The sequence below is a fragment of the Pan paniscus genome, chromosome 2 (assembly GCF_029289425.2).
Source record: "Pan paniscus chromosome 2, NHGRI_mPanPan1-v2.0_pri, whole genome shotgun sequence".
Lineage (NCBI taxonomy): Eukaryota > Metazoa > Chordata > Mammalia > Primates > Hominidae > Pan > Pan paniscus.
Window position 1 is genome coordinate 63,945,084 of NC_085926.1, and position 488,245 is coordinate 64,433,328.

The 488,245-nt window shown below is 41.7% G+C and overlaps 1 protein-coding gene, 2 long non-coding RNA genes, 1 other non-coding gene and 1 pseudogene across 5 annotated transcripts; 3 read left to right on the forward strand and 2 right to left on the reverse strand.

The window, feature by feature from the left end:
* Nucleotides 1–46,569: 46,569 nt before the first annotated feature.
* On the reverse strand, nt 46,570–46,782 carry LOC112439534 (small nucleolar RNA U3). The gene has a single exon (XR_003027798.1). It is a non-coding gene; the product is annotated as a small nucleolar RNA U3 (small nucleolar RNA).
* Nucleotides 46,783–68,305: 21,523 nt separating this feature from the next.
* On the reverse strand, nt 68,306–423,547 carry PRICKLE2 (prickle planar cell polarity protein 2). Of its 2 annotated transcripts, XM_034956835.3 has the most exons (9): nt 422,122–423,547; nt 421,274–421,359; nt 173,128–173,311; nt 137,365–137,478; nt 134,301–134,438; nt 131,525–131,728; nt 127,547–127,733; nt 121,197–122,069; nt 68,306–74,366 (listed from the first exon to the last, which is right to left on the reverse strand). In XM_034956835.3, exons 1-9 carry the CDS (start codon nt 422,419–422,421, stop codon nt 73,492–73,494), a joined length of 2,961 nt encoding a protein of 986 aa, XP_034812726.2. In that variant the 5' UTR covers nt 422,422–423,547; the 3' UTR covers nt 68,306–73,491. The 2 variants fall into 2 exon arrangements, with proteins under 2 accessions (XP_034812726.2, XP_008962241.1); XM_008963993.4 differs by lacking the exons at nt 421,274–421,359; nt 422,122–423,547 and adding an exon at nt 199,316–199,803.
* LOC117979682 (thioredoxin-dependent peroxide reductase, mitochondrial-like) lies at nt 148,503–162,406 on the forward strand (annotated as a pseudogene).
* On the forward strand, nt 209,180–220,078 carry LOC134729976 (uncharacterized). Its single transcript, XR_010111560.1, has 3 exons — nt 209,180–209,273; nt 209,344–214,057; nt 219,946–220,078. It is a non-coding gene; the product is annotated as an uncharacterized LOC134729976 (long non-coding RNA).
* On the forward strand, nt 422,048–433,160 carry LOC130541334 (uncharacterized). Its single transcript, XR_008955377.1, has 4 exons — nt 422,048–422,198; nt 425,628–425,703; nt 427,610–427,727; nt 431,827–433,160. It is a non-coding gene; the product is annotated as an uncharacterized LOC130541334 (long non-coding RNA).
* Nucleotides 433,161–488,245: the final 55,085 nt, after the last annotated feature.

A 488,245-nucleotide genomic window follows, 5' to 3' on the forward strand; every position in this document is an offset into this window, starting at 1 on the left:
CCATCTCCCGGGATCAAGCGATTCTCCTGCCTTGGCCTCCTGAGTAGCTAGGATTACAGGCACATGCCACCAAGCCTGGCTAATTTTTGTATTTTTAGTAGAGACGGGGTTTCACCATATTGGCCAGGCTGGTCTCGAATTCCTGCCCTCAGGAGATCCGCCCACCTCAGCCTCCCAAAATGCTGGGATTACAGGTGTGAGCCACCACACCCGGCCCATTATATTTCTATACCAACTTTTTCTTCATCAATCCTTAAGTGCTGGTTGATTTGGGTTATTTTTGTTTTTTTCAATCTTATTAATATTACAGTGTCACTTATCCGTGTACATATATATTTTCATACTTAAATAGTTATTTCTCAATCTAAATCTCTAGACGTGCAATTGCTGAATAAGAGGGCATTGATATTTTATATTTTGATGTATTCTGTAAGTATTTTATGAATTATTTTCCACAAATGATATATATATCAATTTACATTGCCACTAATATTGAACAGAGAACCTGCAGGGGAGAAAAAGTAGTATCTTTTCTTCACCCATTGCGAGGTTCATAGCTGAGGCACCTATAATAAAAGATAGAATAGTAGGGCCAGGAGAGGTGGCTCACACCTGTAATCCCAGCATTTTAAGAGGCTGAGGCAGGCAGATCACGAGGTCAGGAATTTGAGACCAGCCTGGCCAACATGGTGAAACCTCATTAGCAGGGCATGGTGGCGCACACCTGTAGTCCCAGTTACTGGGGAGGCTGAGGCAGGAGAATTGCTTGAACCCAGCAGGCGGAGGTTGCAGTGAGCTGAGATTGTGCCACTGCACTCCAACCTGGGTGACAGAGTGACACTTTGTCTCAAAAAAAATAAACTAAATAAAATAACAGAAGAAAAGCATACAAATATATTTAATATAAATTTTAGGTGACTTGAGAGCCTTTGGAAATGAAGACCCAAAGAAATGAAGAAATCTGTATATTTGTAAGGTAAATTTGATGAAGAATGGACAGTTATGTAGAAGTATGATTGGTCAAAAGGGGTGTGATGTGATGGTAATAAACTGGGGGGACTTAGCAAGGTCTGTGTGTTCAGATTCTTCTCTGTGTCCCTGTATCTTCATATATAAGGGATTTCTTTTCTTTGAGCATAGGGATAATATGTTTGGAATGAGGGTCTTATGACCTACCTTATAGGAAGTTCAGGGAATTCTTTTATAACTGGCTTCAAGCGAGAAGGGCACAGAGAAGATGAGAGTGACCTTCCTGCTTCTACCACTTCCTCAAAGCACAAGGTGTGATATTTTGAGATTGCGTGTCCTGAACCCCATCAGACCTGTCTCCCAATGTACTTTCATCAGCTATTTTAAGTTTTGCTAACAGTTGCTTTTCCTTTGCATTCCTTTTATGATTGGTGAGGTTAATTTTTTTTTCACATTTTACTGACCAGATATATTTTCTGTTTTATGAAATTCTTGTTTGGCTTTGTCAATTCTCTATGGAATCTTTCCTCACTGACTAGTAAGCAATCTTCATATTTTAAGGAAATTAACTTTGTTAATTTCCAAGTATCACAGCTTCCCCCCTCATTTATTTTTCTAAATTTTTAGGGGTTTTTCTTCAACATAAAAGCTTACAATGTTTACACAGTTAAATGTATCAGCCTGTTTACATTTGTGACAAGAATTGGATGTATGATCCAAAACTCATGTTGAAGTATAGGGGGAAACCTGTATAAATAGTCTTGTAGTTTAAATTGTATGTGACTGGTTCATTCTGGTTTCCAGTTCGTCCTAGTATAGACGCATAATCAAATTAAGGTTGCAATTGCCAGAAAATCTCAATTGCAGGGGATTCTATGACTCTTCATTATTCCAGGTGCAAATGAGCTTCAAGGTGCACAATGCCCTGCTGTCAGCCTCTCCACTCAGCACAGAGGAGACCAATTTCCAGTCAGATCTGTCTTCTTCTCTTTTTACTATCATAACCATTAATTGCTGAGGAATCAATCGAGCCCTGAACTGTGGCTGTGATTTGACTGCCCAGCTGATCAAAGCAGCTCTTTGCCCCATATTGACAACTCATTATTGAACAGTAAATTGCCCATTCCATCAATCTCTTTGTAGCCATTAACTCAATTTGACTGGATTAACTAGTTTTACAAAGCCCCTTCTTTAAGCTTGAAACCTGAGGTTTTTGTAATCTCAGGGAGGAAAAATAAATGTGTATCTTCTTGGTAGATATATATCCTGCCCCATGGAAATTAAAATGTTTGATGGAAACAGGCTATGGTGAGCTAAGGGCATACATACCTTTTCTTATTTGCTCTGGTTCTAGGGTTTATTTTAAAAAGCACTCTTTCTTCCTTTTTTTATCTGTGTTACAAGCCCTTTGCTATTAGAACCTGGTTTTATTTCGAGATCGCACCAAGCAGGCCCCTCCTCCTTTTCAGCCTTTGTACTTTTCCTTTATGTGAGATTATATGGTTCTGAAAAGGCTGCTCTGATTTAGGGCACTGGATTCCTTCATTCTGAGCAGAGCATCGTCAGCTCTCTGTACAGGCCCCACGGGCTGTTGATTTTGATGACTACCATGCCCACTGCATAAAACAATGTTCCTCTAAGTGTATAATTGACTTTATCTGCTTTGCTCACTTTTAATTACTTGCACTTTCAGCTTTTTCATTGAATTTCAAATACTTTATGTGCGCAGCCCTGATTATAGCTTTCCTGCATATGTCCAAGATGGGTTTGTGCAGGCGGAGTTATCTCTGCTCCTGCCAGCATCCTTCCTGTTAGGCAGTTATTGATTACACCACATAGGATGGAAACTTTACATAGAGTATCCGCTTGGAATGCACAAAAATTTCAGGGTTATTGCAGCATCATGATCAATTGATGTAGCATGCTCATTTCTTCCTCACTAAATTACTCCTTTCCAAAAGAGTATTTTGAAGGAAAAAGAGTGCTTAGGAAACACTGTTGTTTCTGGAGCAGGTTGGGTAATTGCTGAGAGCAATATCAGTTTTCTTTTTCCATGACGAGAAGACACTTGCACAAGGCAGGGAGAGTGAAATATGTCCCCCAGGATGACACACTTCATGCAACGCCACTGTTAGCATAGACCTCTTACTATGTGCTGGGGTACCAGACAGAGCAGTGGTCAGAAAATTCATGGGGTTCACATTCTGGTGGGGAAAGGGTAGAAAGAGACAGAGAAGCAATACACGATTAAATAAATTATTCAATTAGTGGCAAAATTAGTGAAGGCATGAATGCACGAATGGAATAGAAAAGGTTTTTTTTTTTTGATGAAGTGATATTTGAGGTTAGATTAAAATGATGGGCTTGGGTTAGGGTCATCTTTAAAAACAGTTACTTTGTGCCAATTTCCTTAGTTCCTTTAATAATTACCCCCCTTTGTGTATAAAATAAGTGGTGATGAAGAGGTTTTTCTAGTTTGTTTTCCTCTTTGTGGTTTGAAAATCAGCACACAGTCATCTGCAGGGCGCTAAGTATACGATCCTGGGAACATGATGTGAAAAATCAGGAACTTGCAGCTGAACCAGCGTAGCCATTGAGAAGTGGCCATCCTCCCACTTCTGGTAAATTGCCTAAAATTTACATATCAATCATGTTAACCTGTCATACCTCTAGTTCCACCCACAGTCCTTCTGTAGGGCTCATCCTGGGTAGACACATGACACCCAGGGAAGCAGTCTGAACTGCAAGTGATCATCTACCTGAAGCCTACAAACTGTTGTTCCAAAGGGAAGATCTGGGACACTCAGACTTTTACTTTTCAGAATCTGAATTAGAAACTGTGGCTGGAATCACCAGCTAGTAGTGGGTGTAGACACCATAGGGTCATGAAATAGAAGGGAGGATGTTGGAGGAGAGCAGCCGGGATCTGTCAGAGATTGAATAGCAGGCTGAAATCAGGAGCAAGGAGGGGCAGGAGAAACAGAGGTATGCCTTACTGAGCAAAGGAGCCCGGAGGGAATCTGAGCAGAAGCAGATGGACAGAAAAGAACCTAGCCACAGAAAATGATGGCACACAGGGGTGGATCATCATCAGCCTATGTGGCAAAAAGACTAAGGTCAACCTTACATGCAAATCCAGCAGCAAAACCATCTTTACAACACCAATTCATGCTACTATTCCTGCTCTTCCCAACTCTTTGAGTTTATGCCTCTTGCCTTCGCTGACGTCACACCCTATTTTCTTGAGTACTAATATTCCAGTGTTTTTAATCACTTGTTAAATTATCCTCACAATAAATACTAGTCACTTGCAGTCTCATAGGGAGTCTCTGACCCTAAGAAGAACAATTTCCTGCAAGTTAACAACAATACCCATGCATTCACCCTTTGACCCAGCAATCCTGCTTCTGGGAACTTATCCTGAAGCTACACCTCCAAAAATTCAAAAATACCCATGCACAAGGTTATTCATTGCAGTATTGTTTAAAATTGTAAAATACTGGAAACAACTTAAATGCCCAAATATAGGAAAATGGTTGTATACACGATGGTACATAACACATGATAGGGTATTATGCAGCTGTAAAAAATAATAAAGAAATAAATAAAGAAAATGTTTATGAGCTGATATGGAGCAATTTCCAGAAATCAAATGCAATTATTTAACAACAAAAATGATAAAGAGGACTAGAGGAGAGACACTATAAAAGCATAAATTCAAAGGAACCACTAGAATATGGAATATCGAAAGAAAAAAAAAAGAAGGGTGAGTCTCTGATTTGTGTAAGCAAACAAGTGAAACTAAGACAGAGCCACAGAGCACTATGGTAACACATGCAGCAAGTACATTGCAATTTCTTAAGATAAACTTGAAGAAACTACCCTGCACATATTGAAACAGCACTGTCTCAACCACCCGCTGATGCAGCAAAGCATAGGAACAAGAAAGTGAACATTGGGAAAGAATTAACCGGTAAACATTTAAACAAGAGGTGTGGTCTAATCATGGGACGAATCAGAACCGTATTGGACTTCCTATCACTCATCTGTACTACTTAGTACTGTTTTTATTTTAACTAATTAATTAATACTTTTTTTGGAGATAGCATTTTGCTCTGTCGCCCAGGCTGGAGTGCAGTGGAGCGATCTCAGCTCACTGCAGCCTCGATCTCCTGGGATCAAGTGATTCTTCCACCTCTGCTCCCTAGTAACTGGGATTACGGGGGTCGCCACCACACCCGGCTTTTTTGGGTAGTTTTTGTAAAGACGAGGTCACGCTATGTTGCCTAGGCCGGTCTGGAACTCCCAGGCTCAAGCAATCCACCTGCCTCTGCCCCCTAAATTTCTGGGATTACAGGTGTGAGCCACTGCGCCTGGCCTGTTTTTATTTTGAAAAAAAAAATTTTTTTTTGTTTTTTGCAAGGTGCACAGGAGGTTGGTGGGTGGGTGAGCTCGACGGTTTCGGGTTACAGAGGTTTCGAACCCATCCCTCTTCTGGTGCTGCGATTTTTGCTTATTCACAGCCCCTTTCCTCGGAAAAGCCCAGGAGAAGTGTTTCAAGTGGTGACCAGCAGAGGGCAGCAGTATCCACCGCTTCCCGCAGAGCACGGCGTGCGGATGTAGACTGTCTTCCGGTCCCACCGGGAGATGGGGAATTCTAGGCCCGGTGGGTGTGACGACGTGCAGCCCTAGCAAAGGACAGGGGTGCACGACAGAGGCACTGGATGGTAAGCACAGCATTTTCTAAGTCTCACAGGAGAAAAATCACTGAAAAAAACCACTGGTGTAAAAGCTGAGTCTGTCCTTTGAACCGCTGCCCTGATTTTAGTTACAAATGAAGCAAAAAATCCTTAAAGATCCATATTCCTAAATTTAGACCTTCACCTCAAAGATCGCCTCGGAAAATATACAAATCATTATTTCCTTCATTTAGTCAACTATCTACTGATTTGACCCCTACTTCCTGTTCAACTCAGCATCCCTTGTCATGGGCAAAAAAAGTGAATGGACTCAGACCATTGAAACAAATAAATTTAAACTTGGTTAGAAAAATTCCAAGTCAATGAATTTTAAAAAGTGAGTTAGTATCATACCAATTTAAGTGTTTTTAAAATAATATTTAATAAGCAGGTGAATAATTAGCATTGGCCTAAGAAGGCAGCATTCTTAAATCACAGAAAAGAGGTATTTCAGCTGTGGCTGTATGTCGGACTTTGTGATTCCTTTATTTCTGATTTCCTTAGTAAGTTATTCAACCTTACAGGGAAACTTTTTAAATTTTACGTTGCTCTTTTAAATTAGCCTAAGAATAATAATGGTGCCAAAATCTTGTATAGCACTTGCTATGTGCTAGGTACTTAAGCATTACATATATATTAAGTCATTTAATCAATTAAACAACTGTATCAGATAGATATTATATTAACCCATATTACAGAGGTTCAGAGAGGTTAAGCAATTTGACCAAGGTCACACAGCTAGTTCATGACAGAGTAGGATTTGAACTCAAAAAGTCTGGATTCAGACTCCACGCTTCTAGCCATAATATCGTACTTCTTATTATTAAATATTAGCCACAACATGCTCTCCATGAATAATGGCCTTCCATATAGAGTCAGTTCCTTCTCCCTCCCTTGAATTCCTACCTTCGAGCATTCTAGATTGATTGATTACCCTGGTCCTCCCTACCTCCCTCCTTTCCTATGAAATGCCATGTCATGTCACATGAACCTTGACATTTAGAAGATAGAATTCTTTTGTTTGATTCAGGTTTTTTTCCTAAAAGAACATCACACTCATTTCTGATCTTTTTTTGGAACCCTTTGTTGATAATTCAAATGACTGTTTTGTGACTTTTTATAGAAGCCTAATTAAAAATGCATAGTTTAAAAATTAATCACCCGAGTCACCCAGACTCAAAACATCTGTCATCCTCCCTCCCTTTTTTCCCCGAGGTAATTTTGCCAGGTCCTGTGGCTGCTTCCTCCTGTATATTCCCTAAAATGTCTCCTAAATCTTCTTTCTCATTTCAGTAGTGGCTCCAAGTGCTCCTTACCCCCAGCCTGGGCTTTTATAACAACCTCTCAACTGGTCTCCAGACCCCAATCCATCCCACACACCACTGCCAGATGAAGCTTCTGAAAGCAATGCTCTAGCCGGCTTGTATTTTTTGCTCTGAAACCTTGCGTGGCTTCGCTTGTCTACGGAATTCAGTACTGAATCGATTAAGAGGTAGTCTTTTCACTGACTTAGTTTTACTGCTCCCTGGTACACAAAAATACTTCCTTCTATAGGTAAATTCATAAAGAAACACACACACAAAAGTAGAACAGAGGATACCAGGGGCTGGGGAAAGGAGAATAAGGAGTTAGTGCTTAATGGGTACAGAGTATCTGTGGGGAGTGATGAGAATGTTTTGGAAAAAGACGGCAGTGATAGTTGCAATTAATCCCTGTGAATTATGCACTTGAAAATGGTAAAAATAAAATTAGCCAGGCGTGGTGGCTTGCACCTTTAGTCCTAGCTACACTGGAGGCCAAGGGAGGAGAATGGCTTGAACCCAGAAAGTTGAGACTGCAGTGAGCCATGATTGCACCACTGCCCTCCAGCCTGGGTGACAGAGCAAGACCCTGTCTATAAAAAATAAGAAATAAGAAAATGGTTAAAATGCCAAATTTTATGCATTTTTATCATAATAAAAAATTTTTAAAGTATACTTTCTTCTAGTCCAATTAGATCAATTGCCCTTTTCTCTCTGAACCCCATTCCCCTGCTTTTTAAGCTTTATACGAGGCAGAAAAATGTGGTCTCTCCTTATTGCTGACAACTATTTCTTGAACTTGCAGGAAGCAAGGCTTCCTGCTTCTTCCTTCTGGTCAGTGAAATATTAGAATAAAAATTTCAGAATGTCTCTGGTGGCTTTTATTGCTTTTCCATCACAAGTTTATAGGAACATTCTTTTCTTTCTTCTCAGTGAGCAGAGGCTTCCTAAAAGCACACAGAAATAGCAAGACAAGTCTATTTCATGGACTCTGCTTTCTAATCAGATGGTCTCGTGTGGAATATTGTCTCTGGAGAGGTCATAAATGGTTGTCACGCCATGTGCTGTGGAACCTTATCTTCTCCTTTTCAAAAGCAGGCTGCCTGGTAGGTTTCCTAGACCATGAACAAGCCAAATTTTTGTTTGAAATGTTTAATATTCCTCTTTTTTTATTAATAGAGAACAATGATTCCAACACATTCAGCTTTATTTTAGGAAGAAATAATTTAGCGTGTAACCCGTTATTTTTATTTATTTATTTAGAGACAGAGTCTTGCTCTGTGGCCCAGGCTGGAGTGCAGTGGTGCAATCTTGGCTCACTGCAATCTCCGCCCCCTGGGTTCAAGCGATTTTCCTGCCTCAGCCTCCTGAGTAGCAGGGATTACAGGCGCCCGCCACCATGCCTGGCTAATTTTTGCATTTTTAGTAGAGACAGAGTTTCACCTTGTTGGTCTAGAACGCCTGACCTCAAGTGATCCACCCACCTCAGCCTCCCAAAATGCTGGGGTTACAGGTGTGAGCTATGGCGCTCAGACTAATTTAGTGCCTAATCTGTTTAAAATGATGTTATAGTTATTGTACAGCCACTTTGTTGTCACTGAGAGATCTCTCAATTTGAAGAGCTCACATCTGTAGAGGAAAAATTATAAGCAAGCCTTGCTTAAAGAATTACGCTCTAAGGGATGAGGGGCATTCTGGGCCCATGGCTACCCAAAAGCAACCCTCTTTATCTCCATGCTCAGTTCTGCCTCTGCATCTCGTGAAGTCTTCCTACTGAGGCCTAAGGGAAGTGAGGTTCAGGGGAGACCTTTAGCTCTCTGGAAGCCCAGGTGGAGAAAACTGGTGGAAGTATTTTTTCCCTATAGGCTGGGGAAGTACCTGGAGATGAGGCTTCAGATAGCCTAGGATGAGGACAAGACAGTGGCAGATGCTGGAAAGAATTTGACCTGCAGTCATCCATGACTCTTATGATGAAAATTGATGTGAATGGTGCCTCCTGGAATTGTGCGTGGTGACACCTGGTTGACATTGTTTTCCCATCCTTCAATCCACTCCTCTCATCCACAAAAGACATATACATACAGCGAAAAACTCATCAGAGTGGCCTAAGACTTCTCAGTTGCAACACTGACAGCTAAACACAATGGAGTCACATCAAAGAGAGAAGGACAGCAACCTAGGAATCCTATACCCAGCTAAGATATCTTCCATCTGTCGGGCTGAAAGACATTTGAAGATAAGCAAATAGAAACTATAGCACCACAAAACCCCTTTCGGAGGAAATAATCAAGACTGAAAACCAACCACAGGTGAACCGGAAGAGGCATCTGAAGATGGAAGAAGATGAACAGAAGAGGTAAAATCACTCAACAGGATGTAGAGGGCCATTTTGGAACCACAATACTGACATTTATTAAAACAATGCAACTGACAAAACATTTGCACACCAAACTGTAGAAGCCCAATGCCTCAAGCAAAACTATTACAAATCCAAGGATAACTTGATAAAATTACTATTGTAATCAGGGGCTGCTATATAGTTCCCTTAGCATATGCAGCAGAAAAAAAAGTAGGCAAGAACATAGAGGTTTTAAAAATACAATCAGTAAACTAAATGTAACTTGTACTATAGAATGTTACATCCATTGAATAGGAGTATATTTCTCCATTATTTCAAATGTCCAGGAATATCTATAAAAAGTGATCATAAGAAGTGACATAAATCCACAATTAAAACCTTAAAAATTCAAAAGCATTGAGATGTTATAAGACATGATTTTCCAATACACAATCTAACAAAATAAGACATAAGCAATTTTAAAATGGCCAAACATTTTACCCATTTGGAAACTAAAAGGCAGCTGTTGATAACCATTGGATTAAAGAGAAAATCAAAAGAAAAATCACCAGCTTTCTAGAAAGCAATGAAAAGGTGTGCACAACATACAAAGTCCATCAGACACAATGACACCCAGCCTGGAGAAGAGTTTATAGCCTTGAATGCCTTCACTGCCAGAGAACCACCAAAAAGGTGCTAAAGACTCACTTCTATAGTTTTCTAAAAAGAACAACATAGTAAACTCAAAGACACTAAGAAGAGGGATGAAAAAAATATAAAATACAAAGGTAATAAAATAGCATATCTACAGAGAGGAAAAATAAACTCAAATACTGCTTCTTGGCAAAGACCAGTGACATCTACAGATAAGCCCCTTCAAATCCTGATTAAGGAAAGAGTGAGCAAGAGAGATAAAGACGGTGAGTGTGAACAAAAATAGGTTATATTAAGAAATGTGAAAGGAGAAATAACCATAGATATAGGAGTGATTAAAATCGTTTAAGAGAATATAATAAGCAACTCTATATAATAGTTTTCAAAACTTGGAAGGATGAATTCCTCGTAATATTATAAATTATGAAAATTGACCCAAGGAAAAAAGTTTAAAATTCTAAATCATCAAAGACAAAGCTAGAGATACTAATAAAAGATCTATCATACATTTTTAAGAAAAACAGCCATAGATGTTTTGGAGACATTAGAGATATTTGAATATGGACTGTATATTAAATGATATTTGGGGATTACTAATTTTCTTTGCTGTGACAAGTATGACAAAGCCCTTATTTTTAAAACTTGCATATTAAGTATTTAAGGAAGAAATGTCCTGATGACTGCAACTTTCTTCTCCCCCACACCCACATATCCACACACACACCCCCAAATATGAGAATATCATTATAAAACTATAGTAATCAAAACAGCATAATATTGGTGTAAAGACAAAGTGTTCAATAAAACAGGCTAGAGAGTCCAGAAAGAAACAAAACAGATATAGACAACTGATTTTTGACAAGGTTGCAAAGGCAACGCATGAAGGATGAGTCACTTTTCAATAAATGGTACTGGAACAAATGGATATCAAAATGGGTGGCTCAAAATCTCAACACACAACAAGCACACACACCTTTCCAAAAGAATGGGAACCAATGTACCACATTTACTACTTCCATCTTAGTTTTCAGAGTCTGATTCCACAGGCATTATATTAACTAGGGCTCTTTTGTGGTTGAAAGCCACAGAAATAGACTCTGGCAACTAAAGACAAAAGGAAATTTATTCAAGGGAGATATGGATGCCTACAGGATGCAAGTCAAGCCTGGGGAACCAGTTTTATTATGATATCTCCAAGGAACTCCAGCAATTTGGCCACTTACTTTAGGGAGCCAAAGCTGAGATGAATTAATTTTAGCATTTGTTCTTCCTTCTACCACCCACTTCAAGATTCAGAGTGGGGAGAGAGAAGCCAATTGGTCCAGCTGGGTCCCATGCTTGTGCTTGGCAAGGCAAGCCCCCTGAGTGACAATCCTCCAGAAGCATGCACTTTAGGGAGGAAAGTCATTGCTCCAAAAGGTATCAGGTGTGTTGCCAGAAGAAGAAGGGGTGATGCTGGGCAGGGAAGAGCAACTGTGATCACCACTGTCAGTGTTCCGCTTGGAGTCTTGGCACAACTGGGTGATTAATTCTTCCATAGAGGGTGTGATCCTACTTGAGTTCCATTTAACAAGCTTGGGTGTGAAACTAGTATTAAAGTAGTATTAATTCACATTATTTTTTGAATTAATAGTCAAATTATAAAATATCTTTCTCTGAATCTCCATCTTATTGATCTGGCAGAAACTCAGCTGAGTCATTATTGCACCCAGGGGTCAGTAGGTGACAAGGCTGGAGCCCCGTGTCCTGGAACTATGCCTGGAACAGCACTCTCTCTTCCAGAGCACATTTCGGCCTTCTCCCATCTTCTAAGAAACCAAACTTCTTTCCCTCTCCCTGAACGAATCCCTTCAATGAACTTAAGATTTGGGAGAAAAGTCAAGGAGGGAAGTTGTTTTCAGGGGGCTTCTACGTAAAGCTCTTAATACCAACCTCTTTGGTCAGTGTGTATGAGTCTGCTCAGGCTGCCGTAACAAAATACCACAGGCTAAGTGGCTTAGACAACAGAAATGCATTTCTTCCCAGTTCTGAAGACTGGAAGTGCAAGATCAAGGTATCAGCAGGGTTTTCTTCTAAGGCGTCTCTCCTTGGCTTGCAGATGGCCACCTTTTCCCTCTGGTTTTAGAGGGTCCTCTTCTGTTTGTCTGTGTCGTAATCTCTTCTTATAAGGACACCAGTCATACTGGAACAGTGCCAGCCCATATGACTGCATTTCACCCTAATTGCCCATTTATTTATTTTGAGACAGAGTTTGTTTTTTTTTTTAATACTCTGTCACCCAGGCTGGAGTGCATGATCTCGGCTCACTGCAACCTCTGCCTCCCAGATTCAAGCAGTTCTCCTGCCTCAGCCTCTCAAGTAGCTGGGACTACAGGTGTGCACCACCATGCCCAGCTAATTTTTGTGTTTTTAGTTGAGACAGGGTTTCACCATGTCGGCCAGGCTGGTCTTGAACTCCTGACCAGAAATGATCCGCCCTCCTTAGCCTCCCAAAGTGCTGGGATTCCAGGCATGAGCCACCGCGCCTGGCCATGCTTTTAAATCTGGCTCTGCTGCTTATGGCCACTCAGTGGTCTTGGAAAAATTAACCTTTCTATGCCTCAGATTTTCTATCTATAAAATGGGTAATTATAATACTGCACAATCCTTAGGACTCCTGGCTGGTTACAAGTGATATTACGTGAAATGTTCTTAGAACAGGGTCTGACAACTACTAAGTGCCCAATAAGTGCTAGCTATGATTTATTATGTAGCAGCCAATTTAAAATCTTACCTTAAAAATTAAGAATCATCGGATGACTTGAAGAACAATTTTATTCTCAAAGTTGCTACACAAATAGAAATCAATACCTCCCTAGCTATCTGAGTGCCAGATCTCTGAAGACCTAATCCATTTAAATTGAGCAGTTGAAACAGTAATCATGAAGCCCTGTACTTTATAATAGTCAATGGTCCTTGGACCATTACTTAGCCTCCATAGACTCTTGCTTTACATATATTTCTAGCAGCCCTGCCTCTCAGGCTTTCCAGAAGCAGCAAATTAGGAAGTAAAAAAGGAAGGGCTTAGAACTGACAGTAGCAAGAAGTGACAGCTGACAGCTTGACAGCTAAGGAAGAAGAGAGAAAATTAAAAAGCAGAGTAAACAGTCCCACGTGGTCCAGTTCCCCCCGAGGGCCTCCCTGCCAGGAACATGATTGATGTTCTTCAGGATGACCTGCAGACCTGCGTCCCCAGCCAATAATGGTCCCTCCATCCACTTGGCCATCCGACCTAGAGAAATCAGCCTCCTCTTCAGCTACTTCTCTTTCCTCCTGAAATTTAGTTGGTCAACAAATGCTATTAATTCACTTTGAAATGTATCTGGTCAACACACATTTCCCAGCACTCTACTGTGAACCCTTTATTACTGCCTGCTGGACAGTTGTACAAGGGACTTCTACCTGGTCTTCCTACCTCAAGTCTCAGTGTCTACGGAAAGTATAATCATGGCAAGGATGGAAGTTGGAGACACAGAGTAAGGGTTGCTGAGTATCTACCGTGTGTGAAGTAATAATGCCCACTGTTCTGTTCAAGTTAAAAAGAAAAAAAGCTCCTCTTGACATGTGCTATTAAGAGTATTAAAAGCTGCTATTTTAAGGTATTTTAGAAAATAAGACTAAGTATATGTATTCAGAATGAATTACAGAAAGTGAAGTGATAGCTCAATAATTCAGATCCCAAATACCAGCCTCACTTCTTCCTTACCTCCTCTTCTTCATCCAACTGTATGGATAATTGAAGGAAACTAAGGGGCGAGGAGCGTCCCTTAATTCTTGTGTCTTGGAGTGTCCCTTAATTCTTCACTTTGAATAGCACAACATTTGGTTTTCCTTTTCTATTTCAGTATCTCACATTATTCTTCTGTTCAGACACCATATGAGCTTGATGAAACATTCATCTTGTTTTTGTTTTCCTACAGATATAAAATCTCTACACTGGCTCTCTTTTAATCCTGCCCATCCTGATTTGCAAACCCTTCACAGTGGCACTGTGGCTAGAACAGTTGTCTGTGCTGCTCTGCTGGGTGTTCGCATGTGTGTGGGTTTGCTGGTGAGAGAAGTTTTGCGTGTGATGGTCTGCTGCTGCTGCCAGAATCATTTGGTTCTCTGTGCAGTAGGATACAGTGGCCAGCACCCATCTGGGGTTATTATTTTCCACTCACTTTATGTGAGGCTGGACTCCAGGAGAGGCATTAACACAAATGAAGTAAAGAACTTAAGATCTGTATCTTAAGAGAATTCTTATTATTTTCCCTCTACCTGCACTCTGAGCTGAATGCAAATGTGCTTCCCTGTCTTTAATGCAGGCATTTCTAATAATCAGCATCCTTCTGATCATTAGGTAGATAAAGTGCCTTCCAGTTATGAATCTTAAATGGAGCATTTTGCCTGCTCTGAAGCAATTTGCCATTTAGCTCGAAAACCTTTTAGTAAGCATATTAGTTGACTCCATTTAGGCAGGTACTTGTTCTGGTTGCTCCAGGAAGCACCCTTTATTAACAACTCCCAGATATTAACAAAATATTGCTATCAACACATTGTTATCACCTCCGTTGCCTGCACATATAGACTGCTGTCCTAGATTTTCCTTTGTCATTTGAGTATGCCCTGTAATTCCCCATTCTTGCTCAGAATCTCACTGATCTCTGCCATGCCTTGTCCTCAAATCAATAGTGTTCAGTGTCTGTATTCTGATGAATCACTCGACCACCAAGCAGTGCCTCAGATGGCCATGTTGCATTGCCCTGAGACAGACTGCCCTTACACAGTGACATTTTCCCGCTATGTCTCACAGCTTTGAGGCGTATGTCATGGAATGTCACAGAGCCAAGTCAGAACTCTGCTTCCCTGCCAAAGCAAAGCAAAGCAAAGGGTGGGCATAGTTCCACACACAAGTCATGCAAACAAGAAAAGGAGATTTTATTCTTAATATCTATTCACCGACCACCCACTCTCAGCCTTCCCTTGATTTCTCAGGATAATGCCTATTGAAACTCCAACCTTATTCTGTGTTATTTTAATCTCTGATGTGTTCACATTGTGAGGAAGAGTCTGAGAGAATGAGAACAGTTCTGTTTTTTTCTTTTTTTTCTAACCCTTTGGGCTAATTTTACACTTATAGGAAGTAGAAACTGATACAAATAAAATACTTTTGCTTTGAATTGACAGGTGTTGCTTTTATTTTTAAGTGTGGCTTTTGACCTGAATTGTTCAAATAATTGTATAAACCCAGTTTAAGATGCTCTCAATATTTTCAGACCTACTTATATATTCAGTTTTTGTATGTCTCCATACACAATTTTATTTTGTTTTATTTTTTTGAAATGGAGTCTCGCTCTGTCACCCAGGCTAGAGTGCAGTGACGCAATCTCAGCTCACTGCAAACTCGGCCTCCTGGATTCAAGCGATTCTCTTGCCTCAGCCTCCTGAGTAGCTAGGATTACAGGTGTGTGTCACCACACTCAGCTAATTTTTGTATTTTTAGTAGAGACAGGGTTTCACCATGTTGACCATGCCGGTCTCGAACTCCTAACCTCAAGTGATCTGCCCATCTCAGTCTCCCAAATTGCTGGGATTACAGATGTGAGCCACTACACCCAGCCTCCATACATAATTTCTTTTCATCCTCATTCTTTTCTCTTTTTGTTGAATTTTCTCTTCTAATCCTTTAATAAACAATCTAGAACATGTGTAATTGATGCCAGAGAAATATGCACTCCATCTCCTCTGAAAGCTTAGGAATACTAAGAAAATGGTTTATTTTTATTCTTTATTAAAGAAATATTAACATTTAACTTTTTTCTTATTAGGCTTCTTGCTATTGTACAAGATGAGACAATTAAAATGGTCTGTAATTCTACTTCTCTGGTATAATTATTGTTAACATCATGTGTAGCCACCTAGTCTCTTATAAACAGAGAAAACATGGTAAATGCTTTCTGCACATTTTAAAAGTCACATTTAATGGTAAAGTGAAGTGAAGATTTGGTAGCAAATTGAAATAGCCTTAATGTCCAATAATAAATCAACTCAAAATGAATTTTTTCCTGAAAAGCTGAGGCCAGTCTAATGTAGCTGTCTGAGATTACCCCAAATATACAACTCCAAACTTCTAATTATGGTATGTGTGGTAAGTGTCTTTTAACAAAAGTGAAAAGCTTAGCCACAAAAGAGCAGCAAGCTCAGAAACCTGCAAGAATACTGGATTTGTACATCAGAAGCAGGAATTTGTGTCCTCTAAAAAATGGCCCACTAGAGAATTATTTTTTATTATTTTTTATTTTTATTTATTTATTTATTTATTTTTTTTTTTGAGACGGAGTCTCACTCTGTCACCCAGGCTAGAGTGCAGTGGCATGATCTCGGCTCACTGCAAGCTCCGCCTCCCGGGTTCATGCCATTCTCCTGCCTCAGCCTCCCAAGTAGCTGGCACTACAGGTGCCCACCATCATGCATTGCTAATTTTTTTTTGTATTTTTAGTAGAGACGGGGTTTCACCATGTTAGCCAGGATGATCTCGATCTCCTGACCTCGTGATCTGCCCACCTCGGCTTCCTAAAGTGCTGGGATTACAGGTGTGAGCCACCGTGCCCGGCCAGGAATTATTTTTAAAGATCCTTCTTCCTTGTGTTACCATAAAGCAATTTCTTCCATATATTTGGCTGATGTGTTTTTAAAAGTGGTTATGATCTCCTATTAGGAAGCATGTATACGTCACCTTTCCTTTGAAAAACTAGAGAATGTCAAGTTTTCTTACTTGCTACAATTAAAACAAGTTGAAAATATGAACACGTGGTCACAATTAGATAGGAATGGCTGATTTTTTTTAACATTTGGAGGAGCCGGAGCACGATATATACTTCTTTACAACTTGGGGGCTTTTCCAAGGATAGGCAAAGGTTTCAGCAGAGGTTCTCTGACAACATACTTTACCCAAATATCTTTTTAAAAATAATTTGAATTTCAATAATTTGGGGGGTACAGGTGGTTTCTAGTTACATGGATAAGTTCTTTAGTGGTGAATACTGAGATTTTGGTGCACCTGTCACCTGGGCAGTGTACCCAATATGTAGTATTTTATCCCTCACCCTCCTACCATACCTAATTATGGTATGTGTGGTAAGTGTTTTTTAACAAAAGTGAAAAGCATACCACAAAAGAGCAACAAGCTCAGAAACCTGCAAGAAGACTGGATTTATACATCAGAAGCAGGAATTTGTGTCCTCTAAAAAATAGCCCACTAGGGAATTATTTTTTTATTTTTTATTTTTTTATAGTCCGCAAAGTCCATTATATTATTCTTATGCCTTTACATCCTCATAGCTGATAACATTTGATATTTGGTTTTCCATTCCTGAGTTACTTTACTTAGAATAATGGCCTCTAGCTCCATCCAGGTTGCTGCAAAAGTCATTATTTCATTCTGTTTTATGGCTGAGTAGTATTCCATGGTGTATGTATAACACATTTTCTTCATCCATTGGTTGGTTGATAGACATTTAGATTGGTAATATTTTTGCAATTGCAAATTGTGCTGCTATGAAGATGTGTGTGGAAGTGTCGTCTTCAAAAAATGACTTATTTTCCTCTGGGTAGATAATCAGTAGTGGGATTGCTGGATTGAATGGTAGTTCTATTTTTAGTTCTTTAAGGAGTCTCCACACCATTTTCCCTAGTCATTGTACTAGTTTACATTCCCACCAGCAGTGTAAAAGTGTTCCCTTTACACCACATCCACACCAACATCTATTATTTTTTGACTTTTTAATTATAACCATTCTTGGAGGAGTAAGGTGGTATCTCATTGTGGTTTTAACTTGCATTTCCCTGATAATCACTGAGGTTGACCATTTTTTTCATGTTTGTTAGCTATTTGTATATCATCTTTTGAGAATTGTCTATTCATGTCCTTTGCCCACTTTTGATGGGGTTATTTGTTTTTTCTTACTCATTTGTTTGAGCTACTTATAGATTCTGGATATTAGTCCTTTGTTGAATGCATAGTTTGCAAGTCAAATATCTTTTTAATGGGAATCATTAAACCAGTCTGGAAAAGAACGCTGGTATTTTATATAAATTTTATATCCAGAGTAACATTTCTACCATTGGTCTATAGAAAAAAAATAAAGGCAAGGAATACTGTTCCTTTGGTTTTACCCTAGAATAATTTGCTCTTTGGATCGGTATCTAGGTAGAGATTGTGACTAAGCATTGGTTAAGTTTGGGAAGCTGGAGAAAATCGTCTGTGTTTATCCAAAGAGGAAGTTTTAAGAGACCTATGGGCTACTTTGACTTGCACCCATGCTTATTTCACATATTTATAGACATTGCAGCCTCTATGTAATGTCTGTGCTCTTACTTAGGGCTATGTGGCTATGGCAATACCTCACTCACCATCCTGCAGAACAAGAGCAACCGTGGATTTTATCACCCAATCCACTAGCTGAAGCAGAATATGACCCATATACAACTGGGGTCCCACATGGCTGGAGCTCGGGGCTATGCCACGTTCAAAGAAATAGCAGTCTGATAGAAAATGAACATCAAAAGCCATTTAAATCTTTACTCGGTCTCACAAGAAAACCCTATAAAGAAGAGATCATTTTTAGTGCAAAGTAAATTTCCTTTACAAAGCCTCCCAAGGTGACTCTCCACTTTCAAACCCTTTCACACTCCTAAGAGTGACTTCTACCAAAACACTATCTTCTCTCTCTACTCTTCAAAGACCTTCTGCCCACATCCAGACCCAGAGGGCCCTTCCACCTCTGTCCCCGTCTTCACTCCCTTCCTTGTTCTTTATTCTATGAATGGATTCACACTTGCCTGCTTCTTTGTCTTTTGCTTTTCATTTCTTCTATTAACAGGATTCTGAGCAACAAAGCAAAGACTAAGAGCTGACCAAGCAATCAAAAAGTAAGAACCCAAGAAACTTTCCTTTTTTGATGGCTTTAACAGGGACAAATATGATCAGCTAATGGGATTACAGGTTTACCTGTTTCCTACAAGCATGCCTATAATTTTTGATTCTTTGCTTGTGTGTGTGTGTGTGTGTGTGTGAAAAAGCCAACTTTCTTCCCACCCACCTGCTTGTTCCAAAGACCCTATTCTCCAAGGGAAATGTTACATGCCTTTCAAGAAGGCCTTTGCTTTATGCCCACTCATCTTCTCCTGTATTCCACCTAATTCATTCAACACATATTTTCGAAACACAGTGCTATGCTGGACCTCATATGAAGCCTGGTTTACAAGACGTATAAGTAATATGCCAAAATGGTGACACACACACAAATGGCCTTGAGAACAGATACTATATCCTTTATTTTATAATTATACTCAGGGAATATGGGTGATGTGGTGTGCATCACTAATTTCATGTTCAATTATAATTCCCATTGTTGGATGTGCGGCTGCGTGGGTGAGAGTTTTTGGATCACAGGGGCAGATCCCTCATGAATGGCTTAGTGCCATGCCCTTGGGGGCGAGTGAGTTCATATGATATCTGTTTGTATAAAAGTGTGTGGGCCTGGCGCGGTGGCTCACGCTTGTAATCCCAGCACTTTGGGAGGCCGAGGCGGGTGGATCACGAGGTCAGGAGATCGAGACCACGGTGAAACCCCGTCTCTACTAAAAATACAAAAAAAATTAGCCGGGCGTGGTGGCGGGCGCCTGTAGTCCCAGCTACTCGGAGAGGCTGAGGCAGGAGAATGGCGTGAACCCGGGAGGCGGAGCTTGCAGTGAGCTGAGACTGTGCCACTGCACTCCAGCCTGGGTGACAGAGCGAGACTCCGTCTCAAAAAAAAAAAAAAAAAGTGTGTGGCACTTCCCACACACTCTCTCCCCCTCTCTGACCATTTGAGTGCCTGCCCCCTCTTTGCCTTCTGCCATGAGTAAAAGCTCCCTGAGGCCTCCCCAGAAGCCAAGCAGATGGTGGTGCCATAGTTCTATACAGCCTCCAGAATGGTGAGCCAGTTGAACTTCTTTTCTTTGTAAGTTACCCAGTGTCAGATATTTCTTTATAGCAATGCAAGAACCGCCTAACACAATAGGCAAGTAACGTGTTAAGTACTCAGATAGAAGGTGTATTGAAGGACATGGAGTCCAAGTTAGAACATGAAGAACATGGGAAGGAAAGGTGTCGCAAGCAGAAGAAACAGCATTTGCAAGAACTCATCTCTAGAATATAAGGGAGAAAAGCAAAGAGGGTCACAATGATTAGCTTCAAATACTTAGGACACACATGGAAGGCAGTTAAGGCTTGATCTGAGTTACTTCAGGGCTGAGAAATGGGATAAACAGGCAGGAATAAGAGAGGCCAAATTTACTCAATCTGAAAAAGAACTTTCTTATCCATGGAACAACCTGAATGATAGTAATGATAATACTAGCAAGTACATATATACCACTTATTATATGCCAAGTACTAAGTGATATGTGCACTTTATGAATAAATATATAAATATTTACTTTATATAATTTTATATATGTCTATGTGTGTGTATATAAATATACAATTAATACTCATAACGGCACTCTGCTACTACTATTCCCAATTCATGGGTACAGAAACCAAGGTATCAGGTAACATGTCCAAGGTGCAATCAGTAGCTGGTGGCCCCTGGATTTGAACCTTGGCAGTCTGGCTCTAGCATTCGTGTTCGTAACCACCCTTCTATACTGCCAATGGACTAGCACATGTCCTATTACTGAAGGCATCCAAGTAAAGGTTGGGTGGCCCTTTGATAGGAATGCCTTAAAAGGGCTTCCTGCATTGAATGGGAGGCTGAGCCATATCACTTCTGAGGCCCCTTTCTCCTCTGACCCTGTGAGGCTGGTAACTTAATTCAAATTGTCTTTATACTTTCAAGGTTCATAACTCACAACTCGTAACCACACTTCTTCCAGTCTCCTTTCTTCCTTCTTCCACTCAAACCATGAAACTCTATCCGTCCTAGCTGCACAATTTTCCCTCCACATACTCTTGATGCTCTCTCCCAATTCTTCGTTATATAGGTTGGACCAAGCCTTTCTGGAAATGCCTTTCCATCCTCCCCTCCTGCCTCTCAGTTTCCTTCATATGTTTTCTCTCCCTGTTCTCCTCTCTGTAACTACATCATCCAGGTCGAGAAATTCATCCAGCAAAGACAGCATTTACCTCTGAGAGTGGGTAGAGGAGATGCCCAGGGTGGGAGCAGGCAGGGAGATGGCTGGTCGGGCATTGCCTTTCCCATGGCAGTTTGGCTTTGTGGCCACTTTACTCTTGTGACTAAGAACTCCTCAGGTTTAAGGAGCAGAACGAGAGGACAGAGGAAAAGGAAAAAGTGAGCTTCTGTGTGCCAAGCCTGGCCACTCAGGCTGGAGGGCTTTTAGCTGAAGGGTCTCTCAGACTTGGCACGAAAAGAGGGAGCCATTTCCCTTGTCTTTATAGAACCAGGGAGACCTCAGACATTTCTGTTTGTCTTGTGAACAGCTGGTGACTCCTATGTGAATCTAATTAAGCATCTTCCTGGCTGCAAACACTACAAGTTCTATTTTTAAGATTAAGAACATTTTCCTAAAATGTATCTCATAAAAGATTGGCTTCAGACATTTTATCCCCAACACACCATTTTGTGGTGCAGGCTAAATCTCATTATAGAAATTACTCCAACCTGAAGCTTGGCCAAGTCAATAATATTGATTGATGAGCCCAGGATGTCAACCATCTCAATACAATGCTTCAGACCTGAACCGTTGTTCTTTAACCTTGTCATATTTGTGGTTAATGCCCCTTCCCCTGGCAGCCCCTCCCTAAAAGAATAAATGTCAGATACAAACCAATTGCATTTGCTTCAGTCAAATGAAGCAAAATGCAGCAGCGTTTCAGTCTGGAATCTGTGCTGCCATTGGAACTTAGAGGGGTTTGGTTGGTTGATTCTGAGCTCTCCTTCAAGTGCACTTGTGGCGTGCTCTGTTCTGTCCCAGGCACTAAGACCTGCAGCGTGACATTCCAAGCAAAAGAGACATGCAGATACCAGGATGCTCAATTTGGGAAAGTAAAAGCCAGAGTCAAAGAAAGACAATCACCATGGAGTAAATTCCAGGGCTCCTGTGGAATCTGCCTTTATTCCCATAAATACATACTTAAATCAAGCAGTTCCTCTTAGAACTCTGAGTCTCCTCCTGTTTGTTGCCACCATCATTAAAGGGTATAATCAGGTGACAGCCTCTGTAAATAGGGGCAGAAATCAAAACCAGACAGATTGCTACCTACCCATAATATATTTCACCTTAAAAAATAATAGTAAAGAATACAATAGTAAAGCAAGGGCTGTAGAGTGAAATATATATATTTTTTCTGCCTAAAGAGAGAGGAAACAAGTTCAGCTAATTCAGAGTGGAAGGTTGTGTATTAGGGACCTCACATTTATCCAAATAGAGGATGGTGTGGTGAGGGGTTGCCAGGGGAGGAAAGCATCACAGAAATAGTACGGAGAAAAGAAAGCGACAGGATGACGGCACAGAGCCAGACTGTAAATAGGGGGAAATGGTAAAAGAGCCTGAAATTCTTCTTCAAGAATTCTTTCTTTTCAGCTGAGTGGAGCCATGGTTTCCTGTAATTATCCAGTCATGTGGCTGGCATGGATATAAGTGGGGCTTCTCTTTAGAAAAAGAAGAAAAAGAGAAGGGTGTTGGGCCGTAGCTGGGTCCTGTCTTGACAGTCGGATAATTTCAGCAGACCTCAGTCGGCAGCTCACCCAAGCCACAGCACAGACTGGTCTCAGAATTCAAAGTGCAAGTATCCTCAGTAATTGCCAAAAGGCTTTTGGATGGGGAAAACAGTTTTCCAGGACCCTCCCGGTCCATAAAGCAGAAAGGTGAGCATGTAATGCTGAAAGGTTGGATCTGCCTTGGTCCTTGGTTGACCAAACAACACAGCCTCAGCTTCCTTCTGTTTTCCAAGTTTCTCTGCTTGTCTGTGAAAAAGGAGCAACCCTTGTACACAGAAGAAAGAGTGCAAAATGGAGGAAATCCTTCTTCAGGCGTAATCAAAGCTAAGTCAAACAGGAGGAGAGAGACCAACCAAAATGAGCCAAACAATAGGAGACTTAAATAAAACCCAGGCCCAGCGAGGCCACTTCAAGAAGGCAGCAAAAATTATAGACATCACTGGAAAGGATGGTGGCCACTGAAAACTGCAGGCAACAGCAGTTGTGGTGAGGAATTGGCTTGGACTAGTGTAATAATCGTTCTGGATATTATGTAATGGATGATTTGGCATCTTGAAATCATGGGCCAAACTAATGACCAAAGTTGTTTGCATTCATATTTCCCTGTGTTTTTTGCAAGCACTTGGAAATGGTATTACAAATCCTCTGGCCACAAACTCCAACATCTGTGTTTTGCATCCTGCCCTGTAAAGGGCATCCTCACCCAACAACTTCCTGCCACTATAGTAATAAAGGCCATTGCCCATGCTTTCTCATTGTTCCTTCTGACTCTTGACTAACTCTGGCTGTTCTCCTTGTGACCCCTGCAGGGCACTGTGTGCCCCCTCCTCTTGGAACTGTGCATAATAAACTCTTCTTTCAAATGCAATCGTCTCCGTGCCTGTCATCTTGCCCCACCTGATTCAAACAAGTCCCAGGCACATTGTAAAACAGCTACAAAACATCATTTTGGATTCTCAATGGTGTACGCATTTCTAAACTGTGTTTGTGTGAGCAGTGGTCTGTGAGACAGACTTTTTCCTCACGGCCTATGTGATTCTGAAGGTGGAATTCACAAACCAGCTAATGATGATAACAGCTAACCTGGTTTGACAACTTGCAAACAATGAGTACTTCACATGACTCAACTCATTTCATCCTCATCTCAGCTCTATGTGGTAGGTCCCATCATTATTCCCATTTTACGCATGAGGAAAGGCTCAGAGAGGGTGAGTAAGAAGCAGGAGATGACTCAGCCTGTGGGCAACAGAGCTTAGAGGCAGTCTGGCTCCAGAGGCAGGGTTTCTAACACTGTACTTACTCTTACCTCAAATTCACTTGCTGCATCTTTAGTTCTTTCTCACTGTGATGGCCACATAGTCATGAGCAACGACAAACATTTACTGAGGCCAAATGAATGCATGTCATTATCGTAGGCACCAGGAGTACCTGACTATGAGAAAATGAGTCCTACTCTTGGCGGATACGATGAAAATATAACAGACCAGCATAGCTTCCACCGAGAACCAGTTATAGAGACAACAGATGCTTGCAAAAATAAGAGAGAAAAAAACATAAGCTTTAGGGGAGCTGGAAAATTTGAGGGTGGGGGTGATTAACTTGTACTTTAAAGGAAAGAGAGGGCTAGAAAATGGACAGCTGAGGGGAGGGCATTTCTAGGAGATGAAAAGGAGAGAAAAAAGGCAACATAGGGAGACTGGCATGTTTACAGTTTGGCTCTATTGATCCTTTTTTTATTTGAGTGAAGGATTAGGTTGACATTAAAAAGGTTGATGCCAATGACAAAGACTCTCCCATTGTGATGCTCAGGGAGCTAGTGCATCAGCTGAGCTTTGTGGAAGACTTGTAAGTAGAGGGGAGGAGGTGAGCAAACTCAAGAGATTAGGACAAGAGGGAGAGAGCAGCCCGGGAGGTGGGATGCCAGAAAAGAGGATGGTGGGGCTCACTGAGATTGGGAAGGGCTGAGCTGAGGCCCACTGCAGGCAACAGAGAAGATAGGGATGAGACTGGAACAACATATCCTTTGGGTTCAGAGGGTTCTTGGAGTCCAGTTCCATCATGGATAAACAAGTACCTGTAATTAGGATTACTGGTGTTATAGGAAACAGTATTAAAAACAACCACTAAAGTTCTTGCCTTTCTTCCCTATTTCAAGTCCTACTAGAGGCATTTAAAAAGCTGGCATATAGTGGATTTCTAACAACTTGGATTACTAACACAACATGCTAGTGTTATATTTGTCAGTATATCTTTTGCTTTAGGTTATTTTCTTTTAATTTTTGTTTCATTAGATAAGTAGAAAGTTATTAAAGAAAACAGAAATTTTAGATATTAAAAAGGAATATGCTAAATTACACGTAATCCTACCAGCTGGTCATAATAAAAGTATTTTTTTGGTATTAACTAACCTGTCAGACATTATAAATGTTGTATATACACACACATGTGTGTGTTTATATAATACACTTGTTTTATAATGAAACAATCATAACCAGGCATATGGCTATATAACCTGCTTTAATTCATTCATAGCATACCATTACTGTATTTCCATGCCAGTAATTTTATATAGAGAGAGCTGGGCGCAGTAGCATGAGCCTGTAGTCTCAGTTTCTTGGGAGGCTGAGGCTGGAGGATTGCTTAAGCTCAGGAGTTTGAGTCCAGCCTGGGCAACAGAGCAAGACTCCATCTCTTAAAAATAATTATACATACATACACACATACACACACACACACACACACAGATGAAAATGATGTATATATACATTTTTGACCTAACAGTTACATGAATGTCCCATGATTTGTTTGAATATTTTACTTTCTTTCTTTTTTTAAGTATTTTACATAATGTAATGTAGCACTAAATATCTTTGGACATTAGTTCTGAGTACTTGTCTGACTATACAGGTAATTCTCAAAAATAGATGAGAAATATTACTTCTCAGACTGTCTCCTTTGTTGTTTTCAAGATTTTCTCTTCATCCCTACACATCTGTTGACCATAATTTTCTCTTTGGTCAATTTCCTTTTATATAGTCTCACTTGAAAAATGACTACATGAATCTCCCGTGGCAATTCCAAAATTCCAAATAATTTATGTAGATACTCCGTCTTCAAGGAGGGGGAGCATACATTCCTACTCCTTAAACGTGGGCTATGCATAGTGACTTCCTTCCAAGGAGTACGGCATAAAAGGAGGAACAAAAAATAAAAGTAACTTTACAGTGGAGCAACATGACAACACCACCTCATCCAGGTGATCAAGGTCAACATCAACAGCTATAAATCATGTTGATGTTACATACTCCTGATAAGATGTGATGAAAATGACAGTTTACCTCTGTGGCCTTCCCCCTGCCCCACCCCCCAGTAACCCAAAACACCAGTCTTATCATGACAAAACACCAGACAGCATTTTAATAGCAGAGCATCCTACAAAACATCTAACCAATACTCTTCTAAGCTGTCCAAGTCATTAGAAACAAGGAAAGTCTGAGAAACTATCACAGCCAAAAGGAGCAAAGGAGACATGACCCACTGTAACCTGGTAGCCTGGATAGAATCCTGGAACAGAAAAGGGACAGCAGGTAAAAACTAAGGGAATCAGAATAAAGTACGGACTCTAGTGAACAACAATTTGTCAATATTGGTTCATTGATGGTAACATATGTACCATACTAATGTAGGATAGTAATATCAGGGAAACTTGGCATTGGGTATATTAGAACCCTCTGTACTATCTGTTTGATTTTTCTGTGAATCTACAACTATTCTAAAAATAAAGTCTATTAAAAATGAGCTTAAGAGCATCCCAAACGTGGTTCTTTTCTTGGTGCTGTCTGAATGCGCAAATGTAGACACGTGAACTGGACTTCAGGCTACTGAAGTCAGGCCTAGTCTGGGCCTGTCCTCACTGGTGAGGGTGGGTGTGGGGATGGTCCACAGAGCAGAGGGCATTCCCCGGCCAGACGGAGAGCTCAATGTGGAGGAGCCACCCTTATTAGTTCCTCCTGCTTGAATATGTGTACTCATCCTAGAAGCTGCACATTCTTTCACTCCAGCAATACTAACAACAGTAAGAAGAAAAATTCTCAAAATTGAGTGAAACACCGCCACCACCAACCACATCAAGAAAGAACACACCTGCAACAGCTTTCTCTGCATCGATTTAATTTGCTCTCCAACAAGCTGAGGCCTTCATAGGATGGACAGTCCACCTGCATGACTAACTCTGCTGGAGAAAGCCTTGGACCTGGAACTTGCCCAGAGAGTTAGAAAAGCTGAGAGTGTGGCAGCAGGGTGCCACCAAGAATTCACTGTCTTCAAGAAGAGCAAACAGGAGCAATAATGCTATTACCATTGCTAACTGTGTAAAACACATATAAAACACACCAATAACTTAGAAGTTTCTTGTTCACAGGTAACTCGGTTTTTTAAAATATGGGTTACTTGGACTGTTTCTAACAAAATAGCTAATATTTGCTAAGCTAACCACTTGCTACCTGCCAAGCTCTGTTTCAAGCACCTGATATGTATTAATTCATTTAGTCATCACAACTCTATGAAGTGGTTACTATTATTGCTCCCATTTTATAGATGAAGCTGAAAGAGAGGTTAAGTAGCTTTCAAAAAGTCTTACAGAAGGGAGGATTCACATGATAATAATTTGACTCCAGAACCCAAACTCCCAATCTCTATACCATATAATATGTAGCCTTACACACATATATGTGCACATATATACACATTCATATAGGTATATATGCATATATGTTTGTGTGAATGCAAATATCTTTACTATAAAACATTCTAAAACTGGTAAATTCTTTATGATGTAAAGTTCTATTTCAACTGAAACACAGAATAGAAAAATTATTGACTGTTTAAATGTTCAGAACATTTATAGATGATACTGTACACAAAAGTAATGATTTGATACTTAGAGATGAATTGGTAAATAAAATGCCATTTTCATATCAGTTTTAGCAGATAAAAGCCTTTGAAGATTGCTTGAATATTACACAGAAGAAAAGAGCTCTCTCTTAGGACAACTGTTGCCAGAGATATAATACTTAAGTACAATTGGAAAATTCTAAATCCCCTTGGAGTTGGAGGGAAGTGGATTTCTCTAATGAGTGCTACTTCCAATTCTCTTAAGAAAAATAATAAAGGCCAGATTGATTTTCCCTTGGAGAGACTGATTAGGCATTTCTTTTTTTTTATTTTATTTTATTTTATTTTATTTATTTTATTTTTTATTTTTTTTTTATTATGCTTTAAGTTTTAGGGTACATGTGCACATTGTGCAGGTTAGTTACATATGTATACATGTGCCATGCTGGTGCGCTGCACCCACTAACTTGTCATTTCTTAAACCTCACTCACAGGTAGCTGACCTCTGCCTTGGTATTTTGAATCTGTAGGTCACAGATGTGTCATTTTCATGCATGCTTACATAAGTAACCTGGGAAATAGATGATGCTGGCATTTTGAAGCGTGGTTTTTATTATTATTTTTAAAATAATATATAATTTCAAATAACTTTAAGGTAGGGCAGAATTGTTTATTTCTGCACTAGAGGGAAAGCTCCCTCTCACAATAGCCAAAGGAAGCTTGCGGGGAAGCATTTTTCAGCAGCAAGGACAGGGATGAGAACTGGAGCTCTGTGATCCTGAGGGAAGGCTGATTGAAACAGCAGATAGGAGGAAGATTAGAAGCAGCCAAAGATAAACAGAACCCATGAGATTATTCTGAGCATCCTGTGCTGCTGTGGTACACATGGTGGCTGAAATTCTCCCCAAGGGTGTGTATCACAAAGCTGCAGGTTTTCCCTCCATGATTAGGAGTACTGCTTCTGTTCACGTTACCATGGTGATACCAAGACTGATTAAAGGGAGTTCTCTGAGGCAGTGTGTTCCATGAACGTGTATTCCTGTATGTGTGCATGCTAGGGGTAACACACACACACACACACACACACAAACGCATGCATGCACAAGTCAAATCTAATTCTGATTCTTTTGTTGGGTGGGAATTTGATGCCAGTATTTACTTATTTGGAATCTTAGTCCTCGTAAGTAGGTCATCATTTAGAGGTAGGAGAACATCCTGTTATACAGAAATGTTCATAATTGTAACTGTGGGGCTTCCTGAGGCAACGTTTTCCCTTCTCAAGACCAAAGGTGAAATATAGGTTGGAGAGAGGTGCCAGGGGAAAGGTAAATATGAGGACTGCCTTAAGAATTTTTTTCTTCTTTTTTTTTGTAAAGTCCATTGGAACCTTCTTGGGCAAATCAGGGGCAGCCTTTATTGTGTGTCTAGGTGTCATGAATTCCTAAAAGGTGATATTGTGATGTGGTAAGACAATTTCAACCCCTCTTATTTTGCATTTGGTTAACGGTATCTCCTGGGGCCCAAGTTGACATCCTCATTTACCCATGTTTTTGTCTTTTCACTTGCTCCCAATAGTCTCTAAATCCAATGCAGTGCCTTCTTGTAGCCTCTTAAATCTAAGCTCTTTCCTCCATCCTCACAGTCTCAGCATTAATTCAAGCCCTCACCATCTTTACTAGGACTACTTCAGTAGCCTCTCAGTGACACTCTCCAGTCCCACTGTTCCCTAGGCCACCACCCACATGGCCACCAGAAAGATCTTTCTAAAACAGTTGTAGTTTTGTCACTGTTTTAGTCAACACCCACGCCCCCCACCCTGCCCCACCCCGGCAGAGCATTCAAGGCCATAATCACATTCCCAGGAATTTCTCCAGTTAAAATCCTGAGGCCAGCTGAAGTCAGTATGCCCTTTGAGACTTAACCAAAATTTAGCTCACTCTTGAATTCTGAGGAAGCTCTAAGAATCTCCCAACAATTTTTCTTAATTCCTAGGGTTTATGTTCTCTTGGTCTAGCTTACTTAAGTTGATCTGTGACTCTGATATATTCTATACATTCTATAGAGATGTAACGTATTCTATGCTTATTTTATGGGCAGTATTATGGTAAATGTATTACATGTATTATTTCATGTAACCCTCACAACAGCCCAAGAAGCTGACACTATTATTAATTCTATTTGCTGGATAAGGAAACTGAGGCTTAGGGAGACACATGTCTGAAGACACCAGACCATAAGTGTAAAGTGAGTAGACAGTCATGAGGGTCTGACTCTACCACCGCTCTACACTGCTTCCCTTTCTTGCCTCTCATTTCCTGATCATTCATTTATTCATTTACTAATTCATCTTTGAATGAATGCCCTTTGTATGCTAGGTACTGTTCTAAGAATGAGGGCGGATATCAGGAAGAATAGGAAATGATCTGTGCTCTTAAAAGGAAACAGAAGTGTGCAGTATTTCAGCATTTCAGTGTACAGCATTTCAGGATCAGGGGCAGACCTAATGCAGAGGGCTCTGAACCAACCATAGCCTGGCTCAAGAGTTTAAATCTCCTCATTGCTCTTCAACTAACATCCAGAATTCTCCGTAACTTGCACTCTTCCACCCACCTTCATCCATCCTGTTCTTCCTCTCTCTTCCTCCCTATTCATCCTGTTTTTCTCTGCAAACATGCCAGATCATTCCTATCCTCTGGTCATCATTACCCCCATTATTTACCTGATTAGAATGTTTTCTGTCTCCCTCAGTCCTATCTATTCTTCAGCATGCGTCTCAAGTCCCACGTACTCAAGGAAGGCTTCCCAGATGCCCCCCGGTGACAATGATTTCTTCTGCTCATGCATTTACATCACACCTTGCCTATTTGGATTATTTTTTCCCCTTGTAATTTTGTTAGACTCCCAGCCCACTGCTTTATTATCACAACCCTTTTTCTCCGCTTGGGTTCCTTTGCAACATTTCCTGCCTTTTTGGTAGGAATATGGCATGGCACAATGCTTAATAATTTTGGCTGTTCAGTTGAACAAGCTCAGTTTGAATCCTGACCCCCCTGTTTGTTAGTTACATAAATGTCTCAAGACACACGGCTAAGTCTTGGTTTCTTCCTCTGTAAAATAATGGTAGTAGCAGCAGTATGTTATGACTGCATGTTTGTGTCCCTCCAAAATTCATATGTTGAAATCTCCAATGTGATGGTACTTGGAGATGGGGCCTTTGGGATGTAATTAGGCTACGAGTGTGGAGCACTCATGCTGAGCTTAGTGCCATTTTTAGAAGAGACATGAGACAGTTTGCTTCCTCTCTCTGCTCTCCACTAAGTGAGGAGATGGCTATCTGTAAACCAGGAATGGGGTTTTCACCAAGAACCTGGCCATGCTGGCACACTGATCTCACACTTCCAGCCTCCAGAACTGTGAGAAATAAATGTTGTTTAAGCCACTCAGTCTATGGTATTCTGATATAGCGGCTGGAACTAACTAAAACATACTGTCTACCTCATTGAGTTGTTATACATACTAAAGATTGTAACACTTTAGAAAAAGCCAAGAAACACACACACACACAAACACACACACACACAAACATGCCACACAACCAGGAAGTCATCTATGATGAGATGTATTTACTAGGTATATGTTTCAGATGAAGTCTAGGTAACATCACAGTCTGGAGAAATAGAACAAAGATAAAGTCTAGGTAACATCATAATCTGGAGAGATAGAACTCTGAACATACAAACATACAAAATTCAGATGTCAGCTGAGTCACCTTGCTTGACCCAGACCTGCTGTTCATAGATTCTGAGAAGCCTAATGTTTTCCCCAAGACGTCTTTAAATTCCTTGGGGGCTTTAGGTGTTTGTGAATCACCCATGGCCCTGAGCTCCCTGTTCTGCCAAGTAACTCCTCTGTGGTCTCAGTTCTCATACCTTGCCAGCCCTTTCTTCTGAATTTCCATTAAATGAATGACTCACACAAGCAGAGCATTTTCCTGAAAGTCTTGGCAGTTCTGTTGCAGAAATGCAAACTGCTCAAAATTTAATGCTGAAAATTTCTGTTCCTTAAACACCCCCAGCCATTTCCCTCTTAGTCACCTGGTCCTTCTCTCACTTCTTCCCACCACCACTTCCACTGTTGTAATGGAATTATTTCCAATACACGAGCCTCTGCCAAATCTATGCTCTTACGACCTCATCTTGTTCCTTGGAATCTCATTAAGGTGTTTTTCCAGAGACAGTTGTGTCTTCCTAAGAGGAATTCTGGTCTCTGCTACTTATACATTTTAAAACTCTGCCACATTTAAATTATTAAAAGTATCCATCCTCATTGGAACACTAGCATCTCTGCCACTAACTATGGGCACACCTAGGCCACTTTAGATCTAAAGAATGAGGAGATGCACAAGATGATTTCAACTGCCAAACTGTATATGGCAACTGCGTAGCTGAAAGATGTAAAACTCATTAAATCTGTCTGAAAGCAGTTAGGGAATATATTGCTAGCGCAGAACACAAGTTCAAGGTTTAAATGTTAATTTTCAAGGTGCTCAAGAGGAAAGGCGAATATATTGTCTATCACTGTGTATAACACATTACCTAAAGATTTAACAGTTAGATCAATGAACATTTATTAGGTCACAAAGTTTTGTATAGTTGGGAAGATGGGAGTGGCTGAGTTGAGTGGCTTCAGCTCAGAGTCTTGAAGGACGCAGCCAAACTGTTGATTGGGCTTGATGTCAGGAGTAACTGAGGATTTCAACTTGGGCCCCCAGGAGACCCCATTAACCACAAAGAAAATAAGAGGGGTTGAATTTGTCTTACCCTATCACAATATTTCCTTTTAGGAATTCATGACACCTAGACACACCATAAAGGCTGCCCCCAATTTGCCCAAGAAGGTTCCAACCATAATATTTAAAACAGTCCTCATATTACCTTTCCCCTGGCACCTCTCTCCAACCTATATTTCACCTTTGAGGATAAGAGGTGTAAACGTTGCCTCAGGAAGGCCCATAGTTACAATGAACATTTCTATATAGCAGGATGTTCTCCTACCGCCAACTGATGACCTACTGTGAGGACTAAGATTGACTGGGGCTAGAGGGTATGCTCCCAAGACAGCTCACTTGAGTGGCTGTTGGCAGGAGGCCTCAGTTCCTGGCTGGCTATTGGCAGTTGCTAGCCACACAGGCTTGTCCACGAAACTGCTTGAGAGTCCTCACAACATGGCAGGTGGCTTTCCTAAGATTGAGCGATCCAAGAAAGAGCAAGGAGGAAACCATGATGCCTTTTATGGCTTAGTTTCAGAAGTTTCACACGGCCATTTCTGCCATATTTTATTAGTTAGAAGGGAGTCCATACATCCAGCTCACAGTTAAGGCAATGGGAATTAGGCTCCAGGTTTGAAAGGGAATGTCAAGGAGTGTGGACCTGTTTAAACCATCACTGTGAGAACACCTTTAATCTCTTCAGACCACCTCAGGTGGAATGGTTTTGAACTTCAGGTGAAAACTGAATCAAGTATTGGAAAGTTTAGGGAGGACTCCTACTCTTTTCCTCTCTCTCCACAAGTCCTTGGGGGGAGTTCTATTCCTGTTCTGCAGAAAAAATCTGACAGAGATGGATAGGAGGCAACATGGAGCAGAAGAATATAAATGTGGAGCATGCCAATTTTTAATATTCGATGCCATCCAGAATTATGTCAGAGGCAGAGTGAGATTAATTGGGGAATTAAGTTTCCTCTTTTCTTATTCTATGCCTTTCCCTCTCAAACTCTTCTCCTTAGCCAGGGAGGTTATCAAATGACACGCAGAGTTTTTTTCTCCACTATTCTTAGCACTAAGGACCCATTAGGCAGCACTGATGTTTCCTGGGATCAAACAATCAATCATTTCTTTCTCAGAAACGGGAACAGGGTGATTACACATTTTGTTCTGCTTTTTAAAAGCTATGGCTGGGGAGCTAGCATACACATGATAAAAATACTTTCCAATTGATACACAGCTATTATTAGAGCTGGTATTTACTTAAATGGTTTGTGTCACCATATTGCATTCACTGTATTGTGTCAACGGAGGAATTTTTAACTCCACAAACAGATTTCTTTTTTTGATGCTGCTTAACTGCTCTGATTTACATCTGCAATTTCTAGACATGGTATTCACCTCCTAGAAAAGATAGCCCTCTCCCTTTTTTAAATTAAAGTTTTCATATAAGGCAAAAAATTCCAGTTTTAAACCAAGTCCTAAATTCAGAACTCTTTATATATCTAAAAAACTGATCTGGCATAATTGATTAATTCATAGTTTTGCCAAAGACCTTTACTGTATTTAGTGTAACAATATCTCAAATTAGATGCAGCTGGCCAGAGGAATATTCTTTTTAAGCAATGGCTACTGTATAAGATTGAGTCATAATTTTGATGATGAACAGAACAGATGACTAACAGAATCAGAAAGCTAATTCCTGTATCCCAATTCCTTTATTAGGTCTCCTCTTTCATTTCCAACTACTGCATTTAATGCCATCTTACAATGGAGTTCGATGGTTACTTGCCAAGTCAAAAGATCATCATGTTGTCTCAGATGTGAAATCTCGTTTATGATAATACGGACTGACCCAGTAAAAATAACTCTACCTCTGGATCATAGTGAAAGAAAGGAAAAAAAAAAAATTAAAGGAAAGAGCACAAAGGACTTGTGGTGTCTGTCTGGATCCCTTTAGTGAACTGCCCCTGAGACAAGCATCCTCAGGGGAAGTGAGAGTACCTGGGGGAAGTAAGAGTACCTGGGGGACTCCAGGAAAAAGAGATGACCTGAAGATGATACCATGCTTCAAGCAGCCCCGAGCAGGATACCTGACACGGTGTAGACACTCATGAGATATCTTGTGAGGCTCATTAGATAATTAGAGGCTCATTTGATATTTTGAAATAAGTCAATTTAGGAGAAATTAGAGTATTTGGGGCCCAGATCCTAAAAGATGGATATATTATTCTCCAAGTATAAATTAGGCATTTTGGAGAAATCTCAGCTATTCCAGGAATTAAGGGCATATGTCATTACTACGGGAATAGTAACAACATTGTGGAATTTCATAGAATCTCCCCTTCTCACACTCCTCCTCAAATTTCAAGCAAGCCTTTAAAAATACGTTCATTATTTAAGGTTATAAATCCTCTGTAGGCTCTTTAGAGAGAATTTGAAACACACATAAAAATATAAAGAAAAAAATCAACCATAATGCCTTTACTTAGGAACAGACATTGTAAACATTTTGGCTTACTTCTCCCCAGTAATTTTGTAAGCGCATGGTTACAGAACTAGGATAATACTGCATGTAAAGCTTCTCACATCATGCTTTTCAGAATTAAAAATATATATAACATTTTATTGTGATTAAAAAGTGAATACATGTTTGTTGTAGAAAATCTGGAAAAAACCAGAAAAGTGTAAAGCAAGAACTAAAAAAAGCACTTCAATCTTGTCACTTCACAGAAGCACTGTTAATATTTCGGTGACCTTCCCTTCTGGGATTTTTAATTTTTTCTGGTCCTTAACAAACCTTTAGACTTACTTGAGAGAGTTGAGGCTATTTCTTCAGTGTCCAGTTACCATTTAACCAAGATGGAAGTTAAAGACCCCTGGAAAAGTCAAGTAGCTTAATAAAAACTAAGTGGATTTCTTTTCCCAGTTGACGTTTGTTACTGTGACACTTGAGGGTGGAGGGAAAGTACAGTACTATCTGGGAACAAAGATGCTTCATTAGTTGCAACCTATCTGATGCTCCCAAGATGGGAGCCTTCATGTCCCTGCATTGAGAGGTGGGCTGGACAAAGGGAAAGGACCATGGGAGTCAATAATGTATGAATGGACATTTTGGGGTTAAGAGGTAGCTTGAGATGCTGTCAAAGCCTCAATCATCAACTCTAATTCAAAATGTCTCTGCTATCAAAAATTATATTTAGCTCATAAAATTACATTTAGCTCATAAAATTGATGATTTATATTGAACAAAATCACACTAACCAATGGCCCCTCTTTTCCTCCCATGGGGCTTCTTTATTGTGATAAGCTAAGGTCACAAAGATTATTGCCAAGAGGAATGAAACTCAATGGTCTCATAAAAACAGAAATAAAAACCCAAAAAATCATTATCCTGAATCTTATGTTTCACTGAAAAATGATTTTACCAAGCTGACTTCCAGGAGGCATCGTGGTGTGGAACAGGCACTAGTGCAGCTCTGCCATGTATTTGTGTGTGAACATGGGCATGTTATTGTTACTCTGAGTTCTGGATTTATCGTCTATAGAACCAGAGCAAACTATTCCTCCTCTGCATAGGTAGTGAGTGGCTCAAATTGGCTAACATGGGAAAGTGTCTGGCACCTACAAAGGAGACAGTGTTTGTTAGTTCCTTGTTTTAAGTTCATGGACTGCCTCTCCTGACAGCAAGTGTGGTTGGTATATTATGGGGCACTGGTTATGTGCATCAGTGTTTATTGTCATGGATTAATTTGAATATGGAGAATAACAATATTCTTTTTGCTTATCACAGGTCTGCAGAATTGGAGAGAGCAAAAAGATTTGAGACAGGAAGGATGTTTCGGTTATATATCTTGAGTAAAGGGAAAGTTTATGACAAACATAGCATACCCTTGTCATTAAAAAGTTAAATAATACATGAGTATATGAAGTAAATAATGAAGGCAGTCCACCCCCATCATACACACCACCATGGAAGTAAACACTGTCACCAACTGTGTGTGTGCACAGTTCCAGAACTCTCTCTATTCATCACATGTACATGAACACACATACTTGTGGTTTCACAATATTTGCTCAGTATTGTGGCAATTTCCTTGCATTAGTGCACCATGGAGGCATCTCGTTTTTAAAAAACAGCTGCAACAGTTTCCCAAAATTTGGAGGAACCATAATGTAACTGACCAGTCTGAGAAAAGGAAGAGGTGCAAATGCCAGTTCTTTGAATGCTGTTGGAGCAACTGTGAGCAAATACTTTAAGACTCTTTTTGGCTCACTAACTTCATCTGCATAATGGGCAAAAGAATACCATTGCCACCCATGGCGTTATTACGGCATTATCACATACTTCAAAGCATTTGACAAACTCTAAAGCAAAACCTGATGCTGCCTTTTATTTATTCCTGATTGGAGGAGGAAAGAGGAAGACTAGAGCCCGTGCTAAAAGTGGGCACATTTCAGCTGTTTGTGTATTAATGTTTAATGCCAGAGCTTTGGGAAAGTCAGTGATGAAACATTTATGACAACTTGTTTGACAGCAAAACTGTTGGCCGTGGAATTTTAATTTTAGTCAGTTCTATTTTGATATAACTCCAAACACCTTCGTTTCCCTCCTTTTTAGGGTGGTCCATTGTTCACTTAGGCAGAAACCCTTGGATTCAGAGGGCTCTTTTTACTAATCTAAAGGAAATGGCAAGAGGGTATCTCCCTGTCTGCCTTATGAAGATAATACAGAAATGAAGCTGGGATCTTTTTCAGTGCCCTTCAAAAAGGTGGGCTGGCCAGGCGTCTGGATTACTTAATTAAAGTGGTTGATGCCAGTAAGCAGTGGGAAGATAAGAGGCTAAAGGAACAATCACTGTGGATCAGATGAATAAAAGCCCTTTCTGTACTCTCTCTCTCTCTCATATAATACTGTGGCATCTCACTTCTTACTAAGACAAGGCTATTCCATCCTCTTGACAACAAGATAGGCTTTACTTCGCCTCTAGAATGGCCTCCAGCCCTATCTCTAGGTCACCAGCTCTTTCGCAAATGACACCAGCCTATGCCATGCTGATGTTTTCTTCAACTTTTTCTTGGATGTGGCATTAAAAAAAAAAAAACGATCAAGGCACAAAATCAAGACTTTTGATTTTTAGGAGAGAGGAAAGGAAGTGGGGTGGCTCTAGTTCCCCAAGTTACTAAGGAAACACATCCCACCAAGGTGTTGAAGTTCCAGGATGATAAGAAAGGATACTTACTGAGACTAGCTGAGACTGATGCATTAATGAAACTCAGTATCAGTCTCCACAACGACCCTCCATGAACTAAAGGTCAGAGTCAAGTGCACTTTGAGCTAAGCAGAAGGAATTTGGTTCTCAGACAGATTGCTCACTAAATCAGTTGTCCTCGCAATTCATACAGGAATTTTTCAACTTCTTGATTCTACCTTGGATAATAAACCTATTGCATAATTCATTGGCTCTTAATCAAAACACTGTGGATCTTCAAAATTGACCAATTGAGTGCCCTGACTTGAAGCCCCTTTTTTCCTCTAGTCTGTTGACTAATGAGTGTTTTCTACTTAATAGTTGCTGACACTTGGGAAATACTTTGAAAATATATTTGGGTTTCTTTTGGAAAAATGTTTCCATGATCAAAAAACAGACCTTCTCATTTTGTCAGGAACAAAAATCCAGTTACCAGAGCGTTCTGCTAGCAGTGATGATATGCTCCTGCTGCTGCCTGTGGACCTGACTCTACTCCATGTTGCATATTTTTTAAAACTAGGAAAGTTTTCCTTAACTGGAGGACTACACTCTTATCACAAATTTCAAGATGCTTTTCTGCTTTAATTCTCAGGTGTGGTGTTGTTTGTTCTGCCTCCTGGGAAGCAGCTTTCAAACTCATTGTTCAAGTGTCCTTGGAATGAAAAAGACAAACCATCCCGTCAAGGAAACAATAGTTTCTACTTAGGGGGAAAGTACATCTTGCCAATTTCAGTTTGCATTGTCCCAAACATGTTTGTAAAACTGTACCCTGAATTATCTGTGATGAATACAGTATAAAGTTAAACCCCCGCACGGAATGACTAACAAAAGCAGATGCGAAACAGCTAACAAAGAGAGCAAACACAAAGATAAAACAGCATGCGTCAAATCCTATGTCAATCATAAGAAAATGTTTTTCACATCTAATCATCGAAGATTAAAGGCTGGATATTTAAGGAATGCGAAAGAGGATGTCCTTCAACAAACAATTTAAATAAGGTGAGAAGGCCACGTGGTGGGTGGAATGGGAAAAAAGAAATTTGAAAGGCAGGCTTGGGATTCGAGGTTCTATCTCTTCCATGAAATAGTTGGGTCAAAAGAGGTCATCTAACTAGTTTCCAAGACTCATTGTCACCACCTGTAGACAGAGACAATAGCAACAACAGCTCTCTATCAACCTTGTCAGGAATGAGGGAGGATCCAATGAGATAAGATACATGAAGTCACTATACAGTGCCATACAAATGTCTGCATTTCTAAAACAAAAGTTGGCAGTTGAAAGAGCAATGGCAAGTGAGTGGATATGACTGTGGAGTTGTGGGAGCAGAGAATGGCCTGCACCTCCAGTCTGACCACCCCTGTTTCCCTGTCCCTCAGGAAGGCCAGATCATCAGACCTTTTCAGGGGTGTAGGGGGGACTCAGGGGCAGGCCACTCAGCTATGGGGCTAAGCAAGGCTCTGGGACTTCTCTCCTGTTCACACTGATGGCCCTCCTTCACTAATTGTTTCCAGGGAAAAATCAAGTGTGTCCTAGCTTGAAAGAATAATTATTGAATTAGCAGTTCCCAAACTCAGTGATGCATCAAGAATTACTCCGGGGGCCTTTATTTAAAAAGTACTAATTCTCACACTCCCAGACCCCTGCTCACCTTACAAAATCTGAATTGTTGGGGCTCATACCCAGGAATACATATATTTTAATTATTAGAATATTGAAGTATCAGATATCCAAGAAAAAGAGTGTCCCCAAATCCCAATCCCAAAGCATATCAATTTAAAATTTTTTTCCATTTTTAACTTCTAATCCCCCCCCATAGGTATATTTAGTACTTTCCTACTTTTAATAATATCGGAGGATTTAATATTCTACAATTTTCATCAGCATTATCTGATTAATATTTTTGTATTTCAATTGTTTCTTTTTACCTCCCTACGCCCCTTCCAGATAACCACTGTTAAAACTTGTCATGTTTTCTTTCCTATCTTTCTCTATGCCAAAAGAAACAAGCACATTTTTGGCCACTGCTTCTCTTACAACATGTATCTCCACATCTTGCTTTTTCCACTTAATAATGCATCATATAAATCCCTCCAGGTTCCTGGGTATAGAGCCAACTCATAGGTGCATAATAATCCATGGGGTATTAGTCCGGGTTCTCCACAGAAACAGAACCAACAGGAAGTACAGATAAATAGATAGATAGAGAGATGGATTGATCAAGGAATTGACTCGTGCAATTGTGAAGGCTTGGTTAAGTTTAAAATCTACAGGATTGGCCACAGGCTAGAGACCCAGGGAAGAGTTGCAGTCAGAGTCCAAAGACAGTTGGCTGGTAGAATTTCTTCTCACTCAGGAGAGATCAGTCTTTGTTCTATTAAGGCCTTCCTGTGATTGAATGAGGCCCACAGACATTATGGAGGGTAATCTGCTGTTCTCAGAGTCTATAAATTTAAATATTAATCTCATCTAAAAACGCCTTTACAGAAACAGCCAGAATAATATTTGACCAAATATCTAGACATGTGGTCCTGTCAAATTGACATATAACATTAACTGTCATATATAGTAGGGACATACCCCAATTCATTCATTTCCCAATTCATTTCTCTATTAATGAACTTTTAGGGTTTTTTTCCTGTATTTTTTTCTTCTATAAACAATGCTCAGTTATCAAAAACTTTTTATTTCCACCGCATAGAATCTAAGAAAAAGAGATATAGGGGTTCAGCAGAATGGTTATTCGCAATTTTAATGATGCTGTGGGATCACTTCTGAAAGGAGTTTTTATTGTTCTTAGGGTGACCCTGACACAGATGGGTCAGCTCTAATTATTGAGAGTACAAATATACAACTTTTTATTCTTTTTTTCTTTCTGAGATGGAGTTTTGCTCTTATCACCCAGGCTGGAATGCAATGGTGCAATTTCGGCTCACTGCAACCTCCGCCTCCTAGGTTCAAGCGATTCTCCTGCCTCAGCTTCATGAGTAGCTGGGATTACAGGTGCCTGCCACCATGCCTGGCTAATTTTTGTATTTTCAGTAGAGATGGGGTTTCACCATGTTGGCCAGGCTGGTCTCGAACTCCTGACCTCAGGTGATTCACCCCTCCTTGGCCTCCCAAAGTGCTAGGATTACAGGCATGAGCCACCACGCCCGGCTGAAACTTTTTATTTTTATGCCAATGTGGAAATGTTGACATAAAACCTTCTCCAGGGCTGAGACCTTAAAATCTTTCTCATTCGAGTGTGATGATGACTTAGGTTAACATATCTGATAACCGATGTTAATAACTTCCCACCACCCACAGGCATGAAAGGCAGACAGAGCTGTGGGAAGAAGGCCTGGGGACTCCTGAATGGCCCAGGGCAAGGATGGCACAAGCTCCTTAACCTGACTTCACTGGTGCCTTTGTAACTGCTGGATAATATTTTGAATATTAATTTATGCGTTTTTTTTTTCTCCCCACTCTGTCTTATTTTCCCCCTTCTTTAGTCAAGCAAGGCTCTCAGGGGAGGTTTATGCCAAAGATGAAGGTAGAAGTGGCCTGAGAAATTTCTTTTCTCAGGAGATTTCCTAAGTACTGAGAATAAGAAGAGGGTGAGAAGAGGTAGAGTGGCAGAAAGAGCAGGGAAAAGAGACTAGATAAAAGGATTTGCCCATGCTAGGGGCAGAAGAGGAGAAAGTGCTATGGAACTCTGGACGCCACTGAACTGCCGAATGCAGAAGGAAGGAAAAAGGGTCTCAGGCAGATGGGGCCTTGACAACCTCCCAGAAGATTCCATGTTTTCTTTTTCTCTCTTTCTTTTTTTTTTTTTTTGAGACAGAGTCTCACTCCATCACCCAGGCTGGAGTGCAGTGGCACGATCTCAGCTCACTGCAACCTCTGCCTCCTGGGTTCAAGAGATTCTCCTGCCTCACCCCCACCCTGAGTAGCTAGAATTACACGCATGCACCACCATGCCTAGCTAATTTTTGTATTTTTAGTAGAGATGGAGTTTCACCATGTTGGCCAGGGTGGTCTTGAACTCCTGACCTCAAGTGATCTGCCCACCTCAGTCTCCCAAAGTGCTGGAATTACAGGCATGAGCCACCACATCTGGCTAAGATTCCATGTTCTCTAAGCATAGTACCCCTCATCTAACCTTGGCTCAGCCCTCGAGACCACAGAACTGTGGTGCAGCTCTGGTTCAAAAAACAGCGATAATAACTGACATTAATCATTTTGCCAGAAGAACGGGAGGCTAGAAGTAGAAATTATGTTGATTTAAGTCAGGGTTTCACAACCTTGGCACTATGGACATTCTGGATAATTCTTTGTTTGGTGGGCTGGCCTGTGCACTGTAGGATGTTTAGCAGCATCCCTGGCCTCTGCTCACTAGATGCTAGTAGCATCCCCTTCCCAGCGTGACAACCAAAAATGTCTCCAAACGTTGACAAATGTCCCGTGGAGGGTAACATTGCACTTGACTGAGAACCACTGATTAAAGGGAACATAAAGAAAGGTTGTGTGTCTTGAGTTTATGGACACAGATTCTTACCAGCTGTATGTACTGATATCGATTTTATTATGTGCTAAGGGAGACCACCAAGACATTGCGTTTGTCCCAGATTTGCCTCCCTGACAATGTTTTGCTTGGGCTAATTGGTAAACGTTAGCTTTCATTCTCTGAGCAACTTGTCAACAAAGGGACGGCATCCAGAAATGGAGGGACATGCGTCTTAATTATACCTGCAGTGGTTAATGGGCCAGTGAGGCATTCCGGGTACTCTAAACCCTTGCTGACTTCTCCCAAGCTGGGGCCTGTCAGCTCTATCACTGTGCCAGGCTGCAACGAGTGCCAGTTCTGGAAAATCTGGCTGCCCTTCAGGGCCTTTTATTTTGACACTAATAAGCCTGATTTAGGCTTTGTATTATGGAGCAGCAACCAAATATTATTGCCAGAAAGGGCAAATAGCTGATGTCAGCGGTCTTTTCTAGGCAAGAAATGAACGTGATATTTTCTCCGCCTCCTCTCTTCTCACTGAGAAGATGATTCCTGGAGATAATCCACTTGGTTATCCGTGGATGTGAACATAATTTGGAGGCAGCAGTCACTCCAGATGGCCCGCTGAAGCTGGGAGTCCTGAGTTAATTTCAAGCCAAATTTCTCACTCCCTGGAGGAGCAGAGTGGAGGGTGTGTGTGCATGGGGAAGTCCAAGCTTTTCATATCTGGAAAAGAAGACTGGGAGAGGCCAGCATGAATGGCCACTGTCCTCGCCAAATCTGGATGGTATGTCTTAGGTGAGTTGTTAAGAAAACTTCCTGACTGCCATTGTGGACAGATCTTGGAACAGACTGCTGAGGGCAGCTGCAGGATGACTTTTTCTGGAGTTCAGAGCTGCCTGGGTGGTTCCAATGCTCTTGCCTGACTCAGCTAGCCCAGGCCTCCTGAGTGACCTCTGAAGGTGTGCCCCAACTCACTGAGCCCTAGATCTGTGTGGGCTTCTGAGGGGTGGGGAAGACATGGGGCCAGTAACATAGAACTACGGTGGATTGGTAGCTTCAATGAGTACAAAAGGAATTCCAGAGAAACTTAGATATTTGGGTGTACATCATTGCTCACTGGAATAAAAGAGAAAAAAAGAGAAGCAAAGAGAGAGGGGAGAGGGAAGAAGAGAAAACCAAAGGGAGGATTTTTACAAAGCATTACACATAGACAATCAAGCAAAAGATAAATGAAAGCCATCCAGATGATTGCAGTGACATTTGATTTAATAGAGTAGAAAGGAAGAAAAGTAGATTTCAGGATGATGGAATGGGACTGTTTCATCATATCAATTTTTAAAATATGTATTTCTTTTTTATTGCTAATTTATTACTGAAATATATCAGATTTTCATCTTTTGTCTTGCATCTTGGGTCTTGGGGAAAACTCACTTGGGCTTTGGTCTTAGGAACATGTTTCTGTCTATTTTTTCAAATAGTTTGAGGAGAATTGGTGTTAGTCCCTCTTTGAAAGTTTGGTAGAAGTTGGCAGTGAAACCATCCAGTCCCGAGCTTTTCTTTGTTAGGAGACTTTTTATTACTGATTCAATCTCTATACTCATTATGGGTCTGTTCAGGTTTTTATATTTCTTTCTGGTTCATTCTTCATAGCTTGTATGTGTCCAAGAATTTATCTGTTTCTGCTAGGTTTTCCAGTTTGTTAGTATATAGTTGTTCATAGTAGTTTCTTACGATCTTTTGTATTTCTGTGGTATCAGTTGTAATGTCTCCTTTTCCATTTCCGATTTTGTTCATCTGGGTCTTCTCTCTTTTTTCTCGGTTAGTCTAGCTAGTGGTTTATGATTTTGTTTATCTTTTCAAAAAGCAAACTTTTCATTGTGTTGATCCTTCATATTTCATTTTTAGTCTCTATTTCATTTAGTTCTGCCCTGATCTTTATTATTTCTTTCTACTAATTTTGGTTTTTGTTTATTCTTCTTTTTGTAGTTCCATGAGGTGCATTATTAGGTTGTTTATTTGAAATCTTTCTACCTTCTTGACAGAGGCATTTATTGCTATAAACCTCCCCCTTAGCACTGCTTTGGCTGTCTCCCATAGGTTTTGGTATGTTGTGTTTCCATTTTTATTTGTTTTTACATATTTTTTCTTTCTTAATTTATTCATTGACCCAATTGTTACTTAGGAGCATGTTGTTTAATTTCCATGTATGTGTGCAGTTTTCACAATTCCTTTTGGTATTGATTTCTAGTTTTATTCCACTGTGGTCTGGGAAGATACTTGATATGATTTTGAGTTTTTGAAATTTGTTGAGACTTGTTTTGTGGCCTAATGTATGATCTATCCTGGAGAATGTTCCATATGCTGATGAGAAGAATGTGTAATCTGTAGCTGTTGGGTAAAATGTTCTGTAATTATCTGTTAGGTCCATTTGGTCTAAAGTACAATTTAAATTCAATTTTTTTTGTTGTTGATATTCTGTCTGATCTGTCCAGTGCTGAGAAGGGGGTATCAAAATTCCCAACTATTGTGTTGGAGTCTATCTCCCCATTTAGATGAAATAATATTTGCTCTATATATGTGGGGACCCTAGTGTTGGGTGCATGTGTATATTTAGAATTGGTATATCTTCTTGTTGAATTTATCCCTTTATCATTATATAATGACTTTCTTTGTCTCTTTTTACCGTTTTTGACTTAAAGTCTGTTTTATCTAGTATCTGTTCACTTTTGATTTTCATTTGCATGGAATATCTTTTTTCATCCCATTTATTTATAGGTGAAGTGAGTTTCTTGTAAGCGGCATATAGTTGGGGCATTTTAAAAAATCCACTAAACCAGTCTGTATTATTTTAGTGGAGAATTTAATCTGTTTACATTCAAGGTTATTTATGATAGGTGAGGACTCATTCCTGTCATTTTAAAAATTGTTTTTTGGTTGTTTTGTATAACCTTTGTTCCTTTCTTTTTTTCTTGTCTGCCATTGCTTATGGTGGGTTTTTTGTTTTGTTTTGTTTTGTTTTTGTAGTGGTAACATTTGGGTCCTTTTTCTATGTCTCCTCTACGAGTGAGTTTATATTTTTGTGTATCTTCACGATAGTGGATATTGCTCTTTTACTTCCAGATATAGGACTTCCTTAAGCATTTTTTTTTAGGGCCAGCCTAGTAATGAATCCCCTCAGGTGTAGCTCGTCTAGGAAAGATTTTATTTCTCCTTTATTTTTGAAGGATAGATTGGCTGCAGATAGTGTTTTTGGCTGACAGTTTTTTTTCTTTTAGCAGTTTCTCACATTCTTTCTTTCATCACATTCTCTCCTGATCTGTAGGTTTCTGCTGAGAAATCCACTGTTATTCTGATGGAAGTTCCCTTATGTGTGACTTGATGTTTTTCTCTTGCTGTTTTCAGAATTTTCTCTGTCCTAGACTTTTGTAAACTTTCCTGATTTTAAATTTTAAGGATTTCAAAAAATTTAGAACCAACCCCTGTGTCCAAATAAAGTATGTCACAGGGCTGGATATGACTGTGAGCTACAGTTTTCAACATCTGGTTTTATTTATCATATATATTGAAATAAAAACAAAACTAGAGAAATATATAAAAACAGCAAGAACTATTAATAGTTGTTCCAATGTGTGGGGGTTTTTTTTGTTTTTGTTTTTTTTTGAGACGGAGTCTTGCTCTGTTGACCAGGCTGGAGTGCAGTGGTGTGATCTCAGCTCACTGCAACCTCTACCTCCTGGGTTCAAGAAATTCTCTGCTTCAGCCTCCTGAGTAGCTGGGATTACAGGCGTCCACTGTCATGCCTGGCTAATTTTTGAATTTTTAGTAGAGATGGGGGTTTCATTATCTTGGCCAGGCTGGTCTTGAACTCCTGACCTCATCATCCACCTGCCTCAGCTTCCCAAAGGGCTGGGATTACAGGCGTGAGCCACCACACTGGACCCCAATGTTTATTTACTTGATCAAATCATTCCGGTCCTTCAAAATGCAATATAAGCACAACCTCTTACTAAAACCCTTTCTAAACATGCCCTCCACTTCCCACTCCATCATTCCATCCCATCTGCCCCCTCTGTGGTCCAAGCCATCATAATACCTTCTGATTATGGCATGAGACAAGACAGCTGCTAGAGCTCCAGCCATCACATCTGCACTCCAAGGAGCAGGTTAGGGGAAGGAGGTGAAGTGCAAAAGGGCCTCCTTCCAGATGAGGCAGTCCCTCTCAGACGGCTTTCAGAAGCTGTACCCAAGAACTTCACTTACTTATATGTCATTGTTCAGTCCTTGCTCCAAGGGAGTTTGGGATATATAATCACATCATTAACTGAAGTAAAATCAGACATCTGTGTAAAGGGGGAAAAGATTATTAGGTGGGCAATTAGCATTCTCTTCCATGACTTGTTTTCCTGTTATCTTTTTACAAATATGGGAACCACTCAGACTGTAGTCTCTCCCTCTTGCTATCCCAGAGGATGAGAAGAATGGTTATCAATGGCAAATAGCAGTTGCAGCAGAGCAACACCAAGAGCTGGCTTTTCAGTCAGGAGCAGACACTGTGTCTCCTTGTGGTTTTTCATGCTTTACACATTCAGAGAAATTTCTCTAGTAACAAACTATAGAAATGATTCCTGAAAGTATAATCTTTCCCCGCTTTTACCGTTGTCCCCTACAATTCATTCTCCAAACAACCGTTGTTTCTAAATACATTATGCCGTGTTTCCCAATTTAAACATCTTTAATGGCTCTTATTGTCCTTAGGACAAGGCTACAAATTTTAGTAAGAACTAGAATGCCTGTGCGACTTAGCAGTGCTGTCAACCTCCTTCCTCCTCCAAGTCCCATCTCTCTTGCTCTCATTCTTGGCTTCATCTACACTGGCATTACTTCAATTCTTTGAATGTGTCAAGTTCTTTTTGTCCTTTGCACAGGCTGTTCCCTCTGTCTTGAACTCTCTGCCCCCAGCTGAATGACACTGCCAAGTGTTAGCTGAAATGCTGCCAGGTGTCAACTGAAATGTCATATCCTCAGAGAGGCCCTTCCTTACCATTTCATTCAGAGCACCTTCTCCACCCATTCTTCTTGGGCTCTACATTCTCACTCACAACCTCCCCACAGTTCAGGACGCTGTATTGATGTGTGTGATCACTTCTGATAGCCAGTCTTCCTCACTAGACTCCATCTAGGGTAAGGACAGATGCACCGTTTGGTATGCTTGGCATGCAATCTAGTACCTGACAAATTAGAGGTGCTCAATGAATATCTATTGCCTGAATCTCTAAAATAAGTTAGTATGTTTGTTTGGTGCTATGGTACTTAAACAGGTAAAGGGCATATGAGACTCAGTTAAACTGAGGATGTAAATCCCCGGTTGTGCAGGATCTGATATAATCCTAGATTCATAAGTTTTTGTGCTGGGTCTGGGGAGACACCCTCTCTCCCCAAACCCAGCACAAAAACTTATGAATGTAGGATTATATCAGATCCTGCACAACTAACCACTTATCAATACCTAAAGTCACCCCTCCCTTTTTTTCCTCCTTTATTCTTATACAGAATGAACTTTCTAGGCCTTCCTAGTTCAGCTGTTCTATGCTGGGTGATGAATGTGAGGTGTCTGCTCCTTTATCCTCAATTCAGTTATGTGCATTAATTAAGCATAAATAATTGAGCAGTGGGTGGGGGAGAGGGTGCCCATGTATTTACATCTTGGGATATAGCTCTATTGCTCTAAAAAACAAACATAAACAAATACAACCTTATGAAATTATTTTCCTTTAAATCTTTGCATCCAAAATGCAGGACAAAAAAGAAAAAAAAGCAAGCTAGGAAGGGAATTCTCAAGAGAGGTATCTTGTAACTTTATCTGAGGATGCAAACTGAAGGTGAATGGGGAATACATAAACCAAAGAGCTGGCAATGTTTGCAGCATGAGCAGGGAGAGGCATATCAATTATTGATACTTTTCCTTCTCTAGATGTGTGTGATTCATTCCATGCTGGCTCTAACATATGCAGGGGAAAAGGAGAGAGAAGAATGTTAAGATTTTCTCACTGGCCAGAGTGCTGACACTGATTTTCTGCTCCAATTAAAGTGGGACCTTGAGAGTGTGGGGGTGATACTCTTTGTCCAGAAGAACTTTGGCAAACTGATGGAGGATGGGAGGCCCAGATGTGTGACCCAACAGCAGATGTCAGCACTGGGATGGTCCAGCTGAGTGCACGTTTATGCCTTTCCTTCTCCAAGGGAGACCTCAGGAGATAGGTAGTATCTCACAGGCTTACAACAGATGCTAATCAGATTATATCCAGATGCTCTATGAACATATGTCAGCAGTTGAAAAGACCTACTCTAATTGAGGCAAAATTACTTTTTCCAATGCTGTAGGTAAAATGCACAAGTAAAAATATAACTCTGTGGTTGTTTAAATACACCCTAAGGTACTTTTTCTTTAGCACACAGAAAGCCCAGGTTGAACAAATATTGTATGTGCTTGCCAAGAAGTCTGTTGAAGAGAGAAAAGTGGAGAGAGAAAGGAAGTAGGCAGCCTCTTCAGCTCCCTGTGCTTACAAGATGCAATTTCTTAATGGTTTAGGATTCTATCATCCAATTTGAAAACCGTGCTTTTGTAAATTCTCTTTCTTGCTTGCTGATTGAGGAGCTCCTAATGTTAACAAGTTTAATTTATTACATACTGAAGAATATCCAAAGTGTTTTCTTATGTATTTAGTGCAGAACTTGTGTTTTTCAACAAATGCATCAACCACCATTTGTTGAGGGCCCACTTTATGCACCGGCCAGTGAGGAGACATCAGTGAACAGTGTTGTAGACAGCTGCGAGCTTTCAAGGAGCTCATAGTGTCATAAGGGAGGCAGACAAGTAAACAGGAAATTATGACACACGTGGAAACACCAAGATGGAGAAAGCTTAAGATGCTATGGGAGTATAGAGGAAGCTTGCCAGATTCAGCCTTGCTATAGGGATGGCTGAGAAAGCTTGAGGAGGAACAGATACAGGCTGAAGGGGCTGGATGGAGTAGAGGTGAGGGAAAGGAACTCTTAAGACATGAAACATGCCACACAAGACTATATCAGTGGCTATAAATTACACAAGTTCTGATTAGAAGATAAATAACTAAAACTGTAAAAATGGAATGGGCTTCCTCAGAAAACCCCAAAGTTCCATATTATTAGAGGTGTGCAGAGACCAGATTAGCAGTTTGGGAAATTACAAAAATACATTTTTGACCTGGGTGGGAGGCCATACCAGCCAGCTCCATAGTGCCAACCTCAGAGCCAAGCCAAATTTCCAGAGGTAGAGTTCAGAAATGTGCATTTGTTTAAAAGCTTCCAAGGTAGTCATCAGGCAAATCAAAACCACAATAAGATACCAGTCCACTACCACTAGGTGGGAAAAGCCATTAAGATGGTTATTTTTTTTTTTAGAAAAAAGGGAAAACAACAAATATTGGTGAGGATATGGAGAAATTGGAACCTTTATGCATTGCTGATAGAAATGCACAATGGTATTGCTGCTGTGGAAATTGTGTAGTAGTTCCACAAAAGTGAAACACAGAATTACCAAATGATTCAGCCATTCCATTTCTAGGTATATACCCAAAGGTATTGAAAGCGAGGATTCAAACATATTTGCACATCCATATTCATAGCAGCATTATTCACAAACCCAAAAGGGGAAAAACACCACAATTCCATCAACAGATGAATAGATAACCAATCTGGTGGTATATCCATACAATGGAGTATGATTCAGACATAAAAAGGAATGAAGTTCTGATATATGCTACGACGTAGATGAACCTTGCAGACATTCTGTTAAATGAAACATAAAGACACAAAAGGACAACTACTATATGATTCCACTTATATACAGTATCTAGAAAAGGCAACAGAAAATGGATTAGAGGTCACCAGGGGCTGGGGGTGGGGAATAGGAAGTCATTGCTTAATGGTTATAGAGCTTCTGTTGGGGTAAGAAATAGGTTTGGAAATAGACAGTGGTGATACAACAATGTGAATGTACTTAATGCCACTAAATGGCAGGCACACTTAATAATGGTTAAAATGGTAAATTCTGTTATGTATATCTGACCACAATTTTTTTAAAAAAGACAAAAAGCTCTCTCACTGATTTTAAAGCAGTCAGTCCACAGAGCAGTTAAATAATTTTTTTTAATTTTTGATTTTTGTGGCTACATAGTAGGTATATATAATTATGGGGTACAGAAGACATTTTGGTACAGGCATGCAATGTGAAATAATTACATCACAGGGAATGGGGTACCCATCCTCAAGCATTTATCCTTTGTGTAACAAACAATCCAATTATACTTTTATTTTAAAATGTACAATTAAATTATTGACTATAGTCCCCCTGTTGTGCTATCAAATACTAGGTCTTATTCGGTCTATTTTTTTTTTTTTTTGCACCCATTAACCATCCCCACCTCCCTCCCCCTACCCTTCCCAGCCTCTGGGAACTTTCTATTCTCTATCTCCATGAATTTAATTGTTTCGATTTTTAGATCCCACAAATAAGTGAGAACATGTGATGTTTGTCTTTCTGTACCTGGATTATTTCACATAATGTAATGACCTCCAGTTCCAACCATGTTGTTACAAATCACAGAATCTCATTTTTTATGGTGGAATAGTGCTCTATTGTATATATGTACCACATTTTCTTTATCCATTTATCTGTTGGACACTTCAGTTGCTTTCAATTCTTGGCTACTGTGAACAGTGCTGCAATAAACATGAGAGTGCATATAGCTCCTTGATATGCTGATTTTCTTTCTTTTGGGTATATACCCAGCAGCAGGAATGCTGAATCACATGGCAGCTCTGTTTTTGATTTTGAGGAACCTCCAAACTGTCCTCCATGGTGGTTGTATTAACTTGCATTCCCACCAGCAGTGTACAAGGGTTCATGTTTCTTCACATTTTCATCAGCATTTCTTATTACCTATGTTTGAATAAAAGCCTTTTTAACTGGGGTGAGATGATATCTCACTGTAGTTTTGATTTGCATTTCTCTGATCAATGATGTTGAGCACCTTGTCGTATACCTGTTTGCCATTTGTATGTCTTGTTTTGAGAAGTATCTATTCCCATAGGCAGTTTTGGGGAATCTCTGGACTAGCTTATAGCTTATAGAGCTTACAGCTCTAGATGTTTCACAGGCTAAAAAAGCCAAAGTGGTTGCATGCTTTCTCCTGTATAGGGCAAAGCCAGGTGCAGATGATGTCGCCATCACTGTCAACCAGGAAGACCCTGAGCTGTGTTGTGTAAATATCTGCCTCTTAAACAAAAAGACACTGTAGGATGTACTTTTGGGATATAGCTACTTGTGACGACAGATAAGCTCCAAACCTTTTTGATATCTGCCTGAGTCAGTAAGGGGCTTCCCTCTGATAAAAACAGTTAGTGAAATCCAAGGTCTTTCTCCAGGACAGGTGGCAGATGGCGGTATATTTCAGTTCCTGTTGCCCACTTCCATGGATCACTTATGGGTAATTTCATTTCTTAGGGTCAGATAGAAGCCAACCCGTGCCAGCATTCCCTTCAGCAGATACTCCAAATTTCATATGCACATATGCACCTTGAATCTTCAGATTTGCACCAATCTCCCAAAAGTGGGAAAGGAGGAAGGTGGGTGCAGTTCGGTGTATTCAGTGTCCTACCCTGAGTTCTCTAAGAAGCAGAGCATGAGACAAAGGCTTGAGTGCCAGTAGGTTTATTTGGGAAGTGATTCCGGGGAGGAGGAGTAGTCGGGGATGGGGATGGGGATGGGGATGGGGATGGAGATGAGCTTAACAGGGAAGGAGAAAAGACTAGGTATACTAAGAGTCGTTACTTAGTTGGACACCTCGATGGGCAATAAATAACCCCATAGAACATTTTGAGAAGCATATAGCTGAGAATCCAGAACAATTCATCTAGGAATTGAATAGGGGAAATATTTGTACATCGGCTCAGTTCCCTGCTGGTAAGAATGGCCTCGTGGGCATTCCATGATTTGGCTTGAGTGTGCAAGGAGTCAGAGCTGACCCAGGACAGGAGGCGAGAGGCAAGTAGCCCAGGGCCAAGACCCAAGAGAATGCATTGTCAGTCTGCACCTACATGAAACTGAAGGCTGGGTTGACCTCAGGGGCATAGCAGCAGGTGCAGTAAGAGGTAGGGCCAAGATGATGTGAAGTGGTATACAAGAGGGGTGCAGTGTAGTAAGAAATAATCCTGCAATTCTAAGCACGTGTGAGACTACTGCATGGATCCAGCATCTTCCCAGGGACCTCCAAAGGGCTGCCCATGAAGCTCCAGACCAGTGTATAGACATGTCTACACTCAGGGGAAAAAACAGGGGTTTGATGGGGAGAAGAGGCAATACTGCTCATAAAAGGGTAGTTTTTACTTGTTTCATTTATAACTTCAACTCCTGCAAACCACAGCAAATTAAACAAAAATAAATTTTATTCTTTTCATTATCCACTTATCCCAGAAGGGATTCCTTTCCCAGAATTTCTGCTTAGTTTCTAAAATTAGAAGCACTCATTTGCTTGAGGTGGTTGCAAATTTAGCTCAATGGTTCTCAAAGTGTGGTCCCAAACTAACAGCATCATCACCTGGGAACTTCTAAGAATCTGACATTATCAGACCCTACTCTAGACTCTTTGAATCAGAAACGCGGGGTGGGGTGGAGCCCAGTAATCTAGTTCAGTGAGCCCCCCAGGTGATTCTGATGCATACTCAAGTTTGAGAATTGCTGCCTAGGGCACTAAATAAATCCATCACGTGCTCTCAGCCAGGTTTTTAGGACTTTGAATTAGAAATATGGGCATGAAGTAATAAATCAATCTTCACTTTTCTATCAGCAAATACTAAATATGCTTGTATTACATTCCTAGGACTGCCAGAACAGATGATCATAAACCGGTGGCTTAAAACAACAGAAATTCATTCTCACTCAGTTTTGGAGCCCAGAAAGTGTCAGCAGGGCCACAGTCCCTTCCAGGGTTGTAGGGGAGAATCCTTCCTTGACTCCTCCAGCTTCTGTTGGCTTCTGGCATCCCTTGGCTCTGGCTGCGTAACTCCAATAGCTGCCTCATCTTCTGATGGCCTTTCCCTCTGTGTGTCTCTGGGTCTGTTTGTCTCTCTCTCCTTTCTCTTATACCACCACCAGTCATTGAATTTAGGGCCCACACTGAATCCAGGATGATCTCGTCTGGAGATGCTGAACTTAATACATTTGCAAAGGCTCTATATAAGCTCACATTGACAGCTACTGTGAGGTTAAGACTTGGGACATATCTTTTTGGGGATCAAAATTCAATCCACTACAATGTCTAACATGCTGGAATCCAACATCTTTATAAAATTCCTTATTCACCTTTTTTTTAAAAAACAGGTAAGCAAACATAAAATCCACAACCACTTGATCACTTTTCTCTCCTCTGTAGGCAAGGCCAATAGAATCATATGTAACTAGGATGTCTATTTACCAGCTTGGTGTACAAACGTTATCACTCCACACTGATGTTGACTCCTTGTCCCTGACTGCTCAAATTAGCCCCTGTCCCTCCCTCACCCCATATGCTAAAGAAGCATACTAATTAATCACACCCAATGCCTGCTTTCTCACAGGTGATACTTGCACCAGTGAAGCTGAAGATCACAATTACTGCCTCAAATACTCACTGCCCTGGAAACCGGCCACCTCTGCTCCAAAGCAAGGGCTTGCTATGTGCTGCCCTTGTGTCCCAGGCTCCACCCCTGCTGCTTGCTCCAACGTCTTGCTCTCTGTCTTCCTCCAATCCGACTGCAGTGGGGTTGGCAAGTGTAGGTGTGGGGGTGGGAGTGGAGATGTGGGTGGGGGTCTTTCCTCTACCACATTACCGAAGCATGGCTACAGGCTCTCTCAACTTATGCATAAGCCCAGACATACTCCAGGTCCTCCCACTGAGCCACTTCCTTATTCCTGTGTGGCACAGGGCCACCCGGCTGTACAATTCCAAGGGGCACCATTCACATCATATTCTCTGAGAATGGTGCCCTCACACACCATACACAACAACAGCCCTGACACAGCCAGGAAACTGATTCCTCCCGTGGAACCTCTTAATGCCTCTTGGCTTGACTCACCTCCAGCCTGACTGTAAGGAAAGTTCTGTCATCCCCCAAGACTGACTTATAGTCCAAGTTCGCTGGTAATGGGGCCATCCATTCCCTTCAGGGAAAGCTCCACCCCAGGAAGACAATTCCCAAAAGCTCTGACATTTTAAGAGGTCCCAAATAAATGCTATTCAAGCTTGCCCAATCTTATTATCCTGGTTACAAGTATAACAATTAAAAGACATTTGTAGACATTACAGTGTTGGGAACAAATATAGCTTTTTAAAAAAGGAAAGTAAACTTACTCATGTGCTTGCCGAGTCTCAATCAAAAGGTGCCATATGGAAATGGTATAAATATGATTGGCCTCCAGCACTGGCCAACTTTGAATCTCCCTGGAGCTCACAGATGGGATGCCACATGGATTAGATCCAAAGGCTTGGTAGTTTGGTCCTCGTCCTTTCCTAGATAGTTCTCGCTGGAAGAGAGTGAGAGGAAACAATATGGTGTTCCACTGGAAAATAAATGGAGGCCTGTCTGTCTGCAATGCAACCAGTGTTTCAAAAAAGACCTCCCCTTCTCCCTCCACACTTCTAAACTAGTCCCAGCAGAGCTGGCTCCCAGGTGTAGAAGTGGGTGATGAATGTCACCTGAAAATGAAGAAGCTGAGTAGGAGCAAGGGCAGGAAGGAGTAGCAACCAGAGTCAACCACACCGACCCATTTTCTTTCTTTCCTTTGTTCGGCCTACTAGGGCTTCATTTGTACCCACTCACCTCTTAGTAAAGGAGCACTTCTCTTTGCCTCTCAGGTGTCATACCTTTTCCTATCTGGGGCCTAAAGAGAGCAACAAACTGTTCACGTGCACACAATTGTCAAGGGGCGGAGCTAAGATCTACAATGTGAACAGTCAGAATCTGTGGCATGGTTCCCTTGAAAGTGATCCCGGGCTCCCAGAAGGCCACAGCTACTGAAAGAGGCATCCCATTGAATACCAGCAAAATACTCTCCCTCCTGGTTGGTTCCAGGTTGTTCTTCCCATTGCCCATCTTCAATAGTTTCACCACCCTGCCTCTTTTCACCACTCTTTCCAGCTTTTTTTCCCACATCTTCCCATCTGATGCCAAATGTCCTGGGCAAATGGAACATGGAACACTTCAGGATCTCAACTTCCCTTGCTCAGATTGAAGCCACAGTTTCTCTGACCTCAGGATATAGTTTTTTATTTTTTTCTACCCCAAAATTATACTGCATATTCCTGCCAGGGTAAGCTTTCTGCAAAACACATTGAATCCATCTGTGCTCCTGCATGAGAAGTTTTGAGGCTCCTTACTGCCCAGAAAATAAAGCTGGAGCTCCTTTGTATGACACCCAAGACCTTTTGCTATCTATTCATCTATTTCCTCGACCTTGTCTCCTAGAACCTGGGATCCAAGCCACACTCAAGTCACAGTCTTTCCTGAACACATCACAGCATTTTATGCCTATGAGCTGTCTTTTCACTCCATCTCCCCCTGCTGAACTCTTACACATCCTTCAAAAGAAACTCAAATATTTCCTTCAAGAAATCATTATGACTATTTCTCTTGTTAGATTGACTCATCAAGACTAGAGCTATATCCTTTTAAATATGTCTGCTGCCCAATGCAGTCACTGGCACACAGTAGGCTCTTCATGAGATTTTATTAAGAATGTTTTATTGAGCACCTACTATGGGTCAGGCTCCCTCCTAGGCCCCAAAGGTATAGAAATATAATAACCAACACTCTTAGGATGCTCTTTGGGGCAAAATGAGGAATGTCCTCTCTTATATCACAGAATCCTCACTTCTTTTTAATTGACTCACAGCACCTAAGATATGTATTAGTGGTGGCTGTTACATGCATGCTTTTCCAGTCACATATGCCTCATTCTAGCCACAAGCTTGTTTCTAAGAATAGGTAAGTGAGGCCGGGTTCAGTGGTTCAAGCCTGTAATCCCAGCACTTTGGGAGGCTGAGTTGGGCGGATTGCTTAAGCCCAGGAGTGTGAGACCAGCCTAGACAATAATGGCAAAACCCCAGCTCTACAAAAAGTACAAAAAAACCAGGTGTGGTGGCACACATCTATAGTCCCATCTACTCTGGAGGCTGAGGTGGGAGAATCACTTAAGCCAGGAGGCAGAAGTGGCAGTGGGCCAGTGGCAGATAGCACCACTGCACTCCAACTAGGGTGACAGAGCGAGACCCTGTCTCAAAAAGCAAACAAACAACAACAACAATAAACCAAAAACAAAACAAAACAAAAAAACCAGAAACAGTAAATAAGTGAAATTTTTATAAAACTTTCACTAACAAGCCCTTAAACCGAAAATATTGCTGGTGGACTTATTACAATACATTAAATCTATCTGCTTTGGTAGATACATATAATTCCTGAGAAAAACAGATCCTTACAAATGTGTAGTGAGTGTATCATGTGTGTGCACACATGCATGCATGCAGGCATGTTATTAACATTCTTTGGTGTACAATGGGGCAGGCCTTGGGTCCAATTATGTTCCCAGGATCCAGGGTGCAGCTGAATGCAGAACCTCTACTACACAGGTGTCATCCTTGGCTACTTAATTGTTAAACTACTTTCCTTTGTGATGGCAGATGATGGATGCAAGAGAGAGAAGGTCTATTTACAACCAACTTTTCTTTCTCATGATACTGCCTCAGAGAAGAGAGTAAGAGGAGCAAAATCAAATATTCAATAGAAATAGTAAAATGGAATTGATCTGCCTACACAAAATATAGATGATTCCCTTAATTTCACTCCATTGAACATGATCTATACAAAAATTAACAAACACCTACTGCTTAGAAGTCTGCTCCTTAGGGCAATCATTTGAGAAGGTTATAGAGTATTCTAGGCCCAAACTAGAAATGGGCTTTTCCCCTGCTGCGGTCATAATTGTTGACAAAGACCCATCTGCAGAAGGCAGGGAGATATGTCCTATCCAGATTTCAAACTTGTAGACCTATCAGTGTTGGAAACTGGAGGAGCCTGTGACCTCCCTCTTCCTTCTTTTCCCTTTTCCCTGTAGCTGACTCACACTCTCAGCTGAAATCTGAGTTCAGAAAGTTCTGCATGCTTGCCTTGCTGAAGGTAACACAGAGCCTCCTTTTCCCAAGCACTATCAACATTTTGGAAGTGTTTTCACTCATTTTTATACCTGTTATTTACCTGGATGGCCTAGCAGATAGAAAGAAGAAGCCTTGCTGTCCCTCGTGGGTCACGGGCACATGTTCAAGGCAGGGGAGGAGGCAGCAAGAAGAGGAAGAGGCCCCAGGAAGAGAGCAAAGGAAGACCTGGAGATCCCCCACATCCCTTCTCCTTGGGATCCTATTTCTTTCCAGGCTTCTACAGCTTGTTCTTTGCAGGGAACTTTAATCCCCACTCTAACTAAGGATTTTATTTGCAGCTGTCAGCATGCAAGGCTGAAATCTTGTTTGTGCCCTGGGTTGGTGTGCCCTGGGTTATTATGCCCAGCTCTCAGCCTTAGCCTTTTAAAAAACAATTCACTTACAGGATTGTTTGGATGGCATTAATTTGCAGAACGAATTGCTGGGAAGAGGAGGAGGTGGAGGAGGACTGCCCCGACGATGTTAGGAAGACTTCTCTCTGGAGAGCACTTGTTTCTGGGTGACATATATCTCCTGGGTGAGGTTGGGTGTACTCAAAATACTGGCTGAGCATTTGAGAGGCCACAGAGGTGCAAAGGCAGAACTGGAGACTGGAGAAAATCTCCCTCCATCCCAGCTCCTTGAGGGTGGTCAGCTTGTATTTACAGCTGTTCGGTGACCCTAGAGAGGGCTGAGGGAGGAAAGCATTGGCAGAAGAGGGGTCATTAGCAGCTACGCATTTGTCCTGCTGCCCTTCTGAGTGTTGCTCAATGCTTGGATACTGCTCTGTGTGGTCTCACGCAGTGCTTTGAGCAACACATCGAGGAGGAAGGAAACTTTTTTCTTGAGTCCTTTGCCCAGTTCAGTGCTGACTTCAGTTAGGACTGTTGGGAGCATTTCTCTGGAGACACGGTGACCCTTTTGAAAATACTCAAAAAGTTCTGAGCTCCGGTCTGAGGACATTTAACACAGGGCAGGTTACCAGGTCATCTCCAAACCACCTATGGCAGAAAACAGCAGGGAGTGAACCTAGGAAGAGATCAAGACACGCTCTCACAAGGAAGCAGCACAAATGCTCATTTCTTAAGAATGAGGTTGGGCAAGTCAGGAGAGTAGGAACCCTCTGCTCAGTCAAACAAGAACTAGGGAGATGGGAATGTCCAAGGGGAGGCAGTAGAAGGGTAAAGCAAGGCAGGCAGGTGAGTCATCAAGGGCTCTGGGGAAGTGGGATTTGTTGAGGTGAAACATTGCTGCACTATGGACCTTCTGCCATGCTTTAACTTTTATACCAGGTAACTAGATATCTGGGATATTTCCTTTTGCAGGCCAAACTCTGGCTTTTAAAAAAGATATGTAAGAAAAGCAAAGCAGGGTTCTGTGAAGATAGGAGATTTGACTGACTTATTGTCTTATCCTCAGACTTAGAATAATGCACGCAGTGGGTGCTCCATAAATATCTGAGGAATGAGCAGGCTGCCCAGTGAATTCAGTGCAGCGATTTTCTTCTACAGCGTCTGTTTTTCTATGAAAGGGGAAAGTGTCCTCCATCTTTCAAAGGGAACCCTTGGGGTTACTAAGGGCTCTATGCGATACATACTTTTTGTATGGGTCATTTTAATTGTTTAGTTATTTTATTCCTTTCGTTCAGCAAATATTTATTGTACAGTTAGTACTGTATAGGTAATAAGCTTAGTATATGTGAATACAATGGTAAGCAAAATAGACTGTGTGCACCATGCAGTCTCATAGGCTGTAGTTCTCTGAGACCATTATTAGAATTCCAGGTTTTAATTAACTGCTCAGTTTAACCAAGCCAAAGCAACCTACCAAACCAACAAACAAAAAAACTACATCCAAAGCACTGGCCCCTTTGAACTTCAGAACTTCTCATGAACATCAGATGATACACATGACTCAGTCCTCTAGGTTAGAAAGAAACTTGAGAGGACATTTTAGACTGGCCCTTATGTATTAGTCACAATAGGCTGGGTTATGCTGCAGTAAAAACTTAACGCTGAAATCTCTTCAATTTAAGACAACAAAGGTATATTCCTTGTTTAAGCAAAGCTCCTTATGGATGGCTGCTTTCACACAGTGACTCAGAGATGTAGTCTGCTTCTATCTAATGATTCAGCATCTAAATATGTGGCATCCATGTTACCATGACTTGAGATCAAAGATTGTAGGCAAATGCCTAGAGGCTGTCCACTGTCTTAGTCTGGAAGTGACACATCCACTTCCCCTCACAGTTCTTTGGCTAGGACTAGTCACATGACCACATGCAACTGGGAGGGGGCTGGGAGGTGGGTGGGAACACATGGATATTTGATGAGCAGTAAATGTCTCAGCCACACTCATTCTTTACACAAAACTCCCCCAGAATTATCATTCTGAAGAACTGAGAAATTACATTGAAACAATTGATAGATGAGATGTAGAGAACAGATTTTTCAAATAAATGAGTCAATTTCCTTTCTAGGCTATTTATCTGAGACTAATTTGGAAATTAAAGGAATATAGTTAGTTATTCCTCTTTCTAGGTCAGAGGAATTCACTATTGACTTTGTTGTACATCCATCATTCTTTGATTTCTTTCTTAGGTCAGGAAAACTTCATCTTATGCTGCAGATTTTCAGGTGGTAAGGTTTATTTTTTCATCCTGGTAAAAAGAGATAACACTCTAGATTGTAAATTTGTTTTATTTTCTCTTAAAACTCTATGGTAGTAGCATTACCTGCCTTCCGAGTGTTTCCTTTGCAACCCTTTGTCTACTGGACTCCTATTTATAATAAATATTTAGTGGATTGTGTCTGAAATGTTAGAATAACATTTGCTTTTTCTAGAGTCACTTTTTGTTACTGGATAGAAAGCATCAACTTGTTTCTTTGTGTTTCTTCTGCCATTGGGGCTTTTATTAAATTAAATGTTGTAGCATGTCATTTATTTCTAATTCAGCGGCAGATTTCTGCCTAAGTGTGCCCTGATTGTGTCCTCGCTTGCTCAGGCACATTCTCCAATAAACTATAGTCCTGCAATTAGCACTAGACCCATGAAAGAAATATGTTGAAATATGATAATTTATTCCATTTGCTAATATAAGTTTATTCCTTGGTAGTATTTTCCAAAGCCACATGGATTTGATTATTCTTAAATCTTCACTTCCTAGTGATGGTTCTTTCATTATATTATAAATTATCTGATTATAATTCAGTGGCATAAACTCTTGACTTCGTGTTTTTTCTTTCTTTTAACTTGCAGTTGATAGTACTTGAAATGTTGGTAGCTTCATTATGGAATCCAAAGACACTATTACTCTTTGAAATTGGAAAACGCTATTGCCTAACTGGGGTTTATTAGAAAAGAAACCAATTTGGGGGAAATTCAGTAATGCAAACTTGATCTCAGACGTAACCACTAATAGGAACTTTGAGTGAGATTTTGCCTTGCAGCGACTTATCCAGAGAGAAAAAGACTTCTCCTTGGAAGGAAGGCTAAGACTTCTCCTTGGAAGGAAGGGTGAAACTTTTTTGTTTGTTTGTTTTGTTTTTTAGTGTTTCATACTCAAAGGTTTGTAAGGTTAAAGCCATACTCCCTCTTCTTCCTTTTAATTTACTGAACCAGAATTGTTAGGAATTTTTCTTTTGACACTCTTTTAAAATTTTTGGAGCATCTACTATGTGTTAGGTCCCAGAAGAAAAGACAGCTGGGCTCTCTACCCCCATGGAGTACTGGTTCTAATGAGGGGGAAAAGGAAACTCAGAATTACAAGATGTTGCCAGCAGATATGCAGAATCCCAGGGGAGCCCAAGGCAGAGATCCTATTTCTAACTTGCTGAGACCAGACTTTTCATCCTAGAAGAAGCATATCTACGTTGAGACCTGAAGAATGAGAAGTAGTTAACCAGGTGATCAATAGGTGGAAAAGGGAAAGTAGAAATATGAGTACTTTAAGCAGATGGAACAGCAAGTCCAAAGGTCTGGGTGCAAGGGAGAGACCATGATGAGAAATTGAAAGATCAATTTGGCCGGACATTCATGGCATTTGCTCATTGTATGCACGTTATGCAATGCTTTCCAGCAATTGTGGGTTGTGTGAGGGGGTGACAAGACAGAGAGAAGGTGCCAGACCTGTGACCTTGTCTACCATAAAGGATCCTAGAGGGTTTTGGGTCTTGACTATGAACAACAGACACAACCTTCCCACAGATATCCTCTTACCTGCCATGATGTCACCAGCTGGGTGGAATTCATACAGTCCATGAAGTAATAGGAAGAAGACCTCTGTGGTCCCTGCAGCCCGGGAGAAAAGAACTCATTCAGGGCAGAAGCAACACGGTCCTGAGGGAGTCGGGGTATTGAGTGAAGCAGAGATGAAAACAAAACAGGACAGAGTGGTGAATTTGATTTACATAATTAGAGCAGGCAAGGAAGACTGGCAAGTGTGACAGAAAAGACCTGTGCTCTAAATGTGTTTGGGGGTGGAAGTTGACAATAGGAAAGAGACAACTCAAGAGACAAGCTGGCATTCACATGCAAGGTAGTGACTGGGCAGCAATGGTGAGAGAGAATTTTTAAATGTCTGCTATGCATCAAGAATTTACCTCCTCCTTCGGTGTTTCCTTGATAGACAGGACAGATTTGAAATGCTGAATATAGACTTATAATCCTTTCTAGTTGTGTTTGTATTTCTTTGAATGCAGTACTTGGCTGAGAATGGACCAGTTGGAACCCTAGGGCTCACAGGGTTGTAGAAATTTTCTCATGAGACTGTAGCTTCAACTTGCTAAGTAGAGTGCAGATGACTGTTTAGAAATATAGCCAATAGATAATCTCAGTTCTTACTCTTGGGTTATTACTAGGATAGTTCCTAAAGAGATACATTTGGGGATGTCTGCCCAGCCCATGAATTTCTGCATCCAAAAGACTGTTCCCTCACCCATAAGAGCTAGCACTCTGGCCAGGCATGGTGGCTCACGCCTGTAATCCTAGCACTTTGGGAGGCTGAGGCGGGCGGATCACCTGAGGTCGGGAGTTCGAGACCAGCCTGACCAACATAGAGAAACCCCATCTCTACTAAAAATACAAAATTAGCTGGGCGTGGTGGCGCATGCCTGTAATCCCAGCTACTGGGGAGGCTGAAGCAGGAGAATCACTTGAACCCAGGAGGCAGAGATTGCAGTGAGCTGAGATCGCGCCATTGCACTCCAGCCTGGGCAACAAGAGCAAAACTCTGTCTCAAAAAACAAACAAAAACAAAAAACAAAACAAACAACAACAAAAAAATAGAACTAGCACTCTGCCAGCATGCTAGCACCTAGCACTTCACCCCTGTTCCAACACTGGTTGATCAGACCAGGAATGAGTACCTGACCCCAACTGGGCCAATCAGAGTATTTTTTGAGAATAAGATATTAAATGAAGAAGATGGCAACTTGGGAGCTGTGGAGAACCACATATGTCCATGAGTTCCCCAAAGCTGAAAAAGCAAAGTAATAAAGGGAAAAGATTAAGCAGACTATGGAAGAGAAGCTGAGCTTTAAAACTTAGGGTAGAAACTTTCTGATCTCTTGGTGGCTTTTCTATTTTGGGCTCCAGGCCCTCAAGAAACTGTTTCCCCTAGCTTCTTGCAAGATACGCGGTATCTTTGCAACAAACATTCCTTTTTTTTTTTTTTTTTTTTGTGGCCCAAGTTAGTTCGAAGTAAGTTTTGATTACTTAAAATCCAAAGAACCTAGCCTAAAAAAATCGCCCTTTATGGCCCAAATTCTTTAGGTTATTCAGTTTACTTTCTAGTATTTCTAGACCCATCTGTTTGTGAACTTCTTGTGTGTTAAGGACACAAGGCCATCCATCAGGCCTGATGATCTGTTTTATCTTCAGAATCAGCCGGCCAAGCAGAGGAAACAAGTATCTGCTAGTATTTTGCTGAGAAAGCTCTTAAATCATCTCATCTCCTGCTGGGTATAATTGTGTCATTTAATAGCTTAACCATTTCCCCCTAAACTTCAGGCTGTGTTTGCCTTTATTTATCTATTGCATCTACTAATGAGCTTTCCTTTTTAGGTTCATGACTGGATGTCTGTCTCCGTCAAAATTAGCTATATTTAGAATTTAGGCTGGGATGGGTTTTCCAAAGGGGCTGGTGTTTCTCATTCTAAGCTAAAAGTAAAACCAGTATCTACTTTACACACAGGGCAGATGAGTATTTGAGAAGCAGACCCTTCAACCCCAAAGCTCTATAACACAAACAGGACTGAGCCCTTAGCATACAAGGACTCACAGAAAATAAAGACTTTCCCATGGTGAGAGGGGTGGCCCTAGATCTCCAAATGTTTATGAAAAATGTGATGACCCAGGGCCCTGCTGAATCAGACTCTCTAGGGATGGGGCTGGGGATCCTGAATTGTACATAATCTACCCAGTTAATTTTGATGTGTGAAAACCATTGGCTATGAGCCCAAGTAGCAATTCTCAAATTCAAACATAATTGTTAGACTGTGTTTTACAATAAGCTCACTCTCTTCTTCAGTGCAACAGTGGTATACATCTATCATAAAAATTAAAGCCAATTGAAGTATGTTCCTTTTTTGATGACTGCCACTCCTGAAAAAAAGTGAACCCACTCCAGATCCTCCAGAATTGGAATGGAAGTCACTGGCTCAAGTTTCTTTATTCAAACTAATAAGCTTGTTAAGTTCTCTTGAAGCATCAGGGACTAGGGGATGTGTTTTTGTTTGTTTGTTTGTGATAGGGGCAGGAGGCAGACAAATGTCTAGGCAGATAAGGGTGGGTCTCCAGCAAAACCCCACTTTCAAGCCGGAAATAGCCCCGGGTAAATCCTCGAACTGGATTGAGAAACTGCCTTCGAACTTGGCACATTTTCCCCTGATATTTTTTTTTTTTTTTTGTGAGATGGAATCCTGCTCTGTCACCCAGGTTGGAGTGCAGTGGTGCAATCTCAGCTCACTGCAAGCTCCGCCTCCTGGGTTGTCTCAGGCTCTTGTCTCAGCCTCCCAAGTAGCTGGGATTACAGGGATGTGCCATCATACCTGGGTAATTTTTGTATTTTTAGTGGAGATGAGGTTTTGCCATGTTGGCCAGGCTGGTCTCAAACTCCTGACCTCAGGTGATCTGCCTGCCTCAGCCTCCTGAAGTGCTGGGATTATAGGCGTGAGCCACTGTGCCTGGCCGCTTTCCTCTGATTGTTCCCCACCCTTCACCTATTTTACATATACCTACCCTTTCCTAATTGGTTTACTACGCTATCGTGCCCACCTTGAGTGATGTCTTTGCTTTAACCTTTTTTGCCTACTCACAAACCAATCAGGATGCACTCCTTATTCTGAGCCCATGAAAAACCTCAGATCCACTGAACCAGAACCTCTTTGAGGAGGACAAGGAGTTTTCATTAAGTTCTGCGGGCATTTTTTACATGTAGTAAAGATTCAGGCCTTCCTCCAATGTCTCTAAATCCTATCTAATGCTTACATTAAAAAAAGATAAGAGCATTCTTAGACTAGATATGGCTCAGTGATATTGGGAACTCTCCTGCCTTCAGGTAGGGGGACCACCCCTGCATCCCCTCCCCACCAAGAGCTATTGCATCACTCAATCAAACTTCTTGCCTAACTCACTCTTCGAGTGTGTGCGTGCCCAATCCTTCCTGGTGGTGAGAAAAGAACCCAGGCCTAAGCTATGGAGCAAAAATACTGCATCATGTGTTTATTTGTTTCAGAGACTTGGAAGAAAATAAGAAATGCCAAGGCAGAATTTCTTGAGCTGTGATTCTCAAACCACCTAGATCATAAAGATATAAAGGGCACTGTTATAAAAGCAGATTCTGGGGCTCTACCTCAGATCCACTGAACCAGAACGTCTTTCAGGAGGATGAGGAGTTTTCAGTAAGTTCAGTGGGCATTTTTTACACGTAGTGAAGATTCAGACCTTCCTTGAATGTCTTTAAATCCTATTTAATGCATATAATAAAAAAAGATAAGAGCATTATTAGATTAGATACCACTGGTATCTAGTTCTTGCCAGCATCTCTCTTTGGGTAGACTAGAAATACTAATGATAGTAATAACAATAGCTAATGTGTGTTGAGCTTTTATAATGACAGGTAGCACTAAGAGCTTTACACGTATTATTCCAGTACATCCACACAATAACTCAATAATGACTCTTCTGTTATTATCTCATTTAATAGATTAAGAACTGAGGCTCAAAGAGGATATGGACATTTCCCAAGATCAACAAGTAGCAAGTGGCTGAGATGACATTTAAAATGTTAAAGGAACATGGGGCCGAAATAAAAGGTGCACAACTGGCATTTAGTGCATATGGGATCCTTCATATGTTTTAATTGGGATTGCAAGGAACTCTTGAGCCCAAAGAGGTTACATAGGTATGTATTGTCACAATACATAGGCACAGTGGGGAGGGGTATGTGAAGGACCAAAATCAAATGGTAACCCTAGAGGGGTACCTCCACGGCAGGAACTAGGATCTGTTTGGAGGTGAGGAAGTCCTGAGGACCAGCTCCTCTGGGTCCATTCTGATCTCTTGTCTTTGCTCTTAGATCTGCTGTCAGCCTAGACTTTTGCTTATTTGTTGCTTCTGCTTCCTCATCCTTCCTCTTACCTTGTTGCTCCTGTGCTGGACTCCACCTCCTGGAGTCCATACATTCTCTTAGCTTCCACGCCCACTGCCAGCTGCCTCATTCTCTCAGAATTTCTTAGTTTATAATCTTATTTAATCTTATTAGAGACAAAGTCTCTTGCTGTGTCACCCAAACTGGAGTGCAGTGGCACAGTCATAAGTCATTGCGGCCTCAAGTTATCTTCCTGCTTCAGCCTCCTCAGTACCTGGGACTACAGGTTTGCACCATTATGCCAGCTACTGGTTTTTGTTTTTGTTTTTTTTCCATAGAGATGGAGGCGATGGGGGCGGGGGCGGGTCTTGCTATGTTGCTCAGGCTGGTCTTGAACTCCTGGCCTCAAGTGATCCTCCCGCCTCAGCCTCCCAAAGTGCTGGGATTATAGACATGAACCACTGTGCCCAGCCTGTATTCTTGAGAGATCGAATCTGATAAGTCCAGCTTATCGTGCTTATAAGACTGCTGGTAGGGTGCTATACTTGACTACAATCATTTTGGCTGAAGAGGGGAAACAGGGAGGCTGTATGTTAAAAACCATGGTTGCCTGCAGGCCATGCTCTATGGCATGTCTGTAAGCAGAACAGGCACAATTGCCATTTCCAGTTCAAGTTTTTATTCAAAAGCTCTTAGAATGTCTTACAATGAAACAACTCTTGTTGTCTGCCACTCCCAAGTCCTTGTGATTAGTTAGGGTGGGTAAGACTACTTACTATTCCAAATGTCTTGCCTAGTTGAAAGTAAAGTTTGTAAACTCCTTTAAGGTAGGGATTTTTGTTTGTTTTGCACATTATTGTATTCCAAGCACCTAGAACAGTTCCTGGCTAGAGAAAGCCTTTTGATAAATATTTGTTGAATGAATGAATAGATGATATTATAGCATCCAGCAACTCCCTAATGTTGTGGATCAGACACGGGGAAATTGAATTTACATGCTGCCTTGGTCCTGGCTCCCAGTCAGTGTTAATGCTGCCCTAACCAGAACACAGACATGGATGTAATTCTCCAGACAGACCACTTATTATTTGCTTAAAAGCAAACACAAATATTTTTGGGTCATCTGCTGGTTTCAATTCTTGCTAATAACTGAAAATTAACTGTGTGGCCTGGATAGGAATCAGTTTCAAGAATTCTCAAGGAACAAAGACACTAAGAAGGCAATGCATTGAAACCAGTGGTTCTCAACAAGGGGCAATTTTGCCCTCAGGAGACATTGACAATGTGTGGAGACATTTTAAATTGTGGTTAAATAAACATAATATAAAATTTACCATCTTAACCACTTTTAAGTGTACAGTTCAGTAGTATTAAGTTCATCTGCATTGTTCTGCAACCCGTCTCCAGAACTCTTTTCATCTTGCCATAATGAAACTCTATACCCATTAAATAGTAATTCCCCATTCCCTCCTCCCTTCAGTCCCTGACAACCAATCACTCTTCTACATTCTGTCTCTATGAATTTGACTCTAGGTGCCTCAGATAAATGGAATCATACACTTGTCTTTTTGTGACTGGCTTATCTCACTTGGCAAAATGTCCTCAAGGTTCATCCATGTTGTAGCATGTGTCAGAATTTCCTTCCGTTTTAAGGCTGAATAATATTCCATTGTATGTATACACCACATCTTGTTTACACATTCATCCATCAGTGGACATTTGGGTTGCTCCCACTTTTTGGATATTGTGAATGCTGCTTTTATGAATATGGGTGTACAAGTATCTCTTTGGAGACCCTGCTGTCAATTCTTTTGGGAATAGCCCAGAAGTAGCATATGGTAGTAATTCTATTTTTAATTTTTTTTGAGGAACTGCCATACCGTTTTCCACAGCACTGCATCATTTTACATTCCCACCAACAGTGTACAAGTGTTCCAATTGCTCCACATCCTCACCCACATTTGTTGTTATTTTTAATAATTGCCATCCTAATGGTTGTGATGGGAGACATTTTTAGTTGTCACAGTTTCTGGGGGCTGCTACTGGCATCTAGTGAGTAGAGGTCAGCGATGTTGCTAAACATCCTACAATGCACAGGACAGCCCTCTGCAACCGAGAATTAACTAGCACAAGACGTCAATATTGCTGAGGTTTAGAAACCCTGATTTAAACAATCAGGTTAATATTTCATAGTAAAACTCATCCCTCCATACCTGTGTCCTTTCTTTTCTTTGTTGAAGTGCTCAAAGGCAGAGACCACCCCTAAAATCTGGAAAGTGAGGGAGGGCTGAGAAGAATGGCAACATTTCTTTTATTCAAATTTTATTGGAAGTTTACAAATGTATTACAGACATCAGTAAAACATCATATCCATTTTACAGGGCACAGATCTCAAGCAAAGTGTTCAGAACAGTCTCTGGCAGAGCCCACACCAAAGGCCTGTTGCAGACCTTCTTAACAAATAGCTTGACACTCAACACAGAACACAGACTCTGGCCTGCCTCACCTTCCCAGGCCCTTTGAGGTTTTGTTTATGCACTTGAAATGAAAGCAGGAGATGGACAAAGCAATCCTGTGGAGGAAAGAATGAGTTTAGGAGAGGAAAACCTGCCGAAGTCCTAATTTGCTAAAAAAAAAATTAATTAAAAAAATGGAGGACTCATAGTCCTTACAATGTTAAGTCAGGGTCTATGATAGAATCATGACACTTTATGGAAAGATGTGAAAATCAACTAGGTAGGTTTAAGAACAGACCTTATTGGTAAGTAACTCTCTCTGAAAAATTTAGAAAAGCTTGGTCAGTGACCTGTTGAATATCAATGGCCAAATGCCGAGCAGAGTGAAGGGATATCTCAGAGAACTCTCAGAATAGAACAAGAAGATTTTTCTCTATCCTATGGATTCATCGTTATTCAAAACACAGAAATGTTTTCCTAACACTATGTGACTTTCCCCTCCTTTATATTTCCTTGAGGAAAGCTAGTTCTGTCAGCAGGAAGTAAGCTTATAAAATAGTATGGCTCCCAATAGTGAGTCATATTTTATGGGAGTCTTGTGTTGACTAGGCTACTATTATGAGAAAATGGAAAAAGAATCCAATTTTTTCTTGATCTTTACTTTGAAGACTACTTCCAAATGGTCATAAGAATAAGCTCTGGTGTCTGCTGAGGCACCAGAGGGACAAACCACTGGAGACAAGGCAAAGGCCATTTCTACTTCTCTTGTGCTTAAAGAAATGTACCTCAAAAGGTGGCGATCTGAAACTGCCTTCAACAATTGGCAGTGGAGGCTTGGCTATTGAGTCTTGCTTATGCAAATGCTGTCTGCAGAGCCCATTTTAAAGCCCTGAAGGTGCAAAACAGTTGCTAATAGCAACTGTCCTGGCATGAAGTATTCAGATAACTGGTTCAGTTTTCCACTTTCCTTTGTCATGGACGGATCTTCCTTCTTAGGCTTAAGCATCTGTTTTCTGCTAGAAATACACAAAGAACACTTCTCCTTGGAATTTAAATATTTATTTATTTTTTGTTAGAAGGTGGGATTACATGTAGAATAAGATGAAGTCTTATCTCACCTCTGCAAAATGGAGACTGCCTATAGTAATTGGCAGAGAACATGAACATGGCAAAGGAGGTAAAGAGATTTTTTTGTCCTTTAGCCTAAGAAGTCAGCTTCCTCGAGCCTCCACAACCTGGGATGGGGGAGGGGCGGGTGAATTGGAGTCTCTGAATTACTTATACATATTGGTTCCTAAATGTTCGTAATTATGCTTCCTAAACTGTTTTTGTTCTATGGCAAGAGAACCAAGAGTGGAAAGACAGATATGAATCAGTTCACACATAAGATTGGTTATCAGACCAATAAGATCAGTTCTGATCAACTGGTCCTGGCTGGTTGGAGTGTTGCAAAGATCTGTGAGGCTGCATCCACATTCTCAGCAAGAGTATACAGTGATGCATTGGTTGTATCTGCTCAGCTTGCAGGGAGCGCAGAGCACATGCTACATATATGTCATCACAGGCCTCACCTGAATTGAACAATAGCTAGTAGTACCCAAGAAGCAGAAAGCTGCTGCAGAAGGAAGAAAACATAATCTTGTTATAGTGCAGGAACATCCTACAGGAAATGAGGATTAGAAAGCACTACTTCCAGATCCTGTATTAGAAACACAAAATTGCTCATTTGCTCGACTGGTTGGGCGTAGAAAGGAAGGAATAAAAAATAAAAGGTGAAAGTGGAAAGAAGGTGTCAAACAACCCACACCAGGACTTCTTCCTTGGACGTATGAAAAACCAGGAAGCATGGTTCTGATCTCCCTTACCTCATTCACCTTCACACTTGGTAGAGATCCCACAACTATATGACAGAAGGAAAGCGCCCTGAATACCATCCTCAATGCCACCTGGCTGCCAAGAAGCCTTTTCACAGTACCAAGGGTGGTATGGATTGGCAGAGCCACTCAGGAAACTATCAATGACTTATACTTCCTGGGTCTGGGAACAAGCCAGCTATGTTGCTACTGAATTGAGCAGCAATAGGAAATGAACTCAACTCCGAAGTTGCAGTTCTAACCAAAAGACAAGAAGATCAATACTAGGAGAGGTGGGAAAAATAACAACCAGGGCATTGGAGAAGAGAGAACACTGGAAAAAGATTACTATTCTGGAAATCAGTCTGTTGAAGATGGAATTATGATCTAAGAGGAAGTGAGTACAGGCCCCACTCACAGGAGGAGCTTGTCCAATAAGAGTTCATGGTTGTGATGGAGGAATTAGGTGAGGACCTTAAGTTCTTGCCTCAGGAAAGAATGCATTGGGAGTGGGATTCTGGGATGTGATGTGTGAGCTATCACTAGCAGGCAGAATTCCAAATACAATGATGTCCTTCTCCTCAATAGGGCATTCGCTTGGAGGTTCTGCCATCATTGTAAGGAATTGGCCTTTCTAATTCAGCATTCTCTGTAAGGTTGCATTTGGGGTCAGAAGAAATCTGCAATGGTAGAATAGAGGGAGGTAATCTTGCTAGTAGACAGTTTTACCCTGAAGCTTGTATGTCATTTCATCTCAAGCTCTGAGCAGTTCAGTGCCTGGATGCTCTCTGGGCATCTAGACTTATGCCTCCAGACCCCTCTGGGCACTGGCCATGTGTCAGTTTTTAGGCCACCTTCTTTCTGCTGATGGTGGTTGAAGCTTTCTTTGAGAAAGGTAAGAGGTATTCTGAGAAAAACAGAGTTAGGAAGCAACTTTTACTGGGAGAATTTCTTTCACTGGATTTGGGGCCACAGAGGACAGACATATTTTCAACCGTTTGCTAAGATAAGTGATCTACTTTTCCCCCTCTCTTTTTCCAAAATTGCCTTTTTAGTTTCATCAATCAAGGAACTTAAAACTCCAAATTGGACTCGCACAATTTCTACCAGAAACCTGCCACTTTAGTAGCACGGTATTGCAAATTATTTCTTAATCAGTTTGCCAAGCAGTTTACAAACTTACTATACAAACGTAATAGAGTTAATTCTCCGGAGGCTCGGATAATTAATGAAGCATTTAGATATGAAGATAGCATGCGGAAAACAGCCACAACCAACATGTGCATTGCTTTTTTAAAAAAATCAGTGACAATGACAAATGTCATATTAATACCTGAAAAGCAAATTATTTTAATACATCCCGAATGGAGTGCCATTACCATGTCCTTTACAGCCTTCCTTTCCTCAGACCCATCTGGGACGGGGTCTGAAATGCCACTTTTGACATTCTCTCCATAAAAAATACTAGAAAATGTTAACTACTATACTGAAAAGAGATCACGCTCACCTCACCATGGCAGATGGCCACTGAGATACACCGGGCACTACATCGACAGTACATCTCACTACAGGTGGGTCCTCCGATGGATTATTTCAACTGCCACAATCCATTAAGGGGAGGAGGAGGATGGAAGAAACCAAGTGCTTCATTTTTAACTGAAGCAAGGTAGGGAGTTTTATTTTACTATAAACAGCACAACCGTTAAATGTCTTCATTAAGCAAACTCACTTTTGAGCCCATTTTCTGACCAACAGTCCTCAAAGTTCAAAATGGAAATACCCTCCCAACAAAGCCTGTTTTTTTAAAGACATTGCACCACTGAAATCTCAGCAGCTCAACCTTCCTGGGTAATCCAGATACTCTGGTTACTAAGCTGGTTACACTGGACTCTTTCTACAATCTCTGGGAGCTCTTCGAGGTGGTTGTCACCTGTCCTCTGTTTCATTTCCAGTTCTTCTTTTCCCTGACCTGCCTTCAGATTCTCCTTTATCTTCTACCCTTGACCTGCCTTCTGGTTTCAAATAGCCTTGTTCCTTCTCCAGGCATGACATGTCACACACCGTCCCTCGCAGAGCCCCCTCAGAATCCTTCTGTCCCTCAATCCCAAATGCTTAAGTTCATTTGCTTTGAGGACAACCGGTTGTCAGGCTAAGGCAGCAGTTCTGTCTGCCTTGGTAAAGGAAAGCAGATAATACAATCCAGGAAACATGAGCACCAGAACATAATGCCACATTCAAAACAACGTCATGCTGACATCACACAACGGCACCACTCACAGTCACTTTTACTTTCCCCAAGGGATAGATCAACATTAAGTAACTTCAACATTCCCAGCAGGGATGGCATTTCTCACAGAATTTTACTGACACCGGTTGGTTTCTCTAATTGGCAAAAATTACATTTGCAATTTAAAAAAAAATTACTACCACTTTGTAGAAAATAAATTCTACTGAGGGTGGGAGCAGACTTAAGGATGGCTCCTTAAGATGGAACGGAGCATAAAATGCTTTGGGTCTAATAGTTACGTTTTTTCAGCCACAAAAAGCCAAATTGAATATGTTCCTTTGAAAAAGGTCTCACTGACATGTAACAAATTTGTATAGAAAAAAAAAAAAAAAAAAAAAGGTGGTACCGGGCCACATTTCAATACTACTCAGAGACAATGGTGGATGTGCATGCAAGTCCCCACTGAGTCCTACGATATAGAAATTCCTTTGATATTACAAAATACAAAAATATTTTATCAGAACTCTCATTTACATTGCATTTACAATGGACATGTAAATAACTTAGTCTTGGGTCCTGGCTAATAAACAAATTACTTACTGAAAAAAGGGTCCTAAAAGTAAGAGAACCAGAGAGGATAAAAGCGAGCAGGAAACAATTTACCATCTTGAGAGACGGCAACTTAACACAGAACTGATGGGAAGGAAGTGACCAACCCTGGCCTCGATAGAGTCTACTGTGTTTCCAAAGTGAAATGTGCAAATAATATTCAACATGCCAAGAACTGTGACTACCTATTGAGTCAATCTGTAACCTTGCCTCCATCTACTGACAGCATTTTCCCTTTTCTCCCCCATAAGCCACCCCCAAAAGCGCTTTAACATTTAAAACAGTGCAAGTTTCTGACTTTACATTCTTAGCTCCCATCTTCTCCCATTCCCTGATCCCAATCATATTAAGAAATGATACAGTTTTTGCTCTTCTGTCTTTTCCTGCTGTGCAACTGTCCTCTGCCACCTAATGTGGAAGATTTGGGGAGGCCGTAGGAGCTGTATTTGTGCAGCAGCTCATCGCTTGTGACGTATCGCAGGCGCGCTGGCTGGGGGATGGGTTCTCCTAGGAAATAGCCCTCGTTGTCAGACTCTGAAGAGGAGGAGCAGGTGGAACACCAATCATACTCGGCGAAGTAGGGTCCCCAGCGGTCCCCAAAGGCATTCTGCAAAGCCAGGTCCGACACAGTCCTAGGGCACTGGCCGTACAGGTCCCTCCGGGACCCATGCCCCATGCTCTCCTGGAAGCTCCGCTGGCGCATAAATTGGTCATAGTCCTCCCTGGCTCTCAGAGGGGGCCTATCTTTTAACCGGGAGATGGCCTCGCGTTCGCTGGCCAGGTGGAGGGCGTTGTCGGAGCGAGAGCGTCGGGAACGCCTGGACCTGTGAGGTCGGAAACGGCGGTTGTCGTCGCGTGAAGTAGCTCTTCTCCGGGTGCGTTCGCTCATGGGCTGGATCCTCACGCCCTCCTGCCCTGGCAGCTTGCTGCCCGCCATCCCTCCATCAAAATCAAAGCTCTGATGCATCCTTCCGTGGGACTGCAGGTCTCTGTAGCCAATGGGGTTGCTGAGCTGGTGGAGGTTTCCCTCCATCTCCTGGTACTGCTGGGCAGAGAGCAGGCTGCGAACTGACTCTGCGCTCCGGAACTGCATGGACGAGTTAAGAGTGCCCATGTTGCTCAGCTTCTCAGACACATTCATTCCAGAGTCTTTGCTGAGGTCAGGCATGGAAAATCGGGATAGGTGCTCCTGGCGCTTGGCACCACCATCAGCAGAGAGGCCTGGGGAAGAGAGGAGGGGACCACAGAGATTAATAGAGATGTGCAGCAATGGGTATCACTGTCACTGCTGGTCATCTATCTAGGGTCATTATATACCGTTGTGAAGTTGTGTACTGCACAAAGGCCCTCTCAGGGGGCACATGTGCCTGTGAGGGGGTTCTCTCCACTCCACAGTAGGTCACTATCTACCTAGAGGGGGCACTTGCTTAAAATGCTTCCAGAGATGTATTTTACCAGTTACTAGTTCCTCCAAAGGCTCATCAAAGTTACTAACAGCCCACTGTGTATCTTATGTATGATGCTTCCTCTATTTGGAGTTTCACTTTGCAAAGTACTTTAATTACATTTTTGATTCTAATCATGCACTATAAGCTCTGTAGGACAGATATTTTGGATGAGCAAACTTTAAGCTATAGAGGCTGGATCATGCCCAAGCTGTTTCTGGCAATACCAAACACTGGTTCCACAATATTGGGCCAGTTCACTTCTCTGTTAGCCTGCAGCGGTTTCCTGCTTTGCCTGCTGTCCCTAAGTGGCAGGTGGCTCCCTATCAAAAGTGTCTTGGACACTAAGTGACTCCCTAGGTATAGATAGAGAAATATTTACTCTCTCAGACCATTCAGTGAATGCTCCAAGGTTGTAAATGGGATGTGTGTGGGACCCCAGGGGACCTCTCAGTCGCATGGGGAGGGACTTTCAAAAGTAAAGCAGTGGGTCTGATGCTCTCAAACAGTGGGTGCCCCAGCAATGGACCTCCATTTCTTAACTGCTGTCAAATGAGCTCTTGGCATCCCTGAGATGAAAACCATTTTGAAGGTAGTGGCAGATACTGACTGCAGTAACTTCCATTTTGCTCATTTTCAAGCAGAGCTCTCTAAGGAGATGTTTAAGAATGGGCCAGGTGGCAAAGTCTCAGCATTTTCCACTCATTACATATTGCAAGGATCAGCAATTTGCCATTTCTGGTCATAGACAACATGCCTTTGGATTGCAATGGCCCATTATCACCCCTGCTACTGATTATTCCTGTCTCCTACTGGGGCCTCCAACTTCCTCTTCCGTGACAAAACCTAAAGCAGTGTTACGAGCACTTTGCAAAATTACTTGGCAATATTTACTAAAGCTAAATACACATATACATATATGAATTATAAATAAAGCCGCTCTGAATATCCTTGGCCATTTTTTGTGGACTTATGAATTTCTGTTGGGTGTACGACCAAGAGTAGAAATTCCACAATTCTCCATCTTCACTCTTGGTTATATATTCAACAGAAGTTAGTAAGAAGGTCCAAGAAATGGACAAGGGTACTCAGAGAAGCTTTCTTGTAATAGCCCAGAAATGGAAACAACTCAAATGTCAATTATCAGGAAAATGGATAAATATATTGTGGTTTTTTCTACCATTCCCCACTAAAAGGAATCTAGGCTCTTTAGAAAAATGGCCAATTCCAGGATAAAGGCAAGGAAATTAAAAGAACCAGGATCTTGTTATGCCATAAAGTGAGAAAGTATTAAAAATAAGATATGGCAGGGGTTTGTCAGAAGGACACAGGGCCTAACTTGAAGGGGCCCCCACTGGCCAAATCTGAACAATTTGAGCACTAAAATATTTAAGTGAAGTAATGATTTATAAACCACTGAAACAAATAGGAATTCACAAGTCCATGCTGATAGCAGATAAATAAAAACATAAATAAATATACAAATGGGGAAAAGAGAGGGCTGTATGTATAGTGGAATGCCAACCGCTGTCAGTAGAGTAAGTTCACAAGAAGGAAGGGGGTGCCAGATTTGGAAAGTGATTTTATAACCATTGGAGGTAGAGTGCTTCACACAAGAATCAAAAAGTGTGCTAAATTTAGGGGGTAAAATTTGATGGGAGAGAGCATTGTTTTAAAGTGTTTCCCTACACATTGCTTATTAGTTGCAAGGGAAGAATTAGTAACTAAACAAAGGTAAAATCAGACAACACCTTGACCTTAAGTTCAAACTTAACATCCCTGGTGAGATGCAACTGCACCCTGCATGCCTCCAGTTGAGATGTACTGAGAAGGGCACACTATCCCTTATGTAGTATTCCAGTCAAGAATGTATTTCCTGAATGTATTCGGGAGGAAACATTAGACAGATGCCAAAAGGAGGGACATTCGTTATGAAAAAAGGGACTGTAGTCTTAAGACCAGACAAGACTGAGAGAATGTTCTAGATGAAAGGGTACGAGGGACACATGGCAATTACATATAATACCTGATCCTGGACTGGAACCTGCTCTGTAGGAAAAATAAATGCTATAAAGTAGGGGTTCCCAGACCTCAGGCTACAGACTGGTTAGGAGCAGGGCCACACAGCAGGAGGTGAGTGGTCAGCAAGGGAAGCTTCATCTGTATGTACAGCCACTCCCCATTGCTCCAACTACTGCCTGACCTCTGCCTCCTGACAGATCAGCAGCAGCATTAGATTCTCATAGGAGTGTAAACCCTATTGTGAACTGCTCATGCAGGATCTAGGTTGTGTGCTCCTTATGAGAATCTCATGCCTGATGATCCATAACTGTCTCCCATTACCCCTAGATGGGACTGTCTAGTTGCAGGAAAACAAGCTCAGGTCTCCCACTGACTCTACCTTAAAGTGAGTTGTGTAATTATTTCAGTATATATTACAATGTAGTAATAATAGAAATAAAGTACATAATAAATGTAATGCACTTGAACCATCCCAAAGCCATCCCCAACCCCTGGCCCCAGTCTGTGGAAAAATTATCTTCCATAAAATCGGTCCCTGGTGCCAAAAAGGCTGGAGACTGCCTCTATAAAGGATAACTTTTAGTCAACTGAAAAAAAAATGGAACATGGGCAATAGATAAAAGTATTATGCTAAATTTACTGTGGTCAATTAATAATGGTGATAATGTGGGAGAAGATCTTTATTCTTGGGAAATATATATGGAAGGATATGGTGGTAAATGGCCCAGATGGATGCAATTTGCTCTCAAATGGTTTATAAATAAAATGTGTGTGTGTGTGCGTGTGTGTGCGTGCATGTGAACATGAAAGAACAAATGTGGCAAAAGGTTAACAATGGATCAATCTACGTAAAGAGTACATTACAGGTGTTGTTTGTTCTATTTTTATAACTTTTTTTAAGTCTGAAATTATTTCCAAATAAAAAGTTTCTTTAACATTGGAATATATTCATCTGATATGAAGGTTTTTAATTCTGAAGGAAATTTGGAAACATCTGGACACATTTTTGGTTGTCACTATTAGGATGGGATGCTACTGGCATCTAGTAGGTAGAGGCCAGAGATGTTGCTAAACATCCTACAATGTGAAGGATGGCGTCCTTGCCTCCACACAGAATTTTCCAAACCAAACTGTCAACAGTCTCAGAAGAAACCCTGATAAAATGGAATATTACACAATAATGAGAACGAATAACTACACCCAAGAACATGGATGTATCTCATAGAAAATGCTTGGACATGCAAAAAGAATATGTGCTGTATGATTCCATTTATATGAAGTTCAAGAACAGGCTGAGGCTATCTATAGTGATACAGGTCAGGGCAGTGGGAGGGGGTATGAAGAAGGCTTCTAGGGCACTGCAATTGTTCTATAACTAAATCTCGATGGTGGCTGTAAAACAATACACGTGTAAAAATTCACTGAGGTGTAGTTTTAATATTGGTTTGCTTTATTTTGTGTAAATTATATCTCAATAAAATGGAGTAAAAGTAAAGCAACGTTTGGCCAGGTGTGGTGGCTCATGCCTGTAATCCCAGCACTTTGGGAGGCCAAGAAGGGTGGACTGCTTGAGCTCAGGAGTTCAAGACAAACCTGGGCAACATGGTGAAACCCTGTCTCTACTAAAAATACAAAAATTAGCTGGGCATGGTGGTGCGTGCCTGTAGTCCCAGCTACTTGAGAGACTGAGGTGGCAGTATCACCTGAGCCCAGGAGGTCGAGGCTGCAGTGAGCCGAGATTGTGCAACTGTGCTCCAGCCTGGGCAACAGAGCGAGCCCCTGTCTCCAAAAAATAAACAAATAAATAAATAAAAAATAAAACAATGTTTGTTAAAGGGTCCAATTTTAACATTGGATATGCCTATAAAGAAATTAATCTGCTAAATATCATATACTCCAGTAATTTTTTGTTTTAATTTCATTCCTGGGATAACTGTCAGGGCAACAGCAGTTGGGCCCTCCAATCGCTTGCTTACTCGGCTGCTTATCTCTTACATACAAATCACAAAAGCCGATTTACAACAGCCTAATCACTTCCAGAGCCTCCCCAATATGAAAGCAGAGAGGAGAGGATAACAACCTAAGATGATGAATGAGTGGTTTGAGTGGATGAACTCTAGTAAGAAAGGAAAGAAAACATCTTCAAACTCATGTCTAGAAACAAAAGGTGGACACAATGATCTTTGCAGGGCTTTCCAACCTAGCTCTTGAGTAGAATTAGGGTCAGCATAAATAACTTAGCAAATACTATTAATTCCCCAGCATGCTGTTTTCCCGAACCTGTCTTTCATAAGCCCAGAAGTGAAATGTTTTTGAGAGCATCCTGCTTGTGAACAGACTCCTATTTCCGTGAGGAGGTGACCTTGAAGAAGAGCAGCTTCTATTCTGCTGGGAGGGGTACTGCCTTCTGGTATCAGGCTTCTGCATCCCGGGAAAGCTCGGGATACCCTGAGGCACCCCCTTGAAAAACAAAAGAGCTTGATCAGAGCAGGAGGGTCCTGTTGCACAAGCCCAGCATCTACTATCAGTTTTACCTAAATGTAAGCTATTCATTCCCCTGGACTACGTGTGGGTGGGACTGGAAATACTACCTGCTCACTCTAGAGAGGAGAAATGCCTCTCTTCTGATTCATTAACTCAGATTTTCCTCCAGGGTCTTCTTGCAGGCAGGGCATGAACAGAAAGGCCAATGTTGACCAAAGATGAGCAATAATTGTGTACTTGCCTCTAGAAAGGGTAGTTCTGTGGTTACTTTCATTACTGGCAAAATCTAGAATCCTTATGCAGACCTTAAGGCCCTACGTGACTTGGCTCCCTTCTCTCTCTCCAAGATCATCAACTAAACACTCCTCCTCGCTTAACTCTGCTTCAGCTGTGCTTACATTCCTCCCCCTCTCCCCAAACACAACAATAAGCTTATTCCAGCAGGCCTTGGAAAACTCTTCCCTTTGCATGCCTGACTTCTGTTTGTTAAAGTCCTCGTGCAGATGTCACCTCCTCAGCAGTGTCCATTCTGAACACTCCTTCTAAAGTAGCAAAGTTAGTTGTCTTCTGGCCAACCACTCACTATTGCACTTGACCCTCTTTTAAACTACCCACCCTGACTTATTAAGGTCATATGTAAGTTTGTAGCTGAATGAATCCCCTGGGAGCCAGGATCTTCTCCCTACTCTTCACTGTATTCTTGCAGAGCTAGCAGTGCCCAGTACCCTTTGGTGCTCAATACATACTCATGGAATAAACGTAAATGGATTCTCAGGTTACCCACAGCTTGTAAAAAAGTAACCACCCTCCAACCTGGAGTGGGTCAGTGCTGTGATCCACATGGGTGGGATTCCAAACATCCAGAAAAAAATACCATGATCACACCTGTCAATCTCCATCTCTGGTGATTCATTATATAGCCCACCATCTGGGGTTTCTCCAATTTTAAAGTCAAAGTACACGTGATTTATAATGAGCTCCCTGCACTGCAGAAATGTTTTCTCCTTACTAATCACAGCTCTGTTGATGTGTTTAAATTAGCAGCTGATACTGTCCCCAAGATGGAACTGTACTGTCACAGGTCACACTCCAACTTGAGAAGCACTCCTTCCCACTCTAACTACGAACAGAACTGGAGAGCTACTTTCTGGCTGGGTGACTTGGGGAAATGTTTAAACCTCTTGAGATGCATCAGTAAGATGGGCATAACGACAGGAAGTGAGTACTAAAGCTGTAGTGATGATTAGATGAGGAAAAATATATCTTTCCTTTTTAAGGTTCATCATGACTATGGTGCATCTGTGTAGTTGTTGTTTCATCTCTGTCTTCTTGACAGATCAGCAGCTCCAAGAGGGCAGAAACTGTGCTCCTGTTTGCTAGCCCTGACCTCAGTACCTGGTATTCAGTATGTAGGAAGAAGGTTTAGTAAGGCCTAAAATTCCCCAAGGAAAGAAAGCATGCCTCAAGACTGTGAATGCCCTCCAGACATTTACAACTCATACTGATGATTTAGCTCCCTTTCAGTAGGGTCTTTCCTATATTATTTATTATTTATGTGCTGGGGCAGAGACATGAAGAAAATGGAGTTGTTTAGAACAGGAGTTTGCAAACTGCAATGGCCAGTGAACCAAATCCAGCTCACCGGTCACTGCCTGTTTTTCTAAATAAAGTTGTATTGGAACACAACCACACCTATTCATTTGCATATTGTCGAGGGTTGCTTTCTGGAGTTGGGAGTTGTGACAGACTGTATGACCTGCAAAGACTCAAATATGTTACAGGCAAACAAATATCATTGAATGCATGATTGTATGGATTAATGAATTTGAGAAACAGGGCCTGATGCACTGATATTCACTTGAACGCCAGCCACTGTTGTAAATTATCTGTGCCTCCAAACCGTGGCTGGGATTCCTCCTCTACACAGACGAAGCTCAACTCTTCATTCCATTTGTCTGTGCTGAACACGACACAGTGTCAAAATAATGCAAATCCATAGAATCCAACCTAATGGGGCTCTAACATGCCCTTACTCTCCTGTAATAAACACATTTTTCTTTTCTTGTTGTTTAAGCCATGGGGTGTGTGTGTGTCTGTGTGTGCGTGCTCAAGCACATGTGTGATAGGGAGGTGGGAGCTGCAAGCTAAATTTGCCAGAGAACTCTGGCTGCAGCACATAGTCCAGGGCAGTATCAGTACCCCCACATCCTCTGGAGGATCTGGCAGAAGAATCCCACCTGATGGCAAGGAGACACAGGTATCAGGTCATTTCCCTCTCAAGCAGAGCTCTATTTTCTTAATTAACAGAGAGGGTTTTTCCCTGCCAAATAATGCAGGCTTTATGAGAGGTGCTCAGGGTGATGATAGAGTTAAACACAGTGATTTATCCATATCCCAAGGGTCAGTGTGACTGGGAGCTACGCAAATGTCCATGCACCACAGGGGTGCAGGTTCCCATAAGATCCTTGGCTGTGCTTCTACAAAGAGAGGTCAGCATCCAATTCAGCCTGCGGTTCTCCGTGGTTTAACTGCCAACACGAAGGTGCATTTGGGGCATTCTATGGTATGCTGGCATTTCTATCTGAGAAATGTTTCCCTCTCTACAAATAGGAGGTCTCACAGAAACTGGCCTCTGCAAGAAAATCAATGTTCTTCAAAGAATGCTCAAGGTCTGATGGAACGGAAGGAAAATCTTTGCTGGCTCCCCTCCCCCACATGTATTTGTGGGCAAAATGTATGCATGCAAGTCCAGAAAGAAGAAAAAGACTAAGATTGAACGGCAGACTTTAGGCACATCTTTCTGTTCCTTATTTATTGTCCTGTCTTATCCCACTCTGCACCAGAAGACAGAGAGCTGTGTTTCTGCCAACTTCAAAGATACATTACCAGGCACGGTGGCTCACTCCTATAAGCCCAGCGCTTTGGGAAGCTGAGGTGGGAGGAGCTCCTGAGCCCAGGAGTATGAGACCAGCCCTGGAAACATACTAAGACCCCCTAACTACAAAAACAAAAAACAGAAAATTAGCCAGGCATAGTGGTGTGCACCTGTAGTCCCAGCTACTGGGGAGGCTGAGGCAGTAGGATCACGGTTACAGTGAGCTATGATGACACCACTGCACTCCAGAGCCTTTCAAAAAATAATTTTTTAAGCATTCATATTTCACATTTCTGTGCAGTAAAGGAAATAGTATCTATTCAACCATGTCCTCCAGACATTTACAACCTATACTGATGATGTAGCTCCCTTTCGTTAGGGTCTTTCCTATATGATTTTTATTTTCTTTTTTGCTGAGATAGAAACATGGAGAAAATGGGAATTGTTTAGAACAGTGGTTTGCAAACTACAGTGGCAATGGGCCAAATCCAGCTTACTGCCTGTTTTTGTAAATAAATTTGTATTCAAACACAACTACACCTATTCATTTGCATGTTGTTGGTGATTGCTTTCCAGATTTGGGGAGTTGTGACAGACTGTATGACCTGCAAAGCCTCAAATATTTACTTTCTGGCCCTTTATAGACACAGGTTGTCAACCTCTGGTTTAGCATGCTGCAGCAAGCCTGAACAGCCCCGAAGTCATGGGCGCTACACAGCTGAAGCCTCTCAGACCATGCAAAAAGTGTCCCGAGGTACATATTTGTTTGTTTGAAGCATGTGTGGCGGTAGCTTGATCAGGTCCCTTGGGATCCTTTTTCCAACTAAGTCAATCGATTTCATCAACATCCCGAACTTCAAACTGGCAACAGCTGGAGAGATACTGTCATCTGGGCAGTAGAGCTTAAACGCCACCACATGTTTCTTGGTGACAGGGCATGGAATGGCTCAAACAGAGTATGACAAAGAAGGCTGGGGGTGGGGACAGAAAGAGGAGAGTGGGACAATATGAATGCACTCGAAAGTGTGATCTGTGGACCAGCCACGATGCCATCCCTTGGGAGCTGGCTGCAGACTCTCAGGCCCTCACCGGACTTGCAGAATTCAAATCCACATTTGAACGAGATCCCTGGTGATTCTCATGTTCATGAGAGTTAGAGGAACACCAAGATGATGGGAGTTTCAAGGACGATTTTCTTTGCAACACAAGGGTGCTTCTACTCCAGGAAACAAGACCCTCATACTCTCAGAGACTCTAATTCAGGGTTTCCTAACCTCAGTACTACTGACATTTCGGGCTGGATAATTCTTTGGTTGGTGGGCTGTCCTGTGCACTTCAGGATGTTCAGCAGTATCTCCGGACTCTACCCACTAGATGCCAGTCGCACATCCCTCTGGTTGTGACAGCCCCCAAATGTCTCCAAACAGTGCCAAATGTCCCTGGAGGGCAAAATCGCCCCCAACTGAGGACCGCTGCTCTAACAGATCCTGTCCTCCACCTGCTGCTTGACCATAGCCCAAGGGGAGCTCTGTTCCTGTCCACCCAATTGTTGGAGTGAGTTAAACCTGCTCTACCCCATCCTGCAGACAGGAGCCTCCTCACGATGGGGGTTGCCACTCCTTCTTTCTAGAGAAGGATTATCAGGGCTCTGCCTGGTTGGGTGTGGTATGTCCCCAAAACTGGGGAACTCTAAAAGTTATTTTCTCTCTAAACTCTTCTCAGAAAATTCACATTCCTTTCTCTCAGTGGGTATCAAGAACTCCCCAGTTAAGGCCTTTGCTGTCTAATTTTCCTGGCAGGTTTGAAGCTTTTGAAATCCTGAGTTTTTGATGTATCTCTTTTACTTCCTTACTCCAGCCACTGGCCTATCTAGCAGGTCTCAGGTGACCAGCAGATCACAAGTTGGCTTGCAGTCAGTTACACATCTGCCATCTGCTCTGGTGCTACCACGAGCAGTGCTGGCAGTCTAAGGAATGATTTCCTCTGCCAGCTGCACTGGGGAAGGGAAAGGGAAGGGGGAGGCCAAGCCCTGGGGCAGGGGTGGGGGAGGAGGGGAGTGTGCATAACTTCTTACTTCACACTCCCACCCCCCAGGCTTGGCCTGCCTTCCCTCTCAGGCATGGGCTGTTTAGGCCCAAACTAAATAACAGCCTCTTTACAACCAGCTGCTTCCAAAGAGGGTCATGGACTGATCTTGGTTTTCCCAACAATAGTGGCTTTGTTTTTTAGCAGCATTCATTCTAGGGATTTGCCTTTGAACTGGAGGTTGGGGAGTGACAAGCATTATAATGGGACTAGAAGCACTTCTCTGACAGACCCAGTACAGTTACAAGGACAAGTCAGATAAAAACTTGAGTGTGGATTGGAGGTTTCTTACCTTCTATCCCTTTCCTTGCTCATCCTATTAACTTCCTGATAAATCAGTGACCCCAATAAAGATGGAGTCAATTTTAACTAATACCACTTGTAAAAGTGAAGGAGGAAACCAGGAAGGGACATCTTCCAGAATCATGTGGAGTCAGTTTTAACTAGTACCACTCAGCTCCATGGGGGATTCTGGTTGTATTGCCACAAAGCATATTGCTAATTGAAAGGATACACAACAAATTCAGACCAGTTGAAGACTTTTTTGCCAGAGTTTGCTCTGGGTTTACACTGACCCCATGCTGCTTTCTAGAACCCATTAGTCTGGGTCAACAAGCAGACCATGCTGTATTTACTTGGGAAACACTTGACTACAGGAGGACAAAAGCTAAATGGCTCCCAAGTGGTAGAGAGTGGGCAGCCAAGAACCTGGGGACCCACTGAGTTGCTTCAAAGATCTTTGACAAAGCCCTGCTATTGCCAGGCACTGGGAGCACAACTGTGAACAAGGCCCTTTAAGAGGACAACGTAGAAGGATATGACCTAGTGCAGGGAGAACAGATAACCAAGTCAGCATAGCAAGGTGACCATTACAGATAATAATCACTAGGAAGGAAATAAAGGGGATGCTATGGCAGAGAATAAAGACTGGACCTACTTTGAGTGCTGGAAAAGAACTCTGTGTTGGTGATGACTATGGGGAGACCTAAAGGATGAGAAGGAGCCCACCCAGCCAAGGGCAGGGAAAAGTGTTCCAGGCAGAGGGAGCAAGAATATTTTGTACTAGAGAAGGTGCCACGTGCTCTAAGATGTAGCAGAAGGGCAATGACACTGGAACATTGTGAGCAAGGCGGACAGCAGCAGGAATGAGGCTCAGAAGGTGAAAAGGAGCCACACGGAGGTTCTTCCTAGGCCACTCTGGGTTTTAAAAGTGTCGGGAGGCTGAGGCAGGAGAATGGCGTGAATCCAGGAGGCGGAGCTTGCAGTGAGCCGAGATCGTGCCACTGCACTCCAGCCTGGGAGACAGAGAGACTCCATCTCAAAAAAAAAAAAAAAAAAAAAAGTGTCTTTCATGTGCTGCTGGCAAAATTAAAAAAAGTAACTGAGAGGCAGCACAGGGGACTGGTGAAAGCATTGGCTTTGGAGTTCACCTTCCAGTTCTGTCCCTTGAAGCTGTGCCTTCTCAGGCAGGCCTGGACTGTTTTGTGCTCAGTTCCCTCATCTGTGAAATGGGAATAATCATACAACCTAAGGGAGAAGGTATTAAATCGGTTAAAACGCAAAGTACTTAGAACAGTGCTGGTGCGGGGACACCAGTGAAATGTTCAATCTTCTTACTGTCCTTTACTCCATATTTATCTGTCACTTTTAAAGCATTTTTATGCATGTTGTCATATATGAAATTGCTGGGCATTGTTATACAATCTTTCTAAGTGGGAAAAGGGAGTTCGGATGATTTGCCCAAGGTCATACAGAAGCTACTTGAGAACTCTTCTCCCACCCCCTGCCTTTTATTAGTGTGAATACAAAAAGTAAGAGGAATGTGGCCAGAGTGCTAGCAGTCAGAGATTTGAGGGGGCAGGAGGCAGAGAGAAGTACAGATCCAGTGACACTCCCCAGCTTCTAACCAGCAGCTGCAATGAAAAAAATCCTTTTTATTAATGTATAGTTTTCTATTGTATAAATATGAATTACATGCAACAACATGGATGAATCTCATAAAGTAAAAGATACCAGATATAAAATAACATGTACAGTATATCCCATTTATAGACAGTTAAAATCCACCCCAAATCATCTATGCTGTTAGATGTCAGAAGAGTGCTTACTTTGGAGAGGAAGGAAGAGCAGTGGCTGGGAGGGGGCATGAGGGAGCTTCTAGGGTACTGGCACTGCCTATTGCTTGACTTGGGAGATGGTACCATCAGTGTAATAATTCACTGAGGTGTCACTTGTGATTTTTGCATATTTCTATTTGTTATACAGCTATATAATGTTTATGAGAAATTATAACTGAGAGGCAAGAATGCACTCATGACAATGTAAAAGGTAAACATGCAGAACTCACAATCCCCTATCCCAACACACACACACTTCCTCAACGGCATGTCTCATACACTAGACTTGTATGGCTGGCACACATGGTTCCACCTGGTGGCCAACACACTAAGCTTTATTTAATCTCAAGGGTTAAATTTCCTTTTGCCTTTTTAAGTTGGGATACACCAGGACCTTTATCACCTATGCTCTTACCCTTGGCCAAATTTACACATTTATTATACCTGCCTGTCCACACCCCTCCTTTCCCCATTAGACATATGCATTTCCCACTGGTGTCAGCCAACTTGATGAGGTGGGTTAGATGTTTGGATAAAAGTGGTTTATGGATTTAAGAGGCAAAATACAATGTACTCCTTTAGGCTTGGGATCTTTGCTTCTCAAGATCTCCCTTCTCTACAGGTGGGGGTTGATAAAGTGCCATTTGTGGGACAGCAGTTCATGACCTCATGTACAACAGAACCAATTACTAGATTGGCTGACAGATGGATAAATGGGTACAATGGACAAGCAGATGGAATAATTTTTAAATGGATGGGTGTATGGTATGAAGGATAATAAAGGGTGGGGATAAATAAATGGAAGGATAACTGAATTAATCAATGAATGGGTGCAAATGTGATTTAGTTACAGGACAGACAAAGTTTTGGGCTCTCAAAAAAAGTTAATCTCCAAGTGGGACCTAATTAAACTAAAGAGCTTCTGCACAGCAAAATAAACTACCAACAGAGTAAACAGACAACCCACAGAACGGGAGGAAATATTTTCAAACTATGCATCAGACAAGGCCTAATATACAGAATCTATAAAGAACTTAACTGAATAAGCAAAAAACAGCTCCATTAAAAAATGAGCAAGGGGGGAGAAGGCAAGATGGCTGAATAGACGGAGACAAGTGGAACAGCTCCCAAGGAGGGACTGAGATGACTGGCATGCTTTTAACAGATCTTCAGAAGGAGGGCACTGAGAATGGATGGAGGCAAGACATAGAAATCTGGGAACCCTGCATGGGCTACCCTGCAGCAGGACTCACTTTTGAACAACAACAGCTCAGGGGGAATGGGTGAGTTGAACTGGCAAGGAGCAACCTGCTCTTGTCACAGGCCTTGGGAACCCTAGAAGGAGGGGGACCCCTTGACCACCATGGACACTTGAGGTGGCAGGGAGGGCTGCTTAGGGAAGTGTTGGGGCAACAAGCCAGCTGATGTGTAGCCCAGAGGGTTTGCTGTGGGGGTGTCTGCAGTGCAGCACGGGCAGGGGTGGCCATTCCCCTAGACTCAACTTGCTCCCATAAGAGACTTTAGCCCTAGAAGAACTGTTGGACCTGATCGCTGAAGGGTGGTCTTGCACATCAGATGGGGCTGGTCTGACCTGTGCACCCCTTAGTCTGTTGGCCTCTTCTGGGGCCCCAGCCTGGCCACACCTGCTTAGAGGGCAGTCTTGGGTACCTTGGGGGCCCACAGCATAGCTTCTGTGCCAGTGAACCTTGCCTGACTGGTGGAGAAGTCCAGTGAGGTGTGGCCTATACAGCCATGCACATGCTCCCTCCCCATACTGCAGCTTCCCCAGGGCCCATGGCAATGTCCTACATCACTTTGCTGGCACATGTCTGCACAGATAGGTTTTGCTTTCCTTGCCCTGCCAGCACACTGGAGTGTAGTCTGCACCCACCTAGCCCCCAGCCACCACTGCAGATGGAGCTTTGGTGGGCATAAAGCCAGCAAGCCCTGCCCCTGCCAGCACCCTGCCCTTATACTAATACTGCACAGAGAACAGCAGACACCCCCACACCCTCAGGGATCACTCCTGCTTGCAGGGCACAGAGAAGGCACCCAAACCTGCCCCAGCCAGCACCCTGCCCCAAGCCAATACCATATCCAGTACAACCACACACATAATCTCCAGCAGGGGCCCCCCACTCCACCCAGCTATGCTGCCTCTGTCATTGTGGTGAACACCCACAAGGAGGTAGGCACCCCTGCATCTGCTAGCACTGTTACAGCTGCCACACCTTGGCACCTCCAGTGCAGTGGACTCCAAATGTCGCAGAGCCAGATAACAAAGCTGGGGCCCAATACAAGTCCCCCAGAGTAAGAGCAGTCTAGGAGTTGGGAGCTGAGTGTTGGCCCCCTAAAATCTCCCCAAAATGAAGCCAGTCAGCTGAATCCATCTCATACCAAAATCAAACCCTCAAAGTCATCAAATAGGATTAAGAAAAACAAAAAAAACCATGCAAAGGTCAGCAAACTCAAAGATTGAAGGTAGATAAGCCCACAAATTTGAGAAAGAATCAGGGCAAGAATGCTGAAAATACGAAAAGCCAGAGTGCCTTCTTTCCTCCAAACAACCGCATCACCTTTCCAGCAAGGAATCATAACTGGGCTGAGGCTAAGATAGCTAAAATAACAGAAATGAAATTCAGAATATGGATAGGAATGAAGATCATTGAGCTCAGTACACTGAAACCCAATGCAAGGAAGCTAAAAATGATGATAAAACAATGCAGGAGCTGACAGACAAAATAGCCAATATCGAGAAAAACATAACTGACCTTATAGAGCTAAAAAAACCCATTACAAGAATTTCACAACACAATCACAAGTATTAATAGAATAGAGTAACTGGAGAAAAGAATCTCAGAGCTTGAAGACTGGCTTTTTGAAATAAGACAGGCAGACAAGAATAGAAAAAAAAAGAATGAAAAGGAATAGACAAAACCTTTGAGAAATATGAGATTATGTAAAGGGACCAAATCTATGACTGATTGGTGTCCTTGAAAGAGATGGGGAGAATGGAACCAACTTAGTAAACATACTTCAAGATATCATTCATGAGAACTTCCCCAACCTAGCTAGAGAGGCCAACATTCTTAAGATACTTCAAAAGAAGATTATCCCCAATACACATAATCATAAGATTTTCTGAGGTCAAAATAAAAGAAAAAAATGTTAAAGGCAGCTAGAGGGAAAGATCAGGTCATCTACAAAAGGAAGCCCATCAGACTGACAGCAGACTTCTCAGCTGAAACCCTGTAAGCCAGAAAAGAATGGGGGCCAATATTCAATATTCTTAAAGAAAAGAAATTCCAACGCAGAATTTCATATCCGGCCAAACTAAGATTCATAAGCAAAGGAGAAATAAGATCCTTTTCAGACAAGCAAATGCTGAGGGAATTTGTTCCCACTAGACCTGCCTTACAAGAGCTCCTGAAGGAAGTACTTAATTTGCAAAGGAAAGACCATTACCAGCCTCTGTAAAAACACACTGAAGTACCCAGACCAGTGTCACTGTAAAGAAACTACATAAACAAGTTTGCAAAATAACCAGCTAACATAATGATGACAGGATTAAATCTACACATATCAGTACTAACCTTAAATGTAAATGGGCTGAACGACCCAATTAAAAGACACAGTGTGGCAAGCTGGATGAAGAACCAAGACCCATTATTATGCTGTCTTCAAGAGACCCATCTCACACGCAGACACACACAGGCTCAAAATAAAGAGATAGAGAAAAACCTACCAAGCAAATGGAAAACAGAAAAAAGCAGGAGTTGCAATCCTAGTTTCTGACAAAACAGAGTTTAAGCCAACAAAGATCAAAAAAGACAAAGAAGGGCATTATGTAATGGTAAAGGGTGGAATTCAGCAAGAAAATCTCACTATCCTAAATATATATGTTCCCAACACAGGAGCACCCAGATTCAAAAAGCAAGTTCTTAGAGACCTTCAAAGAGATTTAGACTCCCACACAATAATAGTGGCAGGATTTACAGCCCCACTGACAATATTAGACAGATCATCAAGAAAAAATTAACAAAGATATTCAGGACCTGAACTCAGCTCCGGATCAAGCAGACCTGATAGATATCTATAGAACTCTCCACCCAAAAAAACAGAATACACATTCTTCTCATCACCACATGGCATATATTCTAAAATAGATCACACAATCAGAAGTAAAATTCTCCTCATCAAATGCAAAATAACTGAAATCATAACAAACAATCTCTCAGACCACAGCACAATCAAATTAGAAATCAAGACTAAGAAATTCACTCAAAACCATACAATTACATGGAAATTGGATAACCTGCTGCTGAATGACTTTTGGGTAAATAATGAAATTAAGGCAGAAATGAAGAAGTACTTAGAAAGTAATGACAACAAAGATACAACATATCAGAATATTTGGGATGCAGCTAAGGCAGTGTTAAGCAGGAAACTTATAGCACTGAAATGTTCACATCAAAAAGTTAGAAAGATCTCAAGTTAACAACTTAATATAAAAACTAAAAGAACTAGAGAATCAAGTGCAAAGAAATCCCAAAACTAGCAGAAGACACAAAATAATCAAAATTAGGGCTGAACTGAAGGAGACTGAGACACAAAAAAGCCATTCAAAAGATCAATGAATCCAGGAGCTGGTTTTCTTGAAAAAATTAATAAAATAGATAGACCACTAGCTTTACTAATAAGAAAAGAGAGAAGATTAAAATAAACACAATCAGAAATGACAAGAAGGATATTATCACTTACCCTACAGAAATATAAACAACCATCAGAGAATATTATGAACACCTCTATGTACATAAACTAGAAAATCTAGGAGAAATGGATAAATGCCTGGACACATACACCCTTCCAAGAATGAACCAGGAAGAAATTGAATCCCTGAACAGACCAATAATGAGCTCTGAAATTGAGGCAGTAATAAATAGCCTACCAACAAAAAAAGCCCAGGATCAGATGGATTCACAGCTGAATTCTATCAGGTGTCCAAAGAAGAGCTGGTATCATTCCTACTGAAACTATTCCAAAACACTGAGGAGGAGTGACTCCTCCCTAACTTATTCTATGAGGCCAGCATCATCCTGATACCAAAACCTGGTAGAGATACAACAACAACAAAAAAAAGTCAGGCCAATATCCTTGATGAACATTGATGCAAAAATTCTTAAAAAATTACTGGCAACCCGAATCCAGCAGCACATCAAAAAGCTTATCCACCACAATCAAGTAGACTTTATTTATCCTTGGGAACAAGTTTGATTCATCATATGTAAATCAATAAATGTGATGCCTCACATAAACAGAACTAAAGACGAAAACCATATGATTATCACAATAGATGTGGAAAAGGATTTTGATAAAATTCAACATCTTTTCATGTAAAAAACTTTCAATAAACTAGGTACTTAATGAACATACCTCAAAATAATAAGAGCCATCCATGACAAACCCATAGCCACCACCATACTGAATGGGCAAAAGCTGGAAGCATTCCCTTGAAAACCAGCATAAGACAAGGATGCCCTCTCTCACCAGTCCTATTCAACATAGTATTAGGAGTCCTGGCCAGGGCAATCAGGCAAGAGAAAGAAATAAAAGGCACTCCAAATAGGAAGAGGGGAAGTCAAATCATCCCTGTTTGCAGATGACATGATCCTATATCTAAAACATCCCACAGTCCCAGCCCACAAGCTTCTTAAATTGATAAACAACTTCAGCAAAGTCTCAGGATCAAAAATCAATGTGGAAAAATCACTAGCATTCCTATATACCAACAATAGTCAAGCCAAAAGCCAAATCGGAAATGAACTCCCATTCACAACTGCCACAAAAAGAATACATTACCTAGGAATACAGCTGACTAGGGAGGTGAAAGATCTCTACAAGGAGAACTTCAAACCACTGTTCAAATAAATTAGAGATGACACAAACAAGTGAAAACACATTCCATGCTCATTGACAGGAAGAATCAACATCATGAAAATGGCCATACTGCCCAAAGTAATTTATAGACTCAATGCTATTTCTATTAAACTACCACTGAGATTCTTCACAGAACTAGAAAATACTACTTGAAAATTCATATGGAAACAAAAAAGAGCCCAAATAGCCAAGACAATCCTAAGCAAAAAAGAACAAAGCTGAAGGCATCACATTTCCCAACTTCAAACTATATTACAGGGCTACAGTAAACAAGGCAGGATGGTACTGGTAGAAAAACAGACACATAGACCAATGGAACAGAATAGGAAACATAGAAGTAAGGCCACACACCTATAACTATCTGATCTTAGACAAACCTGACAAAAACAAGTAATGGGGAAAGGATTGCCTGCTAAATAAATGGTGCTGGGATAACTGGGTAGCCATATGCTGAAAATTGAAACTGGACTCCTTCCTTACACAAAAATTAACTCAAGATGGATTAAAGACTTAAATGTAAAAACCCAAACTATAAAAACCTTGAAGAGAACCTAGGCAATATCATTCAGGACATGGGCACGGGCAAAGATTTCATGATGAAGACACCAAAAGCAATTGCGACAAAAGCAAAAATTGACAAATGGGATCTAATTAAACTAAAGAGCTTCTGCACAGCAAAAAGAAACTATCAATGGAGTAAACAGACAACCTACAGAAAAGGAGAACATTTCTGCAAACTAAGCATCTCACAAAGGTCTAATATCCAACATCTATAAGGAACTTAAACAAATTTGCAAGAAAAAAACCAAACCACCCCATTAAAAAGTGGGCAAAGAACATGAACACATACTTTTCAAAAGAAGACATATATGTGGCCAGTAATCATGCAAAAAACTCAACATCACTGATAATTAGAGAAATGCAAATCAAAACCATGATGAGATAACTATCTCATACCCATCAGAATGACTATTACTAAAAAGGCAAAAAATTACTGAAGCTGGCTATTATTAAAAAGGCAAAAAAAATATGGATTATGGTTGCAGAGGAAAAGAATGCTTGTACACTCTTGGTGAGGGTGTAAATTAGTTCAACCATTGTGGAAGACAGTGTGGCAATTCCTCAGAGACCTAATAACAGAAATACCATTCAACCCAGCAACCCCATTACTGGGTATATATCCAAATAAATATAAATTGTTCTATTATAAAGAAAGATGCAGGTGTTTATGTCTATTGAGCACTATTCACACTAGCGAAGACATGGAATCAATCTGCATAACCATCAATGATAGACTGGATAAAGAAAATGTGGTACATATACACCATAGAATACTATGCAGCCATAAAAAAGAATGAGATCACATCCCTTACAGAGACATGGATGGAGCTGGAGGCCATTATTCTTAGCAAACTAAGACAGAAACAGGAAATCAAATACTACATGTTCTTACTTATAAGTGGGAGCTACATGATGAGAACACATGGACACATGGAGGGGAACAACACACACTGGGATCTATTGGAGGGTGGAGGGTAGAAGGAGGAAGATCATGAAAAATAACTAATGGGTACTAGGCTTAATAGCTGGGTGATGAAATAATCTGTACAACAAACCCCCATAACACAAGTTTACCTACATAACAAATGTTTGCATGTAACTTTGTGAACTTAAAATAAAAGTTGAAAGAAATGGGCAAAAAACATGAAAAGACACTTCTCAAAAGAACACATACGAGCTACCAACACACATAGGAAAAAATTCTCAATGTCACTAATCATCACAGAAATGCAAGTCAAAAGCACAATGAGATACTATCCCATACCAGTCAGAATCGCTACTATTAAAAAGTCAAAAAACAACAGATGCTGGTGAGGCTGTGGAGAAAAGAGAACACTTATGTACGATTGGTGCAAATGTAAGTGAGTTCAGCCACTGTGAAAAGCAGCTTGGAGATTTCTCAAAGAATTTAAACCAAACTACCATTCAACCCAGCAATCCCATTACTGGGTATATATCCAAAATAAAATAAAACATTCTGCCAAAAAGACACATGCACTCATATGTTCATCACAGCACTGTTCACAATAGCAAAGACATGGTATCAACCTAGATGCTCATCAATGGTGGACTGGATAAAGAAAATGTGGGGCGTGTACACCATGGAATATGATGCAGCCATAAAAAAGTATGAGATCATGTCCTTTGTGGCAGCATCGATACAGCTGGAGGCCATTTTCCCAAGTGAATTAAGGTGGGAACAAAAAACGAATTACCACATGTTCTCACTTGTAAGTGGGAGGTAAACATTAGGTACTCACGGATGTAAAGATGGCAACAAGAGACATGGGGGCTACTAGAGGGGAAGAAGGGAAGCAAGCAAGGTTTGAAAATCTAACTATTGGGTACTATGCTCAGTACCTGGGTGACAGGAGGAATCATACCCCAAACCTCAGCATCACGTACTACACCCAGGTAACCTGCACATGTACCCCCTGAATCTAAAACAAAAGTTGAAATTATAAGAAAAAGTCAACTTCTAATAAAATAGAAGCTATGGAATAAAGGTCTTAGGTAAGAATTAAGTTTTCAGATAATCATTACTGCTTGTATTATTAACTTGCATTTATAGAGCTCTTTATACTTTTTAAGAGCATAAAATGCACTGGTGCTTCCGGAAATCTGGAAAGACAGCAGATGGACCTTCGTTTGGCAGACAAGGAACTGAAAACAGAAAAAAGATGAGCACCTTGCCCAAGGTCATGGGTGAGGGTAGGAGTCAGTGATGGAGGCAAGAATCAAAGCAGGTCTCCAGACTCTAAGGCAACCTCTTCTCAAGCTTCAGAAGCATGCAAGTCACCCAGGGATCTTCTTAAAATGAAAATCTGAATCCACTAAGTCTGAGATTCTGAATCTCTGACAAGCTTCTAGAAGATACTGGTCCACAGACCACATTTGGAACAGCAAAGGGTCTGGGGTGCTTTCCTTTATCTCATGAGTGTGGAAAGAAAGCCTAGCTCCCCTTGTTTCTCATAACATATCCAGGAAGGCATACATCATAGAGACCAACCAGGGGCTGTACCTGAGCATGCCACACTCCCAGGCTTCTGGCCAGGCAGCTAGGGAACCTCAGGAATAGGGAGAGAAAGCACGGCTTTGCACTATGCCCTGTCCTACTCCCTTCAGCAAAAGTGAAGCTGCCACGAACCCATTATCCTGTCTCTGCCAACAAACAACAAAGCCAGGACTGGATTCTTGGAAAGCATAAAGACCTTGAACAGGGCCATGAAAACTTCTTTTCCTGCTCTTGGTCTCCAATCTCTGTCTCAGCCAGCCTGTGCCCTTCGTCTGGCTTCCTGAGGCAACGTGGGTTTGGCTGGGCTCCCCCTCTGCACAGATGGAATAAGCAGCTGCTTACCTGGTAGGAGCTGAGTACCTGGAGAGTCCTCCAGGGCCCTCAAATCTCTTTCCTCCCACCTTGCAAATCTTTATATCAATCCAGCTCGTGAGCTAAAGGAAGCCTTTCCAAACTATCCTCTCTGGATTATGCAAAAAACAATTGGGTGGGAAATTAGGTTTGGGAATTTCTACGGCACTTCTCAAAAACAGGCTTCAGTGCAGTAGGAATTTTCAGAAAGAAGATAGAAAATGCATTGTTTTCCATACTTTGGAAACAGAACCCCTTCTCTACCCAGCCCCACCCTGACTCATAAACATGTTTTGAGAAATAGTGGTTTACCAACATTGATTCCTGTTAAAATCCAAACATATCTGCTTATAATTTCTGTCTCAGTTATTGTAACTCGGCTGTGTTCAGCCAAACTGGAGCCTAAGGCAAAAGAAAAAAAAAAATCAGTGAAACAGATCCTGTCTTTATTTACAAATAGTATTCTTTTGTTAGTCACAATTTTTTTGTATGAATTTTAATGCTTAAAATATTCCTTATCTTGATGGCTAAGTTTTCTGGCACCCCTTTAAATTATGTAGCCATGGGGGAGGGTGTTTCTTGCCGCCCCCTAGTTCCATGCTGGGCAGACAGGCCACTCACCTTATACCTTAGTCAAATCTTTGATTTTCATTTGTGAAGTTCCATGTATTGTATATTTGCTATAAACGGTGCTTTCCAGGGTAGCAGAAAAAAATGACTGGCTCGGAAAGTAGAGCACACTGCCATAAATACCAGTGAGATCCTGAATAAATCACTTCTCTCCTCTGAACCTTGGCTTTCTTCTGAACCTCTAGCAGAGACGCTCCAAGCTCCTCCCAGCTGAGTCTGTGATTTTGATTCCAGATACCACCCATTATCAGATCAGTGTGGATTATGGTTGAGGAATATCTGCAGAGTATCTTTGCAAAGGGAATGTTATCTAGCAAAGTAAGTTTTCATAAAGGGGGTAAAAGGGAGGGAAAGAAGAGTTATGGAATGCTGCCAGAGAGGTCAGAATGGAAAACACTTAAGAGGTTCCTAGATAACCAAGGGGTAGTTTGTTGACAGAAAGGAACATAAATGAGAGAAAGAGAAACCTAAACCCAAGATTTGTCTACCTCATCATCTGTCATTAGTCAAAACCTGCCACTAGGTCTCAAGTAGATGTCCCCGCTAGCCCACCCTTTGCCCCCAAAAATTCATAACCCAACAGCCAAGGCTCACTTCAGGGTGTCGTCTGGGAACCACTGCTGTGTTAGAATCACAGAATCACCTGCAAGTTCCCCAGTCCTGTCCCAGACCTAGTGAACCAGAACTTCTGGGAGGCCCAAGAATCTGCATTTTCAGCCAGTTCTTCAGTTGATTTTGATGCCTTTAAAGATCCAAAAAATGACTGCTTTGAAGTCATGTGGGTGTGAACAAATGATCAGGTTTCCCAGCACTGGCTGCCCTCACTTGTGGGTGACCTTAGAATTCAGACTCTGAAAAACTGCCTGTTAGGTAACTCTGCCTTGTCAGTGCCAAGCAAGGTGTGAGGATTCTGTGACCTGCCAAAGCCCCGGGCCACTGTCAGACGCAGGCTTTCCAGGACAATTTGTGTTACTCCTCCCGCCAAATTCTGGCTGGTGAAGACTGATGACTTAATTCCCTGCTCCTGTCACTAAATGTGGTCCCTGTGCCAACCCAGCCAGGGTAGATGGTGACCCAGCTCCCCTGGAAACTCTTCAGAGGGTCGGCACCTGAGAAACCCAACAGGATGCTAGAGACCTGGAAGAGAGGGAGGAACTTTGCTTGGTTTGCCTCCAACTCTTGGCCATCAGAGCTGTTCTCTGCTCTGTGAGCGCTTACAACCCCAAAATATCAGAGCAGGTGTGTGAACACTCTGGGAATGCTATGTGGCTCCTGTTCTCAGCAGGATTTGTGGTTCTGTCAAGCACCCAGCTCAGAGCTCCTACCCTTTTGATGGAAGTGCAACTGATCCAGCCATTAGAAGGACCATTTGCTATCAACTGTACAAATTTATAATGTGCACACTCCTTGATCCAACAGTCTTATTTCTAGGAATTTATGCTATGGAAAAATCAAAGTATCCAACAAGAAGAGGTGGGTTAAAATAATTAGGACACAATGGAATAAAGCACAACTTCAGATGACTTTGAGCTATATGGACCAACAGTGAAGGATGAACAAGGTACAAGTTGAGTATCTCCAATCTGAAAATGCAAAATGTTCTAAAATCTGAAAACTTTTGGGTGACAATATGATACTCAAATGCTCAATGGAGCATTTTGAGTTTTGGATTTTTAGATTAGTGATGCTCAATTGGTAAGTCATATGCAAATATAGACACCATGTTTTATTGAGCATCACTTTATTGCATCTTGCAGATACTGTGATGCTTACGAATTGAAGGTTCATAGCAATCCTTCATTAGGCAAGACTATCAGCACCATTTTTCCAACAGCCTGTGCTCACTTTGTGTCTCTGTCACATTGTGGTAATTCTCACAATATTTCAAACTTTCTCATTATTATTATATCTATTATGGTCATCTATGGTCAGTAATCTTTGATATTACTATTGTAATTGTTTTGGGATATCATGAATTGCACCCATATAAGATGGTAAATAATATCATTAAATGTTGTATGTGTGTGTGTTCTAACTGCTCCACTGACCCACCATTCCCCCGTCTTTTTCCCTGTTCTCAGGTCTATTTCCTGAGACCAAACAATATTGAAATTAGGCCAATTAATAACCGTATAATGTCTTCTAGGTGTTCAAGTGAAAGGAAGAGTCGTGCACCTCTCACTTTAGATCAAAAGCTGGAGATGACTAAGCTTAGTGAGGAAGACATGTTGAAAGTCAAGACAGGCCAAAAGCTAGGCCTCTTGCACCAGTTAGCCAAATTGTGAATGCAAATAAAAAGTTCTTGAAGGAATTTAAAGGGATACTCCAACACATGCATGAAAATAAAGTGACCTAGCCTTATTGCTGACACAGGGAAAGTTTAAGTGGGCTGGACAGAAAACAAACCAGCCCACAACATTCCTTTAAGTCAAAGCCTAATCCAGAGCAAGACCCTAACTCTGCAGGTCTATGAAGGCTGAGTGAGGTGAGGAAATTGCGGAAGAAAAGTTAGAAACTAACAGAGGTTGGTTCATGAGGTTTAAGGAAAGAAGCCATCGCTATAACATAAAAGTGCAAGGTGAAGCAGCAAATGCTAATGGAAAAGCTGCAACAAGTTATCCAGAAGGTCTACATAAGATCACTGATGACGATAGCTACACTAAACAGATTTTCAATGTAGAAGAAACAGTCTTCAACGGAGAAGATACCATCTAGTACCTTACTAGCTAAAGAGGAGAACTCAATGCCTGACTTCAAAACTTCAAAGGACAGGCTGACTCTTCAGTTAGGGGCTAATGCAGCTGGTGACTTTAAGTTGAAGCTAATGCTCACTGACCAGTTCAAAAATCTTAGGGCCCTTAATAATAATGCTAAGTCCACTCTGATTGTGCTATATATATGAAACAACAAGCCTGGATGACAGCAAATAAGCTTATAGCATGGCTTATTGAATATTATAAGCCCACTGTTGAGACCTACTGTTCAGAAAAAAAAATTCATTTCAAAATGTTACCACTTATTGACAATGCACTTGGTCACCCAAGAGGTATGATGGAGATGTACAAGAATATGAATGTTGTTTTCATGCCTGCTAACATAGCACCCCTTCTTTAGCCTATGGATCAAGGAATGATTTCAGCTTTCAAGTCTTATTAATTAAGAAATAAATCTCACAGGGCTGCATCAATAGTGATTCCTCTGATGGATCTGGGCAAAATAAACTGAAAATCTTCTGGAAAGAATTCACCATTCTAGATGCCATTAAGAACATTCGTGATTCATGAGAGGAGGTTAAAATATACATAATAATAGGAGTTTGGACAAAGTTGATTCTAACCCTCATGGATAACTTTGAGGGGTTCTAGATTGCAGGTATAGTGGAAATAGCAAGAAAACTAGAATTAAGAGTGGAGCCTGAAGATGGGGCCATCTCATGATCGAACTTGAATGGATGAATTGTTGCTTTTTATGGATGAGAGAAGAAAGTGGTTTCTTGAAATAGATTCTACTCCTGGTGAAGATGCTACGAACATTGTTGAAATGACAACAAAAGATGTAGAATATTACATAAACTTAGTGGATAAAGCAGTGGCAGGGTTGAAGAGGATTGAGTCCAATTTTGAAATAAGTTCTACTGTGGGTAAAATGCTATCAAATAGCATCACATACTACAAAGAAATCTTTTGTGAAAGGAAGAGTCAATCAATGTGTCAAACTTCATTGTTGTCTTATCTTTGGAAATTGCCACAGCCAAGCCAACCTTCAGCAACCACTACTCTGATCAGTCAGCAGCCAACAATATGGAGGCAACACTCTCCACCAGCAAAAACATTATTCACTGAAGGCTCAGAGGATCAACAGCACTTTCTAGTAATAAAGTATTTTTAAATTAATGTACACTTTTTAGACAGAATAGTATCGCACACTTAATAGACTACAGTATAATGTAAACAAAACTTTTATATGCATTGGGAAACCAAAAAATTTGCATGACTCACTTTATTGTGATATCTGCTCTATTGAGGTGTTTTAGAACTGAACATGAAATATCTCTGAGGTATGTGTGTATTCCAAAATCTGACAAAGAACCTGAAATACAAAACACTTCTGGCCCCTAGCATTTCAGATAAGGGATACCTAACCTGTATAACGTTAAGTGAAAAAACAAATTACAAAACATTATCATGAGTCTTTTTTTTTGTTTGTTTTTAGTTATATACGTGTCAGCATATGCCTAACAACAAATACCAAAGGAATAGTCAATGGGGGGAGAGTAATTGTGGACAATTTCAATTTATACATTATGTATTTCTGTAGTTTGTAATTTTTTAAAAGCTATTTTTGCTTGTAATTAGAGAAAACAGTAAAATTTCATGAAAAACTTGGGGGGCCTACCCTTTACCATCTTGGCCTATCTCCCAAGTGAATCTGAAGCTTTTTCTGGGGCTGAAACAGTCTGGGACAAGAACTTTTAGCCCAATATTTATCATTTCTGAAACACTAGGAGATGCAGCAAAGAAAAATTCCTCCCCAAATCTTGTGCTAAGTTATTCACAGCTGTTTTACAACAGAAAATCTAGAAGTCATGGCAGGTATGAGAAACCATGGCAGGTAGTTTCAGATCTTGCAGGCATCTTAAACCATCCCATCTCAACCCACACCTCTACCTCAAAGCTCAAAACCCAAAGAAAGGATCCACTGCCTCTGCAGCTGGTTTTAAATTGTCATCAAGACTGACCAAACAACACTGCATGATGGTTAAAGGCTCTGGAGTCGGGCTGCCTCTCATTAGCCATGTGACTGTGGGCAGGTTTCTTTTTATTTTTCTTTTTTTAGACGGAGTCTCGCTCTGTTACCCAGGCTGGAGTGCAGTTGCATGATCTCAGCTCACTGCAACCTCCGCCTCCCAGGTACAAGCTATTCTCCTGCCTCAGCCTCTTGAGTAGCTGGGACTACAGGTGCGCACCACTGCACCTGGCTAATTTTTGTATTTTTAGTAGAGACGGGGTTTCACCACGTTGGCCAGACTGGTCTCGAACTCCTGGCATTGTGATCTGCCCACCTCGGCCTCCCAAAGTGCTGAGATTACAGGTGTGAGCCACTGTGCCCGGCCTCGTGGGCAGGTTTCTTAACCTCACTAAGCCTCTGTTTTGTCCTCTGTAAAATGGAGGCTCATTCATTCGCAAATAGTTCGTGAATGCCCACTCATTTGTCAGGTTTATCAAATGCTTACTATGCATCAGGCAGTGCTCCAGCTGCTGGGGCAACAGCAGCAAAATAAAATCAGATAAAGTTCCTGCCCTTAAGGAGCACTCATTCCAGTAGGGCAGACAGGCAATAAACAGAACAAATAAGTAAAATATACACTATGTCAAACGGTGCTGAGTGTTATAGAGAAAATAAGGCAGGAAAGGAATAAGAAGAGCAGTTCATGGAGGACAACATCCAGGCAATATAAGCTCAGCCTTACCCAATAAGATAATGTGCAACATAATGCTCTAGGGAGAACCCCCATCCCGTAGTCACCACTTTATAACTCATGCCATGACTACCACCACTACTATTACTACCACCTTTGTCCACGGTCACTCTCCCTCCTGCAGCCAACGCTGGTCCTCTGTAAGTTTTCCTCTCTTGGTATTTAATGAGAGGTACCATTGTGAGTATCTTCCATGGGCAAGGCATGGTGCTGGGCAATTTTACATATCCAACCTCATCTGACTCTCATGAACCCCCTAAGAGCAGGTATCATTATTCTCATTTTTTCAAAAGAGGAATCTGAGACTCAAAGAGGTTGGGGCTGCCCTGATCACACAGGGAACATTCAAATCCTGATTAGCCTGACTGAAGGCTTAAGGTCTCAGCTGGGGAGCTCTTCTGCCTCCCAGGTGCAAAAGCAAGACTGTACCCGGCGTCCATCTCAGGGCATCCTCAGCCCTTCCTGAGGACCTGAGCCGTCAGCCCACGGTGCCCTCCAGTGCCATCTCCTGCTTGGTGAGCTATGCTAGGCCTCGATGCTCAAGATAACCTGTAAAGGCAAACGTGGAATCCTGACTTGTTTTCTCTCTCTTGGTCCCATTTTGTGATTTTGGATCTCCCAAAGAGACTCAGCTGCCTATCTTGAACGTTTTCCCCTACAGGAAGAGGGCAGCAGGCACTGATTAAACCAGAACCCTTGAAAAGAGAGTGGGGCTTGAGCAGGGCAGATTTATTGAACAGCTGAGGTCAAGCAACCAGAGGATTTCCTCATATTTTATATGATCAAAAAAAGTTTCACTTCTGTTCACTGCCCTTTGCAGCAGTTGGGGGTTGCTCCCATGGAAGGAGCTCCCAGGCTTAAGGAGAGGAGGCAGTGTTGCGGGCGTTAGAGGTGGCAGGAGGAGTCACAGTGTGGGCAGGAAGGGCTGGCCTGGTCTAAGAGTGCCCACAGCAGATTCAGAGGGTGACAGGCACCCATCGCTTTCTCCACACGTGGAAAAACTGAATTACTGGAACTGGGAAAGCATAGCAACTGAATGTCTCTGCAAGCAAAAAGAAATTTCTGAAAACAGATTCAACTTTAGCTGTTAACAGGATGCAGTGATTTTGCCAAAGCCAAAGCCAGGGATTCTCAAAGTGGGGAGTGGAATGGCTAATGCTTCCCTGCCTAGAAGAGAACTGTAGAGAAAGGGGAGGGGCATGGGCAATTTAAAAAGCGTATTTGGCCAGGTGCGGTGGCCAACGCCTGTAATCCTAACACTTTGGAAGCCCACAGCGGGCGGATCACAAGGTCAGGAGTTCGAGACCAGTCTGGCCAACATAGTGAAATCCCATCTCTACTAAAAATACAAAAAATTAGCCGGGTATGGTAGTATGCACCTGTAATCCAGCTACTCAGGAGGCTGAGGCAGGAGAATAATGTGAACCAGGGAGGGAGAGGTTGTAGTGAGCCAAGATCACACCATTGTACTCCAGCCTGGGCAACAGTGTAAGACTGTCTCAAAAAAAAAAAAAAAAAAAAAAAAAAAGGCATATTCAATGTTATGATACCATATTACATTTTAAAAGAAAAAAAAGTGTTATTTTCACAGTACATATCCCCTCCCTCTCTCCTCCACCAAAGAAAGAAAGAAAGAAAGAAACAAAAACCTTAGTAGTTTGGGGTTATGGCAGGGATTTTTTATTTTTTTTTAACTTCGACACTGTTGATATTTGGGGCAGGATAATTCCTTGATGTGGAGGCTGTCCTGTGCATTGTGGGATGTCTAGCAGCATCCTTGGCCTCTACCCACCAGATCACAAGCCAGTAGCATCCAATTCTCTCTTGTGACAACCAACAATGTCTACAGATACTGTCAAATGTCCCTTGGGGCAGGGATCAGGGCGTAAAATCATCCAGGTTGAGAACCATGGGATTATGGTTAAAAATACAAGACTCAAGTGTTGTAAAAATACAAGACTCAAGTGTTGAGATGCCTGGTTTAACCACTTGCTAATCTGTGATCCTGAACATGTTACTTATGCTCTCCCAGTCTTGGTTTTCTTATCTATGAAATGGAGATGACATCATGTATATGCTTCACAGCATTAATGTAAAAATTAACCAAGATAACAATATATTAGTAGTTAACACAGTGTCCCACTTGGAAGGCTTCATAGCTGTTAGCTCTATGTATGACAGCAGATCTTTGTCACCTTGGGGATGAAAAGAGGACAGTCTCTGGACAAGAGATTGGGAATGCAAAGAATAAAAAATTCGGGAATGCTGGGGGGTGGGAGTCTCATGTTTAGTTAAAAAGAGGGCATTAAAAAAAAAAGACTTGAGAAACACCGGTCTGAACCATGGCTGTTGAAAGCAGAATTGCAGAGGATCTTGCTTCTACCTGGAGTGACAGAAGGAACAAGGAGAAGAGAGACCCATTGAGCCTAGGAGTTTAATCTTACACTGGCAGCTACTGAGGTTGTTTGGGCTGAGACTTGGCTTTAATGTATAATCAGATTTACATATTAGTCAAGGGCTGTGTCCTGGCTGCTGGGGGGTGCCACAGGGGCTGGAGAGGTGTGAGGAAAGGAAACAAACAATGAAAGGGAGGGAAGATGATTTTTGAGGTGTCTGTGGCAGTCAGTGGACACAGCTCATTTTGGCTTTATCTGCTGATCCCTTTCTGGGGAACCCCTTCCCATCAGAAAGACTTCCCATCAGAAAGATAAAAGGGGCTTTGTGTCAAGCCCCTTTTATCAGCCAAGATTAAGGGCTGATGTCACCAAGAGTTTTTATTTTATGGACAGAAATGTGGAGTAGTGGTTCAAACTACACACTGGCAAACTGCTCTAATCCTCACTCATCCATTCACTAGCTGTGTGACCTTAAACTCTGTGATCCTTTGTTCGCTCATCTCCAAGATGGGGATAATCACTATCAATGTGGTTGATGTTTACTGTAGTTCACTTGACTTTTCCACTCCAGCCCTTAGCTATCACAACATTACATCTGGATGTCCTGAGAGTATTCCACATCTCTGTTGATGCTAATTATGGCAAATGCTTTTGAGTGTTTACTGCGATCTAGGTGTTGTATTAAGTTTTTCTCATTTAATCCCATGAAAAAGTTTTTATAGGTGGGGAAATTCAGGTTCAGAGTTTAGATAACTTGCCCATGGCCACAGAGCCAGTAATGGACAGAGCCAAGGGTGAACAGTGGTCTATCTAACTCTCAAGATCCTCTTGAGAGAGGCAATGTAATGCTAGACTCTCTGCAATTTCTAGGTGTTTTGGGTAGATTTTGGTAGGGCAAAGGTTACTAGAGGAGAGCATTTTGTGTGCTCATATATGAGCTCTCTATCTCTTAGGATGAGTGCTAATTCTGTCTCACACATGTACACCCAGAACCAAACTAGGGCACTAGGAGCAGAACCACCCACGAATTATCCCAGAAGCTGGAAACATAGGCACCTGATGAAGAATTTAGTTTGGTCTTAATACTATGGTTCTCAATATTGTCTGACTGGTAGAATTATTGGACAATTTTAAAACAGTCCCCCACCCAGGCCAAATACCAGACCAGTTAAATTGGAATCTTGGGGGCGGGGTCCAGGTATCAGAATTTTTTAAAGCTCCCCAGATGACTCCAAGTGTGGCCAAAGTTGACAACCAGTGCCTGGGTATTTTAGCCTCTGCCTTACATCTTTCCAGTGGGTACCCAATCTAATTCTCTCTTACAAGAGATGGAGAAGGCCTGCTGACTGTTTAGAGTAAGTGTGGAGTATTCACTCTAAACCTGTTGAGGTTGAGGTTGGAGTTCCAGTGAGATACTGTCTCCCTTTTCCATGTTAACCAGAGCAAAGCTGAGTGTGGTAAAAGGCCTCAAACCTGAGATAGCTCTTGAGATTTGTAAGGCTGAGCCTTGGTCCCAGTCGCTGAATTTGCCCCAAATTGTGAGCCTATTTGGTCTCATCTGTTTCATCACAAGTGATAAGACCATAGGAGGACAATATTCCATATGATTTCCCCCCAATAATGGAAACTCTTCCTGCTGAACTCCTGGACCTCAGCCTTAGAAAGGGATTTTTGAGGTAGGATGGAGGGATCCAGATCTTTGAGAGACAGGAGAAAGCCTTCTGTAACTGTGGCAACACCCACCTGGGAAAAATGACAACTGCTCAATCTTTCTTCTTAAGGACCAACAGAAGTATCCAAAAAGCCCTGATAACAATCTGCCATGGCTAATACTGGCTAACTGGTGCAAGAGAAGAAAAATAAGGGGATTTGTGAATCAAATTCTGTTTAGCCATATGTTTTCAAGGCTTACTGTTTACTTAAGGAAAGGTTTTGTGCTTTAATCAGATTTGTATATTAGTTACTTGGCTAAGCCAGGATACTGGGGTAAAATTCAAATGTACTGTGTATATGAAATCCAGGATATAACCAAGAGAGAAATCAGCCCTGAAAGGAAAAATAAGCTATAGCAATAGAAAGAACAGTAGAAAGAGTTCACAGATATTTTTTCTTCTCTTATAAATGGAAAGTTCTCCACCCTGTACTTCTCAATGCACATGATATTCCCGACCTACTGCCTCTTTGTAGTCTTGCATTTGCTTTCTCAATCCCCTCTGTAAATCATCTGACTTTTTCTACTTTAAGACATCCCACTGAAAAAGGGGACCAGGGCAGTGTTCTCAGAGGGATACCAGGAGGTGGAATTTGAGCCAGCAATAAAATGTGAGTGCTTTACCACTCCAAATATAGCTCTTTCCTCTTGACAACTATACTCTCAACACACTGGCCTCCTTTAAGCTCCTAGAACTGGACAAGTTCTCTCTTGCCTCAGGGCCTTTGCATATAAGATAACCTTCTTCCTTGCCAATTCTTTCCTTTGCAAGGCCAAGTCCTTCTCATCCAAGTCTTAGCTCACCCATCACTTCAGAGAGCTTCCTTGACCATCCTTTCAATGCAGTTAACCCTCAATATTCGCTCTTCTTTTCTTTGCTCATTTTTTTCTTTGCAACTTATCACAATCTGTCCTTCTCTGTGTGTTTGTATGTCCCCTCCTACATTATAAGCCATTCTCCACCCTACTCTGCCCTGAATGGCTCTCTTGCTCTCTGGCTGCTAGTTGGGTTTGACCAATGGGAAAAGATCAGAGGGTAGAAAGTATTTATTGTCCTGGCTCCCTCCTGCTAGGCTGCGGCTTGGCTGCAGCATTCTACCTAAGGCCTCGGTTTCTATCTATCTCCTTCATTAGGTTTTCTTTAATTACCCCTTGAATATGCCATCTGCTTCCTGCTGGGGCCTGACCCACAGAAGGACTAGTCTGATTTATTCACCAATGTAACTTGGCAACTAGCAGAGTGCCTGGCACATGGTAGACACTCAATAAATATTTGTTGAAAACATGAATATAAAACAACTCAGAATCAAAAATTTAAAACATCTTTCTCTTCCCCATTCTTTTTGTTTCCACAAAGATCTTGATCAAACTCTGGTATAGAGAATAGATAAAACAGTGTGGCTGGGGTTGAGGGTAGATGGGGTAGCCCACCAGCATGGCCCCCTCTTAAATTGCTACTCTAGAAACCCAGTACATTAGAGATATATTTTGGGCAGATGCCGTGTGGGAGGATGTGGCACCTTACACAGTTTCTTTAATTGAGGTACACAATATTAGGGGCTGAGTTCAGACTAAATGATATTTACAACTCCATGTTTCCAGGAAGACTTTGAGTTCATCTCTGGAAGACAATAGGGGTAGGAGTGGGAATGGAAATGGTGCTTTATGAACCCACTAAGAGGATTTAAAATTCTTCTTTTGCAGAAGTCCCTGGGCTCAGAGGAAGCTGGAATAAAAGATGTCCTCTGATTTGATGTGCTTCATCCAGTATTGCCAGATAAAGGTGTGTCATCCAGATTCCCCTACCCTAACGTGCCCCTATATTAAACCGCTTCAGAAGGCAGAAAGTGACAGAGGAAGCCACCTGCTTCTTAGGTAGTCCTAACTCCTGAATAGAAAGAGAGGCACAATGGGTGACAGAGGACCTGGACATGTATGGCTCATGGTTCACTCAGGGATGCTGAGCCTTGGGTTGTATAAAGGGGAGCTTGATGGGAAGCTCAGGCCAGGTTCGAATTTTTCTCCTGGAAGAGGAGCCAGAGCTGGAAACAGATCTGCAGCCAAGGGCCTGGCTGGGCTTGTTTCAGAAGCTGATAATGATCTCAGTGGAAAACTTCCATTACTGTACTCTCCTCATTGTCTTCCTCACTTAGGGACCAAAGCTGGGCCTGTTTCTCATCCACAGACTCAAAGAACAAATTAACTCCTCTAAGCTGTGGCAAATGGGAATTCTCTGTGAAGTTAATTGATACTGGGGTGGGGGGCCAGGGGGATCAGTGCAGGAAGGCTGAGCTCTGTGAACTGACAGTCTACTTTCTCACATGTGAAGGCTGGGCTCTATTAGCATTAATAGGGGTAACATGGGCATAATTAGGCCACAGATTCTGGTAGCCTCTTTTGACTCAGACAAGGTTGTAAATCAGATTCAAGGAGACAAGGCTCATCTTTCTGGCTGCAAGCATTCCTAGAAATGCAAGCAAAGTGCTCCCCAGTTATGGGGGTCAACATGGGTCTGCATCATTGACATGTACAGAATCGCCAAATCTCACACTCATCCATTGATGCTGGTTCTTGCCTTCTATCCCTTTCTATTAGAATGATTCCTGAGTTCTGGTCAATCTTCCCTCTCCCTGTTAAGTGAGCAATGGGCTGAGACAGAGTTAAGACGAAGGTGACAGGAGGTCAGGGTACCAAATAATACAAGTAATAGTTACTCTCAAATAATGAATTTTCCATGTACTGGGCAGGAGGTGAAGTGCTCCACGCATGTTACCCCACACCACCCAGCAGCCCCACTGCAGCAGACATTACATTTACTCAGGAAGCTGAGGGATTGAGAGATTTAAGCCACTTGCCTGAGTCACACAGCTAGAGAGGTGGTACGGTTTCAACCAGGTCAACTGGGCCCTTAAACACTAAGTGTGAATGTGTGTTGCAGCTAGGGACAGAGCAAGAAGTAAAAAAAGCTCTCTCAGCTGCAGACGGGGCTTCCGAAGCACCCAGCTGAGGAGGTCCCTTCCCGTGACATCATACTCCCCTCAGATGTGGTTCAGAATGACTTAGATTGGGACTAATGATTTCCAATGGAATTCCCTGTGTCTAGGCCAGGCTTTCTCAGTCTTGGCACTGCTGGCCCATGGAGCTGGATAATTCTTTGTTGACTGGGTATAGGGGGATGACATTTTGTGCACTGTAGGAGGTTTAGCGGCACCCCTGATCTCTACCTACCAGAAGCCTGTAGTGTCCTGCAGCCCCAGTTATTACAACCAAAAATGCCTCCAAACTTCGAAGTGTTCCCTGGGTGGGAAAAACCACCACCCCTAGTAACTACCCCCACCCATCTCTGTTGAGAATCATTCATCTAGACCACTCTGTTTCCCCTGGGGTAGTGTTTGTGTATGAGTGTGTACCTTAGGCAAAGGGAATTTCCCCCCTCATCTTTTTACCTAGGACCCATTATTTGAGTATAAAGAAAGAAAACGCGTGAGTTATTCTAGTCAGTTTCCTCTCCTCTCTCATTTCCAGCTATGAGCTCAATCTGCTTCCCAAAGTAAAGACTGAACTGGACTTTTCTGCCTTTTAAAATTGGCACCTTTGATTTCAAAGGCAGCCACTGGGAAGTCTGCTGCTGCCAGGATGAGAAACCCTAGCAAGGTATGAGCTGCTCACTCCTAGGCAGCAGAGTCACTGCTAGGGATGGTCTCACCAAAAGCACAATGTCAAAATCAGAAACAAATCCCTGCAGGTGTTCTTGGACTGATAACACCCTCGGTGGGGGCAGATTTGAGTGGGTTGGATAAATGACTTGAAGAAGCAAGAATATGCAAGAATCCCTCAGACTTAGCGCAGCTGAGAGTCAAGGATTTATTCCAAGGAAAGACTCAGATAACAGAAATGCACAGAGGTACAGTCTCTACTCTGCTAGGTAAGAAGCAAAATGAATGAGTATTTTCCTCCATTCCTTGTGCATGGGAAAAATAAGAGAGAAAAGAGAAGACAGGGTCTGAATAATCTGCAAAGTAGAACACTAACTCCTTGGGCAATTTTCTAGGAGAGAAAGAATGGGAGAAATACGCCTGCTTTAGCTAAATGGATGGGGGAATTCTGGATGACATTTTTAAGCCATTAAAAGTTTTTGCACCAAGGAAAACACTACGTGTTTTCTTAGTGACTTTGAAGTGGAAGACCCAGACTTTATCTTCTAAATGGTGCCCTGCCTGTTTGCTCAGCCTGATTTGTGATAGCTGCCTCCCAGAGATGTGTGATGGTCTGATTTTGATTTGGGGGGGGCAGGCTGAAGGAGATTCCTGGCAGAACAGGACGAGGAACGATCACAGATCACACACACACACACACGCACACACACCTGCGCGCGCGCACACACAGAGCTATCTGGGTGCTCAAGGTAATGCTGGTAGAAAACTGGGGAGAGTGAAACTTATCGGTGGAAACTATTCTAGGTTAAACAATCAAACACACAACAAACCAAGCCACCTTGAAATTTTTTATGCAACTTTCGGCTCATGATCTTTTGATTTTCACATTGATTCTAGAGCGGAAACACGTCCTATTTCAAGATTAGAGTGTTTTGTTGTCCACCTTTTCTGATGCAGTCAGTGATGATTCCAAAACCATCAAATGCTCTTGGCAAGTATTACCCTCTTTCCTATTTAATCTATACTATGTAATTAAGATATGTATCATCCACATGCTTCAGACAATGTGCTCTTAACTCACTAAGGTGCTATTTACTACACCAAGAGTGATTTGATGTCAAGGACATCTTCAGAAATTTTGAGAGGAGATATAATCCACTTTTTCTTTTGTCTCAGCAGGAGGCTAGACTCAGGGCTAAGAGAAGAGGCAGTGTAGACAGATGCAAGTTCTAACTACAGGCGAGCTCATGAGTATGGTACCTCACCCATATATAAGATGAGGAGTCTGGGTTTCCTTAGCTCAGTGGTCCTCAAACTTAGTGAACCTATGAGTTCTCTGGGGGTGTGTGTTCGAAATGCTGATTGCTGAGTCTGAGCCCTGAGAGATTCTGTTTGTGGGTGTGGGATGTGGCCCAAGAATTTGCACAATTGACAAGCATCCTAGATGAACGTAGTGTAGGTGATCCCTGGAATACTCAAATTGATGGAGTGGATAGTTTATTGTTTACATGGAGAAATAGACTCCCCAAAGCTAGCTTAGGCTGCTTGTACTAGGAAGTAGGGTTTTAGTCATGTTAGTTTTCCACTGCTCTGGGAGGCACTTTACGTATAGGCAGAGGTGGGGAGGTTAAGGAAGGTGATGGTCGGTGCAGAATCACCCATAAGTCTCATATGACCACTAGAACACCGTGGGAGAGAGATGCTAAAGAAGTTTTGCCAAGTGGCCAGGTAGGAAGGTCAAGGTAGGAAGGTCAAGGTCAAGTCAATAAAAAAGGAAGGCAAAACAGAATATTTTGTTGATGGCAGACAAAGGAAATCAGGATTTAAATATAGATCATTTAAAAAAACTGCCTATATGTCCAATTCTGGAGGTATGGTAACACCCATTCAATTGAATATTAATGCAGTCATTAAAAATGATGGTTACAAATGCCACACAGATAACCTAAAGATAGAATGCAAATGAAGAAATGCAGGCCACAAACTATTCACTATGTTTATAACCAAGTTAGAGAAAAATAGTGAACTAATACGTGGGGAAGAAACTTGAAAACTCATGAAAATATGAACACTGGTCAAGTGGTGAGATTTGGGGTATATTTTATCTATTTCTATCTTTTTCCAGAATTTTTCTTTTCTGTGTTTTCCTTACTCTCCATATTTTAAAAACTAAATGGCTTGAGTTTTAAAGCCATTTCCAAGTGGATAAGAGCTTTCTCATTTCCCTTTGTGAGATTAACAAATTCAAAAGTTCCAAGAGAAATGAAATGTTCATACATTCTTAAAAAAAATCACTCTATAAAATCTTGCACCAGTCTGGGGAACCCATCACGACACACCACGCCCCAACCCCACCACTGCCGGCCTCCACCCTGGACGAATTTTCCAGTGTTGCCTTTTCAGTAACAAAGAGAATAAAATCAGCAATCTTTTCTCCCTGTCAGCAGCCATGGTTACTGACTGTGCGTATAGATGACTGCTCACGCCCAAGGAGGTTATAAATAAGACTTTTGAACAGTTATCAAAAACCAGGACACTGGAAAAGGTTATCCGGGCCCAGAAAATGTCAGTGAGACCACAACACTGTAGCAGGGGTATATCGCCTGCTCTGGGCTGAGCTCTCTTCCAACTGTTTACTGATTCCCTGTTGTCCCACCTTGCTCTGACATTGTCCTCGGCTTCCCACATGCCAGGAAAGCAAAGCAGAAAAAGAAACGAGGGATAGATTCTCCTGGGACTTTCACTCTGCTGGTTTTCATCTGGCCCCTGGTCTGTGAGCTAGGGGTGATGTTCAGAGTCATGAAATGCCAACAACAGGGCACAGCTTCCTTGGGGATATATGGGACCAGTCAGAAGGTGCTCCTTAGGATGTACTAACCATTGAGTGAGAAGGCTGGGCTCCATCTAATCTCTCCCTCCAAAATATCTCCTCATAGCCTGAAATCCCTACGTTAAAATCACCACAGGCCACACCCCAAGGACCAGAGCTTTGTCTCCAGAAAACCATAGTTGAAATACATAATGGGTGTTTGATGTTAAATTCAAATATGGTGGGGCTTTTAGAGGAGGGGATCAGATAAAAACGTCAGTCCTGGATGGATGGGATACCTATGGTGCCTGTGGTTTTACCTCCTTGCAGCGTAATCCCTCTTCCTTTGAAAACATGACCTTGATTTCCCTTTGAACATTCTTCCTTCTCCATTGTCAGTCCTGAAGTTTTGATGGGTTTGACCTCATTGCCTAGTTCCTGGGATGGGACATGACTCAGGTCTGACCTATCAGAGCTATCATTCTCCTGGCCACAGTGGTTAGTTTAAGAATTGTTGGATGACCAAAGTCAGGCAAATGAGAAGACTCAATTCTGGTACTTTTGGTGACACTAATAGGGAAGATCAATTCTTTTTCCCCTTCACCTGATGTTGACGGACATTGGTCTGCAGTGACTGACAGTCCTCCTGGCTATCCCTGGGAAGAGGCTGCCTGAGACTGAAGCCAGTGTACAGGGAACAAGAACTCAGAGACAGAAAGAAACCGAGTCCTGATGACATCATTTGGGCCCCTGGAACTAAAGATCTGTGAAGTTTGAAGTTACTTGATCAAAAAAATTTTGTTTACACCCATTGGAGTTAGAATTCTGACACTTCCAAACAAAAGAGTTCTGCAATACCAATGAACAAAGGCAATCTCTATGCATTTCCCAAGTATATCCCAGGGCCCTGTGGTCAATGGATAGGACTCAAGGTTGTGATTCCAGACTGGACCACACATCTTCCCCAGTGACGAGAATGAACAAAAAGATCTGGGCCACACAATACATAAGCACATCTGAGGTGTGGCCAATGAAGTAATGGGTGCCAGCTGGTTAAGAGGTTCTACCCAATATTTAAATAAAGAAATTGGGTTAGAGGATGGTTATCCAAGTTATGCAGAAGAATAGACCTGTCCCTTCCTTAAATTAAATATAGAAATGTTTTGCATTGCAAGGATTAAAAAACATTTCAGACATTCTTGGTAAAGTGAGTGGTTCCAGTTGTTGCTTTATATCCTCATGTTGTTGTTTTCTGGTTCTTTCCCAGTTTGTCAGCAACGCTGAAAAATTACCCTGTTACCTTCTGGCATTGCACAACTAAGTTTCCCTTGCCAAGGTGTGTAGATGAGGTGTGTAAAAGGCATGGCCTTGACACAACAATGCAACACTGATCAAAGAAGGTAGGAAGCCCTTTCAGATTCCTGCTCCGTGTCTCCATTTATTCAGGCCAATAAAACATGCACTTGCATTTGATGCTGGCCTGAGTAAAAAAACACAGAGTAGACCAACCTTTAACTATTGCTAATGTTTTCATATCTATTTTCCTCTGTCTCCCAGGACCCACTCCCCTTGGGACACTGTAAACCTCTGCCAATTTCCTCTCCTAAGTCACTGTCATATCCATCCACTTATTTTGGACTTTGCCATTAACCTTCACCTCTAGCCTGGGCTACAAAGCCCCAGATTGCCTCCTAACAGGACTCCCTGCATCAGCACTTGCCCTTTTCCAATCAATTCCCCACACAGCAGCTGAAGCCATCTTTTCAAAATGCAGATTGGATCATGTCACCTCCCTCACTGCAGGGCCTGACATTTTAAGGGCTTTCCGTTGCCCTTATTAGAAAGGCCTACACCATTAATATAGCCCTAAATGGCTCTGCACCATCTGGCCCTTGCTTTCCTTCCAAGTCTTATTACTCTAAGTGCTCACCCAGCCACAGGACTTTCTGACAACTCTTCAAATATTCCTACCACAGGGCCTTTACACATGCTGCTCCTGCTGCCTAGAATGACCCTTCCCTTATCCCTGAAGCATCACTTTTTCAGGATGTCCTTTGACTCAGCCACATCCCTCTTTGTAAGGCCTCCTAGCCTCACACTTACTTATATCATACAATTGGATGGTTACTGTCTATCAACTTCACTAGACTGTGAGGTACAAGAGGGCAAGGCCCATGTCCAATTCAGCTCAGCATTGCATTCCCAGCACCTTGCATAGGTGGCACCTACAAATACTAATACCAACCAATTCAATGAGCACTTAGAGGGTGTTAGACACTGTTCTAAATTCTTTCTATGAACTCACTCATTTAATTCACATTACAACCCTGAAAAGTAGGGTCATTCCATTTCAAAGATGAGGATAGTGAGGTGCAGAATAGATAAATCAGTTGCCCAAGGTCACAGAGCTATTAAACTATAAGTCCAGTTTCCAGCTCTGGCATACTGGTCTACAGCCCATGCTCTCATACTATTCTACTATAACTCACAGGGTAGGCACTCATGTCATATTTGCTAAGTGAATCAAAAAATAAACAGAAATGTTCTTTCCCCTTCCCTCACTCCCATCCTTACCTAGAGGTCCTTCCTATGGGACCCAGCTCTCTATGACCAGCCACCCCTTACAGAATGTGGCTGATCCTCAAGGAATGGTCATGTTCCCAGCCTCATCATTCCACACCAGCATCCTTCACCAGGGACCAGCTCACAGTCTCCAGTTGTCCTGTGGTGTGGCCTCTGCCTAAGGCAGCCAGTTCCAATTCCAGCTCTACTATATACCTGGTCCCAGTGTGTGACTTGAGCCCTGACCTCTAATTTGCAACTAATGCCTTGGTCCCCCACTCTGCCCTTGGTGTCTCTTGCCCAGGCACCAGCCCCTGGACCATCTCTGCTTGTCTTTCCTACCTCTGACCTTGGCACATCATCTTGGACTGCCACCTCTGACTTCTGTCATTCACAGCTGTGCTCGCATGCTTCTCTTTAGCATTGGCAAACAGACAAATCAATAAACCAGCTGCCACAGGAGAGAAAATGCCTATCCCTTCAGCTAACGCCGTTGTGCAAATCTTCTGACTGTGATTACGACCCTTCTTGTGAGGAATATCAGGCCAGTTAAGTGCATGGCTTTGCAGTTGATCACACCTGGGATCAAGTCCTCGCCATCTGTGGCGACTACAAAAAGGTTACTTCTATAAACCTTAGTGTACCCATATGTAAAATGGGTATAATGATCAGATTTATCTCACAGCATTTAAAGAGGCATTCTACATGAAGCCATTAGCATGTCAGGTCATAGCCAGTGGTCTATTATGATTATCATTGGTTACAATCAACATCAGAAACAGCAGTACATTTACCATGGTCATTCACATCAGCCATAGCACAGTGTTTAAGGGCACAAGCTCTGTAGCTAGAGTGCCCAAGTTTAAATTCTGCTTTTCTACTTCCAAGCAATGTGGCCTTGGGCTATTCAGCCTCTCAGTGCCTCATGTATACCATCTGTAAAATGGGAATAACAACCATGCCTACCTCATAGGGTTGTTGTGAGGACTGAGTGAGTTTAGTTTATGGAAAGTACTTAGAAAAACATCCAGTCCATATAAACACTCAATAATGTCAGTTGTTCTTGATGTTGTTATTATTTCTACTTCTAATGCTATGATTACGCAGGCTGCAAGCTGCTTTAGAGGCATGTTTAGGGACTGGCAAAGTTAAAGCGCTTCTGCAAGACTTCTGCATTGCGGTGGTATAAATGGTGGCTGTGCCAGCCTGAGTCACTCTGTGTAAGCATAAGGGATGAATTGTGTTTTCCAAGGAGAAGGGACTGTACACTCCCAGTTCTAAACACATTGGGAGGGGCCAAAGCCCAGATCTGAGGCTGACAAGCCACTGCAGCTATCTGTTTTTTCAGATCTGTTCTGAGGAAAAATGCTGCCCACAGAAAGATCACACTTCATGCCAGATTAAACACTACAGACTTATTCAATAACATAAGTTACTGACCATGGAAGAAAAAAGAATCCATCATCTTGAAATCTAGCTTTATCTGAAGGATCAAGGTGCTTTCACTAAGCCTTTTGTGGCACGTACCTGGTATTCAGACTGTGATTCTAGGATTTAAAGATATGCAGATAGTTTAGAATGCTATTAAAAAAAAACCTACTGAATTTTCTAGCAAAATTCAAATGTAAACAGTGAGGGACAGCAGCAAAAACACCAACTTTCCAAGTCTAGTCCTCGGTGTATGGGTGTGCAGAGTAGGATGTGAAAGGCTATTTAGGGTCTGCTCCAATGAAGAATGATGAAGCTGTGCTTAGAATATTAGCCACCATCTTTCTTCTGACAGTGTCATATCTGACAGAACCATAGAAATGCACACAAAATGACTTTCTTTAATTCCCTGTTTTTCATGGTTTTCTCAGGCTGGTTAGGAAAAAAGGAGCCTGCAGGAGTATTTTCTTTCTTTCTTTTATTTTTTTTTTAGACAGAGTTTTGCTCTGTCAAAAGGCTGGGGTGCAGTGGTGTGATCCTGGCTCACTGAAACCTCCGCCTCCTGGGTTCAAGTGATTCTTGTGCCTCAGCCTCCCAAGAAGCTGGAACTATAGTCATGCACCACCATGCCTGGCTAATTTCTGTATTTTTAGTAGAGACGGGGTTTTGCCATGTTGGTGAGGCTGGTCTTGAACTTCTGGCCTCAAGTGATCCGCCTGTCTTGGCCTCCCAAAGTGTTGAGATTACAGGTGTGAGCCACCACGCCTGGCCCATGCAGGAGTATTTTCAAATCTAAAACGCAAACCTGCACAGCTGGTGGATGGTGGGAGAAGTTAGTAGCCACAACAGGTCAAAACTTGAATCAGTGTGTTTGGGAGGAGAAAGAATTAATAATAATAAAAAGTCGCAGGTAACCATTATAGAAGGTCATATGTGTCAAAGACTATATTAATGATTTTAAACACATTTATCATTTAACCCTCACCAAAGCTATACAAAGGAAGTACTACAGGAACGCCTTTATCCATTTGTTCACAAAATTCCATGGATGAGGAAATTGAGTTTTGCAGAGTTTAAGTGACTTGTTCAATGCCACACAACTCCTAAATGATGAAGGTTTGATCTCATCCCAGCAAGTGTGACTCCAGAACCAGTAATCCTAACTATTAATTAATTAGAAAGACAAAAAATTAGGGCTCATGTAAGAACTTCAGAGACTAACGATGGCTTAATATCGTGCCCATCTTATCAGTTCACTCTGTCATCTGCACCTTCTAGCAGGGTCACCTCTAGCCACAGGAGGCTATTGAAATTTAAAAGAATTAAAATTAAATAAAATTTAAACTTCAGGCCATTGCTGTTGAGTACTTAAAATGTGTCTAGTGCAACTAATGGCCTGAAATTTTAATTTCATTTAATTTTAATTCATTTAAATTTCCACAGCCCCATATGGCTGCCATATTAGACAGTGTTGATCTCAGGAGTTTTTTTCCCTCAGTTTTATCAGGCATGGCCAGGGTTGCTTCCCAAAAATCTGAGGCAAAGGGGCATTAGTTGCTTTGCCCAAGGATCCTAGAAAATGATGAGAGTAAATCTCCCATGATGTCTTCTTTAGGAATGGAAACCGCGTCCACTCCCTCCTTAGGAATGGAAATTGAGTGTCTTCCTCACTCGCCCTTTCCAGCATTCCTCAACTTCTAGCCCTTCTGATTTCCTCATGAGCCACAACGTGAGGATGATACAGTCAGAGCAGACAAACCCAGGCACATCTCCCCTCAGACAATGGTGCACATCAGCCTCAGCAGAGATCTGCTTAACATGCAGATTCCTGGGCCCCACCTCTGTAGAGTTCTGATGCAAGGGGTTAGGGGGAGGCCCAGGAGCCTATGTTTGAATCAAGCACACCCATGATTCTAATGCAGGTGGTCTAGCTTTGAGAAACTCTTCTTCAGAGGCTGAAGTATATATTTATCTGCTGTCCTCTTAAATAATTATAGCACATAAATCTTTCGAGAATAACATAACCTGGGCTGGAAGCCAGGCAGTCATCACTCTGCACTAATTGCTCCCTTCTAAGACATCAGGCAAGGCGCTTAGTCACCAAGGCCTCATTTTTTTTTTTTTTTTTTTCCCATCTGAAACATGGGGATGAGGATATCTACTCTTTGTTCTTGGACAAATGGGAACACAGATGTGGATGTATTTGAGGAGGATAGAAAGTAAAACCCACTGCATGGACGAGCTACAACTCAGAGCCTCATTTTGTTTGTCTAGCAGTGTTGAAATAGATTTCATATTTTTAAAAATCCACATTTTTAACTTCTCTGGAAAAACTGGAAGATCTGACAGGATGGGGCTTGTATTAGACTGGCAGCCTGGTGTGATTAAGAGCAAGGTTCTGAAATCATATGCACAGGTTCAAATCCCTGCTCTACCACTCTAAAAGCTGAGTGACTTTGGGTGAGTCCCTCAACCTCTCCATTTCTGTTTCTTCAACTCTGAAATGAGAATCATAACAATATTCCTCCCTCACAGTGTTATGACAATGTAATTAAGCAAGCTAATATTTATGACGTGCTCAGAACAATGTTTGACACATTGCAAGAGCTATATAAAGGTTAGGTGGATACATAAATATCCCAGCACATGGCAACAAGCAGCTGGAGCTGAGCAGTGGCCGTCCCCTTCAAATGGGGCTAACATTATCACAGTCTCTATCCAGACACCATCGGCTATGGAATCCTTGCTGTAAGGGGCAGACGTATATCTCCCTCCTCTGCTACCTTGCCCACAAAGGGGCAGATATGCTTAGCACATCTTAGAGCGCTACTCTTCTCAAGCTATCAGTGGTGAAGGACCAGTTTGTTTTCATTTTCAATCCCTTGTGGACCGACATATGGCCCTGCTGAGCATGTCTGAGACACAGCACAAAGCACAAAGAGCTCAGTATGTGAGTTCTATAACACCCTGATGGGTCTATACCCTGATCAATAAGACAAGCCTGCTGAAAACGCACTTGGATGGCACCGCAACATCGAACTGCTATAAGTTTCTAACACTTCCAGTTTCAGTACTAATCTCGCTGCTGATAGGTGTTAAGTACTAATCTCGCTGCTGATGGGTGATAGTTCTCAGCCAGTGTTATCCTCAGATTCTGCTTTAAGTAGCACTATCACAGAGAAAATCTACGTTACTCTATTTTTTCCCACATTTAAAAATATTTTTAAAATAATGTTTAAAATATTAAACCATTAATATTAAATTTTTTTTTTTTTTTTTTTTAGAGACAGGTTGTCACTCTGCTGCCCAGGCTGGAGTGCAGAGTTGGGATCATTGCTTAGTTCAGCCTCAACTTCCTGGGCTCAAGTGATCCTCCTGCTTTAGTCTCCTAAGTAGCTGGGACTATGAGCATGTGCCACCAAGTCCAGCTAATTTATATATATATATATTTGTATATATTATATCATATATATTTATATACTATACATACACACAATATATATTATATATGATATATATATATACACACGCTATATATTTTATATATATACACATACATATATGTTTGTAGAGACAGAGTCTCACTATGTTGCCCAGGCTGGTCTCAAACTCCTGGCCTCAAGTGATCCTCCTGCCTTGGCCTCCCAAAGTGCTGGAATTAAAGGCATGAGCCACCATGCCTGGCCAACATCAGTCTTCCCACGCACACAAAACCAGCTGGACAACTTCACTGGAGAGAGAAGCATGCCATTATCTCTCTCTCTACTTCTGTTCTTTTCAGCCTGCCTGTCTTCTCCTTGTCTAGCCAGACATTTCTTATGTCTTTATCTGCACTTTGAAGCCAGTTCCCTGGTGAGAAACAGGTTCAGAACAGTCTCAGAAGCTGTCATGGATGCTTTGGTGCCCCAGGCAGCACCACGCTGGGGCAACTGGGCTCCAGGTGCTGTGAGTACTGCCATCAGCTCACAGCTACACCTTCTCCACCTTCATATGGTACAAGGGGCAAACAAGTTCCCTTGGACCTCTTTTATAAGGGCATTAATCCCATTCATGAGGTCTCCACTCTCATGACTTAGTCACCTCCCAAAATGCCCCATCTCCTAATGCCATCACCTTGGGATTTAGGATCTTAACTTAAGAATTTTGGGGAAAACATTCAGACGATAGTATTTTCTTTCTTTAATGCTGCCTTTGGCCAACAGGAGCTGCCTTGCCCCAAGCCCACATCCACTATCTCATCCCCTTGTCACTCCTCAGCAGCCCAAAGCTGATGACCAACTAACACGATGGTACAAAACATCAGCCCCTTTGTCACAAGAAGCAATTGATTCTATAGTGCAACTCATCCATCAGAGTCCCCTGTGGGATCAGGCAGAAGCCAGACCCCAGTGAAGACACCATTCCTCACTTGGCTCCTCCCCATGCTCTGTCCTCTTTCTCTCACTCCCCTTCTCCTGAGAGCACTCCCTCAGTACATCACAGGCATCTGGACCTGTCTCAGGCTTTGTTTTCAGGGAAGCCCATCAAAGATAGAAGCCATCTCAAACTTGGGTTTACCTTCCTCAGCAGCTTATTAGAAGAGGGCACACGGCAGAAACAACATTAAAATCCGGAGGACCAGGCTGGGCACGGTGGCTCACGCCTGTAATCCTACCACTTTGGGAGGCCGAGGCAGGTGGATCACGAGGTCAGGAGATCGAGAACATCCCGGCTAACACGGCGAAACACGTGTGTACTAAAAATACAAAAAATTAGCCAGGCATGGTGGCGGGCGCCTGTAGTCCCAACTACTCGTGAGGCTGAGGCAGGAGAATGGCGTGAACCTGGGAGGCGGAGCTTGCAGTGAGCGGAGATCGTGCCACTGCACTCCAGCCTGGGGGACAGAGCGAGACTCCATTTCAAAAAAAAAAAAAAATTCCTGGGGACCAGCATCCAGTCACCCAGAGACTACCCCCTTGCTATCTGTTTTCAAGGTGAACAGAACCTACCTGTTGCATTAGACAGGGCCAGGGATTCCATGGAGCCCCGAGGGGTCTGCTCTGTGGGCGTCATGTCCTCTGTGTATTTCAGGGAACTGATGGGATGACGGGTCCGACATTGCTGAGTGGACATGCCCCCTTCCTCTTCCTCTTCCTCCTCATATTTGGGGACTTGGATGCTGCCTCGGGTCTCACTGAAACTCTGACTAGACATATCACTGTAGCTCTCCTGAGATCTCAGCCTCCCCGGGTAATAGTCTTCTCGGCATTCCTTGATGAAGCTGCCAGCATGTCCTGTCATGGCCAGTGACGAGCTCCTTTTGGGGTTGCTGAAGTGCTTGCCCCACATTTCGGGCTGGGCCCCAGCCCCTTGCCCTCCTGGACTGTAGGAAGTTCTGATGTTGCACTGGCTGAGGAGCTGCAGAGGGCTCTGGGTCTGGTTCTGCTCCATCTTGTTCCCATAATGGTAGGGCTCTTCCCGGCTCCTCCAGATGGGGTCCCGGTTGAGGCTGGGTGTCTGGCTGGACAGGCTGAGCATGTCCATCTGCAGTGACAGGGGGTCTACGTCGGCTGACAGCCGGTTAGAACTCACTTGCAGCTGGCTGTGCTGGTTCAGCATGGGCTCCTCCGTCTTGCCCTTGTTCTTGCCAATTTTGGCACTGCGCCGGGACTCCTTGGCCCTGGCGTTCTGGAAGGCGGAATCAGAGGAGTCAGAACCATTGGGGTCTTCCCCAGCACTGCAGGCCCGTGAGCAGAATATCTGGCCCTGCTTCGGGAGGAATGGCCGCCCCAGGAGGGATTTCTTGCAGTGAGCACAGCAGAAACAGGTCTCAGTGGCATGCCAATGTTGGCCGTCATAGGTCATTTGACCTTGGTCGATACCTAAAAAAATGAGAGACATTGGAGAGGCTGATGAGCTGCTCAGAGCTCTGCACTGGGATGTGAAACACATAGCACCTTGGTTTGTCTCAGGATTCCAGGTGCAGCAGGATAAACTGTCAATAAATCAACAATCAGACCCTTATGTAAATGGTATTCATGTCCTATTACGAGAACTCCTTGTTGTACCAGTATGCACCTTAACTCATTTGCTCCAAGCACAAAGACTCTAGGTTAAAATGGCTTGTCTATGAATCCTTCTGCCTGGGACACATTTCCCCCTGACAAATAGCAATAGTAATACTAACGTATGATCATGTACTGCTTTAAGAGCTTTATATATGTAAACTCATTTAATCACTCAGCTCCTTGAGCTAGCTTTCTAATATTATTTGCAGTTTTCACATGAGAAAATAGAGGCAGATGAGGCTAAGTAACTTGCGCAGGGTAACATAACTAGGAACCAGAGACGAGATCTGTACCCAGGAAGTCTTATTCTCAACCATGACATTGACACTATCTCCTTCACTCTAGTTAGGCATCTGCTCAAAAGCCAACTCCTCTGAGAAGTCTTCCTATCCACACTAAATAGTGATTCTCCATTACTCTCCACCCTTACCTGCTGGAGTTTTCTTGATAGCATTAATACCGCTTTACATTGCAACAGTATATATATGCATCTGTTTATTATTTCTCTCCCCCACTAAAAGTGAAGCTCTATGAGGACAGACTCATTGAGTTTCTACAGCATCTCCAGGACCTGGAACATGGCCTGGTGTATGACAGGGCTCTCTGTGTATAGACAGATCGAGTGAATCCCATTACTAGCATATGCTATTCCAATGGGTAAGTCACAGCAGCAACCCAGTGGATGCTATGGTGAATGTTTTCTTCAAAACTCCTAAGTTGAAATCCTAAATCCTAAAGTGATGGCATTAGGAGATGGAGCTTTTTGGGAGGTGACTAGGTCATGAGAGTGGAGACCTCATGAATGAGATTAGTGCCCTTATAACAGAGGCCCAAGGGAGCCTGTTTGCTCCTTCCACTATATGATGACTCTGCCAGAAGGTATCATCCAGGAAACAAAAAACAGGCCCTCAGCAGACACTGCATTTGCTGGTGCCTTGAGTTTGAACTTCCCAGCTTTCAGAACTGTCAGCAATACATTTCTGTTACTCAGAGGCCACCCAGTCTGTGCTATTCTGTTAAAGCAGTCTCAACAGACTTAGTGGGAAATAAAAATGTGGATTTCAACTCTTGTTAAGGAAAAATCTGCTTTTGGTAAAGAAAAACCTAGACACGGTATTGCCAAAGCTACTGCCCCTCTGGGAGCATAAGTACCCTTTGCTTAATTTCATCAGGGAAGGAAGAGGTACGATTCCTCCCTGTGACAGGCCTGCACCAGGTTTATATAGCCTGGCCACACTGCATACTAAGGGAGCCTCCCACAGCCCCAGGGGTTCTGCCTTCTCATCATCTCTGCCCTCTTCTGGTTATAGAACTTCCTCTCCCTGTGGGACACCATTTCCCTGCCATCTTCAGGCCGTGAGCTTTGGGTGGGGCAAAAGCTGATCTGGGGCCCAACATAGGCCAGCAAAAAAAATCTGCTCTCCTGGCACCCAGGGACTGATTCAGGGGTGGGCAAGTGACCTGCACTAAGCCAACACCTCTCATTGCTTTTTCTAAGGCAGGACTTTTGCTAAGGCAGTCACAGAGCAGGCTCTTTTTATAGCAGCTGTAAAACTGGCAGAATGGAAACTGGGAGCTGCTGGGGCCCCCTCCCGTGGGGAGAGCCTGCTGGGAATATAGCCTCAAGCTATGACTGTAGGGTGGACCAGGACCCTTGCACTCTCTTGATGCGTAATGATACACGGCTTCCCAGAAAAAAGGACTAATGTGGCCTTTATCTTCAGTGGCTGAGAGTTTCTGAGCCTGGACTTTCAAGGAAGAACTTCTGGAGACTTGTCTAAAGAGGCAATGAACAAGAAATTAGGGAGAAGAAGAGAATTGCAAGAACAAAAGGCCACCGGCCCAAGCAGCCTATCTTTCTCCTCCCTGACTCACTTTTGTGTCAATGGAGCCCAGGGAGAGAGGAATGAGGGCAATTCTTCTCGTATTAGCTCTTTCCCAAACTATGGGGTTCTCTTTTCATTTTGAAACCTGGCCTTAGAGACTAAGAGGGGATTTTTTTTATAGGGATAGGAGCAGCCACAAGGGTCACCCCAAGTGGGAGAGAGGAAACTGTGTGAATCAACTGAATCAACTCCATCTTTTTTTTTTTTTTTTTTTTTTTTTGAGACGGATCAACTCCATCTCTTACAGCACCAGTGCTCCCCAGCAGAGTGAGAAATAACCAGCTGGGGCGGGGCTAGAAACAGACAACCCAGAGCGCCGTGGACACTTCCTCCCCAGACCCTTGGGAGAAAGCCGAGGCAGACATCACAGGGACACGGGACTCTGTAGTAGTTAAGCATAAGCCTTCAGGACTCTGATGCACACAGGTTCAAATCCCAGCTCCATCCCACAGCAGCTGGTTGTAAAGATGCTGACGGCCATCTGCTTGGGTTCAAATCTTGACTCTGCTGCATTCCAGCTGTGTGACCCTAGGCAAATTGCTTCATTTCTCTTTGTTTTGGTCTCCCCATCAGTACAATGGGGATAATCATAGTACTTGGTAATTGAGTTAACATGCATGGAGTGCTGAGAACTGGGCCTACTGACCACTCTTCTTTTATTGCATTAGGTCTGAAAGCCTGTCTCTCTCTTTGCTGAGGGTCACTGCCCAGATGCAGTCCAAGAAATAACTAGGAGGCTGCTCTGTCTCTCCTGCCCTCTCCCACCCTCCTTCTTCCTCTCCTTCTTCTCACTCCCTTTCTCAAATGCCAAGAGTGCAGAGAGCTCATGATGGCATCCCTGGGTCCTTTGGTGAGCTCTAATCAGCACAGCATCCAGAGCAGCTGCGGCTATCCCCACTCCCTGTTAGAGGTACACAGGAAGTCCAGTCCCTCTGGTCTGTCTGCCACCAGCTGCTTCTCCACGCTTTGGCAAGGACACATGCTCAGATGCAGCAGCAAGGGCCTAGTTCCTTGGGATGGGGGCCTCATGGAAGGAAGGACTCAGTTTGGGAGAGTGGAGGGGAGGCATATCATAAAGCGGCCTGGCAGGCAGCAGAACGTGGTCCCCGATAAACATCGATGTCAGATGGTCCTCTGAACTGCTCCTGAACTCTAAACATCTGGAAAAGGGCTCTGCTGTTCGACATCTAAGCGTTCTTTTTTTATTCCTTCTCTAAGCCCTTTAAGTACTTCTTGGAGGGTGTGTGTGTCTACTGCTGCCACAGCCTCGGTCTGTTTATAGGACTGTTTACTCTGCTGTGCACAGGCAAAAGTACCGTTGCCCTAGCAACGGCTGCCTGACGCAGGGCCTGCTCTGAGCGGCTGTATAAATATGGAATATCTGTACAGTATGGTCGGAGGTAAAGCACCCAGTGACTGAGGTATGCATGCTATATAGAGTGTGCTCTTTCACTGTCACAGGAAAATTATGTTTGGTAAAAAAGTGGATTTAAAACAAACATTAGGGACAGCATTTTAACTACAGCAGCAATAATACTGCAGGCCACCACGGTCACCTTTTCTGATAAAACACTGACACCCTTTAATGGATTTAATAGGAAAGGAGGAGAGAATGCCAATAAATGTGCTGGGCAGCCACAGGGCGACAGTAAGAGAAGAAAACCGAGGGGCCATCTGAGGTGTACATGCTGCAGCAACAGAGAGATTTTTCTCTCTGCCAAGTACTGAGCAAAAATTCTAAGTGGCAGTTTCTGGAGAGGCTCTTAGCCTCCAAAGACAGAAACAGGAAAAACAGAAATATGGATGGGAAGGGGTATTGTTGCCATGGGCTGGTATTCTGCACACATGGCCCCTCTCATCTGAGCAAGTGTGCACTTGCAGACTTGAATCCTCGGTTGGGCAATACTGAGTCAAGACATTGCACCATTTTCCCTGACACTGTCCTACCTCTCCCCTTCCACACACGTCTTGCCACTTGTCACAACTGATCTTCGCATTTCCTAACTCTCAGCAAAAAGAAGGTTATCTGTTTGACTACTTTGATCTTGTGAGACATGAAAGCTCCTGGGTACTGAGTTGAAGCAATAGGCTGTGAGAGGGGTGAGGTTTTTAGGGGTTAGGGGATGGGGAATTTGCCATCACCTAAGCCCCCAGAAGGAAATGCAGCTGAACAGAGGTCTTCACAGCAGAGCTTAAGCCCAGGCCTGAGTATGTGGGACAAGAATGCCCAATGACAAAGCACTGTTGAGCACACGCTAGGTGTCTTGTCCACAAAGCCAGGGTTTTTATCAGCACACAGAGCTCTCCAAATACTAGCTAATTTTTTATTTGAATACATCACTTCTTATGAACCAAGAAAACAAAGCCACTTTTTTTGGTCCTGATAAAACCTTTTAAGTGGGGCAAAATGGGCTCCAAAGTGGATTATCTCTGTATCTCCTCACTCTAGGTAAGAAATTGGCAGCTTCTGAACAGACTTCTTCAGATTGCACAAGCCACTGGATGATCTGGCTGTGATCTCACAGACATTCAGCCACTGCCAACTTTTTTATTCCCCCCAAGGTTGGCTCCTTCCCAAGGTGCCAGAAAAGTCAAGTTGAATGAATAAGCCACAATGCAGTATGATCTGGAACAGCGTTAAAGGGTTGAACAAATTGGGTATTTGCAGAGGGAAAATGATTTTCACCATCTCATATCTGCCACTTATTGGGGGAGTTAATAGTTTATGGACTATTTGAGGTTCATTTGCTTTGCATTTGGCTGGAGTAGCTTTTGCTATTTTTTTTTTTAAAGACATACTTGCCAGAAGCCACTGGGTTTCCTTGACAATCCCTCCCCACCAAGAGACCACTTTGGTTCCTCCTCTGCAAATCCCCAACTTGTCCCAAGGAGGCTATGGAAGATATCTGTTTAGATTTTCCTTCTGAGCTTCCCCCACTGCCCTGAGCCTCGCTTGTGGGACTGTATGGCACATAGTCCCCACTTGGAGGTGGGCCCTTGACCAAAGCAAGGCTGAGAAGATTCTTATTTGCAAGAACTGACCTGAAAACTGGAAGAGACACAGTTCCTCTCCTTTTGAGAATGCAAATACTAAGACTAGTATCACTAGTGAGTCATCTCGACCATTAGGTGAAGACAGCTTCTCCCAAATGATGTTAACAGAAGGCAAATTAAGCTGAGATACAGAGAAAAATATCGGTTTTGTCTGAACCCTTGATCCACCCCTATCTGAAGCTAGTATACTTCTTGGCCTTTCTAGTGTTGTGAATCAAGAAATTCTCTTTTTCAGTTAAGTTAGGATGAGTTGGGTTTCTAACACTTGCAATCAAAGATATTTTAATTACACCCAAAACAAAGGTGACCGCATCACAGAAGGACCAAGCTGACTGCCAAATATTGCCTCACCTATATGTTGGGCACAGGTGTCACAATATTCTGCATACAAGGACTCGAAGCAGTGGCAACAGTAGGGTCTTCCCTCCTTCATGATGTAGCGCTGGCCGCCCAGCACTGTCTCACACTCGAAGCAGCAAAAGTGTTTCATGTGCCAGTGTCGCCCCTCAGCTTCTGTGCATTCATCTGCAAAGATGATCTGGAGATGGGGAAGCCAAATGGTCAATGTGTAAAACCCATCCAGAACATATTTTAAAGGAAGAAAGCTATGGGGTCCTTGAACTAGAAGGGTAAGAAAGCAGATCCTACTCACAAATAATTAAACAAAAATCCATATGGATATGTTTATTCTGTATGTATATCAGTTCCTATACATGGATTTACCTAAAGCATAATTAAACATGATTTCTGGCCTAGCCAGTAATTAACTTAACCACATTTAATAAGAGAAAGAATGTTCTACCCTGGAGAATATAAGGCATGATCAAAAACTGACAGCTCACAGGCACATTGGACATACATATCTGCTTCATTTGGCCTGGCCATATTATTTTTTTAAATGGAAAATATCATATTAACACTTGTAATCCTGGTTTATCTTTTGAAAATACAACATTTGCAAAGCTCAGTGCACATTCCTACATGGCAATAACAAACTAGAGCTAAGAAGAGAGGCTGCTGCTTTCTAATGAGTGGCAAGTTCTCCAGTTTGTCATATTCTTCATCCTTCCCTATTGCCTTAAAATAAGTCACCTTCATTTACAGCACCTGCCAGGCCCTCACAAGTGTTTGCATTTTCCCCCAATATAGAGTTTTTAAAATTTCAAAGCACAGATTTCAAAATTTACTATAAAGCTACAGTAATCAACCCAGCATGGCACTGGCATAAGGCTGGGCATATAGATGAATAGGTATCCAGATTTAAACTCATACATACATGGTCAATTAATTGTGGAAAAGGAGGCCAAGACCATTCCGTGGGGAAAAGAATAGTTTTCTCAACAAACAGAGCTCGGACAACAGGAGAGCCTCATGTAAAATAATGAATTCAAACCCCTACCTTACATCATACATAAAAATTAACTCAAGGCTGGGTGCGGTGGCTCACACCTGTAATCCCAGCACTTTGGGAGGCCAAGGTGGGTGGATCACAAAGTCAGGAGATTGAGACTATCCTGGCTAACACAGTGAAACCCTGTCTCTATTAAAAATACAAAAAAAAAAAAAAAAATAGGTGTGGTGGTGGGCACCTGCAGTCCCAGCTACTCGGGAGGCTGAGGCAGGAGAATGGCGTGAACCTGGGAGGCGGAGCTTGCAGTGAGCTGAGATCGTGCCACTGCACTCCAGCCTGGGTGACAGGGTGAAACTCCATCTCGAAGAAAAAAAAAATTAGTTCAAATGGGGTTAAAGAGCTAGGGGCAAAAAAACAATAAAACTCTTAGAAGAAAACACAGGTGTAAATCTTTATGACCTTGAACTAGGCAATGGTTTCTTAGATATGATGCTAAAAGCATAAACAACAAAAAATAAAGTAGACTTCATCAAAATTAAAAACTTTATGCTTCAAAGGACATCATCGAGTAAGTGAAAATACAGCTATAGAATGGGAGAAAATATTTGCCAATCATCTATCTGATGAGGGACTAGTATACAGAATATATACAAATCACTCTTACAACTCAATAATGAGAAAAATAGGCCAAGTACAGTGGCTCACACCTGTAATCCCAGTGCTTTGAGAGGCTGAGGTGGGTGGATCACATGAGGCCAGAAGTTTGAGACGAGCCTCACCAACATGGTGAAACGCCATCTCTACTAAAAATACAAAAATTAGCTGGGCATGGTGGTGCATGCTTCTAATCCCAGCTACTCAGAAGGTTCGGTCAGGAGAATCGCTTGAACCTGGGAGGTGGAGGCTGCAGTGAGCCAAGATCATGCCACTGCACTCCAGCCTGGGTGACAGAGTGAGACTCTGTCTTAAAAAAAAAAAAAAAAAAAGGGAAAAATAACCCAATTGAAAAGGTAGTCAAAAAATTTAAAAACTTTTTTCAGACATTTCTCTGAAAAAGAAGATACACAAATATCTAATAAACACATGAAAAGATGCTCAACATTATTAGCTGTTGGGGAAATATGAATCAAAACCTCAATGTGATACTACTTCATACCCATTACGATAGCTATAATGAAAAAAAACAGATGATAACAAGTATTAGTGAGAAAGTGGACAAATTGGAATCCTCATTCATTGATAGCAGGAATGTAAAATGTTATACTTGTTTTGGAAGACAATTTGGCATTCCCTCAAAAAGTTAAACTTAGAATTATCATATGACCCAGCAATTCCACTCCTGGGTGTACACTCAAGAGAACTAAAAATATATGTACACACAAACACTTGTACATAAATGTTCATAGCAGCGTTGTTTAGAGTAGCCAAAAAGTGGAAACAACTTAAATGTCCATCAACTGATACATGGCTAGACAAAATGTGATACATACATACAACTGAATATTATTCAGCCATGAAAAGGAATGAAGTACTTACATATACTACAATATGGATTAACATTGGAAACATGCTAAACGAAAGAAACCAGACTTGAAAGGTCACATATGATTTCACTTACATGAAATGTCCAGAACATGTAAATCCACAGAGACAAAAATAGATTAGAAGTTGCCAGGGGCTAGGGAAAGGGGGAAATGAGGAGTGACTGCTAATGGATAAAGAGTTTCTCTTTAGTTGATGAAAATGGTCTGGAATCAGCAGTGATGGTTGCACAGCTTTGTGAATATACTAAAATCCACAGAATTATTTACTTTAAAAGGGTCCTTAATGCTATGCAAATTATATCTCAATAAACAAATTTCAAAGTGTGTGCTTCAATCATATTCTAATTGCCATTAGACAACACAAAGTTGTATTCTGAGCACCAATTTTCAGATGTGGAAACTGAGGCATGAAGGTAAAAAGGTGTTCTAGAACCACAGAGTTGGACCTGAATTTAGTTTTCCAGCTATCTTTCTAGAAGGTCTCTCCAGAACATCACCATTAGTGTTAGAATTCAAATTAGTTAAGCCTGATCAGCTTCCTTCTAGAAAGTGAGTCCCTCGTAGGTAGTTTGTAAGAAAGAAATGCCCATGTAACAGTAGGCTGTCTGGCTGAAAAAGGGGAGTGTTACTTACCTCCCACACTGCTATTTACAGAGAAAGATAGATGCAAAAAACTCCTTTGCACAGGAGGAAACCTCTGTCTAGGACTTTTACCCAAATTATTCCCATAAAAGTGGTCAGATTTAGAACATTCTTTTTTCTGCTCCCAACTTATAAAGCTAAACCAGGTTTTCTATTCTGTCAGCTTACACGGTAGGGTGTGCTTCTAGTAGGGGAAGAAGGCCAGGCAGAGGTTTTGCGTTCTATCCTGCTTTCTTACATAGGGTACTTCTTAGAGCACGGGGCAGAGACATCCAAATGAAGTATTCATCTGCCTCCTGAATTTTCACTCAGAACTTTTATAAACTGTAGAAAAATCAAATAATGCTACCCATTTTCTTCTCTTTTCTAATCATTTTGCAGCAGTGAATCTTGGAAAATGAAACAATTTTAAGATATAAGTGGCACTCCATTACTGATTATTCCATGAGATTAGGGTTAATATCTAAAGATGCACAATGCAATTTTGTTTTGTTTTGTTTTTAGAGTTCTGAACCTACTTAGGGCCAGTTATATGTCACTTGGGGATCTTCATGGATATAGAAACTGCCTTCCCAACAGGAAGCTATGAGACCTCCACGCTCAGTAAAGCAGGCCACAACCCCAGACATTCTAGTAACCAGGGATGGGTGGGGCTTCTCTCCCAAAAGGGTTAATGCAAGAAAATGAAGTTGCCTATGGCTTTCTTCAGTGCAGAAAGCCAGAAGACCATGTGTTGGCTATGGTGCAATGAAGGGGTGATGGGCAGGTAAACCTGCTGGAGTTTGCTCTAACCTCATCGCAGGCAGCACAGCGCGGCTTCAGGCACTCAGCATGGTGCCTGCCACAGTATATCTTCCCATCTTGGTAAAAGTAGATCAGATCCACCAGGAGCTCATTGCAGACAGTGCATACGAAGCACGGCGGGTGCCAGCAAACGCCGTGGCCAGCGCGTGACGCAAACACAGCGATGTCTCCACCATTGATCTGGCCTCCGCACTGTGAGGCAAACAGAAACATCAGTAGTCACACTAGCCCCATCTCCCAGTGCTGTGCATAAATGATAAAGGACAACCACCATTAGCTGGCTACTGAGTGCTTATGTTCAAAGCAGTCACTATGCTTCCTGCTTTACACAGGCAGCAGGGCAGGTTTTTCTTGTCCTCCCTGAACTCTCCTTCCTAAGGCTTACAAATAATGTAGAGAGAAAGTCATTGGGAGAATGAGGAATCACAAAGGTGGGAAAGAAAGAAAAGCTCTTTTAGCACAATAACGTACAGGGGCTCTGCAGGCAGGAGGCAAACTGGCACAGAGGAAAGCCTCATTATCTTTTAGATACTTTAAACTCCATGCAGAGACACAGCCAGGTTTAACACCACGAGGAGTGGCTGGGGAGGGAGGTGGGTGGGAGGACGGGGCTTGGAGGAGGTGGGGCCTATACTCTTACATGGGAGGGAGGGTGGGTACATAATAGCACGCTCACCTTTAACTACCTTCTCTGTGTGCCTTTCAGGCATGCTTTTAGTCTGCTTCCTCTAACATCTTTCTACATAGTCTTGATTGACACGGCACCACTTCTAAGGCCAAACTATGGAAAGGGTTTCTTCCTATCCCTTCCCTACCTTCTCACTCATTTTCTCAAGTTCCCTCTTGATCCTGAAAGAAACAAGGCAGAATCACTAGCCACCTATGCTTACATTTGGGGTTGGGACAAAAAGAATATGGTTTGAGGGACTCTGAGGGAAGAATAAAGTGTGGAAAGTAGGTCTAGGGAGATGCTTTTGCTGACCATGGTATGGGCCTTGAGGTTCACAGGTTGAGTATAGTTCTCGGGTCATACAAGAGTGGCTGAGCTCGGGACAATGTCTAAAGAGCAGAGAAGCTACCTCCAAATCTTTCCCATGCTATGCGTTGAAATGTATCTTAGAAAATGAAGTAAAGACCTCACAAACAGTCTGTGGGAGCTCATCCACGTGTGTGACTGGACAAAAGAAAGGCATCATGTTATCCTTACCTTCCATGATAATGTTAGCAGAGCTAAAGCATGCAGACATAATCCTATATAACCCTCACACGAGTCATCATTCATCCATTCTATAGATGACAAAACCAAGGAAAAGTAACACGGTCAAGGTCATCTGGAAGAAACATGAGTCAAACTTATGAAAGCTCTTTCTGCCGTCACACTCTTGGCACTATTCTACACAATTCTTGGCACCTGCCCACAAAATGCCCAACCTTCCTTCTCCCTTAGGCAAACTCAGCTTGCCTGGTTCCAGGAGACTGATCTGAGAGGAGCAAGGATTTCAGCTTGCCTGGATGGAGCACAGTGAATCTCAGATCACAACCACTGACCACCTGTACCTTAAGGGTGGGTCCCAGATATACTTCATAAGAATAAAGATCCCACTGCCAAATCTCTGGTCAATTAGCTCCCCCATCCCATATAACTGAACCTTCTCACTCTACCCCTTTCTGAAATCTCAAAAAAGGGCCTCAAATGACATCTGCTTCCCTTGGGCAGCATCCCACCTCCTCTTCTTTGATCCAGTTAACATATCTTCAGCTCTCAAGGGGTCTATGCAGAGCTTAAGGAGTTAGATAGGAATGTTCAAAAAGCTGTAGGACTTAGAGAAGTACCAAGAATGACGATCAGCACTGGAAAGCCTGTGGCAGCTGAGAGGTGGGGCAAGGTGTGTTCCCACCCTGCAGTCTCTACAACTCTTCTTCACCACACCCTGAGCACTCAACAGGAGCAGAGGAGACAGGAAATCCAGAATCTTGAACGCAGTGAGGTCCCAGGGAGAATGCCTCTTCACTCCCCTGAACCCACTCTCACCTGTTCACAAATAGCTCCTGTCAACATGACTGGGAAGGGCTTCATGCACTTCAATAAGGAACTCTCAATTCTCAGGAGAAGATCATTTACCTCCCCTTTAAATGGCTCTCGTTCTGGGATGATCCTGGGAGGGAGGCTGACCCATGGCCCAAGCCAACTCCATTTTCTAAAGGTCTCTTTTTAAAACATAAATCCATCATGCCATTGCTCTGCTCAATTCTTCCAATGGCTCACCCAGAACTCTGACTTTATCTGAATTATCTCCCTTCACTCCCTCTGCCCCAGCCCATTGGCTAACTCACTGTTGAACATAATAGACACCCTCCTGTCTTAGGGCCTCTAAACCGGTCATTCCTTCTGCCTTAGCATTCCCTCTGCCCTAAAATCTGCAAGACTCTCTCCCTCTTGCACATCTGTGCACATCTTTGCTCAGATCTTCTAAGTGGGGTCTTCCCCATCAACCTTCCTTAAAACTGCAGCCTCCCCACACTTCCAGTACATTCAAGTCTCCTTCCTTGCTGTATTTTTTTCTATTTTGTTGATTACATATATTGTCTGACTTCCTCCCCTAGAATCCAACTCCTTAGAAGGGCAAGATGAAACTTTCCCGTCTTTTGTTCACTACTGTATCTCAGGCACATAGTAGGCACTCAGTAAAACAATTGTTGGATGAATGAATGGGTGAAAAGATGCCAGAACAATGCCTCTTCACTCCCCTGAATCCATGCTTACCTGTTCACAAATAGCTCCTGTCATGGTGACTGGGAAAGGCCTGACATTCCCACGGCCCAAGTTTTCACGTTTCCTCTGGCTGCTGAAAAGCTTCAGCTCCCTCTTCTCTTCCTCATCCAGGGAGTTGCAATATCGAACCTGAATAGACACAGACAATGGCATGGAAAAAGTCACCCTTGCTCCTTAAGATTTCTGAAGCCCATGACTCTGAGTTTTCTCGTTAAATACACTCTCATTTGGTTTTATAGCCCTCTCCTGAACTTTAACCACAACAGCCTTGGAGAGATTTAAGGTGAGTCTCTACTAAGGTGAGTCTCTACTAAGATTGCGGACAGCCAAAAGAGCTTACCAAAGGCTCTGAATTCTGGATCCCAAGCCTTGGGCAGGCTAAAGGTGCCTGCTCCTTATCCTGACTGCCTCACTCTGCTCACCATGTTAAGATCAAATCATCTGGGGTGGCTCAGCTGCCAGGAAAGAGCTGAGAAGTTCTCCTTCTTCCAAACTGCAGGAACCTGATACTTTCATCTCCATGTGCCCATGCAAGTGATCCTTGACACCAAGAATGACTCTAAGTCAGTGAGCCAGAGCAGGTGTCCACGTGCTGACAGCTTCTGTTCTCCCGTCTCATTTTGGAAAAACAGGGAAACAAAGGTGTGAGCCTGAGGAGTTGGACCAGGCATCTGTGATGCTGCACAAAAGTCTCTGCATGTTTATCTTTGTAGAGAGAGGAACAAGCTGCCTGCTAGGCTTCAGTTGAGTCGACTTGCAAGAGACATTTTCCTTCTTGTTAAATATAGAAACTCAGAGAATTAAAGGAGGAACATTAAAGATAATTTGAATCCAGTATCTCCCATTACTTATGCACACCTTGGGAATTGTGCTATATTCTTGCACTGTTATTTACTCAATGCTGTTTCTAATACTGACTCAGTTTTTTGGAAACTTGGATGCATTTATTTCAAAAGAAAGTATATTATAACTATAAATGGAAAACCAATATCACTTGTAAAAACAAAAACAAAAACAAACAAACAAACAAAAAAACCCAGAAGCAACCTAAATAGACTGGGAACAGAACCATGTTGTTAGATTCTAGCTGGTCACTTTGCTTGCAGGAAATCCTAAAACAGAGATCCCTGATGCTCCTACTTAAAAGTGGAGGCCAGTGTGAGTTAGAGAGATATGAGACACCTGCTAGCACTAAATTGAAATTTCCTCCTTGATTATTCAACCACTCTATCACAAGGAATACAATACAACTTAAAAGACAGTAACTCTGTCAGTATGTGGTTTCGCTTCATTTACTGCCATGTCCACATAACACTCAGAGTCATGTATATACCACACTTTGGGAAACACGGTCCTAATCCCATCTCCTGTTATACTTTGGAGTAATCTGGACATCAGAAAGGTTAAGTGAGTTGCTTGGATGATTTGTTACACAGATGGTTAGAGGGAAATCTTTGAACTAGGACTGTCACATCCTAATTTGAAAACCAGGACAGCTGTGGATATCAAAATTGTCTTATCTATGCAAAAAAGAAAATGGTCAAATATTTACTTTAGAATCACAATCACCCTTTGTCTTCAAAAGAGCCATTTCAAATAGGCTAAATCTGCCCACTGGGTCACACACACACACAATTCCTACCAATGGGACATTGTAATCTGAATGGTGTCTCTTTTCATAAAAGCACAGTTAACCATAAACACAACAAACCACTAAAATCAGAGAAGAGCCAATCCCTTCTCTCTGTCAAATAAAGAGCTAAAAAAAAAAAAAAGTCTTCATGTAAACGTCCCAGAGAGAACTGCAGTGACCTGAACAGCCCAGAATATATGGTTACACCATTGACATTTTAGGGACATGCTTTCAAAGGAAGGCACACCCTTCCTGCTTGTAAAAACTCGCATTTTCACTTCCAAATTAGTTAACCAGGCATCAGGTTACAATGCTTGCTCTCAATTTTAAAGGAGAAAGCATTATTTATATTTGCTTTATGATGTCTGAAATAAGGAGCAGTAAAGAGGATCATAGCTCTCTTTCTAGGGAACTGCTTCAGTTTTAAAGTTTTTGTCCTGCTTACTCAAATTTATTTTTGAGGCTCTCAAATGATCCCCTTTCATTCTAATGTGGGAAAATAAGACTGAAAAGCACTCATTTCCCCTGGGACGGAGCTGCTGGGATCCAGCTCCTGGGTTGGAGAGTTGGTAGAAAGCTGGTGTCCAGCTCTCTAAGGGGGTTATTTCTCCTATCAATTAAAAATTACATTTTTGTTTTAAATGCAGTCAGAGTCAAGTAGACAGTTCAGTTCCATAGGATTACTATTTTTAAAAACCAGATACCTAAAAATGAATTTCTAGCATGTAAACTGATTTCCCTTCCAGCATAATGATCTTTTAAAACCATGTTTACAAATTTCTCTTTATGAGCAATCAGATTTCAAGGATAAGAGATGCCCGCTTACAGTGCCATGTTTCTGGGTTCAGAAAAAAGGACAGTCTGCTAGTCCACACTTTCAAGAGTACAAAGAACAACCTCGGCAAGTCAGACTTCACCATGACAAAAACACAGACATTCGAAGCTACAAATCTGGACGTGTAATTCTCCTGCAGTGTAGTGTGGAAAACTTGCACACTCATTTAATATGAAATGATGCTGAAAATTCAGGAGAGTCACAAAGCTTTTGTAGGACTTGAAGTGGTCCAGGGGATCTCAATCATCTCTCCAAAATACACAGGCAACCCACATGGCATATTCTTCAAGTAAGAAAACTTGGAATCATAGCTTTTGAATTTTAGTGCTCCCTGGCTACCCCCAAATAGCTAGTAGCGCCAGGCATAGAGGCCAATCCAGTTTATAATGAGATTCTGCTTTTTTAGTAATACTCTCTAGAAGTAAATTGTTGGCCAGTTTATTTTGGCTCTAATTAAGGAAGCTAAAACCTAAAATAAATTGCCAGAGTTCTTCTTCAGCTACCTCATTGGTGGCAGATTATGAAAAAGGTAACAATTCATAGAAGGCACTAAGAAAATTCTGCATAAGCCCCCTCTAGCCCCTTACCTCATTGTCATGTGGCGGCAGCTGGTGTAGTAGCTGCTTGATTCGCAGTTTCTCTCCAGGACTGTTGACATAAGGGACTTTCTCTTCTGGGAGACAGCTATAGTACTGGTGTACCTGAAGGACAGAAAGCATATAGATGACTTGCCCATTACTCAAACCATGTGCCTATTCCCACTTACTGGGAAGATGATTCCCCCAGCAGGATGTAACTGACTTCTGCAGTCCTGACTCTTTATGAAAGTCAACAGCAGATGAGTTTCCTATGGTAAGCAGAGAAATTCATCCTTAAAGCAAGAGTCAGGCAAATCATCCATATCTGGGATTTTTCCCTCACTCTGTGAGGGAAAAATAAAGCCAGTAAATTTTCCTAGAAACAGAGAATTCAGTAGACATGCTGGTGAACCAGAGGGTAGGGCTTTCTCGGCAGACTCCCCTGAGAGCTGGCTTTACCATTTTCTCTGTTAGTCTCCAGCATGTGACGTGCCTCCCTAGCCAAAGGGATATGTCAGCACCTGCCTCGGCAATGGAGTTTAAGCCAGTCTTTGGCACTCGGCAAACCCCTAGGTACCTCAGCCTCCACCTACATTTAAAGCCCTCCAGGTTTCGAGACTTTTGTAAGGCAGGCAGCAGCTGACATCCATCAGAAATAGACTCACTAAATCTGGGATGCAGAGCATGTAATTAAAAATTGTCACTAACATGAGGATTTTTGCACATCCCACAACATTCCTGTTTACGACTGTTAGGACATATTCTTGTACTTTATGAGGCTCATTCAACCCTAACAACAACTGGGGAAAGCACCAAGCAGCTAATTTTGCCTGAGAAAAGAAAACAGACATTCCACCATTCAGCTACATGCAAAACTAGAGAAAGAAAAAACTGGCTAATACAGAAGGTATGTTATTATATAGGAGAGGCAAAAAAAAAAAAAAAAAAAAAAAAAAATCCCACAAGCCCAGATGACATCATGGAAAATACTCTCAAGTATCTCTTATTTAACAACATGACCACCTCTTGCAAAACAAGGCATTCATTTAACAAATGGAGAAGATGGAAGACTGAGGGCTCTGAAAGTCATCATATTTGGCCAGGCATGGTGGCTCACACCTGAAATCCCAGCACCTTGGGGGGCTGAGGCAGGTGGGAGAACCACCTGAAGGCGGCAGTTTGAGACCAGCCTGGCCAACACGGTGAAACCCCGCCTCTACTAAAAGTACAAAAATTAGCCTGGCCTGGTGGTGCATGCCTGTAATCCCAGCTACTCAGGAGGCTAAGGCAGGAGAATTGCTTGAACACACCACAGCCTGGGCAACAGAGCGAGACTCTTTCTCAAAAAAAAAAAAACAAAAATGAAAAAAAAAATATGTTACATTCTACAAACTTGGTCTAAACTTGGTCTAATTCCTTTGCATTTAGGGAGCCGTGGGTATGAACACATGTTTTGGGAATGCTGGGGTGAAGAGGTGCGAAAGCTCTGTCTACTTTGATCTCCAGAAACTAAGTCATAAATGTTAGAAGAGGGGGTGAAAAGGCTTTTTAATGACAAGGCCTTAAAAAATGTGAAAGCTATCTTTATTTTCATAACTAATGATGGTAACCATTAACCATCATGTGCCTATCATCCTTTTAATCAAATCCCAGAGGCAACTATAAAAAGAATTCTTGTCCTAGACTAGCTAGATTTCCAAAGGCAGGGTCTGTATAAGCCCCTCCCTATAGGCAGCTGGCAGAGAGCTATGCCCAGGGGCAGGAATGAATGATGCCAGGTTCTGAAGACAGCCCACTGTTGACCAGTACTCTGAGAAGAAGTAAAAGCCCAGATCACTAGTTAGTTTGGGATTAGAAGCTGGCAATTTGCCTATTAGAGACTTGCACAGCATTCCATCCTCAGAAAAGTCCCTGTGCCATATGCCTCATCAGACAAAGGCCAGGTATAAAAAAGCACGCCCAGTCTCATGTCTTGGGGAATGGGCTTCTGACTCCCAAGTCAGAAGATTGCTTGTAGAAAGGCCTTGTTCCATCATTACTTTGTCATTCTCCCAACTTCCATTGTCGTTATGGAACATTAGGGACAATTGCTAATATGAGATGAATTACTATGGATGCTTGAAAATGCAGAGTCTAGTTGCGGTTCCATCGACCCTCCTCTTAACCACCTCTAATTACTCACATACGCCCTGTCCATTGCCTAGAGCACAGTCAGGCCTGAGAGCCCTTCTTAACTGGTACTTTGATCCAAGCCCTTTCTGATACTGTCTAAGGCTGGCCCAAGTTGGAATCTTCCCTGCACCCTCTAGGGCATGGCCGGTAGATCTGGACCCCGAGTCAAGGCTCTGTTGTTTCCCATCTCTGGGTTCCTGAGCAAGTTATGTGGGTGTTCAAAATACTCATCATAAGACTGTGATGATTAAATGAGAGTGTAGGCACAAGCATGTGGCTCTTAATAAAAATAAATAACACGAATACATGACAATAGTCATACTATCAAGCCTGGCCTACTCTAAATGGAACAATCCAGATGCTTCCTGGACTAGGTCTTGCTCTGCCACCCAGGCTGGAGTACAGTGGCGTGATCATGGCTCACTGTAGCCTTGACCTCCTGGGCTTAAGCACTCTTCCCACCTCAGAGTAGCAGGAACTACCAGCGCATGCCACCATGCCTGGCTAATTTTTAAAATATTTTGGAGAGACAGGGTCTTGCTATGTTGACCAAGTTGGTCTTGAACTCCTGGGCTCAAGCTATTCTCCTGCCTTGGCCTTCCAAAGTGCTGGGATTACGGGTGTGAGCCACCCCATCAGGCCCACTTTTGAATGGGCAGCAACACTGCTGGCTTGTAGAGTGAGACCAAACCCTGAAGCCACTTATATTAGTCAAAGCAAGAAAAATAGGTTGCAAGGAATACAATGGTATTAAAGCTAGTTTGACTTCAGGGGAAAAATGGCAAACTGTTATAAAGGGGTGTGTGTGTGTGTGTGTCTGTGTGTGTGTTTTGTTTTGTTTTTGTTTTTAGAAACTTAGCCATGTATATAAAAGGGTCTCATGAGGAAACAGAATATGCCACTGGAAGGTGATTGTACCAAGTTTCTGTTCTCTCTGAGCCCAGTGTCCTCTTACCTCTGCTCTCTTCTCTTCCTGCAGATCTGCTTCTCACCTTCTCAAAGGTTAAGGTTTCCCACAGCACTTGAGTTTGCACAGCATCACTTCAAGAGTCTGTCCTAGAGTGACTCGCTTTTCTCAATTCCAAATTCCCCAGAGAAGGACCCTGATTACCCTGTCTTGGGCAGCGTCCACACCCAGAAATGAGATTAAAGACATTCAATACTTTGAAAACTGGAGAATAAATGAATCCCAACATGACATGACTGAGTGAAGGTGCAGCCAGCAGTGATGGAGGACTCTGGAGAAACTTAGGAGTAAATAAGTCCCTTGGTGTGCTGAGATCCATCCTAAAGACTGAATTCTGAAGTCAACAGAGGTAGTGACTACTCTTTGGGAACACAGCTCTATCTTTCCTGGACATCTTTTGTCAACTTTTATAATTCAAGCCTACTGATAACCACTCAAAATTATTCCAGTAATTCCTCAAATATAGAATATGCTAGAATATCTTCTCACAAGGTAACTAATAATTTGATGGATGACTTAAGAACTTACCTAGGTAGCAAGATGCCCCATTTCTAAAATAAATAAGTTAATATTAATTAACAACCTACCAAATCACTCCCATATCACATGGTAGGTGATGTGGCTTGCTCTGAGGAAGGAGAATGAGTTAGTCCTTTCAGGACTTCCAATCCTCTTCAAAGTCCATTGAAGTCCAGGAGAAAAACGCATCCCTCTAAATGTTAGCTTTGTGTCGCCTCCTGGTGTTTAGATGCTGGACTTTGCAAATTTTTCATTGAGCAAAGGGGATTAACAGATGGATGGGAGGGAGGGAGAAACAGCTCTCCTGAATTCTTTGGCTGGATACAGGAATGCTGCCTGCATTTTCCTCTGGCATTCTCCACAATGAAACTACTGTATGGCCCAAAACAAACATCAAGTGAACCAAGGGTAATGGGAAAATACTGAGTATACTTTCTGGCACTACAAAAATTAAATTTGGCACAATCCCTGAAAATCCTGCAGATTGTTCATTTTAGTCCAAACATGTTTCACTTGTTCATTTTTTGGAGTAAATAAGCAAATCCAATAGAATTTTGTCAATGATGATCATTACCAAGCTATTACCCATTATGCTGATAACTGTATTTTTCATTCTGTGTTTATTGAACATATTTATTCAAAAGCATGTCTGTTGAATGTGCTAAAGACTTTGCTCCATTTAGACATTCCCAGATAAAGGTGCCCTGTGATTCCACCCCAGGTGAAATCATACTAGGTAACTTTCCCCTAAACAAAAGCATTTTGAACACAATAAACTGGCTTATGAAAATGAAATAGCCGAAGGCTATTTAAGGTGTAACTCTGCAACAGGAAAGGTTTGGCAGCAACTTCAGTGTGTGTCAGACAGATCGCAAGCGCTTTAGTCAGTGCGCATATAAAGTCTACAAAGCAAAGCCTCGCCCAGCTGGAAAGATGAGGCTTGTTGGAAGGAACTGCACGTTTGACAGCATTTCTGCCTGGGCAGAAAGATGGAGGCTGGAGAAGCAATGACTCTGCATTTGGGAGAAAAGTGTACAAAAAGTAAGCTGATTTTTTTTTTTATAAAGAAGTGTGCAAAGCACTTTAATTAGAGCACTGGTTCTCAAACTATAGCTTGCATCAGAATCACCTGGCAGGCCTGTTAAAACACAGATTTCTAACTTAGTAGGCCTGGGATGGGGACATTTGCATTTCTGACTCCTCTTCAGGTCCTGCTGTTAGTCCAGGGAACACACTTTGTGAGTTTTAGAGCTTTCTACCGTTTTCCCACAACAACCAACATTATGCAGTTGCCAGGCAAATGGTAGGATTCCCACTTTCTTCAAGAGATCTAGGAAGCCCAGAAAAGGGAAGAGAACTTGTTGGACCTCACCCAATTTTTCAGGTGTCTCCTTCCACACCTAGATATATGATTCAGCAGGGGATTCCACCAGCTCTGGCAAGAACAAGAAATCCTAAGGGCAAAGTGCTCACATTTTTGGGTGGCAACATTTTCCTTATCAAAAGCATCCTTATTTTCTTAGAGCAGGAACCCACAAAGGAGAAGTTAGACTTTCTTGGCCGATTTCAGAATCAATTGTTCTTCACCATCTAGATGGGGAGGGGGCCCAATATTTTGGCTTCCCTGGGCCACACTGGAAGAAGAATTGTCTTGAGCCACACATAAAATACACTAACACTAATGATAGCTGATGAGCTTTTAAAAATTGCAAAAAAAATCTCATAATGTTTTAAGAAAGTTTATGCATTTCTGTTGGGCCGCATTCAAAGCCATCCTGGGCTGCATGCAGCCTGTGGACCACGGGTTGGACAAGCCTGATCTGAATGAAGGAAGCGGTCATCGAACTATTGACTTACTGAGTGACCCTAAGGCTTGAAGCGTTTTTATACACAGTATTTCATAAACCTTCTGCACACTCTGGAGGTGGGTATTTCATACTCATCAGATTGAATATCACATAGTTACAAAGTGAGAGAGCCACCTTTGAGCTTGACTTCCCCATCCTCTCCTTCTGTTCTCCTTTATCAAGAAAAAAAGAGACTGAAGAGACTGGCAGATGGATGGGAAAGAAGGAAGAAAAAACCAAATCATACCCAGATACAGTAGATTCCCAACAGGTCTGCATGGCTGACCACAGAAACGATGAACACATTTTCCTTTGGTATTCTCCAGAACATAACCAACACACAGCTCCCAAATAAAGCCAAAATGAACAGACAGTAAGTGAAAAATCTCCAAATTACACAGTCTTTCCACACCACCATGGCATGATGGTAAGAGAGTTGTGGCAGAGTTTTCCCAGCCATATCCATTTTTTTTTTTCTTCCTTAAAAATACCCTCATTTGACTGAGAGCATCAATATACTCAGCTAAGAATAATATTTCTGCAGCTCCTTAGTAGCTACATGTGGCCTTACACATTCTGGCCAATGACACGGAAGGGTGTGACTTCTGGGAAGCTCTTTTAAAGGAGGCTAGACAGTTGTTAGCCAAGACCTTTTTTTGCCCATTCCCCCTTCTTCCTGCTTCCTGTCTGGAATGTAAACACAATGGCTAGAGCTCCAGCAGCCATCTTGTGTCATGAAGTAACCTTACAAATGGGAATGGAAGCTGTAACCTGAGGACAGTAGGACAGAAAGTTATGAGCCTGGACTTCAAAAAATTAAAAAAATTTTTATACCATGGAGCCACCAGACTAACCCTGGATTGCCTTTCTCCGAACTTCTGAGTGAGAGAAATAAGCTATTTCTTTATTTACAGTCTCTGTTGCTAGGAAGTGAATGCAATTCCTAAATGATACAGCAGTGGTTTTCAAACAGTAGCATACTTTAGAATCATCTGAGGCCTTTATTAAAGACGATTGCCATTTTCATCCCTCTGGGTCTGAAAAGGAGGCCAGAACTATGCACTCTTAACACCTCAGACCACGCCAGGAGAAACACTAGTTTAAGGAAAAGGCAAACACAACCACAAGGTAAAGGCCAACCCTCCTGAAGTGTAATCTCAGACATGAGCTGATACATTTGGAAGGTTTTATAAAATCCAACTTAACCCAGGGACTAATTTGAACACTGATCCTTTATTTCATGTTCCCCCTCACCTGCAGTTTGAGAAGCTTGGAACCTTGTTTAATCTACCTCAATTCGGGGAGGTAATATCTAAAATGCACCTGAGCATCTCAGAAGGCAGGTTGTACAGAGAAGGGAAAGATGCTGCCTGAATTTGCTGCACGTGGTGGTCTTTAAAAAAGTACACAGTGGTTCCCAAATGGGGACCTGGAGGACCATCAGGTAGCATTACAGCTGTGAGTAAATAGGGATGGGCTGCTCATGAGGGCCCCTGTGTTCATTTTGCCCCTATTTGCCAGAATTTCATTACCCAAGCAATAGGAGAAAAGTGCCATTAAGTGGCATTCAAGAGGTGAAATTGTACCAAGTTTGGCTCCTTCCCTTTTCTCCTGGAGACCCACATTATAATTTTAATTGGTTTACTCAGGAAGCAATTTAGGAAACAACAGTCTAATGCCTAATGCCTAAACAATGTCTCCATCAGGTTGAACTCCCCTAGGATTAGGATCAAAATCAGAAATAAAAGCTCATTTGCAGTATTTTCAAAGAAGAATCTTTCAAAGACTCCTTTCTTTTGTTCACACTTGATGTCTAATTCAACAGTGATTCTTGTTGGATGTCGGTTCAAAACATATCCAGAATCCAGTCATTTTCCACCACCCCTGCAGGACCAGTCTAGCTATGACTAAGTGCTCGCCTGAGCTGCTGCTGTGGCTGCTTCTGGACCCGGCTTTCACCTTTGTGCCTCTGCAGTCGAGTCTCTATTCAGCAGCAATAACAACTCCATTGGAATATAAACCAGGGTGTGTCACTGCTCTGCTCAAAACCCTGGATGGTCTGGGTGCAGTAGCTCATACCTGCAATCCCAGCACTTTGGGAGGCTAAGGCAGGATGATTGCTTGAGCCCAGGAGTTCGAGACTGGCCTGGGAAACAAAGGTAGACCATGCCTCTAGAAACATTAAAAAAAAAAAAAAACAGCTTGGCTGTGGTGGGGCACACCTGTGGTCTCAGCTACTCTGGAGGCTGAGCTGGGAGGATCACTTGAGTCTGGGAGGTTGAGGCTGCAGTGAGTGGCGAATGCGCCACTGCCCTCCAGCCTGGGTGACAGAGTGAGATTCTATCTCAAAAAAACAAAACAAAACAGTACAAAACAAAAAAACTCAAAACCCCCCAAAACAACAACCCTGGATTATCTCCCATGCCTCTATAATGCAAAGCCAAAGTCTTCACTATAGCACCGTGACCCGTCCCCTCCTTACAACCTGGCTGACTCTGTCTCTTACCATATTCCTTTTGTTCAGGTCTTTTGCTCACAATGACCTCCTTGCTGTTCCTTTCACCTCATGGCCTTTACACCAGCCATTCCCTCGGCCTGAAAAGTTATTCCCCCAGATATTTACATGGTGTCATCCTCCTTTCTTCCAGTCTTTGCTCAATGGCCACCTTGGGTGCCTTCCTTGACTATCCTAATAAATTAGCACCTCTATCCCTTATCTTCCAACCCAGTACTTCTCAAATGGGGGCAATAATACCCCCCAAGAGATATTTGACAATGTCTACAGACATTTTTTGTTATTGCAACTTGGGGAGGGAGCCGCTTTGGCATATATAGTGGGTAGAGGCCAGGGACGCTGCCAAACTTCCTACAGTACATGGGTCAGCCCCAACAGCAAAAGATCCCCATCAAAATGCCAACAGTGCTGAAACTGATAAACTCTTCATCTGCTTTTTGTCAAAGAACTTATCAGTTGTTGACAAATGATCCATTTGTTTGTTGACTTTCTCTTCCCTCTAGAATGTGAGTACTTAGGACTGTGTTTGCTGTATACCCCCAGAAGAGGGTCTGGCACATGCCAGATACTCAATAAGTGTTTGTTGAATGGATGCATGCTGTATTCAAACCTTACCTTTCTAGCTGTCTGGGTTATTAGAGGATCTAGACAGACACATACAGCAAGAGAATAAACAAGTGAGATTTCAAGAGGAAACAGAGTAAAACTCATTAAGCTTCTCTTTCATTCCATCAAAGCATTTGCTTTTTCACCAAAGATTAGTGCTGTGGGGTGGGTGGAGATGCTAAGTAAAGGATGCATGGAATAACTGTCAATGTACTGTTTATTTCAGAGGAAGTGACAAAAGCGACACCCATTTGTATTTGAAGCCAGAGAATTTCTTTCAAGTTGAGTTAACTTCGTTTGAACAAACTAAGGAAAATAATTATGTTATGCCCTAAGCCGGTACCATAATTCAGAATCACATGAGTTGCTTTGCTCCTATGCCTGTTAGTTCTCACATGCCCACTCTTTCCAAGCCTGTTTATTATTTTATTTAGAATATTAAACTTCAATGTTTTGTTAGAAAATACATTCCATTTAGTTTGGAGCATTATCTGACATTTATTTTATCTTGTGTTAAAGAAAAGGTTGCAGAAATGGAAGAACTTGGGGTTTGAACATTTTCTACTTAAGCTACACTTAAATAGACTCCCTCATCCCAATTTTATCAAAACACCCTTTGCAGATTGTCTACGCATTTGCGTATATGCCCTATTAAAAATTCCCCAACAGTTGCTAACTTCATTTGACAACAGTTTCAATACTGCCTTTAGATAAAATACACACATACATAAGTATGAAAAAAGCAGGATGGCAGTTTCTTATAGGGGTAACCTGTTTGGACTCTGCAGTCAGATTGTTTGGGTTCCAATAATGGATGTAACACTTACCATCTGCATGTAGTTGGGCAAGTTATTTTATCTCTTGTAGAAAGTTAATATCTCCATCTGTAAATTGGGGACAATAATATCTACCTTGAAGCATTAATAAGAGGCTCAAATGATATCGTGTAACTAACAAAGAGAGAGGCACAGGCTGAAGGCTCTATATTTCTTGGCTATGAAGCAGTCTAATGCATAATTCATAAATGTCTATGTTATAAACAGAATTGTGTACCCCCTGTGATTCACATATCAAATCCCTAACCCCTATGTGTGACTATATTTATAGATAGGGCCTTTAAGGAGGTAATTAAGATTAAATGAGGTCATAAGGCTGGGGCCCTATTCAATAAGACTGGTGTCCTTGTAAGAAGAGGAAGAGATAACCAGGAGCATGCACAGAGAAAAGGCCATCTGCAAGCCAGGAAGAAAAGCCTCACCAGAAATCAACCCTGCTGACACCTTGATCTTGAGCTTTTGGACTCCAGAACTGTGAGAAAATAAATTTCTGTTGTTTAAGCCACCCAGTCTGTGCTATTCTGTTATCTGTGATATGCAAGTGTAAGCAACTGTTGAGTGCTTGTGGGGAAAGAACACACACATGAATGGGAAACCACCCCTAGGTGGAAAGAGGTTATATTTGGCAGAGGGTATAAGACAAGTAGACAAATGACTACAATACAAAGTTAAAATAATGCAAAAGCCATAAGAGGTAGACAAAAACACTACAAAGATTCAATAAAAAATAAGTTAGGTACTGATTTGTAGCATTTGCCAATTTCCATAGGATATGTGATCCCACTATGAATCCCACATTCAAGCTACCAATGTGATGTCATCGGATGTGGAATTGGGAAGAGCTATACATAGCATACCATCACACAGTACTCCCACTATACAGATATAATAGGCAAAACAGTCTCAAGAACATAGATAACAGTGGAATAGGATAAATTAATTAGGAAGTGATGAATTTCAAGTATTTATCATCTTTAAAAAATATAATTTATTTAATTATAAGTTTATATAATTAAACTTTCATAATGGCTGTATTTAACAATGCATTTACAAAATTCCTGAAAACTGACCAATTGGCTCTTGCAAGGCAGTATGAGGCCGGCTCTAGCATTCTGTCAGAAGCTTAAATGGCCAGTATCCTTGGCAAATTCTCTTTTAAAAAGTAAAAAGAGCAGTAGAAGAGCTGTAAATGAGATTAAACAGCTAAAGAGCACTTCAAAGAGTATGATGACAACTTATCTGTTGCCCAACTCTGTCTTCAACAGTCCCAGCAAATCACACATTAAGCCAAGTTGTCTATCTCAGCTGACACATACTTCAGAATAGTCACAGCTCTTCTGTCTCCCAGCCTTTTCCAAATCTCCAGAATTTTGCCCTTTCTCTAAACTACCCTTTTCTTTTCTCCCTCCTGTTTCCTTTCTAAACTCCCAGGAATAATAAGAACTGATGAACACTCACAATTATTTATGTATCAGCAGGTGTTTTGTTTTCTCAAAGTAAAGAGGATGTGAGTTAAACATAGTGTAGTTCCCCATGAAGAAGAAAAACAACAACAAAACCCCCGCCCAAACCTTAATAAAACTCCTTTTTTATGCTAGTACGTTGTTATCAAACTGTGTTCTAGTAGGTCAGTGATTCTTACTTAATAGAGAAAAAAAAGATTCTCCACTTTGGGAATAGCTACTCCAGTATCAACTGAGTTAATATTTACCTACAGTATAGGAGAAAGAAACTGCATTTGATGTTGAATGTTTGAGTCCTAACCATGACAAATTTTAAGCGTGCAATATTTGGCCAAGTTAACTACCTTCCCTGGGCTTCAGTGTCCTTATCTCTAGGACTAGAATAATTGTATTCATCTCATAGAGTTATTGTGAGGATTTAAAGTGATGAAAAGGTGGCTCCTGCATGCACTGAAGATGGTGGCCGCTGTGGGAAGGTTGTCCCTGGCTTCGGTTGACCGACATGTGCGCACCATCCTGTCTCTGCAGTCCTTAGGCCTGTGGCTTCTGGGGAAAACATGCTTGACAAACATATTGTGGTCTGATTCTGGTTGAGCAGAATTCACCTTTGGCACAAGTTTCCTCATACCATGCACTTGCTGTCACTCTATTTTAAAGGTACAGCCTTTGTCAATGGAGAGTTCAAAGATCTAAGCCTTGATGATAATGAGGGGAAATGTTTGGTGCTTTTCTTCTATCCTTTGGATTTCACCTTTGTGTGTCGACAACAATTTCTTGCTTTTAGTGATAAAGAATCAATTTTACAATGTGAACTGTGAAGTTGTTGCAGTCTTAGTGGATTCCCACTTTAGCCATCTTGCTTGGATAAATATACCAAGAAAGAATGGTGGTTTGGGCCACATGAACATCACACTTTTCTCAGATTTAATTAAACACATTTCCTGAGACTATGGTGTGCTGTTAGAAGGTCCTGGTTTGCACTAAGAGGAGTCTTCATAATTGACTCCATGAATTTATCAAGCATTTGAGTGTCAGTGACCTCCCAGTGGGCTAAAACGTGGAAGACACCCTCTGCTTGGTAAAGGCATTCCAGTTTGTAAAAAAAACCCACGGAGAAGTCTGCCCAGCAAACTGGACACTAGAGTCTCCTACAATCAGTCAAATCTAACTGTTTCCAAAGAATACTTTGAGAAGGTAAATCAGTGGATCACCCCATGTGTATCTGCACCTTCTCATCACAGAGAGGAACCCCAGTTGGAACCTGCTTTTAGCATTTCAAAGATGATTATTTTTGTAGAAGGCAAGGGAACCTATTATGCTTGTATTCATGAACACTACTCTAAATGTTTTGTTTTTGTAATACTGGCTAAGGTTTTTTTAAACATGGTTAGTTGTTAGTGTAAAGAGTCTTTAGTGGAAATATCTTGATGGCTAGCTAGTTAGTTTCTACAGAACACTAGTTCACCTATTTCTTAGATCGTGTCTTCAATGGAAACACTCTTCTTTCTTGGCCTTATTTGAATATTTGTCTACACCAAAGTAGTACAACAAGCACTGCAAGCTTCTGATCAAGGGTCCCGAAATTTTCTTCTTGAATTTCTTCATATGAAACTGAATTTTTTTAAGTTAACAAAGATCACAGTTTTAAGTTCCCTTAGATTTATAGTTTAGTCATTTTGTTCATTACATCTACACACATTTCTAGATATTGACTGGTATAATTGATTATACAGGATATTTATTGAATCCAGGTATTACATTTTGAAATTATTACAATTATTTTCTTTGCTGGTGTTCAATATAAAATGTAATAAAAATAAACATATTTTAAAATAAAGTGACAAAAGAATGAAAATACACTGTGAACTATAAGGCTGTACATAACTGTCAGATTAGTTTTATTATTATTAAAAATAACAACAAAACTAGAAATTATAATTGCTTTGGGCTGCTAGTAATCATGACCTGAGAATAGTGGCCTAGGACTGGTTTGGCATTTTATAAAAACCATGAAGCATCTAGGCTCTTCCTGTCTTTCTGTACTCATCATCTATGTGTTAGTGACATCTATGCTCAAAATTGCAAAATGGCTACTGGAGTCTCAACCATCACATTCACGTTCGAGGTAAGAAGGTGCGTAAGGGTAAGAGGCACATGGATCAACAACATTTAAAGAGTTTTACTAGAAGTACTAACCTCCTATTTATAATTCCTTGAATAGGACTAGCTGCAAGGGAAGCTAGGAAACAGGGTCCTTAGTAGGGCATACTGCTGCCCAGAATACAATCAGGTTCCGTTAGTAGGAAAGGAGGAGATGCTAAAACTGGGTGACACCTAGCAATCTGTCTCCAAAGAATATCTGAATTTTGAGTTACCTGTTTCTTATGTGGAGTCCTTAGGAGTGTCCTACATGGTATCTTTTCTGTGCATTTTAAATCATTGTTTTTGATTCTGCACTTCACATATAACATAATTAGTCCATTACCCTCCTCTATTACTATTAGTTTCACAGGGTTATGCAAAGCCAGTTTGAATAAAGTTTAGAAAGCAAAGACAGAAGGAAATTCTAGGACCAATTCAAGTTTTCAAGTGTCCAAAGTGATTCATAATGACACATGCTATAATGCAAAGAAAGAATTCTTTTTGCAAGAGACTGGAGCTTACTGATCACAGGACATTGTTGGAAACACATTTTAGAATACAGGTAACCTTTGTTTCAAGTCAGTTCATTTAAGGCAGTTTCATTTCTGCACATTAAATACATGATTGAGAAGTGACCAGAAAATATGAAAATGAAGGAACTCACTTATACATTACAAAGGATATATTTCTGATTACCACGGCTACTTTCAGCCTGAGTAACTTGCCTTGCCCACTAAGTTTCAAATGAATCATAAAAACAATTGTGAGAATTCAGTCTTTCCTGTTCCAAAACGCCAAAAGATCAGTGAAGGTAATATCTTGGCCTGCAGGTTATAGTTTGCATATAGCCATAAAACCCTAAAGGGCCTATATTATGCCACTTTAGAGAAACCGACAGGAAAGAAGGTTTGGTTTGGATGAGCTAGAGTATGACATAATATCTCAAACACCACCGAAATATCACTAGTTTCGTACTGCAGTGTTTTTTAATTAAAATTTTTTATTGTGGTATACACATTACAAGATTTGCCATTTTAACCTTTTTTTTTTTTTTTTTTTTTTTTTGAGACAGAGTTTCACTCTTGTTGCCCAGGCTGGAATGCAATGGCGTGATCTCGGCTCACTGCAACCTCCGTCTCCCGGGTTCAAGTGATTCTCCTGCCTCAGCCTCCCGAGTAGCTGGGATTACAGGCACTCACCACCACACCTGGCTAGTTTTTTGTATTTTTAATAGAGACAGGGTCTCACCATGTTGGCCAGGCTGGTCTCGAACTCCTGACCTCAGGCGATCCACTTGCCTCAGCCTCCCAAAGTGTTGGGATTATAGACATGAGCCACCATGCCTGGCCTCATTTTAACCATTTTTAAGTGTACAATTCAGTGGCACTGGGAGCATTCACAATATTATGCAATCATCACCACTATCTCAACACAAAACTTTTTCATCATGTTAAACAGAAACTCTACACCAAATAAATAATAATTCCCCATTTCTCCTCCCCTCAGCCCCTGGTAACCTCTAATTTACTGTCTGTCTCTATGAATCTGCCTAGTCTAGATACTTCATATAAGTGGAATCATGCAATATTCGTCCTTTGTGTCTGCTTATTTCACCTAGTATGTTTCCAAGGCTAATTTCTGTTGTAGCATGTGTCAGAACTTTGCTTGTGGCTATTATTTCATTGCATGTATATACCACATTTTGTTTATCCATTTTTATCTGTTGACGGAATTTGGGTTGTTTTTACCTTTTCACTACTGTGAATAATGCTTCAGTGAATGTTGGCGTACAATTATGTTTGAATCTCTGCTTTCAATTATGTTGCATATATACCTAGGAGTGGAATTACTGGATGATATGGTAATTCTGTTTAGCTTTTAGAGAAACTGCCAAACAGTGCTCCAAAGTGGCTGCATCATTTTACATTCTCACCAGCAATGCACAGAAATTCCAGTTTCTCCACATCCTTACCAACATTTATTTTCCAGTTTTTAAAATTATAACCATCTTAGTAGGTGTGAAGCAGTATCTCATTGTGGTTTTGATTTGCATTATATTAATGACTAGTGATGTTGGACATCTTTTCATGTGCTTATCAGACGACCGTATATCATCTTTGGAGAGATGTTGATTGAAGTTCTTCAGTCATCTTTTAACTGAGTTGTCTTCTTGTTGAACTGTATAAATTCTGTATCTTAAACCCTTATCTATACCATGATTTTATTTCTGTCTCACACTGTATCCTCCTACAGGTAGGCAGAGACCCAGGTGATGGGGGCTCCATATGGAGATACGCCTCCATGAGGATGGCAGCAGAGAAAAGGATGGTTGGAGCTGAACACTGGCAGTGAAAAGCTTTTTTCCTGGATATGATACATGTGACTTCTGTTCACGTTTCATTGGTGAAAGCAAGTCTCATGGACATGCCTAACTTTAAATGGACTGAGAAAGTACATTCCCCCTTTGTGCCTGGAAGAAGAAGGAACCAACCATTTGTAAATAGCCATAATCCCTGCCACAGCAGGGAAAGAACAGAGTACTATGTAAACAGGATATTACATTTTGCAAAGGTAAACACAAGTGATTCTCTTTATTCATGGCAGTTATGTGCTATAAAATCACAGCAAACACTGAATTTCTGAATACTAAACATTCCTCCTAGGAGAAATATGGGGTTAGGTTCCTGTGAGCCTCTGGTCCCAACATTTTCATTAACCAATTAATCCATAACCTTGTTTCATGTGTGTTTCTGTTTAAGGGCAACTTACTTAATATGTATTGTTGATTCATTAACATTTAACTTATGGCCAACAGCACTGTAACTCATGCCCAACAGCACTATAACTCACGCCTGACTGAAGATTATCTAACATACATATTTTCTTTCTTTCTTTCTTTCTTTCTTTCTTTCTTTCTTTCTTTCTTTCTTTCTTTCTTTCTTTCTTTCTTTCTTTCCTTCTTTCTTCTTTCTTCTTTTTCTTTTCTCTCGCTCTCTGTCTCTTTCTTTCAGACTGAGTTTCACTCTTGTCATCCAGGCTGGAGTGCAATGGCACGATCTCGGCTCACCACACCCTCCACCTCTTGGGTTCAAGTGATTCTCCTGCCTCAGCCTCCAGAGTAGCTGGGATTATAGGCATGTACCACCATGCCTGGCTAATTTTGTATTTTTAGTAGAGATGGGATTTCTCCATGTTGGTCAGGCTGGACTCGAACTCACTACCTCAGGTGATCCTCCTGCCTCAGCCTCCCAAAGTTCTGCGATTATAAGTGTGAGCCACCGTGCCTGGCCTAACATACGTATTTTCTCCATAAAGCACATCACAGCCTTCTTGCTTTTAGAAACACTAGATGGCACTTCACTATGCTTGGGGCTATTTTAAACAGTGAAATCACCAACAAAAAGCATAGGATGCAAAAAAGTGGCCCTAAATAGACCACTTGTTTATTCAGTCTGTGAGCTGGAATAAGAAAGCATAGAATTAGCTGTTCTACCTCAGCTGGCCATGTATGCATTAGGCAATTCAAATTTTTTATTCCTCAGTGTATGCCTGTTAATGACGACGAGAGTGCTGCAAATATTGATTTTGAGGGTACAAGTAAAGTCTGCAAATGACCATGAAAGTGCTGCTGCAAGTATTGATTTTGGGGTTACAAATAAATTTTGGCAAGTGGGCACATTTGCAAATACAGAATCATGAAAAATGGGGATCAACAAAATTATAAACCATTTGATCATCAAGGAGTAAAGGGCTGAGCCAGGATTTAAATTCAGGTCTGACTTCAAAGCTCATTCTCTATCCATTTCACCCCACTATCTCCCAAAACTAGTCAAAGGATTACACTCTGTCCTATGTATTTGATGAATCAATGAGCAGTGTAGTCACAGTTCATTCTTCAAGCTTGCAATTCCTGCTAAAACCTTAAATACTAAACAGGCCAGAGTGGCTGCTTAATCATGAAAGCCACATGGATCAGTTTGAACTCCAAAGAAGGTAGAAATCAACTGCATTATTGAGTAATGTGCATACTTTGAATGTTATGTGCGTATGTTATATAATGAGGATTATGGGAACTAACTCAGGCTTGGTGAATTTGTTTCCCCTTTGGTCTGTGCAAGAGAAGTTAATGTGCCCAGGTTCGTCCTCAACAAAGACCATGTGGTCCTTGAAGGGACTGCTCCAATTCCTGAGAGTTATTTATGTATGTATGTGTTTATTTATTTTGCGGTAAAATATACAGAATATAAAATTTAGCATTTTTACCATTTTTCAGCAGCATTAAATACATTCACATAGTTGTGCAACCGCTACCACGATCCTTCTCCAGAACTTCTTTTATCTTCCCATACTGAAACTCTGTACTCATTAACCACTCACTTCCCATTCTCCTCCCCTTCAGCCCTTGGAAGCCACCATTTTCCTTTCAGTATCTACAAATTTGACAATTTGAGAATGATTTTTTTTTAATAGAGTCTCACTCTGTCACCTAGGCTGGAGTGCAGTGGCACTATCTCTGCTCACTGCAATCTCCACCTCCTGGGTCCAAGCAATTCTCCTGCCTCAGCCTCCTGAGTAGCTGGGATTACAGGCATGTGCCACCACATCTGGCTAATTTTTGTATTTTTAGTAGAGACGGGGTTTCACCATGTTGGCCAGGCTGGTCTCAAACTCCTGACCTCACATGATCCACCCATCTTGGCCTCCCAAAGTACCAGGATTACAGGCGTGAGCCACTGCGCAGCCGAGAGTGATTTTTATTACGTGTTGGGAACAAGTGTTTGTCTGTGGTAAATTCTCTGAAATTATGGTGAAAATCAATGGGGAGAAAATGAGTCAGACAGTGTGTCTACACTTACATTTAAGTCCTTTCATAAGCAACTTTCCTTCTGTTTTTAATAAGACAATCAAGGATCACAGGGAAGATGCTGGCCCCAGCAATCAGAATCTATAACAAATGAAATGATCTGGGAACTCATTTGTGTGTAGCATTTTCATTGAGAAGACCTAGGAAATAAATCACCACTGATAATTGGGCAAGTTATAGCTTCTGAATTATTAGTCTCAGGCCATTCACTTTGTTATATTTTACAGATTATAGAATTCCGTTTATACAGTACCTCTTCCTGGCTCACGACAGAGTCTTCTGATTGCTCTAGGAGTGGCATGAGAAGCAACGAAAGGTGTTAGCCAACAATTGTGAGAGACAAGCACTCAGCATCAATGAGGCTCAGACCCAAAAAAGCAGTTCTGGCAGGCACCCTTCCGCATCCTGACAGTCCCAACATCCAGACTAAAACAACGCTCATCCTCTTGCTATCACAGTCTTCATCCAAAACTGGAGATACTGTTAGGTGGTTAGCCAACAACATTGCCTTACTCTACTAGTGCCCTTTAGTTTTGGTTATCTATTATAATTATGTCCTTTCTCTTTGTTGCCTATAGCATGCTTTCCCCTTGTTTTAGTTATTCTACTGACAGCTCTTCCAGACCCTTTCGGAAACTAGGCAGAAAATGGATTGAAAAGAAAAAAAACCAATCTCAACTTTTCTACCACATGTTTAGGAAGTAACCTTTGAAAATGGGAGTTTCAGAATCCGTTGTTAATGTGTTAAGTGAAGGGAGCAAAGATGTGTGAAAAATAACAGACATAAAATGATCTTACAATTCTTAGTATTCATATGATTTTGTTTTAAAGAGAAACTACCCAAAATTATATTTTACTTTGGCTTGAGTGAATATGAACCCAAGGTCTGGTGAATTGGTTCAGAAGTATATTGAGATGCAGGCTACTCAAGATGGGAAGAAAAATCTTTCATGGGTAATCTAAGATATGGCATTAAAACATGTGTCACAGAAGATCACTATTAAGAAGGAAGACAAAAATGCTGAATAACTGGAGCCTTGTTAAAAGTGAAAGAAGGAGGAAAGCACAGCAAGTGCAAAGGCATAAGGTGGGAGGAAGCTTGGAGTTCTTGAAGAGTGGCCCTACGGTCTGAATGTGTCCCCCCAAATTCATGTGTTGGAAACTTATTCCCCAATGAAACAGTGTTGGGAGATGGGACCTTTTGGAAGTTGCTTGGAATAGATTAATGCTGACATAAAGAGGGCTTGTGGCCAGGCATGGTTGTGGTCACTCACACCTGTAATCTCAGCACTCTGGGAGGACAAGGTGGAAGATCCTTTGAGTCCAGGTGTTAGAGACCAGCCTGGGCAACATGATGAAACCCTGTCTCTACAAAAAATACAAAAAGTAGCTGGGAGTGGTTGTGTGCATCTACAGTCCCAGTTACCTGGGAGGCTGAGGTGGGAGGATGGAGGATCATCTGAGTGCAGGGAGGTTGAAGCTGCAGTGAGCTGTGATTGCACCACTGCACTCTGGCCTAGGTGACAGAATGAAACCTTGTCTCAGAAAGAAAAAAAAAAAAAGGACTTGCTGGAGTGGGTTCATCTCTTCTGCTCTTCTGCCATGTGGGGATATATTCCCTCTTTTGCCCTTTCGCCTTTCACCACCTGAGGATGCAGCAAGAAAGCCCTCACCAGATGCTGGTGCCTTGATCCTGAACATTTCAGTCTCTGGAATTGTGAGAGAATAAATTTCTGGTCTTTATAAATTACCCTGTCTCAGGTATTCTGTTATAGTGGCACAAAACAGACTAAGACAAGTGGCTAACAGACTAAGACAAGGATCCAGTGTGGCTGGATGTTAAGAAATGGCGAATAATCACTCTAAGAATAGAAATATATTCTATAGCTTTCCACCAAGGAAAGGAAAATGAAGAAAACTGGGAAGCCTTCATTAAAAAAAATAGAACCCAAGAAAACAAAAAAAGGAGAGGAAAAAAGATAGCAAATAGAAAATAAAGTGGTAGGAATGATTATATAAGTTATCATCATAAATTTAAATGTATTATACCCATCGATTAAAAGATGGATTATCAGTTTGGAATAATAGGAATGCAATATCCATCATGTGCTGCTTGCACAGTCCCACTTAAAACCATAAGAAAAGGCTTAAAAGAATGGAAAAGCATAGTCTTGCAATTACTCACCAAAAGAAAGCTAGTATGCAATGTTCGTATTATACAAACCAGAATTTGAACAAATACAATTAGTCAGGATATAAAGGGATGTTACGATTAAAAGATCCTTGGTCATTTCAAAATTATTAGTGATACAATTTATTGACCAGTTTTATAATGGCCACCAGTTTACTACTTCTATTCCTTAAAAATATTATGTAGCTGTTCATAAAATTTTAAAAGTTATTTTATGTTAAAATAAACTAAAAATAAATAACACATATATTTATAAGGAATGTTACAAAAGAATAATCTATCAAAACTATAGTATAACCATAGGTTATGTTATATATTATATACTATAACTTGTGGGCACCTAAAAACATAGCCTCAAATGCATAAAGCAAAAACAGAAATCTAAGGAAAAACAAATCTATAATTACAGAGAAAGATTTTAAGTTGCCTTCATTAGGCATTGATAGACCAAAAAGGCAAAACTTATGAAAGCTATAGAGTATATCATAGCAATAGTAATTACTGTTCATGAACTCTATCATCTTTCTTCTAACAATTTGGAAACATTGCCATGTTTATTTTTACTTTATAATGGAAAGAAAATATTTCATATCTTTACATTCCAAATGGGAAATAGAAGCTACAAGATGCAAAGAAACTTGGTCAAGGCCACTTGATCACTGCCTGAAAACAAACTTTTCTGATTCATGACTTTTTCTGCACTTGAATGCTCTCTTTTCTGTGTATCTTCCCAGTCTACATTCCCTGGGTATCTACCCTGATGTGGTAGGGGAAGAGTGGTATATTAGCTGCTCCCTAAGCACTGGCCCTATGCGACAATGAGCAAGTCACGTATGTTCTCTGAGACTGTTTTCTTAAATATTAAATCCAAGGTTTGGGCTTAAGAATTTCTGTTCTGTCTTGTTTTGCTTATATCTTAGAATGCTTTAATTCTTGCCCCCAACATCTATGGACAAGAACTTCAGACTTAGATCTCAGTCTTGTTTCCCCAGATGGGCCTTACCAAGAAAAGTGTTTTCAAAACAATTGGCCATTCTAGTCTGGAAAGATACACATTTCTTGAAATGCCAGGTACTGATTAAGTGCTCTATAAGGCAGGAAACATTACTGTCTTCATTTTATAGATGAGAAAGAATGACCTCAACAAGGTAAAATAACTTGCTCCAATCATAAATATAGCTGGACAGTGGCAGAACTGGATCAGGTCCCAGCTGCGTCTGATACCACAGCCATGGCTCTTAACTACTGTGCTTGACAAAGACCACAGTAAATGGTCCCACTGACCATATTTCAGCAGAACTGTTTCTTTTAGTTATGTTTAGTTATTTTAATTTTATTTTTTTAAGACACAGGGCCTTGCTCTGTCACCCAGCTGTAATGCAATGGTGCTATTATAGCTCACTGCAGCCTTGAACTCCTGAGCTCAAGCAATCTGCCAGCTTCAGCCTCCTGAATGGCTGGGGCTACAGGCCCACACCAATGACCGACTGATTTAAAAAAAAATTTGAGATGGAATCTCGCTATGCTGCCCAGGCTGGTTTCAAACTCCTAGACTCAAGCCATCACTCAAGCGATCCTCCTGTCTCAGGCTCCAAGTAGCTTGGATTACAGGTATGAGTCACTGTTCCAGGCCAGAAGAGCTGTTTCTCATGGCATATTCACCATCCAGATGAATTCTTGACTATCCACACAGCAATGGGGCACAAAAGAAGATGGATGTTTCACAACTATGTTCAAGCCCAACCTCAAATTTATCCATGTCATTTGACCTTCTCTCTCACCACACATAGAATTGCCAAGTGGTTGGCAAACTTAGTTGGTTGGCACTGCAGCTTTTTTCCCTGGTTGCCTCTCTAAGGCTATGATTCTTGCAATAACTTACATAATGATGGAAGAGAAAGGAGACTATAATAAAAGCCCAAATGTTAGGGCCTACATGTTAGATATTGTCCTTGGGAACATACAGAGATTAAGTGTTCACAATTTTGATCACCGACCCTGAGGAAATTATTACCTTCTCACCAAACACTGGATCCAGTGAGGATGGAGACACCATCTCTTTTTTCCTAACACCCTTTGGCAAGAGTCAGAAAGGTTTCTCAGGACCCGAGGATTGTAGGGAAGTTAATGTTTACAGACCCCCCTAGGTTGCTGCTAGAATTTTTGGTATCTTTCAGTAAGTTAGGAAAAGACAGCCTCCCAACTAAGAATTAGAAAAAGTCAGTCCCCAAGCTAGATTATCTGATAAAAGTAATGGCAAAAACAGCAATTACTTTTGTACCACTCTAATAATTGCCATAGCAATAACAACTACCACCACTATTTACTGAGTGCCAACTACGTGTTAGGCACTGTCCTTGGGAGCTTAGAGATTATGAAATGAGCCAGTCTGTGGAACTCATTTTCTTGTGCCATCCATCTGGATGTTGATGAGTTTCTACCCCAAATCTCCTTTTCATTATGCATGATTAATACTGAGAAGTTCTTTCTGACAAAAGCTTGGCAAAAGACTTAGCTACTCCCTGAGGCAATTGATGAAACCTTAGGAAGCCTCCACCATTGGCATGGGAGGAAGCTTGCCTTCCTGTTTGCTAAAGAGTAACTTCATTCATTCATTTATTCAATCACTTTATCGAGGTATCAACATATAATAAATCACATGTAAGTATACAATTTGGTAAGTTCCAACATATGTATATACCCATGAAAGCATCAACATAATCAAGATAGCAAATGTACCTATCACCCCCAGAACTCTCGTCAATCCTTTTGTCGTTCCTCCCTCTCATTTCCCCATCCCCAAGTAACCATTGATCTGCTTTCTGTCACTACAGATTAGTTTGCATTTTCTAGAGTTTTATATAAATGAAATCTCAAAGTGTGTACTATTTTGCCTGGCTTCTTTCATTTGGAATAATGATTCTCAGACTCTGATTCACTTTGCATAGATCAACAGTTCATTCACTTTTATTGTAAAGTAGTAGTATACTACATGGATATAATACAATATGTTTATCCATTTACCTGTGGATAGACTTTTGAGTTATTTCCAATTTTTGACTATGGAAAAGAAAACTAAGAGCAGCCACTTTAAAAACCACAAATGTTTAAAGCATTGTTTCATTTAATTTTCACAACTATGCTGTAGTTAAGTACTGACATCCTTATTTTTCAGAAGATGAGATGAAAGTTTGGGGAGGTGAATTAACTTGGCCGATGCTGGAAAGCAGCACAGCTAAAATTTGAACACAGAGCTAGTTATCATCGAAGCTTAGACTCTCAAACACTTATGAGCCCAGAAGGATAGTTACTCAAAAGACAGAAGTTATCAGAGGCCAGCACAAAGCCTGATGTCTGCATGGGTCTTCCATGAGACACTTTCTACATCTACCTTTGTATGGCTCCAGGCCACCTAAAGCAACATATAAAGACTGGTGTTGGAAAGCTCCAGTTTTTGATTGGACCTGGAAAACTGCCATATTGAAATCACACCTATACTAACAGCTTGCACATATGGGTACTTAATAAACAACTGTTGAACGAATAAATGGCTGAATGCACAAATGAATGAATAAATGAAGGCACAGGCAGATAAATAGATTGAGGAAGGAAGTTAGTTACTTGCTGATTTGGTGGTGGATTAATCCAATCATCCCATGAAATTACTCAAAATATCTCCTGCGTCATAAGGCAGAGGAGATCATCTTGATACTACATCAACTCTCACACCAGGCTACAGTGTAGACTGCCCAGTCAGCAGAAAGGGTGTGCAGCTGTGAATTTATGCAGGAAGTCTAAGTAAGAGGCCAAGTCCCAAACTTTAGGACCCCAGAGTGAATTTACTGTAAAGGTTGGAGATACCTGTCTTGAAAGCTAGAACTTCAATTGCAGGTCTCTCTTCCTGCATTTGCAAATGAGCCTTGGCCTCTCCAGGCCTCATAATCTGCACGCAAGACTTGACAAGTCCCTGCTGGTGGAATCTGGCCATGTTGCTGCTGACTTCATCTGGCAGAGGCCCTGAAGCCTGGGAACCCAGGTTCTAGTCCCAACTCTGACAGCTCCGTTGAAAACAAGTTTATTAACAGGCAGTTTTATTGAAAGCTGCACACACAGGCATATTTCCCATTGCCATCTGATGACATCAGTGTATTTCTGGAGCCAAGATAAATACAGCATTGTTCATGTGACTAGCTTCCCAAGAAGAGTGAGGTGGACTGCTTTGAAGCCTCCTCCTGCCCTGCCCCCTTCTTCCCTCCCTTCCCAACTCATCTCTCAAACTGCATTGAAAACACCGAGGTGAGTGACAGTGAAAGCTAACTAGGAGATGCAGCTTAGGGGGAATTTAATCCAATTCAGTTGGAGAGACATGCATCTCCCTGTACCATGAAATTCCATTTTGATCTCAGCATGTGCTGATGGAGTAATGAAATAAAGACAACACTCTGCAAATGGCTGGTGAGTCTAATGACGGTTTTTATGGGGGTTTTAGAAGGGCTATTAGATTGCGCATTCCTTTCCTATAAGCCAAAACCACCCAGCAGACCTTGGGAGATGAACCATTTTGTCATTCTTCTCTCCCTTCCCCCAGCATCTGCCAGCCTTTGTCCCTCCTGGTATAAATAGCTTCTCACATAAAAGAGCAAACTGTCAGTAGCCTGAAAGCTAACGGTAAAGCTGGACGCCTGGCACTGTGGCCCCAGCCGGGTGGTGGTGAGTCACAGCTGTATAATTCACGGTCCTGCAGTGAAAGGTATCAGCGCATGCTCTAGGTTAACAGGCCAGAAAGGGAGCTGAAGAAACAGGGCCAGTGAAAGACTTTTAAAAGCATCTTGAGTTTTCCTTTAACAATCAGCCTTGTATTTGGGTGATATCCAGGGCATGCCAGTCAAAGGGAAAAAGACAGGAATGGGATTGGGTAGCTTCTGGGGCACACCCTTCATCCGTATCTGCACGCAAATCTGCTTCAGTGTCTTGGAGATTCAAATAATGATTCTGATGAGGACAGCAGCTACCATTTGCTGAGGACCTATTTTGTGTCCGCTTTCTCCTAGGATCCTTACAAAGATGAATTCACTTCTTCTCTGTTAGCTACTTTAGACTTGGGCAGAAGCATCCCCATGTTACAGCTAAGAAAACTGATGCTGGAGATGCCCAAGGTTACAGAGTTAAGTGATGGAGTCAAGATGTGGCCTCATCTATTCCTAGCAATGTGGCTTTTCCATTAGCCAATAGTAATGGCTCTCAAGCTTTGTCATGCATGAGAAACACCTAAAAGCTTTGTTGAAACAGATTATTGGGCTCCATCTTCAGAGTTCTGGTTTATTTGGTCTGGGGCAAGTCCCAAGAGTCTACCTTTAACAAGTTCCTGGGTGATACTAGTGGTACTGGTATGGGAACCTTGTTTTGAAAACCACCGGACGAGGCAGACCAAATCTGGGTAATCAAGCCATCATTCCATGTAAAGACCCAGCTCAAATGTCACTTCTGCAGAGAGGCTTCTCTTAGACATCCAATATAAAGTAGACAGATTCTCTAAATCAGGGGTCTGTGTTTCAAATCAGGCCCCCTTCCTGTTTTTGTAAGTAAAGTTCTATTGTCACATGACCATGCCCATTTGTTCACCTATTGTCCATGCCTGCTTTCACATTACAACATCAGAGTTGGGTATTTGCCACTGAGACTGTACAATCCATGAAGCCTATATTTACTATCTAGATCTTTACAGACAAAGCCTGTCAACTCCTTGCTCTAGATCATATCACCCTTTCTTATTGCTTTGTTAATAGACATCGGTCTCTGAATGTGTCTTGTTATTCAGCTATTAAGTTGTCTGCATCCTTCACTAAACTGTCAGCTCCACAAAGGCAGAAGTACTTGTTTTTCTATTCACAGCTGTCCCCTAGTGCCTAGGAAAGTACTTGCCATATAGTTGGCACTCAAAAAATATTTGCTGAATGAATGTCACTATTGAGTGCCCAGGTACGTGATGCTGTCTGTACCAGTAACATGAGAGCCCCTGGAGGAAGAACAGTAAAGCCAGGGTAAGAGAGTGAGAAGAGATAAGGATAAACAGAGATTGTCGATAGGGAAACAAATCTTTGAAGCAGGGCCATGCTGCTTCCTGCAGTGGTGGGGAAACTGGAGGTGGGGAAAAGATGAATTCCTTAGTCACTAAGGTCAACCTCAGATTAGGAGAAATTTCCCATCCCTAAGAATGAAAGAGACTGTGTGACTCATGCTGTTCCCCTCCTCCAACTCACACCAAGTCTGCTTTCTTGGATCTGATTCCCTGAGTGGAGCAATGTGCATGCTCTTCACTGTGCATGAGGAAGGGGTGGAGGAGGAAGAGCCCACACGGGCACTGGAGTCAGACAAATGGCTGGTTTAAGTGCTGTCTTTGTCCCTCGCTGACTGTGGCATCTTGGTCAAGTTTCTGATCCTGTGAGCCTCAATGATTTCAATGGAGAAATGGAAGATTTTGTACCAAGGATTAAATGGGATTGTTTATTCATGCAAACCCTGTTTATTAAATGGCTAGTATGTGCCCAGCATTATTTTTGGTACTGAGCATAGAGTGGTGAATAAGACAATGTCCGTCTCTAACAGACTCACATTTTGGAAGGTAGCATGGACATAAATAAATGTAAGTAGAGTACTAGCTATGAATTTAACATATGGAAGATGTCACCTCTGTAGTCAAATGGGGGCTCTCTGTTGCCCTATCTGCACCTGGGGCAGAAACATCAAGGGGATGGATGATTAAGCACCTCCAATTTTCCAGGGGCAAGCAAGGTAGTTGGACTGTCCCGCCTTCATGTCCAGGGATGTCTTGGCAAGCACCGAGCACTGCATGGGCTCCATTCATTTCTCCCCAGTCTGCCAACACTCTCCCCAAATTCTCTGTGCACAAAGTTGGTACTGATTTTATTTCACTTCTGAGTTTCACTCAAATGAATACGTTAACTTCTGTAACAAATGAGATCTCTGCATAGTAGGCTTCTTCAGTAGCAGCTCAAATACTGCCTCGCCAGAGACGCCGGACCTGACCCATCGGGCTAAATTAGCCAATCCCCACAGCACCCCACTCCACATCAATGATCTCGGAAGCTGTTTTTTTGTTTTGTTTTGTTTTGTTTTTATAGGATACATTAAGTGAGAAGCAACTTGTAAAGCACCCAGGAAAATATCTGACACATGTAAGAGTTTTCTAAATATTTACATTCCTATTCTTAAATCACTATGTTTTTTTAAAAAAAAAAATCACAACCTGAAATTATCTTATTTATTTGTTTTCTAATTATTTGTCTTTACTCTTCACATAACTACAGTGCAGTAGAAACCTTAAGTCTCTTGTTTATTGTTTTGTCCCCAGCGCCCAGAACACTGCCTGACACATAGTAGGTATAAAATAAATATCCTTAAATAGGTGAATGAGTGAACAGAAAAAGCCCAATGGCCATTTCCTTTTCACCCAATTTTCTAGCATGCTCTCTGATTCATTCCTTGGACTCTCATGGGGAAAATCAAGTGGAATGCTGCCAAGAAGCCCACAGCCAAACCATTAGAGACAGGTACTAACAAGGTTCCAACTGGCACAGAGGCCAAATCAAGGAGCCTCTGCTGACCTGTTGATCCCCTAAGAGAGATGTGTAGAATATTCTTAGTGGGAAGACTCCCTTTGCACTCTGAGAAGCCTACAGAAAATTCCCCAAGGACTCATTCCTCCCAGGTCTGAGGACTGTGAGGTTGCAGGAGATCTCAGGCACCAAGGAAGGTGGGTGGCAGAGCTCAGTACTTCAGCAGATAATCCCAAAGCCTGCTTGGGGTATTAGAGAATTCGGAATCAAGAGGCTCCATCTGGGGCCCTGAATAACTTCATCAGGCTCCACAGAGCCAGAAAACTCCACTGGGACGAACTTGTATCTTTATAACAATCCCACAGCAGAAGGCCTGGGAAACAGAAAGGTTCCCATATTGGCAGAATTCAAAATTCCCTTATGAAAACCTTTTGAGAAGGCTGAGAAGGACTCTAGGATTGCTACAAACCCTATGCTTAATCCGCCTTCTCCATCTCCACGTAAGTTCCCTCTTTCCCGGAAGCCAAACGTTCCTTCTGCTCCTCTTTGAGCTGACTCAGGGCAGTAGTAATCAGTTAGTCACATACTACTATTTCACAAGAAAGATGGGAAGGAAACAACTGACTTATTGAGCAACTTCTATATGCAGACAGAGGGCCAGGAGCATTATAAGCACTCTCTCATCCATGGCCAGATCAGCCCTGTGATCTCCAGGTCTAATAGTACCAGCTCCAAAGTCAGGTTGTCTGAGATTATATCTGTCTCTGCTACTCATTAGCTGTGTGATCTTGGGCAAGTTATTTAACTCCTCTGAGCCTTGCTTTACTCACCCTACAGTGAAGACAGGAAGAGTAATTACTAAATAAGGTCAGTTGAGTATTAAATGAGACAATGCATGCAAAGTGTTTAAAAGGATGGTGGGTCCATAGCAAGTGTTCAATGAGAGTTTAATTACTTTTCCATCATCATTGTCATCTTCATCAAGAGGAAACTGAGGGTCCCAGAGATTTAACAACTTTACTGTGATCAGAAAGTGGTGGAGTAGTAGAGAGATTTGCCTGATTCCGGAAGCAAGGCTCTTCCCACTGGACCATGCTGTTTCCTCCTCATGCCATGGCTCCCACTGGGCTCCCGAGATTCGGATTGGGACATAAATGGTGCCTGGGTTTGGATACACAGTGGGCTTCTGCCAGACCCACTGCTCCTCCCACCCTGCTCCAGACCCAGAGACTTGGAGCTGGTGGAGCTGCCTCAGGTTTGCTAAATGCAGCCGTTGGCAAGATGTCACCCTCTCTGGCCTTTTGCAACCTAAGCAAACTCTGAAGCAATTGGGATGTTCAGGGGAATCTGCTTAGAATACAAATCTTTAAGAGCAGCCGAGGGAACAGAAATAATTGATATGGAATAACCCTTTATGTCGAAAATAATGCCACAGGCTTTTATCTCTTCAGTGTGATGCGACCTGAACATTTCTGGTTCTACAGAGGACCCCTGTCATTGGCCTATCTCTTAACAGATGTTTGCTGGGTGCTGGCCATGTGTCAGGCACTATGCTAGGTGCTGGGAGGATTCCTAAACAACAAAGCATGCAAGATTCCTGCCCTCCTGGGCCTTAAAGGAAAGTAGGGAAGCCAAACATTAAATAAATAATTATACCAATAAGTATCTAATTACAAGTTTTATAAGTGTTAATAACAAAAATTGCAGGGTTTGCTACAAAGCATGTAACTGAGGACCTAATCTTGTATTAGGGGCCAGCCAAAGTAGTTCTTTGAGGAGATACATTTAATCTGACACCTGATGGATGAGTAATAGTCACTGAAATAAAAGCCAAATAAAGAATTTTATACACTCCCAAAAGAGATATTTTACAGCTTTATAGGGCTCAAATCCAACTAATTCACCCCTGTCTCTGGGTAGTACTGGATGTTCTATTTTACCACTTATGAGACAATGCTTTGGAAAGCCAAAAACTAGGCAATCATACTTGGTATCTACCCTTCATCCTTCCTGTGACAGTTTGAAGTGAAAGTTGAGTGTTCTGGATGATGAATCTAATTGCAACTTATTCTGTGCTAAAACATAGTTATGGTCAAGGTAAAATTACTAACCTTTGGGGATATTCATATTTGAGAAGCTTCCATGAACACTTGGGAGCATCCAAAACATCAATGAAAAAGACATCCACTCAGGAGAAAAAATCTGATGGCCTCTTCAGAGTTTCATGGAGCAGCAAGGACGAGAACTAATATAAAATCCACATGCATCCAATGAAAGCTATCCACCCACAAGACATACCAGTTATGACCTTCCTGGAGAGTGGTGTAGCATCATGAATCTAAAACCTTAGAGAAGCTTACACATGACCACTACACCTCCAGAAATTATGCTTATGGAAAGGAGCAGGCACATGTATAAAATGCATAAGGTTAGCTGCTGCTGTCTTGTAATATAGAGGAAAGCTGCCAATAAATGCAAGTGGTCAAAACTAAACCCTCAGCTCCGTGGTGCTCAATGATGGTATCTTGGCATTTGAGATGGGTCCATTCTCCTTTGCGTAGGATCATCTGGTACTTTTTGGGATGCTTAGCATCTCAAGGCCCCATGCATAGGCTAGTGGAGTCCCCTAGTCATTTAGACAGTAATTGCCCTCTCCCAAACATACATTTCCAAATGCCCTCTAGAGGTAGTGGTACCACTCCAGGTTAGAACCTACCAATAGAAAACTATTGAACCATTACAAAGGATAATCCAGATCGAAATATACTGATGCAGAAAAATGTTCACAATATAAGGCCTAGAAAAGACAGCTCAAGATAAGTGGAGAGCGTCATCACATTTTTGTCCAAATCAAAGCAGAAATATACTCCTACACACATAGAAACTTGAATATACAGGCTGATATGGTTTGGCTGTGTCCCCACCCAAATCTCATCTTGAATTCCCATGTGCTGTGGGAGGTACCCAGTGGGAGGTAATTAAATCATTCGGGCAGGTCTTTCCCATGATGGCCTTGTGAGAGTAAGTCTCATGAGATCTGATGGTTACTATAAGGAGGAGTTTTCCTGCAAAAGCTCTCTTTGCTTGCTGCCATCCATGTAAGACATGACTTGCTCCTCCTTGCCTTCTGCCATCATTGTGAGACTTCCCCAGCCATGTGGAACTGTAAGTCCAGTTAAATCTCTTTCTTTTGTAAATTGTCCAGTCTTGGGTATGTCTTTATCAGTAGTGTGAAAACAGACTAACACACAGGCAAAAAGGTTGAAACACAATTTTCCTTGGTTGGTGGAATTGTGAGTGATTTTTATTTGCTTTCCTGGATGTCTCACATTTTTTCTTTTCTTTTTTAATGAACAAGTCTCCCTTTTATAAAAGAGGAAAAAGTTATTTTTGGTTTAGAGAACAAAAAAGGTGACCCTCCACGGCCAGCTGGTCATGCAGCTCCAATTCTCATTTTGATTTAGTGAAGATGGCATGATCTGCCTCAGGGATCTGCTCAAGCAGCATGGGATCCCCACTTTTTCACTCTGCTGAATACTCGACCATATTACAAGGCAGCAACTGTTCTAAGCTGGAACTAGAGCATGGTAGGTGCTCAATAAATGTTTGCTAAATTGAGTCATCCTTTTTTGTCTTGAGTGGGCCAGAATTCTGCTGAGATGTCCTCCAGTTTTTAACATCACTTTCACCCAGTGGTCCTCCTATTCCCCAGGAACATTGGGTAACGTCTGGAGACATATTTGGTTACCTCAAATGGGAAGTGCTTTTGGTATCCAGTGGGTAGAGGCCAAGGATGCTGCTAAGCATCCTACACAATGCAGAGGACAGACACCACAGAAAAGAATTATCCTGTCCAAAATGTCAATAGTGCTGAGGCTGAGAAATCCTCTTCATCATTTGCCCTTCTTATAGCTTGTTAATTATTTTCTAAGTTCCTATTTTAATATTATCTACTATAAATGTATCATCCTAGCACCTCAAAGAGATAGGGTATACACTATTCACTGTTTGAGTTTGAAATGAAATTGAAGCCTTAAGAATGTCTTCAGACCAGGCGTGGTGGCCTATCCTGTAATCTCAGCACTTTGGGAGCATTGCTTGAGGTCAGGAGTTCAAGACCAGCCTGGGCAACATAGTGAGACCCTCTTCTGTACAAAAAATACAAAAATTAGCTGGGTGTGGCAGCATGTGCCTGCAGTCCTAACTACTTAGGACTGAGACAAAAGGATTCCCTTGAGCCCAGGAGTTCAAGGTTGCAGTGAGCTATGATCGTACCACTGCCCTCCAGCCTGGGTGGCAGCAAAACCCTGTCTCTTAAAAAAATAAAAATAAACAAAAAATTAAAAAAGACTTCAGATGATCAACTAGGGGCATATTACAGCCCTCTGTTCTGCTACCATTAAACCCCTTATTTGGAGTGAGCAGAGGCAAAGGATCTGAACAACTTCTCTGATCAGTTTTCAATTCAGTCATTAGAGATCACAAGATAAATGCCTTTCCTTTCTGGCATCATCTGTTATATTTATTATTTTCCCACTATTTTTAAAAGGCTGGGTTTTACAGCTAGTGCATTTTTAGGAAATTAAATGCGCGTATTCAAGAACACTTCCCTAAAAGGGAGGGGACTTTCGTTTACATTATATTCAATTGAAGGCATTTCTCAGGAGAAATAAAATAATAAAGAGTATCACCTGAAGGTATATTACCAACCTACGACCTGGGAGTGAAATGAAAGGTTTCTAACAAAAATGAAAGTACATTACTCTCAACCCTAACTAGTCTTTAATATTTTTGCCTCCAGGACAAGGCATTTTTACACTCACTATAATTTCTCTTGATAGAAAAATAGACTTTCTCAGACAGCTAATATGATATTAAACATCAGAATTTTTATTAGTGAACGGTATTTAGGAACTCAATTTTTTCTTACAGCATACTATACAGCTTTCTAAAAAAAAAAAAACCTTTAAATTCATAAACAGTGCTATACGTAATAGACTTTAAAAAATCTTCCAATTTAAAAATTTGAAGCCCATTTCTTACATGCAATATGACCCCTTCAAACACCATTAATATAGACGCATATTTTATTAGGCGCTATAGAATTCTTAAAATAACTTGAGAAGATTGTCTCTCTCTGCAGAGCTATTTCCTTTTCTAACCATCTGTGTCATAAAGATTTGAGTAAGTGTAGGAAATAGGGAAAACCATCCAAAGAACAACAGAATTATTAGAGATAGGACTACCCTTCCATTTGACATAATTCAAACCACTTGTTCAACGGCACTAATGACTTTCTTTCAAAACAAATCGAAGAAATTTCAGATTTATGCTTCCCAAAGACATTCATTTTGGATGAGTCAAGGGACCTCCAAAAATACCATTAGCACTTGCTTTTGAAATCATAAATTTAATCAAAACCCTAGCTTCTGCAATTGTCTTTTTTCTTGGGTCAATATGAGTAGAACGTTTTCTCTGAATCTGCATTTCAGGGAATGACGTTTAATCGTCTTAGAGAAAACTCTATTTAAGCAGGAAACTGACAAAAGCTTAACTTTGGAAAATTCAGAGCCCAATTTAGCAAGAAGCAACATCCTTCAGGTACACAAAAGAAAGATGGGCTGCTTAAAGCAGAAGTTGTTGGAAATAAGGTTAGCAAGAAAATGAAACAAGCTCACTGGTGTATCTAGGTATGAAAACACACTGTTCAAGTACTGGTGGTAGAATGGCAATGTCAAACAAAGTTATGCGGTCAGCCACTACCTCTCTGAGTGTCTAAACAAACTCAATCAAACACTCTTATTCTTCTTAAACTAATTATTTAATAATAAAATCTTTACTAAAACAGAAGATATAACCTCAATTCACAGACTAGGAGAAAGCACTCATTTCTTCCTGTTAATAACCCAACAGAGAATTGCCTTCAATTCTCATGGAGATTATTTTCTGGGAGTGTTTCTATTCTAAGACATTTTCTCCCCTGTAGTGAGAATTAGAACAGAGATCACAAAACGGAAGTGCCTGTAGGTTTCAGGAAGGTAACACAAAAGAATAAAAAGGACTTTACGTAGAGACTCGGATGATTCGGTATAATCAAGTTTTGTTTTGTCTAAAAGGAATGGCCATCACTCAACTCCAACCAATTATATCCTTACAGGAATGAGATTCCAGATCTCCAAAATTTCAAGACATAAATATAAACTTTTACATGAAAAAATCTCTAATTTTGAAGTATTAGTAGCTAATTAAATTTTAAAACAATACCTTGCTGGCTAAACAAATCCTACCGTGTCCCTGATTTCATCTGCCAATTTGCAACTTCAAAATTAGAAGAAAATGAGCAATGGCTAATCAATGAGTTTATATTAGTATCACTACTCTTAAGTTATAGGTGAATTCTTGGGTTCTTCTTTATTATAAATAATTTTCTCTATCCAGTCTGTCATTGATGGGCATTTAGGTTCATGCCATGTCTTTACTATTATGAATAGTGCTGCAATGAACATACATGTGCATGTGTCTTTACAATAGAATGATTTATATTCCTTTGGGTATATAACCAGTAATGGGATTGCTGGGTCAAATGGTATTAATATTTTTAGGTCTTTGAGGAATTGTCACACTGTCTTCCAGAATGGCCAAACTCATTTATGCTCCCACCAACAATGTATAAGCGTTCCTTTAAGTATCTGTTCATGACCTTTGCCCACTTTTTAATGGGGTTGTTTGGTTTTTCCTGTAAATTTGTTTCAGTTCCTTATAGAGTCTACATATTAGACTCATACACACAATAGAATACTATGCAGCCATAAAAAAGTACAAGATCATATCCTTTGGAGGAACGTGCGTAGAGTTGGAGGCCATTACCCTTAGCAAACTAATGGAGAAACAAAACCAAATACTGCATGTTCTCATGCAGTGGGAGCTAAATGATGAGAACACATGGACACATAGTGGGGAACAACACACATTGGGCCCTATCAGAGAGTGAAGGCTGGGAGGAGGGAGAGGGTCAGGAAAAATAACTAATGGGTACTAGGCTTAATATCTGGGTGATGAAATAATCTGTACAACAAACTCCCATGACACCAGTCTACCTGTGTGACAAACTTGCACATGTACCCATGAACTGAAAATAAAGTTAAAAAAAAAAGTTAAAAAAAAAAAAGAATTTTCCCTAAAAGCATTATCACACCTAAAGTTTCCAAGTTAAAATTTCAAGGGCTGATGATTTCAAGGTGGCTCACGCCTGTAATCCCAGCACTTTGGGAGGCCAACATGGACGGATCACGAGGTCAGGAGATCGAGACCATCCTGGCTATCATGGTGAAACCCCATCTCTACTAAAAATACAAAAAAATTAGCCGGGGGTGGTGGCGGGTGCCTGTAGTCCCAGCTACTCGGGAGGCTAAGGAAGGAGAATGGCGTGAACCCGGGAGGCAGAGCTTGCAGTGAGCCAAGATCGCGCCACTGCACTCCAGCCTGGGCGACAGAGCAAGACTCTATCTCAAATAAATAAATAAATAAATAAATAAATAAATAAATAAAACAAAAAAAATTTCAAGGGCTGTTTAAACTTTAAAACGTTTTTGTCGGACATAGAGAAGATGTCCTGAGAAAGAAATTTTATGTGTCAGAGGAAGTCAACAGTGGTCAAACACTTCAGATTCTGGCACTTCAGATTCTCACAGGAAACACCATGAAAATACCCAGCTTATGAAAGAGCTTCTTAAACAACAGGGGGCTGGTGGAGGAGAAAATTTTAAGTACCAAGAAATACAAGAGGCTGTATTTTACTGAGAAAAATGTGGTACACCTCTGAGATGTTTCTAGACAATCCTGGTAACAGTTAGTAATGACAATACAGAATGAATTAGCAATGGATCACTCCTGGCTCAATTTCATTTCCCTTCCTCATTTTCCACTGGGGCCCCTGGCATCTTCAACATATTTAGCCCTACCACTTCTCTGAATCAGCAAAGTCTACTCTTCCTACAGAACTGGAATGAGGAAGGACCAGTAAGGCAAAGTGAAACACCCAAACCACCAGCATGCTCCCATCCAGAATGGTACCTGTTCAGGCTTCAGACCCGGTGGGACCCAGGCATACTCTTCCAAAGCACAGCCTGAGTCATCGTCTGAGGTCGAGTTCCTCTGAAAGTCAAACATGAGTTTGCTGATGGTCTTCTCCATCTCCAGCGGCATCACTGTCACCATGTGCTCCTCCTGGGGACACTTGCAGTGCAGGCAGATCTTCCTGCAGGCAGTAAAGGTAGAAGGTGAGAAAGAAGAAAAAACCTTTTTTTTTTTTCAAGAGCCTGCCAGTCACTAGCCCCTGGATCCCAAACCATGAACACATTCCTTGGCAATGGGCATCAGGCAAAGGCATCGCGAGCAGTGTTCCAGAACATGACTGTCTTTGCAGAGGGCGTGGTACACGCATGTGAAAACAGCATGAAAGGTCAGAGGCCACCAGGTAAGCATGCTAAGGGTGTTTACATGTGGACCCCAGCCTTCTCTTCTAAATCAATACCCCAAGAGGAATGGTAATATAGTTTTTATTTTACTAAGTAGACCACTGGATATGGCCCATGACCACAATTTCCTTGACTGCAATAGCAATTAAATATACATAATACATATGTTGACCAGAAGTGTTACTTGTAGATTTAACAAATACTAACAACATACTGCTTTTATAAAAGGTTCCTAAGCCCTGGAAAATGGAGAAAATGGTTTTAAAAATGCTGGTAAAATGTTCTTTAAGAAGAAGAGCAAACATACATATTTTTTCTCATGAAACGTATCTGGCCCTAAGATCTCATAGGAAAGACAATTTCACCTCCATTAAAGATCCCTGTAGGTTTGGAATTCTAATTAGAAACCCAAATTTTCCCTATGTTGGTGGGGTTTTTTATATACAAGAAGACCATGCATGTGAATTATTTCAAAAGGTAGCAGCCAAAGATAAAAATCTCCCAAACTGAACATTTCTCTTTTAAGGTTACCATCTGTTCTCTTATCCATAGCTACAGAAATGATGAAGCAATAAATATGTTGATGTCAGCAACACAAAAGCATTTCTAGCTTCCACCAATAAAATAAAAAGAGAGAAAAAAAGAATAGAGGAGGAAAATTTTAAGGAAATAAGTTATTCCATGTTCACTCTTTTTAAAATTATTAGTTTCCATAGCACCTTATAAAGGTGATAAAAGAGCCCAGAATTTTAATCCCCAGATGTGCCTGAACGTTCTGATAACAGCTTTGTGAAGATATAATGTACAAACCATAAAACTCACCATTTCAAAGTGTACAATTCATGGACTCTTAATACATTCAGAATTGTGAATCATCACTATCTAATTTTCATCCCCTCCCCAAAAGAAACCCCAGGAGCATTGGCAGTTATTTCCCATATCCCTCTGCCCCCAGGCTCTGACAACCACTAATCTATTTTCTGTCTCTATGGTTTTGCCTATTTTGGACATTTCATATAAATGCAATCATATAATATGTGGTTCTTTTGAAGTTGGCTTCTTTCACACAGAATGACTTTTCAAGGTTAATCCAAGTTATAGCATGTATCAATCCTTCATCCCCTTTTATTGTTGAATAATATGCCATTGTATAGATATACCACATTTTCATTGATCAGTTGTGGACATTTGGACTATTTTCACCTATGGCTTTTATGAATAATGATGCTCTGATTACTTATGTATAATTTTTTGTGTGGATATTTGTTTTGTTTTGTTTTTTGAGACAGGTTCTCATTGTTTCCCAGGATGGAGTGCAGTGATGCAATCACGGCTCACTGCAGCCTTGACCTCCTGGGCTCAAGCGATCCTCCTGTCTTAGCCTCCCAAGTAGCTGGGACCACACAGGGGCATGCCACCACGCCTGGCTTTTTTTTTTTTTGTCTCGCTCTGTTGCCCAGGCTGGAGTGCAGTGGCGCCATCTCAGCCCACTGCAACCTCTGGCTGCCCAGGTTCAAGCAATTCTCCTGCCTCGGCCTCCTGAGTAGCTGGGACTACAGGCATGCACCACCACGCCCAGCTAATTTGTGTATTTTTAGTAGAGACAGGGTTTCACCATGTTGGCCAGGCTGGTCTTGAACTCCTGACCTCATGATCCACCCGCATCAGCCTCCCAAAGTGCTGGGATTACAGGCATGAGCCACTGCCCTCGGTCGGATAGATGTTTTTAATTTTTTTTTTTTTTTTGAGATGGAGTCTTGCTCTGTTGCCCAGACTGGAGTGCAGTGGCACGATCTCGGCTCACTGCAAGCTCCACCTCCTGGGTTCATGCCATTCTCATGCCTCAGCCTCCCGAGTAGCTGGGACTACAGGTGCCTGCCACCATGCCTAGCTAATTTTTTATATTTTTAGTAGAGACCGGGTTTCACCATATTAGCCAGGATGGTCTTGATCTCCTGACCTCGTGATCCGTCTGCCTCGGCCTCCCAAAGTGCTAGGATAACAGGCGTGAGCCACCACGCCTGGCCAAAGTTTCTAATTCTTTTGGGTATATTCCTAGAAATGAAATTGCTAGGTCATGTGGCAACTTCAGATTTAACATTTTGAGGAACTCCTAAATTGTTTTCCAAAATATCTGTACCTTTGTACATTCCCACCACTGATGAATGAGTGTTCCATTTTCTCCATATTCTTGTCACATTTGTTATTGTCTGTCTTCTTTTATTGTAGCTACTATAGTGGGTATAAAACAGTATTTAATTGTGGTTTTGATTTGCATTTCCCTAATGGCTAATGATGTTGAATATCTTTTTATGTGCTCATTATGTATCTTCTTAGAATAGAGACATGTCTATACAAATCCTTAGTCCATTTTTTTTCATTGGGTTGTGTTCTAATTGTTGAGTTATAAGCGTTCTTCACATATTTTCTGGATATAAGTCCTTTATCAGATATGTGATAGGAACATTTTTTCTTCCATTTTGTGGACTGTCTTTTCACTTTCTTGATGACATCTGTTGAGCACAAAAGTTTTTAATTTTGATGAAGTCTAATTTTGTTGTTGTTGTTGTTGCTTTTGTTTTTTTAATCATTTCTAAGAAGCCATTGCATAACTCATGGTCATAAAGATGTATTCTTACATTTTAATTTAAGAGATGTATGGCTTTGGCTCTTACATTTAGGTCTATGGTCCATTTTGAGTTAATTTTTGTATATGGCACTAAGTAGGAGTCCACCTTCATTCTCATGTGGCTATCCAGTTCTTTCAGCACTATTTATTGAAAAGAATAATCTTTCCCATTGAATTGTCTTGGAACCCTTGTCAAAAAATCAACTGGCCATAGCTGTAAGAGTTTATTCTGGACACTCAGTTCTATTCCAGTGGTCTGTATGTCCATCCTTGTGCCAGTACCACACTGTCTGGATGACTGCAGTTCTACGGTAAGTTTTAAAATCATGAAGTATATATGAGTCATGCAATTTTTGTTCTTCTCTTAAAAAACTGTTTTGGCTCTTCTTCATTCCTTGCATTTGCATTCATAAAATATGAATTTGAGGATTAGTTTGTCAATTTGTGCAAAAAAAAGCCAACTAGAGTTTTGATAGAGACACACTGACTTTGTAGATTAATTTATTAATCTGTAGAGTATTGCCATTTTAATGATATTAAGTCTGCCAATCCATGAACACAGGCTACCTTTCCATTTACTTCAATCTAATTTCTTTCAATGATATTTTGTGGTTTTTAGGCACAAGGCTTGCACTTCTTTTAAGTTTATTCTTAAGTATTTTATTCTTTTTGATGCTACTGTAATTAGAATTGTTCTCAATTTCACTTTCAGATAGTTATCGTATAGAAACATAAATGATATTTACATTGATGTTAAATCATACAATCTTGCTAAAATCATTTATTAGTTGTATTAGTTTAGGTACTTGTGTGCATGTGTGTGTGTGTGTGTGTGTGTGTGTGTGTGTGTATTCTTTAGAATTTTCTATATATAAGACCATATCATGTGCAAATAGAGAGTTTTACTTTTTCCTTTTTAATGTGATGTCTTTTATTTCTTTATCATATCTTATTGCCCTGGTTAGAACCTCCAGTACAATGTTCAACAGAAGTAGCAAGGGTGGACATCTTTGTCGTGTTCTTGATCTTAAGGGAAAGCACCAGTCTTTCAGCATTAAGTATTATGTTAGCCATGAGTTATTTGTACATGCTCTTTATCAGGTAGAGGAAGTTCTTTTCTATGCTAGTTTGTTGTTTTTACCACAAAAGGGTGTTGGAATTTGTCAAATGCATTTTCTGCATCTATCAAGATGATTAGTTATTTTATGTCTTTATTCTATTAATGTGTTGTGACTAAATTTCGACATAAAAATGTACTTGAAGAAACAAAATCAGTTTAGTCTAACCAAACTGATTTTGGCTTGTCAGGTTCCCCCACTTTCTGCTTCTCATCAGATCAGAAATGTACACCAGACGGAATGCACACCTTGGATCTCGTTTGCATCTCCAACTCAAAGAAGTTCCATCCAAACCCTGGTTGTTGCTTTTAAAAATAGTCAGAGCTCATTTGAATAGTAACTCTTTAATTAATCAGCTACTGCACAATGGTCAGGTCTGTTGGGAAGCAGTCAGTTTATTTCTCCAAGAAATTTTTATGCCAGTTTATGACTTAAGGAAAAACAAGTTTCAGTGTGTTTAAGTAAGTTGACTAAGCTCCTTGGTGACTAATGCTTTTTACTAGAAAGTCATACTTGAACATCAAAATGTAGAAAACTTTTACGAAATTCAGTCCCAAAATATCCACCAATTAAACTCATTTATTCACATACTAATTATGCAGGGAAGAGCACACTAATGCCGGATGGACATGATTTAACAAACTGAGGCTCCAGGAGAAGGAATAAAGATAACAAGAAAACAGAGGAGGAGTGCAGAATCAGATCCAGAATGAGCATCGACAAGTAGAAGGATAAACAGAAAAGAGAGGATGGGGAGGGCTGAGGCCCTATGTGGTCGTTCAACAAAGAACTCGAGGTGGATGGATCACTTGAGGCCAGGAGTTGGAGACCAGCCTGGCCAAATGGTGAAACCATGTCTCCACTAAAAATACAAAAAAAAAAAAAAAACAAACAAAAAAAACATCAGCTGGGTATGGTGGCGGGCACCTGTAGTCCCAGCTACTCAGGACGTGGAGGCACGAGAACCGCTTGAACCCAGGAGGTGGAGGTTGCAGTGAGCCCAGATCGCATCACTACACTCCAGCCTGGGTGACAGAGCGAGATGCTGTCTCAACACACACACACACACACACACACACACACACACACACACACACACGCACACTCTCTCTCTCTCTCTAAAACAAAAACAAAACAACAACAACAACAACAAAAACCCAAATAACTATCAAGCACTTACCATGTACCAAGGCCTGCTCTAGGTACTTGGGTACCCAACCAAGACAAAGATCCCTGCCCTCTTGGCCTACGTTCTCAGAGCGGAGAAACATACAATACACATAAGAAGCCATTCAATCACAAAGTATGTTAAAGGCAGCAAGTGCTACTGAAAACCAGAAAGAAGCAGGATATGGGAGGTCAGGATGGGGAGGGGACATACACCGAGCCATATGCCTGGCATTTGAGTTGCTTTATACCTTACATACATGATCCTAGACTCTTCCATCAGTCCTCCAGGAAAAGAAATATTATCTCCACTTCCCACAGAAGAAAACAAAGGCCCAGAGTGGTTAAGTGGCTTCTAAGCAGTTAAGCAACTGAACTATTCAGAGCAGTTGATCAACCCTAAATAGTGAGCAGAACACGGACTCAAAGTAGGCTCTAACTGACCACTGAAGCAAAAAGTTACTTATAGAAAATCTATCTGATTCCAACCACAGAATAACCTTTTACTTCTGAACAACAACAACAACAACAACAATAACAACAAAAAACCTCACACACACGCAAAAGCAAAACCAAGGAGAGGGGAAGAAAAGGAAAAAAACAAAACAAAACCCTAAATAGTAACTCAAAGCCACAAGGACCTTATCTGTTTTCCATGCTAGCTGCCTGCCTTCCACTTCTCATTTATAATTAACTGGCACTCCCGTGGCAAGACATTTTTCTTTGTAAAGAATTTTCAACCTTTGAATGATTCCATGACAACCTTTGGTAATGGTTAATTTAATAACCTCCATGTATAAATTGGGAACCCAAGGCCCAGACCCTCAGAAGGGGGCAGAGGGTCAGAAGTGATGCTAAGAGGATTTCTCTTCATTCCTGCATCTCTCCCCCTTTGGCAAAATGCACACAGCAACACCCAACAGCTCTCTTTCAACACACTGATTAAAGCTTTTAACCTGAATGAAACATATTCGGAAGTGTGTGGGGAAATATATGATTTGCCTTTTTTTTTAAATAGACATTTATGAAAATAGAACCTGCTAGTAAAGCAGGATTTCGTTAAAAAAAAAAAAAAACATACAAAGGGTGCATTGGTTTCATTCTGTCAGAGTTGACATTCTACCTGCACATAATTGGGTTTGTGAATGACAGGTTTCTGAGGAATAAGCCATGATTCAGAGAGGGGAGATTCTGCATTCTCCTCTACCCCAAAACAACCTCTGCAAATCCTCTACCCCAAAGATGCAGCATTAAATCATGGCTTCCATATCTCAGAAGCCATAATCGGCCCTTTCATGGCATACACAGTATTGTCAGGCGGAGACCCTCTCTTTAACTATCTCCAAGTAGCTTGGTCATCTGCACCAGTGGCCGTTATCATTTGGAAAATGACTAACAATCTATACCAATTAACTTGCCTGCCATTACATGAAAGGATTCATCATGAGTAGACTGGGGACAGGGTTGGTGGCAGGAATACTTATCCTTGAGATTTTGACAGGTTATTTACAACACCGAACCCTGAACCACAAGGTCTTGTTTTATGTGAGAAGTGATAGGATGAAGGCAAAAAAGGGATCTTCCTTTAGAACATGATTTTTGACAAGTTCAAGTAGCAATTTGTAGAAATTGAGATTCGAATGGGATTGCAAACATCATTAAGCCTGTTTTTTACTTTTCTGTTTCTTTTATTCCCCCCCTTTCTTAGTAAGAGGAAAATACATTTTGTAAAAGAACTCATAAGTGGCAACTCAAAATAGAAAACAGGGCTGCCCAAGTTGATGTGGAGAAGAAGACTATGAGCCCAACTTCTCCTAAGCTCAACCTTCTCCCCAAACTCCAGGCACATTCATGGCCTTGAAGTTCTCAAGGTTCCAAAGCCACAAGGCTAAAAACCACCATATTTCCTAGACTCCACGAAGTCATTTCTAGCATATGCCAAAATATGAAGTAGGTGCTTGGTAATTTGCTAGATGGAAAGAAGAAAAAATATAGAGGCTATTAACGGCTTTTAAGAAATAAATAATTCCTAATCATGAAACTCTTAGATAAATAATAATTCTAGTTGTGAGAAACTGTATATCTGCTTGCCAAGACATTACATGGAGATGCATGGGGAATAGTAGGATGTCCCAGTGACTCTAATTGGATAGGTCTGAGGCAGGCTCAGGAATGTGCATTTTCACCAGTGTGCCTGGTGATTGTGATGCAGCTGGTCCTCCAAGCACAGCTCGAGGCCACTCTTCTGTAGTAGCCTTCTAGTTAGAAAGGAGTGCTGTAGAGTGTGGTTTAAAAACAGGTGTGGGTTTTACCAGTATACTCGATGGTCTCAGCAACTCTGGGCAATGTACATTTTCAAACTGTCCCAAAGAATCTATGCCAGCCCTTCCTTGCCACCATGTCTTAACCTCTTGCATCACTAGGCCCTCCTGCCACTCAGCTGGGTATCCAGTGGGGTGTGAAAAGGCACTGGTGAAAGGCAAGACTACATCAGACATGAGAATAGTGTCTCTTGTTGCCAGCCCTGCCATCTGTCTTGACTTCCACCTCCCCTGTGGTGTGGGCTCCTCTGTCCCAAGTCCATGGCTAGATCAGGTTCAGGCCACTTTCATGCACAGGGACAAGGGGCAGACTGCTTAAAGAGTGGTTCAGCCCCAGTACAAACCAAGTGACTGACAGGGAATGCACAACATAGGATTCAACATGGCTACGCCCAAGGCAGGCAAGGCCAGAGGTGGGAAAACACACTTTTGTTAAAAACAAGGGCTAAAATAACCCAAAGCTCTCCATTGCTTTTTGCTAAATAACAGATGTATCCTAGGTATTTAAATTCTTCCATGACTCTAGCTCACTAAAGGCAAAAGAACACATTTTTCTGAGACAGGGTCTGCTCTTGTCACCCAGGCTGGAGGGCAGTGGTGTGATCATGGCTCACTGCAGCCTCGACCTCCTGGGCTCAAGCAATCCTCCCATCTCAGCCTCCTGAGAAGCTGGGACTAAAGGCACATGCCACAATGCCCAGCTAATTTTTGTATTTGTTGTAGATATGAGGTTTCACCATGTTACCCAGGCTGGTCTCCAACTCCTGGGCTCAAGCAATCCTCCTGCCTCAGCCTTCCAAAGTGCTGGGATTACAGGCATGAGTCACTGTGCCCAGCTCTCTTTTCATTCTTAATAAGAAAAAAAAGAGGAAAACATTTTCCTCCTTACTATACTTATTATAAAGTTATTACTTCCTTATCCTTAAAAAGCAATATACAACTAATGTAGAAAAAATCAGAAACTACAGATAAGAAGTAAGAGTAAAAAATTTTCAAAACACTCACAATCCCAAAGATAATCACCATTAAACAGAAACAGCTGCTGGTCCTCTTTTCCCTTAGTGTTAAGAAACTGGAGACCAGACTTCATTCTACGTGTTCCTCATCAGCCAGAGCCAGGGGATAAGACTCTGGCCGGTAACGACAAGACATGAGCCAGAGCCACCCACACATGCACACACAACACTCTCAGCAAATAGATGTGCATTATTCAATCCAGATAAGCGGGTCTGTTCTGAACTGGTGCCCTGTAGCAGGATCAAGAATCCACTTACGTAATGTAAAAGATACCTCCAACGTGGGAATTACATATAACATATACTTACGGGTATCACAGAGTTAAAAGTTAGGTCCCTTCGATAAAAAAAAAATCTGACAACCAGATTTCACTAGCTATCAACTTGCAATTTTCTGTGCAAGTGGAGAGAGATGGGGCATGGATAATTTAAAACCACTAAGACTTGGCTTTGAATTGTGTCTTTGTACGCTAGTCATATAACCTCCAATGCTGCGATAACATACATCACTTCAAACCATATAATAGATCTCTGGGAAAGGCTGACGCAGGAGGAGCTGGGCAGCGACCTGACTTACTCCATCTGCTCTGTAGCCCATTTTCCCTGAGTTTCCAACGAAAGCATCAACTCTTCACATGCACGCACGACACCAGCCTAAAATGAACCAAACATTCTTTTCAAGAGTACTGCCCTTTAGTAACACCTCCGTCAGGTTTTAGGAGGGAATTAGGTGTCTGGGTAAAGAGAGCTTTTTCTAGACTGCACGCTGCCTAGAAAAGGTAAGCAAATGAAAGGACAGTGGCTGTTGTTAGCAAGAAAGGCATTCCCCGGTTGTGTTTCACTGAGTCTGTAAGAACTGGAAGCAAGGTCTGCCTGCCCTAAGATATTGCTGAGATAATCCTGCCTTGAACAGGTCAGAGTTGTTAAAATTGAGCTATCACAAAAAACACAAGCAACCCTCCTCAAGAATTTTATGGATCATGTGACCCCCACACAGGGCTTCAGCTCCTACCTTATACATCCCTCACAAAAGGGGTAAGCGGAGAGTCAGAACGCCAGAAAGGAAGGAAGAAAATATATTCGTAGAGGCTGGCCTGACATCAAATGGGAATGTTCCAAGAGGTAAAAATCTGCTCCAAAAGATCAAGGCCTCCAGGTGGCAGGTGTGACCTCCAGGCTCTGACTCCTGTTGCTCTAGCTCAACCTGTGCTTTGACTGAGAATGGCAGGTGAGGGGTGAACAGAGCAGCTATGTTCTACTGTTAACACAACTGCTCATATTCGTGAAGGTTTATAATATTCAATAATTTTCACTTAATTTATCTCATTTCTCTCTCAGCAGTCCTATAAAGTTGGCATTTTTATCCATTTCACGGATATAAAAATTTAGCTGATAAACTCATAAGTGACTTGACTGAAGTTAAGGACCTACGTCATCTGACTCTAAAACCAGTGCTTTCTCCTACCTTGTTTTAGGTACAGTGTCAAAATATTCCTTCTCTTATTACATCCATATCCATCCATCTACCTGTCCATCCATCCACCCATCTATCCATCCATTCATATCCGTACATACATCCATATCTATCCATCCATCCACCCGTCTATCTATTCATTCATATCCATACATACATCCCATAAATACATCCATATCTATCCATCCATCCACCTGTCTATCCATTCATTCATATCCTTAAATACATACATATCTATCCATCCATCCACCCATCTATTCATTCATATCTATCCATACATACATATCTATCCACCTATCCATCCATCTATCCATCCATTCACATCCATACATACATCCCATAAAAACATCCATATCTATCCATCCATTCACTCATCTATCCATTCATTCATACCCATAAATACAGCCATATCTATCCACCTATCCACCCATCTATCCATCCATTCATATCCATACATACATCCATATTTATCTATCCATCCACCCATCTATCCATTCATTTATATCTGTACATACATCCATATCTACCCATCCATCCATCCACCCATCTATCCATTCATTCATATCCATAAATACATCCATATCTATCCAACCGTCTACCCATCCATTCATATCCATACATACAACTATATCTATCCATCTATCCATCCATTCATATCTGTAAATACATCCACATCTATCCATCCATCCACCCATCTATCCATCCATTCATATCCATACATACATCCATATCTATCCATCCAGCCAACCAACCTACCAACCAACCAACTGCCCACCCACTCACCCACCAACATTGACTGAGCAGCTACTGTGTGTTAGGCACTGCACTAAGATGCTGGGCACACAACAGTCATTAAGACAGACAACATGCCTGCCTTCGTGGAGCTTGAACCAAGTGAGGAAGACAGTCAACAGTTAAGTAAATAAACAGATACACCTGCCATTTACAGATTGTGATAAGTGTTATGACAGAAATAGGGAAATCAGAAAGAGAGGAACTGAGGATGGGTGAGGACGGGCCTCCCACTGAAGTGACATTTGAGTTGTGATGAGAAGACTATGAGGCAGATATGAGAAAAATCAGAGTACGAGTTTTCCAGGCAGAGAAGAAGTGAGCACACAGGTCCTGAGGTGGGGAAGAACACTGTGTGAGTCATTCTCAGAAAGTGATATTGTGGCCTCCCTCCTCCTCCACCACTGTCTAGATTAATGACAGTGACCAAACTGGCTGGGCCACTGCCTGTCCCAAAGCCCAAGCACAGATGTGAAATTCAGGGGACGGTGCCATTTTAGTGGGTGTAGAAAACTTCGCATCCTCCCTAACCCGTTTCTCCTTGGAATTTCTATATCCCTCTGTCTTGATACCCAGACGTCAGCATATCCTGTTATTTGCAGCCTTACTGGCTCCTTAACTCCCTGCCCCTAGCCACAATACTTTGTTTTTCCCCTTTTTTGGCAAACACTCAGTCTGAATGAGGGACCCAGGCATGAACCTTGACACTTGCCATGTCTGGGAGCAAGATTTCTATCTCTGTGAGAAAGGAAAAATGGTTTCCTAATAAACACAGAAGCTCAAAGGCGGAGACTGTGACGGGGCCAGCTGGGTATGAGGCTGGTGTGTGCTGAGTGCCAAGACCACACTGCCTGGTCCTATCCAACTCCCTCCCTTCCGGCTGGGCTCCAGCGGCTCTGGCCATCTGCACCAAGAAGTGCTTCTCTCTCCCAGGGGTTGCTGAAGTTGGTACAGGGTACTTTTCAGGGGCAGTTGTTTCCTCTTTTTAATATGCCAATTCATGCTTCAATGAAGAGTTATATGCAGTGCCCTACTTTAGACTAATTTATCTTGTAACTTTTGAGCAGTGGAAATTCCTTCCCTTTTAAAAATAAGCCTCCTGTGTGACTTTGATTGGAAACATATAATTTAAAGATCTCTTACTGTATTTTGATTTGCAAAAATGATGCCTCGGTCATTGAGGGGCAGTATCTTAGATTGGTTTTCCCCAGAATCAGACTCTTGGAAGGTATCTGAATCTTGTGGGAGAAGATCCCAAAAAGGCCTGACAGGGAACAGAAGAATGAAAGTGGGGAAGGGTAGGATGCCAATAGAGTGTAAGTTAACGAACAGGTAGCAGCTTTGAGCAACCAGAACTCATTTCAGCTGAGGACCTCTGGGAGACAGTACAGAACATTCCTCAGATACATTCCCCTTGAGAGTCAAGGAAGTAGGGGTACTTATCAACCAATTCTCAACAGCCATTGGTTGAAGACCACTCCTTGGTGCTCTTTGCCCTCTCCCACAGGCAAGACAAGCAGGCTCAAGCAACAAGGTAGAGTTTCTACAGAAGCAGGAACCATGAGTTCAAAAGGCGGAACAGAGGCAATGCCGAAATACTTGTGGCAGTCAACTTCATTTATTAAACAACAATTCACTGAAAATTTACTATGTACCATGCATTGTGGTAGGTGTTGCAAGGAGTTAAAAAAATAAAAAGGAGTTTCTATCTGACACAGTGATATAGCCAAAAATAGCTAGACCATAAATTTCAAAGTGGAGAGTTCTTGTGAAAAAGATATTTAAAAGAATGTTCTTGTTCTGAAGAGAAAGATGCTGAAATATATACAGATAAGGGATGATGTTTGCAATTTATTCTCACATGGTTCAACAAAAATGATATGTGTATATGCCTGTGTGTGTGGAAAGAGAGAGGAATAGAGGGAGAGAATAAGCAGCACAAATGTGGCAAAATGTTAACAGAAAAATCTAGAAGGGTGTTTGGGAGTTTGTTATACTATTCTTGTAACTTTGATCTAACCCTGCAATTTTACAAAATAAAAAGTTTTAAAACAAAGAAAGTGGTTGGTACTGCGACTCTTTTGTTAGGTCATCATTAATGTGTCAGCCACTGTGCTACAGAAGGTTCCTGGTTAACAACAAATCAGGGAAGGCCTCCTTGAGGAAGCTGGACCCAAAGGTTACTGAGTAGGAGAGGTTTCTAGGAAAAAAGATAATGAAAGAGTAGTCCTAACAGGTGAATAAAGTCATGGCAGGGGGAGAGAACATGCTGTCACTGAGATGTTGACAGGAGTCTAGGATGGTAACAAGATGGCAGCTGGGAAGGAGTTTTGGCTTTATTTTAAAAGCGTTCACAAGCCAGTGAGGAATCTGCCTACCAAGCACATAGAGAGCTAATTCAACTTCGTGATGAGTAGACGGAGTGAGCCCTCAAAGGAGAAGAGCTTGGCCACTGATGGTGTCTCCATGGCAACACTACTACCTGCATCCCCACATCACTGTATCCCTGTGCAAGGCTGTGGGGTATCTAGAAAAGCTCCGATTTCCTCAGCTGCCTGTCAGACCTGCTGTTCTGCAAAGAATAAACCACGGTAGATAGAGTTGGTTACTCCTTCTAGATATATTTCTCCACTTCACTTTGTCTACATGCCACCTGTGATTTTATGGCATGCACACTTTTGCTTCATTGGACATTTATCAGAGCAAGTTCTAAGAGCCCCTCCTTTACAGATAAATCCTCTGGGGGACCAGTTTCTGAGGAAATGAATGAAAACTGAATTCTAACACACCTCATCTCCAAACTTCAAGGCAAGGATCAGAAGACTCCACAAAACACCTCTTTGTTTGCTTTTCTCTTCCATGCCACCTGCTGAAGTACTTGTTTATTCTCTACCTTCTTTGTGGACGAGGTTGGCTGAACTTATACAGACAAGATCTGAGGCATAAAATATTCCCTAACTACTTAAAGGCAGTATACCACAGTGGGTTAGGATCTTAGATTCTGTGGTTACCATAACTTGGGCTCAAATCCTAACTTCACTGAGTTGCCACTAGGATTTAACAACTTAATATATACAACATTCTTGGTATAATGAAACTTGACGATGTGCCAGTGTGCTAGGTCCTACCCTATGTCTAGGGATACAAAGTCAAACAAACAAACAAACAAACAAAAGTAGTTAGGGTTCTTGTTCTCTAGAAGTCAACCTAGACCCTACTAATCTATTTCCAGCTAGGATGGAAAGAGATCAATGGAAAACAGACGGGTGGTGAACAATTCATTTTGATAAATCTTAGCAAATCCTTAGTGTACACTTAAAGGTGTGCTGGACTGAGCAAGGTAATTTCATTATTATCCCTACCAAAGGATTATGTATCCTTGACCAAGTTTTTAATTCTTCAAGGTCATACTAATGACTGTTTTTTGTTCTTTTTTTTTTTTTTGAGATGGAGTTTTTCTTTTGTTGCCCAAGCTGGAGTGCAATGGCGCAATCTCGGCTCACTGCAACCTCCGCTTCCCAGGTTCAAGCAATTCTCCTGCCTCAGCCTTCCACCATCTAGCTGAGATTACAGGCATGTGCCACCATGCCCAGCTAATTTTTTGTATTTCATAGAGACGGGGTTTCACCATGTTGGCCCGGCTGGTCTCGAACTCCTGACCTCAGGTAATCCACCCGCCTTGGCCTCCCAAAGTGTTGGGATTAAAGGGGTGAGCCACCGCGCCCGGCCATGACTTTCTTTTCATACCAAGATGCAATAAGGCAGACAGATTAGACAGTAAATTAATGACCTGTTGGATGAATCAAGGACTTTAGAGTTACCAAGCCCTTTCATTTCATGTAGCTTTTGAATTCCCAATAATCTCTACAAGGTTAGTCAGAAGAGCAGGGGTTCTTTATAGATGAAGAAAGTGAAGTTCAGAGAAGCCAAGTACTGTGGTTACTACTGAATGCTGGAGGTATCTGGAACTCCAAGTTTACTCATTTTCCCCTGAGCCCAGGGGCATAAGGTCAGTTTGGCTTCATTTTGGGGGTGTGATTTCTCCAATTTTTTTCAGGAAACATTTTCTGAGTATGTGCCAAGCTCTGTGTCAAACGCTTTCCATGCTTTTCTTAGTTAATCCTCAAACCACACTATGAGAAGAAAATTATTGTTATCCTTCTCATTTTACAGATAGGACAACCAAGGCTCAACGAGTTTGTGGAACTTACCCAAAGCCCTTCACCAAACACCTGAATACCTTTTGGCAGCCCCTCCAGACTGGCTGCACTGGTCCCTTAATCCATGTAAAACAAGATGTGCTTTTTCCCCTGTTCACATAGAGGCCCCCAAATCACTGGCAAGTCATAGGAAATTCTTAAGTGGCTGCTTATTAATAACATTTTCAGTTTATATTAGGCCGCCTTTCATCCAGGGGAACTGGGCCAGCTCCATGCACAGAGAACCACAGAAATTCAGCCATCTCTGGTATGGACGTGAGCCAGCTGGCAGCGGAATCCCTCAGGGGCTTGGCTTGTGGGGATTCTGGCAATGGTCACACCCTTCAAAACTTGACAGGGGCCCTTTAATATCTGTGCTGAAGTGCTGGAGGCAAAAACTTCCCAGAAATCCACGTTGCTCAGCAAAGGAGGCCAGAGGCTCCGGACGACCCCAGTGGACTTGCGAAACAAGAGAATCGAGCGATTGGAGGTTTACCAGACACCAATGCTGGATGTAAAGCCCCTCAATTCAGATTGAGTTAGACACAACAGGGAAAGACATTATTTTCAGGGGAGACCTGGCTTTAGTCAAGTCCAAAGAAAGAAACAAAACAAACAAAATTCTCAGGGTTTTCTACAGGAGGGACAGGCAGCAAAAGTGAGATGCTGATTTCCCTGATTTGAGCTGGATCTATGGAAAGGTTTTTGTGGTTTTGTTCTGAGCTACAACTCGCTTCCTCATTCTTACAGCAGTGAAAGGAAGGAGGGAAGTACACAGAAAGAAAATATCATTTCCTGGTTTCATGATTTTTTGGAAAGAAGCCCTTGATGAATTGGATTCACATGTCTACAGGAGTAAGGTTTTGAAAATATTAAAAAATTTGTTTTACTCCGATTTGACAAGGTGCTGGCTGAAGGATGTACCCCTCCTCCATCCCAGCCCCCGCACTGCGTCCCAAGCCTGCTAGATGTAGCAACGCCTACACACTTTTAGCATAGTTGACGAAACGAACAAGGAGGAGCCGGGACCGTGAACTTCCTTGGTGAACGGGATGAGTCTTAGTCATTTATTCATTATCTCTTTTTACCACCTCTATCTTTACTATCCTAGTCCAATTCACCATTACCTCCTGCTTGAGCTACTACAATAGCCTACTTCTTAATTTCCTGCCTCCATGCCTGCCCTTCTAGAATCTAATTTCCACCACTGTTTGTTTTTTAAACAATGATGATAACACTCAGCTCTCCTGCTTAAAATGTGCCATTAACTTCTGACAACAGTGAGAATGAAGCATAAACTCCTTAACCATAGCCTACAAGACCCTATATAACCTGGTCTGTTCCTCTCTCCCCAAATTTATTTTGTTCTACTCTATTCCCCATCTTGCTCCAGCCTCAGCAGTCTTTATTTGTCCTTTGAATTTGCCAAGGCTATCCCTCTCTTAGGATCTTTGCAGCAGCTGCTCCTCGGCCCAAAACACCCTTCCCTCAGTACTTCAGGAGCTGGCCTGCTTTTCACTATTCCCATCATCAACCAAAGACATCTTTTCCTTAACATCAGACGCCATTTTATTTGTTGGTGTGTCTAAAATACCTTTTCCCATTGTAATGTAAATTTTAAAATCCTTTATCTAGAATAATAAGCATTCAATAAGTAGCTCTTTGAAATTTTGACTAATACTTAGTCTGAAATCTAACTGCAACCAGTGAGCTACTAACAAGATATGACCAAAGCGTAAATTTTATTTTTCATATTTTTTTTTTACAATAACTGAAAATGTATATTGCTACCATGATGTCAAAAATGTAGAATGTGATTCAACTACATGACGAGTAGTGTTTGGCCAAGATCACATTAAAGAAAGACTGCCTTTGTCCTCAATTAAATGAAAGTATGCAAAAGCTTAAGATGAGGTAGAGAAAAATGTATTACAGCTGACAATGTACCATAACGATAGTGTAGTAATTTAATTCTGTTACTGTACTGCAAAATGTCAAGTATTTGAAAGAATGCCTCAAGTACAGAAATACTGAAAAACTCTGGCCTAGCACACAGCAAATGTTCAAAAGGTTGTTAAACTGTTGAGCGAACAATAAAAAGTATCTGAGAGATAGAAGGAACAAGAACTCCTGTGGCCTTGGCATCTGAGACCACGACCCTCAATTTACTCATCTACAAAATGGAAGAAAATCAGGTAACTCTCTCCTTCTAGCTCCACAGGGTTTAACATTAGCTCCTGGGTAATCATGTAGAAAAATGCTGCATTTCTCTGGGCTATCTGCTCTGGGGCAGAAAAACATTATTTTTTCCAGTCTCACATTAACCTGTAGAGATTTCTCTGGATGAGTTTACAACAACCTACCAGCCAACTTAGCAGTTCTAAACGTTTTGGGTGACTTGATGCCCTTAAAATCTGATGAAAGCTGGGATCCTCTCCCTTAAAAAATGGACAAACGCACATTCACAGAAAATTTTGCATTAAATTTCAGAAAGTTCATCAATTCTGTCCAGTCCTTTGCTGTCCAGGGATCCTAAGCTAAAAACATCTGGTTTGGAAAACTGGTTAAGTGCAAAAGACCGGCTGTGATATTTTAAACTACCCACAGGGCCAAAGTCAGCGCCTTACATCTCGCAGATGCTCAATTGCTATTTCTCACTCTCTGTAACATTCTTTTAAAAATTCAAAATAGCACATGATATCATAGTTACCATTTAGGATGCTGCATCTTAGCAATTCAGTGGTGCAGGATTTAAAACCATTTTTAAGCATTACAAGGGCAAACAACGTGAGTGTTTAGGCAGCTGGTTAGGCAGCCACATTGACACAGTGAAAAGAAGGCAGGTTCAAGCTTTCTGATCAGTCAGGCCCTGTGATTATGCTGCTTTCTACTTATTCCCCTTTCAGAAGCCAGTCTAGCAAGAATCGAAGCTCCTGTTGAGAGAGGAGCACGTGAATTCTTTGCCGTGCATTTTCACCCTCCTTCCTAATGAGGCAGGCACTTCGGAGAGGCCCAACCTCCACAGGATGCAAGGGTAGGGGTGTCATCTTTCCAGTCCGTGGCAAGCTTCTAGTCTTGACAGGCTTTCCTGGCAACTTCTGAGATGATGAACTCAAAACCAAGTAATAGACTCAGGCAGCGATTTAAATGAAGTTCTGACTCTTGATGGATAAGCTGTCAGGGGAAGGGGAGAGCTTTAGCTGAGGGCTATGCAGTTGCTGTGCCAGGAGCATGCACTTCATATCCCCTGACTACCTAACCAATGGCTGGACTGCCAGGAGGATGCCTACAAAAAACAGCCCCTTGTAAAGGAGGTATTCCTCTGACAGCATCACAGCAGGAGACCTGGAGAAAGACCCTACATCACTGGTAATGAAAAGGGACAGGAGCCCTAAGGTATTAATCAGAATAAAAGGATGTATATTACAGAGAAAGAAAGAAAAAAAAGACTATTAAAACTTTAATTTACCAAAAATTAAACTTTCTTTTTAATTTGTATAAATTTAGGGGGTACAAGTGCAGTTTTGATACATGGATATACTGCATAGTGGTGAAGTCTGGGCTTTTAGTATATCCATCACGTAAATAGTGTACATTGTACCCATTAAGTAATTAACTAAAACTTTCAGTAAGCCTGCAGAACATTCACATTCGTGAGAACAAATAAAATACAGAGTAAATGGAAAACAGGGTTTCATTCCAGCACACTTAGGCTATTGGTAGGTGTTCAATACGTATTTACTAAACTGGAAAGAGAACCAACTTCCAGGGGGTATCGAAGGGTTGGGTTAGCATGTAGGGTAAATCTCCTGGGCCAACTGTAACTCATGGGTACAGGCTGCCTCCAGTGCTGTGTTGAGAAGGACTCTGAGGATGCATTGGGGCTGGACAGAAAAAAACGTGTCGATTATTTGTGAGGTCTGAAGTGGACTAAGGAGACTGGAGCATGGTGATACAGGTGCCAGGTATGTGACATACTAATCATATGGTCAGGACATTTATAAGAGTAAAGTCCAAACAGCCTGGTGTCTAGTGAGGTGACAAATATCAAACTCAGATAATGTTCACAATCAACCTCTTCTGGCTTCCTTACAAAATAGGATCACTGGGATTCATTTTCAGGACAATAATTTGCATGGCTGCCACAGCCTGAATCACAAGATATACTCAGTTGGGCTAACCCTGCTTTTCCTATTAAGGCAGAAAAAGTATCTGTCATACTGTACAAATTTACAAAACCAAGACGGGTAATGAACTGGGATTTAATTTAAAATAGCCAAAACCTCAGTTAACCAGAACCTCCCATTCCCCAGAATACTCCTTTCATGTACCACTTCCTCCCCACCCCAGGTGACAACAGAGCAAACACCTGTGCTCTTTGAAACTTCACAATGCCTTTTACTTTAATTTATATAAATCAGAACATTTTTTACTTAAAAACAATAAAACCTCATCTGGGAAACATCTACTTCTTATAATCTCAAGTACCTGAAATATTTGTAATTGTACATATAATATAATTACACACACATTCACACAGTAAGTCCCAAGATATTTCACATCTATTATGTCTATAAGTTGTGACGGTTCCAGAGTCAGGTGATATGAATTCAAATCCCAAGTTGGCCACTAACTAGCTGTGTGACCTCGGTCAAGTTATTCAACGTCTCTGTGCTTAGTTACTGCAGAATGCAGATGGTAACAAACCCTTCCTCCTAATGCAAGGATCAAGTAAAATACAGCACATAAAACAGTGAACACCTAGTGAACACAGTGCCTGGCACACAGTAAAGTAATCATTAAATATTAAATATTATTTTATTACTCTGCAGATGGAGAAACTGAGTCATGGTGCAGCTGAGGGATTTATTTGAGGTTTACTCAAATAAGTGACAATTGGAACTAGACTCTGGACTTTCTGAATTTAGTCAAATTTTCTTTCCTGTATGCCTATTATAAAGGTAGTTTAGAAGGAGTAGCATCAGCATCCCAGGGGAGCTTGTTAAAAATTCAGAATCTGCATTTCAGCAACGCCCCCAGGTAGATGAACATTAAACTTGAGAAGCCTTGGTCTCTAGCACTCTGTAGGATGCTTGCATACATAACAAAGCCCTGGAGAGCTTCTGAAAGTGAACGAGCAACACCAACACACTGCCCACTGACACCCCCTCTTCACTAGTGCAAAGCATCCAAAGGTCAGACGTTCTTCCAGGAAGCTTCCCACCATTCTCTGGGGGGGTCTACCACTTCTCATATTCCAGCACATATTCACAACACAGAGAAGTCACGTCCTGATCTAAAACCTGACCTTTTAGTTCCCCACCAAGAGTGGCCGACAGTGCAAATTACACTCCTTCCCTGATGAGGCTGAATTCATTCTGAAAGTTTGCACTCATCAAGGTCATGGCTGGAAGACAACATATAGATCACCTGATTTAGGACCTTCATGTTCAAGATGAAAGAACTGAGGCTCAGAAAACGGAAACATACATTTTAGTTAGAACCTGATGTGCACACAGCTGGCGATCAAGAGCAACAAGCTTGGCTTCCCTCTCTCCGAACTCCCATCTCTCTGCCCACAGTCACAGGTTTACACCAGAAGAATTCCCTATGTTCCCTGTAGTCCAGCAAAGGACTTCTTCCACCTGCCTGCAGTTTTTACTTCTCATCTCAGGGTGTCTTCTGACTTTCCTAGCAATCTCACACTTTCACTCCAAAAGCCACATTAAAAGCAGAAGGTGAAGACACCACTATGTTCTGTTTCAAGTCTGACATATTCTCTTGGGTGTTTCCAACTTTACCAAAGATCAACCAATGAGATTTTAATTCAATGGCTAAATAATGAGGTGTTTCTCAAATGAGGGATTCATAAAGGAGCTATATAAGAGAAACAAACACATCCCCAGGGGACATTATAATGAAAAGTATAAAGAAGCCTAGAATGGTGGACAGGATTTGGACTCTAATTATCCTGGGTTCGAATCCCAGCATTACTCTTTACTCTCTGTGTAAGCTTGAACGAGTTACTTAACTTCCAGGAGTCCTGATTTCTCAATTACTAAATAGAACCAATAATATCTAGCTGCGTGATTGCTATAAGAATTAACAAGGCAAGTTTACATAAAGCATCTTTCGTAGCAAACACTCAGTAGGCGCTCAGTCTATGACAGTTATCATACATCCACATCAACATTAACCACAGACTATTCACAGACACATAGACACCCAAAACATACATTGCCTTCTATATTAACAGTTACCTTAAAACCTTACCAGATTTTGTGACCATAGAAAATAGGCTGTTTCTTAGTTAAGTCTTGGAACTTTCATGAGCAGGCATCTCTAAGGACTCATAACTGATGAATGGATGCCAAGAAAAGAGCTGGAATAATTGGCATCTTGCCCAGTTGAAATGAAATGCTAAGAATTTCTGCCCTGGCTACCCTTAACCCTGGATGGGGCTGGAAAATATTTACAAGGTTTGATTTTCAGGAGTCAAGGAGAGGAGGGTGACTTGAAGACAACAGCACTCCCAGTGTGAGAGGAATCGAGGCAACTCAAGTCAGCCTCCTATCACTCGAGGCAGGCTGGGTGCTGGGTTGGAAAACATACCAACCGGAAGTGGATCTTGCTCCATGTCCAAAGAGATAAAGAAAGGGCTCCTGTGCTGCCTTCAGTGCCCCAGGATACAGCACTCAAACACTTACATACAGCAGCTCAAACACATACAGCAGCTCAAACACTAGCACCAGGAAGAAGGGAGCGATCAGAGAACCCCCCGCTATTGCTTCCTCCTGTAGGTTCACTCTGCTGTTCTGAGTGAGCATGACTCTGGCAATGCTTTGTCAAACGAGGCCAGCCCCGATTTTCTTCATGCCTCCAGTTCCAACCAGCGACATCTCTGGATTCTGTGCCCCCTGGAGTGTTAGGTTTCATCTTCCAAGTCAGCACTCATATCTGAGTGCTTGGTTCAGCCAATTTGATCTTTATAGACTTCAAAGCCAAACATGCACTAAAGTTTACCCCCTACACCCACCAGGGAAAGGCAGGCTCATATTGTACTTGAAAATCTGCTCCTTTTAATTAATGTACTTTTAGAAATGGTCCATGGTGCTCTAGTGGAAAACATGTGCAGTGCTTAGTCATAAGGAGGGTTTTCGGATTTAAAATGGCTTCGCTGTGAGTTTTGTAGGACAGATGGGGAGAGGAGTTTTTAGCTAAAGGAGAACAGAGTTGCCTTCTGAGTTGCAACTTCACCCAAAGGGAACCTTCAGCTTTGCACTTTCATGGTGGATTGGCAATTGCTCTGATATTCTCCCAGCTGCTTCTCCATTCTGTCTTCCTTTCCCTCCCCTCCTCTTAAAGCTCCATCCAAACTCACACACTCTCTCCCCTCTCTCCAGCCTTGCTTTTTTCTCCTCTGCCTTATCCCCAGGGAAATAACACAACAAGCAAGCCTATGGTTTTCAGATGCCAAATAATAAACTGCTCAGACAATAGGCCAGAGAAAAAAGAAAACGAAGTCTCCAAACTCAACTGACTCAATCCCCAAAAGAGATCTTCACCCCTGTTTGATTCATACACACACACACACACACACACACACACACACACACGCACACACACACACAGCATAAAAACCAGAACATTTCATTTTAAATGTTTACAGGTTAAGACAGAGCAAAGGGGCAAATGTCACTCAAAAGCATCAACAAAGAAAACAGATTTGGCCAATATCTCATCCTCAAGCTTCTTAGTTTGCAAATAGCTCATGGTCACCAGCAGTTCCCTGTTTATAAGCACCACAGTCACGGAGGGAATGAACAGAGAAAGGTTTCAGTGGATCTTTAAGCACAAAAGAAAGCCTTTATCCAAATGCCACCCAGAATTCCTATCTGAGGGACAGAGCCTTTTGACTCTTGTGTGTTTACAGACAGCCCAGAAGAAATGACCACAGCCTGGGGGCTACTAAATAAAGAGGTTTCTGCTAATTCGAGGCAGGCAGTGCAGTTGGGTCATTGAGCCCTTCTCAAATTCAGAGCGTTTGGAACTGATGTTTATTAAAAGAAGCACTAGACGGGTACCACGGTTTGTCATCTGCTATGTCATTTTACTTGGATTTCCCAAATATCTTGTTGTTATTGATTTCTAATTTAATTCTATTGGCCTTCAGTTTCTCTGTTAAATAAATATTAAAATTACTGCCCCCTGTTGTTCACAGATCGGGATTAACTGGGAAATATGCTCAACATCCAGTCAGTACCAGGAATTGGGCAAGGGCATTATAGCCGCTATCTTCACAGCAATCCCATGCATTCAGGGGACTTTATTTCCAATATTCATATGAGGAAGCCAAAGTTCAGAGAGGTCAGGCAACTCTCCTGAGATCATACCTCCCATCAGGAAGTAAGGGAGGTGGGCTGTGGTTAAGGTATAAATATTATTCTCCGTGCACAACACAATTCTACTAAAGATCAGTAGCCACCAGGAATGACCAACTCCCAGTTCCGAGTTTCTTGGGAAAGAATTTTATGGCAGACTCCTCTGACTCTTCTAATTCACTTTTGTCTTTCAGATCCCTGTGTCAGAGTTCTAATTCCCCAAAATTAAAAAGAAAGATCTTGGGAGGAAAGGGAGAAACAGCAGTCCACTTGTGTGACAGAAGTAGGCCCACCGGCATGAAGGAGGCAGACCACGAGCCTGGCAAAATTGTGCCATAACAGTGACACAAAACAAAAGCAGACAGACTGGGCCATGGTAGGCAGGCAGGCAGGGGAGGCCTATTCCTTTCCCTTAGCAGCCAACCCATAAGCTGAAGGCACCCAGATGGTGGCAAAAATTCAGCCTTGGAACTTCTGAGGAGCCAACCAGCAGGTTAAGCACATATTCAATGGCCTCCCTGGATAGAGAAGAAAATGCTCAATATCTGCACTGAAAAGAATTAAGAAAGAAAAGGACTGTCTCTCACATGCATAGTTGAAGCAGAAGAGAAATCTAGAAATGCATTGATTCCAACTGGGACCCTGCAGCTTTCTACATGCGACTTGTCAGCTGCCAAAACAGGATGCCTTCTTTAAGGCTGCCTAAGCCCCAGTTAGTTCTAAATGATTTTCATTACACCAGCTGGTCACTTTCAGTTCTGTGAAATACAGTAGTTCTGGATAATACACTTTATTCTGTCAACTCAGTCAATAGGGTGGAAAGTTTCTTTGAGTGGGAATCATTTGGATATAACAGTACCAGAGATGGCATCTTTTCTGCTAGCAAAACCTTTCTGCAGGCAAATGGATGTGAACATGTTGCCTTTTCAATACTGTTTTTTAGCAACAACACTTATAACGATAATGACAAAATGGTAACAATGACAACAACAACAACAACAATAGCAGCTAATATTTACCGAATATTTACTATGTGGCTGCCACTGTGCTCTGCATAGGTCATCTCATTAAATCCGTACACCTATCACCCTAACTATAGATTCCATTGCTCTCTCCACTTTACTGGCAGGAATGGGTAGCTTTAAGTATCTTCAGCTCTTTCCAGCTCCAGAGTCTGAGCCCTGGATAAATATCATCTCATACTATCTAACCTCTAAGTTCCCTTCTCATTCTTTAAGCTTCCATAAATGCATCTTTCTTCCTCTATTTCTATTTTTTTCCCTCACGTTTCATGGGTAAATCTTTATAAACACACCATTTCAAACAATGCTATTTTAGTATTTCTGGCTGCCCCGTGAATCTTTATAGACCGAGATGCCCGATGGAGCCAGTATGTTTTAATTTTCACATGAAAAACAGAATTCCCAAGGGGAAGGAGCATTTGATGGAAAGGCAAAACCTTTATAAGCACTCGAGGCATTAAAATCCAAATTTCCAAAATATGGTAATTATGTCAAAGTTGTGACTTACTCTGGAGCCCTTGGGGACACTCATCCTGACCCATCTGTGAAAGCCATCAGCAGGCAGTAAGCCTTCTGAGGAGCAGGATTACAGCAGCCAATTTGGCCTCTAGCAAAGAGGCAAGGCTGCTTCATTTAGTTTAAGTCTCACTGAGATGGTTTAAAACAGTCTTTGGGAAGAGATGTGCAGCCAAAGCAAATCACAGCCTTACCCAGCTGCAGATTCAGTACACGGCAGTCTATGTCTACATATTCATGGCACACTGGAGCCCTCCCCTGACTGTGCTCATACATGCATTGATATGGGAAGCAGAACTCTCTCACTGGGGAAATAATCTATGTGCCTAAGTTAGACAAGAGCCACATTTGGACCAGCGGATGGCATCACATCTGGTATGGATCGCTAACCTCAGTGTGATTTGGCCCAGCCTGGATTATTTATGATTCATAAAAGTCCCACTGGACCCCAGCATAGTCCAAGACCACATAACAAAAAACCATGGGATTAAAAATCTGTATTTCATTGCAAGACCCCCATGGCAAATTAGTAATGCTATGATTGGTTTTCGAGAAGCCAAGAGTGAGGAGAACTAACTATGATCACTCCCTCAAGAAACCCAGCATAGAGGGCAAACCGAATCGTGTGTTCAGCCAGGCTATGCAGTCATATTCTGAAACTCTGTCACCATTTCTAATCTGAAAGCAGTGTCTACAATTAAACATAAATAATTTGAAAGCCATTTCTTTACCTGGAAGTCTCAGCTGGGTCCTTGTTCCTCAGATCCCCTAATGGTTTCTGACATCATGTGTTGAAATGACTACTGTGCATGAACACTCTCAGGTATTTGGTCTGTTAGCCCCTTTCCCCATATTATTATGGTTTTTTAAAGACAGCTACACTTTTAGAGAAACGCTGCTTCTTCTTAAGCATCAAGATTTAAGCGTTTCTTCAAGACTCCCTAGAGCTGTGACATAACACTTTGTAATCGAGCTTTCTAATAAGCATAGAAAAGGCAAAAGGGGTCGCAGGGCCACCAAAAATGCTACCTGGCCAAGAAAACGAAGACCCAATATCCTCCCCCAATGCAAAGGCCCTAGATCTGGCTTTCTCATCCTCCTTAGAAAACATACTGCTGTTTAATTTGTGAATTAGAGCAAATTTCTTACCCACCTCCAGGGAGGATGAAATGCCCAGTCTCGGAGGAAGCTTCTGCCAGACCCTTGGAGCTTGTCAATTGTCCCAGTTCACTTTCTCCCTGGATCTGACTTCTAAGAACGCAAGCAGGACCTCAGGCAGCCAAAGCATCTTCTCCTCAAACCCTCTTTTCAGTCTGAACCCTTCCTGAAGCTGGCAACAGACTCAAGCCGAGCTGCTCCACATTCCCTCAGGGAAAACAGCACTGCTGGATCCAGACTCTGCTGGGGAATTCACCAAGCAGGAGAAAAAAAGTATGACTTCTACTCTTCCTCTAGATCAGCCTGAGTGCTCAGATCGCCTTCCGGAGGACCCCCAGTTTCCTCTTAACTCCCCTTCTTCATGACAATCTGAAGGAAGAAGTCATAGACTCCAGCCCAGCGTCACCAGCTGATCCTGAGCCAGACCCGGGGTGACTAGTCAGCTGCTCACAGAGCTCAAGCCACTGAACCAGGAAATGTGCTGCTTGGTCAAAAAATAATAATAACTCTCGGTGGCGCTGCTGGTGGTGCCTGAGAAGTCGCTGTTGCAGTGCTTGCATCCTCCGCATGCTAATGAAGCTGTGATGTCAGCAAGTCAGTCACGGCATCTGGACGTCCCATCCTGCTGCCCAGTGCTGAGATTTATTTACATGTAAATTAGCCTTGCCTTCCAAATCAATAATCCCCAAGCCAGGGAGAGGGGAAGGAAGCCTTTGCTGGATGCAAAGGCCCAGCTACGTAGCCTCCAAATGAGCATGAAAAAAATCACATATAAGAAGAGAGGCTTTAAAGACACATGCCTATTTTTTTTCTTCTTAAAAGCTGTGCTCTTATGTGCCAAGGTTCAGATCTGGGCACAATTATCAACCTGAGTGCCTGTTTCAGATTACATGCTGCACCAACCTAGGAGTGGAATCAGAGCACTCTTTTTTAATTAAATGCTGTGTCAAGCCTTCAAATGCCTCTCCTTTTTTTTTTTTTCTTTCTCTTCTCTCTTCAACTTTCATTTTCGGGTGTTGCTTGTTTTTTGGCCTAAGACTATGTCACCTTTGAGTTTTTGTGCACCTTGAAATAAAGCACAAGTGACTCCTTTCCTCACGTGCTTGGGTGGTGAGTTAGTCAGCTGCCCTTTAACCCCTTACCCCAATTCCAACTGCAGAAGAAGACAAAGCATAAACCTTCCCAGGGCATCTGAAGACCCTGAGACCCTCAGAGAGCATTGCTTCCGTCTCCTCATTTTACAGATTAGAAAATGGAGACAACTGGAGAAAGGACTTTTGTAAAGTCACACCAGGATTTCAGCAAGGATGGGTCAGAATCCACATTTCCTAGACCTCAGATAGAGCTTTTGTTGAATACATTTGGGGTCTCTGATCTCCATTTTTATACACCACTAGGCGGCCTAACCAAGCAATCTGGAAGAAAGGAATCTATACATTTGGAGAGCCCTGTGTTCAAATCCTGCCTTTCCTTCCTGCTAGCAGTGTGATCTTAGGCAAGTAACTTAACTTGTGGGATCTTCAATAACCTCAACTGTACCATTCACTCATTCAATAAATATTTACTAAGCACATACTCTATGCCATGCACAGCTCTAAAGACTAGGTATAAACACAGTCTCTGCTTTCAAGGGCCTTATGGGCTACTGCAATTAAAGAAAGTAAAATATTGAATAGAACTATGGTGAAGATTAACACAATATCACATACTCAATAGCTATTTCTGATAGTTTGAATGAAGTTAGAAAAATTCACCGAGGCATACTATCTACTAGGCTGATCACTGTTCCTAGCATCTGAGTATTTCCATGGTCATCTTTAATTGTTTAAAATCATATATTCCTTCAATGCTGCCTGTGCAGTATCCCGGGCCAGGAGAGAGGCAAGAGCCAGGCAATATTCTGGACTCTGTGCCTGTGATAAGGAACCACTGTGAGCGAAAGTGAAGGGTGAGGGAAAGGTTGGGGAGGCTGGGAGTGAGGAATATTCCATCATGCACAGAAGTGTCCCAAAGGACAAAGCAACTAGCACGGCTCCTTGCCCACACTCCCCCGCCTGGGGAACCCACTGTGATGAGCTCTGCCCTTCCAGCTGCAGTGGAAGCTGAAGCTTCAAATGAATTTCTTTGTTGGATGTGGGGAAGTTAAATTATGTCTTTTGTTGTACGTAATTGTATTAATAATGCTTAATAACTTCTTTCAGAATGCTTCTCTCTAGTTCCCAGAAGACCTTTCATGGTGAAAATCATGAGACCTGGAATAACTTCTCAGTAAGAGAAATAAAATACAAGCAAATGAATAACACTCAGCCTTCAGTTTCCATCACACAGAACTCAGAGCGTGTAGGGAGGCAGATGATCTCCCCAGACCTCAATATCCTTCAAAAAGTCAATTAACAAGTCTAACAGTTTGGGGCCCCCAGTAGCCAAGTGGAAGCAGTGACATTCTAACCCAGTGTGGCCACGAACAAGTCACTTCAACTTACCATGCCTCAGTTTCTTAAAAATGGGTACACTACTCTCTCATCTACTCATGCTCAGCATGGTCATACAAGAGGCAATTCACAGGTGATCAACAATGAAATAAAGAAGACAGCTGAAACATAGCAAGAGATTACTCTTCACTTGGAACAGATGTGACACATCACTACCAACTTCATAAGAATTAACATCATAACATGGAGTCTAAAATGGATTGCCTGGGGTCAGACTCTGGCTCTGACACTTGCTAGGTCTATGACTTGAGGCCTGAGGTCCTTACATGTAACCTAGGGCATAATGATAGTGCCTACCTTCATGGGGCCGTTGGGAGAATCCAATGAGAATTAATGTGAAACATTTAACACTGAGCCTGTTACATAGCAAACACTCAATAAGAGTTAGCTATTGGTAATATTAATAGAAACAATCATGCTTCCACCATTAACTTCAGCGCAAATTAGTTAAGTAACCAGTCAAAATTCAAAAGGTGGGGAGAAAGCGGTAAAGGGAAGACTGCAAAATTATCTTTATTCCTAGAGCATATCTCAAAGTTCTATCTAATGTGGGTGAGCCACTGATATGCCATTTTCCATATGATACAATACAAATGCTTTGAATTGCTATGAATCTAGGAAATAAAGGAGTAAAAATGACCAAGAGGTGGGCTCCCTCTTCTGAAACTATACACCAGGACAAGACAACTATATTTTTGAGATGAATACATGCTTCACCCATTCATTCATATATCCATTCACTCATTACATAAGCTCCTACTATTTGCCAGTCACTGTGCTAGGTAGGGTCTGGAGACAACATGGTGACCAAGATACACAGGGATCCTGCCTTAAAAGAGCTTGGCAATCAGAGAGAAGACAATTAAGTAGGCAATTAGAGTAGAATGGGGTGTGTGTTATGGTAGGAGGCATGCAGAGTCCTCAAAGGCCTAATTGCATTCAAGAGAGGGATGGCACAAAAGCATGCTGCCCAAGTCCTTTTGCCAGCACACGCTCTGTGAGCTCAGCTTGGTGATGAGGAAGCTGGATATCTATGCATCACACTTACACAGAATATTAAAATTACAAAATCCACAGATTGTTAATTCCCTGTGGTCATTATTTTCATCCTGGAGACCACTCTAATGAGGTTTTTTTTTTTTACAAATTATACTGGTAGGTATTAGAAAAAGTGAGAAAAAACTACTTTAAAAATTTCAGAGACCTAGTAAATAGGAACAAAACTCATTGTTTTTCTAAAAAACAGTGAAATTCCACATTCATGACAGCAAACTTCATGCGAGTAAAGGCAGGGAAGAACAGGTAATACATATGAGAAACTCAACCAAATGTTTATTAGGGATTTGTGAAGCGGAGGACACTCTTGTCAGGAGACAAGGATGCAACTGTTGACCTTCAGAACTTTCTGTTTAGGTAGAATGATAGGATATTTATACAAATGACCATAACTGCGTATAGTATATAGGAAAAAGGACAAGGAAGACAAAATTAATTATGGCAGAGGTGATCAGGAACCAGGAAAAGTATGATCTGGGTCAGGCCCAAGGTCAAAAACACTTTTACTTTTTTGGAATTAAAAAACAATTTTATAGTGGGGGAAGGCCTTACTAAGCATGACACAAAATCCAGAAGTACAAAAAGGCTGCAAAAATTTGACGTTAGTCAAATTCACCTTCTGCTAGAGGTGTTCCAGGCAGGAACAAGAACATGAGTAGGAAGGAAAATTATGAACACAAATGCATAATTAAGAGACGTCTGCATGGACACAAGACAGCAAAACAGCACCAACATGACACTGGCAGGTAATAACAAAGAGACAGCTCCATGCATGCTGGATAATCAAATCATCTTTCCATTCTAGACAGCTTTAGGCAGCATCTTGTTAGAGGATTACAGGGAAAGGTCAAGTACATCTCTACTGGTCAGGTTACAGAAGGGAAGGGTAAGTGACAGGAAGGGTGGTAGCCTCCTAGATGAAGAGCTGTAATGAGGAAGGCTGCAATGAACAAGTTTTAAATCTCTGTTTCTACAGGTATAAAATAAGAAGGAATGGATTGAAACGACCTAAAGAGGGTCCTCAATTCCTCTTTAGGTCATTTAAAATCTTTCTTGGACCTAAGGAAGACTTCTGAATATTGAGATAAGAACTGACATGGGTCACTCAAGGAAATGGCAGTGTTTCAGTTTTTGGAGAACTTTAAAAAGACAGACATCACTCATCCTAGCTCATTTAGATTACTACCTTCTGGCCCTGCTATTAGGAAATTCTAATTGTTGTAAGGGATATTACCAAAGTTTCAAACCACTCATCTAATAAGTTTTCCCTTTTCAAATGTGTGCATTTCTGTGTGTGCGTGCTTTTAAATATTTTACTCAAGAGTAATCCTGATATTTAGATTTCAAAGTCTAATAAAGTAAATGTGGGAGAGGAGGCTGACAAAGAATTGTCATGTAAGTTGGTCTAGCATAGGTGATGATGCAGTAACATACGATCCCAGATGTCAATGGCTTAACACAAGAAAGTTTGATTTCTCTCTCAGGCAAAGTTGGTTGGAGGCCCAGAGGTTTTCCAGGTACTCCATTCTAAGTAGCGACTCAGGGAACTACTCTGCTTCCTTCTTGTGCCTCTGTGATCTCAGTGAATAATTTCCAAGTTACAACAACAGCAGAAGAGAGAACTGAAGAGGCTTTTAGGTGCCTCAGCCTGGAAATGAATGATATCACTTCTAGTGGTCAAACTAGTCTCATGACCTCACCCAGCTGCAAGGAGGCTGGGAACTGCATGCTCACAAAGAACAGGGAAAACAGGCAATGGAGGACCCCAGTAATGTCTGCCATAGCTGTCCATTTTAATTTGTGCTATGTAAAAACATTAAACAAAACAAAATACAATCTATTAAACACGTAATGCCTTTAAACAAAGGAATGTTTAACATTTAAAAAACTATGATAGTCCTAAATGAGTATTAGAGATCAAAGTTGCATCTGTTTTACCTCAGAACAAAGAAAAAGAAAATATTGTAAATTTTAATTAACTTTCAAGCAACAACAGGCAACCCATGTAACCATACAGAAAATAAATATTTGAAACATGTGAAGCTTCTACAATGTAGGTAAAGATGCATGAAGCACCCACAAAGGTGGAACTGCATTCATAAAAAAGAAATGCTCAAAAGAGTTATCCTCAACAGTTTCTAGCCAATTTCTAATCCATACTGATAATCTGCCTCCCGCAACGGGCAGAGTATTGTCATTGAAAAACTCCAACAAAACAGACCTGAATTCACATCTGGCTTAATTACCTCCTAGCAGCATGACCTAGCAGATGACAGCTACCTCACCTCTAAGCCTCAGTTTCACCATCTATAAAATGGAGACATCTCCTTATCAAAGGCTTCAGTAAGATTAGATGAACTGAGATATATAAAGTACTGTGTAGAGTACCTAGCATATAGTAGGTGTTAAATCAATATTATTCTCCACTTGGTTTCCAAAGAAAGCAACAGGAAGGAGAGCTGCAAATATAAATGATAAAACTGTTCATGATAACATAAGGACAAGCACCCCCTCAAGCCTTCTGTCTTGTCCATTTGTGAAGATTCCATATCATAAACGCTTCTTATCCATGGACATTTCTAAATCTTGTGAAAAATAATTTGGTACACTTTAAATTCAGAAAAGGGGCCTTCCTTTTTCCCTATCATCTTAGGAATCTGTCACATTTCATACATTTTAATTATTCTTGATCCCGATAATCTAACACACAAAATTTTAACACAGCCTTTTATCCTCTTTTAATTACATTAATTAAAATGAGAAATATGGACAGGCTAGACTGTGCACATCAAAATGAAAGAGTGCTAAAGATTTTGCTCCCTCCCCACAAAAACATTAAAGATTGCATCAATGATTTCACTAGGCATACCATTGCACATTTCCATGAAAATATTGTTAAACTGACATGATGTGCTAGCAAATGGTTTTTCCTTAGACAAAGAAAGCTGCACTTATAATGGCAGGTTTTGGGAACTACTAATTTTCATTAAACAGCTGAAACCTGAATTTTCTTTATGTAAAGGACTAGGAGAACAACAAAGATCTGTACAGGGATGCTTTGGTTTTTCAGTATTCCCTAAATACTAACACTCAGGTTCCTACACGTTTCTCTTGGAAGAGAACATTGGCAAAATGAATGATATCCTAGAAAAAGGCTAAAAACTCTCTGCCTCATAAAGTAGCAAACTGGCAACAAAGACCTGCTCAAGAAAAATTATTACTACAAAATGTCACAGATGTACAAACTAAAATATTGTTTTTCTAAAGGAATGAGGAGGACTGGACATACCAGACATCTTGCATACTTTATCCCATTTAGTCCTCACCATAAACCAAAAATGTAGCATTTATTATCCCCTATCACACAGATGAAGACGCAGAGGTCCAAAGAGGATAAAAGAATGATGCAGAGGTCCACAGCTGAAGTTTGGTCTTGGGTCTAATGACAAAACCCATATTCTTTCCTTTACTTCAGAGGATCACAAATTTCCTCTAAAAACAAAAACGAAAACAAAAACAAAAACCAGGTGTGTTCCCATTAGGGTGTGAAGTGTGGGAAATAATGTGTTATTAAAAACAGAAAAACACAGAAGGTTCCCTGTGCCATCAGATTAGATCAATTCCTTTGTACAAGGGAAGAGTACATAGAGTGTTGCACTCTTAGATGTGTGTCCTTTCCCTTAGGACTCTCATTCTGGTTCACAGTTCTACATCCTTGGTTAGTTATGATGATCCATCCTTGGTCAATGTTAACGATTATGTGATTAATCTCTCTCTCTTACTAACCAGACTCTATGTGGCCTAAGAGCAGAGACCATGCCTTTTGTGGCTCACCATTCTATTCAAAGGATCTACTGCTTTGTGGCCTGACAGCTAATGAACATTTTTTGAATTAATAAAAAGCTTGACAATGCTTCTTCTAATCTAGAAATTAGAGGAATTTCAGGATTATTCCTGTAAGAATATCTCTCTGTTCATTTGCATTCCAACATACTCTTGTGAGTGGGAAAGGAAAGGATGGAGTTCAGCTCACTGAAACACTTCTTAGCTTTGCTTCCAGGATGCCACATTCTCCTGCTTTCCCTCCTACCCTCTGGCTGCTCCTTCTCAGGCTCTTTTGCTGGCTCATGCTCATCTCCTTGAGAGCTTAATGCTGGAGAACCTGCGGCTAAGTCCTGGGACTCCTGTATATCTACATTTGCTTCTCTGGTCTAGGGTAGGGTCTTAAACACACCTTTAGGCTGATGACTCAAGGCCAGACCTTTTCCATGATCTCAAGACCAACTGCCTATGTCACATCTCCATCTCTTAATTCCCAATTGAGTCCACACCATATCCCCCACAATCTGCTCCATCTGTAGTCTTTGCTATCTCAGTTAATGGCAACTCCACACTCCCAACGGATGAGAACAAATACCTTTGAGCCATCCTTCACCCCTGACATCTGACCCAGAGGAGGTTGACAAACTATATCCCACAGGCCAAATCTGGTTTGCTTCACGTTTTTGCAAATACTTTTACTGGAACACAATCATGACCATTCATTATGTGCTATCTATGGCTGCATTCATGATACAATGGCAGGGTTGAGTCATTGTAACAGAGAACGTACAGCCTGCAAAGCCTAATACATTTACACTCTGGTCCTTGACACTGAACATTTTCCAGCCCTTGGCAAATCCCGTTAGCTCTACTGTCAAAATATACACAGGATCTAATATCTTTCCTCCACCATCATCACACTGGTCCATGCCACTGCCATTTCTCTCCTGGATGAAGTTCCAAGTCACCATCAACTCTTGCCTCCTACCTGGTCTATTATTGCTCCCCTTCAGTCTATTCACAAAACTGCAGTCATCTTGATTCTCTGAAAACAAACATTGCAGCATGCCATGCTTCTGCTCAAGACTACAATGGTGATGCTGCTCATCTCTGAATAAGTCCCTGGAGATCTAGGTCCTATTGCTTCTCCGACACTATCTCCTGCTACTGTCTCCCTTCCTGTCACATGAACACTGGCCCTCAAACATGCCAGGCACATGTGTGCCTCCTGGTCTTTGCACTTGTCTGAAATATTCCTCCTGCAGAAAGTCATGTGGCTTGCTCTGTCACTATTTCAAGTCTAATGTCACCTTGGTGAGGGCTAAGTCTTTCCATCCTATCTGAGATTGTCATCCTTCCCGCATCTTACTAACATGGCCAAACAATTCCCTACTTTATTTTTCTCCTTAGATCCTTTTAAGAAGAGTTATATTGAAATATAATTAATATACTATACAGCTCACCCATTTAAGTATATTCATAGGGTTGTACAACCATCACCACAATCTAACTTTAAAACTTTCTTCAATCCAAAAAGAAACCCTCTAGTAAGCAGTAGTCACTCCCCACTTTGTCCCACTGCTCCAGGCCTAGGCAAACACTAATCTACTTTCTGTCTCTATAGAGTTGCCTATTCTTGACATTTTATCTTAGTGGAAACATATAATATGTGGCCCTTTGTGCCTGGCTCTTCACCTAGTGTATTTTTGGTTCATTCTGTAGCTTATATCAGAATTTCATTCTTTTTATGACAGAGTAATATTCCATTGTACTAATATACATCATATTCATCTATTCATCAATTGATGGATATTTGGGTTGTTTCCAGTCTTTATGATTATACATAATGCTACTATGAACATTCATGTATAAGTTTTTGTGGGGATGCATGCTTTTTATTTTCCTTGGATACATATCTAGTAGTGGGATTGCTGGGTCATATAACTCTAGGTTTAACATTTCATAGAACCATCAAGCAGTTTTTCAAAGTGCTACTCCAGTTTCACATTCTCACAAGTGATATCTGAAGCTTCCCATTTCTTCATATCTTTGCCAAAACTTGTTATTGTCTTTTTTATTACAGTCATCCTAGTGGGTATGAAGTAATACCTCATAGTGGTTTTTATTTGCATTTGCTTAATGGCTAATAATGTTAAACATCTTTTCATATGTGTGTTGGCTATTTGCATACCTTCTTTGGAGAAACGTATATTCAAATTTTTTGCTCATTTTAAAATTGGGCACACATGTGTTAAAATTAGTAAGTTATAAAAGTTCCTTGTATATTCTGGGAACATGTCCCTTATTAGATATATGATTTATAAATGTTTTCTCCCATCATGTGGGGTATATTCTTTTTCTTGATAGTGTCTTTGAAGCATAAAGATTTTTAATTTTGATAAAGTTCATTCATCTATTTTTTCTTTTTTCCCTTGTACTTCAGTTCTGCTTTTTAAGAGCATTCTTCTAGGTCTCTGCCAGAACTACAAAGTCAGCTGTCGTTCCCTTGTAAGTGATGAGTTGTTTTCTCTTGCGGTTTTCAAGATTTTCTTTTTGTCTTTCAACATTTTGATTATGAGGTGTTTGAATGTGAATCTCTTTGAGCTTACCTACTTGGAGTAATTTGGCTTCCTACATTTTGATTATGAGGTGTTTGAATGTGAATCTCTTTGAGCTTACCTACTTGGAGTACTTTGGCTTCCTGGATGTGTAGACTAATACTTTTCATGAGACTTCGGAAGTCTTCTACCATTATTTCTTCAAATATTTTTTCAGCTTTTTCTCTCTCCTCTTCTACTTGTCCCAGTAAGCATATGTAGGTGTGCTTGATGGTATCTCACATTTCTTAGGAGCTCTGTTTATTTATTTTCACTCTCTTTTCTCTGCTCTTCAGAGTACACAATCTTTATTGACCTACCTTCAAATTTGCCAATATTTTTCTTCTACCAGATTAAAATCTACTCTTGAACCCTTCTAGTCAATTTTTCATTCCAGTTATTATACTTTTCAATTCAAAATTTTCATTTTTATAATTCTTTTCTAACAATTTCTCTTCATTGATATTCTCTACTTGATGAGATGCTGTCATCACGCCTTCCTTTAATTGTTTAGAAAGTTTCATGTAGTTCTTTGAACACATTTATAATTGTTGCTTTGAAGTCTTTGCCTGCTAGCTCCAACATTTGGACCCTCTCACGGGCAGTTACTTTTGTTTTCTTCCTGTATATAGGTCACACTTTTCTGTTTCTTTGCATGTCTCAAAATATTTTGTTGAAAAATGGACATTGTAGATACTATATTATAGCAATTCTGGATATTGACTGTGCACCACCACCCTGCCCCCCTTCTGGAGCTTTCTGTTGTTGTTTGCTTATTTGTCTAGTGGCTAGGCAGACAAGTTGAGCGAAGTCTGTTTCCCTGGCAGTGTGCAGCTTCTGATGTCCCTCCGGAGGGCCTGAGACCAGTTTTCCTATTGATATCACGCCCGACAGTTAACCTCCACTAATAACTAGCTGATTGTTCTATTGTTTTGACAATTCCTTTTGGCATAAATTGTTCCACAGTCTGATCTGATGAAAGCTGGGTTCCTTAGCAAGGGTAGGGTGTTGCCAGTCTTTCAGGCTGCCCCTCCCAGTGTGAAAGCATAGCCCTAGACTAGAAGCTAGGTGGAGAAAGAGCCCAATCTGCTTGACTGAACACACCCAGAGTGGAGTTTCCATCACACTGATCTGCGTTGTGTGTGTGTAGTGGGGGGAGGGGCAGTACGTGGCAGGGGTACCTGGAGAAGAGAGGATCATGGTTAAAATGCCATAGACTCTCACTCTTCTTACTAAGATTTAGATTTCCTTGTGTTTTCCCATTTGTTGTATACCCTTGGGACAATTTCCAGAAACTTTAAAAGGTTGCTTATATTTTAAAATAATTTTCGGCAAATGATTGTTTTGTTGATTAAAGAGTCTACCATGCTCCTCACACTGCCATACTGGAAGTTGATGCCCAACACTTAGCATACTTAGATCATGATATGTTTGTCTTGTTTATGCTGCTTTATGTCAGTTTTATTCAGCCCTCGATCCCCAGGGCCCAGAAAAATGCCTGGCACATAGTAGGTCCTCAATAAATATGGGTTGAATAAAGAAATGAAAGAAGAAATGCCCATGACCCACAGCCTATCCTATGTATGCCATAGCCAACCATAAACTGCCACAGCTGATGTTCTTTATCCATGGTTATGACAATTAGTAACCCAAGCTAATCACAGCATAGGGACACTGTCACATCTGTGAATTTCATTAGCCAGGTGACTGATGAAAAAAAAGAGAATGAGGAATGTAACTACAGCTTACATATCCCTCAAACCATTGAACTGGATCCTAGCTCTGTTCCTTCTAATCTTAAATATTCCATAAGACCTATAAATAACTTGCTATAAATAAATAAAGGACATCTAATTTATCTTGGTTTGAAAGAAAATCCTGCTATAATGGAACTCACCCTGGTATTAGAATTAAGAAGTCTGTGTTTGATCCTTGGGCTATGGCTCTTGCTGTCTGTGTGATGTTGGACAAGTTATTTAACCTCTCTGCTCTTCAGAAGCCTCCTCTGAAAAACGTGAATGACGGTGACAATTGTAATATCTTCACAAAGCACTTTGTATGGTGTCAAATACACCAGGAGTGCTCAGTAAGTGTAAGGTACTATTATTATCTGCCAAACAGTAATCATAGATCTTCCCACTTATCATGCTGCGGTGATCTCTGCATCTGAGTGAAATGGGATAGTTCCCTTAACCCCTTTGTGGGACTCATGAAGGGGTTGGCTCATTTATTCAGCCTACAGCTCTCAACCCCTCACAGGATGGGGAGCACGCAGGTGAGTGGGTTCAGAGGCCAGGATGAGCACTTATGGGCAATCGGCAGGAGGAGAACTCCATGCAAGCCCGCAGCAGTGTCTAGGGATTGTCTATGAGCCCCAGAGCTCCAGAGGGCGTATGTTACAATGTGCTCTTTTAGTTTTGGCATCTGTGGATGGCTTAAGTGTTAGCTCAGTGGAGGGTCAGTGTGGCAGCCTGTTGCATCTGCACCCTGGTCCTTGCCTGGCATCCAGCAGGAATCAGGTTGCACAAATGAATTGAAGATAATAAATGTGGAGGATTTTATTGCCAATTAAAGTGGCTCTCAGTGGGATGGGGAGCTGGAAAGGGGATTGAGTGGGAAGGTAGTCTTCCCCTGGAGTTCGGCCATCTCCGGCCGAACTCTTCTCCGAGGTCCCACTGCCAAGCCATCCCTGTGAAATCAAGTTGCTTCTCTTGCACATTCAGCTCCTTCTCTTCTCTCCTTTCCTGCCACTCTGCCACTCCACCTCTCTGCCCTGCTCCTCTGCCAGTGGAGCCTGGGGTTTTTATGGCTACAGGATGGGAGGTGGGGCAGACCAGGTTAGTTTTGGAAAAGGCAAAATTTGGGCAGGAAAACAGGAATGCATGTTCTCACTTTGGGCCACGCATCCAGGCTTGAGGGTAGGGCTTCACCAGGGGGCCCCACCCTTTTCTGCCTAGTATTTCCCTGCCTCCTGTCCATATCATAAGGAGACAGTAGCCATGAAGGTAAATTCTGTGTGATGTATTGTACAAAATTTACCTTCCTAGAACTGCAGAACTAACTCCTCTTGGCTTGCCAGGATGAGAAAAAGCCCCTTTCTTGTTTGTTTGTCCATCATTCTCCTTCTCCAAGTCTGCCTTTCACTCTTCCACCCCTAGGCTAACTCAAACCCTGCAGGAGGTTGCTGGGAATTCTGCCTGAAGACTGCCAACCTTCCCTGAGAGCAAGAAGTTCAGTGGACAAGGCCATCATTTTGAAAATGGCCTCGCAGCCACCATCTTGATCAGGGGAGGACCAGACCAAAGCAGGGTCCAAACTATAAGAAGCAGGTATCAGAACCTGAAACAGTTGAAATGAACAGAAGAGGTTTAGTTATATACCACAACGTGCTTCCTTTTAGAAAACTTGGTAGTATTGGCTGGGTGGGGTGGCTCACACCCGTAATCCCAGCCCTTTGGGAGGCCAAGGCAGGCAGGTACGAGGTCAAGAGATCGAGACCAGCCTGGACAACATGGTGAAACCCCGTCTCTGCTAAAAGTACAAAAATTAGCTGGGCATGATGGTGCCTGCCTGTAGTCCCAGCTACTCGGGAGGCTGAGTAGGAGAATCACTTGAATCCGGGAGGTGGAGGTTGCAGTGAACCGAGATCACGCCACTGCATTACAGCCTGGCAACAGAACGAGACTCCGTCTCAAAAAAAAAAAAAAAAAGAAAGAAAGAAAAGAAAAAAGAAAACTTGGTAGAATTAGGGCTAACATGTAGGGGTCTGAATCACCAAGACAGCCAGTGTCTGTAAGAGGGAGAAAAGGTCCCCTGCTGCCAAGGACCTCTGGATAACAGGCACTCTGTCAGGCAGGAGGTGGGGTAAGGCAAGTTCTGTCCCTACCCCTTCTTATTAGCTGTGTGAATTGGGACAAGTCACTTTCCTTCTTTGAGTCTCATCTAAGAATCTCTGCCACATGAGTTTTCTGAATTATATGAGGTAATGCAGGTAAAATTGCCAAACATACAGCAGGTGCTTACTAAATGTTTATCAAGTCTGAGTATAAACACACTATCAATCTTGCTCTGTACAGCGAGGGCATCTGAAGCCCTCTGATTTGAGGGGCCATCAGCAGACACCAGTCAGCCCACCCAACCCAAGCCCATGGAATCCCTGGCAGCCAGGGCAGTTTTCAGGCTGCCTGTTTATTCTTCTAGCTCCCTGAGATGCCACAGCAAGCAGGAGCCCTGCTGGTACATCCTCAGGGTCACCAGGGGACAGGCCCAGATGGATGTCAGAGCAGACTGCCTTGGCGAATTATTTAGCACCCTCCTCTGAGGGGGCCAGGCACGCACCTCACAGCCGGCTCCACACACCACACGGCGAGGTAGCAGCCTCTGACTCATCCGTCAGGCACCACATTCCTCTTCCCTTAAATGGAGCACACAGAGCCCTGCTGGGGGGCGGGGGGCTGGCAGCGTCCTCTCTGCTCAACTCATCACAGCTGGGGCAGCTGTGGAAGGAAGGGCTGTTAGGAGCATGGCCAAAACAGAGATACACAGAGGAGGTTCAGCTCGCTGGGATGAGGGGAGACATATTCTGCAATAAGAAACACCAGGAATGAAAGAAAGTTACAGTCAGCCAGTGGCCGGAGATAGCTGCCCAGGGAACACGGAGATGCTTCCTGGAAGGATCCTTTGGCAGAGCCAAATCTGAGCCACCAGGTGCTATCCACAGACACTCCGAAGGCCTGTAATCCTGTAATCCTTTGGGACTCTCTAAGGTAATTGCTATCAGGCACTCCCAGCCACAGGGACAGGGGAGGGGAGGTGATTTATAAGCCAGATTTGTAGGTGACATTTACTGCAGACACAAATCTAATTCAACCCTCACAGCAACCCTTCAAGGTTATACCTATAGTTGCTTATCACAGATAAGAAAACTGAGGCTCAGAGAAATCAAAATAATTATTAAGTGTAAGCATCCATCTAATTTCTGAATCGATTTCCTTTTTCTTTTATTTATTACTGTTCTTAAATTCTCCATGTAGGGCTTGGTGCTGTGGCTCATGCCTGTAATCCCAGTACATTGGGAGGCCAAGGCAGGTAGATTGCTTGAGCCCAGGAGTTTGAGACCAGCCTGGGCAACATGACAAAACCCCATCGCTACCAAAAAAAAAAAAAAAAAAAAAAAAATTAGCCCAGCATGTGCCTATAGTCTCACCTACTTGGGAGGCTGAGACAGGAGGATCACTTGAGGCTGGGAGGTCGAGGCTGCAGGGAGCTGTGTTCACACCACGGCACTCCAGCCTGTGCGACAGAGACCCTGTCTCAAAAAATAAATAAAATTTTCATTTAGCCTGCTGAATCTGTTCTTTCCATTCCATCCTAGGATTGAGTCGAATGTGATATAAGGGACACCTGGGTTAGGCCAGTTACATGGGGAGGCCATGAGGTCACCAAGAGATTGACCAGGCCAAGGAAAACAGTTGGAAGAACAGGTACTCCAGGTCTAATCAAGTTTCTTGTGCTTGTCGGTGAATGAAGGATTAAACGAGCTACAGCCCCTCCGCATAGCACCACCAATGATGGGAAATGCTGAATATTTTATATACAGCTAATGCCTCTTTGCAGGCTAAATGGAGTTGGGCCTGAATGGAGCCCAAGGGATACTCTTCAAATTGAGGAAATATAGGAACTCTGCAGGACGCCAGGGATCCACAGAATTCTTTGCTTAAAGTCCCTGTGTGGGCTATGAAATGCCTCAGTGAATCGGTCCCATGGGGCCTACAGAATTAATTCCTCTCCTCTGGACAACTTAGTCACTTGCTTGGTAGGCCAGGTGCTTTCAGATCTCCCCCACAGCATGGAATGTCTGAGCCAGCGGTTCTCACAACATGATCCTGGACCAGCAGCCTCAGTATCACCAGGGAACTTGTTTAAAGTATGGATTCTCAGGCCCTACCCAGACCTACAGAATCTGTAACTCTGAGCATGGAGTCTGGTCATTTGAGTTTCCACAAGCTCTCCAGGGGATTAGGCACATAGGTTTCATTTGGAGAACCAATGTTCTAAATAATCCCCAACAACTGCTTTTTATGGCCAAGAAGAGGAAGGGGTGAGCAATGGCAGAGGCTAGAGGAGCCTCTGAGGGTCCAGGATGGCCAGTTGGTGGCATGGAGCTGGAATTTGGCCCACATAAGCATACTATTGGGTCTACACCAGAGGTCAAGAAACTTTGTAAAGGACCAAGTGGTATATATGTTAGGTTCTGAAGGCCACTTAGTCTCTGTCACAACTACTCAACTCTGCTGTCATAGAATGCAAGCTGTCACAGACAGTATACAAACAAATGGGCATTGCTATATTCCAATAAAACTTTATCAAAACAGGCACCTACAAGTTGTAGTTGCCCAACTCTCTACCTATACAATGGCTCCTCTTAACAACAACATCTGGATACGCTGAGCTCAAGCTCCTAGGAGGCAGCCACCAGCTGGAGCTGACTGATACAGCCCTCTTTTAGTGGGGACACATTCTACACTTTTCCACAGTCCCCAGTTCTTCTCTCTGAAACACCAGGGCGGAGAGTCAACTTACATTTATTATCCTGCTCGTTTCTCTTATTCATCTACTTATATTGACATAAATGCATTTGTGCATACACATACATGTATATATGTAAGTAACATGGTTATGTGCTTATGTGTGCATGCATGTATATTTTAACACCTACCAGCTTTTCAGTATTTTATACTATATGAATCCCCACCCCCTCATCTCAATTGTCTCTAAAGTGCTCCAATACCACCATGGTATGAAGCCTGGTTTAAAATTCAGGGATGAGGGCCACAGCTCTTGATCTGCCCTTGACTTTGCAACTTGAGCAAGACCTTGACCATCTCACAGGCTGTTTCCTCCTGTGTCCTGCTGCAGAAATCATCCCTCTTCTGCTTCCTTCACAGGAATGCTGTGAGAGCACATCAGCAGTACTGTCTGGGAAGGCAACACAAAAGGGCCTGATTCTCGGCAGCCCCAATCATGCCTTCAGCATTGGCCAAAGCAAGGGAAAATGTTTTGTTTTGTTTTGTTTCCCTACAAAACAAAACCCACCAGGTATCTAAACATGTCCTGAAATTAAAATGGATAATAGTCTACCACATCAGTCCTCTCATTCTCCACCTCATACCCTGCAAATGAGAGATCGTGGAGGAGAAATCCCTCCATGTATATTATTTTGCTCAGATTAGCTGAAGGGTTCTTTGGGAAGCTTGGGATGCCAGGTGTGCCTTCTAATTATCTTTTCTCTTTTTTGCAAGCAGCTTAAGGGATCAGAGGTCTTATTTGGAGCCTTCCACCTTCATCCCATTTTTCTTTCCTCTTCTTCTGTCCCCACACTACCCCAAATAAATAAATAGTGTGCACATAATAATAATGATCTTTTTCTCAAAGAAGGAAAATGGCATATTTAATGTCACCTTCTTGGCAGTCTAGCTAGAACCTCGCATTTTAAGTTACATTTCATGAACTAAGTGCAGCATATCCAACTGCACATTTTCCTTAGGAGTGTTTCCATGAAGGAAATTCCTCCACCTAATCACTTCCCAACCCCCTTTCTTCAACTTATACCCTCTTTCCCACCCTGTCTACCCTAGAAAAGGTATTTTAAAAGAAAATACATAAATCTTCAGCTTATCTGGGTGGTATGCTCCGCAAAGAATCACAAAGATTGTTTGATTGGTTACACAAGTTAATTTTCCATTTACAGTATAGAGCAACAATGTATTCTACAATAAAACTAGCCAACCCTGAGAGTCCACTTCAGTGGACGACTTGGCCAGGGGCCAAGATTCCCAGATTCTTTGGCTTCTACCGATCCTCCCCCTACACTCACATTGGGCCATCATTGCTTTACAGCTGCTTCTCTTTGGGTACACTTCACCCACTCCAGTTCCTGTGTGTCTAAGACAGTGAGCATCAGTCTGTGAATGGCAATCTGTGCACCCTGCCAGCATTAATGATGGGGCCAAGAGCATACCTGGTCATCTGTAAGAGGAGCACAGTCTGACTGAGATATTTACAAAAGGAAAGAGAAGCACTGCTGAAAGAAGATAACTATTTATTGAGCACTTACTATATCCTAGTCGTCCCAAGACAGAGAATAATTGTTTCTATCTGAGAGATGAGAAACAGGAGGCCTAACAGTTTAGGTGATGGCCCCAAAGAAAAACAGAAAGTGAGAGAGCAGGGATTTGGACTTAGGTCTGTCTTATACCAAAACCTGTGGCTTTTAAATACAACCATGTACTGAGAGTGGGAATATGATGTGCATGTGTGCAAAAACTCTAAAAACAGGAATGTCATCCCTTGAAGACAGCTTTTTTAAAAATTGTCTGTGGACAGTAGAAAAGAGAAAGTTTCAATGATGTACCCATTTCTTTATTGGGCCTAGAACAGCATTTCTCAACCTTGACATTATAGACAATTCATGCCAATTTCTTTGTTGTTGGAGGCTGTGCCATGTATTGCATGGTGTTCAGCAGTACCCATGACCTATATCCATGAGATGCCACTGGTCACCCTTTCCCCAGTCGTGAAAACCAAATATATCTCCAGAAATTGTCAAATATTCTTGATGGACAAAATTGCCCCCCTTGGGAACCAGTGGTCTAGAATCATTTTAGAAATCCTATCTTGTCACATGCTACTTTGGGGTTCATATAAGGTAGGGGATGAGAACACAGATTCTGGTATCAATCATACCTGGGTAGAAATCTCAGCTCTGTCACTTACTAGCTGTGTGAATTATTCAACCTCTTTGAGGCTTTCAGTGTAAAACGGGGACAGATAATAGTATTCTGAGGATTAAAGGAGATTATGCAGATGAAGCCCTTAGCAGAGTGCCTGACACATAGTAATAGTGCTATAATAATGTCAGTTATGATTATTAAGAAAAACAGATGTTAGAAGATGTCAGATTTAATCACTTCATCTCAGAGATGAGTAAACTGAGGCTCAGAAACAAGAAGACTAATTTTGGTTAGGACCCAGTCTACTTGTCCAAGAAATATACATATTTGATCACGGTTCTCAATGCCCTGTCTCATTTTACCCCAATAAAATGGTATCTGTGAGCCTCCTAGTATGTTATTTCTGTACTACCCATGCTCTTTCATGTCATAATTGTTAGTATTCCAATTTGTGGCAGCCAAATTATGGAATAGGAAAAGTTGCATCTTTCAGGGAAGACCCATCACCTGTTTGATGCCATGACGAATCAAAGACAATAGAAAAACTAACAGGATGAATAGAAATGTTAACTTGCATGGAATCAAAGCAGTGGCTCAGAGCAACCCTTATAGCATTTGGGAAGTTACAGTATTTTGGCCTTGATATTCTGTCGCAACCAACCACAGTCCCGGAACACCTTCTGTTTAATTTTACTCAGTGAAAATGTTTGTGCTGCCACTGGTAACCAAGGCTGGATACCCTGGAATCTCAGTTCAAATGCAAAAACACCATCCTAACATGCTCCAATTTGTATACTTATTTGTGTCTTGTCATTTTCAGGGAGGATATAAGATGAGCTAACTGGCAAAGGGAATTATGTAGTAACTGATGCAATAATTAGTCTCTCACTTGAAAATGTCGGGGATAATTACCAAGTCCTATTTAGGAAGGAGCTCTCCCTGGCCAGGGCTGATGTTCAATTACCCTGGATTTAGTGAACATAGGCTAGACATTCTGATGTTGGCCACTAGGTGATGATGATAAAAGGGGAAACTATGATAAACCTAGAGGAGAAAAAGTGAATGACTGGTGTGTGTGTGTGTGTGTGTGTGTGTGTGTGTGTGTGTGTGTGTGTATGTGTGTGTGTCTGATACAGAGGGAGAACGAGACAGGGCGAGAGAGACAGAAAGAGCAAAAATGGGAATGGATATATTCATACATGCCACAAAACACAACTTAGCATGATCTAGGCTTCATCTGGTCACCAACATATAGCAGAAATATAGCACGGTAATTGGGTCAAGTGGCTCATGGCTCAAAAAAGAACAGTATCATTACATATGTAACACACAGGTATGATTCTACTGCGGTTGTGGGTAGACCAATGGTTCTCAACCAGTATGTCATAGCACACATGAATACACCCCGAATCTTTCAAAACCAGGCTGCCAAGTTTTGATCCATGTGTGTAAATTATTTTTTTCAATCATAGATGCCTACCATAACATCGCTACCAATCTAGAGAATGTGGAATTAAGTTATTTAGCCACTTGTTGTCAATAGGGTAAATTATTACTAATAAGAGGTAAGAAGCACAGAAAATTTCAAGCCGATTTTTCTAAGAGAAAAAATGTGTGTTCACTGGATAATGCTAGAATTTTTTTTTCCGATTTTTCCAAAGCTTGATTTAACAAGAAAAAATAAAGCTCAACTCCAACTCCTTAAAATGTCCTGCCAAAAATTCTAGTGTTTGAAAGTGTTCTACAACAAAAAAGCTTAGATGGGTCAGATAAGGAAGGACGGGAAAGCTATCTCTGCAAGAATTATGGGGTTTCTCAGGCTGGGAAAACTGGGAAATACTGGATTAGAAGTCTTGTTTTGTAGTCACGGCTATCTCAATGCTAGTGGCCCTCACCTCTCAGTCTCATCTTTCCACTTTTAGACAGAGCGTTCAGAGTACTCTGAAACACATATTCTACATGTAGATTGCTGCTTCTGTTTGGAATCAGTGTCCTCCCTCATAACAATAGAAGATCTTAAAGGAAAATGATAACCTTGAAGAGGTGACGTGTGTTGCAACAGACTTTAGAAGGTTGCACTGAGCAGTTCTGGGGCTTCTGACCAGGCAATGTAAGTATTCCTGTCTGGGCCAACCATTCAAATCCAGAGAGGCATGGGGGAGGATTCCTCTTTTTGTACCAATGGATGATTCCTGAGAAAGTTTTAAATCCAACGGAATGGGCAGCTAAGCATTGTTCAGCTGAAGATCCAGGGTTTGAAATCTACATTTAGTCTCAGAGCTTTTAGGTTTAAAAGAAGGCAGGAGTGAAAGGACCGGGTGTCTGAATAACCATGTGTGCTCTCAATTTGCCAATAACCTAGTTATTTCTGCAAAGATGGGGTTCTCTCTCATTAAATGATAATTCACTGAGACTTTTCCTATCGGTTTGAGCTCTCCTGAATATCATTTAAAAACCACTGGGTGTGGTGGCTCACACTTGTAATCCCAGCACTTCAGGAGGCCAAGGCAGGTGGATCACTTGAGGCCAGGAGTTCGAGACCAGCCTGGCCAACATGGCAAAACCCCTCTGCAAAAAACACAAAAATTAGTCCGGTGTAGTGGTGCGTGCCTGTAGTCCCAGCTACTCAAGAGGCTGAGGCAAGAGAATTGCTTGAACCTGGGAGGCAGAGGTTGCAGTGAGCTGAGATCATCCCACTGCACTCCAGCCTGGGCGACAAAGCAAGACTCCGTCTCAAAAAAGAAAAAAAACAAACAAAAAAAACTGTACACCTCTCTTCCTTGGAAAACCTCATTGCTATAATTATCTTTAAAAAACGCTGTCCAAGGGATCTTGATGATGCTATTAAAAACAGAGCCCTGAAGTTGGAAAAAACTTTAGTGATCTTCTCAGATAACCGTGACCCAACCTATAGCACCCCCACACCCCTACCTTCCAACATAAGAATAAAATTCTCTTTTCTTTCTTTTTGATCTTCGTATTTCTCTATTTGATAATGCCTGCGGTCTGAGTTCAGTTAGATCAGTGTTTCTAAAACTTTAATGTGCAACAGAATCATCTGGAAGGCTTGTTAAATACAGATTGTTGGGCCCCTGGCCCAAACCCCAATGTGTTTTTCAGCGAGTCTGAGGTGGGTGGAGCTGACACTTTGCATTTCTAACAGCTTTCCAGGTGCTGGTATAAAACCGATGTTGCTGATATGTGGATCACACTTTGAGGAACACTAAATTAGATGCTTAAGCATGAAAGGCTAAGACATGTCTAAAGACTTTGGTCCAGTTCACAGCCAAAGGTTTTACTTTCCTATGCTACATGTCTGCCTTCATTTCAAAAATTATTGGTAGACAGTACCCTCATAAAGTTCTCTGGTTCCCCTGGACTATCCTGCCTTCTAATACACTGAGGAATCCCAGAGGAGGGGCACGATGTAGCCACATTCATTCATTCTCAGCAATACTTATTCACAGGAAGCTCCGAAATACAGCCTCCATGGTTCAATCGAAGTCCATTGTGTAAAAATCACATATTTAAGCATTTCATTTTGTAGATGAAAATCCTGAAACCAAAACAGGTCATGTGACTTGTCCAAAGCCACAGTGCTGGTAGCAACTGGCCGAGCTGCCTCTAGAATCTAGGGTTCTTGCCTGGTCACCTTCTAGTAAAACGTCCTCTAGCAGGCCAGGCTCCCTGATTAGACGGCACATTTTAATTATATATATCATATTTTTTCCCCATTTGAACAGAAGACTCCTAAAATATACTTTGATAATAGCAACTATTACTATGCATGCATTTTAATGTGCAGAAAAGATATCAGTGAGTTTTTTTTTAAAGCATCACCATCCTATTTATACTACCTTTCCATGTATTTATAGGCTACAGATTACCCTTAAGTATTCTGATCTTAAAAGAGTAACCAACACTCTGAATGACTATTATTCTCAGGGGATAAAGACATTTCATTTTGTAATCTTTTTGTCTTACATCATACATAATCTCCTGTATCTTACTGAATCAGGCTTTAATTGTAGGCGGATTCTTTTGAATCCATTGTTTAGCTATGCAAAATTTTTCAGCAATTAGGAGCAAGGCAAAAAGTTCCTTCCTTTTACTTAATAAGACATTATTTCAAAAGAAGGAGTGCAAAGATTGAAGTACTGTAGATCATAACTTAAACAACCTGGGCTATGACTATGACATATGAGAAAGTTAACTCCCCCTATCCCCTGCCAAAATTTCTTTAGCAATGCACTGAGATTCAAAGACTTCATGACAACTTAAATTGCTTCTTAATAAAGAAATTAATTTAATTAGGAGTTATAGCACGGAATTTCATTTTCTAATGGGCCTCAAACACAAGTGGTTGTAAAAAGTCATTTTGAGATCAAAGTGACCTTGGGTCTGGGCTGGTTTTTGCCAGCTTGTTACCAACTAAGAAATCAGCCATTTATTCTTTAGAAGGGTCAGAAAAACTAACATCTTCCCCATGGTGGGCACCTCAATCCACAAAACGTTAAAACCCAACCATCCGCTATAAAACTTATGTAACTGAAACTTCACTCACTGAAAATTTTTGCAGGAGTAAGTTGAACACATTTCAGTTTTAAAAAGGCAGCCCACTATCTCACCAGATGAAAATGTAAATGCATATTAGAAATAATTCACTCAACGTTAGTTAATTTTTGTGAGTCATTCTCACTAACTTCTTGCTAATGATCTGTCTTGGCAGCAAATGGTTTCATCTAGACTCCTCTTCAATGCTCCTTATTCATTTCAAGGAAAGCATTTAATAAGGGGCAAATGGCAAATAATTAGGCAAAAAAACAAAAACTTGCCAGTCAACTCAAAGGGAAATTGACTCCTTTCCCCAATAAGTTTCCAATGAGAAAAGATCAGAGAGGTAATTAATGTGTAACCAACCTGTGGATGCCGGGACACCCACATATGCAGTAAGTTGCAGGCTAATGATTAAAGTCCACCTCTTAAACCAAAAAAGGTCAGCCTTTCTAGCTGTCAAGAAGGTGGTGACTTGAACCACAGATCAATCACCATTCACATCAAAGGAGTAAGAGGTGAAGCCATTAAGACAAACCCAGCTGGAAAAACCTTGTCCTTTCATTTGATATCATCTATTTAAACAAAACAAAACCAAAACCAAAAAAAAAAAAAAACATTACTTCCCTCCCCATCCCATTCCATATTGCAAAATGTGGCAAATCTTTGATCCTAATGAACATTCTTTGGAAACCAAATCAAATCATAGAAGACTCTATAGAAACTATGATAACATACTACCTGCGCTAATAACAGACCATGATAACATACTACCTGTGCTAGTAACAGACCTGAAATGAAGCTGAAAATGAGTTGAGAATTTAACTCTTAAGGGAAATTCTTTTTAAATTCCTTACCCAAAGCTGTAATTTAAGGCTGTGATTTAAATACCTTTGATTTATTAAGTTATTTTCACTAGTATTTACTACTTTTAAAACTCTGACAAGCTTTTCCTATTACATAAAGGAAAATAAATACATTAACAATCTGTATTAGTCCGTTCTCACACTGCTATAAAGAACTACCTGAGACTGGCTAATTTATGAAGAAAAGAGGTTTAATTGGCTCTTGGTTCTGCAGGCTTAACAGGAAGCACAACTGGGAAACCTCAGGAAACTTACAATCATGGCAGAAGATGAAGGAAAACCAAGCACCTCTTACCATGGCAGAGGAGGAAAGAAAGAAAGTGAAGGGGGAGCTGCCACACACTTTTAAACCATCATATCTCATGAGAACTCACTCACTATCACAAGAACAGCAAGGGGGAAATCTGCCTCCATGATCCAATCACCTCCCACCAAGCCCTTCCCCCAACATGGGGGGATTACAATTCGACATGAGATTTGGGTGGGGACACAGAGCCAAACCATATCACAATCCAAGGTGAGTGATAGCTGCTACAGTAACTGTAGTAGACTTGCAAGATATTAACTGTCATTGTCTTGTCAAATGGAGGCTCAGTACAAAAGATTAATATGCACCAATGGGTGAACCACACAGCCAACCACTTGTTGCCACACTGCTCAACCCCAAGGGGAAGAAAGTTACAAAATAAATGATGTGAAGACTCCATACCTCTTTTCCTTGAACCCTACTGGTCATCTGTTCTATTCTACTTCCAGAATGTTATGTCATCCAGGTCTGAATCCCTCTCACCTTTTAAGGGCTACTTTTCTACTTCCTGTCTTGTAGTTCAAGTATGTTCCTATCTTCCAGACTATAATAAATGCTCCGTGAAGGTGGAGACTCTCTTTTGTGAAATAAATAGCGCCTAGTATAGCGCCCTGCACACAATATGTTTTTTACTAGAGAGCATGCATTGTGCAGCATATCAATATTGCTTTCACATGGCATTTCTAATTCAACCCTCCCAGAGACTTGGTGAGATGGTTTGACAGAAGCTTAATGACTTGCTCAAGGCCTGAAAATTCTTATGAAGCAGAGGTAAAACTGAACCTAGGACTTCAAATGCCACATTCACATTCACTTCCCTTCCCTTTACCACCAAAGCAAGCACTGGTCTTACCTCTCAACCACAGCATCACCAATCAGCAAGCTTCATGGAAGGCTATGAGAGTCAGCCTTTTATCAGGCCTGCAATACATGCTCTCCTGTGGAGCAATATCCTCATGGAGTTAGATCTGGGTTTCTCAACCTCAACACTGCTGACATTTTCCATGGATAATTCTTTGTTGGAGGGGGTTGTCTTGTGTACTGTAGGATATTTAGCAGCATCTCTGACTTCTACCTATTAGATTCAAGTAGTGGCCTCATCTCCCAAATTGTGACAATAAAAGATGTCTCCAGACATTACCAAATGTCTAGGGGAGTGGGCCAGGTGGGGAGTTCAAAGCAGCTAGGAACTACTGGGCTGTTGCAGAGGCCAGGTTTACCTAGCATGGGGGTGGGCATACAACCCAAATTGACAACCAGAGCATCCCACACTCTTCCCCCATCCCTGATTAGTCCATGAGTGTATGTTATCAAGGCAGGGCCAATCAGTAGGTGTTTTTGGTGGAGAGGGCATTGATAAGAACATTAAAAGAGTTAGAAGGCCTCACTCATGAGATCATGACACTTTGTAGTTTGGTTTATACTGGTTTGACTTGAGATGTTGAACCTTGCAACCCAGAAAGGCCTGATTAATCTATCCACTGTATCACTGTAGTGCATGAAGTCCGACATGGGCTTCCCTTCTTAGCACAGAGTGAAACCCCAAGTCCTTTTCCAGATCGGCATGGTCTTATAGACACTGGCATTTCCTGCATTGTGCTAATATAGGTGCTGGTCCCTCTGCCAGAGATACTCCCCCAATACCAGCACACCTCACTTCCTCCAGTTCTAAACTCAGTGTGGCCTTTCCTGACATTTTCTTTGCAGGAGCACCCTCAGCCCACCCCCCAGCAACGTAGTAGTTACCATCTGACATGCTATATATTTCCTTTTTGTCTATCTTCACCCATTAGACATATCAGATCACGAGGGCAGGGACTTTGTCTCTATTGTGCACAGGTTGGATATGCAAATAGGTGCTCAATAAAGATATTTTGATTAAATGAATCAATCAATCAATCCAAGATGTGGTGCCCAGTCTGAGGGAGGCTGGTTATCTTCACTTCCATGACTATAAGGCTTAGCAATATAAGGCTTAGCAATTTGAAACATTTAAAGATGAGTCAAAACCATCCCTGCTCCAGGTAGTCCCTGCTCCAGGCAAACACAAAAGGATCACAGTCCACTTTCAATCAGGAGAGCATCTGAGTGTCAAAAACAATACCAGGAGCTGGCAGTTCCCACTCTGCCACCACTTCTGCATGTCCCCTCCCACTCCCCCACCACAGTAGGCTCCTTACTGGTTCTTTGTCAGTGGGACAGGGGAGCAAGAAATCCAAGTTCCCACCAAGCAATCATGTTACACCTAATCAGTATGCATAACATGACAAATCCTGATACAGCCGACTTTGACAAAAAAGGGAAAATTTCAGTGTGGTGGGAGAGAGCCAGCTATGAGATTCCCCTTCACATATTGGTCAAGAAGCAGAGAGTTCATTTTGTTTACAGGGCAGGGGAGAAGCATGGACAGACATCAGAGTTTGGGGCTAGCTCACACCTAGGTGTCTCTTATTCAGTGCCTTTCATCTTGATTTGCAAGTCTCAAGTGTTCCATTTCTGAATCTGCATCTGGGCCCCTTCATCCAGACTGGGCTTTCCCTTGCTGCAGAGCAATCTAGTTATATTTGGTGACTTAAGCTAAGAACATTTCACATCATGAAATCTGGTTCATCAAATACTCAACAAATATTTACTAAGCTCCTACTACATCCCAGGCTCTGTTCCAGGCTTTGGGGACACATCAATGCACATGGGAGATAAATGCCCTGATGTACCACCTAAGGATGGGGGCTTCTTGCCATTTGCACTAGACATCATTTACTACCTGTCTGGTCAGACCTTCCTATGGGTGAATTCACATTTTAATGGAACACACTGGAGACATGGCAAAGTGATTAAGAATGCATTTCAATCAACCCAACATGGTCTAAAAAAAGTAAGTAATAGGCATAATCTACACCCATAGTTTCCTACCTGATAAGGTTGTTGGGAAGATTAAATGAAGTGCTTCAAACAGGAAACTAAAAATGAAAAATGTGAGGCAATCACCATGATTGGATACTCTGAGGTAAAAAAGCTTATTCAAATCACCCTGCACCCCCATAAGGGCTCCTATACCAACTCTCCTTTCTCCCAGGAAAGTTCAAACTTGGTCACCACTGACTACGCCCACTCAGGTCAACCACATGCTACGGGGGCCAGCTGGAAGCACAACCCCTCTACATCCCTTGGGTGAACTGCTGGAGAAAACTGAACATAAAATTGGAAGCTCTCAGCCGATGTAGTAACAGAGTACTGGGCATGAGCCAGCATCATCCCAACATCGATTCTTTACCTCTAAAAAGTGGTTTCCTCCATGGCAAAATTGGTTATTTATGGTCAATAGCATTTTTGCCACAGTTTTCAACACACAAGCAGCATGAGCTTTTCCCCCAGCCCTTCCCTACTAAACCAGGACCTAGGACGCATGACAGTGGGAAGAGGCATGGGAGTCAGGAAACTTTTGTGAAAGACTTGGTTATGTATTTTGGCAAGTCATTTCCTTTCTCTGGATCTTGATTTCCTCAGGGGTAAAACCTCACTGGATTAGATTAGGGGTCAACAAACTTTTTCCTATTAAGGGTCAGGATCAATATTTTAGGCTTTGTGGGCCATATAGTCTCTGTCATGACTATTCAACTCTGCCCTTGTAGTGCGACAAGTGAAGACAAGACAAAAGTAAATGGGCATGGATATGTTCCAATAAAACTTTACGAAAACAGGATGCAGGCTGGATTCAGCCAGAGAGTCATAATTTGCATACCATTGGATTAGACGATCTATGAGTACCTTCCAGTTCCAATTTTCCAAAACCTGATTGTATAAGATTCACCTCCCACCTGACCTTACAGAAAATCTTAAAGACTAGAAGCCCTAGGTTAAAAATAAAAGCTCTGGAAATAATAACAGCTATCATTTATTAAGTGATTGCTGTGTACCAACTATTATGCTAATGACTTTAATGTGCTTTATCTCATTTCATTCTCAGGGCAATTTGTTGAGGTAGATACCATACTTAATCTATTTTATAAGTAAAGAAGCTGAGACTTCAGCAGTCTAAGTAATCCATTCTACATCATATAACTGGTAAGTGGCAGAGCTGAAACTGGAACTGATGTTTGACTCCTGAGTTCTTGTTCAAAAGTACTAAATTATGGGACCATCACACAGCTGTTCAGATACCTACGTCTGCCGGTCACCCTACCCACTTCCCCAGTTACTCTCTCATGAACCCTCAAGAAGTTCACATGAGAAACCCTATTCTTGCATGTCACATACATTAAAAGATTGGCCTAAAAATAACACCCAAGTTCACTACTCTAGATGATGAATTGCTTTTTAAAGCATAATAACTGGTTCTTTGACCGGCTCAAGACCTTATGCTGGTAGAATACCTTCGACATGCCTTATTTGGAAGGCAACCATGAGACAAGTGCTGGATCTGCAGATGGAATCTGCAATCTCTCATCCAGGCAAACACAGCCTTATTTAAAGAATTCTTAAACTAAGAAGAAGGGGGAAGAAATTCAAGGACTTACTTCTTACCACAGTTTATCACAGTTAAACTAATCATAAACAAAGCTCTCAAGAAACAGTGACCTTGGAAAAAAATCAAAGGGTAGCATGGAATGTGCATGAGATCCGCTGGCCAGTGTCATGAGAGGCGTTTCAAGGTGAGGGGCCTGCTGGAGCTCCATCAACGCCTGTGCACTGTCGCACTCTCCGAAACCCCAACAAAGTCTCCTCGTGAGATGAGTGATTACTAATGTAGTCTCTTTGGGGCCTTCAGACGGATGGAGGTTTGTAATAATACAGGTATATGTTTCGGGGCAGCCACAACTCCCTTCCTCTTGCTTGGTGGTAGACAGCTGCATTCTCCAGAGTGTTCTAATGTCCACAGCAAGCACAGTGAAAATGTTAATGCAACAATTTGATAAATATTTAATGGCTCCTTCCTTAGCTTGCTGATGCGATTAAGCCAGAGCCTCATTACTAAAACCTACTTTCACCTCCTATTTTATTTATGAGCTTGATTCCTTTACACTAACACACAGCCAGGTTTAGACAAATTGAAGTCAGGAATACAGTGGAAAGAGGAACCAACAACTCAATACCAGAGCATCAAAACTCAGTGCAACTCAGCTTCTGGCAAGAGGTATTGCTCCTGTCTCCCAAGGCGACAGACAAGACTGAAACAGAGCTAGACAAGAAACCACCTAGATGAGAAACAGCCCCAGCAGTACGGATCAGCTGTTTTCATGGTGATGGTGATATTTGGAAGGTGAGCAAAAAGACAGGGACCCTCCATCTATTTCTCACTTCCTAACTGGCCAGGACTATTTATTATTAGAGTACATTATACATTTGACCAACAATAATTTCTCTTCATGGATTTTTGTTCTTCCACCCACGCAGTCCTAGTCATTCTTTGAGCCCAGATCAAATGTCATCACCTCTCGGAAGCTTTCTTGATCCCTCCTCTCAAGTCAAAATTAATCATTCCTTCTGTTGTAAACCCACATGTTTTGTTGATAAGGTTATCATAGCTTTTATCTCACGGACTGCCTTTAGTATTACAGTCAGAAATAGTACAGTTGAAAACGAAGATTTGAGTCCAACTACCTGGGTTTACCACTTACCAGTTGTATGGTCTTAGGCATGTTAACCTCTCAACACCATATTTACTTATCTTTAAAAATGGAAAGATGATGCCCCTACAGGACTGTTGTGAGATCACCTGAGATAAATATTTCAGTACCTAGCAAGCATTTAGATATTCTCCTTAACAGCTAGATATATACATGCCCATATGTATGTAGAAGGAACCTGAAAGTGCCTATCTACCTCCCACATTTTCCCATTTAGGATTAAAAAACTGTGAGCCATGTTGGCCAAATTCCAAGCCATAGTAGTGAGTAGGGTCACTTTAAAAGATCACATACCCCGTTACTGCTTTCATTCCATGTCCCATGTCTTCCCTCCATGCACAAGTTTACTCTCTGTGTGCATGCCTGAGCTTGCTGGTCACTGAACTTACTTCTTGTTCCATGTGACTAGAGAAAAAGTTTGGTAGAATCTCAAGATTTGCATTTATGTTTAGGAGTGATCAGGAGGCCCTGTGTAGGCTTCAACCTCAGCCATGTGCCCTGATTCAGTTTTTACAGGGCCCTCCACTAAAGGGGAATGTTGCCATCCTTCCTTATAAGTTCCTTGGGAGCATCTTTGGAGGGAGCAAGGGTTTATACAAATCAAGACCACACCTCATTCCTAGCAGGATGCATATGGACCTCCTCACAGTGCTTGACAGCAGATGCAGGGAGAGGGAGAGGAGAGCCTGGAGTTAAGCAGGCCTCAGTTCAAATCCCAGTCTGCTGCCATAAGGCTTCAGGGCAGATGGAAATCTCTCTAGCGCTCATTTTCTACCTTGTTGAATATAGCAGAGAACTCTAGTTACTTACCTCAGCATCTCCTCTTCCTCCTCAGTAGCAGGATTCCAGTTTTCATCTAAGCACACTCACAACTTGAGTAAACAACCACATTTCTCAGCCTCTTTTGCAAAGACGTGTGGTCATATGTCAAAGTTCTGGCCAAGGAGATGGTAGTAGCATTGGGTGAGACAAGGGGAAGTCTCCTTAAAAGAAAGTATCTGTATACTGCTTCCCTGCCTTTTTTCTTCTTGTTGCCTGGAATGCAGACATGGTGGCAGCAGCTGAACTATGGAGCGACTCTGAGGAAGGGAGCCATATGCCGAGGTTGGCAGGGCAGGAAAAAAGCAAGCTGGGTCTCTGTGACATAGTGAAGCTGCTAGACTAGCCCTAGGCAGACACCTTTAAACTTCTTTGAGGAGAGACAAATAAAGGCTTGACTCATTTATGCCACTTTGGAGGTTTTCACTGTTCTGTGCAGTCCAACTTGATCATTACTTACATATAAGGCTCAGCCAGAATGTAAATAAAACTATGACCTGCAAGCCAAGTCCAGCCCCACAGCCCGTTTCTATATGGCCCATGAGCTAAGAGTGATTTTTATAGATAAATATTTGCAATCAATTTGGTAATAGGAGACAGTAACTCTAAACCTCACTTCCTCAAAAATGAATTCCATTCTTCTCATTAGGAGACCTGTATTTCGGAAAGGTTATACTCAATTATTATCATTGTATTTTGAATTTTGTCAAAAAAAAATCTGTGGAAATTTGTTTTCTCATTACACAAGTACCTACATACTAGTCTTGATTTTGCCTCTTGACTTGCATAACCTAAAACATTTACTATTTGGCTCCACACAGAAAAAGTTTGTTGACCCATGATGTAGAAAAGTCTCCAACATGCTGCTGATCATAAAGAAAATAACTCAATAAATGATACCTGCTACTATAATTAAATCTCCAAAAAAGCCTGGCACAAAGTTACTCAACTATTTATTCATTTTTGTGAGATATTATAATCCTATAGAAAAGTATGGCTTAACTCTTTGTTGACTTAAAGAGATAAAAAATTTCCAGAGTCAACCTCACCCCTTCCAAGCATCCCCACCTTCTTTCCTACTTCTTGGTCATCAGGCAAGAAAAAATAAACATGACAGCATAACAAAGACACTTAGAATGCACTGTCTCCCCTGTCTCCCTCCCTACCCCATCAGTCACATATGCATTTTTAAGGCCACCTAACACAAAGGGACAAAATGGATATGAGTCTTTTTTGGCACTGACTCTAATTTCATTGAAATTTTTCTGGAATGGTTTGGTAACTGAGCCTAATATCCATCAGATATTTCCCCAATAATACCAGAATTGACATGTATAAGTTGCCAACCTGGTGCCAATTAATGGAACCCTGGGCAAAGTCACATACATGATATTCAACACATCATAGTAATGCTTCACTCATTCATTTGGGATCCAGGAAAAGTCTCTCATACATGTATCACCAGGAGCAGTTGAAGCATGAGTTTCAGCCTTCCCCTATATAAGAAAAATTATTTGGCTGAGTTAAACCAGTGGTTCCCAACCTTTTTGGGCAATGATGCCAAGCTTCTGGCTCATGTTCACATCACTCTACCAGTTTGTGCCAACTCCTCCCTCCACCCTTCTGTTCCCAACCCTCAGTTGGACATGCTCTAATCTGTAAGACAGTCTGGGCTGTTTGAAACACTGGGGTTGGGAGTATGAAAGGGGAGTGTAGGACCAGTTCAGTGGAGGCCTGATGGAGAAGAAAAGGCGTATGTGCAGCGCATCATGTCTCTCCTTAAGGCAGTCAGGGAAGAAAAGGCTGACTTGGCAATGGCAGTGGGGGTGTAAGCAAATGAATGAGGTGGCCCTGAGTGGGATGCAGAAAGGTGGAGTTGTGTCTTTAGCTGGGTGTTTACTCCTTCAAAATTACCACATCCAGTCCCAGCCCACTGGAAGGCAAGCCAAGGGGAAAGTCTTATGGAAAGAGTGGTGGCTCAAAAGATTTCAACACATCAAGAGAATGTAGGCATGGCCAATGGCTTGGGAGGGCAGTGGGTGGGCCAGAGGATGAGAATCATCCCTACTAATCAGCTATTATCCTTTGCCATGGTTTGAGTGTTTGTGTCCTTCTCCCTCAAATTCATAGGTTTAAATCCTAACCCCTAAAGTGATAGTATTAGAAGATGGGGCTTTTGGGAGGTGATTAGGTCATGAGGATAGAACCCTAATGAATAGGACCCCAAAGTGCTAGCTCTTCCCTTCCACTGTGTGAAGACACAGCAAGAAGGCACCATCTATGAACCAGAAAGCAAACTCTCATCAAACACCGAACCTGCAGGCACCTTGATCTTGAACCTCCAAGCACCAGAACGTAAAAGAAAATCTGTTGTTTATAAGCTACCTAGTTTATGGTATTTTGTCACAGCAGCCCAAACAGACTAAGATACCCTTGGTTATAAGAAGCTGTCATGTTGCAAAGCATCTGAAGCAAGCAATTAGCGGGTGGGGGTGGGAAGACATCTTGGATGAAAGCACTGTGGATTTTGTCCCAGCAATGCATGCACTCCCAAAGGATATGTACTAGAATGTCTGTAACAGCAGTTTTTGTAAGTCTCTAACCAGAAACTAAGGAAACTCCCAGCAACAATTGAATGATTATATTTTGATCTATTTAACAATGGAACCCTATACAACAACTGAAATGAAGGATCTACAACTATACACAAGAAAACAATTGGATCTCACAAACAGAATGTTGAGTGAAGGCAGCCAGGTATGCAAGAGTACATATTGTCTAATTCCCTTTATGTAAGGTATAAAAACTGATAAAATCTATGATGTTAGAAATCGGAGGCCGGGTACGGTGGCTCACGCCTGTAATCCCAGCACTTTGGGAGGGCAAGGCAGGTGGATCATGAGGTCAGGAGATCGAGACCATACTGGCTAACACAGTGAAACCCTGTCTCTACTTAAAAAAAGAAAAAAAAAAATAGCCAGGTGTGGTGGTGGGTGCCTGCAGTCCCAGCCACTGGGGAGGCTGAGGCAGGAGAATGGCACGAACCCGGGAGGCAGAGCTTGCAGTGAGCCGAGATCATGCCACTGCACTCTAGCCTGGGCGACAGAGCAAGACTCTGTCTCAAAAAAAAAAAAAAAAGAAAGAAAGAAAGAGAGAGAGAGAGAGAAAGAAAGAAAGAAAGAAAGAAAGAAAGAAAGAAAGAAATCAGGAGAGTGGTTAGAATTAAGTAGGGGTGCAAAAAGGGCTTGTGGGGCACTGGTAATATTTTATTTCTTGATTCTGTGTGCTGGTAACACTGGTATATTTAGCTTATGAAATTTCATTCAGCTGAACACCTATGATATGTTCACTCTCCTATATGGATATATTACACTTCAGTGAAAAGATCTAGAAGATGTAATGTGGCCTTTGAGAGATCTGGAACCCACAGTATGCTAATTTTGAAAGGATCTCTGACAATTCTTGGGGCAGAGTTAGCCTTAATCACTTCATTTGACAATAAGACTCAAAGAGAAGGAACATGATAACAGTGGCAGCAACACAGCAGTAGTAAAAACATATAACAGTAAGCCAATATTTACTTGATATTCACTTGTGCTAAGTGCACCACAAGTTTTATCTCATTTAATTTTATAATACGCCTAGGAAGTATACAGGTATATCCCACTAATAGCTGAGGACACTGAAGTTCTGAGGGGTGAGGAAATAGGCCTGACTCCTGGTTTAAACACCCTTGCTGCCTCTTCCTGGGACCGAGGAGCTCGTAGCTAAGTGAGAACTTGATCCAAGTCTCCTAATGCTTGAGTCAATGTGCCTCCATGGTAGGTTGCAAAATGGCCTCCCAAATATATGTCCATGTCCTGATCCCCAGAACCTGAAAATCGTAACATATTTGAGGAAGAAGCCCTTGCAGATATAATTAAATTGAAGGTTTTGAAATGAAGAGATTATGTAGATTATACAAGTGGGCTCTAGATGTCACCTCAAGTATCCTTAGAGAGGCAGAGGGAAATCTGACACAGGCACAGAGGAGAAAGCAATGTGAAGATGGAGGCAGCTACTGGAGTGATGCGGCTGTAACCATGGAATGCCAAGGATGGATTGTTGGCAGCCACAAGAAGCCGGGACAGACTCTCTCCCAGAGACAGCCAACACCCTGACTTTCAAACTTCTGGCTTCCAGAACAGTAAGAGAATAAATTTCTGTGGTTTTAAGCCACCAAGATTGTGGTAATTTGGTACAGCAGCCCTAGGAAATGAACACTCTCCCTAAACATAACACAGCAGCATCTAAAAAGAGTGTTCTACAAAATGGCAACAGGTGTCCTTGAAAAACATGCCAGAATCACCAGGTTTGGAAAACAATGTTAAGTGGGTTTCTTTATGATTGGACTTCTCAGGCCCTATGTCATGCTTATTGTCCCTTATGAATCTTTGAGAAGGAGATATGGTACCATAGACTTTCCCAAACTTGACCGGCCTCAGAACTCTCTTGTGAGGCTCCCCTGGCACATTCTCAGGAAGTGCTGCAGTACACCACACTGAACGCTCTGACGGGACCCAAGAGGGAACAAAGGCCTGAAAAGCTAAGAGTTATCACTTTGCCAAGCTCATGATTATTCTTCTAAAGCCCCCTAACACAGTGCAGCAGCTACGAGGGCAAGAGTTGCACTAGATAATCTCCATGGTTCATTCCAAATCTAACATTCTCTAATTCTTTATGTACAACAACAGTTCTTGCCCATGGCAGACACTGCTAATCAATCGCAGCACTATTTCCCTAAGCCCTGAAGGGGCCCCTTTAATTCTTTTTAACCAGAGCTGCAGGCAAATAAAACCTCTGTGCTATTCCTGTCTTAGTAACTCAATGAACAGTCCAGATAAATAAACCATGGCTTACGGGTTTTCAGAAATGCCTGCGTTACTCTCTTCTCGTCCGGGGAAGGACATCCTCTTCCCTGCCAATATCTGTTGATGTTTTTTTCCACTTTTAGAATATGCAATCCTTTGCTCTGATTTTTAAATTAGTACTCCACCAATAACACTCAGTGAGAGGTTGTGGCTTTTGGGGCCAGAGAGAAGAGCAAGTTTGGGGCACTAAACATACAGTTCAACCTTTGTTCCCTGGGAAAGATCAGCTCTGACAGATTAAAAAATACATATGTTTACTGCTTTCTGAGTTCCAAAGCCATTTGTGGGAGTTGTAGTAGATCTTAAAAACTTTTAGATCCCAAATCAATTCCCAGGACAGCTGCATCTGATCAGACTTCCTAGGCAGGAGAGTTCAGAAGCTTGGGGTCTTCAGAGAAAACCATTAGCTAGGGTTGCAATTTTTAAAAGGTGATGAGACACTCATGCCTCACTTGTACAGAGTGCTGAAATAATGTCTCACTCCAAGGGGTTTACAGACCTCCACAAGGGGCAACTATAATTGATCTGGTTTACAATTAATAAAGAAAAAGAAGGCACAGAAATGTGAAGTGTATGGACTTAGCAGCATTGGGAAGCACATTAATCTCTACAATCCCCAGGAAGTAAGAGGGAGATGAGGAAAGGAGGAGAGTAATAAAAATAACTTAAAAATTTTTAATTTCCTAATAATTTTCTTGCAGTGTTAGACACTGGCCCAGGTATCAGTTAATCAGTCAGTCAAAATTTGTTTAGGGAGCCCTCCTAGAAGGAAGGTACTGTCACTGAAGATGGGATTTAAATGACGCAATCCTTGCCTTTAAGGGACAAGAAGGGACAGGGACAGGCTTGTCATATTGAAAATAAAATATTTTGGATCTTGGAAAGTGCTTTGGAGAAAAGTTGGTAAGATAATGTGGCCAAGAAAAGTGTGGGCTGTGGAGTGTAGTCATGGAGCAAGGCTAGGCAGGAAGTTCTCTTGACAGAAGGACATTTAAGCTAAGATCTCAACGATGAGAAGCTGCTAGCCAGGCAAAGATCTACGGGAAGGGCATTCCAAGCAGAAAGAACAGCAAGCACAAATGCCCAGAGGTAGGCAGAAACTTGGGCTGGCCTGTGACTGAAGCACGGGTGCCAGTAGCCAGGTAGGAAGATGCCCTTGAGAGGTAGGCACGGGCTAGAACTTGCTAAGGTGGGAGAGTCTCACAGGTCACGGCAAAGTGTTTGGGTTTTGTCCTTATTGCAATAAGAAGCTGTCTGAAGGTGTTAAACAGGGTCATGTTATGATGTGATTTAAGCTTCAGAACCACTAGGTGTTTGGGAAGGTTGTCAAGTAATCAAGGTGAAAAATGATGGCAGCATGGACTAAAGTTGGACCTGTGGAGGTTTGAGATACGTATCTTTTCTATCATATTTTTTACAGAGGTGTGATTTACATACAGCAAAATCCATAGACCTTATATGTAGAGTCTCATCAATTCTGAAAAATGCCTATATCCATGTAACGCACACTCTATCAAGATATCAAACATTTTCAGCATCCCAGGAAGTTACCTCAAGCTCCTTTCTAGTCAGTCCTCCCTCCCTCTCACCCTCACCTGCTACAATTTGGGCTATTTTTTTGAAGTAGAACTGAAAGGACTTATTCCCATTGGATAGGATATGGGGGGAGGGTAAGAGAAAGAGAAAGAGAATAATCAAAGGTGCCAAAAGTTTTTAGCTCAAGCAACTGGGTAGCTGGAGGTGCCATTTGTTGACACAGTCAAGGCTTAAGGAAAGGAAAAAGCTAGCGTTATGTTTTGACACAGCAAGTCTGAGAAGCCGATTGGACATCTAATGAAGATGCTGAGAAGAGATGTGTATCTAAGTCTGGAGCTCAGGAGAGAGGTCCAGGCTGGAGATGTGACTCCACTAGTCAAGAGTCCAGTGTAACATGAAGCCATGGGCTGGATGGCGTCAACAAGGGAGAAATAAAGATGAAAAAGACATGAGCAAGCAGGAAGGAGGCAGGAGTGGCTGACCTAAAAAAAAAAAAATTAGAAGAGGAGAAAGAGCAGCAAAGGAAATTGGGAGGTAGGAGGAAGATAAAGTAAGAAGGAGACAGAAAGTTATAGAAGGAAGCAAGAGGAGGGAATGATCCACTGGGTCAAACCCTGCTGACAGGCAGAGGGCGACCTTGACATCTCTTAACATATTTAACCCTCCCTAAAACTCCATAGGGTAGGTGTCCCAATTATTTCCATTTTACAGACAAGGAAACTGAGGTTCAGAGATGTAAATGACTTGTCCCAGTGCTAATAAGTGGTGGAGCCACCGTTTTGAAGTTTAACAGCTTCCCCCAAGTGTGTTCTGTGGCACATTAAGAGGTGAGGCTGAAAGGGGGTTCCAGGGTCACATTAGCACAGAACATGCAACATCAAGGCTCAATGGGTTTCTCTACTCCAGGCCTTCTCATAGCCTTTGAATTGTGATGGCTCAAGAGGGAGATGTAAAACATCGTATGTTCCACACACACATGGTGCCTTTTTTTGTTTTCTTTTTTAGAAGAGCAATTCACCAAACAGGTATTCCCAATATCACAGTAAGAGAACCACTGCTAGAAGGCAACATGAGTAAGTTTTCAAAATGTGTTTAAACAAAGTCCAAAGTGCCTTCTTGGACATTACATCACTTGTACCCGAAGGAGAAAGGGTCGACATGAACATACCATTTTACAGATAATGAAGCTGAAGCTCATGAGGTTAAGTGGTCTGTCCTGTATCCACAATTCTGCAGCAATTAAGCAAGAAAAATCATTCCTGGTCCATGTGCCCCAAAGAGTAGGAGAAATCAGGTCAGGCCAAGGGAGAATCAGGCAAGAAGCTTAAATGAGGCTTTGTTCAGTCTCTGCCTCTCCTCTTTACAATATTCCCTTTGAGTTCACTTTCCACAGGATTACACTCAGAATGGGGGGATATACAGAGAATGCAGGAAGGGCTGCAAGTGGGCTCAGGCCTTGAGCATTAGGAAATGGCTTCAACTTTCTGGGGCTGTGTAGGGTGAGGTCTTGTGAAAGGATCCTGTGGGAGGCATTATGGATTGGAGGCAAGAAAGTGGCACCTACATCCAGGTAGAAAGGGCCCTTGATGGAAACATAACTGTCTTAAGAATTCCAAAAGCTGCAGGAATTAAAAGCACTTCACAGTCAATCAGCCTTATCTTGGGTCATCTTGGTTCAGAACTTAAAGAACCCAAGGCAAATGAGCTGAACACTCCTCAAGTTGTTGCCACGAGGGCCTCTGCCCCATGTGGTCTCCCTCAATTCCATCACAGTGGATTGTCTAAATGGGGACCTCATGGACTGCTGTCTACAGAATGCCAGCATCCTAGAGAAGCAGCCTTCGGCAGAGTGGTGGCAGGGCAGTGGGAAGGGTGGTTACTGGGTACAAATTATAAAGAGAAGACCGCCCACCCCACACCCCCTCTGCAACCTGCCAACAATCCGCCAAGTGCAAATGCTTGAGAGCACAGGCTGCATTTAAGAAGCATCCCAGGTAGATGCTTGGAATTAGACAGTTGTAGGTCCAGGTCCCCCGCATGGCCACTTGGTAGCCTTGTGTCTCAGGGGAGTTACCAAACCTCTTTGAGCTTATCCTTCATCATCTGTGAAATAGGCTGGCTGATGGCACCAACCCTCATAGGGTTGTCGTAAGGGTTTTTCAGTAATAAAGAGCAAACAGCAACGTGCTTCTCAAGATAAAGTCCAGAGTACCACCTGGATATTTCTTAAATGCAGATTTCCAGGTCATACTACAGACCTATGAAATAGACTCCCTGAAGGATATCCCTATGCACTATAAAGTCTGAGAAAGACTGGTAAGACATTAAGTCTGTGCTTGGCAAAAGCTCAGTAAGTTAACAGGCATCATTCTGTTTATTGATGTTATCATTTATAATATGGCAAGATGAGACCTCTTCTCCAGCCTGGACAACTTAGTGTTCAAAATTAGAATTTATCTAACATCCAACTCAACAGATGTTTGCTTATCCCCAGAAGCCTGAACAGAGCCTCAATCATCAGAAAATATAAAACAAAACCAGTGACTAATTACAGCAGCCTGGGTGAATGCAGAGTAACCTTTTGCAAATGTTCCCAAGAGATCAAATAGTAGCTGTTTTAAAGAAAAAGTAGTAAGACGCAACCTTTGAAAGATGTGATAAGCAATGTCACGTACACGCTCCCTGTGGATTGGCATCTTGCCTGGGAAGATGCTTTGTGAAGAGGGAGAGACCCTAGTGATAGGTACAAGGATTTCTCTACACAGGCTGGCTGTTAAAAGTCAAATATGAAGCAATTCTCAAAGGCCTCTGGGCTAATCTTGCAGGGAGATCATTCATGAGTTTTCCCAGACATTGAGTCCCACAGTACCTGCGTCTGTTCCCTCCGCTACCCCTACACCTTCCATTCTTCTGGAAGTTGTCCAGATTACAATCTTTGCAAAAATGAGCCTTCCTTTGCTGGTCACACAGAGGAGCAGGATATGAAAAAACATCACCAACAAAACAAAACAAAGCAAAAAGAAAAACAAAAAACAAACAAACAAAAAAAAACTGAATGGCAATCAAATGCTAAGTATCCCAGAAAAGAATTCCTCACCATTCAGATTTTGAGAAAATAAAAAATATCAAAGAAACTTTTTTGGAACATCACATTTAAACCCTCAATACAATTTCCATAAAGTCTCGTTATATTCAACTAGGATTACCATTCTGTGTTTTAGTAGCTAAAAAAAAATCATTCCCTCTGCTTCCTCTCATTGACATCAGAATATCGCACAGAGTTTATATTCACCTAGCGCTCTCCTACATTATGATAGTGATAGGAAGTGCTTAATGTGACTGAGTACTTTTCAGGAAAGATTAAGAAAAACAGCCTGGGGAGCACAGCATCTCTGAGATTTGGTTTTCTAAATTATTTTTAAAAACCCACAGATCTCTGCATACACAGCTACACAAAGCAGCACGCATGCCCCTCGGTTGCCCCTTACCATCTTTTCATTGCCCATTTTCTATATTGTTGATGCACTTCAGGGCAAACCCAACACAGGACCACTTAGCCTGCTCTGCAAACAGCTCTACAAAGACCATAAATGTCACCACCAAATTGGTGAGTGCTAGTTCAAACCTTTGCACCTCTCTCATTCCTCGAGACATCTGTGTCCCTAAGGATAACAATTCTGGCTTAAAAGAAATCTTGGGAAAAGGAGCCAAGAGTTTTTCCTGTTGAAGCTAAGTGGGAGGAGGCTAGTGGGGAAGTGGGCTCGATAAAACTGTCTCAAAAATAAGTTCCATCTTAAGCTCACAGAGGGAATGAGAGAGTTATTTCAGTTTCTTAAATGGAAGTACAGCCCCGAAAATAAAAAATAAAAGGCTTGTTGATGCAGAGGCTTGAAAGCCTGTGTGAGATTGAGGGTATCACTGAGGAAAGATTGCCTTGTAACAGAGCTTTCTTGTATTACACCCAAAGCTGTGTACCATCTGAGGCTGATTCAGGAAAATACTCAAATCTCCTGGTAATTTCCTGCAGACAGGACGTTTAATCATCTCCAAGCCTCCACCGCAAAAGAAAAAAAAAAAAAGCTAAACCAAATGATTCACACTCTTAAAACGAATCTGCCTTCAGAAGAAGAACGGTTTTCTGGTCTTGAAAAGCAGCCACAATTTGTTATTCTAACAAAGGGTTCCTTTCCTCCAAACAGAAATAAAAGTTGCTCAAGGAGGGCTTGTCCTGATTTCTGTTCTGCATTTCTTGAAACTTCCATCCAGTCAACAGTTTCTCCTGGCAGGTTCTCAGAAATCCAGAGAGAGCTGGGTAGTCAGTGACTAAGAACACAGGATCATTTTTATATGCCTCCCTAACCCCCACTTTTTGGCCCCATGGGAAGATGCTTTATTGTAGGATGAGCAGAATTAGCTGCATATATAAATTCTTCACTGCCCAGCTCACTTGACACCTTTATCTGAATTGCCCAACAGGCTGGGAAGATTTGGCAATTGATGATTTGAAAAGGAAAGACCCAGATCTTCCCCAAGTGGTATTTGTTCTGTCTGTACAGACAGGGCCATGTCCATGTCTCTAATTACTCAACTAGCTGCACAGATAAAAACATTTGTGTACAGAAAGCAGGGAACTCAAAGTATACAAATGATTCACACCACCTAAACAACTGCAAATAAAGGCCAGCCCAGCAAAATAAGGGCTTCTAGAAGCCAAAATAATTTAATATGGGCGGAAATGGAATTTGGCAATCCACACATCAGACTCTGCTCCAATTTTGGAAGGCATGTCTTCCAGCTGCCTCATCTTAAAAAAAAAAAAAAAGTAAACTCTGACCCTCTGCATTCGATTCTCAACCTCTTGCTTAGGTACACACAAGTGAACAGATGGGTGGGGGGAGCTGAAACCTCATCTTTTAAATCTTACCCAGCACCTACCCACAATCTTTCCTGATTATTTTGGTTTTAAAATTTCCCAGGGCACGGCTGCCCAGGCACCCCAGATTTGTAATCCCAACCTTCACCAAGTCCTGACTCTTCCAGCATCTGAGAGGGTGCATTTGGCAATTTGGAAATTAAGAATTAACTCTCTCATCTCCAAACTATACACTCCCCCATGTAGAGCTAGGAAGGGCTAGGAGAAGGGCCCTCTCCACCTACCCCAATTCAGAAAGAACACATTAACAAATCCAGAGTTGCTTCATTACCGAAGTCCACCAAGAAGCAAAGAAATGGATTTTTAAAGTTCTGGGAAAATAAACAACTTTTATCTTTTCGGGGATATAAGCTCAAAATATAAAGGTATGTGGGAAGAAGTAAGTCATGTTTTAAAGTAGATCTTCCTGGAGATGTGAAGAAATATTTTGAATAGAAAATTACTAGGTCATTAACAGTAAATACCTTTTAAATATTTCGGGGAAAATGAATTCTAAGAGAATAAAGGCTATTTAAAAAGCAAGTCCAGGGATGTTTTCATGTTCCCTCTTAAGTAGTCCTAATACAATGTTACCACCATCGCCTCGTGATATTATGATTACCATTGCTGGTTAATAAAGTGGCTGCGCGAAAGGTGGCTGACACTCAGACCCTCAGTTCACCAGGTCCCCACCGCGGGGCTCCTGACTTCCCAGCGTCTGGGTGGCAAAGCGCATCTCTCCCAGAGCTTAGTTTCCAGCTGCAAGGCCCCTTTTTCAGGGGAGCTCCTGAAACCAGGAGCAAACATGCCCCTGCGCCGCCCTCTGTGCTCCCCGGCTATGGGGGGGCCACTTACCCGGCTTAGCCTTGCATTGCTCCGACGCTGCGGCGCCTCTGCCGGCCCGGGAAACTGGGGGGAGCCGAGGGAAGGGGGTTGGAGACCCAGGGGCAGGGGTAGCGGCCGCAGCTAAGGAACCCAGCGGGGCGTCGGCAGCCAACTGCCCGGAGCCGAAGGGGGCCCTGCAGGGGCTGCGCACAAGGCGGGTAACATTCCCGGGGCGGCAGCTGCTCTGTGCGCAGCTCCGGATCCAGGAAAATCGCTCAGGTCCTGGGGAGAGCAGCTCCAAGCTCTCTGGGCTGCCTCCCGGCTGCTTAAAGGGACACCTCCCCACCTCCCACTCCGCTTATTGGTGAAAATCTCGAGCCACAGGCCAATCCTAGGCCTGTTCCCAAATTGAGATTTCAATCAAGGGAGCTACTACTTTAAAATTAGAAAGGGCTAATGGAGTGCTGAGCCACCTTTCAAAAGCAGAAGGACACAGGCTCTCTGGCCCTCAGACCAGAGGTCCTGAGAGCTGGCAGTGGCTGGAAGAGAAAGATTCGACTGTGCCACGCACACAAGGAACAGGGGGCATGCTGGACTCCTAGGCTTCACCCCTCCTGTGCCCCCCTCAACCCACTGCTGTCCTTCAAGGCTCATCCAGTTTATCACAGACACTGGAGGCCTTCGTGGCTCTCTGCTCTTCGTGCTCCTAAAGCCTTTGCTTATGTCTCTTTTCAGCCACTCATCACATTTTCACTTTTTTGCTTAATCTGTCACTCCCTTTACACTGTAAATTCTACCTAGGTAGGAATGTTTTTATCAAGGCATATCACTCCCTACCTGGAACGTCGTGAGCTCTCAGTAAATGTTAGTTGATTGATTGAATGAATGAATACACGAAAGAATGAACAATGAAAATATGTCCCATGTTGGCTGTGCCAGTACAATTGTTAATTAAGAGAGTAGTCAAAAGGCCAGGCATTAATTTCACACAAAACTGTGTTCATATACGGACTCTCCCTCTTACAGGTAGGTAACCTGCATTTTAGTTTCCTTGTCTGTAAAGCATGATCATGAAATTTACCATCTCATAGGGTTGTAGTAAAGATTGCATGAGCTCATGTTTAGTCCAGAGGAGGCGCTCAGTCAATAACCTCGGACAACTGAATAGTCAATAGCTGTTGTTATCACTGCAATTAAAATACATTTGCTGGAGATTTGGACTGAGTCTGACTGCTGATTTGACTTTGTAGTGAGCACAGTTATTAATGAAACAAACGTGAATTAAGTGCCAGCTCAGTGCCAGGCCCCATGCCAGGTACTAGGATCATCAATGAAAGATAAAGTCCTTGACCACAAGTAACCCATAGTGGTGGCAGGCAGAGGAGGGGAGAGAAGGAAACAGACGAAGTGAATAATGCTAAATGATATACAAGCAAAGACATATGTAAAGGAATGTTTATTGTAGGATAGTTTATAATATCAAAATAACTGAAAACATAATTATCCCATAATAGAGGACGTTAGTAAATTATGATACATCCATATGATAGAATACTACACAGTCATGAGAAAGAAGAGGAAGAACTAAGTGCATCAGTATGCACTGAGCTCCACAATACATTGCTAAGTACAGTGCAGATAGTAAAACATATTTCTGCTTGCACAAAACATCTTCATGTATTACGTATGTGCACATACATATGCTGTATATGCAAAAAGTACTTCTAGAACCATGCCTAAGAAAATGATAAAGGTTGTTGTTACTGACAAGGTGATTTGAGGCCTAGGCAGATCTAAGAGGATAAGGACACTAACGTTTCATCATATGTCCTTGTATATTATTTGAACCTTTTACCATGAGCTTGTAACAAGGTCCTGGTTCTGGCAAAATGGCAAATGATGACAACCTGAAAATTCCAACTCTTCAAATACCTAGACATGCTAGATAAAATATAACAAAAATTATTTTAAATGCCTAGCTGACTCACAATAAAGAAAGGAAGGCTGGGCACGATGGCTCACACCTGTAATCCCAACACTTTGGAAGGCCACACCAGGAGGATCACTGAAGCCGTGAGTTCAATATCAGGCTTGGCAACATAGCAAGACACCATCTCTACACAAAATAAAAAACTAACTGGTTGCAGTGGTGTGCACCTGTAGTCCTAGCTACTTAGGAGGCTGAGGTGGTTGGTTCGGCCCAGGAATTCAGGGCCACATTGAGCCATGATGTCACCAATGTACTTCAACCTGGGTGACAGCATGAGACCTTAGGTAAAAAAAAAAAAACAAAAAACAGGAAAATACCAAGAAATAAAGAGGTAATTAAAAACAAGAGTAAGAAGCATGCAAAGTTATGCTGTGGCTATGAGAGAGAGGGAAGAGTGGTTGGTGGCAGACAAAAGGGTTGTCTTGGTTCCCTAGGGGCTAGGATTGTAATGCCCACACAGGAGACAGACAGTGCCTTGGGACAAAGAGAAGCAGGAAGCTGTTACAAGACCTTTGTAGAAAGCCAAAAATATTCACTGAGGGCTGCACCTTCAATGAACAAATAGATTGGAAAAATTGACAACCAGCTAGGTAAAACTTGTCTGTCTCTACCTGTATTGTGGGTGAGAGGGAAATGTTTGAACTGAGAATGAGAAATCCTAGGGCTGTGTCTTTCATGAGATTCTAGGAATAACAAAAGTCAAAATCAGGAAGCTCTGACTAAAAAAATTAATATAAAATTAGTCCTGTTCGTGACATGCCAGGAATGCCTTACAGAAACAAATGAAGATTTCTCTGGCCACTTCTACAACCCAGGCTACAACCAATCCCACAAGCATGAGATCCCAACAGTAAATTATACAACATCCAAGAAACTGATGTTACAAGTCAACAAATAAAACAATAAGAGGCTCAAGAATTACAGGTCATAAAACAATTGAAATTCTGAAAAGGAACAGGGAATGAGAAAGTTTATTAGGATTTAAAACACTGAAGCTAAAATTGAAACCCTTAAAAAGAACAACACATGATGAATACTCCTCTCCATAGATCCACTAAAATTAAAAACTCAAAGGACAGGTTAAATAGACACTAGTAAAGAGAGAAACGTAGATCTCACGACACCACACAAATAAAGCACAAAAGGATAAAGAGTTGAAAAATATCTGAGAGATAAAGAGATATGGAGAATAGAATGAGAAGGCCCAATGTATGTGTAATAGGACTCCCATAGGGAGAGACCAGAGAAATCAGGAAGAGCCAATAACTGAAGATATAATGGTTGAGAATTTTCTGAAATTTTTAAAAATCATGAATCCTCCCATTCAAGAAGCACAAGCCATCTCAAACAGGATAAACATAGAACATTTGCAAGTATTAATTATTCAAAAAACAACAGTTAATAAAAAACTGAAGTGGGGAAAAATAAAGCGGTGTGATAATGCAATGACAACGGTAAGTAGCAGACGGCACTTTGTAGTCCAGAAGAGAGGCAACTTCTGCCATCCCACATTTGAAGCTGGACTCTATTTTCCTGAAATTTTCATCCCCAAATATAAGGAATACAAAACAATAGCATGTTCTTGAAGACTTAGCTTTGTATTTTTTATGGTGTCCAGGTGCCCAGGGCAAAGTGGCAGAGATCTCCTGGGAAAGATGCATTTATTCAGGCACCAAACAAAAGCAGTAAAAAACAGAAAACAAAACAAAACAAAAAGCCCCAAGTCCCTGCCCTCAGGGGTCTTACTCTGGTGGTAGAAGCAGCTATCACACAATGGAGAACGTGATAATAAGGGAATAGAAACTGCTATGGAAACTCAGAGGAAGAATGTCTCAGCTAGCTTTGCAGGGAGAGGTGGTAGCTCAGGGAAGGCTTCTTGCAGGAAGTCACATCTACCATGAGGGACCTGGTATCTTTAGGGGAAAAGATTAGAATCAGATCTGCCTTTAAACCTCAGTACTGCCACTTATTATCTTGTGACTTTGGTCAGGTTGTGTAACTTCTCCAAGCTTCATTTATCTCATCTGTAATGGAATTCTTATCACTAGTCTTGGGGCTGTTTTGAGAATATATATTAAGCATGTAGCAGAGCGCCTAGCCCATAATTAATTTCTACGAAATAGGTATCCAATATTATTATTAGATAAAATCCAGTGCCTGGGTAGAAAAAAAAAACACCTTCTGTTTTCAAAGATGATTCTCTTCTAACAGTTAAAGACAGAGACTTCAGTCTACTTTCATGAAACTACCCTGAGAAATATAAATTGTTTACTGAGTATCTATCGTATGAAAGACATATCATCATCAAAATACAGAGTTATCAGACCTGGTCTTTTCCATAAAATAATTTCAAATCTACTTCCCAAAATACAACTAATAAGGGCTTCCTATGTTAAGTGTCAAATAAATGATTTTCTCCATTGTTAAATCTTGAATCTGTGACAAAATTCTTGTTCATATCATTAAACCTTCAGATTCCCAATTACACATCAAGTTGAAAGAATTCAGCGTCAAGCAGGAGGAGGATTAAATGGACCCTCCTCAGCATTACTCAATAGGTTTGTGGATGATGGGGATGATAGATAGAGAGGAAACTTGTAAAGTCCAGCCAATCATTGCCGGGCTGTGCCAGTGCTTGGTGGAGAAGAACACAGAGCTATCTAGCCAACCTGGAGGAATTGCCTAAACTGAAGTGAATGAAATTCAGTAATGGCAAAGGTTGTGCCTGCCCTTTGGAAGAAGCACTGAACTGTAAAGTCTTAGGAAAGAATTGGGCAAGGGCATGCTCTTCCATTAATTCCTTCGTGCACTACTTAACAAACATTTATATAGCATCTACTATGAGATATAGTTTACCATGTAGGCTGGGTATACAGGAAGAAACAAGACTAAAACACAATCCCTGCCTTCAGGAGCATAAAATGTAGTAATTTGAGATCCTCTTTACTTGAAAAACAAGGCACTCTGACATTCTTCCTTCTACTGTCCAGTGAGTACCTAACTTTTGTAACCATCTTGAGTATACTCCTGGGAGTAAACACCACTTGTTTCACAACGGAAATAGATCTCATGTCTTGGGCTAGCATCAACTGATTAGTAGTGGCTTCCTGGAGTGCTGACTTGACAAGAAGTCATGCTGCGTTGGCAGGAAAGCATGCTATGATTGGTTAGTGATGTCTGTCATGTGGATGGATAAGGAGTGACAGCACTAATGCTATAAATTTGACATCTTCCATCTAGTCCAACCCCCTCATTCCACAGATGAAAAAACAGAACAGATCTTTCTTTTTTCCTGTGGCATTTAAATTCAGCAACACTTGCAAGGGCAACCGAGGAGAACCTCCATATCCGAAATGTTGCTGAGAGAGAAAAAAATCTATAGCTTAGAATATTTCTGATGAGCTTTTAAGATATGAACTCAAATCCTTGAGCAGCCTTTGTATTCTGCAACAAGCTGACTAAATGGAGAAAGCTAGTAACTTTGATCTCCCCATTAGCTACAAAGTGTATCCCCCTCCACATATACAAGATTATATTCAATATACATAATTTGAGGATACTTGAGAATTTAAAATGCATTGAGGGACAGAAATGTCTATAAACTGAATATATTTCAGAAACACAAAATGAACAAATACATAAAACAGCAATTAACATGTTATTTAAGAAAGGACAAAGATTTTTTATCATTTTATTCTATTAAATGGTATAGATATCATCAGCCAAACAAAGGAAAAGAAAAGCTCTTATTTATTTTCATACAGACACTTTATATCCTGGGGACTCTGTAACAGTAACTAAGGAGATAGGGTTTGTCCCCATTCAGCAGGTCTATGCCCAATCTATCAACACTTACAACCATCACCCACTCCAATCACAAAGAATCCAATCCAGGCTCCTTGGCTGCAAAGGACAGAATGGTAAAAACGGACAACAGATAAGCAGTAAGTCCAACCTCAGCCTCATTCAGATACAAAGAACAAATTGCAGCATTTGATTAATATGCCAGCTCTTCTGTCATGCCAACTGCAAAGTGAATTTTCTGGAAAACCAACTCCTTGAGAAATAGGTCTAATTAATTCAGTTATATAAACTCCAGTGAAATATTAGGGGGAAGGGACAGGAGACAGAGAGTGAGAAGGAGGCTAAAGGAAGGAAGCAAGGAAGGAGGGAATGAATGAAAATAAGTGAGGAGATTATGAAAAGGATGCTCTGGAGATCCTGGGTTACTTTAAGAATCAAGGCTGGGCGCGGTGGCTCACACCTGTAATCCCAGCACTTTGTGAGGCTGATGGAGGCGAATCACAAGGTCAGGAGTTCGAGACCAGCATGGCCAACAGGGTGAAACCCCGTCTCTATTGAAAATACAAAAAATTAGCTGGGCATGGGGGCAGGCGCCTGTAATCCCAGCTACTCAGGAGGCTGAGGCAGAAGAATCGCTTGAACCCTGGAGGCAGAGGTTGCAGTGAGCCGAGATTGTGCCACTGCTCTCCAGCCCCGGCGACAGCGTGAGACTCTGCCTCAAAAACAAACAAACAAAACAAAACAAAAAAACCCAAAAGGTATATTCTGACTTAAGACAACAGGAATCATATTTATACTTCAATCAAATGCACTGTTGAAGGTATGGATAAGAAATTAAAAGATGGCCTACTCAAACAACTCTGTAATACATACATTTGTTAGACTAGTTTTTATCCCCCCCAAAACTCAGTCATTGGCATATGACCTTCAGTGTATCTGCTAAATCTGCTTTCACTAAGTACCATGTTTGTCGTTTGTCATATTGAATATACCTTATATTATTATTTACAATGAATAAACAAATTGTGATACATCCACACAATGAAATAGCACTCAGCAGTTAAAAGGAAATGAATAAAGCTGGGCGTAGTAGCTCACGCCAGTAATTCCAGCACTCTGGGAGGCTGGGGCGGGTGGATCACCTGAGGTCAGGAGTTTGAGACCAGCCTGGCCAACATGATGAAACACCGTCTCTACTAAAAATACAAAAAAATTAGCCGGGCATGGTGGTAGGTGCCTGTAATCCCAGCTACTCGGGAGGCTGAGGCAAGACAATCGCTTGAATCTGGGAGGCGGAGGTTGCAGTGGGCTGAGATCTTGCCACTGCACTCCAGCCTGGGCAACAGACAGAGTGGGGCTCTGTCTGAAAAAAAAAAAAAAAAAAAAAGCAAATGAATAGATGCAATGAGACAGATGAATTTCAAATATATTATGCTATATGAAATGAGATAGACTGAAATGGCTATATACTATATGACTGTACTATGTGACATTCCAGAAACGGCATTATGTGACATTCCAGAAAAGGCACAATTACAGAAACAGAAAGCAGATCAGTAGTTGCCAAGAGTTGGGGATGGGAGGTGAGGATGCTCGAGAATTTAAAATGCACTGGGTGGGGGAGGGGGGGCAGAAATTTCTATAAACATACAGGTAGCATGAGAAAATCTTGGAAGTATTCTGAGTGTAGGAGTGGTTATATGACAGTATATTACCCTATGCATACTGTATATTACTATATGCATTTGCAAAAACTCATGCAAGTATAAACTAAGAATTAATTTTATTGTATGCAAATATAAAAAGTGGAAAACAAAAACAGACAAAACCGCAAAACTTAAAACCATCCCTCGTAACATTTTGGTTTTAATTATTCCTGTATTAAATATTTGCCTGTTATCTTACTTGCTACTTGCTCTTATAAAGATGTTTAATGAATTGCTCAAAAAATAGTTCATGAGGTACTGTTGCCTGCTAAAAACTGTGAATCTAAAGTTGCTCTTTCTTCATTAGAAAGGAAAATGACGAAATTTTAGAGGTGTGTCAACCCTAACCCTCAAATGAGACCTCCTCCTTGATGCCTTACAAGGTTTGGAAGACTGAAAAGAGAATGTTTGTAACTACATGGAACTCAATGTCAGTTCTCGAATTGACCCTGCATCCCCCTCACCCATCTCACACTTTGGGAAACAGTGCTATAGATCCAAAACTCCATGAGGGAAGAGATTGCACCTGTCTTATTGTTCACATCATCCTCAGTATCTAACACAGCAGGCACTTGATAAATATCCGTAAAATGAGCATGTGAAACCTCTCTGCAGTGTCTCACACTCCACCCTCCAGGTGAGAAAACTCCTGAGGCAGCGCAGTTCATCACAAGCCGGCATTCCTCCACTGCAGATCACAGAGAGCAAGTCCAGCCCCTCTTCCGCTCAACATCCTTCCAAACCTGAGCCTTGTCTTCTAGCAACTCAGTTCTGTTAAGTGCTGCTTGTGGGACATTGTTTCAAACCTTTTTTACCACCCCAGCCACTCAAAATGTGACATCCAATTAAACAAGAACAAGGAATTATTGTCAATATTGTCAGGTGAGATGTAGTTACGTAAGAACACATCCATGCTTTGAAGAGAAACATGTTGAAATATGTAAGGCTAAAATAACACAGCATCTGAGATGTGCTTTGAAACATTTAGGAAGGAAGCAGGAAGGTGGGATAAAGAGAGGGAGGTCAAGCAACAGGAAATTTGGACATAGGAAGAAAATGTAGCTAGACTTCGATAATTGTTAAATCTGTTATGTGGAGATACATTGTACAGCTCTCTCTTTTTATTTTAGAGACAGGGTGTCACTCTGTCACCCAGGCTGGAGTGCAGTGGCATAACGATAGATCACTGCAGCCTTGAACATCTGGGCTTAAGCCATCTTCCTACCTCAGCCTCCAAAGTAGCTCAGACCACAGGCACATGCCACCATGTCTGGCGAATTTTTTAAATTTTTTGTAGAGACGCGGTCTTGCTATGTTGACCAGGCCAGTCTCAAACTGCTGGCCTTAAGTAACCCTCCATCTCAGCCTCCCAAAGGTCTAGGGTTACAGCTGTGAGCCACTGCACCTGGCCTGTACTGTTCTTTTGATTTCTTATTATGTTTGAACATGGTCTTAGTAATAAAAAACCTTCAAGCATGATTTGTCCAGGGCAGGGTGGAGTGGGTTTATGCCCTCCTCATTCCCAATACATGATTTCAACATCATATTAATTTGATAAACACTGAACAGTTGACCAAAACCTGTTTAAGATTAGTTGTTTTTCTTTTTGTTTTTTTTGTGTGTGTGTGAGAGATGGAGTCTTGCTCTGTTGCCCAGGCTGCAGTGCACTGGTGCCATCTCAGCTCGCTGCAAGCTCCGCCTCCCGAGTTCACGCCATTCTCCTGCCTCAGCCTCCCGAGTAGCTGGGACTACAGGCACCTGCCACCGCGCCCGGCTAATTTTTTGTATTTTTAGTAGAGATGGTGTTTCACCGTGTTAGCCAAGATGGTCTCGATCTCCTGACCTCGTGATCCACCTGCCTCTGCCACCCAAAGTGCTGGGATTACAGGCGTGAGCCACCACACCTGGCCAGTTGTTTTTCTTTTCATTTGTGGTGTGTGTGTGTGTGTGTGTGTGTGTGTGTGTTTTCTTTTTCCTCTACACATCTCTCACTACACTGTCTATTCTACAGCTGGGTAATTGGGTGTCTGACTTCAAGGGCAGTTCTGCTCATTTTTAAATTTTTCATTCAGCCTTTCAATAAACAAATCAGTACCAAGGGCAAGTACCTAGATCATCCCTACTTGTGCAGATATTAGGGATTTGCAGTCTGCTTCTTACTGCCATGTACCATCCATTCTATACATTTCTAAATGTTTCACTATGACTGTCAACAAAAGAACCACCCTGGGAATTTGACAATTCCGTAGATTTCTGGGCCTCACTCTTGGAAATTCAAATTTATTATGTTTGGAACAGGATCTAGAAATTGTATTTTTAAAGCTTTCTCAAAACCCAACTAATATATTTATTATTTCTCCACTATATCATTAAGTAGGTTAGTAAATTGATAATGAATTCTAAAGACTGAATAGAATCTCTTGGCTACATTTGTGGGAAGGAAAGAGGGAGGAAATTGAAATATTTATATTATCTAAATTTGACTGCCCCTAAATTGAAAAAGCAAACATTCCAGGACAGAGGGGAAACAGATGCCTCTTAAGCTCTTAGAGCATTTCTAGAAGAGGTAACTTGTATGTGCAGGGAATCTAGGTGTCAGTATTTGCATTTTCTGGGCCTAAATCTTGATGCCTCTTTTCTTGGTAGTTGTGGAAAGAGTTTTTGGCCCTCTGTTTTTAGGCACATTACTTTGGAGGTGTACACCACATTTGGCCATGCTGACGGGAATCCACTGGCTCTCTCTTGTGTGCACTCTCTCTCTCTCTCTTTCTCTCATTTTCTCTCTCTGAACCTGCTGCACCAAACACTCTCCTTTATGTGATGTCTCATGTTGATAAACTACTATCCTGCCTACCATTGACTATCTCCTGAATGGTTGCATGACTTTTCACTTTGGGGAGCTTTTTTTTTTGTTTTTTTGATCTGTTCCTCTCCTCCCTTCCCCCTGCAAAAAGCAGCACTGGGAAGACAGAGGTCACATCTTCAAGGCTCTCTAGAATTTCTCACAATGCTTGTAACAACGCTAAGCCAATTGTAGACACTTACTCAATCTTTACTAATTGATGGCCATAGAATCCCCACTTACCACTCTGAATAAGCGGAGAAGAGGTATTGCATGCTACTGCCAAAATCCACCTTCAGAGTGAATGACTTGGAGCAACTTGCTCACATTCAAAGAACTATGAATATATCAGTAGTTACTTACAGAAGAGAGTACTCTCTCTCAGGGTCAAGTGATGAACAATTACCATAAGCGGCCAATCATAAAGTCTCAATGCTCTTTGCATTTTAGTCTCTTTGCTGCTGCTCCCCTCTGGATATAAAGTTTGAAGTTTCCAGTTACTGAACTCCTAGTTAGGCGACAGAATTTGGGAGGTTTCCAAAAGAAAGCCTTACATTTCCACTGCCTGTTGAACACTCTGCCCTCATCTGGAAGAGCAACAAAAGAATTTCAAGAATTTGCCTTTCCTAGAATGATCAGCAGAGGTAGAGGAATGTAGAGCAACTATTAACTAAAATAAGTTAAATCCAAAGACGTCATTTATCCCTACTGACCCGATTGCTCTTTACCACGGAATTGAAAATTCATAATTGAACACTTTTAAAAAATCTATTTATAATATGAAGCTTTCACCTTCAGATTTATTTTCCAAGATGAATTCTAGAATTGGTGCTTGTAAGACCTGAACTTACCAGCTAATGTACAATTTCCTTTCATTTCTGTGATTATCAGCAGGTCAATTTATATGACTCTGGTAATTGCAATGTGTGGGGTTGATTATTTCTCAGAATCATCTATTCTAAAGAATAAATAATTATGGACAAAATTGAAAGCCTGAACAAAATTGAAAGCTATGGATTCACAGCTTTCCTGGGGTGGCATAAAAATTACCAGGCTGTAAAAAGGCAACCTTCAGTCTGTCCTGATTTAACTCCCTAGTGAGTTATGCCAATGAGACCAAACAGAGGTCCACAAGTTACCAAGCAGAGTACTACAGCCTTGGGAAGGCAGAAGTCACGTCTGGTAAACATATACTGTAAGAGATGGAGTATACGTGTTTCTGGAAAACTGTAACTCATAGCAACTCATTTTCTTGATGAGAGTGGCAAAGGCCTGCCAGTTATGACACCACCCAGGTCCAGCTTCCATAGCAAATACCACTACATGATCACAGAACTCTTTCCAGCTGGGCCTGCAACCAGCCTCAGAATGTTTCTTAACACAACTCTCTGATAAAGGAAGCCCTTATTTGGGACAGGTGCAGTGGCTCAAGCCTGCAATCCCAGCACTTTGGAAGACTGAGGCAGGCAGATTGCTTGGGTACAAGAGTTCGAGACCAGCCTGGGCAACATAGGGAGAAACCATGTCTACAAAAAATATAATAAATTAGCCATGTATGGTGGTGTGCATGCACCTGTAATCCCAGCTACTTGTGTAGCTGAGGTGGGAGGATCTCTTGAGCCCAGGAGGTCAAGGCTGCAGTGAACCGTGACTGGGCCACTGCACTTCAGCTGGGGCAATGGAACAAGACCCTGTCTCTAAATAAATAAATAAATAAATAAAGCCCTTATCAATTGATTCCAAATGACCTGCAAGATGAACTCCATTTGCCTCCTGCTGAATTAAATGTGGTAACAGTCATCCCACTTCTCCTGTGCGCTAAAGCCACACTTGCATTTCACTGAAAACTTTTTAAAATATAGCGGGGGGAGAAAGAGAGAGAAAATAGAACAAAAAAAACTGATGAACATGTATATACTTAAATCTGTCCTGCCCACTGTTTTTAGAAATCATTAGGTCCCCAAGAGCCACTCTTTTTTGGGTCCCTGAAAGTTCTGAATGTTTTGTCATTCAACCTCCCCGCTTGCTCTGAAGATTCTCTCAGAGCAAAGAGAGGAGGCTTCTTCTCAGTTTTCTTTGATGTCTCCTCTTTCTCTGCCCTTCCTTTTCAAAGAAGTTTCTGCCATGGGCCCTGTCTCTTCTCAGAGCCTCCACTCTCCAAAGGCAAGCTCATTTTGGCTCCTTCTCTCCAGTGGCATCTATCAGGTTCTGTCTGCTGACCCCTCATTTAAGCGCCTGGCAGGCACTGTTCAAAGTGTTGAGGATGTGGCTGTGAACCACACAGACACATTCCTTGCTTGCATGGAACTTAAATTCTACTGTGGTACAGAAAGACAATAAGCAAATAAGTTCCAAGGGTAAAATGAAGCTCAATGAGGAGACAGAGATGATGGGGAAGGCAAAGAAGTGCTAGAGGACAGAGTGCTGCTAACCTCAAATTTCATCTCCAGCCCAGAAATCTCTCCTAAGGTCCATACTCATGTGTCCTAATTATCTTCTGGGTGTGTCTGCCTGGAAGCCCCACAGGTGCAAAGTCAACTTTTCCACAACTGACGCATCATCTTCTTCCCTCTAAGTTCCCTTCATCAGAGGAACCATCTACCAAGACTCCATGTCAGACACCAAATGCCATCCTCAACCTCTCTCATCCCCTCCACATCCAAACAGCTTCCATGTATCTCCAATGCTCTTTGCTTCTCTATTGCCCTTCTCTGTTCTTGATGCAATGCCCCGCTCCAGGCACCATCATCTCTCTCTGACACTGCTGAATCGGTCTTACTAACTGGACTGTCTGCCAGAGATCTTGCCTCTCCTCTTTTCACCCCCATCTCAATTCTATTTTATATACTGTGGCTGTAGTCATATTGCTAAATGACCCATCTGATCATGTCATTCTCCGCTCAAACTCTTCTGTGACTCCCTTGTGCTCTCGGATAAAGAAACCCAACTCACAAAGCCCTTTGAGATATGACTCTTGCTTACAATGCCAACTTTCTTTATCAAAATTGTCCCACAGATCCTGGTCTCCACATTCTTGCTAAACTGAGCTGTTTGCAGGTCCTCTTGGGTTCTTGCTGTTACTATGACTGCTTCCTGAAACAGATAGGTTCTTACCCTTGAGTAACGTCTTCTTATATGCCAAGTCCCACCTTGGACATGTGGGAAAACTTCTTTGACCACAGGAAAGCCCTTCAGGGGCCCTGTCTGTGGACTAACACAGCAATTAGCATGCTGCCTGGCAAACCATAGGCATATAATGAATATCTGTTGAATAAATGAATAATTCAATTGACAAAAGCAATGAAAATGTCCCCAAAATAGAGTCTTCTGGAAACTGAATCAACTCATGTAATTGTGGCTAACTTATTTTTGGTCTCACAATTCTGATTCATGGGTCCTCAGTGATCTAAGCCTTTGAGGGAAAGAATTCCCATGTTTGGGGCAAGTCATTTATTCTCTCTGTGCCTCAGTTTCCTCATTTATAAAAGCAGAAAAATAATTTCTGCTTTAGGGACATGTCATGATGAGGAACTGAGTGTGTAGAAAGACCCAGCACACTGCCTGGTTCACAGTAAATGGCTCTGCAAATGGTAGCTCTTATTATTAAAAAAAAAAAATTTCTGCCTTCGAGTCAGGCTGGGAACACAAACACTCTCTGAGACTGGTGTCATTTTTCAGCAGTCAACACACCAAGGGGAAAATGAAGAGAATAAGGGAAAATGCATCTTCTTTATCAAATGCCCTCCTTTCCTTTGCAGATCTCCTCAGCACTTTGGACTTGCTATTTTGTTTTTATTCTGAGTTCATTTAGCTTTAAGCTCACAGTCTTTATTTTAATACATACTGCATTTTAACAAGTAGGTCAAAGCCATTTTATACTTGCAATATGATTACCATAGTAATCGCTGTATTTTATAACCTGCAAAATGCTCCCAGGGAGACCAGTAGGGACAGCTACAGTTTGTAACAAAAATAATAATTTCAGCCCTGCAGAATAAGCTCTCTTAAAAACTCTCTTGTTGCAAGTATTAATTTTTGAGGCTCCCATAATATTTGGAAACAGCAAATGCTAATGACTAAAGACTTAGTCAAGAGCAGTTAATTTCAGTAGCTTTATGTTTGGAAAGATGATAATAATAATAGTAATAATAATAATAATAATAATAGCAGCTAATGCTTCTAAAGTGTTTGAAGTAGATTATCTGCAAAAATTGTCTGACTAAGTCCCCCACCTGTACGTGTGCTTTGAGTAGTCCCCTCCCATACTGACTCTGGGTTTGGCTATGTAACTTGCTTCAACCAATGGAATTTTGCTGCTATTGAGAACCCTATGACCACAGACTTGAGAACAAGCTCAGTTGCTATTAGCCCAACTGCCACTATACTAATCATGTAAGTGAAGCCATGCTGGACTATCCAGCCCCAGTCAAGGCAGCCCAGATGAGAAGAACTGCCCAGCCAACCCAAAATCATGAGAAATAACAGATGTGTGTTTTTTTAAACTACTAAATGTTGGGATGTTTTGTTATACAGCATAAGCTAACTCATAACAGTATTTATGTCATATAAGGCATTCCTCAAAGGGCTTTAAACAAAGTAATTCATCTCTCTACAACAAACCTTTGGGGGCAGTACTATTATTTATTTCATAGATGAAGGAATTAAAGCACACAGATCTGGTAACTTTGACCAAGGTCACACACAACTAGAAAGTGACAGAGCCAGAATTTGAACCCAGTCAGTCTGGCTCCTAAACTGTACAACACTGACTGTTAACATATTCATTTTTCTCCCATAGAAATATTTATTTTATACCATAGTTATAAAAAATTTATCAATGTCAGTAGTTATGTCAATAATCAAGACCACAAAATCCTACTGTGCCCTAAGGAAATCTCACAGGAATACATTTTGGACCTTGAACACAGTAGACCAAAAGTGTGCCCACCCATCCACATACCAAATTTCATTAAAAGATTCTCACTGATACATATGACATTCAGAATTAACTTCAAAAACATAAAGTGAGTAAGGTTCAATCAGACTTTATTCATTTACATTTTTAAGTTTTTTAGGTCACACATTTCCTCAATTCTTCATACATTTTACTTCAGTCAAATGAATTACAAAAGAATACAAGCTTTTTAAATTCAAAATCTAAATTATATAAAGTAATAATGATTCCCTCTCCTTCTCTTACCCTTCAACTTCACCTTGCTAATGTAACAAACTATTAATAATTTAATGTGTATCTTTTTATACTTTTCCTCTAATCATGCAAACACTTATTAAAGGCCTACCAAGTTACTGTTCTTTAACATTGAAAATAAGAAAAAAAAACAGTTGGCTACAAACTCAAGAGCATATTTAACAACCTTGTCATTCAAAGAAATTTTATAAAAGCCTTAGTTCATTATAATCAAGTATCTTTATTAACTGTATTTTAATTCTCAAAAGTAACAATTATTCTTTGACTTTATACAATCAACAGAAAGGTTAGCTTTCACAACACAAACCAAAAGCCAGTCTTCTGCTCTATTTGGTCTAAAATAAAATTCTTAACCGAAAGTCATTACTATGCCTTTGAAAACTGAAGTCTGATTCTCAGAATGGCCATGCTAGAAGGCAGCCCTGGAGGTCCAAAACAAGTCATTGAAATCACAAACGAACAACAACAACAGAAAACCCAGCACATGCACAAATACAAAAATGGGAGACTATCCCACTTCAGGACAAGAGAGTGTAGCTGACTGCAATAAATTATCTTAGAAGACAAGAGTGTCAGTATATATTGCATGTAGATAAGAACTATGAGACGTCAACTTCTATCAAATGACAGCATCCCAACATATCGCATTGTAATTTTTAAAAAATCCAACTTATTTTTATTTGGATCAAAAGGTTTTACCCCACTGACAAACAGCCCATATTAGTCCATTTTTACACTGCTGATGGACATAATTGAGACTGGGTAATTTATAAAGAAAAAGAGGTTTAATGGACTCACAGTTCCACCTGGCTGGGGAGGCCTCACAATCATGGCAGAAGGCAAAAGGCATGTCTTGCATGGCAGCAGGCAAAAGAGAATGAGAGCCAAGTGAAAGAGGAAACCCCTTATAAAACCATCAGATCTCGTGAGACTTATTCACTACCATGAGAACAATACGCAGGAAACCACCCCCATGACTCAATTATCTTGCCCCAGGTCCCTCCCACAACATGTGGGAATTATGGGAGCTACAATTCAAGATGAGATTTGGGTGGGGACACAGCCAAGCCATGTCATAGCCTTTCTAGGGAATATATAAAAGTCAACACTAACATAGGAAATGTTATCTTTGTATCTGCTTGGCTCCATTTTCCTTCTTCTTAAATAACATGCTATTTTAAAGAATCTGTAGATAAAGAATGTGATCAGTGGGGATGGTGAAGATTCAATTCAGATTTCGTAAGTACTCTTAAGAAAGAGAGGTCTCCTGATCGTTCTGTTTGAATAAGATACACATGAAAGTGATGCAACACAATCTTTCCGAAACGGAATACATACTCCATCTTTAAGGGCACCAGAGCCCCATTAAAATTTAGGGTAGAGCTAGTGAGCACTCTGTTAGCATATATGTACATATATATGATATACACCATAGTTTTTTTCTAAGTCCATGATTAAGCCAGGAGTCTCTAACTTGGATAAGTAATTAAAGGATCATGATGAGAGAAGCACTAATTTAACACAGAAGCCACCACTGAGCTCTTTGTTTTCACTAGTTCATCCATTCAACATCAAATGGATCTTACTGAGCGTCTACTATATGCCAGGTCATGGGACAAGTCTTAGGAATATAAGAGTGAGGGGGACATGCAGTGGAACAGAAGATATACCCCAAAGGAATGAACAAGAAGATAAGAAGATGGTACAGCTGCAGTGGAGCTACAGAAGGAATTTTCCTCCTAACAAGTCTAATTAGACTCTTCAAGTTAACATGAAATGTTTAATAATTGCAACTATGGGATTTCTCAGAATTCATTCATTCATTGAACACTCCTATATGCCAGGAAGTGCTGGAAATACTAAAAGAATAAGACATGGGCTTTGCCTTCATAGGGTCCTCAAGTCAACAGAAGAATATGAATAAGAACCTGGTGGTACGGAGTCACAGAGGAAGAACACACAACCTGGTTTTAGGGAGGAGGTCTCCCCATATAAGGTACATCTAAGCTAATACTTTAAGCCTGAAGTTCTTTTGGACTTTAAAATGGAATTCCATTAAAAATATTTCCAGCCAACGATAAAAAAAAAAATAAAGCTGCTTCTTATGTTGAATGAGCAAGTACCTACATAAGACCTCTAGCACAGTAATTGCCAAATTTTAATGTGCATAGGAACTCCCTGGGATCTGGTCAAAATGCAGATTCTGACCCAGTAGGTCCTGGGTGAGACCTGAGATTCTGCATTTTCAACTAGTAACCAGGTGATGCTGAGGCTGAGGACCACACTTGGAGCAGCGAGGCTGTAGCACAAAACAGCCCTCTGGCCAACAGATGTGTTGTGTTTGGCCCATGTAGTGTTCCAAAACATCTCTATTAGCTGCTGACTTTTTAAAATTAGGACATTTTATGTAAAAAGCAGAATTTCCTGTTTCTTTTGAGAAATTTAAGATGAGACCAACTGGGCCCTAAATTTTCACAAGGCGGTGGTAAGCCAGAAACAGGGGAGGAGACCTGTGATCTTTGGTTTCTCCAGTTCCTTCTACTTTCATGGGAGCTCTTACCTCCACTGACTTCACTCTACATGCCTTCCACCCCCTTAGGTATCTGCATTTGTAACTCAGGTTCTAGCAGCCTGAAACTTAACAACGCCCAAACCACCCAACATGCTTCCAGAAGTAGTCCGCTCACCTGGCAGGAATTGGCACCATTAATTTATACTAAGAATGTACCTATAGCTTTGTATAGAAACAGCACAGCTCTCTGTTGCCAAATTCATTTGGCTTGGCAAATGCCTGAACTGCTCCAAGGTGGCATTTCAGGATACCCCATTAAGGGGATAACAGCATTTATGGAAGGACCTGTGTGGACAGTGAGATTGCACAGCCGGATCCTAAGAGCCCACTCTCATTCTTTAAGATGTCAGGAACTGAAGGCATCTGGAAACACTTCTCAAACACGAGTCTTGGCCAGAGGTGGGGGAGGGACTCCACCTGGGGAGAACATGTTTGTCAGCAAATGTGTGAGTAGGCGCTGGCAGACAGAGTGCACATCTTTTCATGGCGGAATATTAATCTGTGTGCTGGCACTTGGCTATTTTTGTATTTGAATGATGTCTCTTCATTTGGACCAGATAGAAATGTTCCGCTTTATGGTTCAGACTTCTGCAATTGCCAGACGCCCTCATGAGACATCCCTGCTATCCACATATTAACAGACAAAGTGAAATGGACTGGTAAAATTTTTAGTATCAATTGATGAAAAGTATACCAGAAATCACTTATTCTCTGATGCTTCTGATGCCTGATGTGTCTGTCATTTCCTATGATGAGCAAGATCTATTATTACAGTGGTAGGACCAGAATTAGGGCTTGTAAAAAAGAAAATCAGATCAGTTTCTTGTGTTTGTGCCTGCCACCATACATCTTGTTCATCATTACTTTTCTTTACTGGGGCCATATTTATGAGCCTTTCTAGGGCTTGAATCTATCTTTACCTGTCATTGCTGAATTGTTAGACCAAAACAGCATTTTCTTAGAGTCAGTGATATGAGAGAGAGTAAAATTAAAAAAATAAATAAATAAATCATTGACAAGGAATAAATGCTTAAACCTGAGCCAAAAAAAATGGAGTTTAGGGCATATGCATATTAACATATACACATGATCATGCCACACACAGACATATTAATTTTGTGAGAATAAGAACAAACAAGGAGAATTCATATCCCCTTGACTCAGAGTTTGGGAATATTAGGATAACTCATCGTATTTGTGTTTGTTGGCTGATAGTGTTTAAGTCTTAACTTTTAAAAACTTTCCAGGACTGAACCTTGGCATAAGTGACAAACACCTAGGAAACTGCTCTAAAAACCCATTAGCCAACAATGCAGGGAAGTCTAAATTGAACTAAGTGGATCTCAGAAGTTCCTCTCCGATGGTTACCCATAATTCTTAATCATACGGTCTGCAAGTGAATGTCATTGTACTAAGCACAATATGGTATTTGCTCATCACAGCTGTGGCTAAATGATCCCATGGTTATCTGTTCCATGTTGGTCTTCCCTTCCAGAATATAAAACCACATGATAGCAGGGCCCACACTTATCCATCACTTCAACCCCAGATCCAGCCCAGCACCTGGAACATAGAAGGTACTCAAATATTTACTGATTCATTGAATGAACAGAGATGAAATTAGTGGATAAAACTAAGCTAGGAAACAGTTACTGCTGAAGGAGTTCAGGAGATACTACCGCAAATATGTCACTTTGGTATGCTGATGATTTCAAACTGAGGGCACTTGGGAGACAGAGACAGTGGATATAAGAAGGGGCTTTCTCTGGGCTCCTCTTAGTTGTCTGAAGACAGATACTGCAAAAGGGAGTCAATTGTCATAAATCCTCTCCCAGGGAATCTCACCAACCAGGGAACTTTGGCTTACAGGAGAAGAGACCTCCAGGTGATACCACACCCAGACAGATTTTTGTCACAGCCTGTTCTTCGGAAGGCCTACTCATCTTTCCCAAGAATCACTTACTCTCTCCTACGTCGCCCACCACCTCCTATCCTCTTCCCTAAGGAAAGGGTATATAAGCTTTCAAATATCACTGGGTTTGGGATATTCACTTTTCTTTCACGTGGTGCCCTCATGCACATACATATCTTTATTCTTGTTAATCTGCCTATTATCAGTTTATTTCATAAACTCAATTATTGAAGCCTCAGAGGGTAGAGGGAAAGTCTTCCCTCCCTGACACTGTTCTTAGGAAAGTTGCACTCAGAATAGGAACTTACTCAGAGAAATACAGATTTACTATTATTACCTATAAGGATGGCATTGATGACATGGCATAGAAGACAGACAGGAGCAAGTAGATCAGAGAGGATTCTAAAAGATTCTAGCTAAACAGAAAGTTGTTCCTAGTCTGTAAGAACTAGAGTCAGATCCTAATTATCACCATTGTGCTTTTAAGTACCAAATGCTAACTTGGGAGCTTGAATTTGGAACTCAAGTCAAAATGATAAGGTTGACCTCTTTTTAAGATTTACTAAATCATCTCTCTTTATTTTTTTTCAACTGCACTTCAATCATTTTTTAAAGCTCCCAGAACTATAGAACATTCAAATACTCTGAGGAGCAATGACTATCTCTAGAACCTTAATGAAAAATTTAAAGGTTGATTTTATCCTCAAGTGCTTCAATAAAAACAAGAACAAGAACAACACTGAGGCCCAAGCAAGAACTCAGGTAGGGTAGTGTGAAATTCAAATGCAAGGTAGATGGATTCCTGAGAAAGGGAGAAAGTCAAGTGTCTTGGCATTCTACAAAAATTTACAACATGTGCAACACAACTGTGCCTATATCGTTTGAGAGAATCTTTCATTGTTTAAAATTGTCAATTGTGGATAAACATGTTGCAAAAAAAGATAGAGATTGACCACACCACAGCAGTTTTAATCGTAACCATGAACAGAAGGCAATGGCTTCATTTCTTTATTCTTTCAAGGAAATAGGGTTGTATTTGTTACCCATAACAACATTGACAGGTTCAACTTCTGGAACCACCAAACATAAATGCCTAAAAACTTTCTTTTACTCGTAACTAAAAAATCAATCCATACCCAACAGAGAAAGCTCTGTTAGGCAAGAGATACTTAAGTGTGAATTCCACACAAAATTGGGTTTGCTTTTGGTTGCAGAGATGTGCCCTCCTTAGGTAAATATAATGGCAAGATACAAAGTACTCTTTCCTTGGAAAGCCTTAGCTCATAAGATTATATATCAGTGAAGTACATTTTTGTAACAGAAACGAATAAATGTTACAGTGTGCACCTGAAGTTCAACTCAATTCCAGAAAAGCAGTTTTCAGTGGTAACATCTAAATCAGGTACCCAATCCAAGCATTTTTCAAATGGCCAGAACTGGAGTAATAGTATCTTTTACACAAATATCTTTCAAATGAATTATGGCAATATAATCTAAGACACACTCACATTTCCAAATAATAAAACATAGGCAAAAATTTAAATAACTGTCTTGCATCATTGCTCTCATAGAAATTATGACAACTGTCTATAGAAAATTAGCATATGAAAAGAGGAGGTTGTGGATAGCGTTAGTCTCCCAAGCCAAGACTCAACCACTTCATCTAACACAAACCTGGGCATATCTTAGGTCTTTTCTGCCTGACTTTGAACTTGAACAGTGAACATCTGTCTTTTGTCTTCTTTAAAATGAAAGAATTAGATAGCACAATCTAGACAGTTTCAAACAACTGTAACTAGAATACTTCTCCACTATATAATTAGGTTAGACAAAGACACCATGTGAATAATATTGAACTGTTGTGATAGCCTTCAACACCACAGGAGTTTAACAACCCCACTGGGAATCAACCCCACTGGCAGAAAAAATCTTAGAAGCTGTGACAACATGTGAGTCAAGATATCCAAAGTTAAACAGGCTCTCACTTTAATATCTAGAAATAATATCTAGAAAATGTGTGGCCCTAAGAGAGAAAGTTTTTGAAAAGGTGCCATTTTCCAACAATCTGAAAGGTCATTAAAGTTAGCTGGCATGACATTTAGATACTTTAAGAGACAAAGAAATGCAAACCCCATGCAGGAAATACAGAGCAGCCTGGAGTGTTCCAGACTTCTATAACATCTAGCTTAAATCTAAAGGTCACAGGCTATCTATCTGACCACTCACTTTATTAATTTATGAAGTCAACGACATAGTAAATATAAATAGGACTCAGGGTATCCCAACAGCATTAAGGACAAGAATCCAGTTTGCGTTGCACCTGAAGTTTTCAATCATCGTGCAATCTCAACCAGCTGATGAGGTATCCTTAGAAGACAAGTGTTTCCTTAGTGAATAAGCACCTTTTGACCTCAGAAAGATTTACAGTGAGGTACAGACATGTCTAAGGGAAGCCTATTACAAAACTTTATATTGTTTGTGTTATGAAATCTATAAATATTTTGCACTTAATCACTTTAACATTTAAGAGAATTTGGCCCATCCAAATTACCGGTTGTTTTTGTTATTTCAATTTAAAACATCTTGTTATTCCAGTTTACTTGAGTAAGGAGTACAGGCTTATTTGAAACTAAAAAAAACTCATGAAATTTACATATAGTTTTAGGATATTTAGGTCAATGTTCACCACATTTATAAGTTTGATTTATGAGAATTATAATAATTATTAAAAGAGACAGGAAAAGATGTTTTCCTTGGGGAAGGAAGAAGCCAAGCCAGATGATTTAAAAAGAAACCAATTGCTTTGTGTTTATGAATGCATCTCAAAATATAAAGAGTTATTTATGTTTGTAAACACAGACTGAAGATTTATAAACGTGATAGAATAGTAAGACTGAATGTTGAACTTTAGGAAGAATTGGTTAATTAACTGAATGTTAATTTTTAAAACCAAAGCCACCTGTAAATAATCTTTCCTTTAAAGAAAAACTGCCCTCCAGGGGCTCAGAAAACTCATAAAAACCTCTGCTTGTAAGGTGGCCTCCAAGGGCTGATGTGAAGGCCACAGTAGGGATTGGGGCTGATTAATATGTGGTAATGTAACATGTCTCAGGGTAGGCCCAGTATATCAGCTGCCAACAAGTACGAAATCCATGCTGCAGGCCAGACCCTGTGCTAAGTACTTTGTAGATGGCACCTCTTTGTTTTATAGAGCAGCAATGCAAAGCTTAGGGACGTTAGGTAACCTGCCACGATGACAGGAATGGGACTTGAACCCAGTGCTCTCAACCACCACCCATTTGCCTCCTATAAGAAAAACATCCCACCGACCTAGTGAATTTCTAGAATCTTGCTACTCAAAGTGTGGTCCAGGGAACCATCAGAATTGGCATTGCCTGGGAGCTTTTAGAAATGCAGATCCTCAGCCCTACTGAATGAGGGTCTGCAGGTGATTCTTGGGCACGTTAGAGTATGAGAAGCAGTCTTCTGGAGCAGGGATTGGCAAACTTTTTCTGCAAGGCCAAAAAGGAAAAGCATGTTGGGCTTTTAGGGCCGTGTGGTCTCTGTTGCAACCACTCAACTTTGCCACGGAAGCAGGCATGGATGATACACAAATGACTAAGCATGGCTGTGTTTCAGAGACTCATTTTTACAATACTAGGCTGAGGGCCAGATTTGGCCCATGGGCCACAGTTTGCCAACCCATGATCTAGTGTACAGTAGCTACACCACTGAGATGGATATATTTTCTGATTTGCTAGAAGAAAACTGAATACCTTCTCCACCTTGGAAGGCAAGCCCAGCCAACTCCTCTTTCATTGGTAGCAAGCAGCAGACTCACAGTAATACCATTTGCCAACCTCGTCCAACACTTTTTTTTTTCTTGAGGTCAGAAGATTACGTCTCAGTCTTAACATCATTTTCAAATGGTGGGCCCAATATTGAAGGGGACAGTGGAAATTCACCACCCACCCCCCCCAAAAAAAGAAAAGAAAAACCCTTTTTGTATAAATAAATCAAATGTAAAAGATGTAAATGCAGTAAGATCTTTGGGGAGTTATAAAGAATTGGCCTTGTTTTTCAGTAAACACAATTGCATAAACGCAACTGGCTTTCGCACATTAACAGACTGGGATGCCTCAAATTCTCAAGAACTTCTGAGCCAATTCCTACACGATGATTAAATATGCTGGACAGCCGTTCTGTAACTGGACTATTTTGCTCCACAGATTAGCCCACTCTCGCATTAGGGAGCACATTTATTGCTCAACTCTGAGTAAAGGCCATGCATCCCATTGCAAAGTCTCAACTTTTCCATCAGATGTTCCCATAAAAAATCTGAATACAAGATTTAAATCAACAGGAATTGCATTTTTTCTTCTCTTTCACTTTTCCTGGTATGAGCAGGAAAGGGGCTTCTCACAACTGGCAGGGAACTCGGCAAAAGAGGTTTAAGAACTGGTTTTGTGAAGGTGCTGTAGCCAAGCAGTTTCATGTCCTCCACTTATTCAGGAGAATTTGGAGAAAATAAAAATGAGGTAAACCAGGCAACTGAGGAAAATGGTGTTTATCATGGGCATTCATTGAGTGATTACCATATGCAAGGTGCCATGTGCTCAAGCCTTCATGAGGAGTATCTACCTTCATCTCCCCACATTTCTACATGTGTTATGAAGGAGAACCAATATAGAGAGGAAGAAACCGAGGCACAGTGAGATCAAAGGTCACAGAGCTAGTGGAGACAGTGTATGGATTTGAACCCTTAGACCTCAGAACCTAACTTAATCTGCATTAAACAGAACTCAAGTATTGTTCAGTAGTTTTGCAGTGCCCTCTCCAACCTATGCTAAGAGCAGAAGCCTCCAGTCTCCCCTTCTGCCCCAACCAAGGCAGGGTTAAGTGCCCCATGCTCCCAGAAGCCACTTGACCTCAGCATGCCCTCTACACTGCACTGTCTACTCCTCTGCCTTGCTATCCAATGGATAAACTACGGCACCTCCGCCTGAGCACTATGAACCTTTGGGGCCGGGACATGCTTTGTTGAAGGGGACTGTCTTATGCGTTACAGGATGTTTAGCAGCCTCCCTGGCCTATACCCAGTAGATGCCAGCAGAAACCCTCTGTCCACCCCCCCACCCTCTAGTTGTAGCAAGCAAATGTATCTCCAGACATTTGCCAAATGTCCCCGGTGTGGGGTGGGGGGTGGGCACGGTGGAGGCAAAATTGCCCCTGGTTGGAATCACTGCTATAAAACCTTTGAGGACAGGATAACTGTCTATGTCATTGTTTCTTTACCACCTAACAAAGGAGATGGCACACAGTACTCCTTCGTACTTTATCCCCAGAATAGCTCTCAGCTCTATCCTGTGCATCATCACTGCCACCGTTCTAGTGCCAGCCGCCTTCGTCTTTCGTCTGGACTAGCAGAGGAGCCTCCTGACTGATTTCCCGGTACCCTCCCTGGTGACCCATCCATCTGTTCTGCTGAGATACAAGAGAGTTTTCAAAGCCCGATCGATTCATTCTACTATCCTCCTTAAGGCTTTCCAGTGGTTTTCCATTGCTCGTCAGACAAGACTTCTCGACATGACCTATGGAGCCCTCAATGGTCTGCCAATCTCTGCAGCCTCATCCTCTCACTACCTGTGCTACAGTTCCTTGAAAGGTCCAGATGCCACTGCCCTTTGGCCTTTGCATATGCCGTTCCACATCTGTGGAATGCCATTTTCCCTCCATTTCCCTGTCCTGCCTGTGGACCTCAGCACAGGTGTTGCTTCTTCCTGGTCTAAAGCAGGTTCCTTTGTTCAAGGTCCCCGTGGAACCAAGTTTCATTCTTTCCTAGCCTTCCTCAACATGACCATTTATCATAAAAGAGGGAAGCCACCCTGTCTACTTTTCTTCACTATTGTAATTTCAGTGCCTGGGCCCTGGTGAGTACTCAATGAATGTTTATTGACTACACATGCATAATCAGTAACTTAACCGAGAGACACCCTCTCACAATATAGAGGTTTTGCAGATGAGGTGCCCTGAAGGAAAATGGCTCAGTATATGAATTCTGGAATCAAACTGCTTAGGTTCAATTCCAGCTCTGGTACTTAATAGCTGTGAGACCTTGGATAAAACACTTACCCTCCCTGTCCCTCAGTTTCCTCACTTGTAAAATGAGAAAAACAGTAACTACTCTCATGGCATCCCAGTCTATAAAGTATACGAAAATGTATAAAGTCTTCATTCCATGCTTGGGACATGAAAAGTGCTATATAAGAATTTGCTGCTATGATTATTGTTATTATTACTAGTAATATTTTTATTTACACATGATGGGTAAGGTAATGGGGTCATTTTTTTCTAATCTCAGCACAGGTGATAACAGCAGACACAACTAATTTCTTCCAATTCCTGTGGGAGGAGATCCATTTTCACATTCTACAGACTCCCATGTCATCCCTAAGGTCCTTATAGGGCTGAAAGCAGCTTTACAAATGGTCCCTTGATCAAGTTCCATAGAACCAACTCCTGAGTTCATGACAATAGTCCTGCTCCATCAGCTGTGCACCTCTGGAGCAGAGTGGAGGGTGATAAGGGACTCTCAGAACCTTTGCCAGTAGACTAATAAAAGATTGGGCTTGTTTGCAATGCTGATTAAAATCCAGCCTCCTTGGAAAGTCAAATCTATTCTGTGGACCTTTTCCATTCAGAAACTATGGAAACGCAAGTCAAAGTTGTTTTTAGTCTCTTCTTCATTCAACAGATATTTCCAAAATGCAACTTTGGTGCCAGGAGAAGAGATTGGCAGCTACCATTTATTATAGGAGCCTGAGCCATTGATCACATTTTGATGAGTGGCTTTTACTAATCTCTTATATATTTACAAGGATTCACCATGTTATTATAGGGCTCCTCTGGTTCACTGAAAGCATATTTCAGAGAAACTCAAGTCCTTTTACTCCTTGCATTCATGTGCAGAATCACCATTCTCAAAGCATAATTTCTGATTCCAAATATAACTGCAGGTCAAATTCCATTATGAAAAACTTCTGACGCATATCTAGGCATAAGATTTTGTTGCCTGCAACAAGCAGACCATTGTTTGGCTGAGATTTGGAAACCCTGTTGTCATGTAAAGATTCTATTGTGTTAGGATTTGTTGTAATGGGATTTAGCCTATAGCTGAACTGGAAATTAGCAAATGGACACTTTTATTTCGTGAATCCTGGTGCCAGAAGTTACTGGTGTAAGAACCAGCTTTCTCCTAATGAGTCAATTAATACCTCAACAGGGTCCTTCTAAAACACATTTTACTGCTTTACTCCTCAGAAGGTAGGATAAGTAATAAAATATCAAAAGATGGCGAGATAAACATTAGGGTAACGGGGATTAAGGTTGCTGACAAGAGGTCATTTTTATTCTCCCTTTATGTAATGAGAAAGAGTAGATCACAACTCCAAATACTTCTTTTTTGTTTGTTTGTTTTTGAGATGGAGTCTCTCTCACTCTGTTGCCCAGGCTGGAGTGCAGTGGCGTGATCTAGGCTCACTGCACGCTCCTCCTCCCAGGTTTACACCATTCCCCTGCTTCAGCCTCCTGAGTAGCTGGGACTACAGGCACCTGCCACCAGGCCCGGCTAATTTTTTGCATTTTCAGTAGAGACAGGGTTTCACCGTGTTAGCCAGGATGGTCTCTATCTCCTGAACTCATGATCCACCCGCCTCAGCCTCCCAAAGTGGTGGGATTACAGGCATGAGCCACCATGCCCGGCCTCAAAACACTTCTTTTAAAAAAGCACTACGAGCACTCAGATTCTCCTTGTACAGCATGACTTCCATCACGCTCTGATCTTACCCAACTAAAGAGCATGCATGCTATAGTTTAGGATGCCAAGTCCTTTGGCTAGCAAATCCAGAAAGGTGAGTCATCCTGCTACAACTCATTGGAAAGAGAAAAATATTCAAAAGGAGCAGCTGAAAAACTAGGCTTTCAAATGCAAAGAAAGGCTTTGCCATTCAAGTTGATACCTGGTACAGATGTTATGTGTCAAATGACATAAAACTGCTTTCTAGTCTACAGGCTATCCAAAAAGTTTACACACTTCAGCAGGGTGGTGGGGGGATAGCATATTCATCATCCTCTTTTCAGATCAACAATTGGCCTCACTGCTTTCAATTTAGGGTTACTTCATCTAAAAAGATGTCAGGAAGGTACAGAAAAACATATTTTAAAATATAATTAACACACAGTTTTAAAATTAGTTTATCTTGTTTCCCAAATATTCAGACACTCTATACATATTTAGGCCCTTTTAAAATAAAGAAGGACAAAGAATGAACCATAAAGAAAAATACTTCCAACACTAGCATGAGAAAGAATATATAAGCTCTCAAGATTAAAAGATAAATACACTATGCTAGCTATCAACATATACCTTTTGAGCTAGGAAGTATACTTCAATAGATTTAATGGCCCAATTGGCTTATATACACAAAGAACTGTGTCCAGTAATAAGTCCTGGACCACTATTGGAAGCAGTGAAAGCTTGGGGGGAAAAAAACCTTAATGTTCATCAACAATAAATCAGGATTTTTCCAGACAAAAGGAACACTATACATTCATGAAAAATTAACTCACAGAAAAATGTTACTTGAAGTGGTAAGCACATACTGGCTATAAATGTCCTCTTGATGATCTTGAACCATTAGGGAAAATATTAAAACATTTCTTGAGTTCTTTTACACAAATTACTTACAATCCTATAGCCTTCTGCCTTCATTCAAAACTAGGTCTTCAGAGTACTTATTAAGGATTTACTAAAATCTGTGCTCATAACTTAAAATTGGATTGCCTGAGGAAGCAATTCCAGAATGACAGAGTGAATACCTCCCAAAATGCATTCCCCTATAAAAGCAACAGGAACACTGGCAAAATTGTCAAAATTAACTTTTTCAGAACTTGGGAAATTAAAGGCTTGCAACAAGCAGAGGATCATTTATTTGAGAAAAACAGCTGAATCTCAGCAAGAATAGCAAGCTTTGTGGCATTTTAACTTGCACTATTTTCATCCTCCTCTCCTCAGCTCTGCAACAGCCCTGAAAACCAGCAGTCTGGCAAGAATGGTAGCTGTAAAAACAAGGAATAGAAAAGAAAAGAAAAAAAGCAGTAGTCTAGCAACCCCTGGAAGGGGACAGAATGGGCTTAGAGCACCCAGAGAGTCCCATCCCCAGATAATTGTCACTATTAGACTAGTTTGGAAGTTCCCTGGAACTGCCCCATGAGCAGGGCTTACTTCAGTTGACCTGAATCAGAGCAGCTCAGGAGGAAAAGCTCTATTCCCAGGTGTTTGTTGAAAACAATTAGCGGCAGTTGTTTGTCATTGCAGGTACCTGAGGCAACAATACCATTTGGGGGAAAACACCAGGCTGGCCAAATTAAAAAAAAAAAAAAAGAACTTAAAAGTCTAAAGAATGAGATGAGTATAGAGAGCTTTGTAAAGTTCCAATATACTCCTGGGGACTGAGAAAGTCAAGAGTATGCAAAAGACTGTGCACATGCCTGTCGAAAGACTTAAGGTTCAAATCACTCACTTCTATCTGACCTGCACAAGCAGGAAGTGAAAGCCAATGCAGAGTGTAAACCGCCTGAGCTGAGTACTGAAGATGTGCACCAACACACACACACATACACACACACACACACAGCCCACTGGCAAAAGGAAGACTTACTTGTCTTATGTATTTAAGACTATATCTGTCCAATTACTAGCTGACCACTAAGGCAAATGATCAGAGACCTCAATGGACATATATGACAAAGAATACACACATAATAGAATTCATCCAAGAAAGTCACTAAACAAACAGACAACAAAAGCATAACAAACCCTTGGGTGCGGAGTAGATATGGTTTCCAGGGTTGTAATATTATACTTTTTCCAACATCTAGATTTCATTCCAAATAATGAGACAGGAAAACAAATAGAAAAGTATGGCCAATACACAAGGAAAAAAAGCATTCAACATAAAGTGTACCTGAGGAAGCACAAATGTTGGATTTATAAGACCAAGTCTTTATTTTAATTTTTTTAACTTTTAAATTCAGGGCTACATGTGTAGGTTTGTTACATTGGTAAATTTGTGTTATGGAGGTTTGCTGTACAGATTATTTTGTCACCCAGGTATTAAGCCTAGTATCCATTAGTTATTCTTCCTTATCCTCTCCCTCCTCCCACCCTTTACCCTCAGGTAGGCCCCAGTGTGTGTCATTCCCTTATATGTGTCCATGTGTTCTCATCATTTAGTTTCCACTGATAAGTGGGAACATGTGGTATTTGGTTTTCTGTTTCTGCGCTAGTTTGCTGAGGATAACGGCCTCCAGCTCCATCCACATCCCTGCAAAGTACATGATCTCATTCCTTTGTAATGGCTGCTTAGTATTCCATAGTATATATGTACCACATTTTCTTTATCTAGTCTATCACTGATGGGCATTTAGGTTGGTTCCATGCCTTTGCTATTATGAATAGTGCTGCAATGAACATACACATGCATGTGTCTTTATGATAGAATGATTTATATTCCTTTGAATATATACCCAGTAATGGGATTCCTGGGTCCAATGATATTTCTGTCTTTAGGTTTTTGAGGAATCGCTACATTGTCTTCCAAATGGTTGAACTAATTTACACTCCCACCAACAGTGTATAAGTGTTTCTTTTTCACAAGAACCTTGCCAGCATATATTATTTTTTGACCTTTCGGTATTAGCCATTCTGACTGGTGTTAGATGGTCTCTCATTGTGGTTTTGATTTGCATTTCTCTAATGATAAGTGATGTTTTTTTTTTTTATGATTGTTGGCCACATGTACAGGACAAAGACTGTAAATCAACTACTATAAATATGTTCAAAGAACTAAAGAAAACGACATCTAAAGAACTAAAGGAAAGTTCTCATGAACTCATTGTTTTCATGAACAATGAAATAGATGGAGAATATAAATGAAAAGATAAAAAGTGTAAAAAACAAAACAAACAAGCAAAAAACCCCAAATAAATTAAAACTCTTAAGCTGAAAGCATAATAACAGAAAGAAAAATGATACCAGAGGGTTGAAGAACAAATTTGAGCTGGGAAGCTGGAGACAGACCAATTGAGATGATCTAGTCTGAGGAACAAGAAGAAGAAAAAAATATAGAAAAATGAACAAAGCCTCAGAGACATGCAGGACACTATTCAGTATATCAGCACATACATAAGGGGAATCCCAGAAGGAGAGGTGAGAAAGAAAGGAGCAGAAAGAATACATGAAGAAGTAATGGCCAAGAACTTCCCAAATTTAATGAGGAATATTAATTAATCTACACATCCAAGTAGCTCAACAAAACCCAAAGGGAATAGATTAAAAAATATCTACTTCTAGGCACAACATAAACTGTCAAAAGGCAAAGACAAGGAGGGAAATGTGAAAGCAGCAAGAAAAAAGTGACTCATCATGTGCAAGGGAACCTCTATAATATGAAGAGTTTATTTCTTATCTTATATCATGAAGGCCAGAAAGTAGTGGGATGGCATTTTCAAAGTGCTGAAGGAATAGACTGTCAACCAAGAATCCAGCAAAACTATCCTTACAAACAAAGAAGAAATTAGGACATCCCCAGATAAACCAATATTGAGATAATTTATTGCTAGCAGATATGCCCTATAAGATGTACTGAAATTCACATGCAAAAGAATGAAGTTGAGTTCTTTCCTTATACTATATAAAAAATTAACTCACAATGAATTAGAGACCTAAATGTAAGAGCTGAAACTATGAAACTCTTAGAAGAAAACATAGGAGTGAGTCTTCATGACCTCACATTAGACAACAGTTTCTTAGATATAAAATCAAAATCATAAACAAAAGAAAAAATAGACAAATTGGACTTCATCAAAGTTAAAAAACTTTTGTGTTTCAAGAAAGTAAAAAAAACAACCAAAGAAGAGGAGAAAAATATTGGTAAATCATATATTCGATAAGGGACTTGTATCTAGAATATAAAAAGAACTCTTACAACTAAACAACAAAAAGAAAAATAATCCAATTAAAAATGGCAACAGATGGCCAGGCGTGGTGGCTCACACCTTTAATCCCACACTTTGGGAGGCCAACGTGGGCAGATCATGAGGTCAGGAGATCGAGACCATCCTGGCTAACATGGTGAAACCCTGTGTCTACTAAAAATATAAAAAATTAGCCAGGGGTCGTGGCATGTGCCTGTAGTCCCTCCTACTCAGGAGGCTGAGGCAGAAGAATCTCTTGAACCCGGGAGGCAGAGGTTGCACTGAACCAAGATTTTGCCACCGCACTCTAGCCTGGGCGACAGACAGAGCGGGACTCCATCTCAAAAAAAACAAAAAAAGGCAAAGATTTTAATGAGTATTTCTGCAAACGAGATATACAATTGGCCAAAAAACATATGAAAAGATGTCCAACATCATTAATCATTAAGGAAGCATAAATAAAAACCATGAGATACCACTTTATACATACTGGCATGCAATAATGAAAAGACAAGTGTTGTTAAGGATATGGAAAAATGTGAAACCTCAGACATTCTTGGTGGAATTGTAAAATGGTACAACTGCTTTGGAAACCATTTGACAGGTCCTCAAAATGTTAAATCTGTAGTTACCATGTGACCCAGCAATTTCATTCCTAAGCATATACCCAAGAGAAATGAAAATATACATACACACAAACTTGGACATGATATTAACAGCAGCATCTTTACAACAGCCAAAAAGTAAAAGCAATCCTAATGTCCATCAGCTGATAAATGGATAAACAAAATGTTGTATATCCATACAAGAGAATATTTTTCAGCAATAAAAAGAAATGAAATACTGATACTTGCTACAACATGGATGATCCTCTAAAACATTATGTTAAGGAAAAGAAGGCAGCCACAAAGAGACACATGTTGTATCATTCCATTTATATGAAATGCCAAGAATAGGCAAATCCAGAGTCAGGAAGTGGGTTAGTGGTTAGCATGGGACAATGGGGGAATGACTGTTATTAGACACAAAGTTTCTTCTGAGGTGATGAAAATATTTTGGAATTGGATACTGGTGTCGGTTGCACAACTCTGTGAATATACTAGAATCCACTAAATTGTACATTTTAAAAGGGAGAATTTTATGCCATGTGAATCAAAGCTCAACAAAGCTGTTTGAAAAAAAAAAAAAAAGCTGGTAGAAATGAGGGGAAAAAAAAAAAAAAAACATTGCCTGGATCCTGCAGCCAGACTACTGGATTAAATCCCAGCTGTGTGACCTTTGCAAATTATTTAACCACTGTGTGCCTCAGTTTCCTCATCTGTAAAGTAGACATAATGATAGTACCTACTTTAAGGAGTTGTGGATATTAAATCAATTAGCTATTTTTTTTATTTTGGGGGGTTGTTTTCAGGCTTTCTCTGCCCTTATGAGAAAGAAGCAAGGGGGGGAAACGATGAAGCAGGTATGTCTAGAATTGAAAGAGAATGAAGCTGAGGATATCACCCATGAGTACCTCTAATTTTTTATGCTGAGGGAAGGAATGGAGTGGGAAAGAAGGACCCATTTGAAGACTCGGCATGGCAAAGCTGACAAGTAGAAGAGAGGACCAGCTAAAATAGGAAACCACATATGTGTAGGAATGTCGTCCACATGGCTGAGAGTCTTCCCTTAGAAAACATGGCAACACAGGATCAATAGCATAAAACAGATGGCAGGACTTTTCCAGGGCTGTTGATTGATTGGGGCTGTGGGCAAAGAAAAATGGAGTGAGAGAAAATGAATATGCCCAGAAATGTCACTGAGGGATTGGCAATGGAGTTGCAGCTGAGAAGAGAGGAAAACTGTGTTAATGGAGCCAAGAATCAAACAATTCCATCAAATTTCTCAACAGAGATGGTTAGTCTGAAACAAAACTTAGCTACACAGTAGGAAAAAACTATGATTCTTTAGCCTGGAAATGAGAAAAATCAACCATGATATGTGTTAATTGTTTCATTGATTTTATTTCTTTCAACATTTTCTCCCAGATCCTACCACTGGCAGATCTTCCGGTTGGAAACTGATTTTATTGCCAGGCTCACAGTTGATGTAGATTTTAGTGGAGGTGATCTGTTTTAAACAGATCTTATTAAAGAGAAGTCTTCAGTAAAAATGAAAAAATACCCATGAACTTATTTAGCACTTTTGCCCAAAACCCAAAGCAATTTAATACAATTTATCCCATATACTCCCTAGGGCAGCATGTGCTGCATCATCATTTGCAGATTTGGTATTCCTTGAAGAAAAAAAAATGTTTCTAGTAAAAATTATATTTTAAAAATCAGTACAAACTATTTCCCTAGTTATATATCTACAATGAGCATTAGCATATTAAAGGCTCTGAAAAGACCTGCAGTGAAGATAACTATTATATTTCTTTCCCAAATTCATTTCACCATAGAATCCTCTCTGCCAGAGAGCCTTTTTTAACATGATTCAAAACTGGAGGCCTGTGAAACATACTTGGATGAATATTACTCTATGAAAAGGCAGCATTATCTATCATGAACAGATTGGCAACTAGAATCACAAAGAGGAGAAGCTACTTCTTACAGTAGAGTAAGGGAAAGACTTCATAGAGACATCCAGTTTTGATCCTTTTTGTTTTGCCAACTCAGTGAATTTCCTCAGGCACAACTCACGTGAAATGTACTTACAACTACCCACCAGACAAAGATCTACAAAAGCATTTCCCTCAATGACATCAAAGCAAACCTATGTAACAGGTTACCAAGGGGTCTTGGGTACACGCAGGTATAAATATGGAATGACATCATTTTCACCAATCTCAGCATTCAACTGTGCTGTGTCAAACTCCCCTGTCCTGTTGGGTGGACAGCTGTCTCAACAAACATCTTAATTCAAGTCTATAATTTTTCAGTAACTTCCAACTATTGGAAGTAGCTCATTCTGGTTTTTCAAAGCTAAGCCCTGATCTTTGTAAAACTTCTATTTTGTACTTTGATCAACATTCTTTCCTCCATCCCACCATTATGAGTGGCCCAAAAGCTTGGAGTAGAATCTGGTCTTCCTTCATGAATACCCCTGAAATTCCTGCTTCCTGCTCTGATATTGGGGACAAGGAAGATGATAGGAAAGATAAGATGTGCCTCTTTTTTGGCCTTTGTGGCAGATTAGATGATTGATCAAGAATATACATTCTCGGCCAGGCATGTTGGCTCATGCCTGTAATCCCAGCAGTTTGGGAGGCCAAGATGGTCGGATCACTTGAGACCAGGAGTTCAAGACCAGCCTAGCCAACATGGTGAAACCCCATCTTTACTAAAAACACAAAAATTAGCTGGGTGTGGTGGCACACGCCTGTAATCCCAGCTACTCAGGAGGCTGAGGACCGAGAATCACTTGAACCCAGGAGGCAGAGGTTGCAGTGAGCGGAGATCACACCACTGCACTCCAGCCTGGGTGACAGAGCGAGATTCTGTCTAAAAAAAAAAGAATGTTCACTCTCTGCAAGATACCTCCTTAGGAAGATTACCCTCTCCCTCACTGATGTTGGGTTTGGACATGTGACTCATTTTGGCTAACAGGATGTTAGTAGCCCTGATAGAAGCCGAGTCCTAGAGCACACATCAGCATTGCAGGTTGCTCTCTTGTACTTCATTCCCTGACGTGAGGAAAAATTTCCCCAGGTAGTTGCTGTCCTTGCAGCCTGGGTACCAGATTAAATACAAAGGAGCAGATGAGAGGCCAACCCACATGAACAAAAATAGCTCAATTCACACCTTAAGGCAGAGCCCCTCGGCCAATCCATCCTAGAGAAGCTGACATGAAAAGGAAGAAAGGATCACCATTACAGGTCACTTAGGAGTGGATTGTTACGCTGTATTATTATAGAAAAAGCTAACCCACATTCGAATTACACTTAAAACAGGGATACCTAACATGATTCTTTTTTGTGCATTTGGTGTGAATAGATGGCACCCAGCTGCCCTAGTCATTGGTGGTCCTCTTGAGAGATGTCAGCCACATCTCCTAGCTGACGCCCAGCTGGTGGTCATGGGCCGTTTCTCTAATGCATGTGCATCCTGCCCTATGCAGCATTCCCCAACAAGTCTATGGCCTCTACCTCATCTACTTGCTCTGTTTTCCAACTCCAGTGCCTGTAGGCAGAAGGGGGCAATGTCTATACTCTCCAGAACCAGAGGGCACCTTGGCCCCATTTGTGCCTGGCCATCCACTGTTCAGCTATCATCTGCTGTTTTGCCACATTTTTTTGCTATAATTCCATCAGGTTGAAATCCTCAGGCCCTGACTTGACTGGGGGTGGAGAGGAATGATTGACAGTTGGGACATGTTCAGACTTTACCAAGAACCGTCATTACAAACAACACTCCTCCTTCGGCTCTGGGAAGATACAGTGTTATTATGACTGTAATTTACTTAAAAAATATATCTGAATAATCATTATGATATCATGTATATGCCAGTTAGGTTAGCCTTGATTTTAGGGGTTGTCAGCTAACATGTTACACAGACCTGGCAAGGTCAGTTAGCATCCCACTGGTAAGGGCTACAATCCAGAGACAGCTACCATATGCACACTTCTCTTAGCCTAGCTTCATCAATGATCAGCTGTTCTTAATTAGCATCAGGGAAGCTAAAACAGGTTCTTATTGGTGAAACTGACTTCTTAATTAGCATGATGGATGTTAGGGATACGGTCTGTCTGGTGAATTGCAAGGTATTTAGGATGTGTGAAGCGGCTCAAATAGTTTAGAGACACCTCCCACCCTTGCATGAACTGGAAATAAGAATCTACATGAGCCAGTACCTTGCACCCCTTATTATGACACCCATGACTTAATCCCCAACACTATGTCCAGCTAAAACCAGTTGGTTTAGGAGGTTCTCCGACTGAAGAGTCCTGAGTAGAGGACTGAGATGTTGCTGGGTTGGCCTTAAATGAACCCTTCCTACAGGGTGTGGTTGCAGCCTCTAAAACACTAGTTCTCAACCTTGGCTGAATATGAGCATGGCATGCAGAGCTTTTAGATGAACAGCCAGGCCTCACCCAGACAGGTGACGTGGGAATCTCTCAAAGTGGGACCGGTATCAGTGTCTTTTTAAAGCTCCCCTGACGATTCCAGCGTGCAGCCAGGGATGAGCATCACTACTCTACGGGACAGTGAGCTGGGATGGCATCAGGCTTGCAGAGTGGGCTTATGAGCTGTTTTGAGCCTGCTCTGCTAATGAATATTCATTTAGTAAATGTCTGTATGTGTGGGAGAATTTGGTCTGAGGCCTGCTTTCATTAAAATTGGAGCAAGGTTAAAGAAGAACAGCGAACACTCACCAACTCTAACTTCTTCAGCAGCTTCCAAAAGAATCTAACAGGGATGGGATCAGATTGGCTTTGGTCAGCTCACAGCAAGTGGGCATCCCACTCCCCTCTCTTATGGGAGGAGAAGGGAGATAAGAGCTTTTGATAAATACTCTTCTCTCTAAAAAGACTACCTTTCTCTTTCCCCAGTTTGGCTCTTATATCAACTTAAGTTGGGGGTGAGGATGGCAGGGTCCATTCTCCTGAAATAGAACACTTTGGTAAGCCCTGGATGGTCCCAAATTCTGAAGTTGGAATGGGATACTCGTGCCCCCTGTTCCTACTTTGGAACCTGGCCCAAATTCTAGAACAACAGGAGATAACTTCCGGCAGGTCCCTAACACCATTCTATTACAAATGCATAAACAAGTAGGCATATACAGGAATATATAGAATTAGAGGCCAAAGCCAATTAATTATCTAGGAAAATGCCTTGACACATTTAACTCAATGGTAAAAATAATGCTGGAAGCAAGCTAGAGTCCTACTTGTGGCCTTTCCTTCCCAGTTTCTAGATAAGGACTAGATTGCTGAACACAAGGCTAATCTCCACACTAAGAAAACCTCCTCACCCTGGGAAGTCGCCTCTGCTATTACCACTTCAGGGCCCAATCTACTTTAATAATAGGCATCTATCAGAAGAGGGCTGTGAAATAAACAGGCAGTTACAAATACAACAGGCTACATTTACAGGGAAGGAGAACAAGAAGAGATGATATTCCATTTTTTTTTATGTTTTTAATCTTGCATGTCATTCTCACCAGCTGAAATAGTTTACTGTATCCTTTTTCCACCCACAGCATGCTTGCTGAGTTCTCCTAGCAGAGATCGTGGTAGACAAGAACACCACATGTACTGGAAGCACAGAAAAGACTTTTATCTTAGCCTTATTGAAAGAAAAAACATATCTAATTGTTGTGGACTAAACTGTGTTGCCTTCAAATTCATATGTTGAAGCCCTAACCCCTAATGTAATTGTATTTAGAGATACGGCCTATAAGAAGGTAGTAAAGGTTAAGTGAGGTCATAGGGGTCAGGCCTTAATCCAATAGGACTAGTGTCTTTATAAAAAGGAGACAACCAAGATCCCCCTCTGTGTGTGTGCATGGGCAGAGGAGGACCCAGCAAGAAGGTGACTGCAAACCAGGAAAAGAGCCCTCACTGGAAACCACCGCTGCTGGCCCCTTGATCTTGGACTTCTGGCCTTCAGAGCTGTGAAAAAATAAATCTCTGTTGTTGAAGTCGCCAATTCTGTAGTATTTTCTTATGGCAGCCCAAGCTGACTAATATAATGACATTGAAAGCACTTTCTAAGCATTTAGAAAATGGGTCTCCATTTTATCAGGTGGAGTTCTACCAGCTACAGTGTGGAGACTTTTACTCTATCAAAATTGTGGTGGTGGAGTGGGGGGCAGTGGGTGATAGAAGCTGGGGGAGAAAAGCTCCTACCATGTGCCATCAGGAGGCAAGTTGTGAATGAAAAGTCTAACTCAGTTATTTTTGCTGACCTCATTCAAGACTCAGAGTGAAAGTGGAGCTCAGGCCAATGCACGTGGCACAGTTGTTAAGCACCAGACCAAAAACCTGGAGATAAAAGCTTCCAAATGGTTGTAGAAATGCCAATTTCCTCTCTTGTTTGCACTGGAGCAAGTATTACAATTGCTAAGCAAGAAATTTCGATCTGTGCATGTTTGGGTTGGAAAAGCGAGCTTTGGAGAAAACAACCTCTGAAAATTTCAAAGCAAAATCTTTAAGTAAAGACTAATTCAGAATGAGCTGTTTTTGAGTCTTGAAATAAATGTAACGATATCTGAATTCCTGAAGCTCAGTTAACAGCTGAAGAGGTTTCAATAAATACAAGCTATACATTTTTCCTACCCTCCTTAAAGCAAATGCATCCCACCAGTTAATAATACTTCTAGGTCACAACATATGAAATGTTTGAAATATTTTTAAAATAGCCTTTAAAAAGAAATACTACATTGTTAAATAGCATCTTGGATTAATAAGAGTTTTCTTTTAATATTGCTTTTCTTGCAATTTACCTGCATCTCATCACAAATTTCAGCCTGTGGCAGTTTATCAGCGTAAGCATTGCTGAGTTCTCTGATTCCAGCCACAATCAACTATACACTCTTCAGGATTATACCTCTTTCCAGTGAAAACAAACACTACCACAAGTTATTCCCTTTTCCTATTCACCAACGGGCAATGTCTGAATAGATACCTGGACACCAGTTGCTGAGATAGGTACAGACTCCATGTGTGAGGGCAGAAAAAGGGAAAGAACAGGAATGGCATGCTTCTCAGGTTCTCTTTGGACCTGAAAACTCTGTCTAGAAAGTCAACACCAGCACTAGGTGATGTGAGAGAAAGGAAGTGATCACTTTTGTTGAGTTTCTGACTGCCAACTCATATTCTATCAACTTCAACACATTATCTCCCAGGAAGAGTAAAAGAGACTTCAGAATGCTATTTTGCAAAAGACGGACCAAAGTGTATTTGTTACCATGTAATTTATACATCAGAGATGCTTCTCTGTTCTTAATTTCTGTCTGTTGTGACCCTCTACACAATCCCTTGGCTCACAGACATTTAACCTGAGCTATGATTTCATTTCCATATGCTAATCACTTGGTACTTATTTTTAGAGCATTTTGTGTGCATGTCTGATTTGTCTTCAAAAGAATACTATAGGCCCAGCATGGTGGCTCACACCTGTAATCCCAGGACTTTGGGAGGCCGAGGTGGGTGGATCATCTGAGGTTGGGAGTTCAAGACCAGCCTAGCCAACATGATGAAACCCCATCTCTACTAAAAAAATAGAAAAAATTAGCTGGGCATGGTGGCAGGCATCTGTAACCCCAGGTACTCTGGAGGCTGAGGCAAGACAATCACTTGAACCTGGGAGGCAGAGGTTGCAGTGAGCCAAGATTGCACTGCTGCAGTCCAGCCTGGACAACAAGAGTAAAACTCTGTCTCGAAAAAAAAAAAAAAAAAAAAAAAAGAACTGTAAATTCCTTTACAGCAGAGGAACAAAGAACATTCTGATATGACCACAGCATTCTATATAATAACCCTGTAGAATGAGAACTGAGAAGACAAAAAAACAACAACGAATTCCATTTATGGTGTGAGCTTAAAGAATAGGCATGAGAAAAATAAGACCCACTGTGGACATTTATGGGCTTTTGCCTGCTGAAAATCCCTTGCTCTATTTTTCTGTGATGAGTATCCTAGTTTTCATTTGGGAAGTACCCCCATTACCACTCTTAAATGAGATAATTGTGTCTAACATAGGAGTAGATGGATTTGATCCTACCACTCCCTCAGGCTCCAAGGATTGGCCCCCGGCCCTAAACCTTGCTAGTTGCAGCCCTCTACCTCTTTGGTCCAGGAACTGGTCCAAAACAGACTTGCACCCCAAGTGGCCCAATGAGAGTCTTCCCCAGGACTATTTGGAAACAACAGATTCTCTTTTTACAGGCTGCTATGGTATGACTTCAAAATTCAGGTGTTCAAACTTAATGTCCAATGTGATAAGATTAAGAGGTGGGGGCTTAAGAGGTAATTAGGTCAGGAGGGATCCTCTCTCAGGAATCAGATGAAACCCTTTTTAAATGAAGCTTCACACAGCATTCAGTTCTCTTGTCCTTCTGTATCCCATCATGTGAGGACACAGCTTTCCTCCCCTCTGGAGGATGCAGCAACATGATCCCATCTTGAAAGGAGAGAGTAGCTTCACCAGACACTAAACCTGCCGGCACCTTGATCTTGAACTCACAGCCCCAGACTGTGAGATATACATTTCTGTTCTTTATAAAGTACCCAGTCTCAGGTATTTTGTTGTAGCAGAACAAACTCAGACACAGGCGTTCCCAAACTGGTTAGATAAAGCCTAGAATTGCTAGCGTCAAATCCTGCCTGAGAATAATGCCAACTGAAAGGGAAGTCAAGCTCAAGGGATAAAGAGAGAAAATCTGAGCTCTGAATTAGTTAGTTGAGCCCATAGATCTAGTTGAGCCTGAAGCTAATCTACCATTTGCTTTTGCTGGCAAATGTCCTTTTCTTTGGTTTAAACAAGCTTACATTGGAGTGCTGTCACTTACAACCCAAAGTCCCAATTAATACAGGGCCCACTCTCATAGTGGTCTACATAATGATGTAGTACACCAACTACTTACTAGGAAATGGCGGGATGAGCAGGCAACTGTGGACTCAGATGATATGGGTTCAAATCTTAGCTCTACTGGGTGTCTTTGTGCAAGGCTTAACCTTTTAGTCTCATTGTTCTTAACTATAAAATGGATATAAAAATATTTCTCCCTTGGAGGCGAGGGGTGCCTCTGCCCGGCCGCCCCTACTGGGAAGTGAGGAGCCCCTCTGCCCGGCCAGCCGCCCCGTCCGGGAGGGAGGTGGGGGGGTCAGCCCCCCTCCCGGCCAGCCGCCCCATCCGGGAGGGAGGTGGGGGGGTCAGCCCCCCGCCCGGCCAGCCGCCCCGTCCGGGAGGGAGGTGGGGGGATCAGCCCCCTGCCCGGCCAGCCGCCCTGTCCAGGAGGTGGGGGGGGCGCCTCTGCCCGGCCGCCCCTACTGGGAAGTGAGGAGCCCCTCTGCCCGGCCAGCCGCTCTGTCTGGGAGGGAGGTGGGGGGGTCAGCCCCCAGCCCGGCCAGCCGCCCCGTCCGGGAGGGAGGTGGGGGGGTTAGCCCCCCGCCTGGCCAGCCGCCCCATCCGGGAGGTGAGGGGCGCCTCTGCCTGGCCGCCCCTTCTGGGAAGTGAGGAGCCCCTCTGCCTGGCCAGCCGCCCCGTCCGGGAGGGAGGTGGGGGGGGTCAGCCCCCCGCCCGGCCAGCCGCCCCGTCCGGGAGGGAGGTGGGGGGGTCAGCCCCCCGCCCGGCCAGCCGCCCCGTCCGGGAGGGAGGTGGGGGGTCAGCCCCCCGCCCGGCCAGCCGCCCCGTCCGGGAGGGAGGTGGGGGGGTCAGCCCCCCGCCCGGCCAGCCGCCCCGTCCGGGAGGGAGGTGGGGGGGTCAGCCCCCCGCCCGGCCAGCCGCCCCGTCCGGGAGGGAGGTGGGGGGGGTCAGCCCCCCGCCCGGCCAGCCGCCCCGTCCGGGAGGGAGGTGGGGGGGTCAGCCCCCCGCCCGGCCAGCCGCCCCGTCCGGGAGGGAGGTGGGGGGTCAGCCCCCCGCCCGGCCAGCCGCCCCGTCCGGGAGGGAGGTGGGGGGTCAGCCCCCCGCCCGGCCAGCCGCCCCGTCCGGGAGGGAGGTGGGGGGGTCAGCCCCCCGCCCGGCCAGCCGCCCCGTCCGGGAGGGAGGTGGGGGGATCAGCCCCCCGCCCGGCCAGCCGCCCTGTCCGGGAGGTGAGGGGCGCCTCTGCCCGGCCGCCCCTACAGGGAAGTGAGGAGCCCCTCTGCCCGGCCAGCCGCCGCCTCCGGGAGGGAGGTGGGGGGGTCAGCCCCCCGCCGGGCCAGCCGCCCCGTCGGGGAAGTGAGGGGCACCTCTGCCCGGCCGCCCCTACTGGGAAGTGAGGAGCCCCTCTGCCCGGCCAGCCGCCCTGTCCGGGAGGGAGGTGGGGGGGGTCAGCCCCCCGCCCGGCCAGCCGCCCCGTCCGGGAGGTGAGGAGCGCTTCTGCCCGGCCGCCCCTACTGGGAAGTGAGGAGCTCCTCTGCCCGGCCACCACCCCATCTGGGAGGTGTACTCAACAGCTCATTGAGAACGGGCCATGAAGACAATGGCGGTTTTGTGGAATAGAAAGGGGGGAAAGGTGGGGAAAAGATTGAGAAATCGGATGGTTGCTGTGTCTGTGTAGAAAGAGGTAGACATGGGAGACTTTTCATTTTGTTCTGTACTAAGAAAAATTCTTCTGCCTTGGGATCCTGTTGATCTGTGACCTTACCCCCAACCCTGTGCTCTCTGAAACATGTGCTGTATCCACTCAGGGTTGAATGGATTAAGGGCGGTGCAAGATGTGCTTTGTTAAACAGATGCTTGAAGGCAGCATGTTCGTTAAGAGTCATCACCACTCCTTAATCTCAAGTACCCAGGGACACAAACACTGCGGAAGGCCGCAGGGTCCTCTGCCTAGGAAAACCAGAGAACTTTGTTCACTTGTTTATCTGCTGACCTTCCCTCCACTATTGTCCTGTGACCCTGCCAAATCCCCCTCTGCGAGAAACACCCAAGAATGATCAATAAAAAAGAAAAAAGAAAAAAAAAAAAAAAAAAAAAAAAAAAAAAAAAAAAAATATTTCTCCCTTGGGCCAATTAGGTAAACTAAATTAAAAACAGTAGGTGAAACTTGACCGTACCAGCCATTTCTGTATTTCACTTGGTGGCTTAAAAATAGCTCCTCATACCCCTTCCCTTCTCTGCTCTAACTAGATCATAAACTTCTTACTAGAAAAGCAGGACAGAGTAGACAGTGGCCCTCAAAGTATGGTCTGGAGAGTGCCATACTTTGTTTTTTTCCAAAACCCTCCAAAATCCCCCCAAAACCCCCAAAATCCCTCCAGGGGGTGCATGAAGTAAAAAATATTTTTATGATAAAACCAAGATGGTATTTGTCATTTTCACTCATTCTTTTTTTTTTTTTTTTCTTTTTTGAGACCAAGTTCACTCTTGTTGCCTAGGCTGGAGTACAGTGGCGCAATCTGAGCTTACACAACCTCCACCTCCCGGGTTCAAGCGATGCTCCTGCCTCAGCCTCCCAAGTAGCTGGGACTACAGGCGCACGCCACCACTCCCAGCTAATTTTTGTATTTTTAGTAGAGACAGGGTTTCACCATGTTGGCCAGGATGGTCTCAATCTCTTGACCTCCTGATAGGCCCACCTCAGCCTCCCAAAGTGCTGGGATTACAGGCGTGAGCCACCATGCCTGGCCCATTTTCACTCATTCTCTAATAAATGTTCAGTGGAGTTTTATAGAGGCTAAAACTTGCGATATCAGAACAAATTTAATGCAGAAGCAGATATGATTAGCCTGTCTTTTATTAAGCTAGACATCAATATTTGAAACAGTCTGTAATCCCAGCACTTTGGGAGGCCGAGGTGGTTGGATCACTTGAGGTCAGGAGTTTGAGACCAGCCTGGCCAACATGGTGAAACCCCATCTCCAGAAAAATACAAAAATTAGCTGGGCATGGTGGTGCGTGCCTGTAATCCCAGCTACTCGGGAGGCAGAGGTTGCAGTGAGCTGAGACTGCTCCATTGCACTCTAGCCTGGGCGACACAGTGAGACTCCATCTCCAAAAAAAAAAGGAAGGAAAGAAAGAAAATAAAAAAGAAAGAAAAAAGAAAGAAAGAAAGAAAGAAAGAAAAGAAAGAAAGAAACAATGTCATTGTTCACACTATTTTTTTGTTTGTTTTGGAAAACATGTATGTTAACAAGTAATGAGTTTCTTATGTTTATATATTAAATAAATATATACATATATTTTTGAGATGGAGTCTCACTCTGTCACCCAGGCTGGAATACAGTGGTGTGATCTCAGCTCACTGCAAACTCCACCTCCCTGATTCAAGCGATTCTCCTGTTTCAGCCTTCTGAGTAGCTGGGACTAAGGTGTGTGCCACCATGCCTGGCTAATTTTTGTATTTTTTAGTAGAAATGGGGTTTCACCATATTGGCCTGACTGGTCTCAAACTCCTGACCTCGTGATCCATCTACCTTGGCCTCCCAAAGTGCTGGGATTATAGGCCTGAGCCACTGCACCCAACCTAAATAAATATTTTTAAAAGTAGAGTTTGAATAAAAGATTCAAAGGAAAATGGACATATGTTCTCAGTTCAAAAAGGCCTGGAGAAATCCCAATATACTCACCTTTATAGATCTCCTCTCAATATTGGAGGCTATAGGGACATGAAGAATATAACTATTCCTGTTATGCTGTGGGGTACAAAACAGTACTGTAAATGTGAGAGGTAAGGCCAGTAATCCATTCTTTAAAAAAAACACAGAAATGAGCCATATTATATCTCTTTATAGCAGGAGGGGCATGCTTGTTTGGGAGGGGTATTACCTGCTTCAAACAATGCCTGTGAAAGAAAATGCTCTTCTTAGATAACAATAGAGAAAAGCACCAAATAAGATACGGAAATGTCACACACAATTTGTAGCCCAAATTATAAGCTGTTTCCCCTTACTATACAATCTTTCAGAGAAAATGAAATGTGCCCCATGGGAATAAATAATAGCTAAAGCCAGCCAAAAATATGGCCTTTAGAAAGAGAAACAATAAAGCATCTATTATTTTTAGCAATTTCTCATTGTTTGTCTTGGGAGGGTGGCTTTTTGCTTTTTTCCTCCTCCTTTCTCTCAAAAGATTCATTTTCAGATTAGTCATAGAGGGCTGGCAAAATGCTGAGAAGTTGAAGGTATTTCAGAGCCGTCTTCTGAGGCAATGCTCCAAAGCTTTTCAGGGAAAATGATGCCACCCTAGCCTAGAAATCTGTGTGAGCAGCAGATTTGAAGTGAGGCACAGAGCAGAGACCTCGGGTTACTGACCCTTGCCATTTAGCTGAATTTGGAACTGACTTTCTCTGCACTATAGGGAGGAGTTTCCCTAGCAATGATGAAAAACCTGACACATATTAAATTCTCCAGAACAATAAACGCACATGGAAACAGAAAGGAAGAAACCTTTCAAAAGAAAGGAAAGAAAGAAAATGTGCATTAGAATACGTTTCGGAAGAAAAAAAAATCCCATAAAAGTGGTAAACACAGGCTATATTGTAGTATTATGGATTGTTAAAAAGAGCTCCCTCTCTATAAAATGGTGCAGCTGCTGTGGAAAACAGTATGGCAGTTCCTTAAAATATTAAACATAGAATTACCATGTAATCCAGCAATTCCACTTCTGGGTATACTCAATCGAATTGAAAGCAGGAACATGAAGAGCTATTTGAATACCCACAATCATAGCAGCATTATTCATAATAGCCAAAGGACAAAGTTGTCTAAGAGTACACAGGCAGATGAATGGATACACAAAATGTAATCTATATATACATACAATGGAATATTACTCAGTCTTAAAAAGGAAGAAAATTCTAACATATGCCACAACATGGATAAAACTTGGAAACATGCTAAGTGAAATAATCCTGTCACAAAAAGACCAACACTGCATGATTCCACTTTGATAAGGTGCCTAGATAGGTTATACTGATAGCAGTCAAATTCATAGAGACAGAAAGTAGAATGATGGTTGCCAGGGACTAGGTGTATGGGAGAAGAGAATGGGGAGATCTTGTTCAATAAGGATCGAGTTTCAATTTCAGAAGAAGAAACGAGGTCTGGAGATGGGTGGTGATGGTTGTACAATGATGTAAATACACTTAATGCCACCAAACTGTACACTTAAAAATTGTTAGGCTGGGTGTGGTGGCTCACACCTGTAATCCCACCAGTTTGGGAGGCTGTACTAGTCTGTTCTCACACTGCTATGAAGAAATACCCAAGACTGGGTAATTTATAAAGAAAAGAGGTTTAATTAACTCACAGTTCCACATGAATGAAGAGGCTTCAGAAAACTTAGCAGCAGGAGAGAGAATGAGTGCCCATCGAAGAGGGAAGCCCCTTACAAAACCATCAGATCTCGTAAGAACTCACTCACTATCACAAGAACAGCATGAGGGAAACCACCTCCATGATTCAGTTATCTCCACCTGGTTCTGCCCTTGATGCATGGGGATTAATTCAACTCAAGATGAGATTTTGGGTTGGGGACACAGCCAAACCATATCAGCGACTTAGGGGAGAGGATCCCTTGAGGCCAGGAGTTTGAGACCAGCCTGGTCAACATAGGGAGACTACATCTCTACAAATAATTTTTAAAATTAGCTGGGCATGGTGGTGCATGCCTGTTGTCCCAGCTACTTGGGAGGCTGAGGTTGGAAGATCACCTGAGCCTGGGAGGTCGAGGCTGCAGTGAGCTGTGAACATGCCACTGCACTTCAGTCTGGGCGACAAAGCAAGACCCTATCTCAAAACAAATGAACAAACAAAAAATGGTACAATGGTAAATTTTTTTTACATACATTTTACCAAAATAAAAAAGTAAACTGAAAAAGAAAAGCAACAGTCCCCTCTGCCTCTTCCCTTGCACTGGGGCACTTTCTGCAATGTGACGTTGCTGAACCTTCCACTAAGAGGCAGAGTCCATCTCCCCTGCCCTCAGATCCGGGTTGGCTCTGGGACTGGCTTTGACCCACAGAATGTGTTGAAAGTGACATTCTGGGATGTGGGAGTTGAGGTCTTAAGAGGGTTTGGAGCTTCTACTTGCACCCTGGGAACCCATATACCATGTAAAAAAGCCCAGCCTAGCTGGCTGGAGAGATAGTCCACATGGAGATAAAGGCCCTCACAGGATGAGAGGCCACGTGGAGAAAAACCAAAGTACCTCAGCCACCAGTCAGCACCAGGAACCCAGTCAAAGTACCCAGCCACCTTGGATTCTCCAGAACCAGAGGAGCTGCCCCAACCAACAGCACATGGAGCTGAGCCTTGCCCCAATTTCTGAGAGTAAGCAATGGGTCAGTTGTTGTTCTAAGCTATTACATTTTGAGGAGGTTTGCTTCACAACAATAGATAACAGAAACAATCATGCAAATATATGCCATTGAATAGAGAATTTCCCCTCACCTTATTCTACTTCTACTGTTTATTACATTCATCAAGTAATTCACACATATTCATTGAGTACCTACCGTGCAGCACGATTTTCTTGGCATTTGAGATCTATTGTACAATGAGTCAAAGGCCTCTGCCCTGAGAAAGCTCACATTTTAAAAGGAGGGGATGACAGTAAATAATAAAAAAGTAGACAGTATGTGACAAAGGAAGTGCAATGGAAAAGGAAACAGTAGAACAAAATATTAAGGATTGGCATCAGAAGAAATACAGATACAGGCATTTCTACTTAGTGGGCCTGTACCAAGTCTCTGCTGTGAAAAGATAATTCATCTTTTCTTTCTTATAGTTTTTGTTATCTGACCTTTTCTGATGATGCTTTAGTTTTAATTATATGTAATCACTGTGCTAATGGAAATAAATATCGGCATCTCAGTTCATTATCTTGATTACAGAAAAAAAATTACATGTTCTCTCACACTGCTACTACTATTTTAAAGAAACTTCATCTGTAGGCAAAACCTTGAGGACCTGGAGATCCAAATACTGCAGGATTCCCATCCCAAATCTAAAAGGATCTCTGTGGATGTTTTATAGTTTTTATGCTGAACTTGTATCCAACACTGACATTTCATCACGCTTAATGATTTAACTTCTCACAGTCTATCAGTTTTATATAAATTTGTGGTTAAGACCACAAGCTTTGGTATCAGACAGGCTTTGGTTTGAGTTCAAGTTCTACCATCTACAACCTGGTTGACCTGTTCCCTAAACCTCAGTTTCCTGATTTATAAAATGGGAAAATTTTACCAAGCCTCACAGAGTTAAGGATTAAATGAGATGGGCTAAAACATAACTTTCAGCTTGTGACCACAAAATAAGTATGTGATTATGATTTTATATAATATGTAAAAAATATATTTTATAAATACATACAATATATTTAAAATAAGTATATATTATATATAATATATAATATATATTATATATTATATATAAAATATATTATATATAAAATATATAATATATAAATTTTAAAATATATAAAATATATATTATATATAAATTTTAAAATATATATTTTAAAATATATAAAATATATATTATATATATTTTATATATAATATATTATATATTTGTATATAATATATAATATATTATATATTTGTATATAATATATAATATATTATATATTTGTATATAATATATAATATATTATATATTTGTATATAATATATAATATATTATATATTTTATTATATATTTATATATAATATATAATATATAATATATATAATATAATATAATATAATATATATTATTATATTATAATTATATATTTTTTATAATATATATTATATATTTTATTATATATTATATATTTTATATATTATATATAATATATACTATATATATTTATATATAAATATCTATTTATATAATAATATAGATAATATATATAAAACCAAATATATTTATATTGTATAAATACATATATTACATATTTAATATAAGTTGATAATATATATTATACATATTATATAAAACCAATGTATATATATTGGTTTTCATCCATGGCTTCTAGCTTATAGCTCCCATGACTCTTGTTGGTCTTTTGTTTTAATGTTGGAGCACTTTAAGCCTCAGAAGCAGGCCTCAGGAACCAGAATCTCTCTCTCTCGCCTTTTCTTGTCCTCCTTTCACCTATCCAAGGCCGGACTCTGATTGTGAGTGAAAAGACTCACAATCCAGAGAGCATCCTGCCCCATACCCTAGAAGAAGGAATGCTACACAGAGAGGTGGCCAAGACAAGTCTGAGCAAACAGGCCTTGCTGGGTTTAGATCACGTGCTTTTTGACCAATTACATCTCTACACACTTGTCAATCATGCCTATGTAATGAAGCCTCTATCAAAACCCAAGAAGACAGGGTTTGGAGAGCTTCTGGATAGCTGAACACATGGAGGTTCCTGAAGGGTGGCGTGCCCAGAGAGGGCATGGAAACTCCACACCCCCTCCCCCTTGCCTCGCCCCATACATCTCTCCATCTGTATTCTTTGTTTTATCCTTTATAATAAACTGGTAAACGTAACTGTTTCCTGAAGTTCTGTGAGCTGCTCCAGCAAATTAAATGAACCCGAAGAGGGGGTCGTGAGAACCCCAACTTGAAGCCCGGCAGTCAGAGGTTCCAGAGGCCCAGGCTTGCAACTGGTGTCTAGGAGTGAGGGGCAGTCTTGGGGACTGAGCCCCAACCTGTGGGACTCAACACTATCTCTAGGTGGACAGTGTCAGAATTAACTGGAAGGACACCTAGCTGGTGTCTGCTGCTTGGTGTCTAGGGAAAACCAGCCCCATATTTGGTCACAGAAGTCTTCTGGGTTGATGATTTTTGTGGTGGTGGTATGAGAGTAGAGGAAAACTTGGTTTAAGAGAGTTTTTCCCTAAACAATAAGCATTAGATAAATGTTACCTATTATCATTTTCTTTTCTTTCTTTTCTTTTCTTTTTTTATTGAGACAGAGTCTCACTCTGGTGCCCAGGGTGGAGGGCAGTGCTGCAATTTTGGCTCACTGCAACCTCCGCCTCCCAAGTCTCTGGGATTGCAAGTGTGTGCCACCATGCCCAGCTAATTTTTGTATTTTTTGTAAAAATGGGGTTTCACCATGTTGCCCAGGCTGGTCTCAAACTCCTGGGCTCAAGCGATCTACCCTCCTTGGCCTCTCAAAGTGTCGGGATTACAGGCGTATATGTTACCTATTATCATGTGATATTTTTAGAAGGTATTCTCAAGCATAAAAATCATGATAAAGAACAACAGTCAGGGCTTGACTGTATAACCATGGAATGACTCATCATTGGACACTTCACAGGCCTCTGCAGATCCTACTACGAGCATGAGGCCAAAGAGTTCTCTTATCAGATTCAAAGAAAGCTCAAGCCTACAGGTACCTCCCTGGACTAACTGCATTCTGAAGCTAAAGTGACCTTTTAATTATGCATGAACCCTGTGCAGGATCAATCAGAAGGAGTCAAGTTGAAAGCAGGATCAGATAGAAGACAAGACACTCTCCCATATATCGGAGTATTTAAGACCCTCCTATCTAGAATAGTCCTGAGACTGAACCCTAGAACTTCCTCTGCCCTCTAAAAAGGGAGTATTTCTGACCCTGGATTAGCAACCTACTGATGAATGTAGGTGATTTTCTTTTGGCATGGAGGAGTTGGGTGCTGTCTGGCATCTGAACTCCTTTTGTTTAAAGAATTCTGCTTTATAAGGGGAAAACAGAGCCTGTTTCACACCAGAGAAAGTGAAAACTCAAAACCTCACTTACCAACTCTCCTGGTAGCTAGGGCACTGGCAGGAACAATCACATGAATCTGCAGAGTCTAGAATCTGGGTCTAATAGTACAAGAGATCAGGGATGGGGGTGATGCTGTCGGTCTTTTAACTGACCATCACATGGGCTCCCAGGATCAAAAGGGCGGAGTCCGGGTCAGCACACCAAGGTATGTGAGCTGAAGCCTCCACCATTGCAAAGTGGAGCTGCGTCCATGTGGACCCATTCTTGGGCATGATTCTGGCTGTCTGACTCAGTAGAGTGATTTTTTTATATTAGTCTTCACTCAGAGCCTGGTTCCCCAGCCTTCCTGGAGATTCAGTGAGCTTCACGATATCCTTTGAATAATTATCTTACTGATTAAATCAGTCTGACTTCGTGACTGTACTGTTGCTTGCAGCTAAGAACCTTGACTGATATAACCACCTTAAAACAGCTAACACTGGGTGAATTGCTGACCACATGCCAGACACTGGGCTTGGCATCTCATGCATGGCACCTTAATTAATTCTCACAACCACACTGCAAAGAAACCATTCTTGTCTCTATCTGAGATGAGGAAACTGTTACGTAGTTGAACTGGAATTTGACCTCAGGGTCCTGTAGTACAAAAGCACACTCAATTAGCTACTAGGTCATCTTCTAACTCCAATCCCTTGTTATCTAGGTCTTCAAAGCAAGAACTTCTATTGTACCTACTATATGCCAGGAACTGTTCTAGACATTGATGATAAAGCAGTGATCAAAACAAGCAAAATTTCATGCCCTGATTTATGCTTATATTACTGACTGGTTTTCTTTGATGATCCTATGGTCCGTTTCTGACCCCAGCCTAACAACTTAATCTAACTCCACCTAACCTCACAATCCCAGCTCAGTAGAAACAGCCCAGACTAACAATAACATGCATATGTTGTGGCAAACACAAAGTTGCTCCAGACATGGCTGAACCATCACAGAGCCTGCATGCAGTCAGAATCCTTCTCAACACAGCTCTATGGGTAGGCACTCCAGAATGATCAAATCTGCCATGACAGATGAATTACAATTGCTGTCTCTATTAGATTTTAATTGCTGTATAACAAATTATCACAAATTTAGTTGCTTAAGGCAATACCCATTTATTGCCTCAAAGTTCTGTGGGTCAGAAGTCCAAGGGGCTTGGCTGGACTCTCTGCTTAGCATCTCACAGGACAAACCAAGCACTGGCAGACTGGCTTCTTATCTAGAGGCTCTGGGGAAGAGTCTGCTTCCAAGTTTTGAGGCTGTTGGCAGAAATGACTTCTTTGGAGTTGCAGGAGTAAGTCCCCATTTTCTTGCTGATTGTCAGTCAGGGGTCACTCTCAGCCCCTACAGGCCACTCTCAGGTTGCTGTGTGTGGCCCCTCCATTTACAAAGCCAGCAACAGCATGTCAACTTCTTCTTGTGCTTTGTCACTTTCTGACTTCCCCATGTCCTGCCAAACAGAGAAATCTCTTTGCTGGTTACTCTTTGCTTTCATGATTGGATCAGGCCAAATCTGGAAGATCTCCCTTGTGCTTTTTGCCACATAACATAACACAATCATGGGACTAACACCAGGAATGAAGGTCACGGAAACCATTTAACTTTCTGCCTACTGTATCACACTTAGCCTAGGCCTATTTATTGTATAGCTACAAGTTTAAATAGTTTGGACACAACCAACCTCACTGAGTTGGGTTTTATGTGTTTACTTAAAAGCAGGGCTACTCTCAAAGTGACATGAGAGGAATGGCTTGAAGGACACAAGCAAATATGTGACATGGGTGTCTGGGAGAAGGGCATTCCAGGGAGAGGGAGCTGCAAGAACAAAGTCCTGAGGCGGGAACTCAGCTACCATGCTTGAGGAACAGCAAGGAGGCCAGGCGTCTACGGCAGAGTGAGTGAGGCAGTGGGCAGTAGGAGACAATGTTGCTGAGGTTGTGAATCCATTGGGGTTCTGAATCACACAGGCCCTACTAGGGCCTTGCAGGACAAAGTAAGGAACTTCAGCTTTAAATCTGAGAAAACTGGGAGCCTCTGTGTGACTGTATTCTGAATTACAGTTGGGAGCATCACTCTGGCTACCATGCTCACATGAGACTGTAGACAGGCAAGCTGAGAGAGCAGTTATGGGGTTGTGGGAATAATTCAGACAAGAAACGATGGTGACTCAGATCAGGTGGGTAACAGAAGGGCTAACTTAAAGTGGTCACATTCTGAATGTATTTTAAAGGTGACACCCACAGGATGACAGAAAGATAAAACAAAAGCAGAAAGGATTTTGGAGTCAGTAAGACCTGTTTTAAATTCTGGCTTTAGCATCTGTAAGCTACGTATCTTTGGGCAAACCACTAGAACTTTCCATACTTACTTTATTGGGTGGTAAAATAAAATAGGGCATTCACATAGAACTCATGGGTTTTGGTGAGAATTAAATACGGTAATATGTTCTGGAATCTAGCAGGTGCTCCAAAATTGTCAGTTTTGTTTTCCTAGTTGCTTAATAGTGCATGCTTGCTATGAAATGCCAAATCCCTCCTCCTCTTATTATAACCTCCTATTTTTCCTAGCCCTGCTCTTAAAAGAATACATAAAACCCAACTCAAGTTACAGTTATAAATGGGGAGGGGAGAACCAACACAGATAATCTGTCACACCCTACAATTTTTTTTCTTGACCTTTTAAGTCCAGGGGTATATGTGCAAAATGTCAAGGTTTGTTACATAGGTAAACATGTGCCATGGTGGTTTGCTGCACAGATTATCCAATCACCTAGGTATTAAGCCCAGCATCCATTAGCTATTATCCTGATACTCTACCTTCCCCAGCACCTCCCCAACTGGCCCCAGTGTGTGTTGTTCCCTCCAATATGTCCATGTATTCTCATCATTCAGCTCCTACTTATAAGTGAGAACAGGAGGTGTTTGTTTTTCTGTTCAGGTGTTAGATTGGTGAGAATAATGGCTTCCAACTCTACCCATGTTTCTGCAAAGGACATGATCTCATTCCTTTTTATGGCTGCATAGTATTCCATGCACATCCTATAAAAGGTTAAATAAGGGTGTGAGAGGCTCAAAGAAGCCCCCAAGTAGGAAAAACATCTTAAAGCTTCTGGCCAGTGGGTATAAAAGTTGGAATTAAAAAGTTGGTTTTGTGTAGGTGTGGTGGCTCACACCTCTAATCTCAGCACTTTGGGAGGCCAAGGTGGGAGGATTGCTTGGGTCTAGGGGCTTGAGACCAGTCTGAACAATACAGTAAGACCCCCGTCTCTACAAAATAAAATAAAATAAAATAAAACTTAGCCAGGTATGGTAGTGCACACCTGTTGTCCTAGCTACTTAGGGAGCTGAGTCGGGAGAATTGCTTGAGCATGACAGGTTGAGGCTGCAGTGATTCGTGACTGTGCCACTGCACTCCAGCCTGGGCAACAAAGCAAGACCCTGCCTCAAAAAAATGCTGGTTTTTCTAATGGGACGCCCTCTGGCTATTAGAGTATCTCTCCAGCATGGAGGAATGTCTCACTTTAAATGAGCTGTTTGTTCAATGTGAACAAACTGAACACTTGTTAAATGAAAATATTAAAAGATACTTAAATCTTAGGTGTAGGGCTTTGATATGGGGGTCTTCATCACAGGCTTCCCAGGTTCCAATAGAATGAATCCCACTAATGTAGTAGGAGGCATTAAGAAATCAGGCACCTGCTACTGATGTGGCAGAAGTGTTAAGGTCTTTATTATTACATTTTCCTTACCACTTAACTAGCTGTGGCACTTTGGACAATTAGCTTGCTCCTCATGTAATTACTGAGCAGAGTAATGATATATGTAATATGCTGTATAACAGTGCCCAGTACCTAGCAAGTAATCAATAAATGGTTAACCATTATTATTATCAACATTTCTATCAATAAAAATAGTTTCTGGGCGTGGGACTTTCACTCAGAGCCTTGCTCACAGATGCACAGCTCTATTTTTTCCTTTTTTCTCTCTCTTTCTTTCTGACATAGGAAGTGTCAAATTTAGTACACAGATCCAAGAAAAAACTTGAGATGATTTCGTAGAAGGCCATTTAATAACACTGCTGCCCTCAAGTTTGACTTCTTTCCTTCTGGTGCTAAATATACTAATTCCTCTTTCCCTACCCACTGCCACCAACAAGCATACTCTCCATTGACCCGTCTGAGTGACTCACACAGTTTGCTGTGATGCATCTGGAGCTTTTCAGATTCCTGCCTGCTCCCAAACCAACACAGATTTGTGTCATCAGCAAATTCCACCAACTTGACAGTGAGAGAGCTGACATTTATGTAGCCACAGCTTTAGGCAGCAGTGACCAAGCTGGTGAATTTCTAATGAGAAAGGTGTGGGTCTTCAGGATTGAATATTTGACAAGTGAAAGTTTCCAGAGGAAAATTAATCATTTTAACCCGTTCTCATTCATTTTCCTTTCCTTTGTTCTTTGTGTTTCTCTTACCTTACGCTTTTTTTTTTCTGGCCTATAGAGCTATAATTGACTACCAGGGTTTCTTCTAAGGGACGAATCAGGGTGCAGGAGGGTGAATGGAAGGGGGTAGGTAAATGGTTTACCAGACGAGGCTTGTTGTAAGATGGGTGGCTGTAGAGGGAAAATGGCAGAATGCCTTGCTATCCAAATTATTGAGCATCACACACAATAATTTACAAAGATGCAAGGTGGTGCTAAGTGAAGAGCAATACTACTTATGCCTGTCCAACCTCCTTTCCCTCTCTGGAAAGAGCAGCCAAAGTTTCCCTTGGGAACATGCTCCTTCCCCAGTTTTGGTGCGAATGTCAGTCGACTTCCATTCTTCCTTGCAACCAGGCACATGGTCCCAGTGAAGCCCATTTAGTTCTTTCTTGTGTGATTAAGAATTTCAGGCAGAGGCACAGATGGAAGAAGTTGCACCAACAAATATTAGTTCCTACTTCATTGATCCTTAGGCCCTGTTCTTCTGAAGTCTGCTTTTTCTGCTTTGTCTTTGAAACTGTGAGGCACTCTATATCTTTCCTCTTTACTGAAGTTAGCAGAATCAGTTTTGTAGCTTGCAATCAAAGAATCCAAAATGATATAAGCTCTAAATCTAGCCTTTCCAAGGACAGCATATCAGTTCAGAAAAGGAATAAAATGAACATGACTGTATTTACCAGGTGTGCACTACTATTTATGGCAGGCGAGGAGCTATTTTCAAGACAGCAGGAAAATTGGCACTTAGGCTATCGGAGGGTTAATAACTCTCATTCTGTCTGCCAGTTCCTGGGGAAGAGTGGAGATGAGAGGGAAGCAGAAGGGCACAGATGTAACTGATAGACTAGGACTCTAGTGGGATTAATTAACAAAGCTTATGGGTTTTTATCAGCATACAAGAAAGGAACAGTTTGAAAGAAAGAGAGATGTATGTCAGAACTATATAGATATGGATTTGCAAGTGTAGCATAATAGAGATATCTTAGTCAAGGATTACGTTCTGAAGTCAGAATATAAAGCAAAAATAATGTAGACTTAAAATTAACTTACACCATCTCTTGAATCTCTAATAAGGTACAATAAAATTGATGATTCCATACAGGGATATATTATTATAACAGTATTACATAGACTAAAATATAAAATGTATATAGGAGTACATATGCAGAGTGTAATTTTACATTATTGTTACTTACATAGGACAGACAGAATCTGAAACACATGAAATCACTTTGAGAAGCAAGTGGGTTCCATAAGACTAGATGCACATCTTTTGTCTCACATCCAATGTGAGACAAACCTTACACATAGAATGGTGGACAGAATCACCTGTAGTATTGTGTTATTTTTATTTTGGGAGGCAGGTGAGTGGCCAACTATCTAGATAATGCAAGTTAAAAGAGTATCTAACATAATGCCTGTGATCTTAAGAAGCAATTTACTTTATGAAGGAGACTTGGCTGCTATTAGGTAAGCTACCACCAGTTTGCATAACATTGGAAACTTCATGAGGTCTTCACAAAGTTAGACTTCCTGTAGGCCTTGAACACTAAGACATATAGATTATTCTAAAATTCTTTCCTTGTTTTTGCATCCCTGAATAAAAAACACATACAACTCTATGAAAATATTTGACAAAATGCTAAGAGAAAATTCTGAATGGAATTAAACACACAATATGAAGAAAGAGATGAAATGGAAAAAGGTAGATACAATGATGTGAATTACTGGTTATAGCATCACAAAATAACTTAGGCCTGAAAGAAACCTTAAAGATAATGTAATTTAATTTTTTAAACCAAAATGCCTAGTGCATAGAAGGTACTCAGAAAAGGCCCGTTGAGTGAATAACTTGCCTTTTTTTTAAATTAGGAAACAACAGTGACTAAAATAACTATTGAGTCCACAGGCATAATAATTAGAAAAAAGAAGAAAAAGGCAAAAAAAATAAGGAGGCAAAAAATATGAGAAAATAAATGGTGACCCTCCTTTCAACATAAAAATATCAGTTAAGAAATATAGAATGAATTTGTATTCATTATTTTTGGAAAATTACCATTTTGCAAGTCCCGATGTAATAATTTATTTAAGCAAGAATTACCAACGGATCCTACAAAAATTGGGTGGAAAGTTTTTAGAGAACAAGATATTTTTTCACACAGATTACTTGTTAACTATAGTTGACAAAAGTTACCTCTGCAATGGAGAGATCTGGCAGACATCCCCTTAATCAAGTGATCAAACTAAGCATTACCAATTAGAGGACAAATAGACATTATGTACTTCCAGTGACAATGTAAGGGAAGTACACAGCATCACCCATGCAATATTCTTGCCTTAAAATGTTTATCCTGACTCGAGTCATAAGGAAACAGACAAATCCAGAATGCAAATCATTCTATAAGGTAACTAGCCGGGACTCTTTAAAAAGTGTCAATGTCACAAAAGACAAAAAAACAGTGAAAATTTTTCTACTTTATAAGAGATTAGAACGTGACTACTAAACGTAATATGTAAACCTTGATTGACTCCTGAGGTTTTTTTTTTAAGGCATGAAAGGACATTTGGAGGACTACTGGGGAGATTTGAATATAGACTCTATATTAGATATTATTGAATTAATGTAATATTTCTTGGGTGTGAAAATGGTATTGTTGTTACATAGGAGAATATCCTGGTTCATAGCTTATACGTCCTAAAATTCTTCAGGCTAATGAATCAAAATGTCTGCAAATTACTTATAAATGATTGAGCTCTGAAAAAGAGTATACACACACGGACAGAGAGAGAACAAGAAAGCAAATATAGCAAAATGTTAATGATCAGTGAATGAAGGGGAAGGGTATAAGGGTATTCTTGTGCTGTTGTTTCATTTAAGTAATTTTGACACTTTTTCAAAATTAAAAGTTGCAGAAAAATAAAGAATCAAGTTCAGAGAAATCTTTAAATGGCACAACCAAGTTGCTGTCCATATGGTCAATTTGTAGCTTAGCCTATCCTTTGGTCTTCCCTCAGACTTTAATAAGGATATTCTCATTAACCCAGAAGCTGTCAAGGCCTAATAAAATTCCAAGTACCTATGTCAAAAATGTTTGTATCCAGAATATACGGAGAACATGTAAAACTCAATAATAAAAAGACAAGCAATGCTATTTTTTTAAAATTGGCAAAAGACATTTCTCCAAAGAAGATATACAAAAGGCCAATAAACACATTAATAAATGTTCAATATCATTATAGCCACTAGGGGAATGCCAATGGAAACCACAAGAGAGACCACTTTCCATACACTAGAATGGCTATAATTAAAAAGATAATAACTAGGACTGATGGGGATATGGAGAAAATGGAACCCTCATTCATACATAATGGGAATGTGAAACGGTGTAGCTGCTTTGGAAAACAGTTGGGCAGTTTCTCAAAAGTTAAGCATAAAGTTACCATACAACCCAGCAATTCCACTCCTAAAAAAATACCCAAGAGAAGTGAAAATAGATGTACACACAAAAACTTGTACATTCATGGTCACAGTGGCATTTCTTCCTAATAGTAAAACAGTGGAAGCAATACAAATGTCTATTGGCTGTGGCATAACCATCCAACGGAAGATTATTTGGCTTAGGTAGTAAAAATGAATGACATATTGATACACACTTGATATGGTTTGGCTGTGTCCCTACCCAAATTTCATCTTGAATTCCCATGTATTGTGGGAGGGACCCAGTGGGAAGTGATTAAATTATGGGGTCGGGTATTTCCTGCACTCTTCTTGTGATAGTGAAAATGTCTCACGAGATCTGATGGCTTTATAAGGCAGAGTTTCCCTGCACAAGCTCTCTCATTTTTTGCCTGTCACCGTCCACATAAGATGTGACTTGTTCTTCCTTGTCTCTCACCATGATTGTGAGGCTTCCCTAGCCACTTGGAACTGTAAGTCCAATTAAACCTCTTTCTTTTGTAAATTGCTTAGTCTCGGGTATGTCTTTATCAGCAGCATGAAAATGGACTAATACAATACTACAACATGGATGAATCTTGAAAACATTGTGCTAAGTGCAAGAAGCAAATCATAAAAGACTACAGATTGTATAATTCCACTTACATGAAATGTCCATAACACACAAATCTATGAAGATGGAAAGTAAATTAGTACTTGTCAAGAGCTTGGAAGAGGAAGAGAGTGACTGCTAATAGGTATGAAGTTTCTTTTTCTGGTGATGAAAATATTCTAAAATTAGATTTGTAGTGATGCTATTTACAACCCTGTGAAGATGCTTAAAAAACAGAACTGTATACTTTAAATGTGTAAATTGCATAAGTGAATTTTATCTAAATAAAGCGCCTTAAAAAATATATACAGTTGACCCTTGAACATCGCAGGGGTTAGGGGTGCTGACCCCTGGACAGTAAAAAAACTGCCTAGAACTTTTGACTCCTCAAAAATTTAACTACCAATAGCCTATTGTTGACTGGAAAGTTTATAGATAACAGAAACAGTCGATTACCACACATTTTATAGTTATATGTATTATAAACTATATTATTACAATAAAGAAAGCTAGAGAAAAATTGTTATTAGAAAATCATAACGGAGAGAACATATATTTACTATTCATTAAGTGGAAGTGGATCATCCTAAAGGTCTTCATTCTCCTTGTCTTCACAGTTAAGTAGTCTGAGGAGGAGGAGGAAGAGGATGGGTTATTCTTGTCTGAGGGATGGAGGAGGCAGAAGAAAATCTTCCTATAACCTGCACAGTTCAAACCTGTGTTGTTCAAGGGCCAAGTGAATGTGTGTGTGTGCGCGCACACGTATACAATTATGTCTAAAGTGTTTGCAGGAAGCTTTTCCCCCTACTTTTTAATCTTTCTAGCATGAGATTTCTTTCTGTTTGCTGCAACTCAGAGATAAGTCTCCATTTTCCCTTCTAAACTTTCTACTCTAGACCTCTGGCCTAGTAGATAGACAAAGAAAGGAGACAAGAAGCATCACTCTTCTTCCTTCCAGCGTCAGTTAGTATCAAGTCACTCTGAGTTCCTTCCTCCCACACTGGGAACATAAGCGCAAGGCACTGACTGATCAGCCAGGACCAAATTGTCCCTGGGCAATGGTCACACGTACAGAATCAGGCTCGAAACTGCTCTCAGAGGCAGCTTGCCTCTGAAGCATCTGCTTTCTTAGACGAATTGGGAGTTTCAGATGAGGAAAGAAGAAACCAGGTTTTTAAAGGGATAGAAAGTGGTTTATGTGCTGCTGAGGAGAAAGGAGGAAAAAAGAGAAAAAGGAGGGGAATGGAACAGGCAGGGAGGAGAAAAGGGACATGTACAGGAGGCAGGAGTAGTCACATGATGATTTAGCCTGTCCAGCATCCTGTCCTATTCCTGGAAATAGCTGTCTTATTTTCCAAGGGAAAAGGCTCTTTCTCTGCGTCAGTCCACTTGGCTTGGGTGGGGCTGAAGCTCAGCGCCAAGGGAGGTCCCGTGACCCTGGTCTCAGCCAATCAGTGCGTTCATTTTCTTGCACATCTTGATTAGTTCAGGGGTGAGCACATGACCCAACTGGGCCAATGAGATTCAGGCTCAGGATTTCCATTGGAAGTTCAAAGAAGAAGAATCTATGAAGATTTTAAGCCAAGAGCAGCTGTCAGCAATCTAGCTAGCACAAAAAAGTACTTGCCTGATAATGCAGATAAGAGAGGAGGTTTTATCCCATGGTAACATATGGGATTCTGGGTCTAGAAGCTAGAATCCCTGACAGTTTGAGCTACTTTGCTCATAACTCCTCTTGCGCCTCCTCTGTCCTTCCCCCCAACTTAAACCAGTTTGTATTAGGGTTCTGCCCCTCGCAATATAAAGAATTCTGCTTAACATGGAAGGCAATCAGTAGAGTTCCCCCAGTGCTTCCCTTAATGGTCACCCAGTGACAGCAACACAGTCTGTGATGGTTAATTTTATATGTCAACTTGCCTACACCACAGTACCCAGATATTTGGTCATATATTATGCTACATGTCTCTGTGAAGGTATTTTTTTTAGATGAGTTAACATTTATATCGATGGACTTTGAGTAAAGCATACTATTTTCCATAATGTGTATCGGCCTCATCCAATCCATTGAAGACCTTAAAAAGAGAAAGACTGACCTCCTCCTAAGAAGAGGGAATTCTGCCAGCAGACCACTTTGTCTCAAACTACAACTCTTCCCTGGTTCTCCAGCCTGCTAGCTAATTCTGCAGATTTCGGACTTGCCAGCCTCCATAATCACATGAGCCAATTCCTTAAAATAAATATCTTTCTCTACACATTTATGTGTGTATACATATCCCATTGGTCTTGTTTCTCTGAACAACCTCCACTAATATGCATTCAAATGGTGATCCCAAGACAACGTGCAGGATTTCAGAGTTTTAGGTAGGAAGAACACAATGTTTGCATTCCTTTCCCCAACTTTACCTCCATCTTCAACAATAGTCATACCCACTGTACACCAGGTTCTGTGCAACATCTTTTGCTTTCTTACATCAGCCTAATTCACATCTAATATACCCTTCCCACTTTACAGATAACAAGAGATTAAGTGACTTGCTCAAGGTCAAAATGCTGGTAATTGAGAGACCCAGGAAGCCAATTCAGGCCTCCCTTGATCCACCCCAAAGACCTCAACTAAAAGGCAAGTGGCTCATTTTCTGGGAGACAATTCCTGAGGATGCGCTTTTCTTTTTCAAAGAGTTGGGGCAGCAGATGTAAAGTTATAAGAAGAAGTGAGACCACAGACTGATACTCTACACCATCTGCCCCTTTTCCCCAGCACTGCTTCCCCATCAGGATCCGTTTGTCAATTTAAACATCTACTTGTGGGTATTGCTTTTCTACAGCGAGTCACTGAATCAAAAGGCCATGGTTTCTGCCCCTGGAGAGTAGGATCTGAGCTCCAATGTCTAAAATGCTGATTTAGCTCACTGTCTTCAGTTGATAGACTCACAGCTTCTCTAACCTTCCTCTGTCAGGACTTGACTTTTTACCAGGAATTGGCTGTCACATTAATGGCAAGCTGTTGAGGACAGCTCCCTCTGAGGTTTATGCAGAGGACTACAGGACTCTCTCTGGGTGGAATGCCAGCCATTGCTATCCTTCCTTCTTATGACAACAGCAGCAGTTTCCACACATCTGGCATTGCCATCCCATCTTCATGACATATGCCGTATCTGCAGACCACCCTTAATATTATTTATTGAGCATAGTTTTAACTGGCTTTGGTTTTATTAAGAAAACTATTTGAATAGAAAGTTTTATGTAATAAATTATTATATATGAAAACCATTTTTACTTGCCATAAATATAACTTGTAAAAATTAAATTTTGACAACTTATTCAATTTTTCTAGACACCCCTGTTTATCAAAGGCTTTGGGCCTTTGGTTCTCTTTTTTTTTTTAAAGGAGATTACAGGTAATAGAGAGTTGTTAAAAATCTTGTAATTCTAAATCAAGATCAAACTAAAAGATATGTCATTTGAAAAGGCTCGAGAGTATACGAATCACTTTAGTTCAGGAAAACTTCTACTGACCACTTACTTTATGCCATATCCTGTGCTGGTTACTGTTGACAAACTATTTTAGTACAAGTTCCATTAGAAATGATTAAATAAAAATATTTGGCATTTAATTCAATTATGTTTCAAAATAAAGGAAAACCTTTCTAGATGCTCCTAAGTGCCAATTTAAATATAGAATTTCTTTTCCTAGTTTGTTTATACAGTCTCTTAAAAAGACACCTTCAATTAATGTAACTAAAATGCATAATCTTAAATATTATTATTGCACTGGAATTTATGTAAAAGGAAAAAAAACTCGTCAGCACCAACTCAGACTTTCCCCTCAAGTTTGTGGGAGAACTTAAAGTATATTAACTTTTTTCTGTGTACTTTGTTTAATTTAATGCAGAATTTTTATACCAACTAAAACCACCTTCTTCACCACCTAAAACCATCTCGATGCCATATAAAATCATCTGGAAGCTACTGTGGCATGTGTTCCATATTTTGGAAACACGGATGAAAAGAAAACAAAACAGAGTTTGATACCTGGGTTTGATGCTTGCTCTGCCACTTACCAGCTGTGTGTGTTTAAACAAATTATTTAACCTCTGAGTCTTCAGTTCTTCATCTGTGAAGTGAGAATAACAATATTAACCTTGTTGAGCTGTTGGGGAGTAGAAATGAATAAAGTATGCTAAGGGCCTCGTGTAGTGCTTGGTACACAGTAGGTACACAATATATGTTAGTACTCTACAATGGGTGGGTACGGGAATCATTGCTGACAACTGGGCATGCCATCTCACATCATCAGGCATGACAACCTGAAAGCCCACAGGGACAAGGCGGGTCACATGAAAAAGGAAAGCGTGCTGGATGGTGTCCTAATAAAGTAGCAATCCAGCAAAGGTTCCATCTTAAGCAGGCACCTGCTTGCTAAGCCTCAGCTGACGTTAACAGCAAGTAACCTTTGTTATGTTATCACTCTAAGGGTCTAAGGACTTTACACATATGAACTCATTTAATCCTCATAACCCTAGCAGGAAGGTCCTATTATCATCCCCAGGTTATAAATGAGCACACAGAGTCACAATGAGATTAAGTAGTTTGTCTAACCCCACAGAGCTAGGAAGCGGCAAAACCAGAATTGAAAGCCTGACATTCTATTTCCAAAGCCAATCAGCCTTCTTTATCCACTAAGGGCAATGAGTGGTTCTCAAGGTTTAGGGTGCATCAGAATCACTTCCAGTGATTCTGAACTGGTTGTTAAAATAAAATTTTAGTGTGGAAGGGCTTGTTAAAATAAAAATGGTCAGGGCCAATTCAGTCACTAGAGGAGGAAGGACAGAGAAAATGCATCTTTAAAAAGTACCCAGGTGATCCAGGGACACTCTGAGAATCACCATTCTAGGCTATTCTTCCTCTTCTAAGGCTGGTCCAGTGTTCTAGATCTTCTGACTGAATTACAAGAGTAGCCAGAAATGTGGTCTTTTGTATGAGGGCTCACTATATTTAAATGCTGGCCACTAATTCGATATGTTTAAAAATACTACGCAAGCCAAAAAAAAAAAAAAAGAAACCACACAGACAAACAGAAAAGAAATTAGCAAGCCAAATTTGGCCTCTAGGCTGTTGGTTTGTGATTTCTGCTTTGTGTGTATAAAGTATTTTTAACACATTTATGCAACAAATGTTTATTGAGCACTTGCTACATGCCAGGGGGACATACTGGGAGCTGGGCATACAGAATGAGACCAAGTCAGATGAGAACATCTCTTTTTGTGGAGGTTACATTTGGGATGAGGGAGTGGAGGAGCATGGAGAAGCCAAAAAAAATCACTAAACAAATCAAGGGGATCTTTCCAGCTATGGTAAGCTCTCTAAAAAACAAACGACAGAGTAATAGGCTCGGTGACTTCCTTGGTTATTTGCAGCTCTAGGAGGAGGAAGGGAAAGTGTAACATGCCTCTATCACTGAAGAAAAGTAGACAAATAGGAGTTGAATTATGCACCACAGCCAAAGTGCCCCAGGCTGTGGAGGTCAGAACAACACTGCTGCCTGATTTACCCGCTAATACCAATTCTGTGACATCATTCCACCGCCCGTCGATTATTTACCTCATCCCCAAGTGTGGAAGGTCAAACCGCTGGTATTTTGCAGTCTGCCTCTGCAGGCGAAATTTAGCTTTAATTGTCTAATTGCTACTCTGGCAACGGCTGCCACAGATTCATTTTCGAACTCAGCACAGGTGCGCTCTGTGGCTGATGTTCTATTTTCAAGGACGAAAGGAAGGAATTAGAGAACCTCATGTCTTCTACTTCAAGAGTTAAGATGAAGTTATTTTCTTCCCCCAATCAAGTCATGTTATCTCATTTCAATTTTCCAGAGTGTCTTCTCATCATAAATTAAACTGGGTTGCCAAATCCCAGAGCAACAAAAATGGAAAGGTAGTTGGGAGGAAGAGAAAAAACAAGTTTGGTGCTTATTAAAGAAAAACGTTTGTGTCCTTGAAGAACGGTCATGATGTAAAGGAGCTATATGTGATAATAATAATGAAAAAGAAGAGGATGATGATGGTGATGGTGATGATGGTGTTGCTAACCAGGTCTGCAACTTACCAAATATTCCCTAATTAAAGCCACAGCATTCTAGTCTGAGGCGGGTAAGCAGCCGTAGGCCTATTTAAACAGATTCAAAAAAGTCTATGTGAATTTCTTAAAATAATTACTGCATTCTTGATTCCAGCAGCTAATTCAATTTCAAGAAAACACCTCCCCCCACCCTTTTTTTTTAAATACTTGGAAGACAGATACACTGATTTTACATGTGCTTTAATTATTTTCAAGTCAGCACTAAGGAGATGAGTTGTAGCCAGTGGTATGTGCTTTTACAAACTTGACATGGAATGGAATGAAAACGCCAAGGCAGAGAGAGTTCTTTTTAAAAAGAATGTCAATAAGTAAATTCCAGAGCCCTCTACAACATTATGGACCATTTTAGAAATCAGCACAGGTCGAACTTTGCACCTGGAAACAAAGCATGCCAGGCTACTGGGTGTAAGAGACGCAATCCATCAAAATGCAAGGTGTGCACCTGGCCATTAGCAACATGGCTTTGTGTTCTCTGAATGTTTTGGGGTGGATAAAGGGAGGATGGGAAAAATTTAAGATTTGGGTATTAGTTGCACTGCTCAAGGCAGAAGCCCTCGGTGTCGCAGTCTCTTTACCTATGGAATGGAGATGATAATGAGAATCACAGCTGCCCTGTCTACTCTCCTCAGGCTGCCAGGAGGATAACATATCATACCACATTGGAAACTAGAAAGTGACAATTCTAAAGACAAACTAAAGAAAGGCTGTTATTATCACGGTCTTCTCCCCAGCTGGACTTATGAGCCACTTGTGTAAAAAGACGTCATCTTAGTTTCTTTGTACCTCTTACCACATTGTAACCACATAATAATGTCAGAGTAGGCTTTGTGGGTGTTGTCAGTTTGTAAAAATCTTTGTCCCTCTACACAAGAGTTCACCTAAGGTTTTCTTTAGTCAACTCAGACAATACATTTAAAATATTATCTGACTGCTCAATAAATATAAAAGAAGAATTTCAGTTCCAGAATAGAAATAGCATCCCTTTTACTGAGATCTTTGCATTCATTTTCCAACCTAATCTTCATAGTAGTCCCTCAAGACGGATATAACTATCCCCATTTTTGGATGAGGAAACCAAGACTCAGAGAGTTTAAATAACTTGTCCAATTTTTCACAACTAATAAGTAGCAGAGGCAAGATTTGACTGAATCCAAAGCTCCCCCATTTCCCTCTAAGTCATGCAAAGCTTGGTTGGTTGATTGTCATGGCTGTGAATCTAAGTGTCCATTACAGTTTTAGTAACTTTCCAACTTACTTGTACGCATTATGAAAAACTTAGTTCTTTCTATAAATATTTCTGTGCAAAGGATTCTTTTTTTTTTTTTTTTTTTGAGATGGAGTCTCACTATGTTGCCCAGGCTGGAGTGCAATGGCATGATCTCGGCTCATGCAACCTCCACCTCCCTGGTTCAAGGGATTCTCTTGCCTTAGCCTCTTTAGTAGCTGGGATTACAGGCGCGCCACCACGCTTAGCTAATTTCTTGTATTTTTAGTAGAGAAAGGGTGTCACCATGTTGGTCAGGCTGGTCTCGAACTCCTGACCTCGTGATCTGCCCACCTCGGCCTCCGAAAGTGCTGGGATTACCAGCGTGAGCCACTGGGCCGGGCCTTTTCTATAAATATTTCTTACAAAAATATTTCTCTTGCTGGGCATGGTGGCACAAGCCTATAATCCCAACTACTTGAGAGGCTGAGGTGGGAGGATGACTTGAGCCCAGGAATTCAAGTCCAGACTGGGCAACATAACAAAACCTTATATCTAAAAGTAATAATAAAATTAGAAAAAGAAAGTATTCCTCTTGCCAAAGAGACATAATTCTTTTGGTCCAGTATTCAAAATGTAAGTCCAGTTTTCAATCCTACAAGAATGTCAGAAACCCTTCCTATTCATTCTTCAAATTCGAGAACTTGACTGGGGAGATGTATGCAGGGGTGGAATGATAATGCATAGTGGCAGCTAAGCCAGGACCATAATTGTCCAACTCTAGCTTGCTTTAATGAGCATATACCTGGGAAGCTTGCTAAAAATGAACTCCCAACCTCCCTAGCACCCCGTTCTGATTCAACGTGCTTAGGGCAGAGCCCAGAGTCTAAGTCTGTACAAACTCCCTGGTTATTCAGATGCAGGTGGGTCTCAGGCCATATTTTGCATTAAACATGTCCAGGAGCATAGGCAGGGAATTGGGAACCAAGAGCCTAGCTTTGCAGCACTTTTGAGGCCTTAAACAACTCCACCAAACTCTTCAAATGTTTATTTACAGAAAGCAACTCTCCCTTTCTTGGGTATCCCTGGCCCCCATTTTGGGGGAATTGACTGTACTTCATTTTGCTTCAGAACTTCTTGATGGATAACACTATCTTTTGTTGTATGCTCATTGTAGCAACTCTTACTCACCGGGATTGCCTTGTGCTTTAGATTTTAATTATAGAACAAACTTCAGATAAAAAACTAAAGCTCAACCCTGTAAAGAGGACAAGGCCCATTCCAGCATTGGCATGGTTTTACTATAATCAAAGCCATCCTTGAAGGGCAGAGCCACCAGAAATGACTGCACATTTAGCTAACTTTCTTCTACTAGCGTTTAAGTGCCTGCAAGAACCACTCTCTCTGACAAATATATATCAATAAGAAGGCAGTACAAAACCTGCTTGTTAGAGGAGGATGCCCCAATATCTATTAACTAGGGTCCTTCAATACTGGCAGTACAGGGAAGATTTTGCTAGAGACTGACCTTCTTCCCCATGGGGCTGTAGTTCCCAACCCTATCTGTCATTAGAACCAACTATGGGCTTTAAAAATACAAATACATTATTGGGCCCCATGCCCAGAGATTTTTATTTAAAGGGTCTGGGGAGTTTCAGTATCAGTACTTTTAAAAAGTTCCCCAGGTGAATCTGTTATGCAAGAATTGTGAACCTTCAAAGACCTTCAAGTGCCAATCATCATGCCAGCATTAGGCACACAGCCATTCCTCCTTCTAGCAAAGAATCCTTCCATTAGCTAGAGCACAACTCAAGTATAACTCAAATGTTTAGGATGGAGGACTAAGTGATAACATTAAAGTTTATCTTTAAATTAATTTTTACCTAAAACTTAAGGGATTAGACTTTACAGATTTAATACATGGCTTGACACTGAGGTCTTCACTTGATTTTGCTGTCAGACGGTCATGTGGCACGCCTTGAAAAAAAAAGGGTGGGAGGGCCACATTGTGGGATAGGCGACAGTGGGGACACTGAGGATTAGATTTTACTGCCCTGTGATATATTGTTCAGTTTGCCAAGTTAACTGAATTTATGCATTTGTAGCTATCTGATATTACTGAACTAATCCTTGCAAATGACCTAAACAGATTGTTACAAAAAAATCTTTAGATAGGGTATAATTGTAATAATGCAAGCACAAGAAAACGAGAGAGGGGTTGAGTTGATGCATTTTTTACTCCTAATATAAGCTCTTTGAATGACACATTATGAAGTAAAAACAATACCAAGAAATAGTAACCATAATTTGGTAAAAAGAAAAAAAACTCAAAAATTTCAAGATGGCTCTTAAAGTATATATTTTACATACTATGATTGACTATGAACCTTGACTTAGTATTATGTCATGCTTTGGAATAGAGACGGTCCTCAATGTGCCCAGTTCCTATATGTACAAATATTAGTTAACCTAGTTTAGTTAAATAACACCAGTCCCTCAGCATGATTCCAATTTCAGTTTCCATGGTATTTTAACTGTGAGCAATTTGCATGAAGTACAAGCTTTACTGCTTCAGTCCACAAATCGCTATATAAATAACAAATGGGGCCAGGCGTGGTGGCTCATGCCTATAATCCCAGCACTTTGGGAGGCCAAGGTGAGCGAATCATGAGGTCAGGAGTTCAAGACCAGCCTGGCCAACATGGTGAAACCTCGTCTCTACTAAAAATACAAAAATTAGCTGGGTGTGGTGGTGGGTGCCTGTAATCCCAGCTACTTAGGAGGCTGAGGCAGGAGAATTGCTTGAGCCCAGGAGGCGGAGTTTGCAGTGAGCCAAGATCGTGCAACTGCACTCCAGCCTGGGAAAGAGCAAGACTCCATCGCAAAAAAATAAAAATAAAAATAACAAATGTGTATTGTGATCAATGACCAGTCACATTTCCTTTTTTTCAAAGTCTGTCAATGATTGGTCACTGCATATCTGTTATTTGGTTCACTCTCTGACAGCAAAGCACGTAGCTGTGCTGCCTCCTTGCCTCCCAGTGATATACACCTATGTGACATTTTTTAAAAGTAAGTGAATTGGCCACCAAAATTTAAAGTGCAGGCAAAAACCAAAAAGTGATCATGCTGAGAGTGAGATTCAAATAGAAAATAGAATTATGGAATTCTATTTATCTTCTAAATAGAACATAACTATTCTTAAGACTATTTAATAACTATTCTATTTAAATAGAACATAATAGATGTTATATCTACATTACATTACTAGTCAACAGGGTTTGGCTATGCAGCCAGAAGAATGTAATAAGGCCAACTTACCAATGTAAATAGGAAAGTGATTGTGACAAGAAGTCACATTTCAATATCTTGAAATTTCTCTGGGAGTTTCTTTAATGTAGAGTTTTTGGTCAGTGTCATTCCCTCTGGTAAACTCTCAGAGAAATGTCAAGATATTCAAACTACAAAACATAAAATGTTGGAAGCTAATCCCAACTTAAAAAGAAGTATGACAATTTGCTAAGTTATAGAAAACATGCCTGCTCTGTATCACAGATAATATGACAAAGAGAAAGATAAGCACTATTCAACCACTCTTGATACATTTTTTTACAAAGAAATAAAACATTTTGATTTTCAGTGTTACTAATTTTAAATTGCAGTATACTAAATATTCATTTTACTATTTTTCTTATTTCCCTATGCATGTATAACCAACAGTAATACAGTTTTAATGGTTTAAAAAAAATTTTAAAGGTCACAGTAAAAATTTAATTTTTTCCTACTGCTTATTAAGATTTTTTGGAAAGTTTTGGCTTGCAATGTTATTTTTATGGTTCCATACTGCCATGCAAAGCAAGTACTGCTTATTTTAGCTAATAATAGGAATATGTGTATATAATTTATGGATAAGTAAATATACATGGATTGGTAGCCTATGTTCAAACATTTTCTACTGAGAGAGAGAGAGTGCAATTTAAAGAGTTTGGAGACCCTTGGCTCAGGCAATGCTTATCAAAAAATGCAGGATGGCAAAAGGAAAACTATCTCAGTCACAACGAACTGGATAATCCAAGTCTCAAGGTGTTGCTTTCTCACCTTCACTTGACTCAAGTCTTTCCTCCTGGTCTCCATTCTGCCCCAGTGGCAGAGACCACCTGGAACACATCTTACCTTGGTGTGCCGCCAGGACCTCTGCCACCTTACTGCTCAGACTGGCATCACCCAGCAGCTTGTTAGAGATATAGGATCTCATGCCCCACTCCGGCATCTTCATTTTAATAAGTTCCCCAAGTTATTCTTATACTCTAAAATTTGAGATGTTTGCTCTAGATTTCTTAATGTCTGAGCTTAAGAGGAAATTCAAGAGCAGGCAAAGAGAAGGATTTCCTATGTCATATAAAGAAAGACTATCTACTGAAGTCCCTATTTTCTATAAGGACTTGCTGCTTCCTTGAGACTGATACCACTCATGAAAACAATAACAACAGCAACAGCAAACATGTATCAAGTGCTCACTGTATGCCAGACAGTGTGATAAACTATTTACATCATGTCACTTAAGACTCATATGGTCTGTAAAATGGGAACAATGATATTACTCCCAACACACGCACAATAGCAGGTTGTGTGCTCATAGTCTCAGTCAGGTGACAGTGAAGGTAAAGGAAAATTTGGACCTACCTGCATGAAGGAGGCTGAGAGGTATGTGTGCATATGTGTGCACACATGTGTGTGTGCATGTGCAAGCATTAACCTTAGCAAGAAAAGGCAGCTGCTCGTCTTTCATGTCCCATTTTCTTTAGGCTCTCTCTGAACCACCTACCCGAGTTCCCACCTACAGAAAACAAATTTGGGATCATCTTAAATTTGGAGCATAGGTGAAAATACAAATCGATTTCTTTTTGGCCGAAATTGACAAAATTCATATGGACATTCAAGGACCCAGAGTAGCCAAAACAATCTTGAAATAGAAGAGCGAGACAGGAAGAGTCACATTTCTCTATTTCAAAACTTACTACAAACCTATAATAATACAGACAGTGTGGCACTGAAATAAGGACAGACATATGGATCAATGGAATATAAATGAGAGACCAGAAATGAACCCATGTATCTGTTGTCCATTGATTTTTGGAAAAAGTATCTAGATAATTAAATGGCAGAAATAATAATCTTTTCAATAAATGGTTTTGAGACAACTGGACATCCACATGCAAAATAAAGAAGTTGAACCCCTTTCTCACACCATACATAAAAATTAACTCAAAATGGATTACAGACCTAAATATAAGAGCTAAAACTGTAAAATTTCTAGAAGAAAATAAAGGAGTAAATCTATATAACCTTGGGATAGCCAATGGTTCCTTAGATATGACCCTAAATCACAAGTGACAAAAAAATATAGATCACTTGGGCTTCATAATAATTAAAAACATCTGTCCTTCAAAGGATACCATCAAGAAAGTGAAAAGATAATCCATAGAAGAGGATAAAATATTTGCAAAGCATATATCTCATATGGGATTTGAATGTAGAATATGCAAAAAAACTTTAAAACAATAAAAAGATAAATGACTCAAAAATGGACAAAGAATCTGAACAGACATTTCTCAGACAAATAAGATATATAATGGCCAATAAGTACATAAAAAGATGCTCAATACCATTAGCCATCAGGGAAATACAAATCAAAACCACAATGAGATGTGACTTCACAACCATTAGGATGGTTATAATCAAAAGACAGACCATAACAAGGATTAGTGACGATACAGAGAACTGGCAACCTTCATACATTGCAGATGGGAATGTAAAATGGTACAGCCACTTTGGAACAGTTTGACCCCAAGATGTTATAAATGGAGTTACTATATGACCCAGGAATTTTACTCCAGGAAATATATCCAAGAGAAAAGAAAACATATGTTTATTCAAAAACCTATATATGAATGTTTATGGCAGCATTATTCATCATAGCTGAAAAGCAGAAACAACCCAAATGCCCACCAACACTTGAATAAACAAAGTGTGGTATATCCATCCAATGAAATATTATTCAGCAATAAAAAGGAATGACATATTGATACAGGCTCCAACTTGGTTGAACCTTGAAAACTATGCTAAATGAAAGAAGCCAGTCACAAAAGACTGAATATTGTATGATTCAATTTATACAAAATGTCCAGAATAGGCAAATCCATAGAGAAAGAAAGTAGATTGGGGACTGCCTAGGGCTCAGGGACGGAGAGGTGGAGGGAAAAGTGAATGCTAATCTTTTTTTTTTTCTTTGAGTTGGAGTCTTGCTCTGTCACCCAGGCTGGAGTGCAGTGGTGCCATCTTGGCTCACGGCAACCTCTGGCTCCCAGATTCAAGCAATTCTCCTGCCTCAGCCTCCTGAGTAGCTGGGATTACAGGCACCTGCCACCACACCTGGCTAATTTTTGTATTTTTAGTAGAGAGGGGGTTTCACCATTAGTCAGGCTGGTCTCGAACTCCTGACCTTGGATGATCCTCCCACCTCGGCCTCCCAAAGTGCTGCGATCACAGGCATAAGCCACTGTGCCTGGCTGTGAATGCTAATCACTGGGTGATAAAAATGTTCTGGAGTTAATGGTGACAGTTGAACAACCACGGGAATACACCAAAAAACGTTGAGTTGTATACTTTATATGGGTGAGCTGTATGGTACGTGAAATATATAATATCTCAATAAAGCTGTTGGATAAAAATAAGGGCCTAGGGCCACTTCCATTATTTACCCATCCTAAAGACAGTTCTAATGATTCAGGTCAGAGGCTGGAGCTCAGTGGCTCCCCTTAAGCCTGGCCCAGCCCCACTTCTGTACCTGCCTGCTGTTAAAAACAGAAATATTTTTATTCTTGAGGAAAAATGAATATGATGATGAGTGGCCAGGCAATGAGGTCCCTCCAGGCCCTGGGCTATAATTAACACAGCCACCAGCTCTGAAGCCAGTTCTCCCTGGAATTTTCTAATACTCTCTATGGAAGAGTCAAGCTTCTAGTTTGGTCCCCCTTCCCCAAGGGGGCAGAGAAGCCAGCAAGCCAACTGAGCTTGTGTCTTGGTCTCTAAATAAGAACAATTCAGCCAAAGGAAGATGGTTGGGAGAGAAGTGATTGTTAATGTAGTACAAGTGTGACACTGAATTTCTCTCTTTCTCCTCACCTAATGAGATTTTCATTTTAATTAGGCTGACTCCATCCGCCATCTCTTCTTAAATCCATATACTAACAGAACATGAGATTGCATCCCAATCCAAACTTTCTATCTGGATGGGTTTGAGCAGCAAATAATTTAGAGAAGTTAGACTGTGAAAGGATCTTACTTGTCTAATAATTTAATTAGCCAAGATATTATGGGCAATTTACACTTCACTGATGACATCCCCCACTGCATGAGTTAACGTAGGGGAAGAGCGCTTTAGCAAAACGCTAGGAATGACATTTTCATATACCCCTGAGATTCCAAGGACATCAGCTCACCAGGAAAAGCCAGACAGAAATCTACATGCATGACTCAAAGTAGTCAATTCCCACTGGTAGTTACTCATGTTGCTTCGGAGGAAAGAAGACTCTCAAATATCGAGTTTAACATAAATACGTCTGTTCCCTGTGTACTTTCCAAATTTTAAATGCTGCAAGTTCTTTCCAGACCTCTAGCTAAAAGGAAAAACAAGGTTAATTGCTCCGACCCCCGCAAAGGACCAGTGCAGACTAGCAAATATGTACATACACAAACACGCACACACAGAGCACCTTGCTCTAATTGTTTTGAGAGGGGTGCAGATTTCTCATGGAGAATCTGGCAAGCTCGCCTGCTGTGTTCCACAGCCATTTCCAACCCCGTAGACTTCTCCTCTCATTTTTTCAGTCAGTACGTAATTTAGACCTGCGAGGATTTAAACTACAGGGCTATAATTTGTTATAATGTGCGTTTCTTTACTTTCTCTCTTTTTTTTTTTTTTTCAGGACAGTTCTAAACTTCCATGGCTCTTATGAATTCAATGAAGATGTAGTAAAGACCTTAAAATGAGGCCTAAAGGAAAAAACAAAAATTCTTCCTCCTCCAGCTCCAGTTGGAGTTCCGAATGACTTCCTAATCCTGCTGTTTCTGGGCCAACCACCCCCACCTTTCTCTATTCCTTTCCTAAGAACCAACTGCATCTCAGCCTGTTCTTTCTTGACTCTGCCAGAAGGGAGCCCTCCTGCATGCCTGGGACCACCCACAGACTGCTGGCTCTGTTTGGACAGGAGGACCCAACTGCAAAGAGGGAACATCTTGCCTGTTTCCAAAAGGGGGGTGAGTCACCTTGGTTCAAGCAGTCAGCTCTTAGCAGCAGTTACACACTCCCGCCCTCACCCCCATGGCCTTACATGGCCAGAGTCTAGGTGGCATCTAGAATAGGGATGTCCAAGTGGCAGCTGATGGACCAATGCTTGGCTGGCCAGAACATAACTACCCACTGAGGTTTATGAAATACACAGATTTCCAGGGCCCGCCCCCAGAGGTTTTGATGCAGAAGGTCCTGGCATGGTAACTGAGAATCTGTTCTAGGTGACATTGATGGACAGCGAGGCTTGAGACCCACTGGTTTGGAACCAAGATACTCAAGGTAATGTTCTTAAGGAAGTGAGATAAGGTGGAAATGTGGGAGAAGATGTGTCTCTTAACACCAATATCACAGGAGCCTTTCTGGGTGCCTTTTGAAAGAGGACTCACATACTGGGGTATGTGGAGTTGGTCAGAATAGGGTTTTTTAAAAGGTGAAAACTTTGGAATTGAACAGACTTGGCTTCCAGTTTCTCTGAAACTGACAGACCCAACTTCCAGTTCCTCCTTTGTTATTTAGGTGCTGGGAAATCTTGAACAAGTCTGATCCTCAATTTCCTCAAATGATAAATGGGAATGGTGAGGCTGAGGATGATAAAGGATAATCACTAACAATTACATTGTGCATACTTTGTGCTGGCCACTGTTCTAATATTACAGACATCCATTTGCTGGGATGTTGAGCATGAAGTCAGATATTTCATATAACATGCTCAGCATATTGCCTTACACATTGTTAAAAAGAAGCTACTGTTATGGTTTTATGTCCTTATTTGTCCAGAAAGATAACTGCCCTTACTGTCTCCTTAGGCAGGATGCAAACTTCCACACCCCTCCAGCCAGCAGTTTCCTGGCCACGCAGCCCCCTCTCCCACCCCATCCGTGATCTAGTTTCTCATGCTGTCCCTATAACATACACCTTAAGGTTCTAGCATGAAAGGCTCTGGTTAAAATAAAACTGTTCTTATGGAATAAAATACTTTCCTGTTAGACTTCAGATATAATTTATTTTTCAGACCAATTACTTAGCAGGATCCTAAAGAGTTTAGGATAAAAAAAGAATACAAGGGAAAGCAGAAGTCAAGAGTGTAAACTGGGGTAAAATTTGCATATCCTTTCAAGTTAAGGATCTTCATCTTAGGATCATAGACACGTTGGAAAACCTATTATAATCCATGCACTCTCTCGCCAGAAAATCCTATGTGGGCATGTGCACATATAAAATATTCTGCATATAACTTCAGGAGATTCATTACACTGATGCCCATCAATGGATGCCCTTGGGAAACTGTGGCCTATAAGTTGAAAATCCAGCCTTTTAGTTGAAGGGTTAGCAAACTCTTTCTTTTCAGGGTCAGATAGTAAATCTTTTTAACTCTGGAGGTCATATGGTCTCTGTTACAACTACTCAGTCCTGCCACTGTAACGCAATAGCTGCCACATATGATAATGAAACAAATCACATGGCTGTGTTCCAATAAAACTTTATTTACAAAAACGGGCTACAGTTTGCTGACCCTTGCTTTGAGTTTTGGTATGCCACCACTAGTCATTACCCATTCAGGGAACATGTAGGGCCCCAGGCTTCCACAGAGTGCAGTCTGACAAGAATGCTTTCTTCCCTGCAAGCTCCCCCAACAACCCTCTGCCCCCCTGCCCCTCCACCACCCCAGGCTTGGCTAAATACCTTCACAGCTTAGTAGTCTAGATTTCTAGGACTATGGCAGCTTCAAGGAGGTCTTGCTTCTCTCTCATTTAACTCTCTCCCCAGACCCTAAAAGTATCATGCCCTCTAAGCTGTTCTCATTAAAATCTCCTTCTGTATAAATGAACCTAACTGTCTAAACAGCAATGTTTTCATCCCTTGAAAATGCAGCTGCACATACATTTACAAGATTCGAGTGGAAGTGATTAACCTAGGGGTATTGGTTCATCCCAAGTAGGTCTTGAAGGGAATAAAGAAAAAGAATAACATGGCCTAAAAACCTAGAGCAGGCCTGGGTTGTCCTAAGTAATTACATAAATTACTAAAGTGGGGTTACCATAGGTTAGAAAATTGCCTTATTAGTTTTGACAAATTTCATGAGAAAACGCTGCATCTTTAGATGCGGCATGATTAAAACATAATCTGCAGACGGCAGGAAGAGAACAGCCACTCCATTTTCCCCTGTGGTCATGTTTTTTTAAAGAACCTTTTAAATAATAGACACGGTTGTAATCAGATGCTACCCAAAGATAGATATGACATTATTAACCATGGAGAAGAGCCTGTTTCTCATCCCTCCTCTGCTAGATTTGCGCTATCCAACACACAGGATATACATCTGGGCTGATAATTAAACATGTTTAATGTTCATCGTAGCTGTTCTATGGAACGTGTTGCCACAGACTGCCTTTTGTATCCTTAGCTTGGACTTACTCTCGGATGAATGTGTGAGTGGGATGTGGGTGAAGTCACCTTGCCAACCAGACAGAAAGACAAAAATCACTTGATTCAAGAACCGTTTGCAGTTTTTCAGCCCAACTCCCAGCTCTCTTTCTTCATTTCCCAGGAATCTTTTCTTAATGTAAAATATCTTCCTGTTGACATGAGAGGGAGAGTGGGGGGAAGGCTGGTTTTCATCCAGAGGAAACTGTTGGCTAAAGAACAGTAACTTGAAGTAGAGGAGTCTGAACCCCAAACCACACATGACAAGATGAGCACATTGAGTGTCCCATTTAGTCTGTGATTCAGATGTCTGAGTTCCTCTTACAGATATCTTCTCAGCTACATCATACAATTAAAAAACCCCCTCCATGACCTAACTATTGTAAATTCTTCAGTTCACTCAATTTAAAAACCTTCCAGGGAGCTTCAGCGTGAACAAGAGGCTATTTTTACAGCACCCCCAGGCATGCAAAGTGTTAGAAAAAAGCATCATCCCTCATGGGTCAATTAATTTAGAGGTCAGCTACCTCACCACCTGAAAAGATATATTTGTCTGTCCTGCAAGCATCTACAACTACAGGCAGACATTGCCCAAAGAATGGTAAACAAAGGAAACTTTTTACCCGATAAACGTTTGGTCTTGATACGGGAAGTTCTCTTTTCCCAGTGGAAGCAAATGAAAATGCCACTGTTACATTTTTTCACAGGAGATGAGCCTAAAAGATGCCTTTGAGACACCAACAATCTGCATGCTGCAGGCTTTGGTATTTAACACAAGCGAAAGGGGCTTTGCCCTGCAATGGGAAGCCATGTTTGGTTTTGTTCTTAGAGATCTGTCTGAGTTTCCTAATTAGGAAGACGCCTGGAGAACATCAACGGGTCAAATATTTATTCTCGGAGAAGAGGCCAGGCTCGCCTAACATGCTCTCCCGATGTGTAGGTGAGTCACTTCCAAAGGCAGGAAGGATTACAAGCTGCTGAGTTCACAAATGGCTGCCAAGCTCAGGAGTTAGGGCCTCCTTCCCCAACTGCGCATGCATCACAGCTCACCAACCCACCTGGGGGCTCAGCATGACACAAAGGCTGAGCTCCTGCTCCTGGGGAGGTCAGCTCCAATCACTGGCATTTCAGAAAGCCCATGAATGTTTCTCTTCCAAAGAGCTAATGCATAAGACCAGTTGGCCTGGAAAGGTTATTACCTTGAAGAATGCTAGGAGTCAAGAAGACAGATAACTGGCACCTATGATGCTAAATCCCCGTTTCCTTGGTTCCAAAATGTTATTCCATCACCCACAATCTGCTCCTTTTCTATTCTCTGCCTCTCTTTCCCTCTTCCTCTCCACCCCACCCCTACACCTTTGCATCAACCCCTTAAGTTCCTCTGAATAAAGCAACACAGCCTTTCCCTCTTGGTCTTTCATCTGTCACTAATTGGGATCAGTATTTTCTAGTTATATAAAGAGTGCCTGTGTGGCTTTATAACATATGCTGACAAATCATTTGGCAAACACTTTCTTTTGTTGCAACAAACTGCACTGTGGAGGACCGTAGCATTGGCAACCAAATATGTACACTCTTAATGAAGCAACAGAGATAAGAAATCCATCTTGACGCTGACTGCAGGCTCTGGGGAGCCAGAATCATATTAAAAAGGAAAATAGTGATCTATTATATAGGATGGATGTTTGCTGGAATGATTTCCAGATGGATCCAGGGGGCTCAAGAAGAGAAATTACTAAAGAATTATGCGAGGTTCACATGAAGGTGCTGTTAAGTCACAATTTATTTAGGAGGAATTTGCCCCAGCCTCATCATGTAATTAAAACCTTATAGAGTGCCTCCTAAAGCAGGATAGTGCACCAGGTTAAATGAGAATAAGAGATTAAAATCACTCTCACTTGAGAAGACATGATGCTTCACTCATTAATTCAGTAAGGATTACTGAGAACCCACTATCTGCCAGGCTCTGTTCTAGGTCCTTGGGATACATCAGTTAACACAAAAAGATTCCTGACCTTGCATTTAGTGAGGGAGGGAGTGACTACATTTAGCAGGGGCAGACAAACAAAAAATAACTAAGTAAATGCTAAATATATTAGAATGTAGTAAGTACTTAGCATAAAGAAAAGCAGTACACTGGGGGAATTGAGCACACCGAGGAAAGAGTGTTAAATTTTAAATAGATTGTCAAAGTAGACCAGGGAACGACTTGAAGGAAGTGAAGGCATTCTAGGCAAAAGGAACAGCTGGTGCAAAGGTCCTGTGGCAGGGGCATGCTCCAGGAACTACGAACAGCCCGGTGTGGCTGGAGCACAGTGGGCCTGAGAGAGTAAAGTACTAGATGAGAAATGAAAGAAACTGGGGGTGAAGAAAGGAGCTGTTGATCACATGATGACTGAGGGAGATGGGGGAGCCACTGGAGGGTTTTGATTAGAGACCTGACATGCTTTCCAAGGACCCCTCTGGGGGCTGGGATAGAAGGAATGCTGTTGCTGGAATCCAGGCAAGAGATGACAGTGACCACACTCAGGGTGGTAGCAATGGAAGTGGTGGGAGATGGTCAGAGTCTGTATATATTTTAAGGGTAGAGCCAACAGCACTTCCTGGTGAACTGAGTGTGAGGTGCAAGAGCAAGAGAAGAGTCAAAAGTGACCCCAAAGTTTTTGGCCTGAGAAAAATGAGATAAATGGAATTGTCATCAATTTCTATGGTTGGGATGGGATTTGGGGAGAAGACCAGGAGTCCAACTTTGGCCCTGTTAAGCTTGAGATGTCTGGTAGCCAGCGAAGAGGAGACAATGAGGCAGCCACTGACTATGCAAGTCTGAGTTCAGGGAGGTACAAATCTGGGAGTTGGGGGCACATGGAGGATTTAGAGCCATGAGAAGGGTGAGCTCACCATGGTAACGGGCATTTTGTCTACAAAGCCCTCCAAATCCAGAAAAGGTTTTGGATTCTCCTCACTATCCACTTATGAATCAGAATGCCCCTTAAACAAATGCAACAACAGACAGAAGAGGAGAACAAGCAAACTCTGGCACACATCAATCACAGCCTTGGTCAGCTGAGAACTCAGTAAGATATAGAGTTATGTGAAAGCTTGTGTGAGCCCTTCCGAGAAAGTAGCGTGGATGACTCCCGATTATTTTGAAAATTATATGGTACTTCTAAAGAAAGAAGATAATGGGAAAAAACAGCATGAAGTCTAGAGCTCCAGTGTGCAGTCAAAACAGGCAAAATAACCAGTTACTTGAATGAAATTCTCAATTGAATTCATATTTCCTGTGCCTACTAAGTGTTTGGGTCTCCCCTGGAGAAGGCTCTCACCTCTCCTCCCTGCTCCCTAGGGTTACAGAAGCCGTGGGAAATATCTTCCTCTTTCACGCAAGAAGCACTTTATTTATACCTCTCATAAAGCCCTTCTCTTCACATTTTAATATATTGATTGATTGATACTTTGTCTTGTTTCAGGGAGAATTTAAGGCAGCTTATAAGGATATAAAAAATACAAGATGGCATAAATTAAAAATAGGAACAAAAGGAAAAGAAAAACGAGGACGGGAACATGAAATGGGTCCAAGAATGAGGCTAAATTGCATACCAAGAAGACGTATGGGCCACAAATTTGGTTCTAAGTTTGTAGCAGCCAATGTGGAAAAGGAAAAATTATACAATTACACAACTTGCTGTGTCCAAAAAGTAAAATCAGTCCAAGTGCTCTGGGAAAATTAAAACACTCACATGCATCCTAAATAACATCATCCCTTCTCCTCTTTGGGTTCTCAGCTTATGTCCTGTCTATAGGAGCTATTCAACAAATGTCTGTGGATAAATGAATGGATAATAAAAAACATAAACTCAGTCACCCATTCATTTGTCATTCATTCATTCTCATCCCATAAATATTTCCTAAGCATAAGCTATGGTGTTAGGCACTGAACTAGCTGCTGGAGACAGGTTGGTGAATAAAACAAAGATGGTCGCTGCCTGCATGTTTTTTACATTATGGCAAGAGAGTGAGACAAAACACAAGTAAGCCAACAAACAAAATAATCACAAAGCGCATTGTGCTATGAAAGAATAAGATATCGACTAGAAGTAATATACAGACTTGGATGGGTGTGGTCAGGTAAGGCCTCTCTAATGCTTGAGACCTGAAGTAAGAAGAAGTTGCCGACATAAAGAGCTGGGGATATTCAGAAGGAGCACTGTGCAAAGATCTTGAGGCAGAAAAGAACCCAGCCTAATTGAAGTACAGCCCAATATGCCCAGAGATCACTGTGGCTCAAACACAGGGAGCAGGGAAGAAAGTGGCATGAGGTGACGCCTATAGGATCACAGCAGGCAGGGCCACGGTGGGAAGAAGTTCGTTTTACCCTAAATGCAATAAAGCATTTTAAGCCAGGGAGTAGCACCCAATGTACATTTGAAAGATCACTCTGGGCTGGGCGCGGTGGCTCACACCTGTATTCCCAGCACTTTGGCAGGCCGAGGATGGTGGATCACGAGGTCAGGATTTCAAGACCAGCCTGGCCAATATGGCAAAACCCCGTCTCTACTAAAAATACAAAAATTAGCCGGGCGTGGTGGTGCGTGCCTGTAGTCCCAGCTACTTTGGAGGCTGAGGCAGAAGAATCACTTAAACCCGGGAGGCGGAGGTTGCAGTGAGCCGAGATCATGCCACTGCACTCCAGCCTGGGAAACAGAGTGAGACTCTGTCTCAAAAAAATAAAATACAATAAAAAAAAAAATCACTCTGGCTGCACCTCGGAGAAAAGTCAGGAAGGGGAGAAGCAACGAGATCAGTGAAGAGGCTGATTGTTGTCTAGGCAAGATGGATAGTGGCATGAGCCAGAGAGGTGAGAATACAAAAAAGGAGGGGTAGGCTATAGAAAAACTGAAGAAAATTTGAAATCATCTGGATTTGGCCAGTAGATTGGATAATTAGGAAATAGACAAAACAAGGAGTCAAGAACAGCCCAAGGTTTCTAGGACAGAGGTGGCGACGATGAAAATGGCAACATCAGCTAATGGAAACTGAAGCCGCATCTACGCTGGGCTCCGTGCTAAGCACAAGGTTTGAATTATGCCACCATCTCAACAGCTCTGTGTGGTTGGTACTATCATTATCATCATTTCACAGATGGGGAGAGATACTTCAAAGTCCATGCTTTGAAGTGTCAGGTCTGAGATGAGAATTGTATGTGTGTGTGTGTGTGTGTGTGTGTTTGGCACAGTTACCTGGCACCTCCTCAGGCTTCCTGAATTCGAAATCCAGAGTTAGGGCACAAGTACTCATCTTTTTTTAAGAAGCTGCAGGGGTGATTCAGGTGTGCTCTGCTGTTGAAGAACCATGAATCTCTGCCTGGCCAGGTCTCCAGTAATTAAAAAATTACATTCAAAATACATTTAATTGGTGACAACTAAGGAATCATTATTTCATGCTTTTGTTTTTGCCTTTGTCGAGGTCTTAGGTGCTAAAATTCAGCCAACTGTTTCTCAGATTCCGCTTTTAGCATGTGACGACGGGGAGGGGGAAGAGGGGTAAAACCACCAAGGAAGAACAAAACACACTCATCAAATTGTTCCAGAATCTTTCTTAGAAGCTGAGAGGGATTGGAGCTTCACAGATTATTCAAGGGTAAAAGGGCAAGGTTTAGAATGCTTCCCAAATTTAGAAGTCTTACTCTAGACCGTTCCAGATGAACGGCTTTCTAGGTTTTACCAGTCTCCAAGAGAGGCGATTCTCTCATCTGCCCTGGCAATGAACTCTCACTGTTTGATAGCTTTGTGTGAAAGTTCCTTCTTATATCTAACTTAAATCCCAGGAGCTTATTTAAACTCATTTCCTCCTTGACTGCTAGTGGATATTCAAAGGAGTTGGCCTTGATCTTTGAAGCAATCCTTCATACTAAATAATATGAAGGACTTTTCTGTAATCGTTAGAAGAAAAAGAAAGGAATATATAAATTCAGCAAAAAAAAAGAAAAAGGAGAAAAATTACTCGCAATTTCATTCCCAGGAGTTGTCTTCTATAGAAACATAAATTGATTTATCACATACATATGTTAGCATCTGGAGTGAAACTAAGAACTATAATTATGATTAGAATTGTTGAATTTTGGAGCTGGAAGGAAATGAACTGTAAAATATCTATACTTATATGTAACATCCACTGTAATTTAATTAGGCTTTCTCATTTCATTCTCTCACTCATCCTACAGGAAGGGACTAGCATGCCCTTCTGAATGCAGATGAGGAAACCAAAGCTGAGAGGGGTTATGAGATGCCCAAGGTCACAATGGCCTGCTATGGAAGCGTCAGGACCCAAGTTCCAAAAGAGAACTAGTGGGATGTTAATATGGTGGTTCTCAACTAGAGGCAATTTTGCACCCCAGGAGACATTTAGGGACATCTGAAGATATGTTTGGGTGTTGCATGAGGAAAGTGGGTGGTGCTCCTGGCACCTAGAGGTTAGAAGCCAGGGATGCTGCTAAACATCCTGCAATGTACAGGAGGGGCCCCACAACAAGGAATTCTCCAGTCCAAAAGGTCAAAAGTGCTGAGATTGAGGAACCTTGCCTTAGGAAATTCTCCATTGAAAGCCTTCATTATTGATAGACCAAGAAATAGAAGCACAAAGATTTAGGTACAGAAAGATATTTATTCTCAATAACTCAAATAATTTTTCTCTTGAGCTACCTAGAGAGAGTTTACTTTCCTACCAAAGGATCTATCTGATTCATTTTGTTTGGAAGTTCACAAAGCTAGTGAAACTTAAAAAAAAAAAGAAGGAAAAGAAAAGGAAAAAAAAAAAAGCTGGGCATGGTGGTTCATGCCTGTAATCCCAGCACTTTGGGAGGCTAAGGTAGGCAGATCACCTGAGGTCAGGAGACCAACATGGAGAAACCCCGTCTCTACTAAAAATACAAAATTAGGCAGGCATGGTGGTGCATGCCTGTAATCCCAGCCACTTGGGAGGCTGAGGCAGGAGAATTGCTTGAATCCAGGAGGTGGAGGTTGTGGTGAGCCGAGATTGCACCATTGCACTCCAGCCTGGCCAACAAGAGTGAAACTCTGCCTTAAAAAAAAAAAAAAAAAAGCATTCAAGGAATAAGCATGATTCATTTCCTTCCAAGGCCAGAGTGAAACCTTGCTTTGAATATGCTCAACTATTACTGTCTCTGTCTTCTTAAAGGGGCAGGCTAGATTCAACTATGGAAATGATAAAAAGATTGCTACTTGGGAAATTCTTCACCTAGTGGTTAAGAGTCAGGAGTCCAGAACCAGACAGTCTGGGTTTCAATTCTGACTCTATAATTTATTAGCTGTATAACCTTCGGCAACTTAACTAAACTCTTTTTACCTCCTTTTCTTAATCTACCAAATGGGGATAAAAGTTTGAACTTCATAGGGTTAATGTGATCATCAAATGAGTAAAATACTTAGTACAATGCATGATTTTAAGTATTTGCTGCTGCTGTTGGTATTATTATTATTGTCCTATTGATAAAATAGGAGAATGGCAGGAACTTTGGGTTTGAGAAAGATTTTACTGGTAAACAGAAATAAAAAAACTGTAAGGTGTACCCAAGTTCAACTTTGGGCATGACAGTTTTTTAAACTTAGAAAGCATACAATGTTCAGACAGATGACTGATACATGCAACCTCTGCAGCTGTTCTAAGGGCTAAATGTGCCAAAGATGTCCTAATAGACCAACACTGAACTCCTGATTACTGTGTGCCACATACTATGCCAAGCATCACATCACAGCACCTCATTATTGTCCCAGTGTCATGAAGTAGGTACTTTTAAAAATCTTCCTGTTACCAATGAGGAAATAAAAGCATACCAACGCCAAGGACCATGCCCAGGGGCATTCAGCCAGTTTGTGACAGCACCAGGACTAAAAGGCTGGTACACCTGACTCTGGCCTGAGTGCTTAACCACTGAGTTATATTGCCTCTGACTGTCTTTTATCCTGGGATCAAAAACACAGTGTGAACTGAGGATACATGATGGCGAATGAGTTTCCCTCTAATGGAGGTGAACAACACTCACTGTTCTTGAATTTTCTTTTTTGTCTGCTGCATTTTCTAGCTAGGCTGTCCATTACGTCCTATAGCTTGAGGAAGCCTAAATAAAGCACACACATCCAAGGACACCTGCTGAGATGCCTTCTGGAGAGCATTTGGTCTGCCCAGACCCTGGAGAACAAAGGAGGAATTGTATAAACCACATTCATCTTGGAGGCTCCAAAACAACACACTCATACAAAGGGTGGCTCCTGACAGACTGAGCAGGCTGCCTGCATGGGAGTGATATGTCCAAGACTGAGTGAGGTGTCTCCCATAACTGGAATTCCTTCTCTCCAAGATCAGGCATGCCTACCAGTGGGGAAGTCTCGGTTAGACCAGCCCATTCCACCTCTACTTTCAGCTCTCTAGGCAACACCCCTATGGATGGACATCCAATGTTCAAAGCCAATGGTTGTGGGGACCTGGCAGTCCTGTTCGTGAGTCCTAGATGGATATTCTTAAAAGGCGGAACTGGTGGGAAGCAGTTTTACAAGCAGGAATGGGTGTGTCTGTTGCTTATTGCTGAGCACAGAGGTCCTACAACATCTGAGAGCTCTGTGGGGTTCTAAGGAAGTCACAAATACTCAGCACAATCTCCAAAGCCACATAGGTGATGCCAGGCTCAAGTGCCAAGACTGAAAAATTATGAAAAGAACAGTATGTCTCTCTGTTTCCAGGTGGCACTTAAAACACTGGGATGTGGTTTGCATGAGACACTCTCTGGCATGGAATCTTTTCTTTCTTTTCAGCACAACATAGAACCGGGGCTAAAGAGGCCTAAGACCTTGTTAAATTAGGTTATTCCTGCTCCCTCTCTCTTTATATCATGTTCTTATTACTCTAAAATAACTTCTTTTATTGCTCTAAAATAACTTCTCTAATTATATGTCAATGCATAAAACTCAGAAAAAATACCAAAGACAGAGAACTAAATCACAGAAAAATCATCCATAATCCCACTACCCCTGCATCCCCTGTCTTAAGATTTTAGTTGATATATTTTTCTATTAATTTTTCCAGAAACATGTTAAAAGAAAGAATGGTTTCAAATGGCACCTACTGTTGTATAGGCTAGGTTTCCCCCACTTAGCAATGTATCATAAACTCAGATTCTTTTCAGTGCCTTGCCATAGTTTCTTTAGGTTCTTAAAGTAATCCTATGACATATACAGATTAGAAAACTGAAACCAAGTGTAAAGTAAACAGGCTAAGGAAATAAGCGAGTTTGGTGGCAGAGTTAAGACTAGACTCATGTTCCCATGTCAAACTCTACCTTTAATTTACCAACAACCAGAATCAGCCCTTTCTGGTAAGGGGCCAGGAAGAAAATGTTTTAGGCTTTGCAAGCTGTACAACATCTGTTGCAAACTACAGTCATGAGCTGCATAAACGCCATTTCAGATGACAGTTCACATGTTCAATAGTGGTCTCATGAGATCATAATACCATGTTTTTACTGTACTTTTTCTATGTTTAATACACAAATACCATTTTGTTACAATTGGGGTTGGCATATATTTGCAAAGTAAGACGCTACAACACTAACTTATTTTATCCTTATAACAATCCCTTGAGACTTAAATTATTTTCCTCATTTTACAGATGTAGAAACTGAGGCTCAGAGGGTTAAGAAACTTGCTGTTGTCACAAAGCTATTAAGTATAGAGCTGAGATGTGACCTCAGATAGCCTAACTACAGAATTTATATTCAAATCCCTAGCCTCTCCTGCTTTCTACAAACACGGCACAAATGTATAATCTGAAAGTCACCTATGAATAGGTATTTATTACTACCTCCATAGTGATGAAAATAATGGAACTATAATCCCAATAAATCAAACGTGAAAGATTATCTAAGCTATGCCTAGACATATGCCTATAACACATTGAAGGATGTGTCAGAGAGATAGGCTCCTTTCTGAAAGTAAACATATTTACCTGACCCAAATAAATAAGACTTGGAAAATCATAATTTCATAAAACAAAATCCATAAGATAGAATTCAAATATGTTTGGGGTTATTCCGTTTTTTTAAAAAAGTACTGCCCTAGCTTCTAGCACAACAGAAGAGCTTTGGCATGACCAGAGGAATATGTAAAGGAATTCATAATTTAATGAATGACTTTGGGGTGCTGACCACATGAAGCAAAGATGGGATGAAAGAAGAAAGAAGAACACAGACAGCCATTTGTAGAGTTCCTCCAGACCTGTGGCTGGGTGCTTCATGCCTCTGTCTATCACAACAATCAAAGAATCAAAGAATGCCTGATGACTCATTATTACAACCAACACTCAAAACCCTACAGCCATCTGAAATTTTTGTTCAGTCATGCAGAGACCACCTCTGCGTTCTTCGCTAAGGATAGCCCCATCAGATACATGTATCTACCCATTTATTGATCATTCACATATGCTAGGCAACTGGCTAAGTGCTTTACAAAAATGCTCACAACTTTGTGAGTTAGGCATTACTATTCCATTTTACTGATGGGAAAACTGAGGCTTGGAAATGTTCATTAATTTGCTCAAGGTCACACAGCTCATAAGTAGCAGAGCCAAAACTTGAATCCAATTTTCTCTAATTCCAAATTCTGTCTTTTTACAGTGCCTTAGGAATCAAGCCACACATGGCCAAAAGCTCCCATGATATATCAGCAGCAACGTCTGGCCACATGAGTTATAGATCCAAATAAAACCCTTAATCACAAAGGATTGGTATTATCTTTGTGTGTGTCTAAGTTTCAAGATCTTTAGTCATCACAAAGCCAAAAGTAACAGTGGCTTAAGGAAGAGAAAGCTAATTTCTTTCCTGTGTACCAGCTGAGTATATGCAGACCAGGGCTGATTTGGAAATTGCACAGTTTCAGGAACCCAGCCTCCTTCATCCCCAGGGCACCACACCAGTACAGTGTTACCATCATCCATAGGTCAATGGTGGCTCCCTAGCACCATAGCCACATTCCAGCTGCTGGGAAAAGGGAGAGAAAGGAGGCGGGGGGGACTTGCTTCTCCTTCTGAGTGCAGGAGCCAGTAACTTCAGTTATCCACCCTTGAGAACTGACGGACGAAGCCTGCCTAGTTACAAGGGAGGCTGGGAAACGCAGTCTTTATCCTGTGCCCTCCTAAATTTCAGCATAAAAGAAGATAGGAAGAAAGGATATTGGAAAAAGATAACCAGTGTGTGGCACAGTGGGGTAAGAAATAAGGTCCTCAAGGCCTTATCGTGACACACAAAAAGAGAATTCGTTCTGCTACTTTCTCTTGCTGAGTGCCTTCTTTCCAGCAGCCCAGGGCACAAAGAGGAAGGAAATAGTAAGAGTGACAGAGAACACTCAAAGGATTGCAGAGTAAAAGATATGAAAGTCACAAGAGAAGGGACAGAACGGGGTTCCACTGTTTAACCTCCTACTTCCAAGTAACAACACTGGACACCAATCTCCTGCACAGAAGTGGGATGTACAGAGTTAACAGGATGATGACTTAGAAGGAAGTGAACCCTTTTGAAGGTGGAGGGGAGGGGCTCTCACTCAGAGCAGCCAGAGCTGAACTGGGCCTACTGCTATCCCAGGCTCTGCACAGGATTTCAGCCCGAAGCCAGTTCACTGGGGTCACTGGCCTTATTTCCAAATGCCATCACTATGATATTGCTCACAAGTAATTCCTTCTTTCTAAGCACAGGCAGTTACTCCTGCTCTTACTTTCAATAGAAGGGAAAAGTCACCTACCGTAGAGCACTATTTTCTCAAATGTTCAAAAGATTTTCAAGAAATATTAGGAGGTGGTCAGGTCAGGATTGAGAGAAATTTCAAAAAGGGTTTCTTGGGGAATCCCATAAAGAGAAAAACAATAGCTATAATAAGGTGTGTTATTTCAACATGCCAGGCAGCATGTTAAAGTAACACAGATAATCATTATATAAACACATACATTAATGAGTACATATATGTGTATATGTACTTTTCTACTCAAATATACTTTCCTACTCACACAACTCCATTTTACAAAAAACAAAAGCAAAACAAAAAACTGAGGCCCAGAGAAGTTGTGCAGGTATCCCAAAAATGCACAGCTAGTACATGTAAGAGCCAGGGTTTGAACTCAGGCTTCTCAGGCCCTAAAAATATTAAGCAATTCTAACACCTACATACACTGCTACCACTACACCCTCCCCAGCATTGCCATACTAGTCATGGTCCCTTGAGAAATAGAAACTATTTAAATACAGGGGGACCACAGTCTGCGTATCAGAGGTTCTAAGAAATTGCACTAAATTCAAAGTCTTTATAAAAGAATAATAACTTAAATGAGCTCATCATTTTAAGGATATTCTGGTAAAGCCTTTTGCAAATATGAGAATACTTTTGCACAGTGTGTACCTGATAATGTTTTGCACATTTTTTATTTTCAGACACGGTATTCAGCTACTTTTAAAGGGGGAATAGGGGAAAGGAGGAGTTATTTACATGTGTAGCACTTTCAATTCTATTGTCACTGTAGTTGCATTGTAATCATTCAGGAACTGACTGTACCATTTTTTTCATTATCCAAAAGGTTGAATTTTTCTTTCAAACTGAGAACTAACATTTATAAGGGAGGCAAGTCAGAGGCAAATGTTCCACCTGAAGGGGGCAACAGCTACTGAGCTCCAACCAGCCTTGCAGTGCTGTGGTCCCAATGTGAAACTGCCAATTTCTAAACATTAGCAACTGACTCCATTCTTTAAGAAAATTTCTATGGGTCAAACAAACACATTTGCAGGAGTATTGTTGTCTGTAACCGCCATTTTGGTACCATTGTTTGAGTTAACCAAGGCTTAGGTATTTTGTGAATTCCATTGATTCTGGTAGGAAAACAGTAGAGAGAAAGAATATAGATGACGATTCAATACACAGATCTTAGAGTACACTAGAGCTGGACTCTACTCTTGGCTCTAACACTTACTAGTGATGTGACTTTCCAAGACTTCTTCACCTCTTTAGAGCTCCATAATATGGGTATAATGATATACCTACCTCACAGGACCTCTGAGAGGATGAATGTTGACAAGGCATGACATTTAATTTACCATAGTCCATGTTGTAAATATCCTTATTTTGACCTCCAACTATTTGTGGAGCTATTAAAACCTCCTGCAAATATCTAAAAAAAGATCATCTTGAGGTGACTCTGCTTATTCAGGCACCCAACCACAGTTCATGGAAGTCTTACTTATACCAGAAGAAACATGTTAACTCCAGGGCTACTGGCAGAATAAGGCTTGTTTCCTTCTCTTGCAAAGTTGAGAAGATCTCCAGATAACACATACTGGGCCACAAAATCACTGGAAGAAGCTTGAAGATCACTTTCCAAACCCCTTACATTATAGATGAGAAAACTGAGGCCAAAGCAGCTGAAGGTCACCCAAGGTAGAACAAGGCCCACATCCCAAATGCACATTTACAGAAACAAGCTCTTTTCATGTGACAGTGATTTCCCCAGGTCCCAGCCAGGTGACATCTACAATCTACAAAATCATGAACTCACCTAACTTTCAGTTTCCAAACCATACTTGTCCAGCAGATCCAAAACAACCACCTGAAACCAGGGTGTGACATTGACAGTTCACTGGAAAAGCACTTTCTTCTTTTTGTCTGTCCATTTTCTTCCCTCTCTTCCTCTCTCTTTTCCCCCAACCCCTTCTTTCTCTCTTTCTCCTTGTCTCCTGCCCTCTCTCTCTCCTTCTTTTCCATCCTTCCTTCCTTCCTTCCTTCCTCTGTTCTTCCCTTGTTTTAAAAATATGTGACCCCACTCCCCAATATAAAACTCATGTGCATAGCCAGTTTTAGCAAATTTGGTGTGTGTGTGTGTGTGTGTGTGTGTGTATACTCACCATGTTTGGAAAATGAATTCCTAGAAATAGAAGGGCTAACTAAGCCACTTATACGGGATCCTTATAGCCCAGGACTTATGGAGATAAAGTTCTGCATCAGCACGCTGGCAACCCTCCTCTGTGTATTCTAAGCCCTCAAAGCCATGTCATTTCTCTAGCTATATTTTCTTATACCCTCCACTTACTTTTCTACACAATGGTTAGTTAATTCTTCCAGGTGTGATGTTTGTGGTGCCCGCAGGATGCTAGGTGACTTGCACCACAGCCCTATCACCACAGCCCTATCACCAGTTGATTTTCATGCTGTTTTCCTGGCCACTTCCTAAAGAGCAGTTTCCTGTGAATTTTGCATTTTTGACATCTATTGTTTATAGATTTCCTTGGCATCTTCATGGCACCTTTAGCACCATTTTTTGCAGCCCTTTCCTGATATCACAGGGCCATAGTGTCATGAGACCATGCAGTAATGGCAGGGGAGAAGGATGGAGAAGTCACAGACTGACAGCATATTCGTACTGTGGAAAGCATAGAAGGGCTGTGCTGAATGCTTATAATTTTATGTTGCCTTGGCATCCATTCTAAATATAAGTTTAACTCTCTCATGCCAGAGACAGAGCTCAGTGTCACTTTTGACAGTTTCCAGTTCTATACCACACCCAAATGGCTCAAGCCAGGAGCCAGAGGTAAGAACTTAGCAGAGATAAGAACTTAGCCCACCTAGCAGACTGGGCTTCCAGCTTTCCCTGCAATTTCCCTTACATGAACCATTTAGGCATGTGCCTGTGAACTTAAAGTGACCCACATCTATTCCCAAATATGTATAGATGGTTGCCACATTCTCTTCTGTCTCCCTGCCTGGGCTCCCTGAACTCCCTGTGTGTGGCGGCCTCCAGGCTTGCTGTGTGCCACCAGGGTCTGTAAGTAATAAAACCTCTTAAACTTTCACATTGCAATTGTGTCATTGAAGCCCTGCAGCCATCAGATCCCCGAGCCCCACCCTGACAGTGAGGCCACCTACAGGGACCCATGCAGGTGGACCTTCTGCTGGTGCACTTTTGTCCAGGCTGCTGGGGATGGTTGCTACCAGCTAAGTCGATAGAGAAACCCAGAGTTTCATTCAAAACAAGGACACGTTAGCCCTCATCAGCTGAAAGACACTCCACTGAGCAGTCATGAGAAAGCAACTCTCAGTGCTGTAATCAATCAATGAACATATAAAAACTAAAATACTTCTAACACAAATAGAGCTACAATAAATCAATGCTGATACATCATTGGCATTTAATCAATATTAATTTTTGAAAAACTGCTGAATAGAGCAGAGTTAAACAAACTAAGTATGCAAGAAATTTTAAAAAAAGGTGGGGGTGGGGAGAGTTTCCACCACCCAGACACAACCATCATTAGAATTTTGGCATATTTTCTTCCTGTATTTTTAAAATGTTTTTAAAATAATAGGAACAAATATACAATTTTCATTGATCAATATATCATAAGCTTTCCCCATTTCATAACACTCTTTGTAAACATCATTGTTAATCGCTATATTATTTTGATTAATACTCCAGTCCCCTATTGCTAGACCATTTCATAACCTCACTGCTAAATATTTTTGTTATTTCCAATTCATAATTATGAAAAAATAGCATTGCTATAAATACCTAAGTGATACAGTTTTTTTTTCTTTTTCCTCTTTTTGGATTATTTCCTTATCAAGAATTCCTGGAAATGACAATGTGGAGTCAAAGGGCATGAATATTTTTCAGGTTTTTGATAATGCCTTGCCAGAAATTTTGAACCAATATATACACTCAACATCAAATGTATGAAACTGTCTACTGCCTGTACCTCATCAGCACCGGGCATTATGGTTACCAAATAAAAAACAAACAAATCTCCCTCCCCGCAAAAGCCTTTGCTGACTTAACAGGTAAAACGGCATCTCACTCTTTCTTGAATTTGCACTGCACTTACTGCTCAAGAGCTGAACTTTTCATATCCCTATCTATATGTGGATTCCGCTTCTCTACATTTTCTTTCTGTTCATGTTCTTTGCCTATCTGGAAGGCACTTTGAAAGCAAACAACCATCATTTATGAAAAAGAGAATAGGTTCTGCTCCCACCTTTTAATCTTTAATTTTTTTTAAACTTCATCTTTTTACCGCTAACCTAGCACTAACAAGTGAACTTTAATGCCAGATAATCCACTCCCATCTACGGAAGAGACACTTGGTTCTTCCTCCCCAGGTTAGAATACAATTATTGCTGGACTGCTCATCCTCTGCCCTGGCATCCTTCTCATCCCCTAGTACCCAGAGTCCACAGAGGCCAGCAGGAGAAGAAAGCTGCAAGGGCTCAGAAGGCGGCGGAAACTCAATTCCCACAAGAGGCACCACTGAGAACCACCTCCAACAACAGCTTTCAATTAGAGAGAAAATTAGAGATCTGTCAAAACTGATCTCAGCATCCATCACTTCCCCTAATCTGCTTCCCAAGATGCATGGAGACTGGTGCTGCCAGACGCTGGCCCCCACCATGCTGATTTGCCCACTGAGCAAGACGCCTCAGGAAGCTGCTCATGAAACAGAATGGAAACACAGCACTCAGGAGCTCAGTGGCCTGAGGAAACAGCCGCCTGTCAATTCTATAAGTCAGTGATAGGCTTCCCGAAAAATTTTTGTATGTGTTTTTTTTTTAAAGGAGCAACGTATTTATAAACTTGTCCACGAACTATTATTGTAAATGGGTAAGAAATGTGTACTGTGTGAAGAGAAACAGGAAAAGAAAATGGAAAAATATATTTGGCATATGACCATGGAACATGACATCTAAGTAAAAGCACTAAAGAGAATTTATGTATTAAAATAGTCAAGGTCATTAAGCAAACAGCACAGTAATAGGTGTTGCAAGCAAAAATCATTAATGGAGGCTAAATTGGGTGGGCAGAAGTATGATGAGAAACATGATACTTGCAAAGTCTTAAAAGTGTCTCCCCACAAGATACTTATTACAAAGAGAAAAAGAGTTTTGCAGTGGAGGAGCCTAGTGGACGGTACCTTAAATCAGTGATCAAAGTAAGCATAACCAGTAATGTCACCATATCACCTACCCCCAACATGCTGCACTGAGAAGGGCACAGCATCGCTTCTGTGGTCTTGTCAAAAAAGCCAACCTCAGGTCAGGCATGGTGGCTCATGCCTGTAATCCCAGCACTTTGAGAGGCTGAGGCGGGTGGATCATTTGAGGTCAGGAGTTTGAGACCAGCCTGGCCAACAGGGTGAAATCCCATCTCTACTAGAAATACAATAATTAGCCATGTGTGGTGGCACATGTATGTAATCCCAGCCATTTGGGAGGCTGAGGTAGGAGAATCGCTTGAACCAAGGAGGCGGAGGTTACAGTGAGCCAAGATGGCACCACTGCACTCCAGCCTGGGTGACAGAGGCAGACCCTGTCTCAAAAAAAAAAAAAAAAAAAAAAGCCCACCTCAGTTTAATCAAGCAAACATATCAGAAAACTCAGATGGAAGGACACTCTAGGAAAGACAATGACAGGAACTGTGGCAGACTGGACGACGAGACTAGAGGAGACAGGACAACTAAATGCAATGTGAGATCCTGGCTAGGATCCAGGATCAGGAAAAAACAACATGCATGGAAAAGCTGCTGAATTTTGAATAAGGTCTACAGTTTTGCTAATAGCACTGCATTAATGTTAATTTCCTAGTTTTGATATTGTACAATGATTTTGTAATATATTAACCCTAGGGGAAGCAGGGAGAAGGGTAGGTAGGAGCTCTCAGTATTACCTTTGCAACTTTCTGAACATTATTTCAAAATAAAAGTATTTACAGATTACTGAAGTTTAGTTATCTAAAAATAAATGTGAATAAAAGATTTAATATTTTCTTCCCTCCTGCATTGAATCATTGGGTGTATGTGCATTGGAGATAAAAGAACGGGGTCAAGGATGGCTGGGGAAGATTACTAAGTTTCCTATGGATAGAAAGGTGAGCCAAGCCTTGAACGTGGACAGTCTAATTATGGAGCCTGACACATAAAGAAATGCATCACTTTAATAACTGAGGAGGGCTATTGGGCAAGTGATTATGAAATGGTAGAAACAATCCTGGATTTTGAGTCAAAGCCATGGATACAAATCCTCAAGTGCTGGCCCCAACACAATAAAGCTTTGAGATCTTGAGTCTTTCACTCAGTATCTATGGAAATGGAGATAAACAAACTTTATTGCACACGACTATTGTGAGGATAAAGTGAACAGAGGTGTCTGAAAGTATTAGGTAAATGGGAGAGCCCTGCTGTGACAAGGTTGTTAAAATTACCAAGATTAACAATAATATCCATGTAGCCAAAATAATACCGTAATTTCACTCCTAAACTACAGCATCCTAGCATCTAATGGTACCCATCCCATATGGAAGCAAATCTGTCTTGCCTTCTGTCTGACCTTGGAGCCTGGGGCCACCAGTCTTCATGTGTGGTCAGTATTAAGCACCATCTGTCCTGAGTTAACACAACTCCTTCTAGTTTAAGCAATGAACACAGGCTGCAATGGCTAAAGCCTAAATAACTGCAATATGAAGAAAGGCTTTCCCACCCTGTTTGTCACTTTGGATGCATAGTGTTCACCTCCCAGGTGTTCCCATCTAAATTGTGTGATGAAATGTCTTTTGAACACTTTTACAAGCAGTTAGATGCAATCAAGTTCTCTTCTTGCTTAAGACTCCTCAGCAAAGAAGATACTAAAAAAAAAAAAAAAAAAAAAAACAATAAGTGGCTGGGCTGCTTTGCAAATCTTTTCCTGCTGTACTTACTTCCTTGCAGTCACTCTACCTCTCCCCTCCCCTCCATAAAAAGCCCTAATGATTGCGACATTCATGATCTCTAGTGGGGTCGTTTTTCTCACTGCTCATCCGTATGATAATATGAGATGAAAAGGAAGCTGTATGTTAGGGCCATCTGTTGTTTAAATCTCTTCAAGATCCATTCACTCTTCTGGTAATAGTACCTAGGTTTTCCTCTGGGAGTCCGCCTGCGTCTTGCTCTCAGTCTCTGTGGGTAGCTCCCACAGCAGTACAAATTGAGCCAGAATTGGCCGATCAGCATAGTCCATCCATCCTCCTATAGTTAGAAAGTTCAGGGATGGGTATGTGCCTCACCTCAGAGCAAAGAAATCTCATGAGGCATGCAGGAGTGTCTGGAAACGGAAATCTCTCTTTTCCTGGGGTACTATGTTAACAGGATGTAAGCTTATGGCTGCTGAGGGCCCTCCTGCAAGCACAAGAAGGGGGCCTATCCGAAGAGAAGGTAAGACCAGGGACAGCAGGAGAGAGAGAGGAGAGAGAACCTCATGGGTGGCCCTCCTGCAAGGGCAAGAAGGGTGCCTATCCGAAGAGAAGGTAAGACCAGGGACAGCAGGAGAGAGAATCTCATGGGTGGGGAGAACTCTACTGAAATCATCATACCACCTGTGTGCAGGCCTAAAGCCAGTGCTACACACACCCCACCTCCCCAATCACTGACTGCTCAGTTAAATGAGCTGATATTCTTTTTTGCATCAGTCACTTTAAGTTTGGTTTCTGTCCCTTGTGACCTAAAGTGATCTGACTGTGAAACCAGGAAAATAAACATTAAACACTACCTTCTGTGAAAACGGAAGTGCTACCAGCATACCTCTATAGTTTTTGTGGGGTCAGGCCTGGCTGCCCAGGGTGACCCACATCATCTCACACCCCTCACCTTAGGGTCATAGGAGGTAAGTATCATTTGCAACTAGCAGGTTTAAGGAGCCATCTGAAACAAGGGAATAGAGATTTTCTGGGTTGAGCTAGCTCATACCATATTCAGCCCCCCAAAACCCTGTCTAGCCTCATTTATCTTTTACTTCCCAAGTCTCTGACATTCCAGTCACCCAAGATGTCTTTCTCTTCCCTAATTCACAGTGCGCTGCTTCATGCTGTCATGCTAATGCACTGGCTCTCAACTCCAAGTTCCAAGCCTAAGACCTCCAGTGGGAGGTTTCCCAGGACTTCTCCAGATGGAGTTGGTGGCCATTACTATGAAATCCCATAGCATCTTATAAGGTCATACTGCAGCATTAGGTACAGGTGACCATGTGATGAGACAAATATTGATACACAAATGTTCCCACCCTTCCTCACCCTATGGATGCAAGTCCTGGATTTGCCCTGCTGGTGTCTTCATCTCCACCTTATACCCTCCCTGTATTCTGACGATGAAGTCTGAGGACTGAGCAGGAGCTGCATTTTCCAGAGGACTTTGTTTAGATCTCTGAAAAGCTGAATGGAGAGAAAGTGAGAATGAAGCAGGAGAAACTGGAGAGATGTGAGGGCTAGTGCTGAAGGAATAGTGTTTTCTGAGGCACTTGCAAGAGAAAGATAGACAGGAACCAACAATGGGTGGGGGAAGCGGATAGGTGGAGAAAATAGGGTTTGTAAAGAACTGTTTCTGAGTATCCCTTCATTATGTTTGAGAAGAGCAAGAAAGGATGGATGTTATCTTGCAGCTACCTTCAGTTGTCAAATGTGTTTCTTTGATCACAACACCTCTCTTAAACACACCGGTTTCTGACATGCATGCACCAAATACACACACCGACCAAAATGCGCTGCCTTCATTGCAATGTAATTTTACTATGTTCAGGGAGCATTTCTTGAACTATTAAAACATGGCTCTTGGTGTTCAGCACACAGTACCTCCATGCAAGTTCTTTTTATGGCCATAAATGCATCAGTTCCTTGCCAAAATACTGTGAGGAAAAGGATTTTATAGATGAGGGAATACGGAATCAAAAAGAGCAAGGACTTGGAAAAGGCCAAAGAGCCAGGAAATACCAGAGACTACATACAATTCAACATTATCTTTCCAGTAAACCATTTTGTGACGTTCCACAAATATTCCTAGAATCTGGATAGTACTAAACACCATGTAGAACCCAGCGGGGTCTCTATCCAAGACTTTCTCAGACACCATTGCTGGGCAATTCTTTATAGGTTAATCAGATAGGTGGTTAAAATCCGTTCCCTTTCTTTGTTTTAAAATGGAAACTGGGGGCTGGGCATGGTGGTTCATGACTAATCCCAGCTCTTTGGGTGGCCGAGGTGGGAGAATCACTTGAAGCCAAGAGTTCAAGACAAACCTGAGCAACATAGCAAGACCTTGTCTTTACAAAAAAATTTTTTACAAAATTAGCTGGGTGTAGTGGTGTGCCTGTGGTCCTAGCTACTTAGGAGGCTGAGGCAGGAGGATCATCTGAGCCCAGGCACTAGAGTTGCAGTGAGCTATCATCTCTGCACTCTAGCCTGAGCACAGCTTGAGACCTTGTCTCTAAAATAAATAAAATAAAACCTGGGGCCAATTTTGATATTAAAGAAATGCTTTCTTCCTTTGTTCCTTCTGGTAGCAAGACAGCAAGTACATCAAAAGTATGGACCAGCAGACCCCCAAAACCAGCACAATTACTGGCACAGAGTAGGCATTCAATAAAGACTGAATCTTTCAAATCCAATGTGGACGTAGATCCTAGACTGTCCTATATAATAAGTCTCCACCCTTCTAAGAGTTTTGTCCAGAAATGACTGCTTAGATTTTCTTCCTGCCATCCCTCAGCCAGGGCAGGGGGCCATTCCTCAAAGCCATAGCAAAAACTGAACCAGGAGAAAGGAACCATTAGCTTCTCCAGGGCAAAGCTGTAAAATGGACACAAAGTGAGTCATGGACAGCAGCTTGGACAAGAACCAGAGCTCATCTGAGGACTGGCTGTCATTTTCATGTGGTTTCTGGCTAGCCGTTAATAAAATTTAGTGCATAGCTGACCACCACTGGGTTGTGTTCTTTCAAAGCACACACTCAGACAGAAAGCACACACTCAGACAGAAGGCCAAGGAGGGTGGCTAGGTTTTTGAGAGCCACAGTCACATGGGAACTGTCTTCCCCCGTGATTCAGTTGGGTACTTTGCCACACAACAAGTAGTCAGTGTGCTGGCCTGCCTTCCGCCTGCTTTCCATAAGCCTGGCAACATAGCAAGACTCTGTCCCTATGAATGTCAGGTTACATAGCCTGCCCACCTTCCCACAGTACATTGGAGCTGAAACTCTACATTGGCATGGAGCAGATCCAGAACCTCAAAGTTTCTGCCAAACTCACCTCAATAACCAGGCCCAGACAGGGGCTGCCCAACGTGCAAATGGCTACATATGACACATCTGGGAACAGTAGGTTGGAATATGTTTCCTATAGTTTTGAGGACCTTAACGAAACAACCAAAATATTTCAATCCACTTTATGTATCGGTTACTGTTCTCCAGGGAAACAGAACCAATTTGATATATAAATATTATATATGTATAATATATAAAAATTTATAAAATATATATTTTATATATATTATGTTAACATACACACACACACACACACAGAGAGAGAGAGAGAAAGATTGATTTTAAGGAATTGGCTCATGTCAGGGCTGGCAAGTTTGAAATCTGTAGGGCAGGCCAGCATCCTGGAAACTCAGGCAGGGATTCCAGGTTGTAGTGTGGAGGCAATTCCTTCTTTCTCAAGGAACCTCAGTCTTTCCTCTTAAAACCTCCAACTGATTGGATGAGGCACACCCACATTATAGAAGGTAATAGGCATTACTTAAAGTGAACTGACTGTAAATGTCAATCATATCTAAAAAATTCCTTCACAGCTACACCTAGACCAGTCTTTGACAACTAAAACCACTGGATACCATAGCTTAGCTGAGCTGACACATTAACCATCATACCTTAATTCAACACATGTAATTTAGTGGCTTTTAATCTTCGGACTATGGGGACATGCAAAATTCACCCATTTTAAGCGTATAAATTGGTGATTTTAGTACGTTGACTGAGTTGTGCAGCCATCACCGTAATTCAGTTTTAAAGGACTGTTATCATTCCAGAAAGATCACTCATGTATGCAGGTCCTTTTGAAAATCTTATTCTGGCTGTAACAAACAGGTACAATCCTATAGGTTGTTTATGCCCAGCATCCAAGTCTTACCATTGTAAAAACTTGGAATAATATCTTGTATATGTGCATAATTTTAGATGGAGTTTTAGGGGTGTACTCCTGTAAGCTTGGCTCCATATCTAGGTTGAAGCTCCAAATTTAAACATCCTTCCATCCAGCCCTTCCGTTCTATCTATTTGACCACTGCAGGTGTTTAGACCTCCATCTTCTCACACCTGGACAACTGCACCCTCCTTCCAACGTGTCTCTGTCCCCAACATTTTCTCCCATCCAACCATCCTCCATCCTCTGGTCAGAAGGGATCTTCTAAAATACAAATCATCCTTCACTCAGAGACTGTCCAGATCCCCTCATCACCTGTGGTATCAAATCCAGAGGTAGGTCTTATTACCCTCAATAATATACATCAGGAGGGCCTTCTCTGATCAGCTATTGCTCTGACATTCTCTAGCCCCATCTTTGGCCACTTTGTGCTTAGGACACCTCATAATAAGCATAAACTGCTTATCACCTCTTCACCTGGCTAACTCCATAGGAGCACCTGAGGCTTACATGGAGTTAAGTAGTTGCAACTTCTCTCTGTCCCACATATTGAGTATATTTCTATTGTTGAACCCACCGTGTCACATAACACCATGCTTCAGACTTTTTCTACCCTGATGGCTCCTTAGAAGCAGCCAGCCAACCAGCATTTACTAATCCTGGAAGCAGAGAGCCAGGTTAAATGCTAATCACAACTGTATTCTTCCAAGGTATGATTGTCTGTGGCCACGTAATTATTCTGAAACCTTTTTTGTGGTAAGTGGTCAATACTATGCTAGGAATTAGCCTACAGAAGTAAAAAGACAAGTTCAAAAAGTCACATGTAAAAAGCCACCCATTGCAGTTGTTTCAAATAGTAAACAAGGGTACCACAGGATGCTTATTCCTGTCATCTTGGAGGAAACAAAGAGTGAGTGTCCAGTACGAGGGATGTGGTGAAATAAATCACAGTAAATCATGCATAGAGTATTAGGCTGTTATTGAAACAGCAATGTGGATACATATTTATCTTAGGAGTTACTATTTGCTATTTATTTAAAAAGTGGAAAGTTATAATAACATGTTTATATAGAGGTAAATGAATTAGATATTTTACATAAGCAGATATGCATGTATATACACATATAAATATACACACCCACGCAGACTTTAGAAACCAAAAATTTACCAGTGGTTAGAATTATGAGTGGGTAGGTGGTAGGTAGTAGAATTATGAGTGATCTACAGGTATATTTTTAAATTTCTTTTCCCCGTCCCTAGTTTCTAGTTATTTACAATGAAAATGTGGTGCTGATCAGGGAAGAGAGAACACTGTGGTTAAGAGAAAGGGCTGTGCTGTGCAGGTCTGGACTCAGCTACTTCCTATCGATGTGACCCTGGGTAAAATAATCCCCTTCAGCCATCAATCTCCCCGTTTGAAAAAGGAGTCAGGTCTCAAAATCATGCTCTTCTCATAGCACTGTTGTGAGGCTGACGTGAGCCAACACACATTAAGTGCTTAACCCAGATGCTGACTCACAGCCCTCCAATAAATCGATAACTTTTAAACAGAAGCAGGTTTAAGGAAACAAATGGATATCAGTAAACAAATATGCACACAATGTTCTTTCGGACAACATTGCCAGAACATATGTGCACAGGTTGCTCTCCAACATCTGAACAGTAAGACAGCCCCAGCTGGGTGGGGTGAATGAGATGGGAGAAGGGATAGCCGCTTGCCAAAACATCTGTGCGATTCCAAACAGCACTAGGATCTGCTCTGGAGGCATCTGAAACACCGCATGTAAGCTTGTGCCCTGCCAAGCACATGGCCCAGAAGCCACCACTGTCCTCACTCCTTCCCAACAGAATGTGGTTTCTCATTAACGGGCCCCAGCAGCTGGCTGTCCAGCAGACCCAAGTCTCTGGTGTGGCTTTGGACCTCATCAAAGCTCATTCCTATCAGCTGGGGAGGGTGGCAGGGAGGGAGAGGAAAACAAGCATAGAGAGAAATGAGCTTCCACTGCAAGTCTGAAAAGGAGAGAAATTAACTCAGTGCTTAAAGAATCAGTGCTCTCCCCTCTGCCCTGTGCCAACAATGGAGAAGAAGAAATCTGGTGTAACAGCTAGTTGTCAGGCCAAAATACAGGAAACCATACTGACTTTCTCCAAGGAATTCATTCATTTATTTTGATCACTTAACCTAAAGTGGGTCTTCTCCAATAATTAGTTCTCTTCTAGAAACCATAGTTTAGCTGTACTTTCCCTCCATGGCATTTATTAAAATAAGCAATTAATAATATGTATATTTATTAGTTTACTTCCTTATCTCCATCTCTAATGATATGGGGAAACTAGAAATGGAACACCACAGATCTCATGACAATCACGCCCCCAAAGAACATTCTTCCCTTTAAATGCCTGTCATTTGAGGCACTATAAAATTTTCATTATAACCATTTTAATGCCTCCCTTGAAATATCTACTAACTAGCTGAAAAGATGACAACACGGTCCATCGCCTCATCTGCATTTTGCCCAAGGTGAAATATGCCTTTCTATATTTTAGCATGAAAGCCAGACCCTTTAATAGCCTTTAAGCCTGTTCTAATTGCTTTCATCAATAGTCACTGTCACCCTCCCTGCCTGACTTTTTATGGTGTCAAGTTGTATCAAGGGGAGAGCTAAGGAAGAGGTAACACTGAAAAGTTCAGCACGCAGGCGTTTAAAGTATTTAAGCAGCCTTTCTAGCTCAAGACTTATCTTAAAGCTTCATGTCCTGTCTCATTACTTATGAAACTTTGTATTTGAAGTCCAAGTTATACATTGAAATTCAGCAGATGTTTAAGGAGTGCCTACTGTGTACTAGGTAGTGAGCTGAGTGCTGCCCATATGACCTCACATCAGACAGATGAAGACTTTGACTTCATGGAGCTTCCATTCTAAGAGGGAGATGGACAACAGACATGGAAACAAACAAATGAGCAAGGTAATTTCAGGTGGGGGCAGGTGTAATAAAGGAAACAGTGAGATGGCAGAGCACTTGAGGTGGGGTAGAGGTATGAGCAGAAGACCTGAAGGTTTAAAAACACCTGCCATGTGAAGGGCCAGGGGAATGGTCAGCTGGGCAAGAGAGTCAGCAAGTGCAAGGGCTCTGTGGCTGGAACAACCTTGATGTTCCAGAAACAGAGAAGAGGCCAATGTAGCAATTACATGCAATTAGACGGACCGATATCCAAGGGCATTCTGCACGTGCCCAAAGGAGTGCTTCTCCAGAGCCTAGCTTAAGTCCTGCAGAAATGGTGACTTGGCTTCACCCATCCACAACCCAGGCAAAAATCAAGCCATCTTAGATCAACAAGGCAGAAAGGCAAAAGCCATTAGTCGCGATTTTCTAGCAGCTCTGCACAAGGTTCTGCTTACCACCCACACACTCTTTTATTAAGCTAAAATAAGCCTCAGATGAAAACTGTTGCCATAGGTGAAGCTTACTTTAACATATGGTTGATCCAACTGAAGAAAAACACTTTACAAATGCATTTTTTAAATCCCGACTTGCTTGTAGAATGGTTTTGTAAAAAATATTTATCACGTGTCTGGTCTACTGATGTGTTCCAAACGCTGGGGTACAAGGACACGTGTACTTGTCCAAGGGTTCCTTGGTAAACTGATAACGAAGGCGCTCTTCCCCCATGGAATTTGGCTTTCAGGATTTGATTTGATGCAGTTTGCCAAAACATAAAGAGGTAACCTGTGGTTTTGTAAACTTGGTTAAGGGGAATGTGTTTCTGGCTTGAAAGCTGGCCGGCATGTTTCAGCAGGACAATGCAGCTACTCAAATACTCTCCACTGAAGAAAGCTTTTCCTCACTCTCAGAAGGGGGTACTTTTCTAGCAGAACTCTCTGTTTGGAAAGGTGAGCAGCATGGGCAGAGAGAAGACAGGACTGCGAGATCAAATTGGGATAGGATGGAACATGGGGAGGGATCAGAGCTTCCCCTTGGCTGTGATTGAAATTGGCTAGCAGCTAACACTCAGTGAGCACTTGGTTTGTGTCAGGCAGTATGCTAAATGCTCTTCACATGTTAATCACCTATTCCTTATGACAGCTCTATGAAGTAGATCTTGCTATTACCCATACCCATTTGGCTAGATCGGCAAACGGAGACACTGATGTATAAGGTCACACAGCTCCCGAGAGGCAGATGTTCTTTGGCAATGAGGATGTGTGGGCCTAGTAGGCACTCAAGGCTCCCTCCATTCTAGTCTGAAGATGAAGTCTTTTTCTTGACCAGTCTAGACCAAGATCTATCAACTACCATTTCTCAAATCCTGGCCATTTGCATTCAACCATGAGGCTATCTCTTCTGCTTGTAGCCCACCACCAATCACTGTAGCAATTTCAACCTTGTCTATACACATCACCTTTGTTATTTGTATTTACTATTGTTTAAGCTTATTAAATTTTTATTGTAATACATTTATTTTATTTTTTTCAAGACGGAGTCTTGCTTTGTCACCCAGGGTGGAGTGCTGTAGCACTATCTCGGCTCACTGCAACCTCCGCCTCCCAGGTTCAACCAATTCTTCTGCCTCAGACTCCAGAGTAGCTGGTATAACAGGCACCTGCCACCACACCCAGCTAATTTTTATATTTTTAGTAGAGGAGGTTTCACCATGTTGGCCAGGCTAGTCTCAAACTCCTGACCTCGTGATCTGCCTACCTCCATCTCCCAAAGTGCTGGGATTACAGGGGTGAGCCACCGTGCTCAGCATAATACATTTATTTTAAAAGGAAACTTTATATTCCCATAGAAAAAACAATATACATTGTTATAAATGGACACTGACCATTTACAAAAACTACATGAAATGTCCAGAACAGGCAAATCTATAGATAGAAACTAGATTAGCGGTTGCCTAGGGCTGTGGGGGAGAGGGATTGGGGAGATGACGGTTAAAGGTTACACGGTTTCCTCTTGAAGTAACAAAAATACTTGAGAATTGCCGTGAGGGATATAAAACTCTGAATATATTAAAGGCATTGAATTATACACTTTAAATGACTGAATTGTGTAGAATGTAAATTATATCTCAAAGAAGCTGTTTAAAAAAAGTTAATGCCCTCAACTTAAAATGGCAAAGTAACAGGAAAGTGACTTGTTATAAAAAAAAATACAATAAAAGTCAAAATTCTCCTTAAACCCTATAATCTCTCTGCTGACAGATCTGAGGACTCACCTTCTCTGTTAAAAAAGGGAATGCAAAAATGAACTCACTTGCACACACACTCAAAGGGATACAGTAAAAAAAAAAAAAAAGGACAGATAATAACAAGTGTTGAAAAGGATGTGGAGAAACTGTAATCCTCGTTACATTGCTGGTGAGAATATAAAATGGTGCAGCAACTTTGGAAAACAGTTTGGTGCTTCCTCTGTCTTAAGGATAGAATTATCTTATGGTCTAGCAATTCTTTTTTTTTTTTTTTTTCCAGAGTCTCGCTCTGTTGCCCAGGCTCAGGTACAGTGGTGCACTCTTGGCTCACACCAACCTCCACATCCTGGGTCCAAGCCATTCTTGTGTCTCAGCCTCCTGAGTAGCTGGGACTATAGGCAAGCGCCACCATGCCGGGCTAATTTTTGTATTTTTGGTAGAGATAGGTTTTCACCATGTTTGCCAGGCTGATCTTGAACTTCTGACCTCAAGTGATCTGCCTGCCTTGGCCTCCCAAAGTGCTGGGATTACAGGTGTGAGCCACTTCGTCTGGCCAGATCCAGCAATTCTACCCCTAGGTCTATACCTAAGAGAATTGAAAACATGTCCACATAAAAATATGTACACAAATATTCATAACAACATTACTCATAATAGCCAAAATGTGAAAACAATCTAAATGTCCATCAAATGATGAGTGAATAAACAAAATGTGGTATATGTATACAATGGAGTATTATTCAACCATAAATAGGAATGGAGTACTGATACATGCTACAACATAGAAGAATCCTGAAAATATTTTGCTAAAAGTAATCAAACACAAAAAAAACACATATTGTATGATTCCACTTTTAAGAAATTATCAGAAAAGGCAAACCTGTAGACAGAAAGTAGATTAGAAGTTGTCTAGGGCAGTGCTTTGAGTTAGGGTGAAATGGAAAGCAGCTGCTACTGTGTATTAGGAGGTTTCTTTCAGCGGTAATAAAATTATTCTAAAATTGTAGTGACAGTTGCACAACTGTGTGAATATACTAAAAAAAATTGAATTATGTAATTTAAATTGGTAAACTGTACGACATGAATTACATCTCAACAAAGTGGTTAAAAATACAATGAAAACTTAAAACATGCCATTGCCAAATATATATATATCATCCCAGTAAATTCGCTGTGACTTAATAGTAATTGCCGTGCTGCACACAGTGGCTCACACATGTAATCCCAGCACTGTGGGAGACCAAAGCGGAAGGATCACTTGAGGCCAGGAGTTCTAGACCTCATCTCTACAAGAAATAAAAAATAAAGAATACTAATTACTATAATTTGAATATGCACCCCAAAAATATGCACTGGAAGCTTAATCCTCAATGCGACACTGTTGGGGTATAGGGCCTAATGAGAGGTGATTAGGCCATGATAGTGAAGTGAATAATTAATGCCAATATTGTAGGAGTGGGTTCATTATAAAAGGGGGAGTTTGGCCCCCTTTATCTCTTTCTTTCTCTGTCTCTCTCCTTTAGTACTCTCCTGCCATTCCACCCTCCATCATGGAATAACAAAGAAAGAAGGCCTTTGCCAGGCACTGCTTACTTGATCTTGAACTTCTCAGCTCCAGAAATGGGAGCCAATAAATTTCTGCTCATTATATATTACCCAGCTTCTGTTATTCTGTTACTGAAGCAAAAAACATAATAAGACAGAAATGCCTCATCAATTAATTATCTAAAATACCTTGCACACAACAAATGCCAAGGATTATATACTTAATAGTTGGGCAAACATTATATTAGGCCTGCCAGGGTTGGAGCTCTGAATGAGAAGTTCAAATGAGTTATAAACCCAAGATTCTATACAATCAGCTTCTCAGAAAAATTGAAGTGCTTAGCTTTTTTCTCAGAAGTCTAGGGCATAATTTATCTTTCTAAGCTTCAGTTTCCTCATCTGTAAAAGGAAACTATAACTCTTAGAGCTATTTTTTATCATATAAGCTCCCATTTTGTTAATTCTTTCCACCAAGACTTATGATGGAAGGCCATAATATGAGCCAGACACTGTTCTAAACCAAAATTATACAAAGATGAATGATTCAGAGAGGTCCTGTCCTTACAAAGTTTTATTCTAGAAAGGACACATTTTCTGCTAGATCTAATATATTATTAAACTTTACAATATGATGGCTGAGTGTTAAGTGCTGTGAAGAAATTATTAATGGGGTAAACGAGACAGATAGAAGGTGAGGGATGAGGGAGGGCAGGCTGCTATTTAACAGAGGGTGATCAGGGAAGTCCTCTTTGAGGAAGTCAAATGTGAGGAAAGCCTAAATGAAACAAGGGAACACGCCATGCTAAGATGTGAACAGCAGGAGCCACAACTGGAAGATGTGGTGTACTCAAGGATCATATCTGACAACAGCAGAACACACAATGGGGAGAGTGGAAGGCCATGAGGCTGGTAAAATAGGAATTTGGGGACTAAAGACCATGGTCATAAGGTCTTAGATTTTATTGTCAGCTTGAAGGGAAGCCATTCAGAAGGTTCTGAGTAGAAGGGGGATATATCATTTTAGAAGATCACACTGCCTGTGGTGTGAATGGATTATAAGAGGCCAGACTGGAAGCAGGGAGGCCAGGGAGAAGGTCACTGTCAGAAAGAAAGTAAAAGAGGGAGGTAGTTGGACCTATGGTGATAGCAAAGGACATGTCCACACAGGTAAGATAGAGCTGGATTTTGAAAGCAGAGCTGATCCAAGCTTGCTGAGAGTCTTACGGAATGTGTGAGAAAAAAGAACAATCCAGGAAGGAACAATCTTGGGTTTCTGCCCAAAGCAGAAGGACTAGACATCAGATATAACTGCTTAGAGCAAGGTCTGGAACTGAGAAAGTACTCAAAAAATATTAACCACCATCCTGCCACTATCACTATTACCAATATCATTATAACTACCATTATTATTACAACTTCCTCCATCCCACCTCCACCCTTATTACAGCTACCACCATCATGACAATCACTATCAGCACCACCACCATCAAAAGCAAAAAGACAGCATAGTACTGGAAGTCCTAGCCAGAACAATCAGGGAAGAGAAAGAAATAGAAGACTTCCAAACAGGAAAAGAAGAAGTGAAATTGTCTCTTTCTGCTGATGACATGATCTTATATATAGAAAGTCTAAAGACACCACCAAAAAACTATTAGAACTGATAAAAGAACTCAGTAAAGTTACAGGATACAAAATCAACTTACAAAAATTAGTAACATCTCTATACACTAATAATAGACTATCTGAAAAATAAATTAAGAAAACAATTCTATTTATAATAGCATCAAACAAAACTTAGGAGTACCTTTAACTAAGGAGGTGAAAGGTCTGTATACTGAAAACTATTAAACCTCAATGGAAAAAATTAAAGATGACACAAATAAATAGGAGTATATCGTGTGTTCATAAATTGGAAGAATATTGTTAAGACGTACATACTACCCAAAGCAATCTACAGATTCAATGTAATGTGTGCCAAAAATGTCAATGTCATTCTTCACAGAAATAGAAAAAACAATCCTAAAATTCATATAGAACCACAAAAGATCCTGAATAGTCAAAGGCATCTTGTACCAAAAGAAAAAAGCTGGAGGCATCATATTACCAGATTTCAAAGTATATTACAAAGCTATAGTAATCAAAACAGCATGGTACTCATATAAGAAGGTACATCAACCAATGCGATAGGATGTATAGCTCAGAAATAAACCAGCAAATTTATAGTCAATTAATTTTCAACAAAGATGCCAAGAACAGCAGACAATGGGGAAAGGAATAAGTGTTGATAAAACTGGATATCCACATGCAGAAAAATAAAAATGGATCTTTATCTCACCACTTATAAAAAATTAACTCAAAATAGATCAAAGACTTAAATGTAAGACCTAAAACTGTAAAACTATTAGAAGGAAACATAGGGGAACAGCTCCATGACATTGGTCCGGGCAGTGATTTCTTAGATATGACCCCAAAGGCACAGACAACAAAAGCAAAATAGACAAATGGGATTGCATCAAACTAAAAAGCTTCTGCAAAGTAAAGGAAACGACAGAGTGAAGAAACAACCCACAGAGTAGGAGAAAGTATTTGCCAAATCATACATTGGATAAGGGGCTAATACCCAAAATATACTACAAGGTGCTCAAACTACTCAATAACAAGAAAACAAATAACCCTATCCAAAAATGGTCAAAGGACCTGAATAGACATTTCTCAAAGAAGACATACAAATGACCAACAGATATATGAAAAAATCCTCAATATCATCAGAAAAATGCAGATTAAAATCACAATGATCTATCACCTCACACCTATTAAATTGGCTATTATCAAAAACATGAAAGCTATCAAGTGTTGATGAGTAAGTATATGAAAAAAGGGAACTCTTATACACTGTTGGTAGTATTGTAAATTAGCCATTTTGGAAACAGTATGCAGTTTCTTCAAAAATACTAAAAATAGAATTCCCCTATGATCCAGCAATCCCACTTCTAGGTGTACATCCAAAGGAATTGAAATTGAAATGTCAAAGAGATGTCTGCACTCCCATGTTCACTGTAGCACTATTCACAATAACCAAGATACGGAAGCAATCAAAGCATCCACCAATGGACAAATGGATTTTTAAAATGTAATATATACACATGCACAAGGAAATACTATTTAGTCTTTAAAAAGCAGGAAATTCTGTCATTTGTGACAACACAGATGAACCTAAAGGCTAAGTGAAATAAGCCAGGCACAAAGAGACAAATAATGTATGATCTCACTTATATGTGGAATTCAAAAAAGTCAAACTTCCAGAAGTAGAGAGTGGAATGGTGGTTACTAGAGGCTGGGGGCAGAGGGAAGCAGACAGAGAAAGGGGGAGGCATTGGTCAAAGGGTATAAAGTTTCACTTTTACAGGAAGAATAACTTTGGTGGTCTATTTCACAGCATGGTGACTGTAGTTAATGATAATGCAATACAATATTATTTCAAAATATTTAAGAGAGAATTTTAAATGTTCTTAAAAAAAATAAATATTTGAGGTCACAGATATGTTAATTTGCCTGATTTGATCATTGCACAATCTACACATGTATCAAAACATTACATTGTACCCCATGAATATATACAGTTATTGTTTGTCAATTAAAAACAAAATGAAATTCTTTTTTTAAAAAAAGAGAAGTCTGGGCAATATAGTGAGACCCTGTCTCAAACACTCAATTTTTATATGTGTGTGTGTATATATATATATACACACACGTATATATGTATATATACATGTATATATGTATATACATGATATACGTGTGTGTATATATACACATGTATACATATATGTATATATACACACATATATGTATGTATATACATATATACACATATATGTGTATATATGTATATACATATATACATACACATATACATACATATATATGTATGTATATGTGTATGTATATATGTATATACATATATACACATATATGTGTATATATGTATATACATACATACACATATATATGTATATATGTATATACATATATACACATATATATGTATATACGTATATACATACACATATGTGTGTATATATACATATATGTATATATATGTGTATATGTATACAAATATGTATATATGTACATATGTATATATATGTGTATATATATACATATATACACACACACACATATATAGAGAGAGAGACCAGGGGAGAAGAGGCAGGAAGAGGAGAGAGAACCACATAAGAAATAAGTACAAGGCAGGGCGTGATGGCTCATGCCTGTAATCTCAGCACTTTGGGAGGCCAAGGCACGATGATTACTTGAACCTAGTTCAAGACCAGCCTGGACAACACAGCAAGACCTTGTCTACATAAAAAATGTAAAAATTAGTCAGGCATGGTGGCATGAGTTTACGGCCCCAGCTACTTGGGAGGCTGAGGCAGGAGGATTGCTTGAGGCCAGGGGGCTGAGGCTGCAGTGAACTGTGTTACACCGCTGTACTCCAGCCTAGGTGACAGAGCAAGACCCTGTTGCCAAACAATGAAAGAAGAGGGGAAGGGAGAGGAGAGGATGAGAGGGGATGGGAGGGGAGGGGAGCAGAGTGGGGTGAGGCAAGGTGAGGAGAGGAGGAAGAAATGAGTACAGGTAAAGGAAATCTGCATCCAAATCAAGGAATCTGCTCTGGACATGCATAAAGTGAAATGCTGACCTATCATGGGATGTTAACCAAGTTACAGGGGCTAACTCATTTCTTCCACCACTCTTTCTCCAACTCATCCTCCACACACATTCCTGTAACCTTCTTTTGATGTTTACAATCCCTTCAGGGACCCCTGTCTTCACAGACTTTTACCTGGACACATCCTGGTCCAACCCCTCTCTAAAACATGTCCCTCCATCCTTCAGTCCCAAATAGCCTGATGCATCTTCCCAAACTCCTGGCATGTATGTACAGAAAATTCAAGTCTCAAGTGAGTATTTCAGTATCTACAAAGCTGAAGTGATATGCCAAAAAACAGCATCAACCTACAGCAGGTACATTCTATCAAATGAATCCCTCCCCCAACCAAAATAAGAGAGAAGCACGCACAAGAAACCACCGCATTTTTTGGATTGAGCCTTGATGGTGAGATACAAGTATTTACTATTCTAGCAAGCCCCGAACATATATCAAACTGCCTATGAGCTCTTAGAAACCCATGGTTTAGCATTTCCTCTCCAAACACTGCAATATTATATAATATGATTAACCTTAGAGTCCCAGTATAAAATCCTAGAACAGAAGGATCCCAGAGCTAGAATGGACATTAAGATGGAATAGAGTCCATCCTTCTACCCCCAGACAAAAAGGGGTACATCTACCTAGTGGTAGGATAGATCAACAGCATCTTCCTTTGCACTGTATTTTTAAAACATTAACTTGTTCTCACGAAATGCTCATGCTTGTTTTCAAAGTAGAAGACAAGCTGCAGACACTATTTCTCCCAGTGTCTGGTCAGTGCCATTCACTTTCTTTTCTATGTTAGTGGTCAGTGTGCTGCAATCATTTTAAGAAAGAGAGCAAATCCCTTTATCCACGATCAAATCCAAGCCAATATTTTGGGGACCTGTCTGAGTGTGGGGAGGAAAGAGAAATGATGACTTTTATCCAGTGAACAAAACTCCTTATAATTAGGTTGGTGGTTTCTATGGTAACGAGGAGCTGACTCTTTTATTTGAAATAAAAAATAGCAACACTCCAGCTGTCCTTGCCGTCCGGATGCTCCAAAGCAAATGAGAGATTTGATTTCACATTTGCTAGGACTGTTGAGGACTTAAAACCATGGATTTTACTTGTTGTCAAGTTTTGGCGAGACACTAAGTCCCATTCCTCTGAGAAAACAGGTGTGAAAAACAAAAGCAAAAAACAACCAAAACAAAATAATTTTCCTTCTCTGCAACCGATATGCTGTTTGTTTTTTCTTCCTAATTATCATTTTTTAAAAATCAAGCCACTTCCTGGAAGGAAACTATTGGTGGTTCATCTTGAAAAAGCTTTGGCAATCTCCAAAATATATTTCTACATCTACAACAATAGCATCCTTTCTTATTGGGGGCTTTATTAGGTGCTAAGTTCTCTGCCAAGGGCTCTCCCTGCATCACCTCATTAAACGCTCGCAGCAACCTATGACAGGTCCATTTTAGTGATGAGGTTTAAAAGGTTAAGTAAATTGCTCATTGCCAGCAGAAGCTACAAGTCCATTCCAGTTCTAACTGATGGCAACGCCTATACTGTGTAGTGGTTGGACTAAACTATTCTGCTCTTACTGTCACTATATAACCTAGACCAGAAATCATCATTTACAGGTTACAGGTGGAGACCACATTAGAAATGCCCCACAGATGACTGCCAAACTTGGAGGACTCCTTGCATGGCTTCTGGGCCACTTTCCTTCTTTCCTACCTCCATTCCATATGGTGCTAGGGTGCCAAGGAATACAGGAAATCATGATGTCCCCTCGGGAGGATCAGCTTGTAATCCACACACAACAGTCAAGAACGCTTTGAGGGATGCTGACAATTACAATACTAGAGGGTTAAACAATGTCATGGTGGCCTGCGCTGGGTGCTGGGGGAATGAGGAGGAGATGAGAGGTATCTAACAAGACCAGCAAGGCCTATCATAGAAGGTGACACTCCAGCTCAGTCTTAAAGGAAAATTAGATGTTAGTCAGGTTACAGTGAGATAAAGACAGTCTTTTGGGCAGAGAAAAATGGCTATAGAGAACTTGGGGTAAGAAACAGAATGGCATCTTCAGGGAGTCTTGGCAGGAGGGCATGGCTGGGGTAGGCCAGAAGAGTCCAGCAAGGCCCATGACACAAAGTGACTTGCTTGTCTGAGTGGGCTAAGGATGGTTGATGAGAAAACAAAAGAGAAAATGGCAAGTATTGGTAGAACATATGCTTCTCCTTCATGGTATCCTAGAAATGTGAACTAGTTTGAAATTACTTTTGGCTGTACACAGCTCTGGGGACCATATAATCCCAGGGACCACATGGGATTATAACCATTATCTTTGATTGTCTGTTCCCACGACTGTCTCCACCAAGAAACCACAAATTTTTTTAATACAGGAATTTTATCTTACTCATCTTTGTGCCATGTCTACTAAGGGGCCTAGCATATAAAAAAATTAAACAACTGCTAAATGAATGAATGTAAATGGTTAACAAATATTTGCTCTTTTAAATATATAAATATAAATATTAATTGCTATATATCAGCACTAACTATTAGCCAGCTGCTGTGCAGAGCACTGTACACACATCATCTCATTTAATCATCACACCTGCTCTATGTGGAAGGTACTATATTAGCCTCATTTTATAAATGAAGAAAAGTGAGGCCTATAGGGGCTGAAAACTCTCCTAAATCTACAGGGCTAGTAAATGGCAGAGTCAGATTTGGAGCTGTGTTTCCATCATCTCCAAGCTCATGCTCTTAGCAGGCTATGGTGCAAAAACCAATCTGACTGATTATTGCAAGAATAGATGCTTCATTGATTGAACAGTCCTGACACACAGTAGGTACACAGTCAAATTCTATTGACTGGAACAATTATTTAAAAGCTCCTGTGTGCAATGTACTAGACTATGTTACAAAATCAATATGGTGTGCCCTCTGCCTGTAAGGAGATCCCGGCCTACTGATGATTGGGGAACTCCGGGCACAATGGCTTTGGAGGTGGGGGGAGGGCTGTGTTTCTGTGGCAAGATTCAATCTCAAACAGAAACAGAAAAATGATTCCTTTGCAGGTTTTTAGAATGACCCTTTGATATATTCTGCTGACTCAGCACCCTTCTTTTCCTTTCAGTGATAAATCAACCTTGAATTCGTTTTGGGATGCCTTCTCCTTCCCTTCTCTCAATGCAAGCTGTTTGGATGAGGCTGCTCTCATATCCTGATCCAGGAGGATCTGTGACCCAGATACAGCAAATCAGAGCATTTAATCATCTTGGCCACACTTCACGAGGAGGTTCAGAATCCCAGAAATTTTTCCTGGAGCTATCTGGAGAGCCAGGGTCTTCTGATTCCTCGGGGTGCTGAGAAGAGATTTAACAATGACAAGCCATCTGACCTACAAGGGTGCAGACAGCCTGAGTGTTGAGTTAACGTGAAGAAGAGAGCTGTGCCCTAATAATGCTACTTGAGACTTTGGATGCAGCCTTGCCTGGGTATCTCAACAACCTCAATCAAAAAATTACCATGGTTTTACTTCAGCTCCTTTGAGATTCTGTCACCTGCAACACAGAGTCAGCAAATACAGTTCCACTGTAAGTGAGAGATGGAGAATGGGTACACGTGGTGAACGAAGAGAGGCCGGAGAAAAACATGAGGGTAGTGGGTATGTTCAGTTACTCTTGAAGGTCCTTTTTATTTGCTGCATTAAGGCACATTCTACAGTGTGGCATTAAAGCCTCCACTCAATTTCTCCACATATAACATTTGCTTAATACTTAATTACTGCCTTAGGGCACTAGAGTCAGTACCCTGGTGACCAGGAGGGGTTAATGCAGCTTCCAAGGAAGACAAACAGGAAACACATTCATTCATTCAATAAATATTTATAGAGTACCTTCTATGTGCCAAGTACTAAAGCTGAACATTGGCTGAAAAATTTTATCTCATCTACGTCAAAGGCGACTTCAGATATCTTTCAAGTTAAATAAACCTCACTGATCCATAAGATAATTAAGAGGAAAAAAGAACAAAGACACCCTCCCCACCATCTCCGGCCTTCCATGCACTTAGAGGAATAGCTTTCAAGTATAAGCTAAGAGTTGCCAATATTTATTTGGAAGTCAATTAGACCCTACAGAGTGTGGAAAAAAAGGAGAATGGGAAACGAATTGGATTACTGAGGAATGCTTTCGGGAAAGAGCAAAGATATGCCCAAGACAAAGTAAAAAGAGGGCCTGAATACCGATGTCAAAATGGAGAGGAGAGGTGGTGGAGGGAGATTGTGAGAACTAATACAGCTAATGTGCTTGGTGCAGAGAAACTAAACCAGATACTGTACTCCAGGGAGCAACCCTTAGGAATCTGCATGTTCATCAGGGTCACCAGGTGATTCTTTTGCCAACTACAGTTTGAGAGCTGCTATAGTAGTGATAATGTCCCCTTCCCCCCAATTCATATGTTGAAACTTAATCTCCAGTGTGACAGCATTAATAGGTGGGAACTTTAGGGAAGTGATTGAATCATGAGGGCTCTATCCCTACAAATGGGATTAACGCCTTTATAAAAGAGACTGGAGGGAGCATGAGTTTCACCATGTGAAGATGCAGTAAGAGGGCACTATCTTTAAGGCAGACAGCAAGTCCTCACAAGACCTTGAATCCGCTGGTGCCTAGTTCTTGGACTTCCCAGCCTCCAGAACTGCAAGAAATAAATTTCTGTTGCTTATAAATTACTTAGTCCAAGGTATTTTGTTACAGCGGCCCAAAAAGACTAAATGAGAGCAAAGATGCCAGGCGCCAGGGCCCAGACAACCATTCTGCTCCCTGGCTTTGAAGAAGAGGCAACAAAGTCCTGAACCTGGCAAACGCAGGCAGTGTTGTCAATATACCATGCCTAAGTGGGCATCTAAACACTATGTAGAGTCCAGTGAAGTCATTTAAAAGCAGCTGATCTGAAAAACAGACTGGGCTGTTTACTAATCTCTTGGCATATAAGTGAATGCTACCGCCTAAAGAATTCATTATCTGCAGAAGTGGCACAAATCACTATCTGTTGGCTAAGAGTCTTAAGCTCCAAAAAGGTTCTTTTTTGTTTTGTTTGTGTGTGGTTTGTTTGTTTGTTTGTTTAAATGGAATCTCACTCTGTCGCCACGCTGGAGTGCAGTGGTGCAACCTTGGTTCACTGCAACCTCCGACTTCCTGGTTTAAGGGATTCTCCTGCCTCAGTCTCCCAAGTAGCTGGGATTACAGGCATGCGCCACCACCCTCAGCTAATTTTTGTATTTTTAGTAGAGATGGGGTTTCACCATGTTGGCCAGGATGGTCTTGATCTCCTGACCTTGTGATCTGCTGCCTCAGCCTCCCAAAGTGCTGGAATTACAGACATGAGCCACCACACCTGGCCTCTTTTGTGTGTTTTTTGACAAATTCTACGTGTTTCTGTGACAGTTACAAACAAAACACATCAACCTTTGCCTCACAAATGGAATATCTGAGAGGTAATATTTTATAGCAGTGCTGTCCAACAGAAATAAAATGTGAGCCACATATGTAATTTTAAATTTCTACTGGCTGTATGGGAAATAAAAACAAATGGAATTAATTTTGACAATACATTTTATTTAAGCTAGTAGATCTAAAATATCATTGCAATATGTAATCAATAAGAACAATTATTAATGAAATAGTTTATATTCTCTTGATCACATAAAGCCTTCTAACTCCAGAGTGTTTGTCAAATAGAGCACAGCTCAATTAGAATAAACCACATTTCAAGTGTTCTATAACCAAATGAAGCAAGTGACTACTGTACTAGACAATGTAGATCTATAGAAAGGGGTGATAAAATTTCAAGTCAAGACCTAAACGTCCTAACAAGAATTCTGAGAGGACCGTATTAGAAGAAAAAGCCAGTGAAGGCAAAGAAACCATGTTGCAATATTGCTGAAGAACCAGTCAACACTCACACAGATATTTTCTATTTCATATTTTTAAAAGAGCTATAAAAACCATTTTTATAAAAACCATCTCCATTACAAGTGGAAGGAAACTGGGCTAACACCCACCTACCCTTTCTCTGTGGATTAACAGAATCAAGGACTTCCACACACTTTTGTCATACCTTATATTTCAGGTTCCACTTGACTTTCATGCATTATCTCCTGCGCAAAAATCAAGACGAGACATTTCCTCCTTAAAGAACACCTCAAGTTGCTGAACAGATGAAACAGAGCATTAACCTCCATGGGTGAAAAACATTCAGTCCTTCAGAGACAGCCTAGATTAGAAGAGATTTAGAGCCGGACATATCAAGGCTCTAAATCCTGTGTCTACCCTTCCAGCCTGGCAAAGAAGTGAATTTAGGTAAATAAGTTATCAGTGCCTTGATTTCTTCATTTCTACAGTAGGAGTAATCACCGTGCCTACTTCAGGCAGATTTCATGAGTCAGTGCTTGTAAATGTTTCCCATGGTGCCTGGCACAGGAGCTCAACACAACATAAATGGCATTAGCAACATTATTAATTATAATAATTTTATGAAAAGCACTCGTGTAGAATTTATTACCAGGCCTGGGCCTGGGGGGAGAAAGTGAGACACTCATCTTGGGTGCAAAATTTAAGAAACACCAAAAACCTTGGTGATCAAAAAAATATTTTCATGCACTATTTTTAAAGATTGAAATTAATGCCAAAAAAGTCAACAATGAGCAAAATATCCAAAATCTTAAATAAATCAGGGTTAGTACGACTTATTTTCTTTGGGCTCAGGCTCTGATACGGCACTGAACTGCACTGTTAATGTCCTGTCTTTATTTAAAATTGATTTAATTTATATAAACCTTTGATATTTTGTTCCTCTGCCAGGAGGGCGGGGACAGATTATTGCACTCATGGGAAACTGGGAGGCTCTTCGTCACCCAGCCCCTCATGTCACCCTGAGGTGTGACAAAGGAGACCAGAGCCCCAGGACAGGAGCCTGCAGAACTGAATGAAAGGCCCAGCTGGGAGGGAAACAATGAGCGCTGTGTATTTCATAAGATAAGAACAGTCCTGAAGGCACACCCTTCCATCAACCCCCAGAAGACTGAAAGGCACCAGACAAAGATTGGAGTGCCCTGCTAACCCCTCCTCTTCATTTTGAATTTCACCTGCCCCCCTTCCCATGAGGCCTCCTCATACAGTCGTCCCCACTGAAGGGACCTGCCTCCCCTTCGCCTTTCGTTAGTACACAACAGCAGAGATCAGATGCTGCAGAAACTGAATCTCCTCCAGACAGCGATGATTTAAATGGCAAATAAATACAGTATGTGGGAGTAATCAAAATCAGCGAGACGCAAGCCTCATTTCGGGCCCAGATTATTTTAAAGCATGAGCAGAATTGTCAATGAACTGTAAAAGAAAGAAGGATGGAAAAAGCAAAACCAAAAACCCACCACCAGCCTGGCACTGCTGGGATGGAAAGATATTTCACATTTTTTTCTAACCAGAGCTGAACCGTTGACCGTCGGTGAGATGGTGGCCTTGCTTCCCTAGCCTTCTGTGCAGTCTTACGTTTCAACAACGTAACTGTGCTACAGTTATGCTTTAGAGGTCAAGTACAGTTAAAGAGCTGCTAAAAACATAACCTTGCTGAGGATAAAATGCATTCTTCTTTTCACACATCTGTTTCTCTTATAGTTCATTTCAGAAGACTCTACTACATTTTCCCATTTACTGTTAGGGAAGTGTCTGAATTCTGCTGGCTCCACAACTGATACAATAAAAGAAAAAAAAGGAAACCCCATGCAACACTCAAGGATGAGTTCCTGCATGATGGCTCCCTTGTTCTGTGGATACCGAAGTTGGTCCAGGCTCTTTTGGCCCATGGGATTTTGGGAGGTGTGACATTTTCCTCTTTGACTGCCCTTGGTCTAGTTGCCTGCTGTCTAGCTGTTTCTCACTTGGGTTCAAGCATCACCATAAGCACTACATCTGAAGAACAGACCATGGTTTTGGAGGACTCCATCTCAGAATCGAGGGCTCTTCTTCCAAGTAGATTGCCTTCCATCTGACGCTTTCAACTGATTCAATACCAGCACGTACATGTCAGGATTTGATCATCTCAATCATCTTTTTAAAAATGTTCTCTCCAACTTCCCAAGCATAAAGAAAAACAATTGATTTCAATAGTTTAAATCATTAAACTCTTAGGTGACGAAAGAAAATTCAAATTCCTTTTTCTATGGGGCTATGATTAAAAAATGAAAACATATTTTTAGGACACTTTTCTTTACAAAATGCTTTCATATCAGTTAGTGCCCACCAGAAACTATGTTCTGATTCTCATTAAACCACTCACAATAACACATTTCTATAACATAGCACAAGAGATGCGCACATTCCAAGCTGTGGAGGAAAACCTTTGGCAGAGAAAAGTGAAAATTTTCCCTGAACCAACAAGAGTCAGTAATGAAACTAGGTGGAGCCTCAGGCTGTTTTCCTTCTAGTCCCACATTCTACGCTTTCATCCATGCTTCTCAAAAGGTGCCTCATCTATTTTTATTTTTGAGAAGTCAATAGACAGTCCCTAAAAGAAAGGAAAGAACAAAGTGGTTCTATGGCCAAGTAAGTTTGGAAAAATGGACATTAGATCCCCTTCTAGAAAATGTGTGACACAAATGATTACATTCAAAGCTCCAAGTCCTGTAATAAAAAATAAAGCAAGCAAAGAAATTGATAAATTCTGATCTCTCTTTGACTCACTGTAATGTAATATTTCCCCAATAGTGGAAGCCCACCTCACGATATCTTCCACTTTCACATTCATGACATCTCTGTCTCATCTGGATGAGAATTTTCTCATGGAGATGGTCTCAAACGAGCACCTAAAGATATCTCACATAAAAAGAAAAGGGTATATATTACAAATCCCCTTTTCCAACTTAATGATTACTTCTTTTAACTGAGTTTCTAACTCCTTCCTTAAGCCTCTGTTTTCTCAATAGGAAAATGAGGATAATAAATTTCATCCTCTTCAAGTTATGAGGATTAAATGAGATAAACCAATTAAAACACAGCATGTTAAAGGGTGATAGTCAGCACCCAATAATAAGTTAGCTGCCATTTCTATTACTATTACTACTACTACTACTACTACTTTTATGAACTTCTACCATGGTTCAACATAAAAAAAAAAGTTCATTGTGCCAGGCTTGTTGTACACTGTGCTTAGAGTTGCCACAGAAATTCAGCCAGGTATAGAACTGTTCCTTCATTCTTTGTCTTTTTACCTTCCCCAACCTCTCACTCTGCCCTCCCTTCTCCATCCACAATTATGCCTCCTTTCCTATCCAATACCACTTCTTGTGTTCAAATTCTCCAATGACCCCTACTTTCTATGTTCTATCTAGTGCTCAGAGGCCTTCAATAGGGACTTTGAGAATAGAAATCGAGAAACGGCTCAGAACCACAAGAGACCAGGAAAAAAATGACCCAGAATGCATCTCTCTTACTTTCAGAAGAGAAGCACACTGAGCTACATCACTTATCAAAGGGAGCACTCTCCATCATGCTCAGTTGACATGTTTCTTTTACTGAGGCTTTGATTTGTGACTAAATAATTATCTAAAAGTTATTCCTGGGTGAGGCCAGGCATGGTGGCTCACACCTGTAATCCCAGCACTTTGAGAGGCCAAGGAAGGCAGATCACTTGAGGCCAGGAGTTCGAGACCAGCCTGGCCAACATGGCAAAACCCCATCTCTACAAAAAATACAAAAATTAGCCAGGTGTAGTGGCGTGTGCCTGTGGTCCCAGCTACTCCAGAGGCCGAGGCACGAGAATCGCTTGAACCTGGGAGGCAGAAGTGACAGTGAGCTGAGATCATGCCACTACATTCCAGCCTGGGTAATAGAGCAAGACCCTGTCTCAAAAAATAAAAAAAATTTAAAAAATTTAAAAAATTCCTAGGCCGAGTTTCAGCAATACATGTCAATAAAGACTTGATTTGACTAAAATTACCAAGCTACAGAGGCACAAATTTCTTTTCTGTAAGGCAGATAACAAATTAAGTTCTTTCCCCTAAAGTCGTGAACAAAGATGTCTTAATGACTTACAACTCGGCAAATGTTTGCTAAACAGTCCATTTTGTAGTTCTGTCATCTCAGGCACATTTTTCTTTCAAATGCTAATATGCATTTAGGGACTATGATTGAGATCAATACTCCTTTTCAGGTTCTCATTTGAGTTGTTGACAATTATCAAATAGATTCAAAGGCATCCATTTCTACCATGCTACACTAAAAAGCCATCTTAAAACAAACCAGTGAACATAAATCAAACACATTTATGGATTTACAGTATCCTTTTTGCACACCAAAGGCACTGGCAAAAACATTCCTACCAAGTTGGAGGTAGAAGAACAGATATCAAAGCAATTATAATATTAAACACACAAAAGCTACACAGACATCTGATGTTGCCGAGATTCTCAACACCGAAGTTATTATGCCAAAGAAAACCAAAAGAAAATCTCAAAACTAGCAATTTGTAAAACAAGAATGCCAATCAACTTCAATAAGCTCTGTGCATGCATGTATGAGACCACAAAATGCTACATTGGACAAACGTTAGGGGCTTGTCTTGAAACCACAGAAACAAAAACACTTAACAGCGGGACTGGGAGTAGATTCCCAGACAGCCAGCTGCGTGCAAGTGATCTGGTCCCAGGGAGGGTGGAGCCACCTTTAAAAGTATACCATGTGAGCTTAAATAAAAAAGAAAGATGGCCGGGTGTGGTGACTCACACCTGTAATCCCAGCACTTTGGGAGACCAAGGTGGGTGGATCACTAGGTAAAGAGATCCAGACTATCCTGGCCAACATGGTGAAACCCCGCCTCTACTAAAAATACAAAAATTAGCTGGGTGTGGTGGCACCTGTAGTCCCAGCTACTCGGGAGGCTGAGGCAGGAGAATCGCTTGAACCCGGGAGGTGGAGGTTGCAGTGAGCCAAGATCGCACCACTGCACTCTAGCCTGGGTGACAGAGCGAGACTCAGTCTCAAAAAAAAAAAAAAAAAAAAAAAGAGAGAGAAAGACTAGCCCTGGTGCTTGATGGGAGAGAAACCACTTTGTTTTGGCTTAAAACTCCTTACGTCCTCATTAAACGTGTTTGTAATGTTTGTCCTGAGGTACACGGACACATTCTTTCCAAATGCAGTTCCACCTAGCCTGTGTGTCACTAACAGTGCCTAATGAGGCCATCTTGCTGACGGGCTGAAAATGGCAAGCCACCTGGTAGACAGACTTAAACAGCGCTCAGAATTTAATGGGCAATCTTTTCATCCCTGAAAAGGAAAGGTTACAAGGACTGACCTGCAGGGTTGCCTTTCCATGGTGAGCATGAATAACCATACCAGTTGTTAAAATATTGAAATACTTATTGACACTTAGCCATTTCTCTGGCACCTTCCCTGAGGCAACCCCACCATCACCAAAGGGTTAATTCATGGCCTCCAAAGGGTTAATTAAGGGGTCTCCAAAATCCATTTCTAGCACTATAGCCAGTATTGGTTGGTAATTTCAGGAATCTGTACCATAGTATTTATTAAATAGCCTGAATATTAAAATATTTTGAATATGTACCTGACTATGAAAGAACTTCAAGTTTCCTTTTCATTCCCTGTCTACTTCAAGGGTAAGAGGAGGATAAATCCATCAACTAGGACCTTATAGAGGTAAATGTTGCTTTATAAGATCCCAGACAAATTAGATAAATATCTATTTCTTTTAGGATGGGATGGAAAGGTAAGTGGGAGTTCCCTGCCCAGGCCTCTGCTGCCAGGGCTCTGAAGCTGAAGTGTTTATATACCCTGGTCTGCCTACAGATGTCAGCTCCTGAGGGGCAAGAACTACATCCTATTCCCTGCCATGCCCCTAGTTCCTAGCCCAGTCCCCACAACAGTGCCATTATTGTGCTAAATGAAATAGTTCAGGGCTGCTACCTGTCAGTCTTGAAAGGCAAAGGTTAGGCTGGGTGGCAAGTTAAATGTTCAATAATTATTTTTATTAAGTAGCCCTTTGTACTTTAAATTTATATTTATAAAATGTTCACTATTTCTGTTTAGCTAATCACACGTGGCTTCTCCACCAAGGACATTACTGTGTATCCCTCCACTACCACCCTTCCACCAAGAACATCTGGAAATGTTTGGGGGCATTTTTGGTACTACGGGTATTTAGTGAGTGAAGGACAAATGTGTTCTATGTGTGATTCAGTTCTGTACCATAGAGAATTGATCCAACTCAGATGCCTCAGAAACACTGATTCTCTAATGAACTTAACTTTTCTAGAAAATGAATTTCTTAATGAAAACTCTCTCCAGTTTCCTCACTCTCTTTTACCTGTGTCTGGACATCTGGTCACAGGCCAGGTGTTTCCAGTGTCTGAATTATATTCCTCATAGATAGGCATGGATTAGTTACCTCTAAATGATTCCTCTTGCAAATCTATGCCTGCAAAGTTGGCAGCCTGGGGTAATAATTAAAATATTTAGTAACAAGCACCAAGAAATCAGAAGAGAGGTCTATGTAAATTAAGGGACTAGACTTTCTTCTTGCACACTGGTTATCAGCTATAGGAGTGGCACCCTTTGGTTAAAAGGCAAGATGTGGAATGTGGAGCCACTGGACAGTGGAAGGCAAGGGCTCAGGGAAGTCACATGCTCAAAGGAAACATCCATGGGCATATGATGGCATATTGTGGTAACCAACTCACTGTCCAAAGGGAGGACCACTCAGATGAAGAGTGAGGTCACTGAGCCACAAAATAAAGCTGAGTCATTTGGAACTTTTGGGTCTATACTGATTTATTAAAAGCATCTCAGGTAGGGTGAACAGGATCCCTTTTACTTGAGTGGCAGAAGAAATAAAAATTGAATGATGAAGGTCACCATAATTCATTAAGAACACTTAAACCTAACCCTTATTATACACTACCTTAAGTGACCTTCCCCAAAACCTTTTGAAGTAGGAATTATTTTCCCATTTCACGGATGAGAAAGTCAAGACCCAGAAAGCAAAATATCTTTCCTGAAGCCACAATATAAATAAGCAGCAGTGTCTGAAATTAGAGTCCAGATACAGTCTGTGGTCTTTTATGAGTGGTGAAAAGAAAGGAAAGAAATGGAGAAAGAAACAGGAGGAGAAATAAGGAAAAGAAACCAAGGAGGTATTCTGTAATGTGCTCTACCTGTTTGGAAAGTAAGCAAAATTATAAGGAATAAGAGAAGTAAAGTAAGGCTTTCTCCTCTATTTTCACTCCCAGGGGAATTCTCTTCTTTTTTTTCCCAAAGCCAATGGCAGCTACACTTTCCTCACCAAGTTCTCCCAGCTCTAGGTCCACAAACCAAGGCAGATCTGTACCTTCTCAGAATTCCTTGAAGGCCCGAAGTCTGTGTCACATAAACTAGATTTTGTCAAAATCTCACCCACCATTCAAACGCCACCTACTTCTTAGTGTCTCTCCTTAGATGTCCTCTTCTCTGCCCACTCTATGCCATTTTATGGCCCCCTCCGCCTTTCCCAGCTGCAGTACCCTCACTCCCACTGGGACTTTGTCTTTCTCATGGTGACGTTTCCGCTGAATGCTGGCAGATGGATTCTCTTTGGGGGAAATTATGTCTGTAAGCATAATGTATCGTATCAAAGTATAAATGCTATCAGCATCATCACCACCACCACTGACTTAGTATCAGCCTCGTACAGTGTGCCAGGCACTATGCCACATCCTTTAGGCCTGGTTGAATAATCTTCATTCCAACCCTATGAAGCAATGACTATTATTACTGCCTTTTACACATGTGAAAACTAAAGCTTCAAAAGATTACATAGCTTGTCTGGTATCACACATGTCTCTTTCTCTTTTCGCAGTCCACGGAGAGCAAACTAGCAACCTGTAAATACTTAGTGGAACATAATTCATTCATCCATTTGCTCATTTGTTGGTTCACCCATTCATTACATGCCAGACAGTTCATAAACAAAAGAAGAATAAGTCCCACCCACTGCCCTCTAAGCAATCATAGTCAAGTGGGAGTTTGACTTTCCCCCAAACAAGCACTTAGTAGAAGGTGCAATAATGGGGGAGGTTCAGGTCCCTAAACAGCTCAGGGACCAGGCATCCCAAAGGAGGTAGATTCAGGTGGTCATGAGTGTTTTCCCTGCTAAAGTCCCTGGCAATGGGGTCTTCTGGTGAATGTCCCCAGTTTGTAGAATACTCAGGGCAAGAATGACTTGCCCTTTGGTACTATCCTGTGTCCTCAGCAGCAGAGCACACAAGAAGTCCACATCACTCCTGTACCAGCCACTGTCACCTCCAAGAGTTTGCTTTGTAGTGATCTGAGGGCCGAAGCTCTCACTATTCTAAGCAATTATAAGTAGAATCCTGCAGAGAAACAAAGTCCCCTTCCTTATTTTTACAGAGGATTGTTTGTGGCACTTACAAACAGCTTCAAATGAGTACACAGGTTTTATTTCCCTACAGACTTTAACAACATCCTGCCATGAGATGAAAATCTGGTAGGCACTCCTGAAAATCTGCCAGCTTGCAGCTACATTCCCTTTAAGGCTTAAACATATTTGGAAAATAAATTTTTTTTAACATTTTTTTAAAAATTCAATACTTTTGCTGCAGAAAAATTGACCACCAGAAATCAAGCTTCCAAACCTGGTTTTATGAGTTACCTGTGGCATAACCATGCCGGATGCAAGACCTTTGCAGCAATTATTTTCCATGCATCTACAGAGTTCAGCCTATCTAGGCTGCATGCCCTCACACACCTGGGGGTTGGCTGACTACGGCTCAGTCTGGCCGGTCTACTCTGCTCTACTGTGTGTGCCTCTCATTCTTTCCCTGGAATGGTCAGCTCACTAGGCACATCTTTCTTGCGATGATGGGGGAGTGGAAGAGCGAGAGCAGAAGTATGTCTGCACTTCCTCAAGCCTCTGTTTGCCTCAGGTTTGCTGATATCCTATTGACCAAAGCAGTCCCATGGCCATGGGTGAGCTCGGAGTCAGAGTGGGAGGGCAACACAAATAGCATGGACAGGAGGAGCAAGGAAGAATCAGGGTGACTGATGTAATAAAAGACCATGCTAGTCCTGGTAAATTAGAGAGACAGTGGCCATATGCTCTAAAACCCACAGTAGGCTCGACTAGGATTTTTATGTTCTTCCAACTGAAAAACACATCCTGGGAAGAGCAGTCTAGATGGCAAAAGGTGGACATTTCTGAGATGTGTTGCTGGTGTATTGCAGTTGATACATGAGTCACGTGGAAAAATACAGTCAGCCATTCGTATCCGTGGGTTCCATATCTATGGATTCAACCAACTAAGGATCAAAAACTTTTTTAAAAAAAAAACCCAATAAAGGCCGGCATGGTGCCTCATGCCTGTAATCCCAGCATTTTGGGAGGCCGAGGCGTGCAGATCATCTGAAGTCAGGGGTTTGAGACCAGCCTGGCCAACACGGTGAAACCCCGTCTCTACTAAAAATACAAAAATTAGCTGGGCACAGTGGTAGGTGCCTATAATCCCAACTACTCTGGAGGCTAAGCCAGGAGAATTGCTTGAACCAGGAGGCAGAGTTTGCAGCGAGCCGAGACTGCGTTATTGCGCTCCAGCCTTGAAGAGTGGAACTTTGTCTCAAAAAACAAAACAAAACAAAAAAGGCGATAAAAATAACAATACAGTAATAAAAAATAATACAAATTTTTAAAATGCAGTATAACAACTATTTACATGGCATTTACATCATATTAGGTATTATAAATACCTCAGAGATGATTTAGAGTATGTGGGAGGATCAGCATAGGTTATACGCAAATACTATACCATTTTATTCCATGGACTTTAGCATCCTCAGATTTTGGTATCCCCAGGGGTCCTGGAAGCAATCCCTCAAGGACACCAAGGAATGACTATATTTATAAACTGGGACTGTACTGAGAACTAAGAGGGATGTCACTAATAAATGGAAATATTAAAGTACCTCCAAACAAAGGTTGCACATTTCTTTCAAAGCTAGAGTAGAGTTTATTTACTGTCTATAACTGCTTAAAAACAGAAATAGCAACAATAATTACAAACATTTATTCAGCCATTAGTATGTCTTGGGCATTGTGCTAAGCACGTTCTACCCGTTATTCCTCTTAATTTTCACAATAAAACTATGTATGCGTACTCTCTCTCTCTCATATGTAATGATTATATCAATTTTACAAGTGAAAAGACTGAAGCCAGTGGTGAAACAACTGGGCCAACAACTCACAAATAGTAAAAGGAGGTGTGAGGACTTGAACCCAGGTCTGTCTGGTTCCATGCTCTTTACCACTCTGCTATACCATCCCTCTCTGTAGTCACATGAGCCTCAATGGGCTTGTCATGCTGCTGTCTTTATTTATAGACAATTCCAGAGCTTCTGAATCCTCTTCAGTTACTGACAGAAAGTCTATTCTGTCTAAAAACGCCTACATTTTACCCAATGCCTGACTAGTCTAATTTAGCGTTTCTTCCATTTGTACATTAACTAAGACAGTTTCTAGGGAGAAGTTAGGACAAGACTCAAGACATGATGTCTGATTGGCTACTGCCAATCTATGAATATAAACCATGCAGAGAGGAAATCAACAAAGCTCCAAGGAGCAGAATGGAGGGGAAAAGAGCCCAGCATTTGGCATCAGACATCCTCGGTTCCTTTTCTGTAAAATGAGACTATTCATTGATTATATCCCAAATATAAATTAATATAAATTGATATATAAATGTATACCAAAATTTAAAATGTATTCTTTTATTCTGTATATGTGTACATTAAAGTGAGCTGTTGCCAGAAATTGCTATTTGATATAAGCTGTACCACATATTCTGTATCAAATTCTTCTAAGATTTTCTAAATCATTTGTAGATTTTGAGATGTATTGGCACATAGTTTTGTTTGAAACAGTTGTCACTGGTAAGTGATGCCCCTTCTGAACCATAGCTGGCATAGGGAACCACACTAAGTTCTTTCAACGACATTTCATCAATAGCCATCAGGATCCTGGATCCTGGCACTTTGTTATGACTAGATGCTACTGCTGCATCCTGGCCAATGACCGGGTATCAGCTCTTCCCACATGACCTGGATTGTAGGGACCCAACCTTGGCCTCTACTGACATGCACACCACCACCCCCTGCCCTGCTTCCTTCTCTGAAGCCCCGCCCAGTGCTGGCTACTCTGGAACAGTGGGCAGGCGCTGTATTGGTCCCACCTCAGTCCACTCAGCCCCTAGGGACCTATCACCCTCTCTGTTGGTGCTACTCCCAGGATGTCTTCACCACCACATTGCTTTGGTACCAAAGTCAATCAACAGCATAACCACAGTACAGCTATTCTGGGGCCCAGTGACTAAATCTCAACCCTGAGAAATACTTGTTTTTGCCTGCTGTATAGATTCCTGTGTTGTTTAAAGGAACTAATGTGTGAGAAAATGTCTTCTAAAACAAACAGTAAATATTGCCTTAAACATGATTTTTAATCACCAAATGTGCATTTGATAAAGCATAGAAAATTCGAAATGTTAGTCCTTCATTATTCTCTTGGTGCAGTGGTGTGCAGCTATAATCCCAGCTAGTGGGGAGGCTGGGGAGGGAGGATCGCTTGAGCACAGGAGTTCAAGGCCAGCTTAAGCAACATAGTAAGACCCCTTCTCTAAGAATCTGCAAAGCATGTAAAATAAATGAAAAGGGCTAAGCTTGTTAGCGCACTACTACTGTGTGAGGCAGAGTTCAAGTAGTTAATAGAAAGGGGTGAAAATAGTCCTTCACGGCCTGCTTGCAACATCTAATAAGGGCACCACTCCCAGGATAAAGGTCTGTGTAGTAAATGTGAATATTTTCACTAGATGTGACAGTCCCAAGACCTCCACTCCTGTTGATGCTGTCCCAGGACAAATGGGGATCTCCTGAGTGCAAGAGATAGATCATATCAGGACAAGGCCTTTGAAGTTCATGGGAATAGAAAGGCAGATGGTATAGAAGAGCAGTAGAAAACATTCTATTCATCAGGGCCCTCTACAGAAACAGAACCAATAGGCGATAGAGACTTGGAGAGATGGAGATAGAAATAGAGGTAGAGATATATAGAGAAATATAAGGAATCAGCTCACACAATTATGGAAGCCGGTAAATCCAACATCAGCAGAGTGATTCAGGAGACCCAGGGAAAGCTGATGGTCCCATCAAAGGCCAGCAAGAGCCAATATTGCAACTCAACTCCAAAGGCAGTCACAGCTGCGGAATTCTCTCTTACCGAGGAGAGGGTCAGTCTTTTTGTTCTAATCAGGCCTTCAACTGATTGGATGAGGCCTACCTACATGGTGGAGGGCGATCTGCTTCACTCAAGTCCGCTGATTTACATGTTCATCTCATCCAGGAGCACCCAGAATAATATAAGACCAAATATCCGGGCACCTCAAGGCCCAGCCAAGATGACACATAAAATTAACAATCACAAACAGCCACAAATCAGGCATAGCTTAACTGTCACTGGTTGCGGATTAGTGTAGAAGTTTCCATGTTCCATGGGTCAAGAAAAGTCCAGAAGACTTAAGAGTTCTGGAGATTTTACAGAGATGAATTTTCTAGCACAAAGAAAACTCCATTAAAAGGGGTAGGGGGTTGAGGGATAGAGAAAAACCACAGGGGGAAACCATTAACAGATAATGAATCATCATCTCAGCTTAACAGCTCCTGCTGCTTCCTCTCACAAAATAGCATCTTTGCCAGGCAAGGTTATCTGGGAGGGGAGGATTCACTCATAAAAAGAAACGCTGGAACCAGGACCTGTAACTGTGTGTAGGTGTGTGTGTGTGTGTGTGTGTGTGTGTGTGTGTGTGTGTGTGTGTGTGTGTGTGTGTGTGTGTATTAAACCTCCCCAGCAGAATATTTAACCAAGGACACATTTTTCCCTGCTCTAATTCCTTAGCCGTTCCTCCTCCTCTGTAAATCTTCTAAACATTGCAGAGCCTCAGGCTTTGAGCCGGCCCTCAGTGCTAGCTCCATTCTCTCCTTAAATGATCTCATTCACAGATTTAAATACCATCAATATGCTGATGATTCCTGAATTTATTTTCCCCAGCTCAGACCTTCCCTACCAAAGAGCAATTTCATATGGTATGGCTTAATATAGCAACCAATAAAAAACCTCTCACTTATATCATTTTTTTGCTCTCTTTAAAATGATTCCTTCTAGTCATATGATTTGTAAACCCCCCCAAATCATTAAATAATCACCCACCGCCATGTTATATATAACCTGTGTGGATCAGTGATGAGTTCAGATGCAACCTAGGTATACTCACTGGTATTTCAGAAAGCATGGCTTTCTCACTCCTGCCTCTATCCCACTTCTGCTAAACAGCACCCAGCATCCAGGGCCAGGCTGGGGATGTATGAGAGAATATAAAAAGATTAGAAACCTGCTCAGAATAAGTCTTCTGACAGTTGGTTCATGCCTGGGAGAATAAAACTTCCATCTAACAAGACTGACCACCAAAAGTTCTTTTGTTTCCTTTTTGGAAATTTTTTAAGAATAAGGGACAAGTCAGGTCATTTTGGTGAGTTTTATTGGGAAGAACAAAATGAAATTAATCTCCTTGGTATAATTCAGTACATTCACAATTCGCCTCTGCATTTCATGGAAGAGCAGAAGCATACGCTCAGTGGCCAGGCTTTCAGAGCCACTAACGCAGTTCCCATTTTAACATTCCTAGGGAACTGAAGCAGGTTACTGTTAAAATTGGATGAGGCTCAGCGTCTTAACATTTATGGATGTTAAACCAAGCCAGTGCTGGGTTTCCAACATGCCATAGGCTCAGCTCAAGGAATTTTAAACCAATGACAAAAGCATGGGCCTGCTTCCTTGTCAATAACATCAACACCTCCACCCCCAGACAATCCCACTGCCATGGTAAGTCTGGCTTTAGTGTTTTTGATTTTATTTTGTCCCAAGCCTAGAGAAAATGGGGATGGTGGAAGCTATTTAATCTCAATGTCTTTGTTTTACAGATAAACAAGGTAAGGCCCAGAGAAGTCCAGTATCTTGCTCATGGTCACACAGCAAATTTCTCAATATCACTATCTTAGTCTCCCCATCTTTAAATGACAACCACAAGCTGATCTCCCTTGTAGGGTTTCTGTGACTATTAAATATTGTGTCAGACAGACTCAGCACAAGCCTGACCATAAAAAGCAAAACAGATGTTTGGCATTAATAATCCTCTCCAGGGTTATCCTTTGTAGTCAGGGAAGCTGTTAAGATTGTCAGAGAAGGCCGGGCGCAGTGGCTTACGCCTGTAATCCCAGCACTTTGGGAGGCCGAGGTGGGTGGATCACCTGAGGTCAGGAGTTCAAGACCAACCTGGCCAACATGGTGAAACCCCATCTCTACTAAAAATACAAAAATTAGCCGGGCGTGGTGGTGCATGCCTGTAGTTCCAGCTACTTGGGAGGCTGAGGCAGGAGAATCACTTGAACCTAGGAGGCAGAGGTTGCAGTGAGCTGAGATCACGCCACTGCACCCCGGCCTGGGCAACAGAGCAACAGAGACTCCGTCTCAAAAAAAAAAAAAAAGATTGAGAAATCAGCAAGTCTTGCTGCAGTGTGTTCAAATGTTCCTACCACCATGCATATTTGGTTTAAAAAAAATCAGAAAGGCTACTCTATTAACCCCCTTCTATCTTTGAACTTCACAAATGAGACCCAACAGTGGGGAAATAAGAAGAGGGAAATCTCCCGTTCAAAAACAAAATGGCCTTTCCTACAGACAAAAGATGGCTTCCAGGATGGCAAGGGATTTGTCTCCCCTTTATGAAGTCAGCCTAATTAAAGAAACTTTTCTATCAGTTCTTCAATTAAATACACATCTCCGCAAAGGAAGCCTTGTTATGCATGAGAGACTGCCCTCTACTGTGAATTTTCATTAGTGCAGTAGGTGTTGGTTTGGAGACCTGGGGCAGGCAGGGGATCTAAGTCCATGAGTCTGGAAGAACCTGTGCCAGTGGAGGACACTGACTTGTTCTTCCAGCACTGTCCCCACAGAAATGGAAAAGGGCAACCCTAAGGGTTCTCAACCAAATGAAGAATTCTAGGGGTGCAGCTGAGATAGAGGAGATGTTGCTACAGACTGACACACACATCCCTGCTGTCTCAACCTTGAGGCCAGTTAAGGGCTCACAAGTAGAATAAAGGCTAATCAGCCCCCTGAAGTATCCCTAAATTTCAGAGAGATAGAAAATTGTTACAAAATACCAAAGTGGTAGGCTTAAGGAAACAGCCATAGGCATATGAAAATAAGTCTGCTCCTCTTTCCATATTTAAAAGTGGTTGGAAAATTCTTAAAGATAACTGCTGTTCTGATGTCTCTTATGGTGCAGCGACCCAGGGGAGGATTTCAGACTGACATAAGAAAGAATGATCCAGTGGTCACAGCTGACCAATGATTATGAGCTTCCATCTCTCAAAGTAATCAAACAGATTCTGGATGATTCCTTAGGGACGGAGAGAAATCTCAAGATTCCAGCTCCAGAAGGAGAGTTAGTCTACATCAGTGGTTCTCAGAGTTTGAGACTTCACAGATCAGAAAAACATCCAAAATAATTTTGGGAAATTACATAGGGTTTAAAGACATTTATAAAAATGATTATTTAATATGACTATGACTTCTTAGAAGAAGAGAGTGTTTAAAGCACATTTAATGGCCAGGCATGGTGGCTCATGCCTTAATCCCAGGACTTTGGGAGGCTGAGCCGGGTGGATCACTTGAGCTCAGGAATTCAAGACCAGCCTGAACAACGTGGCAAAACCCTGTCTCTACTAAAAATACAAAAAAAATGAGCCGGATATGGTGGCGGGTGACTATAATCCCAGCTACCTGGGAGGCTGAGGCAGGAGAATAGTTTGAATGGGGAGGCAGAGGTTGCAGTGAGCTAAGATTGCACCACTGCACTCCAGCCTGGGTGACAGAGTGAGATTCTGTCTCAAAAAAAAAAAAAAAAAAAAAAAAAAAGAAAGAAAGAAAAACACAGGAACAAAAACAAAAACAGGCATCATTATTCTTTACATTGAATGAATGGAGTTGAATGCACTTCACAACACTTAATCTTCACATTTTGTTAAAGTGATCCAACAAAAATATTATAACAGAGCAGCACTTGCTTATCTATTACCTTTGCAGAAACTTTCTTCAATAGTCAAAAATGTTGATAAAGCTATTTTCATGTTGGAAAAAAGAAAAGATCCCATCCAATCCGAGTGTTTGCATTTGAACATGTTTGAGCATTTGGAATCAGCAGAGCAGAAGGTTTTGAGAAGGGGCAGAAACAGCACCTGTTGTCTTACCTTCCTGCTCTTGGAGAAGACAGTGCACCATGCAGGGCAGCACTCCCGTACAGGATATCTTAACTTGGGCCTTGTGGTTTAACTTAAGAGACTCCCTGAAAACTGAAAGCTAAATTAGGTGTAGACTACACTTGTTTGAGCATGTGCAGAACTTCCAACAGGTTCACAGAAGGGCCCATGAACTCAAAAATGGAGAGGCGCTGATATAAAAGGATGAATTCCAAAATACATGTTATTGGAACCTGTAGTAGATTGCAATACTGGTCCCAATTTTCATATCTCCCTGCATCCACACCTTTACTCATCGTGGCTATCATTCATGGAGTATAACTACCACTCCTTCCTCACCTTTGACTTGGCCTCATGACTTGCTTTGGCCAACAGCAAATGGGTGGAAATGACAACGTGCCAGTTCCAAATTTAGGCCTTTGGAGGCCTCATGTTTCCCAGCTTGCTCTCTTGTGCCTCCATCCCTGCCAGAAGGTGAGCACGCCCTGGCTGGTCCCAGGAAGAGGATGAAAGATGTGAGAAGCACAGCCACTCGGCCAATCCACAAACTCACAAGTGAGAAATAAGTGCCTAGTTTTGCACACCACTGAGATTCTGAGATTAGTTGTTACACATCCTTACAATGGCAATAGCTAACTGATACAGGACCCAAATTCCAGAAGTTTCCTAGAGTAGAAGAGGGTGAACTGATGCCATTACGGCAGAGTAGAAGATGGTGATAGGAGATGCAGTGCAGCTTCTTTCTCCATCTCATTCCCACCCAGCTTCTATACAAGCTCTCTGGATCTTTGCCTATTCACTGGCTCTAATAGCAAGTTAAGTCCCCTCTCCTCAAGCAAAGAAAAACAAATGAGCTGAGTCTTCATATTCAGTTATTTTGGTCGCTGAACTCCAATAGGTGTGTGAGTTTTTCAAATATTTGCAGATTATCTTTTTGAAATCCACCTTTAATCATTTTTACTTGTAATTGTTCCAGATATTTTATAGCCTTGCCTACCTCAGCAAGCAGAGCATATAGCACACAGTTATAATTTTGTTTTAAAAGGCAATGTGGAACACAGGCTATTGAAATAAATCTAAACTCTACAACTGAATAATTTTTGACCTTGTGCAAGACACTTAGCCTCTATGAGCCCATTTCTTCATCCACAAAATGGGACTCTTACTTATTTCAGAGAGTGATAGAGAAGATTAAGTGCAGTAATGTATACATTACTTGGTTATGGAAGGTGCCCAGAAAATTCCATGTTGCTGTGCTTCTCGACATGGACTTGAGTTGCAGTATGGAGACACCAGTCAGGGAAGGGGCAAGAGCTCGGGTTTCAGAGTCAGAACTGGATTCTTATCCTGGCTCTGCCACGTACCAGTTATGTTGAACAAGCCACTCACCCTTCTGAGCTTTGATTTCATCTTTTGAAAGTGGTAATTTTAAAAACAAAAAGCAAACCCAAAAAATTCAGAGGTGTGTGTATCATAAAATAATATATGTAAAATTTTAAAAACTGTAAAGAGCCAGGAAAATACAACGTTATTCTTATTCCTGGATGGGCCACATGTACATGTTCAGGGGGCACTTCTGTTTTAATGGTGCTTTAAAAAAATTATATATATGGAGAGAGAGAGAGCCAGGATCTCGCTCGGTTGCTCAGGCTGGAATGCAATGGTGTGGTCTTGGATCACTGCAACCTCTGCCTCCCAGGTTCAAGTGATCCTCCTGCCTCATTCTCCCAAGTAGCTGGGACTACAGGTGTGTGACACTACACCTGGCTAATTTTATATTTTTTGTAAAGATCAGGTTTTGCCGTGTTGCCCAGGCTGGTCTTGAACTCCTGGGCTCAATGTATCAGCCTGCCTTAGCCTCCCAAAGTGCTGGGATTACAGGCATGAGCCACCATGTCCAGCCAATGGTGCTTAATAAGTGAAACTTAACTAATGGTGCTTAATAATGGATACCTAATAAATACTACTGAAGTCTATTTATGAAAACCCCTATGAACTTAAATGAGATCCATTTATTAAGAACTGGCCAATCGAAAGTGAAAATGCAATTTAAAGAAGTATTATAAGAGAGTGTAAAACTATATAGATCTATTATTTGCAATATTATAATTAACATTTCTTTTGGTGTGAAGAGGTGATGTCTACGAATCCATATCCTAGAACATAAAAGAGTGAATACAGGATTCAAAGTTTCCTCATTTTATGGGCACACAGAATGGGTGAACAGTGGCAGGGAGAGCAACTGCCACACAGAGAATCAAGCTCAGTAAATCCCCACTCTGAAAACTAAGAACCACCATCTAAGTGAAGCCTTTATGTGGCTTGTAATCAAACCTGTCTCTGGTTCACATACTGAAATTTATTAAACATATGGGTCATCTTTCCGAAAAAATGTTCAATTTTATTATTTTCGCATAGCTGTGAGCTGATGTCGCAGGCTCTCCAACTGGGCATTGGCAGAGGTGGGATTCCAAAACATCTTTGCAGCATGGACTCTGGGGTCTGTGTGCAGAAACTGGGCTGTAGGATGAATGTCACAATTAGTTCCATGTGTGAGAAAGGGTGAGATATTATACATCTCTGCATTGTTCCTGCTAGATTTCTTGTTCTTTCATCGTCACATAGTTTTAAATAGCACTTTTGTATCCCTGCTGTGGGACTCAGATTCCCAAGGATAAAAGAAGGGGCTGGAAACAAAATATGTAGATACACTAGGTCTATCAGGACCCTGGTAATAAATAGCCTAAAATCAGAGGATTCATCTGAATATGGACACAGGAGACTTTAAAGGGAAAAAAGTTAACACGTAACTAACAAATATCATCTTTTCCTGTGGTAAGAATAGTCTGATTCAGTCAGGGTGAGAGAGATTAGAAAAAAAAAAAAAAAAGGAAAAAGGAAAAAAAAAATTCAGCCAGTTAGAAAAACTTCTTCCTATTACAGGGAAGTAGCAAGGGCCTTCTTTGTTAGCATGGACTCAATTTCAAGAGCAGAAATCAGGCACCAACCATAACAGCTAATAATACTTTCAGCTATTGCCAGGCAGTATGCTACAGCCTTTACAGATACTATACATAATTTAATCTTCACAATAACCTCATAAGTATTATGAACTTCATCATGCTGAGAGGGAAATGGGGCCTTAATGAGTTTCAGTATCTTGCTCACAAACAGGTATCAGAAGTACCAGAAATTAAACCCAGGCCTGTCTAAAACCAAAACCTCCCCCAAATAATATCCACAAAGAGATTTGAAACATCAATCTCTGTTCATCTGGAATCAGATATCTTAAGCACAAAATCAATTTTTATGGGGAAAAAAAAAAACTCCTAAAGGAGAAAGGTCTCACACAGTGCCCTCATCTGCTCAACCCTCTCACCACCACCTGCCAGTCTCTATGGGTTAGGGCTTAGTTTGAGAGAAATGTAGGTAACCAAAATCTTATGCAATTAAAACATTTATCAGTTCTGAACTGCCCATTATAAAATAGAAGTTTTATATTTATAACTAGTAAAATAATTTTTAAAATATTAATATTTTAAAATAATTTCTTAGATTTTTAGAAGACTTATACACTTAGTTTGAAAAATACCACATTAGACCCAGATTCTGGTCTCAGCTATGCCAACAAATATGTTTCCTTAGGAAGAGTCACTTACTCTCCCTATAAATCAATTTTCTTTATTGGATATATCAGGTACTTCCCAAGAGTATTCCGATATCTAAGAGTCTATATAAGTCAAAGAAATAAAGGTAGTTTTCTCTGGAATTATTTAAGTAAAATCTTTTGTTTATCACGAGTTGAGCAATAGGGTCTGGGAAGAAAGGAGGTCTTAAATCTAGAAATTTCTCAGTGCACTCTTGGAAGATGATGCATACTAAAAAAAAATTTAATGAGCCAAAATATAGTCTAAAGGTAACAGAGGCAATTGTTATTTAAACACTAGGGACTTTCATACCAGGAATAACATGTTCGTGAAGGCTGACTTTGGTAAAGTGAGTTTTCTAAGCTTGAGGCACCAGTATCTCAGGCAGTGACAGCCAACTTTAGACGCCTCAAGGAGGCCACAGCATGCTAGCCAGGTGAGCTAACAGAGTCACTCTGGAGACTGCTATGAGAGAAGGACTGCATTCAGGCTAACTAGCTTAACCGCAAGCAAGCAAGAGACTAAAGAAACTATCAGTACCATCCTGTCTCTTGATTTGACTATATCCCATGTGCTTCCTGGAAAACTAAAGCTGTGGAAGATACATCAACATGCTCACCCCCCAGATGGTTCACTTAGACAGACTCAATTGTCGTCTCTTAAGATCAACCTTATAAAAGTTTAACAAGAAATGTGAACTGACATTTATGGAGCATATGTGAGGCACACTGCATAGGTCATCTTATTTAATTTTTACAAGTGTATTCTAATCAGGCACATGGGTGTCAATGGGAAAGCTCTGGAAGGCTAGGCCAAGCTCTTGAGCCAGAATGAATCTCTTAAATGCCAGCATCATGATTCTGACTGATTGCCAGGTCCTCCGTCCCTTGTTTGAAAACATAAACCCAAACATACAACAATAAAGATAAGCACAACCCAACAATAGTTGTTACTTCTTTTTATACAGTGAGTTCCGGAGACAAAAGGATGCTGCCCTGTTAGGATAAGGATGTTGCATAAAGAAAATTCCCCTAGTTTTCTATAATACACAGAGATTTTGGAGAGGTTTCCCTGCTATCTGGTGACCCAGGAAAGTGCTGAATACAAAGCTGCTGGCAGCTGGTTTAACTTATGCAATGCATTTCTTGACATGGTTCTCAAACATTGTGGAAATGAGAATGCACGTAACAGACTTGCCTGAACTTCATATTTCCCTTCTCAGTTTTCCTCCTGAGCCTCTCCCAGTGGCCTGGCTAAATTCCAGAAGCAAACAGTATCCTCATATGTTCCCATCTCTTTATTAACTTCTATAGCAATAACTTCAGATTCCTTGTCATGCCCTCATTTCATTAAAATCTGTCCATCAAGAGAAACACTGAGTAGCCCACTTTTGCCCTGTACCCATCAGAGGTTTTTGCACTGGACCAGAAATTAAGCTCACAAATTGTGATGATTTTTACAACAGAAACTCTCCAAAGGGGAATTATGTGTTTCTGGAAGAATTCTGAGCATCTCTCTGACCTGACTACGAGATGGCTCATTACCAAGCGCATGTAAGAGCAGAATGGAAGGGAAACTGATGAAAACCACTTTTAAGTGTCTCCGAAAAACAAAACAAAACAAAAAACCTTTGATTCTGTATGTCTGAAAGATGATGTACTTGGTCCTATCATGTGACCTGGGAAGAAACAAACAGCAGGAAAAGAAACCTGAGATCTCATCTTCTAAATCAACGTTCCACTTGGTTCCTCTATTTTATGAAAAAATGAAGGTATCCTAGAAGCTTCTCTTTTCTTTTCCTCCCCAAATATGCCAGCCTTTGATTCTCAAGCTATGATAAGATGGATGTGGAAGTGAAAAGAAGACTCTCATATACACATATTTGGACAAAAAGAAGAAGACCAAAAATGCCAGCCCTCATTTCTAGTCAACCAATAGAGAGGGGAAAGGAGCAGAGTGGAATATAGGAACGGAAGCTATTTTGAAGGTTTCCCATGGTTACAGCTGCTATGGAAATCATTTTCTTCTCTGGGGTTTTCAAAGATATCCAAGCCCAGCTTCAATCACGGTTTAAAGAAGGAGAACAAAGGTAGAACACGGACAGAAATTGCTTCTTTTATTTAAAGTTTCAAAAGGTTCCAAATTAGGATGGTTGGAGGTTGGGTACAGGCACTAATGGTAGTGGTAACCTCAAAAGACTCCATATCAGAGTTGCCCAGCAGGGGACAAAATCAATCTCTCATGGTCTGGAGAGAAACCTGCACTTTCTGGACCTAGACAGGGAAAGATGGATCTTTTTAAAGCACAAATCGAATCATGTCACTCCCCTGTGTAAAAGCGTTCAACAGCTTCCCGCTGTTCTTAGGATAAAATCCTTAATATCCATGACGGTCTGGTCCGGGCATCCTGTTCCACCTCATCTCTTTCTCTGCCTTGTTTCCTGCATGGCAGCTGCCCTGGTTTTCAGCCCATCAAATGTGGTAAGAGGCTTCCTGCTTCAGGGCCTTTGCGCCTGCTGTCGCCTCTGCTAGGGACACTCATGCTCCCTCCGCCCCATCACCTGGTCACCTTTCAGGTCTCACGTTCAATGGCACTTTCTCTGGCCCCTCACCCCCCCCCAACAGCTTGGTCAGGCCATCCTGACCTTCCCTATAGAGCACCTGCTGCAATTTATTTAATCTATAATTAGATGCTTCATGCTTCATGAGCACAAAGAAGTGGAGTAGAAGCTTCATGAGGGCAGGGACTAAATCTCCGCCTTCCCCTGCCGCACCCAGGCCTTTGTTCAGTGCCTTGCACATGCACTCAGTAAATATTTAACGAATGAATGATTTAAGAGAATGTCACAGGTAGATTCTACCTGTCTCTCCCTCCCCAATGTCAAGACATGGTATTTCTGTAAGCCCCAATCACCACATCTATGGCATCTTTACAGGAGTCTTATAAATATGGACTAGAGCTACAGCTTAGGTAGGGCTTAGATTTTAAAGTCAGCAGGCAATGTCAGATCAAGTAGAGAGTGATCGACCAGGGGCATTTTGCTCCCAAGGGACATGTGGCAACATCTGAAGATATTTTTGGTTGTCACAGCCAGCATCTAGTGGGTAGACATCCAGGAAGCTGCCAAATGTTGTACAATGCACAAGAATGCTCCCACAATAAGAATTACCTGACTCAAAGTGTCAATAGTGCTGAGGTTCAGAAACTCTGGTGTAGAGAGAACATTTCCCTTAATGATCCATTTCAGAAATGATTTTGTAAATATTCTTCATGATCCACTTATGCCATCTTGCAGAGTGATAACCACCTCTCCTGGTCTATCCCAGCAGGTTTTTCTCCAATGTTGAAACAGATGCTACTGCTTCAGTTGAAAACTAAAGAAAGTTGCTGGCTTGCACTAAAGGGCCATAGTGCGTTAAAAAATATGTATCTTTAAACACTAACATCTCACTTAGCATGGCAAGAAGCCGACACCACCAGAGGCATTAAAAAACTGAAATCAACTAGAACTTGGAAAGTCATGTCCTTTCTGTCTTACTCACGCTGGGGCTAGGCACCTTGAGTAGAATGCCAGGCAAAAGTGTCCATGCATACCTAAATTATTAATTCTCTCTCACTGTCTTTCCCACAGGGATGAGTTGATTCAATGGGAACTCTCCTGTCACAAATCTTGCCAAAAGAGCCAGCTTTCTCTCCACTGGATTCCCTCTATCCACATCCCCTAAATGCTTCCCACTTTCATGTAGGTAAAAATTCCACTATTAGAGATGCACTCCTTTGGATCCACCATTTCTCATATAAAATGAGCCCCTTAAAACGCAAATTTTCTTAGGAAATATAAATCTGCAGTAATTTTTATTTTAAAAACGGTGAGTAGCACCTTACCTTTAAGTAGAGAGGAGTTTCTTTTAACTCAGGAAATGAATTGGTATAAGAAAACTGGGCACCAAAAAATGAGGGACTTTGTAGAAGGTGGGAAGTTGGATTGGCTTTATGGGGCCAAAAAAGAAGTCAAGAGTATTGAAAATAGTATCACTAGCTGTGTGACACAAGGCAAGTGACTTAACCTCTCTGTGTCTCAGTTTCCCCACCTATAAAATGGATTTAGCAGTGCCAGCCTCAGAAGGTTGTGGGTCAAGATCAAATTCCGTAATGCAGTAATACAGAACAGTTCTTGACCCATAGTATTCAATGAACAGTTTATAATTTTATTTAGGGCTGGCCATGATCCAGTTGAAAGAAGACTTCAAAATAAAGAAAATAAAGCTGCTCGAGGAAGAATACCTACACATTGTACACACAGGTGGCATTCAATAAGCATGTGCTTAATGTTTCATTCATTCATTTACTCATTGCTTTGACCCAAATGCCTTAAACAGAACGCTAATTTTATACCCAGGATGGCAATAAATCTAGCTCAACTTCATTTCCTAATATCCCATACAGATGGTCATGTGACCACATTCTAGCCAGTGAGGTACACATAGAAGTCATGGGTGGATCTCCATGAAAGGAAGATGACTCAATTGAAACCCTGCTTTCCCCTTTCCTTTTTCCTTTCTTTCTGCCTCAAACACAGTATAGTGATTGTGCAAGGTGGGGGAATGGGAGCTGGGCAGAAAGAAACCCTCTTGTCCCCTTGAGAATGAGAGGACACGTTGAGGATGGATGAGCAGAGAGAGAAGCATGGGTTCCAGAGGAGGCATCAAGCTCACATACAACTCCTGAATGCTCAACTGGCTGGGCGAGGTGGTTCATACCTGCAATCCTACCACTTTGGGAGGCTGAGGCTGGTAGATGACTTGAGCCCAGGAATTCAAGACCAGCCTGGGCAATATCACCAAATCTTGTCTCTACAAAAAATACAAAAATTAGCCTGGTGTGGTGGTGCACGCCTGTAGTCCCGCCTATTAATACTTGGAAGGCTGAGGTGGGAGGATCACCTGAGTCCAGGAAGTCGAGGCTGCAGTCACACCACTGCACGCTAGCCTGAGTGACAGAGTGAGACCCTGTCTCAAAAACAAACACACACACACAAACACACACAACTAATTGCCATTTAAGCTACCCTTTGTTTTGAGGAGGTAGGGGTCTGTGTCATTGTAGCCAATAACTATACCGTTTTTATTTTACAGTGTAGTGTCTATACCCTTTCCTGGTCATGTTTTTCTCATGGCTTCAACTACCAATCCTCAACTGTTGTCTTAGTCTGGTTTTTGGTGCAATAACAGAATACCTGAGGTGGTAATGATAAAGAACAGAAATTTAATTCCTTACAGCTCTGGAGATTTGAAAGTCTAAGATCAAGGCACTGGCATCTGGTGAGGGAGGGAGAGGGAGTACACATGAGCAACAGGGGGCCCAACTCCTCCTTTTATAAAGAACACTCTCCTGAGAGATGGCATTAGTCCTTTCACGAGGACAGAGCTCTCATGATCAAATCACCTCTCATTAGGCCTCACCTCCCAATACTGTTGCATAGGGGATTAAATTTCCAACACAGGCTTTTGGGGGGACACATTCAAACCATAGCAACTACCTTAACACTAAGTACTCTAATATTTTTATCTCAGGCCCTAGTCATAGTCTTAAACTAATCTAAGATAGGCCAGAATATCTCAATCAGAATGTCTACAAGTCACTCAACCCCATCTTATTCAAATTAGACTCTTTTTCCCCTCCCCACATCTTCTCTCCTCCTCTTCCTATCTTTCTTGTTTCAGGTATTCAGCATCACTCAGCTTCCCAATGGAGAACTTTTTCCTCTCTTTCAATCCTTCAATCGTGAATCAGTCACTGAACTTTCAGGATTCTTATCCTGAAACGGCTCACAGATTCAAGCCTCACACTGCTCCAGACTGGGCTATAAGAGGGGACAAGGGGTCAGGGGAAAGGGCAGATTCCAACAAAGGCCTTCACAGTGCTGTATTTTCCACCAAGAGCTCCGGATCATCATTTTTCTGGAGCTGACATTGGTGCCTGAGGCATGACTTTCAGTAAAGAGCAATACAACTGCCTCACGACATGTTTCACAACATTCAGCCTCTACGGTCAAAGCAAAGTAGGTAATTAGTACAATTATCCAGTCCATTGAGTCTGATATATTTTTCTATTCTGAATTCCTTGGGTGCTTAATGGCAGCCTTGACACATGGCCATGTATTTTAGGGAGTATTTTGGAGGTACTTACATCCTACCCTCCCCAACCAGAGGAACTCATATAACTGGTAAATTAATGGTATAGTTTGAAAACATAGTTTTTCTGTTTCAATCTCACTCACTTTGAGTGAAATGGGATGATCTCGGCTCACTGCAACCTCCACCTCCCGAGTTCAAGCTATCCTCCCACCTCAGCCTTCCAAGTAGCTGGGATTACAGGTGTGCACAACCATGCCCAGGTAATTTTTGTATTTTTAGTAGAGACAGGGCTTCACCATGTTGGCCAGGCTGGTCTTGAACTCCTGACCTCAAGTGATCCGCCTGCCTCAGCCTCCCAAGGTGCCAGGATTACAGGCGTGAGCCACGGTGCCCAGCCTCAATTCATACTTTATCCCACCAGGAAGAAATAAAAATTCAAAAGATTTATCAAAGGTCCAGTAAGGTTAGCCATCAAGAGAACCACTAACGGCACAGTTTATCAGGCAATGAAGAGGGACTTTCCACGATGCAGATAATACTGCTCCTGCTGCCATCTTTTCAAGATACCAGCCAGCATCTGGTACTAGACTTGCATTTGGGAATAACATCAATCCATCTCAGCTGATTTCCTCTGTGATAACTTCATGACTATTTATGTGAAACTTCAAAGGCTAAGAAATGCTAAATAAACATGGAGACAAGTTGCCGAAATGTTAAACATTTGCCCCGGCTGACCTCACAAGATTTTGCTTGGGGAATTCTTCTAAGTCCATGTAAATTATCACTGGAAACCAAATGTGATGATAACATCTTTTAAAAAAAAATTTCATCCTAGGCCAGACTGAGGAAACTTACAAACCCAACACAAGATTATTTTTAGAATGTTGGCTACTGCAGAGAAAGAGAGAAGAAAAAAACAAGAATATGATTAGAAAATAGAAAAATAAAACTTAGATCACTTTTTCTCCAAAAACTGTCCTGACTTTTTCTATTCTAGCTTGGGAACTTTGGGTGTTAAAAAAAATCTAATTAAAAATCACTGCTGCTATTTTAGTTTAAGTGAAAGTAATATGCCTTTAAATTTTTTTAGATGAATACATTTCATTTTTCAGGGCTAATCTTTCATAGTATTTTAAATTGAATATCTTACTGTGAGTTTTTCATTTTCTACATGGATGATGTTAAAATGGCTTTCTCAAATACCACTTTTTTCTTTTAATTTTAAGTAGCTAGGACAGGTGTGAGCACCAGGACAAGAAAAAAAAATCACAACCTTTAAGAAACAAAATATGCAGGGCTGTTTTCATGGAATCCATACCTACTGTCACGAAAAACAAAAACTGAAAGTGAACTAATTGTTCAGTGAGAGTCGATGGGTAAAAAGAGGTTCCATTCTTATCAGGCATCACCATTCAAAAACATTCCCTGTGCAATTAGATGTTTTAGCCCCAAGGAGTGGCCATTAACAAATAGCATTAAAGACATATACTCAATAATGAGACTGAACAAAAAGCTCTGAGTCTACAGGCTTGACAACAAAAGTTAATGTTTATTAAATACCTCTATTTGTCAGGTGTCGTAATTAGCATTTCTGGGAAAGTTTAATAAGTGCCAGATACTTTTCTAAGCTTATTAATGTGTATTATCTCATTTATTCCTTGTAAAACTCCATGAACCTCATAGCCTCCCTCCTGCATTAGATCCCATAAGAGTGTTTTTGAGGAAGGTATCCTTGTCTTCATGTACAGGAGAAACAATAAGGATCAGCAAAGTTAAGCAACTTGTCCCAGCTTTTAAGGACCAGACAGAGCTGGGTTTGAATGCAGGTTCTGTAATTTATCAGCAGTGTGAGTGAAGTCAATACCGGGACTCTGAGACTCAGTTTTATTCTGTAAAATGGCAACCTACCTTGTAAAGCTGTTGTTAGCACTGAAGGGAAGGCATATTAATAAGCACCTACCACAGTAGGGACCACAAAGTAGGGGTCCAGCAAACATTCGTTCTCATCCCTTTCTTTTATGTTTGGTTATTTTCTTTCTTTCTTTGCCTAATGGGGAAATATTAGGCATACACTTGGCCAGTTGTCCTTACTCATTGCTAGGACTATTAAGGAAAGAGCTATTCAACCCTCCTCATTGCTACAATGTGCACCCGAATTTCATGACTCCAGCATAAAAACAGAGTCCCTACTAAGAGGATTATGCCCACCCAATCTATTCTTCTGAGTGTCTTCTAATGTGTGGCAGACGTATCGACGATGGGAGCACCATGTAGTGAGGCTGGTAATGTTTCTTGGTCCAGGCCCTGAGTGTTCGACCTGGGGAAAAATTTTCTTTTTGTATACTTATGATTTGTGTACTTTTACCTCTGCATGTTGTATTTCAATACGAAGTTTGTTAAAAGGATGTCCATGCTTGCACATCCCTTGGAAGAGTCTTCATTATATGCCATTGGGTCTCATACCCTAATCATATATTAATACTATGCCTTAAGGTACCACCTGCCCCCAATCTCAGCCCCTGCCTCTTCCAGCCTCCCATTCCTTCAGGTCCTTTCTTAGAGCTTGTCCTTAGGCTCCAACTTACGTCTCCCTCTTCCCATGACCCTTTATCTTGGCACCTCACCCCAGTTACAGAACCTGTGTTTCTCAACTTCTGCCCCTACCCTCTCTAATCTTTCATCCAGCTTGTCTTTCCCCAGACTTGAACCCCAGATCTCCATGTAGAGTCAGATGCCCCAGGTCCTGCCAGCCCTCCTTGTTTGCACCACCTCTCTCACCACAGGCACTATGCCCAGGCCCAGCTTTTCTACCTGGCTCAGGAATTCCCACTTCCTGCCCTTGGAGTTCAACCCTTTCTGCCTGAAACTATGGTCTTGCCTACTCTTAAACTTGTCTTTTTTTTCCCTCTTATTATCCACTAGTTTCCTTTCTAAATTAAGCTCATCTTGATTTTTAAGGGCTAGTTTTAAAGAAAATGCTAAGTCAACAATCACTAATTTTGATAGCCAATGCTTGCTGAGTGCTTATTACGTGTCACACACTGCTCTCAACACGGTTCGTGTATTGACTCACTCAGTCCTCCTAGCAACCCCCTAAGGAAGGTACTATTCCAATCCCTGCTTTGTAGATAAGGAAAGTGACACTGAGGCCCGGAGAGGTGAAACAACTTGCCCAAAAACACACAGGGGCTCAGGAGTAGATTTGGGCTAGAAACCTATGCAGTCTGAGCTCCGAGCCAGAGCTCCTAACAGAAGCACAACACAGAAGCTCCTCTCTGCAATAGGAAAGGTCCTTAGACACGGCCAGAGGCAAGGAGGGGGCCATGAGTGACAGGGCTTGGGAAGAAATGTTCTAAGCAATACAGTCTGGGAGGAAAAGATGGAGATGCCAGGCCTGGCCCCTTTCCAAATGGCACATAATAGTTTTCTCTTAATGAGGAAGGTGTTCGCGGAGGGTTCTGGTGATGTCCTGGTTTTGCCTTCTCCCCTCTTTGAACACTGATTAGGAGGAGGATTGGCAAGAAAATGTTCATTATGCAGTGAAGAGAAGAGGAAGGGAATCCTTAGGGCATGCGTGTGTGTATTATGTGGTTGTTAGTGAACAGGAAGAATGGGTTGGTTATTGGAAAAGGTGGAAACACACGAATGTCCTTTGAGAAGCTCTGACTCACCTCTGGACATTCTCATTTTGACTGTACTAAAAGATTCAAAGAAATAGACGCTTCACAGAACACATGAGTAAGGAGGACAAATCTCCGACCAGAAAAATGCTTTTCTTTGTAAAAAGCAAAGATTGATTTAAAAATAAAGACTACTCAGTAGTGTGGTTGAGAGAAGCCAAAACCTGCCTGTAATCCCAGCACTTTGGGAGGTCAAGGTGGGCAGATCACTTCAGCTCAGGAGTTCAAGACCAGTTTAGACAACATGGTGAAACCGCGTCTCCACTAAAAATACACAAATTAGCTGGGCATTGTAGTATGGAAGGCTGGGGGAGGAGGATGGATTGAGCCCGGAAGGTCAAGGCTGCAGTGAGCTGAGATAGCACCATTGCACTCCAGCCTGGGTGATAGAGTGAGACCCTGTCTCAAAAAAATAAAAATAATTTTTAAAAAAATCACGGAAAGCCAAGTGTGAAAAACAAATAATAACAAAAATAAAAAACATATATAAAAGAAAAGCCAAAACTATCCCAAAACCATCAGCTGTGTTCATAGACTTCTAAGGAGAGGCAACAAGAAAAATACCTGAGGCCACATCCTCCCACTCCCCCCTCCCACCCCTGAACTCCTGTCAGCGTTCTTCATCTTTTCTGAACCTTAGATGCCTTTGGGCACCTGGTAAAGCCTGGAACACCTTCTCAAAGTAAAATGAGTGATTAAGATATATCAGATTATAGGGAAAATCAATTACATTAAAATATGGTTATTCAATTTTTTAAAAAATTTGATGTAGCAGAAGTCCTGGCTGGAGCAATCAGGGAAGAGAAAGAAATAAAAGGCATCCAAATGGGAAAAGAAGTCAAACTATCTGTCTTCACTGATGATGATTCTAAAATCCTAAAGACTCCTGGAACTGATAAATGATTTCAGTAAAGTTTCAGGATACAAAATCAAGGTACAAAAATCAGTAGCATTTCTACACAAATAACGTTCAAGCTGAGAGCCCAATCAAGAATACAATCCCAAACTCCCAGCCTGGCCAGCATGGTGAAACCCCATCTATACTAAAAATACAAAAAAAAAAAAAAATTAGCCAGGCATGGTGGTGGGCACCTGTAATCCCAGCTACATGGGAGGCTGAGGCAGGAGAATCACTTGAACCCAGGAGGCGGAGGTTGCAGTGAGCCGAGACTGTGCCATTGCACTCCAGCTTGGGCAACAAGAACAAAACTCTGTCTCAAAAACAAAAAAAAAGGAATGTAATCTCATTTACAATAGACACACACACACACACACGCACACACACACACACACACACACACACACACACACAAAACTAGGAATACATCTAACCAAGCAGGTAAAAGATCTCTACAAGGAGAACTATAAAATACTGCTGTAAGAAATTACAGATGACATAAACAAATGGGAAAACATTCTATGGTCGTGGATTAGAAGAATCAATATCTTTAAAAGGGCCATATTGCCCAGAGTAATCTACAGAATCAATGCTATTCTTACCAAGCTATCAACGTCATTTTTCACAGAATTAGAAAAAAAAACTATTCTAAAATTCACATGGAACCAAAAAAACAGGTCAAATAGCCAAAGCAATCCTAAGCAAAAAGGACAAAGCAGGAGGCATCACATTACCCAGCTTCAAAGTATACTATAAAGACTACAGTAACCCAAAGAGCATGGTACTGGTACAAAAACAGACACATAGACCAATGAGACAGAATAGAGAACCCCGAAATAAAGCCACACACCTACAGCCATCTGATCTTGAACAAAGTTGACAAAAATAAGCAATTGGGGAAAGGACTCCCTATCAATAAATGGTGTTAGGATCATTGGCTAGCCATATGCAGAAGAATGAAATTGGACCCTTACCTTTCACCATATAGAAAAGTTAACTCAAGATTGATTAAAACCTTAAATGTAAGACCTCAAACTATAATAGTCCTAGAAGAAAACCAAGGAAACACCATCTGGACATCAGCCTTGGGAAAGAATTTATGACTATGTCCTCAAAAGCAATTGCAACAGAAACAAAATATGACAAGTGGGACCTAATTAAACTAAAGAGCTTCTGCACAGCAAAACAAACTATCAAAGGGTAAACAGACAATCTATAGAATGGGAGAAAATATTGCAAACTATGCATCCAACAAAGGACTAATACCCAGCATCTATAAAAACTTAAACAATTCAACAAGCAAAAAACAAATAAACCCATTAAAAAGCAGGCAAAAGATATGAACAGACACTTCCGAAAAGAAGACACACTAGTAGCCAACAAATATTTGAAAAAATGCTCAACATCACTAATCATTAGAGAAATGCAAATCAAAAACACAATGAGATACCATCTCACACCAGTCGGAATGGCTATTCTTAAAAAGTCAAAAACAACACATGCTGGTGAGGCTGCAAAGAAAAGGGAATGCGTATACACTGTTGGTGGGAACGTAAATTAGTTCAGCCATGTGGAAAGCAGTCTGCAGAATTCTCAAAGAAATTAAAACACAACTACCATTTGACCCAGCAATTAAACGCCACAGAAAATAAATCATTCTACCAACAAGACACCTGCACCCTCATGTTCAGTGCAACGCTATTCACAATAGCAAAGACCTGGAATCAACCTAGGTACACATCAATGGTGGATTGAATAAGGAAAATTTGGTACATATACACCATGGAATACTCCACGGCCATAAAAAAGAATGAAATCATGTCCTTCTCAGTAATGTAGATGTAGCTGGAGGCCATTATCCTAAGTGAATTAACACAGGAACAGAAAAACAAATATTGCATGTTCTCACTTATAAGTGGGAGTTAAATATTGGGTACTCATGGATGTAAATATGGCAAAAATGGACGCTGGGGACTACCGGAAGGGGGAGGAAGGGAGGAAGGCAGGGGCTAAAAAACTACTTATTAGATACTATGCTCACTACCTGGGTGACAGGATCATTCATACTTCAAATATTAGCATCAGGCAATATACCCATGTAGCAAACCTGCACATGCACCCTCTGAATCTAAAATAAAAATTGAAATTATTTTTAAAAATTACCATAGGATGCAGTAATACATGTCCTTCTTATACATTAGTATATAGGGTAAACGGATATACATACACACTGTATAACTTAGTATATAGTATACGTTATATAGGATATCAGTTATATGTATTATAAAACATTATCATATAACATATAACTCAGCATATATGGTAATAATACATACAACTTAGTACACATGGTTATATTTATTAACACATGATATACAAAGATCTAGCCACAAGTCTAATAACTACCATAATTTCCAAGTGGTAATGGGCATAAACAGTATTTCAGGATAACTTTTCTATGTGACAGAAAAACATCCAGGGTTTTTGTTGGTGACAAAACCACAGGTATTGCTAATGCAATTACTATGATTTGTTGTCTTCTTTCATATTTGAGGGAAATGCTAAAGCTCGAACAGGGATTAGTAGAAACAAAGATACAATTTTTTTGTTTCCCATCCGAGTTCAGGGGTGCTCTGAGTTTTATCTGTAGACTCTCAGATTCAGAAACCCTGTTCTAGAAAAATGCCAAGAAAAGGTCAGGGCTGAAGGGGGAGATGTGTTGGCTATGGGGGTAAGAAGCCTGAGAAAGGATTTTTTTTGCTTCGCTGAGTCACTAATTACAAGGCAGCCTGCCCGTCCTTTCACACTAAGCTGACTTTTCACAAAAAGGCACTTCCTCCCAGCCACAGGCTTAGAGAGGGCCTACCCAGGTCAGCAGGCAAACAAAGCCACAGAAAGCCCCCTGAAGCCTCTCTCCCCACCAGCTTGCAGTCTGGTGGCTGATGCTCAGACAGCTCTCCTCACCTTTTGCTACCTCTCGCTTCATTTTCATCACATCTTCAAAGTCATCTGTACCTACAGGCTGCTACCAATTGCTCAGTTTTAATCCTCCCATTTTAAATCATAAGTGATTAAGAATGTAACAAAACAACAAAAAAAAGACTTGTACAACTTTTTTAAAGAGCTGCCTCTTCACAAAGAGTTTAATTAAGAGAGGCTTAAGATATCTGAGTTATTCTCATGGTGGGAAGTAATGGGTCGAAAGAACACTGGCAATAAGTCCCTATTATCTGGGTTCTGGGCCCAGTTTCAAATACATAACTCCGGTAAGTCAACCTCCTCATGTATAAAATAAGGATAAGTCAACCTTTACTTACTCATGTATTAAATAAGGATAACAGTTCTTTAAAAGAAAAAAAAATATTTGAGAACTTCTCATGTGCTAGATACTATGCTCAGTGTTTCACTTTCATTATACCACCATTTCCCAACAGGAAACCTGTTAGCTTTTGATACTCCTATTTTACAGATGAGAAAACTGAGGCACAGAGAAACTAAGTGACTTGCCCAAGTTTACAAAGCTAGTGAATGAGCAAACAGATTCCAGTCTGAGCCTGTTACATACCCTCTGCATGGCATCACTGCTGCTGGAATTTCACAGGAATATTGGGCACCAGTCGATTTTCTCCCACATCTAATTTGATAAAATCATGTAGGAGAAAATACCTTGCCTGCTGTGAAAGGCTATGTAACACATTTCATTCTTTATGATGGTACTCTGGGTACCTCCCTGCGTCAAATCTGGGTACCTCAAACTGTGGTATGGCATCCCCATGCAGTCTGTCCAATACTGCAGCTGTACTGCCCAGCTTCAAACATGCTCAGCTCTCAGCCAATGTGCTCCTGCCAAGGACTGAAAGAATCCACTTCCCACCAGCACAGGCTGGAAAACAAAAACACCCATAAGCAAATTTGGATGTCCACAATGGGAATATGGGCTCTTAAGTAAAATGTCCCCAGGCCTCCCATCTAGGCTTAACATATGTTTTTCCACATTCTGATGGCTGGAATATAAGTTAATTCTATGCCCTGAAAGCATCCTCACTCACCTTCTTTCTTTGAAGACAATCAAGTCTACAACTCCTGCTTATTTATATGCTATTTATTCATTTATTTCATCCAAACATCACTTTTAGTATTCAGCATTGGAAGTGATCTGTTCCATCAAAGTAGCTTAGCACCTACACTCCTTGAAAGAAGCCTTCAGATATCAGCTCCATCATGAAACTGCCTTGAAGCCAGAAGCAAACATGGAGTGAGTTTGCTTTAACTTTCTCATGTCCTTCTTTCCTCTCACTGGACCAGGGGGTACTTCAGACTGGAAAGGACTTGACTCACAGTCACTTACTCATTTCACCAATTATGTCTTGAGCATCTATCAGGTGCCTGGTGCAGCTCTAGGCCCTGGGGAATACAACAGTGGCCCAGACAGACATGGGCTCTGCCCTCCTGGAGCTTACAGTCTTGGGGCAAGGAGGACATGGGTCAGAGAAATGTTCCAAGAAGGTGGCATTTAATCTGAAACCTGGAGGACGAGAGAAGAAGCAGCCAGCGCTGGGAATCAATGGGGAAAGGACATTCCAGACAGAAAAAAACACTTCTAAAAAGGATTGAAGGGAGGTTTGACAAAATTAAGTGCAGGTGAGGATGAGAGGCAAAGAGAATCTTACCTGCTGATGGGACAATAAACTAACATAACCCCTCTGGAAAACAACGCATCCTTATCTAGTAAAGTTACAGGTACATACACCATAGCCTGGCAAATCCACGCCTAGGTACATGCTCCAGAGAAGCTCTTGCATGTATGTCCAAAAAGAACACATGCAGCGCCAAAGAAAATACCGTTAGGGAGACATACTTCTGGCAAAAAGCAAAGCAAGGACACGATAAATTTGTAACTCAAGAGAGTGGTACACCTCCTGTGGAGGGTGGGGAGGTGGGAAGAGAATGGAATCAGAAAACATAATAACAAGGTTCTTTTTCCTAAAGCCAGGTGGTAGGCTCAGGGGTGTCCATTATATCATCATTGTTTATGCCTTATACATATTTTATCAACATTTTTGTATCTGCTCAAGGTTTCATAAGAACCATTTCTTTGTATCTGACTGCTTTGTAGGGGATGGATTAGAGGAAGAGAAAGGCAGAAGTAGAGAGAACTACTTAGGAGGTGAGGGCAGTTGTTTAGGCAAGAAGTAGTGGAGGTTTGGACTACAGCAGTGTTGTGGTGGGAGTGGAGAGAAACAGATGCTTCCAGGCACATTTATCCTGTCATTTCCAAACTGGGTTCAAGGTTTAATTTAAAGAAACATTTCTGGAGGTTGTGATGGGAAAAGTGAGGGGGGAGAGTTTTATTCCCTAATCCACTTAACCCCTTGACTTTTACAGATGTGTAAATCAAGACTCAAAGATGGGTTGAAAAAATGAGGGGGCAAAACAGACCAGTACCGAAATCCTTAACACCCAGCCCTCTGCCTCATTCCACCCGACCTTGTGGCAGAACACAAACTCACATTGAACACAAATTCACAGTCTGCTAACACCAAAATTCAGTAGCTGATTGCATTATCAAGAGTTACATGTTGACAGCATGTTGGTCCCTATCTATGATAAGGATGCTAGGTCTTATTTCCATAGAGACTCTGCCAGGATAAAATTATTTAATAGTTTCTATCTTAAGTACAAGCGGATGAAATCCAATTTAGTGGTTTTGCAAGAACGTGAAGTTGACAAATGAAAATAATGAATAAAAATGGTGTTCCAGTTATGTAAATTTCACAATAAAAAAAATTTTTTAATGAGATTCCAAAAGGTTTGTTGAAGTTAAGTGCTTAGCCATTTAAAATTAGCCAGCCATGTATTGTAATCCAAATTAATAAGTCTATACATTTTTGAAAACCAATTTTTTTCTATTTAGCAATATTTACCTAACTAAAATGCATATATGATTTGATTCCATAATTCTACCTCTAGGAATTTATCCTACAGATATTTTCACACATAGAGGTGATGATGTACAGACAAGAATGTATACTGAAGCACCATTTGTGATCACCAGAAACTTAAAACATCTTAAATGATCATCAGTGGAGAACTGGTAAAAAATAAATTACAATAAAGCTATATAAAGGGACATTATATGGATGTTTTAAATTTTTAATTAAGCATAGTTATGTTGGCCAGGTGTGGTGGCTCACATCTGTCATCCCAGTACATTGGGAGGCCAAGGCAGGCGGATCACTTGAGGCCAAGAGTTCGAGACCAGCCTGGCTAACACGGTGAAACTCCATCTCTACAAAAATACAAAAATTAGCCAGGCATGGTGGTGCATGCCTGTAATCCCAGCTAGTCTAGAGGATAGACACAAGAATTTTTTGAACCCTGGAGGCAAAGGTTGCAGTGTGCCAAGGTTGTGCCACTGTACTCCAGCCTGGGCAACAGAGGCAGACTCTGTCTCAAAAAGAAAAAAAAATAGTTATGTATACTGATATTGAAATCTCTCCAAGATCTATGGCTAAAGATCAAAAAAAGGGGTAGTATCTGGGTGTACCACCATTTGTGTTAAAAAAAACAAAGCATATATATTAATACATATACACATACATACATACATACATATATATTTATACTGGCATAAGTATTATTTATATGTACATATATATACTATACATATATCAAGAAAGGCCATCTAACTTTAGATATATAAATTTATGATATCAATATTATAGTATTTCACGGCATATGAGGCCATAGTAGGCAAACAAATTTTATTGAATGAATGAATTCCCTCTAAACTCCTTATAAATCAATTTCCCAGTGTGTTCCCCTTACTTGTGAAAACTTGACCCCAAAATGTCATCCGAACTTTTCTCAGACATTTTTTATTACCAGTTTAACACTCTTCAGATAATCTGAGAAAGCTGTCAGTAATAACCCTCAGAAAGATAATTCCAGCTTAAAGACTTTCACACAAAACTATCCTGGGACACAACCAACGAGATCGACTTTCTAGCAAGAAAATTTTTTGGATGACGATTATTTAATCAAGAGGTTAAAAAGGCGCATGCTGTTTTGTGTTTGCACAAAAGCTATAAGGTTTCAGCCCTCACCCACGCTCACATACAGTAGCACTGTGGCATACTTCTCCACATATGTAATGTGAACTCAATCTCTCTGCTTAGTCTGCTGGTAAAATGATAGGGGCTATCAAAGGGATTAATCATATTCCTTCATTCTATACCCTTTAATCCTAAAATAAGCAGTTCTAAATGCATTCCAAAACAGCATATGTGCTTTCTCAGAGGGTGAAATTAGCGTTACATGATGACATTCTCAAAATGTCCCAGGTTATTCCTTGACAGATAATGGCATAAATTTACAGAGAAGTTGAGTATGAAAAAAATTCTTCCTTTTAATATCTATTATATCTAGTAACTTATGAAAAGTCAAAGTCTCAAATGAAGTCATCCTGCTTCAAAACAGTATATTCTGCAATAGCACACTTGCCCTTAGCAAGTGCTCTGAAAATGAAAAGAATGATTTTGGATTTTCAGCCATTGAGAATATAGTGTGTATCCTATTGTTAGAAATGACTGTTCTAGCAAATCTTTTGAAGTAGTCAAAATTAATTCTTGACCCTTGGGCTGTACCTGGTATGATAGAGCTTCTTATCTAATATAAGCAACATCTGCAGTCAGTAATTTAAAAAAAAATCCATTTGGGATGAAATTCAGCTGAGAACAATTGAAAACCAAAAATAATAGCAGCCTATACAAGATAGAAATTAACTCCCTCCCATTTAAGTATAGTCTGGAGTTATGCAGTTCAGGGCTACTATGGTACCTCTATGGTCATCAGAGACCTAGGCACTGCCTATCTTTTTCTGCTTTCCTCAACACAGGGCTTCCAACGATCACATCCACATTCTTGTGGGCAGGAAGCAGGAAAGAAAGGTAAATCGTTTCCCTTGAAGAGCACTTCCCAGAAGTTGTACATACCACTCACATTTATGTTCCTTTGGCTAGAACCTAGTCAAACGGCAACCCGTAGGAGCAACGAGGGCTGGGAAATATTGTCTCAATTCTCAGGTTATGTGCCAGACAATAATTTGAAGGTTATATTTCTAAGAAAGAAATAAACAATGAATGTGGTGACAACTAGCAGATCTGTCACATTAAGGACTCACAAAATACATATATAAGTTAAATCTTAAATGTCCTTCCTGAGATATATAACCATACATTCATTTTATGGTGGGGGAGGAGCTTTTGCCCATGAGTTTACAGATTAGAGTACCTTACATTTCATGCATAAGACACACATATAATGCATTCTCTTCAATTTCCAAGTCTAAAAGATTTTTTAAGAGCAGTGTCTAAACTTAAAGGCACTGTTTTGTTTTTTTCTTTTTAAATCTAGGTCATTTTATAATTTCTGCCTCATCCCTAATCTTTTATAGCTGTTTTTCTCAAAACCTAATTCAACTGTTTGTTTGTTTAGCATACATTTTTGAGACGTTTCCAAGCATTCAGTTGAGTTTCCAGAGAAACAACAATTCTTTCTTTTCACATTCATATTTCATGGGTTCACAAAAATAACTTACGTAATTACAACAGCAGCTATAACAGCATACACCTATTTAAAAACAAACACAACTCACTCTTGGTAAATATACAACTCTACAACACAACTAGAGGGATCAAAAGAATGAGAACTTTGGAGAGGGACCTACTAACTGCATGTTTTACAAAAGGAATGGAGATTTTCTGGTTCCTCCACGAAATCAAGGGAGTTGAGTAAAGAAGTTCTGTTCTCTTGAATTTCTTCTTGCCAAAATCTTCTTGGTTGGCTATCTCAACAATAAAGCCCAGCAATACTATCACTATGTGCTAATGATGATGGGGCCTTTCCTGATTCTACACTCTATCTCCCTCAATTTATTGATGAGGAAAACTGAGGTCTAGAGAAGTTAAGTAGGTTTCCACTACCAAAGGAGTACTGTGCACTTCCCAAAGGGATTTGCTGCTGGCAAGAGTGTCTGATGCATCTCCATGAATGGGAGGTTGCTGTTGGCATTTGAGCAGGACTACCTTTATTTGGTGGCTCTCTCTCAGATTACAGAATGTTTACTATCACTGCCCAGCTCACTGAATGCCAGTAGCACCACTCTCATGTCATTGTAACATGAAAAACAGAAATGTACCTCTGAGTGTCCAAATGCCCAGGTCTCTAGATATAGAAGTGATTTTTTGATGTTGTAGATATTGTTGTTTTATAGTTATTTTCCTGTCTTCTTTTGCGTTACACAATCACAGCTGTCAATCTTGTTTACAACCAAGGGCAATTCCAAATCCTAAGGAAACTTAAGAGATCTTTTAATCTTATTGACAGAAGTGAAACAAGCTCAATCAAAACATGAGAGTATGTCTACTATTTTAATAATTTCTAGGAAAAGGCCAGGCGAGGTGGTCTGTAATCCCAGCACTTTGAGAAGCTGAGGTGGGAGGACTGCTTGAGCCCAGGAGTTCAAGACCAGCCTGGGCAACATAGCAAGACCCCATCTTAAAAACAAATAAATAATTTCTAGGAAAAGAGATGCTATCATTCACAGAACACAGAGTTCATCATTCTACACCTATTATCTAATGGATATTTAGATTGGACTCACAAATAAATGGAAACATTAGAAATGGTTACATCTTCATTAAGACAACAAATGATAATTTCTCACACATCTGTCTGCTAGGATGCTTTGCCCAATTTTCTAATGAGCTGTTTAATGTTTATTTTTATTAGAGTTGTTTTTCATATTTTTTAAAAATTGGGTCTCTCCATAACATAGGCGCTCCAAATAATTTTCTCAATGTTTTTTGACTTTTGACAATTTTCAAGTTATTCATGTCAAAATAGTTCATCTTCCTTTATGACTTCCCAGTTTCATGTCATCCATTCATGTATTCATTCATTCAAAATATTCAGGATTTTTGCTAAACACCAGGATTGTTCTGGGTGCTAGAGAATTGAACCAAAGAGACATGGAAGTAAACATGCTTACGAGGTTTAAATTCTTGTGTAGGCTAAATTAATTAATTTTAAGGCAGAACGAAAAACAATCTACCAGAAGTATAATATGTCGGGTAGTGATAAGTGCTATGACAAAACAGAAAAGAGAGGAAGGGGAAAGGGAGTGAGTGAATGGAGTGTTATTTTACAGGCCTGGGGGGCAGTGAGGGAGCAAACTTCATGGATATCTGTGGCAGGTACCCATAAGGGCAAATGCCCTGAGGTAGGGATGCTACCCATGAGGTAGCAAATGCCCTTCTGTCTGGGGCACAGCAAGGTGGCCAGTGTGGCCAGAGGATAGGCAGTAAGGGGAAGAAAACCTAAGAGAAAATATCTAAATGTAGACATGGCTTTTACTTACTAAATTTGTGAAGGCATTCATCTATAATACAGTTCCAATTTTTTTATTTAAAAGTTTTTGATTCATCTCTTAATTACTTCAACCTTTTATTGTACTTTTTTCCCAGGGCTTTTTTAAAAATAGGTTTAGGAGGTACACTCTGTTACATGGATATATTGCACAATGGTGAGATTTGGGCTTCTAAGGTGCCCATCACCTGAATAGTGAACATTATACCCAACTGGTATTTCTTCAACCCTCCCCCATCCAGCTCTCCGCCTTTTAGGATTCCCCTGTGTCTATTATTATATTTCCATCTCCCCAGGGCTTTGAAACATTATCTTTCTCATCTACCATTGTCCCATAATGACTTGGATCTAGTCTTGAAGATGCTCTAGTCTGTCGCAGGGATCTCTCTATTCCTAATGCAGTACCATAGTATTTTGATTTCTGTAGGCTTACCCTGTATTTTACGATTAACCTCTCAAAAATCTTTAGTCATTTTCATACACCTTTGCTGGTTCTATTATATTTTCCATCTGATGAAAGATCCTAAAGATCATTTATTCAACTCCATAGTCTCTAAGTGATAGTGAAGAGGAGGTGAAGAACATACTCAAGCTCAAGGCAAACAAACGAACTCTCCTTCCAACCCAAACTCCTAGCCTTCAACACCTACCTATTGTTTAACTGTAATCTAAACGACTGTGATAAGAAAGCATGTGGATTGCTGAACTGAACAGTCATTTAAATCATTTAAGCCACATATGTTTATCTGTTTATTTGGTCTCTCTGATGTGACTGTTAAGTCTTGGAGGGCTGGGCTAGGGTTTGGACCAGTGGTTCTCAAACTGTGGTCCTGGACCAGCAGCAACACCTGGGAACTTATGGAAATGCAAATTCTAAGCCCCAACTAAGAATTAATAAATGGGAAACTCTGAAGATGGAGAGAAACCCTCCAGGTGCTTCTAGTGTATAATAAAGTGTTAAAAACCACTGATTTTGGGTCTATACCACCCATCCAGAGCCAGGTGTATTACATGAGCTGGAAGTCTGTGGTCAGAGTCCTAAGATCTAATGTTAGTTTCAACACCAGCTAGCTGTGTGACCAAGGTAACACAGGAAAGTACAGGCATGCCACAGCTTATCACACTTTCCTTTATGCACTTTGCAAATATTGCGTTTTTTACAAATTGAAGGTTTGCGGCAACCCTTTGTTAAGTAAGTCTATCAGCGCTGTTTTTCCAACAGGATGTGTTCACTTCATGTCTCTGTGTCACATTTTGCTAATTCTTGAATTCTTTCAGACCTCTTCATTAATATTATATCTATTATGGTTATTTGTGACCAGTAATCTTTGATGTTACTATTGTAGTTGTTTTGGGGAGCCACAAACTCTGCCCATATATGATGGCAAATATAATTGATAAATGTGTGTGTTTTGACTGCTCCACAGACCAGCCATTCCCCATCTCGCTCCCATCTCCTCAGGCCTCCCTATTCCCTGAGACACAACAAGATCCAAATTAGGCCAATTAAAAACCCTCCAGTGGCCTCCTCGTGTTCAAGTGAAAGGAAGAGTTGTACTTCTCTTACTTTAAAAGCTAGAAATGATTAAGCTTAGTGAAGAAGGAATGTCAAAAGTCGTGATAGACCAAAAGCTAGGCCTCTTATGCCAAAGAGCTAAGTTTTGAATGCAATGGAAAAGTTCTTAAAAGAAATTTAAAATGCTACTCCAGGGAACACACAAATGATGAGAAAACAAAACAGCCTTATGGCTGATATAGAGAAAGTGTGAGTGGTCTGGATAGAAGAGCAAACCAGCCACAACATTCCTTTAAGGCAAAGCCTAATCCAGGGCAAGGCCCCAACTCTCTTCAAATCTATGAAGGCTGAGAGAGGTGAAAGAGCTGCAGAAGAAAAGTTTGAAGCTAGCAGAAGTAGGTTCACGAGGCTTACAGAAAGAAGCTATCTCTATAACATAAAAGTGTAAGGTGAAGCAGCAAATGCTGATGGAGAAGCTGCAGCAAGTTATCCAGAAGGTCTAGCTATGATCATTGATGAAGGTGGCTACACAAAACAACAGATTTTCAATGTAGATGAGACAGCTTTCTATTGGAAGAAGTTGCCATCTAAGACTTTCCTAACTAGAGACGAGAAATCAATGTCTGACTTCAAAGCTTCAAAGGACCAGCTGACTCTCTTGTTAGGGACTAATGCAGCTGATGACTTTGAGTCCAGCTCTCACTGACCATTCCAAAAATCTTAGGGCTCTTAAGAATTCGATTCTGCCCATGCTCTATAAGTAGAACAACAAAGCCTGAATGATAGCACATCTGTTTACAGCATGGTTGACTGAATATTTTAAGCCCACTGTTGAGAACAATTGCTCAGAAAAAAATATTCCTTTCAAAATATTACTGCTCATTGACAATGCACCTGGTCACCCAAGAGCTCTGATGAAGATGTACAAGGAGATGAATGTGTTTTCATGCCTGTTAACACAGCATCCATTCTGCAGCCCATGGATCAAGGAGTCATTTTGACTTTCAAGTCTATTATTTAAGAACTACATCTCATAAGACTACAGCTGCTATAGCGATTCTTCTGAAGGATCTGGGCGAGGTGAATTAAAAATCCTCTGGAAAAGATTCACCATTCTAGATGCCATTAAGAACATTTGTGATTCATGGGAGAAGGTCAAAATATTAACATTATCAGGAATTTGGAAGAAACTGATTCCAACCATAGATGACTTTGAGGGGTCAAGACTTCAGTGGAGGAAGGAACTGCAGATGGGGTGGAAATAGCAAGAGAAATAGAATTAGAAGGGGAGCCTAAAGATGTGACTGAATTGCTGCAATCTCGTGATCAAACTTGATGGATAAGGATTTGCTTATTATAGGTAAGAAAAACAAAAGTGGTTTCTTGAGATGGAATGTACTCTTTGAAGATGCTGTGAACACTGTTGCACTGACAACAAAGGATTTAGAATATTACATAAATGTTGTTGATAAAGCAGCAGTAGGGTTAGAGATGACTGACTCTAATTTTGAAAGAAATTCTACTGTGGGTAAAATGCTATCAAACAGCACTGCATGCTACAGAGAAAACTGTTGCAAAAGGAAGAGTCAACTGATGTGGCAAACTTCATTGTTGTCTTATTTTTAGAAATTGCCACAGCTACCCCAACCTTCAGCAACTACCACACAGATCAGTCAGCAGTCACCAACACCCAAGCAAGACCCTCTACCAGCAAAAAGGTTGCAATCTGCTGAAGGCGCAAATGATCATTAACATTTATAGCAATAAAATTTTTATTTTATTCTATTTGTTGAAGATAGGGTCTCACTCAGTTACCCAGGCTAGAGTGGAGTGGCGCCATCTTGGCTCACTGCAACCTCTGCCCAGGCTCAAGTGATTTTCCCATCTCAGCCTCCCCAGTAGCTGGGACTACAGGCGCATGCCACCACACCTGGCTAATTGTGTGTGTGTGTGTATTTTTTGTAGAGATGGGGTTTTGCCATGTTCCCAGGCTGGTCTCAAACTCCTGAGCTCAAGTGATCCTCCTGCCTCAGCCTCCCAAAATGCTGGGATTACAGGTAGCATGAATCACTGCACCCAGTCATATTTTTAAATTAAGGCATGCACATTGTTTTTTTTTTTTTTTTTTTTGAGACGGAGTCTCGCTCTGTCGCCCAGGCTGGAGTGCAGTGGCGCGATCTCGGCTCACTGCAAGCTCTGCCTCCCGGGTCCACGCCATTCTCCCGCCTCAGCCTCCCGAGCAGCTGGGACTACAGGCGCCCGCTACCACGCCCGGCTAATTTTTTGTATTTTTAGTAGAGATGGGGTTTCACCGTGTTAGCCAGGATGGTCTCGATCTCCTGACCCCGTGATCCGCCCGCCTCGGCCTCCCAAAGTGCTGGGACCACAGGCGTGAGCCACCGCGCCCGGCCCGCACATTGTTTTTTTTTAAGACATAATGCTATTGCACACTTAATAGACTACAGCATAGTGTAAACATAACTTTTATCCGTACTGGAAAACCAAAATATGTGTGTGACTCGCTTTATTGCAATATTGCCTTTACTGAAGTGGTCTGAAACCAAACCCTCAATATCTCTGAGGTATGCCTGTCGCTTAAACTTGTAGCATCCCCTTCCTCATGAGAACAATATGAATATTGGTGTCTATCTCATAAGTGATTTTAATAATTACTTAGAATACAATATTCCTGGCATATTGTAAATGTTTAATGTACCTAAAATGATGATAATAAACTCAGAACTTATTTTTATTTTGTTTCAGATAATTTACTCTGCTAAACCTGGATCCTTTCATATTGGATCTAAAAGAAATCAGGGAATGGGGTAGGACAATTAACATATTTTTTCTGGTTGTGTTGACAGAGAAGTGAGGGGTGGAGACAGAAATCTCTGGCAGGATTTTGTGGAGTTGGGACGCATTTCTAAAATTGCTAAGAATTTCCTTTTCTAAGGATGCCTATTTTTTCCTTTGAAAATGAATTATATAACATAGACAATAATTAAAAGGCCCCAGGGTCAAAAGCTCTTCCCACAAATAACTGTCCACACACTATTAGTTCATTTCCTATACACTCCCCTGGCAAGGCCCAACAAAAGCTAAAAGAAGATGGATGGACTTTGTAGGGTGACCTGAGGGTCAACTGATTCAGGGAGCTGAACTCATCAATACAGACAGCAAATTCCATCACAGAATTCCATCCACTATTAGTAGCATGTATTAGGTTGGTAAAAAAGTAACTGTGGCTTTTGCCATTACTTTTAATGGCAAAAAACTATAATTACTTTTGCACCAACCAATACAAACCTTTCCTGTTGCAAGCATCCAACTGTGCCTCGAAAAGTCAAGTATAGCATATTTCTCACAAAGCTGCCCCAAAGTCAAGGCCCAGCCCTTTCTTGCCACAGTGGTTTTACAAATAGCACATTTAGAACACAAATACCTAATGCATGTGGGGCTTCAAACCTAAATGATAGGTTGATGGGTGCAGCAAACCATCATGGCACATGTATACCTATGTAACAAACCTGCATATTCTACACATGTATCCCAGAACTTAAAGTACAATAAATTTTTTAAAAAAGGAATATAAAACTGCATATGCTTTATTACCAAAACTATTATGGTGGATTAAATGGTACCCTTTCAAAAGATATGTCTGCCTCTAAATGTGACCTTATTTGGAAAAAGGATCTTTGCAGATGTAATTACGAATCTTAAGATGAGCTCATTCTGGGCTAGGGTAGGCCTAAATCCAATGATAGATCCTTATAAGGGAAGGGAAGGGAAACAGAATACACAGGGAGAATGGCATGTGATGATGCAGGCAGAGATGGAAGTGATGCATCCACAAGCCAAGAACACCAAGGATTGCCAGCAGCCACTGGAGGCTCGGAGAGAGGCACAGAACAGTCTCCCTCAGAGCCTCCAGAGGGAACCAACCCTAATGACACCTTGATTTTGGACTTCTAGCCTCCACAAAAACAGACTAGAAGGAAATCACAGACTAGTGCTAAGTGTACTGGTGATTGGCTTATAAAGTTGTGCTTGTTTTTTGCGTAAATTGCTGGACTTTGCTGCATTTTCCAAATTGTCTAAACTGCATATTTATCATCCAACAATTTGATCAAAATTATTTTAGAATAAGAAATACACCTGCCTTAAAAATGTTTTTATCAAGGAGATACAGAGGACTACTAGAGGGTAGAGAAGAAAAAGGAGGGCAAAGGCTGAAAAACTACCTATTGGATACTATGCCCACTACCTGGATGATGGGATCATTTGTACCCCAAACCTCAGCATCATGCAATATAACCATGTAAGAACTCTGCACATGTACCCCTTGAATCTAAAAGAAAAGTTGAATTTTTTGGGGGGAAAAAAAACAAACTTCTAAATAAAGACCCAAAACACTTCAAATATTAAACATTGAAATAAAATCGAAGCTATGCATACATTTAAGAAAGGTTAATTAAAAACCAAGATAATTAAAGAAAGATAAGTATTTACCCAGTTTGTGGTAAGTCAGTTGAGTGATGGTGGTCATAATGATGATGGGTTAAACCAAGGAATAAATGTTTGCAAATCAGAGGTTGTAAGGAGCAGGTGCTCCTACCAACTCAAAGCTCAAAAACAATTTAAAAATACATGGAAGTCTTACAGGAAAAAAAAAAGCTGTTACACCAAAATTTTACCAAAAAAAAAAGAAAGTTCCATCTCCCAGAACCCAGGAAAACATATGTAATGTGTCCTTCTCTGTGGCTACAAACATGCCAAACCCAAAAATGAAGAACACTTTCCTCAATTATCTATTGTCTCCAAACTTTTGGCTTCATAAAGATGAGAGGAGGTTGTCATTGTGTTTCCAAACAACTCAATATGTTGCTGGAGGAGTTTCAAAGGCCGAGTCACCAAGGATGCAAATAACAGGGAGTACCCCTGGGTGCCTGATTGTGGAACAAAAGACTTTAGGAAATTATATTATCAGGGTAATTTCATAGTGTTGTTGAAGAAAGCAAACACCTGCATTCTTTTAATAAGTCCCCTGGAGGCCTAATTCCTCAGCACTCAAAGTAGGAGAACCCACTCTGGGTGTTATAGGTACATATAATGAGCCGGTTTTTAAGAATTGCGAAAGCTGCTTCTGCATCACCAAGTAGTTTACCAAACACAAAAATCAAATAATGTGCTCATTAAATGCCTTCCAACAGTCAAATGTGCTTGTGTCTGTTTTGCCAATGTGACACCAAAGGTCGCTACATATATTCAAAAGCCTAGGTCCAAAGGCTGGATAACGACCATCTTGTTTATTTTTATGCTTGTTGATGTATAGTTGGCTGCTGAAAGGAGGTACCGTACATTCCCTCCCTTGACTGATCCCTTTTGTAGAGTTTTCCTCTAGAAACATTATGCAAATGGCATTTTTAAAGCTGCCCTCCCCCCACACAAACTCTACCAGACAGCCCAAATTACACCCAAGTTTTTAACAAGCTGAATGGAGCCTCATTTAATGTAGTCAGATCTGATTAGAAAACTGCAAGTGGCCTCCTATGGAACTGGAAGTCACGTTGCATTCGATTCCATTTTTCTCAAGGTGGCACATTTCAGACACCTCGGTAAGCTCAACCCCACAACTTCTAATCTGAAGGAGTTTCCCTTTTAAGACTCTTGCCCCAAATAAACCAACTAGTCCAGGGATCTTCAGACATTTTGTTCTGTTTTAGACACTAGTCAGATCTCATCCCCAGGCCATAGAGAATATAAAACTGTTTTCCCCAAGGTACAGGTTTATATTTAGACCAGAAGAATCAAATGCCAGAGCTCAACACACTCTGGGTTCAAGAGCTTGTAATCTGGAGCCTCAAAGACCTGACTTCAAATCCTGATCCCATTACTTATTTACCAGTGTGAATGAATGCATGCTACCTAACCTCCCTGAGTCCCCATACTTAAAAAGTGGAAGATAAAAGACACGCCTCAGGAAACTGTTTTGAGTATGAAATGAAGTGATTCCTGAAAGAAATCAAGCACACAGCAGGCCCTCAATAATGTCTGCTCCTCCTTTACTGTATCTCCCAGAAAGGGAGGGCTTAGCTGCTGAGATGACTTGCTTAGCACAGCTGCCCCTGCCAGGTAGTGACTTTATGCCACCCCACCATTCATTTCATCCTTCCAGTCATGTACACTCACTCACTGGTTTCTTTCAAATCAGTAGTCACAAAATCTGATGTCTGCAGTGGCCGACGAGTAATGTAAATGAGCAAGGCAGGCCAGGTGTAAGACAATAGGGAATGGTGGAAACTGTGAAAAAGTTGAAAACGTCTCATCTTAAAGGAAAAGAAGAAATATTAGACTAGTTTTGCCAGATAGTGTCATCTTTCCAGAGAAAGCCCAAATCTGAATTTTTACACAATATCTTAAATGTTGGCCACTAATTTAAAATTTAAAGCCTGTGCAATGCTAACAAAATACACCTACAGGCCAGATCTAATCTCAGGAGTTTCCAGAGTGTGATCTCAGGTTCAAATTTTATATAAATATCCATGTTCCTCATGCTTCAGAAGAGGGAGCTTCTACTTAGGGACTTGTGACCATGTAAATGGAAATGTTTAATGTGGCACAACGGGAGTCAAAAAAACTCATACTTATTAAGCAGGCTAGAGGGAAACTGATTAAGTATTGCCTTGATGATGTGTGGTTTTCATCACAGACATGAATCTCCATTGTCCAGTTGGTGGGACGCAGGGTCTAAGAAAGGCCCTTTTTTATGTACTGACCCCAGGGGCAGAGTTTGAAAGTTACCTTTCTGTTACAGTTTACAAACTGTTTTTATAAACATCATATGCATAATTCACTTAGGCAAAACGATTGTGAGGTTGTAGGGTCCAATTCTATCAAACTCCATTTCACCTAAAGTGAGTGTGTAACGTGCAATATGAATCTACTATTCCATCAGAAGTCTCATTCCTTTCGAACCTAAAGTTCTACACAAGGAGGCCCTCCACTCTATTTCTTCTAAATTTAGTCCATGAGACAAGAATCATCACTCCCGTTCACCAAATGAAAGGCTTTTACTCATGGTGGGTGATATGGTTTGGCTGTCTTCCCACCCAAATCTCATCTTGAATTCCCACATGTTGTGGGAGGGATCTAGTGGGAGATCATTGAATCGTAGGGGCAGGTCTTTCTGAAGCTGTTCTGATGACAATGAATAAGTTTCATGAGATCTGATGGTTTAAAAAGGGAAGTTTCCCTGCACAAGCTCTCTTCTCTTGTCTGCTGCCATGTGAGATGTGCCTTTCACCTTCTGCCATGATTGTTAGTCTTCCCCAGCCATGTGGAACTATAAGTCCATTAAACCTCTTTCTTTTGTAACTTGCCCAGTCTTGGTCCCAGTGCAGTGGCTCACATCTGTAACGCCAGCACTTTGGGAGTCCAAGGCAGACAGATCACTTGAGGTCAGGAGTTTGACACCAGCCTGGCCAGTATGGTGAAACCCCATCTCTACTAAAAATACAAAAATTAGCCAGACATAGTGGCACACATCTGCAATCCCAGCTACTCAGGAGACTGAGGAGAAGAATCACTTGAACCCAGGAGGCAGAGGCTGCAGTGATCTGAGATCACGCCACTGCACTCCAGCCTGGGCAATAGAGTGAGACGCAGTCAAAAAACAAACAAAAAAAAATTGCCCAGTCTTGGGTATGTCTATATCAGCAGCATGGAAACGGACTAATACAGTAAATTGGTACCAGTAGAGTGGGACACTGCTGAAAAGATACCTGAAAATGTGGAAGCAACTTTGGAACTGGGTAACAGGCAGAGGTTGGAACGTTTGGAGGAAGACAGGAAAATGTGGGAAAGTTTGAAACGTCCTAGCGACTTGTTGAACAGCTTTGCCCAAAATGTTGACAGCAATATGGACAATAAGGTCTAGGCTGAGGTGGTCTCAGATGGAAATGAGGAACTTGTTGGGAACTGGAGCAAAGGTGACTCTTGTTATGTTTTAGCAGAGAGACTGGAGGTATTTTGCCTCTGCCCTAGAGATCTGTGGAAATTTGAACTTCAGAGAGATGATTTAGGGTATCTGGAAGAAGAAATTTCTAAGTAGCAAAGCATTCAAGAGGTGACTTGGGTGCTGTTAAAGGCATTCAGTTTTAAAGGGAAATAGAGCATTAAAGGAAAATTTGCAGCCTGACAATGCACTAAAAAAGAAAATCCCATTTTCTGAGGAGAAATTCAAGCTGTCTGCAGAAATTTGCATAAGTAATGAGGAGCTGAATGTTAATCACCAAGACAAATGGAAAAATGTCTCCAGGGCATGTCAGAGACCTTTGCCGCAGGCCCTCCCATTACAGGTCCAGAGGTTTTGGAGGAAAAAATGGCTTTGTGGGCTGGGCCCACAGTTTCATACTGTGCAGTCCAGGGACTTGGTGCCCTGTGTCCCAGCCGCTCCAGCCATGACTAAAAGGGGCTAAGGTACAGTCTGGACTGTGGCTTCAGAGGGTGGAAGCCCCAAGCCTTGGCAGCCTTCACATGGTGTTGAGCCTGCGGGTGCACAGAAGTCAAGACCTGAGGTTTGGGAACCTCTGCCTAGATTTCAGAGGATGTAATGGAAACACCTGGATGCCAGGACAGAAGTTTGCTTCAGGGACAGGGCTCTCATGGAGAACCCCTGCTGGGGCAATGCAAAAAGAAAATGTGGGGTTGCAGCCCCCACACAAAGTCCCTACTGGGGCACTGCCTATTGGAAATGTGAAAAGAGGGCCACCTTCCTCCAGACCCCAGAATGGTAGATCCACCAATAGCTTGCACTGTGTGCCTGGAAAAGATGCAGACACTCAACACTAGTCTGTGAAAGCAGCCAGGAAGGGGGCCATACCCTGCAAAGCTATAGGGGCAGAGTTGTCCAAGGCCATGGGAGCCTACCTCTTGCATCAGCATGACCTGGATGTGGGACATAAAGTCAAAAGAGGTCATTTGAGAGCTTTAAAATTTTACTGCCCCACTGGATTTGGGACTTGCATGGGGCCTATAGCCCCTTTGTTTTGGCCAATTTCTCCCATTTGGAATGGCTGTATTTACCCAATGCCTGTACACCCATTGTATCTAGGAAGTAACTAAACTGCTTTTGATTTACAGGTTCTTAGGTAGAAGGGACTTGCCTTGTCTTGGATGAGACTTTGGACTGTGGACTTTTGAGGTAATGCTGAAATGAGTATTAAGACTTTGGGGGAACTGTTGGGAAGGCATGATTGGATTTGAAACGTGAGGACATGAGATTTGGGAGGGGCCGGGGTGGAATGATATGGTTTGGCTATGTCCCCACCCAAATCTCATCTTGAATTCCCATGTGTTGTGGAAGGGACTCATTGGGAGGTAATTGAATCATGGTGGCAGGTCTTTCCTGTGCTGTTCTCTTTATTATTATTATTATTATTATTTTTTGAGATGGAGTCTCACTCTCTTGCCCAGGCTGTAGTGCAATGGCATGATCTCAGCTCACTGCAACCTCTACCTCCCAGGTTCAAGTGGTTCTCCTGCCTCAGCCTTCTGAGTAGCTGGGATTATAGGTGCGTGCCACCATGCCTGGCTCATTTTTGTATTTTTAGTAGAGATGGGGTTTCACCATGTTGCTCAGGCTGGTCTCGAACTCTTGGCCTCATGATCCACTCGCCTCGGCCTCCCAAAGCACTGGGATTACAGGCATGAGCCACCTCTGTTCTCATAATGGTGAATAAGTCTCACAAGAGCTGATGGTTTAAAAAGGGAAGTTTCCCTGCACAAGCTCTCTTCTCTTGTCTGCCACCATGTGAGACATGAGTTTCACCTTCTGCCATGATTGTGAGGCTTCCCCAGTCACACAGAACTATAAGTCCATTAAACCTTTCTTTTGTTAATTGCCTAGTCTGGTGTACATCTTTATTAGCAGCATAAAAATTGACTAATACAGTGGGGAAGTAACTTGTTATAGATTATATAACCTACAATTTCCAGGCCCTTGAACCCAGATATTCTTCCTCCTCATGCACCCTGTCTTTATTAAACCCTCTTGAAACCACAAACATATGTCAAGCCCAGGTTACAGGCCATGAACAGTGGGAGACACATTACATGCATTCCCTCACCACAACCTCATGAGACAAGCAGTAGTATCCCCATTTCTCTGATGAGAAAAATCAAGGCTCAAAAATATTAACTCGTTTGCCCAAGGCCATTCAGCTAGTAAGAGACAAAGCCAAATCTACAATTCCAACAATGTCTTCAAAGCCAGTCCCTTCAACCACTCAGCTATAATCCTTTCATTTAAACCCTTACAAACTTCATAGAAGTTTCTGTGACACTGGCTAGAAATATACATTTCCCCCAGAGATCGTTCCCCATGACTCTCCCATACACAGGCAGGTTCAACCCCTTTGATCTCAAAAAGCTCAAGATCTGGAATTCATTCCCATTAGGGAATGCTTCCTCTCTCCATAGGGAAATCCCTCTGGGGTACTCATTAATCACATGGTTAAAGGATAACCTTTGAGTTTTCTGAACCAAGAAACCACGAAATAACAAATTTATTAGGCTCTCACTCATCCCAACAACCTTAAACTACAGAGGCATTAGGACGAATGACAACCTTTCAACAGAATGTGGGTATCGCTTTCATGGTTAAAAACAAATAAAATTTATTTTGAACAAAAGATGACTGACATCAATGCTCTGTGTTTTCTCAGTAGTCATCAAGCACAAATTGTCACTTGGGGTGATTAAACAAGGATTAATTACCAGGTTGCTATACAAGTTGAGATGTTTCAAAGTTGCAGCCCAAAGAGCACATAAATGTACTCAGATTTTTAAAAGAATACGGGTGCAAATTGGCACCATCTTTTCAGAGGACAATTTGGCAAGAGCGCTTAAAATTTTAAATGTTAACCTCCTCCCACCTAGTAAGTCCAATTATACCACAGAAGCATAAAATTGGGTAAAAACACACAGGCATGTTGTAGCATGAGAAAAGCTATCATTATATGATATATAATTAGGAACAATGGAAAACAAACAACGTGGTCATGAAGGGAGAAATTTTGACTCAATCATAATCCATAGAATGGATTCAGAAAACTAATAAATACATTAGATGTTTTTGGCTTTTATATACTGACATGGAAAAATGTCCAGAAAGTATTTCTAAGTACGAAAAAAGTAAGCTATAAAAGGCAATATGTAGAATGTGTATTTTCTGTTAAAGCAATATTAATAAATAATCTGAATGAACCTAAGGAAATAATATCAGCCTATAAACAACATATATCTTTAGCTTAGGGGTGAGCAAACTGATTCTGTATAGAGCCAGATAGTAAATACTTTCAGTTTTGCAGGCCATAAGGGCTGTCTCAACTACTCTGCTACTGCAAAAGCAGCCTCAGATGTTACTAAATGAACAGGCATGGCTGTGTTCCAATGAAACTTTATTTATGGACTCTGAAATTGAAATTTTGTATCATTTTTACATGCTACAAAAATGTTACTCTTCTTTTGATTTTTTTTTCAACGATTTAAAAATATGAAAACCATTCTTAGCTAGCAGGCCATACAAAACAGGTAGCAGGCTAATTTTGTCCCACAGGCTGCAGCTTGCCAACTCCTGGTCTAGAAGGTATGAAAAAGAAGGGGTTCCTCCTCTATGATATGTATTTTTTAATTTCTGCACATGTGTGAGATATTTTAATATCTTTTAAAATAGTTATGTCTATTTCCAAAAACAGGTAATAATACAGATATACTGGCATAAACTGATATATTTCCTTTAGAGAAAAAAACCCTGTAAGGTATTTCAACTTCTATCAGGGGTATTATTAAATGCCAATGACATAAAGTGAGCCAACCTGCAACCTTCTTATCAGCTAAGTATCTTTCCCTGCCTTGATGTTAGGAATAACTCAATCTATGCTTCCCCCCACCCCCACCCCCTAAAACGCCTTTCCTTGTTTTCCCATTTCTTGGCATGTCAGTGACTGAGGCAGAGTGTTTTTCCTCTCCAAGCAAAATAATCAGTGGGAACCCATTTCTTAGCCAAATTACAATCCATTAAAGGAAACCAGGCCGGCATCACCCCGAATTGCTGCCTCAGTCATCAATCAACACAATCGCCCAGGCAACTAAGGAGGGAGGCTTTTCAAGTCGCAGTCTTGGCTAGCCCAGTGAGTGCTGCCTCTGGAGCAACTGCATCCCAGCCAAAGCATCCCGGCTGGAAAGGCAGCCGTTGTCTGGAGACAAACAGCTCTGCATAATTATAACGATCTCACAACACTACCCCTGCACTGGGCATTCCATGTCAGTTGCCCATGAAAGTGGGACTCCAGGAGGCTTGTTAGGAAAGCCCATCTTTTAATGCTCAAGTTGAATCTACATTTATCAGCAAAGCTGAAACGTTAAAGGGATTACAAGGGGCTTAGAATCCACTGGAGGTTCATTGATCTTGTCTTGCAAGCCTCATCTCCACACGCCCTTTAGAAAATGCTTTGGTCTGTTCCCTAGCTCTTTGGTTGCCTTTGATTTTACCACCATTCTCATCTAAGTTGGAGGGGGTGTTTCCTCTAGCCCTGATTCCAAAAGATTCTCAGATCCCTTTATTCTAAACTAAGAGAAGCTATTTACATGTTCCCCTAGGTAGTGATACAGACCAGGGGTCAGCAAATATTTTCTGTAAAGATCCAGATACTAAATATTTTAGGTTTTCTGGGCTATACAATCTCGGCTGCAGCTACTCAAGTCTGCCACTGCAGCACGAAAACCTGCTCATTCAGGATTTGCAAGCTCCAATCACTTCCAGTCCCTGACAGGTAACCTAAATATCTGAGCCACAGATAAGATGTAAGTAAATGAGTATGACTTTGTTCAGATAACACTTTTTTCTGGGTACCAAAATCTGAATTTCATGTAATTTTCATATGTTGTGAAATATTATATTCTTCTTTTGATTTTTTCCCCAACCATCTAAAAATGTAACTCATGAGCCATACAAAACAGGAAAAGGGTCACATTGGGCCAGCAGGCTGTATTTTACTGACACCAGTCTAGAGCTTTGCTATTCAAAGTGTGGTCCCTCAACCAGCTTCACAGCATCATCTTAAAGCTTGGTAGAAATGTAAAATCTCAGGCCCCACCTCAAATCTGTAGAATCAGAATCTGAATTTTTAACAAGAGCCCTCAGTAATTTGTATGCAAGTTTCAGAAGTCCCCGCCCAGAACACAGACTTTTGAAGTCAGATGGGGACAAAATACCATTAAGCAGTTGGCTGTGTAACCATAGGCAAATTACTTAACTCCTCTGAGACTCAGTTTCCTTACCTGTTAAAATGGATGTAAATAACTGCACTTACCTTCTAGGGCTGTCATGAATGATAAGGTAGAAAAGATGTAAAACACTTTCCTGGCATTGTCAAGCTTTAAAATGGTAGCTGATAGAGAAGCTTACTTTCTCTTTGGGGGAGATGAGATTGCTCATTCAGGATTTGCAAGCTTCAATCACTTCCAGTCCCTGACAGGTAACCTAAATATTTGAAGAGTTCCCTGAACTCAACTAGATTGCTGGAGAGGATGGTGAACTGAGGTCACGCCCATCTAAGGGGCAACTACTCAGCTCCTGCCAGATACTGTCGGAAATGCAGGAAAGTAGCCCTAATGTTACCTGGTCTTTGGATTTTTCAACAGAAGCCGGAAACCTGGGTTTATGTTAGAAAAAGCCTCCTTATTTAATATGTTGCATGGATCAAACAAAACCTATCTGCAAGCTGGATTTGACTCAAGGGCTTCCAGTTTGTGAGCACTGCTTTAGAGCAAGTAACAAGAGGCAGTGAATCACAAGAAAATGAGCCAAATTTGGTTTGGAGCCAAATCCCAGCAGCATTCTCCCTAGCCAGGTGACCTTGGGTTAAGTTACTTAACAACCCTCAGCCTCAGTTTTCTCACCAGGAAAATAATCACATCTATTTTATAGGGTTTAGTGAGGATTACATTAAAATGTATGTAAAACACGGAAACATGATCCCGGACAAAGCAAGCACTCGTTCTTATTGGTGATGCTGTTTTGGTATTACTGTAATTATTACTATTATTATCCATCAGTTCTTGGTATGTAGATACGCAAATCTTCACTGTAAAAATGGCTATTTTTCTCTCCCTGTTCAAACTGGTTGCAAACAAGCAAGGCCAATTAACCCCCACTCAGAAAGCTATCTTGTAGCAGGGTAAGCTAAGTGCTTAGTTATTAATGATTTTGTTCTGGCTGCAGTTCATGAAGATACCCTAATCTTCCTTAATGAAAATTTCCTCAGCAGCCCAGCCCTGCAGAGTCTCCCCTAGGCCACCCTGAAGTGATGTTTCTTCCAGGATAGGTCACCTGCAGGGAGCACCCTGCAGTGGCCACCTTTGCTCCCCAGCTGCCTTACATCAGGTGGAGGAGAAAGGTCCTGCTGACAATTGTGAGACCTTTGTACTCTAAGACCCATAAATACCTGTGTCTTGGAGGTTTTTGTTTTTTTGTTTTTGTTCTTTTTAGAAATTCTAAAAAACCCCACATTTGCTACCTAAAAGTGTGGGTGACAACAAAAATGTAAAGGGTATATGATCACTCAAGAAAATCCCCATAAAATATACAAGACTTCAACAGGACCATGGGCATCTTTCCTGACACGGAGGAAGACTCGACGTAGGAAAAGTAATTTGCCATACACAGTGCTGGGTGTTTTAACTCAGTGCTTCTCAATCTTTAATGCGTAAAAGCAGCAGCCAGGGTTCTCATTCAAGCTCAGGTTTGGATTGAGGAGGTCTGGGGCAGGGCTAGAGACTTTGCATTTCTAACAATCTCCCACGAGATGTTGATGTTGCTGGTACCTGCACCAGGTGCGAACGAGCACGATCCTCTTCCCTTGCTTCGTTTAGGTCTCTGCTCAGATGTCACCTTCTCAGAGAATCCTTTCCTGACTACTTTATCTAAAATGTGATTAGTGGAATAAGGGCAGGAATATTGTTTTGTTCTCTGCTGTGTCACCAGAGCACCTGACGCAGAGCAAGCCCTCAAATATTTGTTCATTAGAGAGCTGCCAATTTGACAGGTGAGGAAGATGGAACTCAGGAAACCTAAGTCATTTGCTCAAGGTCACACAGCTTGCTAAAGCCATTGCAAATGCCAGCCCTGCTCTGTCTGGACTTCAAAGCCCCACCACGTCAGAGGGAAGCAAAGTTTGTTTACAACGTACTTCCTCCCTAGAACTTTAGTGCCGTCATGCCGGGAGGCAGTAACACAATTCTATCCTGTTTTTAAGAGATGCCTGCTGTGTGGACAAAGTACTGGAAGGGGACCAGAGAGGCCAGTGAAGGGGATGATGTGGTGAACAAGGGCAACAAGTGATCATCTTAGGGTTCCTTGGTATTTGGGGTGAGAACAGTTCCGTTCTCCCTGGGTCAGACGAAAGGCAGCATTCGGCCTCTGTGTCAGGCCTGCCTTTTCTTCCTACCCAGGCCCAACTCTCTCCCCCAGGGGCTCATGCTTGCCCCAGTGAGAGGGGTGTAAAGTGGGTTTCAAACTGCCAAAAAGAACACCGTACTGTGTAACCCAGAAATAGTTATCTCTCTTCTCCGAAAGGTCACCCAAAAGTATGCCCATGGGGAAAAGGAGGGGATAAGAGCAAGCAGCTGCTGCCTTCCCAGCAATGGCTGGAAGTGCCATAAAAACCCTATTCATGGAGCCAAAGTGGTCTTTCTGCTGGGGTAGGGCAATTGCTTCAGCATGAAAATCTGTAAAGCCTGTTGAAATGGTCTCTTTCCAAAAGAATTGTTCCATAATGGGCTGAAAATAAAACACTTGTTTTCCCTTTGCAAAATCAGCTAGATTAAAACAGCTTAAAATTCTTCAAAAGGCTGTGATCATGAAGGTCTAGAGTGGCCCTAGACCCCTAGGATCCCCAGATACACTAGTTATGTCTCCTCCTGAGCAGTGGTTGAGGGGATGCTAAAAATCATTAACAAAATTAGCAAATATTTATGATATGCCTGGGACTGGACAAAGCATGTGTTTTTCAAGATCTCATTTAATCTCTACAATCATGCTCTGCATTAAATGCCATTATTATGCCCACTTAACAGTAGGGAAACTGGGAACTAGGGAGAGTAGTGACAGACAGGTGATCAGGGATCACACAGTGAAGGAGAGAAGTCAGGCTACACACCCACCCTGCGCCACTGCCCCACAAAGCCCCTGTTCAGAAGTTGACCCAAGGGCTGCACAGTAGGGGAGGAAAGGAAAGTTGGAAATCACTTTCTCTGCTGTTCATTACTCTGCCTCTCCCACCCCCACTAGAGCACAAGATGCATCAAAAAGGAAGCACTCAGTAGTTTTGTCATGCTGGATTTGGTTTACAAAATAAGGCTTCTACACCTATTCTCATTTTTTCACCCATGTTCATATTTGGGACAAACAAGGGGCTGGGCTACAGCACACCTATTTGGGCTACCACATCGGTACCACTGATGAATGTCTATGTCTGCCAATTACATATTTATAAGGTCGCCTGCCTTGACTCTGACACAGAAGTTATTAAATGCTCGGGAGCCATAAGGGTTGCGCTCAGTGCCCTGAAACAAAGGCAAAGAGGCTGCCAGACCCATCTGAAGCAGGAACAAAAGCATTTAATTTCTGAAGGAGCTGGTTGGGAGTTTTCTTATAACTGGGTGCCCAGCACACATTACAAATGGGGAAAAGTAGAGATGCACTAATGCGGTGGGGGTGGGGGGCGGGGGGCGGGGTGTGGAATCAAAGCAGGCTTTTCTGCCTAGCATCCAGAAAAAGCCCTCTTCATAAGCAGCTTGAGTGGTGGAGAAAGGGGGAAAGATGCGCTAATCCAAGAGAGAATGTGTTATGATATTGCACAATTTTCTCCTGTCACCAGTTTTTCCTTTTTATGAAGACGCCAGGGAGGATTCACCTTTTGCTTGAAACCAGCAAACTGGCAGCTTGTAAGCCTGCACCCCAACTTTTCCCAACCAGAGCCCCAGCAGCCAGATGCATTGGGAGGGCACCCAGCTCCCTTGTCTCCCAAACGTAATCATTCCAATCCAAGCTGGGGCTGCCTGGAAGTCAACACTCAAGGCACATTTAATAAGAAACATCTGGCCACCGAAGAGGGTTGACACGGCCCAGGCGGGCAGCAATGGATTTGTGGTTGGGACCCAGAGTTACAGGCGCTGAATTAAAAACACAATTGGAAAACACCAGCTAGTCCAGGGAATCCTACACATACAGCACTATGGCACTTGGCAACACTGCCTTGCCCAGGGTGAATTGTTTTGGAGTGAGTTACCTAGACACATAGTGCCCGTGCTAGGGATCCACAGTTCTCACATCAGTGAATCGCAGCCTTGAGCCCGGCTCTCCTGCATCTCCCAGTGTCTGGCCACCACTTCCACCTCCAATATTTGTAGCAGATGTAGCTCCGCTCTTAAAGAAACAGCCTTTGCATTCTTTCCATGTGACTTACAAGTGAGATTTAAGGCGGGGGGGAATATATATATATGTATATTACATATTGCATATTTTATCTTGCTGTAGTGTTGTGCATTTACGGCTTCCTACCTCCATTTATGCAAGGCGAACCCAGGGCACTGGTCACCACAGGCGTTACATGGCTGGCCTCGCTCTATCCGCCCCAGTCCGGTCAACTTCAAAACAAAAAGACAACACACGCATGTCTCCACCACGGGGTCTCCCTCCACAGCCCCACTCGTGTCCCTGGCAGGATGGCCTGCCCCTCCCACCCCACCTCCTGTAATTTGAGCCAACTGCTCCTCTTCTGTATGGGGGACACGGGGCGGGGCTCTGCCAGTTTCCCAGGGGTGGTCTCCCGCCTGCTTGGGGAAGGGTGCGCGGACCCAGGCAGGTTGCCTCCGGCGTGGGCACCACACCACCACGAAATGGCCCCGGCTGGGGCTTTGTCTCCCCCAGACACCTTGGTCACGGGTTTCTAAGAAACAAAAGCAAGACCCTTCAGTTCCCTGGAGTCCGCAAGAAGCGAGCATCGGGCGCCCGCCCTAGACCCGGCTGGTGCTCCCGGAAAGGGGGCAGCAGAGGACACCCCAAAAGACGGCCCTAAAGTCCCCGCTAGAGCTCCAAGTGGCTGGACGCTGGAGCTTTGGTGCTGGGATTCCGATTTGCCCGGAGGGAGGGGGCTTTCCAGGGATCCCCCAGACTGTGACCCTGAGGACCACGGTTCGGGTCTCACTGTCGCCCAGCCGGGGGGTCGGAACTTAACCCCTCCCGCGCCTTGGGGCGCTCTCTCGCGCCCTGGACGCGCCCCGCCCGCGGGGCCGGCTTACCTGGGGCCACAGGTGCGCAGCCGCGGGGCGCAGTGGGGCTGCGCGCGGGCGCTCGCGGCCGGCTGGAGGTGCCCGGCGATCGGCCCCGCTCGAGCGGGGGACACTCACCGAGCGGCTGGAGAGTCTTTTCCGGGAGCTCCGGCTGAACATGGCCGGACGCCTCCTGCTCGCAGCGCCGTCCGTCGGTCCGTCCGCGCCGCGGCCGGGAGGGCGGGTAGCCTGGGCGGGCACCCTCGGCGGCCGCTGGCCTGGCTGTCTCCGCCTTGCAGCCCCCGGCTCGCTCCGGAGCGCACGCCTACCCCTCCTCCCTTCCCTCTGCCTCTCCCTCCACGCCCGCAGGTCCCTCCCTCTCTCCCGGCATCCCCCCGCCCTCCCGGGTTCGCCCCGCGGTCCACCGGCTCTTCCCATCCCTCCCCCGCACCCGGCTGGGGCCACTTTCTCCCTTTCCCTGGCTTCTAGGCCCACTGGGCACAACTCCCGGCGCTTACCTGGTCCCGCCCCCGAAGGCTCGTCCCTCACCCTTGTCCCCAGCCTAGGGGCAGGGACCGTTTCACACCCCCCTGCCGCTGTAGCTGGGGTAGGGGAGTGGAGATGGAAGGATGAGGGTTGAGTTTGTTTAAGGTATAATCCACATACAGTAAATTCACCCTTTTTTAGTGCACAGTTCTGCCAGTTTCGACAAATTCGTACAGACCTGTAACCACCACCACAATCAAGCTATAGAACAGCCCTCCCACCCCCGAAAATGGATTATTTTAAAAGTTTGTACCATGCCTAGAATCTAGTGTTCATTAGGTGTTGGGAGAGGAAGAGGAAGTGGAGGAGGAGGAGGAATTATGCCCCTATGTAATTGTACAATGCCTGGAATATAGTAGATGCTCATTAAGTAAGTGTTGATTCATTGCATTCAAGCTTTGAAGCCATTGCGCCTTTAGTGCCTTTTTTCCCATTACCTTTTCCATCACTTACTAGTTGGTGATCTCCCCAAATTAACCTCTTTGTGCCTCTGTCTCCTTATCGATAATAATTTTTTAAAATGATGTAACAAGAGTCCTTATCTCACACCATTGTTGAGAGCTGAGTTGGGGCATGTTTAGTTATTATAACAGGCACAAACTCAGGCTCATTAAAGATTAGCTGTCATGGCCTGGCATGGCTCACGCCTGTAATCCCAACACTTTCAGAGGGGGAGGCAGGACAATCTCTTGAGGCCAGGAGCTCCAGACCAGCTTGGGCAATCTGACTACACCCATCTCTATAAAAAGTAAAAAATTAGCCAGTCATGGTGGTGTGCACTTGTAGTCCTAGCTGCTTGGTAAGCTGAGGCAGGAAGATCGCTGAAGCTCAGGAGTTTGAAGTTACAGTAAGCTATGATGGCCCCACTGCACTCCAGCCTGGGTGTTAGAGCAAGACCCTGTCCTTATAAAATAAATAAAAATAAAGATTAGCTGTCAAACGTAGTAAGTCTGAGAGGTTCAGGCCACATGCCTGCTTATCATTGATGTTTCTACTCAAATACCACCTTCCCTGAGAGAACTTTCCTCGCCCCCGCTGTAACATCTCTCGTACTAATATGATCTCGCACACACTAATATGATGTGTAGCATACATTGAAGTGATCTTGTTTGCTTATTTATTTGTCCTCACCCAAACTCAAGTTGCACAACAGAAAGGACATTGTCTTCTTGGTCTCAGTTGCCCTAGAGCCTGTAACAATGCTTGCCTCTAGTAGGTTCTCTATAAATATTTCTTGAAAGAGGACATTCTTCCCATTGTCAAAAAAGATAACTGTCCAAACTTAGTGTTTTTCAGATGAGACACTGAACTTTGATGAAGAAAAGGTGTTTGCCTGGAGTGGCACAGCAAATGAGTGGCAAGGCCAAACCACCTACACCCCAAATTCAAAAGAATAGGGGGCCACAACTCAGACACACCCAGTGTATCAGTGTCAGCTGATTGTCCTCATGCCTAGACAGTAAAGTTTGGTTTGGTTTCTGGGCCGGAATTAGGGTGAGGCAAAGAAGGCCTTTACTTTAGGAGTAAAATGTACTGGGATGCTAAGAAACTCAGTAACCAAGATAAACCATGTTTTTATTCAATATTCTAAAGAATCAAAGTTAACAGCAAAAAAACTCCATGATGAACAGAATATCATTTTAAACAAAGACAGGATTCTACCCCATGCTTATATAACCCTGCCTCACTCACCTTATCTTAATCCTGGCCCTGGTAAAAATGTTCCAAAACTCAGGGACATTAAGGATAGACTTCCTTATATTGCTTTATCTAAGTTACTCACCACCAACTATCACCATTAGATGATATACCCCCAGAGGGTAAATGCCCCGGCTTTTCTATCTCTTCATTAGCCCAGGCTTAGCACAGCATCTGGCTCATTTCAGATGCTCAACAAACATTTGTTAAATAACTAAATCTAGGCCGGGCGCGGTGGCTCACGCCTGTAATCCCAGCACTTTGGGAGGCCGAGGCGGGCGGATCACGAGGTCAGGAGATCGAGACCATCCCGGCTAACACAGTGAAACCCCGTCTCTACTAAAAATACAAAAAATTAGCCGGGCGTGGTAGCGGGCGCCTGTAGTCCCAGCTACTCGGGAGGCTGAGGCAGGAGAATGGCGTGAACCCGGGAGGCGGAGCTTGCAGTGAGCCGAGATCGCGCCACTGCACTCCAGCCTGGGCGACAGAGCGAGACTCCGTCTCAAAAAAAAAACAAAAAAACAAAAAAAACTAAATCTAAGGCAGTAGATTAGGCAGGGGGAGGGGCAGGGGAATGTTAGCAATCACAGCCCCAGATTATAGTCAGTACCAGGGCTGGATGCTCACCTGGCTTTCTCAGCAGGGCACCACACACCCAGCTCTGTACTGCACGTGGCCTTGTATCCAGAGGAAAACGCCAGGAGGTTAGGGAAGTGCTCATATTGTGATTGTGGATATCGCCTATTAGTATTTTAATTATGAAAATTTTTAGAAAAGGTCAGTAACAAAATTAGTGCATTACAAGTTTCCAACAGATGGAGGGTGAATATCCTGAGGAAGTGTTGCCTTATTCAAATTCCCTCAAAGGAGCTACAAGAGCTAGGAGCAGGTGTCTTGCCTCAGATGTGGCTGGTGGAGGGTGCAATGATAACAACATCATTGGGAGCATGTGTGGAGTGTTTCTGGCCTTTAACTTTTATTGTGTGGTCAAAGAGGAGATGCCAAGAAGATGTGAGTGGACTTTAAATGTTGTATGAATAAGCCAGGTGCATGTGGCCCAATCCCAACCCACAAACAGTGCTCCAAGGGTTTCTCCTGATGCTTGCCATAAAAAGAACCCCCTCCTAAGCCCAGTCCCCACTGCTCTATTTCCTCTGAGTTTGAACCAGTATTCTATGGGCTTATTTACCCCTGAGGTTCATGTATGAGAGGCAGTATCTTCCTTATCTATTGAACAACCACTTTATCTTGCTTAGAAAGACAAAGTTTAGTAACCCAGGAAGGAAAAAAACATTCTTGCTGTCAGCTGCAAGTGAATAGTAGACAGTTTTCTTTTGCTTTATCACTGCATTTGCTGTTCATAGACATCTTTGATGTATGTTTTTTCTTCATCTCTCAAGGCAATACAGTTACTAAAGGAACTTGAAGAGATCCTCATACATAATTGTCAACACGGGAAGACGCCTTTGCTATAATGTAAGGTGGAAAAACAAAACCCGAATAGACTGTCTGCCTGTAATTGCTCCTAAAATATGCATCAAGAAACTGGAAAGAAATACACAACACGTTAAAATGTATTGATCGTGAAATTATAAGGTTTTGTTTCCTTTCTGCCTCCTAAATCTGTTTCCTATAATGAACCTCTGTTCATTTCATAACCAGAAATGTAAAAGTATTTATCTAAATTGAGAATTGTGCCCTTGTTGCCTGAGGTCTTCTTACATCAAATCTGGATCAGCTGCAGCGAGAAGCTCTGTGTCTCCCCTTCTTTTGACCTATATATAGGTTCCTGTCTTGTGTAGTTTGGCTTTTCTATTTTTTTTTTTTTTTTTGTATAAATCTGTGACTTTTAAGCCAGGCAAACCTTCTGGCCCACTGTGCTCACATACCTGCAGGAAACCTCAGCAATGTGTCCAAAAAGTACTTTCTAAACTAGGAAGGAACACAGTAGCTCAGAGCAGCTTCACACATGTGCACACTTATTTCTGTGACCTACCAGAAACAACTCTGAATGTGGCAAAAGGGGTAAAATCTCCCTGAATAGTAGCCAACACTTAGCAGCTCTATCAAAGCGTCCTCTGAGTCAGAAGTCTACAAATGGTAATTTTAAAAAGAGTATTTAAAGCCATGGTGATGGGGGAGTTCAGGATGACTGGAAAGATGGTTTTTTTCTTAGTGGTGGGTTTATAGAGGGGCTTTCCTCCTCCTTCCCAATGAGCACTCTTCTGTAGTCTATACATTTTCTTGTCTAGGCATGAATCAGACATATGTCCTCAGAAAGAATTAAATCAGGAGATAACTGGAATAAAGAGAGCAGTGCAGGTGGGCTGTTTCACAGGATTTAAATAATCTTAAATGTATAAGTATATCCTAATATACTTAAAGCAAAAATATCTGAAAAGATATAAAGTACTACACTAAACAGCATATATATTTCTCTTTGAAAAGCCTTGGAATTGTGTGGTGCCATGGGCTCAGCTTATCCTGAAAAGCAAATTACAAAGAAAAAGGAAAACTGTAGTTTGAGGGACAGTCACGACAGTGTTGTTTCTAAGACGAAAAGAAAAATCACATGTAAATACCTAACATTAAAGGATCCATTAAGTAAAAATAAATAATGGTACATCCTTCCAATGGCATTCTGCCCAGATGTTAAAAATGATGTAGGATATGAGAAAATTTTTTAAAACCAGCCTACAAAATAACAATATGAATTTACATTTGCAAAAGATTTGGGGTACCTCTTATACTTTCAAAGATACACACATATTTGGAAAAAAGAAGTCCAGCGACTATAACAAAAAATGTTACTGGTTAGGATTGTTTTAGGGATTGAATTTCAAGTGATTTAATAGTTTCTCTTTTGCTTATCTAATTTTTTAAAACAGAATGTGTTTTCCTTTTATAACAATTAAAAGTGAAAATATAAAATAATTACTTGACTTTTTGAAGTTCTTGAAGACTAAGAGTTATCTATAGATGATAAAATATAGGGGGCTTTTGTTACTTTTTCTTATCTATATATTCTTAATTTCTACAGGAAGCAAGTATTGTTTTGAACTAAGAAACACTTTGAAACTGGAAATATAAATGGGTTTCAAATATTCATAATTATCGTGTACAACAAATACTAGTTTTCTTTAGAAAGAAAAAATTTCAAATTTTATTTCTTCACAATTTTCTGGAGTTGTTTTCCCCATGAACATATGTGTCTTTTGTAATAATAAAAAACAGTATATTTTTGGTGCAGCTCTTCTATCACTCCCTTTAACCAGGGATTTGAGGACTTTTGAGTACTGTGCTCCCTGTTTTCCCAATACTCCTAAACAAGCACAAATATGCAAAGTTGACTTTTTGATAATCCCTTTCACTTGTGTCCCAGTCCACTGTTTGCAGAATACATTCAAAAGTATTATATTGGGACTCCAAGACTCACAGTGAGGTCAGAAAAGGAAACAAACACTCGCTGAAGTTGTGTGACTTCCCCGACACGTATGCTGGTAAGAGAAGGGGGTTTCAGGAGGAATGAAGCCTAGGTTTGTTGTCCCAAGTTTTCATGATCCCTTCCCGTCTTTGGGGATAGCTTTCTGTTAAGATGTTCTCTCTCTCTCACACAGACACACATGCAAACACACACAAGACTGCCCTGCTGTGCACCTTCTGGGTGCACCCAGTGCCCCTTCACACAAAAATGCATTTGAAGGACCAGCATAGGTCTGAGGTAACAGCATATTTTGGGGGAGGTGGGTGGACTTTCTCTTGCTGTTTTCCCCTTGACTGCATTTGTTTCCCCATAATCCCCAACCACTCTCTCCAGCTCACCTGGCAAAGCTGCTCCTTTCCCTGAGCTCTCCTCCAGCCTTTGTATCATTGTTCTGCATTGACTGAGTTTGTCATAGCTTCCATTAATTGAATAGAAACCATGAAAAGGGGAGGAGAGGCAGTTTCCACACACACTATTTCCCCTATTTCGCTAGTCTATGCTTGAGCGTCATCAAGAAACCAAGGTTATTGGTTTGCCACACAGAGCTCATTTTTCTCCTCAATTCTAACTCAAAAATAAATTCTCTCTCTGAGACACACACACACACAGACACACACACACACACACACACAGAGAGAGAGAGAGAGAGAGACATTTAATGGCCTCTGTCTCACTGAGATTCAGAATTACTGAGTGGTTCCCAAACTTTCTGTGCGATACTGGCCAATAGTAGAATTTTGGAGAGTTCAATTGAAGGGATTAAAAGACTCAAAACAAGACCAAACAGGTCAGTAATGAAGACAAAGCAATTGCAACTATAACGTAGGACTGGTTGTCCTTTTCACTTGGCCTTTATCGCTAAGCCTCTTTAGAAAACGTCTCTCAAATTTGGCTGCATGGCAGGAATGACTTGGGAACTTTAAGAAAACTCTAATGCCCAGGCCACACCCCAGGCCAATTAAATCAGAATTTCAGGGGTACAGCCCAGCCATCAGCATTTTAAGAACTCCCCATGTGATTCCAGGCTGCAGTTGTGTGGCAGAACTGTGGACTGCCTGACCTTTTAGGCAAAGGCTTTTCACGGCCAGGTTCTTTGGCTGAGATGTGAATCTGCTATGCTTTCTTCTTCTTACCAGAAGCTGTGCCCAGCTTGACACCCACTGGAATGACCTCATCAACAGTAACAGTTTATAACATGTATCTGAAGAGGGTGGGCCTGGGGTTCCGAAGGGCTTTGTGTTTGCTATGCCTGGGTGCAGGCAGCCGAGTGTGGAGCACTTAGGACAGGGCTAAACCCAGCTGTCTCGTAAAGGAATAAAAGAATGGGCAAGGGCTAAGGAGGGTGACAGAGGAGAATCACCTTATTGGCTGTGCAGACAGGAATTTGGGGGAAAGATGTGTCCAATGGGGATTGCTCAAACAAAATGTTGTTCAGTGCCTGAGCTGGCCCCACCGCAGGATGTAAGGAATCTTCTGTAAAACCATATTATTTTCAGATGCTTGACGTGCCTAGATCTTAGGGAATCCTGGAAGAGAGCTGAGCTTTGTGTTGAGGCTGGCAAAGGGCCATGTCTGAGCTGGCTTCTGGTAACAAGAAGGAAGTCTACACCTGGGCTTCAAGAGTGTAAAGTCAATTACAACAAATTAATTATGCTCATTGGTCACAATGTGTTGGAGCACTTGTGCTGGGCTCATGGCACCCTGTAGAGATCCACTGGACTGAGGCCTGGTTAATGCTACAGAAAAGGCTGGCTTCTGTACTCAAATGAACATCATTCGACAGCTTCTGATCACAGAGGACAACCAAACTGACAATGTTAATGAAACTATTAAAAAGTCTCCAGTTCCAAAAAATGGCACGGATTTCACTTCTCACATTTACCCTAGCTTCCTAACAGACAAACAGGTTGCTTTAAAGTCCCAGAGCTAAGTGATTATTTCGGTTGAGACAGAGTTTTCATGTTTTGGGAACAATTTGATCAAATGGTCTGATTTGTCAAGGTTTCAACCAATTGGCCTGTCTTACCTGCAATTTCCATGAAGCATTTCTTTTTCTTTCCTATCAGCCCCCTGAAAACCAAACCTGACATAATATCTTGATAAGGCCCCTTCCTGATTCTTTCCATCTGGGAAAGTTGTCTCATTTGTCTAGCCCAGCAGTTCTTAACCCTGGCTACACACTAGAATAATCTGGGGAGTTATTTTCTTTAATATGTCATGTCTGGTCCCATCCTAATCAATTAAATCAGTATTCCTGGGACCAGACAATGGCTAGTTTTTTTAAAGCTCTCCAGGTGAATTTAAAGTCTAGTCAGGATTGAAAGCCTTGAATCCATCTCTTTTCCCATGATTTCTTTACTCATCCTCCTTGGTTTTCCTTCTCTGTGCTCATGCTACATTATCCTCATCCTACTTTTGTACCTGCCATCTCACTATGCAAAGTAGACAGTATATCTCTTTTGCACAGATAACAGGCAAAGGAGACAGATCAGGACAAGACCTTTAATTCTTTGCTTCTCAAAGGTGGTGTCAGAGACCAGCAGCCATGAAATTATCTGCAAGCTCATTCAAATTGCATAATCCTAGTAACTCAGAATCTACATTTAAACAAAACCCCTAAGCAATATGAATGCACACTGGAGTTTAAGAAGCACTGTTCCAATTAACCCATAACACATCCCCCTTAAAGGATCATCCTACAGCCCCTCTGTGATTCGCCAGAGTGGAACTATGTGGTTCAAACCCTCAGTCTCCCCAGGTACTGGCTCTGTATGAAGCCCTATTTTAAATGCTTCTACAGACAACCATTCATTTTAACCTTGCTACAGCTCTGTGGGACTGGCTTACTATTATTCCTCACTGGAATAAAACAAGGTTCAGAGAAGTGAAGTGACTTGTCCAAGCTAGTGACAGATTCAGGATTTTAATACAGGTTCCACTTGATTCCAAAGTTGGTTCTCTTTACAATAAAACAGATGTCACCGTGCTTCATCCAGAAACAGGTAAGCACAGAGTAGGTGACACAGCTGGTGCAATCCTAGCTCTTCTTGCTTTGGACTGAAACTTGCAAGACCCTTTCTCTGCTGCTGCCTGAAACTTGCAAGACCCTAACTCTGCTGCTAGCAATGAAAGAGAGACCAGCTGTCCTGCTCCAGCAGCAAGTCAATATCTCACCTTGGAAATGACTAAAAAAAAAAAAAAAGTGGTGTTCTCATCACCACTGAGAACTCCCCCAAGAGAACACAGTCTGTTTGGCCTCTTGGTAGGACCCTTCTGGATATGTAGTTCATTTCCTCTTCAGCAGAGAATTTGGTCTCTTGAGTATTAAAACGTATGCTTTTCTTTTGTGTTCTCTTTTTGCAAGCCAAAAATCATCCAACCAGACAACCCTTTCTCTGTCATGCATGGGACATGTACAATTTTTAAATAGTTGTTAAAAAAAAAAGTTGGAACTTCAGTTTAAATGGACTAAAACTTCCTACGTAGCGTGCAACTGGGGTCAGTATGGCCAAGATGTTAAGTGCCCGTGAAGTCACCTCTTTTGTCTTTTAAAAGGATAATCAATGCCATAGACTAGGTTGAAAACTAGATCCAAGCAGAGGCCCATCACATTCCTTGGGCATGTAAAATGGACAAGTAGTAGACTGAATTGTCATTTCTTCATAAAAGTGGTTGCCAGGATTTGGGCCTGTATGAGTCAGAGCAGCCTAGCTAGTCCAACGAACAGCAAGTTTCACAGGCCTATCAAAAGAGCTGTTTCATGCTTTTGCTCACATCATAGTCTGATGCAAGTGAGGCAGGGGAGGGGGCGAGAGGAGGGGAAGAGTGAGTGGAAAGGTAGTGCTCTGCTCCGCCCAGACATTCAGGCTGATAATTCTTCTGAGGGCTGCATCTGCCATCTTCCAGAACTGCAATGTCCAATATGGCAGTGATGTCATATGTGACCATTTATATTTAAATGAATCAAAAGTAAAAATTCACTTTCTCTGTTGCATTAGCCATATTTCCAGTTCTCAAAAGCCACATGTGACTAGATTCTACTATACTAGATGCACAAAATAGAAGATTTCCATAATTCCAGAAAATTCTATTTGACCACTTCCTCTAAATTTCAGAGTGCTCCACCGGATTGTCTGAATCTGACCTGCAGACAAGAAAAGAGAAGGTAAAGAGTCAGTGAGGACTGGTGGACGTATTTTCCCCAAATTTCATTGGCACAAGCTTGAGACATGGCCTCCTTTACTGCAAGAGAACCGGAAAGCATCATCTAGCTTTGCGCCTAAGAAGAGGAGAAGCATGGACATGCATGAGCCCTTGGGCATCCCTGTCCCAGTGGCCTTATCAGAATTGCAATACTGTCTCACACTGCATTTTTTGTATTCCTAGGAGAACTGGCCAGGCTTCTAAAGAACATAACCTTACTTTGGATTAGGCCTCAGAGATGTTAACTCTTGCTGTCGGTAAGGGTTGACTCAGATGCAGAAACTCAGACAATAGTTAACCACTTCACTTGAAAGAGAAAGCCTCATATGACATTCATCTCATCAATGGCAAAGTGTATGAAAAAGTGATTCTGTTTTTATATTCTAAATCAGGAGTTGGCAAATTTTTCTGTACAGGGTCGGATAGGAACTATTTAAGGCTTTGTGGATCATACAGTCTTTATCGCAACAACTCAACTCCACAATTGTAGTACAAAAGTGCCATAGATGAAGGAGAGTGACAGTGTTTCAATAAAGCTTTGTTTACAAAAGCAGGCAGTAGGTCCAGTTTGGTCTAGCATAGTTTGCCGGCTCCTGCTGTAAGTCTTCACCAGGTCCTCTTCACTTCCTAGCAGACTCACCTTTCTCTTCTTCCTGTCCCCTCCAAAAAAGAATGGTAAAAAGAAGAATGGAAATGTTGGTATATGTAGAGAGCCAACATTTTGCAGTGCTAAGCACTTTACTCAAGTTAATTTAATTCTCACAACACCTTGAGTAAGATTTTTATGGTTGCCCATTTACAGTTGAGGAAGCTGACACACAGAGAAATTAAGTCATCAGGTTTAGCTCATGAAGAGACTAAAATTCTAAGTGTGATGGCATAATTCACTATAAGTCACTGGTGCATGAAGCAGTATTGTTTAATATCCCCCAACATGGTAATCAGGGAAGAACTTAGCCATAGACATTATCAGAGGGAGGGAACTAGAGTAGGGCATGGGGAAAAAAAATACATACCTGAGTTGGTAGTTGATGGGATTTGTTTGTGAACACCTATGACACATGTTAGGGGTGGGGAGATGGCAAGAAGAATGAGGAGCAAATGTGTAAACCATGTAGGGGTCTGTGGTCTTGCAATGGCAGATGGGGAAGTCATTATTGTGATGAACACAAGGCTTATTAATGTGCAACAGTGCCCAATTTTAACCCTTTCCTGTCATTTTCAATAAAGAAAATTTTGTCTTTGATATCTGCTTCTCCTTTCCCCAGTTTCTGGCTTAAAAAAATGCAAAATCAGGATGTTGGGCAAAAAGAAACAGGCCCAGGCAGTACGGAAGAAAGGAGGAAAGATTTTTGTTTATTAGACATTTCATGGGCTCTCCTTTGTTGTGAAAAGTCTGGGTAATGGGCAAGGCAGAGAGAGGGATGAAGGCAGCCAGAGAGGCAAAATCAACCTAAATACTGTATTGCTGAGAGAGAACACAGGTCAAAGACAGAGAGCCTGAAAAGGCAAGTGGGCTGCTCTTGGAGATGTTTGGGTTTGGGGTGGTGAATGAGAAGCTTTGGTATAATTGAGAAAATCAAGAAAGAAAGAGAAAAGGATTTTGAGAAATGCTACCATGGGTTATCAGTTGGGCCCCTTATAACATTCTCTGGGTATTGCAGGTAAAGTTTCCATTGTAATTGTTTTCGCTTTGGAAGATGTGGCTCTATGCAGAGATTGGACTACATGGGGCCTTGGGATTTATTTGGGTTACACTAACAAAATGTCTCCATGTTTTGCTCCCTGAATTGGAGGAATCTAGAGTATATGAAAAAAAAAAAAAAGAATTACAATAGGCACAGCAGTCCAAGAATGGAAAAGGCTAGCTCTTGAGGAAGAGAATTTTCCATCTCTGCAAGTGTTCAGGTAATCACCTATTGTGACATTGAGGAGGGAATGCAGGAGCTGTAGGGAAGTGGGTTCCTCAACCTGGCTGAGCATCAAAAGAATCACAGCTTTCACAAACCACAGCCCCAGGCCCCTTCTATTTCTGTCATGTTGTGGAGCACTGACCTTTTACAAAAGCTCTCCAGGGGATTCAGAGCTTTGGGAACCAATGATGCCAAGAGCTGGGCAACGTGATCTCTACTGCTGCTTCCAAGCCTGACAGCATTATCCTCCACGAACCTCTCCTTTGTAAAAGCATAACATCATAGGAGTATTTAGCCAAAGCACATTCTGTTAAAAGGGAAGTGTGCTTAAAGGATCTCTCAAATAAGTAAAGAGAAATAGAAGGAACAAAGTCACTGTGAAGTTACATCCTGCTTCTTTTTGGGTCTCCTTGGATGATATTTTAGACACATTAAACTAGTCCACTGATTTATTTATTTTAAGGGCTTTTTTTTTCCAGGTCTTTGGGGTTCCACGCTTTCTCTGCATTCACTCCTAAAACTCCTTTAATGAGAAAATAGTGCCAGGTGGAAAAACAAAAATAGAGAAGAGGTTCTCAGGCCAGACACAAAAATTATTCTAGAATCCAGGTAATTGTGGCTGAGAGCTGTATCTGGAAAATGGTGAGTAAATTACATTTTTGTAAATGCAGCCATATGTGGAAAGCTGTGAGGCAGCTCCTTATGAAAAAGGCTAAGTTAGAGGAAACTTTCTATAAACCGAGTGGATATCAAGATTTTTATCTTTAAGGTTTTTCCCTGAATTGCAAAAGTAATATGTCTATTTTAGAAAATATGGGACACACACTCAGAAAAACAGAAAAAAAAACTTAAAGTACACATAAGTCCATCACTGCAAGAAAACAACTTTAAATATTTTGGGGTATAGCCTTCCAGATGAACACATATATACACACATATATACACATAAATATGTACATGTAATAAACCTTTATCAAAAAATTGGGATCCAACTATACCTATTTCTTTGCAACCTGCTTTTCCCCCCACTTCATCTGTCATGATTATTTTCTCACACCACAAATACTTTTCCACAGCAGTTTCCAAAGGCTGCATAAAATTCTATCCTATTAAACCCCATTGTTGGACATTGAGGTTGTTTCTAATTTTTGACATGATAAATAATGCTTCTCATCTGCATCAGTATTATTTTAGATGAAGACACACGCGGATATACCCAGCGATGCCAAATAAAACAGTGCCATTGCTAAATGTGATCTCATGTTTTATGCATTCTAAAATATTGAAGCTGTGGTTTGGGAACTGGTTAACTGTGGCTCCAGTGTGCGAATATACCACTTCTTCTGGGGCTGAGCTGCGGCCAGCCAGGTCACCTAGGGGGGTGGGGGTCAGGAGAGACGCACCTCCCCTCAGGTGCTCCAATTCCTTGGGCTCAGAAAATCTCTCTCTGTCCTTCCAATAATAATATTCAAGGGAAAGAAATGAGGGAAAAAATTTGATGGCTTCTGTTTCAGGTTGAATTATGCCACCCCCACCCCTCCCCCCGCAAATTCATATGCTCAAGTCCTAATCCCTGATATCTCAGAATGTGACTGTATCTGGAAATAGAATCTTTAAAGGGGTAAGTAAGATAAACATAGGTCATTCAGGTGGCTCCTTACCTAATATAGCTGGTGTCCTTATAAGAAAAGATCAGGACACAGACACACAAATACACACACACACACACACACACACACACACACACACACACAGGGAAGACCATATGAAGACACAGGGAGAAGACAGTCAACTGCAAGCCACGGGGAGAGGCCTCAGAAGAAACCAGCCTTGATCTTGGACTTCCAGCCTGCGGAATTAGGAGAAAATAAATGTCTGTTTTTTAAACCACCCCGTCTGTGGTACTTGGTTATGACAGCCCTAGCAAACTAAGACAGCTTCCTAACACATCTTCAGAGAAATGTTTCAGGTAAGTCAGAGTCCTAAGAGCAGGCAGCTGGAGAGTTAGAGTCAGAGAGAAGGGACTTGAAATGGAGGGTCTAGGACTCAGGAGTCACCTGATCTTCAGCATGCCCCTGCATGCTGAAATTTTTGGCTACGTATTACATATTGGCTACATAGTCAATACAGCTAATATGTGGCCAAAAATTTTAGCATCCCTGCCTCAGCATCCTCATCTTTATAGTAGAGACCAAACTCTTGTGATAAATAACACCCACTGTATTAGTCCATTTTCAAGCTGCTGATAAAGAGATACCTGAGACTGGGAAGAAAAAGAGGTTTAATGGACTCACAGTTCCACATATCTGCGGAGGCCTCACAATCATGGCAGAAAGGCCAAAGGCACTTTGTACGTGATGTTGGCAAGAGACAATGAGAGCCAAGCCACAGCAGAAACCCCTTATAAAAACATCAGATCTCATGAGACTTATTCACTATCATGAGAATAATATGTGAGAAACTGCCCCCATGATTCGATTATCTCCCACCAAGTCCCTCCCATAACATGTGGGGATTATGGGAGCTACAATTCAGGTTGAGATTTGGGTGGGGACACAGTGAAACCATATCACCCACCTTTTGGAGGATTCTGAGGATGCCAGACGTGAAAAGTGCCTGGCACAGTGCTTGGTATGTAGGAGGCATGGGATGAACTGTGTTAGCCAGTGGCCTGCACAAGCTTATCTTCACCCTGTCAAATAAAGCGAGTCTTAATTAACCATATAATACGTAAAAAGATAATTACACATTTGGAACTTTTGCTTTAAGGCAGATTCACTTTGTTTAGCCCACACAGTGCTTCTTAAAAACACTTCAAATTAGTTGCCAATATTTTAACAACAGGAGATTCTACACAAATTCTGGATTTCTGGCTATTTGAAAAATCAACAGATCTGGAAGCCCTAGGCCACCATTCTCTGGCTCACTGTGGTTCCTGGGCAAGGGACGTAGCTGTGTCACCTGCTGGCCCATGTAGCATTGAATCTGTAACCTAGACCCTAATGTATAAACTGATTTTTATAAATAAAAGTACATACATGCATACACACGGAGAATAAATGTATGTGTGTGTATGTGTGTGTGTATATATTCCTTAAGTCCCATGTCTCTTTGCTTCATTATTTCAACATCTTTTCTTTTTAAAAAAATTCACTTTGATTCCAGATTCATGACTTTGGTGTCTGATTCAACAAAACTGGTCTAAAAGCCCTATTGCACCATACACCCTAGAAATGTGGATGAAACTACAATTCCCCTAGTTTAACCTCTCATTTTACTCATGAGGCAATACGGCTAATAGGTGGCTAAAAATTTTAGCCTTGAAAGGGGCCTCAGAAATTAGCTAGTCTTTGTAAAACCCTCGTTGTTGCTAGAAACCTCAGAGATTTAGGAAACCTTTTTGTTATTTGATTTGATTTTTACAAAAACAAAAAACAAACAAACCAACAAAAAAACCCAGGACCAAAAACAAAAAACAAAGGAATTCAAACATTTAATTAGTCATGTTAATTTGTTTTCCTTTCCCTCCAAGCAATCTCCAGGCATTACTAAAATGCTCCCAGGTATTTCCTAAAACAGGTTTACCTCCACCCAGCCCTGTGAACCTCAGCGTTGTCTTGTATCAGTTGCTAGGTAACTGAGGAAGATTTATGCACATCTATTGTTAATTTTAAAGACAATTTTCAGCTCTGCCATAAACATCAGTAGAAGCAGACACCACACTTGCACTGAGACATTCCTCTAGCCTTCCCTGAGATGGGGCATTCCAGGGCATGTCTACAAAATCCAAAATATTCTGGTTTTTTTTTAAAAAAAAAAAAAAAAAAAAAAGGAAAATGCTGGTAAATTCCCAGCTGTCTGCAAAAACAGTTCAGCAAATTTGAGACATTTGGGCCCATCTCCAGTACCCTCTTGTGCCAAATCTATTATAAGTTTTATTCAAAGAGTATCATCTGCCCTCCCAGTTTGCCTGCATTTAATTGTGCATTTCAAGTTTGCCCAAAATTTAATATTGTGCTTCTCTCCCCCATTCTTTCCAGCAGCACCAAAATTTAGTCCTTTGTATCCCAGAAGCATCTGCAAAATTATTTCTCAACCCAGTGGTTTCATTACTTTTTAAAGGGTTCTTGTTAAGCCCAACAACCATTTATACTGGTTTTGACCAAATGTATGGATTTTGTTGCCACTGTTTGGGTAAGTGATGGGGGGACCCAGTTTATATGATGGGCACCCAAACCAATGTTTTATAGAGTGATCATAATTATAATGACCCTTGGCTTGTGGGAAGCAGTTCATGTCTTACTACAAGCTTCCCGGGGCATTCCATCATCAGATTCTCACCACAACCCCGTAAGAAGCATGTTTCGTGGCATCGTCATTCTAGCTTAGATGACTTCCTGACTTCAACACTGCTAGCTGGTGGTCTGGCCTTGCCTCCTCCTAACTCATCCTCTATACAGTCTCCAGAGAGGTCGTTCCAAATGGAAACCCAAACATGCCAGTCTCCTACTTAAAATCAGCCTGATGTTTCATGGTTCACATTTGCAACATGGAAGAGAAGGGCCTCTGTGATCTAGCCCCTGTCTACCTCTTCAGCCTTATCTCCCGTCACTCTTCCCTCACATTTTTTATCCCGGCTGTGCTGCCTTTTATATAGTTCCCTGCACACCATGCTGTCTTCTTGTCCCTGGGTCTTTGTTCATATGGCTTCCTCTGCCAGAGATACCCCACCATCTAATTATTACACTAATGCCCAATACCAAAGCATTCTCTGACCCCATCTCTGTCTCACACCTGAAGAGTTAGATGCACTCCCCTGTGCTTCCAGAATACTCAACGCATATCTCATCAGTGCATCTATGGAATTACTTTATAATTATCTGTTCATCTGTCTGTCTTCTTCTAAACCTAAAACTAAATGTTTGAGTATTTTCCCAGGGAGTGCTTATACCATCTTCTTCCTCTGAGTATCTCCCAAGCCTAGCACAGTGCCCAGCACATCATGAGCATTAGTTGGTGGCAGGGAGGGAGTAAAAGGGAAAGGGAGGGAGATCATAAGAGGGAGGCCAATAGCACCATTGGCCTGATTCCACAGATAAAGCAGCCCAGCCTCCAAGAAATTCAATGACCCAGGCAACACAGTTAGCAAGTGGAATAGCCAGCATTTGAATGGGAGAAAGATCCTTAGAAATAAGTGAACACAGGCCGGGCGTGATGGCTCACGCCTGTACTCCCATCACTTTGGGAGGCCTAGGCAGGCGGATCACGAGGTCAAGAGATCGAAAATATCCTGACCAACGTGGTGAAACCCTGTCTCTGCTAAAAATACAAAACAAAACAAAAAAAAAAATTAGCTGGGTGTGGTGGCATGTGCCTGTAATCCCAGCTACTCAGGAGGCTGAGGCAGGAGAATCACTTGAACCCGGGAAGTAGAGGTTGCAGAGAGCCGAGACAGCACCACTGCACTTCAGCCTGGCGACAGAGCAAGACTTTGTCCCAAAAAAAAAAAAAAGAAAGAAGTGAACACATCCTTTCATACAGTGTAGAGAGCTTCTGTTTGCATACCTGCAGGGATGGGCTGATCACTGCCTCTCCAGGCAGCCATTTTCATGGCTGGTCAGCTAGGCTATGAAACAGTTCATTCTCTGGAGGTGCCAAAGCCAGTTTCCCAGTGATTCGCATCAGCCCGGTTTCACTTTTGTCTTCTGCTGTTAGACATTTCCTCTTGTCAGAGCAGAAACCTCAGACTTCATATTCTGTGGATAAATCACCCTCGAATTGCTCCCCCCTTCCTCAATCGCCGCCAAAAAATGCAAAAATAACCAGATTCTTAGCCTAAACACAAGCACTTTCCATGTACTATCTAATCCAAACATCCCAAAAACACAAGTTTAAAAACATGCTGGAGATCACACAGCTAAAAAGTCACAAATCAAGCCTAGACCCCAAGGGGTCTAACTCCAAGTTCATGGACTTAACCACCTCACAATATTCTTGCCTGTCTGAGCCCTTTAGCTATTCAGCAGTGAAAAGCTAAGCAGATTAAAAGCACATAATTCTCTCTCTCTTTCCCTCTCTCTCTCTCTCTTCCTCCCCTCCCCCCCTTCCTCCCTCTAATACTGGGTTTATGAAGACCTAGCAGACCTCTCTCCTCTGAGGATTATTTTTCAAAATGAGTTTCTTTCTCGTCCCCCCTCTCATCCCAAGCCCCATCAGAGGAAGAAAGATCGCTGGGCTGCTGGCTGTGCACATACTGTGTTATTCATGGGGTACGCACCAGGATGGGCCAGCTCATTAGGTTCAAAGCCTCAAATTAATTTTACATTACTGTCCTCAGAGGTGAAAGGTCATTTTTTATCTTCTTAGCCTTATCCACCACCCGGGATGAAATTGGATCTTTAGGAAGGAGGGGACCCTGCTCCCTATTGTACCAGCTGTTGATGCTTCTCTTCTTTGTTGTGAGTGAAATCGCACACACAGAGCTGAGATTTAAAACACACACACACAAACAAAAAAAACACCAGAGGTGGTTTTTATTGTTGTTGTTTTGAGGCAGGGTCTCACTCTGTTGCCCAGGCTGGTGTGTAGTGGCATAATTATAGCTCACTGCAGCCTCATACTCCTGGGCTCAAGTGATCCTCCCACCTCAGCCTCCTGAACAGCTGGGACTAGAGGTGTGCACCACCACACCTGGCTAACTTTCAAACTTTTTGCAGGGATGGGGTCTCGCTATACTGCCCAGGCTGGTCTTAAACTCCTAGCCTCAAGCAATCCTGTTGTTTCTGCCTCCCAAAGTGTTGAGATTACACACTGAGCCATTGCATCTGGCTGGCGTTGTTAAGTAGGAACATTTTGTAAATTACGGAGCAGAGTAATGATTGAGAGGCTGGTACTGAGTGTGTTGAGAAAGCTAGAGACTGAAACGAACTGCTATTGCCAGGGTGAAGCTGATGCAAACTAGAAGGTGGGAGGCCCTCTTAAATCCTTCAATTTTGCCATCTCCCTCTGGTGCCTCCTAGTGGCAGAACCAAATGTGGCACCAGCTGGTCGGGAGAAATGGCAGCCCCAAGCACTGCATCACAAAACAGTGGTTGGTGGGCCCTGGGGTGAGGGACAGCAGCTTAGTAATTGGTACTTGCAATCATGTCTATATCAAAGATGTGTTTTAATAACAATTAGGCTGGTTCATGGAGGCTCTGGTGGGTTTGGAGTGGCCCACGTTCATGGGACGTTCCAAGCATGGTCCCAATAACCTCCCAAATGATGAGAGGAGCCACCCCCCCACAGAGAGAGGCTTGGTTTCCAGGTTGGGCTGCCCCAGTTAGACTGAGCTGGATCAAAATTGCAGGGTAGCCCTGGCTGGATCAAAATTGCATTGAGGAGGGGAAGAAAGCGGCATTGAACCCTGCCTGCTTGTATTCACAGTAGCTATTGTCTCACCCACAATGGTGTAATCAGAGTGAACACACTGACTAGTGTTTGCTTTCCCCCTCCCCAGCCTTCTCCCAACATTTTCTCCCAGCTCAATGAAGAGGTTTGGCATTCAAAGGATGGGGATGGTGTGTAGTACCGCAAGAGTGATGGGCAATCCCTGGGGAGTAGAGGAAACAGAATCTTCTCTTCATAGCTCCAAGAGCTTCTACACGATGGATGCCCTGCCGAAGGATGAGTTGCCATACAGCTTTGGAAGACGATACTGTCAGAAAGAGGCAGAATCTTGCCCTTTCCCAAAGCAATGCCCATCAAAAATGCCCCATGAATACCTTGGAGCCAAGTGGCATTCCTTAAAGACAGCAGCTGCCAAACAGCAGGAAAAAGGTCAAGGTAGAAAGGTGGGATTTGGGGGAAGGAAGCAAAATAGAGCCTCTGCAGTTTTAAAAATCAGCTTAATTTTCGATGATATTCACCAGGAAGCTTAATAGACTTAATAGACCCTATAAAGCAGGGCAAAGGGGTTCCATTTATTACACATCATGCTTTCAATTCAGGACTGTTCTTTCTCAAGAACAGAGACTTGGTGGGGCACCCACACCACTAGAGATTAAAGCCCCAGAGTACAACTGAAGACCAGAGCTGGCAAAGAAAGGACTGCTCTAAATCAGGACCCAGCAACCATTCTGCCCACAACTTTTCTGAGTTGAACTGGCCTTGCAGAGGAGGGCAGTGAGTTACCAAATAGCAACTTGCCAGCCGAACAAGCCCACCTTATCCATTCTGGCCTGGGAAGGGAGAGAAGTTAGAGGTTAAGTCTTTTTGATTTTGGTGGAGCACCAATGGCTATGTATTGGGCATCCCTAGCTGGCCAGCTGGTAACTGGTTCTTAGATCTGGTTGAGCTCTGCCCTATACGGTTCGGTACAGATGTGAAAAGGCTGGTTCCTGGCTTAACATCGGACACAGGTACCCGTAGACCCTTCAAGGATGATGCAATGAGAACCTGTCATTTTGACTTCTCAACATTCTTTATACCGTCTTCCGGTAAGAGCACCACAAATTCCTGTGGGGAGCCATTTCTTCTTCACTTTCAGCCCTATAACTAAGTGTGGTGCATTGAAATGGATTTTAGGATTTTTATTGAAACCGTCAGGAAGAAAAGAAATCTCTTTTAGTGGCAATGGAAATAGTTTATGCATCACTCAACTATGGCCACAACAATGCTATATAAAGAGGCCTCATATAGCTCAGCCCCACATATCAGAAAGTGTTTATTATCATGCTAACAATTCCTCAGATTAGCTGGCATGCCTCTGCTTCCAGCTGCAAGCCTGCGTTCAACTGAAGCAGCTTCTCTATAAATGTCTTTTTTTTTTTTTTTTAAAGAGGCTACCTGCAGCATATCCTCATGGTAATTCTACAAGCACAAGAGAAAGCATATGGAAACAGGCAGTTACTCTTAACACCTAGGCTCAGAACTGGCACGCTGTCATTTACAACCACATTTCTTTGGCCAAAATAGAGTACATGGCTACACCCAACATCAGTGAGATGGCAAATGCACTCTACTGGTGGAAGAGACTACAAAGTCACTGGCAAAAGGCAGGCATGCAGGATGGGTGAGGAGCTGGGAAAAATCACGCATTCACCCCCACAGTGTAAGCTGCCTTTGCTGGTAGCCATTTTGCTATGGGATGGGAAAAGTCTCCCTGAATGAAGCCAACAGGAAGGAAAGTAGAGGCAAGAGATGGAGACTGAGACTTCATCATATTGTTCAAGTCCTTGAATCCTGCTATGTTCTGACTTTTCAATTAAATAATTAAGTCTGTTTCAACTGGTGTCTGTGATTTGCTACAAAAAGACACCTCACCCAACTGCATCAGTCAGCAAACAAGGAAGGTCTAGAGTGTCAAGTCTGAGAGCCGTGGCAGGATTTGAAGGGAAGGCAAGATAGAGAAGCGCGTCCTGCAGGAAGAGCCTAGAAAGGTGGCCAGAGGCAACTGTACGTGGGTTATGGAATGTAGCTGTGCAGGGTGCCCTTGGAAAGCCAGCTGACATGAAGGAAATATGGAAAAGACACTGCATCATTTGAATACTCCGGATCAAAGGAATATAGGGGCTCTTGTTTCTCCAGCATCTAATAGATACAAACAACACCAGTGTAGTCCACACTGACGTGGCCCATATTGCATAACCCCAAAGTCAGAGCAAAAGTTCTGGAAAAGTGTCAAAGGACTTCTAGGAACATAAGTACTAGAATAAGTCCTTGATCTTGGGATTATTAAAAAAAGAACCAGAGGCTGGGCACAGTGGCTCACAGCTGTAATCCCAGCACTTTGGGAGGCCGAGATGGGTGGATCACTAGAGGTCAGGAGTTTGAGACCACCCTGGCCAATGTAGAGAAACAGTGTCTCTATTAAAAATTAAAAAAAAAAAAAAAATTAGCCGGGCAAGGTGGCACATGCCTGTAGTCCCAGCTACGCAGGAGGCTGAGGCAGGAGAACTGCTTGAACCTGGGTGGTGGAGGTTACAGTGAGCCAACTCTGTGCCACTGCACTCCAGCCTCGGTGACAGAGCAAGACTCTGTCTCAAAAAGAAAAGAACCAGAGTTGGGTGTGGTTGGCTTATTCCTGTAAAACCAGCATTTTGGGAGGCCGAGGAAGGAGGATCACTTGAGCTCAGGAGTTCAAGAGCAGCCTGGGAACATAGAAAGACCTCGTCTCTACAAAATGACATATTAAAAAAATTAAGCTTGGCATGGTTGTGTGCACCTGTAGTCCTAGCTACTCAGGTGCCTGAGTTGCGAGAATCGCTTGAGCCTATGAGTTGGAGTCTGCAGTGAGATATGATAGTACCACTGCACTCTAGAATGAGAACTTGTCTCTAAATAAATAATAAAAATAAGGAACCAAAGATTTCAGGGGAGCCAAGGAGACTTTTGGTTTAAGAGGAAGAATCTCTAGGACTCAAACATTTGAGGAGCCTTAGCAGCAACATTCACTACAGCCATTACCACGTATTAAGAACAAGCCATGTGCCAAGCACCAGCCTAAAGATTTGTCATATATTAAAGCATCCAATCCTGCCAATAAACCATAGAAGTAGGTATTTTATGTCCATTTTGCAAATGAGAAAAATGAAGTCCGGGAGGTTTCAGACATCTAAGGGCCCTGAGCTGAACCTCTGTCCCGCCCCAAAGCTCTTGCAGTTAACACCAGGCTAGGAGCCTCCCTAATGGATGATTCTTTGTTCTGTCTGACCCTAGAGCTTGGCAGGGACCTTTTAATTAGTACTTCCTTCCTTTGCCCTTTTAATAGCCTTCCGTTCTTTGAAATTTGGGCCCAGCATCAGACTGGAGAGAAAAATATCCTCTCTGTCAAAAACTTTTCTACAGTCTCATTGTAGAGAGCAGTTGTGGCTTCCCCTGCCTGGCACCCAGTCTCCCTTCTTCTGGTAAGAGCAGCCAGGTTTCCTTTGAAAAATCACTTCCCCCAACCTTCAGTCTAGGTGACGGATGTGGGGCTGACCCTGCAGAGCTGATTCTATACCCCTGCTTCTCACCCCAGGGGTAGGCATCTGGGCCATAGTTGCTGATTAGTGCAGTCCATGACCTCAGACAGGCACAGTGTGGTGGGGTGGGGCTGTGTGTCCTCAGGGGCTCACCTTATTTCTGTGCCTCAGTCTCTTCACATGGGCATGTGGCGTGCCAGTCCAGTGGGAATCTTTGCTAGGATTTTGTTGGGACTACTGAGAAAGTGGTTCTCTCTTTTCCTCTCTCTGGTGGGGGTGGTGTGCTATGAGATATGGGGTTGGACCTCTTAGTAGAAGGAAGATCTGATGAGTCCAGAGACAGATTTTTCTCAGCATTGTGTGAAGGCCTGGGCCTGGATGTAGCTGTGGTCACCACTCCCCTGGGCTTTCCAGTAGCATGCACCAGTCATTCCCTTTTGTGGGAAGATCAGGGGGATTTTTTGTTTTTGGTTTTGTTTTTGAGATGGAGTCTCGCACTGTCGGCTGGGCTGGAGTGCAGTGGCATGAACTCGGCTCACTGCAACCTCTGCCTCCCAGGTTCAAGCAATTCTCCTTGTCTCAGCCTCCCAGTAGCTGGGATTACAGGTGCCTGCCACCACTCCTGGCTATTTTTTTTTTTTTTTGTATTTTTAGTAGAGATGGGATTTCACTATGCTGGCCAGGCAGGTCTCGAATTCCTAACCTCGTGATCTGCCTGCCTTGGCCTCCCAAAGTGCAGGGATTATAGGCGTGAGCCACCGTGCTCGGCCGAAGATCAGCTTTAAATGGGGTCAGGACAGGGGTGGGGCAGCAGAGTAAAACGAGTGAGAATTGTTTGAATATCTTCAGACTTCAGCATCTTCTGGCTTTTCTCTCCTCTTTTAACTCATGAGACACATAATTAGTAAACTAGGACATGGGAAGAGAAAAGGACAAACCTTTATGGTGTAATTTTCTTCCTCTTTCTCTTCCTTTCATGCATCATGCAAAAGAACACAGCCACTGTGGTACTATACACACCTGGGCACGAAGCTCAGCTCAGCCACTCCCCAATTATAAAAACATGGACAGATGGACAATTTTTGTAAACCCCTGGGTCCCTGGGAAATAATATTAGCTTCAGTCTTATAAAATGGACATTTTTATAGATCAAAAAAGTTGTCGAATATTGATAATTTCACATCACCCTAACAGGGCCCACCGTATATAATTTTGTCAGCATTAAATGAGATGGTACACAGGCAGTTCTGATCATAATGCCTGGCCACGAGGTAATGACCAGTAAATATTAATTGCTAGTGCTACTACTGGATGACAACAACCATGACTGCTAAGAAGTCAAAGCACAAACCAAAGGGAACAGAAAGAGCAGCCAGAGGCTTTCAGTGGTGGATTTTGGACTTGATTGCCAAATCTGCTTGTTTCCCCTCAAATCTTGCCCTTCAGGTTTTTTTGTTGTTGTTATTGTCTCCCCCAAGACGGGAAGCCAAAAGTTCATAAAGGTAAAACAGGAAACTCCACGCCTCAGTGGCTCTATTATTTCTCCTACAAAGATGCTCTGGGATCCCCGGGTTGTCTAGAGTTCTGATGACTGGGAAAGAGGAAGATGGCAGGGAAGGAAGAAGGGATGATATTAGAATTGCCACGCATAGCTGGGCGCAGTGGCTCATGCCTGTAATCCCAGCACTTTGGGAGGCCGAGGTCAGCGGATCATGAGGTCAATAGATCGAGACCATCTGGCCAACATGGTGAAACTCCGTCTTTACTAAAAATACAAAAATTAGCTGGGCGTGATGGCGCATGCCTGTAGTCCCAGCTACTTGGGAGGCTGAGGCAGGAGAATCCCTTGAACCTGGGAGTGAGCCGAGATCGCGCCACTGCACTCCAGCCTGGCAATAGAGTGAGACTCCATCTCAAAAAAAAAAAAAAAAAAAAAAAAAGTCATGCATATTTTTAAACATCTTGATGTCAATAAAACAGTTTCCAATTCAGGAACAACTGGGGCACTTGTTTTGATCATGGGTTTCTCACCCAGCAGCCAGGTATTTTGGTTAAAACAGAAGAGCATGTATTTTCTGAAAGGCAGCAATTAGATGAGTAGTTTATTCTTCTCATTTCCCAAAGCTTCAAGGTGTTATTCCTGAGTTGTTCTAGCTATTCCTCTCTGCTTGGGGCCTTTGGAAATGTTCTTCCCTGAACCCAAACATTCTCCCCTCTTTTCTTCACCTGGTTCACCCCTGCAGAGGGCTGAGCTCCAATATGACTTTATGATAACTTTTCAGACACTCCACATCCATCAACCCTTCTGTTACATGCACTTATATCACTTGGCAATTTTTCTTCACAGCATGTATCACATTTGCAGTCTTACTGTTCTGTGTGAACTGTTTGTGGAACATCCATTGTCCCCCACTGGACTCCACGCTCCAGGATGGCAGGTACTGACTGGATCTACTTTATTTTCCACTGTCCCCAGGACATAGCCTGATGAATACCACATGGTTAATACTCAAAAAATATATTATATATATGAATCCATCATTCAGTCATTCATAATAATTAAGTGAAAGCATTCATCAGTGATAGAAGCTTGTACCAAATCTTCCCCAATGGGGATGAGTATTTGAATTGGGGTATAGAAGGGATGGCATCAAGGATGTCACCTCGTTCACCCTATAAGGGGGAACAAAAGGAAGGAAAAATCCTTTGACTCTGAACGTAGTCCAACTCATTGTGAAGTGTGGAAAAGGTGACTGAAAGATATACCAGCATTTTATTAAAAATCCTGCACTTGCAAATATCGACTACTGAACTTCAGACACGACCAACAGCCCAGAATGAATGAGACATGTTGGTGATTAGTTTGAAGTGAACAACAGTAATACAGAATGGAAGGAATTCCAGTTAGAATTAAATGGGGGAAGGGACACTTACCCTGTTACCGTGAGATGGCACTCCTGATCACAGATCCTTAGCTGGTGGCAGTGCTGGTGTTTACAGCCAGGTTTTCCGGAGTCATTGTGGCTTGTGAAAAGGAATAATCACAGCAGATCTAGGGAGAGAACACTTTGTTTGGGTTACACTTGTCAATCAAGTGGTAATTTATCTGTTGTACATTACTATCTCCCCTGATAGACAGGGAACTTAACGTAAGAAACTGGGCCTTATTTTACCTCTCAATTTTATCCAGAATAAATGCCTTTGCATAAACAAATGAATGATTATTATTATTGGTATATAGCCTCTGTCACAAAAACAAACTATAATCAAAATTCCCAGATCAAGATAATTCTCACTCCATAAAATATGCATTAACAAGAAATATTTATTGAATACCTACAATGTACCAGGCAGTATATTACACATCGAGGGGCACACAGGGACTATGTCCTCAAAGAGTTTAATTGCTTGGTTAGGAAGTATCTAGTGAAAGTCCCTCTGGATCCATGCAACAGAAACTCACTCAATTTAACTCAAGTAAGGAAAACAAACAAAGAAAAACGATGTGGAATCCAAGAAATAGAAAACATAGGCACTAGAACTAGAAAACCAAAAGTAGAGGCCACTTCACTGGCTCACTCAGGCTTGTCTGTCCACTTTCTTACCTTGCACTTGACCCAAGATGGCGGCCAGTCCTAATACTACACCATGATCTCAAAGATCAAGTGCTCACCATAACTGATTTACCATGGCTGGGGAAGTTATAGGGGTGGATATCATGTGATTTGCTGCCTACTTACCTGGGCTAAATGCAGGTTGCCGCTAGAAGACATGGCAAATGATGGCTGGCATTGCAAATACAGGCAAAAAACATACACATACATGAAAAAATAGCAGAGGAAGAGGCAAACTGCAGAGGGCATAGAAGTCCCTGGAAAGGAAGAAATAATGATAGGTTTGGTGAGTAAGAAAGATGGCAAAAGAAAATACAATGGGGTGAAGGAGTTGGTTCCAAATTCCAAAATTCAATAATAAGGAAGAGTTTGAAACCTTCTCTCACATGAGTCCTGGCTGTGATTGTTCTAATTACTAGAATGTCCCAGATGGTTTTGTTAGCAAACCAAAATCCCTCAACTGCTTGAAGGTGATATTTCAGAAAGGTCTTTTAAAATTATCTCAATAGTACCAATGACTCCCATGACCTGTGACTCTGGACAAGAAATGTCTTGCCTTCTGTGATATTTGCACATTTATTGCTAAAACCTACTGGGAGTCTCTAGCCTGCTTCTCCCCATTCTACTCTGAATATTTCCTCTTGTTTGTTGTAAAATACAACTAAACATGTGGCAGTATAGGGTGGAATCGAGAGTGCAAGCTGCAGAGTCAAGAAGCCTGTAGAGTTTGACCTTTGAGTTGTCACTTCCTGCTTAGAGACGTTGGCCATGTTTCCTATCCTCTCTGAGCCTCAGTTTTCTCATGTGAGGATAATAAGAGTGCCAACCTCAAACAGTGCTCTGTGAGGATAAAGTGGAAAATGTATCGAAAGCACGCAGTATAATCCTTTGCAGAATAAGGACAGTGAACATTAGCAGTCAGCTTTTGCTACTAAGAAATCTGAAGCAGAAAGTCACTAAATAGCTGAGATGGATTTACAAAGGAGAATGTGGCTAAGAAAGACTGGCTAGGAGAAGTGGAATGGGGTAAGGAGAAAGGACGCACATGGAAAATAATGTTTCGTTACAATCTGAAGGTGACAATAGAGCAGAGTCTGACCTCCTTCTCCTGTTGCTGCTTATTTAAATAGAGAGGACCCAGGCCTGCTACATTTGCAAATGCTCCATTTCCCCTCTGGAACCCATTTTTTGATGTGTTAAATAGATACTCTCTAAGATCTTTCCAGCACACAAATTCTATGAATATGGTTTAGAGGGATTTTCCCCTAATTTTCTCCTAATGACCAACAAATTATAAAATAGAAATGAAAATAAAGTATCCCCAACCACATATTAAGTTATTATCAATTATTTATCATACAAAGACAATGGGCTTAAGTCAACTCCCTACTCCCAAGGGAAGAATGAAATGCAATCAACCATTGGGTTTTGCAGCTTGGTCTTTGGTGTTCTTCAAGATCAGGGGTCCAGGAAAAACTACCATGGATTGTAAGAAACCAAGGGAAAAAGTGCGCACACAGTAATGCTACTCACTTGCTATGTGGACATGTATATAGATTTAGGAAAATGCGAAATAAAAGTTCTATAAAGATACACCCCAAACTTGTAACCTTCAGTAAAGAAGATCATGATTAGAAATAGTGGTCCAAGGGCACTTTAGCTTCATCTGTGATACATTCAGTTTTAAAAAAGAGAATGTATTTATCTCTTGCTTAGGTAATTAAAATTTAATTGTTAAATGGAGAACCTTGTTTAGGGAATGGTTGCCCAGGGAACTGCAAGAAAAAGAAGCTTAGCTGGTTGATTTCCCTGAGGACAGGTCAGTGTTCTGACCCCCGCTATGTTGTCCCAGAACTTAAGAGGTGAGTTTTCCAACTTAATTATTAATTGAACTGAAAAAAGTGACTTTCTGGAGACTGAGGGCTAATTTTGACGTTGATGTCAACATGTAGATGCCTTTTTATAAAAAAAAGCATCTGGTTGTGTTTTCCTAACTATTGTTAAAGCAAAATTAAGTGGGAAGACAAATGTGTATAAATTGCTATTTTGGGGGACTCTTGAGAAAATAAAAATATGAAATAAACGGAGCATCAAGAAAATTAGTTCAGCTGTGGATGTAACTGCATCCTTAACTCTTTCTCTGTGAGTTGCACACACACACACACACACACACACACACCTCCTTCCTAATCCCTTTCCTACAATTCTCAGGAGTTTAGAAGTGAAAAATCATATAATCAACACTTTTTTGAATGATTAATGGAACAGACATGTAATGGAGAATTTATAGGCACAGATCTTCCTAAATCTTCAAGCTAACCTTTGGTCTCAACTACTTCCTCTATAATCTTGATCAATTCCACTGTAAAACCACAAATACTTCCATAGTCTCCACATGCAAAGCATTCTGTACTTTTCTTTCCCCTGTTAGAACTGGTGCCAAATTCTCCCTCCTGCTATGCCCATCACCTCCATAAGAAAAAAATTCCTCTTCGTGCTTTTCTCTATGGCATTCTGAATATCTAGTACTTCGTAGGAGATACTAAAAATAATAAGACAATTTAAAGCTCCTTTTCTTTTTCTTTACCAGTAACTGTGGGGGCCAGGGGAAGCAAACTAAAGTACAAGAATTAGGTTAAGAATTTGCTCTCTGATTGTACTGGGCCCATGGAAATTAAAGATGCCTTTAAAATCCAGGGTTCAAAAGGTCAATTCAGGACCATGAGAAGTATTGCAGAAAGAAGCCATCCACCAGCTAGAGGCACAAGAAAGAGAATCTTTGGAAATCTAGATTATGATATCAGAGATTAGGAAGTAGCTTGACACACAGAAATAATCATTCCACAAATGTTGAGGAACCACAGACTGTGCAGACACAATTCTTTTTTTTTTTTTTTTTTTTTTTGAGACAGCGTCTCACTCCGTTGCCCAGGCTGGAGTGCCGTGGTGCAATCTCGGCTCACTGCAACCTCCACCTCCCAGGTTCAAGTGATTCTCCTGCCTCCGCCTCGACAGTAGTTGGGATTACAGGCCCCCACCACCATGCCAGTCTAATTTTTGTATTTTTAGTAGAGACGGGGTTTTGCCATGTTGGCCAGGCTGGTCTCAAACTCTTGGCCTCAAGCGATCTGCCTTCCTCAGCCTGCCAAAGTGCTGAGATTACAGGTGTGAGCCACCATTCCAGGCCCAAACACCATCTTAAGATCTTGTTTAATCTTCATGACAATGCAATCATTGTCCCCATTTGCCAGATGAGAAAACTTAAGCTTAAGGGGGTGAGGTTGCATAACGAGCTGAGAATTTAACTCAAGCAGACTAATGCTAGTGCTCTCATGCATCACTACCCAGCAAGAAGGGAGGTAGGGAGGGAAGGAGGCAAGAAGAAAAAGAGAGAAGGAAAGAAAAAGAACAGGTGGATGTTTAGTTCAAAGAGAGTGAAATTGAGAAATTCAGTTTTAAGAACAGCAAATACCTTGAATCCAAGTGATGTTTGGAAGGGGAGGTAAATCTTAGTCAGGAGGTTCACAGAGCAACCAGGAATAGAAATACAGCAAAACCAGAATGCATCCATATGCCAAAGGAAAGTATGTCAATCAGGGACCCAATAGAAAGAGCTGTCACACTTGAGTTAGGAGAAATGGAGGAAGATTTATTTAGAAAGGGGACATTTAGAGAGGTACATGTGCAGGAGAACATGAAGGTAAGCGAAGTAACCTTGCAGGGGCTCACCATCTTTAGGTCTAAGGGACGAGGGAAGGAAGCTGTTAGCAGAACCTTAGGGAGTTGTGGAGCTTGAGAGGAACAGAGACCTTAGTCTGGGGACACACAGGCTGGCTGAGACCTTGGAAGGAAGGGCACCCATCTTTTCTTCTCCCTCCTTGCAATCTCCTGCGGGGGTTCTGCATTAGCTGAACCCAGCTAAGTGCCAAAGAGCAAGGGTCCCCTAGACTAGATGGTCAGCCACTAGGGGCAGAGGAGGGGATCTGGAGGGGAATCCCAAGATACCCAGCCCAGAAGAGGAGGGCACAGCTGGTACCTGGAGACAGGTGTGAAGTGGATTGAGTAGAAAAAGTCTGAAGGAGGGGAAGGAGAGAGCTGAGGTTGCACTTTGTCTCTGATATTAACAAGTGATAACGTAATGTGAAAACACATTCAGCCACTGGGTGGGAAGTGCTGTTTTAATAGTGGGTTAGCTATCACTTGGGTGAAGATTCTTTGAGTCGTGCAGATGTTCACCTAGTTGATACCATGTAACACACTGCCTTATGGGAGTGTATTAACAGTTACCTGGGTTGCTAATACTGGAAAATGACTATTTGGGAAAAGGATGCCCAACTATTTGGGGAGCTGGGAGGATATACAGAGGTGAGAGGAGTGATGGATAAGGTGTCAGACCCAATGGTCCCTTTACTCGTCACTCAAACGCAGAATCATGGAGGGAGCCTCTTTATTCATATCTGGACCCTATTCCCAAGGGCCCTTGATGTCAGAGTTGGGAATGAGCTATGTTAAGAAACAAAGAGCTGGGGGAGAAGCCAAGATGGCCAAATAGGAACAGCTCCAGTCTACAGCTCCCAGCGTGAGCGACGCAGAAGATGGGTGATTTCTGCATTTCCATCTGAGGTACCAGGTTCATCTCACTGGGGAGTGCCAGACAGTAGGTGCAGGACAGTGGGTGCAGCACAGCGTGTGCAAGCCAAAGCAGGGTGAGGCATCGCCTCACCCGGGAAGCACATGGGGTCAGGGAATTCCCTTTCCTAGTCAAAGAAAGTGGTGACAGATGGCACATGGAAAATCGGGTCACTCCCACCCTAATATTGCGCTTTTCCAATGGGCTTAAAAAACAGCACACCAGGAGATTATATCCCTTACCTGGCTCAGAGGGTCCTACGCCCACGGAGTCTCACTCATTGCTAGCACAGCAGTCCGAGATCAAACTGCAAGGCGGCAGTGAGGCTTGGGGAGGGGCATCTGCCATTGCCGAGTTAGTTGTTTGATTAGGTAAACAAAGCGACCTGGAAGCTCGAACTGGGTGGAGCCCACCACAGCTCAAGGAGGCCTGCCTGCCTCTGTAGGCTCCACCTCTGGGGGCAGGGCACAGACAAAAAAAAAGACAGCAGTAACCTCTGCAGACTTAAATATCCCTCTCTGACAGCTTTGAAGAGAGTAGTGGTTCTCCCAGCACGCAGCTTGAGATCTGAGAACGGGCAGACTGCCTCCTCAAGTGGGTCCCTGACCCCTGAGTAGCCTAACTGCGAGGCACCCCCCAGTAGGGGCGGACTGACACCTCACACGGCCGGGTACTCCTCTGAGACAAAACTTCCAGAGGAACAGTCAGGCAGCAGCATCTGCCTGATCCGCTGATCATCACCAATATCTGCTGTTCTGCAGCCACCACTGCTGATACCCAGGCAAACAAGGTCTGGAGTGGACTTCTAGCAAACTCCAACAGACCTGCAGCTGAGGGTCCTGTCTGTTAGAAGGAAAACTAACAAACAGAAAGGACATCCACACCAAAAACCCATCTGTACGTCACCATCATCAAAGACCAAAGGTAGATAAAACCACAAAGATGGGAAAAAAACAGAGCAGAAAAACTGGAAACTCTAAAAATCAGAGCACCTCTCCTCCTCCAAAGGAATGCAGCTCCTCACCAACAACGGAACAAAGCTGGACGGAGAATGACTTTCACGAGTTGAGAGAAGAAGGCTTCAGACGATCAAACTACTCCGAGCTACAGGAGGAAATTCGAACCAATGGCAAAGAAGTTAAAAGCTTTGAAAAAAAATTAGATGAATGGATAACTAGAATAACCAATGCAGAGAAGTCCTTAAAGGACCTGATGGAGCTGAAAACCAAGGCATGAGAGCTACGTGATGAATGCAGAAGCCTCAGTAGCCAATGCGATCAACTGAAAGAAAGGGTATCAGTGATAGAAGACAAAATGAATGAAATGAAGCGAGAAGAGAAGTTGAGAGAAAAAAGAATCAAAAGAAATGAACAAAGCCTCCAAGAAATATGGGACTATGTGAAAAGACCAAATCTACGTCTGATTGGTGTACCTGAAAGTGATAGGGAGAATGGAACCAAGTTGGAAAACACTCTGCAGGATATTATCTAGGAGAAATTCCCCAATCTAGCAAGGCAGGCCAACATTCAAATTCAGGAAATACAGAGAACGCCACAAAGATACTCCTCGAGAAGAGCAACTCCAAGACACACAATTGTCAGATTCACCAAAGTTGAAATGAAGGAAAAAATGTTAAGGGCAGCCAGAGAGAAAGATCAGGTTACCCACAAAGGGAAGCCCGTCAGACTAACAGCTGATCTCTTGGCAGAAACTCTACAAGCCAGAAGAAAGTGGGGACCAATATTCAACATTCTTAAAGAACAGAATTTTCAACCAGAATTTCATATCCAGCCAAACTAAGCTTCATAAGTGAAAGAGAAATAAAATACTTTACAGACGAGCAAATGCTGAGAGATTTTGTCACCACCAGGCCTGCCCTAAAAGAGCTCCTGAAGGAAGCACTAAACATGGAAAGGAACAACCGGTACCAGCCACTGCAAAAACACGCCAGACTGTAAAGACCATCAAAGCTAGGAAGAAACTGCATCAACTAACAAGCAAAATAACCAGCTAACATCATAATGACAGGATCAAATTCACACATAACAATATTAACTTGAAATAAAAATGGGCTAAATGCTCCAATTAAAAGACACAGACTGGCAGATTGGATAAAGAGTCAAGACCCATCAGTGTGCTGTATTCAGGAAACCCAACTCACGTGCAGAGACACACATAGGTGCAAAATAAAGGATGGAGGAAGATCTACCAAGCAAACGGAAAACAAAAAAAGGCAGGGGTTGCAATCCAAGTCTCTGATAAAACAGACTTTAAGCCAACAAAGATCAAAAGAGACAAAGAAGACCATTACATAATGGTAAAGGGATCAATTCAACAAGAAGAGCTAACTATCCTAAATATATATGCACCCAATACAGGAGCACCCAGATTCATAAAGCAAGTCCTGAGTGACCTACAAAGAGACTTAGACTCCCACACAATAATAATGGGAGACTTTAACAACCCACTGTCAACATTACATAGATCAACGAGACAGAAAGTTAACAAGGATACCCAGGAAGTGAACTCAGCTCTGCACCAAGCAGACCTAATAGACATCTACAGAACTTTCCACCCCAAATCAACAGAATAGACATTCTTTTCAGCACCACACCACACCTACTCCAAAATTGACCACATACTTGGAAGTAAAGCACTCCTCAGCAAATGTAAAAGAACAGAAATTATAACAAACTGTCTCTCAGACCACAGTGCAATCAAACTAGAACTCAGGATTAAGAAACTCACTCAAAACTGCTCAACTACATGGAAACCGAACAACCTGCTCCTGAATGACTACTGGGTAAATAATGAAATGAAGGCAGAAATAAAGATGTTCTTTGAAACCAACGAGAACAAAGACACAACATACCAGAATCTCTGGGACACATTCAAAGCAGTGTGTAGAGGGAAATTTATAGCACTAAATGCCCACAAGACAAAGCAGGAAAGATCTAAAATTGATACCCTAACATCATAATTAAAATAACTAGAAAAGCAAGAGCAAACACATTCAAAAGCTAGCAGAAGGCAAGAAATAACTAAGATCAGAGCAGAACTGAAGGAAATAGAGACATAAAAAACTCTTTAAAAATTAATGAGTCCAAGAGCTGGTTTTTTGAAAAGATCAACAAAATTGATAGACTGCTAGCAAGACTAATAAAGAAGAAAAGAGAGAAGAATCAAATAGATGCAATAAAAAATGATAAAGGGGATATCACCAGTGATCCCACAGAAATATAAACTACCATCAGAGAATATTATAAACACCTCTACACAAATAAACTAGAAAATCTAGAAGAAATGGATAAATTCCTCGACATATGCATCCTCCCAAGACTAAATCAGGAAGAACTTGAATCTCTGAATAGCCCAATAACAGGCTCTGAAATTGAGGCAGTAATCAACAGCTTACTAACCAAAAAAAGTCCAGGACCAGATGGATTCACAGCTGAATTCTACCAGAGGTACAAAGAGGAACTGGTACCATTCCTTCTGAAACTATTCCAATCAGTAGAAAAAGAGGGAATCCTCTCTAACTCATTTTATGAGGCCAGCATCATCCTGATACCAAAGCCTGGCAGAGACACAACCAAAAAAGAGAATTTTAGACCAATATACTTGATGAACATCGATGGAAAAATCCTCAATAAAATACTGGCAAACCGAATCCAGCAGCACATTAAAAAGCTTATCCACCATGATCAAGTTGGCTTCATCCTTGGGATGCAAGGCTGGTTCAACATACGCAAATCAATAAATGTAATCCATCATACAAACAGAACCAAAGACAAAAACCACATGATTATCTCAATAGATGCAGAAAAGGCCTTTGACAAAATTCAACAACCTTCATGCTAAAAACTCTCAATAAATTAGGTATTGATGGGACGTATCTCAAAATAATAAGAGCTATCTATGAAAAACCCACAGCCAATATCATACTGAATGGGCAAAAACTGGAAGCATTCCCTTTGAAAACGGGCACAAGACAGGGATGCCCCCTCTCACCACTCCAATTCAAAATAGTGTTGGAAGTTCTGGCCAGGGCAATCAGGCAGGAGAAGGAAATAAAGGGTATTCAATTAGGAAAAGAGGAAGTCAAATATTCCGTGTTTGCAGATGACATGATTGTAGATCTAGAAAACCCCATCATCTCAGCCCAAAATCTCCTCAAGCTGATAGGCAACTTCAGCAAAGTCTCAGGATACAAAATCAACGTACAAAAATCACAAGCATTCTTATACACCAATAACAGACAAACAGAGAGCCAAATCATGAGTGAACTCCCATTCACAATTGCTTCAAAGAGAATAAAATACCTAGGAATCCAACTTACAAGGGATGTGAAGGATCTCTTCAAGGAGAACTACAAACCACTGCTCAATGAAATAAAAGAGGATACAAACAAATGGAAGAACATTCCATGCTCATGGGTAGGAAGAATCAATATCATGAAAATGGCCATACTGCCCAAGGTAATTTATAGATTCAATGCCAGACCCATCAGGCTACCAATGAATTTCCTCAAGAATTGGGAAAAACTACTTTAAAGTTCATATGGAACCAAAAAAGAGCCCGCATTGCCAAGTCAATCCTAAGCCAAAAGAACAAAGCTGGAGGCATCATGCTACCTGACTTCAAACTATACTACAAGGCTACAGTAACCAAAACAGCACGGTACTGGCACCAAAACAGAGATATAGACCAATGGAACAGAACAGAGCCCTCAGAAATAATGCCGCATATCTACAACTATCTGATCTTTGACAAACCTGAGAAAAACAAGCAATGGGGAAAGGATTCCCTATTTAATAAATGGTGCTGGGAAAACTGGCTAGCCATATGTAGAAAGCTGAAACTGGATCCCTTCCTTACACCTTATACAAAAATTAATTCAACATGGATTAAAGACTTAAACGTTAGACCTAAAACCATAAAAACCCTAGAAGAAAACCTAGGCAATACCATTCAGGACATAGATATGGGCAAGGACTTCATGTCTAAAACACCAAAAGCAATGGCAACATAAGCCAAAATTGACAAATAGGATCTAATTAAACTAAAGAGCTTCTGCACAGCAAAAGAAACTACCATCAGAGTGAACAGGCAACCTACAGAATGGGAGAAAATTTTTGCAACCTACTCATCTGACAAAGGGCTAATATCCAGAATCTACAATGAACTCAAACAAATTTACAAGAAACAAACAAACAAACAACCCCATCAAAAAGTGGGCAAAGGATATGAACAGACACTTCTCAAAAGAAGACATTTATGCAGCCAAAAAACACATGAAAAAATGCTCATCATCACTGGCCATCAGAGAAATGCAAATCAAAACCACGATGAGATACCATCTCACACCAGTTAGAATGGCGATCATTAAGAAGTCAGGAAAAAACAGGTGCTGGAGAGGATGTGGAGAAATAGGAACACTTTTACACTGTTGGTGGGACTGTAAACTACTTCAACCATTGTGGAAGTTGGTGTGGCAATTCCTCAGGGATCTAGAACTAGAAATACCATTTGACCCAGCCATCCCATTACTGGGTATATACCCAAAGGATTATCAATCATGCTGCTATAAAGACACACTAACACTTATGTTTACAGTGGCACTATTCACGAATAGCAAAGACTTGGTACCAACCTAAATGTCCAACAACAATAGACTGGATTAAGAAACTGTGGCACATATACACCATGGAATACTATGCAGCCATAAAAATGATGAATTCATGTCCTTTTTAGGGACATGGATGAAACTGGAAACCATCATTCTCAGCAAACTATTTCAAGGACAAAAAACCAAACACCGTATGTTCTCGCTCATAGGTGGGAATTGAACAATGAGAACACATGGACACAGGAAGGGGAACATCACACACCAGGGACTGTTAGTGGGGTGGGGGCAGGGGGGAGAGATAGCATTAGGAGATATACCTAACGCTAAATGACGAGCTAATGGGTGCAGCACACCAACATGGCACATGTATACATATGTAACAAACCTGCATGTTATGCACATGTACCCTAAAACTTAAAGTATAATAATAATAAAATTTTAAAAAAAGAATCTAAGAGACATAAAAGACAGAAGAACATGTCATTCTGGCAGAGGATTCTCTATGTTCCTAGAGGGCTTTGAGGTATAGTGAAGGGAAAAGTTAAAAATACAAAAAGCAAAAGCAGCTCTTTTCATGGGGCTGTTTGTTGTCAGAGCCATAGGTCTTGTTCAAGGAGCTGTGATCACCGCTACTTCACGTTGGTAGCTAGGGCACCCAGAGAGTACAAGTCTTCAGAATGGTGAGGAGCAAAGAATGGCTCTGCCCTGTACAGGTAAGAAAGGTTCTGCCTGGTATAGGTAAGAATGTCAGCCCTGTGGCCAGAACAGGATGCTCTGGATGAGAGGGGCTTGGTCTTAACTGGGTCAGAGCCAGGTTAGGAAATGGACCAGCAGCCCAGGGGGCCAGTCCACAAGGACCACTACACATCACTGGGATACTTTGGAAATAAGATGCCTATTAACTCAGATTTTTCTTAAACCACAGGTGGAATGCAAATTGGTCCCAATATTGACAGCATAGAAATTATCTTCAGATAGAAGCAAATGACAGTGTCAGCCAAAGCAGACCTACCTCTGGAGAAAATGTTTGCCACTAGCTTTTATAAACTGCAAGATTCAACTATGGAACATGCAAGAATTGCCAACTGACCATCACTTAAAAACAAAATCTGGATAGATCAAATTTTGGAAGTGAGAAATGCATGATATAGTGCTGCTTCCTGGGGGGCCAGTTGTTTTGTTATTTATACTTTGAACCTTTAAAATCTTTTGGCGCAGCATGGTGGCTCATGTCTGTAATCCCAGCACTTTGGGAGGCCAAGACAAGCAGGTAACTTGGTCCCAGAAGCTTGAGACCCACCTGGGCAACATGTGAAACCTTGTCTCTACAGAAAAAACACAAAAATAGTCTGGGCGTGGTGGTACATGCCTATAGTCCCAGCTACTTGAGAGGATGAGGTGGAGGATCATCTGAGCTCCAGAAAGTTGAGGCTGCAGTGAGCTGAGATCTCACCATTGCACTCCAGCCTCGGCAACAGAGTAAGACCCTGTCTCAAAAACAAACAAACAAAACAAAACAAAACAAAGAGAGAGAGAGAATAAACTTTCTAAGCAGTTGTCTGATTTGTGAAATTGCAAAAAAAAAATTTGAAGAGGGGGCACAGAAAAGGAGGAAGTGTTCTTTAGTCAGTGAATAGATGAAAGGAATTTGTATTGAACACACACATTATTAACTTGAACACATTTGTTCTCTGTCCCCATCGAATACAGGTTGAAGAAATATTTAGAGAATTCTGGCTTGAAAGGGTAAAAAGCTAACAACCTGCCCCAGTCAGTCCCCCATGGTTATTGAACTCTGGAAGATTTTGCTGGAGAAGTCTGAGAGTCCAGTTCTACAATTTTACACAATTTGTTAAATGTAAAACATTGCTTTGGCTTCACTTACTGATTTTCCTTTCTCTCCCATTTCTGACAAACTCAAATTTACTGGGTGCCTGCTATATGCCAGGCTCCAAATGTTGAACATAACTTATTTTGTTTCATACCCAAGGGGCTGTAAAGGACACACAGACTGTGAGCGCAGACACATTTTAGACTTGCACTGTCCAATACGGTAGCCACTGGCCACATATGGTTATTGAAATTTAAATTTATTGTAATTAAGTAAAATTTAAAATTCAATCTCTCAGTTGCACTAGCTATGTATTAAGCACTCAGTAGCCACATGTTGTTATGACTATGCTGCTGGACAGCACAGATATAGAGCATTTCTATCACTGCAGAGAACACCATTGGATAGCACAGCTTTAGACCTTTCAGAGTTGTCTCTACCTCCTGTGAAGTCATTTTAAGCAGAAAAGCTGCCATTCATTGAGCACTCCTCTGGGCCAAGCAAGCAAGATTCTGGGTCAGTTACATAAGATCATCTCACCACAGCTCACTGCCTCACGTCTCAACCCATTTTAATTTTTTTTTTTTTTTTTTTTTTTTTGTAGCGCCGTGGTCTCACTTTGTTGCCCAGGCTAGTATCGAACTCCGGGCTTCGAGCAGTCCTTCTGCCTCAGCCTCCCAAAGTGCTGGGATTACAAGAGTGAGCCACTGGGCCCAGCCTCACCCCATTTTAGAGATGAGGAAACCTGAGGATAGAGAGGCCAAGTAGCTTTCTTACCATCACACAGCAAGTGAGCGGCAAACGCAGGGGGTTTGACTTTAAAGGCTTTGATAATTCTGATGGCCCCACCTTCCAAGGGCATTACCCCCAAGTGTCAGTGAAAGCACCACTGTGGACAAGAAAGAGCCGCTGGGGATCCTGGCCCTTTTGACAGGAAAAGTGGCCATGGGGTCAGACAGGCTAGAGGACCAAGGCTGGTTCTGCCAATGACCATATATCAGTGACATTGCCCAAGCCACTTAGATCTCTGAATATATGTACAGTGGTGGAGCTCACCTTGTAGAGCTATGAGGATTAAATGAGAATATACACATAAGCACTTGGCACAGTATCTGGCACACAGTAGCCATTTAGTACATGGCACACATGAGTATTACTTCCGGAGTGAATCCTTTTCTTCTGTTTAAGCAGCAAACAGCAAGAGTTGCCTTGCTCCCTGCAATACACATTTCTGAGTCTGGCATGCCACCTGCTGGTCACTCCTGGATATACCATCCAGTCCCCTGTTCTCCCCAGAAGGGCCAGTGCCCAGAGTGTTCCCAGGAGACTGGGCTGTAAAACAGGAACATCCTATCTGAGTATTCAGATTTTTTTTTTGTAAAGTCCCTTTCACATTGTGGCTCCTCTGAGAACTTAGTATAAGCTTAGATCTTGCTAAGTTTGCTGAAATCTTCTTTGTTGCCAGGCAGATAGAGAAGATGGACTTCTTTGGGGCCCTGTGCTCAACGTTAGGCTATGTTGCCAGGGTCTTCCAGCTGCAGGCTATCTACAAGCACAGGGTCTTTACTATTATGGCTGGCATTCCCTTCGATCTGATGCTGAATATAAGTCCCACCTCTCCACCCCATATCCTATCAATCTAAAAGTCCTGTTGGGTTTTTCTCTGTGAAATATATTTAAAATCTGTCTAAGCCCCTTCATATTCTCTGCCACCATCATCCCTCACCTGGACCACTGCATTAGCCTCCTGATCTTCTTGCATCTCCTCCCTTCCCCCTGTTGTCTATTCTTCACGCAGCAGCTAGAGCTGTGGTCCTACCTGCTGTAGCTATGGAATGCCTTGGGGAACATTCAAGACCTACCAACACCCAGGGGCCAAACCCTGACTAATTAAATCAGAATCTAGGGGTAGTGGGTAGAAGGTCTCTCAACATTCGTAGCTCATGAAAGCTCCTGGATGATTCTTTTTATTTTTATTTTTTGAGACAGAGTCTTGCTCTGTCACCCAGGCTGGAGTGTAGTGGTGCCATCTCGGCTCACTGCAACCTCAACCTCCCAGGTTCTAGCGATTCTCTGGCCTCAGCCTCCCAAGTAGCTGGGACTATGTGTGTGCCACCACACCCAGCTAATTTTTTGTATTTTTAGTAGAGACGGGGTTTCACCATGTTGCTTAGGCTGGTCTCAAACTCCTGACCTCAAGCGATCTACCTGCTTTGGCCTCCCAAAGTTAGATGATTCTTTTGTGCATCCAGGATTGAGAATCACTGAGCTTCCAGTTCAGACCAGCAGTAGCAGCGTCTCCTGGAGGGCTTGTTAAAATACAGACCGCTGAGTTCTACTCCCAGAGCCTGTGATTCAATAGGCCAGAAGTGGATATGCGAATTTCCATGCCTCACAAATTCCCAGGTGATCCTCCTGGGGTGAGGATCACACTTTGAGAGCTACTGTTGTAAAAATATAAGGTGGACCATGAAACTCCTGTTTAAATGACTTATTACACTTATATATGTATATTTTAAACATTCACCTTCTGTACCATGGCCTGTCAGGCAGGGTGAGACCTATCAAGCTAGAAGTCCTGTTAGTTTCCTAGCTCCTGGCCTCTCACACCCTCTGCTAACCACTCACTGGCCTCCTATCTGTCTCTTGACCACCGCAGGTGGTCACCTGAAGACCTTTGAAAGAGCCTTTCTCTGCTCAGATGGTGCCCCCTTTAGCTCTTCTGCTGTCTGATTGTCTCTGAGTCTTCAGGGCTCATAGAAATGTCACCGCCTCAGGGAGACCTTCCCTGAATGTCACATTCAACATGTGTCTCACCTTCCCCTCACCCCTTGTTCTCTATCTCAGCAAACTCTTTATTTCCTTTATCTATTACAATTTGCAATTATGTTATTTCTGTTCACTTAAAATACATTTACCTCTCTGCCAGAAGGCAAACTTTAAGAGGGCAGAAACTTTGCCTTCTTGTTCACTCCCTGGGACATAGTAGGTACCCAATAAATGGTTACTGAATGAAGGGTTGAAGAGAAGCACGAATCAGGGAGTAAAGGTTAGAAGTAATAGTACTAATAGAAGTGGGAGCCCTGTCCTGCTTCTGTTATATCCCCTGAGGGCTTCCTGTGTGCTCATCTTTTAATATTACATCTTTAATTCACACAACCGGGCAAGGTAAGGTCATATTCTCTTCAATTTACACATGTGGAAATGGAGACCTAGAAAGGCAGGGACACTTGGCTGAGGTCACACAGATCAATATGGCAGAGCCGGCCATGAATTCAGGCTGCCTGTATCCACATTCATCCTAAGATATGGAAGGAAGGAAAAAAGAGGCAGCAAAAGGAGAACTGGAAAAGCTGTTCCCGCAGGGCATTTTTTTATTTGGCTCTAAACTCGTAGCCAAGGTAAAAATATTAAAACAGAGCTGAAATCAAAGAACTCTTGCCCTACTTTCTAGGTCTGGTTCTCCCAGAACCTCTTCAGAAGAGAGTGATCAGGCAATGATGGGTGTCTCAACTTTTAAGACTTTTAAAATTGCTGGCTCAGAGCCTTTGGAAGAATAGCACAGGCAGGAAATGGCAAGGCAGGATCTGAACCCAGCCCAACTTCCTGCACAGCCTGCCCAAGCTTTCGCACACAGCACAGAGAGTATCTCATTCAACGTTCTTTTGCAGTGTCCCGCCTCCTTACTGTGCTGGTTAAGGTAACATTCTAGATGCTGTAGCAGATAACCAGTCTCCTCCCCAAACTCAATGGCTTCACGTAATAAAAATTTCTCTTTCACCTCCCAAAAAGTCCAAAATCAGTGCTCCTAGTTTGCAGGCAGAATAGTCTCCTCCAAGCAGCATTTCAGAGACCCAGGCTTCTTCCATCCGGTGGCTCTTCCATGTCTAGCAGGTGGCCTCCCATTGTGGCTAGGGAAGGGGAAGGAGGAGCATGAGATGGGACAGGCCTGGAAGTGGTGCATGTCATTTCCACCCACATGTACTGGCCAGAACTCAGCGACATGGTCATACTTAACGGCAAAAAAAAAAAAAAAAAAGCTTCGAAATAGAACCTAGTGGCCAAAGCTATCTCACAGCCAACTAGTCTCATTTCCTGAGAGTCTGATGAGCTTCTGCGTCCCCCCACCCCCCTACCCCTGCCCCACTGCCCCCGGACATCTCCTCTCACTGATAAAATAATTATCATAATTATAGAGAAGACTTCAAATGCAACCAGGAGAAGGGCCACCTTGATCTTAAATTCAGATCATACAGAGGTAATGACGGGTCTCCAATGTTCCTGCAGAGGAGGCTGAAGGTTTAGAGAAGGGCAGGGGAAAGAAGAAGAGGTTAAAAGTACAATTTGCTCAAGTTCAGGCCTGGCTAAGAAAGGAAGATGGCTCTATCCACCATTTTGGTGTTGTTAACAAAGTCTACCTTGAAGTCAATTCTAGATATTTTAGAATTTCTCCAATTAAGCAAACATTTATCGAGCATCCAAAGGTTTGCAGACATAGTCCTAGGGAGAGTCCTTTGGGATATCAAATAAAGGGATGAATGAATATGAGGTGAGGTCAGCTCTATTCTTTATCTGGTTGAGATTTTGAAGACACTAGTAATAAAAATTTGACACAATTATAATAATATCCAGGGCTGTATTCAACACTTGATATAAATTATCTCATTGAATCTTCCCAATAATTCTATGAGGTAAATACTATTATTACCCCCATTTTACAGAAGAGGAAACAAACCTAAAAAGATGAAATAGTTGTCCAAAATCTCAATTGCTCCCAAGAAGAGAAAAGAATGATTTTTAACTACATGACACTGCCTGTATTATGAAATTACAGTGCTGTCTGCACATAGAAACAGGCATAATTCAATTGGCTTTGGAAAACAGAAGGAGGTTTAGAGTTCTAAACAGTTATTGGGCTGGGCGAAGTGGCTCACGCCTGTAATCTCAACACTTTGAGAAGCCGAGGTGGGAGGACTGATTGAGGCCAGGAGTTCAAGACCAGCCTGGGCAACATAGTGAAACCCTATCTTTACAAAATTTTTTTTTAATTAGCCAGGCTTGGTGGCACATGCATGTAGTCCTAGCTACTTGTGTGGCTGAGGAGGGAGGATCCCTTGAGCCCAGGAGTGCAAGGCTGCAATAAGCTATGATTGTGCCATTGCAGTCCAGCCTGGGCAACAGAGCAAGACCCTGTCTCAAACAAAACAAAAAACAGTTAACTGAATCCAAGAACAGGTCATAACTGGGGTTGAGTCCCCTGTGTAATTTAAAAAGTGACTTTGAAGCCAAGCAAGTTGTGTGACTCTGGAGGAGGAGACACTTTGTCTCCCTATTCTTCAGTTTCCTCTTCTGCAAAGTAAGGAAGCTGGCCTAGATGTACTTGAAGTTCCTTTCTTCCTCTGTAAAAGCAGCATGGCAAATGGAAAGCGCTGATATTTTCATAAGCCAGATTCAGGGAAACTCTTTCTGCCTATCTGAGCCTCCATTTTCCCATCTATGAAATGGGAATTAGGTCGGATTTGCTACTTTTTCTCTCCCTAGTGTCTAGCACAGGGAAAATAATAAGGGCTTAATAAACCTTGGTCACCCCATTAATGTCCCCACCTGATTGGAGATGGCAGCAATCCATTGCATTCACAGAAGGCAGAATTGCATGAGTAGAGGTCTGCCTCTGAGCTCTGAGCCGCTTCTGAGAGCACAGGGTGTCAACCTCCCTCCTGAGGCATCGTGGCCATTTTGGGAACAGCTGGCTCCTGGCCCAGAGAAATGGCCTGCAGTTGAGGAGGCAGAGTGTAACGTTTCACAAAGCCTCCCTTGACACCTCTGCCCATACCCCACACCCTCTCCCTCATGCGCAGGGCAAACTCTGGCCCCAAGGAATCTGGATTTCCAGCATTCACTCAGAATCCCCAACAGGCAAGTTCACGACTTTGGGGCACAGAGTTCAGAGAGAAAGAATATTAGATGTCCCCGCAGGCCTCCCCAGCAAGCTTTATTTCTTAGAATTACTTCAGGGATGCTCCCAGGAGCCTTGCCCGCCTGGCAGATATTGAATAAGGTAGAAGCCAGAGTGGATGAAAAGCAGTGTCTTGGAACGGTTGCCTGGTTACCGGTGACCTGGGTCACGTGGTCTCCTCCCTTTGGAGCGGCCCAGGGCGAGCCGGCAAGGAGCAGGAGTGCAGGGGAGGGGCATGAGTTCCCGGGGAAGGCGGGGAGGGGAGGAGAGGCGGTGAGAAGCAGCTCCTCTACACTGCGCTTTCCTTTCCCGACGGCCCGACTGCCCGCATGTCGGGCCAGGACAGGAGCACCAGGCCACCTGGGTGGGGAGCTTGGCTCTCTTGCTTCCCTGGTGGAGGACGTGGACAAGTTAACTCAGCCTATGGGCACCTGTCTTTCCTCACCTGTGAAATGACTCTAATAATAGTGCACACCTCACTCAGTTACGACAAGGCTGCAAACAAGAAAACAGGGTAAAGAGGCCCAGCACAGGGCCGGGAACGCACTAGACTGAACGTGAATACACCGGTGTTGTCCAGCGGGGCTGAGTGCTGGGGGCTGGTGGCCAGAGCAACAGAAGTCCTGAGTCAGGACAGCTACCTAATGTGACAGCCCAGGGCACATTGCAAACACAAGCCTTTTGTTCCACAGGCAGGAGAGAGGTACCCAAACATAAAGCCCCACCCCACTTCTGTGGCCCCTCTTGTGCTGTGTATTTGCTATTTAATGCTATGCTACCTTGGGCATGGAGCTACTGGAGAGGAGCACGGAGGCCCTCAAGGCACCCAGGAGCCTTCCCCTGCAGTGTGGCCCACCAGTGCCCATCTGCTGCCAGGTCCCCTACACTGAGGCAAGAGGACCAGGGGAAGGGAAGCCAGGCATCCTCCTTTCCCACAGGCCCTTCACCCCAATCCATGGTGGACAGGTACCCCCATATCTTGCAACCTCCATGTCAGAGGCTCTAGCATAGGGGAAAGGCTTGCCCTGCCAGTTTCCCCCCTTGAAGGCACCACGATATCATCAACCTCTAGGGCAGGCATGGCTGCAGTCGTGTCCTACCCAAATGCTGTGGGATGTGCATGTTCAGCCTCCCGTGCCAGTGCCCTGCAGATAGCAGACTGGCAGCTGTTGGGGGGAAGAGAGAGAAGAAGGGATGTGAGGAGGAGATAGCAGGGGGTTGGGGAAGCTGGCACTGAGAACCCACCTGGTGAGGGAGGGGCCGGACTGCACTTGAACTGAGGCTGTTAGCCTGGGTGCCTGCTGTGTTATCTCACAGACTTCATTTACAAACTACACATTTACAGATAAGATATGAAGAATTTCAAGACACGACAGTAGAACATTAAATCCCTAGCACAGGCTTTTGTGTCACTGAGCTGGTTGCACACCAGCTGACCCTGTTCTGAGTTCTTGTTGTGGCTCTGTCACTAACTCTCCCTCTCTGGGCCTCGGTTTTCCTTTCTCTAAATGAGGGGGTAGGGCTAGATGGTTTCTAGACCCTCTTCCTGCTTTTATGTTTCATGATGTGTCCCACTAACATGCTGTGTGGACATGGGCAAGTCCGTTCCCTTCTCTAGGGATCAGTTTCCCTGTCTATAAATTGGGAATTTGGGAATCCTGAAGGGCCCTGCCAGGGTTACTGCTTAGAGAGATGCCTTTTCCCATCCTCTCCTGTGTTTGAGGGGACTTCTTTTCTTTTGCAGAAGGGAAGACAAAGTTGCCCAGCAGGTGCTGGGGTATGGGGCTGGATAGAACATTCCTTTTCTCCTTCTGCCCACACTGGTGAGCTTGGGGACTGTGGGGCAAGAAAGAAGGGAGGGAAAGCTCCTTAAGGAACAGAGAGGCAAAGAAGCATCATGTGAGAAGGTAAGCAAGCAGGCAGCCTTGGGAGATGCTTTCATTCAGTCATTCATTCAGCAACAGTGAAACAGCAAAAGAATGTAACACTCACCGTATTTGTGTAAGGGGCTTTAACCCATCCCCACATGTAGGCTAGGATAATTTTAGAGCACTGAGATAATACACAAAAACAGCAATCATGTAGTTTTAAAAGCCAACTCTGGGGTTATAGGGAAAGTATGTAAACAATTATGTTTGTTAAAGATCCATATAGATAATACACAAAAACAGCAATTATGTAGTTTTAAAAAATAACTCTGGGGTTAAAGGGAAAGTATGTAAACAACTGTGTTTTATTAAAGATTTACAGGAGCATTGTGACCTGACCAAGGACAAAGAAGTTCCCAAACTCCTCAGGCCCTCACTGGCACCCAGATGTCTGCAGTCATCAGTTACATCTTGATCCCAACTCCCTCTTCTTCCCCCACCCTTAACATAAAAAAAAGCCTGAAATTTGTGCTGACTTAAGATGGCATTTTAGGATGGTAGTCTACCATTTTCTCCGTTTGCTGGCTTCCCGAAAAACCTGTTTTTCCTCCCACCAAGTCTCATTTCTTGAGTTTTGGCTTTCAAGCAGAGAGCAACTGAACCTGGGTCCGGTTACAATTCATTCATTCATTCGTTCATTCATTTGCCTGGATGATTGCAGCAGCCTCTGCCCCTATCTCCCTGCTCTGTACTCACTCCCTTTCAATCTTCTGCTCCGCACAAGGGCCTAAGGGAGCTTCTGATGTGATAAACGGAATCATGTGGTTCCTCCTGAAAGCCTTTATCAGTTAGAATTAGGTTTAGCTGTGACAGAAAATGCACACTAACAGTGGCTTCAGCAAGATAGATGCTTTTCCCTCCCTCCCAGATGCATCTGGCAGCTGGCTACCTGAGACTATGGCAGTTCAACGGAGTCAGGAATCCAGGCTCTGTCTACATTGTGGCATCTCCAATCCTGGCTTTCATTTCCAAGGTCACTTCAGAGTCTGAGATGGTGCTGGGGTTCCAGCCATTTAATCTATACCCCACATAGCAGCAAGGAGGAGTGGGGACACACATCCCCCTTTCAAAGATACTACTCAGAAGTTGCATACACCACCCCAGCTTGGATTCTAGCAGCCAGAGCTTAAGTCACATGACCACATCTGCAAAAGAGGCTGGGAAAAGTTGTTCTTATTCCAGGCAGCCACATGCCCAGTTCAACTTTGTGGATTTTATGAATGAGGACAAAGGGGAGAATGGATACTTGTGGACAATTGTTGATCTCTGCCACGTAGTCCTTCCATAGCTCCTTACTGCACTTGAAATAAAACCCAAACTCTTTCCTATGCCTGCAAGGTCCTGGCTGTTTTCCCACCCTCTCTCTTCACTCATCCTGCTTCAGGCCTGCTGGCCTCTTCCCGGTTTCTCAAAGACCATAGTTGTTTCCCATCCAGGGCTATCTGTGCACGCTGTTTCCTGGTTGGAATGCCTTCACCCGACTCTATGAAACTCTGTCCCTTCTCCTCTTCTAGGTCTCAGCTTGCATATCACCTTCTCACAGAGGCTTCCCCAACCACCATACTTCTCCTCATCATTTTTTCTTGGGTCCTTTTTTGTTTCTTTATAGCATGAAAGACGCCTTGGAACTAGCTATTAAATTATCTGATAAGCAAAACAAAGCACGAATGCTCATATCAACGGTTGCTCCCCTTTTTGGTTTGTCTCCCCCATTCAAAAGGAAGCTCTATGGGGGAGGCTTTGGGTCTTGTTCACAACCCCATCCCTGGAGTTTCTCTCTACAACTATGTATTGTTCTCCCACTAGGTGCCAGGAACCTAAAAGACAGTAAGCACATTCAGTTTTCATCTCAGCTGCAGGGCAGCCAAGAGGTGAGGATTGGGGTTCATCTCCTGGAGAGGAGGCAGAGATCTCAGCAGAGACTGGGATAAAGGAGTCCAGTAAGATTGTAAGAAGAGCCCTGCAGCTGCCAGGAATGGGATTAGGGTTCCTTTTAGCCTCATTGCTGGCTCCATCCTATGTCTCCACCCTTATGTGAATGTGTTCCTTTGTCCTACTTTTAACTTACATCAGACTCTTGCGTGTTCCTTATCCTCCTAAGCAGCTTTGCATCCTTTCTGGAAGAGGGTGGGGGTATAAACAAACAAACAAATACACTATAAAAATACAGGAGATATTTTGGTGTATCCAGTTGCCAGGAATAGAAACCTACTCCAAGCAGTGCCAGACCTCTCTGAATTACAAAGCCAAGCGAGCATCCAGCAGTTTACTTGCCCTATCTTCCTAGGTGCCTTAAAGGACCTCAACTGGATGTGTCCAGAAAGCAACTCAGTCTCCCTCAAACTGGTCTTCGCCCAGTATTGGTAAACCAGTTGTCTAAGAAGCCTACCGGCTACCCTCAGTAGGTAGTATTAATATAATGTAGCAATTTGCAACAGGGTTTCTCAACCTGGGCACTATTGACATTTTGGGCTGGGTAATTTCTTGTCGTGGGGACTATCTTGTGCATTGTAGGATATTTAGCAGCATCTCTGTCCTCGATCCCTAGATATCAGTAGCACTCCAGCCCCAGCTGTGACAACCAACAATGTCTCCTTTGAGAATCACTGGTTTAGAAAAAGGACTTGAACCTCAGGCTCTGTGTTCACATCTCAACTCAGACTGTGTGCTATGGAACCTTGGACAAGGTATTTAAACTTTTTGTGCCTCAAGTTACTCCTTTATAAAGTAAGGAAAATCATACATTGTCCTTCATGGATTAAATGAGCTAATATATGTAAAGCTAATATATGTAAAGACTTACAATGATGCCTGGCACCATATTAGCTATTATTATTACCTTTGAAATTACTCCTTACCTTCCCCTCATTCCTTAACCAAATCCATCATCATTTCTAGATAATTTTAATTCATGAGATAATTTTACTCTAAAATCCACCCACCTTTCTCCAACATCACCCTTGCCCAAACCACCGGCATCTCTTACCTCTGAATAAGGCTTCCTGCAATTCTTACTCAACAGAGAAGCCGGTTTGATCTATTTAAATCCTTCCATGCTTAAAACCAGTCTACCAAGTCCCATTGTTTAGGAAAATGCCCTTCACCAATGGGCTAGAGATTAAACAAACATGACCCTGGTCCATCTCTACAGCCTGTCTCCTGACTTCATCTTGTTTGCTAATTTCAGCCACAATATTTTTTCTCTCCGTTTCTCAAAGATACCATTCCCCCTCCTAATTTCAAGGCCCTTAAGTGTTCCAGACCCTCTGCTTGCAACCTCAGACAAGGCTATTTTCAAAGCAGTGATCAAGGGCTTTTTTCAAAGTAAAGACCAGCCACTTCCCTGGAAAAGCAGAAAGAACGTAAGTGATTGAGCCAGGCAGGACCGCCTTGTCCACTGGGGTAGTGTATGCACTGCACAGACAAGCTCAGCTAAGGAAACAAGTAGGGACTGCAACTCATCCCAAGCTCCACTTGTCAAACCACACCCTGGTGCAGAGCCATCTGCTTCCCAAGCTGTTTTTGTGCAGAGCTGTGCTCTTTGAAAAAGGGTTATTTTTGTTAATTTGCAATGAAGGTGCCACACAGGCTAGTGGCAACCCTGTAGTCAGAACACACAGTAGGTTGATAGTAATGGAGCTACATTTTAACATGTACATTTCTTGTCTCCTGTAAAGACATTGAAGATAAGAGAAGAGACCCATTACGCAAACTGACTAGCTCTCCTGCACTCTTTCTTTCTATAGTTAGAAAGTGAAGCTGGGTGCAGTGGTTGGCACTTGTAATCCCAGCTAGTCAGGAGGCTGAGGCAGGAGCATCACTTGCACCCAGGAGTACAAGTCCAGCCCAGGCAATATGGTGAGTCTCCATCTCTAAAAAAAATGTTTTTTAAAGCGAGATGTTCTTGCATCACTGGTATTAGTACAGAGCTGAGGCAGGCTTGAGGAAAACTGTCCCTTACTTTGTACACTGAGCAATTGGACAAATTTCAAGTCTTGGAGTGAAGCCATTAGTACTTTTCATAATTAAATTCATAATAAAATACCTTCTGGGAATTCAATATCTTTTTAAATTAACTATTCTTATTAACCTCATTCATCTGTCTCATAAAAAATGTAAACTAAGCCTAGCCATAAAGAACCCATAACCCAGCAAATATAATTAGCACTAAACATTTAGCCTCACAGTTAATATACTTCTGAGCCAAAAGGGACCTCAAAGATCACCTAGTACAAACATTCACCTTAGTGATGAGAAGCTTGAGGCTCAGAGGTTGAAAGCAATGTGCCCTGTATCACTGGGCTCAGGTCATTGCTAAGAATATACCTGGGTCTCCTGTTTGCTAGGCCACACTAGAAAAAGAAAAGAAAATAAAACCTCACTTCCTTACCAGGTAAGAATTGTACATGAAACCCGTGTTTCTGATTACTTGGTCTTTATACAAGGGGTACTTTTCCAGGGTACTGGTTGGTGAGTCTGTGTCCAATCAAATTATAATCAATTACAAAACAATATTGATTATAATTAATAGTTTTTTTGATACAACATATTTGAGAGTATCTCTCTCAGACAAAATACAGAGCCTGGGTTGCCAAAGCCCAGGCAAAGACAAGTTTTATCTTTCTTCTGTTCTTTAATAGGATCAAGGCCTCTGAGACTACCATATTTTAAGCAAACCTAAGACCGGCACACGTAGATTTGCAGAATATAAAAGTGAGTGCTTCCCAGAAAGGGCTGACCAGAAGATTCCAAGAATATTTCCCTTGCATATTTAAATGAGAATCAATTTTAAAAATCCATTTATATCCATTTTGAACTCTATGTCACAGAAGTCAGCATTTAATTATGTGCACGTGTGATATCCCAGTGGGTATAATTGGGGAGTTGATGCTGAATTGCACAGAAGAGGATATGCTGCAGTTGGGCAGACCCAGGTTTAAATCTTGGCTGTACCACCTACTAATCATCACCCTGTACAAGTCACTTCACTTCTCTGAACCACAGCATATGCATCCATAAATGAGAACACTAATAGCTACCTTTCAGAATTGGGGGGATTAAATAATATGAGAATACCCTACTATTTTTAATGCATTTTATTAGCGGAATGGGATCAGAAAGACTCAGCATACTTAGGTGAGCTGAGCCTTTTTGATCCCATTCCCCCAATAAAACTGTGAGGTCTTTGTAAGGCCTTTGCCTATTATCTTCATCTTGGTGTCTGCAATGCCAAATATGAGGTCCTATATAAAGTATGTACTCAATAAATGTTTATTGAATTAACAGAGGACTGTGGGAATGGGTTACATCTTTCCTTTATCTGGCACTAACCAGCAGTAGTGGGTTGAATAGTCCCTGCTCCACCCCCAAATACATCCACATCTTAACCCCTAGAACCTGTGAATGTGACCCTTATTTGGAAAAAGGGTCTTTGTAGATATAATTAATGTAAGGATCTCCTGGATTATCTGGGTAGGACCCAAATCCAGTGGGTCCTCATGAGAGACACAGGCAAAGACACAGACACAGAGGAGAAAGAAGGCCATGCAAAGATGGAGGCAGAGATTGGAGTGATGTACCCACAGGAACACCTGGAGCCACCAGAGTCTGGAAGAGCAAAAGGAGAGATTCCCCTTTAAGGCCTCCAGAGGCAGCATGGCCCTGCACAGTTGGTCTGACTTCTGCTCCATCTTCTGGCCTCCACCACTGTGAGAGAATACATTTCTGTTGTTTTAAGCCACCCGGTTTGTGGTCATTTTTTGCGGCAGCCGTAGTAAATGAATACACCAGCACGTAGGAGGCACTCATGCTTAACACTGGAACTTAATGCTTAAACACTGGAAGTGTCAAGTGAAGGGATTTGGACTCATGTTTTGATATCAAATCCTTAAACTCTACTGTACACCCAACGCATGTTATCCAAGCTGGCTCGACTATGATCTAGAAATTTGGGGTACAGTACATTAACCTTGGAAATTCCATTGTAGAAGGAGCCAGAAATTCTGATAAGCCACTCAGATGACACTACTTATTTTCCTGGAAGAATACACCAGGTACTTCCACTAGCCTGACCCAGACCAGCCACCCATGGCAGAGAGTGCTAATAGATAGTAACTGCTTCTTGCTGAGCATCAGAGATGCCATGTAAACATCCTGATAGAGGCACCAAAGAGCAGCTGGAAATTCAATCTAGAGCTCAGGGTGGATCAGAATCAGCCCACAGCGTGGCTCCCACCTCCAGCCTGAGTTCCAGGTGCTTGCGTCCAGCTGCTCCTTGACTCTGCCCCCGGATGTCTCCCACCTGGCATGTGTAACAAATGGGGTCGGGGGATCAGGGGTCCGACTGAACCCCTGATCCCCCGACCCCATTTGTTACTTCGCCAGTGTCTTCCATCTCAGAAACAAGTCACTCTGTTCTTCCAGTTACACTGTTCTCTTGGATTCCTCTGTTGGTCTCACATTCCTCAGCCAATCATGGTGGTACTGCCTTAAGAAGACATCTAGAATATAGTCACTTGGCACAATTTCCACTGGCACTGCAGATCACTGTGACTTCTGGACCTCCCCCCTCCCTTTTTTTTTTTTTTGACAGAGTCTCGCTCTGTCACTCAGGCTGAAGTGCACTGGTGTCATCTCGGCTCACTGCAACCTCCACCTCCCAGGTTCAAGCGATTTTCATGCCTCAGCCTCCCGAGTAGCTGCGATTATAGGCATGTGCCACCACACCTGGCTAATTTTTGAATTTTTAGTAGAGATGAGGTTTACCACGTTGGCCAGGCTGGTCGCGAACTCCTGGCCTCAGGTTATCCACCCGCCTTGGCCTCCCAAAGTGCTGGGATTACAGGTGTGAGCACCCGGCTGCGGCTTACGTGGCTTGCGACCGTAAGCCGCACCCGGCTGGGACTGGTCTATTTTAAGAGCTTTTTCCTAACTAGTTTTTCTGCTTTTCTCCCAGCCTGATGACATTCTATTCACCAATAGGCAGCCAGAGAAAGCTTGAAAGCTTTTTAAAACCCAAGTCAAGTCAAATGGCTTCCTACCTCATTCAGAAAGGAATTGAGGCTCCTGATCCTTGTTCCTAGGTAAACGTGTGGACTGCCCCCATCCCAATATCCTGCCCCATTCTCCTCTGCTTTCATCTTTTACTACTCTCCCCTCACTCATAACTCAAGTCCCCTGGCCTCCTTGCTGCTCCTTTAAAATGCCAACTGTGGGGCTGGCAAGATGGCTCATGCCTGTAATTCCAGCAGTTTGGGAGGCCAAGGCAAGTAAATCACTTGAGTTCAGTAGTTTGAGACCACCCTTGCCAATATGGCAAAACTCTGTCTCTACTAAAAACACAAAGATTAGCTGGGCATGGTGGCTGGCACCTGTGATCCCAGCTTCCTGGGAGGCTGAGGCAGGAGGATCGCTTGAGCCCAGGAGGTGGAGATTGCAGTGAGCCAAGATCACACAACTGCACTCCAGCCTGGGCAACACAGCAAGACTCTGTATTAAGAAAAAAAGAAAAGCCAAGCATACTCCTTCCACAGGGCCTTTGCATCTCCTGTTCCCTCTACCTAGAACACTATTACCCCAGACACCAGCATAGGCCCATCACTTTCATCATTCAGGATCTAACCCCATGGCCACCTTTGAGTACCCTATATAACAGTGCCTTTCCTGTCACTCTCTGATCCCTCTGCTTTAGTTTTCTTCTTTTCATATTGCATGGCTTGTCCATAGAATGACCTTGGACATTAGGCTTAAAAATTCCACACCTTCCTGAGAGATATCCACAATTTAATCTGAAATCTCTAAGAGTTGTGTGGCCTTTAGATTCTGAAGGGGGAGAAAAAGCCAAATTCTGGTCAAGTTCATGTGTTCTGTATTAGTCAGTGTTCTCTAGAGGGACAGGACTAATAGGATAGATGTACATATGAAAGGGAGTTTATTAAGGACTATTGACTCACACGATCACAAGGTGAACTCCCACAATAGGCCGTCTGCAAGCTGAGGAGCAAGGAAGCCAGTCTGAGTCCCAAAACCTCAAAAGTAGGGAAGGTGACAGTGCAGCCTTCAGTCTGTGGCTGAAGGCCTGAGAGCCCCTGGCAAACCACTCGTGAAAGTCTAAGAGAACAAAAGCTGAAGAACTTAGAGTCGGATGTTCGAGAGCAGGAAGCATCCAGCACAGGAGAAAAATGGAGGCCAGGAGACTTAGACAGTACAGTTTTTCCATGTCTCTCTGCCTGCTTTTATCCTAGCCACACTGGCAGCTGATTAGATGGTGCCCACTCAGACTGAGGGAGGGTCTGCCTCTCCTAGTCCGCTGACTCCAATGTTAATCTCCTTTGGCAACACCCTCACAGACATACCCGGGAACAGTACTTTGTATCCTTGAATCCAATCAAGTTGACACTCAATATTAACTATCACACACCTTTATCTACAGAGTGAAAGAAATGCAAAAACCAACAGTGTATGGGTGAGAAGTCATGAGTTACATGAATATAAAGAATGTAGGTGAAGCCACCACTTCTTCTTAAGGCTTCTCTTAAGAAGGAATTCAGCTGGCCCATTAGACACCCCAAGATCTAGCCATACCTTAGTTATTAAACTCAGCAAACCCCAAACTTGAAAGTGCCGATATCACTGCTTCCTTTAAGCATATTTCGACCCTGGGGAAATTTATGATTTTTAAAATATTTAAGATAATCAAGTCATAATATTAATATGTGTATAAATATTTCATGTTAAAATGTATATTTTATGTGCTTAATATATTTACAAGAATTTGGTCTATTAGAATGAACAGATCAGCCTAGTAATACTCATTTCAAATATGTAATTGAGTAATAATTGATCTTGGCTTAGAATTTTGAGACCTTATTAAGTTTATACATATTGTTAGAATATTTAAGACACTTTAAAAATTACATTTATTCTCTTAATTTAATAGATTTATATAAATTACTTAGGCACCTAGGAAGATTTATCAATAACACAAATCAGCTTACTAAAAAGTGAAACTGAATACAAAGAATTTATAAATGTACCTTAAATGTTTGATAGTGTTGGAATTGAGTTCACAAATGGACTCAAACATTCAAATGATCTTTAAAAATGACGGCTCACAGTTTTTGAGACTTACAAGTAGACATATAAGCTGAGCTTAAACCCTTGCTTTTTAAAAACATGTGCCTTTCGTAAATTAATCATGGCCAGGTGCGGTGGCTCACGCCTGTAATCCCAGCACTTTGGGAGGCCGAGGTGGGCGGATCACAAGGTCAGGAGATTGAGACCATCCTGGCAAACACGGTGAAACCCCGTCTCTACTAAAAATATAAAAAATTAGCGTGGCGCGACGGTGTGCACCTGTAGTCCCAGCTACTCAGGAGGCTGAGGCAGGAGGATGGCGTGAACCCGGGAGGTGGAGCTTGCAGTGAGCCGAGATGGCACCACTGCACTCCAGCCTGGGCGACAGAGTGAGACTCTGTCTCAAATAAATAAATAAATAAATAAATAAATAAATAATCATTAATTTCTAAAACCAAGATACACTTTGAAATGGTCTTTTCTGTGCACCAAAACCATCGAGGATTTCAAACATTATTTATTTATCTCTTTTATGCCTCATTAGAAAATAAGCCCCACAAGAATGAGTATTTTGCCTAATTTATCGCTGGACTCCCAGTTCTTAGGGTTGTGCCTGGCATGTAGTAGGTGCTTAGGAAAATTTTGTTGCATGAAGGCAAATACCCTTTGCCCTGAGTCCTAAAGGATTGCTGGGTGCATCCTAAAGAGACTAAAGCCCAGTGATTGCCTAGAAGACACCCAAGATCCTGAATCAAGTTAGATCCAAGGGTCTGGGGACAGTCTTAGGACATTGATTTCCTGGGCCTTCTGCTCCTCAAAGGCACCTATGCCTGCTACCTCCTCCATGAAGTCCTGCACTGTACCCAGAGTATGTTACACTGGGTACATGTAACATGACTCAACATTGTAAGGTTACTTTTGTGCTTGTTTCGTTTCCTCTCCTGGTGGGCTGAAGAGTTCTACATTTCTTTATCACCCAACTCTCTCACATGCCTTTTGAATGAGTGAATGAACTAATGGACAAACGAATGGTGCTTTCGTAAAGCATACTTTTGTGCTTATTGCTCCATAGAGATTAACGGCCCAGGCTTTAGAATCAGACGGAATGAGCTCAAACCCCAGTTCCGAGGCTGGTGGTATGTGACTTCAACCCATGTTTAAGAAATATTGTGAGTATTGCATGCTTTAAAAATAAACATTAGCCTCAATCTGCTTACCAGGCAAGATAAAGGGAAAAGCTAAACTCAGGGCACCAGTGGAATCATTTAAAATTGTTTGCTTAAGATATGTCAATAGATACCTGCAGATGTGAAGGCTTACCAGGACACGCAGGCCTTTTAGAGAAGAACTTCAGTATGGTTTACATTTCAGCCTCAGTATTTATAAACAGAACAAAATCCGGAGGGAAGAAGCCTGAGAAGATAAGCCTTTAGGTAAATAGTTCCAGAGGCACCAGAAGCTGCTTCCTGGGATGGGCCAGTAAGGCTTAACAATGGGGAGGTTGGGTGCAGTTGGAGAGTAGGGTGGGAAGGAGAAGTGGAATAGACCAGGATTTCAGATCAGTACTTCTTAAGTTGTAAAATGTATTAAAATCAGCTGGGGATCTTGTTAAGTACAGCTTCTGATTCATAGGTCTGTGCTGGGGGTCTAACATTTTGCATTTCTAACAAGCTCCCAGGTGATGTTGATGCTGCTGGTCTGTGGACCACACTTTGAATAGCAACATTCTCTGGTATGAAAGCATTATACATCCCTCCAAAAAGAGCAGTGAAGACAGAAGTACAAACAAACAATCCCCTCCCCAAAATACAGATAGTGGCCAGTGCTTTGTTTTTATTCTCATCAAGTTAGGTGTCTTAGAAACTGTATCTTAATATAAACCACATTGAAAAAATGCTGGTAAGATTCACTCATTTGCTCAACAAATATTTATTGAGAATCTACTAAGTGCCAGGGCTTGTCTCAAATTTTTAGGGTACAGTAGTGAGCAGCCTGCCCTTGAGGAGTTTATATTCCAGTGTGGGAAGACAGACTCATAAACACTTAAAGACATACACAAGCCAAAAAAAAAAAAAAAGCTGAAATTGCTTCAAGTTGCGATAAATGCCAAAGAAAATAAAACAGGGCTATGAGTCAGCGAGTGGCTTGGGAAGAAGGGCTTTTGGAAAGGGCTGAGAAGTAGCCAGCCACGAAAAGTTCTAGGGGGAGAGTGTCCATTTGAGGGATAGCAACAGTGTGGTTGATGTGTAGTGACCAATGGGGAAAGAAGTAGACAAGGGCAAGACTATGGTAAGCAACTAGGGTTTTACTCTATTTGTGATGGAGTTTACAGGGTTTTAAGCAGGAGAGTGATATGAATCGTTAAAAAGATAGGAAATTCTGATCAATTTAAATATCATCAGTAGTGGCACAACCAGCCATTTTGTGCCTCCTAGAATTTGGAGGACACGGTGTCACTTATGAAATAGTCTTGCTGAATATAATTAAGGCTTTAGATCTGGCATCTAGTTTGTAAGAAACACAGGAGTTAGCGGATCAAGTTAAAGTACATCACGAGAAAGTACACCGATAAATCCAGAAGATGGGATCACTGGGCTCCTTTTCACCAAATTCATAGCATGAAAACAAAGGAGGTGCTTAAGATTAGAAGAGAGTTAAGAGAAATAACGATCAAATGTATGCAACATGTGGATCTTAATTGGCTCACGGTTCCAATACACCATCTGTAAGAGACATTTTGGGACAACTGGAAACATTTTAGGATGGAAACAAGGCCTTAGGAATTATTTTAATTATGTCAGATGTCATAATGGCATTGTGGTTAAGGAGAAGAATGTTCTTATTTTTGAAAGATGAATATTGAAGAAGTTAGGAGTGAAAACTCATGACGATTGAATTTCTTAATGATTTGCTTCTAATGAATAGAATATAGCAAAAGGGGTGGAATGTCACTGTTATGGTTTGGCTGTGTTGCTACCCAAGTCTCACCTTGAATTGTAATAATCCCTACATGTCAAGGATGAAGGCAGGTGGAGATAATTGAATCATGGGGGATGGTTTCTTCCATATTGTTCTTGTGGTAGTGAATAAGCCTCACAAGATTTGATGGTTTATAAATGGGAGTTCCCCTGCACAAGCCCTCTTGCCTGCCACCATGTAAGACTTGACTTTGCTCCTCATTCGCCTTCTGCCATGATTATGAGGCCTCCCCATCCATATGGAACTGTGAGTCAATTAAATCTCTTTCATTTATAAATTACCCAGTCTCAGGTATGTCTTTATTAGCAGTATGAGAACAGACTAATACAGTTACCTCTGAGATTAGTTTATAAAAGGGTGTCACTTCCATCTTGCTGTCATTTTCTTTCAGGCTCTTTCCACTTGCTCACTCTGAGGAAGCAAGTTGCCATGTCATGATCTGCCCTATGTAGAGATCCAAGGGACTGAGGGCAGCTTCCTGGCCAACAGCCCCGAATTCTGCCAATGACCATAGGGTAAGCTTGGAAGCAGATCCCTCTCCAGTCAGCCTAGAAATGACTACAATTCTGGCCAACGTCTGATTGTAGTCTACGTAGTCTGTGACCTTTCAGGGTCTCTAAACCATACCTGGATTCCTGATCCACAGACACGATGAGACAGTAAATGTGTGTTGTTGTAAGCTGCTAAGTTTCAGGGTGATTTGCTATGCAGCAATAGATAACTAATATACCATTATATAGGTAGCCCATTTAACTAATCTACTATTAAGGGGTGTTAGGTTATTTCTAAGACTTTGCTATTGAAAAGAATGCTACAATACACTTCTATTAGTCCTATTATATTTTAAGGAAATTGTTTTTAAGTTACACTTAAAAATTTATGATTTTGAGAATTAACAAATTGCCCATTGCAGAGGTGGAGAACACTTTTTTTTTTTTTAGATGGAGTCTCGCTCTATCACCCAGGCTGGAGTGCAGTGGCGCTATCTTGGCTCACCGCAATCTTCGCCTCCCAGATTCAAGTCATTCTTCTGTGTCAGCCTCCCGAGTAGCTGGGATTACAGGCATGCACCACCATACCCAGCTAATTTTTGTATTTTTAGTAGAGACAGGGTTTCACCACATTGGCCAGGCTGGTCTTGAACTCCTGACCTCAAGTGATATGCTTGCCTTGGCCTCCCAAAGTGATTACAGGTATGAGCCACCATACGTGGCCCTAGAGGTGGAGAACACTTTTGCAAATACTGAGTACTACCAATGTTTTCATCATTCGATAGATGAAAAAAATTCTCATTGATCTTTTAATGTATATTTCATTGATTATGAAATAAATTGGGTGTAATTCATTTGCTTGTCATTTCCTTTAAGTTTTCTAAAAATTGCCTGTGTTTTCACCATATTTCTTCTTTTTCCTTTTATTCTCATTCTTTCTCTTTCTTTCTTCTTTATTTTGACTGTTCTTTTATTTTTCTTCAGCAAACACTTTTTTTAAAAGCAAGTTATTTATCTTTGTAAATGGAAATAATGCCTTAATCTGGCAAACGTGTGGAGAACATTTTTCTCCCAGTTTAGAATTTATCTTTGGACTTTGTTTATGGATTTCTTTATTTTTTCATATATATATATATTTTATTTTTATATGGTTAAATTTTTAACTTTTCTTCCTTATAACTTCTGAGTTTTGCATAATTTCTAAAAAGATGTTCTTACTCAAAGATGCTGCCAATGAGAATGATGATGGTGATGCCGGAGGGAGGAAGAGAGGAGGAGGATGATAAATACTTGCTTTATGTAATATATTATGTGCCCGTTACTGTTCTATGAACTTTGTGCATATTTCACTTAATCCCTGAATTACCCTGTAAGGGAAGTACCATTATAACCCCAACTGACAAACGAGGAAACTGAGGTCTAGAGAGAAGTAAGTTGTCTAGATTTTAGAGGCTGTGATCTTTACCACCATGCACTTGCAAAGGCTGTTTTTGATGCTGTTCCTCGTGGGTTTTATGCCAACACAGAGCACTTTGGTCTTTGTGACTGCAAAGCCAACTCCATTTCTTGGGTGCCAGGGGTAATTATAATGCTTTTTCATGACCAAAGAAGTCTTTTATTCCATAGAAAAATGGAGCCATACATGATTTAGCAAACACAAGGAGGCAGAAATGGAAATCGTTGCTGAAAACCGGCTCTTATCTGAGCGATGAATTGGGGCTGGAACAAGAAGCGTGGCCTTTCAGAATTGTTCACATCCTATACCAGTTAAGTGTTTGGGGAAGCCAACAATGGCTTCCTGATGTGGAAATCACTTTGAAACATGTAGGCTGGTAGTTAAAGCCATTAGTTTCTCTTGGGCTTCAAGGACAACTACAAAGAAAATATTTTGTAAATTGCGCAAGAAGCATGGATTTGGCAACCCCTGGGTTAGCCCGAACTGGTCAAGCAATTGCTTTTAACAGTATTTCCTAAGTGGACTAATACCTGGTGGGGAGATAGAAAACAAACCTCACTTCAGAAAGACAACTTAGGGCTTCTTAAAAGCTGCAGGTCTCTCTGCCTCAGACAACCACTGAGAGAAGAGCTAGGGTCTTTCCTTGGACAAAGAGTTTTCATTTCAGTCTCAAGACTGAGGGGATGCAAATAAGCCCAGCACTTCTTGCCTGACCTTTCCTTGTTGAAAAGCTCCTGCACCATTCTCAGCAAACTATCGCAAGGACAAAAAACCAAACACCACATGTTCTCACTCATAGGTGGGAAATGAACAATGAGAACACTTGGACACAGGAAGGGGAACATCACCCACCGGGGCCTGTCATGGGGCAAGGGGATGGGGGAGGGATAGCATTAGGAGAAATACCTAATGTAAATGACGAGTTAATGGGTGCAGCACACCAACATGGCACATGTATACATATGTAAAAAACCTGCACATTGTGCACATGTACCTTAGAACTTAAAGTGTAATAATTAAAAAAAAAAAAAAAGAGCTCCTGCAGAAAGCCCAGAAGGACACCCAGGCAGGCATTTCTATGTGCCTTCAAGTCATATTGAAAGTTGAGATACAAAGAGCAAGAGAATAGGAGGCAAGTCGAAGTCACTAACTGGAAAATTGCTTTATCTCGAGTTCTCAGGGGCCTATGGCTCTTAACCAGTGGCAGCTAATACGAAACATAGTTGAGCACTCACCGGAAACGTTCCAGTCGGGACTAATTTTCTTTCTTTCTCCGCTTGCTCTTGTGAAGCAAGGTTATAAATTTTCTCTTCTTTCTGTGAGGTAGCTTGCTGGTGTGAAAAGGCAGTGTGGCAAGAATGAGGAGGTGTTGGCTCTAGTCTTGGCACTGCGCTTTAACTTCTTTAATGTCCTGGACACAGCTGCTTTGAATCACACCTACACTGAGCTGTTAAGACCCTGGGTTTGAGAGCTGACTCTCTTACCCTTTGATTCCCTCATCTTTAAAATGGGAATAAAAATAGCAGCTCCCTCAAAGAGCTATCATGAGGGTTCCACGAGAGGCCATGTGCAAAGCATTTACAAAGCTCCTGGCATGTTTCAGCTCAGGGTGAGTGGTGCCCTCCAGAGTTGTGCAGAGGATCAGTTCTGGCCTGTCACGTACTGCATTGGTCTAGGTCAGGGTTCTCCAGAGAAACAGAACCGACAGAATAGATAGAAATGGAGATAGATCTATCTCTAGGTCGATCTATCTATCATCTATCTATCTATCTATCTATCTATCTATCTATCTATCTATCTATATCTATGTATCTATCTATCTAATCTATCTATATCTCTATCTGTCTATCTATTATACCTATGGAGAGAGAGAGAGAAAAAGAGATACTTTAAAGAATTGGTTCATATGACTGTGGGGGCTGACAAGTCCAAAATCTGCATGGCAGATGAGCAGGCTGGCACCCCAGGGAAGAACTGGCATTTCAGCTAGAGTCTAAAAGCAGTCTGAAGACAGAACTCCTTTCTTTGGGGACATCTATCTTTTTCTCTTAAGACCTTCATTTGACAGGACGAGGCCCACCGACATGATGGAGGGTTAATATGTTTTCCTCAAAGAGTACTGATTCAAATGTTAATCACATCTAAAAAATGCCTTCACAGCAACATCTAGACTGGTGTTTGACCCAAAACTAGATACTATGGCCTATTCAAGTTGACACATAAAATTAACCATTACACATAGTAAGTGGTCTTCTATGGTCTAAATGTTCATGTTCCCCCAGAATTTGTATGTTGAAATACTTACTCCCTGAGGTGATGAGATTAGAAGATGGGGTTTTTGGAAGGTGATTAAGTCATAGGGCTAGAGCCCTCATGAATGGGATTAATGACCTTATGAATGATGCTTGAAAGAGACCTCATTCCTGCCGTGTGAGGTCAGAATGAGAAGACAGCTGTCTATGAGAGAGCGGGCACTCACCTGACATTGAGTTTGCTGACACATTGATCTTGGACTTTCCAGCCTCCAGAGCTGTGAGAAATAAACTCCTATTTTGTGATTTTTTTTTTTTTTTTTTGGAGACGGAGCCCAGGCTGGAGTGCAGCAGCACGATCTCGGCCCACTGCAACCTCTGCCTCCTGGGTTCAAGTGATTCTCCTGCCTCAGCCTCCTGAGTAGCTGGGATTACAGGTGCCTGCCACCACACCCGGATGATTTTTGTATTTTTAGTAGAGACAGGGTTTCACCCAGTTGGTCAGGCTGGTCTTGAACTCTTGACCTTGTGATCCACCCATCTCGGCCTCTCAAAGTGCTGGGGTTACAGGCATGAGCCACAGCACCTGGCCAATTCCTATTGTTTATAAGCCACCCTATCTTGTTATAGTAGCCTGAACAGACTAAGGCATGGTCAATAAATGAGTTAATATTCTTCTTATGATATAGTTATTATTTCTGTAGTTGCTGATCTATCTATATGCCTTTTTAGGCCCCTTTTAGTCTTGATATCTTCTGTTGAACAGCATGCATCTGCATTCAGGGAAAGGAAACAGAAAGAACTGCAGTATTGTGCCAGCAAATGGAACCTGAGAAGGATATAAACAGGAAAATCCAGTTTTCTCAACACTTGGTCATGGAGTTGAGATGAAAGTTGGGCCAACACCTTCTCCATAATAACCTTTCCCAAACTAAAACACAGATTATATGTAGCATGTATGTATTACATAAACTTCAAATAGCTAAGAGATATTGAGTACTTACTATATACCAGCCAGTGTTCTGAATGTTTTAATCAACACAATGAGCTTCACAGCAACCATATGATGCGGGTGCCAGTGCCAATATGTTCCATCTCACTGATGAGGAAGGTAAGTCCAGGGAGTGTAGGGATCTTGTCCAAAGTTATACAACTAGGGAGTAGGGGGACCCAAGTAAGCCACTGTGTCCTGTTCTAGAGCCTGTAGGTCCTGACCGCACGTCCAGCATGCAAAAAAATGTAGTGCTAAAGCAATGGGATGAGGGACATTGCCACTGCCTAGAGACTCCACTGCTGTGTGGCAAGGACACTGTAAAGGTGAGTCTCTCTAGTGTGCATAAAGGTCTCTTGGAGAGCCTGTTAAAAACGTGGATTCTCAGGTCCCACCTCTAGAGAGACTGATTGAGTAAGGCTGGGGTGTGTCCAGGATCCACCTGGGATCCCACTAAGTCTCCTGCTTTTGCCCTGGTCATGCTGGGGCTCAGAAGGCTCTCAGAGGTGCATCCATTCTGTGGAATTGTGAAGCTGAGCAATAAGCACTGAAGAAATATCCTGGCTCACTAAGAAAGATGAAGACAGCACTGCTACCAAGTATGCCCATGGAAGTTTCTGTACCTAATAATGGCTCACTTACTAAAAGTCTGTCATAAGAGAGGTCTCATGAGCCTTGACAAAGTCATGAGAGACATCCAGAATTCAGTGTACCAACACCTAGCACTATAAGAGTTCTATGTCCTAGGAAGTATGTGTAAGACTGCAGAATTCTTGTCAAGTTCAAAAGTCTTTGGATCAAAGCAGAAAGAGATTTGTATATAACAGCCACATACAAAATCAATCAAGCAATAAAATGGCTGCAGACTTTGGAATGTAGTCAGAAAAATTAGGCAATACATGGAACATGAATCCAGGAATGTGGGCTATGGGAACATCCCTCGCTTGAAGTTAAGGGTCACTGACGTAAAGTCCAGTGTGGCTTGTTGGGGATTTGGACAGACCAGCATCTGGTCCTTAAATGTTTGCAGAAGGGGGAGTAGACAGAATAATGGCCTCCTGAGGATATCCATGTCCTAATCTCCAAAACCTGTATACATGCCTTTATATTACCTTACATGGCAAAGGAGACTTTGCAGATGTGATTAAGTTAAGGATGTTGAGATGGGAAGATGATCCTGGGGTACCCAGCAGGCCCAGTGGAATCACAAGGGTCCTTACAAGAGAAAGACAAATGAGTAAAAGCCAGAAAAAGGTGACATGATGATGGAAACAGAGGTCAGAGAGAGAGGGAGATTTGAAGATACTATACTGCTGGCTTTGCAGATAGAAGAAGGGGTCATTAGTCAAAGAATGCAGGCAGACTTTAGAAGCTGGGAAGGGCAAGAAAACAGATTCTCCACCTAGAGCCTCCAGAGGGAACGCAGCCCTGCTGACCCATTTTAAATATCTGGCAAGGTTATAAATTTTCTCTTCTTTCTGTGAGGTAGCTTGCTGGTGTGAAAAGGCAGTGTGGCAAGAATGAGGAGGTGTTGGCTCTAGTCTTGGCACTGCGCTTTAACTTCTTTAATGTCCTGGACACAGCTGCTTTGAATCACACCTACACTGAGCTGTTAAGACCCCGGGTTTGAGAGCTGACTCTCTTACCCTTTGATTCCCTCATCTTTAATACGTTAAAACTTAGTGGACAATGGCTTTGAGAACGGCCAAGATACAAAACAGAAGGATCTTAGTCCTCTGATGTTATGGAGCAGAATCACTTACCAGTCCCAGAGTGCCTGCTACCTCTGGACATCAAGTAAGAGAAATAAAAGTCTACCTTATTTTGGAGTCTCTTTGTTACAGCCTGTGTTATGGACTGAATTTTGTCCCCAGTCCTTACCTCCAAATTCCTATACTGAAGCCCTAACCCTAATGTGACTGTATTTGGAGATGCCTATAAGAAGGTAGTGAAGTTTAAGCGAGGTCAGAAGGGCAGGGCTCTAATCTGATAGAAATGGTGACCTTGTTAAGAGGAGGAAGAGACACCAGAAATCTCTGTCTCTTTTTCTCTGCACATACACACAGAGGAGGGGCAATGTGAGGATACAGTGAAAAGAGGCCTGTTTATAAGCCAGAAAGAAAGGCCTCCCCAGAAACCAACCCTGACAGCACCTTGATCTCAGCCTTCTAGCCTCCAGAATTGTGAGAGAATAAATTTCTGTTATTGATACCACCCAGTATGTGGTATTCGGCTAGGGCAGCCTGAGCAAACTCATGCTGTCTGTTAGCCTTGACCTTAACTGAAACTGCTGCACCCAGGCCTTAGATGAGTGCCTCAGAATTAGTTGATATGCAATGAATATTACTTGGTTAAATAAATACAATGCAAAGACAATATTTAATTTGTGCCGTGCTACACAAATATAAATGATTACTGGACTCTCATAGACTGTACATCTGTCTATCCACCCACCCATTCATCTTTTTGTCACCCTGGTTGTGTTTACAACGAAAATAAAGTCTCATCTTTGAACTCTTACTGTTTCCTTCACTCCCACAGCCCATCCCAAATCTATCAGTTGTCAGCTCCTATTAATTTTACCACCTGTATCTCTCTATAGTTGTTTTTTTCCGTACCATTACAATGATCACCACTCCAGGT

Bases quoted from the DNA above. Each gene is read 5' to 3' on its own strand.
- PRICKLE2 (XM_034956835.3), bottom strand. From the start codon at position 422,421: ATGGGAAGAGCCGGTGGACCGCGGGGCGAACCCGGGAGGGCGGGGGGA. The intron at 122,070-127,546 runs GTGAGGCAATAT...TCATTTTTTTAG, and splicing joins CACCTGTGCCCAACATATAG to GTATCGACCAAGGTCAAATG. The intron at 74,367-121,196 runs GTAGGTTCTGTT...TCTCTTCCCCAG, and splicing joins GGCCCTGTCTAATGCAACAG to GCCTCTCTGCTGATGGTGGT.